This window comes from Heloderma suspectum, chromosome 1 (genome assembly GCF_057233095.1).
Source record: "Heloderma suspectum isolate Gila_16-S chromosome 1, 16-S_ref, whole genome shotgun sequence".
NCBI classification, from domain to species: Eukaryota; Metazoa; Chordata; class Lepidosauria; order Squamata; family Helodermatidae; genus Heloderma; species Heloderma suspectum.
The window spans coordinates 85,901,746-86,362,930 of NC_139458.1; the positions used below are offsets into that span (position 1 = coordinate 85,901,746).

The following is a 461,185-nucleotide window of genomic DNA, read 5'->3' on the forward strand; positions in this document are numbered from 1 at the left end:
CCCCCCCCCCCTTCCCACTACTCTCGCTTCCTCCACTCTCGGAGCTGGAGAGCCGGAGAGCGAGAGGAAAGAGACCCTTTCCCCTCTCGCTAGATCTTTGGGGGGCTTTGGCTGCGCGCGGGCGTGGGGGTGCGGGGAAGAGATCTACTTCGATTTCAAGAACGTCTGAAGCCTCTTAGCGGTCGCCCACCTCTTGGGGTGTGTGTGTGTGTGTGTGTGGGAGGGAGGGAGGGAGGGAGGGGGAAGATCGAGGTGGGGGGGAGAGAGCGAGAGCGAGAGCCAGAGAGAGGTTCCTGGTGCTGCGTGAGGACACCGTCGGGCCCTTTTTAATTTTAGCCATGAATGCCGAGAGTTGCGTTCCCTTTTGCGACCCGGCCGCCGCCGCCGCCGCCATGGATTCCTTCTACAACGCCGCCTCGCAGGGCAGCGCCGACGGCTCGTCGCCTTTTAGGGCATTTCCCGGCGGCGGCGGCGGCGGCGGCGGCGACAAGTTCAGCCCCGCTTTCCTGGCCAGCAAAGGGCAAAGCTTTGGCGGCGGAGACGGCGGCGGCGGCGGCAGCGGCAGCAACAGCCCCAAGTGCCGGAGCCGCTACAGCCAGCCGGAGTGTCAGTCCCTGGACGGCAGCGGCGCGCAGCAGCAGCAGGCGCTCTCGGCCGCCGCCTTTAACAAGTACCACCCGCCGCCGCCGCCGCTCTACGCGCAGAGAGGGTCTTGCAAAAGCCCCCCGGGCGCCGGCCTCAAACTTCCAGACGCCAGCGGCCACAACGGAGCGCTGCAGCTGTCCTGCTACGGTGAGTCCCCCGCATCGGTCAGGGCGGGCCGGGCCGGGCCGGGCCGGGCTGGTGGAGGGAACGGGACCGAATTGACCCCCCCTTCCCCCCCTACCCACCCCGTCCAGAAAGCAGCCAGAGTGGAACTTCTCGAGGTTGGCCTCCATTTCTCTCGGATTTGGGCCGATGCTCACAGATTCAGAGTCACTCTGGTGTCGCGGTTGGCTGTTTACACGCGCCGTTGTCGAGGAGAATTCGGATTTAAGCTTCTCCTCTCCCGCCTCCCTCTCTCTCCCCCCCCCTCTCTTTCCCTGCTTTTTGTAGTGGAGAAGGTCACCGGCTCAGAGGGTCACCGACCAGTGCTTCTTGGTTTCCCAGGGTAGAAGGAGGAAGCCCATAAATACGACTAATGCTCCAGAGATGGGAAACACTGGAGATTCCTTTAGGAAGGATAGCGGCGGATTGATGTTTCAAAAGATACTGCAGCTAGCCCCGCTCCCTTCTATGGGGGCACTTGCAAATATCCCGGTGGACTGGATCCACACGCTAGTTATGCCCACACATTTTAAGCCATTTGACTAATAGAAGCCCTATGGATTTCAATGCAATTTCAAACATATGCATACAAAAAAATCTGAGCAGATTACTTCGAATCTGAATAGGTCGGCTTAACTGACTTGTGGATCGGAAGGAACGTTTCCCACCCAATCAGAAAAGAAGTAATTTCCACTGATTACACCGGAACTTCCTTCAAAGCAACGCGTTCCTGATCGAGGTAATTAGAAAGAGAAAGGCGCGTTTGGGAATCAGAGCCAAAGGGGGGAAAAACATTTTATTTTAGTGGTCCATTGATAATAAGTTTCCAAAACTTTGATCCTAATTTTGTTTAATTTCTTCTTTTCTGGCCAAGTATACCACCTTCTTCTTCTTCACCTCCTCCTCCCGCTGCTGCTGAGGTTGCTGCCGCTGCTAGTACGGACAGTTTCATAATTTCTACAGAGTGTTTCCAAACGAATCCCGATTTCCAAAAGACAAGCCCTCCATTGGGTTATGCCACGCAGTCTTCGGCCGTGCATTTGCGAGTGCTACGTGCAGCGCGTTTCATTAGTGGCAATTAAAGCATTGCCTCCTCTTAATGAATAGCCTTAACCCGGATTCATCCTCGTTAGGAGTTTAACGACGCGGTTAGAACGGCAGGCAAATGTTTGCTTAGAGACGGTTATTCTGGGAGAAGAAATTAGCGATAAAGGAAAGTGAAAATAGGATTATCTGTCTGGGTCTTTTCTCCCCTCGGTCGCTCCTCCCGGCAAAACCGCCCATTAAGGTTCCCTGAGGTCTCTATTCTTCTCAAGTCTTACTAAATACATTCACTTCGAATACAAGCCCAGTCATTTCAGCGGGACAGGTTTCTAAAAAACGGATTCCGGATTGGCGCTGTAGGAGATGCAATCCTAAGTGTAAGTGTCGAACTTACATCCCATTTCCGTGAAAGTATTTAGAACTTGGGTAGATTTCTTGACCAACAGAAGACACGGTTTCTTTCTTTCTTTTTTTCCCCTTCCCCACTATTAAATTCAACCAAACTTGCCCCCAGGAGAGGCCTCAAAGGGTAGAGAGAGATCAGCGATGCCCATCAAAGTTGTGGGAGGCAAGACACGTGAGGGTTAAAGATTATTATTATTAAGTCCCTTTGATTAAAATCTCCCAGTGAACGGGGCTTAAAAGTTGCTCAACTTTGGTTAGATTTTGACTAATAACAGAGGAGGAGAAACTCACCACCTGAGCCTATTTTAGCATCCTCAACGGGGCTGCTTGCTGAGGTCTTTCATAGTTACACTTTCTCCCACCTTTCTTCCACGGGGTTCCCTTTTATCCTAGCCACAGCCCTGTGTGGTCGATATGTGGACTTCATAGAGACTGGCTGGCTCAAGGACACTCTTGAACTCGTGAAAATTCAACTCAGAACTCCCAGTTCAACACTATGTACGTTACATCACGCTGACATCCTGCCTCTTTCGTTCACCTTGCCTTTGCAGCCTGATGCGTCTTTTCCCAGTTGCTTTTCCTCCTCTTGGTTACTTTGGAGGATTTTCACTCACTCTTCTCCCCCACCCCCACCCTTTCACTCACATTCTCATCTCCAGAAGGCACCCTCCTCTTCCTCACCCCATCCCCCAAAGGCTTCGAAAGTCTGGGAGTGTTTTCTGCTTAGAGGGAAAGCGATAGGGCCTGAGGTTACATTAACAAGCTATCCATCACCGGGAACAGCAAAGAGATCCCGATTTCTTCCTGAGCTTTCTGGCTTCACTCCCTTCCTAAGATAATCAGCCGATTTCCAGAGCCTAACAAGGTTCCACCAGGGCTGGATTTCTCCCTTCTTATTCGCCCTCTGCCTGTTTCTTTTCCTCTTCTGCGAATGGGAGTTCAAAACGCGCGGAAAGGCCTGTTGCCCAATTGCGCGTATAACTTAAACTGCGCAACCTAATGCGGGAGGCAGACAGGCGTTTGCAATGCCTAGGGAAACGTTTAAGCACTCTGCAAAGGTAGAAAGCCCGGCGTGAAGGCCCGTGGAATCGTGTGTGTTTGTGTGTGTGTGTGTGTGCCCGCGCGCGCGTGTGTGTCATTGTTTGGTACTACAGGTCTGGGAGCTTCCCAATTAGGACATTTTGGAGAGGGGAGGGACTGGATTTCCTTTTCAGCGCCCTTGTGCTGAAGAAATTAAAGCAAATGAATTTTCTCTCTGCCCATTCCCACCTTGAATAAAATCTTGAGAAGAACCTACTACTCACATGCACACACTCCCTAGACGAGGACTATTGTCTGTTTACATTCCCATCCGCAACCAAGGCAAGCCCTGTTGATTTCCAGGAGAATCGAATTGGAGCGGAATTAAATTATGGATCCGGGCGTTAGAAAGCACAGGACCTAGAGACCACGCCACCACCTGTCCCAGGAAGCCTCGATAAATCATTTTAGAGCAGGATGCTGTCTTCGCTTTATTATGCAGGGCAAATTTAGTGGTAATCGGGTTTCCTCTGCAAGAACGCTTAGATGCCCTACACACAAAAAGGCAACTGTCGAAACATCTTGCGGCAGAAGAGATCGGAAGAAGGAAAGCCCACAGCTTCATAACAAGTCCCTTGTGCCGCTCTGAGGGAGGGTAGAAGTGACAGGCCCCGATTCAGTCCTGGCGCTGTTTTTTACACTGCCCTTCCCCAAATTAGAGTCACTCCAAACTGGGTCCTGAAGAAAAGACGCTCCAGACAAGGCTCGCCAGTCAGAAGAGAGGGCAGATTTACTGTACAAGAAGGGGGGGGGGCATTCGAAGTCTCCTGCGGGCTCCCGCTTCCCCGCCGCAAGACGTTTTCTTCCGAGGCTGGCTCTCATTCCAGGTGCGCAACAGTTCACCGACGTGGAACGTCAGCTAGGCTTCGAATGGAATCTCTGCGGAGGCCGAATCCGCGGCAGGGGCGCGAAGGCAGGCTGAGCGGAACGCTCCCTGATACCCATCAGCCGGCGCCAACAACCGCACGCTCACCTGCGCCATAAGATGTCGTTAGTCTCAACCTTTCTGGGCCTCCTCCTCTTTTCCCAGTCGGCTTCTCTGAGAATTTCAAGATGATAAATCAAGAGGCGAGGGGGGGGGGGGGGAGTGGCCCTCCTAAAAATATTCCCCGACACCTGTGGATCTGTTTTAAATAACCATTTGCGTCCCGTTGGACTCCACTAACAGCTCTGCGACCAGGCGTGTTGAGAGTCATATTCTAGTCTCAACTCCGCCTAGATCCTTAAATCCCCAGGCTGGGATCTGAGCGTAAATCCGCTTCGATTCTCACTATTCCGGCTTAACCATTAACTGCTCGAGACAGAAATCACCAGGCGTGGGGGGAGGGGGGAGGTCTCTGCACAGATGACCTTCCTGACGTGTTGTTGTGATTGTTGTTGACTCATAAATAATATCCTAAATATATTTTCTTGCAAATAATGCTTACTGAAATCAATCGGACTTCCAGACTAATGTGTTCAGGATAGCTTCTGCTGCTGAAAATAATGATAATGATAATGATATAGTAAGGACACAACAATTACAACCTTCCAGAAGAGCTTCGTAATACATCATGGCACCCTTCAAAAACATACCAAAGCAGTGGCATCCATGCTACCTTCCGAGTGACATTTGTCTTTTTCAAATTTATTTATTAATAAAACACCCAGAGACACACAAATACGTACGAAGATTTCCAGCCACCTTTGAATCGAGTCGTCCTTTCAAAGTACAGCTTCCTCGGGGCGTTGTAGCATTTTGTGTGATGTGGCTTGAAGGACAAGGAAATGTAACGAGAGCCACCTGGATTTGTGGGGATAATGAATCACTATAATAAGGAGTATTGGCTATAATAAGGAGTATGGATTGAAGAATAGTTTTTGCTTAGCATGTGGAAGATGCGGGGGAGGTAGGGAGTGACGAATGGCATTCCTGGGCACATGAAAATAGACTTTCTCTCTCCCACCCCCGCTCCCTTTCCCTCTCCCCCATTGCAGGATAGATAGATGTTGGGCACAATGGGAATACGCGTCCTTAACGATTCTTAATGGCTGGACTTTCGCCCTTGATTTCAGCGCGGAGCCAAGCATTGATTTGTGGAGTGCCCCGGGTGGAGCGAGGGCGAAGGAAGAGCCGCATGCGGTTTTTGCACGTACAACAGCTAAATACATCCACACACGGGCCGTTTCATCCCGAGCACGGCCCAAGCCCCTGGCTTGGGTCGGCGAGCTGGAAAGCAAACAGCAGCCCGTTTGAAAGCGACTGGGTCGCGTCAAAGGCCGCTTTCTCCGGAGAGACGCGGCGCTCTTTGCCATCAAGGCTTCTTCTCCCACCGCCGCGCAATTGCAGACACGGCTCCCGGTTAGCCGCGTCTGCAATTGGATCCCTTAACGATTTGTAGGCCTTGGAAATGACCGTAAACTGCAATAAGCACTAATAGCTTTGGAGTGTCGTTTCGGTTAACCAGCGCCGGGCAAGATTTGCCAAACCCCCAGCTCCTGTTTTCTTCGCCCGGCTTCGGGCTTCTTCCGAGGGAGTCCCAGGGGAGCCCGATCGCCTCCTGATTAGAGAGGAGAAGGCGATGCTCAAAGGGGGGGGGGGAGGACCCAGGGCGGAGAAAAATTGCAGCAGCTGAGTGAACCGACCTAGGCGCTGGGAGAGCTTTTCAGCGCGCTTACCCTTATACCCAGGACCTTGGCGGCAGTTCCTGGGAAGAGAGTCAATGGCACTTCCCAGGAAAGAAAAAAAGGGGGGATCTGGATGCTATAAGGGGGGGGGGAGAAAGAAAGAAAGATTGAGAGAGGAAAGGAGGGAGAGAAAGAAAGGGGGGAGAGAAAGAAAAGAAAGAAATTGAGAGAGGGAGACTTTTGGAAGAAAGGATGGCCGTTGAGCAAAAAAAATGGCCTTTTTTTAGCGTTAGGTGCAGTTCCTTCAAACGGCTTTCTGAAACCTTAGCAAAGTCATGCATCTCCATCGAGTTTGCTTTCCCCACAGTGTACAATTACCAGATCTGGGTAGGGGCCTGGGGTCTGCTGTCCTGAACCCGCTTTTACGTTCCCTTTAAACCCAATGGTTTCAATGGAGCTTTCTGCCAAACTCCTGGAGCTGTAAATCACGTCCGTGTCTTTCTTCTTCTCCAAGCCGGCCGGGCCCAGACATGCGACGCGGCTGCTTGTTGGCAATGGGAAATCGAGATCCGCAAGGGAGGAGGGTGTTTGCGTGTGAATGGGAGAGGGCGCGCAAGGCGACAGACATCGTTTAAGGAAAACGGGATGGATTTTCTTCTGGTGCCGGCTGCGCTGGAATCGCTTCCAGAGGGAGCTCCCCAATAACCACCCCAGAGTGGTGGTTCCTGACGACCTTCCTTGCTCTCGTGCTTCGGACCTTTGACCTCAGGCCCCTCGCACAGTGCAGACCGAAGGATGCAAGAAGCACAGCCGTCCTCCAACCTGGCGCCCTCCAGATGGTGTTGGCCTCTGGATGGTGTTGGACTACAACTTCCACCATCCGCACTGGCCAAGCTGGTGGACAATGGGAATTGTAGTCCAACACCATTTGGATGACGCCTGGTTGGGACAGACAGAAGACACGTTTCTGGAGGGCCCTCACCGCCCCCATGATTTTTAAGAGCCGGGCCTTGGCCAGCAGCGTGTCAAGGTGCCCTTTGGGGTCTCTGCCTAACCAACGTGTGGCGTTCGCAGTCCGGGGCTGCGGATCCCTACAAACTAGGCAGGGACAATCCAGTTTAGCACTGTGGTTTGCGGATCCTTCATCTGCCGATGGTTGCAGGGCGCCGTCGTTCTAGCCTTGGGAAAGGAGACGGCCGGATCCCTCAGCAAGACCCTACAGTCCCATCTCAGCCCTCTGTTTTTTGCTGATGAATCCAGCTTCCCCTCTCCAGGCCCTCTGAAGAGGATCGATGTGTTTCTTTCCAAAATGTGAAAATAAGAATCTTCAGAAGATCTTTCCTGTGTGTGTTTTTCACCCAATTATTCTTGTTGCCTTTAAATCCCGCTCTAGTCTAAGCCGACTTACTCCCGCCCTAAATACATTCATTTTGAAATGGACCCCACTCTTTGGGGTGCCGAATGATCCCCCCCCTTCCCAGTCAGGCGGCAACCCGCAGCCATGAGCATCCGTGGGAAATTTGCTAGTGTGGCTTCAATTGCATGTGGTTCGAGGGCTGAATCTCCTGAAGTCTGGGGATCGGGCCTGTTGGCAAAATGAGCCGCACAAGAGCTGAATATCGTCTCGTGTGTGTGTGTGTGTGTGTGTAGTGAGTGATCAGTACAATCATTGTCCATCCATCTCTTCCACGGGCTGGAGAAAATAAGACTTGCCATAAGCATGCAGTCAGAGTAGTTTCTCTGGTTTCAAAGGGGTTTGCTCCCACAAGTAAGTAAGTAGGCGTAGCAACAAAGAAAGCACAGGATGTCCAGGCTTTCATTTATTGGCTTCTTGAATAATTCTTTAAAGTAAAGTTGGGAAGAAGGAAGGAATTATTTGTGTGCATGTGTGTTGTACCAAATGCAAAGCGGAGTGACTTCATGTAGCCAATGGAAACGGTATCCTGGAGTCCATTCGGGTTTTTGATTGCAAGTGAGATACCTACTTCTGAAACCACTCCTCTTTTCTGAATACGACCCTCTTTGCTTTCTTGCTTCCAAACGAATGGCTGCAGATTACTCCTCTGTGAAACATCATTTAAAAGGAAAACATAAAATACAAGAGTGAGCTATATATTTGGGTTAGAGGTGGGGAGAAGGGAGAAAAACCCTCTCCAATGATTTATGGCTAATAGTAATCTGAATTACTATTTCTCTGGCTTAGAGCTGAGATAAATTATATTTCTTTGTAAAGAAATATATTGCCATCTTGAAATATGGTTTGGGGAGGGGACCGGAGGTGGGATGGGATGGGGGAAAGCCATTTTGAGGCGTGCAATGTGCCCTGGGATGTTTGCTCACTGGATTAAGAGAAAGAAAAACTGCTTTTCCTGGCACAGGAAAATCCTGAAGTGCCAGGCCTGGCAACTCATAACGACCTGTTTTATTTTAGAGCAAATCACCAAGGCAGGCTCTAAAGCAGCATTGTGACTTGCGAGGGGGGAGCAAATGCAGCCATCAAAATTGAAGGGGAGCTGCTAAGAAGAGCTCTTCAAAAGGGGGCTTTGGGGCAAGACACCCTAGAACAGGATTCTCCAATTCCATGTCCTCCAAATGTGTTGAACAAACTACAACTCCCAGCATTGGAGTTGGGGATGGTGGAATTGTACTCTGTTCAATACATCTGGAAGGTACCAGGTTGGAGAAGGGGGGAGGGGGGAATGCAGCCCTAGGCAGAAGCCTTGCCGAAGCATCCTCATCAACAGAAGGCCTAATCCTGGAGAAAGCAGGGCCGCTCCTGGCCTCTTTCCATTCCAGTCCTTCCCTGCAGAGTTGACAGTGCAGACAACAGGACAGATTTGAAGGACTTTACTACTGGGGTAAACTACTGCTACTGGGGGGCAAGGGCAACAACACACCTGGACAAGACCTCCTTGGTTTGCTTGTCATCCAAGCCAGGGGTGTATAATTCTGTGCCAACCACACACACGCCTAGATACAAAAACAGGCATAACCCCCCTTTTTTCCTTTTCCTCTTGGGGGGGGGGATGACTTTCCTTCTTGTACTGCTGGTTTGCCCATTGGGCATCCTCTGTCTCTTCTGTCCACAAGCCTGCCTGGCTAAATCCTTGGTCACCTGAGTGTCCAGGAAGCGGATTGCTCTTAAATCCCTGTGACTTGGCCCTGGCTCACCTGACTTTGCCAGCTCTGAGAATCAGAAAGGGTCAGGACCAGAAATCCATCTAATCTGATCTGCTGCCATGGCAGGCCCACCTCAGCCCCCACCGGTCAACTGACACCATTCGGGCTGCTAGCCGGGCTCAGGTGGACTGCTCACAGCCGCTGGCCCCTCTCTCTGCTTCCACGCCCAAGGCATGCTGTCTGGACTGGCCCTTTCACTTCTTGCAGAACAAACTGGCTCCTGTGAATTCCAGCAAGCAAGCGATCCACCCAAGTGGCCCGCCAAGCGGGGCAGCCCCCTCACTCCCCATTCCCCTCGGGACACCCTTCTCAGCCTCCACTTGGCCATCAGTCAGACCCTCAGGCCTCAGCACAAATGGTGCATCTTCCACCCAGAGCTACCATCTCTAGTGGACAGAGCAGAGACATCTCCCGGCCCCTGTTTGCTTTGGCACCTCCTGGTTCCTTGATTTCAGTGTCCAGGCAGTGGCAGTGCAGTGGTCAGCTTTGAAAGGCGGGAGCTCATCATTCATGACCGCCTGCAAGGAGAGCCCACAGACCAGCCTTCCCCCACCTGTTGCTCCCCAGATGTGCTGGACTAGCTCTTTCAGCACCCCCAGCCAATGGCCATGCTGGCTGGGGCTGATGGCCTGTGCTGGACTGTGTAGTCCAGCACAGCTGGAGGACAGCACGTTGGGGAAGGCTGCCACACTCACACCCCTAAGGAGAGTCCAAAAGGTTCACTAGTTGACCTTGGGCCAGTCGCTGTCTGAGCCTACAGAGGAATCATGGTCCACCCTTAAAGGAGGCCTAGAAATAGGTTGAGAGAGAGAAAGAGATCACAGGCCAAGCCAGAGCTCTCCTCTAACCTCCCGAAGAGTCTAGCACTGGCAAATACAGCTCTGGCAGATGATGTCACCGTTCCTGCAGTGACCAGCGCTGCCGCTCCTCCACCTTCCTGGTCCACTGTACCCCTGGAAGGATTCGGACAGCTGCCCATGTCTTTCCCAGCCTACCACGATTTTTGCTGCCACCCACTGGTGGGAATGAAGACAAGGTGGAATGCCAGACTTCTAATGGGCCGCGCTGGCGCAAGGCGTCCAAAGATGAGGTCCAGGTTTGACCTCTTCAGACAGCCTAGTTTTCGACTGGATTTCTCACCATTCCTGGGTAGGAAAAGTAGTCTTCCTTGGGAAAGAGAAACACTGCCTCCAGAAAAGTCCAAGGCTGCAAATGCAATCCTGAACATCATGAAACAGGCAGCAGCCCCCAAACGTGGGCCCGCCAGATGTGTGGGACTTGTCATCCAAGGCTGCTCCATAAACGTGATTGCATTTACTTCTGAGTAGACCCTGGCTTAGCATTGTGCTGTAAGCTGAATGGCAGACCATTCTATCCACACTCTCAAGGATCCCACTTCAGAACCCGCCTGCCCCACTCCACGCCCCCCCGCCCGAAGAACAAACAGGAGAGATCCGTGGCTCTTCTCTTGGGAGCGCGCGGTGTCTGAAGGTCGGACTACAAGTGATTGTGGCGAGGGCTCTTGCGACGTCCGAGTCCAGGGTGACCACCTCTCCGCCCTCTTTCTCCCCGATTCTGAAACACTTTGCGCGTCCAATTTAAAAAAAAAAAAAAATGCCGTAGCGAAGTATAAACAAACAAACAAAATTAATCTCCTCTACACAATACACAAAGCGCCAGGAAGTTTTCCTGGGCAAGTTAACAGGCCCTTGCGCCCTTGGCATTCCTTTGATCGGGCTTGCGCAGGATTGTGTTTCCCAGGGGTTTGGGCCCAGAGTTTTACGGCGAACGCCGAGTCTTGGAGAGATTCCAATTCAAGGCGGATTCCAAGGGAGAGGGAGACTACAACGCTGGAGGTGTCGACTGAGTTTCCTCCAAGAAACGAACTCCTTAACCATCCTCTGTCCTTCTCCATGGAGAGCGGATTCTAACCCCTTATCCCGCCTTGTTGTTGCGAGCACAGCGCGTGGTAATCCTGATTCTGCGTTAATGAATCCGAAATAAAGTCGGTGGGGGACTGGAGTGCCGTATGCATCCTCTGGATTTCTTTCCTTATTCTCCCCTGGCAATCTCGTCAGAGAACAGAATGGCGTGCAACTAACTAGCAAACGGTGTCACTGACAATAGCCTGTAATAGGCGATATAACTGGATGGGCATACGTCCCTAGGACGGCTACCTGCCACCTATCTGTCCTTCCCTTAGCCGCCTTTCTCCATGCTTTCCATTACTAATCGGTTCTTTTCTTGGCTTAAGTACCTGTGAAAATCCGCCTGGGTTAGATCTTGTTCTCAGAATCCAAGGAGGGGATTAAGAATCCTAGCAAATGCTGCCCATTTAGAGCTTTCCTTTAGAGTCAATGCGTCCTTAGGGTCGCCACCTTTTAAAAAAAAAAATCATAGCAGGACTGAGTGTGCGGCAGGCCGAAATTCAACGGGAGATGCAGCGATGGAACTCCTGCTACTACTGTCACTATTACTGCTATAGCATGCTAGGAGGTTATTAGAGATTTAAAATGATATAAATTTGCTCCATCATCATTGTTTGAGGTAAATATTGCATAGTCATTCAAACCCGTACAACTCCGAAGATGGGGGAGGCAGTTACAATGCGCACCTCTATGAAATGACTGGCCACAGAATGGTTCCCTCTTGATTTGAGGTGGGACAAATGCAAAGTTCACCCAGACCGGTCTAAACAATTTTATGTATATATATATGTATACATATTATTATGTATATGTATTATATGTTTATGTATGTGTATACATATGCATATTATGTGTATGTGTATGAAGCTGGATACCTAGAGATCTAATCTGCATGTGCTTGATTTGAGTGTGTTGCTAGTGGGTGCTGTCTGATCTTTTAAAATGTGGTCCTGAAGGAGAAGCCTACATTTCTAATATATCCACTTCTAATATGCCGGATTTATATGCCTGGGAAGGCGAAGCATATACATTTAAGGGTGCAAACCTATGCATGTTTAGACAGAAAAGAAGTCATACAACTCCTAGCATGCCCCAGCCAGCTATGTTAGGGAGGGGCATTTTTTTCTGTCTAAACATGTATAGGATTACACCCTAAGGCTGCAATCCTATGCACACTTAGTTGGGAGTAAGTCCCATTGAACTCAGTAGGACTTACTTCTGAGTAAACATGCATAGGATTGCACTGTCAGCCTATTTACACCATGATCCTTAAAGTATTTTCTTGGACATATACCCCATTGATTTCAGTGCGATGGTGAAGATCACTATGGATCTAAACACACATTACTGGGTGTTCACTGGCTTACCAATGCCAGGATGTTTGTGTTATCATCAACACTGCTTTGTGAGTAGCCACTTTGTGAGTAGCCACTTTTACATACAGCACAATCCTGGGCTTGTCTACTCAGAAGTAAGTCCCACTGAGTTCAGTGCAGTTTACTCCCAAGTAAGTTTGTGTATATTAAACCTTAAACTTTAATATAAGTATCACCATCTGTATTTTCTGCAGTTCATTTCCCTCTGACCTCACTAGTTTCATGTTTCCCCCTCTTTATACCCATGTCAATTTAAGATAACACACTTCACACATCTGATGAAGCGGACTGTAATCCATGAAAGCTTATTCCATAATAAACATGTCAGTTTTTAAGGTAAAAAGTGGGAGGATGCTATTGCACTGGTGTCCTACTTGTGGACTTCCCACATGCAGGTGGTTGGTTGGCATTTGGTCTGATTCAGCAAGGCTCATCTTATGTAAGGTACTACAAGACTCTTCCTTGTTTTTTTGGAGTAAAGGACTAAGGCTGCAAACCTACGCACATTGATTTTGGAGTAAACCCAGCTGAACTCAACTGAGATTATTTCCAAGTATATAAGCATAGCATTGCATTGTAACGTGGCTAGCTCCCCCACTGGAAACGATACAGGGCCTAAATGTTGTTGATACATTGGAGTTAACTTCTACCTCATGGTCACAATTTGTGACCATGAGATAGAAGTAAATTCCAGTAATTCAATCCAAGATAGAATTAAGCATTGATTCAATTGATTTAAGGATGTCAAATTAATCCAGACACTATTTTTGAAGTGTTATAGTGCAATCCAGAGAACACTGGTTATTGGGCAGATTAAAAATATAATAATGTAAAAATAATAATTGTATACATGTTTACTCAGAAGTAAGCCCCACTGAGTGCAATGGGACTTACTCCAAGGTGTGTGTAGGATTGCAGACTTTATCTCTGTTGGATTGAGGCTATTATTGTGTGCTTACTTAGGCATAGCGTGTGAGTCCCATTTATTGGACTGGCACTACATAGGAAAGAAATGCACAGAGAGAGGGAGCGAGAGAATGAACCCACTAGGTGCAGTACTTTGCTTTAGTAATTGACCCGGAATAGCTACCACAGTGGGTGATAGCTACTAAGAGCTTGGGAGTAAGTCTCTTTCCTGATCATGATGATTTGTGATTATAAACTGGTTCACACATGTGAATGCACATCACTTGATTACTATACAATTGATGAGGTGCCACTGAAATGGGGTATACATACACAGTAGGATGAAATGGTGCAATCAAGAAGGGGAGGGGTGCTTGGCTATTAAACAATTACATTTTAATATTCCTCCATGGTTTTGGTTTTATAAAGCTTCTTGAAAGTAGGCTCTACTTGTAGAAATTTAGCACAGGAAAAGAGCATGATGTGTTGAGGGGGGTGTTAATTTTTACTTGCTTGCAGTTTGCTTGCTTTTGTCATTTCTAAGTGGGTGAGGATTCAAAAATAGTATCACTCACCTGTAGTCTGAAGTGGCATAATCTATTCTACCACTAAAGGAGCAGATCTGCTTGGACAGACACATTGTTGGATGTAGCCTTGGGGCAAAAGTCCAGGAACCCCAACAAAGCCCCCCCCCCCATGACCACCCAGAGAGCTTCAGGAGATGAGAGTATCAGGCAGCAGAAGTGAACTCCATTTATTCCTGGATGGTGCTATGGTTTAAGGGTGCGATCCTATGCATGTTTAGACTGAAAAAAGTCCTATAACTCCCAGCTGGGGGATGCTGGGAGTTGTAGGACTTTTTTCTGTTTAAACATGCAAAGGATTGTGCCTGATTCACCACTGAAATAATGCACGTGGCCATCTAAAGTGTGGGCCCACAAGACCATTAAGTCCAGGGACTTCACCTACCTAGCTGCACTACTGCTTGGTTGTGAATGTAGTTATTGAGCAGGTACTGGTGGAGTGATCCCATTGAAACGCATTGTGCTTGAATTCCCGAGCCGTGGAACTTCTGTCTCTGCTGTTAAGATCTGTGAGGGCTCATTCACTGGTGCAGCCAGCAAATGGTGTGTGTGTGTGTGTGTGTGTCAGATTAGCATGTCATGTGATGCGATCCCGAAGGTGCACTTTTGTTGGAGACAGAATGATGGGGGACTTAAGGCGCAATCCTATGCATGTCAAGACAGATAAAGGTCCTACAACTCCCAGCATCTTTCTGTGCAATATTGGGCAGGGAGAAAGCAAAAGGTACGCATGGTGCTGCTAGGGCCATGGTCTCCTGCTGTCCAGAGTCCCACTTAAGCTTTGACTTGGGTTGGCCAAACTCTCTGCATTTTTCACTATTTTAACACTTTTCCACTATAAACCAAGGGTGTTGAACCTCTTTCAGCTCGAGGGCTGAACTCCATTTCAGAGAAGTTCTCGGGCCCGCATTTCAGTGGTGGGCGGAGCTGAAAACAAAGTGGGTGGGACTTTTGTAGGACTTTCTTCTGTCTAAACATGTATAGGATCGCGCCCTTAGACACCAGCTGATACTGGAGAGTTGAGGAACGAGTCGTTGTCCGCCCCCCCCCACAGCCCCCCTGCAAGGAAAGCAGGCAAAGTTTCAATTGATTTCAAAGTTTAATGTTTTCCCTGGGGGATGTTTTCGGAGAGACTTCCCCCGAAGTCAGCTAGGAAAGTGGAAGGAAGATGTGATGCGTTTCCCTCTCTACGTTCTTGGGCCCTGAAGCCCCGGAAGAAGAGAGCCCTAAATGAAAGAAGAGGCTTGTGCCAACTGGCCGGCACCTGAAGATTCAAGAAACACTCCACATGTCCCTACAGATGGAGTCGCTCCTCCCGAACCGGCGACGGTACAGCGGTCCCAGAGGTGATTGCAAGGGAGGCGGAACCCCAGGCTGAGGCTCCAGGCGGGGAAGGGGTGACAGCCCTTGCTGGACCATGAAGGGGCTGAAATGGAGAGCTGCTTACGGTGTTGCCTCGGGGTGGGGGTGAGAGAGAAATCAAAGTTTTATCCAGTGGGTTGGATCCAGACTTATTGCTTGGAGTAAACCCATTGAAATCAGTGGGACAAGTTAGTCACTGTCCCATTGATTTTCATCGGTCTACTCTAAGGTCTGACAAAGTCTGGATCCAGCACAATGTCTGGTTCTCCTCTGGGGATTCAAAGATAAAACAAAAAAGATACAGAGAAGATGGGAGAAGAAAGAGGGCACGGTGAAGGCTATTCTTTATTCTATTTGTATCTCGCCTATCTACCAAGAAATGGGCACTCAAGGGCACTCAGATGGGCAAATGGGCACTCAAGGCGGCTAAAGAAAAGCATGTGTAAAATCCCGTTGATTTTTTAATTATTATTATCATTATTATTACTATTATTTTAGGAGAGTTAAAGTATACCTTCCACTCTCCCTCACTGAACTGTATTTAATTTTGGCTGTATCCTGCTCAGAACGGTCAAGAGAAAAGGGCAGGAGAGAAGATCAGCATCAGAAGAAAAAGGAAAGAAAAGATTTTCATGCCGCAGAATGAGGTGGTAGAATTATGGATCCTACCACTGCAAACAGTCCGTTGAGGGGTACTGTTTTTGACAGCTCCCCGGTGTAACAAACTCCCTGAAATGAAACAAAGGAGCACATGGCCCTCTCCTTTCTCTCCTAGCTTTCTACTTATATGGAGGTTTTTAAATGGGAGTTTTTTTAAAAGGTGATTCCTCCACCTTTTCAGTGTGCTGCATGCGTGGATCAAGCTTGGCTTAGGTGAAAAGGAGGGCAAAGAACGTGAGACGACCCGCTTCAGGATTCGAACTCGCTCCCGCCTGTGGCGCTGCGCCGCTCGCTTTCATCTTGACGCGCTCTTCCTGGAACCGCTCCCTTTAGCCACTGCTATGCCGCTCGCCGGAATTAAGGCTCCCTGACGCGGCTTTCGCCTTCCCTCTTGCACAACAGGGGTCGCCAGATCAGTCCTTCAAACGGCTCCAGCGCCCTCCCAGAGAGAGAGAGAGAGAGAGAGGAAGCAAACGAGCGGGCTTTAGAAGTTGGTGAGAGGCGCTTGGAGAGTAAGTCCTTCCTCGCCTGGAGGCAGCATCGGAGCCTTCTCCGTCTGCACAGGCGGCGAGCCTGTGAGATTCTTGCGCCAGCAAATAGAAAGGCCTGAAAGGTAGGACTTTCCCAGACCAGAGGTATTTGTGTCTGTTTCATTTAGAGACGGGGTGTGCGTGTGCGTGTGGGAAGCTTTGTTGCTCTGAATTTTGCCACCTTCAAAGTTTTAGAGGGATCTTGTTTGAAGCAGTGATGTGTCCAAAGATCCAAACTTTCAGACGTCCCCCTTTCTTCTTCGCATTCTTTCTTTTTCTAGACAAGGAAGAGAAGAAGGAGGGAGAGGGAGAAGACGAAGAAGAAAGTTTTCCTTTCCCACTTGGCCTGTTTATTTTCCAGTTGTCTTGCTGTGGAATTAACTCTGCTTTCTCTGAGGCTTACACTGGAGCCCTGTAAAAGCCTTGTTGCCAAGACCAAAACAACAAGCAAGGGAGAAGAAGCAGCCGAATAGTTTCTCTCTCTCTCTCTCTCTCTCTCTCTCTTTCTGGTTTTGATAGCAAGCCACCCACTGCAAAGCAGATGGAGCAAAGGAGGAACTGCCTGGTTGAAAAGTTTGGGAATGCTTCCCAAATGTGTCTAGTTGGATGTGACGCCCTGTCCTCAGCAAGATGTATGGGGGCCAGACAGCACATCTGAAGTGTGTGTGTGTGTGTGTGTTATCTGGGCCCACAGGCTGTTTATTTTGTGCTCCCTTGGAGTGTGTGTCCAATGTGGTTGCATGACTAAACCGGCTGGAGTGATTCACCGGCTGCCTTTCTGGGTGACTACACAAAACAAGTTGTGAATCAATAGAGATGTTTTGGCTCCGCTTCCCAACCTCCCAAGTTAATGCAGTCAGGGCTTAAAGAGAGTTAATTTACAGACTTCAGCCTCTCGGAGCCGGCAGATTTATTCCTTTTTCCACACAGAGCCGTGATGATGCATTTCCCCTTGCAAGGACGGAGGCTCTGTCTGCCAACATCTGACGTGAAGAGGCCTTGCCAGTCCACATCCCCTTCTCCCCCAAGGTATTTTGCTACCTGAAGTTGAGCCCAAGTGAAGCCATTAACAACAACACCTCCCCACCCAGCCCCAGCTAGGCCCTACACTTGGAAAGGTCTGCTAGACCATTTGGACACCAGTTCCAGCTTCCATCCATCTTTCCACATGGTGCAGGTAGGGATGTTGGAGAAATCTGCAACAGAATCAAATGAGTTTAGATTTCTTACGATTCTGACCGCAGATTCCACAGCAGGCTGGCTTTTCCTGGGTGCCCAGCTTCCATAGACTTACAGACCATTTAAAAAAAAAAAAAACTTTCCAGAATTGTACACAAGTTTAGCCATTAAAAAATTATGTAAAATAAAAATCCACTGGCAAAAGATGCGCATTTCCCGTATAGGCTAAAGCATGAAAATGTGCATAGGGGTGGGATTTGCGCATTTGGGGGAGGGATGTGTGCGTTTTTGCAAGTGCGAATTTGCACAAATTCAGAAAATTGGAAAACATCCAATTCCGTCAGTGAGCAGATGATGGAACGAAAGACACCTGACACTTCATGAAATGCAGACGGAAAGGAATTTATGAAATCCTTACATCCCTAGGTGTGGGTCACTTCACCCTGCTACATGGCCAGCCCTGCTCTCTCTTTGGTTTCCCTAAATTTCCAATTTCAATGGCTAGCCACATCTGTTAACTTTCATGGGCCTACAACTAAATCATGAGAATGTTGACATTAGTCAGTTTTCCACATAGGGGAGCCCATGAGCCCATCTACACACCGAACGCATAATGCAGCCTTCCCCAACATGGTGCCCTCCAGATGAATTGGATTACAACTCCCATAATCTCCAGCCTGGGAGATGTAATCTAGCACATCAGGAGGGCACTAGGTTGGGGAAGGCTGGTATAATGGTTGAACTGTCATGGATTCTCTCAAGGATCCTTGGAATTGTAGTTTAGTGAGAGAGTTCCGCATTATTGAATCTAAACTCTTGCACAAAACAACAGCTTCCTGGGCTTCCCTGGAAACAGGAATTATTTCTCATGTAGGTATCTCCTGGGGCCGCGGTGGCTTAGACGCTGTCCTGCAGACCGGAAGGTCGGCAGGACAGCAGTTCGAGACCCGAGTGCTGCGTGACGGAGTGAGCTCCCATTTTCAGTCCCAGCTCCTGCCAACCTAGCAGTTCAAAAGCAAGAAATTGCAAGTAGATAAACAGGTACCGCTTCAGCGGGAAAGGTAACAGCACTCCGTGCACCTCGGTGTTCAGTCATGCCGGCCACATGACCACGGAAGCATCTTCGGACAGCGCTGGCTCTTCGGCTTAGAAATGGAGATGAGCACCACCCCCTAGAGTCAGACACGACTGGCTGGGGCCACCTTTACCTTTACCTTTTAGGTATCTCCTATGGCAGGGGTGGGCAGGCCTCAGGCTCGTGGGGGCTGCTTCACTTTTTAGTAGAACCCAGAGATCCACCGAACTGAATTTTGGTACAGAACACGTACACTTGGAATTAAATCATTCTGAGCCCAGGAATTTGTTGTTGTATATTAGAAATGAATGGAGCTCATAGTCCTTCCCAAGTTCCCTTCATTTCATATAGGGAGATCATGTTGTTGCTGCTATTGTGAAACAACTGAGAGTCAAGTCCTGGCTGATCTACTGCAAATCATCCAGAGATCTACCAGTAGATCCAGATCTACCTTCTGCTCACCCCTGCCTTGTAGCACAGGGGAGGGGAAAGTGAAGGACCTGGTGAGTTGGAGGCAGAATAAAGTGTTATCTTTCAGGGCACTACTGTGTGCTTTTGTTGAGTGTAGATCATTTAGAGGTGAGGTGGCCATATGCACAAACTTCAGGGTAAACATGGACAAAATAGCTATTTGGATGCCCAACTGGAGATACCTGAAACATTAAGCCGCTAAACACATGTCATTTTTTTAAAAGTCTACCTGGGCATCCTTAAAATAATGACAGTTCAGCTTAGTTCAATAGCCAGTCACTTAACAACCATGAATATTAAATATGACATGTTGATGCAAAATACAGTCTAAAACAGCAATGGAACCTAGTATTGCTTGACAATGAACACTTGTACCAATGAAATCCTTCATAAATTTCTGTGCCTGGAAAGCAAATTAGACAATCAGGAAGCTAACACATGAATCTTGGTGTTATCAGCTTCCCTGATCTGAGTTAGCAACTCTTCCTGAAGGTTTTTTTTTTAACCTTGGCAAACTCTAAATGGGACAACAGAGTAGATAGGTACAATTATCTTCAGTTGCAGATTTATCATAAATACAACGGCATTGCTATAGTGGTATCTATTTTCTTCTGTTCTATCTAGGGGTGTTGAACCCTCAAATAACCCTCAAATAAGCCATGGGTTACTTAAGGTTTGTCTAACCCTCAGACAACCTCTGTCACCTGCATTAGTATGACACAGCAAGCTACGGCAAGCTGGGTGCCTGTGAGTGCCATGCAAAAATGACACCCATGGGTGCCCAGCATGACACAACAGGCCCTGCAGGTAAATTAAGTCATGGTGGGCTATCGTGTTGTGTGAACCAGGTCATTATGACATCTGGAGAGAGCTTCTAGCTTCCCAGATAAATGAGAAATGTAATAAATGAAATGGTTTTTAGATATATGTTGTCTGTGTGTGGGTTATCTATTTATATGTTTTTATGTAAATGTTTTTGTACTTTGTATAATGTATGTTTAATGGTTTTTAATATTTGTGAACTGCCCAGAGAGCTTTGGCTATGGGGCAGTATAGAAATATAATGAAAATGAATGAAATGATCAGAAAGAAATAGACCTTTAAATTAGGGATCTTCAAACATTTATTTAAGTAAGGGTATTCCCCAATTTAATTTTGTCTTTATTCATTTACAAGAGAGGGATACAGAAAGTAGTTTCCAGATACAGGCGACTAAAGACCCCCACCACCATCACACACACACACACACTCATCTTAAGGCAGGGGTGGGGAACATGTGGCCTTCCAGATGTTGTTGGACTGCAACTCCCATCAGCCCTAGTCAGCATAGCTAACGCTGAGGGATGATAGAAGTGGCAGTCCCAGTTTGGAAAACACAATGTGGGTCTTCTCAGAAACAATCCAACCAAAACACAGAACCAATATACATACACATTTACTTTCTTCACTGAATGTATATGTCAACACAAAAGTGAAATTACACATGCAAATACTATATCTTAATGCAGCAGTACATCGGTGAAAATACACAATAGAAGTTCATGTCTCAGGACCAGTTTGCATGACACAACAGCCCATTGTTGTGTCATGCAAACAACAACGATGGCCTTGTAGGCCCCTTCCAACCCCACTATTCTATGATTCTATGATTGTGGATTAATTTACCCTGGAGGAGCTGTGGTGCATGCCGGCTGCCATTATGAATATGCCACCCCTGACTGCAGGTTGTCAGGGGTCGCTCTGTTATGCAAACCTGGCCTGATGGGGTTATTTGAGGGTTAAACAACCGTTATGTAACCCAGAGCTGTTGTGTCATGCGAACCAGGTCACTGACTCCATTAACTATGGAATAGTAATAATATTCCATTTTGACTACATCCCCCATAACTCCTGACCAGTGACCATGCTGGCTGATGGGAGTTACAGTCCAACAACATCTGGAGGACCACATGTTCCTCATCTCTGTCTTAAGAAATGTGATGTTGTTCAGAAGTCCCACTGTTTTCAATGGGACTTCTTATTCCCCAGAAAGCTTACACAGAATTTCAGCTTAGTTGTTCTTGCTGGGACAGACTACCGTGGCTACCCTGGAAATCCCATACTTGAATACAGAATGACACAAATCAATCGTATTTTGCATACTTCCCTGTTTCCATAATATAGTTAGGTGATGATCTCAGAATTAGAGTATTAGTGCAGCCTGTTGATAGTCATACAATGCAGACTGATGAAATTTGGTAGAAAACAGAAGTTCATGACAACAGGTGAATTATAGTGGCTTCTTGCACTCTGTTTTGTGACCATACCATATTCTACTTTCTTCATGAATCTTGTCAATCAGTAGTAATGCCTTTTAATAATAATAAAAAAATTATGCAAAATTGAGACAATCCACTCTCTCCTGTGTATCGTATTGGTTATGACAACTCTCAAAAAAGGGTGTATAGGTCTAGCCCACTTCACTATTAAGATCCAAATTACAAAGCAGCTACATCAAAGTCCTTGGTTTTAAGATGACTTAAAGTCCCGTGGAATTTAGAGGCTTAAATACAAGTACTCCAGCTTAACTGCTTGGTGGATCACGATGATCATTTAATAAAATACAATATACGTTGCACTGTGAAATATTCCAAAGCAAATCCTAGATTTGTAATCTGATAACAGAACCTTAATTTTGGCCTTCTGTCTTAGAACTGAGGGAAGCAGAGGGAAATAAGGACAAAAGCCCTAATTTAAACCATAATTTTGGACCTTGTGTTGGAAAGCTTCTATATTTCCCTGCAACTGTGGATACATGTGTTGGGCTCCAGCGTGATACTATATTTATTTATTTATTAAATTTATTAATCGCCCATCTGACTGGTCACCCAGCCACTCTGGGCGATGTACAACCCCCATAAAACAATTTAAAACAATAAAATTTTACCATAAATTTTTTTTTTTAAAATACCGTAACCCACCCCAAATGCCTGCCTGAACAACCACGTTTTTAATGCACGACGGAAGCTCATTAAAGAGGGGGCATGACGGAGTTCCCTAGGGAGGGAGTTCCACAGAGTGGGGGCCACCACAGAGAAGGCCCTCTCCCTCGTCCCCACCAGTCTAGCTGTCCTGGCTGATGGGACAGAGAGAAGACCATCTGAGGCTGATCTTGTTAAGCGGCCTGTCTGGTGTTGCTGGAGGCGCTCCTTAAGATAGGCTGGGCCGGAACCATATAGGGTTTTAAAGGTCAAAACCAACACCTTGAATTTGGCCTGGAAAACAACTGGTAACCAGTGCAACTCCTTCAGCACTGGAGTGATGTGATCTCGCCGGCGGCTGCCTTTAATCAGGCGAGCCGCCGTGTTCTGTACCAGCTGCAGCTTCCTATAGGTAGGATGCTGAGCTGGGCTCTAAAGGCAGTTATTGCATGGCCTTGAGCAAGCTATTTCTCTTTCAGCCTCTTCCAGATCTGTAAAAAAAACCTTTAAAAAATGATGTACATCACATCATTGTTGTGAAGGCAAACTTATAAGTGATTATAAGCACTTTGCAAAAGTAAACCATCAGTATATAGTTTTTATATATAGTGCTTTGCAGTGTTCAAGCACTTCACAACACATGATCTCAATAATCCCTACAACAACCCTGCAAGGTAGATTGGTAATATTATCCCCATATTACAGATGGGGGGGGTTAAGAGAAAGGGGCTTGCTTTACAGCCACTTAGTGAGCCTTTAGATGAGCTGAGCTTTGAACTGGATGAAGAACTAGGGGGGAAATAAGGGAGCCAAACAACATACTTCTAACTTTTTGATATGCTGCCAAATTGAAGATTTTAACTGAAGTCCTGGCCATTTCCTTCACTTTCTGTACATCTGCCTTCAGTCATGCAGTTATATGGTTGCAAGTTTGATGTGGTCTACATGCACTGGATTAATTCAACACAGGTACCCATTGATCTACTATGATTTTGAACAGGAGCAACCCCAAGTTTCAGGATTGTGAGACAGTTACATTGCTTACTTATCTTTCATAAAAGCTCTTGGAAGCTTGCTTGATTTTCTTTCCTCTGGAGTATCCAGCATGGACACAATACGAGATGGGATGCAATGGCTGGATGGATTTCTGGTGAAGTCTTCTAGAACAGAGATCGCAATAGAGGAGTTTTGGAGCAACAGCTGACCATATATAGATGGGAAGGGAGCATCCTTCCTGCAAGATCAGATTGATTGTCCAGACTGGACGTGTGTGTAGTTTTTTTAAACCTTGCACATTATCCGTGACATGTCGAAATGGTGTGGTATCTTCCTGCTTTCTGCGTGTGTCTCGAGTACTATCTGAATCTAGTAGGATTAGAATATGCGGGATTCTTGCTCATTTCTGGAGTATGGGCTAAATAACCTTCCAGTCGTCTCTACCTCTACTTAATTTCTATGTTCCTAGGAAGGAATTGACTGATGCAGCTCCACTTACTAGCAACACCAGTGGCAGTGCTCCAGTTTTTCCCTTCAAGACCACTAGACCAGGGATGGGGAACATGTGGCCCTCCAGAAGTTTTTGGAATGCAGCTCCCATAATCTCTCACCCTTGGCTGTGCTGACCAGGGCTAATGGGCATTGCAGTCCAACAACATCTGGAAGGCCACATGTTCCCCACCCCTGCACCAGACAATCCTTCTCAAATACCAATACCTGTAGTATCCAGAGTTCTTTTTCTTTAGCTCATGGGTGGTCTACCTTTGGCATGGGTGCCTGGCACAGGCAGCAGGAGTTGGTGGAACTCTTGAACAGGAGCAGGACAGACTATGGGTCTGGCTTTGGTAAGTTCTTGCCAGACTTTCCCATAGTGCACTGCTGCCCATCCCTAATAGAGGCCATGCTACTCCAAGGCACAGGGGGCGCAAAAGGGACTGTAGTGTGCACTACAGAAATGCTTTCTTCTACTTTGGCAAAAAGTGTACCATGAATGAATTCCAACGAGGTGAACCACAACTACTTTGTCAGCATTTCATATTTGTGTCCAAATATGTGTGCTCATAACCATGCTTTGTGCTCACAAAACAACCATCTAGCTGTTTGATCTTTCTAAGAACTGTACATCTAGGATTGCCACTAGGCCAACTTTAAACCATCACAGCTTTGCCCATCAGGGTTTATGTAAACATTATGTGGATGTATGCTGTGGAGGAGAAGCAAGCCCCCCTCCCCCCGTGCATTTCGACCCCCGTGCTGTAATGCAAGCATAGGAAACCCAGTGCCCTCCAGATGCTTTAGACTGCAACTCCCATAACTCCTGACCATTGGCCGTACTGGCTGGGGCTGTTGGGAGTTGTAATCCAAATCGTCAGGAGGAAGGCACCAGGTTGCCTATCCCTGATGTAATGGTTAGATGCAACAAACATGCTGATATCCTTTAAAATTCTCCCTAGGTCAGGATATAGCACCTCTCTCTTCTGGCTGCCTGAGGAAGTGGTGGCCCTGGTTCTGTTGTAGAGGTACCTGGATGGCTTTAAAAGATCAGACAAACTGATAGAGGATAAGGCTGTCAATGACTACTAACCATGGTGGCTATATATTACCTCCAGTATCCGAGGCAGTCTGAATACAAATTACAAGGGAACGCAAGTGGGCGGGTGCTACTGTGCTCATGTCCTGCCCATGGACTTCTCATTGGGGTATTTGATTGGCCACTGTGGAACGGAATGTTGGTCTAAATAGGCCTTTGGTCTGATCCAGCATAGCTCTTCTTATGTTCTCTCTCTGCCAACTGAAGATGGCACTTAAAGCATCTGACAAAGTGGGCTGTAATCTATGAAAGCATGTGCCATGATAACATTCTTGGGGGCAATCTACATTACAACTTTAAACTGGTTTCAAACCTGTTTTTAGCGATTACGGCTACCAAATACAGGAATTCTGGGAATTGTAGCTCTAGGAAGAGGGGCTGCTTGGGCAGGGGACAGGGGTCTCTAGCAAAGAATTCTCAGTACCCTCGCGAAACTGCAGGATCCTTTTAGATAAACCGGTTTGAAACCAGTTTAAAGTTGTAATGTAGATTGCCCCAGTCTTTAAGCTGCTCGAGGCCTCTTTGTAGTTTTTGCTACATAGAAGTGATATCAGTGTCAGACATTCATCATCATTGGGTGAAGCAGCCCTGAGGGTGATGAGTTTCATTACAGGGTGGGGTGTGGGATAGTTTTCAGCTTGAGGGTAATGGTCCTGCAAGACAGGCAGGTAACATTATTCGTCACACTGGAAATGGAGAAAATCAGCTATGCCAGTCATGAAACCACTACAAAGACAATACCCATGTACCAAACAGGGTTTAGTAGATGTGTGTGTCAGCTGCCTGAACATGATTCAGCATAGGGCCTCATGGATTTTGAGCAGTGCTGGGCTATGTTTTAAAAATACATTAACCAAGTTGCATTATTAGGCTTTCATCATCACCATCATTAATTTAGGGCACAATCCAGCCAAAGAGGAAAGTGCTGGTGATAAAGGACTAAAGATAGCTATAATTTTCATGTTCTGCTTATGAGCATTCAGAGGTTTCTGGCAGGCCATTGCTAGATATAGAATGCTGGACTAGATAGATCTTAATCTAGGCAATTAACTGAGTCCAAGCAGCTTAACTGAATACATTAAATTTATTTTAATTTTCACTAGTGGAAATCAGTGGAACTTAAAAGTGATGAATTGTATTTTGTAATATTGCTCTTTGAAGAAAGTATGCTACAATTAATGACCTAATTTTTTAATTTGCTGCAGTGCTTTTTGTTGTCTCTGTGCTGCCATCAACTAAGGCTGTAATCCTATGCACATTTATTTTGGAATAAGTAAGTCCTATGGAAATTAGTAGGACATATTTCCGAGTAAACATGCATAGGATTGGACTGTAAGGGTGCAATCCTATGCACACTTACCTGGGACTAAAATCTTTTGTATTCAGTGGGACTTACTTCCAGGTAAAGATGCCTAGGGTCGCACTGCATCTTGGCCACTTCGGTGGAATTTTCATTCTGTTTATTAACACAAAAACGTATTGAGGTAGGCACAAAGAAATCTTTACAGTTGCATATAATTAATGGACAAATAAATGGATGCTTTGTGGAGGTTGTTCTTCCAGGAGAGAGGACAGCTAACCCATTAACATTGGCAGAGGCTTTATTCCTCATGCCTAATAATGTCTTTCCAAATATCTCACAGTATGGAATGGCATGGTTTGGATCTGATGTGAAAGATTCTTGTGAGAAAATAAGAACAAAAAGTGAACCTGCACCCCCAAATCTTCACAAAGAAAACCTTGCAGATTTTGCTCTTCTAAAGATCTTGCATGGATTTGACCTAATTGCAAGCAAAGCTGAGAAGCAAGCAGGCAAGCAAGAGATAATTTTTGTTGGTTTAGCAAATGAGGAGAGCAACAAAACGGAGAACTTCCTCTTTCAAACATTCCTCCAGCTTTGGATTCTGGGGATGGCGGCTTGAGAATCAGCCTCTGCCAATGCTGGCAAGCTCCCCCTCCTCTGATTTCCTGCTGTGAATTCCAGTATCTTTCATCTATTGGAATCTAAAATGTTTATCCCTTCTCCTTCTTCCTTAATTTCATTCTTTCCAGACCCCTGGAGATAGGCATATCTCAAAACAGTTGGGAAAACGGAAATGGGCAGGGATGGGGCTTGACATGTGCCTTTAAAAACTTCAAAGCAACTCCATCTATTTCCATGCTTCCCAAATCCTCCACTTGCCTGTGCACATGTTTATTATTTCTTGGCACCCTGGTCCTCAACACATTCCCTTGGAAATAAGGGATGTTTCACACAATACATTTTTTGTGTGTGTACACAAGCAACCTCAATGGTCCCTCTGTACTCATCTTGTAAAACAAAATGTGCAAACCAGGATTAAGTGCATATAGCTGCACACTGGAATGTGGCCACTTTGGCTTAACAGAGGTTAACGCAACAGGTGGTATAATGCTAGTGATACTGGGCTTCATAGATGCTGCTTTTTCCTTTTCATTGATGTTATAACATCTGTACTTGCACAATAGCAGGTATAACTATGGTAGTCCTTGCGCATAATCTCTTGGGAGGAGTTAATACTTAAATGTAGAATATTATCATTCCTTTTACTTCCAGTGTTCAGAGGTGAGTGTTGTTGTGTATGTAGTCAAAATAGAACTGCCCCTGCACAAAAGAAAGGTATCAGCAGGCTTGGGGAGCCCCACGGTTTGTAGAAGCACAGAAAAATATTTAGGAAAAAAAAAACCCTAAAGGAGGAAGCTAAAAAAAAAAAAATCTAATGAGGACTGAGCATACTCAATGGCCACAGAGTGTTGGAGGAAAAAAATAGGAAACCAGGTGGGAGGGGGAATCAAATAGAATGGAGTATCCTGGAAGAGAATGACCGAATGGAACAGTGAACAGGAACACTCAACACTGCAACATTTTGTTGCAGATTCCATGTATTACTGTTGTAATTGCTGTGAACAGCACTCCTCCACTGGCTCTGATACATTCTCAGACTGCCACAATGGCCTATGTCTTTTCTCTTCCATCCACATGGACTCTTTCTGCCACATATGTTCAGTTAAATTATTCTGGTGCTTTTATTTTTTTCACTGAACTGTGCCTAAAGGAGGCATCATAAGCACTTGTCCCCCAGCCCCGTAATGGATTTCACGTATGTGGATCATTTACTATGAGATTTAGGGCGTATTTGGGTTACCTTGTTTAACTATAAGCATTGGGTCATGCTTATACTGCAAATGTTTCACCCTTTGCTTCCCAGTTTCCTTTGCTTCCCAAGAAACCCTGAAGATGGCATTTGGCACCTAGAACTGTTTTCATGAACCAACTGTGAGATGACCCCTCCCTTCTCTCCCCACCCCCTTGCATCCTGGGTGAATGAGTGGAGAACAGCTTTGCGTGTGGCAGTTGGGCTGACAATGGAAGAGGTTGTGGATTTGCCCATGTTGCCAGCCTCGTGGAAGCTAGCCAGTGGGAAGTGGATATTGTGTCTAGCAGCTATTTAAGATTGTAAGACAGGGGTGGGCAACTTGTGGTCCTCCAGATGTTTTGGCCTACAACTCCCGTCAGCCCTAGGCAGCATAGAAAGTGGTGAGAGCTCATGGGAGTTGTAGGCACACTTCTTCTTCTTCTTCTTCTTCTTCTTCTTCTTCTTCTTCTTCATCATCAGCAGGGATAAACAGTGAACATTCCCTGTTCGCTCTAAGCTTAGCTCCAATCATCACAGTAGTTGTGGCTGAGGAAAATGAATTTTCCCAGCAACAATATATTGTTCCCTTTTGTAATGCACAGTATTTTGTAGTGGCTTGGTCCTGAATGGGCAATTACAACCCATTAGCTTTGCAAAAGACCTGCTGCTGGTGGGTTGAAAACTCCTAGGACTGGCTTGTTGGTATGGCTCAGTCCAGCTGCCAGCAATTTAGGACTCTCCTTGGGGGCTCTCATGATGAGTACCAGAACTTCAAAATTTGCCAGTACACCACCAGCCACAAGTTGCCCACCCCTGCTGTAGGCCCTGCCTCCCTGGGCAGCTTTGCATCCCCTTTCCTTCCCAGATATTGTAGTATGGGATTATTTGGCTGCCTTCTAGGGCCGAGTAAGATTTCCCCCCTCTTGGACCCATATTGGCCATAGGTACAGTTTCCCCACCACCACCTATGTGAGGTTGGAGGGGGCCCTTTGTGCCTTGGGCTTGGTTGCATTTTAATCAAATGTCCTTGAAATAGTCAGTCCCTTTATTTGTGTACCCCTTTTCCGTATACACCATAGTGAAAGTGATTCATCACAAGGCATGAAAACAGCAAGCAAAATTATAAATACATCATCAACAATACAGTATTATTAATAGCATCTCCCTATACAAGACAATTCAAGCCAGCTTCATAATAAATGCCTTTAAAAAGCCCTCTGTATCAGAATAAACCATTCATAATTTGTTGCTAACAGGAAGAAAGTGAGATGCCTTTGGACCAAGGAGGTGAAAGCAGCAGAATGAGCCTTTTTAAAAAAAACCAGCTGCAATGGGAAGCAGGGCCAGTCCTCCTCCCCAGGTGTTGCAGGAACAGGTTAAAGCACCATCTAACTAAGTTAGATAGCAAATGGGAAAATCTCTCTCTGGCATGGTGGTCACAGCTTGCAGGGTCAGTTTTTGGTATGATGGTACCAAATGATGATTTGGTACCATCATATAAAAAACTGGCATGTTTTTAAAACATGCCAGTTTTAAAAACAAAAACATACCATTTGATGGTATGTTTTAAACCAAAAACATACCATTTGATGGTACCAAATGATGATGGTATGATGATCAGCATCCTAAGGTAGCACTGTGAGGGCGAAGGGCTTTCCCTTATAGCTGCCTCTCAGCTGCTAGTTGGTTCAGGGCATCAAGGGCTGGGAGTCCCTTGGGTCTGGGGCCTGCCTGTCTCACTTACTCAAGGCTAATAGACTTGGGCCAGGGAAGGACAATTTGGCCAGGCCTTCTTTAGCACATCTTGGTGAGGAGCAAGGAATGGAACTGGGCCTCCAGGGGCTCTGAGCCAGGATAGGGTTGCCTGGATATGGGAATGAGGTTGGTGGAAACAGCTTCTCCCCTATCTCATCCCATGAGACTTTGATACCTCCATTAGAGAGCCAGTGTGGTGAGGCAGACAGTGTGGTGTAATGGTTAGTGTGTTGGATTAAGACTAGGGAGATCCAAGTTCTAGTCCCCATTCAGCCATGAAGCTCACTGGGTGACTTTGGGCCAGTTTCTCATCCTATCGTACCTCACAGGGTTGTTGTTGTGAGGATAAAATGGGAGTGGAGGATGTAAGCCACCTTAGGTTCCTTACAGGAGGAAAAAAGGTGGGATATAAATGTATAAATAAATAAGGGCTGGGAGTGAAATCTTTCAACTCCTTGCAGATCCTTTAATATTGGAAAAGTTGTGGGCCTTGTATAACCATAGAACTTGTTTCTCATCTCTTCACTCCTGTGAAAACTTTTCACTCCTGTGAAAACACTCCTGTTTGAAACCAAGCACACAATGCTTAGATTCAAATGCCCAGAGGAAGTGAACCTCCATTTATCTTTGGCAAATAAATGCTGCTCCTCTTGCTTATCAGAGGAAAAACTGTGATGAACTCTCTGTGAGTTACTTGGGAGTGCCAAAATGAAAAATTCCACACAGTCAAAATTTGATCTATGTGCCTAATTTGAAAATGTTGAATGGCTATGGATAATACAAAGCTCACTCTCTTTCTTTGTGTGTTTCTGTGAAACCTAAATTATTTTTTAAGGGAAAACAAAACAAAACTGGCAGAGCTCCCCCCCGCCCCCAGCCTCAACACATCTTTTCCCCCCTCAAACTTTCCCAGAGCAGCATTAAAATTGGCAATTCTGAATTCAATTTCCTTTTCTCAAATTAATTTCATCCTGGGATATTGCTAGGAGGTATTGTTAGGAAGTTGTGTCTTGAAAGTTTTCCCCCAAACCTTCAAAACAATTATCATGAGAATATTGAAGGCTTACGCTCCTTTTGTAATACACTGTTTACTTGCAATTGTACAGATTAAGCAGAGAGAGAAAGCAGCCATGTACACAGACGCTGCTAACATAATTAAGGGATACAGTAAAGAAAATAACAGCATTAAGGCACAATCCTATGCAGGTTTAGACAGAAAGGGGCCTGCAACTCCCAGCATGCCTTCATAGACCTTATTGAGGGTCTGAACATGCATAGGATTGCACTCTTTTTTACTTTAAAAATGTACTGCTTTTTAAAAATTCAGAGTGCAATGCTATACATGTTTAGACAGAAAAACATCCTACAGCTCCCAGAATTCCCCAGGCAGGCATGGTTGGTTGGGGAATGCTGAGAATTGTAATACCTCCACTCCTAGTTGGTCTTGATTTCCTATCAGTTAGCATCTGTTGTTAGTGACCAAGTCATCATTCATGGTCAAGCCTCATGACACTATTGAGGTAGCTAAGACAATGTCATTAGTTAAGAGCTACCACCCTCTGGAATGGTTTACCAGCTGTCATTAGGCCCTCACAGTTTTGACATTTAAACATCTTCTCAAGATCCATCTCTTTACACAGGCATTCCCTGAAGCGTGATCTAGGCATCTATGATACGTAGCACGCAGCAGAATGTGTGGTTTTACTGGTGATTAATATTTTTATTGTGTTTTAATTTTATATTTTGTTGTTGTTTTGATGGTATTACATTTTATGTTTGCTGCATTAATACCTCTGTGGAAAGCAGTATATAAATTTGGATGGATGGATGGATGGATAGATAGATAGATAGATAGATAGATAGATAGATAGATAGATAGGGTATCCAACCAAGATTGCAGGTGGGAACTCAGAAGAAGTGAACCAGTCAAGAAACACAAGAGAATGTAATAGTGAACCTTCTTCCAGAATCTCTGTATGGGTTTAAATGAGGCCTGCTTTGTGTTAATGTTCCTATAGGAGGATTTGTGTTACGAAAGGCCTGTGCCTTATAATGTGTACAAACAGTGGCATGTAGTTGGTTGTTTTTTTGTATGTTTTCTGGCCCATGTAGATTTATCTGGAAGCTGACACAATGAATTTTCCTGTAGTGTTTATTTCAGGAAGGGAGGTGCTGGGGCCCATGTCTTCTTCGAAGCTATACCTCGTTATGAAAACAACATCAACATCCCTGGTCCCTAATTCCAGAAGCTATACCTCTGGTCTGAAAATACTCTAATTGCAAATGTATGAGCTTGGGGTACACTGCCCCATTGGCAACACAAATGGCCCTCACTGCACATTCTCAGAATCATTCCCTATCATTTTATTCCCACACATCTTCCAAAGTGTAGAACTGGCACTGAAAACAGGCTCTGGAACTCAGCACTCATAAAATGTGGCTCAAATTTAGCTCCAAGGGTCTCATTCTCAGAAATGTATTTGCTCCACCACTCCCACAGTAACCAGTTCCCCAGCAGAAGTATTACCTGAATGCAGAAAAGTAACATCTGAATCAACCTCTTGAGTGCTCAAAAGGCTCGTGACTGGGGATGGGACCAGCTGTCAAGGGAGAGCTGGGTTGACTGGCCATGGATTCACAGAACCACCAAGTTAAAATGGACTCAAAGGCCAGGTTCACATGTAACGAGAAGCCACCATGGGTGAATTTTCCTGTGGGGCTTCTCGTTATGGAAGCTGTGGCCATTTCGAACATTTGAGTCACGTCAGGGGCACACTGTAGCTTGTCGTTGCACGCAAACCCAGCAAGGGTGGGTTGTTGGGGTGGTTAACAAGCCACCTACAAACCTAAAGCAGCTCAAGCAGCTAGGTGGCTTGTCAATCATCCCAATAACCCACCCTCACCAGGTTGGCATGTAACAACAAACTACAGCACATGCACGCCATTGTTCAAATATTCAAAATGATGGCGGCTGTGACAACAAGCCTCCTGGGGAAATTCACCCATGGTGGCTTCTTGTTACATGCAAACCAGGTCAGTGGCTTTGGCTATTAGAATGTGAATAAGCCAAGCTACATTCTGCAAGGGAAGACAAAGATCTCCCTGCTGCCACCACCATCAGTACAGACTAGGGGAAAACGTCTTCCCTATGCAAGTATAGCAAACCAACATTCCATGTGAACAAAACCTATCCACCAATTTATACCAAGATAAATGTGAATTATGTACATTGGCATGTCAACAGACAGATTATCCCTAGTTATGGCAGTCCTGGGCACTCTATGATCTGGTAAGGATCTGTGTGTTGAAGAAAGCAAGGGATATCAAATAGAAAAGGGGAGTGGGCCAAGAAGAGTAAAGTTATCAATGGAACTGAAATGCTAAATACTCTCTTAGCTCCAAACATAACAGAAATCCAGGCATACTGGGTTTTGCTGCAATCCAGTACCAGATGCCAGCCTATCTTTCCTTGTCTTGTGCGTGTTGGGCTCAGTGCCAATTACTGTTAATTAAGAAGCATTTGATCATTTTCCATCCCTAGTAATTCTAGATACTTCCAGGATATCTACTCTTACAATTGAATCAGAAGTCTTGGGACTGTGTAGTAGTCACGTGAGTCACAATAAATTCTGAAACTGTGAGCTTTACGTTGAGTTTTACATCTTCTAATCCGTGTGGAAATGTTTCCCCTATTATTGATGGTGAATTGGGATGGAGCAAGGGCATCACCATGACTTTGCAGAGGATTCTGGGACATAGTGGGTTGATATAGTGGGCTAGATACAGTGAGGGTGGTGGCACCAATGTCAGTGGAATGGTAAATCTGCTCCATGTTTCAGTCAGGAGCAGGATAGTTCCTTTAGAGTTCTGACTGGTTCTGATACCCGGAGCAGATTCACAGGCCCACCGACATCAGAGCCACCAGCCTCCACTGGCTAGATATTTGGAACACTCAACTGGCTAGAAATTTGGAACACTCAACAGTGGCCACAAGACTGGAAAAGGTCAGTTTACATTCCAGTTCCAAAGAAGGGCAGTGCCAAAGAGTGTTCAAAATACCGTACAACTGCGCTCATTTCACATGCCAGCAAGGTTTTGCTCAAAATCCTACAAGCTAGGCTTCAGCAGTATGTGAACCAAGAACTACTGGAAGTACAAGCAGGGTTTCGAAGAGGCAGAGGAACTAGAGATCAAATCGCCAACGTTCGCTGGATCATGGACAAAGCAAGAGAATTCCAGAAAAATGTCTATTTCTACTTCATTGACTATGCTAAAGCCTTTGAATGTGTGGATCACAACAAACTGTGGCAAATTCTTAAAGAGATGGGAGTACCAGATCACCTTACCTGTCTCCTGAGAAACCTGTACGAGGGTCAAGAAGCAACAGTAAGAACCAGACATGGAACAACCGATTGGTTCAAAATTGGGAAAGGTGTATGACAAGGCTGCATATTGTCGCCCTGCTTATTTAACTTATATGCAGAGTACATAATGACAAACGCCGGGTTGGATGAATCACAGGTTGGAATTAAGATTGCCAGGAGAATTATCAACAACCTCAGATACGCAGACAATACCACCCTAATGGCAGAAAGCGAAGAGGATCTAAAGAGCCTCTTGTTGAGGGTGAAAGTGGAGAGTGCAAAAGCTGGTTTGAAACTCAACATTAAAAAAACGAAGATCATGGCATCTGGCCCCATCACTTCCTGACATATAGAAGGGGAAGAAATGTAAGCACTGACAGATTTTATTTTCTTGGGCTCCAAGATCACCGCAGACGATGACTGTAGCCATGAAATTAAAAGACGCTTGCTCCTTGGGAGGAAAGCTATGGCAAACCTAGACAGCATAGTAAGAAGCAGAGACATCACCTTGCCGACAAAGGTCCGTCTAATCAAAGCTATGGTTTTCCTAGTAGTAATGTATGGCTGTGAGAGCTGGACTATAAGGAAGGCTGAGCGCTGAAGAACTGATGCTTTCGAAATGTGGTGCTGGAGAAGACTCTTACGAGTCCCCTGGACTGCAAGGAGGTCAAATCAGTCAATCCTAAAGGAAATAAACCCTGGCTGCTCATTGGAAGGACAGATACTGAAGCTGAAGCTCAAATATTTTGGCCACCTAATGCGAAGAGAAAACTCCCTGGAAAAGAGCCTGATGCTGGGAAAGATTGAAGGCAAAAGGAGAAGGGGACGGCAGAGGATGAGATGGCTAGATAGCATCACCGATGCAATGAATATGAACCTGAGCACACTCCGGGAGAGAGCGGAGGACAAGAAGGCCTGGTGTGGTATGGTCCATGGGGTCACAAAGAGTCGGACATAACAACTGAACAACAACAACAATCCCTGCTTAACTGAGCAGTGTGCTGCTTCCAGTACCTAACTGACTCACTTGTGGCAGCTTTCTTTCAATTCTAAGAATACATTCCATTACTCATAGTTATCTCATAATAAACACACATGCAAAATACAGTACATTCTTATCAATTCCATGCATCACAGCACATATTCCGCCAGATGTTCTTATGTCCAGTCATGTTGGATGTAGTGTGAGAGTCTGGACTTGTGTGTGGCTTCCAGCATGGAGGCTGCCACTTAAGACTGTTTGGCCCCAAGTGGCTGCTTGGTCTTCCTGCATGGTGGATCCAGCGCTGATAGAGACAACTGAATGGATTGGTTCTATAATCTCACTGTATTGTCTTTATTGTGCCTGAAGTGCCATTTTGAAATGTTGGGGAACCCTTGTTTCTTACACCTGGTCCCCTGAACATTTGGAAAGCTGCTTCTGGTTTCAGCTCCATTCATTGCGTCCAAACCTCCAAGTCTACATTTTAGGTTGGAGGGAAATAACGGCAGGGAAATGCGAGAGCTCTTCAAAGGGAGAGCTCCTCTCTCCAATAGAAGAAATAAGAGGCATGACGTTGTAGTAGCCATTTAGTGTTGTGATTGATGGAACACTTTCAGGTGCTTTACCATTCAGATCAGAAGCCAGAGCAACGCTAATGAGTCCCCCATATTGGCAGCTGCTGTTCAGACAGAATGCCAATGCAGTAAGTCATGCTGGAAAGACAGAAGGAGGCGGGGCAGGGAAGGGCAAGGCGCAGGGGAGGAAGGAGGAGGGAGATGACAGAGGCCGAGAGTTTATTAAACTCCAATTTAACTGCTGTTGAAATATGCTCCTCTAACTCAAAGCAGCAAAGGTTAATGGAATCCTGTTTGTAGATGTTTTATGGCGGTCTTCTGGGATACATAGAAAGGACTGGGGCATTTTGAGTAATTTAAATAAATATTTGTTTAGACTGTGTATAAGGGGCACTGGGAGTCATCAAGCATTCCCCCCCCCATCTCTCTCTCTCTCTCTCTCTCTCTGTGACATATTTACAGTTATAATGATGAATCTAATTATGCTATTAAGTAGGGGGGTTTTAAGTGAAAGGAATCCTGATCATAGATCTCTCACAACACATTTCATTGTGACCTTGTTGATTTCTGCTTAACAAAACAATGGGCATGATCCAACCCAGAGTTTGGCATACTCAAGTCTACTGAAGTAGTGGATTCTTGAGAACTTAGGGCTGCTTCCAGATGAGCATGGAATGGCTGTAGCTCATTTACTCAGATTTCGTTATTTATTTGTAATCATCCTGTGTTTTCCCAGTGTTGTTTCCCTTTTTTTTTTCTTGCTGGAGAAAGTCCGTCTTTTTTGTGAAGGACAGAAGAGTAATACAATCTCCACAAATGTTGATGCCTAATGTAGTGCTAAAGCACTTTTCTTTCTATGTAGGTTTTTTTTTTTTAAATATACCAAAATACAATTAAAGTATATTAAAATACAGTGAAATGAAATACAATTTAAAGAAAAGAATGATAAAGCTCTATATATAATGCAATATATAATTTCTAAAAAATAAAAAACTTTTCAAGTCACCACCATTTTAGCAAGGTGATTAGTGGTGGTGATAGGAAAGTTCTTTTTTAATTAGAATTATAGGACTAAACTCTTATAAAAGTACTATAGCATGATAGATATATTACTATACCTGTATAATACTAATTTAAAAATAATTTTTAAAAACTTCTCCAGTCACCTCTTCTGCTAACCACCTTGCTAAAATGGTGGTGCCTGAAAAGAGTCTTTTTTGTCATTGTCAAGGTTTCACTTATGATCTGAACCCCCTGAGCAACCCCTTAAGGATCTCTTGCCTCCTTAAGAGTTCCACCTTCCTTCTTTTAAACTTCCCCTTCCCAGTAACAGGGTTTAGGCTGTAGATATGGGGTGATTGACCCTCTAGACACAGGGTTTAACCACAACAGCTTACTAGTAGATTTAAAGCAAACAGATTGCAACTAAAGGTATTTACATAATAGAGCTGAGTGGTACAAAAGGCATTAAAAGAAAATAAAAGTTGCAAAACACACGTTCCTTTACCCTAACTGTCCTTAGACTTTTCTAGGCCGCTTCTTCCTGCTCGCTCTTCAGACTCTGCTCTCACTTCAGGCTCTGCTTGTCTCTCTGCTCTCACTCTTGCTGTAGCCCGGTCTTTCTGACTCTTACTGGCTCTCTCCCTTTCTTTATATACCCTCCTCCCTCAAAACCAAAAGTACTGCCTCAACCTGAAGAAATGAAACTTAAGTGGAGAAATGAAACTGATACCCAACCGGAGAAGTGAAACTATTCCACTCAGGGTTACCCCCTCCCAACAGAAAACTCAAGGCCTCTGTGCCTGATCTTTTTTCCCTTTGTCTGTGAAGGTTTGATCTCATTGTAGGACTATAGCACTATAATATTATTTCAGTTAAGTGGTATTTTGCTATTTTAATGAGCAGGCTGCAGTCTCCCTGGTTGGCAACCGCTTCTGTAAATAAGAAGGTTTCTTCAGTAAATAAGATATCATGCAGAAAATAGAATATGACATTTTATAACAGTAACAGCCCAGAACACCACAATATCTCCACATTGTGGGAAGCAAGATGACATGGATCAGCACAACCAATACGATGCCATGTAGCACTCAGAATGATACTGAGTTTTTCTACAGGAGGCTGTTAATTAGCTGTTAATCCACTGTATCTGCTTTTGGTTTTGTTGCAAAATTGAGATCCAAGCTCTACAGGAGGAGCCTTTCCTGCTTTTCTGCTACAGAACCTCTAGGTGGCACTGTGGTATAGCAGAATACCACAAATACACAAGAGGAAATTGTACGTTCTTTTGCTTTTGCAATCAAATGCCTCATTTTTCCTGCTCTAAAAAAACTTGCTGAAAGCACTTGTTAGACCCAGAAGCCAAACTGGAGGGTCATGACATCATCTAAAGAACCCATAATCAACCATGAGTATGGAATGGTGAGTACATGATAAATGCCTCATGTAGAAAAGCCCACTGTTTGTTTATTTATATCCCACCTTGCTTTCAAGTAGGTAAAGACAGAGCATATGTTTGCCCCCCTTGTATCCTCACAACAGCCCTGTAAGGTAGATTAGACTAAGAGAGAATGACTGCCCAAAGTCACCCAGTGAGCTTCATAGCCAAGTATGGATTTGAACCCAGGTGTTTCTGATTCTAGTCCAACACTCTCACCACTATACTACATGGCTTGGTGCATGATGCATGGCTTCACCCAAGGGCGATGTAATGTATGCAAGTGCTGAAAATAAATGTTTTGACAGGGCTACTAAACATAAGGCAAGAAAGGAGGTGGGTTTTTTTTTAAAGGGGGAGAAGCAAAAACGATATTGAAAATGCAAGTCAGCTCCGTAGTAATGCAGAGCATGGACTAAATGGAAGCATGACATTTCCTACGAATTTAGGCACCAGATCACTTTGAACTTTTGGAGATGATATTGGTGATAGAAACACCATTCCCCCACCCCCATCCTCTGAAGTTTTGCAAGGGGGAGTTGTATTGCTTAAAAAAAAAATTCAAAACCTATTTGGTCAGAAGCAGCCATGAGACAAAAGAAATGTGAATATATACCATGTGAAACCATGCCAGTATCCTCTAGGAATATATGGATTTCGTTAAATCCATTCCGTCTGTGTTTCACAGATTGTTGTCTTTCATTCCGTCGTCTGCTCATGGACGGAACTGGATTTTTTTAAAGGAATGTATGAGAATTTCATTCCTATTTGCAAATGTGCTCTTGTGCAAATATGCATTTGTGAGAATCCTTCCCCCACAAAACTTCAGAATGGTTTGCAAATCGGCAGAATCTCAGAAAAAATTGGTCAGAACTCAGAAAAAGCTGGTCCGCTGAGAAATCTGTAGGTTGGATTCACAGAACTCCAAACTCAGTTGAATCTGTTGCAAATTTCTCCAACATCCCTAGTGTCCTGCCACTTTCAGTTCTCCTAAAAGGGTGTATCCAATGGTAGCTTTGCGCTAGTGGAAAGCGCTCCTGCTTGTGCAATGCAGGGCACCCAATTTTTACCGATCGCCACCACAGCCCTCTGTCCATTTTCTCATATTGTTCCAGAGAGGCCCCCAACCCAAAAGAACAGTTTTTGGGGGACCTGGGGGCTGAATACTCTAGGGGAGACTGGTGAAAATCAGGTACCTGTCTTGCACACGTGGAAGTGCTCTCTGCTAGTGCAAAACCATCACTGGATACAACCCATTGTTTGTCTCCAGTTGAAGATTTAAGATTGGGCATAATTATTCCTTTTCATGTGCAGTCTGGGCAAAGAAAATGTGGAAATTAGAATGGTGCTGATGTAGCTCTAAATTAGGAATAACAATCACAGTCTACAATAAATTTGGTCATATTTTTATGATTTTAAATTAGATTCTGCAGGTAGTACGTAGGACTTTTTTCTATCTAAACATGCATAGGATTGCACCCTAACTTATATAGCTCCAAAGCAATAACTTTTGCAAAGGGATTTTCAGCATATAGCATGTATATTTTGATATCCTGTTTATTTGATTAAAAACCTATCTGCATGGAAACTTTCTGTGTTTCTGGGTTGACACTTTGGTGTCAAAGCAGAAATGTGGGAAGCAGGGAAGGCAAATACCGAGAAGAGCAGGTCTTTGTCCACATCATGTAACCCAGAGACATTCATGGGAAATGATGATGGCAGCAGCTAGAGGACCTCACATTACTTTGAAGCAATCTCAGCTGCTGTTAAAAAAAATGAAATTAACATTTTCTTAAGTGGGAAGGGTAAAGCACCTTGGCAGGTGCCAAAAAAGGTGACTGTCAGGGTGGACACTGAGCCCATAGAACCTCAGAGCAGTTCTGATTCTGAGGAGGAACAGCCGTCCGTGGGAGAGGAACATGCTCATCCCTCCCAGGCCCTGCAGCTGGCAGAGATTCCTCCTGCCGGCATTCCAGACATAGATAGCGGTCCTGGGAGTGAAAGAGTGCAGGAGGAGGGCTGGCTGGATGCTTGACATAGACACAAAGAGTGACGAGCTACGGAGGGCGCGGAAAGGAGGCGTAGCGCCTGTTTGGCACGCAAGCAACGGTCGCATCCAGAGAACCCAAGGGAAAAGGGGAGGGACTCTCCCTAGCGCATAAGTTCAGGGTCTGCAAGTGATTCTCGTTCAAACAGGGACCAGCTGTTTCCAACCCAGGGCATAGGTTACTCTGCTGTTCATAGCTTAGTCACTGGTGAGAGAGTTATTAAGTTATAAAAGGAATAAAGCCTTGAAAGGAATCCTTTGTCTGTGTCTGGAGTTGGCTACTGGAGTAGACTGAAAGAGGCCGGCTAGGGCCCCCTGACAGTGTCTTTGGGCACAGTGGTGACCCACCTTGTCTACCCCTATCTTAGAAGATCCCCTTCCTCCTATATGAATCTGCCCATCTATTAGGGTGGCCAGGTATCCTACTTTATAGAGAATAATCCTCTATTTGAAGGTGTCCTGTATTGATGGACTGCCCAGTCAAAGTTTGGTTTAAAGATAACAAACCCTAAGAAAGGAAAACAGGGGCCTTGAAGTTGCCCATCAGCAGATGGAGCAACAGGCACATGGGTCACTAGGTTGCAGTCTTGCCCCACTATGCTGAAATGTACTGTATTTCTATTTAAATTATACTGATTTCTAAATTTGCATTTATACTTATAAAGTAGCATATGTAAATGTTGTGCAAATTGCTGTCCTCTTTTGTCCTCTTCTCTGGTGATGTATACATTGCCACCCTAACTAAATTTGGTGGGAGAGCTCCTTTTTTATGTCCTACCACATGAGAAGGTATGGTTAGTTGAACAAAAGCAATGGTCATTTCTGTTGTGGTAACCAGAATGTGGAATTCCCTGCCCAGGTGATCTGACTCACTGCCTCGTTGCTTCCTTTGCTCCACGTTTTGAACACTTCTTTTGTTCTGGCAGATCTTCGATGATGATGATGATGATTTTTTCTCTCTCGTGCAGGAATTGTTTTGTACTGCTAATAGCAGTAATTTATACTGCTATTTCTCATCTGTATTTTAACTTGTGGTTTTTGATTTTTTTTTTAACGTGTTAGTGTTTCATTTTGAAATGAAAAGGGTGAGATAAACTTCTTATTTTAAGTGTAGCCCTGTGCAGTGTAATCACTAGCGGGATGTCTGGAGCACAACCCCTCTTTGTTCCTTAGTTGCTGCTGGAGGGGATTGAAATGTTCTCTCTGAGGCAATTGGGGAGAGTTCTGAAGAGACTCTGACGAGAGTCATTTGAAGAGCTTGAGAGAGGAAAGAGAGACTGGGCCTCTATTCAGACATTATGGCTCATGTGTCAGAGCAACGTGGGAGGAGGGCTGCACTGATCTGGCACCTTTTCAGAGTGCCTCATTAAAAATGTGTTGCTAGAGCGGTTATTCAGTAGGGCTCAGTTCTGTCCACAGGCTCTTCTAGAAACTTCAGCCGGCCCAATGCTGTGGTTAGACTGTTGACCAGGGCCAGATACAGGGAGCATGTGACCCCCTTCTTACAACAGTTTCACTGGCTACTGGTCTGTTTCTAGGCGCAATTGAAAGTGCTAGTTATGAGCTACAAAGCCCTATACTGCTTGGGACCAGGCTACCTGACAGGCTGCCTTTTCCCTTACAAGCCTGCCTGAGTTTTAAGATCTTTGAGGGAGGGCCTTCTCTCCCTGCCGCCGCTGTCAGACATGCTTTTGGTGGGGACATAAGAGAGGGCCTTCTTGGTGGCCACTCTCAGGCTCTGAGAGAGAGGCTAGGTTGGCTCTCCCTCTGGTGTCTTTCTGCTAGCAGGCAAAGATGTTTTTATTCAAGCAGCCTCTTGGCATGTAAGCTGGTCTGTTGGGTTGGGTGCTGTTTTTATTCTTTTATTGTTGTGGTTTTTATTGTGTTTTAATGCATTTGTTTTATGATTGTTTCAATTAAGTTTTTATGTTAAATTTTGGTTCTTATTGTTAGCTGCCTTGAGTGTAATTTCCTCGGTCGAAAGTCAGGGTACAAATCAAACAAACAAACTGGGGTGCACAACCCATGTATTTAAAGCTGCCTTGATTAGAGCCATCAGCAATGTGTGCAGCCCCCGCTGCCCCTGCCACCACATGGCAGCAGCAAAAATATGGTGGTTTGTTGCCAAAATTCAGTGGCAAACTGCTAGGGAGACTCCAACGTGCCAAATGTGGCTATTTTCAAGCAACATTTGGCCTTTCTAAGTCTCTGTAGCAGTTTGCTGCTGACTTTCAGTGGCAAATCACCATTATTATTTTTTGCCATTGCAGCATTTGGCAGCATGGTAACAGCAGGACTGTGGCCTCTAGGGAGTCCAGGGGCTGGAAATTGGTCCCCAGACCACCCAAAGTTGGCCACCTCCCAGGTACAGGAGGAGACTCAGACACAGATATTTGGCATGAGAATAAACATGCTACAAGTACGTCCCTATTTCCATGTGTGAAATATTGCAGGCTATGTCTAAGTATAGTTACTCAGAAGTAAGTCCTACTGAGTTCAGTGGGGTGTACTTTTAAGTAAGTGTGGGTAAGATTGCTGCCATAGTTTGTTTTCAAAATAATAATAATAATAATAATAATAATAATAATAATAATAGCATTTTCATGGTAAATGCCACCTGGTGGCTGTACTTGGTAATAGCCACTTTCTAAATCACACTCACTATTATTTTTGGTTACTAATTTGGTTACTAATTTCACACTTATCATAGGCACAGCCTCTGTGAAGGCAATCTGTGAAGCCAAGCAGGAGTAGAACAACCATTATAAAACAAACAGAAAGCCTTAAGGCACAGCCTTAAGGTGGGAGGGAGCTGTTGCGCTCATGCCCTGCTTGTGGATACCCTGTCGATAGCTGGTTGGCCACTGTGTGAACGGAATGCTGGATTAGATGGACCCTTGGTCTGATCCAGCATGGCTCATGTTATGTTCTTATGTTCTTATGTAACCTAAATGTGTAGCGGTATATAAATATTGTCAATAAAATACATACATACATACATAAATGCTTCCCAGTTCACTGGGAGTATAATGTTTTTGACTAATTGACAAGCACTTTTCCTTGTAAAAAAAAAACCCACTCCCTTTCTGCTCACCCTGTCCTCATCTCAAAACAAAAATAGATGCAACACTTTCAAAAATGTGCCTGCATTTAAAGTTCATCATCTTTCTGAAAGTAGTAGATCATTCAAATTATGATGAAAGATTCTGAAATCATCTTGGCCACTTCTGACATCCCACTTCAGAATACTAAATGCAAATATCACCAGTGGCCTTGTCTGGCAAATAGCCCACTGTCTGCATTGCAAAATGTTTTCCTGTTGCTACCACTCCATTCTACCTAATGAAGAGTTCAGGCAGAATTTAGGCATTCAGAAAGCTTGCATATTCCAAGATGAATCCAGTAAGGAAACTCATTCTGCCTACTTTTATCTCCTAGAATCAACACTGCAGCTTCCATCTGTAGACATCTAGGCACTCTGATACAGAACTGGACAGTTTTCACCATAGTCTGGCTGATGGAGGTGACTGCACAGAGGTGGGACATGTATACATACATGCATCAGTTCAGCTCAGTTCTTTGCTTTCCATTCACTAGGAAACATGGCTGTATGTTAAAAGAGCAGTAAAAGCGTAGTCCCTTCTGTCCGCCATCCCCTCTCTGTCTTCTTTTACAATCTGTGCCACTCCATTTTAAATGGAAAACTTCATTTTATTTATTTATTTATTATTAAATTTATTAAATTTGAAAGACACGGACCAACTCCCTCCATTACCTATCTCTTTTTGGAGCCATTTGCTTTAAAAGAGAGGGCTTAATTAATACCTTTCTAGTAACACCACTTGCACTTAAACCTAGAACATCAGACTAGCCACGGATACCTTGAGCCAGAAAGTTCATCATGCCCAAGTTGCATTGAAATCCATGGAAGAAGTTAGTTGTGACTCATAAAGCCTTACTGATTTCAGCAGAACTTCATCATGGCTGTCTTTCGCTAGATTAAGACCAGAATGTGTTAATCTGACACATCATCAGAAATCGAAGCCTCATGCAGCCTTTCAAGCAGGTGCCTTAGGTGAGATTGGTATGATGCAACAAATGACTATCAAAGGAAAAACACTCCTACACAGCGAGAGCTGCCTTACAGTCATGGTGCACCAATGAACTACTAGCATCAGTGGTAACCTAGCACATATGATGAAAGTTTTATTAGCCTGCTGAAGAAATCTAGTAGCTCACACTTTCCAGATGCTCACTCATGCTATGAAATATCCTCATAAAGTCCTGCTCCTGGCGATGTCTTCTATCCCAGAAGAACGTATACTGTTGCTCTTCCTTTGAACTCTGTAAAGTATTCTTTAGTCTTTCTGTCTCTCCCTCCTGTACTCACACAGAACCAGATTTTCAGAATAACTTTGTTTCCTTTCAATCATCAAAATAAGGCTCATCCACCCATCTCCTACAACAAACAAACAAACCCAAAGAGGGCCCAACAACCTCAAATGGCTTCTTTATAGCTAGATTTTTCAAAAGCGTTTATTAGGAGCTGAGAGTTGTATTGGCCCATTTGTTTTCAGTTCAGAAATGGTTTGGAAACTGCACTTGATCCAAAATAGGGTTACGGGATTACTAACTGAGACTGGGTGGTTTGACCATATTACATCTGTGCTTTGTCAGCTGCACTGGCTCCCAGTCCATTTCCGTCCCTAATTTAAAGTGCTGGTTTTAACCTCTGAAGACTTGAACTGGACCAGGATATTTGAAAGGTCACCTTGTCCCATACGTACCTAACCCAAACATTAATATCTTTTTCAGAGGCCCAATATCCCTGCTGAAGGAAGTGAGGCAGGTAACCACCAAGGAGAGGGGCTTTTCAGTAGCGGCACCCCAGTTATGAAACAGCCTTCCCAGAGAGTTTCGCCTTGTGTCATCCTTGTGATCTTTTAGAATAACTAATGTAAGCTGGGTTTGTCAGTTTTAAAATTGTGTTTTCATTCTGGGCTTACTGTGAGGTTTGTTCTTTGCTGCATTTATGCGTTTCATGATTTTATATTTATTTTGTATTTCAGTTGTTTTTATGCTTGCTTATGTGGTGGCATGCAAATATCGTAAATAAATAAATACATCTTATGCATAGACTCTCAAATGGACTCAAGTGTCCAAAACTGAGGCAAAATTGTCAGAAGGTCTCATAAACTAAGGGTCAAATGATATGTTACCATTCACATATAGCATGCAGCAATGCCAGTTCTTTTTTTCGTACTCAAAAGTAAGCATATGGACCTCTATCTAGATTGGGATCCAGTGTGGGGATGGGGGAGGGGGCTTTAAGTCTTTGCCTTCCCCCATCAGCGATTTGGATAGGAAAATTGCCCTTGGGGGAAGGCAAATGCTTAAAGCCTTTGCCTTCAATTACATTTAACTTAATTTTCCCTATGCAAATTACAGGTGCAGGGCACGGATCCAGACTGGGACCACAGTGGGGAAAGGGGTGGAATGGTTAAAGCCCCCCATCTCCATGCTGGCATCCTGATCCAGATCGGGTCCCCCACACTTACCTTTCAGTAGGAAAAAAAGAACCAACGCAGCTGCATGCTATGTGTTAAAGGCAGCCTGTAGCTGGACCCTCACATAAGGGATTCAGTGTGGAATGAGGTGTCTGCAAGAGCCCTTTCACTGTCCCCTCAATTTCACAGAGCTGATTTCATTTTTATCCTACCTTTCCACCAAGGAACTCTCCAGGGCAGCATGCGTTGCCCCTTTTTATCTTCACAAGAGCCCTATGAGGTAAATTAGGCTGAGAGAGAGAAAGACTGGCCCAAAGTCACCCAGCGTGCTTCACGTCTTGAGGTGACATTTGAACCCAAGCCTCCTGGTTCTAGTTTGATGCTCTAACCCAGTTTTCCCTCCAGTTGTATTAGACTACAACTTCCAGCATCCCCAACCATGCTGTCTGGGGATGATAGGACTTGTAGCCCAACAGATCTGGAGGGTGCCAAGTTGGGGAAGGCTTCTCTAACCAATAAGCATACAGAAGCAAAGCATATACATTCTCACACTAGTGCCTTTTCAGGATCCATTACAAGTCCTGTTTAATGGCTCACAGCTGCTTTCAGAGGTAAGTTTCACTACCCCATGTTCTAAAAATTTCATGCAGGAGAGTCATGTAGATGCACATTTTTGTAATATATGCCTGCCTGGAAAAGTTTCCAGGGCCTTGTCTTGGCTTCTGACTAGAAGGCTGCGTGCTGGGTTTACATATGTGAAACCCTGATTAAAATCCCAGCTGAGTTATCTAGTCCACTAGGTGGCCTTAGCCCTCAAAAGCCCGTGGGGTTGCTAACTTGCTATAGATCCCAACAGCTGCTTAAAATATTTGTAAAACTTTTGCTGTTGTTGTTAGCAGAACTTAACCGCTTCACACTCCCTCAACAATTATGGGGTCAGTTGCCCAGTGGTGTTTCATCTGCCCCTCCCCTTTCAATTACATTTAACTTACTAAGCTATCAGAGGTCCAATTTACCCCCTATTGAATTGAATGGGAAAAGTGAAACTACCCAGCATCATAGCTTATTGGGGTCCATTCTATCCCCAGCAACTTCCAAAACCCAGGGCAGGGAAAAATAACTCAGCATTTTGCCTGTATCATAAATTCCATTAATTTCTTTTTTTTAAAACATCGCCATTCTACCACTTGGGCAGATTTTTTCTGCCTTTGTAATCCCGCCCCCCCCCGGTACATTCTTGTGTGTATCCAACAAACAAGCAAGCAAAATAAAAAGAGAGAAAATATTACAAAGCACTGCATTGGACCTCAAGAGTACATTTTACTCTAGGGGTTTATTCTGCTCCAAGTTGGCTTTGACTCAGAAGTTAACAGTCTCATGCAGAAAGCTTGCAACAGTGATGTCTTATTTGTAATGTTCTAAAAAACAAAACAAAAACCAAACTCCAAACCCTGTTAGGCTATTGGGGTACATTGGGTGCTTTTCATTATTTACCATGAGTCTGGTGTTTCACCTAGGCATTTTTTGGTTTCTCTTCTGTTATTTCCTCCAGGACTTCCTGATAGGACTTTAAATTAACAGTGTGGGGTCCAGTGTAGCCCAGTAGCTTTTGGGTTGTGTTTTTGGAATATACTACCAAATATATACTTGAGTCATTCTGAAATCAGTAATTAACTTTTTCCCCATCTGGGGCTTTAAAGGGGTCCATTGGACCCCAATAACAGATTGATACTATTTTTTAAAAAAATAAGGAATGCCAGATTTAGTGCCTATGGACCCCATTGTCACCTCTCCTTCCTTCTCTCCCCCTCTTCCATTGCAGCTCCCTTACACAGTTCTCTCCCTCCTCACCAGAGCTCTCCTCTTTTATCATCTCTCCCTCTTCCTGCCCCCCCCCCGCCTGCCACATCACAACTCTCTTCCTGTCTTTCCCCCAGGCCTGACCCTACCACATTAGGCAGAGTATGGCAGTTGCCTCAGGCACATGATTTGGGGTGTCATGAAAAGGCATTTAATTGCTATTAACAATAACAATAATAATACCCATGGTTGTAGCATTTTCTGCCTTAGGTGCTAAAAGCTATGGGTACTATGCTGCATGACTTGGGATAAGGTGCATGACTCCCTTACACTCTCTTCTTCCCCATCACATTGGCCTCTCATTTATATGCACGTGCACACACACTCCCACCCTCCACATTAGGGCTTGTTTGAATCCACTTACACTCTCTTCCTGCCTACCCACACAACTCCAAATCAGAGGTCTAATGGAGGAAGTGGCTCATGAAGGAATTGCTGCTCAGTTCCTGTCAAGCGTCGGCCTCCAAGTGTAATCGCTGAGTATAATGGCTCTAAGCCATTACCCACGTTGGGAGGAATGCCTGGAGTTAGAGGAGGTCAGAGCAGTGACTTTGTCATGCTCCTTTTAGCCCTGTTGGGGCCAACCGGAGGCTGAAAAGCCCATGAAAGAGTTGCTACTCTGCTTTTCCCAGGCGTCCCACTCAGCGGGAAATGTGAGCTTGCTGTGTTGCAGAGTTCTCTGAGGCAATCTGCCATTTCCCCTTGGCAAGGACAGTTGGAGGCCACGGAGAAAAGAGTCTCTTGGGCCTCTTAAGAGTAGGAGGGAAGCACTGCTGCATCTCTCAAGCTAGGAAATATATGATCAGTTCAGAGCAGCCCCATAGCCAGCATTCCTTATTAAGTGGGGCAGCTGCATTTCTAGGTGGGGCATTTGGTGTGTGGGGGGGGTGTTCATAGCCCAGCCAATCCCCCCCCCCCCCACTGGTCGAGATTGTGCTTTGGGTATAAATGAAGTTTAATCTGTTGAATAGTCTCAACTTTTTTGAGAGATCCCCAGGAACACTAGACTCAAAAGCTTGACCTTGCCTATAGCTACCATCCTCTTTCACTTGTGGTCTGCCTCTGATTCTTCATGACCTGAACTACTTTGGTAATGGCAGTGAGCTCCTGAGCTTGGCTTTGATGCTGGATTAGGTATCTCAGGTTTAGATTCCACCCAAAAAACAAACTTGTCCATACTACAAGCTTAGGGAAAGGCAGAGAGGAAATGAATACTTTAAGGGCGCAATTCTATGCATGTTTAGACAGAGAAAAGGCCTACAACAAGGCCGGCTGGGGAATGCTAGGAGTTGTATGACTTTTTTCTGTCTAAACATGAGTAGGATTGTGCCCTTAGGGTGTGTTTTACTCCTCCCCGAGGGTCCCTCCTTCTAGTCTTGTTCCTGACCTTTGGATTTTCCGTCCTACTGGACAGTCAAGGGAAAACTCTTTAAAGGATTGCTATATAAAGGACTGACTAAAGGAATTGGGGTTTGTTTTTTTACTTGTTGTCAAGTTGATTTTTCTGCCCAGAAACCCCGAAAAGGCCTCATGCTGAGCTGCACACGCTGGGAAAATCAGAAATTAGGCCTGAGTTATAGCCTAGGTGGCCAGCCAGTCAGCTAACTGGAGTGTGCACAGCAGTGTTTCTGTTCTTCTTGGGCTGTTTTCATCCTTTGCCATCAAGTACTCAAGAAAAAGAAGAAGAAATAACCACTATGATTGCGAGTATAGTGAATGCTTTAAAAGAGTAAAGGGTAACTTAGTGTCAATATTTTTTTCAGATCACTAAGTCATCTCTTTATTTCACCCTTTAGCAATAAGCATCCGATCCTGCTCTACTCATCATAACTACTCCAGAATAAACAAAAAACCTCTTATGTGTTACTGCAGGCAAAAAAAAACCATGCCCTTTTTATCCCTGGCTGGGTAGAGAACACAACTGAAACTCAAAAGAAGAGCAAGGGAAGTCCAAGGAGTGGAGTCTAACTCTAGCCCATACTATGAAGTTCTAATATTTAACTCTTCAAGTGTCTCATGTTACTATACAGGGTGTTCTTTTTCAGGATCACTTGAGTAATTATAGGATGACTGTGATCATGAAAAATCCACCCTCAGTTGGGGAAAGTCTTGAGTGGGCAGACTTTGGGGGCTCTTCCAGATGAGGCATTTGTTGTGCACTCACCCTGCCTTATTCACTGAATTTTTCAGAGGGTCCTATACTTAAATTGCTTCTGTTCTTAAAAGAACTTGTCATTCTTTAAATGGAGGCTGTCATTGTCACAGGGCTGTCACATTAAAAGGACAATTTCCCCCCCAAAATCCTGGGGTGTGGGGGCGAAGCACAGCTCTAGGGGAGGGCACTGCACCCATTTGCCCCATCCTGGCTATAGGGCTGTTCCAGAGGCTCCAGTGATATGTGGCAATTGCCTAGAGTTTAAGAGATGTCAAGAAGGAGCTGAACAAGGATTCCCTGGTATTCCAGGAAGCCCTCAGGGCTAAAAGGAGGGCTTTACTCTGCTCCATCCAACACTCTCCTCAACAGGAAATAAACCTTCACTCCAGAGGCCTTTGTGATTGTTGCAGGAGCTTCTGGTCCAGTATCTCTTTTCCGAATAGGGTAGCCATGAGTGTTGCTTTACAGAGGAGAGTCCTCTACTTGAATTGCTGACAAGCCCAAGGTTAGTTTAAAGATAAAGAACCATAAGAAAGCCGAGCAGGGGCCTTGAAGTTGCCCATCAATACTTAGCAACTGGACAAGCACACAGAGCAGGCACACTCTGGCTGAACATCAGGAAAAGCATCCTGACTGTTAGAACAACACGACAAGGGAACCAATTCCCTAGGGAGGTGGTCGGCTCTCCCACACTGGAGGCATTCAAGATCAGGCTGGACAGCCATCTGTCGGGGATGCTCTGACTTGGTTTCCTGCACTGAGCAGGGGGTTGGACTTGATGGTCTTGTAGGCCCCTTCCAACCCTACTGTTCTATGATTCTACAGGTCACCTGGTCACAGTCTTCCCCCACTATGGTGAGATGTATTGTATTTCTATTTAAATTATTGTAATTATTTCTAAATCTGCATCTACAAATATGGCAGCAGCACTCCAAGCAACGCCAGGTGGCTGGGGGCCACCATTTTAATTTCCTATAATGCCTTAGAGTGATGTTACTTTGGGAGCAATTGGGAGATGAAAGCTGCATGGAACAAACATTTAAAGGGAGGCCTAGGGCAGGTGTCCTTGAATGAAAGGCAGGATACAAATGTGATAAGTACCCCCCCAACACACTGCAATGATGGACATGACACCAATGTTTCTTAAAGCAACCATGTAAAGTGTGCACAACGTATGCATGTGTATATATATATCTTTAAACACCTTTGGTCACCCCTCTGGGGAATCTGGCCCTATTGGCATTTCTGTAAGTGTGTTGGAATACATGCATATACACACATGTACATCATCTATGCTGTATGTGTTTGCTACAGGAAATGCTTGGGTACATGCCTCAACATGTTTGCTACATAAAGTGCTTAAAAGGTAAAGATGCCCTAAGTTCTATCAGTTTTAGTGTAGGGAATTTAAGCAAATGCTTCTCTTTCCAGTTAAAATCCATGAGATTTAACTTCATGCCCTATGTAAAGAGAAAGCATTGCTTTTCTACTGTTAGCTATTTTGCCATTCTCATTCATCTCTCTTGTCAGGCTTATGGGGAATGGAAGACAATGGAGGTTGTGCAGAATTTGCACAGCAGGAGGGCTACATTCCTATGAGTGGTTCTTCAAAACTCCAGTCTGAGTGGCTTTGGGCTAGTCCCTAAGTCTTGGCTAACCTACCTCACAAGGCTGTTGTGAAAATAAAATGGAATAATCCCTCTGTACCTCATCCTGAGCTTCTAGAAGGAGAGCAGAATACAAGTGATTATGATAGTGGCCTGCAGAAGGCAAGTCAGCTGTATACAGAGCAGAGCTAGCCTTGTTCTTATGCCAGCAAAAACTGACGCACACGTCAGAAAACAGCCTTTTATGAATAATTTAATTAATACCTGATTATGAGCAAATGTGAGTTTGGAGGGCTGAGTGTACTGCATTAATCACAATCACTTTATTTACTTAGCACCCCACCAATCCCAGTTTGCCTTCATGGTGTTTTATAAATCATCAACATGCTACTAGTCCTCAAGCACTTTACATCCTGTAATAAAATCACAGAGCAAAGGGGATGACTCAGCTGACACCAGCCTCCATACTGCTGTCATGGGGTGGGGTGGGGCTGCAAAAGTGTGAGTCTATTATCTGGGGCTGTTTGCTGGCAGGCAATGGAGAAATATATATTTGCTGAAAGGGCTTGGCTCATTTTCTCTCTCTGGTTTGTTCTGCAGCCAATAAAGTTAGATTAGTCCAAGAATTTTGTTTTTTTCTCCCCTTGTGTTGTGCACACATGTATTTTCTTCCCCCCTCTGTAATAATTCTTTCATACCAATCCATGCAGAGCTCCCTCCTCTACTGGCAACAACTAGTGAGCATAGAAAAAAAGTAACGTGGAACAAAAGTTGGCAGATGGCAACTAACCCCCCTCTCCAGCCATTGTTCTTTTTGCTGTCTGCTGCCAGCACTGAGGAGAGAATACATGTGGCTTCAAGTTCAGATGGAGTCTTCCTGTAAATGCTGTTGTACAATTAATGGCTTAGTAGGCATGACAAATTAAGAAGGGCCATAAACAGGGATATGAATTTGGAAAATGTCGATGTAATGGTTGCCAGATTGGGGACTTTACGGAGTCAATGGGAGATAAATCTCTCCCTTCCCTCCTCCCTTGCCCAGCTCAAGATTTTCAGAAGTATGCTTTATAGCAAGAATGGGCAGAAGATCGATCAGGGTCAACTGGTAGATCGCTGGGTGACTTGCAGCCAATCTGTAAGAGTTTCTGACTCCCACTATCTAACAATAGCAACAGCTAAAAAGGTCCTCCCCCGCCCGCCCGCTCAAAAAACAAAAAACCAACAAGACCACAGCTCACTGAAAAAGAACACTTTGGGGAAACCAGGAATGGATTTTTGTGTGAAAGGAAATGTGAGCTTGGTTCTGGTACCAGTCACACAAATTCCTTTGAGCTGAGTATGTGCTCAGAGGCACCTCTTCCTTAATTCTTAGCTTATATCTGCCTGCCTGCTCCACAATTTGGGGACAGGGGGAGGGTCCTCAGGATTCTAATAAAAAAAACACAGCAGTTCCCACAAGCCTAAAGTCTACCTACCCCTGCTGGATAGTTAATGTAACATGACCACATAATATGTTCACAGAATGTGGTACATGAGTTACATACATCAGTGGCCACCATTTTCACTTATGGTTCTTTAAGGGGGGAAGGGGAAGAGCGAAAACGCTTCAGCCCTTTTCGCACAATCTTTGCATTTGTACACAGCAGCAAACCCCACCCTGGCCTATGGGTTCCTGGATAAACGTTTCTATAAATGGCCATGAAGAGCACCAGCTTGGGGAAGGCTGCTGGACATTTTTACTTGGAAGTAAGTCCCATTGTTTAGCAGAACTTACGTTTGTTTCTCCAAAAATCCAGAATTAAATGCTTTTGCTGCATTTTTCAATGCAATGCTGACTGAATTGACATATCATATAGAGGTAATATGGGACCATGGTGGCTTAGTGGTTAAGACAGTGACGGAGTGAGCTCCTGTCTTCAGTCCCAGCTCCTGCCAACCTAGCAGTTCAAAAACAAGAAATTGCAAGTAGATAAATAGGTACCGCTTCGGTGGGAAAGGTAACAGCGTTTGGTGTTCAGTCATGCCGGCCACATGACCACAGAAAAGTCTTCGGACAGCGCTGGCTCTTTGGCTTAGAAATGGAGATGAGCACCACCCCCTAGAGTCAGACACGACTGGCTGGGGACACCTTTACCTTTACCTTTTTATGGAGGTAATATCACATATTACCTCCATAAATCTAGCTACTTCCGCAGATAATCAGTTTCAGGAAATTTAGAAGTATGCTCTGGATCCAGGAGCTTTGGAGCAGGAATGTAATTAATTTGGGGCAGTTGCATTTCCATCTCCACTATTAGTTCATTATATGTCTTGGAGCAAATTGGCCTCAGGTCTCCATCTGAAAAATGGGAATAATAGTGGACTACCTTACTAAATTGGTGCAAAGAATGAATGCAGTGAAGACAGCAAAGTGTTTGGTAATTTTAGCATGATATATGATGCATTAGAATTTCCAAAGGGTTAGTGGCGTTGCACCAAAAACAACAAAGAGTCTTGTTGCACCTTAAAGACTAACACATTTATTTTTTCTGGCATAAGCTTTCGTGAACACTGTCCATTTTATCAGATACATGAAGTGTGAATCTCAAGTTGGCTGTTCTATATACACATGTGGGCTGGGGGGATGTAAACAGTGATGTTAAAGGGGATTGAAATGCAAAAAGGTACAGACAGCAATAATTAGCTTAACAGTTGTCATTTATAAAACACTGTTGGGCAGTAACCAGACCTCATTGCAATGGTGTGCTGATTAACATATGTAGTATGATGTGAAAAACAACAACAACCTTTGCCCTAATTCAAATCACAGGAAATAGACTTGAAAGTCTTTGGTATCTGCCTCTGACATTTCTTTGTTCAAGGTTGGCCACTTTAAGATCACTCACAGGGTGTCTTTGGAGGTTCAAATGTTCCCTAGCTGGTTTCTGCACTTTGCCATTTGTTATGTCAGATTTGTGTCCATTTATTCTTTTCCATAGAGACTGGTCTGTTTGTCCAATGTAGAATGCAGTGTATATGCCAGGTATTGCTGGCATATATCACATTGGAGGATGAGCAGGTGTGTGAACCCCTGATATTGTGGATGGCTTTATTAAGTCCTGTAATATGGGTTAATGGGGACAAAGTTGGCATCTGGGTCTGGCACAGGCTCTGGTTCCTGTATCTCCATTGCAAGGTCTGTTGTTGATGAGAATCCTTTGTAGGTTGTCTAGCCGTCTATAATTTTTGTGAACTGCCCAGAGAGCTTCGGCTATGGTGCAGTATAGAAATATAATGAATGAATGAATGAATGAATGAATGTAAGCAAGTAAAGGCCTACCACCCAAGGCCTGTGAGAGGAAAGTGTCATTGTCCCTGATGGGTTATAGATCACTGATGATATGTTTGAGTGGACTTAGCTGGGAACTACAGGTGACAACAAATGGTGTTCTGTTTTCTCATCTGGGTCTGTCATGTAGTAGATTATTCCTGGGTATTAGCCTGGCCCTGTTGATCTGTTTATTCACTTCACTGAATGGGTATTCTAGTCTAAGTAATGCCTGATTTAGATCCTTAAGCTGTGAGTCTCTGTCCAATGGGTCAGAACAGATGCGATTGTATCTTAGGGCTTGGCTGTAAACAATGTGGTGTGTTCTGGGTGCAAGTTGGAAGCATTTAGGTACATGTAACAGCCTGTAGGTTTCTGATATAGGGTGGTGTTTAAATGACCATTATGTAGTCATACTGTTGTATCCAGAAAATGTACCTGTTGCATGGACTGTTCTAGGCTGAGGTTGATGGTGAAATGAAAATTATTGAAGTCCTGGTGGAATTTTGTCAAGATCTCTTGTCCATGAGTCCAGATAATAAAGATGTCATCAATGAATCTCAGGTAGAGAAGAGGCTTTTGGGGACAGGAGCTGAGAAAGTGTTCTTTCAAGTCAGCCATGAAGATGTCGGCATACTGTGGGGCCATGTGAGCACCCATGGCAGTGCCATTGATCTGAAGGTATATGTTCTCTTCAAAGTTGAAGTAATTGTGGGTGAGTACATAGTGGCAGACTTTGGTGGCTAGATGTGCTGTAGCCCTATCTGAAATGATATTCTGAATGGCTTCTAGCCCATCCTTGTCGGGGATGTTGGTGTAAAGGGCTTTACCATCCATGGCAGCTAAGATGATGTTTTCTGGGAGATTGTCAATGGATTGTAGTTCCCTTAGGAAGTCAGTGATGTCCGTTATGTAGCTTGGGGTATTGGTGGCATACGGTCTGAGAATGGAGTCCATAGAGCCACACATCCCAGCTGTGATGGCACCAATGCCAAAGACAATGGGAGGTCCAGGGTTGTGATTTGGGGGAGTAGCTAGAAAATGCCTGGTCAAAGCTCCTGAGGTATGCTCATGTAGTTTTGGTCCTGTAGGTAATTCTTTTAACAGGTGGTGCAGTTCCTTCTGGCATTCCTCAGTGGGATCTGAAGACAGGGTCTTATAGAACGTGGTTTTGGAGAATTGCCTCTCAGCCTCCTGTATATAGTCCAGCTTGTTCATTAGAAGTAGCAGTATTGCATGCCTACACCAAGATCCAAAGAGCTGCTGAGGCTCATACAAGAGGTTTGTGCTAGCACAGAAGATTTTGGGGACATTTTTCTTTCCTTAGGACAGCTGACCCACATGCCATATTGCAGGGGTCCCCAATCTTTTTGGGTTGGTGGGCACATTTGGAATTTTGAGAGTGTCATGGGTGTTCTCACAGAATGGCTGCCATTGGGGAGGGGGGCTTGCCCATTGATAAAATGGCTGCCCTGGTGGGCATGGCCAGTTACAAAACACTCATTTCCCAAAAGGCAAACTGTTGAGAATAAAATAAAGTATCTAAGAACCAAGAACCTAAGTACAAGGCAGAGGCAGAGGTAGGGTCTAACTGAGCTCTAAACACAAAGCCACTCTTTTGAAACCAAAGTAGGGCAGCATCCCAGCTATTTATGCATAAATAAAGATCAGGAGGGACCGGGAATTTGGCGGGTGACACATTGCTGCCCATAGGCACCCAGCCATATTGCTACACATTTTTTAAAAATAACTTTCAGTTTCCAAAATAGTTTGCCATACAGCAAAACAAAGCCAACAGTATGGTGCTATGCATGCTGTCTTACTGCCTCAAGCTGCAGTCCTGTGCACACTTACCTGGGATTAAGCCCTATGGAGCACCGTGGGACTTACTTTTCAGTAAGCATGCATAGGATTGCATTGTCAGGCTCCTGTGGGAACTAACTGCATGATTCATTGGACCTTGGCCATAGATGGCTTACTGGGTTCCTTTAAAATTGTGATTAGTGAAGTTGCCATCTTTCCCATGGGTTTGTTACATCTTTCCATTTAAGGCTCTTCTACTTAAGGCTCTTCATTATTTTCCCTTTCCTAACACTGTGATTCCTGTCTTCTGGACAGACAGACTGCAAACTTTACCAAAACATCCAGTATCCACTACCTGCTCAAGAAATGTGAGATATCCCACCATTGCACACAGTTTATGAAGTTGAAGTGCACAAAGTCCAGGTTTTTTGCATGTTAAACTTCATATGTTCTGGAATTTGGTAACAAAAGCAAAAATTCAGTGAAAAATTACTCATGGTTGACTATGGATGGCATATCTGAGGATCGGTTCCAAAACATGACTCAATTTCAAGCTTGTGGTTCTAGGGGAAAATCTGATGAAAGCACAGGATTCGGGGCTGGGTAATCATCAGAATTACACAAGGTTCAATGCTTATTCACACAGTTATTAGTATGTTGTGAAGGCAACACGAGTTTACTTTCTATGACTGGATCTTGTAAGTACTGTAACGTAATTGCAAATTATGAGCTCTTCATAGTAGAGCTCAGCTACACAAGCTGTTCATCTCTTGTAGTTTTTCCCTAATGTGCTCTTTCTTTCTGTGGGTGCTTCTAGATGAGGCTTTTTATAGTGTAATCACCCTGCCTCATTCACAGAATTTTACCAGGACGTCACTGTCTTCTACTCATAAACCTGCCATGTTTTCTTACTTCTTCTTCTGGCTTTTTTGTCACTGCAGAAAATCCATTAAGGAAAAAAAGATGGAATTTCTGCACAATGCCTTCTGATTGGTAGTGCTAGTAGTCCTCTTTCTTTCTTTCTTTCTTTCTTTCTTTTTTTCTTTCTGCTGGGAGTGGTGGGAAAGCATTTGGAGGTGGAAAAGTGGCAGAGATGAAAAAGTTAAGATCCCCCCATCTCCCATTAGAAGTTGCAGCCTGAGTAGCTGATTAGACAGTGTGTGTGTGTGTGTGCGTGTTGCATGTGAACATCATAGGCACCTTTATTTCATTTATTTATGTATTTATTTATTTAGAAATGTCAGACCCCTCCATTTTTGTCGAAACAGCCCACAGCAGCTAACAATCAGAACAATGAAAAACAGCATGATGAACAAACGACCATAAAACACAGCAATCATAAAAACAGCATGAATTAGGCACTAAAAAATCCAGATAGCCAGCAGAATAAAAACAAGCAGCACTAAGCAGTAATCCACAGCATCAGGTATCGATGCATCTCAAGTATCAAATGCCATATGAAGAATCCAGGTTTTAGCTATACAATATATGGGCCTGGCACACCTCCCTATAGGGGGCATTCCACGATGCTGTCACCACACTTGAAATGACCCTGCTCCTATTTAATGTCTACTGTTTTAGCCTGGGTTAAGTCAAATTTATTAGGAAATAGGCCAATGAATCCACAAGATCAATTGAATACAAAAATCCACCACCCTGAAATTAAACACTCTGTATTTCAGCACATAAAAAAGCAAGTGTGCAAATTCACCCTCATCCCAGCTATTTATTTCTGAAAGGAATCACAGGGCCAGTTCGCACGTCACGGTAAACCACACTGAAAATAAGCCACGGTGGGTTGGTTGTTTGCTCGCTAACCCACGTTACTCCTCACAGACGATCAGGCAGTCTCCAGCTTGCCCCTTTTAGAGCAATTACTTCATTTGCAAGCTTTTTCTTTTTTCTTTTCGATGCTTCTCCATGTGCAAATGTGTTTGTAATTATTGTATTATTATTTTTTACCCGTCTTTCACAGCTCTGAAAGCTGTCAAAGGAAGCACTGAAGTGGAGTAGGTAATTTACAAGGAAACTCATAACATGAATCTACTACTGCAGACTGTACATAGCGGACTTGCAAAGGACCGGGAATGATGATGATGATGATGAACGCATTTGTTTGTTTGTTTATTTATTTATTTGTTGCATTTATATCCTGCCTTTTTTCCCTCTTGCAAGGAACCCAAGACAGCTTACATTATCCTCTTCCGTTTGTGTATTTCTGAAGGACCAGAGAGAAAAAAAGTGGCAAACTCATTCAGGACATTCCCAAGTGCTATTTTGGTATTGGTGGAGGGGTGGACATCACTGATGAGGGAGGAGAGAGACTGGAGGCAGCACTAGTGAGATTGTGAGGAGTGGCTGGGCTTCTCACCGCTCTTGCCAGGCAGCACTGTAGCCCACATGGAGAAGCTGCTGACAAGCCACGTCACAACAAGCCACTCTGAGAACAAGCCACCATTAACAAACCAACAACAAGCCATGGGTCCTCCGGGTGGCTTGTGCGTGGTTAATGAACCATGCTGAATTATTCACACCAGGTTCAGACATCACAATAAGCTACGCTGATACAAAGAAGGATCACAACCCACTGTGACTTATTGTGTCATGCAAGCCCAGTCAGAGGCCTGGTTTTCATTTAACAAGAAGCCACCATGGGTGAATTTCTCCACAGGGCTTCTTGTTGCAGCAGCGGCTGCCATTCTGAGTATTAAGCATGCAGTGGGGGTGCACCGTAGTTTCTTGTTACGTGTGAACCCGGCAAGGATGGGCTGTTGGAGTGGTCATATGCCTGTATAGACAGAAAAAAGACCTACATGCTGGCTGGGGAATGCTGGGAGTTATAGGACTTTTTCTGTAGAAACATGCATAGAACTGCAACCTTAAAGAATAAAACTATTTTTTCAGCATCTCAAGACTTAACTCTCTTTTTGGATCTATTTGAGATACTTTCCAGTTGTCAAATAGTTTCTGCTTTAGGGCATAACCCATGATAATGGACATAAACTGATTTAACACAGATTCCTTGTCCCCAGGGAATTCTAGGAACTATTGCTTGGGCAGGATTGTGGGATGGCGACAGAGATCTCTCAGCACCTCATCAAACTCCAGTTTTCACAACTTCTTTGACAGCAAGTTTGGCATTAAGTTATAATATAGATAGGGTCAATATTCAGTGTTTGGTGGCATTGGCCACTACATTTTAGGGTCTGTCCAGCTTTCTACACAGCTACATAAGTGTAGCTTATGATATTCTCAATGCAGTCTTATGCATGTCTACTCAGAAGTAAGTCCCATTAAACTGAATAGGACTGATTCCCAGATAAGTGTTTATAGGATTTCATCCTCAGAAATATTTCTTCCTGATGATATTATTAGTTGCTTTTGCAAATTCTAATGGGGGATGGGAGATCATACAAAAATATTTATGGGATTCCGGCTGAACAAATATGTTGCTACAAATATTTTGTGCACAATAATATGTAAAGAATACATAGAAAAACATAAATGATCATATGTTTTTTCTGGTATTCAACTTTGATTATGTGCTGTAGACTCAGGATGGGAAAATATAATGATGTTATTGGTATATGGACCCTTGTGGAGGGGAAAGGACTGTGTTCTGGTTGTACAGACCACCAGCATAGAAGGTGGGGGCAGTGTATAACTAATTAAATTATACCAGGGCTCAGGCTTGTATAACATACCAGTTTCTGCTCTGCAAAAGAAGTCTGCTTCTTAATTCTAAAGGCAGAGGGCTGCAGTTGCTGAGTGATGGTGTAAAGATGTCTGCACATGCTTAGAGGCACTTTTATTACATTGTGTCTTCCAGGAGATCAGGCTGGTTATTAAATGTAGATCCCAGCACAATTTAAGCCCTGTGTAGGGCACCATTTTCTCTGTGGTTTGGAAGGGAAAGCATATATATGTATGATGTCACCATTATTCCTTCTAATAGCAAACTCAGCTGGTGAGTGGCAAACGGACAGTAACCAAAACAGGGGCCACTGAGAAACAAGAGGGTAGTATAAACATGCTTGGGGTAATCCCAAGGTTTGCAGAAGTACAACAAATATTTAGGGGGGAAAACCTAAGTGGGCAACCCCTCCCTCCAACAGCCCAATGAGTACTGAATATGCTCAATGGCACAGAATGCTAAGTGCCTGTGGAGGAGAAAAATGGAAAACTGAAGAGGGGAATGGAATGGAATATCCTGGAAAAGGGCGTGGCTCACTAGCTGGAACCCCGAACAGGACCACTCCACTCTACAGCATTTGTTACAGGTCCCACTTGTTCCCTCTGTTAGTGAACTTGAATGATCAGGTGCTTATTAGTCTGGAAGTGAAATGGGACAGCCCCCAAAAGATTGTGGTTTCTGTATACTTGGAGGAACTCCCCAGTTGTGCAGAGGTTTACAGTGTTAATTTCTTAAGTTATTAGTTTGTCATATTAGTTTGTAAATTAAAAGCACCCCGCAGAAGTTAACGTATGTTTAAGATAACAGCATCAATATGAAACATGCCATTATTTCTCTTTTAGAAATCTAGCATGTGGGACAAAGCTTCCCTGTCCCCAAAATGCACTTTGCCGCTTCTGTGCACCCCTCTCCATGCTTTTTTCTGCTGCCACCACTATGCTATTCCAGAGCCCTGAAGAGGAGTGTTCATATTATGGGCTGGGGGATTGTTGTTGTTCAGTCATTCAGTCGTGTCCGACTCTTCGTGATCCCATGGACCATAGCACGCCAGGCCTTCCTGTCCTCCGCTCTCTCCCGGAGCGTGCTCAAGTTCATATTCATTGCATCAGTGATGCTATCTAGCCATCTCATCCTCTGCCATCCCCTTCTCCTTTTGCCTTCAGTCTTTCCCAGCATCAGGGTCTTTTCCAGGGAGTTTTCTCTTCGCATTAGGTGGCCAAAATATTTGAGCTTCAGCTTCAGTATCTGTCCTTCCAATGAGCACTCAGGGTTGATTTCCTTTAGGATTGACTGATTTGACCTCCTTGCAGTCCAGGGGACTTGTAAGAGTCTTCTCCTGCACCACAGTTCGAAAGCATCAATTCTTCGGCGCTCAGCCTTCCTTATAGTCCAGCTCTCACAGCCATACATTACTACTGGGAAAACCATAGCTTTGATTAGACGGACCTTTGTTGGCAAGGTGATGTCTCTGCTTCTTACTATGCTGTCTAGGTTTGCCATAGCTTTCCTCCCAAGGAGCAAGCGTCTTTGAATTTCATGGCTACAGTCACCGTCTGCGGTGATCTTGGAGCCCAAGAAAGTAAAATCTGTCACTGCTTCCATTTCTTCCCCTTTTATATGCCAGGAAGTGGTAGGGCCAGATGCCATCAATTTTTTAATGTTGAGTTTCAAACCAGCTTTTGCACTCTCCTCTTTCACCCTCAACAAGAGGCTCTTTACATCCTCTTCGCTTTCTGCCATTAGGGTGGTATCGTCTGCATATCGGAGGTTGTTGATAATTCTCCCAGCAATCTTAATTCCGACCTGTGATTCATCCAACCCGGCATTTCTCATGATGTACTCTGCATATAAGTTAAATAAGCAGGGTGACAATATGCAGCCTTGTCGTACTCCTTTCCCAAATTTGAACCACTTGGTTGTTCCATGTCTGGTTCTTACTGTTGCTTCTTGACCCTCGTACAGGTTTCTCAGGAGACAGGTAAGGTGGTCTGGTACTCCCATCTCTTTATGAATTTGCCACAGTTTGTTGTGATCCACACAATCAAAGGCTTTAGCGTAGTCAATGAAGCAGAAATAGACGTTTTTCTGGAATTCTCTTGCTTTCTCCATGATGTAGCGAATGTTGGCGATTTGATCTCTAGTTCCTCTGCCTCTTCGAAACCCAGCTTGTACTTCTGGTAGTTCTCGGTTCGCATACTGCTGAAGCCTAGCTTGTACGATTTTGAGCATCACCTTGCTGGCATGTGAAATGAGCGCAATTGTGCGGTAGTTTGAACACTCTTTGGCGTTGCCCTTCTTTGGAATTGGAATGTAAACTGACCTTTTCCAGGCTTGCGGCCATTGTTGAGTGTTCCAAATTTGTTGGCATATTGAATGCAGCACTTTAACAGCATCATCTTTTAGGATTTTAAATAGCGCAGCTGGAATACTGTCATCTCCGCTAGCTTTGTTGTTAGTAATGCTTCCTAAGGCCCACTTAACTTCACTCTCGAGGATGTCCAGCTCAAGTTCAGTGAGCGCACTATCATGGCTATCAGAGACATTCAGATCTTTCCTGTATAGTTCTTCTTTGTATTCTTGCCACCTCTTCTTAATCTCATCTGCTTCTGTTAGGTCCCTGCCTTCTTTGTCCTTTATCATGCCCGTCTTGGCACAAAATGTTCCCTTGAGATCTCCGATTTTCTTGAAGAGATCTCTAGTCTTTCCCATTCTGTTGTTTTCCTCGATTGCTTTGCATTGTTCATTTAAGAAGGCCTTCTTGTCTCTCCTTGCTATTCTCTGGAACTCTGCATTCTGTTGGATATATCTTCCCCTTTCTCCCTTGCTTTTTGTTTCCCTTCTTTCCTCAGCTACTTGTAAAGCCTCATCAGACAGCCACTTGGCTTTCTTGCATTTCTTTTTCTTTGGGATGGATTTCGTTGCTGCCTCCTGAACAATGTTACGGACCTCTGTCCATAGTTCCTCAGGCACTCTGTCTATCAGGTCTAATCCCTGAAATCTATTCCTCACCTCCACTGTATATTCATAAGGGATATGATTTAGGTCATACCTGAATGGTTTAGTGGTTTTCCCTACGTTCTTCAATTTAAGCTGAAATTTTGCAACAAGAAGCTCATGATCTGAGCCACAGTCAGCTCCAGGTCTTGTTTTTACTGACTGTATGGAGCTTCTCCATCTTTGGCTGCAAAGGACATAATCAATCTGATTTTGATATTGACCATCTGGTGATGTCCATGTGTAGAGTCATCTCTTGTGCTGTTGGAAAAGAGTGTTTGCTATGATCAGTGTGTTCTCTTGGCAAAACTCTATTAGCCTTTGTCCTGCTTCATTTTGTACACCAAGGCCATGCCTGCCTGTTATCCCAGTGATTTCTTGACTTCCTACTTTAGCATTCCAATCCCCTATGATGAAGAGGACATCTTTTTTTGGTGTTAGTTCTAGAAGGTGTTGTAGGTCTTCATAGAACCGATCAACCTCAGCTTCTTCGGCCTCAGTGGTTGGGGCATAGACTTGAATTACTGTGATGTTGAATGGTTTGCCTTGGATTCGTACTGAGATCATTCTATCATTTTTAAGATTGTACCCCAGTACTGCTTTTCCCACCCTTTTGTTGACTATGAGTGCTACTCCATTTCTTCTAAGGAATTCTTGCCCACAATAGTAGATATGATGGTCACCTGAATTAAATTCGCCCATGCCTGTCCATTTTAGTTCACTGATTCCCAAGATGTCGATGTTCAATCTTGCCATCTCATGTTTGACCACCTCCAGCTTACCTTGATTCATTGATCTGACATTCCAGGTTCCTAAACAATATTGTTCTTTACAGCATCGGATTTTCTTTTCACCACCAGACACATCCACAGCTGAGTGTCCTTTCAGCTTTGGCCCAGCCGCTTCACTCTTTCTGGCGCTACTTGGAAATACCCTCTGCTCTTCCCCAGTAGTATACTGGACACCTTCCGACGTGAGGGTCTCATCTTCCAGCGTCATATCTTTTAGCCTTGTGATACGTTCCATGGGGTTTTCTTGGCAAGAATACTGGAGTGGGTTGCCATTTCCTTCTCCAGTGGACCACATTTTGTCAGAACTCTCTGCCATGACCTGTCCGTCTTGGGTGGCCCTGCACGGCATAGCTTATGGCTTCACTGAGTTACGCAAGCCCCTTCGCCACAACAAAGCAGTGATCCATGAAGGGGGGCTGGGGGATACACTGCAACTTTTTGTTATGGGTCCCCACATACAGGATATGTACTGTTAAATTGTCTGTTCCTTTAAAGAAAGAGCAAGACCAAATAGGGGCAGACACAGTGCCAGAGCAGTTAAAAGAGAAAAGATGGGGCTATGACTTGTAAGGTTGCAATGTGGTACTCACTTATCTGGGGGTAAACCCCATTGAACTCAGTGGGATTTACTTCTGAGCAGATGTGTATAGGATTGCACTATAGGATATTATTATTATTTTACACCACTGCTTTCATGTCAGGCTGATGAGTAGGTTAATTTGACAAGCACTGCAGTGTGTGTGTGTTTGTGTGTGTGTGTGTGTGTGTGTGTGTGAGAGAGAGAGAGAGAGAGAGAGAGATTTCCTTTATATATTAAGTGTTTTGGATGTCCTCCTGCTTTCCCAACCCTTAGGCCATGTGAATAAGTAAGATAGCACTGTGTAATGTGATTGCGTTTACAAAATCAAATGTTAGAATTCTGTAATCAATGGAGCGCTCTATGGAAGGCTACAAGATATATATGATATCCCCCTTATCGTCTGTTATGCACCCTGAAGTAATCTGCCTCAGTACAGGAAACCACAGCAGAACTAGCAAGACCAATTCAAATCCCTGCCAGCATGGAGTCTTAAAGCTAATCTCCCTTAAGTCATTAAAACGGAATCCTTTTATTTATTTTATAGGTCTCCAGCTGCTTCCTTCACCTTTCATATACATCCTAAGCCAAATGGCCCTGTCTTTCTTATTTCTTAAAGCTCCATCCTCCTCCCCTTCTTCCTTCTGACTCACAGACTTCTCCTTAAATCCTTATCTGCCCATCTCCTCCTTCCCTTCCCTGGGTGTCTTTTTTCCTTTTCACAGTGGTATAAATCCAGCTCAAAACTAATTTATCCATGACTTTATGTTTTCTTTCTCTCCTTCCTTGCTCCCGTTTTCCCACCACCACCACCACCACTACCCCCACAGCTAAAGAGAGTTCCCTGGGAGAGGCCGAGCTACAGCCAGGCTCAGATCCTGCTGGAATGGATGGCAGTTACCTCAGCGTGAAAGAGACAGGAGTGAAGGTATCCCAAGAGAGGGCAGGCAACGACCTACCCAGCCCAATGGATAAGACTGACTCGGAGAGCAACAAGGGCAAGAAGAGGCGGAACCGCACAACCTTCACCAGCTATCAGCTGGAAGAGCTGGAAAAGGTCTTTCAGAAGACCCATTACCCAGATGTCTACGCCAGAGAGCAGTTAGCCATGAGGACAGATCTCACTGAGGCTCGGGTACAGGTAAGAACAGAAGCTTTGGGAGAAGGGTTTCTTTCTACATTTATTGCTGTTTGTAATGTCCCAGATGTGTCCCTCAATGACAATATAACATCTGCCTTCACATGGCTGCTGAACCATACAGCGACATCCAGCTCTCTTATCTTGGTTTAGTATTACTGGGCATTTCTACATGAGGCTTTTATTGTGCTCTCATGATTGCTCACTTATAGTAGTTTGTGGATCCTTTAGATGACATCACCATCCTCCAGGGCATCTCCTGCTCTTTGTAACCAGTATCTCTGGAATTTTCATAATGAGGAAAGTTTGGTATTTTCTCCGAATCCTGCCATAGAAGCCTTGTGAAAATGCACAGTTCTGCTATACTGCAGTACCATGTAGTGGCTGTATAATGAAACATATAGAAAGGCAGAGAAAAAAAATCCTGGAAAAAGGCACATGTAAAGGAGCCAATCTTAATCACGCAAAGAATCCAGGAGAAGCAGAAGCCCTGGTATTATTTATTTATTTATTTATTGCATTTACATCCTGCCTTTTTTCCTCTTGCAAGGAACCCAAGGTGGCTTACATTATCCTCCTCCTCTCCATTTTATCCTCACAACAACAACCCTGTGAGGTGGGTTGGGCTGGGAGTCTGTGACTCGCCCAAAGTCACCCAGTGAGCTTCCATGGCTGAGTGAGGACTAGAACTTGGATCTCCCAGCTCCTAGCCCAACACTCTAGCCACTAAACCACACTGGTAAAGGTGCAGGATAAAAGCCTCATGAAGAAATGCTCACTCTCCTTAACACTATTCACTCAGCCAGTTCTCAGGCAGATTGCTGCTCCTCTGTTGGTGTGAAAAGAGAAGGAAAAATGATGTCCTGGGTCTACTGATTATACCAAACCTCTGGATGATGTCTCCCAGCAGTTTCATATAGACTAGGGGTGCACAACATTTTCAGTCCTGAGGGCTGCATTAGATGTCTGCTGGGGTGATGGGGGTCGCATATGTTCATGTGTACACATAAACATGCACACGCACGCACATTCACATACAACACACATCATTATATCTCTCTCACAGACCTACCACTCACATACATAGGTGTTTACGCCCCCAAATAGACATTCATCACTGATAAATTACCACAGCAATTAATTATAGATACCACATCACAGTTTCTGTTGGAAGAGATCCAAGCTAACATCCATTAGCATTAGTTACACAGGGTATTGCTACCTCTTTTGCAGGTGTCCCTGTAATACGTCTGAGAACAGGTCGAATAAAAATCAGATCTGAGGCTGAAGCCTCCTTCCAGTCCCAGCCACCCCACCCCAAATGCCAAAAGAAGAGAGGAAAAATGCTCTAGGAATGAGCTCTGTGATTACTGCGATAGAAGCTTCATTCCTAGAGCATTCCTAGAGCATCCCCAGAGCATTGTAGGAAGCAGGCATGAAACTTTGAGCATGGCTTCCTAGGACACTCTAGGAATGAGGCTTCTATGGCAGGAACCAAAGAGCCCATTCCTCGGGTGTTTTTTTCCCCTTCCCCCCCTTTTTTCAGTGGTGGCAGACATTGGAGGTCTGGAGGGGCCACCAGACAGGGCTTGGAGGACCACCTGTGGCTGTTGCACTCATGATGTAGACCATTAAGCAAAAGCAGTAAACAGGACAGAAGGCAACTTGGAAGTGAATCACAGATTAGATTCTGTGCACTGCAACAATACTTTCTGTCATTTGTTAATTAAGAAATTACCCAATTGACTTCACAACCCACCACCAAGCAGTCCGATAAAGTTAGATGGTCCACATTTTCGAAAGCTGCTGTGAGGTCTAACAAGATCAACAGGGTAATATTCAACAGGGCCATAGCCTAGGCCCATCCAGTCACTGGCTTTTATATATATGATTTAAAAATTCCTATTAGTCTAGGTCCTTCATATAAACAAAAACCAAGAATCCTTGTTTCTCTAAATCTTATATTACAAGACTTTGTCACCATACGGAAAAATTCGGAATTACAAATGAAAGAGCAGAGACAGAAAAGAGGAGTAACTGAGTGGCTTGGCAAAAGCGCAGCGGGAATCATTATTCTTTCATACTCGTATACACAGGGACATACTATAAAAACCATATCAAGTGGCCATTGGAATGTGTTACTGTTTTTTGAATGGCCTACTCTCCTGAGGAAAATCGCCCTCCAAGGTGACAAAAGCAACTGCTGTCCCAAATCCAGGCCCACAGCCAGTCCGATAGGGGTTGAGAAAAGACATGACACCATCTGAGTATGCCTGGTTTTCTACTTATTTCTAAATCTCTCCGAGTTCACACTTGAATAGTAAGATCCCTGAGTGGAAGCCAGGCACCTGGAGAAGAGCTTCCTCAGAGAGCAATTGTAATTTTTGTGGGTCTGCAGAAAACTCTGTCGAGCTTTTGGTTGTGAGGAATTTTTTCTTCTAGCTTGGCTTCTTTCCAGTTGCTGAAGAAGCCACTTTTCTGGCCGCTTTGGATTTTAATCTCCGCAGTTGAGGTCTAAAGGCAATAAAGAAGAGTTTGCTGTAGGCTAGTGTGCATTTATTCTATCCCCTTCCCTGTACATGTAGAAGCGTTCAACAAAATAGGCTCCTGAGAACGCAGTATGGATCCTTACTATTAGAGAGAAGGAAACCTCAGTCCTAATGTACCTTAGTATTGCTTCCACAATTGAATTCCCATTATAAATTACAAAACTGAATACCAGCGTTACAGTTATGGAGGGGCAAGTGTGGAAGGAAGGAAGCAGGGTTCCCCCACCCCTGTTTACAGTGATAGTAGCATAGCAGTCAGTAAACTTGCAAGAGGCAATACTCCCTGGGGTCTGTAGCTCCTTATCTCCACTTCCTGCTATTCAGGTAGCTGTTGGTGCCCAGCATATAAAGGATGAGCCTAGAGCAGGGGTGCAGAACCTCAGGCCTGGAGACCATATCTGGCACTCCAGTAAGGGCTCCCAATCCAGTCCTCTGGGGATCCCCAGAAGGTCACACCATCTTCCCCGGCCCTGGCCCTTTTCCACCAGCCCCTGATGTTTTCCCAGCTTTGGTGCAGTTTTCCTCCCATTCTAAATGGTTGAAATGCCTCTCTGAAGGCTTACTTATTGACCGTAAGAGCTAAAATATGCTGGGGTGTGTGTGGTTCTTTGGCTCTGCTCCTTTTGCCTTCAGCCTTCCCCCCCCCCCCGAATGTGGGCCCCACAGCTTCTTCTAGAAATGGAATTCAGCCCTTGGGTTGAAAAGGTTCATCACCCCTGGCCCGCCTTCATCTTCTGCATAGCCTAGGCTCATCCAGTCACTGGCTTTTATATATACGATTTTAAAAGTCCTATTAGTCTAGGTCCTACATATAAACAAAACCAAGAATCCTTGCTTCTCTAAATCCTATATTACAAGCCTTTGTCACCATACTGAAAAATTTGGAATTACAAATGAAAGAGCAAGAGATAGAACAGAGGAGTAACTGAGTGGCTTGGCAAAAGCTCAGCAGGAATCATTATTCTTTCATACGCACATACAGAGGGACATAATATAAAAAACCATATCAAGTGGCCATTGGAATGCGTTACTGTTTTTTAATGGCCGGAGAATGTACTGCATTTTTTTAAATAAATGTTTTATTGTACAACTTTGGAGGAGGAGGATAATAATAATAAAAATAATGGTGGTAGTAGTAATAATAGCCAAGCAGATGTCAAAGCATACAAATGCACTGTTATTTGTTTGTATACTGATGTCTTAATGAAACATCAGGTTCTCCCCACCCTCCCCAAAGGGTCATTGGGATTTGGAACAAACCTGCTTATTCTGTCATGAGGAAGTCTGTGGCCATAAAAACCCATGGACAGAAGCTTGAAAGCACTCTAGCTTGTCCCTCTTCATTCTTACCATAAAGCAAATGAATAATGTTCAAGCAAGTAATACTCAAGAAAAAAAGAAAAGAAAATAATAGATGCTAAAATATACTTGGGGGCTTAATGAATGAAAGCTGTTATTTTGGCATACTGCCGATACATCCTCCAAGTGTACTTCTTCCTCACACTCACAAATAGCCAGCCAGTCAACCAAGCAACCCTTTTTAAAGAGCCACATAATGCCATGCATCTATAGGTGAAAGAAATGCAGCATATAATAGGGTGGACAACACACCAACATTTCTAGCAAAGGGTCCAGATGTCATAATCTCCCACTATCCTATTTCACCACTGCTTCTTCCATCATTTTTCGTTCCACAAAAATATCCCTAAAGGAGGAAAAGACAGAACAGCTGCACAGTGTCTTCCAACTGGTAGTGCTAGGAGCTGTCCATCTGGAAACACCCTAAGGACAAAAGTGAAATGAAACAAAACGTAACAAGAGTACTGGTGTGGACACACCCTTATTTTGGTAAACTCACACTACCACTCATTGCATATTGTCCCCGTATCACTGTCAGCTGATGCCCAAAGCAGGTTGGTTGTATGAAGCTCAATACATATATCTGCTTATTTATTTATTTTACTAAATTTCTTAATTGCCCATCTGGCCGGTCACCCGGCCACTCTGGGCGATGTGCAATAATACAAACAGTTTAAAAACAATAAAATTACACATTAAAACATCATTTTCTAACATTTCCCTAGCCCACCCAAAATGCCTGCCTGAACAACCAAGTTTTCAACGTGTGGTGGAAGCTCATGAAAGAGGGGGCATGGCGGAGTTCCCTAGGGAGGGAGTTCCACAGAGTGGGGGCCACCACAGAGAAGGCCCTCTCCCTCGTCCTCACCAGCCTAGCTGTCCTGGCTGATGGGACAGAGAGAAGGCCATCCAAGACTGATCTTGTTGAGTATTGAGTGCCTGTCTGGTGTTGCTGGAGGCGCTCCTTAAGATAGGCTGGGCCGGAACCATATAGGGTTTTAAAGGTCAAAACCAACACCTTGAATTTGGCCCGGAAAACAACTGGTATCCTTCAGCACTGGAGTGATGTGATCACACGGGCGGCTGCCTTTAATCAGGCAAGCCACTGTGTTCTGTACTAGCTGCAGCTTCCAAACCGTCTTCAAGGGTAACCCCACGTAGAGCGCATTACAGTAGCCTAGATGAGAGGAGACCAGGGCATGTACTACCGATGGGAGCAGATGGTCGGGAAGGTAGGGGCACAGCCGCCATATCAGATGGAGTTGGTACAGCGCTGTCTGGCTCACAGCTGATACCAGAGCCTCCATGGACAGCTGGGAGTCTAAAATGACCCCCAGGCTGCGGACCTGATCTTTCAAGGGTAGCCATACCCCATTCAACACCAGGTCAACATCCCCCAACCTCCTCTTGTCTCCCACCAAAAGTACCTCGGTCTTGTCAGGGTTCAGTTTCAGGGTTCAGCTAATTGCAGCATATGATATGGTACGTCTGTATGGTTTTTCATATCCCACCAAAGCATAGCTTGAGAGGTGGCTTAGGGTGTCTTGGGTTTTGGTACACAGTCACAACTTCAGATTCTTGGATGGAGGAGAGGTCTGATGGAGTGTTCAACCCTGACCGGTGCTGATTTCAGCATGTGGCCTTGGGCGTTACATGACCTTCTCATTAAAGGTCAGTGCTAGCACAGTTTGCGAATGAGTGAATGAGACAAACGCATGTATCATCTGGGTACACTCATCAGCAAGCAAGGATCGACTCTAGCTCCCTGTCAAGGGTACAACCAGTGGCAAGCCCACGCAAGCTGCTTGAGTGCCATTTTTTGGTAGAAAGATGGGGTACAAATCAAATAAATATATAAACCCAGGTTTGCTGCCACATGTTATGGAGAATGATCTGCTTACATCCTAAATGCTTAACTGAAGATGGCACATTTCTTCTCTGCTTCTGTCTCAGGAGTGCCTGTCAAAAATGGCAACCACATTGCTACAAGTCCTCAGTGGAACAGCTGCAATTGGATCTTGGGGCTAAAGTGCAGGGCACCATGGGCCAAGGGCCCCCGAAATGACCACCCAGCGAATGGCAGGTGATGAGGGCATCAGGAGAGCAGAAGAAAACTTCATTTTATTCCTGTAGTCATGATGGTGCTATAGAATCATAGAATAGTAGGGTTGGAAGGGGCCTATAAGACCATTGAGTCCAACCCCCTGCTCAATGCTTGCTATGATTTAAGTGACTTTAAAATGCAAAGCTGCACATGTTCAGAGTATTACGATTTTTCAAAATCAGGGTCGGCAGATATTTTTGTTGTCCTAACATCAGGAAAGTTGAAGCAGCTTTAAAGCATGGAATGGCGGTTGGAGCGGGGAAGAGAAATGTTGCTCATGTCTTTCCTTCCCAGATGAAGCAATGCACATGGCCATCTAAAGAGGGCCCCCATAAATCCAAGGTCTAAAATTATCAGCTGCATCACTGCAAGTCCCTTAAGGGCAGGGCAAAGATTTGTGGTAGAGCACATGCTGTGCATGCAGAAGCTCCAAATTGCAATTTCCAGCATCTCTAGTTAAACTGGAAAGCTGCTGCCAGTCAGTGTAAATAATACTGGACTAGATGGGCCAATGCTTTGACTCTGTATAAGGCAACTTCCTGTGTCCAGATCGCCAGGATTTGTTTGGAGAAGTACACCTGCAGATATACAGAGAAGGGTTTCGGCACCCCTCCTGTCCATGTGATGCAAGCACACTCACACAGCATTGCTCACACTTGCATTTCTCCAATTAGCTTTTTCTCTTTGGCAGCCCTTTGCTTAGCTTGCGAACATGCCTCCTTCCACTGTGTTGAGTGCCAAGAAATCTTGGCTCATCCCCAGAGTCCTCTCTTGTTAATGAAAATATTTCCAGTGGTGACCCTGTGATGTGGCAGGGTCTGGAAAGCAAGGTGGAAATGTCAAACTTTTGCTTTAGCAAAATCACCGCCTGGGTGAGGAAGAAGAAGACAGAGAGAGAGAGAGAGAGAGAGAGAGAGAGAAAGCAAAGTAAAGCAAGAAGTAATATATCTTGATCCCTTTTCTCCCATAAAACCCTGGGAGGTTGGTGGAAGAAGTGGAAAGGTTGAGCTAAGCCTGCAGGAAATTAAACATGAAATGAAAACAAGCTCAAGTTATTCAGCTCTCTCATCCCAGGCTCCAATTTCCCATTCCAGGCCACTGATAAAATGGTGTCCAGTTTCAGTGCTTAAAGATGAATTCTGGCTCTGTTCCTACATTCAAGCAAGCATTCAGGAGAAGAACTCGTGTCCCTCTGCAAGAAATATGGGAGAAGGCGGCATGTTGTGGGGAGGACAGACAAGGAAGACAGGGGTGTGGAGGCTGTGAATGAGAAAGGCTGTTGAGAGGATGAGCCAGAGACAGGGAACTTGAGCAAGAGACAGACAAGTGAGGCAAGGGTGGATGAAAACTAACTTGGTGCATATTCGGGATGAACAATGAATGATAGTCTGAAAGGGGCTCAGACGCACAACTGTACAGAGGCACAGAGCCCAAAGCAAGACTTAGATTCAACCCCTCTTAAAATCAATCTCTTGGGAGTATCCTGTTTATAATGATAAGAGAGAATTGGTATCTGTCTATCCATCCATTTGTCAGTGCCATAGCACCAAGCTTATGAAACTGAGAAACCTGAAACTTGGCATGCATACTAAGGGGACCCTAGGGGTGTGCACCTGAGGGACATTTTGTTTTTAAAGCACTTTGGTACGTTTTAATTAATTTAAATGTGTCTATGTGGTTGAAGCCTGCAGTAGCATCTTCAGGCACCAGGGATAGACATTCTTAGCCAGCACATAGCTTTGAAGTCCATCCAGTTTGAAGCCAGGGGAGATTAGTAGGTTGAGGGACAGAGTTATACACCTGCCCTCTCCCCCTGACATGGGGCAGCCCCCTCTCAGGGAATTGGATTGAACAGACCCATCCTTGGAGGGCAGGTGCCGTGCCTAGGGGTGCTGGCAGTCTTGGCCTCACTCAGATGGGGGGCACAACCTGTCCAGTTGTGACAGCTCTGTAAATTTGCTTGAAGGTTTTGTGTTATCTCACCCGTGTGAAGCTGGGTCCATTTGCTAGTATATGAATAGTGCACTCATTCAGCAAGTGTGGATCCTTATGTAGCCAAAACGGTGCTACCCACACACAAGAGGGAGGTATCTGCAGGCATAGGCAAACCTCATGTTTTTAGAACTAGAGAAATATTTTAGAAACTTTGGAAAACCCTAATGTGGGGAAACCCGCCAAAACAGCCCAAAGAGCTGACTGACTGTTGGGAGGAAGAAACAAAAAACTGGAGGAGGAATGGAATGGAGTACCCTGGCAAAGGTCATGTCTGCTGGGCACACCGAACAGGAGCACTCCACACTGCAACTTTTTACTGCAGGGTACTTCCAGACCAGTCAGAAGGCATTGTGAGCTATTCTGTCTCCCCCCCCCCCCCGCCCCCATAATGGATCTTCTGCAATCAGGGAAAAGATGGAAGAAGAAGTGGGAATAAACATCAATACTTTTGTTCTATACTTAGCCACTTTCAACCACAAACACATAATAGGTTAAAGGAAAATTATGTATATCCAAAAATATAACAACATTTTAATATAAATGCTAGTATCTCACTCCAATTGATTAGCAGTCAAAATGCCCATCAATCCATCACATACATAGGCCATACATAGGCTGTGTTTCCATGACAACAGAAGAAGCTAATGGAGGAGTACCGGATTTTTAAAAAGGAATCCGCTTTGCTGTGAGCAGAGTTCCATGAGCAGATTCTCCGCAGCAGTAAAAATTGCTTCATAGAACATACTTCCTGGTGGGGTTGGAGTGAACGTCATCTGACTGGCAGGGGCTGCTCAACCAATAAGAAAGACTTCCCCCTCTCCCCCCACTTTCTCCTTTCCCCTCAAAGCCCAGCTGCACATGCATTTCAGGAGCAAGCCTCATTGGGCACAATGGGAGTGACTTCCAAGTAGACACACATATGCTTGTGCTGGGAAAGGGGAGGGGGACACAAAGATGGAATCCAGCCCCAATTTTAACCTGCAGGACCTCATTGACCACAATGGGATTTACTTCTGAGGAGACAGTAATGGGTTTGTTGTAGGAAAGAGAGCAGTAAACAGGAAGACAGAAACCAGCTCCCACTGTACCCCGCAGGATATCTATAACGAAGCTCTGAAATACTTACTTCCTAAGGCAATGAATTGGAGCCTCAAGATTGCGCTTAATCACACTTAAGGAATTGGGCTTTAAAGTGTGCCATTTCAATTGAGGGGCTTCTCTGTAATTTCTGTGGTCAAGAGGGCAATTGAGAGGGCAAGCCTCATTCAGCACAATGGGAGGAAACACCCCTTGACTAGGGTCATGGTGAAAGGCACACCCCTGGGCAGGGCTAGCATACCCAAGCTAAACGGGGGGGGAGGGACAGCAACTATACCGGGGATAACCCGATTTAAGGAAAAGAATCGGACTTTAAACAGTCTTAGGAAATCCGGTTTTTCCATGATAAGCCCCGGGATGGCTGCTGGATGGCCACGACATCATGTATCCCTAACAACCTCCAAATGCAGCCAGCTCGGAGTAAATCGCTGGTGGAAACACCCCCATAGCCACAATATTAATCCAAGGCTCTACAAATACACAATGCCATTATCCCAAACATGTTGGTTGAAATTTTGAGTGAGATATTAGCATTTATATTACAATTTTGTTATATTTTTGGATATATGTAATTTTGCTTTAACTTATTCTGTTTTGTGGTTGAAAGAAACAGTGGGAAACCACAGGAGGGTTGTGAGCAGAAGATGCTGCAGTCTGGACCACCCTGTAAAATTCTGTGAATGAGACACAGCAATGCCTCATCTGGAAGCATTGCAGGTCCTTCTTGTGGAGTTCTGTAATCTAATCTGGGACTGCATTCACACAGGACCAGTTCTAGCATTAGGCAGAGAGATGGAAGCCCACCACATAAGGCAGGTTTTGTTGTACCATTAGAAGACATCAAAATGCCAGTTATTTTGTTAACTGTAGTTTTGCCATTTGTATTTTCTGCCTTGGGCCCCCAAATGTTTTTGTCCACCTGTGCTTTCACATGAGTTTCAACAAAAGCCAAAGTTAAGGAAAATATATACGGCCAAATAGTAGTCTTTAGTACAATTGAATGCAAATGTAATAGCAATATAGCAGTGACAAATATACAAGTATAACAAGATAAAACCTGAATGTATTAAACCTAAAAATGCTAACATAATAGAGTAAATGTGTTTCGACAGTAGTCTTCATCAGTGGTCTAAACCTTGTCCTTAACTCTTGCAAATAAATCTTTGATTAGATGGCTGAATAAATCCATCCATGCAGTTTAAAAGTGTGATCATCCTAAGTAAGCAGTTTGTTAATAATATGATCATCAAAAAAGGTTAGCAACAGCTAATAATATAGATGAAAAATGCATAAAATACCTTTCTCCTCCACTTTCCTGGAACCATTTCAAAGTCACGTGTGAGTAATCGGTTGGCCTTGACTGATGAAGACTGCTGTCGAAATGCATTTGGCAGGTTAGGTTATCGTTTTTAGGTTTTATACATTCAGCTTTTAATTATTTATATTTACATATTTGTCATTGCTATATTGGTATTACATTTGCATTCATTTGTATTATAGAATACTGTTTGGAGATATGCATTTTCCTTAACTTTGGCTTTTGTTGATTGTAGTATTTGTTAAAGGCTATTTTTGCTCTGTTGTTCATTGCAGCTTCACACAACGTTCTCATACTGTGGCAGCCATGTTTTACAGTCAGCTGTGCTACAACCTGATCTGAGCAGAGTTTAAATGGGACGTCTGGCAGTCACATGACTAACCTGACCCATGGCCAAAAGTCAGCAATCCAACTAAAAAACATGGTTGCCACAGGATGATGTAGCCAGGTGAATGAGTTCCAAGTATGATGATTTCCCTAACCGGTACAGCTGTGCATGGGAGATAGAATTTGGGACCTAGGGAAGCAGGGAGTTGCAGTTTGGGGGTTGCTTAGCTATGGGTGAACCACAAATAGTAATCTATGGCCATTGTAAATTCAAAACCAGATAAGTGGTAGTTATTTTGGATTATTTATTTATTTACTGCATTTTTACTCTGCTCTTCAGCTGAAAAGGCTCCCAGAGCAGCTTACAAAATGAGTAAGAAAACAGTCCCTGTCATTGAGCTTACAATCTAAAAGTCATGACACAAAAGGAAAGGGGGTGGGGAAGGAGGAGGAAAAAGGCAAACACAGGCAGTTCTTGAAGTTACCCAGTCTTTGTAATGGAACTGCAGAATATTCAAGGAGAGGGGAGTCGTAATCTGTCAACCAAGCTGATGGAGTGGCCCTGCTTCCCATATCTCCCTCCGCTGCAGCCTAAACGAATGGCTGTTGCAGCACAATTGAGGGAGAGGAAACACCTGATGGAGCTGGCTTCTCAGGGCCAAAACACACACTACTATAAATATTTTTATTTTTACTCTAGAGTAGACCCTGCTCCAGATTGTTACTTGGGGTGGGGGCTTTTAAGATCTGGATCAGGGACCCTGCACCTACTCTAGAGCAAAAATTAAAAGTCATAGTTGGTAGACACAAATTTAAATTAATGTCAGTTTTGGCCCTCAGCAGAGCTGATGGAGCTCACATCCTTTTCCTTAAACTCCTTTTCACTAAGCTAAAATGCCCAGTTCCTTTAACTAGGAGCTTCAAAATATGATTTTTTGAAAGTGGTGATGGAAACAGCATATCCTCTTATCACAATTTTTTCCTGACTAGTTAAAGCGTAAAGTGTGTGTATCTCGTATTTTATATACACTTTTTGGAACTCCGTAGCAGTTTAATTTAGTTGTGCTTCCTTCCACCCACTAGAGCATTGTCAATGTAGTCTTGCATAAATAGCTCTCCCATTTATCTAAACCTATAAGGGTGAATACATGTGCTATATGTGACACATGCAAGTTTTCCTAACAGGACTTTTTTTTCCCCTTAAAAGTTTTGGCAGGAAGGACAGTTTTCTTCAGGAAAATGGTTAAATCCTCCATAGTACGATGGTCCCAGTCTAAACCAGTTCCTCCCTGCCTCCCAAACCCCAAAGCAGAATTTGAATGAGCTTATGTCTGTGTACAGTATGAATATGAATAGATAGTCTTCCTGTTCAGGTGTTTTAAGGGAATGCATGAGGATGTAAAGTGTATACTGGGACAGGGTCGTGCACACCGCCCCCGCCCCCTAGGTCTCCAGGCGCGCAGGCCTCACCTCCAGTGTTGAACTGGCAAGATCTGAACAGGAGTTCTTCTTGCATTCACTTGAATGCAAGTAGAACTCTCTGTATGATTGCAGACCCTGCTTTCTCATTTCTCCGAATGCACGGAGAGTTCTATTATTTATTTAGAGAGCTTTGGCTATTGGGCGGTATAGAAATAAATAAATAAATAAATAAATAAATAAATAAATATTCATTCATTCATTCCATTTCTATACCGCCCAATAGCTGAAGCTCCCTGGGCGGTTCACAAAAATTAAAACCAACAAGCACACAGTGTATTCCATTCAAGCAGTTCAAACTGTCAAGGTCTGAACTGAGGCCGCAGGGCCGGTGTGTCCAGAGATGTTGGGAGCCAGGTCAATGTCTACATCTCTGTTGCAGTACATACCTTAAGCCTGCATGTAATTTCTTGAATGCCTGATCAGGGCTAGTATAAAGGAAGGAAAGCACTTAGTTATATCTAAACTGGTTAGAGATTTTATTCTATTAAGTGGTATACAAATATTATGAATACATTAATAAACAATAGTATAAGAGCCTATCCAAATAACCATCAGGGTGTGGGGGAGCCAAGGAAAAAGTCTGCGCATGTCGACTGCCTGCAGCAAGCCGGTCGTGTGTCTGCTGCCATGCACAAGATTTGGCTTTTGTCATGCTACCAAATCACCATTTTTCAAGGATTCACAAACACTAAAGCTTGCAGGAAATAAACTTGCCAGCAACACAGGGTTTTCCCATTTGTTTCCTGTGAATTCCACATAGCTCCTAGTCATCTGAAGAAATGCTAATGCCATTGCATAAACATAGAGGTTTAAACTGGAAGGGCAAATTAACCTTCTGCCTTTGGCTTTTGTTGTTGTTGTTCAGTCGTTCAGTCGTGTCCGACTCTTCGTGACCCCATGGACCATAGCACGCCAGGCCTTCCTGTCCTGCGCACTCTCCCGGAGTGTGCTCAGGTTCATATTCATTGCATCGGTGATGCTATCTAGCCATCTCATCCTCTGCCGTCCCCTTCTCCTTTTGCCTTCAGTCTGCCCTTGGCTACCTATGTCATAATTAATATAGAAGCAAGGCCTACTGACGTTGCATATTCCAGTATGCATTGCTTCTGAGGGAACTGAATGGGCTTTCAAAATGGCACAGAGAAAAGACAGCTTTGGGTCTTCCTTTTGCCATTAGAATCCTTCAGGGCTCTTTTTTCACTCCGTCTCATAAATACATTGTAGTCTACCCTCATTTTTCTGGAAAATCTTGTAAAGAAATGAAGAGTATGTTTGTTTAAAAGGGGTTGTATTCAATGTTAGTCCTACTTAGAGTAGACCCATTAAAATGAATGGGACATAAGTTACACTAACAGTGGATGCAACCCAAAGAATGTAGTAATAGAACAGAGGAATAGCATAATGTTGTCCAAAAACATTATCCTAGAAATAGTAGCGATTAAGATATTTCTCTGTGCAATGCATGTTGAAATCTTTTAATCTGAGCATTTGTACATAATTTGTGAGCATTTGCATTTCATTATATCACATTTTGAAGGAGCCAAGAGGTAGTAGGATTGCTACCATGCTGGACTCAAATGGTTTCAGTTAGTTTTTTCATCCACCCAGATGTTATGGGTGTTTTTAGCTCAATCTCAGTGCTCAGCAATAGGCAATTTTAATAGGTTCATATCTGCATATGAGCTATGGTTTGGTTTCTGAAACCTTCAGGGGCCTTTCTTATATTTTATTGTTAGTTTAAACTCTTAAGTTGTTATCCCCGAGACTTTCAAACCAACTAAAACCATTTGTCACACGACAAAACGTCATGAGCTGGTGATGTAGGATGAAGCCTGATGAAGCAAGAAGGGAAATGATTATGGTGGAGGCTTTGGGGATCTAGCATTCCGTTGTTGGAGCACCTGGGAAAGGATGTAAGAGTCCAAGCACAGGGACACCAGTGTTGCCATTGTGTTGCTCCTGGAATTCACCTTAGGTGGCAAAACAGCAGCCATTGGCAAAAGGCATGGGTAGACAGTCCCCAGTCTGATCTGGTAAACTAGTTCAAAGATAGATTAGGCCTCTAGCTTGAAGGGCAAGGCTTAGAGCAGAAGTATTCACTGCAGCACCCACAAGTGCTATGGCACCTGTAGACACCTCTAATGGCACCAGCAAAGTTCTTCATTCCCTGCCCCCTTAAAAAAAAAAAAATTAATGAAAAATTTAAAGATGTTAGGGCACCAGGTTCTGCTTCCTGTTCCTGAACCTTCCGCTGATCAGCTGTTCAGTGGGCAGAAAAGAGAAAGCAAGGCAAGAGTATAGGGAAGAGAAAGAGCGAGACTAGAGGCTAGGAATGGGGAGAAAGAGCAAGGTAAAGATGTGTCTGGGAGAGAAATAGTGAGGCTGGAGGCTGGGAGTGGAGAGAAACAGCAAGATAAAGGGGTGAGTGGGAGAGAAAGAGCAAGGCCAGGGGCTAGGAAGGGAGAGAAAGAAGAAAACTAGGGACAAGGAAGGGAGAGAATTAGCAAGGAAAGGGGTCGGGTGGAGAGGAATAGCAAGGCTATAGGCTGGGAATGGAGAGAGCGAGAGCAAAGGAGAAAGGTCTGTGTGGACGGAAGAAGATTATGTGGGCCAGGAAACAACTCTTTCTATTTCCCCCTCTCTCCCAGCCTATAGCCTTGCTATTTTTCTCCCCACACCACCTCTTGACTAGCCGGGCCCCCACGGCAGCCATTATGTGACTCGCCACATCCTCCATGGGAGCTATTTTGTGGTGGTGCCCACAGCAGTTTCTCAAATTTCCAGATGTGCCCACAGCTCCAAAAGGGTTGAGGCCTAGAGTCCTCTGAGCATTGCAGATCACGGCCAAGCTGCTTCTGCTCTCAGATAACATGTGAAATGTGGGGATGGCATCGGCTTAGTCCATGCAGCAGGCAATTAGCAGCCACTGGGAATACCTGGCTCCTTTTGGACCTTTCTGAGATTGGTGTAAAACCAAAGCTTTCCTGTCTGTGGAATGCCCTTTCCAGGGAGATCTACCTGGTGTCTGCGCTGTATACCTGGAGGTGTCAGGCTGAGACCTACCTCTTCCAGCAGGCATTTAATCTTTAATCCCTTGCTCTGATTACTGATTTTGCTGTTGGCTCTTCAATGTTTTACTTAACATTTTAAATGTTTTAACGTTTAATATTGTATTATTTTAATAGTGTTATAGTTGTATTTTTTCTCAGTGGCAAAGCATTTGCTTTACAGGCAGAAGGTCTCAGGTTTAATCCCTGGCTTCTCTAGGCAGGGCTAGGAAAGAATCCTACCTGAAACCTTGGTGAGTGGCTGCCAGTCAGTGACGTGTTTCGCACGATCATTGCAGCCCGCTGTGGCTTATTAGCCATGGTGCGGTGCCCACAGGTGTCAAGTTGGCGATCCAAGCCCCCACTGCCATGGCTTCTCGTTACATGTGAATCCAGTGAGGGTGGGTTGTCGGGGTGGTTGATGAGCCACCCAGAACCCATGGGGTGTTTTAGGGTTGCAGGTGGCTTCTCAACCACCCCAACAACCCATCTTGCCATGTTCACGTGTACTGAGGAGCTATGGGGCGCCCACCATGTCCCGAATATTCGAAATAGGAGCGATTGCCACAGTGAGAAGCCCCACAGGGGAATTCACCCACGGTGGCTTCTTGTCACATGTGAACCGGGCCAGTGTCGACAACACTGCAGGCGCAATAGACCAAGAGTCTGGCTCAGGGTAAGGCAGCTTCCAATTTTACTGCTGCCTTTGTCTTGTTTCTAGTGATTGTCAAACGCCCCACGAGCATTTGCCACTTGAGCAGTATATAAGTTTAACAAATCAATCAATCAATACAGCACAAATGAAATAGAAATACAACTTGGATTCTACTGCAGTTCACAAACAACTCTAACTCGCACTGAAATGCTGACCGTTTCCCCTGCCTTCTGCTTAGTGCGGCCATTCCACGTTTAGGTACATGTTCAGCCAAGTTCAGTGCGTGAGCTTTCAAGTCCTTGAAGAGCAGCTGGTTCTAATTGTAAGCAATGGACTGGAGGGATGACCTGCCTAGCAGAGAGGCAGAACTGAATGACTCTCCTACCCCGTTGGTACAGTTAGGTAATTTTAAACTCTGAACTTCATGATCTTGCCAGGAGAGTGGGGGCTCTTTAGGTCATATGTATTACTTCACTTACTTCAAAATGTTGTGAGCTAGCCCTGCTGCATTTGAGGCCCCCCCTACCCATTTTTCTGAGTGAGGCCCTGGACTTTTGCCCTGAAGTCCTACCCGAGTGGCACTACTGTTCTATCTTTTCAGGTAGAGGATTCTGTCCATCAAAACGATGGCTCGTGACATGCCTGCTCCTTCAAAAATGTAAAACCAGCTCTTGATCCCCCTCTCAAATCAGCTTACTTAAAGGCCCAGGGTCAGCTTTATTCCTCTGAAGGTTTTAACCTGTGAATATGAAAGCTGCTTTGATATTTGGGCTCTTGCACACGTTGCCAGCACTGTCCTCCCCTCGGAAGTTGTCTGTCAGGGTTTCTGCTTGCCTAAGGGCACTCCTGGATGCTCTAGAACGCTTACACAGCACACTTCATGCATATTCAAGAGCCCCTGAGCGAGTGGCTAACACTGACAGAAAGAAATGTGTTTGCCATGTACGGAGACATGTGCACAGCATATGTTCTGCTTGCAACACACGGCACCCTCTTCTACCTGCTCCCCACTCCTCTATGCACAGCAGGGTCACCGTCCTGGGCTCTGCATCTGCAGATCAAAGATGTATGGGGCTGGCCACATCTACGACTGGCTGCCAGCTGGGCTGCTTATGGGAGGGGGCAACATCAACATGGGGGGAAGGCAAAGCAGACTGATGAGAGGGTGATAGATCCAGCCAGTCACATTGCAAGTTTGCTTCTCTCCCTCTTTCTCCCCCCCCACCCCCCATAAATGCATGTTTCTGTGTCAACACTGATGGAGCCCAGGCTCTCTCTCTTGTCTCCCCCACAACACGCACTCTGTTTGATCCCTCAGCCACCCTGGAGTTCCCCTTCAACTGGTAGGGAACATCATCTCTTGCGCAGAGTGTAGACCGGGCCAGAATCTCTCTCCTGACTCAAAAAGCTGCAGCTGGCAGGCACCCATACAGACAGATGCCCTTCCAGTCATTTCACAGAAATGAGTGATCGTTTTGCTTTTGCTGCTGCTGCTGCTTGGATGAGAGACAAACCATCCCAGGTCCACATGGGGAGGAAATCTCCAGGTTGCCGAGATGCTCGTTTCCAGCCGTAAGCAGAGAGAGAGAAACCTCCTCTCTGAGATCAAAGTGAGATGCTGGCAAGACTGACTCCGGAGGTTTACAAGGGAAGACAGGCTCCAAAGAGAGGGGGTGAGGGTGGGAGATCAGAAGAGAAGTAGACAGACTGGGGGGGAGATTTGCTGCCTGTTCTCGCTATCCTATTTATTTTATTTTATTTATTTCATTTCTATACCGCCCAATAGCCGAAGCTCTCTGGCTCTCCTAGTTCTCAAAAGGCATGAAGCACATATGAAATTAAAATTGGACTAAAATACAGAATAACCTATTAAACGTGTGGCAAATGTGAAAACATTAATGTGAATTGCTAGGCATCCTAGCAAAACGCTGTAGGTAAAGTCAGTTTAGCTGTGAGTCTATCTGAAACAATTGTACCTCTATTAACTATGATATTTAAGTGCCTCTGCAGTTTTAATGCAAGGATTCAATAGATGATGCATACAGGTTGTGACCCAAACATAGAATGGTTAGTGCCCCACTTTTGTCAAACCCCTTGAATTACAGCTGGAAGTCCTGACTTCGCTCCCATCTGGGTGTGTTTCCTTTCAACTTCAATGCGGTGGTGTACAGAGGCCAACTGCCAAAACAGTTATCCTTGTTCCAATATTTCTGGCCCTGACTGTAGTTAAGGTAAACCAGATTGTAATGTTTACCTGTAGAATCAGAAGCATAGAATAGTAGGGTTGGAAGGGGCCTATAAGACCATTGAGTCCAACCCCCTGCTCATTGCAGGAATGCAGAAATGTTTGTTTGGAATGCCCACTGTTCTAGCTCTTGAGCTTTTATTTTAAATTCAAGATGTATTTAAAAATTGCATCAGCCAAAGGCCATAGCAAAAACACAGAAGTACAAAATACAGAGAAGCAGTGATGTGGATTTTCTGGAAATTTTTGAATTGGATGGTTTGTCTCTCATCCAAGCAGCAGCAGCAGCAAAAGCAAGATTATCAGTCATGTATGTGAAACGGCTGGAACTCATCTGCAGGAGTGCCTGCCAGCTTCAGCTCTCCCAGTTAGGAGAGTTATTTTGGCCTGGCCTGCATTCTATGCAAATTAAGCTATTTGCATATGGTCATTTGGATCAGAAAATTTTCATTTTCCACTAGAAAAATTTCATATGCCCTATAGAGTGATTGAATTTAGCATGTTTATTTTACCTGTGTTTAGTAAACAACAAAGTACCCCATGTTAACGTTTGGTCTCGGTACATCCCAAGTAATATTTGGTAACCTGAAATATTTGAGGGAAAACATTAAAGCACACAGTGTGATTTAAATGTTATATTATGTAGAATTTTATATTAGAATTCTTGTAAAGATTTAAAGACAATAGCATACACTTTCTTTACATTGTTTTCATTTAAGAAAAGAACAATGGTACTGAAAACAGTTGACATGCTAATTTTAGCAGCTCAAATATGCTGACAACCACTCATTTCTTTTAACAGAGTTCAGCTCTCTTCCACTAATGTTGTTGGTGGAAATATGTCATATATGTCATTGAAATATGTATTTCAATGACATATATGTATTCTCTCACATACTTGCTACTAGGGGTAATCACCTGAAAAACATTAACTACAACTTTGAAACTGCCAAGCTTGTCTAATAGTATATTTGCAATTATTAAATTTGCAATTATATTTGCATCCATTTATTGTTATTAATGAAGTTATGAAATGGAAAAATTTCCATGGAAAAATAAAGCTCCAAAAAAATTTCCGTTTTGGAAAATTTTCCACCCCACATCACTGTATAGAAGACACATTAACCATATACCTCAGCATGGGGACATAAGTGTTTTGGGACAGAATCTTGAACTTCACAATTCCCCAAGCAAAATATACTTGAGGAGTGGATAGAGAGTGAGGATGCTGAACTGGTGTTCATTTACAGATTTTACAGTTTTTAATCAAGCTTAGTTTGTTGTCTCACAACAAACAGTTATCTTGCATGTGGTATCACGCAAACTAAGCCCTGGCCTGCAGCAATAGGTTTCTCTGGGCTCATAGTTTGACTCCTTGTGATTGAATCCAGTTTACGTCTTGACTCAGACATGGCATTTCTACTTCCAGTATGTCTTAATTTTTTAAAAAAATCTCCTTGTTAAAATAGCTTGCATCTTCCCTGCCCTAAGTCATTGGGCTATCTGTATAAATATCTTCATTATCAACCTCACGCAACCTCAAGTAGGCTCTTGCCCTCGATGCATATGCAAGGATACATGTCAGTCTTCTCAGTGGCACACAAGATGGGAACTCTGTATCTTTTTCCCACAGGGAGAAAAGCAACTTGAGAGGTTGGGGGGGCGGGGGCAATTCTTAGCAGACAAATTGTGGAAGGGAAAGGATTAAGCAGCTTCTCCTCCCTTCCATTCCCCGCTCATCCACTTCTGATTTGTAGTTTCCTAGGGCTACTTTTCATTTTAAAACCCTGTAGTTTTTCTCTTTGTTGTTCTCACTAGATCAGAGGAGGAGTAATATTTTGATAATATTAGATAACCAACGGCTTTGTTTAGGACACTTAAGGGCAACTGCAGCTTGTTGTGCATGCCGTGTTTTTTGTCTTTTAAATTTAAGCTGGACAATTGGCAGGTGTCTTGTAAAAGCTGAAATCTCCTTAAGAGAAGAATTTAGAGGAACAGTTTCATCTTTCACTTGAACTTTACCAGCCTGGCTAATAGTCTAGCAGTTAGTAACGCTTTGGATGTTGCTGGTTAAAACAGGCTCTTGCAGCTGTTTGGAGGATTCCCTGCTATTTGTTCAGTGGCTGCCAAACTAGGTGTTCTTTAAAACCAAACTTTATTCACTATCTATGGTGAATCGTAATGACTCAGCTGCAATCAAAGCTTGCTTGGCCTTGGGCTGTCTCTCATCTTGAACTATGACCTTCTTCACATTATCAAATTCCAGTTTCCTACACAGAAAGCATTTCCATGTGTGTGTGCGTGCGTGTATACATATATATTCAAGTTATGTGGATTGTACTACATGACAAGCTATCTGTGGAGTTTTCACAGCATATGCACATGCCAGAAAGCTGTAATTGTCTGGATGAACAGTGGGAAATCTGCATATAAGGTATCCTCATGCCGTTGTTCGCATGTATGTATATTTTCTTCCCCCTATCCCCATCACACTCTCTTCATTCTTCTGTTACGTGCACTTATCCTCCAGAAACCAGAATTACATCCTGCAATACTCAACTGGGCTCTTTCTCGCTTGCTATTCTCTCCCACAGGAACTCTTAGGGTGCAATCCTATGCATGTTTAGACAGAGAAAAGGCCTACAACGCCCAGCATGCCCCAGCTGGCATGCTGGGAGTTGTAGGCCTTTTCTCTGTCTAAAATTGCATAGAATTGCACCCTTAGCATCCATCGGGCTCCTTCCACTTGTGTGTTTAAATGCCTGTTTAAAAGCTCACCTCTTCACCCCAATTCATGTGTTATTTAACCATGGCAGGGATGAATGGGAGCAAGTGAGCATGCTGCCTCCGGTGCGCTCTTCACAGCCCACAATTGCCCTGTTTGTAGCTTGTCAGTGTGACGTCTGGAGAAGACAGTCCCTGCCCACAGGCTGACAACCTAAAAAGACACAACACACAAGGGAAAAGGGGATGGGTAGGGAAGAGGAAAAAAAGAAGTGGTCTTTCAGCAGGGCTGGTAGAATGGCCCTGCTTCTCCTTTCATCTCTCTCCATACAGCCTGCTGGAATTGCTGTCGGTGGTGACATTTGAAGGAGGAGGAGCCTTCATTTAAGTGGACTTTCAGCAAGGCTGATAGCATGGCCCCGCTTCATTTCCCCCATGCCAAGATTTTGATCCTCATGCAGGTTTCTTCAGTATTACTGCTTCAGAGTATTTTCTCATGTAGGGATTTGGCGATGTGGGAAGTAACTTTTTCACAGGATTGTTGTAAGGCTACATTTCCACCTCTCTATAAAGAAATATCACCAGTATCTACCAGAACTCAACAGAGCTCTTGAATTTCTTGAGTTGGCACCTCATGCCACAAGAAAAGGTTTAGGGTGAAATCCTATGCATGTTTAGACAGAAAAAGTCCTTCAATTCCCAGCATTCCCTTGCTATTTTTTTTGTCTAAACATGCATAGGATTGAACCCTTGGTCTTTAAGCTGCCAAAATAGTCTTATATTAATATTTACTTCAACAGACTACCGTGGCTACTATTCTAGTCCTGCTGCCCTCCCCCGCAACACACACACATTTTTTTTTCTTCTATACATTTTGGTTGCATATGTTGCAAAAAGCTTCTGTGTGGTGCCAAGGGGTGTTGTATTATGAGATTTTGGTTTAATTCTGTTTGATTTTGTTTGACCTTCAAGCATTTCACAAATAGCAAAGAGTGAAACTTCATAACTCCTTTCAGAGATCTGGAACCAAGAAAGAGAAGATACCAAAGTAATGTACCCACAGTGAATCTGCCTGATCTTGGCTACATTGTTGTTGTTGTTGTTGTTGTTCACTCGTTAAGTCGTGTCCGACTCTTCGTGACCCCATGGACCACAGCACGCCAGGCCCTCCTGTCCTCCACTCTCTCCCGGAGTGTGCTCAAGTTCATATTCATTGCATCGGTGATGCTATCTAGCCATCTCATCCTCTGCCGTCCCCTTCTCCTTTTGCGTTCAGTCTTTCCTAGCATCAGGGTCTTTTCCAGTTAATTTTCTCTTCGCATTAGGTGGCCAAAATATTTGAGCTTCAGCTTCAGTATCTGTCCTTCCAATGAGCAGCCAGGGTTGATTTCCTTTAGGATTGACTGATTTGACCTCCTTGCAATCCAGGGGACTCGTAAGCGTCTTCTCCAGCACCACAGTTCGAAAGCATCGATTCTTCGGTGCTCAGCCTTCCTTATAGTCCAGCTCTCACAGCCATACGTTGCTACTGGGAAAACCATAGCTTTGATTATATGGACCTTTGTTGGCAAGGTGATGTCTCTGCTTCTTACTATGCTGTCTAGGTGTGCCATAGCTTTCCTCCCAAGGAGCAAGCGTCTTTTAATTTCATGGCTACAGTCACCGTCTGCGGTGATCTTGGAGCTCAAGAAAATAAAATCTGTCACCGCTTCCATTTCTTCCCCTTCTATATGCCAGGAAGTGATGGGACCAGATGGTTGGCTACATATCTCGCTGTAATTGTAAAATACAGTGATTTAAAATGAATCAGCATTCTTTGAAATGTCCAGAAACAGGCAAAGTGTTAACAGTAAGCCTTTTCTAGTCTGGATCAACACTCATTTACAGCGAAATATTTTAAGTGAGTACATTTATCTGTACAATACTAGAATAAAGAGCTTATTTCATTTAGGCATTCTTTAAATAGAATAGCATGCACATCTAGTGGCGGACAGTCAATTTTAAAGAAAATATCTTGATGGGTTGTATATATACAATGGCTATTTTTGTAGGTCTACTCACACAGACAAACTGGAGAGGGTTCAGAGGAGGGCAACAAAGATGATCAGGGGACTGGAAACAAAGCCCTATGAGGAGAGACTGAAAGAACTGGGCATGTTTAGCCTTGAGAAGAGAAGACTGAGGGGCGATATGATAGCGCTCTTCAAGTACTTGAAAGGATGTCACAGAGAGGAAGGCCAGGATCTCTTCTTGATCATCCCAGAATGCAGGACACGGACTAATGGGCTCAAGTTACAGGAAGCCAGATTCCGGCTGAACGTCAGGCTGAACTTCCTGAATGTTAGAGCAATACGACAATGAAACTAATTACCTGGGGGGGGGGGTGGACTCTCCCACACTGGAGGCATTCAAGATGAGGCTGGACAGCCATCTGTCAGGGATGCCTTGACTTGGATTCCTGCACTGTGCAGGGGGTTGGACTCGATGGCCTTGTAGGCCCCTTCCAACCCTACTATTCTGTGATTCAATGATTCTATGTGTACTAATGTTGAAAATCGTAATCAGAGCACAAACTTAGGGGTATGGGAAGCAGAAGGAGAAGGGGAGGTGAGATTTAAAGTAAAGACAGGGGAAGTGAGAAAACTGGTGTTTCTTGCTCAACTGGTAGAACCAGCTGGTGTGCTGACACTACTCTGCTATAGGTTATTAGATAATTGCTGGCCACCCTATGATCTAACCCAGGGGTGGGTTAGATCATATTTGAAGGATATAACTTGTTCAAAAAGAACAGGAGGAACAGAAAGGGAGGTGGGGTTGCACTGTATGTGAAAAATACATATCTCTGCACAGAAATACAGGAGGATGAGCTTGGTAGCCCCATCGAGAGCATCTGGATCAAAATAAACGGAGTAAAGAATAAAAGGAACCTGGTGGTCGGAGTCTACTACCGGCCACCCAATCAAGGAGAAGACGAGGATGAAATTTTTGAAAAGCAAATACCCAACGTTTCAAGGAAGCATGATGTAGTAGTAATGGGGGACTTCAATTTCCCTGATATTTGTTGGGAGACAAATTCTGCAAAACATGGCCCCTCCAGGAAATTCCTGACTTGTGTGGCGGATAACTTCCTCCTACAGAAAGTAGAGGAAGGAACTAGAGGATCGGCTATCCTTGACTTGATCCTAACCAACAGGGATGACTTAGTGGATAAAGTAGCAGTTACAGGAACTCTGGGGGAAAGCGACCATGTTGTACTTGAGTTCTTGGTTCTAAGGGAAGCCGTACCCTGGATTTTAGGAAAGCTGATTTTAATAAACTCAGAACAATGATCAGTAAGGTCCCATGGCAAGCGACGCTAACAAGAAAAGGAGTCCAAGATGGGTGGGAGCTTTTAAAAAAGGAAATTCTCAAGGCACAATTACAAACCATTCCAACAAGAAGAAAAGGTGGAAGACAACAGAAGAAGCCAATGTGGCTTCACAAAAAGCTTAGGGATGACCTGAAAACAAAAAAGGACACATATAGGAAGTGGAAAGAAGGCCAAGTAACAAAGGAAGAGTACAGGCAGGGAGCACAGAATTGCAGGGATGGTGTCAGGAAGGCTAAAGCTGAGAACGAGCTGAGGTTAGCAAGGGATGCTAAAAACAACAAAAAGGCTTTCTTCAGCTATGTGCATAGTAAAAGGCAGAGGAAAGAAATGGTTGTTCAGCTATTAAATAAGGATGGCAAAACGATAACAGATGACAAAGAAAAGGCAGAGGTGCTCAATTCCTACTTTGGCTCAGTCTTCTCCCAAAAGAGGGTCTATGACCCCCCTGGCAAAGGCAAAGTACAGGCTGCAGGGGCAGGATTGCAGCTTGAGATCAATAGGCATATGGTCAAGGAACACCGAATTACTTTGAATGAGTTCAAATCTCCAGGGCCAGATGAACTGCATCCTAGAGTCATAAAGGAACTGGCAGAAGAACTCTCAGAACCACTGTTTATTCTCTTTGAGAAATCATGGAGGATGGGGGAAGTGCCAGATGACTGGAGGAGGGCTAATGTTGTCCCTATCTTCAAAAAGGGTAAAAAGGAGGAACCTGGGAACTACAGAGCAGTCAGTCTGACATCAATCCCTGGGAAAATTCTGGAGCAGATGATAAAGCAATCCATCTGGAAGCACCTTGAAAACAATCCAGTGATTACTCGAAGCCAACATAGATTTGTCAAAAACAAGTCCTGCCAGATGAATCTGATCTCATTTTTGGATCAAGTAACCTCCCTTGTGGACCGTGGGAATGCTGTAGACATCATATACCTCGATTTCAGCAAAGCTTTCAACAAAGTGTCCCATGATATCCTGATAAGCAAACTAGCTCAAAGTGGGCTAGATGAAACAACGATCTGGTGGATCCACAGTTGGCTACAGAATCGGACTCAAAGAGTGCTTATCAATGGGACCTTCTCAAACTGGGGAGAGGTAATGAGTGGGGTACCGCAGGGCTCAGTCCTGGGCCCAGTGCTCTTCAACATTTGTATTAATGACTTGGAGGAGGAGGTGCAGGGAATGCTGATCAAAGTTGGAGATGACACAACATTGGGTGGGATAGCTAATACTTTGGAAGACAGAAACAAAATTCAAAGTGATCTGGATAGACTGGAGCGCTGGGCAGAAAACAACAGAATGACATTTAATAGGCATAAATGCCAAGTTCTGCACCTAGGAAAAAGAAACCAAAGGCACAGTTACAAGATGGGGGATACGTGGCTCAACAACACTACAAGCGAGAAGGATCTTGGAATTGTTGTCGATCACAAGCTGAATATGAGCCAACAATGTGATGTGGCTGCAAAAAAGGCAAATGCTCTTTTGGGCTGCATTCATAGAAGCATAGCTTCCAAATCCCGGGAAGTACTAGTTTCCCTCTACTCAGCACTGGTTAGGCCTCATCTGGAGTACTGTATCCAGTTCTGGGCACCACACTTTAAGAAGGATGCAGACAAACTGGAAGGGGTTCAGAGGAGGGCAACAAAGATGATCAGGGGACTGGAAACAAAGCCCTATGAAGAGAGATTGAAAGAACTGGGCATGTTTAGCCTTGAGAAGAGAAGACTGAGGGGAGATATGATAGCACTCTTGAGGTACTTGAAAGGTTCTTACAGAGAGGAAGGCCGGGATCTCTTCTTGATCATCCCAGAGTGCAGGACATGGAATAATGGGCTCAAGTTACAGGAAGCCAGATTCCGGCTGAACATCAGGAAAAACTTCCTGACTGTTAGCGCAATAGGACAATGGAACGAATTACCTAGGGAGGTGGTGGGCTCTCCCACACTGGAGGCATTCAAGACGAGGCTGGACAGCCATCTGTCAGGGGTGCTCTGACTTGGATTCCTGCATTGAGCAGGGGGTTGGACTCGATGGCTTTGTAGGCCCCTTCCAACCCTACTATTCTATGATTCTATGGTATTGAACCTCAGGCTTATGCCAGCCCATCTGGGTCCCAATTCAGCTTTCCAGGTTTCTCGAGATGGCCACGCCCCCTTCTCCTCATCACCAGGTGTTTCCCACTCTCCCCCGACTGCCAAAAGTTTGGTGGTTTTCTGGCTGTTGCACATTCCCCCCACATTCTAAAAGTTGAAATGCCTGTTGAAAACTGACTGCCCCCCCTTGTCCGCGCTGCCTTGGAGGCAGCGTGGAGAAGCCCCATCCTCTGCGCTCGTAAGAGGAGCACGGAGCAACTGAAAAGGGGCAGGGCTGGGGGCATTCTGGGGCAGGGAGAGCGGAGCTGCGCGTACGACACATCCTATGTGTCGTATGGCCGCTTCCTCTCCCGGTCGCCCCCCCAACTAGACTGCTGAAAACGGCTGTCTAGCAAAAAAGAGCAAGGCGGGAGAGGTGCAGAGGGAACAATCCCCTTGCCCCGTGCCTCTCCTGCCTTGCTTTGGATAGGTGGTTGCCTCTGATTTCGGAGGCTGCTGCCTATCTAGTTAGGATTGTACCCTGAGGCTATTAATTTCACATCTCCTAGTAAAAGTACACATATTTAGTAAAACATTTAAAGCCGCGGTCCCCCCTATGCACCCTTACTTGGGAGCAAGGCTGTTGAACTCAGTGTGACTAACCTGCATAGGATTGCTTTGCACACCTACAAAAGACCTCTGAGGTGGATCAGTGTTTATCACTGCTCTTTAATGGAAGGGTATAGCAAAAGTGGAAGAGTTGGGTGTCTTAAACCCATGCTTTCCCAACATTTATCTTCGGGGAACAACTTTCCAGATCAACTTCTTTGCTGCAAATCCCTGTGCATTTTCCACAGAATTCTGGTACGTTGCCGAGGCCGAGACATGTGTAAGGGCACACGGTTCATTCAAAGTGGCGTTGGGCAGAGCTGTTGGTCCTCACGTGGTCAAAGCCAACAGAGGGATCAAACTTCACCATCAGTCCTTGTGAATTTATTTATTTAACTGATTTTGAAGAGTGAACATCAACACTAAAATGACACAATAAAAAACCACTATAAAATAATCACTGATCAGGAATAAAACTATACCTGGCTAGGTGATGCCTTAGAGAAAGCCTGTGTAAAGAGATGGATGTTAAGGAGACATCTGAAAGTTAAAACCATAGATGTCTAAACGTCAAAACTGTAGACATCTCTAATGTCAGTGGTGGGTGCCTTCCAGAGGGCAGGTGCTGCAACACTAAACACTCTTATTAGTAGTGCTCCTAAGGTGAACCTCAGGACCATGCAGCAGCAGCACCATCAAAGGTATTCCTTCTGAGGACTGCAAAAGTTCAGCAGGGACATAAGGGATGAGGCAACCCCTAAGGTAACTAGGTCCTAAGTTGTTATAGGGCTTTATATGTGAACAATACAACCTTAAACGTGGTCTGGTAGCTTATTGGCAGCCAGTGCAATTCTTTTAGCAAAGGTGTTACATGCTGTCAAGAGGAATCCCCTGTTAGCAGCCTTGCTGCTGCATTCTACACCAGCTGCAGATTCCGGACAAAGCACAAGGGTAGCCCCCAGAGAGCGTATTATTACAATCTAGTCTTGAGGTTACCAATGCCTAAACCACCACGACCGAGCGATCAGTAATGATGGATGCGCTATCTTCCAGGATCGAAGGCCAGGATCTCTTCTTGATCATCCCAGAATGCAGGACACGGACTAATGGGCTCAAGTTACAGGAAGCCAGATTCCGACTGCACATCAGGAAAAACTTCCTGAGTGTCAGAGCAATACGGCAATGGAACCAATGACCTAGGGAGGTAGTGGGCTCTCCCACTCTGGAGGCATTCAAGATGAGGCTGGACAGCCATCTGTCAGGGATGCTCTGACTGGGATTCCTGCATTGAGCAGGGGGGTTGGACTCAATGGCCTTGTAGGCCCCTTCCAACTCTACTATTCTATGTTTCTATGATTCCATAGATATTTGCTACCACCATGAATGGTTTTCTCACTGATAAGCTTCCAAGGATCCCCAGGGTTCCCAAGAACAGTTTGAAATCCACTACTGTGGAACATACCAACATTTTTAAATGTATATATAATATTTAATTATTTATAAGATTTATATCTCACCTTTAGATCAAATTATCATCGATGCATCTTACAAACAGATTGTTAAAGTACACACACATATACACACAAACCTCACACCCATGTAATAACATCATCATTTCTCGTCATTCCTATCAAAGAATGGAGACAGACAGTTTTTAAGAGCGTTTAAAATGGTATGAGTGGTTACTCTTTCTCTTTCAAGAGGTGTACACATACATTTCTTTTTGGCCCATGATTGCCTCTACTCAAACAGGTTTTGCAAGTTTTTTGGGCCGATCTACATTGCGCCCGCCATCACAATGAATTCGGTGTCCCGTCGGGTTAAACGCTCTTGCATTAAAACGTGATTATTCACACTCACCCATTTTCCCCATTGCAGTGCTTCATCGAATGCGCAAGCTAGGTTCACACTTGAGTGCTGTGCTGTTTTCCTGCGCGCGCTTGTCTGATCTCGGATGCTAAGCGGGGTCAGTAGTTGGATGGGCAACCGCCTGGGAATCAGGCTTCCTGCACTGAACAGGGGGTTGTTCTATCCCTTCAAATGAGACTAAGTTTTACCCCCTCCTATCCCCCGCTCTGTATGTTTTTTTTTTAAATTAAGGCGTTATCCTCGCAGAATCGGGGCTTCTCCGAGATGTTTTTTTTTTTTTTTCTAATTCAGGCATGATCTTCGAAGATCATGCCTGAATTAGGGAAAAAAACATTGCGGAGAAGCCCTGATTCTACGATGATAATGCCTTAATTTAAAAAAAAAATCCGGAGCGGGGGATAGGAGGGGGTAAAACTTAATCTCATTTGAAGGGATACAACAAGCCCCTGCTCAGTGCAGGAAGCCTGATTCCCAGGCAGGCGCCCATCCAACTACTGACTGGGGCCAACCCCGCTTAGCTTCCGAGATCAGACAAGCATGCACACATCCAGCCCTTTGCTTGTTGCTGAGGAAATGGGGGCTGCTGAGGAAGCTATGCGATCAGTAGCCGGAAGAAGACATGAGGCCGTCGAGAGCTGTGATTGGACAGGAGGGAAATACAAACACCGCCGTATATGGATAGGCAGGGGAGATGACTACGACCAGATACGGTAGTGAAGGCGGAAAATCAGAGCACATTAAGGGGAAATACCGGGACATTAGGGTATTGAAAGCCGGAGCACGGAAGTGGGAAATTCCAGTTCCAATTCAAGGCGGGTACTGCGTAGTGTGAAAGGCAAGTGGTAAAACCCCATTGGAAGCGAAAAAAGTTGGTAAGTGTAGATCCAACCTTTGAAACAATGCAAAACCTTGTAAAATCTGTTTCCCAGATGCTAACATGGGATCAGTGTGCGGTGACATCACAAGCAGCAGTCCTTTCATACTACTTACATCTCTCTGAAGGAACAATTGCCTGTCTTCAGTTATAGAAGCAGTGAGTTATTTTTTCCCTCCTACCTTCTCTGATGTAAATCTTCTTGTGCTTATCTTCTTAGGTTTGGTTTCAGAACAGACGGGCAAAATGGAGGAAACGAGAGCGGTTTGGTCAAATGCAACAGGTTCGCACTCACTTCTCTACAGCCTATGAGCTGCCCTTGCTAACTCGAGCAGAGAACTACGCCCAGGTGAGTGTGTGTCATCAGCATACCTGTCTCTTCAACTTCTGATAGTGGCTGTATCATAAACCAATTGGGATATAGTTGGAGGAGACAAGTAGTTCAAGATTCAGTGAACAGATGATTGTTTTTTTAAAAATTAGTAGTTGTGATCCTTGAATGTCATCCTTGAATGTCAAAAACAGGAGGAAGTAAATGTACAATGTGTACCTTGCTTACTGTATTACAAACCTTGGAGAAGTCTGGGAGTTAAAGTGGTTCAGGGAATCTGCTGCCCATCGGCAATCCGATGCACATTACTTGGCAGTAAGCACATTGAACTCGGTGCAAGTTACTTCAGAGTAACCATGCATACGATTAGACTGCATGATTCACCTGGCCTCTTTTCCACCACTACCAAACTTCCACTGCAGTGTGCAGCCACAAGAAAGTGTCAGATGTGTTCTAGGGTGCACCCTCAGTTTGCATGAGGCAACAGTTAGCCCCAAAGGACTAGCCAGTATCCTGTGTGAGCTAAGCATGCATCCTAGAACAGTCCCTGGAATCTTCAGCAATGCACAGGAGTTCCTGGGCAAAGTGATGTAAGTGCCTCCTGAATTCGAAATTTTAAAAACCACTGCTCTAAGGTAGGGACGTTTGAGAATTTCATTTTTGCTTGCAAAGCATGCAAGCATGCCCCTTTTGAAGCCCCGAGAGAAAGAGCATGTGTCCACCAAAAATGTCCACAAATCATCAAACATGTTCTTGTGTTTGTCTCATTCCTGATTCCAAGTTCGATTTGTGCAAATTTCCTAATTAATGCAGATTTCCCCAGTAGGCTAAATCTGCCCTATGAAGGAAAGCTTCCATTGCTGGCAGTGGAGTAAAGGATTAAACTTCTCCTCTGGTGCTGCCGTCTCAGTGAAAATTCCCCCCACCCCTGCTATTTTTTTTAAAGCCATAGACATGGTTTCTAATAACCCTCAGTCATCTTTTCCTAAACTAAAGGTCGCCTAGCTCTTTAGCCTTTCCCCCCATAAGGAAGATGATCCAATCCCTTGATCACTTCATTGCCCTTTTCTGGACTTTCTCCAGCCCCCATGATACTCATTTTTGAGATGTGGGCAACCAGAGCTGTAGACAATATTCTAAATGTGGCAGAACCATCAATGCACATAATGGTATAATGATTCTTGCCATCCTACAGCCAATACTTTCATCACCTCTTGAGTGTAGCCGAATTGCTTCCCCCCCACCTGACATGAATCTGTAGCCCGCCAGAGGAAAAAGGTCAGAAGTGGAGTCAGAGCAAACGGTGCTGGCAGGCTGTGGAATGCAGGCCTTTCAGAGACATGCATTTTCCTACTCTCCATCTGGATCCTCTCCTGTTGCATTCTTTCATCTTGCACTCCCCCCCATCACACCTCCCCTTCACCCCCAAAGGACCTCCTGCTGCTGCTGCTGCTGCTGGTAAAGGCCATTCTTCACTCCTCTTTGGTAGGATCATTTTGGCTTTAGCATCCTCGATTATGTGCTTGTTGAGCGGGACTAGCAAAACCCTTTGTTATTGCCAGAGCTTTGCCTTTCTCTTTCTTATGCTAAACGAAAAGGGAAGAGCAGGCAGAGGAACTTCAGAGCTGGAGTGTGTATGTAATTACAGAATGCCCCAGACACAGCCCCTGCCACCTCCAGTTAAAAGGATCCTGAATAGAAGAACTGGGGAACACCTCTGTTTAAGAATCAGGCCAATTTGTCTAGCCTACAATTATTTCCTACAACGGGCAGACAGTGGAGGCTGGTGCCTCTGATGTCAGTGGGGTTGTGAATCCACTCCGGGTTTCAGTCAGAACTCTAAAGGTGTTATCCAAGGTGTGAAGAGTTCTGCCTGAAACCCAGAGCAAATTCACTACCCCACTGATACTAGAGGCATCAGCCTCCACTGCAGGGCAGAGTTGCTGTCAGTCAGGACAGTCAGTCCTGGGCTAGACAGGCAATTGGCTTGATTCATGAGAAGACAGACGTTCCTTAGGATTCCCACCTTTTCTTTCCTGTCAAAGGCTCTGTGCCTTTGATGGCTGAATAATAGGCATTCAGCAGGTTCAGTTTCTGGCATTGTTGTAATCTCTATGGTAGAAGGAGCAGCATCAGTTGAATTGTTGCCTGCCATGCTTGTGTTTGAGGCACTGGACCTCCGTCAGGGAGGAAATGGTGGCAGACCTATTCCTTGTAATGTCAACATAAGCTCCTGCCAGTCAACCTGAACAAGTTCAGTGATCCAAACACAGGTTTGTCCATTCTTTTGCTTTCTGTTAAGAGAACTGGTCCAGTGGATGAAGCACAAGAAATGTGATGTTTGGCATGAGGCAGCCAGTTTCTGATCCAAATGGAGCTTCTCACTCATGCATTTCTCCATCTTTGGAAATCTTTGTACAGAAATCTTTGTTTCTGGAGCCGGCATCTCTGTAGTGGCAAGGTCATATTATTATTGCACACCTCAATTATTTAGTGGCACTGAATGTACTAATTAAGCTGACATTGATGGGCTGTTGTTGAAACAGGCTGAACTCATTGTTTATTAGTATTATAATACCAGGGCCATCCCATGAAGTTGATTGGTGGGAGCTTCAGGACAGATAACAGGAAGTACTTCTTCACACAGCACACAGTTAAACTATGGAATTCACTACCACAAGACGTTGTGATGGCCACCAATTTGGATGGCTTTAAAAGGGGACTGGACAGATTCCTGGAGGAGAAGGCTATCAATGGCTACTAGTCCTGATTGCTATGTGCTACCTCCAGTATCAGAGGCAGTATGCCTCTGTACACCAGCTACTGGGGAACATGGGTGGGAAGGTGCTGTTGCGCTCACGTCCTGCTTGTGGGTTTCCTGTGGGCAGCTGATTGGCCACTGTGTGAACACAACGCTGGACTAGATGGACCTTAGTCTGATCCAGCACAACTCTTCTTCTGTTCTTATGTTTTTAAAGCATTTTTACTCCACTCCTCAGCTGAAATGTCTTCAAGAGCAGCTTACAGAGGAATAAAAAACAAGTCAGTCCCTGCCCCTACGCTTGCAAGCTAAAAGACATGACACAAAAGGAAAAAGCGATGGGGAGAGAGGAGAAAAAGGGCAAACACAGGCATCAGTTATTAAAGTTACAGTTCTTATAATGACCTGCTGGAACGGAAACAATTCAGATAGCCTGGTTATTGCCAAGTGACGGTTGAGGGAGAGTGAAAGGCAGCTGGTCTCTCAGAGTTGATTGCTGTTAAATGTTAGCCAGCTTTGGCATTAGCCTATACCTAATTGCTCTTATTCTAAAATACCGCAGCCCCAGTGGACACATGAATGGATGTCCATTGGTTGAAATAATGTCCATTGGTTGAAATGCAGCTCCAGCATATCCCTTCTGTCTGAGACTTTGATTTGGTATGCCCTTGATTTCTGTGCTCCCATAAGCACACAGTATGAGCATCTTGGAGCATTTTCACACAGAACACTGATAGTGCTGATGAGCCTCTCATGCACTCTAATCCTATCTAGTACATCTAATTTTAAATCAAATGGGCATTCTAGTCACTGAAGGTTATGCCTTCACATTATGGATGCAAGAAATGCAAAACAGCCACCACCAAATCTCATAGCCAGAACACCTCAAGTCATAGTAAATATCATTGTGTCTGATGCTGATCTCAGAAGTTGGTTTAGATCACAAGGAATGAGAAGGACTGGGCCATGGGGCATGTTTTAAGATCACCATAGAAGTGATTGCAAGGAGGCAAAAAGCTAGAGAGAGAGAAAATAAGAACACCATCAACACAGTCAGTCAACAGAATGGGGGAGACACCTACCCTTCAGAGATGCCCACATTACACCAAGAAGGGCTTGGCTTGAGAACACTTGACACTTGAGAACACAAGTTCATCCGCTCTGCACCGCTCTCATGAGGCCCCGCTGCTTATACTTTGAGAACCATGGGATAAGCCAATGTGAGCTAACTGGTATCTTTCCCTTCCTCCAACCCCCTACCCCAATCTCAGATCCAGAATCCATCTTGGATTGGCAACAATGGTGCTGCCTCCCCTGTGCCTGCCTGTGTAGTGCCCTGTGACTCCGTGCCTTCCTGTATGTCTCCCCACACTCATCCCCACACAACTGGAGGAGTCTCTGAATTCCTGAGCGTCTCAGGGCCCGGCAGCCACGTGGGGCAGACTCACATGGGCAGCCTCTTTGGCGGTGCTGGCATCAGCCCCGGCATCAATGGATACGAGCTGAATGGGGAGCCCGACCGCAAGTCCTCCAGCATTGCAGCCCTGCGGATGAAAGCCAAGGAGCACAGCGCTGCTATTTCGTGGGCAACATGACAGGGCTGCAGCCCTTGCCCTCCAGACACTGACTGAGCAAATGGGGACAATCAAACCAATCCATCCACTCTTGGCCTTGAGGCAGCCAGGGCCTTCCTCAGAGATTGGAATGCAGCACTTTTTGCTACCCTAGGTATAATAGCCTTGCTTATATTATCCTACTTGGATTGTTTTAAGCCTGTTGGGCTTTTTTGTCCCCAAAAACAGGCATGGGGAAGGAAAGAGTGGCTGTTTCTACTGCACCAGATAAATCTAAGTTTTCTGTTCACATGGCATGTTTCCCCTTATCTCTCATTCTCCTGATTGCCAGTGAACAAGGACACTCATCTCCCCTGCTTTTCTGACACCAGAGGTGCTTCCAGATGAGGCTTTTATCCTGCAATCACCCTGCATCAAACGCAAAATTTTAAGCAGGGTTTGGACGGCGGCATCTTCCATTTGCAACCCTTCTATGTTTTCCCACACTTCTTCTGTATTTTTTCCTTCCCACAGAACATCCATTAAGGAGGGCAGGACAGAATGGTTGCACAATATCTTGGTTGGCTGCGCTAGGAGCCGACCATCTGGAAGCACCCCCAATTGGTCCCACTCTTTAAGAAATAAAACAAAACACCTCAAACCCCAATTCCTAGTTGATTGTTCCTTCATGAGCCATCTCTAGTCCCATGTATCCTAATGTTATGGACAGGTTTATGATAACTAGCACCAGAAGAATGTGGTTGCTATCACTGTAGTTGGCTAGTGCCAGAGTGGGGTGAGAGAGAGAGAGAGAGAGAGAGAGTTGAGTGTAGGGCATGCTGATTCAGCACACAGGATACCTGCAAACCACATAGTGTAGTTAGTAATGTTGCCAGGCTGAAACCTGGAGACTGAATTGGGTGAAAGACACAGCAGCTGCTTTGTCTTTCATTTTCCTCCTCACCTGTCGTCAGCCCCCATCTCATGTAGTAAACGGAGGTGCCGCACAGGAGGGAGGGTTTAACCACAAAGTAAAAGAAGCAGGAAAAGTCAAGGCTGTGACAATGTTTATTCAGCAAAGGCTATAAAGGAACAGGAGGCATTTCTGTGTCACAGCTTGGCAACTGTCCCGTATAGGGATCCTGTGCTGATCCAAGCAGCATGCCAGGGACTAGCCAGATGGCAACAATCCAAAGCAGCCATTTGGATTGCTAGTGCTAGTTGGTACTGCTTCCTTGCATTACCCTCCAGTCCCCGGAACACCAACACACAGGTTTAGTACTACATCACTCAATCACCTATGGAATGCAGTCTACCAAACTATTGGCTTAAACGAAAAACAAAATGGGGAGAAAACTGTGGGCCAGCTTTCCCCAGCCTGGTGACCTACAGATCCCAGATGCTGGGAATTGTAGTTAAACACATCTGGAGGGCAACAAAAGAAGAGGACATGCTTGTCTTCCTGCCCTTGGTCTGCACTTGTGTTCTAAAGCAGGGGCAGGGAGCCTCAGGCCTGTGGGCCAAATTCAGGCCCTTCTGGGGTCCCAGTTGGTTCTCTGGCATCCCCACCTCTTGTGATTTCCCCAAAAGGCCACATCCCTTTCTCCTGACCACCAATTGTTTTGTAATTTCCTGGCTTTTGCCATTTTTTCTCATCCTGAAAGGTTGAGATGCCTCTCCTAAGGCTTAGTTATTACTGGCAGTGAGAGCTTTAAACCAAAATATGCTGCTATTTTTGCCCCCACCCCCTTTTGCCATCAGTCCTGCCCACAAATGGGATGTTGCCCCTGAAAGCTTCCCTGAAACTGAATTTGGCCCTCTGGCTGGAAGAGGTTCCCCACCCCTGCTCTAAAGAAAGCCCAGGGATGTGATTTCATGCACAGGCTTCTCCACAGTTCCCAGAAGAAAGGCCTTTAATTAAGGGACTATAACACACACTGCCACTACCAGCAAAACACCATCTTCTTGATGTCCCTTTCAGAATATTCCTTCCTGAAACACCATTTCCTCCCAAGTACATGGAGCCTGCCAGAGTTCTATCTTGTAGAACTAAAGTGTGAGAAGTTATTTCCTTAGTTGGCCATTCTTTTGCTTTCCGCCCAAAGCTTTTAGCAGACACAGACTGAACTCTCGTCACTCCCATTAATGAGGAGGATGGCAACATCCCAATTTGCCTGTATCTTGCTTCCCTTATAGATGGATCAAAGGGGATTTGGGTCAAGTCAGCTAAGATTCTGGCCAACTATTGATAGTTTTTGGGTTTCCGTGGTTTCTTAAACACAGATCCACATCCACCGGAGGAGAGACAGAAAGTGCTTTAAACTGCCTGTCTCGTTTTAAAGAGGTGCTTACTGGGTTGGTAGCTGCTGGCCTCCCTTCATCCGGTGAGCAGCTGCTATGTAGGTTTTGTAATTCACACAGATTTTATTTGGGCTTCAGAGCAAAAACCAGACCGCCCTCAGCCGTGCCTGGGGCACAAGAAAGCACACACCTGCCTTCCAGCTTGCATGTGGCTGCGGAATCATGGACATTTATGCACACACTCCAGCTTGGACCAGGAAGGATGCAGCTGGGAATTCCTACGAAGGACCGAGCTCACAAAGGCTTTCTGGCCTTTACTGAGCAGAAGGAAAGCTCAATGGAGAATCTTAATGGGAAGCATCCTATTTCTGAAGCAGAGGTAGAACAAGCAGGGATACCATTTTGGGAAAGGGAAGATATACCTCTCCCACCCCCATTTTTCATACCACATGTGATTATTCCTCAGGAACACCTGTATTTCTGACCATAAGTTCTACACACTTAACTGTTGTGATAATAAGTGTGTCTGTGGCATAAAGAGTAAAAAGGCCCAAATCCCTTTATGGGGGAAAATATGAATTCTCTCTTAAGTGGTGATGCCACCTGCACTATCTAATACATGCCCGTGACAATTGCACAACCCCATTCTACATCACTCCTTACCACAACTGACATGCAAGCTGCAGAGAAAATGGCCTTTTCCTAATGACAAAAGTTAAGCTCCTTTAAGCCCCATGGATTCCAGTGAGAGTGCTGAGGCCATCACTGTGACTTGGGAGTAATTCATCTTCATTTGGATCGTACCCCATGAGTGGAGGGCTGGGAAAACACACCACCTCACCAATAAAAGTGCTACCTTCAGAAAAGACACCTGAGTTTCCACACAACAAATATGTAACAACTTTGCTTTTGTTGGGCTATATACACAACTTGTTGGGGGAAAGTGCTATTGCTTAATCTCCCTCCCTCTTTTAAACTATGAAATCAAGGTCTAGCAATCGCTTCTCAGGCTAACTCCACTAAATGGAGATAGCTGAACCGTAAAGTCAAAATGAAAGGGTCTCCTTGAGAGCTATAGCTAGAACTCTCGCGCAAGAAATAAGGTGTGTGTTGTGTGAGTGCATAAGCAATATTATCCATGCCTAACCATGTTTTGTGTTCCTAAGTGTGCCTACCTAGGAGAATACATTTTGTGTGTGCCAACTGTGCAAGTGTGTTTATCGTATAAACAGCTAAATTTGCCATCTCTTGGGTGGTGGAGGGGATCGCTCATATCAGTCAGATATTGGCATTGTCCATACATTCTGTCCAATGAATTTTCAGTTTTCACTTGGTGGGAGGAGAGGGAGTCTAATTAGGAGTTTTTCATGCTGCTTCCTTAGCTCTCAATGCTAAGTCAGTTGCCTCTAAAACCGCCATCGGGTTGCACCCTGGCTTTTAACAAGTACATTACTGTATGACTAAAACAGATGAAACTCCTTTGCTGTTTTAGAATGGCTAATGGCCAACCCCAGCTGTGTGTAATGGCTACACAGCAGACACATGTGCATGCAGTAGTGTACAAGGGGTATTGTATGTGAGGTACGTTTGCACAAGAAATGTGTAGCAATGTATCTGAGCAGTGTACTTTGGAAAAGACTAGGTTTCCTTGATGTCTGTCTGTCTGTCACATGTTGAAGTCAACTCAAAAGCGGCTGTGCATGTGAATGGTTCAATGTATAACCATACCGTGACCTGGTTCGCACAACACGACAGCCCCCCGTGGTTAATTTATCTATGGGGGCTGTTGCGTTCTGCCGGTTGCCCGTGGGTGCCATTTTTGCATGGCACCTATGTGTGCCCAGCTTGCCATGTCATGTGAACCCAGGTGGCAGGGATTGTTTGAGGGTTAGACAATGCTCAAATAACTCTTAAAACAAGCCATCGGTTATTTGAGGGTTGTCTAACCCTCAAACAACTGCTGCAGCCTGGGTTCGCACAACACAACAGCCCCCGTGGGTAAATTGAGCCATTGTGGGCTGTTGTGTTGTGTGAACCAGGTATGTATGTCAACAACATACTTCAGATGATGTCCCACAGTGTTCTGAACCATGTGTTGAATCATTAATAGGATCAATGGAACAAGGCTAAATCACTTGAAAAAGTAAACTCATCCCAAGGGTGGAACAGGACATTATGCTCCAAAACTGAGCTGCTGTCAAAACCACCAGCCCTCTGTTGAGTCTCCCTTCCTTCTCTCACTAATAATCAGATTTACTTGTGAATATCCCTGTCCCCTCACTCCACCTCTTTGGCTGACACTGTGGGGTGGGCAAGGAAATGATATAGTTCAGCGTGTTTATCACAGGGAGAGGGTGGAAGATTTAACACAGGGCTGCTTTTTTAGCACCAGCCCCATATTGAACATACTCTCTGGTTCTATCCTAATTGCAAATGCAAAGATTTTGTTGGGCAAAGAGCAAGAGAATTCCATTTATGGCAGCTCAGCACAAGAGTTGACACAGTACTGAATACAGTATGTGAACTCCAGAGGCTTCTGGGATCGAGAGCTAGACTCTGAATACTAGACGTTCTAAGGACAAATCCAGTCTCCAGTCAGTCTCTAATTGCCAATCCATAGGGCTGTGTAGAGGGAACAGTGACTAAGGGCACAATCCTATGCAGGTTCAGACAGAAAAATGTCCTACAACTCCCAGCATTCCCCAGCCAGCATGGCTGGCTGGGGAATGCTGGGAGTTGTAGGCCATTTTTCTGTCTAAACATGCATAGGATTGCGCCCTAAGAAATGTACTTGGGGCAGAGGGGGACTGCCTATAGCTTCCACTCCCTCCTTAGGTAACATTAGTTGCTGGCCCAAGCAATGTGGGCTGTATGCACTCCTCCTCCTCCTCTTCCTCTTTTTTGCAGGGTATTTCTTTTTCTTTCTTTTAAAATGGCTGTTCCTTGTCTCAGAGTACACCAAGACTTCACAGTATGTTGTAAAACACTCTGAAAACAAACAATGGCGAAAAAAGGTAGTTTCCTGGAAATGGTTTGAAAAAATAATCAGGCAGACAAGCCACTGAGAACTCTGTTTATTTTGCTGCTTTGACTGACACAGCAAAAAAGCAAACACTCAGAAATTTAAAAAAAAATTGAGCCCAAATGGAAACTTGGGCAGAATTAGGCTGAATAGATGAAAGCTTTTCGACTGCTTTCAGCTACATGGATGATATTGCAGAGAAGACAAAGTGTGACCCTTTCCCCCTGCCCTGACCCTTAACAGCAAATTGTGGGTAATGTATTACCCAGCCCTCCTTCCACGTACATAGATAGTGCTAGGACTTTTATACTACTGATGTTGAAGGACAGTTTTCAATGTATGATAATATATCCGTTTTTGGGTGTGCAGTGTTTGAAAGCGAGAATGGGAGAAAGATCGCAAGAAAACAAACCTCAGTCAATATTATGGTTGTAAAATATTGTAACCTTGTATAAATGCAACTTTTTTTCCTTTAGCTTTATGGCCTGGGGCAGAATATATTAAAATATATATTCAAAAATGTTCAAGAATAAAACAATGGAATGGCGGGGGGACAACCCACAAAAATTGCGGTGGGAGGTTGTGCCATACAATTTTACTGCCTATACAGATATGTATTGCAAATTCATTACATTGTAATATTAAAAAAAAGAACAAACAACTTTGCATCTTGTTTTTAATTTTTCCAAGTGTGTATATGTGTGTATTTCTTGGAAGTAAGTTATTACACTTACCATCTTTCCCTCCCTAGAGCTGAGGGTAGCTGCGAGGTGAGATTTCTTAGTGCTACAAACAAAAAGGGAAAGATGCGGGGGGGGGGGGAATGGATAAATACCCAGAGCAAAGGCAGAGGAGATCCAAATAAATATTATTGTGTTGTTGTTCTTAGTTGCAATAAACTGTCTCTTCTCTACTCCCAACTGAAATCTGTCTGTTTTGTGCCTGACTCATGACAGATGAAATGCGATCGGAGGGGGGCCTCCAAAATCTCACGTTAATTGAAGTTGGCAAAAAATACTAACAGTGCCCTTTTGAACTGCTGACACAGAGCAGAATGGATTAAACAAGGCTAGATTAACAACAGGTGGCAGCTCACAGGCCCGCTGCCTCTGGAGATTCTTAGCAACCAGTCCAGGAACCAGTGCTGGGAACATCCCAGAGGCAACATGTGAGCCAGTCAGCCGGTTGTCGAAAATTAGGCTGGTGGGAGACAAAGTGAAGACCTGATCACAGAAGAAGAAAAGTAGAGGAGGATTTTGATGTGGTCTCCCCCGTGCTCACAGGCTGACATTTAGAAGTACATGTACATATTGAGATACATTTGTCGGGATCGGTTTCCTGTGTAACCAATCTGTGGGCAAGTCTGTGATAACAGCCCCCAAATAATCTAGTGTTTGTCTCTTTAAAAAGTACAAAAATCCAATTCTGACATTTGTTTTCCATCAGGTTTCCTTCAGGGAGTTAACCGAGGCCCAAACCAACTCTAGCTGTGGGCAAAGACCTGTGCCTAATAATGACTGGTCCTGGGTAGGGAGGAATGTTAACGGATGCATCTGGCCAGCTCAGTGGGGCCCCTATCAATGTGGGCAGACATTCAAATGTGTATCTGCACTGCCCACACAGGTGGAAGGCTGCTCTCATATGCAGATTTCCCTTGCTTGGATCGGGGTTCGTACACGTATCTATTGTTACATCAGAATAAGCCCTAGGCGAATTATTTCATCTACATCAGGAATCATTTGCGAACAGCTGAGGCTAAGTTGTAATATCTAAGAATATAGGAGCTCTAAGCTGGTGGATATCTGCTACCAACGGAAGGAGGTGACCAGCTCAATCTCATCATTAATTGAGCCCTGTCTCTCAGTGATGACCACCAATGATCTAGAACTGACATCTGCTTCTCTTCTCCAGAGTCCCTTGCACTTCATTAATCTCAACCACCATTTGTGGGAACCTGGGAACTTATCCACATGACTTAAGCTCGGTGGTGATTTGAGTATCATCATCATAAATACTGTCTGGCTATCACTGAAGCTTACGCATTTAGAATCAAGCAGGAAACACAGATAACACTGGGACAGCTAAATTAAACAATTATTTCAAAGCCATAATACAGGAAGTGTTTGCCAAGCCAGTACAGAAAATCCAGCATACTCAATCCCACAGTTTTAACAACTATATTGTCCAGAGGGTGGGGAGAGGACTAAAATAATTTCATTTGAGATAATACATTTAGGGTGCAATCCTATGCATGTTTAGACAGAAAAAGCCCCACAATTCCCAGCATTCCCCAGCTGGGGATTGTGGGGCTTTTTTTCTATCTAAACATGCGTAAGATTGCGCCCTTAAGAATTTTAACTTAGAAGCTGTCTCATCCTGATTGCCAGGATCGGGATGGGGAGAAAGACGTAGAAAGCAACCCATTAAGAACCAATAGCTAAAATAAATAGCTAAAAACTGGAGTAGCCCCCCCCCCCCGTTCAAATGACTTAAACCAGTGGTGCAAAAGGTGTGGCTCGTGGACTTCATGCAGCCCACCAAGCCATTTCTAGCACTCCACCAGACCCCGCTGCATCTTCCACTGCTGCTAAAAAATTTCCAGGGAAACCTCAGGGATTCCTTTGCTAGCACAAGCAAGGGAATCCCTTCACCTGTCTCCGATCTCTCAAGTTTTATAGCAAGCCCCACTCCCAATCCAGGCCAGTCGGACGACTTTTGCAGTGCTTCTGGTTAGCACTAAGGCTGCAACACTGGCAGGCCTCCAACAGAGGAACTTACAAGCCCCCATGCTAGGTCAGACAACACTTGGCCCTTCTAGGCCGGTGGTGTCTGCAGTGGTGGGCAGTGGATTTCTGGGGTCTTGGGCAGGTGCCTTTCCCAGACCTGCCATCTCCCTGAACTGGGGATACAGGGGATAGAACCTGGGGCCTTCTGCATACAGGACATGTGGTCTACCACTGAACTAGCACTCCTCCCCCTGCAAAGTGACAGAAGTCTATAGTTATGGGGCAGCCATCTGGAATGCTCCTCTAAATGCTTCTTGCTACAGCAGGAACATGGCTCTCATGGATGGTGGTATTAATGCAGTGTTCATGGTTCATCCTGGCGATCGCACTCAAACACCAGGGAGAAGGTGTCTCCAAGGTATTTTGGGCCCAGGCTGTTTGAGGCTTTTATAGTTCAAGTTCAGCTTCAAAGGAAGCAAACATCTGGTACTGGGTGCGGGTAGCCCCTGAATGTACTCAGGAATGATCATGTAACAGGTTTTCAAACACACACTTTCATCATCCTCTGCCCCCACATGTTAGCTGGCTGAGATTTCATTAAAACTTTCTGAGTTTTATCAGTGGTATCAGAGGTCACTGCCACTGCTGGGGAAGCTACCTTGACAGGTATCAGGTCCACACTGCACTTAAGGTCTAGCTGCTGAATACACTGGTGCCCTCCCATTCCAGTAAAAGTAGGAACTTGGGTTCTTTTTACATAATATAAATTTTCATAGCCCTTGAACAGTTATACTGCTGGGTGAGTGTGGTGAACATGGGACAAATGAATCCCACTCTCTAATCAACATACATGTGACATTAGAGGTATTCATGCACATACCCCTCACATGTTGATGGGGAAAGCAAGGTCATACCTGGTGACCATGTTTCTCCCCCCCCCCAATCCTATGTGCATGCTGGCCATGTGTCCACTAGCTATGCATTGAACCTGCATATGAAGAGGCTCTATGCCGTATCCTCCATGTGAGGGGACATCCTGCCCCAACCAGGGTCCCATCATGCATAGTGGAACACATAAATCCCCTCCTCAAGCATGCTGGATGCATTGACACTGGGTGGTGGGACTAGCCTGCATGGCTCCGCAGCCCCCATCATGCATTCAAGAAACTTGGGGGCCACCTGTAATTGCAGAGGAAGTCAGGGAGTTATAGTCAGCAAGGGCAAATAGAATAAGAGGAAACCCCAGAGGCATCTGGGTTGTTCTCTCACTTCTTGCAGGGATGGGGGTGGCCAGGTTAGGCAGAGGAGTCGAAGCTCAATGACAGAGCACCTGCTTTGCATGTAGAAGGCCCTATGTTTGATCCCTGGCATGATCTCCAGGTAGGGCTGGAAAAACTCCTGCTTGAAACCCTGGAGAACTGCTGCTGCCAGTCAGTGTCGACAGTAGATGGACTCATGGTCTGACTCAGTATAAGGCAGCTTCCTATGTTCCTAGGACTCTTGACTGCAGCATGCAAGCAGTCCACAGATGTTGAATTCTTCTGCATAGAAGATTGAGAGTTATTTAATGGCCTGAACCCATTTAGGTGTGAAAGTTCATCATGGAAGAGTAATGTTTAATATGCTACTAGCTCAGCTTTTCCTTTCTTTTCCTTACATTTTCCTTTTCAAAGATGAGTGGGCTAATCTTTTAATAATACAGACCAATCATAGCTGTTACACATATGAGAAAGTGGCAAAGGCATCACCTTATGGCCATGTGGAGACCATGTGTCAAGGTGTTGCATTTAATCCAAGACAAATAAGAGTTTGTTAGTTGTATCCTCCACTTTCCACTTATAACTGCGCATATATCTTTAGATTGAAAGTTACTGATGAGACAGACAGATGCATGTCAGTGACCTTTTTGTGCCCTTCTAGGCTTTACATTTCTAAGGATTTTATTTAGCTGCAGCACATATGTATTCTGAAAGGAAAGGTTTCAATTCCTACACACCTGCACCCTTCACAACAGACACACAACATCAAAGTACAAGATGCAGTGAAAAAGTCATCCTCAGCACAGATTATAAAAGGAGGGCTCTATATATACTTACCTCTTTCATTTATATATCCATACAAATACACACAGAGACAGACAGTATAATAGCTATACAGTGTGTTATTCTAGTTATTTCCTGTATAGTAATTAAAATAGAAATTCAGAATTCTGTATAAATGACAGGAAACATATTTGATGTATTTGTGGCCCAAACTCCTGTTTTCTACATAAAAGCTATCATTCTCTCCTCTTCCACATTGCGCACTGGAAGATCCAGCTTCAGATGGAGTTCTAAATAAGGGACCCTTCTTTTCTGAGGCCTTGATGATGTTGCACTGAGCTGTATTGGGAAGGTACAGATATTAATCTTTGGGGCTCTGGAAGTACCACATCCACTGTGCTGTATTGTAGAGACACCACGCTCCCAACATGTGATTCAGGATGCCATGTTTCATCCCTGCAAACGGTGACCAGAAACTGATGATGTGCATTTTAAGACAGCACTGTTTGCAGAAACAGAAAAGCTTGCCCGATCATTCAAATTAAATACCCGTATTTCAGGGTCTATCACTCAAACAGAACTAACCATATGCATTAACTGGTGCATTAACCATATTCACACATTTTGAAGGCCCCCCCCCCCCGAATTCTAAGGTATTTTATTCTTACAAGTGATGTTAAGATGCTGCATTCAAGGTCAAGTAACAGCAACAGCCTATAGCTGTCTGTACTGTATACACTACCATATATATCTCTGTCTACCAAAAATTATAGAAGCTTCTCACAGAAGTTAGGTGAAGAAAGAGTTAAGCATTTCCTTCTTTCTTCAAGTAAACTGACAATCAAGGCAAATGAGGATAAAGTCAAGGACATTCAGAAGGGAATTATTGGAACCAACTCCGGAAAATGAAGCTGGCAAACAGGGGGCCTCTCTCCATTCAGCATCCCTTCTCAGAAATCCTGCTGGAATTTCTGCTGGGAATACCTATCAGGGCTGTGCTGCGTTTCCTCCAGTGGATTACGCCTCAGCCCCACCATCACTGCTCCATTTCAACTAATTGTCTCAGATGTTGCCATTCATTATCCCCTTAATGAGAAACACAACTTTCCTTCACAGCCACCGCCACAAGAACCTGGCAGGCAGTGGAATCCTGAAAATCAGCAGATGCAGGACTGTAAAACAGCGGTTTGTTCTGAACTGAAATTACACAGAAAGGGCAAGTGATTCCAAACAGCTTCAAACCTGAGGTAGGCTGAGAGCAAGCAACTCGCACCAGTCATAAATGCTGTCAGGCGGATGGCTTGGCAATGGGTTACCAAGTGTTTCAGGCAAATGTTGCTTGCCATGGAGGACTGCCATTTTGTTTCCTGTGGTGTTGGGCAGGACTTGGCCTTTCACGGCTTCAGTTGCACCCGCAGGAAGAACACTAGCTTCCATGCCCCCTCCCGCCTGAATGATTGCAATGCGTTATATGTGGGGCTACCTCTGAAGATGGCCCGGAAACTTCAGTTAGTGCAGAATAGAACAGCGAGGCTGCTTACTGGGACTGGCCATTTTGAACCTATTATTCCAGTGCTGTGTCAACTGCACTGGTTGCCAGTTAGTTTTCAGGCTCAATTCAAAGCAGTGGTGCTGATTTTTAGAGCCCTAAACTGCTTAGGCTTCTCCTGTTTCTGCCTGATACTTAAGACTATTTTTGGAGGCTCTTCTGTGGGTGCCGCCACCCCACCCACCCACTATAGAGAAGGCCACACCCACTGCAGGCTTTCTCTGTAGTGGCCTCCCATCCCTGGAATGCCCTTTCTAGGGAGATCCACCTGGAATCTTCATTGTATACATATAGATGCCAGACTCCAACCTTCCTCTTCAGGCAAGCAAATAATCTTTAATTTGCTATCTTCATTACTTCTGGCTCTTTAATGTTCTAAATGTTTTAAATATCTTACTTTTCCAGTATTTTCATCAGCTGTATTACAGTGTTGCTTGTTATTTTACTGTTGTTTGGGTTTTGATTGATAACTGCTCTGGAGCACTTGTTAGTTGGGCAATATATCAATCAATCAATCAATCAAATATTACTGGCCTACCTCCTGTTTCAAGTGTGATTCAGAACTACAGTGAAGAATACCCAAAATGTGTGCATAAAGCCATAAAACACAGCTTGTGGGGAAAATTCCCCACATGAAACCCACAAATGTATTGGTGCCAATGGAAACTTTTTCCCCTAAAGCACCATGCTGTGTACAGGGAGCCAGTACATTTCTGGGAGTCATGTGGGAGATTCAGTTTTCCTGCAAGCTATGATTTATGGCATTTTGGGTGTTCACTGCTGTAGCTTAACACTGTATGATTTTTGGGCAGAATGCAGCTAGGGAGTGAAGAGATAAGCCTCCACTTACCACATGCGGTGTTCAAAATAAGAATCCCTCCCCCCTCCCATGCCTCTAATTAATGTATCAAAAAACCAAGACATAGCTATACAGTATGAAATAAACTTAATGTGTAATTTGGTTCTCAGCATAACATTCTGTGGTGAGAAAAGTCATAATATTGCCAAAAGGTACTACTACAACCGAGTGAACGTCACCACTGTAATTTGTTTTCCTACGCAACATTTTTCTTGAGACTCCAGTCTCTTTCCTACCTCCTTCGTGTTTGGGCGCGGTCTAGCTGTTATGTTATTGTTTTACTTTTGTCAGGATCTTAGAAAACCAGTGACTAATGTATTTAACTAGTCCCAACCTAAATCCTCACATCTATTTTCATGGAACTACGTTACCTTTTATTTTAATAAAAAGGAGGGAAAAGACACATGGGAGCTATTGTCTGAAAAAGGGTGAACTCTATCTACAAGTGTGAATGTGTTTTTTTTTTTTAATAGTTAGCTCATATGTATAATTATACTGCCCATTTCCTTAGTCAACTGGCCCTTTTTCTTCATCCTCTGACAAACTTGGATCTTTGAGCCAAGTTCAGGTAAGCGAATGCATTTGGATTTAAACTGCTTATGTTCCACTAACTTTGATACCTTCTAAATATTGTCAACTTCAAAAGAAACTAAATAGGCTTCAATTCAAGTACTTTGTTTTGAGGTTCATAGCCTTCTAATATTCTCAAGTGTTGAGAGTTGCTTGCAGGGCCGGGGAGTGAGGGTAACACAGCCTTCTCCAAGCTGATGTCCTCCAGATGTGTTGGATTACAACTCCCAGCATCCTCCAGTCAGGGGAGTTGCAGTCCAACACATCTGGAGGACACCAGCTTGGGGATGGCGGCTTTAATACTACAGTCTATATTTCTGTGTTTGGAAGTGCCAAGTTTGTTTATTTATTGCACTTTTAAATCTCCTCTATTTGAAGAGCTATTTAGTCCAAGTCTGGCTTAAAGATAAAAACCCTAAGAAGGTAGAGCAGGAGGGGCCTTGAAGTTGCCCATCAACTTATTCTTGTTATTTAATACTTAAAAAGTGAATAAAATTTTCTAAGTGTTTTGCATATACAATCACTGCCTATAGGCATGATACAAATGGAAAAAGGGAGAGGGAAGAAGAAAGCAAATACAGGAGGAGCAGCTCCTTCTCCAGCTGATGGATGGGTCCAGCTGGTCTTCCCCTCACCACGATGTTCTTCCTGGGAGGCAAGGGGTGCAGCCTCCCAGTGTACCTGGGTCTTCTGGCCGATGGATGAGGTCAGAGTGCTGTCCATCAGCTTTCCGTCCAGTCCTCAAGGCAGCTGTCAGATGCAGGCAGCTGAGTGTTATGTCTTGCAGGGAGGGGCAAAGCAAGTTCCCTGTGGCTGCTCTTCCTCAGGCCGATGGATAAAGCCATACTGGTTTCCGCAATGCAATGGTATTCTTCCTGGGAGGCAGGAGATTCAGCCTCCCAGTGGCCCTTGGCCTCCTCGCCAATGGATGAGGAGTTCGTACTTAGTCAGCTGGTTGGGTAGGTCATGTTTCCTCTTTATCAGGATCTAGCCAGTTAGAAATATAAAATCTATTGCTAATGCTGGAGCTCCACATGTTCAAAGAAACATATGTATCAACCGACACCCAACATTTAGGCAATTGGAGGAGGGGGGCTTTTGCCTACTGACCTGAGAGCTTTAAGGGCATACCCGACAAGCATAAGCACCCTACAATCACAATGTTGAATATGTGGAGACTTCCAGTTGCAGTACCTTTTGTGTCACAGTTTATACTACAAACACCATAGCCAAGGTCAATGGAACCCTTAGCAAATGATTTAGCAAATGAGAGCATTATTACAATTAGAAAGTAACAGTGCAATGTAATTATAGTGATACATAAAAAGCATAAAAATACACATGCTGTGGCCAAAAATCACTTACATAAACTGTACAACTAGAAGACAGCTCCCTTCCATGAGAAAATTTCCTTAGGTGGTTCTGATGAAGAAATGAAATACAATCCGGAGATCTTCTCTTCTCAGACCCAGACCACAATTGGGTATATGTACAATTTATAGAAGTGATTTTTAGCTGTAGCATGCGTATTTTTATGTATCATTGTAATACATTGTACTGTTATTTTCTAATAATAATAATACTTCTCTCATTTGTTATGGGTTCCAATGACTTCTATGGTTTTGCTATTTTGGGGATCCTTTTCGTGGTATTTGTCACACTTTATTCCATCTGAGCCATCTTGGGCTTTTCCTGGTAAAAGGGTCTGAGAAGCCACAATTCAGGTCTCATTTAGTCTCAGAGAGTTTTGATGCACACCAGTGTAATGAATTTATACATCAACAGCAAGCATGATTGTACAACCAGGATTTGGAAGCAAGTGCTGAAAGCCTCTGTATTAACCCTGGTATGTTCCAGCAATCACACTAACACATAGTTAACAAACAACAGGTTATTTAATGGTGTTGGTAAACAGGGAAGGTTGCAGCCACTGGGGCGGGCTGGGCTAGTGGGCACAAAAGAACTGGATTCAAAATGTAACTGTTCAGGCTTCCACATTTGCCAGTTCAGTTGTAGGCTTGCACAGCTTCAGCAGTATGCTAGGCTAGCCTTCTCCTCACCAACCTGCCACTCTCCAAATATGTTGGACTACAAATCCCATCACCCTCAGCCAGCAGTCTAACAAATCTGAAGGGCACCAACTTGGGGAAGACTGTGCTAGGCCTTCCTTTTCCAGGGCTTTCCACACAGAGTCAATTTGTACAGCAACAATCCCCAAGGTACCTTTGTTTCCAAACTGATAACAAAGACCTACTCCACCTCTGAGTCCACAGTGGTGCATCACCAGCCCTCAGAGCTCTGCTCCAGTCTGTACTCCTTTCTCTCTGTGTGTATGTGTCTCCTACTTCACATGAATCCTTCTCCCCAGGTCAGAGACACTGGTTACAGCAGGAGCTGTTGGGAAATGTAGGCCCAAGAATCCACAGACCCATTATGAGAGAGTACGAATGCCTCAGCCTCCCTCTGCCATCCATCCTTCCCATCACTGGGTAAGGCCTGTAGCAGAATGAAGTGGAAATGAGGTGGAAGTCCTGAGATGGTAGAATGGATGGTGCCACCTATGACTGCAGGTGGGGAACCACATTTATGCGAGGTCCCCTACATAAAAACGTCTTGCAAGATGAAAACTAGCACAATCAGGAGGGAGCTTGACTTGGCTTGCATCTTTGGCCCTGGTGTTTGTTTATATATTTTACTTAAAGGGAGGTTTTAACACAAGGGAGCATTCAAAACTGGTTACCCCCACCAGCAGTCCGAAGTGGTATAATACAATCTATCACCTTGGATTTTGACCTCCTCAGTCTACTGCATGTAGAACAAGAACAAGTACTGAGAAATCCCCATTCTTCCGGGCTGCAGTCAGACAGGCAGGCAGGCAGGCAGGCAGGCAGGCAGGCAGACCCCCCCCCCCCCCGCCTTTCCTTCTTAGTCCATGAGAGAACATCTAGAGGGAGAATATACCCAAACTTGACAGTTTCCCATCTGGATAGGAACTCAAGTTGTCCTCCTCCACTTCTCTTCACCAGTAAAAAGGCAGCTAAATGAAAAGTATGGTTGCTGATTTTTGTATATTTATATGCCCAAACAGGATGGACATCTTTTTAAAGTGGGAGTCATGATAGATCTCCCTCACACACACACACACACACACACACCCTACCACCACCACCTTTATATATTTTAAACATGTATTTAACATTAATCACAGAGGCTCCATGCTGAGCGTGTGAAATATAGACCAACTGTGGCTGTGTTAAACCAAGCTCTTTCGACTAGTGGGGAGCCTGCTACATTTGCTGTAGAAGAGTTTCCTCAAACTTTCTGAAATTGGGCACCCCTTAACTTATTCCTACTTACGCAATTCATAAACTCAGAATCATCCCTGTGAGAAGATCCTCTTGCAGGCGAACAGGCAGTTTACTGCTGCATGCAAGGATCCACGGACCAGGATATTGGGGTACAACTTCAGAGGAACAGCATAGGACCTCTTTGGTTCTCCCCTAAAACAACAGTCAGTGGGACTCACTAGAACAAAATAACACTTCTTCCTGAAAGGAGCTCTAACTTCATTGGTTCCCACCATGGGTGTGGCATATCAGGGTTACTTTGCTTTATCCTTGGATTTCAGCAATGTCTGCCATAAAAAACTGGAGCAGCAAGGAAATCTCTACCTACTTCATAATCTCCCACCCTGAGACACAATGCCAAGTGTCCTATGTCCTCTCTTCCATACCTTACATAGAATACCATAATTGAGAGCACCACTTGTTCATTCAGAAGAAAAACATCTGCTTCTTTTAAAAAAAAAAAGGCATCTATAGATAATAAAATGACAGCATTTGCTGAAACATACAAACGTATTTATAATTAGGGGCATAAAACAGTTGATGAAGAGGTCTTTTTTTTTTTTTTAGAAGATTCCATGGAGAAAGAGAGTATGTATGTGTGCTTAACATCAGAATGGATCAGTTACAGGCTCCGCAAATAGTTTATCTACACCTGAAATAGAATAAGCTTACTTTGGCACCTATTTCTCTTTTAAAGTAGTTCCCCTATTACAAATATTATTTCATACACTGAATGAACTGGTAAGATAGTAATGCTAACAATCACGAGAGTATATTGTCTCAGGAACATTGTTTTTACAAATGTTACATTTATTTTTAAAAAGAAAATGAATTTACATACACACATTGGGAAATGTGGTCCCTGGACAACCTTTACATTACAGAATGGTAACAGGTAATTAAAAACAAATGTTTACTGTAGAAAAACTGCTGTGAAATGTTTTAGGACAATTCATGTGACACATTTTACTGCTTGAAGACTTTCATTTTAAAATGGGACATTCATTGAGGCTTCATCGTATTAGCAAAGACTACAAATGCTTCTGGAATCTAGGTGGGTACAGGTGGCTATTTCAGACTTCTTCTCATTGTTTTCACATTACACAGTGGCAAGAAAAATACTTTCTGCATCCAATCACAGCTCCCTGGCAAGAGTGAAAGCATGTTTACTGCATTCACATTTTACACTTTTTAAATGTACTCTTAAAATATCATAGATGTACACCTTTAAAACTGTCATGTGCAAAATGGTGCTGTCGCAGGATTCTATTTGCCAGTTAGAATTCTACTTAATTCTGCAAATCTAGTAGTTCATTCTCAAGTTCAGAAACTAGCAGCTGCTCATACAACTACACATCCAGTTATGCATATAGGAAAGTATACACCGATGTGGCAAAGTCCAGATGAAGGGCAAATTTTGTGTAATACTATACTGGCATAATCGCCCTTCTAGAAACAAAGTCCAGCTCACACAGAAGAATTCTTCAGTTCAAGGCACACTGATTCTGCATACTGGCCACCTCCAAACCCTATGGGTTTGCTCCAATGACTATGCTGCTAGTCCCTGCTAGTCCAAATGGCAGATGGAACATTGGTGGGGTAAGCATAGTGGCACATTCCAAAGCAATGGATTATGAGGAACCGGTACAAAATCTGATACAACATTGTACCACTTGCTGTGGTACTGCTTTTTGTACTACCAGCTTAGCGCTAAATTGCACAACCAACAGTGGGGAGGAAGTAGTTGTTTCAGCTGACAGTGGAAAGCACACATCCCCACACACACAAGACCAAAGAAGACAAAAGAACTTTGAAGAGGAACAGGTAAAACAATCAGCTGAGCAGTGTTGAGCACAGAGAAACATGGGATGAGGATGAGATAACTCATCAAGATAACTAACTGCAATCTAATGCTTAGCAGGGATGCAAACACCAGAGGCAGCTGATAGAATGTAAAGGTTTATAAAACTGTAGGATTAGTGTTGATCCTCTATTGTGTAACTTACTTTAAATAAGTGGTTAGATTGTTGAGCTCAAATTTTCATTGACAGAAAAGTAACATTTCATACTGGGATGATGGCGAACTCCCTCCGACAACTTGTCATTCATAGAATCATAGAATAGTAGGGTTGGAAGGGGCCTACAAGGCCATCGAGTCCAACCCCCTGCTCAATGCAGGAATCCAAGTCAGACCATCCCTGACAGATGGCTGTCCAGCCTTGTCTTGAATGCCTCCAGTGTGGGAGAGCCCACCACCTCCCTAGGTAATTGGTTCCATTCAATCCACTGGCAAGAATGGGACCCAGAGAAGCAGCTCACCCTTTCCGGTGGCACCCTTAGTTAGGGTGATATGTCTTATTCAAACCAGTTTCCGGTGAAGAGTTCTGTGTAACTCAGAACAAAGCCCCTGATGTTATGTAATGAGTGAGCCTTCTATACCACCCAATACCATTTTCCAGTCAAGAATTCAGCAGAGGATGTAATCTGAAGTTTAGAAAAGAATGTAATTTAAAAAATCTTTCCTAATCAATGTGACAGTCTACTTTATAAACAATTCCCTGAGAGTTATAATTTGGAATGTTCCCTTGCAGTTATGTTCAGCATCACTATGATAGGTGGCAATAAGATTTGTACTAGGATGCTCCGGATGGAGTTTGGATATTTCCTTCTCGGGCCTGAAGTACATGTGATTTTAGCAATTTCTCTTATCTTTTATCAATTCAGCCTCAGATGAGAAAGATGAAGAAGATTCCTAGCATATGTCATGCAGTTTGAAGCTGGGAAATCGTATGAGTAGACATTGCAGACTCAATAACCTTTGAGCAGAAGCTAAGACGGCCTCAGAGAGAGATGCTGATCTCCCACAATTCATCTAACTGAAATATTACAATGCTGGTGCAAAGAGGAAAATTCTTTCTTCTTCTAGATGTGCATTAGCCTATTTAGCAAGATAATATTTTTATTCAGATCAACCTAAACTATGGAGAAATAACTCTCTATAACAAATGTAAATTATTTCTAGTTTTGGTATTAGACAGCTGCTGTTGTGCTGGTTCAAGAGAAAGAAAAGCAAAATAAATATGTCCAAACGTTGTATTCCAATTAACTTCTAGTGAAGGCTTTTGTACAACTCAAAAGCTTGCATGTTCACACCTCAGATCATCTCATATCGGTGCATCACATTAACTATTTTACATGTGCTGTTCTCAGTTCATCACAAACTATTTTCTACAGTGTGACATGGGACAGTGAATTTTGAAATCCAAGGGCACTATCCCCTCATATTTTCCTGGGACATGTTCTTCAACCCTTCATACTTACCTTAGCATAAATTGATTACTTAGTGGGTTTTAATTATCTTGGGGCAGAAAGTTGTACACACTAACTTTTGGTAGCTCTCAGAAGATAACCAGATAGAAATCAATGACTTCTATCTGGTTATCAATGTATTGCACACATATACAATCCAGCTGTGAAGTGCAACTCCCTCTGGAAACGTATCTCAGAATCTGAACACAATAGCTCCAAGGTACAAACTGTAGTTTTTAAGATGCTGTGCTAGTTTATGACCATGTGTATCTGAAGTGCAAAATGTTCCAGCATGGTAAAGGGAGTATCAAAACATCCCAAGATTGAAATATTTATTGCACATACTTAAAATGTGTGTTGGCCTGAAGGTGATCAAACCATACAATCTTCTCTTCTATGAATATGATGGAAACATGAAATGTGTACATCCATGAACAGGTATATCTATGTGAAAGAAAGAACAGCTGCCACTTTATTCTATTCCAACTGATATATTTTTCTTGTAATACAGATGAACCCAATGTCATGGCAATTTTCTTTTCTAATCTCACCAAGCAAAAACGCCGGCGTATCTCTGGTAGACTTAATACTAATCATGAATCTCAGTGGATACCAGTAAGCCAGCCTTGCACATAGCTGGGATTTGTGCAGTAAACACAGAAAGCGGCTTGCAAAGGGGCCAAGATTGTGTTCCACAAGAGATTTAAGTGACAACCAGCAGCCCTAAGGGCGGGGGGGGGGGGGGAATCCTGTTTTGTGTGAGGCAAAGATTCTGTATTGTTTGTTTCTCTTTGTATGTAATCTCTATGGAACAAATAAATATCTGGCATTTCAGTAAGACTGCAGCGCTGCTTTGCCCTGTGTCAAGAGTCTTGTGCTCTGTCTCTGCCCCCTCTCGCTGTAATACCCCCTGGTACATTTCTCCAAGGTCTGCTGCTTTTCTTAGCACCAATAGCTGTTTCCGTATTGGCTTCCAATATCCAATTTGCACTGTTGTTATTCTTTACAAGCTTCCAATGTTAGGAAAGCTCTTCAGTTTTTCAGGGAAGTCATCTTTGTACAAGACTGGATCTGCCCGGTGTTCTACCACTTTCAGAGGCATAGTCCCAAAGACGGAGGCAAACTTATTAATGCATTCAGATCTAGGAAAGAAACAATTGCATTGCTTAGTAACAGAACTGCCCCACTGTATCTTTTGCAACATACTACCCACTATCCAGCTCACAATAACGTGGCTTTCTCTCAAAGTATCCACATGAGCTACCAGCAAATTGGAGATAAATTCCAGAAAAGACACCATGTTAGTAAGTTGTAGAAAACGCAATAAAGAGTCCAGTGGGACCTTAAAGTGTAGCACATTTATTATGGCATCCGTTTTCATAAGCTAGAGTCCACTGTGTCAGATCTAGGAAACAGGAGGCGGAGCCTCAACACCATACAGGGTTTGGCAAGGACATGAAGCTCCTTGATTGACACATTTCATTACAGCAACAGAGAAAGGAGATGCTGTCAGCTGCACATGGGCACAGAGAGGTCAGAGTCCCACCCTGCCAGAATTCCAGGCACTCTTAGAGCAATGCACATGCTGTAAACTAGGGTGGATCAGCTGCCAACATATCTCTTAAAGAGCCACTGTCAAGTCAAATCTGGCTCAGTACAGGGCTTGCAAAAATAAGCATGTAGGAAACCAAAGGCATACAGAAATATTCCTTGGGGTTTTTTTATTTTAAGAAATTCACTGGAGAAGTTCACTCCCTCCCCCACTCCATAAAATATATAAGGTTTCCTTTATGGTGTCTACAGGACTGATTGTACTTGAAAGCTTAAAATACAACATTTCTCAAAAACCAAAACCTGAAATTGACTGGTTTATTTTCATTGTCCAAGCTAAGTGAAATACAGTATTCACTTTTCCGAAAAGGATATTGGATTCTTACTCTGCCGTATCCCCCTCCATGTGACACAATGGTGTTAGAAATAAAACAGAAACAATACTTTAAAGAATGCAATTGTTAGAACTCTGATGTCTAGAAGGTATCTAGGTAAATCTAGCTGGATGCTGAGCACAATCAATTGCAATGAGCGTGTAACATGGATCCAAAAACCACAAGTAACATACTAAACAGAGGCTACATGGTCCTTCCCTTTTTAAATTGGCCACAAAAGTAGCACACTTATTAAAAATTAACAAATATTTGTTGCACAAGAATGTTGACTGAGGCTTTAGACTGGTGTGTGTGTGTGTGTGTGTGTGTGTGTGTCTGACTTGTGACTTTCCAGATGTTTTGGCTTACAACTTCAATCCTCCCTCACTATTGGCCAGACTGGTTAGGCCTGATGGGAGTTGCAGGCCAAAACACATGGAGAGTCATAAGTTGCCTGTCCCTGTTTTAGACGGGCTCAATATACATCTTTTACCTTATGCTCCACGCACTCCTGACTTCCTATATATGGGTGAAGGAGTCCCGCTCTTCCCCAGCACACTTGAGAAATCAATGTCAAATAGTTGAGATGGTTTCATGATGGAAGACAAACAAGGAATAGGGGGATGAAAGATGGCAATTACAATCATGTGGCCAATAGGATGAAGGAGCAAGGAACAGTTGCCATGGAGGTAATCTAGATAGTTATGCAGGAAACAAGTGTCCCATTCTCTAGGACAGCCTTCCCTGACCTGGCACATGTTTTAGACTACAACTCCCATCAACTCCAGCCGGCATAGCCAATGGTCAGGGGTGATGAGAGTTGTAGTCCAAAACATCTCTAGGGCACCATGTTGGGGAAGATTGCTCTAGCACTACAGGAACCCTTTTCAACTCTCCTCTATGTTAGAAGTCATCAGTGCCTATACGTTTGCAAGATTTTCTCAGCAAGCACTAGGATGAGAAATTTTGTTTTGGAAACAAGCAAACCTTCAATTCCACATGCGCAAAATGAACACATAAATATACAGTATGGTAACTACAGTAGCTTTTTAATATCCTGTGTGAAATGAACTTCAACTTGATCTCCTCCTTGGGGAGGGCAGGTGTTTGCATGATAAAAGCTACTGATATAAATGATAATTAAATGGCATCCTGTAAACCAAATGGACATTAAAGCCAAATGTTCTCTCTGCCCTTAAGGCATGGCGCATCTGGATCAAAGATGAGGCATCAGCACAAACTGATGGGGGAAACATTACGAGTAGTACCAAAGGTGCATTCACACATACTTTCCCCCACCCCCACTGGATGATTCTCAACACTGTACTCATGCATATGCGCTGTGGAAGTGATGCTGGAAAGGAATTTGAAGGACAAGGTCTGCAGTCCGGGGGTCATTTTAGACTCCCAGCTGTCCACAGAGGCTCAGGTATCAGCCTTGAGCCAGGCGGTTCTGTACCAACTCCACCTGATATGGTGGCTGTGCCCGACCTCCCTAACCATCTGCTCCCATCAGTAATTCATGCCCTGGTCTCCTCTCGCCTAGACTACTTTAATGTGCTCTATGTGGGGTTACCCTTGGAGACGGTTCGCAAGTTGCAGCTGGTGCAGAATGTGGTGGCCCGCCTGATTAAAGGCAGCCGTCAGTGAGACCACATCGCTCCAGTGCTGAAAGAGTTGCACTGGTTACCAGTTGTTTTCCACGCCCAATTCAAGGTGTTGGCATTGACCTATATGGTTCTGGCCCAGTCTATCTGAAGGAGCACCTCCAACAACAGCAAGGATGCCGCTCAATGAGATCAGCCTCGGAAAGCCTTCTGTCTGTCCCATCGGCCAGGACAGCTAGGCTGGTGAGGACTAGGGAGAGGGCCTTTTATGTGGTGGCCCTCACTGTGTGGAATTTCCTCCCTAGTGACCTCTGCCATGCCCTCTCTTTGATGAGCTTCTGCCAGGCTTTGAAAACCTGGCTGTTCCAGCGGGCATTTCAGGTGGGTTAGGGTTTTTTAGAGCAATGTTGTTTTGTTCAGTTGGTTATGTAATTTGTTGAATTTTGTTTTATTTGTATTGTACACTGCCTATAGTAGCCGGCCAGATGGGTGGCAAATAAATAAACAAACAAACAAATAAAATTTCATACTACAGTACTAGAGAATTTGAGTCCAGGAATTTGAAAAGCCAGACACAAGATCTAAAAGATGGATAATTAAGAGGATTCAACACTAGGTGCTGCCTGGTGATGCTTTGAACACTAGGCGATGTTATTAAATTGAGAGCCAGTGTAGTGTATTGGTTAGAATGTTGGACTGGGTCTTGGAGATTCTAGACCCAGGTTCTAGTACCCACTTGTTGATGAAGCTCACTGGGTGACTTTGGGCCAGTCTCAGCCTCTCAGCCTAACCTACCTCACAGGGTTGTTGTGAGGATTAAAAGGGAGAGGAGGAGGATCTTGTACATTGCCTTGGGCTCCTTAGAGGAAAGGCAGGATAGAAATGTATAATAATTAATAATAATAATAATATATTTGAAAATGAAGAATATTCAGCAATTAGTTCTCACCTTCAAATCCCCCAAACTCAAGGTTGTCTCATCTATGACTGCCAGGCTGAAGACGTTTCTGCTATGTTCTATCTCTCAAAATGTGGAAGAGCCTAGTTAGAATGCGAAAGATGCTGCTACGTTTGGAGAGGGCTCAGGTTTTTCTCTTATAGGATCACAAGGAAAGAGTCTGAGAGCCCTTGTAGAAACAGGATATGGTTCATTTCACTTTTAAAGTCCACAAGGAATCCACCACCTCTGTTTGGAAACCATTCCATAGCATAAGATGACATGACTGAGCAGTACTTCCTGATGGCTTTTCCTGAACTTAATCCCCTGATTTCACATTATATATACCACCCTCATGCCACCCGAAATAACATAGCACCATGCTTGGTGTTTACACTCTTCAATACCCCAAAACATATACTTACGTGGTAATTTCTTATCCAGGCTATATATACTTTTCTTAATCTCATGTCATAAATCAGTCATTCCTACAGCCTACGATAGAATCCATTTCACAAGTGATCTCTGACTTCTCAGTAAAACTTGGAGATGGAAAGTGCACGAAGTGAAAACAATATTCCCACTGTGATATTGCAAGCAAGGCAGGAGGAGATGTACTATAATGATAGGTATTTTGCAAATAGTTGTAACAGAACTTCCCTTTTGACCTGATGCCCCCTTTCTCCCAAAATTTCGGAGCTCTGAAATATGATAACATTTCCACATCGCATGTAATTTGTTTGTAATCACCTATAATCCTACCTTTCTGCATCATGACACTCCCACTTTCTCTTGCCTACAAGCATGCATTCCTGATTACTCTTCATACTTTTCTTCTTTCATGATTATATGGACTTGACAGGTAAAGTGTGCAGAAACCGCTTCAATAGCATGGTCTACTCACCACTAAACTCTGTTTTGGAAAGTAGTAAAATATGCTTTTAATGGAGACATTTTAATGAAGCATGTACAGGAGATACCCAGAGGGGCGTGTGTGCTATTGGCAATATTTCGCTTCTGGACAGCATTTCCGTACTATTAACATATTTTAATATTAATAAATAATAATAATAATAATAACAATAATCCAAACTGCTGTTTCAATCATCTGGGCTCCAATAATTCTCCTCCATATATACATTTAGTCTCTGCTTCTCTCTCTATCCAAATAAGGTCATCACCTTAATTTATCTGAAAACAATGATTATATGCATTATTGGGAGAACATGCCTTCCCATTAGAGATAAGGGATGCCCCAATTAATTTTTTAATTAATCTAGAATGGGAGTGCGTGTATGCATACAAATGTACATGTGTGTGTTTAAAACCACTGACCTGTTGAACTCCTGCTTTGCCAGATTAGATTTGCGCAAAAATATTTTGTAAATACAAGCAGTGAGTAACTTGTTTCTAATTTCAAAGAAACTAAAGGTTTAAGCATGGGAAGGGGGCAGGTATGAGACACTCACCTTTCCACCATGTGTGTCTGGTCTAGCGATAACCCATCAATGGCTGTGCATTCTGGACACTTGAATTTCTTTCTGGGGGTCACCTGTATGAAGCCAGCATGATAACAACGTTGTCAATAGTACAGACATTAATCCCCTTACTTAGAAACCCAGCAGAGTGCCCTTGCACATATCTGCAGTGTAAGTCAAACCCTTGAAGGAGGGGGATGGGGGGGAGGGAGTCTATGCCATTTAGTTCCATCTGGCCTAGCTGACTGCAAAGCTCACAGTGGCCCAATAAAAAAAGGCTTGGAGGGGTTTTGCCTTCTGTAAGTGGAAAGTAGTGGTGATGACAAGCTCCTTAATTCCTGTTTAATGACTGTTTTCTCACTGCCAAGGTCCCTGTATAAACACCATTTGTTCTTGCAGCCATAAGAGCGATGAAATATAGCTTCCCATACTTCACTGTAACCTTAATCCAACAGACACACGTTGCTCACTTAATAGCTGACTGGCAAACTCTGCGAGGCTCTCCCAACTGCATTGAGGTGCCAAATTACTCTGCAGTGTCCTTGTACAGTTCAGAAACTCTCACAGCAAACACACATGCTGTATCTTCTAAGGCTTTTCTAGGAAACACAACCACCGGTCTGAGTAAATGATGATGGACAGGCAGGAAAGCAGACCTTGCTAATTGAAGTAACGCCTGGAGGCCTCCCAATCTCATTCCGAGCCGGCACACTTTGAAATGAGCAAACAAAGTGAACATCCAGGCCAGAAAAACGTGTTGAAACATGTCAGGAAATTAATTCAGGGATAAAAATTCATTTAAAAACTGATCTTACAATTAACATTCTTGCAATTAACATTCTTATAAATCAGCTGTTGCAGCTGAGATAGACAGGGATGGCCTCGGATTTTTCCCCCTTTTAATTTTATTCAGTAATAAAATGGTTTCCCTTACTGACTTCCTCTCTCCCACATCTGTCTGGTCAGAATGATCACAACCATTAGAACAGACACCCTACACTACCAAAATGGCATATCAATGTCAGGTGTTTAGGCCCTTTACAAATAGGTGAGATCATCCCAGAAGTAAATGAGAAATGAGAGACAGAAATTTACTTATCAAAGTTCCGTATGCAGCTAAGTATTTATCGCACTGCAACATTATCGTGTGTGTGTGTGTGTGTGTGTGTGTGTGAGGGAGGGGGGGAGGAAAAACAGCTGAAAAAATCTTACCTTAATTACTGCTTTCCCAGTAACATTGGCCACTAGAAAATTCATGGCAATGTCTTCACAATTCATATGAGCATCCACCCAGTTCTTGATGTCCCCGGGCATTTTGTATGTGTACAAGTAGTTAAAATACTGCAGAATGTAAACATAGTGTAGAAAAGGTTAATGTGATTTTATGCACGCTTGCAAAAATGGCGGATTTTCTAAACCAAGACCACCACCACCACCCACCGCCCCCCAGCAAATTAAAACTGGAATGGGAGTAAGTGATAGGTTCCACTGGGAAGTTCTTCACTACAAGCTCCACTGAATTTTAAAAAAATGTATACTATGTCCTATCAGTAATTGCTTTCTGGGTAGCCTTCAACAATTTACAGTGCAATCCTATGTCTACTCAGAAGTAAATCCAACTAATTTTAATTACTCCCATGTAAGTGGTTATGTGACTGCAGCCTAAAACAATAAAAGAGCAGCATAACTGTCATTTTAGATCTTGCTGCTTCCTGATTTTACTGCAATTCTTACTGACCTGGTTTGCATGATCAAAACAGCCCACCTTGGTTGTTTAAACCACGGTGGGCTGTGGTGCGTGCTGGGCATGATTTGCATATTCAAATCCCTGGCTGCTGCTTGTTGTGTCTTGCAAACCAAAAGATTGTGGGTTATACGAGGGTTAAACAACCCTCGCATAACCCAGCAACAGCCACAGTGGGCTGTTCAATCATGCAAACCAACCCACTGTGTTAATGTAGCATTTTACAGACTTGTTTTTAGTTGATTATTTGTATTGTATATTACTACTGTTTATACCTATGCTGAATTAGCTGAGTCTACTGAGTCATCACCAGAAGAATGGGAAATGACAACAACAGCAGCAGGAACAGCTTGGAAAGATGTAAAAGTAGCAGACACTTAAAACCAAAAAATAAAAGCAAATGCAGCTCACATATAAAAAGGCCTTTTATTAAATGAATGAATGAATGAATGTGCCTGGCATTGAAAAGACAGAGTGGGAACCAGGCAAACTTTCTTGGGGAAAACATTCCGAAGACATTGTGCCACTACTGAAAAGGCCCTCCTGGTTGCCACCCACCTAACTTCAGAGGATTAGGGACTGTGAAGATTAATGCGGTCCACAGGCAGGTAGGTATATGAAAGCAGATGGTCCTTTAGCACCACAGAGCTTTGAATCTAAGGACCTTATGTCACCCTCATTCTTTTTGGAATGATTTGCACTTGGGATGAATCCAGTGTAACAGGTCCAGCATTTACTCCCGCTCCACTGCTATACTGTCTGCTGTCTTCAGCATTATCAGAAATATCATCTTAAAGTGAGATAAATAATTCTGCCCCCCAGAAGTCACAATCAGAGATTACTGAACCAACTACACAAATAAACACACCATCATCACACATTCCACTGCACATATTTCTGGAAAACTCTTTCTGAGAATTGTAACTGTGCCAGTGGCCTGGATCCAAGAACCAAGCAACTAGCTCCACATGCTCGTGGAAGGCCTGGATTTGAGATACTGAGAAAACAGCTGCCCACATGCCATGTAACAAACTTGTTTTGAAATGGAGATTTTCAAAAGCATTTAAGAGGAACATGGAAGGCAAGGGTATGTCTGTCATTCAAAGGCAAAAAAATGCCACCAGACCTATCAGCCCTTTCCTTTACTACAACACCTATAACATCATACCTCTTGAAATTAATCTTGTGCTACATCGCATTGGCTTTAAATGCTGAGCATTATAGTTATCAGGTCAGAGGATAGCCTCTACATCCACATATTCCTAACAGATCAGTCTATGGTGATCAGGAGTGCAATGTGAAAAGTGGAAAAGGTGCACCATGCCTGAGATACTGTAGAGATGTTATTCTCAGGCATTTACCAAAAGAGACAAACCAACAGAATGCAGTCTCTTCCTGGCTCATCTGTCTTTCCCAGCACATATGAGAATGATCACTGCCACCTGTATTGTGTTATAAAGGCTTTACCATCCACAACTGATCCCTCCCCTAGCCACTTGCAAATGCAAAACCACCATTTCAGATTTATGTCACATGCTCGTGGTTTGCTTTTGGTATCATATCTTACCTTGTGGTAAAATGCTGCCCCTGTGAGCACCATTGAAACTTCATTGGTCCACTCTGACTCATACTTCCATTTATTTGTTTCATGGTCCCACAGATGCAGGCGACCTGGATATCCAACCAGTCTGTCAGGGAACTCTCTCCATACCTGCAGAGTACAATTGAGGTGTTATGCTAGTGGTCTTTACTAGAATTCTGAACAATTTGGTTTAATAGGATTGTAAAGGTTTTTTAAAAATCCAGTTAAGATAAAAATACATTATAAGAGGGTGTAGATGGGGTAGGATAGGGGACATAAATTCAGCCTGATTTCTCTCTCACCCCCAGGTTTGTGCTGGTTGCTTGGGAGAGTGGTAGTGTTTCAGGCACAGCTGGTCTTGGATGACAGTGATTGCCTCAGCCCATTCCAGTCCAGGTTCAGATCTGGTTTTGGGACAGAATTGATCTTACTTGCCATGGTGGATGACTTTCTTTGGGAGACAGACAGTCGGAGTACAACACTGTTACTTCCTCTCAACCTCTCAGCAGCTTTTGATAACATTGACCATGGTATCCTCCTGGACTGCCCCATGAGTTGAGGGCACTGTTTGACAGTGGTTCAGCTCTTACTTACAGGATCAGTTCCAGAGCATAACATTGGGCAACTGCCTCGGCCCCCTGGCAATTGAACTATGAGGTCCCACAAGGCACTATTTTGTCCCCAATGTTATTTAACATCTATATGAAGGCATTGGGATGAGTCATTAGGAGATTTGGGGCAAGGTGTCATCAGCATACACACCCAGCCCCATTTCTCTGTAACATCTGAATCAGGAGAAGCGTGTGTGTTCTGAACTGGTGCCTGGATGCCGTTATGGGCTGGATGAGAGTTAATAAATAGACTGAATCCAGGGCAGAGACTCTATGAGTGTGTGGTTCCCAGGTCTAGGAATTGGTTTGTTTGCTTGTTCTGGATGGGGTTGGACCCCCTCTGAAGGAACAGATATGTAGTTTTGGGGTGCTCCTGGATCCATCATTATCACTGGAGGCCCAGGTTATTTCAGTGGTCTGGAACATCCATAACCAACTTCAGCGTGCCAACTGTGCCTGTTCCTGGATAGGGATAGCCAAGCCACTGTGGTTCATGCACTGGTAATCTCATTAGACTACTGTAATCTGCTCTGTATGGGGCTGCCCTTGTGCCTGGTCTGGGAGCTGCAGCTAGTGCAGAATGCAGCAGCTAGGATACCTAGCAGACCACCTTCTCCTCCTATATAAACTCAGTCAACCCTTAAGATCCTCAGAGGCGGCCTTATTGGTCATTCTGTGACCAACAGAATGTCTCTGGAAAGTGGTCCTTCCCAGTAGCAGCACCCATCCTCTGAAATTTTCTCCCATGTACAGTTGAAGAGGCAGAAATGGTGGCAAGTATCAAATGCCTTTTGAAATTGTATTTGTTTACACAGGCTTTCCCTGGCCTGTAATGGACTCTGATACTGCTATACTGTTTGTTTATGCTGTAATGCTAACATAATTAAGGATTAATTAATTAATTAATGCTTTTAATTATTACTTTATATTGTTTTGTATTGTGTTGCGTATGTATTTTAGTGTAAACTGCTTAGAGATTTTATTTCATTAAGCAGTATGTAAGTATTATAAATAAATAAGTCATCTCAGTAGCTGTTTTCTCCCTCTATAAAGTAGATCTGCAAGTTGTGCAGGCTCCCTGGCTGTTTTGAACTCCCATAGGATCTCCTGCTCTTGTGGGAACGGGAAGTGTGTCCCCTCCCTGATGTGGCAATGGGGCTGTTGCTCTGGGCCCACTCTGCTCTTGGAGCTGCCCCTCTGTCAACTTGGCAGTAGGGCTGGCCTTGAGTGCTAGACAGCACTCTGCTGTACTCCAAAGGGGCTTTCTTCCCCCAGTTGCAGTGCTTGACTCCCTCACCCCAACACTGTGAGGACGTCTCCTGCACAAACAGTCAAACTACAGCGATTTAGATGCTAGCTTGTTGTCAGAGAGCAAACACATATGGAGGACTTTAACTCCCTGTGGCACTTCTGCTGCTGAATCCAAGCATGGGTAGAGGGTGTTAGTAGGGTTAAGATGTCAGAAGGTTTCCAAGAAGATACCGTGTTATGCATTTGAATACTTCTGTATTACACTAATCATGGCATTGATGTCCATCTAATTAAACAAAAAAGGGAACTTTGAACTCTCTCTTACGGGTTGGACCCCTAAATCTCAGGAGTGGTTCACATCGGACTCTAAGCATGGGAGGCAGGGAGAAAAGGATTGTGTCCACCTCAGTCACCTGCCACTTGAGGCAATATTAGAATAGGACATAGATGCACAAAGTCAAAGGAATGGAGGTATTTTCTGTGGGGTTGTTAACCCTAAAAAGCAGGTGTTAACAAAATGCAGAGCAAGCACTAAAAATGCAGAGCAATAATATTACCCTATTGCATGATTAACATATGGGCCTCAGGCAGGCCTGGAAGCAGGATGCACACACCTTATGGAAAGGGTGGCTGGTGGGATCCATCATGGGTGAACTGCCCCTTAAATACAACATTTCTGAGGAAGGACTGAGATGACATATTTTTCACTCCGTGGTGAGTTCATCACTACTATATGGTGTGTGGCCATGAGCAAGAGCATCATGCATTTTGCTGGTAAAATGTTTGAAGGCTGATGAAAGCACAAGGATTCAAAGCCTTCAGACGTATCTAGTTCCCTGTGGATCCTGTCACATGGCATTTCTAAAGCATGGTTGCTGAACCTCTTTCAAAATTGGATTCAATTTTGGAGAAGCTCTTGGGGTCCACATTCCAGTGGTGGGTGCGGCAAAAGGACGTATTTTAACAATACCAGCATATCTTAGCGTCATAGAATCATAGAATAGTAGGGTTGGAAGGGGCCTATAACCACCGTTAAGCCCTTACTGCCAGTAACAAAGCCAATGTCAATGAGAGTCATTCAACCTTTTAGAATGGAGGAAAAAAGCTGCACACGAGCTGGGAAACCACCAAAAGATCAGTGCTTGGGGGGTGGCCATGCAGGGAACCCCACAGGGCTGGCTTGGAACCCCAGATGGATTTGGCCACCAGCCCTGAGGTTCTACACCCCTGTTCTAAATAATTTTTAAAAATGCACTGTGAAAAAACTGGGTTTCTTAATCCAGCCTGAGTTCACACAGTTTTGAGGAAGTATGTAATTCATAAGGTTGATGCACAGTTTTTCCTGTAGGGAGCTGGGGGGATAAATCAGCAGAACATTGTCATGTGTACATTGTTCATACATACACTGCCATATGTACAGCAGGCTGGCAGCAGGTTGTCAATTTACATGTGGTAGAACAGACATGTGTTATATCTTCATACGCGGTGAAAACTAGTGATCATATTGTTTTCCTATACCTGCACAGGAACTCAATGCTATGGAGAGCAGCTCATCACACATTCATTTTTTGTTAAGTGCACACCTAAAACTAATGCAACACGCAAGTGTTCGAAAAAGCATGTAGCATACAGGTAGATTCAGAGCTAGGATTGGCTGCAGCTCCCTGTTGAGTGTGGCTTGATGGCAAACCCATGTTTGTTGCTGTATAATGCGTGGAACAGTTCTTAGTGTGCAATACGATTGTGCGCCCACATCAACGCAGCACAGCAATCAATAGCCTTCAGGCAAACTGTCATCTTTATGGGACCTCTAAACAACTGTCTTCTAAACATTCCACTTGTTTTCTAGAATCACATTATACAGCCAACGAAACTGCTCTCATTTCCCTTGAAAAATGATAATTCAAGATAAAGCGATCTCTTCATAAAACAGCCTTTCCTAACAGCCTATTTTGCTTTCTCCATTTCCTTTCAGCTACCATATCCTCCTCTGCACAGCTTCAGGTTTAAAATAACTGCACTTCATTTCATTCTGTAACCATTTGTAATATTGCATCTACAGTGAGTGAAAAATATTCCAGTGATACAGCTATTTGAAACAATAAGCTTCATGAAGGATGCGCAGACTTTTTACAATGTTCACTTTCAACAATGAAAATCCTTTTGTGTAGACATGGCTGTCTAATACAAAAATAGATTGCAAGTAATGCTGACTTTAATGTTTAGACTTTGCAGAGCAAGACAAATATTCTGAACATAAAGTTAACAGTTTTTACATGGAGAAGCATAATAAAATACAGGAATGTTTATATAAAACATGTTGTCAGGAGACGTGGTCTACACTAATTTGGGGCATAAATGAGAGTCTATATAGATTCTCCCTCCCTGCCACCATGCAGGGACATACTTAGAAACCAGTGCTTTATGTTTCAAATTTTTCATTGTTCTTTACTGGGTACTTTGTTCTTGGCACCTGGATACAATCAGGATGCTATTCCTATCACTTCATTCCTCTGCCAGTGACTGCCAGATCAAAACATAAGCTGACAGGAACAGGGACAAGACATTATTAATATACTCCCTAGGTTCTATACTGACACATGGGACAATCTTTTGCTGAAAAAATTCTGCAGACTTTCTCTAGCCCCTGAAGAAGGCCTAAAAATAAGAGGCCGAAACACACTGGGCTTCCTACAATAAATTTATTTTTGCATCCTGAGAACCAGTATCTCTTCTCTGTGATCTACTTTGGATGCTCACCTCCTTCTGTTTTCATAATTTATATATACACACAGCAAGATTTTTAAAGCATCAAACGACACTTCAGACAAGTTTGCTCTGGATCCTAGAAAGATGCAGTTAATCACTAATAATATTTAATGCAGTGACTAACATAACAGAATTATTGAAGTCATAAAGCAATGTGGCCACCTTGGCTATATTACCCTTTGATTCATATCAGAGCAGCTAAAGAAGGTGGAAGCCAAAACATTTGGTTAGTCACTGTATATAAATACACACTCTCTTGTGTTATATATAGCTCTTATACTTTGAGAAAATGAACTTAAGCAGTAATAAAACACACACACATTGCATTTACTTTCAAAATAGCATGGGACTGTGTGTGCGTCCATGCCCCTTGTCACAAGTGATGCAATTGGCACTAGTCAACACATGTGATACTTTGGAGATGATGTGACCGTTATGTCTGCTATGTGTGTACTACTGTTTATTACACTGAATGCTGTAAAGCGTGAAGAGAATGTGTGTGTCTATAAGCACACAGTGGACAGCAGTACACCAGTTGCTGGGAAAGGACCACAGCTGAGAGTCAGAGCACATCCTTCGCATGCATTAGGTCTCATGATTAATCCCTGGCATCTCCAGTTAAAAGATCAGGTAGCAGGGGATGACAAAGACCTCTGCTGGAGACCTTAGAGGGCCACTGCCAGTCAGAATAGATGATACAGAGTAGATAGACAAATAGACCATGGGTTGTTGGTGCTGCACATGACCGGACAGCCTCCTACTTGCTTGCTGCTTCCGCTTTGCATTGGCTTTGTAAACAACCCAAGAACACCCTGTGACATCCAAACCTGGTGCTCTGGTTTGGTGAGGGAGACACAAAACAGAGTTTTAACCAAAGAACAAACCATGGGTTCAAACTCTAGGTTGTTTTTTCCTCAACATCCAAATTGCCAGGTTTGGATGTCACAGCAAACAAATCTGTACCTGGGTTGTTTGTTAAATGGGATTCAAAGCAGAAGTGGTGCATGGCCCTGACAACCCATGGGTTGTTGTTACATGTGAACGGAATCATAATCTGACCTAATATAAGGCAGCTTCTTAACAGCAGGAGAGGGCTGCTTGAGGGCTTCCCAGAGGCATCTGGTTAGCCACTGTGGGAAACAGAATGCTGGACTAGATGGCCCTTTGTCTAGCAGCTCTGTTCTTACGTCCTGATATGCACTAATGGCAGTTCATATCCGCCACTTACTCCCAAGTCTCTGGAGATGTCCATCTCCCCTTCACACTTAGGAACACAGGAACTGCCTTAGACTGAGTCAGACCCCTAGTTCGTCTACCTGCAGGGCTGATTCCAGAGAGTGGTACTGGGGTATGGCTATTAAGCCGTGGGGTGCCACAGGGTTCTATTCTATCCCCTGTGCTGTTCAACATCTATATGAAGCCATCAGGTGAGGTCATTAGGAGTTTTGGGGTGGGGTGTCACCAGTACGCTGATGATGCTCAGCTCTATTTCTCCTTGTTGTTGGAGTCAGGTAGGGCAGTGAAGGTGTTGGACCAGTGCCTGGAGGCTAACGGGCTGGATGAAGGCCAATGAACTGAAGCTAAATCCTGGCAAAATCGGAGCTCTGTGGATTGGTGGTTCCCGAGTGGTGCTGCCCTTGAAGAAAACTCGAAAGTTGCAGCTAGTGCAAAATGCGGCAGCTAGACTGCTGACTGGAACATCATGGATAGATCATATAACACCTGTTTTAAAGGAATTGCACTGGCTGCCAATACGTTTCTGGTCAGAATTCAAGGTGCTGGTGATGACATTTAAAGCCCTAAGTGGCTTGGGACCTCGATATTTGAGGGAGTACCTCTCCCTATATATGCTTGCCAACGTATCTGTTGATATGTTGATATTGATATCTGTTGGAGAGGCCGTCCTCTGCGTCCCAGCACTGCGAGACGTACACTATGGTAGGACGTAGGAGAGGGCCTTCTCTGCTGTGGCATCCCAGTTGTGGAATGGTTTTGGAGGCCTGATTGGTGCAGATGATGGTTTTGTTTTGGTGCCAAGTTAAAACATGGCTTTTCACCAAAGCCTTTCAGAGCTAACTGAATTCCTTAAAGTTGCACACTGTTTTAATGGTTTTAGATTTTCTAACTGGTATTAGCTTGTTTAATAGTTTAATATGCTTTTAGGTGTTTAAGTTATTTATTGTTTTATACTGTTTAAATTGATGTTATCTGCACACCACCCTGCAATCTTAATGATATAGGGTGGGATACAAATGTTTTAAATAAAATAAAATAGTAAAATCTGGCCTAGTATTGTCAACACTGATTGGCAGCAGCTGTCCATCGTTTCAGGCAAGCTTGTTTTCTAGCCCTTTTTGGACGTGCCAAGGGTTGAACCTGGGACCTTCTGCATGCAAATCATGTGACAAACTACTGAGGTAACAGCCCCTCTCCTCGAAAACTTGTTTGTCCACCACAGTAAACATGGTGAACACCAAAGTATCTACATCAAACATGACTGCCATATAACATGTGGATTGGTTCTGACAAATCACAGTCAAAACTATCAGAAAGAGCAGCAATGGAAGCACTAGTTATCTAGCTTATGTGTACTCAGTGTTTCCATTTTCTCTGTGATAATACTTGTTGACTTATTTCAATCTGGTTTACATCCTGATAATTCAGCCAAGACTGTTCTAACAAAAATACCTAATAATCTTCCTTGTCAAATCCCAAAGCTGTCTTTCTGCTCCTCAATATCCCGCCTGCTTTCAACACTGTCAATCAGTGCATTTGTTCCTCACAATCTGGATTTTCATGGCTCAAATCTTGCCTGGTTTCATTCTTATTTTTCAATTAGTTTTTAAGGATTTCTTTTAGTGGCTTTACACCTCTCCACGACTCTTCTTTGCTGGCATACTCCAAAAAACTAGCAATGCCCCCCCCCCCCCCAGACTTCATTGTGAGGCAGAAGCATACAGCAAAATGGGGAGCTGCTATAATCACAAATCTCTATGATGCCCTATCTTATTTCTTTGCATTGGTTGCACTGCATGTTCAATTGGGAACCAGAAGTGTTGCTATAGTTTCACTGCGAGTCCTTCCACCTACCAATGAGAGGGTAGAAGCATAATGCCATAAAGACAGACCTTCGGCCCAACCAATGGGCGGTCACAGTTTGGAAAAAGAGGGAAAACACCAGGGGATTTAAGAACAAAAAGGACAGTTGTAGGAAAGGAGAAGAGACAATGGAGAGCTGAGGGAACTAGCATCATGCAAAGGAGTGAATTATAGTGAAAGGGGGGGGGGAACCTTTCCACACTAAATTATTAGAGGCTAGGGGTGTGCTTTGGATTTGGCCAAATCTCTAACTGAATTGGGCTCAAATTCATCCAATTCTGCCAAGAAATAAAACAAGTTATTGGCAGCTCTCTCTCTCTCTCTCTCTCTCTCTCTCTCTCTCACACACACACACACACAAATAATTTAAAGGCACATAGCACAAACCCCCTGAACCTATTTGGCTGAGACTTGGCAGGTATAATCCCCTCATAACAAACTTCTATGATTGCAAATTTCATCCAATTCTAACAAAAAGAAAAAAGTTATAGACACTTGCTGATTTCCAATAATAGACAATATGAGACATGAAGTCAAAGTGGGCACACTCTAAATCAGGCTGTTGTCCAAATCAGAGTCCAAGCTGAATTTTGTGGTCAGTGCACACCTGTATTAGAGATCCACTAAGAACATCACATCACCCTGGTTTGAAAACAGAAGCATGTCTAGAAAATGCAAGCACAGAAATAAACTAGGTCGACATTCATAGAATCATAGAACAGTAGGGTTGGAAGGGGCCTACAAGGCCATCGAGTCCAACCCCCTGCTCAATGCAGGAATCCAAGTCAGAGCATCCCTGACAGATGGCTGTCCAGCCTCGTCTTGAACGTCTCCAGTGTGGGAGAGCCCACTACCTCCCTAGGGAATTGGTTCCATTGTTGTATTGCTCTAACAGTCAGGAGGTTTTTCCTGATGTTCAGCCGGAATCTTGCTTCCTGGAACTTGAGCCCATTATTCCGTGTCCTGCACTCTGGGATGATCGAGAAGAGATCCCGGCCTTCCTCTCTGTGACAACCTTTCAAGTACTTGAAGAGTGCTATCATCTCTCCCCTCAGTCTTCTCTTCTCAAGGCTAAACATGTCCAGTTCCTTCAGTCTCTCTTCACAGGCCTTTGTTTCCAGTCCCCTGATCATCTTTGTTGCCTCCTCTGAACCCTCTCCAGTTTGTCTGCATCCTTCTTCAAGTGTGGTGCCCAGAACTGGACACAGTACTCCAGATGAGGCCTAACCAGTACTGAGTAGAGGGGAGCTAGTACTTCCCGGGATTTGGAAGCTATGCTTCTATGAATGCAGCCCAAAGTAGCATTTGCCTTTTTTTGCAGCCACATGATATTGTTGGCTCATATTCAGCTTGTGATCAACAACAATTCCAAGATCTTTCTCGCTTGTAGTGTTGTTGAGCCATGTATCCCCCATCTTGTAACTGTGCATTTGGTTTCTTTTTCCTAGGTGCAGAACTTGGCATTTATGCCTATTAAATGTCATTCTGTTGTTTTCTGCCCAGCGCTCCAGTCTATCCAGATCACTTTGAAATTTGTTTCTGTCTTCCAAAGTATTAGCTATCCCGCCCAATGTTGTGTCATCTGTAAATTTGATCAGCATTCCCTGCACCTCCTCCTCCAAGTCATTAATACAAATGTTGAAGAGCACTGGGCCCAGGACTGAGCCCTGCAGCACCCCACTCTTTACTTCTCCCCAGTTTGAGAAGAACCCACTGATAAGCACTCTTTGAGTCCGATTCTGTAGCCAACTGTGGATCCACCAGATCGTTGTTTCATCTAGCCCACTTTGAGCTAGTTTGCTCATCAGGATAACATGGGACACTTTGTCAAAAGCTCTGCTGAAGTCGAGGTATATTATGTCCACAGCATTCCCACAGTCCACAAGGGAGGTTACTTGATCCAAAAATGAGATCAGATTCATCTGGCAGGATTTGTTCTTGACAAATCTATGTTGGCTTCGAGTAATCACTGCATTGTTTTCAAGGTGCTTCCAGATAGATTACTTTATCATCTGCTCCAGAATTTTCCCAGGGATTGATGTCAGACGGACTGTTCTGTAGTTCCCAGGTTCCTCCTTTTTACCCTTTTTGAAGATAGGGACAACATTAGCCCTCCTCCAGTCATCTGGCACTTCCCCCGTCCTCCATGATTTCTCAAAGAGAATAGACAGCGGTTCTGAGAGTTCTTCTGCCAGTTCCTTTATGACTCTAGGATGCAGTTCATCTGGCCCTGGAGATTTGAACTCATTCAAGGTAATTCGGTATTCCTTGACCATATGCCTATCAATCTCAAGCTGCAATCCTGCCCCTTCAAGCCTGTAGTTTGCCTTTGCCAGGGGGGTCACTGACCTTCTTTTGGGAGAAGACGGAGCCAAAGTAGGAATTGAGCACTTCTGCCTTTTCTTTGTCATCTCTTATCGTTTTGCCATCCTTATTTAATAGCTGAACAACCATTTCTTTCCTCTGCCTTTTACTATGCATGTAGCTGAAGAAAGCCTTTTTGTTGTTTTTAGCATCCCTCGCTAACCTCAGCTCGTTCTCAGCTTTAGCCTTCCTGACGCCATCCCTGCAATTCTGTGCTACCTGCCTGTACTCTTCCGTTGTTGCTTGGCCTTCCTTCCACTTCCTATATGTGTCCTTTTTTGTTTTCAGGTCTTCTCTAAGCTTTTTGTGGAGCCACATTGGCTCCATCTCTTGTCTTCCACCTTTTCTTCTTGTTGGAATGGTTTGTAATTGTGCCTTGAGAATTTCCTTTTTTAAAAGCTCCCACCCATCTTGGACTCCTTTTCTTGTTAGCGTCGCTTGCCATGCGACCTTACTGATCTTTGTTCTGAGTTTATTAAAATCAGCTTTCCTAAAATCCAGGGTATGCGTTTGACTGCATTCGGCTTTTGATTCCCTTAGAACCAAGAACTCAAGTATAACATGGTCGCTTTCCCCCAGAGTTCCTGTAACTGCTACTTTATCCACTAAGTCATCTCCGTTGACTTCTAACAAAAACATTCCAAGGTTTTGCACAGCAAGTTTGATTCTTTTAGAAAATTATATTGGCTGCTTGTAATCATTTGGTTAAGTTAGTTAGATTAATTTAGTATAAGTAGATCTGTAGTACTGTTAATTGGTTGATGTATTTATAATTTTAAATTATCCTAAGATGTTGGAGCTGTTCACTTCCACCTTTCTTGGTCTCTTGAAGCTACCTAAAACATAGTTGCTTCCATTATATAATGATGGAGAAGGAATGAGATGATCCTGACGGAAGTGATAGGTAACCCATCTTTTCTAAGGCAGACTGGCAATGAAGTGCATCTGTCTGTCTATGGATCTTCCTATGGAAACGGAAGGCTTACTTGTTTCTGTCTTGAAGAGAAAAAGACAGAGATTCAACTCAAACATCATATTCCTGGACTTCCAGCTATGGTTTCAAGATCAGGAAACATGGCACCAAGACTGAGTCTTGATGGGTATGCCGGTAGTCTTAGTCTTTGCAATTTATCACTAACTAGCGGCCACATATATAGATAAGTATATAATATATGTTAAGCAACGCGTATCTTCTATAACCGTTAAGAAAACCTGTTCAATGGAAAGACTGGAGTAATATGGAAAACAGCTGTGGCTCATACATGACATGGTGCTTACTTAATTACTGTGGCAGAAGAATGGCAAGCTTTAAAGCCAGTGACTGAATGTCAAAGAGCATTAGATCTAGGTAAAGATGACAACAGCAGCAGCCAAGTGTTTTCCATACCTAACTGATATACTTTTGGCTTTGTACCATGCCAAACTTATTTTTCTATGGATGTATAGAAAGTGTGCCAAGTTAAACCTTATGGATAAAGCAAGAAGAGAAATCTTTCCATTCAGCCTCAACTGGCACTTAGCATTTATTGTCACTGTACAGTTGAAGAATAAAGAACCTCTGCACAAGAAATCTGCCCTTACAAGACGGGTGGAGCAATCCTAACTAGGGAGAGTGTATGCAAAGTGGCAGATCATCTGTCGCTTCCAAAACCTGCCAGGTTGCACCAACCAGGGCAGGAAGTGTATGGGGGGGACTTCCTCTTCATTCTGGGGTTTTTGTTTTTTTATGATTTTAAGTCCCCCCTGTCCACCCCACATTGATTTCAATGGTTTTGGGGGAGGGAATTAACTACATCAGCTCCAGGCTGGGACAGTTGAAGGGCCCAATCCTGGGATCATTCAAGGGAATGAAGGGGCTGTGGATCCAGTGGAGCATTAAGTACTAAAACAGGGGTGCTGAACCTCTTTCAGGCCAAATTCCATTTTAGAGAAGGTCCTGTGGGCTGCATTTCAGTAGTGGGTGGGGCCAAAGGTAAAGGGGGAAGAACCAATGGTAAAAGGGGTGGGGCAAAATAACAGCATATTGTAGCTTCAAACTCTTACTGTCAGTAACTAAGCCATAGGAGAGGCATTTCAACCATTTTGAATGGGAAAAAACATGGGAAACCACCAAACGATCAATGGTTAGGGGAAAGGGGGTGGGACCGGGGAAGGGAAAATCTGAGAAACCCTGAAGGGACCCCAGGCAGGCCAGATGTGGGCCTCAAACCTGAGGTTCTGCACCCCTGTACTGAACTATTATCAACATTTTATTTGGGGACACAAAAGAACAGAATAAAATGCTATGCAACTTTCAGACATGTTTTCAAGCTCAGATTTTAAATAAAATCCTTGTCAAGGCTAAAGAAAGGTACCTTCCACCCTCTTGAAGGCTCAAACCTTAAAGCCTGGTTAAGAGCAAAACTAATGTTCTCTGGCTTGCCTTCATTTTTTAAAATTATGATCAGCTGAATACATGTTACATTTCTTTGCTCTTTTTCTTTTATCTTTCTTGTAAGGGGAACAGAAACAGCTGATGAATAGGTAGAACTATTATAGTCCTGACTGTTTAAGAGCACAGTACAGTATCTGTCAGTACTTCTGTCAACACAATGCCAAAAAGCTGTCCTCTTACTTCTCACAAAGCTTCCACTTCAAGTCATGCAGAGCTGTAGATATGCCTATTCCCCCTTAAATTAAGCAGCACATAGGGGCTATATTGCTCCTGCTTCAACAGCTTTGCACAATGCAGTAAATCATTAGAGACCCTAATAGTTCACTTTTAACAAGTAAAAAATGTCTGACACTTTGAGTGTTACTTTAATTTTTATGGCTGAAAGTATACAGAGATCAAAGTAAGCCCCTTCTTTTCTTCTTCTTCTTCTTATTATAAAAGAGCCTAATCGATGTGGCCAGACAAGCCTGTGCTACTACAGAGTTCAGCCATATGTTTAAAAACAAGGTCTGGAGAATAAGGAGAGGAAGAACATTACCAACATCACGTTTCCAAATGTTTCTCCTGACTGAAGCAAGACGCTTTAAAAAAATCCCTCTTGTAACATTATACGCTGCTACTGTTCCCTCAGAATTCCCTTGCAAACCACTCAGAAACCCAATAGATACTTTCCTGGTGAAATATATAAACAGATAAATAAATTACCACAGGCTGAGGACAAGTCAAACATCTGGTAGCCAGCTCAAGGCTGTCAAGCAAGTCAAAGACACTCTGGCCCAGAGAAGATTGATCTGCAGCCACTGATTTGTGGGTTGAAGGTAGGAATTGCATTTATACACATTTCCCTTTATGCTCTCTTACAGAGGAAAGTCTACAAAAAAGAGTGGCCACACTGGTGTTTGATTAAACTTTCTTTAAACACACACAAGATTTTTTTTTATCAGTCTACAACTGTTTTATAAGGCTCTTTAAAATCCCCAACTGTATGTACGGTACTGCCTTAAACTGCAGAATTATAAGTTGGGAATTATTATTTTCAAAAACAGCTTTTGCAAGGCTCAGATGTGTCTGCCAAAACAGAAGAAGCTCCATCCAAGTGGCACCAAGTTACACAAAAACTATCCAGGCTGTTGTTCAGGCAGTTTCAGAATCCAAGCATCTGGGCAATACAAGTCAGACAAAATAGGTAAAATGGACCAAGAAGTTCAAGTGTGGGACTAGGAGTTGCAGATACCCTATTCAGTTGCTGAATCACTGGGTTACCCTGAGGAAGTCCCTCATCTTCTCTAACATTAGCTATTTCAATTATTTTGAAATTTTGTACTTTCAACAATTTTAGACTATGTTTTATTATAATATTGTAATTTGTATGTTTTAATGTTGTCTGTATTTTTTTTCTATGCATGAATTGTTGTGAATCGCCCAGAGAGCTTCAGCTATTGGGTGGTACAGAAATGAAATGAAATGAAATGAAAAAATAAATAAATAAATTTTTAAAATGAGCCATATTGGAGTATTAACATCTATGAAGTGCCCTATTCTATACAGAAACAGCTATGCATATCTGATAGTACCCATGCATATCTGATAGTACTCATCCCATCTGGGACACTCCTTTTTCTTTAAAGTGAAATATCAGATGCAGCTTACTATCATAGTCTACAACGGCAAGAACAAAGGCAGATTTCTCTACATTTCATATAATTTTGCTTCTTTCAGTTTAAGCCTAGGCATGCCAGCTTTCCCTCAAATCTGGGCATCCATGCCACAGTAGACATTGCACTGGTTTGAAACAGGCTATGGATGGCAGAGGGATCCAGACAAGTCCTATGTTACTCACTGCCACATAAACAATTGCTTCAGTCACACCTTTACTAATGCTTCAGTCACACCTTTACTAATGTGTTAATCCTTGTACTGCTCTTGCTGAGATGAAAAGGGACATCACACCTGTATGATTCCTCCTATGCGCTGAGCTCAAGCAGTGACGCTGTGCTCCAAGTTCCACCTATCCATGAAATTAAAATCAATGATGGTACAAAGCCGGGCATTTTTCAAAAAGTGGCAACATCATTACAAAATTCCTTCCCAAATGATGTCCACCAGAGTCATCTCTCCTTATTTTTAAAATGGGTGTGAAAACAAGATTATTTAGGGGGGCTTTTCTACATTGTTTGGAATTTTATTTTTCTTAAAATAAACATTTAAAGTTGTCATTATTACTGTTTTGTTTTCTTGCACTTTTTTTTTTAAAAAAGTGTAATCTGCTTTACAATTCCTTCCTGGGAGAAGGAATTGAGAAAATAGATATGATTGCTAAAAACAAACAGCCTGCTGCTTTAGAGTTAGTCTTAGCGAATGTTACAAGAGCAGGGCCCAGTTCACTCTTTCCCAGGCTTCTCCAGTCCACCACAAGGAAGGAGAGAGGAGAATTCTGAGATAGTCTCACATGATCCTTCTTGTGGAGAATGCACATGTGTGTACAAAGAAGCAGTACAAAGAAAAAGCACACCTTATATCTCCTTTGTGTGTACAAAGGAGCAATACAAAGAAAAAGCACACCTTACTGAATATCTGCTGTACAGGAACATTAATTAATCACATGAGAGCTGACGGAAAACAGAAGCAAAGCTCTTAACAAAGAAGTTAGAAAGAAGTCAGAAGTTAGTTCATGTGTCACCCCAAGGATCATTCTGTCAATGAAAATAGTCACATTGGTCCCAAAGAACAAGATGGATAAGCCAGTCAAGACAGAGGTGCTCCTGGACAGCAGAACTCCTGATCTGGGAGTGATAATTCAACCTGTGCTGGATGGGATAGCAAGTCGCCTTGAAGTTTTATATTTGCAGTTTGGGAGTACTGCCCATGTGGCAGCTGTACCCAGGAATATATGTGCCCAGCTTAGGCTGGTATGCCAACTGCATCCTAGAGAAAGCGGATCTGGCCATGGGGCCACATGTTACATCAAGACTGCACTAGTGCCATGTGCTCCACATTAAGCTCCACCCCCTGCCTCCCAGAATGAACATCACAGAAAGGGGAAGAATAGCCAGAGAAGCAACAGCTTCAAGGAGCTTGTTTTGCCCTTCCCTGCCAGAAAGAACATTTAGAAGAACTAGTGCCTGAGTTTTACTTTTTTCATCCTCTCTCCCACCCCTTTTCCTTTTGTGTCATATCTTTTAGATGGTAAGCCTTAAGGCAGGGACTGTCTCATTATTAATCTTTGTATACCACTCTGGAAGCCTTTCTGGCTGAAGAGTGTGATAAAAAGACTGTAAATACATATATAATAAAATGCCTTTGAAAAATGTTCAGAATTTATTTATTACATTTCTATACTGCCCAATAGCCAAAGCTCTTCAGCTGGTCCAGAATGCGGCAGCTAAAATATTTACTAGGGTTAGTTATCAGATGCAGGGAACATCCCTGGTGCAACAGCTTTGCTGGCTTCCAATTAGTTTCTGATCCCAATTCACTTAGACCCCATTATCCATATATGGCTTAGGACCAGGTTATCTAAAAGACTTCTCTGCCCAAATGAACCTGCCTAGGCATAATATCTGTTGGAGGAACTCTCCTCTGGGCCCCAACATCAGAGATATGGTTACCTGGGGAACAGGAGAGAGCCTCTTCAGTGGCCACACTTAAGTTGTGGAAGTCCCAACCCAGGTAGGCCCATTTTGTCTCCTCTTTGAGCCACCTCACAAAGACTCCTTAAAAATTTCAACAGGTATTTGGCCTATCAAGTTGTTGGTGTTTTATTCTCCCTGAGTTTTCTACGAAATTCTAGCTTTATCCCCCCCCCTCCTCCTTTAAGTGGTCTACAGTACCATTTTGTTTATTGAATTTTACATTGTGAGCTGCCTTGAACGTTTCTTTGGAAACAGAAAGACAGAATGTAGACAAAAAGACAAAAAAAACAAAGCATAGCCAACCCACCAAATTACAACTGTTTCAGCTCATCTTATGTCAGCAGTCCAGATACACAGGAATCTATAGCCTATTCAGATATTCAGGCAAGGAACATGGAACAGTCAACGTGGAGACTTGCCCAAGGGGACTGCTAATTTTAAAGCACTCCTATGTCAAGTTGTCTCTGCTCACTGAAACCTTATATGTCAAAGGAATGCTTATAGCAGCCTTCCCCGACCTCGTGCCCTCCAGATGTTTTGAACATCAACTACCATTGGCCCCAGCCAGCATGGCCAATGGTCAGGGAGAATAGGAACTGTAGTTCAAAACACTTCCTCCGAGTTGGGGAGGGCTGGCTTATAGCCTATTCTTTTTCCTGGTATGTTTGATTCTAAACAACCAATTTGTCACATGCATTGTGGGGTGATACAACTCTCTCATAGGCATATACTTATCAGGATGAGCACATATGAATCAGTTCTGACTGGCTCGTTCAGAACTGGGTCAGGTTACATGTTCCCTTTTCTAGTTCTTCACTGCAAATACAAAGGTGTCTGGTACCTGTCCACACTCCTGTTTGAGTGCTACAATTCTTGACTTGCAGCACTTTAACCTTCCATCTATATGTTCCATCAGAACAAGAAAATGTAAGCTTGACTGCCCATAACTACTAATCCCCATGGGAGAATTTTCCCATCTGGAGAAACATATGGTGTTTTTAATCCCTTTTCTCCATGTACGTTTTATTATTGCTTAAGTCAGTATGTCAACTGTAAAAGCTATCCCATATAACTTCAACTGTCTCAAATGAACTTCTTGATGATTATGGAGAAAAATCTGAAGACAAGAGCATTTTTCTACTAAGCCACTGTTTCTACCAGGCCTCCTGCTTTTCCTTTTCTTCCTAATTATTCATTAATTCCTTGGTTCAGAACCCAGGCCATTTTTAACTTTTCCAGCCCATTCCCCAAAATTGTGCAAACTTCAAGGAAAAACAAGACCTGGTAGATGATCATTTCCACTGGACCCCATCTCTATGTTCTCCTTTTCCCTGTCACTGCTTTCTTCATCTAGCCATCTCTCATCCTCAGCTCCAAGCCAAGCCCAATGACTTTTTGTGAGTTCTTAACTTTTCTGTTACTTTCAACAGTGTTAATGTCATATCCTTCTTGACTCTGATGGCTTTCACAATACTTCCATCTCCTAGTTCAGTGCTTATTTTAAGTCTGTGTTGTTGTATTCTCCATTTTTGTTTTTTTATTGCACTTTTAGGCTGTATCATGCTTTATGGTTTTATTTGTATTGTCGTCACTGAATTTTATTTTTTATATTTTATGTTAAGCCACTCAGGCAATATTTTGTTATAGGGTGGCCTATAAATGCCATAAATTATAAATATTCTGAAGGCTGAACTTTTACTTAACTGTGGAAGACGTAATGGACAACACATAGAAGATGGACTTCGAAACACCACAAAAAAGGCCAAAAAAGAAATACAAATATAGTTCCTCCTCTTTCCCAGGATTCTTCTGCCCAACAGTTCCACATTCCCAGCACTCTGGGCATACATCTTCATGTGCTAACCTTGCATATGAAATGGGGAGGGACTACGCTAAATCTTTATCCATGGGTGAGCGGGATGACAAAAGGAAAAGATAATATTTTTTATAAATTCACAGCAATGCTAGGCTAGCTGCTAGCATTTTTTTCCTGATTGTATATCATGGCACTGCTCAAGGGAAGAACTGAGGATATATCCCCAGAAGCATTTAGCTCCATCAACTTATATCATGTAAGAAGCAGTAGTTGCCTTACCTCGTATCCAAACTGCAGCTCATCTGATGTCAGCATGATTATATCATCATCAATGGCCAGTACTGCTTCTGTTTCAATCTCATCATAAGGGAAGAAGCGGTTACTCAGTTTGTTTTCTGTGGTCCGTACAACCTTTAATGGAACTCGAACTTTGGGCCACACAGTTTCTGAGAAGAAACAAAAGATAAGAAATACTTGGTTTGCATTCTTGCTTCTATGTCCTACTTGCAGTTTTTTTCCCTCCCTTCCCCTCAAGTTCTTGTGTTCTATGCTTGTACTAGGCAGAGGCTGAAGAGGGACAATTAAACAATGTATTTTGAAAGGAAATTTAGGATGCAATATTTAAACAAAAAAGTTTAAGTTTCATACCTCCTAAGACTGGAGAATGGTGGGAGTTGTAGACTTTTTTCTTCTGAACATGAGTTGGATTGTGCCCTTACTCAATTAAAAAAGGAAGTTAAAATATAATTAGGGTGCAATCCTATGCATGTTTATACAGAGAAAAGGCCTACAACTCTCAGCATGCCCCAGCCAGCAATGCTGGGAGTTGTAGGCCTTTTCTCTGTCTAAACATGCATTGGATTGCGCCCTTAATCTAATTATGCTGGAGGACGATCTAGAAAAGCTAGAAGTCACTGGAGAGAAAGTATGCAATATCTTTCATCCAACAATTTTCACTGTCAAAGTCTCTGGCCCCAGTGAATTGTCTGGAAGTACCTGAGGCTACAGCAGAGCTGAACATAAGTGGGTGTGGAACTGATCAGACCCCCTGAATAAGAGATCATTCGGAGCCCTGTGTAAGAATAAATATAACAAACCAACCCCCCCTCCACTTTTTTTTTCTAGAACTGAGAGTTAGATGCAGTAGAAGTTAACTGAAGTAGATTCCATGTGTGCTTGCATATGGCAGACAGAATTTAATAATTATAGACAGGTCATGGTACTACCCCCTTCATGGATCACTGCCTTGTTGTGGCAAAGGGGCTTGCGTAACTCAGTGAAGCCATAAGCTATGCCGTGCAGGGCCACCCAAGACGGACAGGTCATGGCAGAGAGTTCTGACAAAATGTGGTCCACTGGAGAAGGAAATGGCAACCCACTCCAGTATTCTTGCCAAGAAAACCCCATGGAACGTATCACAAGGCTAAAAGAGATGACGCCGGAAGATGAGACCCTCACGTCGGAAGGTGTCCAATATACTACTGGGGAAGAGCAGAGGGTATTTCCAAGTAGCGCCAGAAAGAGTGAAGCGGCTGGGCCAAAGCCGAAAGGACACTCAGCTGTGGATGTGTCTGGTGGTGAAAAGAAAATCCGATGCTGTAAAGAACAATATTGTTTAGGAACCTGGAATGTCAGATCAATGAATCAAGGTAAGCTGGAGGTGGTCAAACATGAGATGGCAAGATTGAACATCGACATCTTGGGAATCAGTGAACTAAATGGACAAGCATGGGCGAATTTAATTCAGGTGACCATCATATCTACTATTGTGGGCAAGAATCCCTTAGAAGAAATGGAGTAGCACTCATAGTCAACACAAGGGTGGGAAAAGCAGTACTGGGGTACAATCTTAAAAATGATAGAATGATCTTAGTACGAATCCAAGGCAAACCATTCAACATCACAGTAATTCAAGTCTATGCCCCAACCACTGAGGCCGAAGAAGCTAAGGTTGATCGGTTCTATGAAGACCTACAACACCTTCTAGAACTAACACCAAACAAAGATGTCCTCTTCATCATAGGGGACTGGAATGCTAAAGTAGGAAGTTAAGAAATCACTGGGATAACAGGCAGGCATGGCCTTGGAGTACAAAATGAAGCAGGACAAAAGCTAATAGAGTTTTGCCAAGAGAACACGCTGATCATAGCAAACACTCTTTTCCAACAGCACAAGAGGCGACTCTACACATGGACATCACCAGATGGTCAATATCGAAATCAGATTGATTATGTCCTTTGCAGCCAAAGATGGAGAAGCTCCATACAGTCAGTCAAAACAAGACCTGGAGCTGACTGTGGCTCAGATCATGAGCTGCTTCTTGCAAAATTTCGGCTTAAATTGAAGAATGTAGGGAAAACCACTAAACCATTCAGGTATGACCTAAATCATATCCCTTACGAATATACAGTGGAGGTGAGGAATAGATTTCAGGGATTAGACCTGATAGACAGAGTGCCTGAGGAACTCTGGACGGAGGTCCGTAACATTGTTCAGGAGGCAGCAACTCAATCCATCCCAAAGAAAAAGAAATGCAAGAAAGCCAAGTGGCTGTCTGATGAGGCTTTACAAGTAGCTGAGGAAAGAAGGGAAGCAAAAAGCAAGGGAGAAAGGGGAAGATATATCCAACTGAATGCAGAGTTCCAGAGAATAGCAAGGAGAGACAAGAAGGCCTTCTTAAATGAACAATGCAAGGAAATCGAGGAAAACAACAGAATGGGAAAGACTAGAGATCTCTTCAAGAAAATTGGAGATCTCAAGGGAATGTTTTGTGCAAAGACGGGCATGATAAAGGACAAAGAAGGCAGGGACCTCACAGAAGCAGATGAGATTAAGAAGAGGTGGAAAGAATACACAGAAGAACTATACAGGAAAGATCTTAATGTCCTTGATAGCCATGATAGTAATGTCCTTGATAGCCATGATAGTGCGGTCACTGAACTTGAGCCGGATATCCTCGAGAGTGAAGTCAAGTGGGCCTTAGGAAGCATTAGTAACAACAAAGCTAGCGGAGATGACAGTATTCCAGCTGAGCTACTTAAAATCCTAAAAGATGATGCTGTTACAGTGCTGCATTCAATATGCCAACAAATTTGGAACACTCAGCAATGGCCGCAAGACTGGAAAAGGTCAGTTTACATTCCAATTCCAAAGAAGGGCAACGCCAAAGAGTGTTCGAACTACCGCACAATTGCGCTCATTTCACATGCCAACAAGGTGATGCTCAAAATCCTACAAGCTAGGCTTCAGCAGTATGCGAACCGAGAACTACCGGAGGTACAAGCTGGGTTTCGAAGAGGCAGAGGAACTAGAGATCAAATCGCCAACATTCGCTGGATCATGGAGAAAGCAAGAGAATTCCAGAAAAACGTCTATTTCTGCTTTGTTGACTACGCTAAAGCCTTTGATTGTGCGGATCACAACAAACTGTGGCAAAGTCTTAAAGTGATGGGAGTACCAGACCACCTTACCTGTCTCCTGAGAAACCTGTACGAGGGTCAAGAAGCAACAGTAAGAACCAGACATGGAACAACTGAGTGGTTCAAAATTGGGAAAGGAGTACGACAAGGCTGCATATTGTCACCCTGCTTATTTAACTTATATGCAAAGTACATCATGAGAAATGCCGGGTTGGATGAATCAGAGATCGGAATTAAGATTGCTGGGAGAATTATCAACAACCTCCGATATGCAGACGATACCACCCTAATGGCAGAAAGCGAAGAGGATCTCAAGAGCCTCTTGTTGAGGGTGAAAGAGGAGAGTGCAAAAGCTGGTTTGAAACTCAACATTAAAAAAACTAAGATCATGGCATCTGGCCCTATCACTTCCTGGCATATAGAAGGGGAAGAAATGGAAGCAGGGACAGATTTTACTTTCTTGGGCTCCAAGATCACCGCAGACGGTGACTGTAGCCATGAAATTAAAAGACGCTTGCTCCTTGGGAGGAAAGCTATGGCAAACCTAAACAGCATAGTAAGAAGCAGAGACATCACCTTGCCAACAAAGGTCCGTCTAATCAAAGCTATGGTTTTCCCAGTAGTAATGTATGGCTGTGAGAGCTGGACTATAAGGAAGGCTGAGCGCCGAAGAATTGATGCTTTTGAACTGTGGTGCTGGAGAAGACTCTTACGAGTCCCCTGGACTGCAAGGAGGTCCAGTCAGTCAATCCTAAAGGAAATCAACCCTGAGTGCTCATTGGAAGGACAGATACTGAAGCTGAAGCTCAAATATTTTGGCCACCTAATGCGAAGAGAAAACTCTCTGGAAAAGACCCTGATGCTGGGAAAGACTGAAGGCAAAAGAAGAAGGGGACGGCAGAGGATGAGATGGCTAGATAGCATCACCGATGCAATGAATATGAACTTGAGCACGCTCCGGGAGAGTGCACAGGACAGGAAGGCCTGGCGTGCTATGGTCCATGGGGTCACGAAGAGTCGGACATGACTGAACGACTGAACAACATGGTACTACATGTTACTAAAGTTACACCTAACAGTTTAACTTGTTTAACTATTTAGAAAATTATGCACATGCAATGGATGGATATCTGTTCTACCAAGACAGCCCTAAAGTTTCACAGAATGGTTTTCTTCATTTCTGTATATATTTAGGTATTTACATACAACTTTAAAAATACTTTACGAAGCATTTATCATGGTTTGGATGCAGAAATGTCTTGTGCAAGCAGAAAGGCAAGGGAGCTCTGCTGAATTCTCCTGACTTCTCCATCCCCCCCACAGCCCCCCTTGTTCCATCATACATGGTTTCAGTGGGGTCTCAACCCTCAGGAGCTGCTTGGTGGGTGAAGGGGACTATAGCAGGTGGGAGCAGGTAGGAAACCTGTAGTGCATGAGTGAAGTTCTGTTCATCTATCTCTGGATCCAACTCAACAAAAACTAATACAACAGCTAAAATCAATAAAAACCAGCAAGATTAAAATTTAGATTTCAGCAAAATTAGTTGGCAGCAGATTATCAAACAGGCTTACAGGCAAAACGAATCAAGTAAATATTTGCAAGCTTGGGGAAAGCAGCCAGTCCTAGGACTGAGGTCACCTCCCATAAGAAGGTATTACAAATTACTGGGGGCAACTACCAAGGTGGCCCTGCTTCAAGTGGAAGCAAATCAGGAATAACTGAACATTGGACCTGGCCAGGGCCGCTCAACAGATCTCAAAGCACACATGTACCCGTGTGCATATGGAAGAAGGTATTCCTTGAGATACTGCATACCCAGAGGAATTTATGTCAAAACCATCACCCTGAGTTGGGCCCAGAAACATACTGGAAGCCAGTTGTACAGTTAGATGGCAGATGTAATTTGTTTGTGCTGGCTTGCCCCAGGCAAAAGGTGATAGCAATATTCTGAACTAATTGAAGTTTCCAGACAGTCTTAAAGGCCAGCCCCACGCAGAGCACATTACAATAGTCTAGTCTGGAAGTCACCAAGGCACGAATGAGAGTGGATAACAGCTCAAGCTTATTCATGAGAGGGTTTTACCCTTAAAATAATTTTGAATGAATAAATGAATGAATGAATACATAAATAAACGTTTGCTCAGAAATAAGTTCCATTGATTTCAGTAGGACTTACTCATTAGTTAGTGCACACAGGAATGCACTTTAAAGTCTTTCTAGTTCAGGGGTGCAAAACCTCTCTTAGCCTGAGAGCCAAATTTCATTTTGGAGAAGTTCTCGGGGGCCACATTCCAGTGGTGGGTGGGGCCAAAGGCAACAGGGACAGGGTCAGAAGCCCAAAATCCCAGCGTATTTTAGCTTAAAGCTCTTATTGCTAGTAACTAAGCCTTAGGAGATGCATTTCGACATTTTTGAATGGGGAAAAAACATGGGGGGTTTTGACACCCCTGCTACACTGTCTGAAACAAGTGGTTCAAGAGCCTACTTCTAGTAACATACTTACAATGAATACTTCACTAACATTCAGTCTTTTATTCTAGCAGTCAGAGATTTCAGGGTTTCTCATAGAAATATGAGAATCCTGATCTCATATCCTGATCTATTCCAAATGTTCAGGTGACTCAAAACCATTTAAAACTAAGCTTAAATTTATTTTGCATATTTATGAACCAGATTGTGTGTGTGCCTTGTGCATGCATGTATGCTTGGAACATGATGTTGTAAATACAGAGGATGTGAAGGATCAGGGTAATAACATTCCTATGTGCAAAAAAAATACTAACAAAAGGAAGATTTTTAATTCAATACCAGCAGCTACAGAATTTACACGTATCCTTAAAAGTACAGAGGAACAAGACAGCAACATGAGTCAAAGTAACTTGTATCCTAAACTGAATAGGAACTCTTAAGAATAGTCTCTCAGAGTGTGGAACCCAGTTAATAAATCTCATTCTACCTACACCAGTGTACATGAGTGTACTGATGAGAATGTGAGCACCTTCATATATGAAGACTACACACCTCTAAGTGTGAATTGGTCACCACTGACAATGGAAGTATGCATAAGTGTACATGGGTTTGTCCTGAAAGAAGAATTGACAGAGACAGCATGATTGGATGACCATGTTCAGACAGTCCAAAATCAGACTAGGGAGAGTCTGATTTTATAGCTGCCAGAGAGTACTCCTAAAGAGCATATGAAGTTCTGCACACTTCAGATGCTGGCATCCAAACATAATACCTGAGACAGCTTCCTTAGGAAAACTGTACCCTTTTCCAAGCCACACTAAACAACTATGAAAAGAACGTTTACCTTGGAGGGATTTTAAGAAAGGCGGAATTGGCCAGGCTGACCAAAAGAAATAAGAAATATAGAGTGAGAGGTTTTTGAAATAATTTCAGTTTCCTACTCCAAGGTGGCCCCTGCAAGACTTACAAAAATGCTTTATAAATTAATTCTTACTAGTGCTGCTAGTGAGGTCTTAGTTCAGTGGTAGGGCACATGTTTTGCATATATAACATCATACATACATCTGGATGGCACTGCACTATCCCTGAAAAACCAGGTGTCTGGGGTTCTCCTGGACCTGCTGCTATCTATTCAGGTACAGGTAGTATTGGTGGTCAGGAGTGCCTTTTATCAGCTTTGGACCTATCTGGAGATGGCAGACCAGGCCACAGTCATTCATGTACTAGTTATTTCCAGATTAGGCTACTGTAATGCACTCTATGTGGGTCTGCCTTTGAAGATGGTTCAGAAGCTTCATCTGGTACAGAATGCAGCTGTCTGGTTGCTTGTGGTGGCTAAGTGATCAGAACATACAACACCTATTTTGTACTGGCGACACTGGTTGACAGTGTTCTTCTGGGGTCTATTCAAAGTACTGGTAGTTATCTTTACAGTTCTAAATGATTTGGGCCCAAGTTATTTGAAGGACCACCTACACATCTATGCTTGCTGGCAGGTACAAGAGGCAAGCCCTTTTCAGTGGTGGCGCCATCCCTATGGAATTCCCTCCTCTAAGATGTGCAGTTAGCTCCCTCACTGGTTAGCTTTAAATGGGACTTGATGAAATGGTGGTACATTGGATAGCTTCATTCAATTTTCATTTTTACGTCGATTTTTTTTAAAAATTGTGACTGTGAGTCTGAGAAGGAAATACTGGTCTTCTGATTCATGCAACACTGTGATGATCTAAACAAATTTTCATTGCATAAATAAAAAATTCTAGTCACTCACAACAGTAGGCAACTTAATTTCCATATGCCTGTTTTTGCATAGTCCCTTAACACCAAACAATTGCAAGAAATGACAACACAGAGATCCTAATAACCGAATAAAGGTGATTAGGCAAGGCACTATCTCTTAGTTTAGCTTATCTCACAGGGCTGATGTGAGGACAAAAGGGCCTAAGCCCACATATGCCACCCAGAGCTCCCTGAGGGAATGTTGGGATAAAAAATAATAATATCCACCTTCCGCATGTTGTCCATTTTTTAAAATTTGTTTGAAATAGGATAAGTTTTTATATTTTATGCACTGATCAAAAGGAACAACTAAAACCAGCATTGCAGAGCTACCCAGGAGCAGGAATAAATTGTTTTAGATGCTCATGGCATTATCTATATTTTACTGAGGTATCATTATCATTATCATTTTAAAAAATGAAATTCTCAAGGCACAATCACAAACAATTCCAACAAGAAGAAAAGGTGGAAGACAACAGAAGAAGCCAATGTGGCTTCACAAAAAGCTTAGGGATGACCTGAAAACAAAAAAGGACACATATAGGAAGTGGGAAGAAGGCCAAGTAACAAAGGAAGAGTACAGGCAGGTAGCACAGAATTGCAGGGATGGCGTCAGGAAGGCTAAAGCTGAGAACAAGCTGAGGTTAGCAAGGGATGCGAAAAACAACAAAAAGGCTTTCTTCAGCTACGTGCATAGTAAAAGGCAGAGGAAAGAAATGGTGGTTCAGCTATTAAATAAGGATGGAAAACGATAACAGATGACAAAGAAAAGGCAGAGGTGCTCAATTCCTACTTTGGCTCACTCTTCTCCCAAAAGAGGGTCTATGACCCCCCTGGCAAAGGCGAAGTACAGGCTGAAGGGGCAGGATTGCAGCTTGAGATCGATAGGCAGATGGTCAAGGAACACCGAATTACTTTGAATGAGTTCAAATCTCCAGGGCCAGATGAACTGCATCCTAGAGTCATAAAGGAACTGGCAGAAGAACTCTCAGAACCGCTGTCTATTCTCTTTGAGAAATCATGGAGGACGGGGGAAGTGCCAGATGACTGGAGGAGGGCTAATGTTGTCCCTATCTTCAAAAAGGGTAAAAAGGAGGAACCTGGGAACTACAGAACAGTCAGTCTGACATCAATCCCTGGGAAAATTCTGGAGCAGATGATAAAGCAATCCATCTGGAAGCACCTTGAAAACAATGCAGTGATTACTCGAAGCCAACATGGATTTGTCAAAAACAAGTCCTGCCAGATGAATCTGATCTCATTTTTGGATCAAGTAACCTCCCTTGTAGACCGTGGGAATGCTGTAGACATCATATACCTCGACTTCAGCAAAGCTTTCGACAAAGTGCCCCATGATATCCTGATGAGCAAACTAGCTTAAAGTGGGCTAGAAGAAACAACAATCCGGTGGATCCACAGTTGGCTACAGAATTGGACTCAAAGTATCAATGGGACCTTCTCAAACTGGAGAGAGGTAACAAGTGGGGTACCGCAGGGCTCAGTCCTGGGCCCAGTGCTCTTCAACATTTGTATTAATGACTTGGAGGAGGAGGTGCAGGGAATGCTGATCAAATTTGCAGATGACACAACATTGGGCGGGATAGCTAATACTTTGGAAGACAGAAACAAAATTCAAAGTGATCTGGATAGACTGGAGCGCTGGGCAGAAAACAACAGAATGACATTTAATAGGCATAAATGCCAAGTTCTGCACCTAGGAAAAAGAAACCAAATGCACAGTTACAAGATGGGGGTACGTGGCTCAACAACACTACAAGCGAGAAAGATCTTGGAATTGTTGTTGATCACAAGCTGAATATGAACCAACAATGCGATGTGGCTGCAAAAAAGGCGAATGCTATTTTGGGCTGCATTCATAGAAGCATAGCTTCCAAATCCTGGGAAGTACTAGTTCCCCTCTACTCAGCACTGGTTAGGCCTCATCTGGAGTACTGTGTCCAGTTCTGGGCACCACACTTGAAGAAGGATGCAGACAAACTGGAGAGGTTTCAGAGGAGGGCAACAAAGATGATCAGAGGACTGGAAACAAAGCCCTATGAAGAGAGACTGAAAGAACTGGGCATGTTTAGCCTTGAGAAGAGAAGACTGAGGGGAGATATGATAGCACTCTTCAAGTACTTGAAAGGTTGTCACAGAGAAGAAGGCCAGGATCTCTTCTTGATCATCCCAGAGTGCAGGACACGGAATAATGGGCTCAAGTTCCAGGAAGCCAGATTCCAGATGAACATCAGGAAAAACGTCCTGACTGTTAGAGCCAGTCAATGACTGTTAGAGCCAGGACAATGGAACAAATTACCTAGGGAGGTCGTGGGCTCTCCCACACTGGAGGCATTCAAGACGAGGCTGGACAGCCATCTGTCAGGGATGCTCTGACTTGGATTCCTGCACTGAGCAGGGGGTTAGACTCGATGGCCTTGTAGGCCCCTTCCAACCCTACTATTCTATGATTCTATCCCTAGTGAAGTGAGGCCTGAGATAGTTCCTAGTTGCAGAAGGCGACTACACTTAGCAGTGGTAAAATAGCAGAGAAGATCAACTCTTACATAATGAAAACTTCCATCCACTCTGCATAATTTTCTTGAACTTTAAATGTTAATGGAGTAAGATGGGTGAATTATAATAACATTTCTGCCTACACAAATATTTCCAACAGCAGACTTTTAGACCGCAATATTTATTTTCATAAATGCAGACTAAGTGAAAACCATCAGTTTCTCCTATAACATTTCAAAGCTTCCAACCAGACTATTAAAAAAAAAAAAATCATATCCTACATGTAAAGTCATATTCATTTGTTGGTGCTGCAGCTGAGTTGACAAATCCCCTCTCACACTGCACAAATGGCTAATGATTGCAAACTACCCATGTATATGCATGCAGCCAACAATACCCAAAGGTTCCTGAAGATTTTATAAAATGTTTAAAATGGCAAATTTATCAAATGGTTTGAAATGTCTATGAATTTATAAATCAAGGATGAAAGAGGTAATGAGCTTAATTTGTTCAGCACTGAGCATCATATGGCCCATGCAGATGTAACACTGGGTTCCTGTAAACCAGGGCTGTTGAACCTCTTTCAACCTGAGGGCCAAATTCAATTTCAGAGAAGCTCTTGGGGGCCGGATTCCAGTGGTGGGTGGGGCCAAAAAATACCAGCATATTTTAGCTTAAAGCTTTTACTGCCAGTAACTAAGCCTTTGGTGAGGCACTTCAACCTTTTAGAATGGGGGAAAACATGCAAAACTGGGAAACCACCAAACAGTTGACAGTTTGAAGTAAGGGGGTGGGGCCAGGGGAAGGGGACGTGGCTGCCTAGGGAACCCCAGAGGGCCATATTGGGAGTCCAGGTGGGCTAAATTTGCCTCCTGGTCCTGACGGTCTGCACCCCTGTTGTAAACTATGGTTTGCTAAACTGAGAACAAGCATGTACTCTCTTCCTCTCACGTTACATGTAGGGATGTCTTTCTAGCATTTGAATTGAACTCCCACAAATGCAAGTGCCCTTGAATGCCTGAGAGCAGAAGTGGGATGAACACAGCTCTGTGTGCAGCCTGCTGTGAGCAGGGCTGGGTTAGCCCCATCTTGTAAACACCCTAGGCTCTCCATTAATTTATGTTTAGACAGGGGAAGGCAAAGGAAATGGTGGCTTTGAGAGCCATTCCCTGGTGCAGCATCTTTTATGTCCCTGCATCCCTGATGGGAAAATGACCCTATGTGCATAGTTCCCCCTAATTAAAATGGCTCCCAGGGGCTGTCTCCTCCTCTGCTTTTCTGATGCCCAAAAGTAACTTAACGGGGAGTTCTGAGCAGGGGAAGTAGGCGGCAGAGCAGGTGCTTTACATGCATTCCTTCTGAACGTGCATAAATCCTTGACTGCTTTGAGGTGGGCTTAGGGATGCTCATGCATTCCCAGTTACACATGTGCTAATGCAAATGATGACTAACACAAATGCCTCATAAGCCTGGCTGATAAACCTTCTTCAAAACAATCTGGTTTACAGGGGAATCATGACTCATGAGTGGTGACCACGCAATGCAAAAGAATGGTTAATATTGGGAAAGGGAGAGGGGAAAATAACTCTAGAAAGGGATGGGGGAAGGGATGCGTGTTCACATCTGTTTGTTGTATTTAATTATTTGTAGTTTTAGCGTGAGCCACCTTGAGTACTCTTTGCTGCAGAAAGGTAGGATAAAAACCATTCAAATGAATTAATTAAAAGGCTGACTCCCAGTTTGCAAACCATGGTTCATCAGCAGCCGATATGGCATATGCACTAGGCCTATCTCACAAGGTAGTACAGCAGCAATTTATATTTGCATATTGTTTCATACTCCCCTTCTTCTCCAAGAAGTTCTAGGGAGAGGGTCAGTTTTCTTAGAAGGAGAGTATACTGGAAACTTATGGCGTGTTTGACATCCCCACTTACATACAAATATGCAAGCAGGCAAGCAAGCAAGTGGTAGCCTTTAAGGAGCACCAAAACAAACAGCACATCACTGTAGTCCCTCCTAACTCCCCTTTACCACCTGCAAAACAAATTATGCAAAACAATTTTTCTCAATTTGCCTTATAAAGGAGGGCACATAATTCCATTTTTCTTGTTGCACAAGCTGTTTGCATGGGTGTAACATTTTTAATATTTTAGCACTAAGTACATAAAGACTTCGGGATATCCCTGGTTTTCTTATTCTGTAGCACTGTATACTGTGACCTTAAAGCTGCAGCAACACACAATGCAACATAGCTCAACAGTCCCTTATTTTTGATATTTTTATACAGAAACCCATTAGATTTATAAAATGGAGGTGACACTACTGACTTCCTTGATCGGAAGGACCTGTATTTGTGAAATTTTGGAACACATTACAAAATATTTATTTTGTTCCTTGGGCTTTAATTGATTAACATGACAGAGCAAGAATTCTATACTTCTTGCACTGAATGGTTTTAACCTTTCTCAGTTAAGATTTTGTATGACTTTGTTTTACATGATTTACTATCCTGTAACTTGTTTGATAGTATTAATTGGTTATAAAGTAAAACAAAAGAGATATACCTCAGAAATTGTCAAGAGGCCATTAAGATACCGAGGGAGCTTTAAAATTACCTTTAATTTTACTTCTTCCAGTGAACGCCAGCATGAGTTCATTTAGTTTTCCTTTAATTTTTTTTAAGACTGCCGCAAACAGCCACATTTTTAATTACACAACTGAGTTACAAATTGAGTAGTAATCATACATAAAGAGGGGACTGCATTGGACCAGTAATGGGGAAGTGGGTGGTAGTGATGGTATGTGAAGAAGCTAAGTGCCTTTATATCCACCACTGCAAGAGCCAAATATCAAGAGTCAAGTTCAAATCTGAATTTACTGTAGGCCATCATGAGCAAAAATTACCTTTGATGTTCTTCTCCCAGTTCCCATCCATGCCTAACAAAAATACAACTGGTTCAAATAACAGAATCCGTACCTGACTTTGCTCAAAGCCAGAAATGTGTTCCTTATACAGCAATGATGAGGATATCCTGCATTTGATACTCAACCAGGTTAACGGTCCCAGCTTTACTATAACCAATTAAATGAGAATAGCCATAAAAGTGCAGATACTACCATAGGGTAATAAACTAGACCTTATCGTTGACAGCGGTGTGCATTACTAACTTCAAACTCATTCCTTGTCCTAATCCATCAGAAACTTCCTGGCTTTAATAGGCTATAAATGGCAGAAGCTTTGAAGTCCAAGGATTAGGAGCCGTAATAGACAGACTGAATGAAAGACTTAGTGAAGCCAAGTTCTGCTGTCCTACCAAAGAACTGGGTGGAACAAACTGTATGCATTTGAATTAAAACAAATTAAACTAAACCCCCCTACAACAGACCAGGAGATTCCAGAAGCTATCCAAGTGTTAAAAATACATAGATGAAGGGGGTAGCTGGCGGTCACATAAGAAAGTTATTAAAATACATACCTATTAGAAAGCAATGCTAGATAACTCTCAGTAAGGAAACAAACCTATGACCTTCAGGGCCAATTATTTTTCACATCAATGATTTAAAGATGTTTTCAATACTATATAAACCAAGAAAGGGTTTTACGATAAACTACTGTAATGAACAGAGTTTTAAGCTTTAAAATGGTTAAATATTACTTGACAATATCTGTTTTGCTATCAATTAGTTTGGCTTCATACAAACCTCAGGATTAAATAAATGAACATATAGTGGTAGGGGAGAGACAGTAAGAAGCTGCCTGAGCTAAAGTAGCCAAGTGATTGTTCTGTACAGTTCTCAAGTTATGGGCCATTTACACATTTTGTAACAATGCTTCAGTTATATAATTTATTTTGAAAAATGCTATATCCACCCTCTTCACTCCAAAAGTGGGGTCCAGAGCAGTGCAGAAAGCTAACATAATATATCAACAATTAAAAAAACAGTAAAACATCAATCCAAAAATGTGAGGGGATGAAAAACAGTTCATCAACCAGCTAAAAATCTTACCACTATGTTAAAAACCAATTAAAATACCTAGGGAGATAAAAACCTTTTAACCTGGTGCCTAGAAGAATACAACATTGGCACCAGGCGAATACCCTGGAAGGACAACCCAGAGTAAAAAATGACAAAACAGTAGCATAAAATTACAGATAAAATGACCAATCACGGGTTAATTAATTAACCCATGGTTGATCAGGGCTGTGAACAACTGAGTGTGCTGCCTCCGCCCATTCGTCGCTTCTGCTTTGCATCTGGTTTAGCATCAGGAATGCACCGTGTGGCATTACTGTCATCCCACTGGTTGTCATTACGTGCAAACCGGGTCAAAAATAACCTAACAGATTTTTTCTCCCTAGTAGCTTAAATGGTTTAAAAAATTCTGGGAGAATACATAGATCTTTGTTGTTGTTCAGTTGTTAAGTCACATCCGACCCTTTGTGACCCCATGGACCATAGCACGCCAGGCCTTCCACTCTCTCCCAGAGTGTGCTCAAATTCATATTCATTGCATCGGTGATGCTATCTAGCCATCTCATCCTCTGCCATCCCCTTCTCCTTTTGCCTTCAATCTTTCCCAGCATCAGGATCTGTTCCAGGGAGTTTTCTCTTCACATTAGGTGGCCAAAATATTTGAGCTTCAGCATCTGGCCTTCCAATGAGCACTCAGGGTTGATTTCCTTTAGGATTGACTGATTTGACCTCCTTGCAGTCCAAGGGACTCGTAAGAGTCTTCTCCAGCACCACAGTTCGAAAGCATCAATTCTTCGGCGCTCAGCCTTCCTTATAGTCCAGCTCTCACAGCCATACATTACTACTGGGAAAACCATAGCTTTGATTAGACGAATCTTTGTCAGCAAGGTGATGTCTCTGCTTCTTACTATGCTGTCTAGGTTTGCCATAGCTTTCCTCCCAAGGAGCAAGCATCTTTTAATTTCATGGCTACAGTCACCGTCTGCGGTGATCTTGGAGCCCAAGAAAATAAAATCTGTCACTGCTTCCATTTCTTCCCCTCCTATATGTCAGGAAGTGATGGGGCCAGATGCCATGATCTTCGTTTTTTTAATGTTGAGTTTCAGACCAGCTTTTGCACTCTCCACTTTCATCCTCAACAAGAGGCTCTTTAGATCCTCTTCGCTTTCTGCCATTAGGGTGGTATCGTCTGAGTATCTGAGGTTGTTGATAATTCTCCCGGCAATCTTAATTCTGACCTGTGATTCATCCAACCCGGCGTTTCTCATGATGTACTCTGCATATAAATTAAATAAGCAGGGTGACAATATACAGCTTGTCGTACACCTTTCCCAATTTTGAACCACTTGGTTGTTCCATGTCCGGTTCTTACTGTTGCTTCTTGTCCCTCGTACAGGTTTCTCAGGAGACAGGTAAGGTGGTCTGGTACTCCATCTCTTTAAGAATTTGCCTTTAAGAACAGGGTGGACTAGGACAGAGAAAGTTGGCCCAACAAGTAATTGAGCCCTAAGGGCTTTGAAGGTAAGTCATTTTGAACTGAGCTCAGAAATGGACCAGGAGTCAGTGGAGCATTTCAAACATTTCTTAAATTTAAAGAATTTAAATCATTTCTTTTTAATGAAATGTTTAAAAACATTTAAAACATTTCTTAAATTTAAAGAGGAAAAAAGGTAAACCCACCCTTGCCACATTGTCTACAAGTACTCCCACCCAGAAGTAATGTGATTTTTGCCTTCCTCTGTATGTCCCCGATATTCTCTCCTCAAGCAAAGGGCTGGATGTGCCTGATCTCATCTGATCTCAGAAGCTAAGCAGGGTCAGCCCTGGTTAGTACTTGGATGAGAGACTGCCTGGGAATCAGGCTTCCTGAACTGAGCATGGTTTGGACTCGATGGTCGTTTAGGCCCATTCCAATCCTATGATTCTATGAACTTTCATGAAGAAAGGGGCAAGGGGAGAATCACACCCAGCCTTAGTTACACTACCTCTTTCACACAGGTTATCTGGGCGACCATGACAATTTGTGCCAAAATCCAGCCCAAGACCAGCTTGAAATGGATTCAGATCATCAATCTCATCCAAGAGTGTCTGAAGTTGCCCAGAAACTATCCACTGAAGCTCCTTGACCAAGAAGGCTGAGGGGAGATATGACAATGCTCTTCAAGTACTTGAAAGGTTGTCACAGAGAGGAAGGCCAGGATCTCTTCTTGATCATCCCAGAATGCAGGACATGGAATAATGGGCTCAAATTACAGGAAGCCAGATTCTGGCTGAACATCAGGAAAAACTTCTTTCAATACGACAATGGAACCAATGACCTAGGGAGGTGGTGGGCTCTCCCACACTGGAGGCATTCAAGATGAGGCTGGAGAGCCATCTGTTAGAGATGCTCTGACTTGGATTCCTGCACTGAGAAGGGGGTTGGACTCGATGGTCTTATAGGCCCCTTCCAACCCTACTATTTTATGATTCTATGAAGGGGATTTTCACAACCAGCCAGTAAATGTTACAATACTTGGTGTTCAGAAGGCTTATCTCTAGGAGTGACCTCATAGTTAACTCTTTTAACGTGACTGGGACCACTCCAGGGGTGAAATCCAATGTCGTATGACAGGATTTTCTCTTCCTCTCCTCCCCACTGCAGTCCATGAACATCCCAATCTGTTCCAGAGGACCTCCCAAATCTGCTCTGGAGCAGATTTTGAGGGTGTGCAGGGGACTGCAGGTGGGAGGGGGAAGCCGTTCCACCAGTGGGAACACTTAATTGGATACCACTCCAGGCATTTGTTACCTCCTGGACCCAGCCAGTCAGTCCTCTTCTACTAGATATAATAAGCCAAGAGGGGCAATGGGCAAGTAAAGAAATGGTAAGCTGGACCCTTCCAAGTACCTTGTCTACATCCTCATGCTGCAACTCATCTCACAAAACAGGACTAGAGACAGCGCTCTAGATACCTCCATAGACTGTGCTGCACAGTTTGTAGCAGCAAGGTTGAAGGGACTGTGAGTAACTTTATCCTTAAAGGGCTTAGGAAACATGTCAAGGCATACCTCCTTTACATCACTCTACAGGTCAAGGTTTGGAGGATTTCTGAGGGGGTAGCTTGGTTTAATACCCCGCTTCCCCCTTTAGCGGTATAGCCCATCAGCAGAGATTAATTTCTGCCAGTCCTGGCCCTTGGCAATTTGCCTCCTTATTTTAATTCACACAGACAAAAGCAAGGTTGAAAATGGCTATTATAACAAGGAAGAGATATATGTAAGAAGTGCGGTTACTTTCCAAAACACCATCATACATTTAAAATCAAGCAAATCAAATGTATACAACACATCATGTTACACATTTATATTACAGACATATATAGAAATATAAGTAGACTTGTAAATTCAATCTGTTCATAGCAAGAACACTCCCTTTGTTCAGCACTGGCAGATAAATCTTTGAAAAGATTTAATACAACATATGGGTTTAAGCAATAATTGCATGAGACATCTAAAATGTATTGTTATTTAAATTTCATTAAAAGGGGAGTTTCTTTAACTTACTCATTCTTTAACTTATTTTAGGTAGAATTTGCTCTATTCATAATAAAAATAGTACAATGAAACATTTAAAGGTAATGGATAGTGCTTGGAAAAGCAACGCACTCTGACACATCAGAGTTGCTCCTGAAAGGAAACCTAACTGTTAAAGAATTGCTAAATTTTTCATGACTGGTTTGGCAGAGAAGAAAAACTTCCACTGGAAAATATATCTGTGGTTGCTTTTGAGTTTATGGCTGAAAAGAGCAGCACCCATTATTTTATTTTAAGTGCATATTTTCCTTTTATAGTAATATTTCACAACTTGCCAACTGAGTGATCCAGTTCGTGATTTTGAAAATCTGATCATGGAATTGTTTAAGTTGTTTAAGGAGGTTAGGAAAGAGAAATAGTTGTAAGAATTATAGAAACAGTGCTTTGAACCACTCCATCATGTATTTGGATTTCTATTTTGCTTTTTCCCTGGGGTGGTTATATATAAATTAATACATTTCAAAATAAATATTTGCCATAACCAACTTAAACCCTGGGCACTAAAAACAAAACATGGGCTTCAACTCCCATCTCCCCTAGCCAGCATGGCCCAGGTTGGGCACCAGGTTTGGGAAGCCTGGCTTAAAGCTTTAGACTTGGGGAGAATTCTTAAAGAAATTGAGTTTCACAACTGATGGGCAATCACAAAGAATATCTCTCCCAGTGTCCTTCCCATTCAAAAACAGGTGCACTAATAGTACATTCAGTAGTGGTCTCCAAAGTGTATTGGACCCTAAGCTGTTAAGGGCTTCATACAACTTACCTTCTGGTGGAATTTTATTCTGGTTGTTCCAAACTACTAACAACTTGGAAAGGCTTGGCACCTTTGAGACTTCAGTGATGACTCTAAAGAGACTCTCAACACGATCGTAGGTCAGGACAATAGCGGTGAAACCTTGTGACTGAGGTGGGATCAATGGAAGGAAGAGTGGATTGCTCACGCTGCTCCATTTCTGTAAAAGGAAAGATGGAAGATCAAACGAAGGTCTCTTTAAGCTATAACAGGGAAGTACATACATCAAATGCAATTTCCATAGTTAAGGCCGATCAGATCGCTTTAATAAACACCTTAACTGCTTTTGGAGTTGGGTGGGGACTAGCCTTCTAAAAGCTTTCTTTTGTGAAAGGATAGTGTTGTCTGCTAAACTTAAGTATATTCTATGTATTTTCAGGTCATGACCAAACCACCAAGTACATTCAGGTATGTTGGAAAAAAAGCAGAGGGAAAGGTTAGAGGAAGGCACACTTGAGGGTTTTAAAACTCAGCTAACCTGGCTTGCTTCTTCCCTACATCTCTTTCCAAAAGGCAGCTTAACCTTTATATTAATTCAGACTAGGCCAACAAACAGAAAACCATCCTAGTGCCACAATTTCTGGGGGGAAATTAAGTAAAAGAGAGGCAAATTCATAAACTTGACACAAAATGGGCACAAATAGAAAGGAAATTACACTCCTGGTTCAATGCAGAAGGATAAAATGTGAACTTTGACAAAAACAGGTTTGTTCTATGGTTTTAGACAGTCTACCATTGAAGCATTTGGAAAAAAAAATGCAAGAAGAGAGGCAAAGATCAACTTCAATGTTATTTACTTTTTATATTAATGAGAATATCCCCTAAATAGTTTTTGAGGACTTATTTTTGACTACTGCCAACATAAGGAAGTGAATTATGCTGGTATAGCTGCAGACTACAGGAGCAACAGGGACCATGAGATGGAATCACTCCAGAAGGCATTTCCCTTTACCACTTCCAGTGACTGTCTAGTGACAATTAGAATAACAGAATATACTTAGTGAAAGGGCAGATAAATTAATGAAGTTCTTAGGAAACATTTAAAATCTGCCCCTATAAAAAACACTAGGGATAGTTGTAGCTGGCCAGTGCGCTTTTCATTCACTTCAGGCTTGCACAGGCCCTGTTCCTGTTTATTGTTATGTATTTTATCAGTCCCCTTCATGGATCACTGCCTTGTTGTGGCGAAGGGGCTTGCGTAACTCAGTGAAGCCATAAGCTATGCCGTGCAAGGCCACCCAAGACGGACAGGTCATGGCAGAGGGTTCTGACAAAATGTGGTCCACTGGAGAAGGAAATGGCAACCCACTCCAGTATTCTTGCCAAGAAAACCCCATGGAATGTATCACAAGGCTAAAAGATATGACGCCGGAAGATGAGCCCCTCAGGTCGGAAGGTGTCCAATATGCTACTGGGGAAGAGCAGAGGGTATTTCCAAGTAGCGCCAGAAAGAGTGAAGCGGCTGGGCCAAACCCGAAAGGACACTCAGCTGTGGATGTGTCTGGTGGTGAAAAGAAAATCCGATGCTGTAAAGAACAATATTGTTCAGGAACCTGGAATGTCAGATCAATGAATCAAGGTAAGCTGGAGGTGGTCAAACATGAGATGGCAAGATTGAACATCGACATCTTGGGAATCAGCGAACTAAAATGGACAGGCATGGGCGAATTTAATTCAGGTGACCATCATATCTACTATTGTGGGCAAGAATCCCTTAGAAGAAATGGAGTAGCACTCATAGTCAACAAAAGGGTGGGAAAAGCAGTACTGGGGTACAATCTTAAAAATGATAGAATGATCTCAGTACGAATCCAAGGCAAACCATTCAACATCACAGTAATTCAAGTCTATGCCCCAACCACTGAGGCCGAAGAAGCTGAGGTTGATCGGTTCTATGAAGACCTACAACACCTTCTAGAACTAACACCAAAAAAAGACGTCCTCTTCATCATAGGGGATTGGAATGCTAAAGTAGGAAGTCAAGAAATCACTGGGATAACAGGCAGTCATGGCCTTGGTGTACAAAATGAAGCAGGACAAAAGCTAATAGAGTTTTGCCAAGAGAACATGCTGATCACAGCAAACACTCTTTTCCAACAGCACAAGAGGCGACTCTACACATGGACATCACCAGATGGTCAATATCGAAACCAGATTGATTATGTCCTTTGCAGCCAAAGATGGAGAAGCTCCATACAGTCAGTCAAAACAAGACCTGGAGCTGACTGTGGCTCAGATCATGAGCTGCTTCTTGCAAAATTTCGGCTTAAATTGAAGAACGTCGGGAAAACCACTAAACCGTTCAGGTATGACCTAAATCATATCCCTGATGAATATACAGTGGAGGTGAGGAATAGATTTCAGGGATTAGACCTGATAGACAGAGTGCCTGAGGAACTCTGGACGGAGGTCCGTAACATTGTTCAGGAGGCAGCAACGAAATCCATCCCAAAGAAAAAGAAATGCAAGAAAGCAAAGTGGCTGTCTGATGAGGCTTTACAAGTAGCTCACGACAGAAGGGAAGCGAAAAGCAAGGGAGAAAGGGGAAGATATACCCAACTGAATGCAGAGTTCCAGAGAATAGCAAGGAGAGACAAGAAGGCCTTCTTAAGTGAACAATGCAAAGAAATCGAGGAAAACAACAGAATGGGAAAGACTAGAGATCTCTTCAAGAAAATCGGAGATCTCAAGGGAACATTTTGTGCAAAGATGGGCATGATAAAGGACAAAGAAGGCAGGGACCTAACAGAAGCAGATGAGATTAAGAAGAGGTGGCAAGAATACACAGAAGAACTATACAGGAAAGATATGAATGTCCCTGATAGCCATGATAGTGCGGTCATTGAACTTGAGCCAGACATCCTAGAGAGTGAAGTCAAGTGGGCCTTAGGAAGCATTAGTAACAATAAAGCTAGCGGAGATGACAGTATTCCAGCCGAGCTATTTAAAATCCTAAAAGATGATGCTGTTAAAGTGCTGCATTCAATATGCCAACAAATCTGGAACACTCAACAGTGGCCACAAGACTGGAAAAGGTCAGTTTACATTCCAATTCCAAAGAAGGGCAACGCCAAAGAGTGTTCAAACTACCGCACCATTGCGCAGAGTGCAAAAGCTGGTTTGAAACTCAACATTAAAAAAACTAAGATCATGGCATCTGGCCCCATCACTTCCTGGCATATAGAAGGGGAAGAAATGGAAGCAGTGACAGATTTTACTTTCTTGGGCTCCAAGATCACCGCAGACGGTGACTGTAGCCATGAAATTAAAAGATGCTTGCTCCTTGGGAGGAAAGCTATGGCCAACCTAGACAGCATAGTAAGAAGCAGAGACATCACCTTGCCGACAAAGGTCCGTCTAATCAAAGCTATGGTTTTCCCAGTAGTAATGTATGGATGTGAGAGCTGGACTATAAGGAAGGCTGAGCGCCGAAGAATTGATGCTTTCGAACTGTGGTGCTGGAGAAGACTCCTACGAGTCCCCTGGACTGCAAGGAGGTCAAATCAGTCCATCCTAAAGGAAATCAACCCTGAGTGCTCATTGGAAGGACAGATAATGAAGGTGAAGCTCCAATATTTTGGCCACCTAATGCGAAGAGAAAACTCCCTGGAAAAGACCCTGATGCTGGGAAAGACTGAAGGCAAAAGGAGAAGGGGACGGCAGAGGATGAGATGGCTAGATAGCATCACCGATGCAATGAATATGAACTTGAGCACGCTCCGGGAGAGAGCGCAGGACAGGAAGGCCTGGCGTGCTATGGTCCATGGGGTCACGAAGAGTCGGACACGACTGAACGACTGAACAACAACAACAATTTTATCAGTGTTGTTTCAGTTTTGTTGGATTTGTTGTATTTTTTATGTTTATGGGGTTTTTTTGGTGATTCATAAGTGGCCACTCTAGTGGGGGTGGGGTGGGCAGTAAGGGGTCATCTGTGTATGCAGGACCTTTGAATATCATCCACTCTAGAGAACAGGGTGGGTGACTGCGGGATGTCTGGAGGCCATTTTAGGCCTCCTGGACTCACCCCCAGGCTGCACCCCCTGTGGGCACCCAATTTGTTCTTTAAAAAATGGTGTATGTAGCAGCTATGGAGTGTTAAAGCTTGCGTACAACCAAATTTTGACCCTTCGGGGGTTCTGTAGCTGCTATGGATGCCATTTTCTTAAAAACACCCCCTCTCGATAGTGAGGGCAGCGGGATGGCAGGGACCACAATAGGGAGTTTGTGTTTCCCACCCCTACTGTAGAATTTTGCAATAATTTGAATAGTACTGGAAAGGGAAACAATACTTATTGGTGTACAGTTATCTACTATGGTTCAAGGTAGGTGGTATAATAATGTAAGAATCTTTGAATTTCTTCTTTCGCAGACTTCTTCTAGTTCCTCTAATATGCCAGTTTTCCCTGGGCAGCAAGTTTTTTGCATTGCTGTTATTTTTTTTTAAATGTGGAAGAGCAATCATGCAATGCTCCACCTAGACTCTAAAGAAGTACAGTCCCAAGAGGGTTTTACCATGTACTCTTGCTGAATGTGCCTATTGGCCATTAAAATGACTTTGAGTGCAGAAAAATAACTTGTCTTGAAAGAAACAAACACATATAGCAAGACCCACACATACACAAGGGTATGAGTATAATCTTCTCTAAAGTAGAAAGAAAGCGCTGACATCAACTAAGTCAGGTTTCACAGTGATTTAGGTTAATGAAACACCAATCAGACTTTCAGTGCCCAATACTGCAGAAATAATTTAATACTGAGATGAATTACTAATAGCATTGTGCACAAACCCCTGGGTTTCCTGGGATATGTCAAAGGCGTAGGAACATCTATCTTAAGGAGCACCTCCAACAACACCAGGGACGCCACTCAATGAGATTGGCCTCGGTAGGCCTTCTGTCTGTCCCATCAGCCAGGACAGTTAGGCTGGGGAGGACTAGGGAGAGGGCCTTTTCTATGGTGGCCCCCAGTCTGTGGAATTCCCTCCCTAGTGACCTCCACCATGCCCCTCTTTGATGAGCTTTCACCAGGCTTTAAAAACCTGGCTGTTCAGGCAGGCATTTGGGGTAGGTTAGGGTTTTTTTTAGAGCAGTGTTGTTTTGTTATGTTGTTTGGTTCAGTTGATTACGTAAATTTGTTGTATTTCGTGTTGTTATTAGTACTGTGTGCCGCCTAGAGTGGCTTGGGTAGCTGGCCAGATGGGTGGCTAAATAAATCTAATAAACAAACAAACAAACATGGGCACATAGGAAGCTGCCTTATACTGAGTCAGAAGCAGTGTCCATCGAGCACAGTATTGTCAACACCAACTGGCAGCGGATCTCCAGGGTTTTTTCCAGCTCGACCTGGAGACACCAGGGATTGTACCTGGGACCTTCTGCATGCAAAGCATGTGCTCTACCACTAAGCTATGGCCCCTCTCCTCAATTGTATTTCAATTGCTGGTATGGCATTAACATGATTATAGCTGCATTTGAGGATGTTTATTTGAAACATTTATATCCTGCTGAATTAACAGTGTGATGCGGCAGCTAAAAGGCTTACTGCAATTCTAGGGTGCACAAGTATTGTGCCAGGTAACGGTCCCACTCTATTCTGCCTTAGTCAGAGCTCACTTGGAGTATTGTGTCCAGTTCTTGGTAAGGATATTGACAAACTGGAACATGTCCAGAGATGAGTGACAAAGATCGTGAGGGACTAGAGATCAAGTCAAATGGGGAAAGGCTGAAGGAGATAGGTATGTTTAGCTGGAGAAGAGATGATATGATAGCTATCTTCAAATATCTGAAGGGCTGCCACATATATGATAGCGCAAATTTGTTCTCTGTTGCTGCAGGGGGTAGCACTTGAACCACAGGTTCAAATTTTAAGAAAAAGGATTTAGATTAACTATTAGGAAGAGCTTCCTGAAAGTATTAAGTTGTTCGACAGTGGAACAGATTGCGATGGAAAGTGGTGGATCCTCCTTCATTAGAGGTTTTAAAGCAGAGGTTGGATGGCAACCTGCAGTGGTGGATTTCCTGCATCAGCAGGGGTGAGACTAGATGACCTTGAGGTCCCGTCCAACTCAGTGATCCAGTTTGCATGATCAAAAAAGGTCATGGTGGCTTGTTTAAATCGGTGGTGTCTGCCAGCGCATGCCGGGCATCATTAACCGGATTACCTGCCTGGGCATGGTTGGCTTGTTTTAGGGGGAGACAACCCTGAAATAATCCATGGGCTGTTGTTGGAATGTTTAAGGGTTGTTTCCCCCTTAAGCAAGCCGGGTTCGGACAACAAAATAAACCACGCTCAGATGAGTAATTAGGCTAATGGTGCATGGATTGCACCGCCAATTTAAACAAGCTACCATGACTTATTTAAGTCAAGGTGGCTTGTCTGCTTGTGTGAACCAGCCCTATGATTCTATACTTTTCTTCTGCAAAATTAAAAGCATCAAAGACTCAAATATTAATAAAAAATGAGAGTATCAATAAAATTTGAGAAAATGACAGCAAACCTAAGCTGATGCATGCAGCAAAAACAAGCAAGCAAACAGCACAGCAGAATCTGATCATGAAGCTCAACAGCAATAAGAAACAAGAGAACCACAGTCTTCTCAAAAGCTTCTCCAGAAAAGGGTGCAACTGGCATACTATCAAGCTAGTAAAAAAGCTGGTATGTTGTTTTAGGAAAATTAGTATCTTTCTTTAGAAAGATGTGAAGTTTTCCAAAACATTCCTTGAGGCATCTGAAAAAACATTACAAGCAACACTGTCTCTTTCAAGCTTGCCACTAGCAATGGCAAGCTGGAGTGCCTACTGGCTGGTAAATTTGCTACTAAAATTGATGAAAAGGGGGTCCTATTCAGAAATAAACGGCTTTGATTTGGTTCTCGTTCTTCAGCTGGTCAATGAATGTATGTTCCATGAACACAGCACAAACGATGGACAGGACAGACAAATGACAAATGGAAATGAAGCAACAGAAGGTTCCTGTAGCTCATTACAGATTGTGCTTCCATAATTCCAGCAGCAAAGCTTTGCAGCTACTGAAAATGTAGCAAATGTCCCAGCCTCATTACTACTGATCCCAATAAATTTGTTTCTGAAGTGAACAATATTGTAAAGACAGCATTTCACCTTGATATTACAACTGTGACAGAAATTCGGATAGTATATTTAACACGTTTTCCTTACATTTCTAACACCTTTCTGAATAATGTCTGGTCCGGATAATGAGATTTAAGGTCTAGACAGCTGTGCCATTTCATTGAACGTACACTACTCTATGATTGAGATGTGCTCAAAAAGAGGAGGGGGGGAGAATAGAAGAAGCCTCTTTTATATTAAGTAGGTATGTTATTTTTTATGGTACTGGCAAAGAATGACTGAACTAGGTGAATGAATATGTTCTGCTGCCCTGCCATCCAACAGCAAACCCAAAACAATTGAGTCCCCTCCATTTGAGAGTAACATTTCAAAAGGGCATTTAGGCATTGCTGAAGCACCATTAAGAGCCAGCCCCCTGCTGCCTGCCTGAACAGTGTGTCTACAGTCTGGGACCTCTTGACCTCACTTTCGGCAGGAAATTGGGCAAATTCAAACCTCCATGATTTACTTGTGTCTTTCAGACTTCTGTTAGAGAAAGGCAAACAATGTAGGTAATTAACTCAACAGAAGCCTAATTAAATCCCTGTTATGGAAGCAGGGCATGAAATTGATGGTGACATAAGGAAGGTTCTTCCTAACAACGGAGAATGCAACAGCAAGTATTCGTTTCAGGCACATCCAGTCCTTCACCTATCCGAGACCCAAATGAATGCTCATTTGCGCCTCCCCACCAAAGCAACTGGTATTGATGATGTAATCATCCATCACTTTCTTTGACAAAGTGCTGACGTTCAGCTATGGCTAAGACAATCATACCCTACACCCCCTTTCTGCACCCTCAACCAGCTAATATTCATTACAGGAGCCATAGTAATTAACCCAAGACTGATAGGCTATTTATTGTGAATCAGTTTTATGCACAAGCCATATCAAGTTGCAAGCATCAACTTGGCAACAATGATCTCACATTGCTTCGTCTGGCATTCCTGGCTCTTTGACAGCGGTCTCCTTTCCGCAGACAGCAACAGAAGCCAAAGCACTAGAATCCAGAACCCAAGTGGGAGGCTGGGAAATTGGCCTAACTTTGGTGATTTTTTTTTTTAAGACCATCTCCACAAGAAGCAACTCATTTGTGTCACATTGCCATTAGCAAACGACTTTTTTTAAAAGTTTCCATTTGCTAGTGGAGAATTTATTTCCTTTGCTTCAGACTAATTTTTTTTCTGCTTTAACTGCCTGCAGCCTTCTATTTTAAGAGTCAATCAAGGAATGAGAAAGGTACCAAAGGAACTTGTGGAATTCCCTTCCCCAGAGATACTTAGGAACAGACATAACCTAAGAGGGAAAGAGAAAAACCTATCAGAGAAAAACTAATCTTGTAAGAACTGAGTAAGAATATAATGTGGCAAATTTCCCAATAATTACTTTATAAATAAGCTCATTTTTTGTAATTATCTCCAAAACAAATAGCTCAGCACCAACAGTTGAAGCAACTAAAAATACAAATAGTAACAACCCAAAATTAAAATAATTAATTGTAATAACAATAACACGCTAACAGCATGACACCCAAAATTAAGAACACCACCGAGATCTCAAGTGGAATAAACTTGCAGACAGCAAGCAAGAGTACAAAAAAGAGAAGGTGGCCGTATTTTAAGATAATCCATTTATCAAAGCATTTCATGTATCTCTGTAACCATGGCACATGTCTGCCTGCCTTCTGCTCCACTAAACCATAATATGTGTTTGTTGATTCTGGGTTGTTGTGATGTGTGACCATGGATGTGCTAACAAACCACGGGTTGTTAACAACAAACAACCTAGAAAGAGAACCCATGGTTTGTTGTTGGGCTGTGAACTCTGGGTTGTTTAAACTCTGGGTTGTCATTACATGAAAACACAGAACCGTGGGTTGTTCATGGGTTGTTTCACCAGGCTACAAAGGCAGCAGACAAGACCAGTAAAAAAACCCATTCTCTCTACATGCCAGTACTACAGCACTGCAAAGGTATTTGGGATACAAGGAAGTAGCAGTCGAAAGAGGAGTGAAGCAAACAACACTGGGATTGAGAAAATAAACCACTGTTTGTTCAATTGTCTGCCAGACAAACCCTGGGTAGGGAAACAAACCATGTGTTAAATAACTGTTGGGTTAGTGTTATGTGCAAAGCAGGACTGTGAAAAAGCTCAGAGAACTTGTATTTGAAGAAACTGCAACTTTCATGTCTGGAAGAACCCAGTACCATCACTACTCCTTCCTCCCGGGAATACAATGAAGAAACAGACAGAAAGACTGTCAAGTAGGCAGGCTAGAGTGCTATATGTGACAGCAGCTGTCGGCAGGCCAATCTTTCCTTTATCACACATTAGCAAATCGTAACCTTATGTGACTAGAAATAAAGTGGGGAAGAACACAGGGACCTGTGATAAGGGGCATTCGGAGGCAGTGGAGCTATAAGAAGTATGAAAGAAGCAGCGAGGGAAGGGATGGAAAGCTTGGAAGGCATCAGCAAGGACTGAGGAAGAAGAGTCAGAGAGACTAGGAAAGAAGGTCCAAGCTTTAGACTCCAAAGGAAAAGGGGTTAAAAATGGGGAAGGTGGGGCAAAAAGCCAGCTAGAAATATAGAGGGAGGATTTGGACTTGCACTTTATGGCTCACTCAGTTATAGCCAGTGTTTATGGCCAAGTTTCCATACAGATCCCCACCACTGGTAGTCTGTGAATTTTGAAGGCTTCATTTGGTAAGCACTCTCTAAGGAGAAGGACAAAAAAATAAATAAAATAGCATTTCTATCTGGGGAGTGGAATATTTAAAAGGAAAACAAAAGGAAGTAGGGCATCAAAAAGAGAGCTACATGAAAAAGAAATCCACACTGTAACAAACTTATTACTTACAATAGAAAGTTGGCTAACAACAACAACAACAACAACAACAACACTGGGTGTCCAGGAAAGAAGTGACACAGTTCTCATGCTTGCATTTGACGACATGCTGTTATGCATCAGGAGTAGCCTACTCTCTGGTCTATAACCTGGTTTGCAAATTGTGAGCTTGAAAATTACTCTCTCATTGCTGGATTATGAAATGGTAACCATAAAAATAGGCCTGCTATTCTCATGAACAAGAACAGTACTCTCCTTCCCCCCTGACCCATTCTTTTTCAGCGAACATCGTATTTTATTGCTTAGTAAAACCATATTCAATTTGAACCAGAACGGTCTACTGTCATTAAAAAAAGCCAAGAATGGAACGCTGAGGAATAGGAAGCATTGAAAAATGTACTGATTAAAATGTTCTTTCCAGTAGCCTTTGCTATTGAAATTATACTTACTCCTGGTTTCTAAAGAAAGGGATTTTTTTGTGGAGTTGTTTAAATATCAGTTGTAACCTCAATGTGGTTTCTATTACGTATTACCTGACGAGATGTTCTTTGATTTAGTCTGTTTTGCTCTATTATGCATGATGCATTTCCACTGAATGCTTTGAGAAAACATTTCATCATGCTTCCCATCCACAACTGGTCAAAGGGCAAAAGCTGAAGGGTTTTAACTCACTCAGTTTCTTCAGCATCAGCCTTACTCACTAATATGCATATCTACAATTCACCACTTGATCCCCCACCTCACCCCAAATCCTACAGATGGCTGGTTCACCACATGCTATTTATCCATAATTCTAAAATTATTGAGATACAACTTCAATCTATGCACTGATATGTAAACTTTTTAAAAGATCAATTGACAGCACAACCTTATACATGTCTACTTAGAAGTCCCATTGAGTTCTATTGGCTTATTTCCAGGTAAGTACGTATAAGATCGCAGTTTAAAATGGTTAAACATAGATTCATGCATACATCTTTTACAACTTTGGTTACAATCAGAATTACTGGAGAATAGAAGCAGTGTTCTCCAGTCATTCTGTATGTAATCAAAGCAATAAATGGTGTTTGAATTAATCTAATCTATGTATTATGCTTGCTACAAACTTAACGCTTTTGGGGGGGCTAGTTTTAATTTTTTAACTGATACGCTGAAGTGCCAAGTGATCTGGAACCCAATTATTGTTCATTACGATTTTCTTTAGATGCAAAATTCTATGCCACATCCATGCCAAAAATCTTTTCTTCTATCAAGGCTATACAGTGTGTGGCCTTAAGACACCATTGCCGTGACCTTGTCATACTTCTTGCATAATGTATGTCATAACATTTTACCTGGAAACATCTTGGAAAAGCTAACATTGATGCTTGCAAAATCTTTCCCAAACAATATGTTTGTAGGTTAAGGATGTCATACCACCAATTAAGTTCCTTTAGTTTTTATGTCATATGCTTTTCTCAGTCACAACAGGCTGATCTAATAATACTGTATGGATATCCATCACCATGGTATCCAAACTCACTGAACACTAATAAAACTCATGGCTTTAAAGCAAAAAAACCTTCTCAAGCTCAGTCCTGCGAGACAAACAGCAGCATTTACAAAAACAACTACTAAAATAAACTTTATAAGACTAAGACAAACTCTGCAGTCTTGGAGACACAGCATATTAGGGACAGTGTATTTGATATGAGGTAGAAGAATACAAGCCACAGAAGGGTATAGCAGCCAGGTGGAACGAGTGATGCTAGAAGACGGCTAAGGGAGAGATGGGAAGCAAGGCCCAATCAAAAACCAGCTCCTTTTTATTATTTATTCATGAATTAACTAACAACCTGCTCTCCTCGTGAGGGAATCACAGCAATTTACATATGGGGTTTAGTGTATTATCAAGGTGGCTGACAGAAGCAGACCTTCTTAGCTCCAGTAGTAGGTATTGTATTACTCATGAACCATTCTTTGAACTATTAATCTGTTATTTCATTTAGTAGGGGTTCCTTTTCCTGTCTCACAGCAAGGTTGCTCTCTGGCAATCATTCACAGAGAAAATGGAGGCCTACTGAGAAAGTACATTTATTGCTCTCCATATAGTGATTCTCCCAGTGATTATTAAAATTGTAGTGGTAAACTACAATTTATGATATTCATACTCCAAACTCCAAAACAGCCATGACAAAACAGAGCCAGGCATTTTGTAGACCAGTGTTTAACAGCAGACTTAGGAAAACTCCCTAAGCTTGAAATAAACGGACAAAAAATGAGTACTCCCTTGACTCTGCATGTGTTGTGGAAATAAACTAATACATTGTTAAAACAATCCTTCATTTACAAGAGAGCAGTAACAACGTATTGTTTCATTACCCACTATATCATATTTAACCTGAAACAAAATGTAGGGGTGTTAACTTTCTTGTTATCCGGGGTATTTATATATTATTCTCAATGCAATTGAATTAAAATTTCTCTTTGTCTTTAGAACTTCTCTGCCAGTGTGGAACAGAAACACTACTTAGTAGTATCATATGTTTGAGTCAAACACACAAATGAGGGTTTGTGCTTCAGATGGCATTGCAGTCTTTCCCAGAAGCAGAGATCATCTGAGGCACTCTGACTGCTAGGCAGGGCATCTTTTTAAAAAGTCTTGATTTACTAACCTGTGATAATACTCATCCCATGGTGTGCCCAAATCCTGAAAGATTCAAGATCCTCTACCAAACCATAATAATAAGCTAATTCAAAACAAGGAGATTCCAAGGCAAATCTTTTAAAAGATAAACAATAATTATGGACAGCTTTGCAGCAATGGTTTTAAAGATCTACTATCAGAATTCAAATGTAACTAGGAGAAGGTGCTATTATGTTGAGAACACCTTATAGTTTGGGATTTCTCAGTTTCTCGGGACTGCCATACCTAGTGGAGAACCTCCCCCAGCATGAACATAGCTGTTGACTACCCTAATCAACTAAGACCTTCCTCTGGGTGCTTCCTCCAAGGGAGGCTTGGAAGGTGGAAAAAAGGGAAAGGGCCTGCTCCATGGTGGCCCCCCAATTATGAAATTATTTCAGCAAGGCCCACCTGGAGCCAACATTGCTATCTTTTCAGCATCAGGTTAAGACCTTCCTCCACTCTCAGGCATTTGGCAGCACATGATAAGGTTTTAATCGGGTCTTTGATTTTTCTTACTGCTGATTGTTTAAAATTGTTTAGAGATAAATAGATCGACAGACAGATGTGTGTGTTTGTGTATGTATGGGTGTTTGTGTGGTCTGTTTATATGTTTGTATGTAAACAGTTTTTATACTATGTATAATGTATTTTTAAGGCTTTGAATCTTTGTAAACCGCCCAGAGAGCTTTGGCTATTGGGCAGTATAGAAATTAAGAAATGAAATTAAAAAAACGTTAATACCATAGATGAAGCAGGATAGAGCCATTTTCAATCAAATTCCCAACATTTTCAATCAAATTCCCAACATTGTTCTTGTGTTCAATTAATAGATGCAAGAAATATGGGTACAAATTTTAGAGTCACTTAAAATGTTCTGAGTTTTTAACCAACTAGACAAATGACTGACCCAATTATATTTTATCACTTCATTTGGAGAATGTAGAGACACCTGCCAAAACCACTAACTACAGTTGCCCTAAAATGCATTGAACAATACAGGAATGGTTGAAGGAAATTCGTAGCAGGAAGTGAGGAGTTGGGAGATCAGTGCTTCTGCCTCGCACTATTACAATCATTCTGATATCAGCCACAAATGGATGACTATCTACCACGGGCCCATTTAATTCAGTATTGCTGGATCATTCTGAAATAGCCTAGACAGTAAGTATTATGTCTTTGATCTCTTCTGCGAGCAAGAAGTAGATTCATATTCATATTTCAAAAACTTAGACATACATTTTTAGTTGTTTCATTGGTTATTAGGCAAAGGGAAATGAGAATATGGGATATTATTTCCATTGCTTTAGAACAGGGGTGGGCAACTTGTGGCCCTCCAAAAGTCTGGGCCTACAACTCCCCTCACCCCTCGCTATTGGCAATTCTGGCTAGGACTGATGGGATTGTAAACCCAAAATGTCTGGAGGGCACAAGTTGGCCACCCCTGCTTTAGACAAATTCTAGGTTGGACAATTACCATTGGCTACTTTATGTTTCTTTGCAATGTCAAATGCCTACATCATCCACTTTGATTTCAGGAACTATGCTATTTAGAAATTCATCACCTTCAGCATCAGTCCTACCAATTTGCTTCCAAACACAAACCTAGCAATCTCCTACAAAAGAATTCTGTAGGATGAAAGGTGTTTATATTTCATCGTTTAATGATCTGCTTGCAAGAGATAGGAAATCAGTTCCAACCAAGTGCAGACTATCCAAAGCAAGATCCAAAAACAAATAGCTACAGAAGGGGTTTCAGGTGGAGAGTTGGGAAGACCCACTTTGGTGAAAAGAAAAAGAAAAGGCCTTGAAATGCTGGCTCAGAGTCTAAATACCAGTTCACAAAGAGACAGGCTAATCAAGCTTTTTACAAGTTCTAACCTCTTAACTGAAGATGTATGACCATTCATATTTACTTAATCACTCATGTGTCATTCTAAGCCCAACATTTACTGATCTAGGATGTTTAAAGTCAAAAACCTTTCCTGACCTCTACTCTTGGAAGTCCTACTGCTAAAAAGTGGCTCAGTTTTCTCAGAGAAGTACAGTGCACTTATCTTAACACCTGTATGGACAAAATGGATTTCCCACACATGGTAATAACTTGTGGTACATTTGCATTGTTAGACAAATTGAGTTTGCCCCAAAGTGTCCAATCTTTTATTCATCCTGTGTACAATAACACCCCTCCTCAATTTTAAGAGAAAAACATAGATGCCTAAATAGTGTAACAATAATAATACACTAATATTTCCTCTCAGGGAAGCAGGCTATATTTTGTATCAAGCTAAGTAAAATCAGTTGTTCATGTTAAACAATAAAATATAAAACAGCAGGTAATGTTAGGAGACTTTGTTTTTAAAGAGCCCAGCATATTAAGAGTGCAATCCTAAGGGAGAGCGGGCTCCAATCTCTAACCAAAGCCCTGCTTGCAAGAGCCAGCCAGGGTGGTAGAAGGACAGAAGTTTTTATGCCCTTTCTGCTCTGTTTTAATGATTTTCAGCCTCTCAGCCTGTCTAGCTGACTTACCTTCCAGTGGGTAGGGATAGCGGAGACTCTTGGATAGAGTGGATCCAGGCCTCTCCTCCCTCCCTACCCACGTTCCACCCCATTTTCTCCCTCTCTGATTACTTCCAAGGACACTATTGCATCCTCAGAAGAGAAGCCACTGTGGTGCTTTTTATGAGGGCTGGCTGCAGAAGAATCTGCACTATCCTTCCCACTCCTGAGGTCATAGCTATATTTAAGGCCTTGAGGGTGGGAATCTGCACCAACCTATGGATCCTCAGATACTGTCTGAGAAGTGATAGGATTACTCTGCCCACTTAATAGAAATATAACTCCACTTACAATTGCTGGAGGATCATTCCATTCTTCATATGATGTGGCAGCATATGGGTAGATCCTGTCATTGATAATCTTGAGAGTTGCCAAAGCAATAGCCTTCATTGATTGAAAATAAGCCTCCCAGAACCACCTTGCCTGTAAAGAACAATGAAAAGTGTTTTCACACCATATTTATGCCAGACAGCAAATATCAAACATCTGTATATGGTTGTCATATATATAATCTAACTACATTTCCAAGGTTCAACCACATGCCACTGTCATTAAGAAACCAAAGCCAGAGTGGGGTTTTAAGCAAGCTACAATCTGGAAAACAGTTCAGAAGGGCACTAAATCTAATGTTTGTCCTACAGTGGCTAGAAAAAGTTTGTGAACCCTAATGATAGTTACAGAAATTCCAAAGTTTTACCAGAATGGCCTTCGTGAATCAAAACCAGTCCTTTTCTAAATATCCAATAGGGTTTATATTAACCAATGCTGTGTCTTGTGAAATAAAATGATGTATAAATTAGGCAAACAATGAGCACTTAAGAATCAGGGTATGTGCAAAAGTAAGTGAACCCCTGGTTGCGTCAGCTCAATTAAAGGGAATAATTAGAATCAGGTGTTTAAGTAATTTCGTAGATCTTCAGGGGTGAGTTTGGGAGACCCCACAATATGAAAGGATCAGAAACTTTGTGAGTTTGGTCTTCACCATACAGTTGTGTGGAAACATGTCACGCACGATCAAAAGACATCACTGAGGACCTCAGAAAAGCAGTTATTGCTGCTCACCGGTCTAGAACGGGTTACAAAATCATGACTAAGGATTTGGGGCTCCATCAATCCACTGTCAGACAGGTAGTCTACAAATGGAGAGTCACTCTACCCAGGAGCAGTTGTCCTACCAAAATCAATCCAAGAACAAACCAGCACTTCATCCAGGAACTCAAAAAGAACCCCAGAGTAACATCCAAGGATCTGCAGGCCGCTCTTGCCGTGGCTAATGAGTGTTCATGACTGAACAATCAGAAAAAGACAGAACAAGAATGGCATTCATGAGCGGATAGCCAGGAGAAAGCCACTGCTCTCTAAAAAGAACATTGCTGCCTGTCTGAAATTCACTAAAGAGCATGTAGATGGTCCCCAAGGCTTCTGGAACAATGTTCTCTGGACAGACAAGTCAAAGGTAGATGTTTTGAGCCTCAATAAGAAACATTATGTTTGGCGAAAAACAAACACTGGGTTCGAACAGAAGAACCTCATCCCAACTGTCAAGCATGGTGGTGGGAATATGATGGTTTGGGCCTGCTTTGCTGCCTCAGGACCTGGGTGGCTTGCCGGCATGGACACAACCATGAATTCTGCAGTGTATCAGAAGATTCTAGAGAAGAATGTCAGGCAATTTGTCCGTGAGCTGAAGCTGAACTGAAAGTGGGTCATACAACAAGACAATGATCCTAAACATACAAGCAGATCAAAAGAATGGCTGCGAAAGAAGAAATTCCGTGTTTTAGAATGGCCAAGCCAAAGCCCAAACCTAAACCCCATCGAAATGTTGTGGCAGAACGTGAAGCAAGCTGTTCATGCAAGGAAGCCCTCAAATGGCACTGAGCTGAAGCAGTTCTGTAAGGAGGAATGGGCCAAAATTCCTCAAACCCAATGTGAGAGACTGAACAACAGTTACAGGAAATGCTTACTTGAAGTCATTGCTGCTCAAGGGGGTGCCACCAGGTACTGAATCTAAAGGTTCACATACTTTTTCACACATGGATATTGAATGCTGAATCAGTTGTGGATAAATAAATGTTGAAAAAGCATCACGTTGGTGTGTCATTTGTTTAATCAGGCTATCTATTGTTCTTTTTTTGGATTATGGGGTTAGATTAAGATCTAATAACATTTTAGATTGGAAATATGTGACAAACCTAAGAGGTTCACAAACTTTTTCTTGCCACTGTAGAAATTTGCTGGGGTGGCAAATTTTCTGTCAAGGGCCACAAACCCCCAGGGACATAAGCCAATGTTGTGGGCCACAAACCAATGGTGGGTGGGGTCAAAACCACAGGAGGGCAGAACAACCCCCTTTTCTCTCTTTCTGTCACTTCTTTTTCTCTGTCTCTAACACCCTCTTCTCTCTCCTCCTCCTCCATGCCCAGCAGGCTGCAGAGGAACAGACAGATTACTCACGCCAGGAGTCTGAACTTATTATTTGGAGAGGGCTTTTGAAATTAGACAAAGGACTGTAACCAGATTCTAGAGCTGCAGGTTACCTACTCCTGTCCTAGATACTGGACTTAAAGGCACAGAAGCAGACGATGCTCCCCAACCAGTGTCCCTGACCACAGCCCTTTACTTTTCCCTCTATAAGTGGATGGTTGCCATTTACTCCTATGGCAGAAGTAAAATGATGCCACCGGGGACACTGTTGTAGTGAAAGCAAAAAATGTCTCTCTGCTCCTGACACTTAGGTGGCTTAGCCTTCACTGATCCAACAGAATGACTGTCAGGATTGGGTGCAGCAACTCAGCTGAACCAGCGGGAACAGATTCAGAGTCAGATGAGGAACAGTGTGAAGTTCCTCATCTGGGGGAGGGACCTGAGCTTCAAGGAGATGGAGACAGGGAAGAGTCTGTCCAGGTGCAGGCTAATCAGCTGGATCAAAGCCTGACCATAGCCTCTCTCTGAGAACACAGCAGCTCATGGGGGTGGTGGGGGGTGGGCATGACAGATGCAAGGATCAGACGTTGGGTCAAGAGGGAGGCACAGCTTCAGGAAGTAAGGCATTCTACCAGGCTGGCCCATCACAAGAGGTGTCTAGGGGAAGATCCTCCCTGAGGGAAGGACTGGGAAAGGCTTTCAGGTTCTGTACTGCAGGCTGATGCCAGATTTGCAGCAACTGCTACCCTAACCATAGCACATCCCTCAAAGGGATCTTTAGGTAGTCTATGTATATTGTGCCAGCTTAAGCAGGGTTATTTATTTACTTACTTACTTACTTATTAAATTTCTTAATCACCCATCTGGCCGGTCACCTGGCCACTCTGGACGATGTACATCAATACAAACAATTTTAAAACAATAAAATTTACATTAAAACATCATATTTCTAAAAATACCCTAACCCACCCCAAAAGAACTGCCTGAACAACCATGTTTTTAATGCATGGTGGAAGCTCATTAAAGAGTGCTAAGTTGCCATAGGATGACAAGGTCTGTAACCTGAACTGCTATGGGACTGATTGATTCGCATAATAAGGCCTATCTACCTAGAGAGCGTCTTCTTTGTTTGATTACCAACATGCTGGGACAACTCAGCACTTGACAGTGATGTTCTATGCACACAGAATCGTTAAATCCTCATGGGTACTCTCAGCAGACATTCCCTCCACATACAACCTACCGAACTATAGGAATTTTGCTGTAAGCTAGGTTTGGACTTCTATTATTTATTTTTTGTTTATTTAAAATATGTATATGTTAGTTGTTCATTTAAAGTACTTATATATCATTATTTAAAATATGTATATAATGCCCTTCACAGGAATTTGTTCCAAGGCAGTTTATACAACTAAAACAACAATAAAACTATATGATAAAACAAGCCAGCAGAAATAAAAACAGACAATCAAGAAGATTTTAAAAATTTAAAATTTAAAAGCCTGGGAGAATAAAAAGAGTTTTGCCTGGTGCGTAGAAGACAGCAATGTTGGTATCAGACAAGCCTCCTTGAGGAGGGTATCTGGTAGATGGTGCACCATGACTGAAAAGGCCCTCTCTCTCTGGTTATCCTCCTTGCCTCCTGGTCATGTGACTTCCTGTCCTTTAGAGGGTGCACACCATGGAGCCAAGTGCACTAAATTGAATTCTGTGGGGTTTACTTCTGATAGACATGTACAGGATTGCACTGTAAAGGTCAGGAGAGGCAATAAGCCTGTGCACGATAGCAGGATAGCTTGCTGTTTCCCAATAGGAAGAAGGCTGTAGAACAAGTAATTCCTATTCTAGCCCTCAAGAAACAATACAAAATTGTAAGTGTGCTGTACATGTTGAATGAAGTTCCTAAACTAATTTGTAACTTGGCAACAGGTGCAATAAAATGTGGGCACCCCAATTCTACTACAGAATCCAAAGCATGAACATGTTAAGTTGATGACACATTCCTTTGTTATCATTACATTTTCATCCACTGCCTCTTGTCATTCAGGATAAACATTGGAGGGTTTTTTAAAGAAATAGTAATGTGTTGCCTGCTTCTAATACAGAACTGCAATGAACAGAATTTGTAAGGACTTGGAACCAAATCAAGTCTGAAAGCTCTACAACCCCAAAGGAAACATGCTTGCCAATAATCATACCTCAAGTGATCTGCCCTTACAGAAGTTATTTTTAAGCTTAATTGTTTCTGCAGAGATCTCCAACACATTTAAGTGTCCAGAAGGCCTTAAAATGTAAAGACCTCCCTAAGGCCCAGTATCAGCCAAGAGGAGTATGTCTGTAGGGCAGTTCGCAAGCAAAGCTTATTTTTTTTTCCTAGTGCATTGGCTGGGCATAATACTTGCAGAGCCAGTATTACAAAAAGGCAATAACATAACATACACAGCTGGCCATGCTTATCAGGTTGACTTTCTGACTGTGAAGAAAGACTAGAACTACAAATATAATCATGCTGAAACAATCACTCAAATAATTGAGTGAAACACAACTGGAGAATGCTATGCCCTTGGAGTTAGACATTTCTGGATGACATAAAATTAAGCAGTTGCCCTCTGCTGTTGGATACTGTTTTACTGTTTAGTACAATTCAAACTGTCCTTCAACAGAGGAAGTTATACCTGTATTATGAAAAGCTGTAATGCCACAGAGAGCCAAAAGCAAGGAACTGGACCTTTGAAAAGGACAGAGATTCACCCACGTCTGTTAAGCATATAGTGGCCTTCTATGCTTGCAAAAGTGGGACGAGTCCATCCTCCTTTGAAATTTGTCGGTTGCAATCTCCAGTAGATGAAGAAAATTCTGAAGAAGTGGTTTGAGAACCAGACGTAATTCCCATGGACAGGTTTATAGTAAGTTAATTTCATCAGAAGCTCAAACTCAGTTAATATGTACATCTCAGTAAACATCATCCCCAGCTTAGCTTGTGTAGGACATTAATGGGAAAACTGTTAATACATTAGCAACACCTGCATGTCAAGGACAGTTAAATAAACTAGATCATGTACAACTATAAAAATGAACTATCAAGGGCTGAACCAGAAATAGGTGAACAGGTGCCCTGCCTAGTCCCAGTAAACAATGTAAACAAGTTTGGGAACACAGAGATAAGACTTAATTCATTCTGTACATTTCTACAGTTAGTAAATATTCCTTCATATACAGAAGAATCAGTCATCTTTCTGTATGACTTCAAACGAGGGAGTTAGCTAGCACTTTAGGAACAGAACCTGAAGACATGCCACTGATCCCCACTTCCACTGCCGAACAGCAGATTGGCAACCTCTGCCTTGCACAGTTTCATCTTCCTCTTGTGCATATGTGATCTCTGGGGACTGCTTACTGCTGAACAGAGAGAAAGAGAGTGATGGGTCGGGATCTAGCAGCAATCCCATAGAACATTTATGCACTCCATTTCCTTTCCAATCAGAAGTATCTCAAGAAGCTTTTGATGTCTGTCATTGGAGTGCTCCAAGCTCCACCTATATCTACAAGGAGCTTGGAGAGCTTCAATAACAGATGGAAAACTGTCACACCTTTATGAGGGTGCTGATGTCCAATTATGAAGGATTGAGGCCTACAGAGGGAAAGCAGAGGGTCAGGCCTAGAGGCCTGGAGTTTTTGTTGGGAGGGGGCATCCCTGAGAGGAGTAGTTTCATTTCCCTGGTTAAGTTTCATTTCTTCAGGTTTGAAACAGTACTTTCTGTTTTGAGGGAAGAGGGTATAAAAAGAGAGAGTCAGAAAGACCAGAGCAGTGTGAGCAGAGTTGGGGAGACCTGAGCCTGAAGAGGGAGCAGGACAAAGCAGCCTGGAGAAGACCAAATACAGCTAGGGTAAAAGGACTGGCATTTTGTAACTTTGATTTTCTTTTAAGGCCATTTGTATTACTCAGCTCTATTGTGCAAATACCTTTACTTGTGATTTGCTTGCTTTAATTTACCAGTAAACTGTTGTGGTGAAACCCTGTGTCTAGAGTGTCATCACCCCACGTTACTGGAAAGGGGAAGGTAAAAGAAGGAAGGTGGAACTCTTAAGGAGGAAAGAGATTCTTAAGAAGTTGCTCAGGTGGTCCAGGTCATAAGGGGAACCCTGACAATAACATGCCATAACTTCCACTTGCTTCCATATATTACATATATGTGCAGCTAATATCTAGCTCTGCAGTAGCTGAAAGGGCTTTGGTTAAATCATCACACACAGTCTGACCCCTTCACATGCCCTCTAATTTTGTACTGTGCAAACAGGTTTCTGTTATACTAGACATGACCTAATAGCGGTATATATAAAAATTTTCTCTTAGGTCCTATAGCAGGGATTTATCTCTTACAGTTTCCTTTTGCATTCATCTTTTCAACTTCTAAGAGCAGCTTCAGAAAGAATTGTATTTTCACACCATGAATGATGGGGAAGTGGGAAGCAAGGAATGGAGCTATCTTTTATAGCTTAAATGTTTGTGTAATTATTAATCTAAGAAAAGAACTACAGAAGGCTTTTATATACTGGCAATCATTTTTTCTGAGTTGTGTCTCTTTAAAGGCTGAATCCAAAACCTTCCAAGGGTATTGCAAATCTCCAAACAGATGTTTTCAGGGCTCAATGCTTCCTTCCCACCTTGTTTGCTTTTCCAGAAAATAAACTGATTACCGTGACTAGTCAAGTCATCCAGTACCATCCAACACAGAACATTACTGAGCACAGCTGGAAATTCTTCCACTTAAGAAGAGATGCGCCTTCCCTATTTTATCAAAGGAAGCTTTGATTTTTCTTTTCTGCAGTGCATGTAATTAAAAAACCCTAGACTAAAAGAAAATACAGGTTATGAACATAATTTTATCTAGCTCATGTGATGAGAAAGAGAAAGCTCGTTAGTGATGCAGAAGAATGCAATGCCCAGAGTACATTGTATATATAAGTGTGAATGACCAGAATTTGTTAATTGTTGACCTTCACATTTGATTGCTGACAATTGCAGATTATTTTTGTAAATCTGTCTAAAAATACTTTTTGGACATACACCAATAAATGACAACAATCAAATTCAGGAAATTCTCAACATTCACCAGTCTCTCTTGCTGAGTTTTTGGATATTCACTAAATTTGTAAATGCTGACACTTGCCAGATTTGGGCACTGACTGATACATTTCACAGCAGTTGCCTCTGGGCAGCAGAAATCTAGCTTCTTAAAGTTATAATCATTCAAAAGTACCCGCAGAAATTGGGTGGTTGCTGAAAGCAGCCATAGTATGAGGTAGTGTATAAGAAGGACCAAATGCCTTTCCTTGCTGACACAGATTTCTCTCATAACTTGGCCCCCAAAATCTGTTCTTACAGGTAGGGGGACTCAAGAGCATATTTGGGGCACATGCAGGGGGCTGCAGGGAGAGGATGGAAAGGGAAACTCCTGTTGCATGAGTAGAAGACAGCTCATGTAAAATTGGGTTCAGATTCCATTTCCAAAACATTTCCTTTCCTCTAAGGAGCCTATATGAGGCAACCATATAATCTTCAGAATAGGCAGGAAGTGAAGAGCTATGTGTGAGGCTGCTCTTTAGCAATATTCAGAAACTTCAGCTGTTGCAAAATGCAGCAAACTGTTTTGATTGAGACAGAGTGAGAGGAACAATATATACGCTGCAGTCCGACACAACTGCACTACCTATTAGGTTCTAGGCCCATTTCAGTGCTGAATTTCAGTCACCTAGAAAACTCTTAATTGCCTTGGTGTAGCATAATGCATGGAGAGAAATGCTCTCTCACCACCCAACTTGCTCCTTTAGATATGTGGGAGTGGCTTTTTGCTCACAGTCCCCTCCATCAGAGAGATGACACTGACTGGAATGTGGCATGGAGTCATTCAGGTGTAGTTCCTTTCCTACTGAATCAGGTGTCAGGTACTGAAGCCCTGGGCTGGGCTTCTCTGCACCTGTTTGTTATAACACCTTAGCCCCACTTATTACTTGTCAACCAGCCACAGTCAACCCCATTAATTAAGGGGCTATTTAGCAACCCTCCTGGGAAATCCATGCAGGCTTTGCATGAGGAATCCAAGATGTGTCTGCAGGGAGGCAGTTTATAACTCCAGATTGGACTCTGTCTTATTTCCCACCCCTGCCTCCTCACTGAAATCCCTTCTCATCTGTTTCAGGCCTTCAAGAGGTAGAACTGTATCCACCAGAAAGCCTGGAATTCTAGACCTTACTTGCTTTTCTTAGAGGAGGGAACCTGTGACCCTCCAGAAGTTAGTGGACTACAACTCTTAGAAGCCCTGGGCCTTGCTCCTTGGACTTAATGCCACCCATCAAGTACCTTCTGAGCCCTGTCATAGCTCAACCTCTCTGATATTTTATAGACTAGGCAAAAATCTCTTTATTTCAATATATTTTTAGACTGCAATCCTATACACATGTACCTGGGAGTTAGCTACCATTGAACTTAATGGAGCTTACGTCTGAGTAGGTGACCAGGCATTTTAATTTTAATGCTTTAAAATTTTAACTGTAAATTATTTTTAAACTGAATTGACAGTTGTGTTTTTTGTTTGGTTTTCTGGTTGAAGAACTGTTATTGTTGTTTAATTTGCTTTTTAATGTGAAACTGTATGGATTTGTTAGTTTTAATAACAAATTTGTTAATTTGTCTATATTGGATTTGTTAGTTTTAATGCTGTGTACACCAGCCTAGGATCCTGTGGATGAAGGGCAGTTTATATATTTAATAAGAAATTAAATAAAATAACAGATATGCACAGGATTGCACTGCTGGTCTGTTAAAACAACTGCTAATGTTGTAGTGTTGCACTGCATTTGGAGTGAATATGTTGATTATTTTATTATCATTTTTTTTAATGGTTGGGAATTATTATAAAAGATAAGGGTGGGACAAAAAGGTTAAATAAGTAAACACGATCAAGACTGAAGGCCATAATAGAGACATGGAATATGTAGGAGGGGCAACGTTAATTTGCCTAATAATATAGTCTGTATTCCTTACGTCAATGAATGATGCATTTTACAGTAGTTTTCTGTTTAAAACTTATGTTCAGCCCTCTCAAACTGTATATCTAGTTAATTGCATCTTATTTGAAACAGTTAATTTCACCTTCTTTGCCATCTGCCATCTTCTTTGTCATCTGCCATTGTTTTTGATGTTTTAAAATGCATTCTTCATTGGTTGAATCCACAGACATGCAAGCATGATTTTGCTCATACAATGGGGCCTTCCTGACTTCTCCTCCCTACTACAGCCCCCTGTGTCCCCATAAAGCCACTTCGGAGGGTCCTGGGACCCTATGGAATGCCATGGAATAGGACATGGGGGGCTACAGATGTGAGATCTTCAGAATTTAGGGACGAGCAGAAGTGCGTTTCCACTGTCACAGGACTGCATCCAAGTCAATATATTTAAATGCATTTGTGCCTCTATAAGGCCTAGAAAAGCTTTTAATTTCATTTGAATGAGGTTCATATGATCGGATTTGCAATTTGTAGACCACCCCACCCCCAATTACCGCCTCCTTCTTACTTCAAGTTTACACAAAAAGCTGTTGTTAACATTCACTTCTTACAATCTTAGCTGTACTAACATTCCCTTATTTAGAAGAGCAGGTTCAAATTATTCCACATGCATGCACTTCGTCAGTTTGGAAAAGGGAATGTCTGTTCCACATGTCGCTCATAAATGCTGGTAATGTTGGAATTCTCACACTCCCTAAAACAAAGTAGCAACACACAACTCACACCAGACAATATGCTTTGCTTTAGCACTACAATATTCTCACATGAGAAGCTGACATGTATGATAACAGTGGGGCTTGGTAAGCTATTCTAGTTGGTTAGAAACATCTATTGCCACCAGAGAGGGAAATCTGCTCACTGAAAATAACATTTGCAGAAACCGACATAATGAAAGTAACATTTATTTAGGCAAAAATGTATTTTCTTTAGAACTACACATTTGACTACCCAGCATTTCTTCACAAGCCTGGACAGCATCAGGTTACACCACAGTCTATTCCTATGGTATGTGTAAGACTTGGTGTTAATGTCACTAGAGATGCTCCATTATGCTATGCCAATGGCAAATGTACAATCTAGTATGAAGACATCAATACCAGGAAAGAAACACAAAAAGGATTGCTTAATGAAACACTAATGGAATCACCTTTGGCTTTCATCAATCACCTAGGCCAAAGTTCTAATTGGAAAAGAGAAAAGCCTGCCAAGAGAAAGGTAGAAGGACTTGGAAGAAAGCCATAAAAATTAATTGCCTAACCTAACAGTCAGGCGCCGTGGTGTTGAAGATTTTGCCTCACTGCAAGAGTCAAGTGTTCCCAGAGTGCCACACTTCACACAGTTTATGAGGTCTTGAAGAGCTACCATTTTCATGGTGGCAGAAGTTACTTTAATGGCTTTCCTTTTGGAAAAGGTTTATAGAAAACCCATACATCTTTTACTACCATCAGGTCAGTTAGACTGAGGTGCTTGATTGAACGCTACTGCAATTCTTCCAAATATTATATTGGTCTTTGTCCTTCATTCAAGTCTTAGTCCTTGCAAACCAACTCCCTATTTCAACTTTTGGGCATGACTTTTCATGGGTTTTCACTTATTATCAACATATCCTCTGCCCAGTGTTAAAAACAATTTAAGTCTAAGGCTGATAACCTATAAATGCTAAGTGCAAACTTGCACCAGGGCAGCTGCTGGTGCTGCAGACGCCCCAAACCCTGCAGGGGCCTTTGGAGGGTTTGGAATGACAACCACCACAGGCGGATCTACGTTTAGCTTCTCAGCTCCTACCAACACAGGTACCACTGGGCTACTTGGTACCCAGAACAAAGTTTCGGATTTGGTACTGGCTTCGGGACAGGTTTGGGAACTGGTTTGGGATTTGGTGGCTTCAGCACCCAGCAGCAGCAACCACCACTAGGAAGCCTCTTCAGTCAGCCTGCTCAGGTCCCCACCCAATCCAATCAGCTGATAAACACAGCAGGTGCCCTTTCTGCACCCACACTTTTGGGAGATGAATGAAATGCTATTTTGGCAAAGTGGAATCAGCTGCAGGCATTTTGGGGCATGGGCAAAGGTGCTACTGATTTCAGATGGCTTTGTGTGTGTTTAAGTAGGATGTAGGAAATAATCCACTTCAACAGGACTTAAATTTACTACAACACTCAATTTCAGTTAATATATCAGATGTGTAATTAAAGATAGGCATCTATATAACTTTCTACAAAGCTCACTACGAGCAGGAGCCTCATTTTTGGAATGTGTAATCCTAGAAATACTAAGAAGTTCCAGGTTTTTTGAGAGTAAAGGATCCTCAGGTTAGTTTGGCAGCCATATTGTTTATTTCAAATTGCTCAATGTGCCAACGTGGCTTCAAATTATTGTTTCACATTATATTATCCAAAAAACACTGGTTTAATCATATGTCACAATTAAATAAATATTCAAAGTCTTGCAACCCAACTATTTTTTTTACAATTTGGAGAAGATTCTGCATTTTAATAAGCATTGCTTAATTAGTTTTGGAACATTAACCCTTTCACCTCAGCTATGTCGATACAGACTTTGCGAAGACATGTACCAGGTCACTTGACACCAAGCTGAATTCCAAAAAAGTTAAATAACTTTTTGTCAAGTTTCTGAAATCTGAAGCTTCGCACTAATTTTGCACTAGGGCATATCAAAGATAGGTGCCCCCACTATTCATGAAAGAGTTCTCAAATACAACAAAAACTGGGCCCATCTTTTAAGAGGGAGGCACGTGACAGGGAGGAAATGTCTGCAAATGTCACTTTAAAACTAAGCCAAACACACAGCATAATCCCTCTCCCTCTCTTTGCATGTGATTTGTCTAAGGAGTGGGACAGATCCATGTGGCAGCAAAAGGTCATTTTTTTTTTTATAAGGGAACATGGTTGTTTCAAAGAAAGTGTCAGCTGTCATTGCAAGAAGTTAAACCCATGAAAATTCAATGCTGCCTGAGAAATTCATCTTTCACTTTATCCTTATAGAAGAAAATATGAACTCTCCGTTGAAGAAAAGTTCTCAGAAAATACATGGGCAAAGCCTGCTATAGACTGAAGTTCTCTCTTTTGAATTAGGTGGGTTCCCGAAGAGTTACAGACTTAGTGCCCTGTACAACTTCCTGTTTCTCTTAAAAGACTACTAAAAAAATGAGTTCATGTGAAGAATGTGCCTACAAGGCTCTTTGGGCCCCAGTCAGCTTATAAACAGCCCTGCTTTGCTAAACTTCACTATCTGCACTACTGTCTGTGGCAGCCTCCCCAAACCGGGTGCCCTCCAAATGTGTTGGATTACGATTCCCCTCCTCCCAGCCAGCATGGACAATGGCCACACTGGATGGAGATGATGGAATTTGTAGCCCAACACATCTGGAGGGCACCAGGTTGGGTAGCAAGACAGCTGAGAAGCACAACACACATTTGAGGGAAATTTGTGAACACATAGAACAGCGGTAGGCAACCTGATGCCCTCTAGATGTTTTGGATTACATATCCCATAAACCACAGCCAGCATGGTTATAGATTATGGGACCTCTATTGAAAAACCTCTGGAGGGTACCAAGTTGTCAACCCTTACTATAGGATCCTAAGTGCAAAGAGAAAGCAAATATAATTTTTTATTCTCTTGCGAAACAAACACACATAGCTACTTCATAGGGTATTTTCTGCCCATGGGAAGGAACTGGGCAAAGCCTGCTATAGACTGAAGTTCTCTCTTTTGAATTAGGTGGGTTCCCAACGAGTTGTGGCAAACACATAAAGTGTCAGTTAACAAGGAGACCCATTTTTTTTTCCTAAGTATGTGTAGGCAGCATCTATGAAAGGATCAGACCCCCAACTCATATATTTTGAATTGAAATTCACAACTTATACACATGGGCATGCTTAATAACCAAATCTAGCTGCATGTATTCTGTACTGAACAATAGCTCCTTAAGTATAAAACATATTGTTTTATACTTAAGACAGCCAGTGTGGTGTAGTGGCTAGAGTGTTGGTCTGGGAGTTGGAAGATCCGGGTTCTAGTCCCCGCTTGGCCATGGAAGCTCACTGGGTGACTTTGGGCCAGTCACAGACTCTCAGCCCAACCTATCTCACAGGGCTGTTGTTGGGAGGATAAAATGGAGAGGAGGATTATGTATGCCACCTTGGGTTCCTTTAAGAGGAAAAAAGGCGGGATATAAATGTAATAAATAAACAAACAAACAAACAAACAAACTGTATGCGGTGTTCCACAGTCAAGCTGAGGGAAGACATTTCTCATACAAGGAAAAGATAACTTAGAAAATATATTTGGCCACTGTTTGTTACTTTCCAAAGAAAATCTCTAACCCTGGGAGCACACACCCTTTCTCTCATCTCTAGGAAGGAGCAACAAGAGAACTGGAATACACTGTGTTTATCTGGACACAGTATCTCCCTGGCCATCTAAATAAAAATTCCAGTGTTTGCAGCGACAGATTGGGTGGTCAGGGGATACCATGTTCAAAATAAACACAGTACAACTCAATTAACTTGTTACTTTCTCTGAATGCCAAGCGGAAGGGGGACATGAGAACCCAAGACTCCTATCGAGTGGAGATTTACTTTTATATTTAGATTTTAAAAGTAATGAGTGAATAGGCCTTCTGGTTATAGGATGATGTGGTGGCTTGCTGCATAAATTGCTTTTTAAGAAGCATTTAATACAGGGAACAGAGAAAAGAAGACTGTTATCACCACTCTGCCCTGCTTGTGAACTCCCCCTTGATATCTTAGCTTGCCCCTGTCGGGGAATGTTGAGATCAATGGACCATCAAGTTTAAGCCCACATGGCAGTTTTTATGGTCTTATACCTCCAAGTCTAGTTAAAACTACTGTTCCCAGCATTTGGCAAGTTTAGATACTCCAGATTTTATAAGCATACACATTAGAAATGTTACAGGCTTTTACTGAGTTTTGCATTGATCTGATCTGAAAATTAAATTGGATGTAGGAAAGCTATTACCACATTTGTTTTGTAGTTTCAAATTCACAAGGAGCACCAAGGTCACAGTTCAAAATCCTTGGTTGACCCTCCAGATATTGGTCACCTGGGAGCTGCCTTCTATAGGTTTTCCATTTTATTGCTGTAAACTACTGACTTCATAGATATGACTCCCAGTAGTGAGGTTAAAAAGGGAAAATACGTTGTGTTATTATCTCCACCTCAGTAAGATTTCTGACCTATTAAACTTCTTGATCTTTATTCTGCATCTAAGTTTTAGTAGTTTTCAAAGGTAGCCCATTTATTCAGATGCGTAACAACAATCAGGAATGGGATAAATGCTTACTAGTTCCAGACTTTTGCACATTTGCAAGCGCTCGTGTTCTTGCTCAATTCTAAGGCTGGTAAAGGTGTGTGCAAGGACAATACAGGCATCTGCATGTTTAAGAAATAAAATGGGAAGCAAACATTTCACTTGCAAAACAAAGGCATCTCCCCCACCACTCCCAAATATGTTCACCTTTCTTTCAGGTGAGACTTTGATATAAGTTTTTTCTGTCATTGTGCTTATATCCAGACAGCGCCTGCATGCTGGGAGGGTTAGCCTTCCTGAAAAATATTCATTGGGGGTGGGAGGAGAGACTAACCTCACGATTCCTCCATGCACACTTGTCCCAAGCAGCCAGGATTGTCCCAGCAGCCAAAGCTGGCATGCCTGAAAAGTTCAGGAACAGTGGAGGAGCAAGAAGTGTGGTGTAGTGGTTAGAGTGTTGGACTGGAAATTGGGAAATCAAGATTCTAGGCCCCACTCAGCCATGAATGTCACTGGGTAGTTTTGGGCCAATCAATGACTCTCAGCCTAACCTACCACACAGGGCTGTTGTGAGGATAAAATGGAGAGGAGGAGGCCCATGTAAGCCACCTTAGGTTACTTGCAAGAGGAAAAAAGGCAAAATAGAAAGGCAATAATAAATATATAAATAAATGTGTGTGTGTATGTATGTTAGAAGGTGAAATAGTGGCTGACATGTCCACCTCCCCTGTACCAACCAAAGCCACTAAACACATCTACAACATTCAGCAAGCATTTACGTCATTCTGGGAGGGAGCCGCCAGGTGATTGGACCTTGAAACACTGAGCGTTTGCTTGATCTACGGACACCACTGAAGCAAACCAACCATACCCAGGGAGCTTTCTGCCAATTGGAATAGACAAGAGCAACTGCTGGCTCCTTATGATTGTCATCTCTATAGAGGCAGCTTTCAGACGAGCCTGGAAGAGGCACCCAAAGAGAAAGAAAAGGAAAGAGTATCCCTTGTCCTTTGCCTCATCCCTCCTGTTCACTGCAATTGCTCACAAGCCCCCATTTGAATACATATGATTATGTCCTTTTTCTTAACATCTGCAGTGCTTCTTTGAGTTACCTTCCAGATTAGAGCTATACATATCCACACATGTTATTAGTATTTAAAACTTATTTACTAGCTTACTGGACACTGGTAGATGAGCTCCATCCCTCCTGAGGTAGCCTATTATATTTCTGTGCTGGGTGCACAGGAGGGATGGAGCACTCTGTCCTCCCCTGCAGCACATTCACTCACCTGCTTAGAATTCTATGCACTCATCTGCATTCAATTTCTTCTTGCCTAGAGCTATCCGGCTAGTGCTTAAATACATGGTTGGGTTATAGATAGCGACATTACTTTGAAGAAAGAAAAAAGAAGAGAAAGACCATCAAGCTTCTCAGGTAAAAATCATACTTAATACCATTGAAAGCAATGGCGTTCCGAGCAACAAAACACAGACAGACAGAGCAAAGTTGGCAATACTGATCTTTCAGAGCAGGAGATCAATAAACAAGGATAACCACAGGTGTGCTACAGGGGAATATTTACAATCCTTTTGACTAAACATTCTACCAATCCAAAATTCTGCTTGTCATCTTGCAAACCCAAATCCACAGAGATATTCACATTTGCTACAGTTACTGCAAGCACAAGAGAAGTTTGCTAAGAACAGGGAGAACAAAAATTGTGTTACACATAGCTGTATGGTATATCCTAACACAATATGATTGCCCACTGAAAAAAGGGGGGAAAGGTTCAGCTTCATTTTCTGACAAGTGACAGACAGTTTCTGAAACAGAAAGCAATAGGTTTCAAGTCTCGAGGGTATTGCTTTCAAATATGTCAACGTTCTAAGGGTGGATCAGTTTTCCTTACTGTAGGCATCCCACTGAGAGGTGAAGTCCCAAGAAAAACATAAGAATCTGACGGCAAGCCTTTGAGGTGGCAGGAACCGAGAGAGGTTCAAAGACAAGGCTGGTCAGTGGGTAGCACCTCCAAGCACCACGGAGGTTAGAGGTTAGTAAAGCAGGAGCCACTGTCCAATAAAACCATGTTTAGAGAACCCACTCGGCAGATAAATTGAGGATCTGTTTACATCTTTCCCAGCTTTTGGAGCTACGCACTGATGCTTCCCACTGTGATTTGGTACAATGTCCCTAGCATCTCCCCTGGTTGTCAGCTGCCCCGGCTGCCTCTAGACTTGGCTGGCTTAAGACATGGCTAGAAACTTTTAATCAGTATCCAGCATTGTAAATAAATAAATAAATAATGCCCACTGCAACAACATCAAACTTGCTTGAGATTTCTCATTACTGCTGTACTAATACCAAGCGAATGGAAGATTTTGTTCCCTTGAGTATGGATGCTAAACACAAACCAAACCCAATACCAATCATAAAGGTTCCCAGATTTCTCTTGCTTCAAATAAGTATCCCTTATAGTAAAGGGTTGTCCTTTATTCTAAACCGGCAATTCATGCCTCATATTTCATAAGGTCCTCAGCTTCAGAGCATTCCATAAAGTAGATCCAAGAACACTCATGACAGTTTCTCTCTGGCAACCTATGCTTAATTTATAAAAAACCAAAGTCGGAGGGATCCAGCCTGCCTAGAAATCACATCCTTTGTTCTGGAAGCCCTACCTTGCATTTTGAGTGCTGGCTGTGGTGGCACATACACTTTTTGCTGGTCGGAGACACTGTTTCACATCTTCCAGGGCACATGCCTAGCACTGAAATAGAACTAGATCTGAGCCCTAGTAAGCCTAGGCTTCAAGTCAGAAGGACTTCAATAAACTCTCAAAGGGGAACCACGTTAGTCTGTTGCAGCAAAAACAAGAGTCTTGTAACACTTTAAAGAGTAACAGTTTCACTGCATATGCTTTCCTGGGCTAGACTCACGGAGTCCCTTTGGGGGACAGAGCCTCTTCTTACACAACCAAGACCGAATACATCCCTCTCTCTCAAAGCTTGCACGATCATGGGTGTTTCTAAACCCTTGAACACAAAACCAATTTCAGTTAGTTATGATAGTACCTAACGGATTATTTTTTATTCATAAAAACAGACAGACTGGGATTTAAACCCAAACAACATAGTCATAATACTGAATTCCTTATAACAACTCAGTGTTTAAATTGCCCAAAGAGTAAAAAAGCTTAGGATACATCCTTAACTAAAGGGAAGTGTTGTTGTTCAGTCTTTAAGTCGTGTCCGACTCTTCGTGACCCCATGGACCATAGCACACCAGGCCTTCCTGTCCTCCACTCTCTCCCGGAGTGTGCGCAAGTTCATATTCATTGCATCGGTGATGCTATCTAGCCATCTCATCCTCTGCCGTCCCCTTCTCCTTTTGCCTTCAATCTTTCCCAGCATCAGGGTCTTTTCCAGGGAGTTTTCTCTTCGCATTAGGTGGCCAAAATATTTGAGCTTCAGCTTCAGTATCTGTCCTTCCAATGAGCACTCAGGGTTGATTTCCTTTAGGACTGACTGATTTGACCAGGGGACTCGTGTCTTCTCCAGCACCACAGTTCGAAAGCATCAATTCTTCGGCGCTCAGCCTTCCTTATAACAAATCAAACTCAATGGTCACCCACTTCTTTCTCTCCCTCCCTCCCTCCCTCCCTCTCTGCCATCCTCTTTTTTCTCCCCTTTTTTCCACCCCCCTCTTTCTTCCCATCCAGCAAACTGCTGGGGAAGGGCCAAATCACTCTTGCCAGAGGTATGAACTAACTGTTTGCAGAGGGTTTTTTAAATTAGGGTGAGAGTCACATGAAATTCTGAGCAACGGTACCATCAAAAAAAGAATAGGACTCTAGGGATACCATCGCACACTAGGCAGGGAGTTAAGGTTGAAATTCCTGGTGACAGAAATCCTCTTGTGGATTTCTTCATTTCATAGCTTTTAAAACAGGGGTATTGAACTTCTTTCAGTCCAAGGGCCAAATTCCATTTTGAAGAAGCTCTCAGAAGCTGAATTCCAGTAATGGGTGTGGCTGAAGGCAAAAAGTACAAGAATACCAGCATATTTTACTTTAAAGCTGATACTGCCAGTAATTAAGCCTTAGGAGAGGCATTTCAACCTGGAGCCTGCTTTTGACGGCATTGACTTGGTTTGTACAACATGATAAGCCATGGTGGGTTGTTGAACGATTTTTGTTCAGAGTGACTTGTGTTGTGCAAACCAGGTATCGTGGTGTCAGCGTGGTTTGCTAACCACCAACAAGCCATGCTGAGAACCCATGGTTTGTTGTTGGGTTGTTCACTCTCAGCATGGCTGGTCATGTCATCCGAACCTGGCAGAATGGCTTGTGAGTGGCTTGTCTGAGAGAGCTACAAAGACACCTAGCAAGAGCAGCAAAAAACCTGACCACTCCTTGCAATCTCACTAGCGCTGTGCCTTGCAATCTCACTAGCTTTTCCCTTGTCAGGGCCTTCTACCCTCTCGCTTTCCTACATCTTGAAATGACACTGGAAAATTACCTCCAAAATTACTTTGGCGCTTCCCCTGACAGGCATGGGGTGGGGAGCCAAAAGTAGTGGCTGAAAGAGCTTTTGGGGCGGGTATAATAACTGCAGGAGTCTGTGAAAACCATTTCTGCAGGGGCAATTTATAAAACAACTGTTCTAAGAAAGCACATAATTTTTTTTTAAAAAAAGAATATGCACTGAAGTGATCATACAAACCTGTGGACGAGCGCAAGTACAGCAGGAGAAAATAATAATTTTTAAAGGTCAGTCGAGGAAGCACTGAAGCGGAGGAATAATTCTCAAGTGTCATTTCAAGACGTAGGAAAGGGAGAGGGTGATATCGGACAGGGCAGGGAAAAGTTTCCCTTGAGAGGTAGCAACTGCAAAATGAGGAGCTGTACCGCAAAGGCCACTGGGATATGCACTGGGAGTGGGTGGAGGACTGAAGGGAAACCATGGCTAGCTGCAGAGCACATGATCATCTGTTGGGAGTAACGTGGGTTAGCGAGTGAGCAACCAAGCCACGGTGGCTTATTCTCAGCATAGCTTATCATGACATGCAAGCTTGCACATTATATTTACCTTTAATGCAGGATGGGGAACTTTTTTCTGTTCAGGGCTGCATAAGAGGTTGCAGGGGAAAGGGGAATCAATGAAAATCCCCTTCCCCCGCTTCCTCAAGTGGGGAGTCTCTGCTGGATTGGAGTCCCTTTCACAAACGGAAGGAGCTCTTCTGTTCATGGAAGAACCTGTCTGGATCCAACCCACAGAGACTGTATTGGATGTAACACTAAACCATGGCTTAGTATTATGAAAACTAGCTTAGCCTCTCCCCAAACTTGCATGCCCGCTCCCCTTCTACGAGAAGGAGCGAAGCTCCTGCTTCCATTTTAGATTAAATGCATTTTACCATGTCATCTACCCTAAATCTTAACAATATTATACTATGCCTACTCAAAAAACAATAAAAATTGTTTAAAATAAAAATTAAAGTACTTAAGAATATACAGTTTTAAAAATGATAACATTTTAAGGTAGCACCAGGTCCTTCATATTACACAGCAATGAACTGGTTTCAAATATCTCAACAACAGTCAGTCTTACCTGACCTCCATGTGCCTCTTGGCTTACACTTAAGACAGGGATGGGGAATGTGTAGCCCTCTAGATGTTGGCGGACTGCAATTCTCCTCAGCCCCACCCAGCACAGCCAATGGTGAGAGATGATGGGAGTATAGTCTGACAACATATGATGAGCCACAGGTTCCCCAGCTCTGACTTAAGGAGGTTAAAGTTGTAATCCTATTGTCCAATTATGTTTGGACAGAAAAAAGTCTACAATTCCCAGCATGTCCCAGCCAGCATGGCTTGCTAGAGGAATGCTGGGAATAGGAGGACTTTTTTCTGTCTAAGCATAGAATCATAGAATAGTAGGGTTGGAAGGGGCCTACAAGGCCATCGAGACCAACCCCCTGCTCAATGCAGGAATCCAAGTCAAAGCATCCCTGACAGATGGCTGTCCAGCCTCGTCTTGAATGCCTCCAATGTGGGAGAGCCCACTACCTCCCTAGGTCATTGGTTCCATTGTTGTATTGCTCAAACAGGCAGGAAGTTTTTCCTGATGTTCAGCCGGAATCTGGATTCCTGTCACTTGAGCCCATTATTCCGTGTCCTGCACTCTGGGATGATCGAGAAGAGATCCTGGCCTTCCTCTCTGTGACAACCTTTCAAGTACTTGAAGAGCGCTATCATCTCTCCCCTCAGTCTTCTCTTCTCAAGGCTAAACACGCCCAGTTCTTTCAGTCTCTTTTCACAGGGCTTTGTTTCCAGTTCCCTGTTCATCTTTGTTGCCCTCCTCTGAACCCTCTTCAGTTTGTCTGCATCCTTCTTCAAGTGTGGTGCCCAGAACTGCACACAGTACTCCAGATGAGGCCTAACCAGTGCTGAGTAGAGGGGAACTAGTACTTCCCGGGATTTGGAAGCTATGCTTCTATGAATGCAGCCCAAAAGAGCATTTGCCTTTTTTGCAGCCACATCGCATTGTTGGCTCATATTCAGCTTGTGATCGACAACAATTCCAAGATCCTTCTCGCCTGTAGTGTTGTTGAGCCACGTATCCCCCATCTTGTAACTGTGCATTTGGTTTCTTTTTCCTAGGTGCAGAACTTGGCATTTATGCCTATTAAATGTCATTCTGTTGTTTTCTGCCCAGCGCTCCAGTCTATCCAGATCACTTTGAAATTTGTTTCTGTCTTCCAAAGTATTAGCTATCCCGCCCAATTTTGTGTCATCTGCAAATTTTATCAATTGCATGCATAGGAATGCATTGTAAAGCTCATATAACTCTGGTTATATAGTACCAATACTTTGGTACTATATATCATTTGGATATATAGTACCAAAGTATTCCCAATTTAAAAAAAATCCTAGTCCACTGACAGGTACTCATATGGCAAGTCATGCCCCAAAGGATTAAAGCTTCCTGTGGATCAGCGCTATATTGAGAAAAAGACCTTCTATTTAAATGCCAAAGTCAGAAGTGGATACAGGTGTGCTTTCAGGCCAAGTGTAATTTTCTGGCGTCTTTAAAGAAATATCACTGTTATTATGTAACATATGGAATACTACTTGCAAGGGACATATATAAAAACTACACTACTAATACAATACAAGAAAACACTATTAACAAATAATAAACATTTAAAACAATAATACAAACTTAAAATGGCAAGAGCAAAACAGATCTAAAAAATATGCCATACTGAATATCAAGAACATAAAAAGTTTACAGAGCTCTGTTGTACCCAGTTACATTCATCGTTCAGGCCATTAGGGGACAATGCCTTCAGAGTGGAGATCCAAAAAGCTTCTCTCCCCTTTAATTAGTGGTGTAATGTTGCCCTATGTCCTTTGATCTTCTCTATTATCCAGAACTTTAAATCATTTTCATTATGTCTAAAGTCACTGAAATGCTTTGCCATGGGAACCTGAATCTTTGTGGATCAAATACAACTCTTGCATTCTAATATTTGCTGCTTTGATGGTCCTGCCGACATAGATCATACTTGCACAGAATAAACAACACCTTTGGTGTTACAGTTAACAAATTCCTTAATATGGTAACAACGATGGTCAACTGGTTTCACAATTTGCTTAAGTGTAACACTGTTCACACAGACACTGCAGTGGCCACAAGGACAGTTGCCAACTAACTGTTCATCATTCATTATAGAAACTACCAGAGGAGGAGAGACCTTGAGTGGCTTGTTTCAACTAATCATAGTTAAGACTAATCACGGTTTGTCCAGGTATGGTCAACACAACAAGCTGCAGTTAATCAGAAACACAAATGGAAGCTTCCTAACTCCTCCATGAAACCATGGTAGAGAGGGGAAGGGGGAGTATGCAGTTATGACAAAGTGAAGTTAGGGTCGTTCTCGCAACGCTATTAAACTAGAGCTTAGTGTTAGATCTGAACCAGACCAAACTGGGCCTCTTTTCTCCTTTCCAGGCAACTTATGGATAAGAGGATTATTGCTATATTTTATAGCTGCTGAAAAGATTTAGAGTGGAACATCAGCCTAGAGGAAAAGAACGCAGGGAATTACTGCAGCAGTGCTACCGTCATTCCTTGAGACATAGGAAGTTTGTTCAGCCATCCGGTGCCTCATGACACCAATTCACTGAGAGGGGGTGGAGGTAGGGGGTGTTAGGTTTACTAGCTCAGGTTTACTACCTCAGGTGCAACACTCACACTAGTGGAGAATCAAACACTGGAAATTCTTTGAAAAAAATGTGGTCCCAAAGTTCTAACACAACATTGCTTTACTACATAACAGCCAAGGTCTGATTCCTTCTCAAAGAAAAAGTGTTTTAGAAATAAGGTAGCTAGGGAAAATTCTGGTAAGGAATAGAATTATAGAGTAGGAAGGGACCTGAAAGGTCACCTAAACAAACCCTTGCTCAATGCAGGACCTGCAATGCAAGATTCAATTACAGCATCCCTGATATATAGCCACCCAGCCTCTCCTTAATTATCTCCAGTGAAGGAATCAACCACCCCTCAATGCAGTCTGCTCCACTATTGAACAACTTGTACCTAGAGATGTAAAGGCCTGGAAAAAAGCCAGAAAAATTCAGGGAAAAAAATAGTTTTTTCTTTCCCCCCCCAAGAATGGGGTTTTTTTCTGAAAAAAAAAGAACAACTGAACAACTTTTGATTATGAAATGTTTTCTTTCAGAATTTAAGACAAGGTGTTTATAAACTGTTACCATGCCTTTACTCCTCCCCCCCAAATGATTTCTAAAAACTATGTAATAAAAAGGCTTTTATAAAACGACTAGAGATGTAAAATGTCCAGAAATAATGAAGCTGTGGGGAAAATGTTTTTAATCCTCTCTGTAAGATTCTCAGCATAGTTATTTCTGCAATTTCTTATTAAAATGATGGATCCAATATATCTTTTACTGACAGACATTTTGGGATGGTCCAAGTCATGCTCGGTTTCCCAACATATGAATAGAGTCACCATATCATAATATGGAAGAAAATGTACATTCTTGACTGGGTTTTGTTCTACAGGGTCCTGTGTTTCTGGACTTGTCTTCCTCCAGTTCTTCCTGCTTCTTCTGGCTTCTAGGATGATTCAGATGTTTCAGGGACTACTTTGTGAAGTTCCCTCTGGTCAGACATAAACTAGTAATCTAAAATATGTTATGTATAACTTGATTTGCTCAAAAAATTAATCACGTATGGTATATTAAATTTTAAAAGTACAGTTTATTCAGACAATAATTTGCTGAGTTCACTTTTTAAACTTTTCAAATATAATGATAATTTTATGAGCAAACCATGTTATACATAATATATCTTACATTCCTAAAGCAGTCTTCCTCAATCTGGTGCCCTACAGATGTTTTGGACTACAATGGCCAGCATTCCTAACCACTGTCCATCCTGCCTGAGGCTGATAGGAGCTGAAGTCCAAAATATCGGAGAGGACCAGGTTGGGGAATGCTGTCATAAAGCAACAAAGTGACTTTACATCTGTAAGAGTGCTTAAAAAATAAGTACCACTTATTTTGCAATTTTCCCCAAAATTTTTGATCCCCCCCCCCCCCAATAGGAGACCCCCAGTTTTTTTCCATGGCTTCAGAATTTCCAGAAATGTTACATCTCAACTTGTACCATTAGAAAGTTTCTCCTGATATTTAGCTGAAATCTGCTTTCTTTTGATTTTTATCATTGGTTCTAACATAGGACATGTCTGCTCCATTTTCTGCATGAGAGCTCTTCAGCTATGATTTCTCCCCTTAATCTTCTCTTCTGCAGCCTAAAACGTATCTGGTTTGTTCAACTGGTCCTATAGGATTTGTTCTGAAAATGCTTCAGTCTGTCAATGTACTCCTTAAAATGTGACATCCAAAATTCTATACAAAACTCCAGATGCAGCCTGGTCAGTACAGAATAGAACAATTTGTTGAGATTTCCTCTTTGCAGCAGAAATGGCTTTGCAATAAAAAATTAAAAATGTACTAAATACCAAAGATTCTACAAGTCCTCTTACTAGTCCTGGCAAGTAGCCAGGTAATGGAGCCCCCACCCCCATTTCCTTGCTGTCTGATTCAAAGATCTTTCTCAATGGCAAAGGGAGAGCTTCTGCTTCATACATCTGATAAGATGGAAAAGTGTCCAGGCTTGACATTTATGAAGGAAGAATTCTAGAGAGGCATTCTAGGAGGATTAAAGTGGGGTTAGCCTCTCAAATCACACAATCTAAAATACTACAAATGGCAGATGGATAAAAGTACTTTTCAATGTGATAATGATTCTAAAAAGCTCCAAAACAGAAGCTGTTTTCCCTCAGGGGGAAGATGGATGGTTGAAAGTCAAATATACTAATTAAAGCCCTTTTAAATACCTAGCATTTGCTTGTAAGTACTCATTTAATAATCTTTTAGAATCATGAACATTCCCATTTTATTCCAAGCATTCAAATACAGTCTTTAGCTTAACTGGAGGAAAATATTGTTGCATGCACACACTAAATGAGGAGCCTAGTACACAGCTTTCCTAGATATATTTCCTTCCAGCCCTCCATTTCCATATTCCTCACAATCCATTTGGTGCAGAACTGCCCCCACCCCAAAGTAAAATCGAGAGATTTCACATGCCTGCACACATTGCCTGGAGCCAGTAATAGCTTATATAGCTGTCAGCAAACTGATAAGAGCCAAAATTACTCCACAGAGTCTTCTTTAAAGAAGAGCCAAAAGCAGCACATTAAATTAAAAGGGGGAAGGGTCACAAAAACCAGTCACTCATGCTGTTTTAATGTGGCATTAAGAACAATAATTTATTTACTACTGCAATCGTCTGATTTGACCTGGAGACTAAAGCCCACTTGAAGGTCAGAGTTAAAACACTTGGAACAAAAGGAAGAACTCTGCCACTGCAGCGCCAGTGATGTGACTCTTCTAAATGAATAGGTCAAACAGCACCAATACCACTTTTTTGGACATGCAAGGGAGACTGACATAATAGAAAACTTTGGGCTTTCTTTGGCTTCTTTGCTTGTTTTATAATAAATCTCTTAAGGAGATTACAGAAGAAAAATAAGGTTCAATCAGCATTGGGCGAAATCCACCAGGAATATCTCTTGCACAAGCTCCATTAGAATTAAAGAAGTTGTGCAAAGGCTCTTATGCAATTCAAATTATTTTCAACAGCGCTTGGACACTACCTCCTAGAGGACAGCAGATCCAGTATCACATTGCTTCCTATCACTGAACATATTAAAATTGATTTTCTGAATTAAAAGAATCCTGATTGCTGATGTCATAAAAAAGAATGAACATTAACTCCTTTCTTCCACCCTTAAAGGTGCCCTAGAAATACTTTCAGATAGATTCTTTAAAGATAAATATTTTTTCACAAGCCCTGATTTCTTCTCCTATTTTGGATGTTTAAAAAGCAATACTGTTTTTCTCTACCTGGCTTCAAGCTATTTTCAGAATAAGTTTGCATCTAAGAATCTAGAACTAGCTCTGTCAACAACAGCACAGGAACTACTCCTTATCCCACCCATTCCAACACAACCTTCTTGAACATGGCCATCTAATAGATTAATCCACAAAAACAGAACTAAACAAGGTTAAAAGGAAACAATAAGCCCACCTACTCAGTTCTCATTCTCGGTGACCTTTCTGCTGCCTTTGATACAGTTCATTACTCACTCCTGCTTGACTCCCTTTGTGCCCTTGATCAGCCTTCTCCAACTTGGTGCCCTTCAAAAGCATTGGACTATAACTCCCACTATCCCCAGCCAGCATTTGCCACTGGCTGTTTTGGCTGGGGACAGTAGGAATTGTAGTCCAACACATCTGGAGGGCACCATGTTAGGAAAGGCTGCCCTAGGTTTCCATGATTCTGTCCTCAGCTGCTTCTTTTTCTACCTCATTGTTCATTCAGTGTTTCCAAAGGTGGAAGCTCTTCCTCCGTTTTCCCTCTCTCTGCTGTGTCCCCTCCAGTCCTGAGTACAACTTGTACACAGATGACATCCAGCTTTAGTTCCATACCACTGAAGTCCAATCCCATATCTCTAGCTGCCTTCCTGATATTTATGCCTGGATGCTTAGCTGTCATCATCTCAAAACGCAATATGCCCAAGAGTGAGTTTCTCATCTTTCCCCCAAAGCCCTCCTCTCCTCATACACTTAGCTTAAAAACTGGTAATAAGAACGTAAGAAGAGCCATGCTAAATTAGACCAAAGGCATTCTGTTCACACAGTGGCCAACCAGCTGCCTGTGGGAAACCCACAAGTAAGACATGAGTGCAATAGAACCCTCCTGCTCATGTTCCCCAGCAACTGGTATTGAGAAGCATACTATCTTTGATACTGGAGGAAATATATAGCCATCATGACTAGTTGCCATTGATAGCCTTATAGTCCATTAACTCCATGTTATCAGCCATGCTGATGAACAGGCCTTGGCTTTATCTTCAATATCTTTCTCTTTTGATCCCCATATTCAGGCTGTATACAACCTTCTCCCTTTACAACACTATAAAAACATGCCCCTTCCTCTCTCTGTCTTCCAGAGTCTGCTCCCAGATCCACCACAAGCTCCTTGGCCTTACCTTCAAAGCCTTCAACGACCTTGTCCCTCCTTACCTCTCCATTCTTACATCCCAATACATCCCTCCCCGTGAACTTCTTTCCTCCTGCTCCACCACCTTCAGCTGTCCAAAGGTCTCCTGTTTCCTGAAGAGCCTCCACCCTTTCTCCCTTGCTGTCCTGGATGGAACAACCTTTCAGAATACATACATGATGCCACCAATCCTAGCTACTTTAAATGTCTCCTCAAAATCTTAGCCTAGGCACATGTAACTGAAACAATCACAATCGCAGTCTCCCTGTTTGCCCCTACCTTCACTTCCCTCACCTTCCTCTGTTATTTCTCCCATGTTGAAGTTCAGACTGTAAACACAATGCACACTATTCAACAAACAGTTATAGATCACATGAAAACACGCAACCAAAATCCAAAACCCTTTTTATCCAAGAATTGCTACTTTTTGAGGGAGAATTTTGGAGTAGGGAAATATTCCTTGCATAGGCTTTATTGTGTATCCCTTGGGCACTTGCAGTTTTTGTCCTCCATTCCCTATGAAGTTCACAGGGTAACCTTCAGCTTGCCACCATGTCTCAACCTAACCTACATCTCAGGGTTGTTGTGAGGAGAAAGGGGGGACACACACATGTACACAGCCTTTAACTCCTTGGACGAAGAACAGGATAAAAATGAAGTAATGGTTGCTGCTACTTATACATATATTCACAGTCTTTCACAACCAACTTCAATACCTCACTCTCTTGCGACTCAGACTTACAAGCAGATCAAGGATAGAGACATACTGTAAGTACAGGAGTATACTACATACATGGGCAGAACTATCTGTGGACATCCCACTCATAGTAGTGTCTAGCTTCCAGGCTCCATGTGGATCTAATGTGAGGGAGGGCGGGTTTAAAGAGAATGCTTACTAGGTGGCTTTTTTTAGAAATCAGGCTGGCAAGAGAGCTGCTTAGAAGACATGGGGTGGTCTCGGAAATCCATGTGTTCAGCCAGCTTGCTATCACTTTCATAAGTTCAATTGGCTTGCATCTCTTCCAAGTGGCAAGTCTGCTGGGGTTAGATAAAGCCAGAAGAAACCTCTGGTTTCTGTAAAACGAAAAGGAGGGGCTTTGGGGGGGGGGAATAGGAACATACATGCACACATGGCCACCATATTTTTATTTTTTTATGACTTAACTGCATGGGATTAAGCACGAACACAAATCAGCTTGCAGGATTAGTAGTCAGAGATGTGTCGCAACTTCAGGTGGGTTTTGGGCCTTGTGAAGCAAAATGTTTAGCCTACTTGATTATGAGAAGTCTAGATTGCTGGACTTGCCCAAGGTCTCACTGCAAGTCAGAGACAGCAAAGGAAAAAAGGAAGAAGAAAACTCAAGCCTCCCAAACCCTAGATTTTGATTAAACCACAAAATAACCCAATTCCTCATCTCTGGTTTATATATCTCATGTTTTCCTGGCAGCTGTGCAAAGCAAGGTCATATTGAATAAAGTTTGCCTCCATAATATCCAAGTACTTTTCCTGGGGGCTAAAGTAACACATGAACATATATTGCATACCCATTTTAACAGAGATGATTTAATTCCAATATAGTATGGAATGTATTTTCCCCTCAGCAACAGAAACTCACAAAAATTTCCAGGTTTCAAATATATGCTATTTTTTTAAAGGATTTATCTTAAGAGACCAAGATATTGAAGTACCAGAACAACTTCAATCACAACAATCTAAAATGCTGAAAATAAAATGGTTTCAGCCAAAAATGTAGATGTCCAGGAATCGGAAAACTATTTGAATTTTACGGGCAAATGATGTACTTCAGTATGCAAGCAGCAGAAATCTGAATAAAGCTGGTCATTGAACGGCCAAGAAAACATTCAAACTGTGACAGTTGAAAGTGTGAGGCAGTAATTCTTACTTGAATTCAGAGCTTTATCATTCAATGCAAAATACTGACATACGACTAAGCAAACATTTTACAACAACCAGTAAAAAGCTGTTTTAACACTTTGTACATTACTGTGTATGACTACGTGTGCAGCACAAATATTATAAAGGTGCATACACAAATATGTTTCCATAATATCTAATACACTGTGACATAGATTATCAAAGGACACCTACTCATCAAATAGCAGCTTACTCTTAGAACACCGATGACATTTTTCAACACAAAAGAATGAGCCATGATATATTAAGCTTCAATTTTCTCAAACACAAGTATGTATTTAAAACATAATAATATTTATTTCCCCTATTTTCTTCAAAATTGTCTCTCATCTAAATTAACCATAAGTCTACAAAACATCATTAAGGGTGCAATCATATCGAGATAGGCGGCCGCCTCCAAACTCGGAAGCGGCTGCCTATCCAAAGCAGGGCAGGCGAAGCACGGAGGGGATCGTTCCCTCTGTGCTGTTCCTGCCCTGCTTTTTCAGCTAGACAGCTGATTGAGGCTGTCTAGCCATGGGACCACGGAGCGGGGAAGGAGGCTGCTGTATGATACATTGGATGTGTCGTACAGGCATCTACGCTCTCCTCTCCCCGCCCCAGAACACCCCCAGCTACACCCCATTCCAGCCGTTCCGCGCTCCTCTTGCGAACGTGGAGGATGGGGCTGTTCTGCGCTGCCTCCGAGGCAGTGCGGAAGTGGGGGGGGGGGTCAGTTCTCCAGAAACTGACCTTGGAGTGTGGGCTCCGAGGTCGGTTCCCAGAAAACACCATATCCTATGGCTGTCTAGCGGCCATAGGATTGCTCCCTAAATGTACTACCTTCCTTATACTTATGAAGAATTATGAAGTGGGAAATCACTGCAGTGCCTCCCCTGAAGCTTACCTAGGTTTCACATTTGTAACCTTGTTGATCCAAGTATTTTACTAGGAAATTAAACTCGTACAGGCAATCTTTTACAGATCCAGGGCTAAATTCATACAAATCTTTGATTGTAGAAATATAAAGTGCAGAAAAATAATTGATCATGAAAGGCAGAGAAAAAAGTTAAAATTATAAATATGTATGTATGCATGAGCATACAGAGACAGACAGACACTATTTGACAGAGATTAGAAATTTAGAGAGTAATCCTATGTCCCCTAGACAGCGTCTGGGGGAGATAGGATTTTTTGGTTTCCCAGCTCCGAGTTCGTAGACAGTGCTATATACTCATAGCTAGGAAACCATGCTCCCCGCCCCTCCCCCTTATTGCTGGGGCAGAGAGAACCACGGTGGCTGTCCATGCTTGTAACATGGAGCATGGACAGGCCAAAAAGGGGGCGTTCCTGGGGAAGAGGAGAAGAGGAGACCGTGGAAGCTGTTTTAGACGGCTTCCTATGTGGTCTCCAGCACCGTTCCCGCCCCCGCCCCGAAGCTGTGCAGGGCAGCCAGAGCACAGAAGGAATCCTCTCTTCCATGCTTCAGCCACCCTGCATTGGATAGGCTTCAGAGGAAGTTAGAGGCAACTGTCTATCTCAATAGGATTGCGCCCTTAGAATCTTAGGATCAGGAGGGAAGACAGAGACCACAGATGGGCATCATAACTGAAAGTCCACCAATTAGCTCAATATTACATCCTAAATAAGATTTACTCATACTAGGAGTTGAGAGGAGACAGTGGTATATACATGACCCCGATACACTCTACCCTACCCTGCATCCCATATTTGCCACACAATGCAACACTGAGAGTCAGCAGCTAATCACTGTCTCATAACTCTGCATTAGCATTTCGCCTCCAGCTTCCCCCTTTGGAATATTTGATATAAAACTGAAGATTTAGTTCTTCAGCAGCGCCAGACAGGCCGCTTAACAAGATCAGCCTCGGATGGCCTTCTCTCTGTCTCATCAGCCAGGACAGCTAGACTGGTGGGGACGAGGGAGAGGGCCTTTTCTGTGGTGGCCCCCACTCTGTGGAACTCCCTCCCTAGGGAACTCTGCCATGCCCCCTCTTTAATGAGCTTCCGTCATGCATTAAAAACGTGGTTGTTCAGGCGGGCATTTGGGGTGGGTTAGGGTATTTTAGAAAATGTTTTTATTGTAGAATATTGTTTTATTGTTTTAAACTGTTTTATTGTACGTTGTACATCGCCCAGAGTGGCTGGGTGACCAGCCAGATGGGTGATTAATAAATTTAATAATAAAAATAAAATAAAGATAAATGAAGTCAGTGAAGAAAGTGAAGTAAGAATCACAATGAATTCTGACCCCATTCTGGCAACACCAGGCCCATGATTAAGTTTAGCAGAGACACAGAAGCCAGAGTCTGTCAATGAAAAGCCTCCCATGCATTGCATTGATTATTTTTCTAGATACAAGACAACATCAGGGAAGCAGGCCCACAATGTATGGGGCAGTGTGAACCAAAAGTGAGTAGGAATAATCACACAAAGTTGCTATGGAAACACAGAAAGACAATATACTCCTTCAAATCCACAGAAGAGGTAGCAAGCAGGTAAGAGCTAGAAACATTTTCTAACTGAAGAACAAGATCTCCAGAGTCTTAATGAGGGGTCTTGTCCTAGCTGAGCCATCACTAGGGTTCAGTAATTCTTCAGTAACTCTGTGTACAGTATGCAATAAAGAGATTCTCTTATAGCTTTGGCGGAAGGGTTGTAAGCCACACAGCTGAGGTTTGCTCTGCTGTGGTTGTAGTTCTCAGAGCAAGCATGATAAGAGAGCAGAAGACTCATGGTCCCAAACAGCATTCAGGTGGAGCGAGAACTGGGGAAACAGACTCAGCCTAGGTTTGCTCTTTCCTCAACAGCAGATTTGTACTGCAAAGGGCTTCATTCACCGACCACCTCAATTGCCAGTTAGGCAAGGAAAGGACAGATCTATGTGCACTCTTCTCCCATGCCATGTAACAGCTGATCTGTATGGTGAAGGACTATACCTAGAAGCCTCTCCCACAGAGCCCATTTGCTACTGGGGTAGAAGCTCTGACACGCACCCCCCCCCCCCAAAGGTGTGCCAGGTGGACACATAGTTTACCATATGCAGGTGTCCCCTCTCTGCCCATTCCTGCACAGCAGGCCAGCTATGTCCCTGCTACTGTAGAAGCAAGTGCAGAATCACTGTCACTGGCTTTATAGCGGCTCGGTTTGAATGATCAAAACCTGATTTAATAAGTCATAATATTTAATAAGTCAAGATATTCCAAACAAGCCAGAATTCAGAAGCCAACTTTATTCCTGACTTGTCTTGAAGCCATTAACCATAGTTCCCAGTATGGATGTAACAGGAAGCTATGGTTAAGCTATAGAGAGCGTGCGTGGTGTAGTGGTTAGAGTGTTGGCCTGAGACTCCGGAGATCCAAGTTCTAGTCTCCACTTGGCTATGAAGAATACTGGGTGACTATGTGCCAGTCACTGACTCTAAGCCTAAATTAACTCACAAGCTGTTTTGAGGACAAAATGGAGGAGCAAGACCATGGGTTCCTTGCACCTTGGGTTCCTTGCAAGAGGTAAAAAGGTGGGATACAAAATAGAATTAATAAATGGTTAACTGTGGCTTCCTGATTTGTTTCATTGCTCGTGCAGAGGGAAGAGGAAAGTAATAGCAAAGGAGATGTGTGTGGTTGCGCAAAGCTCATGCATACCCTGGCTTATTAAGCCACAATTTGATCATCCAAACACAGCCAACAACAAACACCCATGAAAGTAAAAACAGTGTATAGACAACTAAATATTAAGCAACTGCAATGTGTAAGCAAAATAAAAAGGGAAGAAATAATTATGAAGAAAGCAAGCTATGGCTACGCAATGACAGATGATATTTCTCTGAAAGCTTCATCTGGACTTAAAAATACAGTACATAATAATCTTAAATGCAGGGGGGGATACACGTAAGTATTGCAGAAGATCAAATCGCAAAGTGAACAAATGATGGTGAGGGAAAGACCCGCAGACTGTAGGAAAGGAATAATATGTTTCTCCATCCCAAAAGAGGCACCTACGCTTGTGTTACCTTAGCTCCTACCAGTTATGTTAGAACAGCCTCAAACTTCGGATTTTCTTAGTAGTTTTTACCCAGCCAGCACCTGAAGGTTTAGATCAAGATTCTTTCATTTAATCATGAGTGCTTGCACAGTACCACAGAAGTGCATCTCTTTAAGCAAGCAAAAATGAAAAGGAAGCACAGAAAATGAAAATCTGCAGAATCCATGTGCTGGCAAATCCCAGCACTCTCTTCTCACCCTCACCCCAGCCCCTTCATATTAGAGAGAAAACAAGTATGTTTTTAACCTTTGTGTCAAGGGCCATCTTTAACCCATCACTTCATTGTGAAATAGCTCCATGGCAAAAAAAGAAAAAGAAAATGTGAACAGCTGCTAAGCAGGTGGTGAGCTTCTTCACATAAACTAAGAATGTGCATCCATGGACTACTTTGCTGTTCAGAATCTATGCTGGAGACCGTTTCTGAATATATATATATTTTCAGAACATATATATTCATATTCATTCTTACAAATAGCACATAACCATGTGTTGCAGGAGAGATTCCACAGATGCTTCAGCATAAAAATCTGCTAATAAATAAGGCTGACAACAAATGAAATGTATGTATTCTGTTCATAGTATGCAGAAGTAACAGCAGAGTTTAGGAAAACCACTGGCAAGACGGCTATATTATGGTGTTCGTTTGTTTTTACATACAAGAACGTTAATACCAGGGCTTTAAAAAAAACCCACCCACCCTGTTCAACAGGCACCTAAAAATCTGATATTGGTTCCATCAAATCTGATTTTGCCAACTAAAAATTTGAAATATATTTCCATTCAAAGGGGTATAAAAATATAAAACATTTCCTCTTAACCTGGACTACTTCATATGCTATAGATTCTCCTAAAATAAAGGAGTCAGCTGTTCCATGATGTTTCAAATCCTCCCCACTTGTGCTTTTAAAAAAAAAAATTGAAGTTTTCACTAAATTACACCCCAATTAAAGTGAAAGGGATGGGCGAGGAAGCTATATATTCAAGTTATTGGGAGCCTAAATGACAATATGATGAAAACTCTAATTTAAAACCACAATAGCAATTGCATGTTAAGATATGGAGATATTAATTGTTCGGTATTTTTTTTTTCATTCATACCTCCAAAAGGTTTTTGAACTTGAAGGCAAAAGAACAGTATCAGCGGCCCGTAGAACTTAACACTGGGAGTTATTACAAACCTAGGTAGCTTCTCTGAACAGCTGATTCCCTGTAAATGAAATATTTTGGCCAATTTTACATATTTTTTCATATTACATTGTCGTCAGTCACATTTATAGATTTTTTTTAAAATAATGTATCCATCAGGGGCAACTACACGCATTCCACATGGTGTCAGAAGGTCCCCTGACCCATTTTAGCAGCTTTTCAGAAGAAGCATATCAGCAGCACATACCACGAACAAGCAGAAGTAGTTCCACTCACAAGATCCCAGTCAAAGAATGTAAAATAAGGCTCCCAACTGACTGAGCAATGAAGGGTGCAATCCTATGCATGTTTAGACAGAAAAAAAAGTCCTACAACTCCCAGTGTTCCCCAGCCAGCATGTAGGAGTTTTTTTTCTGTCTAAACATGCGTAGGATTGCACCCTAAGGGAGCAATCCTATGGCCCCCAGATATAATCTGGGAGGGCATAGGATAATTCAGATTCCTGGATCTGAGGTCAGAGACACCACTCCAACTGCAGATCCAGGAATCTGCACTTCCTGCCACTTCCACATCCCCCTCACAGCCAGAATGGAGAGAACTGTGCCAGTGACCTCAGAGAGGGGGCAAAGGGAGCCTGCTGGTGGATGGGGTGGGGGGTGGAAACTGGGGAAGCTGGGATACGATGTATCCTGAGGCCTCCCCATCCTCCTTCCCTCCTCCTCTGACATGCTCAAGGCAGACAGATGAAAAAGCCCATCTAGCCAAAATGCAAAAAAGATCGCTTCCGCTGCTCCTCCTACTCTGAATAGGATGCCCATAACCTTCCGAGTTCAGTGGCTTACTGGCATCGCCATAGGATTGTGCCCTAAGTTGATTAATCATCTGACTTTTAATGAATTAATGAAATAAATCAGATTTTAATTTTTATTATATCAAAGTGTCATTAACGGTGCGTCTTTTGGAGATAATGAAGAAAATGTAAAATAACTGACACTTTAATTAAAGCCACCATTCATTTTTGGAAAAGGCCATATTTAATATTTCATTTTCATTCCCTTATACGGAAACAAAACCAAAATAATCTTAAACAAAAGGTAGTCTTACTTGCAGCTCTACCTATTAAATATGTCTTCACCAATAAGATGTATCCTATTAATCAACTAAAGATTCAACTGAGCAGTCTATGAATACTTGCATCCCTAAACATGATGCAATAAAAGCTGTATCAACTAAGGTTGGTGTAGAAGCATGCAAGTTGAAAGTTTTCAGTTTTCTCCCTCCCTCTCTATCTCACTCTCAGAAGACAGAGCATGGAGTCATTCATCTTATCCCTGGGGGATATAGGAGAAGAAACAATTATTTTAAATCAAAGTAGATTTGGGCAAAACTTCCTGATTAAAAGAGCAGTTCAGCAACAGAATAAATGATGTATGGAAGGTGTGGAATCTCATTGCTTCGAAGTTACACAAAAAAAGCCAGATACACATTTGTTAATTATACTATAGGCCTGGGATAGCCTAAGTTGCAGTGGGGATGGGGAGGAGGGTTGATTAGATGAACCATTGGAGCACTTCCAACTCTACAATTCTGTGATTCCAGAACACTGACAGATGTGGCTCTAATTTCATCCCTACATCTTTGCCAGATGTTGCATCCTCTATAGACTAAAAGGAAGAAGGGGGGGGAGGTACCCATAAACACAATTACAAATCTACAGATATGTATTTGCAGTTGTGTGTATTACTGTAGCAGGTTTTAGATTATAATTCAGACCATGGTGACATCTACTGCAAACACAGGACTTAAGTTACTAGGTCTGCTGAAACAGGCTCTCTTGCATTTGCAAGCACAGTCAAGAATGCTAGTCTGAATAGTTAGCATGGATATCAAGTCACACATCTATAGACTTTCTTACAGCAGTCATGCTGTCTTTGCTGCCCTCCGTGGTTAATCAAAAGGTAATAGTTTCTGTCCTAACCATATTGGTTAATTGACCCATTTTGTCCGCAAGCAGAATGGCTAGCAAAAAAGGCTAAGAAAAGCAGAATGAATTAAGGGAGCAGAGACCTCTTCTGGCTGTTTATGATATTGGCAAAGTCTCTCAGCACAAGAAAAATGTCAGTAGAATCACATGCATTAACTTAAGTAATCTAATTACCTCACATGTGATCCAAGTGCACATTAGTTTCCAGGGCTTGTACAGGAAAACTCCTACTATCTCACAAATCTGGAGTTCATATTAGTTATGAACGTCCCAGATACTTATGCTTAATTTCACACACTTCACTCTGATCCCTGTACTCCTTATTACAGTCCCCAGGAATGCTATTTACCAGAAGTAATAGTGGGCTCAAGTGACTGCTTCCTCATTAAAAAAATAAAGTGCTTTAAAATCATTTCTAGCTTTTATGATTGTAAATAAGTTCTGAAAGTGAATGACTATGCACAGAAAACATACAGGTTTTCAAACTAGTACTGGGTTGTCTCTTTTAAAAGAAACATGTTTGAAAGTCCTGACACACTTTGTCATTTAACTATCAATCTTCCTCAGTCTTAATGTATATCTATTACTCATTTATCCCACATATCCCTTTATTCATATATCTAGATAACTGTGCTCCTAGAGCAGGTTCTCTCTTCTGTCAAAAGTTTGGTAAACCAGGGTGGCCCGCCTACAGTTCCCTTCAGTCCTAGACACCATAGCTAATGGTGAGGGATGATATAAGCCAAAGCATCTGGAAGGCCACTTGTGGTGTAGGAAATCCAACTGGAACGCAATTAAGGTAAGGTTATATGAGCATTCACATACATACAAGATACACTGACAGAAGTATGCCTCGCTGCTTCAGGATTCTGAAGCCAGCTTATCGTGGGTTATTTAACCCATGATGAGCTGCAGCACATGCCGGGTGCATGTGGCTGCCATTTTGAATATGCAACCCCCTGAGCCGGGCGATTGGGGGTTACAGTGTATCATGTGAACCCTACTACTAATCGAGGGTTATGCAAGGGTTGTTTAACCCTTGAATAACCCACACTGGTCGGGTTCACATGATACACCACAACTCCTGATCACCTCGATTGGAGGTTGAGTATTTATGATGGTTGCCCACACACACTGCAGCTCATTATGGATTATTTAACCCACCATGTCGTGCAAACCAAGTCCACAGAATTTGAAAACCGCTACTGCAATCACTGCTGGTTCCATTTTAGAATGTACACAATTGATCAAGGTCTACTATCTTCTTAAATGCATCTATGCAATATATTACACCGGGCATATCATGGACCTATTGAAGTCTTTATTCACTCAGTCATCATTAAACGGACAAACCATCAAACCACAGGCTTATTTACACTATCTGTGAGTGGGGCTGTGCATATTATATACTATAGCAAAATTAAAATTCTGTGTGAAGAAAAGCAATATTCTGTTACCTATATGCATTGTGCAACTTCGCTGTCTTACAAAAATTAAGCACATTTGCACGTATTTGCTTGTTTGGCATACATTCTTCTGCTGCTGCTAGTCATGGGTTAGGACAATAATCTATAAAAGGCACTGAATCCTCACGCCTTGGAAATTTCCTCACTGTATGCATTCAAAGATGTCACCAGGTATTGTGCCCAGACTACTTCGAGATTTTCATGGCTTTAAGGTCAATTTTTCGCAAAACAAAACCTCAAGGCTAGGATTCTCAGAATGCTAAAATGTGAAACTATATAGAATCACAATATGCATAGTCCTGTAGAAAACTGCAAAACTTTGCCAGATTATACAAATCCACATCCACAATCTCCATCCTGTTTTCCTTTTGTGTCCTGTCTTTTAGATTATATGCCTGAGGGCAGATAATAATTTTTTAAAATTGATCTGTAAACCTCTCAGGGAGTCTTTTTAGATGTAGAACGGGGCAAAAATACTGTGAAGGAAGGAAGGAAGGAAGGAAGGAAGGAAGGAAGGAAGGAAGGCAGGCAGGCAGGCAGGCAGGCAGGCAGGCATGCCTGCCCACACGAAGTTCTTCATATTACTAGTTAGCAAGAGTACAGAAAGCATTAGTCACAAGAGGTATTGTGCACAGATTGCCATTTTTGTCCTTTCTGTGTATATTCTGCATCACACTAGCCCCTAATGAGTCCAAGTGATCATTTGGAACTCCATTTACAAATAAGATAAAATGACCAAAACTCCAAATCCTATCCAGTCCTTCAAAGAACCTTCAAAACTACTTCTCTGAAATCCATGTTGTAGTGATTCTGTTTATCGCTTCAAGGAACTAAAGATCAAACACATCTTGAACCTAATGTTACTTGGAAGCAAGTCCTATTTACTTCAGTGGGACATAACTGCCATCTAAGAGACTTAAGAGGTGGATGGACTTTCATTTGACAAGATAAGTCATGTTGATTGAGAGCAAAACAGAAAATTAATTTTGAGTAACTTCAGTGTACCTACTCAGCACAATTCAGCAAAATGCAATATTCAGCACATCCTCTGAACAAATTAAACATTAAAATACAGGAACATGCAGACCATTATGACATTTGCCCAACATGTCAATTCACCAAGACATGTAAACTTGGGCTTTGACTCCCAGGACAGTATTCATGGCTTATATTCAATCTATTCTACCTGTCTCTGCATCTCCTCAATCTGCCGCTGGGGTATGCTTTGCAGAATGTTGTACATTTCAGACATCTTTTCTTCAGGTATCACCACAGAAGCCCTAAAGTGTAAAAAGGAAAACAGGGAAAATTTTAGAAAATGCCACAGAAGCACATATGATTCATCTACCTTACTGGCAACATCCCCCCACTTTGACAAAAACAAATTTCAGAGAAAGGCAAGAGTGCTTGCATCCAGACTTAGCCCAAGAACAGAAGGGCTCTCTTCCATCTGCAGAAGGCGTTTGATCCAGCAGAGGCTTTCCACTGATCCACTGAGGAGAGGAGGAGATTTTTTGCAGCTTTCTCACTCCCCCATGATCTGCTCTGGAGGGTGGGGACACAGAAAGCTGCCTTATATGGAGTCAGAACATTGGTCCATCTAGCCCAGCACTGTCGACACTGACTGGCAGCTGCTCTCCAAAGTTTCAGCCAGGATTTTTTCCAGCCCTACTTGGAGATGCTGGGGATTGAACCTGGAACTTTCTGAACGCAACGCAGGTGCTCTACCACTGAGCCACAACTCCTCCAGGTGGTGCTGTGGGCTGCAGGGGGTCATGGCAATTGGTGAAAATCGCTTCCCTCCCCTTCCCACTGGCCAGAACATCCCGAATGCCATTCCACTTAAGGAGCGCTCCCACTGACAGGAGCAAACTCTCTGGATTCAATACAGTGTCTTATTGGTTCATTATTTAGTTAATTGAAACTGGAAAACTTTTTTGTGTGTGGAGCCAAGTTGATAAGCCCAAGGAGAAAAGGGAATATATGAAAATTAATCTGAAGGGAATGGCTGGTCACGAAAAATACAATACCCCTCCCTCCTACATACTGTATAGAAATATGACACTCTGTTTATACATTGCATGAACACCAACAAAGTTCAGTCTACATATGTATCTTAACTTCATCTTTTTTCCTCAGCGTCAACCCCTGCATACCCATGCAGTTGGCAAATAAGTTGCAACAATTAAACACACAACAAGACTATAGATAACGTAAGTTCAGAATCTGTTGGCTTAAAATGTGTTGTTTTATTCTTTTATCTTGGGTTTTATTCTTTTATCTTGTTCACTGCTCCGAAATCTTTGATGTGGAGCGGTATATAAATATTGCAAGTTAAATTAACAAATAACATACCTCTTCCAGTCCAGAACTTCAGAGAAAGGCAGAATATAAGAATCAGCTATGACAACAGGGATGCAACCAGCTTGAAGTACATCACTCAGTACAGCTTGTCCCAAGCGGGCTCCTCGCAGAACCACACAGAATGTAGCTTCCTGTTGGCAAATGGCACATGAAATGGACATGGTAAGACACAACTCCTTTCCTTACTATGGCAGCATGGGAAAGAGTAGCTGCATCATTCTGAATCTTGCTATCTCACCTGTTAACTTATTTGCCATATGAATACCTATCATCATCATCAAAACCAGAAAGCCAGTGTGGTATAGTGGTTCGAGTGTTGGATTGGGAGCCAGAGATCTGGGTTCGAGTCCCCACTAGGCCATGGAAGCTGACTGGGTGGCTTTGGGCCAGTCACAAACTTTCAGCCCAACCTACTTCACAGGGTTGTTGTGAAAATAAAATGGAGAAGAGGAGAATTATGTATGCTGCTTTGGGTTACTTGGAGGAAAAAAGGCAGGAAATAAATGCAGTAAATAAATAAAGTGGATACACAGAGCATTCTCTGCCTTGTAGAATGTTGTGCTTTGTAGCTGGGCTCGACGGTTGCCAATCATGACAAATGCAAACCAGGCTTTTTCATAAGTCTTTTTTCTTTTAGATCAGAAGTTCTAAAACAACATCCTAGGAAGCCTTCCCAAATAATTATTGAGCTTCCTCAAGGGATGTTATTTTGCTTGCAGAGATCCTCTCATCTATTGGTGAAGTAGACAGCAGAAGGTTCACATTTAAATCCATGAAGGTCTCCATTCCTGTCCCTGCCCACCGAGAGATGGATAACAAAATCAAATGAATGGAAAGCTGGAAAAGCCTCCATCCTCCTCCTGCCCTGCCTGGCTCTTGCCAACAGGGCGTTATCTAGACAGAGCATTCAGATGTCATGTCGTGTCAATTAAAACTCACGTGATTAACTGATTAAGATTTATTTAAAGCAGCAGACTACCCTAGTCTAGCGACCTGACCAGGTTTTCCAAACATGCATATACAGGTGTTTAAATTTACATGAACAACATCCACACTTTACATATTAACTGCAAGAAATACTAGTTACACAGCAAACACATTTACCAGTTAACTGATGAGCTACTCTAAATAGGAAAGTAAACAAGGTCTTTTTATTACAGCACCCACCAGTTCTGTTAATGCCAAACATAGGTACTGTAAGAGGTGCAAGGGGTAGGCTCAGCACCAGGTGAATGCCATAAGCCAGCAAGAATTCTTCCACACAGCACAACTGCTCATATCTGCTCTTAAGTGGGTGAAAAATCACAGATCTCTAGGTCATCAAAAGAGGCCCTTCTCACCTGCTAAGGGTAGTTAGGGTGGTGAGTACAAGGGAGAGGGTCTTCTCAGTTGTGGCCCTGCATTTCTGGAAACTGCTTCTATTGGGGGTTTATCAGGCTTCTTCCTTGTAGGTCTTCAGGAAGGCTCTGAAGACCCACTTGTTTTCACTGGCTTTTCCATACCCTGTGGTCTGCAGGTTTTACTGGCATTTATAGTATTTTTACTGAACATTTATTGCTTCTCCATAGTATTTTGCATAGTTTTGTATTTTTTTTCCTTGTACACTGCCTTAAAAGGGTTCCATATAATTCTTAATTAATTAATTAAATAAAGTTCTAGGCCATCACTTCAAAGTTTGTCATGGATTTCAATAGCTGATTAGATGTGAAAAACATTTTCCAGTTTTGGAAGAATTCTTAGAAAACATGTAGCTATACCACAAGATACTGCACTCCCATTAGAAAACCAATTTTTTAAAAGTGAAGCATCTGCATATATTTGCAATGAGCCTTTCTTGGTGGGTGTGAAATTATGCATATATATTCTAAATAAAACTGCTAAATAACAATTCCTGTCTCGTGCCTCTGACAGGGACTGCACTTTTGCTTAGGAAGTTGATGATGTGGTTTGTGAAGTATGTGTTTGCACAGTCGCTGGTCTTAACATGGCAAACTTGGGGAACGTCTGAGAGGACAGAGTGAGCAGAAGTCAGCAGCATCTGGTTGTGAGTTGACTGATTGGACTACTAATAGAATTCATTAAGAGCAAAGAGAAACTAGAACGTAATAGGCTGGTCCCACAGATTAGGGAAGAGTAGCAGAGTTTAAGTGCACTGAAAGAACTGCAAGATACCTCTTGTGATAGCAGCAGGAGAACAGAGAGCCCAAAAGCACTTTGCTGCTAATGGTCTGAGAGAGCCTATCCCCTTGGGAAATTGGGTGTTCTCTTTTATAGAAAATACAGGAGTTCTTGTATGGAATAAACTCCCATTTTCAGCTTTCAATTTGGCTTAAGCACTTTGTTTGTTTAAAGGGTCAAAGCGTGAAGAAAGTACAAGAGCATCCTGCGCTGACAATGCCAAAGCAAATCTAATTCTGACATGTGGAACAAATTACACAATGAAATGCATTTGCCTTAACTGACAGGCTTCTGCGGGTTGATCGCAACTGGCTTTCAGTGTGGTGCACCCTATACTGTGCTTTTCTCCTGCAGAAGTGAATGGAAGCCAGCCGCTCTGGTGAGAGACTGGAAGGGATTGCAGAGAGAAAATGAGGCAGGAGAAAAATGCCTTCTCTCTGACATGTTTGGGTCCAGTTATCAAAGCAGGGGAGAAAGGTTTTGCTCCAACATATTATTTTTTAAAATTCTATACCATCCTTCAGCCACAAAAATGGGTTCAAGGGTAGTGTACAAAGATAGTACATAGAAAATGAATTACAATAAAACATCAATCCAAAAATGAGAGGAATGGTGTTCCCCCATGCTGCAGTTACTTTTTTCCACAGGAGTGAATGGGCTGCACCTGGGCTGTGTCCCAAAATTTGATTCTTCCACAAGACTGACTAGCTAGTGTTCTGCTATATGGAGAAGGTAATGGGGGGTACTCATGGCAAAGACCCTACAAGGCTCGATGATTACTGCACCTTTCCCCAAAGCAACCGCTTCTGTCAAGGAGCTGTAGCTCAGTGGTTGAGCACCTGCTTTGCATGCAGACGGTCTTAGGTTCAATCCCCGGCATCTTTAGGGAGGGTTAGAAAAACTCCTGCCTGAAACCCTTGAGAGCCACTGCCAATCAGTCTAAACAATACTGGGCTAGATGGACCGAAGGTTTGACTCTATATAAGGCACTCTGTTCCACTGTAAATCTTCCTCTTTTCCTTTGTAAATCTACCATGACTGCCACCCCCAGGAATTATGCCAGATTAGCATACATTAATACGTTAGTACATCTGAGGAACAAAAAAGCCAGAAATGTCACTTGATAAGATTATGGAGCACCAGGTGGAAAATCCTAGTCATTCCGCTAGGGGGCAGGGAAGAAAATGAGATTTAAGAGGAAAAAAATACCCATATGAAGATGCTCATCTACCCAACTAAACATTTTTCTTGTCTAGACCAAATTTACTATAAATACATCTCATATCATCACCGTTATCAGCCAGACATTCCAAAGGGAGATGTTGCGTTCTGTGAGGGAAACTATTTTAACTATCACTGCGTGACAGATATAAGGTTTTTCTTTCCTCACAATAACTCTCTTTGACTGCTATTCTAGAATAATTCAGTCTGCCTTTAAAGAATCAAAAAGGAAACAGAAATCAGATGCCCTAACTTGGATTTAGGGGACCCCTTCATTCCACTTCTCATCACAGGATTTTAAACATTTTTGGCATATAAACAAGACATTTCCATAACAGTGCATTTTTCTTCAGAATGCTGCTGTTTTCATCCTCCTTTATAGAAGTTCTATAAGGGACTGATCATTTGCTATAGTTAGAGATGGAGAGCAGCAGTTATAAGCAGTATTTTCTTCTCCATATTTCTACACCAAAGTACCTTTATGCCCTGTGTTCATTAGAGCACACCAGGAGATACACAGATCAGGTTTTATCTTCCTTGCCTCAAGAAAAATGCCTTCAAAGCTGTAGATTTAACAGTATTGCTGCTTCCTAAATTATAGAAGTACAAGTATGAGATCTAATTTAAGAAGTTCATTTGTCAGGGAAGGAAAGTTATTCACATTTGTACAACTGGATATGCAACACATCCATTTACAGAAATCTTCTCCCATTAGTAAGTGTGTCCCTGGATTTCGGTGTCTTCTGTTCACAAAAAGAAAGAGCAACTTTCATTCATGGAAGAGCAACTCTGTATCCAAGCCAGTGTGTATAATCAGTGAGCAGTTGTATGATACATCTAATCCTTCAACTATAATGGCACCTTAGACCACTTTGAAAAAATTCATACTCTCCTGTAACCAAACGAAAAATGGTAGGATACACTTCACAGGCATCATTACCTGAAGCACCTGAGGATAATCAAAGATCTGATTCTTGTGGCAACGTTTACGAATAAAAGGGATTCCCTCCGAGAGGTTGGTACACTTGTCCAGGATCAGCACAGATTCTGCATTTTCAGCTTGAAGAGCTTCCAATTCAGAATGGTATTCAGGATGAAGAGCCATTTGCAATGATAGGAGAAAGTACCTGCGGGGACTGAAGAGCACAACAATGGGAACCTGACAAATACAGCAGTGTTCTTTCTAGATAATCTAGGACGTGCATCCCTTTATGTTGCTCTTAGCTTATTAGCGTTACAGACATGCCCCTAACCATTTCCCCTTTCGTGTTTCGGACAGTCAACAAGATGAGCATTGAAAACTCTCACATATTGCTACAGTAAAGCTGAATTCTGGAGGGACTCATAAATCCATTGTATGAGGAACAAGCAGTAGATACATACATGAGGTACACAGTTGTGAATTATAAAGTACAGTATATATAAGGAGTCCCACCTAGTTCCATGTCCTGGAATCCTGAATAAGTATAGCGGGATTGCAGGCTAAGAACCTGATCCTTCGTATGCTTACTCATGTCAGTCTCACTGAATTTGAATGTGTGCACTGAATTGCAATCTGAGGTTGAAATATTAAGCATCCTTATCTGGAAGCAAGTTCTACTGAAACAAATGGGACTTCATTCCCAATAAAATACTGTTAAGATACTTCAAAAGCAGATTGGAAAGCACCAAATTATGCACATTTTACAAGCAGTCTTGGCTTCATATTGAAAAGGATTTCCTCTTAAACTAAACCTCTGCTTTATTCCTTCTTTGGCTAGATGCCAGCTTGCCCTAAGTGCTGCTTGTAAAAATTTCTGTGGCAATATGTATAACAGAAGTTTTTTTCCTCCTGACAACTGCTGCTGAACTATCCAATTTTTGTTAGCAATACAGCAGATACACAGCAAGTCCTCCCTAACTTAGGGCCTTGTCTCAACATAATGCAGGCATCCCTTCTGTTTCAAAGAAGGACCTAACTTTTAATCAAACTGATATCTTTTGGTAACCATCAGTTAACTTTAGATGATACAAGTGATGAGCATGGCCTATAATGCATATGAGTAGCATTTAATAAGAAACTTATGTTGTTGTTGTTGTTGTTGTTGTTCAGTCGTGTCCGACTCTTCGTGACCCCATGGACCATAGCACGCCAGGCCTTCCTGTCCTGCGCTCTCTCCCGGAGTGTGCTCAGGTTCATATTCATTGCATGAAGAAACTTATAGACATGACTAAAAAACCCCTCAGGAATACATACTGATTCATACATGCACTCAGCAACCAATCCACAACTGGTACTGGTAACAGAACACTACCAGTGCTGCTGAGAATCAACCCCAGGTTTCAGTTAGGTATTCATAGCTTTAGAAGTAATGCAAGCAGTATTCTGTAGATTAGGTTACACTAGAGTGTTATCAGGAGTCAAACGTACGTTACAATCAGGGGTCAGGAGGAGAGGTCACCTTCTCCTATACTATAGGGCCAGTACTATACTGTAGGGCCTATAGTATGTATCTTGCTTTACTTGAGTCATCTGGAGCTATTTGCTCAACAGATACTCTGTCTGTTGAGCATCTGCTTTACAACTCTCAAAAACTGGCAGCTTAATCTGGGACAGGCAGCTACTGGGTAGATAATCCTGCCTTTGAACATATGAAGCTGACATACTGAGCCAGACCATCAGTCCATCCAGCATCGTATTGTCTATGCTGACTGGGTAAGATCTCAAGTATTTCCCATACCTCTATCGTCGCTTAATGGCCGTCTGTTGATAAAATTTACAACTTTGTAACACATGTGAAGACAAACATTCCTTACAGTTCTACTTAACAACATTGCCTTGATGCTCTGACTAAGATGCAAGATATAGCAGCAACAGCAGCAGCCACTCCAGTAGCAAGAGGGGAAGAGGGAAGACCAGCTGCCCCGGCAATGATAGTAAGTGAGCTTTTACCATCTTGCTTGCTTTGGGAACCTTCCTCTCAAGTAGACCTGCTGCAGATTTGGCTCAGAGAGTTCCTGCTTCCTAGAGAGGATGTCCAGTGATGCAGCATTTTCCAGCACACCCAACCTCACTGGACCACCACTGGGACCAAGGGGGCCATAAGAGAGATGCTGGCCTTGGATGGTAGGGTCATGTGCAATTCCAAAAGGGGTCACCCCTTTAGGATCCCTGGAAACTAAGGGCACCTCACTTCGTGTTGGTGGAGGTGTCTGTGTATGTGTTTTCTGCGGGGACCTGCTATGACTGCTCTGACCTCTCAGAACTCGTATTTTTAGTATTTTTAGAACTCGTATCAATTATTAAAGTGATAACTGGCAGGAGGGGATACGGTGGGAGATTTCAGTCTAATTGTTTCAGGGGAAGGAGGGTAGGCAGTTGCTGGCCTTGTTATCTACCGAAAGAAGCCATAGTGACAGTGAAGGTAGTCCTCCCAGTCAAAAGATCCTATTTTTTAATATCACTGGGGAAACACCACTTATCCAGGATTTCATTCTGGATGATGATGTGAACCTTGGGACCTCCCTGTATCAGGGAGACCTGACTGAGGGAAGAGAGGGGAGTGTATCTCACCCTGCTCTGCCTGCCATTTTATTCCATGGTACAACAGGCTAGGCCCAGGCAGGGTGTGTGTGTGTGTGTGTGTGTGTGTGTGTGTGTGTTTGTGTGAGCAGTCTATATAAATTCTGTCTCCATAGGAGGGGCTGTGACTCAGTGGTAGAGCACATGCTCTGCATGCAGAAGGTCTCTAGTTCAACCCCTGGCATCTTTAGGTAAGTCTGGAAAAAGTCCTGCCTGAAACATTGGAGAGCTGCTGTCACTCAGTGTCAACAATACTAGGCTACATGGACCCACAGTCTGATTCTGCATAAGGTAGCTTCCTATGTTCTCTCACTAACCATCCAACAGTTTGCTAACTTTGAATGCATGTTGCTGTGGTTGGGTGGCCGAGACAGCACAGAGATTCTGTTGATGTACCATCTACCCCACTGCTTAAGAGTCTCCCTTCCTGAAGTAGCCAGGGTGATCTCAGGGTTGGCACTGGATCACTCCAGGCTTCTTGTTCTGGGGGATTTCAACATTCACACTGAGGTTGCTCAATCAGGAGCGGCTCGGGATTTCATGTCCGCCATGGCAACTGTGCACCTGTACCAACTACTATCTGCAAAGGTGGAGGCCCAGTTAAAATGGTCTGCCCCAGGAGACTGATGTATCCAAATGCTTTCCTGAACATGCATTAGGAATTTCCTGTCTTGCTGTTGGAGGTACTGTTGAAGCCATGGCTGATCTGTGGAAAATGGAGATGGCTAGGACTGTTGAGACTCTCATTCCTAAGCACTCTCTTCCTCTTAGTAGAGCCAGATCAGCTTTCTGGTTTAACAGGGAGTTGAGGGCAACGAAACAGGACGGATGTCAGTTAGAGTGCCACTGGAGTAAAACTCAGGATGAAACTGACCAAACACAGGTGAAAGACCATTTAAAGACTTTTGCTGTGGTGGTGAGAGCAGAGAAGAAAACCTACTTCTCTGCCACCTTCATATTGGCACAGAATAGACTGGCAATTCTTTTCTGTACTGTGTGAGGCCTCTTCAAGGTGCTGGAGAGGGGGAACCAGAGCGGTTAGTGGCTCACTGTGAACAATTTGATTTATTCTTTGCAGATAATTGCTCAGATTTGCCTTGACTTGGACACCTGTATTAGGGAAGGGCAGATTGATGGAACCTCGGAAACTGCTTGTCTAGTTGTGTTAGTTTCTTTTCAACTTGTAGGTCTTGAGAATGTGGACAGGGTATTGGGAATGGTGAGGGCCACGACCCATGTAGTTGACCCTTGCCCTTCTTGGCTGATGTGGTACTAATGCTGTGGCTAAGAAAAGTGATTAATGCCTCTTTGTGGGAGGGGGTTGTTCCCTCTTGCTTAAAAGAGGCAGTAATAAGACCTTAACTAAATAGCCTTTCCTTGATCCAGGAGACATGTCTAACTATAAGTCTGTCTCAAATGTGCCATTCTTGGCTAAGATGATCGAGAAGGTGGTGACGTTGCAATTCCAGTTATATCCAGATGATACCGATTATCTGGATCCATTTCAGTTGGGTTTTCAGCCAGGATGTGGCACTGAGATTGCTTTGGTCACCCTGGTGGATGATCTACAGTGGGAACTGGATAGGGAGTACAGAACCCTATTCATTCTCCTGGACCTCTCAGCAGCTTTCAGTATCATCAACCATGATATCCTTCTGGACCATCTGATGGCTGGGCCTTGGGGATGCTGTTTTGCAGTGGTTTTGGTCCTTGGGTGCAGAGACACATCTTTTTAATCTAGCCTTTTAAATTATGTAGTTGTTTTAACATTTTAATGTTTTACCATTTTTAAATGGTCTTATTTTTATTGTTTACAGGTTTATTATTTTAAATTCCCATGCACTGCCTTGATGCCTTTTTAGCAAAAAAAAGGTGATATTTACGTACATGTTAATAGTAAATAAATAATAAATAAAGTATACAGGGAGTTTTGTGTTTTAAAGTTCTATTATCAGATGCTCATAAGGCACTCCTAGTTTTATAATTGCAAAGCCATGGGTTCATAATAAAAATGAAACTGAACTCATTGTAGATTCCCAAAATGTATAGCACTTAAAACATGCATCAGCACAGCTGTAGGTATGTGCTAGAAATACCAAAGGCCTAAGCTAAGCAGCATATGATTGAAGTCATTCTTTAAGGGGAGATGGGGGGAATCTGTCAAGCCTGCCTACGTATTAAACAAGAGAGAGAGCAATTCCCAGTACAAAGCCAAACACCTCACATACAACTGCAATCAGAATAGAATTTTAAATGTTCTCTCTCTCATCTGTAACAAAGCTTTCAGGAAAAAAGGTCCAACTAAAGAATACCGTAGCCTGTGCTGGTGCATACAATGGAGTAATGTTAAACAAACAAAAGCATAGTTTTATGTTGAGTTTCTTAAAGTAATCACTGACCAGCAGATGGCACTCTGCACCTATGGCATCTCATCCACTGCTTGTTGTTTATTAAGTCTGTGAGTTCTGGAAGTCACTGAGCATGGTCAGTGTTTGTCAGGTTATTACAAGGGGGGTTGGTTGGTGGGGGGAGAGGTGGAGAGTACATCTCTTTTAATTTACCATTTTCTCTCTCTCTGCATATGTCCTGTACAGTAATTTTTAGTTTCTATCTGCGCTAGTTCCTGACCAAGAAAGTGTGCTTTTCTGTTTCAAGAGTTTTATGCAATTTTTACTGCAGTTCTACTCCAGAGGGTCTAGAATTCAGCAAGTAAAGTACACTGTGATAGTTAGGCACCCTTATTCTGTCAGAGAAATATGGAAGTTTGGAACTGCCAGACACTAGGGTGATATAGGCAGTGGAATCCAGGAACATGAGAAAATGAGGGACAACACCACTCCAGAAACAGATCATCCAGGAGTTAGGCAGCATATGAGTTCTTTAATGGTGGGATTAACTTTATGGAGCAGAAAACCCTTTCACAAGCTCTTTTCTATAGCTCCATATGAGGCACCCAGGGAAAGCATCCTTTATTGCTCAGGAATTGTAAGAGATAGAAACTAAAAATTACTTCATAAATTTAAGTAGAACATGGGTTTTCTATAGTACTTATTGGACAATTTCTTAACAGATAATGTGCAGCCATATTTCAGCTTCACGGTTCTCAAAAATTAAAAGAGCACCGATACTATAAGAATGGCACCTCATATTGCACATGTCTGGTCTTTCGGATGGAATTTCTTAGGAGCTCTGGCATTCTATGATACTGAGAGCAAAAGCACAGCTATGCTGCACTATTCCACTGATCCTCAGCTCACCCCAGTCCTTGACTTGGCAGCTGCACCTCTACAGACAGCGGACTGTAAACAGGAATACTGACATCATATCCTTGCCGGTAGGTCCACGTAGAAAAGCCTCCTCCTGCCAACAGAGCTCTGAAGATAGAGAGAAAAGATCAGCTATAACCACATTTTCCAAACCACCCTCACCCAATTCAAAACATTTATATAATTGGGGGCGGGGGGAGATTGGGAAGCTTTCTCTGTAGAATTAGGAACAGATTGATTCAAAGACAATACATGTAATGAATTTAGATCTCTGAAACTCCTAGCTAGACGTTCCAGATATCTGTTCATATAAACATTTTCCTACCCACCTTTTGAGCTATGAGTGTTTTTTCCAATGGAAAGACAGATATAAATATTTTAATAAATAAATACGTACTATGAGAACGAGTCCTCTGTTTACATGATTCCTACCCCACCTTTCCCAGATAGAAAAGAACAGATGACCTGATGTGACACTGAGTTCATCTTTAACTGGGAACACCCTAAATCCAGTACATACACACAGACTGAAAGAGGGGTATGGATAACATGTTCAGAGAGATCTTGGGTAGAGCAAACTGGTATTACTCTAGGTCATGCATTAATTTCCAGCAAGGCTGAAACCCTTTTTGTAACAGATGGAATTATACTTGTATGAACAGGGCTAAAAATCAGATTGTAGGAGGGAGGCTTCACTTTTTTATGGTTACAATGCAGATAATACATCAAAAACAATACGTTAAATTATCTTCCCTGTATTTTGGCTTTTGCCTTTATATCCCAGCTTTAAAAAAAAGATGATTGAGAATATTTCTTTATATTTATTCATAGAGCTTCTATGCACTTGGCAGTATTCATTTGCACTTGGCAGTATGACTAGTGTTGAGACTGAAGAATATTTTGGCAAAGTCCAGTGCCCTAGCAACATTTCAACTTGATTATTAAAACATCCTGATTATTAACACAGCCTCTTAGCAAAACATTCCACTATATAGCTCTAGAAAATTTCAAATATTGGTCTTTATAAGCACAAAACCCATGTGAGACTGCACCAGGACCACAAAGAATATGATTCTTCCTTCTCCACCTTCTACCAGTTTAGCCAGGATTGTTAAAATGCATGCAGTATCATTTCATCAATACATTTTGTTCTCATAGATTAACTACCTTTGAGATGAAAGTAACTACATAAACATGCTCATTTGATTATACAGAAAATAACATGCTATCAACAGCAAATGGCAAAAGATAAGCATCCACACTGAAAATAGGATGCTGTCTAATGGGAAAAAGATATTGGTCCCATGGAAATGCCCCAGTTGGCATGTTGATAGCCTACCAATGGGATTTCCAGAATGGGACAGGCATATCAAGCTTTCAGAACAAAGGAGCAAGTTGCAAGTCAAAAGAATTTTAAAAAACCCACAGGTATAACAAACCTGTTTGCACTATTTCATGGCTATGATTAAATTGGCTTGCTGTTTAAATATTCAAGAGACAGTGTTCCTGTTGCTACATCTTCCGCAGTGACAAAGTGGCACAATAAATGCTTCATACCACATTCACACAGGATTCAGTCAAATTCTTGTGAGGTTGACTATGGCCCTCCAGCTTTCAGTGCAACACAGTGGTATGTGCTTTGCTCTGAAATTATTATATTATAGTCTTCAAGGAGACTATAATATAGTCTTTCGTGTTCCAGAAAATGAATGTACTTTTAAAAAAAATCACTAACAGTCATACTACTTCCAGCTACCATTCTCTTCGATCAGGGATGGGCAGAAGATAGAACTTGAGATGTTCTCGAGATGTTTTGGACTTGAACTAGCAGCATTCCTGCCCACTGGCCATGCTGGCAGGTACTTTTGGAAGCTGAAGTCCAAACCATCTGGAGATCCCACACTTGTCTTAGATTACACTTGGCACTAAACACTAAACCCCTTCATTATAGGAACTGTGCAAGGCCAGTCAAGATGTGTGGCTGCTCACTATATTCACTTAGTATTCAGTCAGCAGTAAGCCAACTTGTCAAACTGAAAGTCCAAGGTGCTGCCTTGGATTCCTGTATAGAACCAAGGTTCAAACGGATTCTAAAATATTCAGGGGCTGTAAGAACTACAATGAGAAAGAGTAGATTAACATTTTACTATATAACACCAGCTTAAGTACCTTTAGGCTGCAATCCTGTACACACCTACCTGGGAGTAAGTCCCATTGAATTCAATGGGCTTTACATCTGAGTAGACATCCATAGGATTGCACTGTTACATACTGCCAATACTGCTGCCTAGGAATTTGAAAGATTTTTCCCAGCCCTGGAGCTGTGTATGAGCAGAATCTTAACATTGAATGTTGCACAAAATCTGATACCAAGGCACTAAAAATACAGCATTAAAAAAATAGTCGTGGCCATGGCCAAGAAGTTATAATTGAAAAAAAAAGGTTCCAGTGCTCATGCAGTTAGAGATTCAGTGACCCACTCAGGCACCTTTGCCTTTCTCCTGGCCACCAGTCATGTATTGATTCTCTCATCCATACACCTTCTCTTCTGCCAATAAAATCATGCTCTGAAAAAGCCAATGTTTTATTTGTACCAGAATAGCCAAGTTTACAGACACATTAACTTAATTTATATTGAGCACACAAATCTAGGAACAGCTGGTAAACTCTGGAATGGAGAAAAATTAATACTAGACGAAGCGCAAAGTGCTTTAAGAATTACAGATGAAAGGTCCTGCAGCAGTTTAACATTTGAAATGTCACATTTTCAAAAAGGAGAGGCAAACTGAAATATAACATGCCAAGCTAGATGCTCTTTTGCAGTAAGGTAAGTTGCTCGGATACTGAAAGTGCTGAATGCGTCTGAAGTCCTAAAACCAAAAGTAATAATTCTACATTATTTTCCATTTATTTTCAGTGACGTGCAGTTTAGCACTGTAGAATGCTCCTGTTATCCTTCCAGCCTTACATGAATTCAGAGGTTGGAACAAGCAAGAAAAAACTGAGTTTGGCTCACACGTTACTTCTCCTGCACTCTTACCCCTTATTTCTCCTTTCTAATTAAAAAAAATAGTAACCAGATTGTTTTAATTTGGTAAGCAACGTAACAACACTTCATCAGCCTTGAGAAAACAGGTGTGCATCTACCCCAGTAAAGCCACAGGGAACCAACACGCAGTTAAGTACCTCAGCTTGGATTTTCATACTACAGCAAAAGAACCAAGAAGTTAACTCTTTAATTTCTGAAAGCAAGCAAGTCTTTAAAAGTCACAAAAACAAAAATGACAAACTTAATAACTTAAGAAGAGCCATGCTGCATCAGGCCAAGGGTTCATCTACACCAGCATTCTGTTCACACAGTGGCCAACGAGCTGCCCACGGGAAACCCACAAGCAAGACATGAGTGCAACAGCACCCTCCCATCCATGTTCTGCAGCAACTGGTGTACGTAGGCATACTGCCTCTGACATATAATCCGAAATCTACCCAAGTAAATTTTATAACGTTTTCAAACTTGTGCATTTATGCAGTAACAGCACAACCCTTATTACTTGTTCCTCACAATTTCTTTTTTATGCCAGTCCTGGTGTTTCTCTGTTGATGCTCCCCCTTCATTTTGGAAAGATTGCCAGTCAGTTTTCTTGCTCATCCTACCTTTTTCCTTTAAGACAGCCTTCCCCTACTTGGACATCCAGCCTTCTATAGCCTAGTGCCCAAACTAGATTTGGTTCAAGAAATGGTAGCAGAGAAATAATCTGCTTGGGTGCTTCTTTCTCCAGGGAAGCCAATACGATATACAGCTCAGACAAACCCTACCAGGGCAGCTCAGAGCTAGTCAGCAACAACTAGGGATGGCGGAGAATTTCTCTCCGAATCTTCGGGGGGCCGAGCACCAACACATTCGGCCCCCCGAAATCAGCGGTGAAATTCCCCCCCCCCCCCCCGGGATGGGACTTACCATAGCCAAATGTCCCTCCCGGCGGCGGGTCCCAGCGGTGGTTCGGCAGGGGCAGCAGCCGGTCTTTCGACCGGCTGCCGCCGCCGCCATTACAGCTGAAGTAAAAAAACAACAACAACCCTGTGATAGGCTACGTAACGATTTACGCAGCCTATCACGGCTAGATCTCCAAAGTCAGCCGTGATAGGCTACGTTAATCATTACGTAGCCTATCACGGGTGACTTTGAAAAGAAAAAAAAAAGCGCGTACGCAAATGGCAGCCCCTATGGGGTGCCGCCATTTGCGTTCCTTATTTGGTCCCTGTAGTCTACGTAAATCTTTACGTAGACTACTGGGACCAAATAAGGAACACAAATGGCGGCGCCCCATGGGGGCCGCCATTTGCGTACGCGCTTTTTTTTTTCCCCCAAAGTCACCCGTGATAGGCTACGTAACGATTAACGTAGCCTATCACGGCTGACTTTGCAAATCTAGCCATGATAGGCTGCGTAAATCGTTACGTAGCCTATCACGGGGTCTTTTTTTTTTTTTAACTTTCGTAGTTCGCAGCCAGGGAGACGGGGTGCTTCTCCCCGGCCTGAATTTCGGCTGGGCGAGGCGGGACGGCTCCCCCCCCCTCACCTGAACTTCGGGGGAAGAAGCGAAGCACCTCCCCCCCACCGCGAAGCAAGCTGCGAGACCAGGTAAGTGACTTTCGTACACCCCTAAGGCAAACACTTTCATTTTTAATATATACTTTGCAATTTTGGTCAAACATAGTCTTCTATCTATACAAAACATTCCTCTTGTTTTGTTAAAGCTGCACTATCATTCTGCTTTGAATGTGCTATCTAGTCACACGAAGTTATTGCTATTCATACACACAAACGGATGGCCACTTACAACTGGGTCTCTATTACTGATCTTTATGACTATACATTGATCTCAATCCAGAGGATTTATGATGAGAAATGCCCACACCAGCAAGAGCACTGCCACAGAGCATTACTAAAGAGCCATCTTTCTCACAATGAAAGACTGAAGAACCAAGGAGAACCAATAGAGGTCAAAGCTATTAGAACTGGCCCATTGCCTAAATGATGCTTGATTTTGCAACTTTAATAACAATATTAAATACTATTGGACTGTTTTTGATTGCTCTTACAGATGTTGCACTTTATTATTACAAATTGTCAATGCTTCTGTCAAATTGTTGCAGCCAAGTGGCTTCATCAAATAAAGTAATTATAGAAATTTACAAAATTATGAAAGATGAGGTGAACAGAGAGAAATTATTATCTCACATAAAAACAGTAGACTTCAAGGTCATCCACTGAAATGGATTGGCAATAGACTCAGGATCAAAAGAGGCAGAACTTCTTCACACAGCACATAATTCATAGAATATATTGCCACAAGATATGATGTCCATGAACTTTAAATAAGGAATAGATAAATTCACAGAGGTCTATCAATGAATATTAAGGTGACAGCTAAAAATGAAATCTCCATGTTACAAGATAGCATGTCTTCATATATTTATTTTATATCCTGCTTCTCAATAATTTTCAAAGCAGTACCTGAACAACAGATGTAGGAGACTAACAACAGAGAATAGGCAACTCCATCACGTCCCAATCATGAACTTCCCAAGAAAATGTATCTAGCATTGTTGAGGACAGAAGGACGGATTAGAAAGACCTTTGGCTTGATCTAATGAGGCAGTTCTTATGTTCTCTCTCTTAATCATTAAGGTTGTATAATAATAATGGTTGACTGCCCTCTACAGGCCAGAAACACAGGATATGAGCCTTTTCATGACAAAAAAGCATTTATGGATTTTACCTTTATAGCCAAGAACTAAAGAGGACATATGTTCTGCTACTTTTAAATGTCTTGTGCAAAAGAAATGAGCTATCTTTCTAGCTTCTACTCAGTTACCTATACTAAAGCATATTCAATCTATTTTTAAGTAGGCAATTCAACAAATAGAGATGAAACATATATACTCCTTGACTGTTCTAACTCGACAGGAGTATAACTTTCTATATGCACACTAGAGTTTGAGTGCAATCTATATTCCATTAAAATCAATGGAAACACTTGCACTGATTTTAACTGAGAAGAACTGCACCCTTCATGCTTCTTCTACATAAAGACATACAGTAGCGAAGGTAAGACACAAACAGAAAAGCTGTTTAAGGGCGCAATCCTATGGCTGCTAGACAGTGGCTAGACAGCCATAGGACTGGTCAGTTTCCGGGAGCCAACTTCGGAGCCTGTGCTCCAAGGCTGGTTCCTGGAGAACTGCCTCTCCGCCGCCTTGTAAGCAGCACGGATCATCCCCACACTCTGCACTCATAAGGGCAGCACAGAGAGGGGGGGAAAGGGGGCATTCCCAGAGATGAGGAGTGCGGAAATGCCGGTACAACACTTCCTATGTGTTGTCTGGCCTCCCCACCCCACGCTCCGATGTCCCACGGCTAGACAGCCAAAATCGGCCATCTAGTCACGATTGCAGGGTGGCTGGTGGACAGAGGAGATGATCCCCTCTGCACTCCTCCCGCCGTGCACTGGATAGGCGGTCGCCTCCAAGTTCAGAGGGAGTCATCTCTCTGCATAGGATTGCTCCCTAAGATGCATTAGATTTAAACATTTGTCTTCATTTTTAGTTTCAACAGGAAGATGCCTTTGTGGCATCTATCCACCTCCCAGCTGAGCAGAGCAGAGCAAGCTGCTCCAGCTGGTCCAGGGACTACAGAAGCAAGCAAGCTCCCAGAGAGCGAGCGATCAGGGAGAGCAAACAGGAGTTGGCCAGGGGAGTTTGGTAGGAGAGGTCAAGGGGGAGACCCCTAACATTTTTTTTATTTTTTTAACTAACTTTTTTCATTTATTTGTCTTGTAACACACACTTCCACACCAGTGGGACTCTGCTTTTAACCTCTACTGAGTAGAGCAGCAGGCACAGGCTAGTCTACAACAATCACAAAGCTAGACACAAAAAGGGAAAAGAGGCAATGGAAGGACAGAATTCTCCAGTGGTGGTGACCTGCAAGGTGTGTGCAACGTTTGTTTTCTTGCCTGAGAACAACATGGCCTACACCTGCAACACGTGCAAGTTGATCACACTGCTGAAGGAAAAGTAAGTGGACTGGAGCGGCAACTGTCGACCCTCCGGGGAATAAGAGAACACGAAGCGTTCTTGGACAGAATGGGGGAACTACAGCAGCAAAGGGAAGACCAGAAGCTTGAAAAGCGACAGCAAGATGAGGCAGAAGTGGAAAATGCTGAGATGAGGAAAAATGCAGTAGAGGATACTCCATGGAAAAGGGTGACAGTTAGGAGAAGAAGAACTAGACGCCACTCTGCACCAGCGGAAGCAGTGGAGCTGTGGAACCGATTCCAGGTACGTGCGGATGAGACGGGAGGACAGCCTGCAGAGGAAGAATCACAGGGGAACCTTCATGAGAGTGAGCAAGAGGCTGAAGGTCAGTCAAACAGAGGCGATCAAACCCAGGCCTACAACAAGAAGTAGTAGTAGTGGAGACTCCTTGCTGCGTGGGATCGAGACCCAAGTATGTCGCGAAGACCCATGCACTCGCCAGGTATGTTGTCTCCCAGGAGGACAGATTAGAGACATGACTGAAAGGTTGCCTGCACTCATAAAGCCCACTGACAGGTATCCCTTTCTTCTCATGCATGTGGGAACAAATGATACCGCCAAGCAGAGCTACGAAGAGATCACGTCAGACTTTGAAGCTTTGGGAAGGAAACGCAAGAACTTTGGGGCCCAGATACTTTTCTCATCCATCCTTCCAGAAGTTAGAAGAGGGATAGAAAGGGAATGAAAAATACTCCGGGTGAATGACTGGCTACGAAGGTGGCACCGACGAGAGAGATTTGGATTCTGGAACCACAGCCTATACTTCCTGGAAGATGGGCTGTTGGCAAGGGACGGGTTGCACCTCACAAAGGATGGGAAGAATATGTTTGGCCACAGCATGAAGAACTTCATCAGGAGGGCTTTAAACTGAATCCTACGGGGAAGGGAGATGTAATGTTGGGGGTAACAATGGACGTAGGCGCATGCACTGCAACGGAGAGAACAGCTCTGATAGCGCCCAATAATACTCTTCAGACACATGTAGGAAGAAAGCCAGACTATGAAGCACATGGTCTTCGATGTCTATAAACTAATGCCCAGAGTATGGGAAACAAACAGAACGAACTTCAACTCTTAATACAGGAGGGAAATTATGACTTGATAGGTATAACTGAGACGTGGTGGGATGACTCTCATGACTGGAATACAGCAATTGAAGGACATAACTTGTTCAAAAAGAACAGGAGGAACAGAAAGGGGGGTGGGGTTGCACTGTATGTGAAAAATACCTATCTCTGCACAGAAATACAGGAGGATGAGCTTGGTAGCCCCATCGAGAGCATCTGGATCAAAATAAATGGAGCAAAGAATAAAAGGAACCTGGTGGTCAGAGTCTACCACCAGCCACCCAATCAAGGAGAAGACGAGGATGAAACTTTTGAAAAACAAATAGCCAATGTTTTAAGGAAGCATGATGTAGTAGTAATGGGGGACTTCAATTTCCCCGATATTTGTTGGGAGACAAATTCTGCAAAACATGGCACCTCCAAGGGATTCCTGACTTGTATGGCGGATAACTTCCTCCTACAGAAAGTAGAGGAAGGAACTAGAGGATCGGCTATCCTTGACTTGATCCTAACCAACAGAGATGACTTCGTGGATAAAGTAGCAGTTACAGGAACTCTGAGGGAAAGCAACCATGTTGTACTTGAGTTCTTGGTTTTAAGGGAAGCAAAAGCCGAGTGTAGTCAAACGCGTACCCTGGATTTTAGGAAAGCTGATTTTAATAAACTCAGAACAATGATCAGTAAGGTCCCATGGCAAGCAACGCTAATGAGAAAAGGAGTCCAAGATGGGTGGGAGCTTTTAAAAAAGGAAATTCTCAAGGCACAATTACAAACAATTCCAACTAGAAGAAAAGGTGGAAGACAAGAGAAGGAGCTAATGTGGCTTCACAAACAGCTTAGAGATGACTTGAAAACAAAAAAGGACACATATAGGAAGTGGAAGGAAGGCCAAGCAACAAAGGAAAAGTGCAGGCAAGTAGCACAGAATTGCAGGGATGGTGTCAGGAAGGCTAAAGCTGAGAACGAGCTGAGGTTAGCGAGGGATGCTAAAACCAAAAAGGCTTTCTTCAGCTACATGCATAGTAAAAGGCAGAGGAAAGAAATGGTGGTTCAGCTATTAAATAAGGATGGCAAAAAGATAACAGATGACAAAGAAAAGGCAGAGGTGCTCAATTCCTACTTTGGCTCAGTCTTCTCCCAAAAGAGGGTCTATGACCCCCCGGCAAAGGCGAAGTACAGGCTGAAGGGGCAGGATTGCAGCTTGATATGGATAGGCATATGGTCAAGGAACACTGAATTACTTTGAATGAGTTCAGATCTCCAGGGCCAGAGGAACTGCATCCTAGAGTAATAAAGGAACTGGCAGAAGAACTCTCAGAACCACTGTCTATTCTCTTTGAGAAATCATGGAGGATGGGGGAAGTGCCAGATGACTGGAGGAGGGCTAATGTTGTCCCTGTCTTCAAAAAGGGTAAAAAGGAGGAACCTGGGAACTACAGACCAGTCAGTCTGACATCAATCCCGGGAAAATTCTGGAGCACATGATATGGAAGCACCTTGAAAACAATGCAGTGATTACTCAAAGCCAATATGGATTTGTCAAAAACAAGTCCTGCCAGATGAATCTGATCTCATTTTTTGATCAAGTAACCTCCCTTGTGGACCGTGGGAATGGTCCACAATGGACTGCTGTAGACATCATATACCTCGACTTCAGCAAAGCTTTTGACAAAGTGTTCCATAATATCCTGATGAGCAAACTAGCTCAAAGTGGGCTAGATGAAACAACGATCTGGTGGATCCACAGTTGGCTACAGAATCGGACTCAAAGAGTGCTTATCAATGGGACCTTCTCAAACTGGGGAGAGGTAACGAGTGGGGTACCGCAGGGCTCAGTCCTGGGCCCAGTGCTCTTCAACATTTGTATTAATGACTTGGAGGAGGAGGTGCAGGGAATGCTGATCAAATTTGCAGATGACACAACATTGGGTGGGATAGCTAATACTTTGGAAGACAGAAACAAAATTCAATGCCATCTGGATAGACTGGAGCGCTGGGCAGAAAACAACAGAATGACATTTAATAGGGATAAATGCCAAGTTCTGCACCTAGGAAAAAGAAACCAAATGCACAGTTACAAGATGGGGGATACGTGGCTCAACAATACTACCAGCGAGAAGGATCTCGGAATTGTTGTTGATCACAAGCTAAATATGAGCCAACAATGTCATGTGGCTGCAAAAAAGGCCAATGCTAGTTTGGGCTGCATTAATAGAAGCATAGCTTCCAAATCCCGGGAAGTACTAGTTCCCCTCTACTTAGCACTGGTTAGGCCTCATCTGGAGTACTGTGTCCAGTTCTGGGCACCACACTTTCAGAAGGATGCAGACAAACTGAAGAGGGTTCAGAGGAGGGCAACAAAGATTATCAGGGGACTGGAAACAAAGCCCTATGAAGAGAGACTGAAAGAACTGGGCATGTTTAGCCTTGAGAAGACTGAGGGGGGATAGGATAGCGCTCTTCAAGTACTTGAAAGGTTGTCACAGAGAGGAAGGCCAGGATCTCTTCTTGATCATCCCAGACTGCAGGACACGGAATAATGGGCTCAAGTTACAGGAAGCAATACTGGCTGAACATCAGGAAAAACCTAGAGCAATACGACAATGGAACCAATGACTGAGGGAGGTGGTGGGCTCTCCCACACTGGAGGCGTTCAAGACGAGGCTGGACAGCCATCTGTTGGGGATGCTCTGACTTGGATTCCTGCATTGAGCAGGGGGTTGGACTCGATGGCCTTGTAGGCCCCTTCCAACCCTACTATTCTATGATTCTATAAATCAGGGCCAACCAGATAACCTGAGACACTTTCCATCACTGCTTGCAAGGGGAGGAAGCTCTACAGCGTTGCAAGGCAAGTGAGACCCAGCACTTCTGCTGCCTTGCTGGGGTTCAACCTCCACCTGTGGAACTTCTGCTCTGCCTCCTTGCAGACCCAAGTCCAGCCAAGTACCTCCCCACTCCCAGCTGCAACATCTGTGGGAGTTGGGGCATAAAACCCAGGCCCTGGCTGGGGTGGGACCCATCTCTGAAGGAGGCGACACCAAAGGGGGTCACCCCCCTGGGGGGGTCACTTCATAGAATCATAGAATCATAGAATAGTAGGGTTGGAAGGGGCCTACAAGGCCATCGAGTCCAACCCCCTGCTCAATGCAGGAATCCAAGTCAGAGCATCCCTGACAAATGGCTGTCCAGCCTCGTCTTAAAGGCCTCCAGTGTGGGAGAGCCCACCACCTCCCCAGGTAATTGGTTCCATTGCCGTATTGCTCTGACACTCAGGAAGTTTTTCCTGATGTTCAGCCGGAATCTGGCTTCCTGTAACTTGAGCCCATTATTCCGTGTCCTGCACTCTGGGATGATCAAGAAGAGATCCTGGCCTTCTTCTCTGTGACAACCTTTCAAGTACTTGAAGAGTGCTATCATATCTCCCCTCAGTCTTCTCACTCAGTCTTCTCCACTTCGGGGGAACACAAGGGCAAGAACCTGTCCCCCTGCTTGAAAGGAGGGGGGATGCTTGCCTTAAGTGTGGCCTGCAGGATTGCCTGCACTAGAGATGTGTTTTTTAAAGAAGGGGGGAGGTGTTGAGAGCCAGGGAGCAGCTGTTACGGTTCTACAGGGCAGAGGGAGATACGAAGGGGGGAGACAGTCATACTCTAAAGGCAGAGTGTATACCAATAGAGTGCTGACTGTCCCCAAATTGTCCCCCAACTCAAATAACCTGGATGGCCCTGGCAACAGACCCCCTGGGTTGAAACTGCTGCTGCTGAATGCCAGGTCAGTGAATGGTAAAACAACTGCTATCCAGGACTTGATCCTGGATGAACACACCGACCTGGCCTGTATTACAGAGACCTGGTTGGATGAAGTTGTAGGGGTTAATCTCTCTCAGCTCTGCCCTCCAGGATTCTCTGTCCAGCAGCAGGCAAGACCTGGGGGGCAGGGAGGTGGAGTGGCAGCAGTCTATCGGGATTCGATCCCCCTGACCAGGTGCCCTATACCACAGTCTGCCGGGTTTGAGTATGTGTATTTGAAGGTGGATGCCCGGGACAGAATAGGGATTCTGTTGGTGTACCGTCCACCCCGCTGCTCAAGAGTCTCCCTTCCTGAGCTAGCCGGGATAGTCTTGGGGTTGGTGTTGGGGACCCCTCGGCTTGCTGTGCTGGGGGATTTCAACATCTATGCTGAGGCTGCCCGGTAGGGAGCAGCTCAGAACTTCATGTCCCCCTTGACAACCATGGGTTTGTCCCAAAAGTTATCTGGCCCCACCCATGCTGCTGGGCACACTCTGGACCTCATTTTCTGTGCTGAATGGGATGATAGTGATCTGAGACTGGAGGAACTCTCTATAGTTCCGTTGTCATGGACAGATCCCTACCTGGTGGGGTTTAGACGTGCTGGCACTTGGAACCTCTGCAGGGGTGGAGGGCCGATTAAGATGGTCCACCCCGGGAGGCTGATGGATCTGAATGGTTTCCTGACAGTTCTTGGGGATTTTCCTGTTGCCTCGACAGGTGATTCTGTCAAAGCCCTGGCCGATCTCTGGAATGGAGAAACAACCAGGGCCATGGACACAATCGCTCCTGAGCATTCTCTCTCACACAAAGTGGAGCCGCACCGGCACCCTGGTTTTCTAGGGAGCTGGCAGCAATGAAACGAATGAGAAGACAACTAGAGCGATGTTGGCAGTAAATGCGGAGTGAATCCGATGGAACATGGGCTAGAGTCTATTTGAAGGCCTACTCTGTGGCAATATGGGATGTAAAAAAAGATATTTTTTTCTGCCACTATTGCATCTGCAAAGAGTCATCCAGTAGAGCTGTTTTGAGTGGTCAGGGGTCTTTTACACACCAGCCTGCAAGAAGAGAATTTAAACCTCTCAACAGTCCACTGTGAACAATTTGCTGAGCACTTTGCAGACAAAATTGCTCAGATCCGCTGACTTGGATGCTAGAGCTGATACAGACCCAGTGGATGTAACTTTCGCCCATGCTTGTCCAGTGTTGTTCGATGCTTTTCAATTTGTACAGCCTGAGGATGTGGACAGGATCCTGGGATAGGAGAGAGCCACAACGCATGTTCTAGAGCCTTGCCCCTCCTGGCTCATATAAGCAGTCAGAAGTGGACTGGCCGAGTGGGTAAGTGAAGTGGTTAATGCCTCCCTTAGTTCCAGCCTGCCTGAAAGAGGTGGTGGTGAGACCTCTGTTTAAAAAAGCCCTCCCCGAACCCCACCATATTGGATAATTATCAGCCAGTCTCCAATATTCAATTTCTGGGCAAAATATTGGAGCATATAGTGGCCTCCCAACTCCAGGGATTCCTGGATGAGACAGATTATCTAGATCCATTTCAATCTGGCATCAGGCCCGGTTATGGGACAGAAAGAGCTTTGGTCACCTTGGTGGATGATGTACACTGAGAACTAGATGGGGGAGTGTGTCCCTGTTGGTTCTGCTGGACCTCTCTGTGGCTTTCAATACCTCAACCAGGTATCCTTTGGGGCTGCCTTGCTGGGATGGGACTTGGAGGCACTGTTTTACAGTGGCTCCATTCCTTCTTGGAGGGGCGGACCCAGAAGGTGGTGCTGGGAGACTTCTGTTCAACTCCCTGGCCATTGGCCTGTGGAGTTCCTCAGGGTTCTGTTTTGTCCCCCATGCTATTTAAAATACACATGAAACCACTGGAAGAGGTTGTCTGGAGTTTTGAGGTTCGGTGTTGCCAGTATACTGATGACACCCAACTCTACTTTTCCTTTCCATCTAATTCCAAGGAAGCTGTTGGGGTGCTAAACCGGTGTCTGTCGGCAGTAATGGACTGGATGAGGGCAAACAAACTGAAGCTTAATCCAGACAAGACAGAGGTGCTCCTGGTCAGTCAAAAGGTAGATCAGGGAATAGGGATTCAGCTTGTGCTGGATGAGGTTACACTCCCCCTGAAGACACAGGTTCGCAGCTTGGGTGTACTTCTGGATTCAGCCCTAAGCCTGGATGCCCAGGTTTCAGTGGTGGCCAGGAGTGCATTTGCACAGTTAAAGCTAGTGTACCAGCTGTGCCCGTTCCTTGAGATGTCTGACTTGGCCACAGTGACAAACGCCTTAGTTACATCCCGCTTGGATTACTGTAACGCACTCTACGTGGGGCTGCCTCTGAAGAGTGCTTGGAAACCTCAGCTGGTTCGAAGAGCTGCTGCCAGACTCTGTACTGGGACTGCCTACAGGGAGCATTCCCCTGCTAAAACAGCTTCACCAGCTCCCAGTCTGTTTCTGGACACAATTCGAAGTACTCGTCATGACCTATAAAGTCCTATACGGCTCAGATCCAGGTTATCTGAAAGACCATATTCTCCCCTATGAGCTTGCTTGTGCCCTGAAATCTTCAGGAGAGGCCCTTCCCACAGTCCCACCACCATCACAGGCTTGCCTGGTAGGAATGCGAGAGAGGGTTTTCTCAGTGGCTGCCCCAAGGCTCTGGAACTCCCTTCCCAGGGAGGCAAGAGTGGCACCCTCTTTGGTATGTTTTCGCTGGCAGGCAAAAACTTTTTTGTTCCAGCAGGCCTTTGGGGATAGATAGTCTGGACCTGTGAGAATATTATGGATTAATAATATAATATAATTAATAATCGTCTTGCGTTCAAGACGAGGCTGGACAGCCATCTGTCAGGGATGCTCTGACTTGGATTCCTGCATTGAGCAGGGGGTTGGACTCGATTGTCTTGTAGGCCCCTTCCAACCCTACTATTCTATGATTCTAATACTATTGTTTACATTGTTGTTGGCTTTTTTAAATTCTAAAATTTTATACAGTTTTAATCTTATTGATGATTTAATTATATTTTTAACTTTTGTGTATTTCTATTTATATGTTTTAACTGTACAAGTTTTTAATGTTGTAAAGCCGCCTTGAGTCCCAGCATTGGGGAAAAGGTGGGATATAATAATAATAGCTTTGTACAGTAATATCTTTTTAGAAAGTGGTATAAAGAAACTGTTTAATTTCTGAACTGAGTTTAATGCAATCCATAATTGCCTTCTTTATGTTTCAGAAGCACCAATATCCACATACGCACATTCACACTTGTACTCCTAACAGCTCTGAATTAGAGGCTGTTATAAAAAGTCTCGAAGCAGCAGCTGCAAAATCCCTACCTGTCCCTCGGAACATCTAGTGCTGTATTGTAGTCAGGTGGTCCTCCAGGCAACATGTTGAACAAGAGGTGATTTGTCCCTCGATCCCAACTAGAAAAAATAAAAAACGAAGGAAAAATCTGAGTAGCAGACAGACCAAGAATCAGAGCTTCGGGGGTAAGCGCACATCCCAAACCACTTACTTTTAAACACAACAGCTCTAAGAAAAATAAAGTAACCCAACTGGCACAAATGAACTATAATTGTCATCATTTCCATGATTTCTGCACCAGCCTGAAACCGCATTCACTCTCAGATGGCTTGCAGAAGGCCTACTCGACAATTACTCAGCTTAATCACCACCAAGCTGTGGGAGAGCAGAGTGGTCAATAATTAAGACTGAGAACCACTACTCTACGACATCGAAAGCGGCTATCTTCATTCACCCCATGACTAACTGGCTTTTCACTCTTAGTCCCCTGCCCTTGGTTTCTTATTCTAGTTCAAACATTCACACAGTAAGGTTACTGTAGGTACCGGGATAGCTGCGCCAAAGCCTGAGCTGTTTCCTTGATACGGAGCGTGTTCTGGTTCAGCACGTCGATAGATGGCACAAAAAGACAGGCACGGTTGACGTCATCTGTGTAGAAGTCACTGTCAGAGATAGCAGTTAACAGTTCGTTGTATTCCTTGGAAATCGTATGACTGACCGGCATGCCGTACTCATCCACATACTTCTTTAGAGAGTAAATATAGACCTTGATCTTATTTTTGGGGTTGAAGCCACAACGGTAAACATCAAAACATGTGTGCATTCTGCAGCTGAGGTCTCCACGTTCTGGGATGGCACTGTCTGCAGCAATCTTGACTACAGGTACATCGTGAATGCTGCGCTTTTCAACTGTCCATTCATTAGAGGACTCTATAGAGTGCGGCCAGAATTGGAACATGCCTGTGGCAATGAGGCCCAGCAGCACAATGGAAAAGAGAGCAATGTAGTAGATGCGGTGTTTGGTCTTCATTCTTGGGATGAGGGCTGGACCCCGAGTGTTATATTTGGCTGACGCACACATAATGAAACAAGCCACCTTTCCCAGGAGCGTCTGGAGAACAGAATATATGCAAAACAAGATTTAAAAAGAAATAGTGTTTACATCATTGTATGGATTTCTGACCAGGTTGCAATTACTAAAAACATACTTGTGCTTGAAGTTAGAGACGTTAAGGCCTAGAAAAACAATCCAGGGGGCAGGGGGGACCTGGGGTTTCCCCCACACAATGATTATTCTTCAGTTTGTGAGAACACGAAAAGGAACTGCTATGAAATATTTTCTCTCTTCTTTTTGACTGAGTGAAATGCTTTTTATGATCATATTTTACTCATGAAAAAGTGTAGTATGAAGTGTAGTATGCAAGGCAACCTAAAGCATCAGAGACTGATAAGTCCTGCAAGTACTGTCAAAATATACAACACTCAAAGCTAACTTACATTAATATTGTAACTGTATGAGATTGTTTACTACAAAATTTGTCATTTCTATTTTCAGTTATTTTTTCCTGCTTCTCAGTTGGCAAAAGCTAAGACTTATGTACTTAGCATAGAGTGCAGCAGTTTGCAGCTTTCTCTAGTATTGGGCATATTCATAATTTTGCTTTTAGATAACTAAAGCATTTGTAATTTTGAGGCTGAAATCTTATCATGGTTACCCCAGGAGTCAGCTCCAATAAACTTAGAGCGCAATCCTATCTTGATAGTCACCAGCCTCCAAAGTCGGACATTGCTGGGTATCCAATGCAGGGCAGCCAGAGTACAGACATGATCCTTGCCTCCGTGCTCCAGCTGCCCTGCATTTTCCCTAGATGGACAATTTCACCCATCTAGGTGCGGCTTTGGAGAGGGAAGGGGGTCAGGACACACACAGGAAGCTGCATGAAGCAGCTTCCACTGTCTCGTCCCCTCCCCGTCCCTGGGACTGCCCCCTTTTCACCACCTCCATGCTCTGTTTCCAAGAATGCAGGTATAGACGGTCCAGAGAGAACTGTGCCGGTTCTGAGGGGGCAGGGAGCACAGATTCTGGGCTCCAAGGTCAGAGCCCTTGTTCCGACCTCAGATCCAGAAACTGAAATATCCTATGTCCCCCAGAGGCCGTCTAGGAGACACAGGATTGTGCCCTCAGTGTTTCTTGCTTCTGAGGAAGGATACACAGGTTTGCTCTGTAAACTCCACCAATATGTCAAATAGTACAATTTTCTCTGCTAAGTTATAAATGATGCATTTTGTCTTGTTGAAGCAGTAAAATAACTTCAGGTTTGCTAAGAAAGTATTTCAATTCCTGTCCCCCCCAGCTTCAAAATGTGTAGAAATGTTATTTCTAGCTCTAGTAGATTGTACTCCCAACACACCAGAATGTCATGGAAATGCTGATTTTCCAATAAACCAAACAAAGTATATCATTTGCGTGCACTGATGTGGAAGTCTTGTAACAAATCCCCCAGAATAGGAATACATCCTCAAAATTTTGTTGCCGCCGCCTACTACTACTACTAAGTGTCTAGTACCAACACCATGCTGGATGCAGTACAGAATGCAAGTTCCTCCCTGGATTTAGCAATTTGAACCAAAACACACATACTAATTTTGGAGAGGACATTTGTAATTAGTCATTCTCTGTTTAAAGTACACAAGAGCCTGATTATTTCTCATTTGTTTCTCATGCGCATTTTAAAGGGAAAATGAGCTATTTATACATGCACAAATCCTTCACATCTCATATGTACATGAGCACTTTGTACTTGAATACTGGCACCAGACCAGAGTACAAAATGTTACATACAAAGTGGCCCTCAAATGCTGAAACCGCAAAGCAGAAGAACTGAGCAAGCAGACCATATGAGGAAAGGTTTTGCAAAACACAGTAATAAAAGGACGGCTGACACAACAGACATCTTTTGTAAGTGCATGAAAGTACTAGAATTCTAAAGATGACAGCACAGATAACACTGAATTGCCCAGTAGCTTTATTTCTATTTATGTCATAAGCAATTTCAGTCATGGCTTGCAGTGTGTTCAGTTTTATTTACACACTGAACATCTTGCGATATAAAGTTTTAAAATTAGAAAAGAGTTAATGCTTTGAATTTAGATTGACTAGATACTCCCAAGACAACAATAACACCCAGTAAAATACAGTGCTGTAGCCAACACCATTCCTGTACAGTGGGTTTTCACAGAACAGATAGCAAGAAGAGGGCGGAGACTATAGCAGCAAGAATGACAATGGGTATATGTGTGTCCTCAAAGAGTTCGACCAAATTGTCTTAACAACATAGATTTGGCAAAGAGATCTAACAACAGAATATCAGAATCAGACACAGAACAACAGGAGTTGTTGGGACTTTCAATTTCCCATGGAGTTCCTATACTGCATTTATTAATCCTTATTCTGAAATACTGTTATCATGGGCAACAGCAGATACGAGGGCCAAATGCAATTAAATACTCCCTTCTCCCAATGGCTTGCTTGCTGTTTACTGAAAAGCAGCCTCTGACACTCCCATTAAAAAAAGAGCAAGGGCTGCTTAACCCTTTCCCCTGCTGCTGTCCATTCAGTGTCACCCCAGTCAAGCTGCGTTCCCATTCTCGGGGAAAAGCAGCTTGGGAAGGGCAAGAAGGAAAGGGAGTAAGCAACTCTTCGCTTTTCTTCTGCTCCCTGACACACTTTCAGAAGCTGTTTTTTAAGTTTGTTTTTAAAAAAAAGCTATCAAAAAAGCAACATCCACCTATTAATAAGAGGATCAGTGTGCAACTAGCAAATATGTATTACATCTTTCATTACACAAGTATCAACAATTCCATAACATAAATGGCTAGACAAGGCTCCAAATCTGAGGAAGATCTCAAGGCTCAGAATATAGAGGAAGAGGCGCTCCTTCAGATGCTGTGACCACAGGCTTTGTAGGTTAACACCAGCACTTTGAATTGGGCCCAAAAATGAACTGGGAAACAGCAAAGATGATACAGTACTACCACAATACGATCACAATGCCCACTTCCAGTCAGTACCCCAGCCACCATATGTACTAACTGAAGTGAACCGCCCAGAAAGCTTCGGCTATTGGGCAGTATAGAAATGAAATGAATAAATAAATACGTTTCCAGACCATCTTCAAGGTCAGCCTCCACATTGCAGTAATCTAAATAGGATGTTAACACTAAATAGGATGTTAACAAGGCATGGCTCACTGAAGTCAGGCTATTTTTATCATAGCTGGCTTACCAGCCTAAGCTGGTAAAAAGCATTCTGTGCCCGAGAAGATATGTCTGCCTTTAGTGACAAAGATGGATCTATAAGCACCCCCAAGCTACCATCTTGATCCCTTACAGGGAATATAACCCCTTCCAGAATAGGGTGAACACCCCTCATCCTGACAACTGAACCACCATCTTGTCTGAACAGAGCTTCAATCTATTGGCCCTTATCCAGGCCATTACTAGGAACCAGTTTTGTACTTCCAGTGCCTCACCTAGGAATGATGAAAAGAGAGGTAGAACTACATGCCATCAGCATACTGACGGCACTGCAGTACATGCCAAGTCTCCAGATGACCTCACTCAGCAGTTTCACATAGACGTTAAATTGCAAGGGAGATAAGATGGAACTTTAAGGGACCTCAAAGTATAAATGCTGAGCAGAAACCCCCCAGCACCATGTTCTGGAAAATGAACCACCTGCAGCGAATTCAGACAAACTCTCCCGGATGCCATGGTCAATGGTATCAAGAGCTGCTGAAATACCAGCACGGATGCACTCCCCCATCTCTCTCTCAGCAAACATCATCCCCAAAGGGGATCAAGGCAGTTTCAGTGCCAAAATCAGGCCCCAACTGAAAAAGATCTAGAAAATCCATTTCATCCAAAAGTGTCTGGACCTTGCCCAGGAAGATGTTAGGCACCTGCCTATAATTATTCAGATCTCCTAGGTCCAACAATTTTTTGCAATAGTGGTCTCACTATTGCCTCCTTTAAGGAGTTTCGGACGACTCCCTCTCATAAGGAGGAATTTATCATTTCCTGGACCGAGCTGGTTATCCCCTCCCTACTAGATATAAGTCACAAGGGTCTAGCAAACAGATAGCTGGTTGAACTTTACCAAGCACCTTGCCCACATCTTTGAGTACTAAAAACTGAAAGTCATCCAGCAATTTCTGACCAGATGTTGCCTTTGACACCTCCACAGATTGAACTGCCTGAACCATGGAAAATTAAGCCATGACAGATACGAGCAATTTTGTCCTCAAAATATCTTGCAAATATGCCACAGCAAGGGTTCTATCAGATCCCCCACCAGGCCAGAACCCCAAAGGCCTCTCTCTCACACACTCAGTGGAATATCTTAGTGCATCACTGAGACTGGCCATCTATGATAAATGCTTGAGCTGCTGAGGAAAATATTTTCCTCCTCAGACAAGTACACACTTGTCATTCCATGGAACTACTTATTCATCTTTATATGGATCATTATTCACCTGTGAACCCATTGCTACAAAACAAAAAATGTTAAAAACAAAAAAGACTATGAAGCTTTCTACTTTTAAAATAAATTGATTAACTGCATTTGCATCCTAAAACCACTTACTTGAGATTAGACACACAGCCCACTTAGCATGATGGATTTCCCATAAAATCAAAAGAAAATTACTTAGGGAAAAGAATTTGGCAAAATGTAATTCGATGTCCAATTTCAAGCAAATTACAGGGTTCTATATTATTTTTATTATTATTAAATTTATTAATCGCCCATCTGGCTGGTCATCCAGCCACTCTGGGTGGTGTACAGCATATAATAAAACAGTTTAAAACAATAAAATTCTACAATAAAAACGTTTTCTAAAATACCCTAACCCACCCCAAATGCCTGCCTGAACAACCACGTTTTTAATGCACGGCGGAAGCTCATTAAAGAGGGGGCATGGCGGAATTCCCTAGGGAGGGAGTTCCACAGAGTGGGGGCCACCACAGAAAAGGCCCTCTCCCTCGTCCCTACCAATCTAGCTGTCGTGGCTGATGGGACAGAGAGAAGGCCATCTGAGGCTGATCTTGTTAAGCGGCCTGTCTGGTGTTGCTGGAGGCGCTCCTTAAGATAGGCTGGGCCGGAACCATATAGGGTTTTAAAGGTCAAAACCAACACCTTGAATTTGGCCCGGAAAACAACTGGTAACCAGTGCAACTCCTTCAGCACTGGAGTGATGTGATCTCGCCGGCAGCTGCCTTTAATCAGGTGAGCCACCTCGTTCTGTACCAGCTGCAGCTTCCGAACCATCTTCAAGGGTAACCCCACGTAGAGCGCATTACAGTAGTCTAAACGAGAGGAGACCAGGGCATGTACTACCGATGGGAGCAGATGGTCGGGAAGGAAGGGGCGCACCCGCCGTATCAGATGGAGCTGATACAGTGCTGTCCGGCTCACAGCTGACAGCTGAGCCTCCAGGGACAGCTGGGAGTCCAAAATGACCCCCCAGGCTGCGGACCTGGTCTTTCAAGGGTAGCCGTACCCCATTCAACACCAGGTCAACATCCCCCAGCCTCCTCATGTGGGGGGCAATTTGGGGGCATCCATCCCTGTTGTAGTCCAAAATAACTGGAAGGCACCAGGTTGGGGAATATATTCCCCCACCCACCTCCAAAATACTCAGTCATTTCCCCATAGCTCCACAAATGTGATAAAAACTGGACTGATACAAAGCCAAAATACAGAATGAAAACAGTCATGTTTTGCAGCCATGCTGAGCAACAGTAAAAACAGAATATGCAATGTGGAAGATGCTTTGTTCATGGTGAGAGCAACTACTTTATATACATTAAAACCTGCTCATGCTTAAGTAGCAGATGATTAAATATTTCGTACAAATCCAGTAGAGGTGATGCATTTTGAGAAGCTCTCTTCCCTGTATGCATTCACATGTGGATTAGCAACTACATCTGCAATTTCCAGCACTGGACAGCTGCATCCGGGACGTAGAGATGTGCACACTGGTTTCAGTCCTAGATCTGGAAGCACAGCATAGAATTGGTGTCAGCCCTGTCAGCCTGGATCACACCAATGATCTCTGTGCTGCGGTGGGCCATGGGAGTCAAGAATGCAGGTGGAGAAAAAGACTGAATCCCCTGAGAATAAAGGGAGACCCTTGACTCAGAATAAGAGTCAACTGTGTAACTGCCATTGACAACAAAGCTGACAGTGCTGACTACCTGTTGGGACAGTGAAACACTTATTGTATGAACATGCAGCCTCCTACTGTGTACACCAGTGTTCCCCAACCTGGTGCCTTCCAGTTATTTTGGACTACAACAGGGATGGATGTCCCCAAATTGCTCCCCACATAGTGGCTACGGAGCTGCCCAAAGGCTCAAGATTAGCATGCTTGCAACCTAATTTTGATCATTCGGGTGTTCCGTATCTCCCACAACTGACATAATTTCCCCCCCCAGCATCTGTGGGGGGCTTCCAGGGCAAAAATGGCCCCTGGACCTCCTGAAGTTGCCCACCCCTGGCCTACAATTTCCATCAGCCCCAATGAGTGCGGCAATGGCCAGGGCTGATAGGAATTATAGTCCAAAAATGTGGAAACCACCAGGTTGGGGAAGGTAAGTGTACTGGCCTCTACGGATGAAGGCCTCTTCCGCTCCAACACATACAATATTTAGAGTCAATGAATTTCTCTCGGCAACAAAAAAAAGAAGACACACACAAGCTGCCTGGCTCTATCTACTATTCCTGCTCTCTTGCTACGATCTGGTAGAGATGTCCGTCCGAGGTTATCACCTTCGCGGCGCAAGAGGACGCGGTGACCGAGGGGCAAAAGATGCGCTTCCAAGCGGGGTGGAAGCTGTCATCACAAGTGAAGCGGCGAAGGGCCACAAGGCAGCCCCTCGATGAAAGAAGCCCCCCCACCCCACCCCACCCCACCCCCGCTGTGCTTCGCAGGCTCAAGCAGAGAGCAGCGGAGGGCGGGCGCGCACGGCTCCCCGCCCCTCTACCTCGAAGCGACCCTCAGGGGTCACCTCGGCGTGTCCTGCGGGCCCAGCGCATCTCGAGGGAGCCTTCCGCCCTGCCTGATGCCACTCACCCGGTCGCCCGAGAGGGAGGGCCTTGGCGGGAGCCGGCTTGGCAACACTCCCCGCTTCTCGCCGCAGGCCCCACGGCGGCTACGCTCCGGGAAGGCCTCCGCTCTTCATGGGCGCCCTCTCCACTTGCGGGCCTCCCGCCCGACGCTTCGGCGGAGGGGGCCACAAGCGGCGCACGCCTCCCACGCCCCTTCGTTTTCGCCCGCCGCGGCAGGCCCTTCCGGGTTCCGGCTGGCCTCGACGTCATTTCCTGCGCGCCCGAGCAACAGCGACAGGGCGGGTGGTTCGCTGGTCGCGTCTGGAGGGGAGGCGGCGCCTTCTTGTCGCCGGGCGCATGTTCAAGGCAATCCCGGTGGGAGTGGGAGTTCGCCCCCTCTGTATCCGCGGGGCGCTGCGGCGCGTCTATCCGCCATGTACGACCTGATGATCTGGCCGCGTACTGGATGTATGGATGCCTCTGTCAATTCGCAGCATTCCGTCTTTGATCTTTGCGCGGCCCGCGTGCAAGTACGATCAGTGTTCAGTGGTGTTCATGTATAAAGAGCAGCCTCCCTGAACCTGGCGCCATCCAGATGTGTTGGACTACAGTGCACATCATCCCCATGCCAGCAAGCTGGAGGGCGCCAGGCTAGAGAAGGCTGGTATAGAGGCTGAGTCAGAGGTGCTTCTGGTGGGTGGTTCGTCGGTTCAGGGACATCGTGGGTCAACCAGTTATGGCAGGGATTCAGAAGGATCATGTCTGCAGTGGGGGTGCTCGTAGACCCATCATTTTCACTGGAATTGCAAGAGGCCTTAGTATCACAGAGTGCCTTTCTTTTAAACGACTGCTGATGTATGTAGCTGACCGATTTTGTAAATGATTGCTGATGGCCTCTTCTAGACAGAGATAGTCTAGCCTCAGATGTCCATACTTTCAGACTGGATTTTTGCAATGTGTTCTCTGTGTGCCCGTCTTTGAAGACAATCCAGACGCTTCAATTAACTCAGAATGCAAATAAAGGGTGCAATCCTATGCATGTGTAGGTAGAAAAAAGTCCTACAACCAGCTTTTTTCTGTCTAAACATGCATAGGATTGTGCCTTTAATCACCTAATCCTTAGTAAGAAGATGTACACATGGTGTACTAGTGATGATAGATGTGGACATGCCACCTCTTTTAAGGTGTGACTATTAAATTACACTGTACACTGGTCATTGGTATTGTGTATGGTACATCTGGTAATCTGATCCACGTGAATCATGGAAATACTCCTGCAAACCATAGTACATATTACATGGGAGCTGTATAACACCCATGTTATAAATACCATTAAAAAAATGGCTGTGGATATGAAGCTTAAATGGCAGGACAAAACCTCACAGAATCCTAGGTTGTATTTTCCCTTTTCATCATGACAGTAGCAACAGACATATATAGAGGCAGAAGCTTCACCCTTTATGTGATGCACATCAGGTGAAAACATTCTCATGACTGAAATAGTCATACCATCAGTAGGAAGGGAACAGCACCACATAAGGCAACCAGTTTCAGGATTTTAGAATCATAGAATAGTAGGGTTGGAAGAGACCAATAAGACCATCAAGTCCAACCCCCTGCTGAATGCGGGAATCTAAGTCAGAGCATCCCTGACAGATGGCTGTCAAGCTTCATCATGAATGCCTCCAGTGTGGGAGAGCCTACCTTCCTAGGTAATTGGTTCCATTGTCATATTGCTCTTACAGTCGGAAGGTTTTTCCTGATATTCAGCCAGAATCTGTCTTCCTTTAACTTGAGCCCATTATTCCGTGTCCTGCACTCTGGGATGATTGAGAAGAGATCCTGGCCTTCCTGTCTGTGACAACCTTTCAAGTACTTGAAGAGCACTATCATATCTCCCCTTAGTCTTCTCAAGGCTAAACATGCTCAGTTCTTTTTAGGGGTGTACGAAACCCCGCTTACCTGGCTCCACCAGGTTCCGCAGATGGGGGGAGGCGATCCGTTCCTCCCCCTGGAATCCTCGATGGGGGGGGGGGAGGCGATCTGTTGCTCCCCCCCCCCCCCCGGAATCCTTCCCGGCTGGCTCTGCTCCCAAGGCCAACCCGCTGCGGGGCTTCCAGCCGCTGCCGGGCTGGTGTGGACGCAAATGGCGTCCTGAGTAGGGGATGCCATTTGCGTCCCTGCTTTAGCCGTGATAGGCTACGTAAATATTTATGTAGCCTATCACGGGCTACCATAGGGACGCAAATGGTGTCCCCTACTCAGGATGCCATTTGCGTCCGCACCAGCCCGGCATCAGCCAGAGCCTCCGCCAGAGCCGCTGCCAGGTATGCTCCGTTTCGTGGGGCTTTCGCACGGTGGAGGGGCGGGGGGCTCCGTTCCGCCACGGATTCCGGGGGGCCAAATTCACTGGAATTCGGCCCCCTGGGATCTGTGGCGGAATTCTCTAACATCCCTAGCTCTTTTAGTCTCTCCTCAGTGGGCTTTGTCCCCCCATCAGTAGCAATGGAGTGAAGGGTCTGTTCTGTATGTGATTTATTTCTGTAGAAACATAGTCACAGCTAATGAAAAATTCTGTCAACATGTCATACAGCCACAGAACACTGCCTATTGTTACAAGAAATCACCATAACTTGCGTGCGGACAAATGAGGTCCCTTGTGCGCACGTGCTCCTATGTATAAGTGCTCCTACTTTCACCACGGTTTTGATGTTATGGTTGCTATTATAATCTGCTTTGAGCTGTCAGGAAAAGTAGTATAAAAGTCTTATAAGTATAAGTCTTATAAATTGAGATCCTTGTTTGCAATTAATTGCAATCACCATCTTCCTACCCCAAGACGTTATTCACATACAGGTTTCCACCACTTATATGCCTTTCATCCATACATGATTTCCTGGCACGCCAAACTGCTCTCAGCCTCCTAAGGCAGGGGGTGGGCAGAAAGTAGATCTGGGTCTACTGGTACATCTCTGGATGATTCGCTGTAGATCAATTCTGATTCCCAATTGTTTAACTATGGGTGACATCCAAGGACATCCAGTGGGATTTTCCGACTGGATCCCCGTGCTCTCCTCCAAATCTGTTCTTGGTGGTGAAAGTAAATGGATACTGCAAGCCTGAAGTCTGCCCACCCCTTTTCCTAAGGAATGGCTTCATCCTTTGAGATGCCAATGGAACCTCAGAATGGGCCTGTGGTGGCCAGATTCACAAATGGATAAAGTATGAGCTCAAACACCTATGTGGAGTATACATGTGGGCATTGTTCTCACCATTACTGTGCATATGGGCACAGCAAACAAGCAATCAACCAATACCTACATGCAAACCGCACCCCTCTGGTTCTGCTTCTCAGAAGACCTCAATGCAAAGCTTGTGTGGTAATGGGAGGGGGCATACCCATTCGTAATTTATTTTAGAAAATTTGTATGCTGCTGTGATGCATTCCACCTCCCTATGATTTAAGAGGCTCTCCGTTATTAGTAATTAATTAATTATACCTAAAGTCTGCTCAGCTAGCATTGCCGAGACCATTCCATTTGCCATATTCTTCTGGCTGAGCCAGAATCTTGTAACTACCCTTAAGTTCTTTGTTCTTTATAAATCTGAACACAGTAAGGGGAGTCAAGGATAAGGTGTCATATGAGAGGTCTGTGAGGAAAGAATCTCTAAAATCATGTGACAGGATCCACTGAATATTCAAAATGGAGATTATTTATTCATAGGCAAAAAGGACAGAGGTTGCAGATGGAAAACATGGGTCAACATACAGATCATACATGCCTAGGAACAAAGGAAACACACTTGGTCCCTAGCTTTGTTAATTCTAACCCTGGGGTCATTTAGGGCACGATCCTATGCATGTTTAGTCAGAAAGAAGTCCTACAACTCCCAGCATTCCCCATGGCTGGCTGGGGAATGCTGGAAGTTGTAGGTCTTCTCTCTGTCTAAACCTGCATAGGATTGCACCCTTTGATGGTATTACAACTGTGTGTGTATCTGTGTGTGAAGCACAGACAGATTGAATCTACCACCTTCACTCTCAGGTTAATTGCCTAGTCCCCACTGTCAATCCCAACTGCCAGTGAGGCTGTACTCTCTCCCCCTCTGCTCCTTTTTTTCTGTCATGGAGGAGGGACCTCCCTCTTGACCAGCTTTCTCCAACCTGGTACTGTCTAAATGTTTTTGGCTACAACTCGCGGCATAGCTGAACTTGACAGAGAGCTCCTCAGGCCCAGCTACCAAGCCTGCCAGATGACTTTGTTGCAGCTGCTCTTTAGCAATGTTCTCAGAGAGGTTTGCAATATCTGTCATCCCCCCCCCCCACACACACACACAGAGAAAGCCAAACAGAAAAAACAAGAGTACCTGGGGCTGCCTTTGAAGATGGTCCAGAAACTTCAGCTAGTCCAAAATAGGGCAGCAAGATTATTAAAAGGGACTGGCCAATGAGATCACATTACGCCAGTACTTTTCCAGCTGCACTGGCTGCCACTCCATTTCCAGGCCCAATTCAAAGTGCTGGTATTAACATTCAAAGCCCGTAACAGCTTGGGACCAGGTTATCTGAAGGATCGCCTCCTCCCATAAGTGCCTGCCTGGACCTTAAGCTCATCCTCAGCGGTCCTTCTCTGTGAGCCCCTGCCAAAGGAACTGAGGCGGGTGGCTTCCAGGAAAAGGGCCTTTTCTGCTGTGGCACCCCAGCTGTGGAATGAGTTAATATACATAATATATTAACAATATAAAATGACATAATATAAAGTGACATAATATACCTCAACTTCAGCAAAGCTTTCGACAAAGTGCCCCCGATATCCTGATGAGCAAACTAGCTCAAAGTGGGCTAAATGAAACAACGATCCGGTGGATCCACAGTTGGCTACAGAATCGGACTCAAAGAGTGCTTATCAATGGGACCTTCTCAAACTGGGGAGAGGTAACGAGTGGGGTACCGCAGGGCTCAGTCCTGTGCCCAGTGCTCTTCAACATTTGTATTAATGACTTGGAGGAGGAGGTGCAGGGAATGCTGATCAAATTTGGAGATGACACAAAATTGGGCGGGATAGCTAATACTTTGGAAGACAGAAACAAAATTCAAAGTGATCTGGATAGACTGGAGCGCTGGGCACAACAGAATGACATTTAATAGGGATACATGCCACGTTCTTCACCTAGGAAAAAGAAACCAAATGCACAGTTACAAGGTGGGGGATACATGGCTCAACAACACTACAAGCGAGAAGGATCTTGGAATTGTTGTCGATCACAAGCTGAATATGAGCCAACAATGTGATGTGGCTTCAAAAAAGGCAAATGCTCTTTTGGGCTGCATTCATAGAAGCATAGCTTCCAAATCCTGGGAAGTACTAGTTCCCCTCTACTTAGCACTGGTTAGGCCTCATCTGGAGTACTGTGTCCAGTTCTGGGCACCACACTTTCAGAAGGATGCAGACAAACTGGAGAGGGTTCAGAGGAGGGCAACAAAGATGATCAGGGGACTGGAAACAAAGCCCTATGAGGAGAGACTGAAAGAACTGGGCATGTTTAGGCTTGAGAAGAGAAGACTGAGGGGAGATACGGCAGCACTCTTCAAGTACTTGAAAGGTTGTCACAGAGAGGAAGGCCGGGATCTCTTCTCGATCATCCCAGAGTGTAGGACACGGAATAATGGGCTCAAGTTACAGGAAGCCAGATTCCGGCTGAACATCAGGAAAAACTTCCTGTTAGAGCAATGGAACCAATGACCTAGGGAGGTGGTGGGCTCTCCCACACTGGAGGCGTTCAAGACGAGGCTGGACAGCCATCTGTCAGGGATGCTCTGACTTGGATTCCTGCATTGAGCAGGGGGTTGGACTTGATGGTCTTGTAGGCCCCTTCCAACCCTACTATTCTATGATTCTATGAGTTCCCTAAAGAGGTTTTCCTGGCACCTACGTTGTACTCCTGGCTCCAGGTGAAGACCTTTTTATTCTCCCAGTATTTTAGCATTTTAGCTTCCTAATCTTTTAGCTCTAGTGTTGTAAATCTGTATTTTAAATCTCTGCATTGCTGCTAGGTTTTATTCTGGTTGTACTGTTATATTGTGGTTTTAAGTTTTCATATTTTATATTGCTTTATGCTGCACTCCGTGGTTTTCATTTTTGTGAACTGCCCAGAGAGCTTCAGCTATTGGGTGGTATAGAAATGAAATTAAAAAATAAAACAACCTGGCCATTTTTTTAGGGCTGCTTATGTGGGGAGCATTTTGGCTGCTCAGACACAGGCAACTTAAGGGTAGTTATTCTCCTACCATGCAGGAAGCCTGCATTTCTGACTAGGAAGTATGCTATAAGCCCAAGAAAAGTATTGCTATGGCCTTTTGTTTTCCACATGGGAGCAGCCTGAGAGGCAGAAGTAGCAGCTTTCTTTACCGTAACCATTGTCCATGGTTATGCTTTCCTGAGGGGTCAAAGAAACGGGGTGCACAGCCTTGTGCATATATTTCGTGTCTAGGAAGACAGCTCCAGTCTAATATGTCCCTCCCCAATCATATCAATCTGTCTGACAGCTTGGTGCCTGTCCTGGTTAAATCCACACCCAGTAAATCTTACAACTTTTGGCAACTAGGCCACACCTTCACAAGAACGCACAAGCCCGAGAATTGGTGCGCCAGCATTCTCTGTGCTATTGCTAACAGGATATTTGGGGATTGGCATCAGCAGAGCCAGATGCTGCAGGTGTGCAAGCAAGCGCAGAAGTAAAATCTCTCTAGATTGCTTGCTTGTGTGCCTCAGCAAGAGCTGGGTATACTGTCAGCTGTCTGATTTACTGGTCTAGAAAGCTGTTGGTTCTCCTCAGTCTGGCCTACCTTCCCCTAGCATAGCCTCTGTCCCTAGGAGACTGGTTTCTGGTGGCCACCCATGCACCCAACATTCCTAGTTCCATGCCAATTCAGTCTCCAGCGCTTCTCATTGATGTCAATAGTATCGCTCGCCCCGATGCTCCCAGTTCCAAAAAGAGGAAGTGGCCGGTTTCCAGTTTTCTCCTATTTCAACTTTATTTTCTAGGTCTTAATCCATCCCAGCTATACATTCTGCCTACTGCAGGCATAGGGAACAGGTGGCACTCTGTACGTATGATGTTGGCTGGCCATGATGTTGGGTTGCCACTCCCATCTGGCCTAGCCAGCATAACAACTGGGGAGGGGAGTTGCAGTCCAACGACATCTGGAAGGCCATACATTCCCCATCCCTGGCCTAGAGATGGCCCCAGGATGTAGATGTGAGCTCAGGTCTATCAAACCTAAGCTGGCTTGGCAGATGTCAGTCAAAGGGCTGGATGTGCCTGATCTCATCTGATATCAGAAGCTAAGCAGGGTCAACAGATGGGAGACTGCCTGGGAATCAGATTTCTTGCATTGAGCTGGGGGTTGGACTTGATGATCTTGTAGGCCCCTTCCAACCCTATGTTTCTATGACACACCAAGAACTTTCCCCTACATTTTCCCACAGCATTTTCTAAGGCTATAGCATGGATTTCAACACCAGAGGGCAGCGTTGCTCCATTTAGGACCAGAGATGTATGTGCTGGTTAGAGGAGACCCCTGACAGCTAAGGCAGATAAATATCATATCATACTTCAGCATTGAGTCAATTGTTTCGATTTAACAGTTTACCAAATAAAAACTCTGTAACTAGTTTGAAAAGGTTTCATTGATGAATCAGGCAGGAGATTAAAAAACAAACATTTTTAAAGAAAGGCACGTACAAAAAATACAGGTGATAAGTGCCATCTTAGAAGTGCCATCATTTCCTCCTCACATAGGGCCAAACTTGATGAGACATTAACAGTTTAACCATGTTAAACTATGGAATTCACTTCTTTAAGATGTAATGGCCACCAACTTGGCAGGCTTTAAAATGGGATTAGACAAATTCTTGGAGAATAAGGTTATTAATGGCTGCTACTAGTCATGTTGGCTATATATTAGCTCCAGTATGAGAGGCAGTATTCTGAATACCAGTTGCTGAGGAACACAAGCAGAAGGGTGCTATTGCACTCAAGTTCTGTTGTGGGCTCACCATAGGGGCATCTGGTTGGCCACTGTGGGAATGGGGGGGACTGGCCGAGCGGGTAAGGGTGCTGATGAATGCCTCTATGGCAAGGTGTGATTCCATCTTGCCTAAAGGAGTCAGTCATTTGTTTTTAAAAACCCTCCCTGTATTGAATAATTTCCAGCCAGTTGCCAATATTCCATCCTTGGGCAAAGTACTGGAGTGTGGGTGGCTTCTCAGCTCCAGGGATTTCTGGTTAAGACAGATTATATAGCTCTATTTCAATCTGGCTTCAGGCCTGGTTATGGAACCAAGACATTTTGGTTACCTTGGTGGACAATCTACACTGGGAAGTGAATAGAGGGCATGTGTCCCTATTAATTCTGTTGGACCTTTTTTGATACCATTGACTGTGGTATCCTTCTGAGGTGTCTGTCTGAGGTGGGACTGGGAGGTGCTGTTATATGGTGGCTCCAGTCCTTCTTGGAGAAGCAGCCTCAGTAGTTGGCACTGGGGAATTCCTGTTGACGCCATGGCTGTTGGCCTGTGGTGTCCTTCAAAGTTCCATGCTATTGCCATGCTATTTAACATATACATGAAACCGCTGGGAGAGATGGTCTGGAATTCTGGGGTTCAGTGCCACCAATATGCTGAGGACACTCAATTCTAGCTCTCTTGTCCATCTAAATCCAAGGAAACTCTTCTGGTTATAAATCAGTGCCTGATGTCGATAATGGACTGGATGAGGGCAAACAAACCGAAGCTTAATCCAAACAAGACAGAGGTGCTTTTGGTCAGTCAAAAGGCAGATCAGGGAATAGGGATTCAACTTGTGCTGGATGGGGTTACACTCAACCTGTAGACTCAAGATTGTAGTTCAGGTGTACTCTTGGGCTTGGCCCTGAATCTGGATGCCCAAGTTTCAGCGGTGGCCAGGAGTGAGTTTGCAAAGCTGAGGCTAGTGCGCCAACTGTCCCCAATCCTAGAGATGTCTGTTATGCCTTAGTTACATCCCGTTCGGACTATTGTAAGGCACTCTATGTAGGGCTGCCTTTGAAAACTTTTCAGAAACTTCAGCTGGTTCAGAAATTGTGGCCAGACTGTTGACTGGGGCTGGTCGCAGGGATCATGTGACTGCCTCATTACAGCAGCTTCACTGGCTACCAGTTTGTTTCCGGGCGGAATTCAAAGTGCTGGTTATGACATATAAAGCCCTATATGGCTTGGGTCCAGGCTACCTGAAAGACCTCCTCCTCCCATATGAGCCTTTCACATTCTTAAGTTCTTCTGGAGAGGTCCTCCTTTCGAGATCACTGCCTTCAGAGACGCATTTTGGTGGTGACTCGAGAGAGGGCCTTTTCAGTGGCTGCTTCCAGACTGTGGAACTCCCTCCCAAGGGAGGCCAGATTTGCTCCCTGCTAAGACTGCTTTATTCAAGAAGGCCTTTGTCCTGTAAGTGGGTCCCTTGGGTGGGGTGCTTTTAAAATTATTTTTATTTTTAATTATGTTTTTATTGTACTGTAATGCACTGTTTTATTGTTTTTAATCCATTTTAATTGTACCTGTAAGCTGCCTTGAGTGCCATGGGGGGGGGGTAGAAAGGCAGAGTAGAAATCAAATCGATCAGTTGCTAGACTAGAAAGAACTTTGGTCTGATCCAGCAGGGCTCTTCTTATGAGCTTGCTCCCAGGTAAGGGCTTGTAAGGTTACAATGTCAATACATAGCCAAATTTGCATATCTAGGCAGAGCAATGCTACCAGGGGTGGTGGGGGATCCAATGGTGATGGAACTCTCTTATCCAAAGCCTTACTGGTAGGAAGGGAGGAGTGGTGTTTTCCTTCCTTTTTCAGTTTTTCCTCCCCTTGCTTAAACTATTTTCTTCCCATAGATGTGAATGGGAGGGAAATTAACTACACCAGCACCAGGACTTCCAGTGTTAGGGAAGCATCAGCTGCAGATCTTTTTGCAGCCTCAGGGAGGAGGCTTGAGAGGTTAGAACTGGCTCCTCAAAGAGTGGACCTCTCTCTCTGCCCTTGGAGGGGAGTTCCAAAAAATCCTATGGTCCCTGAGATGCCCTACCAGGAACCACAGGATTGCAGCCTTAAATGTCTGTCTGTCTGTGCCATTGGGGTCAGGGTCCAGTTAGGGGCCATGGTGTAGGAATGGGAGTTAACCCTTTCCCCGCACACAATCGTCCCCTCCCCCAAAGCTGTTATTTGCCCCAGGAGGAAAGCTGCTGTGCGTGGATCAGTTCCCCTTACAGCCAGTATTTTTTGTAAGCATCTGTAAATAACTGTTAAGGAATGGGCAATGTACAATAAAAGCTTTGTCTAGAAAAACGCTTAGGGCCTATCTATACCAGCCTAAAATCCTGAATTTAAAATGGGGCTTTCTGCTTCCGTTTTAAATGCAGGATCACCACTGACTCCCTTTACATGCGCTTCCTTCCCCTCGTCCCTTCTCCGTTTCTGAGTCTTCCATTATCTTTCATTGATCTCGCTGCTCTTGCCGGTTTTACTCTTTTCATGGAGGAAACTGAAGCGGAACACAACAGGGTAATTTGATAGCTCATTATCTCTGATCTATTTAAAAACAGAACAAAGGGCATTTAGTGCAGGAGGGTCATGGCAGGGTCAGGTGTCAGGTGAAGAGCCCACAAACTTTTTTGAAGGAGCAGTTGCAATAATGGACATAGTTGGGCCAAGTCCTCCACTTCTCCATGATCACACAGGTGATTCCCTTGCCAAAAGGGCTACTCCTTGCTCGTGCTCATGCACCGACTGTCCATTATTTTAATGACTGTCATCTCATGGAGACTTACCTAAAAGTAAGCCCCATTGAACATAATACAACTTACTTCCAAGCAAGCATATACAGAATTGGGCTGCAGTGCTTGCTTTATTTGGGCAGCTGATCACTCTCTCCTGAGCAGGTTAAACAAAACATGGGTTCTGCCTGATCCTCTTCATGGGAATGCGCACGTTCATGACTGGCAGTACGCATCTTAACCTTATATCCTGCTATTTTAGGAAGCCTGCTCTCACTGAGCGCCTTGCTGTGGATGATGAAATTACTCCTTGCATAGCTAGGGCTGGCTCTGCATTTAGTATGCTGTCGCATCACCTCTGGAATGACATGATTGGGAAGCTAAGGACTAAGCTAAATGTCTATGGGATATAGGTCACGGTAGCAGAACTTGTCCATGGCTGGGAAATGCAGACAAAGTTGTATCTTGCAGCCATATTAGTAAGTCTGTCTATTCCATGTCCTGGGTCCCCCAGCCTATGTGATGAAGTAGCAAAAGACATTCCTAGAGCTCACATCCCCAGTGTCAAGTAACTGGTGCTTAAATTATTCTAATATGAATGTCTATAGCCAAGTGAACAATGTAGGGATGGTGATGAGAAGTGTGTAGAATGGAGACAGCCTCTGGTGCAGAAATAAGGTATGTTAAGATTTTCTCCTTTGATTCTTAATGAGATATCTAATTAAGTAGATATCACTGTTACTGTAGGGCCAAAAGCTATAAACATTCAAACATTTGGTTGTAGCCAAACTTATGCATGTCTACTCAGATGTCAGCTTTACTGAGTTCAGTTGGACTTACTCCCAGGTAAGTGGACATAGGATTGTATCATGCTTACTGTATCAGTAGGTGTAGTCATGCTTAGACTACACCTACTGAAATTAATGTCCAGTGATTTCAACTGATGTATTTTAAGTGTGACTAAGTCTAGATCCAACACACTGATTTTTGCCATATTCAGGACATCATCATTCAGGAAAATAAGGACCAGAAATGCATTATAGCTTGCGGTAATTAGGTCATGCATCCAGGAATGCTATGCATAAACTAAATATAAAATAGATCAGGGGTGAGCAACCTCAGGCCTGGGGGCCATGCCCAGCCCTACTGGGGCCAAGTCCCCAGATAGCAACACCCTTTCCCCTTCCCCATCCCTTTCCCCCAACTGCCAATCATTCAGTTGTTTCCCAATTTTTGTGCAGACCCCTCTTCTAAAAGGTTGAAATGCCGCTCCTAAGGCTGAGTTCCTGACAGCAAGAGCTTTACATTAAAATATGCTGGGGGTTTAAAAAAATTTGGCCCAACCCCTTCTGCCTTTGGCCTCACCCACTACTAGAATGTGGCCCTCAAGCGTATTTCCAAAATTGAATTTGGCCCTCTGGCTGAGTTTCCCACCCCGAAATAAACCTTTTGTTTTGAATGAAGCATATTATGTGCAGGAGTACGTGTGTGTGTGTGTGTGTGTGTGTGTGTATTCCGCCTTGTTTTAACATCTCTTCTCCGATGTTAAAATCAGGTATATGAGGCCATTCTCATCTCCTACGTCAAATCCGAATTTTAAAAGAATAAATAAAAATTAAACAACAGATATTAAATACTAAATTGCTGTCAAAATAGAAACGATAGATATGTATTTTCCTAAAATAATGGAAATGTTATATAGTATTTAAAATGTTCTGAAAGTTTGTATCTGTGTTACATATTTTTATTTAAGAAAAATTTGTACAGAACAGTATGGGATCAAGTAGCTCTCCTTCCATTCTGACTGGCGCCGCAACCGAGCCCAACCAATTCAGGGCCAAGCTGCAGGTTACATCAGCCTTCCCCAACCTGGCTTCTTCCAGATGTGTTGGACTCCCATCATCCCGAGCCAGTATGCTGCCAAATTTGTGGCAGCGGCAACAACAAAACTCACAACAAACTTGCAAGGAAACAAGGCATATGGGAGGCTTCTGGGAGCGTGATACTGCTTGACAACAAAGCACATGCTTCCCATATGCCTTGTCCCCCCTGCAAACCCACTGTAATTCTGGGGTGGGAAATTCAGCAACTGTGGCAGGGGAACATGGGGGAGGGGGGGCCGCATGCAGGCCGCATGTTGCCTATCTCTGTTAAAAGATGCAAGAACAGGCCTGGCCTTTTTTTTTTCCTCAGGTGGCAGCCTTTGGCAGGAAGGGGAAGGGATGTCTGCACTCTGAACATCCCTCAAATGGGGCTGTACAAATTCAGCAGGGCTCGTGCCCAGTGTGGGCTTCCCAGCTGCCACTACACCAGCAGCCGGGGCCGCTGGATGCAAGGTATTACCCTTCCCTTCTCCCCATGGCAGCCTCTCTTGGCTGTGCAAGTGGAGTGGGTTTATGTGCAGAAACCTGCTTCCCTACGCTAAACTGGTTGCTATGGTGCCATTGATAAAACACATAGCTTGATACAATTTTTTTCATCCCAAAGAGCAAGTGGTGCATGGTGAACAGAGTGCCTTCTCTTTATGAATGAAGACGCATCTGTGTAAATGTCATGAAGCCCTCCAAGGGAAGAGCCTTGTCATGTGACATTGGCCAATCCATGCGCTGCTGAGAAAAGGGGATGGGGACTGAGGGCTGGGGATCATGCCATGCTGATGTCTGTTCAGTACCCACAGGCATCTTTCCCTGCAGATTATTTCTTTCCCAGAATTAATACACTGCAACAGATGAATTGCAGAAGCAACATTTGAGGATGTATATTTTCACTTCTATCAAGTCAAATAGGACATTTCCATCAAGGGAAGGGAGTGGGGACCATAACCAAATCAGAGGGGAATATAAATTATGTCTAGATTCCTTCCCATTTTGGTTTGGTTCAGGAACATCTTTCAGAAATGTGTATATATATATATCTTTGAACAGAGATTTCCTCGTCTCTGCAGAAAGAAAAAACACCCAGCAAGGGATGCTGTTTGTATTCCAGTGGTATAGCTAAGGTAGACAGGCCTGCAGCAAACCGGTCTACTTTTAGAACTCTGGGTTGCCATTTATAGCCTGCAAAATTATTTATCAGCTTCAGGGTGACATGCTCTTAATTTGTAGAAATACGTCAGAGCTGGGCTTTTCCTCCACCCCTTTGCCTTCGTGTGCTGCGTGAGGGAGGTGGGCGATCAGTTTCAGATCACAAATAAAGGGTCTGCCGTTCACAGCCAGCTACCCTTCTGTCGTTCATTTATATTCTGCATGCAACAGCTTCGCCACCTCCATTTGTTCCTTATTATTACATAAAGCTGGAACTGCAGAGGAGGGAAAAATTGCAACAGGGCTTAGCTGGGATTCCTTAGCTGGTTATCTTTAGTGATGCTGGATCGGTGATGACAGCATATTGTACAGTAGAGCAGATATTAGGGTTATCATCTCATCGTCTGTGCCATTAAAGCGTTGTGTACTTAGGGAAGGATTACTACATGCTTGGCTAAAAGTACAGTCCCTTATCTCATAATGTACCTGACTTAATGCTGCTCGCAAGAACAAGATAAATGGCCTGGTCACTATCAGGGAAAGGTGTCATGGTCAACTAAGAGCCAATGCAAATGTGTCATTCCTGATGTGGTATACTCCCCTCAAAGGAGAGAACTCCGAAGAAATATTCCTATGAAATTCAGGATCAAGAGTAAGACTACTTATCTCTGACGAGTAAAGCTTTCCAGCTGTAGGGAGATTTTGGCACTGGTGTGCTATGCTTCCAAACATATGTTTTCTAACGCACATTCTAAGGGCTCATTCACACTCAGCTTTTATCCTGTGATTGAGATTGCTCCTTCATGGAAGTTTGCAGGCTCTTTACATGATGCCATGATCATTCAAGGTGTTGCCTGCATGAAATGCCCTTTTTTCAATTTTTAAATAGATTGCAGATAATGAAATACACCGTTGTGTTCCACTTCAGTTTCCTCCGTGAAAAGAGTAAGAGCGGCAAGAAGAGGAGTGAGATCAATGAAAGATAATGGAAGACTCAGATATGGGGAGAAGGAGGGGGAAGGGGGTGTGGGAAAAGGAAGCACATGAAAAAGGGAGTCGTAATCCTGCATTTAAAATGGAAGCAGAAAGCCCTATTTTAAATGCAGGGTTTTAGGCTGGTGTAGAGATGCCCTAAGGCTGTACAATACCATGAGAGACCTGTACTAGGACAGAAATAGCATGTTTGAGTTGACTGTATGACATAAGAAAAATTAAAATATAAGGAAGTGAGCATTGAGGTCACATTACACTCCACTATACCAGGCATGTTGGCAGATGCTCCTTTTACAGGATAACGAGTTGTACAAGCCACTAAGTTACTATCAGTGACAGCAAGGGTCCCCAACCTTTTTGGGTTAGTGGGCACATCTGGGATTTTTACTGTTGTGGGTACTCTCACAAAATGGCTGCCATGGGGCGGCGGCTTATGCATTCATAAAATGGCTGCCATAGTGGGTATGGCCTGTCACAAAGCACCCATTTCCCAGAAGGCAAACTGTTGAGGCTAAATGAAAAGCCCCCAAATAAAGGCGACTCTTTTGAATCCAAATAAAGATGGTGCTGGAGAACAGCCCTTTACTTTGCAGAATGCCATCCTGATAGTAAAAAGAGGGGAAAGAATTAAAAACCCATTATATATATAAAATAAAAAATATGAGAGGTGGGAGCCTGATGGACATCAAGAGAAGTGTCCATGGGCACACTGCTGACCACAGGCACCATGTTGGAGGCCCCCAGTCACAGCATATGGCAGCCTTCCCCAACCTGGTGCCCCCAGATTCATTGTACTCGAATTCCGATCATCTCCAGCAAGCACAACTACTGTACTAACAATCGTCTGGTCCATACCAACCATGAAGAATATAAGTGAAATATGGGGTTTTTTTGTCTCTGTTTAGCCCAAATTACATACCTAGTTTATATCGGGTGAGGTGAACTAGCTGACTTGGGTGTCTAATTGCAAGTACTTCCCTAGACTTCAAAGTGCCAGATTGACTCTGTTCAGCTTTTCCTGTCACTGAGAATGCAAAAACAAAAACACTGATCCATGAGAAGCTGTTGCCATAGTTTGCTACAGTATCGATCTTTAATCCGTTGCACGTTTTCTGCATTCAGGTGTTCGTTCAGAAGGGAAAGGGCCATGCAGAGGACTTGCCTAGAATAGCCAAGTCCTCGTGCATGTATTTGTGCACATTCAGAATCTGGTGGAGAACAGCAGGGAATACATTGAGCAGCTAAAAATAGCACTGGCTTCCAGTGTTTATCCAATATATTTCTGTGATGCTTGGCTTTGCTCGTGTCCTTTACTGTGAATAAATGTTCCTAGCAAGCTGAGGACAGAAAGTAAACTCTTTTGAACAAGATAGTGCTGAAAAAACTAGGCCTTATAAGTCTGTAAAATACCACTCTATGTTGTTGCCCTAATAAATTGTTTTATCTGTAACAACTGTGCACTTATGTCACACTGTATCAGGGGTGGGCAACTTGTGGCTCTCCAGATGTTTTGGCCTACAACTCCCATCAGCCCTAGCTAACATAGCCAATGGTGAGGGATCTTGGGAGTTGTAGGCCTAAACATCTGGAGGGCCAGAAGGGCCTGCTCCTGTGATATAAAATACCTTTTCTTCCTCCAGAGGCATACTTGGCTCAATACAGGGCTCAGACTGGGTATGGTCAGTAACAGAAAGCCAAGCCTCCACTAGGCTGCCCAACCATTTGGTAGAGCACACATAACTTCTCACTCCAGCCATGTTCAGAAGCACTGGGAGACAATGAGAAAATGGCTGTGATGGTGGTACAAGGTAGAGCAGGGGGAAGAAGCTGGAGCAGTGGGTGGGGCTGCACCAAGAAGGAGGGAGTGGGCAAGATTGAGGGGAGTGCCAAAGGCCTTCCCCTTTTCTCTTCCATCCAAAACACCACTATGCCCCACCTAGGACAATTTACAGGTCATTGCCTAGTTTACAATAAAATATAGCATGAAGATCCTTCTACATCAGAGGTGGGCGCAACTTCTAGGCTAAAACAGCTGGAGGGCTACAATGCCCATGATTGGCTATGCTGGCTAGGGCTGATGGGAATTGTAGGCCAAAACACTGAAGGGCCACAAGTTGCCCACTTCTGTCCTATATTGTCAGGGCTGTTTCATGGCCCTTGCCTATTTTACATACCTATGGTTGGATCCAGATTTATACAAACGTAGAGTAGACCCATTGAAATCAATGTGACTTCATTACTTAGTCCCATTGATTTAAATGGGTCTGCTCCGAGCATGACTAAAGCTGGGTTGAACTCAACTGTTATACAAGGATACAGAGTGCTGCACTTAAATCAGTTTGCAGAGCGGATCTCTACTCATTCCCAGAATGCATCATGCAACTTCTCTCCCAGAGCATACTTATGGCACCAGCTGGGGGCATGTTTATTCCTTGTCATCCAGGCATTTCTGAGATCCCGCTGTCCCTCGTGTTTTCTTCCTGTTCTGCACTTCTAATATAGATATCAGCGAATAGGATAGGAGCGTAAAGTATGGGATATCCTACATCAATCCTTATGGTTGGAGTAGATGAGCTTCACATCAACCCTACAGTTCTACAATTGCAACTGCCTTCTGGGAGATGTCATTCTGTACCAGTGCCCAATGCAGCAGCAAAAAGGAGAGCAGTTAACAGCATTTGGAGGGGAAGAGAAGCCAAAACAGATCAAAATAAGGCAAGTTGACCCACAACAGCTGCCAGTTGACACAAAAGGGTTAATTAACACAATTATGTCTGAGAAGTAAATTTACCTTCTTTTAACATGTGTCAAAATCACACATTAAGTATTCCTGAAAAACGATTTCAAGAACAACAAGCAGCAATCATCAGACTTCATTAATTTGCAAATCACCATGTATGAGGTCCATTTCACTGAATATAATTTAAGTGAAAAATCACGTCATGGTCTCTCTTCCACGTCTCTCCAACAGTCATGTGTATCAGGCCTAACTGAGTCCCTTTCCTGATCCATCAATATGGTGTTAGCATCACATATCTTAAAAAAGGTAATCATGCAGCAAGGCTTATTACAACTCAAAGTCTGTGTCTGAACTGGGAATGCTTGCTCTTCAGTTCCACGGCAGATGAGAGACCCAAAACCTTGACGGTAATTCAGAGACAGGGCTCCAAGTGACAGAAGTAAGTTGACTGGCCACTTTTTGTTAACTCCAAGACAGCTGAATTCTTGAGGATACCATTGCAATAATTCAAAATGTGAAAGCGTTAGACTTGGATTACTAAAATTTTAATCATTTTGAGTGTGTAAATTTTTGGTTGCAGACATAACAGTGACAGTCGCTTAAGGGATCTGGAATGGACTGAACGTATGTAATGCTCTCTCTCCTCTGTTATGTGAATTCTCTTGCCTTAACCATGGTTATTTATTATGTTTGCCTGAATATTAACTATGGTTAACCCAAACCAGGGTTTGTTTAAATCAGGGATGTGGGAATGTGTGCCCCTCCAGATGTTACTGGACTGCAACTTCCATCAGCCCTAGCCAGCATAGCCAATGGTGAGGGATGACAGGAGTTTATTATTTTATTTAAAATATTTCTAGGCCACCTTTCAGGGCAGGACCTGAAAGTTGCATTCCAACAACATCTGGAGCGCCAGACATTCCCCATCCTGAACAATAACTACGGTTAACCTGACTCAAGAGTCAGGAGTGAACAGTGGTTAAGGTTAACCATGGCTAATGTCACTGCAGGCATAACAACTAACCATGCTTGAAGCCTGTGGGGAAAATTCAAGTGTGAGAGGGACTTATACTACAGGGAAGTATATGTGAGCTTGTGGTCAGTTCCTAATCCATTAACCACTGTTCATGGATTACATCTGTACTGGTCACTGGAACAATGGAATTTAGTAACAAATACACTGGAATAGATGAGTTATGTACAAATACTTATTATTTACCCGTACTAGAATATCTGAGCTGGTGTACATTTAAACCTGCCTCTAAATTCAGTATTAAAAGTGATTTGTTGACAAAACACTCAACTGAGGTCAAGGTTAGTTGTACTTCCAATTGCATTTTAGGCTGTGGTGGATATATAAAAGGTTCTTCAGCAGTAAAAATCTTTCCCTCAGAAGAAGATGAAACCAGAGCTGGCTCCAATCCAATATAATGAAAAGAGGGAGGCTAAGGAAGGAGCTTCACAAAATGGTTCCCTGCTGTATAGAAAATGTAACAGAACCTCCAGTGCCTGCACAAAAGCCTCTCTACTGTTTCCCTACCAGCTTGCGGAAAACATCATAGATCTCTGGCTTCTCCTGTGCAAACTGCTCCACTGTATTCTTCTGCAGCCAGTCAGAGGAGCGCATTTGCTGCTGCAGGAGACCAATCAGATCGCCGAGGTTGGAGCTCCCGGCTGAGGCTGGCTCCTGGTGGTGCGACACGAAGATCACTTCATCGGTGCTGTCTGCTTTGCCCTCCGAGTCAGACTGGCATGACTGGTCTTTATCTTCGTTCAGGAGTTCATGTTCGTGGACTTCCAGCACCTCACGGATCCTTTGCAGGCCTGGAGGAAATGGGGGGTGGGGGTGGCAGGTGGAAATCCAATGTTGGATTCAGATGAAGAGCTACAGCGCTGAAGCTACCAAGCGTTGACAATTCAGAACCTACTGACATGTCACAGCTGCAGCTCCCCACTTTTCAGCTTGCCCCATGCCCCAGGGCCAAGCAACGTGGTGGTCGGAGCCCTCCTGGGGAAGCATCACATCCTGTATGTTTACTGTAACAAATTGCATGTAAGGGATGTCTTGGGGGTTGGGGGGAGAATGGCTGGAAACTTCAATCAGTGCAGAATGCAGTAGCCAGGCTATTCCCTGGGTCTGAACTGCCATTAACACATTGTTCCCGTGTAAAAGATCTATACTGGTTCCCACTTATGTTTCTGGGCTCAGTTCAAAGTGCTAGTTGAGAGCCAGTGTGGTGTAGTGGCAAGAGTGTTGGACTAGGAGCTGGGAGATCTGGGTTCTAGTCCCCACTCCGCCATGAAAGCTCACTGGGTGACTTTGGGCCAGTCACAGACTCTCAGCCCAACCCACCTCACAGGGCTGTTGTTGTGAGGATAAAATGGAGAGGAGGAGGATAATGTAAGCCGCCTTGGGTTCCTTGCGGGAGGAAGAAAGGCGGGGTATAAATGCAATAAATAAATAAAATAAATAGTTTTGGCCTGAGCCAGATTATCTGAAGGAAGACCTTCTCCCACGTGAACCTGCCTATCAATTAAGATGTTTCTCAGAGACCCTTCTCTGGGTGCCCCCGCCCTCCAAGGCTAAGGCAGGTGGCTCCTGGAGAAAGGGACTTTCCTAAAACACTGCCTCCCAAGATGCATTTATTTTTTCCTGTGAAGTCCATCCTCTTCTTCCATACCTTCAACGGTACCTTTTTATTGCTGTCTTTATTTTGACTTTTAATTGCTGGCTCCCTTGTTTCCCCTGTTGTTCCTATGTGCTGTTTCTTGTTGGAGTTCTTTCTGTATTTTGTTTTATATTGTAAGCAACCTTGAGGCTAACTGGCAGAAAGCAGGTGAGAGACATGCTAAAAAATGAATACAAATTGGATGCCAAAGGAACTCAACGAGTGTGGTCTCAACGCTCGGCAAGAACACAGAGAGGAGACCTCAACATTACTTTGAGATGGTGTGGAAGGTATTCCCTCAACTGCTTTCACCTGTCCTCACAGGATTGTTTTGGGTGCTCTTTTCTGCACCCTTTTGAGAAGAGGGACCAGAACTGCACATTATTGCAAATGCAGCTACACCCTAGATTTTTAGAAAGGGATTATAATACCCTTCAACTCTCTAACATAATAAAGTCCATGGCTTCTCTAGGTAACATGTTTGCGTGATGGCTCTTAGGGTTTTTCTGAAGTGTGACTCTGAAGTGCCAAAGAGTACTGAGGCATCTTCCTGCTCCTCCCTAGGTACAAACACAGGAACATGTATGTGATGGATGGGACTCCTGCACCAGAAGATGGCTGTCCTCACATACAGCCCTGGCCCTGTAGGTTGCTGCAAACAGAGGAGGTCAGAGCAGAAGAGAGATAGCTCCACAAACTGGTCAAGCTCCAGCCCTGACCAAGAGAGAGTGGGACTGATAGGGATCCATCTGTGGATCTTCTCTCCAGTCCACAGGACCCCCTTGAATTAAAGGCAGGAGAAAGACTTACAAGGATGAGGAAACCACACCACCTCTCCAGGAATCTCCCACCATCACCACCACCACCACCATACACATTTACATCAACGATGGGGGGAATCTTGCCCGATAGGTGAGTCAGATCGTGGTGGTCATGAGACAAATTGGAAATGTATCCTCTGAGGTATTAGGAGCCAGGAGTATAACTGGAACAAGGGTGATGCTGGTGGATACCCTCATAGCAATCAAAGTTACTAGTCACAATGGCTATATATGGCTCTTTCAGTATCGGAGGCAGTATGACTCTGTATACCAATTGGTAGGAAACATGAGTGAGGGTGCTGTTGCACTCGTGTCCTATTCATGGGCTTCCCACATGCAGCTGGTTGGCCACTGTGTGAACATTCTTGGGCATGCATGACTACTGATTCAGTGCAGTCCTCCCAACAGTTGTGGTGCCCCAGAATGATAGCCACTTCCCCCTAGCCACTTATGATAATGATATCAATGATATCACTAATGATAGCCACTTCCCCCTAGTTGTGGTGCCCCAGAATGATAGCCACTTCCCCCTAGCTCCCATTTTCCAACATATTCCTTTGGAATGTTTTTGAATATGGTGCAAAGCATAGCCTTTGAGCCAAGTGAGCCTCCCAGAAAAGGAAGCTGTGTTTGTTTAGCATGACAATTTACATTTGCCATCACGTTTTCTATTTAGTTGTTTCAGGGTTTTCCAGTCCCATTCTCTGCTTTACTGAAAAGATAAGATCCCCTGAGTTCAATGGGACTTCCTCCCTCCCAGGTAGGCATGCTCAGGACTACCCTTCATCTAAAAAGGTTTGAGGTCACTGATCTTCTCTATCTTTTATTTTAATTATATAACTTACATTGCCCCTTCCCGTTCTCTCACCTGCTTCATCTAATTACAAGTGTTCTCAAAAATAAAAAAAAAACTAGAAGGCAAGAAAGAGCAAGGATGGTGAAAGTAATGGGGAAAGACCGGCCTGCACAACTTCAGACCTGCCGAGGTAAATGCAGTCCACTAGCCATGTATGAATCCCACCAAAGATTTGATGAACCAGTTGGTGCTACTTGCCTAGGACTGCAAATTAGGGGAGTTGTCAAGGGAAGAACCACCACAAGGTTGCAAAGCACTGCATTTGCATACAGGAGGTCCCAGGTTCAGTTCCTGGCATTTCCAGGGAAGACTGGGAAAGGGCCTTGCCTGAGACCCTGGAGAGCCACTACCAGTCAGGGTAGACCAGGGTGGGGAACCCGTGGCTAGGGATGCTGGAGAAATTCGAGATGGATTAAAATGAGCTTGGATTTCTAAGAATCCAACCTGCGGAATCTGCTGCGGAGCAACCCCCACAGCCATGCAGAGTCTGTGGACTTTCGGATGATTTTTTTACTTTCCCGAAATTTACGCATATAAATCCATAGAAAAATACGCAAGTTTCTGCTGAGGAGTGGGGGGACAATACACTAAATGTTACGTACTGAAGTAAATGATGGAAATAGTTACATAAATATTTACGTAATTATTTCTGTATTTTCCGCAAGATGAAAAAAATATTCGCATACGTCTGTGGGTGGATGACGGAATGAAAGGCGCCTGACAATCCGCAAAACACAGACAGGGCAGATTTTACACAGTCCATACATCCCTACCTGTGGCCCTCCAGATGTTGTGGGACTCCACCTCTTCATCAGGCCCAGCCAGCACGGCCAATGGTCAAGGATGATGGGCATGGTAGTACAACATCTGGCCACAAGCTCCTCACCCCTGGATTAGATGATGTTGAGCTAAAGGGACCAATGGCCTGACCTAGCAGTCTACAATACCTTGCAGATTCTCCAGAAGAACCAGGGAAGGGGCAATGTAAGTCCTATCATTAAAATAACAGATGGAAAAGATGAGTGACCTTGAAGCTTATTAGACCAAGGCTAGTTCTGTGCACACTTAGTTGGAAGGGAGTAAGTTCCATTGAGTATGGGGCTTGTTGGGTCACCAGTTGTGCTGGCCTGGGACAGAAGACAGGATGAGGACACTGACCCAGGTGCAGCCGATGTATCTTGTCAGCAAAGATGATGCGGAACCAGCCAGGCTCGTTGCACTCAAAGTCTTTGCCACAGGAGAGCAGGACCTTGTTGTCCAGGAAGCGCCTCCAAAGCAACATTTCCTCTTCAAATGTCCCTCTTCTCAGGTACTGGAGTCAGTGAACAGGAGAACAAGGAGTCAAGGAACATGTAGGTGCAGACTCGGAGGAAGGCCCTGCAAAGGGGGAGACTTCCACAGACTCAGAGAAAGGTCTCCTTAAGTGCAGGAGGAAGCCGAAGAACTAAGGTCACCTACAGCAGCCTTCCCCAACCTGGAGCCCCTCCAGATGTTTAGGACTTCAACTCCCATCAGCCCCAGCCAGCTATGCAAATTGTTGAGGATGATGGGAGCTGTAGTCCAAAACATCAGGAGGGCGCCAGGCTGGGGAAGGCTTCCCTGCAGAGTAAGTGGAAAGTGAGACCCAATGCCAAAGACCCCACCCAGCAAAATTAAGAATAGATTTAAAGAAAGGGGCATTTTCCTACTTCAGGGAACGGGGTAGCCATGGCCCCAGCACAGCCAAGGGAATTAGAGAGCATGGAATAGTTTGCTTTCTGCTGTTGGAGTAAGAAGGTACATGGTGATTTTGCTAGGATGTTTTTGCTGGCTGTAAAGGGGAAGCACCTGGCAAACTGGAGAACATTTATTTTAGTTTATCTAATTTATACTTGCTACTTGCATTGCCACCTTGTGACCAGGATGTACAAGCAGCTTAGGAACATAGGAAATTGCTTTATACCAGCGTAGACTGCTTGTCCATATGGCTCACCTGTCCTCAACCTGATGCCCCCCAGACGTGTCGGATTACACATTCCATAATACTCCAGCCAGGTTTTGAAAGGCTGATCTAGCCCAGTACTGTCTTATCAGGCTATGGCTCTCCAGGGTCTTGGGCAGACTTTCACATCACCCGCTACTTGATCCTTTTCACTGGTGAAGATGGGGACAGTGGAGGCTGGGGGCTCCAATATCACTGGAGAGGTGAATCTGCTTTGGGTTTCAGTCAGAACTCTAAAGGAGCCATCCAAGGCTGGATAGAGTTCTGACTGAAATCTGGAGCAGATTCACCGCCCCACAAACATTGGAACCACCAGCCTCCACTGGATGGGGATGGAACCTGGGACCCTCTGCATGCAAAGCATGAGCTCTACCCCTGAGCTATGGTCCCTCCCAAAGCTTGCAAGTACAACTTCCAGATCAAATCATCAACAAATGCAACCCAACTAAAAACATCTTATAAACATTAAAATTCAAGTCCCAGATCAACTGAGAATTTATAGTCAAAAAACCGATCTCAGAAAAATAGCATACAAATTCCAATAAAATTACTTAGCTGCTTCATAAAAGATCTCCATAAGCATTTCTGAATAAAAATGTCTATTTGTCATGACAGCTAAATGGAACCTGCATGTTCGGGTGTAGCATACCTCTGAATACCAGATGCTGTGGACAACAACAGGTGAGAGCTGTGTAGCCATCCAGCTTCCCACTGTTGAACAGAATCCTGGACTAGATGGACTCTTAGTTTGGTCCAGTCAGGCTCCTCTAATGACCACTGACCTTTCGGAAGTCAATCCATATAAAGAAGCCTGCATTGCGATTGAGGAAGGGGACCCCAAGGGTCTTGAGCTCATCTGTCACAAAAGTATGGGCAGCTTTCAGCCTGTCGTGGTTGGCCCGTAAGTACACCTGGTCGATCCAGTCTAGCCAAGAGGGAGAAGACATTCAGGCAAGGTTCAAACATATGCACATATAACCGCTTGATTTCTTGAGGACTGGCAACTTGGTGTGTTTACACTGGGTTCTAGTTCACATGGAAGCCACACAGGCATAAGGAGCCCTTTCCCACATTCAATGGAATGCATGGAGATTGGGTGTGTACCCTGGAGCGTAGTCCTGCTTCCCTCTCCATGCATTTCCTATATGTGTGTGTGAGGTGGGCTTGCACTGGAATGCAGGGTGAGACTTGTTTTCTTTTTTAACTGACAGCTCTGCCAAATTGTCAATCTCCAATATATGTCCTGAGATTCTAAATGGGTAAGAGCCCTCACACCCTTTGCCTCACCTCTGTCTCTGAGGAGCTGGGCCATTTTGTATTGGACAGGCCCACAGACCCCATGGAAGTAGCACAAGGAAGCAACAGCATTGGCCACATCTTGGTTCAAGGTGTACAAGGTTCCAAACCGAATCCCAGAGGCAGCGAAATCCTGGAAGGGGGTGGGGGCAAATAATAATCACACCATCATAACATAAACCCATCTTTTGAGGCAATCAACCTTTTGCTATTCTCTCTCATGCATAGCTGTGGAGATCATGTGAACATTAGAAAACAGCACTCACCTTACTAATTCCCCACATGACATGAGTCCTCTGTGGATCAGGTAATCTGCATGTAAGGAGATGGTATACAGGGATGTTAGCCACAAATTGCTGAGGCTTCTGGATCATTGGCCCAGCATTCCAAAACTACACAGTGGACACAGATTGCACTTGCTTTTCTTTTCTCTTCTCATGAAAACTTTGCTCCATGGGGCCAAGCTAGACATGTTGTTAATTGTGCGAATATGGGGAAGCCTAAGCAGGATTGTGGGGGAGTGGAGGGTGGAATCTAACACTTTCTCTCCCTGCCAGAGTCCCGACAAAAATCCTCCACACACACCCCAACCCCCCACCCGGCTTCTGCTTGCATTTCAAGGGAAGCTGCCGCTGGAAACACAAGTAGCTGCTTCCACAGGGGAGGGGGGATTTTTGTCAGGGAAAAGTCCCCTCTTGGCAGGGGAAAAAATAATTAAACACCCCCCTCTTCACTGTCCCATCATCCCATGGCTCCTGTGGCTTCTATTTACATAAACAAAAAGCAAGCGGATGATACCCGATCTTGCTTCCTTTCATTAAACTCTTCCTCTCTCAGAGGCCATTCCACCCAACTACCCTGTGAGTTAAAGAGGAAGAGGAAGTAAACTGCCACCAAAGCCATCTCTTCAAACAGGCTTTTAAAACCATTTCTAATTATATAAAGTCTCCCTCCCTATTTATTCCTTGTGTGTCATATCTTAAATTTAGATTGTAAGCCTGAGAGCAAGGACTGTCATGCTATGTATCTTTGTGAGCTGTTCTGAGAGCCTTTTGGGCTCCAGGGCAGAGTGTAAATAGATTTTTAGATTTTATGTCATGTTTAATTTGGTCCCCAGAGTCTGAAGACCACACCCCAAAGGACCAAGGGCCACTGTTCTGCCCATACATTTCTACACCATGATATAGCAAGGCCTCAAAACAAACATCATATAAATACAGACCAATGTCAAGGCCGATTACAATTATTGTGCCAAAAGGGTCCAGAGAGCCATTTTCTCAGGACAGCTTCTGAAGTGACTAGAAATTTCTGAAAGGTGGCCTAGAAATATTTTATTTCTAAAAAGTGTATATGTATATATATGTACACACACACACACACACACACACACACACACACGAGGCTGGGGGTTCCAATGTCAGTGGGGTGGTGAATCCTTTGCCCCTTGGATGGCTCCTTTAGAGTTCTAACTGAAACCCAGAGCAGATTCACCACCCCGCTGACATCGGAGCTGCCAGTCTTTACTGCGTGTGTGTGTGTGTGTGTGTGTGAGTGTGTGTGTGTGTGTGTGTGTGTGTTTTAGATAGGTGACTGATAAATACACTACAAAGCATGGAAAGCCCTTTATCCAGTCACAAGCTCTCAAAAAAGGAGCGTATCACATTACTTCCAAGAAAAGCTGCCAACTTCTGACCTGGTACAGCCCTTCTACATCTTTAATAGCTGCTTGGGCCAGAAAGGCACTTGCTCAGTGCTGCTTCTCTTTCAGAGCATCGGTGACCCTCGTTCATAGGTGACTGAAGCGCTAAAACTGGCTTTACCTGTCCATTTCCAGCACACTGTGGAACGTGGCAGAATCATCAAAAACTGACAGCATGTAGATCTCATCCACAATCACATGTAACTCATGCCTGGAACAGAAAAGAAAAACAGAGAGGACGTTTTAAGCAATAGGTAGGGAGGCTACTTGCTGCCAGGAAACAGGCAAAATATTCTAACACTTTAACAGGCAGCCACTAGAAAGGAACAGCCAGAGTTTGAGAGGCCAGTGTTGCCAAAACTGGACAGCCAGAATGGGGCTCAAGCATCATACCTGGCAGCTAACAGTCACTCTCTCATTCCTAGAGATTACGGCAAAACTTCCACAGACATCAGGTTTGCCCCATAAACGGCTGTCTTTCTCTGACACACTAGCAGCCCATGGATAAAGACAGAATGGTACACTGGTCTTGTCCTCCCCCTGGAATGCCTAGCTCTTCCCAGAAAGAAAGGAGCATCACCATCTATTGCAGGGGTTTTGAACCTCTTCCAGCCCAAGGGCTAAATTCCACTTTGGAGAAGCTTGCGGGGAGGGGGATGCATTCCGGTGGTGGGTGGGACTGAAGGCAAAGGGGATGGACCCAAAAATACCAGCATATTTTAGTTTAAAGCAGTTTCTGCCAGTAACTAAGCCTTAGGAGAGGCATTTCAACCTTTTAGAATGAAGGCCGGGAGCGGGGGGATGCTCAAAACCCAGGAGACCACCAACAGTATGGGGATGAGGGAAAATAAAGTAGGTCCGATCGTGGTAAGACAGAGATGCTAGTGGTAGGTGGTTCTTCTGAATCGGCAGATGGTGTTTGGCCCATTCTGAATGGGATTGGACTCCCCCTGAAGGATCTGGCTTGCACTCTGAGGATGCTATTAGATCCAGCCCTTTCATTAGAGATCCACATGAACTCAGTGTCAGGAAGCACCTTCCCTTAGCCCATGTGCCAGCTGTAACCCTTCCTGGGCTGAGGTAAGTTATTCAGTGTAGAGAGAGCCAGTGTAGTGTAGTGGTGAGAGTGACGGACTGGGAACGGGGAGATCCAGGTTCTAGTCCCCACTTGGCCATGGAAGCTCACTGGGTGACTTTGGGCCAGTCACAGACTCTCAGCCCAACCTACCTCACAGGGTTGTTGTTGTGAGGATACAACAGGTGAGGAGGAGGATAATGTAAGCCGCCTTGAGTTCCTTGCGAGAGGGAGAAAGGCGGGGTATAAATGCAATAAATAAATAAATAAATAAATAAATTCAAGCTCTGATAACATGCCCATTTGGTTTACTGCAATGTATTGTGTGGAGGGCTTCTCTTAAGCATTGTTTAGAAACTGCAATGAGTACAAAGTGTGGCAGCTAAATTAGTCATTGATATTTTGCCAGGCTTAAAGCAGCACTGACCCTGGTCCATTTCCCAGAACAATTTACAGCGCTGGCTTTAACCTTTAAAGTCCTAAACAGCTTGGGACCTTGCTGCTTTGGGGACCACCTTCTTCTATATGAAGATGCCTGCCTAAATAAACTTTTCCTCCAAGGCCCTTCTTCAGCTCCTCCTGCCTTTAGAAGTGAGGTGGGTGGTGACCTGTAAGATGGCTTTTTCAGCTGTAGCTTTGGAATACCCTCCTCAGGACTTTCCTGTCTGATGTCTTTTTATCTCCTCTATGTTTTTCTGCTGCAGTTTTTTTGGTGCTTCATTTTTGTATTAATATTATTATTATTTTAGCCTTTTTTTAATGTCAGCCCCTACATGAGATGAGATCACGTTACAAATCTTCAAAATAAAGAGTATCTATGCCTAGGGAAAGATGGGACAATCTACATGCTACAAAAGTCTTTTTCATGTTGGAAAAGTGTAATATACGAAGCTAGCGCCACTTGGTGTCTATACTACCATGGAGAACCAGCACAGCTGTGCCTTAGGGTTCTGGCCAGCAAGTAATAGAAAGTTAAGAACATAAGAGCCATGCTGGATCAGACCAAGAGTCCATCTAGTCCAGCGTTGTGTTCACACAGTGGCCAACCAGCTGTAGACCAGGAACCCACAAGTAGGACATGAGTGCAACAGCACTCTCCTGCCCATGTTCCCCAGCAACTGGTGTACGTAAGTTTACTGCCTCTGGTACTGGAGGTCGCACATAGCCATCCGGACTAGTAGCCATTGATAGCCTTTTCCTCCATGTATTTATCTAACCCCCTTTTAAAGCCATACAAATTGGTGGCCATCACTACATCTTGAGGTAGCAAATTCCATAGTTTAACTATGTGCTGTGTGAAGAAGTTCTTCCTTTTATCTGTCCTAACCCTCTCACCAATCAGCTTCATGGGATGATCCTGAGTTCTAGTATTTTGAGAGAGGGAGAAAAATCTCTCCCTGTCCACATTTTCCACACCATGCATAATTTTGTACACCTCTATTATGTCTCCCCTTACTTGATAGAGGTGCAGAAAATATCTAAAATTCTCTAGATATTTTCTCCACTCAGTATATAAAAACTGCATCTTTTCTTCCGATCCCTTTGTTCCATCAATTGGAATAAGTTGTTTACATCACACAAAAAGGTTCAAAGATAATTAGGCAGCCAAAGATATTTGCACTATTGGACTGTCAAGACTCCAAACATCACCTCTTTCAAGCTTCTAAGGCTGTCATACCTTTTTGCAAATTCCAAATACTCATGTAACTCCGAAAGAGAATAGATGTCCCCCAAGGGGTTTTGAGGGTTCAGGAGAATCAAGGCCTTTACCCTGACACCCTATAAAACAAAAACAACAGTGTTGAAACACTCACCCACAAAAGCTTGGATACAGAACACTGCCTGTCAAGAAATCTGCTTATAATGAGGGGTTGCATTGGCAACCCCTCATTAGCAGGTGACTGAAGCACTGAAGCGGGCTTTACCTGTCCATTTGCAACACCCTCTGGAATGTGGTAAACTGAGGGAGTTCGGTCACTTCCTTATGTACAGGGTCTTGCAGGGTTTAATGTGGGGTCAGGAACCTGGCGGACTGCCTTCCTTTATATATACCCAGGCGACCTTTAAGATCATCAGAGGAGGCCTTGCTGGTCATTCCAAAACGAACTGAATGTTGCCATGAAGAACCTTCTCTGTAGCGGCACCTACCCTCTGGAAAACCCTCCCTCATGCAGTTCAGGAGGAAGAAAATGTGACATCTTTTAAACACCTCACCCAGGCTTTCCCTGGGTTGTAAATAAATTAATCTTGCTGCTCCATTTTGCTGCTCCTTGAATTGTTTTTACTGTAGTTGTTTCAATTTTGTGCTTTTAATACTATGTTTTTAATGTTGTGTTTTAAATATTGTATTTAGATGTATTTTAATATTTATTATAAACCGTTGAGGGATTTTATTGTATCCACCGGTATACAAATGTCACAAACAAACAAACAAACGGGCTTATTCTCAGAGATGGGTGAGTGCCAAGACTCCCTTAGGCTACTTCACACCCATCTTGATTCATGTGGGGTTAATTTTGTGGGTGGTACCAATGGTGCTGGCCTGTTGTCCCTCATGCCATTCAAAATATATTCCCTGTTGTTGGTTTGGCCCCGGTAGGCCCAAGGGACCACTGGATTCTGCAAGTTCTAGAGCAGCCATGATACATTAAGGTGGATGTCCACAGTGGAAAAATCCAAGTCCCTTCAGGCTGCTTGGAGTTTGGCTAAATCTTAGTGACTGTAAATGTGAGACCTTGGCATCTTAGTCGATGATAAAAACCTCATTAGGAGGAAGCATCATATCTAATAACATGCTAACAAGACAAGCCACAATAGAAGCTCACAGAGAATGTGGAATCATAACATTAATGGAATGTTTGGAAGAATGCTCTGAAAGTATGTGCTGTTGTGTCATCTGTCAAACTGACCTGTGAAAAATCTGCAGAAAAGAAGGTCCTAGTTATACTTGCCCCCAGATATGCCTTATGTAGGCTTCCACATGTGAGGAAATTGACATAAAAGATGGGGAAAAATCTGCTCCTATCTGTGATCATTATGAAAAGATGTTCTGAGCACATACAATGGCTACTTCTGCTCCTGCTTCTCCCTTCTTCTCTGGGATATTTTTCCATTTCCCCTCCCCCAGGTATGGCTTGGCTGGAGACAACTGGAACCTTAGCCTCACAGCATAGACTGGCTCGGATGGACATGGAAGAATCTGTAGATATAAATTTTGCCTATCATAGTGGAGAAGTCTAATAATATGGGCTGGAGGGAGATGCAGGCCTAGGATTACTATTCAAATTGCTTTGACTGCTTTGTTAATGACAATCCAGTATCATTCTTATGCCATTCTTAAGCCATTCACATTGTTTTGTTGGCTTGTTGATTGCTTGCTTTCTTCTCTGAGCAATATTTTTTAAATACTAATGTTACTCTGTCAGTTTTCAGTTTTCTGTGTGAAGATCATATCATTTTCAGATATTGTGTTTCAATAAACTACTTAATTGGTTTCAATTAGAAGCTTGAATTTGTGGTCTTTTACACCAGTCATGCTTTACTCTCTGACCCACTGGGTTGCGAAGGTGCAAATCAGAACTCAGATTAGACCACTGTATTAACACCTGTAAAAAATGTTTATCTATTTGTCTAAACATAGAATTTCTATCTAAAGCAATAAGACAGCAGCAAAAACGTCACCACACATCAGGTCCACATCACACATAGCTCCCAAAACTTATAGCATTGTTGAGGCTGCCAGACTACCCTTGGCCACTGAAATAGTTCAAAACAGTATCTAAAGCTTTATATTACACTCGGCAACATCCCTTTAATTTGTACTCCTGTCCAGTCCTGTGCCACTAGATCTAGCAACTGTAAGATCAGCCAAGCTCACCTCAGATTGTGCATCCTGCAAGGCATTCTTTAGTTTGTCCACAGTGAGTTGGAATGGACGGGTGGATGTGCCAGTGACCTGAAACATATCGAATGATAGAACAGAACGCGATAGCCTGTCTGAATCAAACAAAAGCTATTTTTGCTGCACACTGCAAGACTGACTCCACCACTTTCCACTGCATATTACAGAGACAAAGAAGACTGATTAAAATGGTTCGAGGTGGTATCATGAACAGAACAGCAAGTGACCAAGGCTGAAATTCATGTTTTATTGAGATCTGGATAGCCACGGACATGTAATGAAAACGCACAAAGGATGCCAGGGTGCTAATCCTGGCAAAAGCAACGGTGCATTTTATTGTAGCCCAAATCATTTAAACCTCAATGTGCCTAAGATAGTTTTTAAATTCTGCAAAATTCTTCTAGGAAAGTGACTCCAACGCCTCTTACCAAAGGGACACACAAAATCACAAATGTAATTTCTGTCCAGGCCTTTGCCTTATCCTCGAACCTGAACATACTTTGTGTGAAACAATGCCTCTAACACTCTCTGCTGGTCAGTTTAGCAACCTATCTGTAAGATGCCTCTCGAGTGGGGCTCCCAATCGACAGTTTAGGAACTACCGTCCATGCAACCTGCTGGAAGATTAAACGATGCGGTGGCTGTCCACTCTCCTTCTTACCTGACTGTCCAAATATGCATAGACCAGCTTGATATTCCCATAGAGAAACACACTTTCTATGATGCCCCCATAGCAAGGGGTAGCAATCAGGAAGGCTTCTGAAAGCAGAGTAAGAAAGCCAGTTAATCCCACTGGCAACCCAAAAATGTCAGTTTCTTCCCTATATTGTACCTCTGATGGATCAAGTATTGCCAAATTTGGTAATAAACTTTAACAATGTAGAATCTGCTAACAAAAAAAAAGAAAAATTGTGTGTTTGTTTATCCTGTTATATAATCCAACAGAGTCATTCCAGCCCACACACGTTTCATGGAGTACCAAACCCTTTTGGCTTGTACAGCTCCCCTTTTTGTGTAATACCCTGACATCTGTGTATTTTATGATATCCTCACATGAAGGTGTCCACAGAGCATGCTGCCATAAGCAGGCGGAGTCAAAGGAAGTACAGCATATATATCCACTGGAGCAAATTACCAGGTGATAGGTCAAAAGGCTTCTCCAGACCTGCTGGAGCTATTTAGTGCAAACATAACGTGCTGCATCAAGCACAGGCCAAACACAGCACATTCCCAGAGTGATGGCAGAAATGCTATCATAAACATAAGCAGCTTTGCTGCTGTTCTCTGCAAAATTCCTACTCTGCCATCATCCAACAAATCTATATATTCAATTGCTCTAGCAATCTCACTTACCCCCTGGATCACAGAGAACTGTAGCCAAAGCAGAAAACAGAGAGCCGCAACCATTCAGTATAATCACCTGCCGAAGAGATTTTGGGACAGAGGTTACTCCTATGCAGGAGAGAATAGTCATCATACAAGATTTTTGGCATGACGGATGAAAATCTGTTCTCATCCATCTCTTCCAACTACATAAATAAAACCACATAACTGTTCCACTTATGAATTGAAGATGCTGCCCTCACAAGGACAGTATTTGCACATGGAGTATAAAACTTGAAAATGACTGTGCAAGTCCTAGAAATCAAGACTATAATCTTCAACCACAGAGAGCCCCAATCTGGAAGAGAAAGCAGTGAAATAGATTGTGGGATACGAGCAAGTTATGCTGGAAAGACAGTATTGTCACTTGGTATTCTCATTTATTAGCATTTAACCATGGCCAAATATCATGAAATGTTCATGTAAAGCCAAGAAAATATTGTATTGGGCCTTTTTTGAACCCCAGTTCCCAGGTGAAGCCCTAAGTGGCATAGAACAGCTTGTATTTAAGCACTAGCCTGGTAGCCTTAGGCGATCAGGAACTGTGTCCAGATGACTGCATGGAATCCATGCAGACAAGGACTGGCCCAGGATAGAAACCAAGAGGGCTGCGAGAGGACAGAAGCAACCTCCTCCATGCCCAGCAGAGAGAGGCAGCAAGCTGGTAAAAAAAATATTGTGGGCTGGTAATTTTGGGGAGCCTATTTACAAGGCTGGCTTAGAGTTAAAATTAAGCAGCCAAACATGTTATCATAAAAGCAATCCATAAAACATTATAATCAAACAACCTAGAATATAGAAACCCATTCTCAAGGCAATCAAATGCAATCCAGTAAGCTTGGTCATCATCTCATCAATCTCATATTTCTCGGGTGTGATCTACTTTTTACCTGGGACCAACATGTAAGCAGCTGTAATAGGAGTAAGTGTGGGTGTACATATAAATGTAAACACAGTACCTTCCTGGAGCTCACATCATTCTACAAGGTAATAGCTGCAATATAGCTTTCTGTGTTTGACGTGACTGGCCACCATCTCTAAATAAAGTTGTTTGGCAGTGAATGCCAACGCATGACTGAACTGTCACCAAACCAGAAAGTACATGACCTACATTTTCTGCTTTGAGAGGTGCCGGTGCCTTGCAGTAATAGGTCAAAAATCGAGCCACTTCCTCTCGCAAGCTGAAGGAGAGACAAAAACAAACATGAAATTAGTTTTTCCAAGGAGAGGCTTGGCTCCCAACCAGGCTGTATTGTGGAAGAACACAAATAAAGGCTTTGTGACCAACAAGTAACACCGTCCTTGAACCAACCCTGTAAAGCAGACCACCTCTGGCTGTTTTCAGCTGCTCTACTAGTCATCCTAAGTCAGGACAAGTGTGCTTTTCCTGATATAAGGCACATTTACTCAGAAGTAAGTGGGACCGCAGGCTAAACTCCCAGTCTTCTACTGGCCAAGTTTCAGCCTCTTTTCGCCTCTTTAGTTCCCCTTAAGCTTAAAGCCTGGAGTGTGACTCAAGCAGTCTAGGGGAGTAAGAGAAGACTCCCTTGAGTTTGTCAGAAATCACTTTAAAACAGGGGTGGGGAACCTCAGGCCTGCAGGGCAAATGCGGCCCTCCAGAGTTTCCCAGATTGCCAAGTCCCCTTTCCTGGCTATACCCCTCTCCCCTCTCCCCTGACCACTGACCATTTGGCGGGTTTCCAGCTTTTGCAGTGGAAATCAAACAGGTACTTTAAAAACAAAGCAGACATTAAGATATGTGCTAGCTTATGCTAAACTCTTGAAGGAAAACACTCACAGCAACACAGGAACCTGAATACATTCAACACACAGCACTCTCGGATAGTCAAAGGAGGTAACAAGGAAGAAAGGGATCTTAGTTCTTATTTATGATGTTTTGCCAGGGGACTAAGCATCCCAGGTGGTCAGGCATTACAATATTAGTATATAGTATTATTAAATGGATGAACTATATTGATGAAACAATCTCAGGCTCACAGATGTCACATGTCACGCAGTTAGCAAACAATCCATTACCTTCTCAGGTGTTATTTGGCCATAATTCAGAGCACCCATGTCCCACACCCCAAGCTTCTCACACTTACACACGCACAGCCATGTTCATGTCATCTTTCTGAGTGCTACTAGTGCTTCCGTTTGATTTCCCCTTTTGCCTCATTCTACATCCCTCTAATAAAAACCTTTCTTTCAATCTGGACTAGAGTTTTAGAGCAGGGGTGGAGAACCTCTTTCAGCTGAACAGCCAAATGCAATTTTGGAGAAACTTTCAGTGCTGCATTCCAGTGGTGGGTGGGCCAAAATACCAAAGGCAAAATGGGTAGGCCAAAATACCAAAAAGACAAGCGTATTTTAGCTTAAAGCTCTTACTGCCAGTAACTCAGCCTTAGGAGAGGCATTTCATGAATTATTTGTTTTTTGTACAGCATCTTGCAATTTTAGGCAAGAACAACATCAATAACAACAACTCCCCATAATTGTTTTTCGTACGTGGAGAAGAGACAGCGAATGTATGGGATCTCTACACCTCAAGCTTACTGCGCATTCATGGTTGCTCACTCGCTGAATCGTGCGGGGCAACGTTGTCATTGTCCAGTCATTATCCCACTATTTCCTCCCACCTATCCCGTGTTTTTCTCAAATGGAAAAAACAGGGTATTTTTCCAGATATGCGCAAATGCAGCACCATGTCCTCCCCATGTATTTCTCCCCTAGCATGAATGAAGCACTGAGTGTGGTTGTTGGGGGCGTGGTCATGATGTCGAAGGTGGTGATGAAGGTCTGATGGGCATTCAGCCTTCCCGCTCCTGTGCCGTTTTGGCTCCTCGCCATTTTCAGCCTGCCTGTTCAAAACCCAGGAGCAAGTATTGCTGAACCTGGAGCGTGTGTAATGCCTCTTCACGGAAACGTAACGCTATGGGAATGGCCATCTATAGAGAAGGAAGCGTGTGTAACATGAATCAGTTATGATCCTGCATTTAAAATGGATGTGGAAAGCCCCATTTTAAATGCAGGATTTTAGGACAGTGTAGAAATCCCCGTACTCACAAAGAGGAAAAGGTTCAGGACAAGTTGTCTACTTACAACATATGGCCCTTCCAGTTGGGATACTGTAGCAACGGGGGCTCAATGACGTTCATGTCACTTTGCATCAGCTATCAACAAGGAAAAGGAAAAGGCATAATCATTAAGAAAGATACCACACATTGGTCTGGAACAGTAAGAATGATCCAGTAGATGCTCCTATGAAAGCTCTGCACTCACCCGCTCCAGCTGAAGAACATTCTTCTTACAAATTACAAACACACTCACAAATCTGTCTCTATCTGCAAGGCTAGTTTATCCCATCTCCTTTCATAGGAATAGGGATGGATGAATGTCAGTTTCAGTTTCTCTCCATTTCTCCAATCTTACCTTTGGTTCATCTGGAACTTTGAGGACTTTTTCTTAAGAAGTCAGCATGAAAATTCATGCACACCTTTGTGACATTTCTCCTTAAACATGCATATCTGTATGCAATTTTGAATAATATACACATTTTTGCAAGCAAGGAGGTAATCCTATGGGAAATTGGAGGCTTATGTGTATCCAATGCAGAGGAGGATGTGCCTTGTGTCTCCCGCACTGCATTTTAGCTAGGCAGGTGATTTTGCCCATCTAGCAGAGGCTTTGGAGAGGGGAAAGGAAGAAGGCTGGGAAAGTGATAGGAAAAGGCATAAGCCAGCTGCCCTAGTCTCCTCCTCTCTCTGCCCCCAGGAATGCCCCATTTCCCTCATATGCGCACTCCGCTGTCTAGGGGACATAGGATTGCTCCCTAATTTTCCTAATATAATGCATTTTATTATTTTCATGCATCTTATTATTATCATGAATATATGCATTTTTCTGTGGACTTTTCCCTAATATACACATTTTTGTACTTATTTTTTGAATGGAGAACTCCATTACAAAATTCAGAAAAGTGGAAATTTCAACAGATAAATGGCTTGCGTATTAATTCAGGTTAAGTTCACATTAAAATGCGAACCGAATGGATTTCTCCCCTGTCTCTAATCAGTGCAGATGAATAACACTACTGCAGCACTATCTCAAATTAGCCACTGGAAGAAGACCCCTGTCTGGAAGCATCCAGAGTTTGAAATTCAAAGAAAAACCCTAAGCTATAAAAAGAAACTACCAGGAGAATGAAAATACCTTGCCTCTTTATGATTCTCTGATTAAGCTCGGAAATCTTAGGTTAGGCTTAAGCTCTATGGTTAAAGGAGTTGGACTAGATGACTTTTGAGGTACCTTCCGACTCTATGATGATATTATTATTTAGTGATCACTGTGCTTGGCAGAAGTGTAAGATGTTTATCTGGAGATCACTACTATCCCTTTAAAAGGATGCAGCTGCTATGCCTCCTGCTTTAATCCTCCACTGGCTCCTATGCCCACATTTTCCCCCACTGGCTCTGGGGAAAACTAAAATCATTGTGCAGAGGAGCTTTTAAAGATAAAGAAGTTGGCTGGTCAGCCATCTCGCACAGGGTTTTTTTTAAAGCCATAACTGCAAATTCATTATAAGCCAGTTTATGACTTCTGCAGACTCACAAATACATTATAAGCCAGTTAATGATTTGTCCATTTTCACAAATTAATTATGAGCCAGTTAATGATTGTCCAGTCTCACAAAAAAGATGCCATGAGCTTGGCGGGGATGTAAGATGTTTATCTGGAGATCACTACCATCCCTTTAAAAGGATGCAGTGGCTGTGTCTCCTGCTTCAATCCTCCACTGGCTGAGTTGTTCACATTTTCCCCCACTGGCTCTGGGGAAAACTAAAATCATATCTACAACAAGGGAGGAAGGAAAAAGTAAGAGACTGGGAGAGGAACAGGGCAGGAAGCTGCCTCAGAGTTTGAAAGGAATAGACAGATCTCTGGGTTGGTAGAAAACAAGCCTAGAGAGGTGCCATTTTGTTCCACCAATATGGAAAGGGCACAAGTTCATAAGTTACTCAAGCAGGAGAGAAAAGAGCCAAAAAGTACCAAGATATGACAGAATGCTAAGCAAAACCTCTGATGGCTGATCTGGGAAGCTGACTGCTGCGTGGGAACATCTAGGAAAGAGCAACACCACCAGCACTGATCATCACTGTTTAAGAAAGAAGGGCATTTACAATACTCTTACCCGCTTGGACATCAGATCAAAGCAGAGTTTGTTCTCACTTGTGCCAAAGTTAATGATACCCTGGGGACAGAGACAGAAGTTGTGTGAAGAAAAACAATCCATCCCTGTAGGTACATGTCCACAATGCCATCTCAAAAATCACATCCCATCAAAAATGGGTTCACTGTGTGAACCAGAAGACTGTTTAAGTACTGGAGCCAATTAACACTCTGACAAAGAGATTTTGAAAGGCCAGGCATATAAGTAGATAGCAAATAATTTCTTCTTCAATTCTCTTGTGGATGAACTGATCTTTTTTAAGAAATAAAAGATTGCATTAATTTCCAAATACAAAACAAACAAACAAACAAAAAGAAAGAAAGAAAAGTACATCACGTTTGAGTCTAATCGTTGACAGAGAATAGTACATTTAACACCCCCCCCCCCTTTTACTTTATAGGCAAAAAATGTGGGTAGAATCCATTGGCAGCTTGGGAGATTTTCTTTGTGGTTCTTCATAATAGCAAATTATGTTTGTTCTCTTTTCCATAATCTGAGGAAACGCTTTGATGGATGTTGCTGCATATGTCCCTGATTTGTATATGAAATAAAATCATGCCCTGTTGTAGAAAAATCAGATATTTTAACTTTGCCTTTAGGTAATTTAAACTGATATGCCATGGCTATATGCCACAGTTCCATGTATGAAAACTTCAGCGTTAAAAGTTCTACAGTTTTCCAACTTTTAGCTATTGCCCTGCAAGCTGTCATCCTCACAAACATGATTATTGCTTTAGATGTCACTTTTGCATTTTGTTCTTTCCATATTATTAATAAAGTCAATGATGGTGTGACATATGTAGTTTGATGTGTAACGTTTGCCATTTTTGAAAATATCATGTGCCAAAACTATAACACAACAAGACACGACGACCACATATCTGACTTTTAATCAGCCTATAGTGAGACTTTTCACGACAGAGCGGGCCATGATTTACCCTGCTACATAATTACATGAGAGACTTCATCTGAAATTTGCATGCATTTACATAGGCCAGGTAGATGCTTCCCAGTCAATGACATTTCATGCCACTGATTTATGCTTATCCACAGAAGCTGCGTTTTTCACACAGTGTAAAAAGAAATGGGAAGTTAGCATCTATGTAGATTTTTTTCTTGGGAGACAGTGGCTTAGCCCAGCCACTGTTTTTAATCAGATTATTTATTGTTTCTAACATTTGCATACTGCCCCTTCTCCAAGGAGTTCAAGGTGGTATACTTGGATTTATCCCATTTTATTCTCAAAACAACCCTATGAGCTAGATTACGCTGACAAATAGTTACTGGTCCAAAGTCGCCCAGTAAATTTCACTGCTGGGTGAGGATTTGAAACCAGGTCTTTCCAGTCCAGTTCAACAGAAGGGAGTATACTACACTGACTGTCATGGCATAACAAATCTCAGAAAACAAATCCATTAGCATAAATTAGCATCCAAGTAGGGGTGTCATTAGTCAAGGAAATATGATACTGGGGAGAAGCATTATGCCAAAAATATTGTTTCTTACAACGTTTAATGTAATCCTGGGTGTTGATCTAAAACTGAGGTATATGAAATTATACATGTATAAATTGCATGACAATTTTGCTGTTTTAAATTTTTGTACTGTTTTTATTTCCTGTAAGACATTCTGGGAGCCCTCTAGAACTGAAGGGTGGGGTAGTAAATGTGTAAAATAAATGCGAAGCCTGAGAAAAGGACAGTAATATTGTAATGTTTCTAGTAAAACATTAATCCTGCAAGCCTCAAGTCTGCTCGTGCCTGTTGCAAAGTGCCATGGACCTTGACATCGCTGTGTAAATAAGTAATTATAATCATTAAAAAAAATGTACGAGAAGGACTGTTACTCACATTAGGGTTTTTGTCTTCATCGTACTTGTCAGCGTGATAGGCCCTGTACCCCTCTTCTGCAGATCCCCTGAAGAATGCAGTACCATTACCTCGTATGGAGAGGTATGGGCTGTTTTGGAAATCACTGTGGTTGCAGAAACTATACATGCTGGCTGTCCTGTCCAAGAGGGGTCGCCCTAATGGTGTGGTCCTTACTTCCTGTTGCACCCCTTCTCCTACTCCAGGAGTATCAGAAAATGCTTGACTAAGGTCCACACCCTGAGGCAGTCCGCTTGTCGAGGAGCTGTTATTGCTCTGTTTTAAGATGCTGAGCATCTGGGCAAAGACACTGAACATGCGGAATTCATGGTCCCGCTCCAGTTCAAAGCGCCGTTGCTCCAGCTGTATCCGCCGCTCTTCCACCTCCAGGTCTCGTTGGAGCCGTCGTTCCTCCATTTGTAGGAAACGCTCCTCCATTTCCCGCTGGACACTCAGGGTCTTCAGCAGAAGAGCATCCAGGGGGTCCTTCAGCCGCTGGGCTTTCCGCTTCTTCCGCAACCGGTGCAAAGTGGAAAAACCAGGTCGCGGGCCAAGACTTTGAATCCGGGATGAAGAAGCCATGTTGGGCTCACTGAAACCTAAGCAGAAACAGATAAAGGGAAAATCATCCATAGCAATTCCTTGAAAGAACCTCACACTTTTTTTTGCAAAGGTCAATGTTGCATGAGTGATCCTTTAATTAGAATAAGGCCTGCCCATAGTAGAATCTCAAAGCAAATCAATTAGACTGCTAGTGAATATTGACTATTCCTTTAACTTTATATGTCAGATACCTGAAGTTGCTCAGGTACCACTTAAAAGATTTTTTTTAAAAAATGGTAAGCGGTATAGAAATCTATTAAATAATAAAATAATGCACTAATGCATCTCATCTAGCATTTTGCCTCAAACAAGTTACCTAGAATGACATGTGCCTCCGACATGGAGTACTTTGATCTGTAGAACAGCAGACCTTCCTGTCTTAATTCTATATTGTGGCTGGCTGTGGTGGCTCAGTGATGAAGGATAAGCCACCACCAAGCACTGAGAGATACTCTGATCCCAGCACATCTTCGGTCAGAATTATAAACCATTCCAAATAGTGGATAACGGGGAGGCTCAGTTCCCAGGGCCAGGTAGCAGATTCTGATGCAAATGAGACCTGACAAAACTTAAGCACTGAAGCCAAGAACAGGGCCAGCCCTAGGATAAACAGTGCCCTGGGTGAGGCATGCCTTTGGTGCCCCGCCCCCGTGGTCAGTTTTTTAGGGCCACCCAGAGTATTTATGGGGCCTGGGCAGGTGTGATGTCCGTCGAGAACGACATTGCTCAAAACCTTGATCTCTCAGCCACTGTGCTACAGTTTGCACAAGCCAAAATTAAACACACACACACACATATTCTGTGCAGTGGCAGTACACTATGCAACACAGCAGAATTATCATAGGTTTTACTTATGTTTTTATTAATAATAAATATTAAATAACTAATAAATATTTAATAATATTTATTATTTATATAGTGCTTATAGTATAGTTCACAATATTTGAAGTGCTAAGTGAGCTTTGGCTATTGGGCAGTACAGAAATGTAATAAATAAATAAATAGTGCTCAGCAATGTTGCCTCAAAGTAAAGCTGTATTCCGCTGATTTTTATCTAGCGCAAATGACATCACAGTGGAAATTGAAAAATTAAAGCTTTAATTAAAATTAAAGGAAGGTCATTTTTGTCGTTAGTACCCAAACAACCTGTAGAACTTCAAAGGTTACAGAAACTTGCTTTTTGCTACCCTAGCTCACTGCAGACAGTACTTTCCCAAAACACAGCCACTGAGCTCAGCTTGGCATCCCCCTGAGCTTGGCAACTGCCCAGCTCACCCACCCCTAAGGCCAGCCCTGGCAAGAGGTAAGGAATCTCTTTCAGCCTGAGGGCCAAATTAAATTTCAGAGAAGCTCTCAGGGGCTGCATTCCAGATTGGGATCCCAGGAGAGCCAGATCTGGGTCCTGGGCTTGAGGTTTCCCACCCGTCATGTAAGTGGATTCATCTGCTCAAGCTAAAGAACTGTTCTCACCATGTAAGCCTACCCAGAGGCTAGGTTATGTTCCATTTGGTGGGAACCAACCTGTAGAGTAGGTTGCCAAATTGCAACCTGGATGTTTCCCCTTCTGGTACCTTTATATCTGTTGCTGAAAGAGAAGGTAAGTGTGGCACAGCCCATTTTTCACATGGTCCTTTTGCCTGTCCCTCTCCCCAAATGCTACAGTGAGCAGCATACCAGGTTTACTGCACAGTAAGAGCGGGGGAGGAACGGAGAAGAGGAGCTGTGGCTGCCTCACCTTCCATGTCAGCAGTGGAGCTGCCAGGTTGCCACCTACCAAACAAGTATACCTGGCTGGTTCTACATTTCCATATAGAGCAGCAGCAGGAAAAACTACCAGAAGAGGCTCAAAGATTTTCCTCCTCTATGCATTCAAATCTCCAGCACTGTAAACTAGAACCAGTACTGAACCCTGGCTCATATTAAGCCTCGGGTATACCCAATTCATTATTCTTGCCATCTCACACATTTAGTAGCACCAAGGCTGCTCCATAAATGTTTCTTCCCTCCACCCTTATGGTATATGTGTCCAAGCACCATCAACAAAAATGCCCTCTCCTTAGATTCTATACAGCCTTGAAATTCCAATGAATTCCCAGACCGTGTAGGTCATGGATACTAAAACTGTTGCACAAGTAAACACTCGCCAAAGAGTCGTCCCCTTTTAAAAATCCTGCAAGTGCTTTGCCCACCACTTTAAAGGTTTCCTGTCACCTAAGCACTTTTGATGTCAGCCAACTGGCTTCCGCTAATGTCCTAAAAGGCATATTAGGAATATTATGAGAGAGAGCCAAAGAGGGAGGTGATCAAGGCATTTTTACTTCTCAGTTTAAAAATAATAAAAGAGCTCCTTCATACCATGCCAAATTATCTTGTTGCACACCTTTTATGCTTTAACAAAGGCCCAAACAGTTCATATCCTCTTGTGGACTTGCAATGAATGAATGAAGAGGACTGTGCAGGAAGGTTACTCTATGCCAGGGGTAGGCAACCTGGCATCTTCCAGATGTTTTGGACTACAAATTCCATAATCCCTGGCCAATGGTTATGCTGGCTGGGGCTGACGGAAATTGTCATTCAAACCATCTGTAGAGCACCAAGTTACTTACTTACTCTACTCAGATGTTGGTTCCAAGTAAATATATTATGCTGAGGTACTTGCTTTGTGGAGTACACAATGATACCTCCAATATACCTTCAGCTTTAATCAAAGTTACTGTCTTTGTGAGAGCCAAAGCAGTCTGCCTCAGTGCCCAGAAATCACACAAAAAGTTTTTTAAAGTCATGGTTTTAATCTACTGTTTGCCTTGTGCCCTATTTCATACATAAAGATCAATTCCAAGAAAGGTCACTTCCTATAAACAAAGCTCTTTCCACCATAGTATCGAAAGTATTTGCAACAACAAGGGGCATTCATTCACCTATAGAACTCACTGCCATAGGATGTTTTGAAGGCTACAAGTATACTACTTATTTAATTGTTTTCCTGTCTGAGACATGCCCAAGGCCATGTTCTGTGGCTTCACATCAGGATAGGATAAAGGGTTGTCAAAGCTGTGCATCTGATCCTCTTGGAGAGGGAGGGGAGAGGGGAAGGACAGAAGAAATACTGCCACATTACATGAACAGAAGACTGAGAAACCCCTGGTTGCTGTGGAGAAAAGGGCTTGGCAAGAAATGACTGGGAATTCTTGGATTAGAAAAAGGTATAGAAGGGTCAGGTGCCTGATTAGTTGCCATACTGCCTTTCAAGGTACGGGGGGAGGGCCCCTGAGGAAACAGAGATGGTTGCCAGTGGGAGAGAGATGAGCTTCTTCCTGATTATCTTATTATAGAGTGTCCACCAGCTGAGCCAATAGATAAAGCCAGCCCACCTCAGTGCCTCCCAATCAAAACTGTAGAGAATTTTGTCCATGAAGGTGGGGTATCAATGGACCAAATGGATTTGGACTTTTCTTTCTTGTGTGGGGGGCAGGGCAGGGGGAGCAATTTATTTATTTCCTTAGATCTTTCACACAGGGACTTTAAAGCATAGAGCTGATATCTGGCCATTTTCATTTGAGCTGCTTGCCCTCAGACTTAGGATGTGAATGAACTGTGAGACATGCCTACATGCCTTTAAAACAACAACAGCACAACTGGAACACGGAACAGCTGCTTTGGCGCAGAAACATTCCACAGCAGGCAGAAGAATTACATGGAGAATTGGGCTACATGTTATGGTGGCTGCAGGGGACAGCAGCAGCAGGCAGACAGTTTTAAGCACCACCGATAGTATAAAAGTAACACACAGGCCATAAGTTAACTTTGGTTCAACAGTTATTTTCTTTCCCTGAAAACACTAATTATTTGGCCCCACATGGGATGGATGCTGAAATCCAGCAATAAACAAGCACATAACTCACTGTGCTGGCCAGGGCCAGGTAATCAGAGATGTAACGCTTGCTCACATATCACTTGGCACGTGAAGCACCAATGAAGTGGCCACTTTGCGGAAGCTAAGCAGGTATGGGTCTGGTCAGTACCTGGATGGGGGACCGCCTGGGAATCCATGTGCGCCACCTTGAGTTCCATGACAGAAAGCGGGATATCAATGTACTAAATAAATACAATAAAACTAATGTATCTTCTGCATACTCTCATGGCTTGGAATTATGAAGAACAAAGCCTACTTCTCACATGACATTTTACCCATGTGGACATATGAGAAAATATATCTATTCTACCATCTGCACATGATAGGAAAACACAGTTGCCACTGGGTTTCCAGTACATGCACATATGGCAAAACAGCCATATCAAGGGGCCATAGCTCAAGGGTAGAGCACCCACTTTGCATACAGAGGGTCCCAGGTTCAATCCGTGGCATCTCCAAGCAGGGCTGGGTCAGAATCCTGCCTGAAATCCTGGAGTGCCGCTGCTGGTCAGTGTCAACTATCCTGGGCTAGATGGACCCAGGGTCTGACTCAGTATAAGGCAGCTTCCCATGTTCTTAGCCACACGTACATGGCGGCGGCCCCTCCAAACACACACAAAGATCTGTAACCAACAGGCTGTGCACAAAAGGGCCTTTAATGAAGAGCACAGAGAACACAAACTGTGCTGTGATGCCTTGAGTAGGCTGCAATCCTATGTACGCTTCCTTGGAGTAAGTCCCATTACATTCAGTGGGGCTGACATCAGAGTAAACAAGCACAGGATAGGGCTATAAGCATTATTTATTTTATTTATTTCATTTTAATACCACCCAATAGCCGAAGCTCTCTAAGCAGTTGACAAAACTGTGTCCTGAAACTAACTGGGGGATGCAAGCGCTCCCTCAGGGCACCATTACAGCAGGCTGCAAGAAGCTGGGAGCCAACAAGGGATGGATCCCTTCATAATCACAGACATCTGGTGGGTATTTGCCACTTCTGGCGCCATGCTACCTACGAGGAAATGGGACCCTTTATTTCCCCCCATTAAGGTAATGGTGATGTGTCAGTATTCACAAAACTAGCACCCGATGTGGAGGTATGCAACCTGGTGCCTGCCAGATATTTTGGACTACAACTCCCATTAGCCCCAGCGAGCATGGCCAACCATCGGGGATTATGGGCACTGCAGGAGAAAACATCCGGAGGGCACTGGGTTGCTGCCCCCTTGGCCTGTGTCTCCGGCACAATTTCTTTCCAGGGTACAAAGAGGCTCCGCTGCTGGAAGGCGCAAGGAGATCGGGCCGTCCTACCTGAAGGCGAGACACTGGTCTCAACGGGGACCTCCACCCTGGAGATGGGAGAGTCATTCTCCAAAAAGGCCCTCTCTATCTCATGCTCGTCAGCCGAGGCCCCCGGCTGGTAAGTGAGGGAAGGCGGGGGCTCGGGCGACAAGCCCTGGTCCTCGGAATCCACCTCCTCGCATTTGATCTCCATCAGCTCCGGGGGCTGAGAGTGCGCAAAGGCCAGAGCCGGAGAGGGGCCCAAGTGGTGATGGTAGCTCTCCACCATGCTCCCCGGCGGCACCGCTTGGGCCATCACGCCGCCGCTGTTGCTGGCGGCGTTGTAGGCGAGCGAAGGGCGGCCGGCCAGGACCCGATCCATCACCTCGTAGAACTTCCAGGTCCTGCCGCCGCGGGGGGCCTTGTTGTTGTCCTTGATGCGGCGGTACTCCAACTTCATCTTCTTGATCTTCTCGCGGCACTGGTCGCCCGTGCGGTGGATGCCCTTCTCGCGCAGCACCTCGGCGATCCGGTTGAAGACGTGCTGGTTGCGCAGGCAGCTCTCCAGCTCCGCCTGCACCGACTCGTCGGCCCACAGGTGCAAGAGCTCCACCACCTCCGGGTCCGACCAGTTACTGCCCCGCTCGTACTTCTTCCCTCGGAAATCCATCCTTTCCTCCCGGTCTCGCAACTCTCCCGCCCCCCACGACCCACCCTCAGCCACCCCAAGTATGGCAAAAATGCAAAAAGGAGGAGAGAGAAAAGGGGGCCAGCATTAGGGAGGAGCGGGCTGCAGCGGACAAGCGAGGCAGGTCGTGCTTACACTCGCGGAGAAAACGGATTTGGAACGGGTTAGACCCGGTTCAGTTTATGGGTGCTACTAAACCCTAGCGCTGTACGCAGTAGGGAGCGTGTCTAGGGCGGGGGCGACCCTCTGTCTAGTTTCTCCTGCTGCAAAGGCCGCCGCGCGGACTGGCCCGGTTTAGCACGGCTCGGCACGGTTGCTACCTTTTCACAAAGCGGGCTCCCGGGCGACGGAGGCGGGGGAGCAAAGGGAACCCGTTCACATCCGGTGTTACAGCACATGCGTGCTCCCGTTATTCCGGGATAACTTTGGTCCGTGTCAATCAGAACGTTCCGCAAGCCCGGCCGGGCTGGGCTGGGCTAAACGAAGTGGAGCTGCGCGAATGCAGCAGCAGGCGGGGCCTGCGGAAGGCTCCACCCCCGCGGGCAGCTCGGGCCTCCCCCTTCGGCCTTCCGATCACTGCCTGGAAGAGGCGAGAGAGCAAAACCCGACGAGTCTCGGCCGAGGAAAAGCTGGGCTGTTCCGGGGAAATCCATGGCATCGGGGGGTGGGGGGAGTTCCACGCAGTGATTAAAGGCCGTCGAATCTGCGCCCCATCAGCGGCCTCTAGAGTCCTGACATGGATCTCGTCTTAAAATGATGTGAAAGCGTGGTTTTGTATGTAGTTGAGTACACAACGCAGTCCTAGCACTTACTCAGAAGTAAGTCCCATTGAGTTCAATGTGACTTTACTCCCAGGTAAGCGAGTATAGGATTACATCCACATACTGTTTTTTTTCTGCATTCTATCCCATATTAGTAACGCTCAGGCGTAGCACAATTCCGTGTTTGGTTCGAAAACGTGGGCACTAACAAACTTAAATGTGCATGGCGATAGATGGCCAATTCTGGCTGGTTAATTTCAAATATTTAATTGAAATATTCTGCTTTTCTTTCAGGGAAATGCTCAAGAAGGTGACAAAAATTTTAGGCTTTTGGTTCTGTGGCTTTAAATCCTTTAATTGTATTTAAAATCTGCTTTGCTACTAGGTTTCATTTTAGTTTTATACTGTAGCTTTAAACTTTTAAATTTTATATTGTATTTTATGGTGTATTTTGTGATTTTAGTTGTTGTGAACGGCCCAAAATGCTTTGGCTAGTGGGAGGTATAGAAATGTAATAAATAAATAAAGGACATACATCCAACCTTCTGCTCCAAAGCACTATAGGGCTGCTAGCTCCAAACCTGAGTGTTTTGCAGCTATATATAGCAGGCACTGAGACCTGGGGCTTCATCACACGGAGCTTTTATCCTGCGATTGAGATTGCCCCTCCACAGAAGTTTGTGGCTCTTTACATGACGCTGTGACCCTCCTGCACTAAATGCCCTTTGTTCCGTTTTTAAATAGATAATGATCTATCAAAGCACACACACCCCCCTTGTGTTCAGCTTCAGTTTCCTCCGTGAAAAGACTTCAAGTGGCAAGAAGAGGAGCAAGATCAATGAAAGATAATGGAAGACTCAGATACAGGGAGAAGAGCCGGGGCAGAGCGCGTGAAAAGGAGTCAGTGGTGATCTTGCATTTAAAACTGAAGCAGAAAATCCCGTTTTAAGTTCAGGATTTTAGGCTGGTGTAGAAATGCCCCTGGATATGCAAAAGGCATACGCAACCCTAATCCTCCTCTCCCTGCCATGGATACTTATTATAAGCTATTAGGAGCTTGAACAGGTTAATTCCTTCTCTTCCTCTGCCCTCCATTATCCTTTTGGTTTGGTTTTCAACTGATGCAGAAACGTTCCATATCTCAAACTGCTCTCAGCCATAGACTTGACTGGTAGAGTCAAGCCCTAGTGATGCATTACTCATAGGGCAATCATGAATTTAAGCAGGAGGGAGGCCACACTTCTGCCCCTAATGTCACTATCAAGGTTCCCCTTATGACCTGGACCCTCTGAGCAACCCCTTAGGGATCTCTTGCATCCTTAAGAGTCCCACCTTCCTTCTTTTAAACTTCCCCTTCCCAGTAACGTGGGCTTTAGGCTGAACGCTTTAGACAGAGTTTAACAATTTACTAGCAGATAAAACAAATTACAACTAACGGTCATTACACACTAGTGTTAAGTGATACAAAAGGCATTAAAAGAAATAAAAGTTGCAAAATGGAAGTTCCTTTACCCTAGCTATCCTTAGACTTTTCTAGGCTGCTTCTTCCTGCTTACTCTTTGGACTCTGCTCTCACTTCATGCTCTGGCTCTCTCTTGTTCTTGCTCTGGCTGCAGCTTGGTCTTTCTGACTCTTACTGGCTCTCTCCCTCTCTTTATATACCCTCCTCCTTCAAAACCAAAAGCACTGCTTCAGACCTGAAGAAATGAAACTTATGGGGGAATTGAAACAGAAACTTAACCGAAGAAATAAAACTATTCCTCTCAGGGTTATCCCCTCCCAACAGAAAACTCCAGGCCTCTAAGCCTGACTTTTTTTCCTTTTTCCTTTGTATGCCTCAAACCTTCACAGTCACATCTCCAAGCTAGAGATGTGACATCCCCACCTGTGATTTTAGCAAGGGTGATTTTAAACCCAGGATTTAAAGGGTTGCCCTGACTTTGAGGTGCCCCCCTCCCAGTCCCCCCCTCCTCAAGTTGGCAGCAACACTTTTTCATGGGAGAAAAGCTGTTCTTGGGAGACAAATTCTGCAAAACATGGCCCCTCCAGGAAATTCCTGACTTGTGTGGTGGATAACTTCCTCCTACAGAAAGTAGAGGAAGGAACTAGAGGATCGGCTATCCTTGACTTGATCCTAACCAACAGAGATGACTTAGTGGATAAAGTAGCAATTACAGGAACTCTGGGGGAAAGCGACCATGTTGAACTTCAGTCCTTGGTTCCAAGGGAAGCAAAAGCCGAGTGTAGTCAAATGCGTACCCTGGATTTTAGGAAAGCTGATTTTAATAAACTCAGAACAATGATCAGTAAGATCCCATGGCAAGCAACTCTAAAGAGAAAAGGAGTCCAAGATGGGTGGGAGCTTTTAAAAAAGGAAATTCTCAAGGCATAATCACAAACAATTCCAACAAGAAGAAAAGGTGGAAGACAACAGAAGAAGCCAATGTGGCTTCATAAACAGCTTAGAGATGACCTGAAAACAAAAAAGGACACATCTGGGAAGTGGAAAGAAGGCCAAGTAACAAAGGAAGAGTACAGTGGCTCAACAACACTACAAGTGAGAAGGATCTTGGAATTATTGTCGATCACAAGCTGAATATGAGCCAACAATGTGATGTGGCTGCAAAAAGGGCAAATGCTCTTTTGTGCTGCATTCATAGAAGCATAGCTTCCAAATCCTGGGAAGTACTAGTTCCCCTCGACTCAGCACTGGTTAGGCCTTATCTGGAGTACTGTGTCCAGTTCTGGGCACCACACTTTAAGAAGGATGCAGACAAACAGGAGAGGGTTCAGAGGGAGGGCAACGAAGATGATCAGGGGACTGGAAACAAAGCCCTATGAGGAGAGACTGAAAGAACTGGGCATGTTTAGCCTGGAGAAGAGAAGACTGAGGGGAGAGATGATAGCACTCTTCAAGTACTCGAAAAGTTGTCACAGAGAGGAAGGCCAGGATCTCTTCTCGATCATCCCAGAGTGCAGGACACGGAATAATGGGCTCAAGTTACAGGAAGCCAGATTCCAGCTGAACATCAGGAAAAACTTCCTGACTGTTAGAGCAATACGACAATGGAACCAATGACCTAGAGAGGTAGTGGGCTCTCCCACACTGGAGGCATTCAAGATGAGGCTGGACAGCCCCCTGTCAGGGATGCTCTGACTTGGATTCCTGCATTGAGCAGGGGGTTGGACTTGATGGCCTTTAGGCCGCTTCCAACCCTACTGTTCTATGATTCTACGGAGAGCTACACACAGCCCTTTATAATCCCGCAAATACAGTAACTGTCTGCTGTCAAACTAGAAGCAGTTACTGCAATTGGGAGATAAAAAGGGGGTGTAGATCGTCCTCAAACACACTTGCTGGGGACTCAGGCAAGTGGGGATTTGAAGCAGGCACCACCAAAGTTCAGAGCAACCCTTTCAACCCTGGGGATAACCTTGCTAAGGGTTATCCCCACACCCTGTTTCCCCACCTGTCAACTCTCAAAGGCTGTCAAACCAGACTATATAGTCAGGGCCAGAAATATTGGAACAAGGATAACTGTTTTGGCAGTTGGCCTCTGTACACCACCACATTGAAGTTGAAAGGAAACACACCCAGATGGGAGCGAAGTCAGGACTTTCAGCTGTAATTCAAGGGGTTTGACAAAAGTGGGGCACTAACCATTCAGGAAGGACAGCCAGTGGCATACCGCACACACACCCATCGTTGGGAGCTCATAAGTAATAGAGCAAACCAACATTTCAAACTTAAGGATCGCCTTTAATACCTGAATGAAAATCCTTTGCAGTCAATGAATGCCTGAAGTCTAGAACCCATGGACATGACCAAATGCTGAGTTTCCTCCCTCAAGATGCTTTGCCAGGCCTTCACTGCAGCTGCCTTCAGCTGCTGCTTGTTTGTGGGTCTTTCTGCCTTCAGTCTTGTCTTCAGTAAGTGAAAAGCATGCTCTGTTGGGTGGAGATCAGGTGACTGACTTGGCCATTGAAGAACATCCCACTTCTTTGCCTTGAGAAACTCTTGGGTAGCTTTTGCTGTATGTTTTGGGTCATTATCCATCTGCAATATGCAGCGGTGTCCTATCTGTTTGGCAGCATTCGGCTGAATCTGAGCAGAAAGTATAGCCCTATACACTTCAGAATTCATCCTGCTGCTTTTATCAGCAGTCAGGTCATCAATAAACACCAGTGACCCGGTTCCATTGGCAGCCATACATGCCCATGCCACAACACTGCCTCCACCATGTTTGACAGATGATGTGGTATGCTTTGGATCATGAGCTCTTCCTTTCCTTCTCCATACTTTTCTCTTCCCATCATTCTAGTACAAGTTAATATTGGTTTCATCAGTCCAAAGAATCTTATTCCAGAACTGGGCAGGCTTTTTTAGGTGCTTGCTGGCAAAGGCTAATCTGGCCTGTCTGTTCTTGAGCGTCACCAGTGGTTTGCACCTTGTTGTGAAGCCTCTGTATTCGCATTCATAAAGCTGTCTCTTGACTGTAGATGTTGACAATGACATGCCTACCTCTGCAAGAGCGTTCTTGGCCTGGCTAGTTGTCAAAGGGTTCCTCTTCACCATGAGCAGAATTCTGCGGTCATCTACTTTAGTTGTCTTCCGTGGTCTGCCAGGCCTTTTGCTGTTGCTGGGCTTGCCAGTTAATTCCTTCTTTTTCAGGATGTTCCAGACTGTTGTATTGGCCACTCCCACTGTTTTTGCTATCTCTCTGATGGGTTTATTTTGTTTCCTCAGCCTCATGATGGCCTCCTTCACTCGCATGGACACCTCTTTGGACCTCATGTTGGGAGTTCCAGTGAACAGCTACCAAATGCAAATGTAATGCTCAGAACCACCTCAAGGCCTTTTATCTGCTTGGTTGGTCATGGGGCACCCAGGAAACAGGCCACACCTGGCCATGCAGCTGCTTGTCAGCCATTCGTTCTATTACTTATGAGCCACCAAGGGTGTGTGTGTGTGTGCGCGCCCCTGGCTGTCCTTCCTGAATGGTTAGTGCCCCACTTTTGTCAAACCTCTTGAATTACAGCTGAAAGTCCTGACTTCGCTCTCATCTGGGTGTGTTTCCTTTCAACTTCAATGTGTTGGTGTACAGAGGCCAACTGCCAAAACAGTTATCCTTGTTCCGATATTTCTGGCCCTGACTGTATAGAGTCTAGTCTTGCCTGTTAGCTTGTATGTTTGACAGCTCAAGCATATAAGGCTCCAGGCAAGGCAAACCTATATATTTCTGACAGTCAGAGTTGCAGAATTGCGCAACTCTGAAAACATTTCTAAAAAAATTAAAAGGGAATTTGCGCACATTCCCTAGGGCCGGGAAAAATATGTAAGGAATTTGGCCCCGTTTTGCACAAATAAAATTAAACTACACAAATAATAAAATAAAATTGAGCAAATTAAAGATAAACAAATTTATTCTGACACTGTCTACTTCATCAGATGCATGATACAGATAGATTTCCACTCCATACGACTACATCTGGTGCCTTCCACTGTAAGAATTTCCAGAAGGATAGTCAGGGGCAGCAACAGCAACAACAGAGGAGTTGCGGCACCTTAAGGGCTAACAAATTTATTCTGGCATAGCCTTTCAGAATAAGTGTGTTAGGGCTCAGTTCTATGGGGATGGCCATAAGCCCCTGAACGCTTACAGCCATACAATCCAGAGCAGGAGGTGCAGCGGAGGCGATCTTTGCCTCCACACTCCCCCCGCTCTGCATTTTAACTAGACAGGCATTTTTGCCCGACAGGCATTTTCATGTGTCTAGCTGAGGCATCGGGGAGGAAAGGAGGCTGGAGAGGCCTCTGGATATGGCGTACACCAGCCTCACCCATCTCCTCCCCTGCCTACCCACAGGAACACCCTCTTTCCCTTTCCTCTGATGTCACTTTTGCAAGAGGCAAAAAAAGAGGCTGGCTGCTGGCAGCCTGGGTGGTTCTTTCCACACTGGCGGTGAGGGGGAAGAGGCTGGGAGCTTGGACTCCTGGGTCCAAGGCCAGCGCACCAACTCCGACCGCAGATCCAGGAATCTGAACTATCCTATGGACCCCCAGACATGGTCTAGAGGCCATAGGATTGCTCTGTTAGGGCACAGTCCTATGGGGATGGCCGCAGTCATCCAAAATCAGAGGCTTACATCCATCCAATGCACAGCGGGAGGAACAGTGGAGGCGATCTTCACCTCCACGTTCCCCCTGCTCTGCATTTTAGCTAGACAGGTTTTTTTGCCCGTCTAGCTGAGGTATCAGGGAGGGAGAGGGAAGGAGGCTGGAGGTAGCTCGTATCCCCACTTCCCCAGTCCCCTTCCCCGCTCACGGGAATGCCCCCATTCTTTCCTCTCTGGGTTCACCTTTGTGACCTCAGAGAAGCAGTCAGCACAGTTCTCTCCATGCCAGCTGCAACAGGGAGAGGCCAGGGAACATGGACTAAAAAATATTACTATCTTTTCAACCCCTCCATGCTGCCCTGACCTAACCTTATGGCCAGCACATTTATAAGTGCTTGGTCAGGAAGCTGCATGATTTCTGATTAGGACAGACATGGTCTGTCTGCAGACGTGCCTGAAATACTGAGTGTATAAACAGATGCCCTCACTTGATGAAGACTTAGTTTTTCCCTTTGGGCTGATGAAATGTTCCATGTCACTTGAAAGGTTGCAAAAGTTAAAGAGTTAGAGAAACTTTCACCTAGTTGTGCGAGCAGGGCCTGTTGTGAAAGGAATTTGCCAACAGATGGCACTAAATCCTCACATTCTGGAAGATGAGCCAAAGGCATATTGAACTTGCAACCTAATTTGGAGCTTCAGTGGGACACTTCACTGGATGGAACGTAGCAGGCTGTTGAGCTGGGAGTGTGAAGGCCATGTTCAAGCCAAAAGATCTTGGCAGGGTAGGGATTTCGGTCAAGAGTTAAGTGTTTGGATGTGAGTGCTGAGTTTCTTGTTGTTGTTGTTCTGTACTCCAAAGTGGATGATTTTCCCCCGTAAGGAACATTTCAATAAAGACAAACTAATTTCACAAGCTCCAAAGAAGAAACAAGGGGGTGGAGGAAATGGATATGTTGAGTTAGTGTGTTTAAATGTTTTCCCAAAATACTATCTGCAGATGTGATATGGGAGATTATTTGTATCCAAACTATGGGAGATTATTTGTATCCAAATCTCTCTCTCTTTCTTTCTCTCTCAACCAGAAAATAAGCAAAGACTCCTTGAAATACATTAGCATATTGACAAAGCTATAGTGTGGGTCAACTTCAATCTTGCACAGTCTGCTTTTTAATTTTTATTCGAATCTCCATGGTCCACTGATGTCTTTTAACTTTTCAAAGGATATCTGTATCTTTTCCCTAGTGGAAGGTGAAAGCTGCTTGAGGGAAATGTTTCAGCAGACAAACTACGTAAAGATAAAGGATTAATATATGCTGCTGTTCTCTCACATTGGATTTCTGCTTTAAATTACTATTTAAAGTAATTTAAACTATTTTTTACTATTTTATTGGCATTGTGATTCTAATTCCATGCAACTAATGCACATTTGTTTTTCCAATTTCCATTATGGCTTTCACCATGTGTTTATAGAATCATAGAATAGTAGGGTTGGAAGGGGCCTACAAGGCCATCGAGTCCAACCCCCTGCTCAATGCAGGAATCCAAGTCAGAGCATCCCTGACAGATGGCTGTCCAGCCTCGTCTTTAATGCCTCCAGTGTGGGAGAGCCCACCACCTCCCTAGGTCATTGGTTCCATTGTCATATTGCTCTAACAGTCAGGAGGTTTTTCCTGATGTTCAGCCAGAATCTGACTTCCTATAACTTGAGCCCATTATTCTGTGTCCTGCACTCTGGGATGATCCTGGCCTTCCTCTCTGGGACAACTTTTCAAGTACTTGAAGAGCACTATCATATCTTTCCTCAGTCTTCTCAAGGCTAAACATGCCCAGTTCTTTCAGTCTCTCCTCATAGGGCTTTGTTTCCAGTCCCCTGATCATCTTTGTTGCCCTCCTCTGGACCCTTTCAGTTTGTCTGTATCCTTCTTAAAGTGTGGTGCCCAGAACTGGACACAGTACTCCAGATGAGGTCTAACCAGTGCTGAGTCGAGGGGAACTAGTACTTCCCAGGATTTGGAAGCTATGCTTCTATGAATGCAGCCCAAAATAGCATTCGCCTTTTTTGCAGCCACATCACATTGTTGGCTCATATTCAGCTTGTAATCGACAACAATTCCAAGATCCTTCTCGCTTGTAGTGTTGTTGAGCCACGTATCCCCCATCTTGTAACTGTGCATTTGGTTTCTTTTTCCTAGGTGCAGAACTTGGCATTTATCCCTATTAAATGTCATTCTGTTGTTTTCTGCCCAGCGCTCCGGTCTATCCAGATCACTTTGAATTTTGTTTCTGTCTTCCAAAATATTAGCTATCCTGCTCAATTTTGTGTCATCTGCAAATTTTATCAGCATTCCCTGCACTCCTCCTCCAAGTCATTAATACAAATGTTGAAGAGCACTGGGCCCAGGACTGAGCCCTGCAGTACCCCACTCGTTACCTCTCCCCAGTTTGAGAAGGTCCCACTGATAAGCACTCTTTGAGTCCGATTCTGTAGCCAACTGTGGATCCACCGGATCGTTGTTTCATCTAGCCCACTTTGAGCTAGTTTGCTCATCAGGATATCATGGGGCACTTTGTCGAAAGCTTTGCTGAAGTCGAGGTATATGATGTCTACAGCATTCCCACAGTCCACAAGGGAGGTTACTTGATCAAAAAGTGAGATCAGAATCGTCTGGCAGGACTTGTTTTTGACAAATCCATGTTGGCTTCGAGTAATCACTGTATTGTTTTCAAGGTGCTTCCAGATGGATTGCTTTATCATCTGCTCCAGAATTTTCCCAGGGATTGATGTCAGACTGACTGTTCTGTAGTTCCCAGGTTCCTCCTTTTTACCCTTTTTGAAGACAGGGACAACATTAGCCCTCCTCCAGTCATCTGGCACTTCACCCGTGTTCCGTGATTTCTCCAAGAGAATAGATAGCGGTTCTGAGAATTCTTCTGCCAGTACCTTTATGACTCTAGGATGCAGTTCATCTGGCCCTGGAGATTTGAACTCATTTAGAGTAATTCAGTGTTCCTTGACCATATGCCTATCGATCTCAAGCTGCAATCCTGCCCCTTCAGCCTGTACTTCGCCTTTGCCAGGGAGGTCATAGACCCTCTTTTGGGAGAAGACTGAGCCAAAGTAGGAATTGAACACCTCTGCCTTTTGTGTGTCATCTGTTATCGTTTTGCCATCCTTTTTTAATAGCTGAACCACAATTTCTTTCCTCTGCCTTTTACTATACACATAGCTGAAGAAAGCCTTTTTGTTGTTTTTAGCATCCCTCGCTAACTTCAGCTCGTTCTCAGCTTTAGCCTTCCTGACACCATCCCTGCAATTCTGTGCTACCTGCCTGTACTCTTCCTTTGTTGCTTGGCCTTCTTTCCACTTCCTATATGTGTCCTTTTTTGTTTTCAGGTCATCTCTAAGCTTTTTGTGAAGCCACATTGGCTCCTTCTCTTGTCTTCCACCTTTTCTTCTTGTTGGAATTGTTTGTAATTGTGCCTTGAGAATTTCTTTTTTTAAAAGCTCCCACCCATCTTGGACTCCTTTTCTTGTTAGCGTTGCTTGCCATGGGACCTTACTGATCATTGTTCTGAGTTTATTAAAATCAGCTTTCCTAAAATCCAGGGTACGTGTTTGGCTACACTCGGTTTTTGCTTCCCTTAGAACCAAGAACTCAAGTACAACATGGTCGCTTTCCCCCAGAGTTCCTGTAACTGCTACTTTATCCACTAAGTCATCTCTGTTGGTTAGGATCAAGTCAAGGATAGCCGATCCTCTAGTTCCTTCCTCTACTTTCTGTAGGAGGAAGTTATCCCCCACACAAGTCAGGAATTTCCTGGAGGGGCCATGTTTCGCAGAATTTGTCTCCCAACAAATATTGGGGAAATTGAAGTCCCCCATTACTACTACATCATGCTTCCTTAAAACATTGGCTATTTGTTTTTCAAACGTTTCATCCTCGTCTTCTCCTTGATTGGGTGGCCGGTAGTAGACTCCGACCACCAGGTTCCTTTTATTCTTTGCTCCATTTATTTTGATCCAGATGCTCTCGATGGGGCTACCAAGCTCATCCTCCTGTATTTCTGTGCAGAGATATATATTTTTCACATACAGTGCAACCCCACCTCCCTTTCTGTTCCTCCTGTTCTTTTTGAACAAGTTATATCCTTCAATTGCTGTATTCCAGTCATGAGAGTTATCTCACCAAGTCTGTTTAGACTTTTCCTTTGCCATATGGCTTCAGAGGATTCTACTTGAGTACCTCTATTTGCCTACAAGAGTTGAACTGGTTTTTGCCCCAGATCAGCTGGTAGGATAAATATAAAATCTCCTATTGACCAGAATAAACATTTGTATTACAACTGTCTCTATCACTATTATTCCATGTTAATAACAAACACAGTTCACAATTGCTTATGGGATTGGAAGATGACTAAATCCTATCAGATCAATCTCATTCTAAGCCTCCTAGTCAGGAAACCATCTTAGAGAACAGTTTTGTTTTTGTTTTTTATGGGTGTTCATTTCTTTGTTTTTTGTACATAAATAACTTTGCTTAAAAAAAAAAAAGCAGATCACTACTTTAAGTCACCTGAAGTGCATACAAATGAGGAACCAACTCATCAAGATATATAAACTGCTGAAAATAAACAAAAAGGCAGAATTATGCATAAAGAACTGTTTAAGTATTTGTAAAAAAGTTTAGTTAGAGAATTTCACATAAAGCAAGGAGTTAAGTCTGGGGAAGAGAAATGGCCCTTTGATATCAGCCATTGAGGGCAGTTAGAACATAAGAAGATCCATGCTGAATTAGACCAAAGGCCTATCTCATCCAGTATTCTGTTCACACAGTGGCCAACCAGCTGCCTGTGGGAAACCTGCAGGTAGGACATGAGTGCAACAGCACACACCCCCTTGTGTTCCTCAAGAACTGGTATACAGAGGCATACTGGTTTACAGAGGCATATAGCTATCATGACAAATACCCATTGATAACCTCCATGAAATTGTTTCATTTCTTTTAAATGAAATGAACCCTTTTAAAGCCAGCCATGTTGGTGGCCATCATTACATGTTGTGGTAGCAAATTCCAGAGTTTAACTGTGTGCTGTATGAAGAAGTACTTCCTTTTATCTGTGCTGAATCTCTCACCAATCAGCTTTATGGGATGACCCTGGGTTCTAATATTATGAGAGGGAGAAAGATGTCTCCCTATCCACTTTCTCCACACTATGCCTAATTTTGTACACCTTTATCATGTCTCATCTTCCTTTCCTTTTCTCTAAGCTAAACAGTTCCAGACCTCGTAACCTTTCCTCATAAGGAAGTAGCTTGAGCCTCGTGATCAGTTTGGTTGCCCTTTTCTGCACCTTTTCCAAGTCTACAATATCTTTTTTTAGGACAGTTTTCCACAAACAGAAGCACGTGACTTCTGTATTCTTTTTTTAAGCTCCCTCCACCCCAGCATGTTTACTAAAGGATTTCAGAGCATACTCTTTTTTTTCTTTGAGATGCAGAACAGCATTGAAGGAATAGCATCACAATGAATATGATCTTGAGCACACTCTGTGAGAGAGCGGAGGACAGGAAGGCCTGGCGTGCTATGGTCCATGGGGTCATGAAGTCAGACACGACTTAACGATTGAACAACAACAACTTCTGGCAAACCCTGCTGAGTTGTTTGAGCAACTCCAGTTCCTTTAGACCACACATCTTACCAGGGAACAATTCTTTAGAACTAATCTGCAAGGCTGTTCTCTATAAATGGAGCAGTTATCAAGCACTCCTAATTATTAAATGCAAGATACTGCGTTTTAAGTAAGTACTTTTGGATAACAAATATTTGCAATCCCATTAAAAAATTTACAGGGAAAGTTACAGTGAAGTTACCGGATTGGCCAAAGCTAAGGTTGTAAGCCTTTTTTTTAAATTGGCCCTGCTTATGTGTCCTTAACAGCAACAATTTATCAGGTGAACCTTGGGCATGGTGGGATGATTTCTTCACCTGCCTGATTTTTACAGTTCATGCTGCTGTAAAAGACACAGAAGCAGGGCCAGTAGAAAGCTGGCAGCCTTAAGGCAGGATCGCCAGCACTAAACACCCTGCACTAGTGCAAGCCCGGAAACTAGCCCAAATGACTACTTCCAGAGTGGGACAACTTAGCAGAGCTCCCTTCTGCAAGCTCCACTGACTAGCAGTAGTTTCAGTTAGTTTCTGGTTGAGCTAGCCAGTGCTAGCTTCCCATTGCACTAGTCCTCATTCCGGTTAGTGCTGTGGCAGCGTTGTGTACTTCCCATAGCAAGAGCAACAGAAAGGTCATTTGGAGAAACAGTGATATGCCCCAGGTTTCGCAGCCACACCAGGCACTACTGAGTCCCCAAAAATACCAAAATGCTTCTCTCATTTTAACTTGATTCAAAATGCTTGGGTATACACATCAGGGAACGTTTGGAATTGCTGCCAAGTCTATAGAGAACTCCTTGTTTGGGCTTCCAGCTCAAAAATCCTAGAGGGCAGCTCTGGCTTCAGTACGTGACTGTATGCCTGTCCACTGGGTGTATTTGCATTAGCATGCTGCTACTAAACTACAGCAGAATTTGCACCTTCGTTGTGGCAATTCAGTTATATATATGATTTACTAACTACTGGGAGATCCAACAGTAGTTCTGAGGGACCTAGGGGGACCAGCATTAAATGGCCACTTTGACAGCTCCAGGAGTATCTTCCCCTGATGAGAACACATTATTTATATATTTTATTTTATGCATTTCTTAGTTGCCTCTCAAGAAGACTGCAGTCTTCCCTTGGCCAACGGTAACACTTGGCCAGTGCACGTGCTGGGGCAAGTTAGTTGTGACTTTCTCTGGATCAGGGCTTGAACTGATTACAGGCAATTGATAATCAACAATTGATTAGGGTGAGAACTGATCCTCTGGATTGGGGCTAGAACTGATTGCACACAGGTCCTCTGAGCTGCCTGGTTAGGACTGCCAACTAGCCAAAATAAATATACAAGCGAACAAGACCTGCTGTTCCCCTTGGCCTCTAACAGAGATTTGACATGCAGAAACCAAGAAGTGAAGTGTTTCATGTTGTTCAGTCGTTCAGTCGTGTCCAACTCTTCGTGACCCCATGGACCATAGCACGCCAGGCCTTCCTGTCCTGCGCTCTCTCCCGGAGTGTGCTCAAGTTCATATTCATTGCATCGGTGATGCTATCTAGCCATCTCATCCTCTGCCGTCCCCTTCTCCTTTTGCCTTCAGTCTTTCCCAGCATCAGGGTCTTTTCCAGGGAGTTTTCTCTTCGCATTAGGTGGCCAAAATATTGGAGCTTCAGCTTCAGGATCTGTCCTTCCAATGAGCACTCAGGGTTGATTTCCTCTAGGATTGACTGATTTGACCTCCTTGCAGTCCAGGGGACTCGTAAGAGTCTTCTCCAGCACCACAGTTCGAAAGCATCAATTCTTCGGCGCTCAGCCTTCCTTATAGTCCAGCTCTCACAGCCATACATTACTACTGGGAAAACCATAGCTTTGATTAGATGGACCTTTGTTGGCAAGGTGATGTCTCTGCTTCTTACTATGCTGTCTAGGTTTGCCATAGCTTTCCTCCCAAGGAGCAAGCGTCTTTCAATTTCATGGCTACAGTCACCGTCTGCGGTGATCTTGGAGCCCAAGAAAGTAAAATCTGTCACTGCTTCCATTTCTTCCCCTTCTATATGCCAGGAAGTGATGGGGCCAGATGCCATGATCTTAGTTTTTTTAATGTTGAGTTTCAAACCAGCTTTTGCACTCTCCTCTTTTACCCTCAACAAGAGGCTCTTTAGATCCTCTTCGCTTTCTGCCATTAGGGTGGTATCGTCTGCATATCGGAGGTTGTTGATCATTCTCCTGGCAATCTTAATTCCGACCTGTGATTCATCCAACCCAGCGTTTCTCATGATGTACTCTGCATATAAGTTAAATAAGCAGGGTGACAATATGCAGCCTTGTCGTACTCCTTTCCCAATTTTGAACCACTCGGTTGTTCCATGTCTGGTTCTTACTGTTGCTTCTTGACCCTCGTACAGGTTTCTCAGGAGACAGGTAAGGTGGTCTGGTACTCCCATCACTTTAAGAATTTGCCACAGTTTGTTGTGATCCACACAATCAAAGGCTTTAGCGTAGTCAATGAAGCAGAAATAGACGTTTTTCTGGAATTCTCTTGCTTTCTCCATGATCCAGCAAACACTGGCGATTTGATCTCTAGTTCCTCTGCCTCTTCGAAACCCAGCTTGTACTTCCGGTAGTTCTCGGTTCGCATACTGCTGAAGCCTAGCTTGTAGGATTTTGAGCATAACCTTGCTGGCATGTGAAATGAGCGCAATAGTGCGGTAGTTTGAACACTCTTTGGCATTGCCCTTCTTTGGAATTGGAATGTCAACTGACCTTTTCCAGTCTTGTGGCCATTGTTGAGTGTTCCAAATTTGTTGGCATATTGAATGCAGCACTTTAACAGCATCATCTTTTAGGATTTTAAATAGCTCAGCTGGAATACTGTCATCTCCGCTAGCTTTGTTGTTACTAATGCTTCCTAAGGCCCACTTGACTTCACTCTCTAGGATGTCCGGCTCAAGTTCAGTGACCGCACTATCATGGCTATCAGGGACATTCAGATCTTTCCTGTATAGTTCTTCTGTGTATTCTTGCCACCTCTTCTTAATCTCATCTGCTTCTGTTAGGTCCCTGCCTTCTTTGTTCTTTATCATGCCCGTCTTGGCACAAAACGTTCCCTTGAGATCTCCAATTTTCTTGAAGAGATCTCTAGTCTTTCCCATTCTGTTGTTTTCCTCGATTTCTTTGCATTGTTCATTTCAGAAGGCCTTCTTGTCTCTCCTTGCTATTCTCTGGAACTCTGCATTCAGTTGGATATATCTTCCCCTTTCTCCCTTGCTTTTCGCTTCCCTTCTTTCCTCAGCTACTTGTAAAGCCTCATCAGACAGCCACTTGGCTTTCTTGCATTTCTTTTTCTTTGGGATGGATTTCATTGCTGCCTCCTGAACAATGTTACGGACCTCCGTCCATAGTTCCTCAGGCACTCTGTCTATCAGGTCTAATCCCTGAAATCTATTCCTCACCTCCACTGTATATTCATAAGGGATATGATTGAGGTCATACCGGAATGGTTTAGTGGTTTTCCCTACGTTCTTCAATTTAAGCTGAAATTTTGCAACAAGAAGCTCATGATCTGAGCCACAGTCAGCTCCAGGTCTTGTTTTGACTGACTGTATAGAGCTTCTCCATCTTTGGCTGCAAAGGACATAATCAATCTGATTTCGATATTGACCATCTGGTGATGTCCATGTGTAGAGTCGCCTCTTGTGCTGTTGGAAAAGAGTGTTTGCTATGATCAGCGTGTTCTCTTGGCAAAACTCTATTAGCTTTTGTCCTGCTTCATTTTGTACACCAAGGCCATGCCTGCCTGTTATCCCGGTGATTTCTTGACTTCCTGCTTTAGCATTCCAATCCCCTATGATGAAGAGGACATCTTTTTTTGGTGTTAGTTCTAGAAGGTGTTGTAGGTCTTCATAGAACCGATCAACCTCAGCTTCTTCAGCATCAGTGGTTGGGGCACAGACTTGAATTACTGTGATGTTGAATGGTTTGCCTTGGATTCGTACTGAGATCATTCTATCGTTTTTAAGATTGTACCCCAGTACTGCTTTTCCCACCCTTTTGTTGACTATGAGTGCTACTCCATTTCTTCTAAGGGATTCTTGCCCACAATAGTAGATATGATGGTCACCTGAATTAAATTCGCCCATGCCTGTCCATTTTAGTTCGCTGATTCCCAAGATGTCAATGTTCAATCTTGCCATCTCATGTTTGGCCACCTCTAGCTTACCTTGATTCATTGATCTGACATTCCAGGTTCCTAAACAATATTGTTCTTTACAGCATCGGATTTTCTTTTCACCACCAGACACATCCACAGCTGAGTGTCCTTTCGGCTTTGGCCCAGCCGCTTCACTCTTTCTGGCGCTACTTGGAAATACCCTCTGCTCTTCCCCAGTAGTATATTGGACACCTTCCGACCTGAGGGGCTCATCTTCCGGCGTCATATCTTTTAGCCTTGTGATACGTTCCATGGGGTTTTCTTGGCAAGAATACTGGAGTGGGTTGCCATTTCCTTCTCCAGTGGACCACATTTTCTCAGAACTCTCCACCATGACCTGTCCGTCTTGGGTGGCCCTGCACGGCATAGCTTATGGCTTCACTGAGTTACGCAAGCCCCTTCGCCACAACAAGGCAGCGATCCATGAAGGGCATGTGTTTCATGGCATGGAGTTAAGCATTATCATCACTTGCTGTAATTGCTGCAGATGGAAGCACTGTTAACAGGGCAGATATAGGGATTGTCTTCAAAAGCCTATGGCTGGTACAAGGATCTCCAGCACCAGCCTTTCACAGGGGTGAACAGAAGAATATGCTTCGCCCATTGTTTTGGCAGCACAAGTAAAATGGAAAGTAGCCCAAAATTGAGGTAAGTCCCTACCAGCTTTCTGCTCCTTGTGCTCGCTTCACTTTTCTGATTGTTAGATGCATTGGGTGCCCACATGCTGTTGAGGATAGTAATTCAGGGGAAGGGGGGAACAGCGCTGAAAAAAGGAAAAGTGGCCTTTTTAGTGCACTTCTGAACTCAATTTCAGTTTCTCCCACTGAGAGGTTCAAAGCAGCCAATAAGGTGTAATACTTAAGAGTGTTGGACTGGGATTTGGGAGATCCAGGTTCTAGTCCCCGCTCAGCCATGAAGCTCATTGGGTGTCTTTGGCCAGTCACTCTCAGCCTAACCTACTTCACAAGATTGTTCTGACCATACTGTGGAGAGGAGGGAGGACCATGTAAGCTGCCTTGGGTTCCTTGCAAGAGGAAAAAAGGCGGGATATAAATGTAACCATAAAGTGACGGATTCATGAAGCAGAGATGCAAATGATTCCATCTGTTAAGACAAATGAATGTTCCCTTCCATCTAAAACTATGTAGCTCCAGCAGTACATGGAAAACAGGCAGTGTACCCGAAATTCCACATTTTCCAGGTATCCCTTTAAAAGGTACCCCATTAAATCCCTTTGGCAGGTACGATGGAATGGTCTGCATAAGTACATGTAAATAAACACCCACTTGCACCTATATATTTGTTTGCCATACAATTTCTTTACCAGACAAGAACGTTGGTAGAATCCATTATGTTCGTAATGTCCATACGTGTGCCAAGCTTGGATGGCTATCAAGCAAACTTTAGTATTTTCATTATTCAAACCAAGATTGATTATGAGCGCCTGCATAACCTGCATTACCAAAGTGCCTAAACTCCACCATTTCTGCATATATCCTGATGTTGTTTGGTTTAACCCTTTACTTTCTGAAGGAAATGTAAACATCCCATTTCTAATGCTCACAGTGGTGGCTGGTGACTACTGGGACTGGGGTGTGGAGCGGGGCCACGGACAGAAGCGGAGCCATGGGGTCACCATTGGAAGAGCCAAGGAGTCCTCATGGGCACAGCCTGGCAAAAAATAAAATATTAATAAAAACGTCATGAGCTGATGGTTCTGTTAGAACTAAAAAAATGAAATCCTATGCCCTGTAATGATGCAGTTCTGCATCAGTCACATGAGTGCAGGACACATTACAGAAAGTGGGGCTTACTTCCACATGAAAGTGCACAGGATTGCAAGAAGTCCTACAAGGGAAACTCTGTAACTGCCTGGCCAATGTTGAGTGAGGATGCCCATTTTGGCCAAGGATATTTCTTTCTTTCTTTCTTTCTTTGTTTATAATACTTATATACTGCTTAATATAATAAAATCTCAAAGCAGTTCTAAGCAGACCGTTACGATAGTGACTGTTGGAGGAGCAATTGATGGGAAAGTGGGGCTAAGGAAGAGGGGATGTGATGTGATCTAGAAAAGAGCATGCTTGGCTGAATACTTAAGTTAAGCACAGCACATTGCTGATTCAAAACGAAGTGGGGGAAGCAGAAACCCATTTCACAGAAAGGCACACTGAGGCCATATGCACATATGCGAGTCAATTTAATCTGAGATAATGACTGAGTCAGACTATCACAGTGTACTAACACAGCGTACTAACACAGTCTCCCACCCAGAAAGCAAGGTGGGTTTTTAAAAAATAGTTTGCCAGAGTAAGGTGGAAGTGCCTGTATGCATTAAAGGGAAGGAATTTAGCAAGAAATGCATGTCCTAGGATAGGAGTGGTCAGAAAGTAGTTCTCCAAATGTTTTGGACTTGAAATGACCCCCACACACACACACACACACATGAGGCACACCACAAATAATTTCAGCCAGGCACAGATCCCAGTTCAGTGGGGGAAATGATTCTAACTTAAGTGGTGAAGGGGAAATCAATGACTTCTTAATAACCCTACCCGAAGGAATTTTTAACATAGCATTAAGGCAGCCAACCTACAAAGTGGGAAATGTCTCCACTCCATAAATGCTTTTCAGAGCAACCCTATGCATGTCTACTCAGAATTACGCACCATTGAGTTCAGTGGGGCTTACTCCCAGCCAGTGGAGTGTGTGGACTGGAGCACAGGTAAGGCAAGCATCAAGCAAGCAACATTCATACCGGTATATCCACACGTGATCAATGTAAGCTGAAGGCTTAATTAGAAGCTGGGATGGGAATGAACGGAAGTGAAAAAAGCCCAGAGCTGCTACTGCTTTCTAACCTTGAAGAGTCACCAGAGGAAGGAAGAATCATCCTGGGAGAGACAGGGTCAAACCGAAGAAGAAGAAGAAGAAGAAGAAGAAGAAGAAGAAGAAGAAGAGAGAAGCTACTTACCTTTTAAAGTCAGGATTCTGTCAATGTGCTGTGGTACCTGGGTGCCTGCCTGCCCGCCTGCCTGCCCCCCCCCCTCTCTCTCTCACACACACACACACACACACACACATGGAAGCAACCACCAGTCTAGCATGCTGCCCTTTGAGACTTGCTCAGGCACAGTAGCAGTCAGCCCGCCCACAAGGTCTACAAACTCCTGCCTCAGCCAGGAGCCAGCAGTACCTAACAGATCTGGGGCTCAGTTCAGTTCCATAGAACAACAACAACAACAAAATCACACAAATTTGCACATGCTAATTTACATATGTAAATATATGTGCATAATTAGAAATAATTACTATAATTTAAATTTTATAGAGTTATTTATTATATAATTAATATAATTATATAATTAACCTATTGCTTGCTTTCAGAACAAAACTGTGCAATGTCTCAAATTCTACTTGCTTAAAACTTGCCCTCCATGCACGTACTCTTTTCCTTGGTCTTTCAGGCCCAAATCCAGATGGGGAGGATGGAGTGCTTGGGACCACCAATGAGCTGTATGACAATTTAAACATTTATCGATTAATTGCAAACCGAGCATGCATGGCACCCTGGCAAGGGAGAGTGTGGGAATGTATTGTAATCTATAATAACCCATGCTCTTAGGCTGCAAACTTACACAATTACTATGGAGTAACCCGCATTGAACATAGTGGGATTTACTTCTGAGTAAATCCTCATTTGTTCTCCCCCCCCCCCCATCACCAACAAGCAAAACAACACTAGACAGAGACCTCAGGACTAGAAGACATTGCTTTGCTACTCCTGGTCCCCTGACCGCCAAAGGTGGCTCCTTATTTTATTTCAAATAATTTATTTTGTTAGTTTCTGGGATTCTAGACCACTTTTTATTGTTCTTGGGTTCTATCTTATTGAAATTCTAAAATCTACATCAAATGTTGCAATATTAAGTTTCCAGCAACCTCATCATCATATAACTCTTAAAGTACCCAAATGCATAGCTGTATACCTTTATTAGGACCAACCAAAATGCCTAATCAAGGTATTGTCGAACTGTGGATTTGGAGTTTTTACTTCTCATAGCACTAGCATGGTTACCTTTGTTTTTAGTTGTCTGTTTTTAAAATTACCAAAGTTATCAATCCACAAGTTTCTCTCTAGATCCAGATATTGGAACTATCTTCAGGGTGGATAAGGCAGGTTGTGTCAGGGTGGACACTGAGCACATAGAATCCCAGAGTAGTTCTGATTCTGAGGAAGAGCAGTCGCTCCTGGGAGAGGAGCGCGCTCCTCTTTCCCAGGACCAACAGCTGACGGAGATTCCTCCCACCAGCATTCCTAGTTTAGTTAGCAGTCCAGGGAGTGACCAAGCACAGATAGCAGACTTGGTGGATGCGCGACGCAGACGCAGAGAGCGGCACCAGATGGAGGGCGCGGAAAGGAGGCGAAGTGCCAGGTTGGCGCGCAAACAACGGCTGCGCCCAGAGGCTCCAAGGGAAAAGGGGAGGGACTCTCCCTAGTCCTTAAGTTCAGGGGTCTGCCAGTAATTCCCTTTCAAACGGGGACCAACTGTTCCAACGTAGGGCACAGGTACTGTGCTGCTCAGATCTAGTTGCAAACGGTATAGTTGTTAAGTTGTAAAAGAAGAATAAAGCTTTGAAAGGAATCCCTTTGTCTGTGTCTGGACTTAGCTACTGGATTAGACTGAGAGAGCCCTCCAAGGAGCCCTTGACAGGTTGCAACTCTGAGTACATTTACTAAAGAGTAAGACTCCAATCCTACATACATTTAATGGGTAGTAAATTCCATTGAACTTCTGAGTAAACACGTTGGACTACATAGTGACCCTGTTCAGACACACATTGGGGCAGGGTGGTTAGGCTAACACGGTGCAGGGTGGTTAGCACTAACCACTGAGAAAGCCACTGCCACATGTGCAGCTAACCATGGCCTGCAGCAGGGTTAGCCTAACTACTCTCTAGTCACCCTCCCTCCTGCAGGCCTCCCACTACTCCCTCATACATCCCAGCAGTTTCTGCAGCTCACATGGCCATTACAGGAGTGGGGCTCCTGATGGCCGTTGGTGGCAATTTTTTCCTTCTTTCTTATTCTGTTACAGAAATAAGCAAAAAAATAAATAAAAATGGCAGAAATTGTGCAACAATCACCATATCGCTAAAATGTGCATTTGTGCACATGAGCATTTTGCAACATTGCTGTATATCACTAAAACGCGCATTATCCCTGTATATCACTAAAAAGCATATTTGCCCCACAGGTTTCTATAGCCATGTCCAGGCTGGCCTCAAGACATTTTGTTGCCTGAAGCGGAGCAGCAAATAGTGCCTCCCCACCCCCAACCCCACATCAAAGTGCGTAGTAGTACTCAAAGCCAGTCAAGTTGTTTTGGCCCCTGAGGCAGAAAATCCTACAAGCTTCTCTCCCCTTGCCTGGCAGTGAAAATACAGTAATAATTAGTAAATTAAATAATGAATAATGAATAATTTGCTGCTTTTTCATGCTGTCCCAAATCAGCTGTCCAAGGCAGCTGCCTCAGGGTGTAAAGTGTGTGTGTGTGTGTGTGTGTGTGTGTGTTTAAAGAACCCTGTCTCCTAAGGACACCCCTATTTGTAAAAATGGAAGTATAGTCCAGGCAAAGGAGGGCATTTGATTTCAGAAAAAAACTTCAAGCAGAATGATTCAGGGGAGGCAGCAGGAGGGGAAATACATGTGAACAAAAAGCCAGGTAGCCCATGGGGATCAGATGCAACAGAGAAAATCAGGGCTCCTGTACCTTTATTTCATCAAGTGCCATTTTTCTCCAGTTACATGAAAAGTAACATCTTTTAAAAATAAATGTCTGTACAGTGGACTCCAGTCCATGAAAGCTTAGTATACCACAGTAAATCTGTGACTCTTTAAGGTGCCACGAGGCATTGTGATATTTGAACACAAAAGAGCAAGATGCCCCTATCCTCCTCCCACATCTATTCACCTTTCTCTAGCCTAATGCAAATGCCTGATGCCAAGGAGAACCACACACCCACCAGAACGTGGCCACATGGACCCTGCAAAAAGCAGGTACACTCCAGAAAGGTGACTGCAGAGCCAAGGAGCTCCAGACACACTCAAGCAAGCCGGCAAGCCATACCCTCATCCATTACTTTGTCCCAAATCTGGACATTGCTGCTCATTCAAACCCTTTTTGCAAGCAAACCCATTTCTGTTTTCTCCCATGGTAAGGGGCCTGGGCCAGCTTGGAGGAAGCAACAGATGAGGAAGGCCTCTAGCACTCTGTGAGCAGCCGATATGCCTGCTCTTCCTTTTGTCTAGGCCTTGCTGCCAATAATTGCACTTGCTGCCAGGGCACAAATGCAATGGCCCAGTAGCAATTGCCTGGGCAGGTTGTTGCAGAGTCAGGCACGCTCCAAGAAAGCTGAGTGACCTGTGCTGTTAGGCAGTTTTGGACTCTGGACTTAATGAAAATAATGAGCAGACTGTGTAAGGAAAGGTGACAGTCTCCCCTCTAGTTAAAAGGCCGGTGCCTTCACTCTACACTCCCTATTAGTTTGCTAAGGCAGTGAGTCCTAAGGTCTCCTAGTAACTGCAAGGCTACTGAGTTCAGAGGAAGAAGCAGTCTTGTATTAAGGCAGATGATAGCAATTGGGACAGCTCTAAAGATGCGGGACACAGCTCAGAATGTCTGGGGTCCATGCCCAAGTGGACACCACTCAAATACTACCCATGCTTATTCCTCTGGGAGGAGCATCCCCCCCTCATGATCGCCTAGCCATGATCCCTGTCCCTTGGAAAGAAGGGGTAATCTCTGACTGGCTGGCTGAAGTTGGGACCTGAGCTGAGGAGTCCGTTTCGAGGGTGTGAATGAAGGTGCTGGCCAGGAGTTCCGCCCTTGTGGTTTGCAGCTACAGTATAGCTGCGGCAGCCAGCACAACCTTGCGAGTAAAGTGATATATTGGGGAGGGATGAGCAGTTCAGAGCCCACCCTGCCCTCTAAATTCCCACTGCCCCTGAATGCTCATGCTCATAGAATGTTTCTTAACCCATTTGTGTTTCCCAAACCAACTGCTGTCTCCTTTGGATTTGAAATACTTCAGCAAAGCAATGACATTCAAAGAAACAGTCCTATGGGTCAGTATCTACCCCTTGCTCAACATTTCTTTTTCACTTGTGGCTTCATTTCCCTTTTGTATCCAGGTGAGGCCATTTCACTCTAGTGTAGGACAGATTCTTTTTCTTGTTTGGTAAGTGACAATTTACTTTAAACCTGGGTGCTGGTGGATAGCGCTATGAGGAGTACTGGAAAGGAAATCGGAGGAGGAGGTCGGGAGGGGAGTGATGCAGCCCAGAGCAGTTGGCAGGCAAGGAGGAGTTCTGGACTTTGGCAGATGGCAGCTCCTACTCCTGCTACTCACACCGTGGCTATTCACACTGCAGCTACTTGCACCACCTCCAGTGGCTCCATACCCACTGTAGGGTAAACATTAAGGCACATGAAAACAGCCATTCAAAGGGGAGAGCACAGTGTTGTATGATGTCATGATGCATAACATGATGCCATACTACAGTTCCCAAGATGGCATGCTGTTGATGCACATGCACAACAATTTGTATATGCACAACAAGATCTTGGGATAATGGAGAACTTTTGTCCAAGATTAGACAGAGGAATTTGTAACATGACAAGCAAATAACAATTTTGTGTTGGGGTGGTTCATCCATCACTAATTACATGTCCCTTTCTTGCACCTAAATAGGGCTCTCATGTCTTTTCTTTTCCCCTTTCTTAATTCTGCTTTTTCTTCATACTGTTTCATGGCGGTCTCCCAAGAAGCCTTGAGGATTGTGAATGGCATGCTGAACCAAAGCTGACAAAATTCCTGCATTTGGCAGTTCCATCACTTCAAGCCTGTAGGAGAGCCCAAGGAAGAGATGGGAGGAAAAGGGCAGGAAAGCTTCCTTCAGCTGACATAACACTTTGCTTCAGCTGCACTGCAGTATTTATGATAGCTGGACTCTGAACTTGCTTCTGTCTGTCTTTCTGTCTGTCTGTCTCTCTCTCTCTCTGCCTTCTTGCAGAAGAGTGCTATTATGTTCTAAAGCGCAAGTAATTCAACCACTACAGCAGGACAGAATAAGGATGCCCTAGCAACATGCTTTTAGAGAAGGATTGTCTTATTTTTAGAAACATACAAACCCTTTGGCCTTGGATTTAGAATTCCAGCAAGAGAGAAATCAGACCTGGAAAAGTCAAAGTAGACATCCATTGAGATCATCATGGTGAGTTTAATGGGACATACTCCCAGGTAACTCTGTATAGGTTTGCAGCCTAAAGCTTGCAGTCAAAACATAGGGCCTAGTCTATAGCTGATTTCAGTCTCCACCTTAAGCTTCTCAAATCTGCCAGTACCTAACATCATGCTGCTCATTTTCAAAAGGTAACCCAAGATTACTCTCATGCCATTTTACACAAAACGTGATGAAGAACATCTGCCTGAGCTTTGAAAAGACCGAAGTCTGATATAGCCAGTGGCGAACTGTTTGGGATGATCCCAAGCCACCTTTAAACTAAATTATCTTCTGACATACGACCTTCATATCTTGGGTTGCTTGGATCCAGAAGCAAAACAGAATAGCTTCATCACTTACTTCACACCTGGATTAGGAAAGCATCAAAATAGCCAGTGCCAGTTGTCCTTTTGTGTCATCCTTTTGCCTTGTTTCACTGTTCATCATCTTGAGAATTCAATTCACTGATAGAACTGAGAGAGAAGACAACTCCAGGGATGTATCTTCCTAAATGCTAGCCAAACTCCAATACTGGAAATATATGAAGAACACAAACAGGTGTGCCCAAGTGCAACCATGGGAAAATGTCAGGTGTTTAGCTGATTAGATTATCAAGGCCAAAAAGTTAGCCTTAAAAATAATAATCAAAAATTATGTAAAGAAAATAATACAGGAGTGTGGCTGTATACAGTCAGTGACCTGCATGTAAGTAAGTATCTGAAAAGCAGCATGCCATCTGTCTATCCATGCAAATGGCTTTTCATTCAAAGCTTGCAGAAACAAGCACCATTTAATGTCCATTCTATGTAGACAATAAGTATATAGCTTAATTTAGCAACAGTTACTCAGGGGAAAGTGATGTGGACATCTGGGTAACCATGGAGGGTGGATTGGGATCCCACGAGGGCCAGAATTGGCCTGCAGGCCTGATGTTCCCCATGCCTGGCCTATGGGGTCTCATATGACTGAAGACCCACCACCACCAGAAAACAAGTTCCTGACACACACAAACCTTGATTTCAGGGAGATGGGTTTCAACCTAACGGTCATCCTGACACAAACTATTAGCCTAGGGGAAGCCAAAGAGGAATTTCCCTCTCCCCTAGCAACTTCCTATATCTCCTTTGGTAGGCTTGCTTCTCAGTTTGAGAGCCTTCGTTATAAGAATGTTATTATCCCAGTCAAGAAGCCAAAAAAAAAATAAAAATACCAAAGGAGACAGTGGAACTGCTTATAATCAGTGGGGAAGAGAAGCAAAGACCCGCCCTGCATGCTTTTGCACAGCTCTGGTGTGTATCTATCTGACAAGAACATCTAATAGATTATAAAATGAACTTACGTCAGGAATGTGATGCTATTGCAGAACAAACAAATACCATCTGAAGCTGTAATTGGAGAAGCTGCAGCAGCATCTCCACAAAGCAAGAAGTGACAGTGCCCTCTTTGCTTTGCACTGTTCAGACCTCAGCAGGAGGACTTTGTCCTTCCATGCTGGGGCCTATGTTTGAGAAAGATATGGACAACTCAAAGGAGATTCAGAGGAAAGCAACAAAAAGGTAAAGAGGATTAAATTGGTAATAAACATTTCAAGGATAGGCCTACGATTGGCCTAGTCTAACAAAGTCAACATAATATACCATAGAAGCATTCTTGTAATACATAGTGGCATCTTTCTCCTATTTGCAGTTAACAACGCTGTTTGGACTATTTGTGGTTGTTATAGATGAATAGGTGTTATCTTTTCTTTCCCAAGGTAAAATACACTTAAACTTAGGCTTTTATCAAGCAATTACCCTACCTAATTCACAGAATTTTCTGGGGCGTTCAGATGTCGTCGTTTTCCATTTGTAACGCTCCCGTGTCTTCTCACTGTCTCCTCCGTCTTTTTTCTTACCACAGAAAATCCATTTAGGAGGAAAGGATAGAATAGCTGCACAGTGTCTTTTGATTGGTTCAGCTAGGAACCATCCATCTAGAATATCAATCAATCAATCCTTAGCAAAGAGCACATGAGAGAAATATATGCTCAGTGTGATGAAAATTTGTGATTTCCTGGATGTTTAAAGTTTGGTCAACTTAACTATCTCTGTGTCTAGCCCTCAATGCCAACTCCGACACTGTAAGCAGTCCATCTACTAATGTGCACAATTTCCTGTATCCTGTCCCACACAAGGAGCCAAGTGTGGGGTTGTCTATCTGTCATACAGTGAAACTTAAGCCACTTCCCCTTCATCAGCATGAAATCTGGAAAACCTATTTGCCTACCCTTCTCCAAATTGGCTAGCTTTCAGTCATCCTCCTCATTGGCTAATTCAACAGTAGACTTGTGGCAGAGTCAAGAGGGTCTTTTTCCTAACACCTAGAGTGCTTCCAGATTGAGGGCTCTTAGCGCAACCAATCAGAAGACATTGTGCAGCTATTCCATCTTCCCTGCCACAATGGATTTTCCATCTACCCCTCCATAATGGATTTTCTGTGGTAAGAAAAAAGACAGCAGCAGCAGTGGGAAATCAGGGGAGGGTTACAAAGGGAAGAATTTGTCATCTGGACTCTCCATAAAATTCAGTGAAGGAGGCAGGTTGATTGCACAAAAAAGCCTCATCTGGAAGTACCCCCAGATACAGCACGTGGTTGCATGGAACTCCTGGAGCCCAGGTAATATGTGGCTTGTTACAGACATCTTGCTGCTTAAGGCTGATGGTGCCCCCTCCCCAATTCCATGTTCAGAAGCTGACTGGACTGCCAGCTGAATCTGACTTCATTACTGGTGATGGTTTTGCATCTTCCAGCACTATGTCTGAGCGCAGCAGGTAGGTTTAAGGGTGCAGGACAGGCTGCGTGGCATACACCGTTCTGTCCTCCAACAGGAGTATATGTGCATGTGTGTAAAACATCATGAATGGTGATCTGTACCATATGAAGCAAGCAAAGAGTCTGTTCTGTGAAAAGGGTGTCCAATGGGAGGAAGTGATGGGAATTATTTGGCATTGATACCTTCTGTTAGAAAGGCAATTAGCAAAGAAAAAACAAAAAAGCAGAACTGAACGAACATTTACAAGACCCACATGCACATGAGGCTAAAAAAGGAGACCATGCCCTTCTTCAATGAAACAAAGAAAACAGTTTTACTCACAATGTTCTTGCATATAAATGCAGGTACAGCGTAGTGTTTCAAAGAATAGTTTGTTCAGTCCATTCTGTGTTCTATAACATTGGTAGGAGAGAGGGAGCAAACAGAACTCCTGCCAGCAGTGGAGAAAGTCAGAGCAACAGTGGGAGGAGAAGGGGAGGAGCAAAATCACAGGAAAACCACATCGTAGGCTATAGAGATCCTAAGGCTAGCTGTAGCCAACATTCCCATGCATTAACTAAATGTAACACTGCCCCCTTCCTGTAACTTGCAGATGAGGTTCAATATTCCTAACAGGAAGCCCCTGTAAAATACCGTCAGTCTTTTTCATATTAGCACACACACGAATTAACATTAATTTCAGGCATGTACCTTATAACATAAATATGTGGGTTTGGGATACTTTGAGGGTGTCTGAGGTCAACCCCACTAAAAGTGTATCATATTTTATTTCAGCCATATGTGCTTTGGTGTAAACCACATATTTTTGATGGAAAAACAGGACGAGGGGAACCTATAGTCTTTATACTCACAAGTTCCTTAATAAAACTCTTATTTCTTAGATACAGATGCAAAAGGCCATTATTTGCAATGGTTGCAAAATATGTAGCTTATGAGGTGGACAAACCTATCACAGCCTATTGCTTTATAAAGCGGGATGTGTTTGCAAACTGTCAGCTAACAGTTTTAATTATTATTTTTAAAAATATTTAATCCTGTAATGACTTGAGTTGTGTTTATTATAGAATAGGTGCAACTCAAAACACATCCCCCAACATTTGCTCTCTTGTAGACCAGTGGTGGGGAACCGGTTTCAGCCCAAATTCCATTTTGGAGAAGCTTTCAGGGGCTGCATTCCAGTGGTGGGCAGGGCAGGGCTAAAGGCAAAAGAAGTTGGCCCAAAATAACAAAAATACTGGCATATTTTAGCTTAAATTTCTTACTGCCAGTAATTAAGAGAGGCATTTCAAAATTTTATGTATGTATGTATTTATTTGATTTGGACCCCACCTTTCTGCCAAAAATGGCTGTCAAGGCAGCTTACAGTAAAACTTGATAAAAGCAATAACAAATACAGTAAAACACAATTAAAACAATTAAAAACACAACAACAGAGTAAAAACGGCATCCAGCTGGGGATGACTGTCACGCAGGAATCTGGCCCTTTTAGGGCCCACTCTGCCCTTGGCTCAGATTGGCCTTGTGAGCCAAGCTGGGAGTTCTGAAATCCGGGAAGTTGGCCGGGGGTATTTTTCCCTCCCAACCCGGAATATGTACAAATTATGGCTGTAATTTGCACACATTCGGGGTTAAGGGGGAAAAGCCCAAGTTCCCACCACCACGGCTGCTGTGCATAATGCTCCCTCTGTCCCTGCCACTGCCCACACCAGCAGGGACAGACGGATCATTGCACAGTGGCAGCAACAGGGTGGGAGCATCATGGCACTCCCCTCCTACCCTTCTGCCACCGCCACCATGGTGCAAAGGCAGGAAATCCGCCAGCTCGCTCAACTTGCTGAGGACAGAGTCAGGCCAGCTGGCAGATGTCAGACCGGAGTCTGGGGGGCCGAGCTGGAGAAAGCTCGCCAAGCTCCACCCCCAAAATGGATTCCTCTGACATCTCTATATCGAGCTCAAGAGACCTTCTTACACACCAAAGGCCCACTTGAATGAAGTGCCAGCAAAAAAACAGCAGAGAGGGAGTAGACCTAGCTTTTCTTGGCAAGGAGTTCCACAGCCAGGAATGGGGGGAAATGGGGAATGGGAAAAAACTGCACAAAAGCCAGGAAAACCACCAGGTTGCTGGGAATGGAGCATGGCCCTCTGGGGAACCCCAGAGGACTGGATTTTGCCCCTGGGCCTGAGGTTTTGCACCTCTATTGTAGACAGTTGTTGGTGGTGGTGATGGAAGGTAAGAAATATACTGGCATGTTGTGTCCATCTCCATGTACAGGAGAGGCAGTTTGGTGTAGTGATTAGAGTGTCTGAGTAGGATGTGGAAGACCCAGGCTGGGAATGGAACTGGAGAAAATCAATATTCTTTATATTCAGTATTCTTTGGAAGTACTGGAATGTCTTTCTTATGGAGGAAGGGACAGACACAAAACCAGGTTCAAATCTTCTCCCTCAGCCAATTTATTGGGTAACTTTGGCCCAATCACATTCTCCTAGCCTAATCTACCTTACAGAGTTCTTGTGAGGATGATATGGAACCATGTACGCCACTCCAGCCTCCTTGAAGGAAGGGCAAGCTAAATATATTTTATTTTATAGTCAACTTTTCAGAGTAATTGTAATAAATAAAGAAATGTGCACATGCTAGAAGCATCTTTCCCCTCCCTCAGAGATGGTGGAGACCTGAGGTAGGAGTCTGAAAACCAAAGAACTTTTGTGCATGTCAGGGTATACACTAACAGCATTTGCAAAAGGAAGCTTCAGTCTGTTTCCCGCCTCCCAGGTGAGCAGAGCAGAGGAAGCTGCTCCAGCTGGTCCAGGGACTACAGAAGCAAGCAAGCTCCCAGAGAGCAAGCGACCAGAGCGGGCAAACAGGGGGAGCAAACAGGAGTTGGCCAGGGGAGTTGCAGTGGTAGAAGAGACAAAGGAGACAGAGGCAAAGAGGTAAGTGGGCTGCAGGAAGCCCAGGGGGTTGTCCTTTTTTCCTTCTGAGTGGCTTTGAGCTCACCAGGTGGTAGAAGAGACAAAGGAGACAAAGGAGACAGAGGCAAAGAGGTAAGTGGGCTGCAGGAAGCCCAGGGGGCTGCCCTTTATACTTCTGAGTGGCTGTGAGCTCACCAGGTGTTCCTGAGAGCTCCAACTGAATTAGGGTTGTGTGGCATGAGTACTCCCAGCAGCTATGGGCAGGAAGCGTCAGTCTGTTTCCTGCTTCCCAGCTCAGCAGAGCAGAGGAAGCTGCTCCAACTGGTCCAGGGACTACAGAAGCAAGCAAACTCCCAGAGAGAGAGCGACCAGAGCGAATGAACAAGGGGAGCAAACAGGAGTTGGCCAGGGGAGTTCGGCAGGGGAGGTCAATGGCCCCTAACATTTTTTTTAAATTATTTTTCTTGTAACGCACACTTCCACACCAGTGGGACTCTGCTTTTAACCTCTAGTGAGTAGGGGAGCAGGCACAGGCTAGTCTAGAACAATCAAAAAGCTAGACACAAAAAGGGAAAAGAGGCTATGGAAGGACAAGACTCTCCAGTGGTGGTGACCTGCAAGGTGTGTGCAATGTTTGTTTTCTTGTCTGAGAACAACATGACCTACACCTGCAACATGTGCAAGTTGATCACGCTGCTGGAAGAAAAAGTAAATGGACTGGAGTGGCGACTGTTGACCCTCTGGGGAATAAGAGAACACGAACAGTTCTTGGACAGAATGGTGGAACTACAGCAGCAAAGTGAAGACCAGAAGCTTGAAGAGCAACAGCAAGCTGAGGCAGAAGTGGGAAATGCTGAGGTTTGGAAAAATGCAGTAGAGGATACACCATGGAAAAGGGTGACAGTTAGGAGAAGAAGAACTAGATGCCACTCTGCACCAGTGGAAGCAGTGGAGCTGTGGAACCGATTCCAGGTACTTGCGGATGAGACTGGAGGACAGCCTGCAGAGGAAGAATCACAGGGGAACCTACATGAGAGTGAGCAAGAGGCTGAAGGTCAGTCAAGCAGAGGTGATGAAACCCAGGCCTACAACAAGAAGAAGAGAAGAGTAGTAGTAGTTGGAGACTCCTTGCTGCGTGGGATTGAGACCCAAGTATGTCGCGAAGACCTGTGGACTCGCCAGGTATGTTGTCTCCCAGGAGGACGGATTAGAGATGTGACTGAAAGGTTGCCTGCACTCATAAAGCGAAAGCCCACTGACAGGTATCCCTTTCTTCTCATCCATGTGGGAACAAATGATACCGCCAAATGGAGCTACAAAGAAATCACGTCAGACTTTGAAACTTTGGGAAGGAAACTCAAGAACTTTGGGGCCCAGATAGTTTTCTCATCCATCCTTCCAGTAGTTAGAAGAGGAATAGAAAGGGAAAGAAAAATACTCTGGGTGAATGACTGGCTACGAAGGTGGTGCCAGAGCAAGAGATTTGGATTCTGGGACCACGGGTTATACTTCCTGGAAGGTGGGCTGTTGGCAAGGGACAGGTTGCACCTCACAAAGGATGGGAAGAATGTGTTTGGCCACAGCATGAAGAACTTCATCAGGAGGGCTTTAAACTGAATCCTATGGGGAAGGGAAATGTAAAGTTGGAGGTAACAATGGACGAAGGCTCATGAACCGCAATGGAGAGAACAGCTCTAATAGTGCCCAATAATAGTCTTCAGACACATGTAGGAAGAAAGCCAGACTATGAAGCACATGGTCTTTAATGTCTATATACAGGAGAACAGGAGGAACAGGAAAGAACAGGAGGAACAGAAAAGGAGGTGGGGTTGCACTGTATATGAAAAATACATATCTCTGCACAGAAATACAGGAGGATGAGCTTGATAGGCCCATCGAGAGCATCTGGATCAAAATAAATGGAGCAAAGAATAAAAGGAACCTGGTGGTCGGAGTCTACTACCAGCCACCCAATCAAGGAGAAGACGAGGATGAAACTTTTGAAAAGCAAATAGCCAATGTTTCAAGGAAGCATGATGTAGTAGTAATGGGGGACTTCAATTTCCCCGATATTTGTTGGGAGACAAATTCTGCAAAACATGGCACCTCCAGGAAATTCCTGACTTGTGTGGCGGATAACTTCCTCCTACAGAAAGTAGACGAAGGAACTAGAGGATCGGCTATCCTTGACTTGATCCTAACCAACAGAGATGACTTAGTAGATAAAGTAGCAGTTACAGGAACTCTGGGGGAAAGCGACCATGTTGTACTTGAGTTCTTGGTTCTAAGGGAAGCAAAAGCCGAGAGTAGTCAAACACGTACCCTGGATTTTAGGAAAGCTGATTTTAATAAACTCAGAACAATGATCAGTAAGGTCCCATGGCAACCTAATGAGAAAAGGAGTCCAAGATGGGTGGAAGCTTTTAAAAAAGGAAATTCTCAAGGCACAATTACAAACAATTCCAACTGGAAGAAAAGGTGGAAGACAAGAGAAGGAGCTAATGTGGCTTCACAAACAGCTTAGAGATGACCTGAAAACAAAAAAGGACACATATAGGAAGTGGAAAGAAGGCCAAACAACAAAGGAAGAGTACAGGCAGGTAGCACAGAATTGCAGGGATGGTGTCAGGAAGGCTAAAGCTGAGAACGAGCTGAGGTTAGCGAGGGATGCTAAAAACAACAAAAAGGCTTTCTTCAGCTACGTGCACAGTAAAAGGCAGAGGAAAGAAATGGTGGTTCAGCTATTAAATAAGGATGGCAAAATGATAACAGATGACAAAGAAAAGGCAGAGGTGCTCAATTCCTACTTTGGCTCAGTCTTCTCCCAAAAGAGGGTCTATGACCTCCCTGGCAAAGGCGAAGTACAGGCTGAAGGGGCAGGATTGCAGCTTGAGATCGATAGGCATATGGTCAAGGAACACCGAATTACTTTGAATGAGTTCAAATCTCCAGGGCCAGATGAACTGCATCCTAGAGTCATAAAGGAACTGGCAGAAGAACTCTCAGAACTGCTGTCTATTCTCTTTGAGAAATCATGGAGCACAGGTGAAGTGCCAGATGACTGGAGGAGGGCTAATGTTGTCCCTATCTTCAAAAAGGGTAAAAAGGAGGAACCTGGGAACTACAGAACAGTCAGTCTGACATCAATCCCTGGGAAAATTCTGGAGCAGATGATAAAGCAATCCATCTGGAAGCACCTTGAAAACAATGCCGTGATTACTCGAAACCAACATGGATTTGTCAAGAACAAATCCCGCCAGACGAATCTGATCTCATTTTTTGATCAAGTACCCTCCCTTGTGGACCGTGGGAATGCTGTAGACATCATATACCTCGACTTCAGCAAAGCTTTCGACAAAGTGCCCCATGATATCCTGATGAGCAAACTAGCTCAAAGTGGGCTAGATGAAACAACGATCCGGTGGATCCACAGTTGGCTACAGAATCGGGCTCAAAGAGTGCTTATCAATGGGACCTTCTCAAGCTGGGGAGAGGTAACGAGTGGGGTACCACAGGGTTCAGTCCTGAGCCCAGTGCTCTTCAACATTTGTATTAATGACTTGGAGGAGAAGGTGCATGGAATGCTGATCAAATTTGCAGATGACACAAAATTGGGTGGGATAGCTAATACCCTGGAAGACAGAAGCAAAATTCAAAGTGATCTGGATAGACTGGAGCGCTGGGCAGAAAACAACAGAATGACATTTAATAGGCATAAATGCCAAGTTCTGCACCTAGGAAAAAGAAACCAAATGCACAGTTACAAGATGGGGGATACGTGGCTCAACAACACTACAAGCGAGAAGGATCCTGGAATTGTAGATCACAAGCTGAATATGAGCCAACAATGTGAACAACAACAAGGTGAATGCTATTTTGGGCTGCATTCATAGAAGCATAGCTTCCAAATCTCAGGAAGTACTAGTTCCCCTCTACTCAGTACTGGTTAGGCCTCATCTGGAGTACTGTGTGCAGTTCTGGGCACCACACTTTAAGAAGGATGCAGACAAACTGGAGAGGGTTCAGAGGAGGGCAACAAAGATGATCAGGGGACTGGAAACAAAGCCCTATGAGGAGAGACTGAAAGAACTGGGCATGTTTAGCCTTGAGAAGAGAAGACTGAAGGGAGATACGATAGCGCTCTTGAAGTACTTGAAAGGTTGTCACAGAGAGGAAGGCCGGGATCTCTTCTCGATCATCCAAGAGTGCAGGACACGGAATAATGGGCTCAAGTTACAGGAAGCCAGATTCCGGCTGAACATCAGGAAAAACTTCCTGACTGTTAGAGCAATACGACAATGGAACCAATTACCTAGGGAGGTGGGGGGCTCTCCCACACTGGAGGTGTTCAAGATGAGGCTGGACAGCCATCTGTCAGGGATGCTCTGACTTGGATTCCTGCATTGAGCAGGGGGTTGGACTCGATGGCCTTGTAGGCCCCTTCCAACCCTACTATTCTATGATTCTATGAATTCCAAAAATAACACTACCACACCTCCCAAGGAACAGGGACAAAATAAGGACAGTGCTTTACCAGGGACAAGGACCAGAAAACTGGGATAGTCCCTGATAACTAGGCACAGTTGGAGCATATGACAAACTGGAATTTGGTAGTGATGAATAAGGTGCCTGTTAGGGGTATAAGCTTCTAAAGAACAGTAGGATTTCCTAGACTGCAGTTTTGGAAACCACTGGCTTGCTACTCCTTAAAATGGAATTAACCTCCCAGTCTCATCCTAGATCCATGCCTCAGAAAGCCATCCATAGTCATATTGCTACCAGTCAGCAAGACTTCTGACAGGCTTTGGGTATGCAGTCACCTGCCAGATGTCATTGATCAGTTCTGAAGTTAACAGAAAAGGCTTCCAGAGAGGAGGCTTTTATCACATCATCACACTGCCTCATTCATGAAATTTTACAAGTATGTGTGTGTCCGGATGACATGTTTACCCACTGCCTCTTCCATCTTTTTTCTTACTGCATTAAGGGAGGAAAAAGACAGAACAGCTTCACAATGCCTCCTCATAGCTAGCGCCAGGAGGACCCTTCCATCTAGAAGACTAGCCCTGTAGTGTTGACGCTGACTGGCAGTGGCTCTCCAGGGTTTTGGGCAGGACTTTTCCTTAGCCCTACCCAGAGATGCAAAGGATCCAGTGGAAGCTGGTGGCTCTGATGTCAGTGGGCGGTGCATCCGCTCTGGGTGTGGAGCACCTTGGATAGCTCCTTTAGAGTTCTGACTGAAACCCAGAGCAGATGCACCACCCCTCTGACATTGGACACACCAGTCTCCACTGCAGGGATCGAACCTGGGACCTTTTGCATGTGCTGTACCACTGAAGCCAGACTACCACAGCCCTCTCTAAGAAAGCATAAGAAAGCATTCTCCAGCCCAGCACATAAAAGAACAGGATTCTCTCTTTCTCACACCTGCAGGTGAGGTGGTGACTCCATTTAATCCAAATCACGTTTTCTATGTCTCAAGTAACGCAACTCCATTGCTTTTTCCTAAATATTTATCTGGGAGAGTTGGTGCTGTCAGACCCAGGAATGTCTTGAGATGGAAGAGGGAAATAAAGCTGTTTGGAAGTGGGCCCAGCATTTTTCTGGTGAATTAGTTCCAAATGAAACATTTTTCTGGTGAATTAGTTCCAAATGAAACATTTACAGACATAGAGAATTGGGGGAGGGAGCAATGTCTGCCACTTCCAGCTTAGTTTAAAACCCAAAAATTAAAGACAGCAGTGAAACCATTCAAGGAGGTTGCAAGCTCCAAGTTGAGTTCAAACCGCTGGAAAGATGGATGTGAACCATTGGGTAGAAACATGCTACCTTTTATGGAAAAAATCTACTTTATTTGGCCTTATTGAAAGGAGTAAAGAAGAACTTTTTAGGCCCTTGCCCACTATTAGCCAACTGATGGAAAGGCCTCTGTTTGCAAATTATCACAGTGCTGTGTTCCCGTCTTTGATGAAAACCACAACAATGTGGGGAGAGGCCTATAACAACAGTGCTAAGATTTGCTTGGGGGTGGGGGGAATAAAACTTGAAGTTTTGCCTCAATAACTTTAAGTACCATTTGAAAGTTCCCTGTCTCACATTCTTGGTGCTCAGTTTGCCGACTGAGACAGTCAACAAAGTGGCAGCGAAATAAATCAGTAAATAAATTTGTAAAAGGCTGAATGCCTCTGATTAACCAATTTAAATACTGGAAATGTACATGCAATCATCATTCAGCCAAACAGCATTCCAGCCAGCGTGGAAACTACATGTCCTTATTTTGTATGTGGTTTTTGCTTCTGATCAGTTTTTGCCTACTGATCAGAAAAGTGTATATTGCCTTCGTACAGTCCTGACCACTCTTCCCCCACCCTTCAGTTTTGCTTATCCCCTACCTGTCATAAGAATGGTGGCATCACCTGACCTGCTTCCCTATATTTTATCTTTTTTAATCTTGCAAAACCTGAACCAGTATTTAATTTTATTTATTTTACATATTTCTTGGCTATGTTCAGGGCAGAAGCCCTCCTAAGGTGGCTTACAGCAATAAATACATATTTTCTTTTATTGACAAAAAGACAGTTCATATGTGCAAAGAAGAGGTGTTAGTGATTCTCATGAGAAAGGCTGTGAGCCCCTCTTTCCATTACAGTGGAAACAAAAAGATGAAACATGAATCACTCATGCTTCTTTTGTTGCAGGAACTCTTTCTCAAGGGATGCTGTCCAAGCCTAAGTTTGCAAATCGCTGGAAAATTATTTATCATAATTTTATTCCCCTTTCTGGGCTTGCTGAAGACTTAGGGAAGTGTTGAATGGGAGGAGGACACCGACAAATGTCAGGTCAACACTTAAAAGTGAGTGGATTACATGCCAAGTGGGAGATATCCCCCCCCCCCAGCGTACTTTGGTACACTTACTGCTCTTGCATCCCCCGCCCGACTTTTCAGTGCTTCTCAACTGTGCAAATGGGTTCCTCTGCTCAGTTAGTATTATCCCACCCCCAAGTCCTTGTCAACTGTGTGCACATTAGCCTATCTGCAGTCTCACCTTATCAATTTCCTTGTATGTTACTTACTCCACTTTCAGCTTCCATTGACAGCTGCAACATACAAGGACATTGACAAGGCAAGATTACACATATTGGTGTGAAAGTGCACTCTTGTACACTTGTGAAAGAAGTGGGGGGGGAATTAAAAATAACAAACATATTTGCATATGCCTGAAGCACCAAAAATGTTTTTAAATGTGGCAGACAAGTGACGGTCCCTCCGAAGTGCTGTTTGGGCATCGGTGGAGGGGCAGTCACGTGTGAGAGAGGCTGGAGGTGGCACTGGTGAGATTGTGAAGAGCAGCATAGGCTTTTTTGCCACTCTTGCCAAGCAGCTCTGTAGGCAATCCTGGCAACCCATGATAAAATTGCTCTCCTGGGTTTGGACGACATGACAACCCACCATGGCTGTGAACAACCCTACAACAAGCTATGGGTTCTCAGGGTAGTTTGTCCAGGAAAATTAAACCATCCTGCAGAAAACACACCTGGTTTGGATGACACAATCCACCATGGCTGGCTGCCCATTGTGGAATGTTGTGTTGTGTGAACACACAGTCTCAGACTTCCTTCATTCCTTTCTGTTGGCATTCATAGGAAAAGGAGTGAAGGAGCAACTCTCTAGTGTGGCTGCAATAAAGATGCAATTGTTTTGCACTAAAGAAAGTCAAATTGCGAAGCTCTTGTTTGGAATTCTAAAGAATAGATCAGTTTGCGGTGGGCCTATATCTCTACCAAGTCCTGTTATTAGTCAGATGAATTGGCCTGGGAGCAAGCTGGAAATTATGCAGTAATGAAAACCATCAGCCTGCATATGCCTCTAGATAACAGATTGAAGAAGGTGTTTTTGACAGAGGGGATGAGCAGTGAGTTATGATGGAGATGGGGAAATCACTGAAAATGTTGGCCCAGCTGCAGTTACAAAAGCATGAGCCAGATGTAAAGTGTGTAAAAGAGGAAGGGAATGTGAACTGAAAGTGATTCTGAATAAGTCATCTGGGAATTGACGTCAATGGAATTATTCCATTGGCTCCTCCACACATATCAGCCAGTTTGCAAAATCCCTCTTCAACTCTAATTTCTGATACTTTGCCAATAACTATCAAACATATCAAGGGGCAAGAGTCTGCTGCTGAAACACTGCACATGAGACATACGAAGATCAACCTCGAATATACACTTTTCAGCTACAATGATTTGTGGGTGAATGTGAGAGGCAGCCACAAACACCCCAGGGATCAACAGATCTGTCAGTTCCAATTTCTCTGTTTCTTAATTTTCCAGTCTTAAATTCATTTTGTCCCATTTCCACATCAGTTTGCAACTGTATTTGTAAAAGTCCACATCAAAATTTGGTTGCATTTTCATGCACATTTCTCCTAATTTATGCATTTTTAGAAAGCAAATTCCCCAGGTATAATGCATTTTAGATGTTATTTCCACTCTTGCATGGACCTTTTCCTAACAGATTTTAAATAAATAAATATATACATTTTTGTATGAAGAACTGCACTGCAAAATTTGGAGAAGTGCGAATACAGCAGGATAACAGCATTTCAGTTTGCATATGGGCTCAGAAAATGCAAATTAGGTAGGTGCACATTAAAATGTGAACCAAACGAATTTATCCCTCATCCCCAGAACACACATCTATAAGTTGCTTGTTTCAGGCAGAAATCAATAATCAATAGTAATCAAAAGAGTAATCAGTAAAGAGGTAATCAATAGTCCAGGTGGCTGTGGCTTAAATCCAGCCAACATAAAATGCTTATGTTGACATATCTTTCCTATTAGAACCAGGATAAATTCTTCTGCCACACTACTATTCTTGTTTGCAGAATGCTGCCTCGTACCAGTCTCCTGCAGGAGTGCAGGTAGGGCTGGACCTAGGGTCCAAAGTCCAGGGGCCCTGCAGCCCAGAAGGGTCCCCCCAAATGACCACCAAGAGAGTAGCAGGTGATGAGGGCATCAGAAGCAAACTCTAATTTATGCCTGTGGTCATGATGGTGCTATGATTTAAGTGAGTTTAAAATGTGCAGAGTATTTTGTTTTTAAGTCAGGGTTAGCAAGCAGTTTTGTTGTTGTTCTACGATATCAGGAACGTAGAAGTCGCTGTGTGGCAGTTGTGAGGGGGGAACAGAAATACTAGTTGTGTGATTCACAACGGACCATCTAAAAGGGACCGCCCATAAGTTAATTAAGTCCAGAGTCTAAAATTTCCAAGCTGCACCACTGGTGTTCTGACAAAAACAATAATGGGAAAAGGTCGGTGGAATAAAGGCTGGGTGGAACAAAGATCTTACCCAGTCTTGAAACAACCAATAGGAACTTTTCACACAGGTAAGTTTCAAAATGTTATATCAACCTTCCCCAGCCTGGTGCCCTCTAGATGGGTTGGACTACAACTCCTGACGTCTCCTACCCCATCATGCATTACATCAATACCAAAACTGCTTGGATATAGTCAAGTACTTTAACTTACACCCTTAGGATTATTCTTAAATATCATGAGCCAGGACATAACTTACAGTTAGGATGAGGGTAAGTTGCCTGATTTACACCACATTGTTGTTGTTGTTGTTGTTCAGTCGTGTCCGACTCTTCGTGACCCCATGGACCATAGCATGCCAGGCCTTCCTGTCCTGCGCTCTCTCCCGGAGCGTGCTCAAGTTCATATTCATTGCATCCGTGATGCTATCTAGCCATCTCATCCTCTGCCGTCCCCTTCTCCTTTTGCCTTCAGTCTTTCCCAGCATCAGGGTCTTTTCCAGGGAGTTTTCTCTTCGCATTAGGTGGCCAAAATATTGGAGCTTCAGCTTCATTATCTGTCCTTCCAATGAGCACTCAGGGTTGATTTCCTTTAGGATGGACTGATTTGACCTCCTTGCAGTCCAGGGGACTCGTAAGAGTCTTCTCCAGCACCACAGTTCGAAAGCATCAATTCTTCGGCGCTCAGCCTTCCTTATAGTCCAGCTCTCACAGCCATACATTACTACTGGGAAAACCATAGCTTTGATTAGACGGACCTTTGTCGGCAAGGTGATGTCTCTGCTTCTTACTATGCTGTCTAGGTTGGCCATAGCTTTCCTCCCAAGGAGCAAGCGTCTTTTAATTTCGTGGCTACAGTCACCGTCTGCGGTGATCTTGGAGCCCAAGAAAGTAAAATCTGTCACTGCTTCCATTTCTTCCCCTTCTATATGCCAGGAAGTGATGGGGCCAGATGCCATGATCTTAGTTTTTTTAAAGTTGAGTTTCAAACCAGCTTTTGCACTCTCCTCTTTCACCCTCAACAAGAGGCTCTTTAGATCCTCTTCGCTTTCTGCCATTAGGGTGGTATCATCTGCATATCGGACATGCTTCCAATTTAATACTTGGAGGGAGCAATCCTATGGGCTGCTAGACAGTGGCTAGATGGCCATAGGATATGGAGTTTTCTGGGAACCGACCTCAGGGCCCGACCTGAGGTTGGTTCCCGGAGAACCGACCTCTCCCCACTTCCACCTCAGAGGCAGCGTGGAACAGCCCCATCCTCTGTACTTGCAAGAGGAATGCGGAGCAGCTGAAAAGGGGAGTGGCTGGGGGCATTCTGGGGCAGGGAGGGCGGAAATGCCTGTACGACACATCCTATGTGTCGTACAGCAGCCTCCTTCCCATGCTCCTGCAGCTAAGATAGCTGCAATCGGCTGCCTAGCTGAAAAAGCAAGGCAGGAGGAGTGTGGAGGGAATGATCCCCTCCATGCTTCTCCTGCCCTGCTTTGGATAGGCGTTCGCCTCCGAGTTCGGAGGCGGCCACCTATCTTGATAGGATTGCTCCCTAAATTTGATTTCTCTGGAATCTAATTGCATTATAGCTAGAGATTTTGACCACACTACCCCTTCAATGGAGTCATCACCATATCTGGGGCCCATCTCTGTAAATGAGCTAATCATCAGAGAAGAGAGCTCTGCTACCTACTATTCGTCATCTAGGCTGGTGGGTGTTTCATCCTGTTTCTACTAACATCTGGGATTTTTTTAAAAATGCAATTATAAGAAAACAAAACAAAAAGGGGTGAATAACAAACACCAACACCAACAAAAAGGTGTTGTTTGTAACAAACACCCCCCGCATTCAAAATAACTATTCGCAACACCATTAAATGTTGTTTACCCTTCCAGGCTTGAAGTATGACTCCCTTTGCAACTTTTAGGGCTCTTAAAGTCCATTTCTGCTGTCCCTCTGCTAATCTCCACATCATAGAAATATTATTTAAAATTGCACGAGCATCTGCAATTATCACAGATTTTTCAAGAACAAAATTTATGCAGACAGTAACTTCCAACCAGAATGAAGCCAAATGAACATCTGGGATGGACAATGGGCCTTTCCTCCCTCTGAAGCTTTTTACATGGCCATACTCTACTGCTAGTGAAACTAGCAAGGATAGAGGGTGTTTCACTTTGTTTTTGTTGATCATGGAATTATTAATTGTTTTGATACTGATGTTTTATTATGTATTTTTAATTAAATTATTCTGACTTTAATGTGTATAGGAATGTATTGTTTTTTCATAATGCTTTGTTGTGAACAGCTTTTAACATACTGTATGGCAAAGCAGTATACAAATAACAAATAAAATAATGGATGAAGTCCAATGTACTGACGTGAAAATGGCAATTTAGGTCCTTCTCTATCTTGTCTGAAGAACTCTTATGTTCTGAAGAACATGAAACTGAAAATCCCCTGTGAATATGTTTGCGCTACAGTCTTTCTTTCTGACACCTCCCCCCGCAAATACCGGTGTCCAATTCACTTTTTGTTCTTAACATGATAATATTGCAAGCCCTAAACCTAGTGCTTATACTATGATCTCATTCCTGTCTCTCCACACAATGGAGGAAAGAGATGGACTGTAGTGAACTAGCTGTTACTTTTTTTTAAAATACTTTTTATTCTATTTTTTATCTTTAAATGAAATAAACAGTACCAACAACCTAGTCATTATCTACAGTTTCCAACAATACAGTATTCTTAGGAGGACACAGCAATAACGAAAAAAAAAAAAACAGAAGAAGGAAAAGGAAGAAGAAAGCAAGAAAGAAAAAGAAAAAATATTAAAAAGTTACTTAAAAGGATTAAATTTAAACTCCATTACACACAAACTTCAAATATTCTACTTAAAAGTTATACCTATAACATTGCCAATATTACAATTCAGTACAGCATAGATAATCAGCCTTACATTTCAATATCGTATCAGTCTTATAGCAAGGAAGCAAGCCTACAATTCATTTCCAATAACCATATATTGCCCTTCAATTAACATATAATAGTAAAGCTTAACAATTTAACCAGCCAAAAATATTACAAATCGAAGTCTCATAATAATGATAGTAATAATAATAAAAAGGAAGGAAATTAAAAAGGATAAGTAATAATAATAATAATAATAATAACAAATCACTAATAAATGTTATGCTATCTATATTTTAGATAGTGTAATTTCTAAATCTTTATATGAATGTATACATATCTATACACACACAAACAGGAACTTTATTATACAGTATATCATGTCTAATGTAAAAAAGGAGGAAGTAAGAAAAAGAGAGAGAGAGAGAAAAGGGGGATATATGTAAACAGTCCTCTGGACTGGCATACTGCCCAGACCTTATAACCCAAACAAATCTGAAAAACAATAATAATTGAAAAGTTCCCAGCTCATGAGGCTGGGGAAGATGTCTCCCATGCCTTACTTTGAATGCCAGCTAGCCAAGCCTCCGCCATTTCATGATTTAAAAACTTTTTCATCTGGCCTTCAAAAAGAATGCAAAATATAGCAGGATATTTGATACTGAACTAGCTGTTACTTTTAAATAATATGGTCCCATTTGGTCTCCAGTGGATACGTACACAGCCCTTGAGGAACAAGGAAAAGGAAAAATTAACAAAATGGTAGGACAGTGGGGTACAGTACTTTCTAACTTTGAAAAAAAAACTGGTCTGGATGAGCACACCAGCCTCAAGGAACTGCCACAACTGACAAGTAGACATTTGCTACACGAGAAAGTGGTTGTGCAGAAAGGCTCTTCTTACTTTAAACTAGCTATGGATAGACATTCTGAAGAAAAACTTCAGGCTATTGCAAAAAGAAAAAAAATTAAGGATAAGCATTAGAGAAAATTTGATCCATTTTCTATTTTGGTTAGAAGCCTTAGCTAAGGCAAACTACCAGGCTGTTCGTTATTCCCAGACAGAGCACCTGTCTCCGTTCAGATAGGGGCAACCCTTCAAATAATGCAAATAAGTATTTTGGATCCACACAAAAATGGCACGCTATACCCACATGGCAATTTACTCCATAATATAAGCTCAGTGGAAGAGCTGCCCTGCTCTGGGTCAGGTGGAGTATCTCACAGCATAATTAGATGGGGTCAAATTGGGACATGAGATTTCTCTAGCTGCATGTCGACAAACAGCCAAAGAGCAAGTCCAAGTCACCAGCTGGTCCCCGAGTGCCTCAACCCTTGGGACTCTGGCCGTTGGGTCAAAAGACTCAAAGAGAAGAGCAGCCATGTCCATCCTGTATGAATCTTTGATGGTTCTCCTTCCCCCACATTTTAGTCAAAACAGAGTTGCAAAAGTCTTTTCCTTGCTAGTCTGTGCGTGCAATATAAGGTCTGTTATTTTTTTTTGGTCCAGATGTTCCTACGGTTTGGAACTTGCCTGTATTTTGCTGTTAGAGAGGATTTAAAACAAAAACAAAAACCAACCAACATGTTTTGTTAGTCTTATCCGATGCATCCTACTTAGGCCAGGCTCCAGAATTTCAACATTATGATGTTAGGGAGAACAAACGCTAGAAAAGCAAAACATTGGAAACGTTGCTTTTTCAGCTAACACAGTGTACACACTCAAGCTCTCACATGAAGGGGGGGGGGGGCTTTGCCCATTGGGGTTGCAAACCAGAACACATGGAATGATTCAGGACTTAAATGCAGGCAGCAGCGTCAGGATGAGAAGAGCAAGATGTCACGTCAGCCAAGCATGCTTCAGGACAGAGGGACTTGTGGTGCCAAGTTTGGCAAATATTGTTGTTATCTGAAGATGAAAAACGACACTGAAGAAGGGTACATTATTATTACGGCTTTGTTTACCCTTCCACAAAAGGGCTCTTTTGCCTTGTTTCAACCCTAGAATAGTTTACACATTCAAAAGGTAAACCAAAGGATGAAGCAAATGAGGAACACATGTTTTTAAAAAAGGCCTTTTGTTGTCTCTGTTGATATAACTGCAAAAAGTAAAACACTGAATAGCCTCTGATGGTCATATCCATTCCCAAAGCTATGTTTTGAGGACTGGAGCTCCATGCACAGAGTCATAGCACCCCAGGCCTCAAGACTGTTCTTTTACTTGTGGTGGCATCCAGAAGTTGTTGTTGTTCAGTCGTTAAGTCGTGTCCGACTCTTCGTGACCCCATGGACCATAGCACGCCAGGCCTTCCTGTCCACCACTGTCTCCCGGAGTGTGCTCAAGTTCATATTCATCACATCAGTAATGCTATCTAGCCATCTCATCCTCTGCCATCCCCTTCTCCTTTTGCCTTCAGTCTTTCCCAGCATCAGGGTCTTTTCCAGTGACTTTTCTCTTTGCATTAGGTGGCCAAAATATTTGAGCTTCAGTTTCAGTATCTGTCCTTCCAATGAGCAGTCAGGGTTGATTTCCTTTAGGATTGACTGATTTGACCTCCTTGCAGTCCAGGGGACTCGTAAGAGTGTTCTCCAGCACCACAGTTTGAAAGCATCAATTCTTCGGTGCTCAGCCTCTCTTATAGTCCAGCTCTCAGAGCCATACGTTGCTACTGGGAAAACCATAGCTTTGATTATACGAACCTTTGTCGGCAAGGTGATGTCTCTGCTTCTTACTATGCTGTCTATAGTAAGAGCATCCTTCGTACAGGTTTCTCGGGACAGGTAAGGTGGTCTGGTACTCCCATTCTTACTGTTGCTTCTTGACCCTCGTACAGGTTTCTCAGGAGACAGGTAAGGTGGTCTGGTACTCCCATCTCTTTAAGAATTTGCCACAGTTTGTTGTGATCCACACAATCAAAGGCTTTAGAGTAGTCAATGAAGCAGAAATAGACATTTTTCTGGAATTCTCTTGCTTTCTCCATGATCCAGTGAATGCTGGCGATTTGATCTCTAGTTCCTCTGCCTCTTTGAAACCCTGCTTGTACTTCCGGTAGTTCTCGGTTCACACGCTGCTGAAGCCTAGGTTGTAGGATTTTGAGCATAACCTTGCTGTGAAAGGAGTGCAAATGTGCGGTAGTTTGAACACTCTTTGGCGTTGCCCTTCTTTCAAATTGGAATGTAAACTGACCTTTTCCAGTCTTGTGGCCACCGTTGAGTGTTCCAAATTTGTTGGCATATTGAGTGCAGCACTTTAACAGCATCATCTTTTAGGATTTTAAATAGCTCAGCTGGAATACTGTCATCTCTGCTAGCTTTGTTGTTAGTAATGCTTCCTAAGGCCCACTTGACTTCACTCTCGAGGATGTCCGGCTCAAGTTCAGTGACCGCACTATCATGGCTATCAGGGACATTCAGATCTTTCCTGTATAGTTCTTCTGTGTATTCTTTCTACCTCTTCTTAATCTCATCTGCTTCTGTTAGGTCCCTGCCTTCATTGTCCTTTATCATGCCCATCTTTGCACAAAATGTTCCCTTGGTATCTCCAATTTTCTTGAAAAGATCTCTAGTCTTTCCCATTCTATTGTTTTCCTCGATTTCTTTGCATTGTTCATTTAAGGAGGTCTTCTTGTCTCTCCTTGCTATTCTCTGGAACTCTGTATTCAGTTGGATATATCTTCCCCTTTCTCCTTTGCTTTTTGCTTCCCTTCTTTCCTCAGCTACTTGTAAAGCCTCATCAGACAGCCACTTGGCTTTCTTGCATTTATTTTTCTTTGGGATGGATTTAGTTGCTGCCTCCTGAACAATTTTACGGACCTCTCTCCATAGTTCCTCAGGCACTCTGTCTATCAGGTCTAATCCCTGAAATCTATTCCTCACCTCCACTGTATATTCATAAGGGATATGATTTAGGTCATACCTGAATGGTTTAGTGGTTTTCCCTACGTTCTTCAATTTAAGCCAAAATTTTGCAATAAGAAGCTTATGATCTGAGCCACAGTCAGCTCCAGGTCTTGTTTTGACTGACTGTATAGGGCTTCTCCATCTTTGGCTGCAAAGGACATAATCAATCTGATTTCGATATTGACCATCTGGTGATGTCCATGTGTAGAGTCGCCTCTTGTGCTGTTGGAAAAGAGTGTTTGCTATGATCAGCGTGTTCTCTTGGCAAAACTCTATTAGCCTTTGTCCTGCTTCATTTTGTACACCAAGGCCATGCTTGCCTGTTATCCAGGTGATTTCTTGACTTCCTACTTTAGCATTCCAATCCCCTATGATGAAGAGGACATCTTTTTTTGGTGTTAGGTCTAGAAGGTGTTGTAGGTCTTCATAGAATTGATCAACCTCAGCTTCTTCGGCCTCAGTGGTTGGGGCATAGACTTGAATTACTGTGATGTTGAATGGTTTGCTGAGATCATTCTATTGTTTTTGAGATTGTACCCCAGTACTGCTTTTCCCACCCTTTTGTTGACTATGAGTGCTACTCCATTTCTTCTAAGGGATTCTTGCCCACAGTAGTAGATATAATGGTCACCTGAATTAAATTCACCCATGCCTGTCCATTTTAGTTTGCTGATTCCCAAGATGTCGATGTTTAATCTTGCCATCTCATGCTTGACCACCTCCAGCTTACCTTGATTCATTGATCTTACATTCCAGGTTCCTAAACAATATTGTTCTTTACAGCATCAGACTTTCTTTTCACCACCAGACACATCCACAGCTGAGTGTCCTTTCGGCTTTGGCCCAGCTGCTTCACTCTTTCTGGTGCTACTTGGAAATTCCCTCTGCTCTTCCCCAGTAGTATATTGGACACCTTCCGACCTGAGGGGCTCATCTTCCGGCGTCATCTCTTTTAGCCTTGTGATACGTTCCATGGGGTTTTCTTGGCAAGAATACTGGAGTGAGTTGCCATTTCCTTCTCCAGTGGACCACATTTGTCAGAACTCTCCACCATGACCTGTCCGTCTTGGGTGGCCCTGCACGGCATAGCTTATGGCTTCACTGAGTTACACAAGCCCCTTCACCACAACAAGGCAGTGATCCATGAAGGGGGGCATCCAGAAGTAGCATCAGCCAAAGGGGTGGTGGGTGGCAACTTCTGCTGCTCTACTAACTGATAGAGCAGGGCTGGGGAACATCTTTCCGTCCAAGGACCAAATTCCATTTTCGGGAAGCTCTTGGGAGCCACAAAAGCAAAGATGGTGGTGCCAAAGGGAAAAGAGGTGGGCCCAACACACACACACATACACACACGGAGAGAGAAATCGAGCTTATTGTAGTTTAAAGCCCTTACTGCCAGTAATTAAGCCTGAAGAGAAACATTTCAAAATTACAGAATGGGGAAGAAATGGCACAAAAGCCTGGAAACAACCAAATGATCAGTGGCTGGGAGAAAGGAGATGAGGCCAGGTGCAGGGAGTGGGCCCAGTGCAAAATCAGGCAGGGAGGGGAAGGTGGAAGGAGATGTCAAGGCATCAGGGTTGCAGGAGGGCCCCCCCCCCAAGAAAATCAGTGCCAGAGAAGGTGAAGCCCAGCTGCAGTCTAATCAGTTGGGTGGCAGCCTGGCCAGGCTCTCCCCTGAACCCATGGAAACAGGAGGAGGAGGATATGGGAATGAGAGACCCCAGAGTCAGATGTCAGATGACAAGGGAGGAGCGTCATGAGGCACTCCAAGGGACTTGCAGCAAAGGAGCTGACCCCATGAAAAGACCCACCTTGAGGGTGGGACTTGGTAGGCCACTCATTCTGAGAAGCAGGGGTCCATAGTAGTCAGCAGCAATTTAGTAGCAACTCTCATTCATGGAGCTTTTAGTTACCTTAAGCCTACTGTGTTCTGCAAAGCTTGTTGTCAATTGCTGCATAAGGATACTGTCTGTTGCCCGAAGCAAGGCCTGTTTGTTTGTAGTTTGTATAATAAAAGCGACTGACTGGAAACACAGCTGGACAGCTTGAGTACAAATGAAGCTAGGGGCCAGGCACCTGACACCAAGGGAAGGGCAAAGGGCAGGGCCATCTGGGGAAATCTGAAGGTCTGGATTGGGACCCAGGAGGTTGGGACTGGTCTGAACCTGTGCCCATCCCACAATGAAATAGTATTCTGCTCATTCCTCATTTCCCCAAGCAGAAGGAAGTTCTAGGGTAGCTTTAAAGCAGACATTTCATTGTGAGGAGAGAATACTCATGACATGTGGCACTTCTGTAATGTCTATTGCTGTATACACTGACAGGTAGAGTAAGTGGGAAGCAAGGAGACACATAGGTAGGCCATGTTAGTCCTACAGCACCAGCCACTACCAGTTCCCAAAAGCTACAACATACTCTTACAACAGCTCCCCCAGACTGCTCCTTGCCAGTTTGCTCCAAAATCTCACACTTTTTCTCCGGCCAACTCCAAACTACCTCTTTTCCCCCTCACATCAAAGTCTGGACTGCACCTGGTTAATTCTGTTGTCGCTGTTCTCAGCTAGGCACCCCTGTGACAGCCCTGACCCAACACCTTTTTAAGAGTCTGAGGCACAAGAGATGAATGTTCATTTGAGTCCATCCCCTTCCTTTTCTCAGTTGGACCACAGTGTTTGTCAACAGTTGATGGGACTGGGTGTGAGGCAATTATCCCCATCACCTTCTCCCTCCCCAAATTCAAAACGGCTTGTGGTGGCCTTTTTATCACAAAGGCAGTGTCATGGCCCATAAGAGACCAGGACACACCAAAGCCTAGAGGAAAAAACAACTTTGGATAATCAAAGAGCATATTTACTACACTAGCAGTAACCTTCAATCATCTGTAATAGTCAGCTAAGAGATGTGATTGAAAACACTGGGATTCCCTGAACATTATTTCAAATAAATCTGAGGTTACAAGTTGTTGATTTAGTAGCTACAGATGAAATGAACTGGATCCAAGAACGATCTCAACCAGTGGCAGCGATGTGGAAAAGCCAGCTCATGCTAATGTGGGTGTGGCAAGGTGGTTGTGAGAATCCATCAGCATGTGCAGGTTTCAGCCCAGATGTGGTTCATGCACAAAACACCCCCCCCAATTGATCTGACTTCTGTACATGCCAGAGGATTCTTATGACATAGCTGCAGCACCTGTAAGCCAGTGCTGAGTGTCTTCTTCTTGTAGCCACCACAGCCTGAGTTGGTCATCAAAGCTCACTCTTGGGTGGTGGCAAAAAAGTAATGTTTTTAATGATATTCTCCTTCCCATATAGCTTCCTCCCCTCCCATATTGCTTCAGCTGGCTATATCTCTGCTTCAAGTGGGGAATAAAAACCACCAAAGTTGCCTTTTCTCTTGAGTGCCAAAGGACATGTCTCCCTGATGTTAGAACTATGTTTGACTTTCGCTGGCTTAGAAAAGCTATAGCAGGAAATGGATCTGCATCATGTAACACAAGGCAGCCGGTCACTCAACCCTTCCGGTACATACAGGGATAAGGAGGAACAAAAGCAAGGAACACAAGAAGAAGAAGAAGAAGAAGAAGAAGAAGAAGAAGAAGAAGAAGAAGACGACGACATGGGGGGAGGGGGAAAGTTGCGTATACAATGCAGAATACATCTGCAAGGAAAGAACAAAATGGACAAATAGTGCTGTAATTGCAGTGCAAAGAGATATAATTTTCTCCACCTACACCCCGTTAGTATATACTGCACAGCACAGATGTCTCCAGATGGGCCACTTGCCAGCACAGTTTGAGGAAACATCCTGGATGAGGGAGACTAACTGGGTAGTTATTGATGTATTTGGTAGTTTAAAAAAAATCATAGCTGCCTTCAGGACTGTGTCCCTTCTAGGCAAGGAAGAGACAACTCATTCTGTCTTTCATTATTATGTTTGGATATGGTGGTGGGGAGAACAAGGATTGAGATTTCTCTCCAGAGAACTAAGACAATAAATGCAGATATCACAGGGAGATAAAGGGAAATGCAGGGAAAAGCAGAGGCTTAATATTCATGTGGTGTTCAGGTAAATAATCTCTGGATCAGACCCTGATGAATGGATGTCTTGGAGACAAAAAGCCAATTCAATGGACACAGAAAGTGGGGGAAAGGACCTGGAAAGAGGTAATTTTTACAATCCAAAATAATTTAAAAATCCATTTATATCTTTATTCGCCCAACTCAGAGGTCATACACACACACACACACACAAAACATGTAAGCTGTCAAGTTCTCCAGATCTCTTCATCCGGCAAGGTAGGAAGACAAAGCACAAAAGAGTGAGAGGGAAGAAAACAGTGGCTGATGTTCAAGCCATGGACCCTGCATTTGGTTACAGTTTTCAGATGGTCAGACATTCCAGTTAGGCTCCACCAGGTATGAGAGGGAAGCAGTGCGTTTGCAGAGGGCTCTGGAACTTAACAGCCTTAAGGGATGGAGGCGAATCTTCCCCTGGAGATCTGATATAGGACAGTGGATATGGCTGTCTGTGTGGCTCCACCCAGGGCCAGCCCAAGATACTTTGCCTGAGGCCAAGGGCAAGATGGTTCCCCCACCCCTTCTTCCACATGTGAGGCTGTCTGGCTGCTGAATCCTGCTTCTTCACTGGTGACAGAACAGCATCCTCCACTGCACCTGAGGGAAGCAGGCTTGCTTTGGGGCCACAGGGCAGGCTGCAGAACACAGACATCTCTGTCCTCCAACATTTTGCCACTGCTCTGTGCCCCCCAGCATCTGCTGCCTGGGGCAGCTGCCTCACTCTGCCTAATGGTAGGGCCAGCCCTATGCCCTGACAATACTCTATATCTTTGTAAGGAAACACAAATATCACAAAATGCCATAAGCCTCCAGTCACCTCCTTCCAAAGGAAACCAAACTCGGGTAAAACACTGCTCCCCTGTAACTTCTCAGAAAAGTGGGGTGCATGTAACAATATGTTCATACCAGACTCCACTAATATTCCTTTCTCTCAAGTTCTGACAAGATACAAATAAAAGAGCAGGAGCAACGTTGTGTTTCTTCCAGTTTCTGAGGCCAGTCCTCTTATGATTGGTGTTCTGCTCTGCTTGTTGATCCGGTACACTTTTCTTTGCCTAGAATCTACTCAAGGGTTACTGGGACAAGCAGCCGATAAGCAAACAAATACACAGAAAAATAATGAGCAAGCTCCCTGGAAACCAGACGGAGACATAGTGACCCAAGTCTCCCTAAAACAAGGCAAAAAGGAGATTATGTATTGGCAGGAGGAACGATTCTATAAATACTATCAGAAAAGGCAAAGGAGAGAACAGAGAAACAGCATCAAAGATCTTTGCATTGGGTTCCAGAACATCTGCAAATTACCCTGTTGCAGGTTTTCCAATGTACTCTCTTAATGTAGGAATCGGCAGCAAAAGCTTCTGCTTGGCTGTCCAGCTGTTTGACGCAAAGGCTTGCAACACAGTGATTGAAACTGTCCTTGCTTCAAGGCCAGTCTGAGCTGGTTTTGTTTGGGTTTAAAAAAAAGAAATTGTTCTCAAGTATGCAGATAGGGTCATGGGATGCCTTGCTCAGTTGGCAGCAAAAGCACACACCAGTATGTCGTCTGCATGCGAAAGGAAGCACAGAGTACTTCTGGAGAGTACTACTAAGAGGGAATCTCTAATTTAGCTATGAAAGGGACTACAGATAAACAGTAGGTTTAGGGCGCAGTCCTATTCAGATAGGCAGCTGCCTCCAAACTCAGAGGCGACCGCTTATCCAAAGCAGGGCAGGAGAAGCACAGAGGGGATTGTTCCCTCCATGCTTCTCCCGCCCTGCATTTTCGGCTAGACAGCCAATTGCGGCTATCTAGCTGCGGGAGGGCTGAGCAGGGGAAGAGGCTGCTGTACATCACATTGGATGTGTCATACAGGCATTTCCGCCCTCCCCGCCCCGGAACGCCCCCAGCCACGCCCCTTTTCAGCTGCTCCGAGCTCCTCTTGCGAGCGCGGAGGACAGGGCTGTTCTGCACTGCCTCTGAGGCAGTGCGGAAGTGCGGGGAGGTCGGTTCCCGGGAAACAAGATATTCTATGGCCACCTAGCACTGTCTAGCAGCCATAGGATTGCTCCCTTGATATTCCTATCTACTGCAATTCATTAACCCATGCCATTCCAGGCTGGTTGAAGCCACTGTTATCACCCCAACATGGTGCCCTCCAATTGTTTTTGGCTACAATTTCCATCATCCCTGACCAGTGGGCATACTGGCTGGGAATGATGGGAGCTGTAGTCCCAAACTTCTGGAGGATGTCTAATGTAGAGGATACTGGGCTGGATGCACAAATAGCATGATCTGGTATAAGACAGTTTCCTTTGTTCCACAAAAGCTTTTATATTTCTGGGGAACTTCATTCACAAGCATTACCCACATAAGTACAAACCGTCCATTATACTGTGAACATTATTTTAACAGAATTTTCCTTCCCTCCCCCGCCCCTTCAACGCTGAACAGAAAAGTACACCCCTGGATCAATATTGGAGGGGGGGGATCAGATTTATTTCATGCTCAGATTCACAGCAGTTAAAGAAACATAGCAAAAATAGTCAAACCAGTGCCTATAGCTGGAACTCAGTCCAAGAAATGTGAACGGAAGACTGATATTTCCTGAGCTTTGAAGGGACCTATCTGCATTTTAAATGTACTTAGTGAAAGGGCAAAAAGGATATTTCATAGGATTCTACAGTTATTTGTATTTTGCTCCCCCTAAAAAGATGATACATACCAATGCCAGTTATTTGTTTTAGTACACAGCAATCATTTAGGAATCTACAATAGATGTCTTTCATCTGAAGACAGGTGCTGGAGCTCATGCCTGATGTAAGGTCATGCCACTGACTCCCAAACCCAGCTTCCTATCCACAGAGGTGTAGGATCTAGCTGGGATAATTCCTAGTAAAGGACAGCATAGATTGCTGGATTGCTGAGAACCTATTTTCCTGGAAACTGCCCAAAACAGAAGATTGCAAAGGCGTCATTAATACCACAAGATTAATGCATAATCTTGTGGGAGGCTCAGATTCTTCCAGAACCCAATACTGGCTGAGTCCTGAAGCACAGTCTCTCTCAAAAGTTGAAACTGGGATTCAGACTTTGGACGTCTTGCTATAGTATATTCTGCTAGATGGGGACCAGCCCATAGGATAAGTCACCCTTCCCCAATATGGTGCCCTCCAGACACTTTAGACGACAACTTCCATCAGCCCCAGCCAGCATGGCCAATGGTCAAGGATGATGCAAGTTGTATTCCAAAACATCTGGAGGGCACCACATTGGGGCAGGCTGGGATAGGTACTAACGAACAAATTAACTACCCCCCCAGTGGCTTACAATGTCAAAGCAATAAAACAAAATCTTAAGAAAAAAATAAAGCAACAGTAAGATAAAACTGCTGGTAAAACAGGAGCATAAACACTCTAATCAAAGTTAAAAGGCTGGGGAAAATAAGCAGGCCTTTGTTCGGCATTGAGATGACATCAGCATAGGCATCAAATGAGCCTTCTTCAGGAGAGCATTCCATAGGCAGAATGCCACAACCAAGAAGGCCCTCACTCCAACCCCCACCTATCTCATCTCAGATGGCAGGTCACCCAGAGGAAGGCCTCCAAAGATGGCTTCAGTATATAGGCAGGTTGAGGTAATACTTTTTCCATCCTTTCAAAATAACAGTAACTTGCTATTTGGAAAAGTTGCTTTCAGGAGATAGAAAGATACTTGAAAAATGCATGACTCTTTCACATATTTGAAGAATAGCTTATACACACTCAGTAACTCCAAGTAATAAACCTTTTGTAGAGTCTACAACTTCAGGCAACAAATTTGTGGGAGGGGCATGTTTGAATGCTCCCCCCCCCAATATTCCCCCTAGCAGCATAGTAGTATAAAATGTTATGAATTATGTTTCAGCCTAGTTTTTATCCTAACATGCAGTTTTTGTGGGGAAGCATTCAAAAGTGCAAATTCTCTCTCACACACAGTCCATCCATTTAGGCCAGGCCAGGCCAGGCCAGGGCTGGCCCATGACATTTTGCTGCCCGAGACAGAGCAGCAAATGTTCCCCCCACCCAAGGTACATAATACCCAAGGCCAGTCAAGTTATTTTGACATGTGAGGCAGAAATCCCCACATGCACCTCACAGTAAAAATACTACAATAATAAATTAAGTAACAAACAATTCGCTACCCTTCCAGGACACCCAAAATCTGCTGCCTGAGGAAGTTGTCTCACTCTGCATAATGGTAGGGCTGGGGTACTTTCTTAGGTCCAGCAACAGGACTGGAGTGGTTGGGCACCTGCTGAAGACCTACATTTATTTATTTACATCCCAGCAGGGGCCCACTGACAAGAGCTCCCTGGACTTGCTCCTCCTCTTCATCATTGCAAACTGCTTGTTCACTTGTCTTTCTCTCTGGCCCAGAAAATGGTTCCTCCTCCAGTGAGGAGGAGGAGGAACAGGAAATACCACTGCCTACTTGCTCACTGGCTCTCTGAATGTCAAGCAAACAAGTGGTAGCAACGATGTGAAAGCAGATGAGGAGCAAGACAGCTGGTGACAATGGTGGTGAGAGGGTAGATTTACTGAGGTGGGGGGCACTGAAGGTGTCTTGCACCAGGGCCCTCAAAAACCTGGACCTGGCACTGTTCAGGTGCTTTGCCACTTGATTCTCCTGACCATACCAGCAGTGGGGATTGAACCTCTGGCCTATAGGCTTCTTCTGAGGCCCTGGGTAAGGCTCCTCCCCCTTCCAAAGACTTCAGGAAAGATGTCTGGGGTGCCTTGAAGCAGTGATGGTCCACGAAAGCTTCGCTCGCCCCACACCTTTTCAAATGGAAAGGTGTTTTTCTTGATTTTTATTGGTAATCTCTGTTTCTATGGATTTGTATTGACTATGTCCTTTCTGGTTTTTTTTTTATTATATCTGCTTTGTGTGGTTTTTATCTTGCACCCTGCCTTGAAAGGTCTCCACCCTTAATGACAGCTTCAAAATCATTTTAAATAAAACCAATACAAAGTCAAGGAGTGAGGGAATTCCACTCCATTGGGAGCTCCATGCCAATGCCCCCTGAGCACCTTGGGGCAGGGGCTTTCAAAGGAGCAACTCCCTCTTTGCTGCTGCTCAGCTGTTTCCTGAGGAGCGGGGAAGAGGAGAAGGTTGCAGGGAGGGGAGCTTTAAACCTCCCCTCCCTGTGACCTGCCTCCCCACTCAGGGAACATTTAAGCAGCAGCGAAGAGCAAGATGCTTCACCAGCCTGGTAGGTGGTATGGAGTTGGCAAAGCAGAGCACTCTGGTCATGCTTTGCCAGGCAGAACAGAAGCTGGATGTCACTACAGAACATGGAGCTGAACTAGGTGTCAAGGCTAAGCCCTCATGATCCTCATCTCAAAGTAAGGCTGCAAAGCTATGCACACGTACTTGGGAGTAATGCCGCTGAACTCAGTGGGGTCTTAACCTTTTAATAAATATTCAAAGGATTGGACACTTGGTCTGTTATCGCTGCAACAAACACAATAAACTTCTCTATTCACTTGAATCCTTTTATTTTTATTTATTTATTACATTTATATCACATCTTTCTTCCATTGTGGAACTCAAGGTGGCTACACGTGGTTCCCAGGTGGTCTCCCCTCCAAGTATTGACCAGACCTGCTTAGCTTCAGCAAGGTGGCTGCCTCATGTGCCTTCAGACCATGTCTTTTAGATTTTAAACCGATCGTGCAAAGAAACAATTCTGCTAATTTCCCTTTCTGTTCTAGAGAGGCAGCGGTACACATGCCGTCCGGTTCATTACTTTTTTATTGTCCCACATGCCTTTTTCTACTGACTGAGTCACACTGGATATTTTAAGCAACACTTGATGTAGGCTGACTTAAAAACTTGATCAGATGTCTGAAAAAAAAGGTACGTAGCAGTCGGGTCACTCCCAAGGCAAGAGATCAGCTGCCCCTTGATGGGATACGCGATGAGAGGTTTGCTGTGTACATCACCTGTACATTCTGTAACGGCACCAAAGTGATAAAGAAAGAACACATTTCAATGAGCCGCTTTCAACACATTTCCAATAACTGCTGCTGTACACACTGTACGGAACACAGCAAGGTCGCTACTGAAACTGAGGCACAAAAGCATTGTAAGTTTGGACAAGAAATTAACACTGTTTTCCACCATGGCCCATTGAATGCCACACAGGGCCCAGCCTCTGTGACCAAGCCAAGTACCTGTTCTACCAGTGGGAGAAAAGGAGTTGATTCTGCTTTCAGCTATGCTGGTATCGATTAGGAGCAGTTGCATTCAGTCTGGTGGAGATTTCACAAATATAACTGGACAGAAGTGTGGCACGATGGAGAACGGTAAGAAAGAATCGCTTCTCTCATTATTTCTAATGACACACACTTTGTTGTTGTTGTTGTTGTTCAGTCGTATCCGACTCTTCGTGACCCCATGGACCATAGCACGCCAGGCCTTCCTGTCCTACGCTCTCTCCCGGAGTGTGCTCAAGTCCATATTCATTGCATCCGTGATGCTATCTAGCCATCTCATCCTCTGCCGTCCCCTTCTCCTTTTGCCTTCAATCTTTCCCAACATCAAGGTCTTTTCCAGTGATTTTTCTCTTCGCATTAGGTGGCCAAAATATTGGAGCTTCAGCTTCAGGATCTGTCCTTCCAATGAGCACTCAGGGTTGATTTCCTTTAGAATGGACTGATTTGACCTCCTTGCAGTCCAGGGGACTCATAAGAGTCTTTTCCAGCACCACAGTTTGAAAGCATCGATTCTTCGGCGCTCAGCCTTCCTTATAGTCCAGCTCTCACAGCCATACGTTGCTACTGGGAAAACCATAGCTTTGATTAGATGGACCTTTGTCGGCAAGGTGATGTCTCTGCTTCTTACTATGCTGTCTAGGTTTGCCATAGCTTTCCTCCCAAGGAGCAAGCGTCTTTTAATTTCGTGGCTACAGTCACCGTCTGCGGTGATCTTGGAGCCCAAGAAAATAAAATCTGTCACTGCTTCCATTTCTTCCCCTTCTATATGCCAGGAAGTGATGGGGCCAGATGCCATGATCTTAGTTTTTTTAATGTTGAGTTTCAAACCAGCTTTTGCACTCTCCACTTTCACCCTCAACAAGAGGCTCTTTAGATCCTCTTCGCTTTCTGCCATTAGGGTGGTATCGTCTGCGTATCTGAGGTTGTTGATCATTCTCCTGGCAATCTTAATTCTGACCTGGGATTCATCCAACCCAGCGTTTCTCATGATGTACTCTGCATATAAGTTAAATAAGCAGGGCGACAATATACAGTCTTGTCGTACTCCTTTCCCAATTTTGAACCAATCGGTTGTTCCATGTCCGGTTCTTACTGTTGCTTCTTGACCATCGTACAAGTTTCTCAGGAGACCGGTAAGGTGATGTCTCTGCTTCTTACTATGCTGTCTATAGTAAGAGCATCCTTCGTACAGGTTTCTCGGGACAGGTAAGGTGGTCTGGTACTCCCATTCTTACTGTTGCTTCTTGACCCTAGTACAGGTTTCTCAGGAGACAGGTAAGGTGGTCTGGTACTCCCATCTCTTTAAGAATTTGCCACAGTTTGCTGTGATCCACACAATCAAAGGCTTTAGCGTAGTCAATGAAGCAGAAATAGACGTTTTTCTGGAATTCTCTTGCTTTCTCCATGATCCAGTGAATGCTGGCGATTTGATCTCTAGTTCCTCTGCCTCTTTGAAACCCTGCTTGTACTTCCTGTAGTTCTCGGTTCACATGCTGCTGAAGCCTAGCTTGTAGGATTTTGAGCATAACCTTGCTGTGAAAGAAGTGCAATTGTGCGGTAGTTTGAACACTCTTTGGCATTGCCCTTCTTTCAAATTGGAATGTAAACTGACCTTTTCCAGTCTTGTGGCCACCGTTGAGTGTTCCAAATTTGTTGGCATATTGAGTGCAGCACTTTAACAGCATCATCTTTTAGGATTTTAAATAGCTCAGCTGGAATACTGTCATCTCCGCTAGCTTTGTTGTTAGTAATGCTTCCTAAGGCCCACTTGACTTCACTCTCGAGGATGTCCGGCTCAAGTTCAGTGACCACACTATCATGGCTATCAGGGACATTCAGATCTTTCCTGTATAGTTCTTCTGTGTATTCTTGCCACCTCTTCTTAATCTCATCTGCTTCTGTTAGGTCCCTGCCTTGTCCTTTATCATGCCTGTCTTTGCACAAAACATTCCCTTGATATCACACTTTACTGCAAGGCAATAATGATAGTGAGGTGCTGGAGGAAATGCATCAGCAAGAAAGAGGAGAAAAGAGGGTGCCAATTTGCAAAACATTTACATATACTAATTTATATGCAAACTTAGAAATAATTACTATAATTTAAATACACCTCACATAGTAGGCAAGACTGTGACCAGGTGATGCATGTGCCTGCTCAGTCTGCTGTCCAGATGTTAACTGTGATGGCAGTGACGGCTGGTGGCTCCAAAGTCAGTGGGCAGTGAATCCTCTCTGGGTTTCAGTCAAAACTCTAAAGGCCAGGATCTCTTCTTGATCATCCCAGAATGCAGGACACGGACTAATGGGCTCAAGTTACAAGAAGCCAGATTCCGGCTGAACATCAGGAAAAACGTCCTGACTGTTAGAGCAAGACTACAACAGAACCAGCCTAGGGAGGTAGAGGGCTCTCCCACACTGGAAGCATTCAAAATGAGGCTGGACAGCTATCTGTCAGGTATGCTTTGACCTGGATTCCTGCATTGAGCAGGGAGTTGGACTCGATGGTCTAGTAGGCCCCTTCCAACCCTACTATTCTATGATTCTAAAGGAGCTATCCAAGGTCAGAAGCATTCCTTTAGAGCTCTGACTGGGTCTGACTGAAACCTGGAGCAGATTCACTGCCCCACTGACACCAGAACCACCAGCCTCCACTGGGTTAGCCTCCATCGGAGCCACCAGCCTCCACATGGGCAACTTCTAGGCCCAGTTCTTCCTTCTTATGGTTCTTCAACTTTAAACCAGACTTTGGGCAGGGCACAACATTAGATAGTGAACTGTCCTCTATAAAGTGGGTCACTTGGCTCCGTGCTGGATTATGTTTAATGAAAGTAATACAGAGTGAGAAGCTTAAAGAAACAGGAAGAGAACACTGGGAATAGACAAAATATATCCAAGGTTCCTTCTCTGGGGAGTGTCAAAAGAAAGGCGTGTACTTGGGCTATCAGAGTCAAACTAGACATGACATTAATTGTGCGAATGCTTAGTTTTTTGTTTTGTGAGTAGCGGCTATGGGGAAGCCTGAGCAGCCTCAGGACCATGGTGGTGGGGAGAGAAAATTATAACTCTCCCTCTCTGCCATGACAAAAATCCCCTTTCTAAAGCTGCTTTTTGCATTTCAGAGGAACCCTGCTTTGGGCACCAATTAATGCCCTCCAGGAATGTAGAAGAATTTTGTCCCCCTTCGCAAATCATGCGAACAGGTCCTGTTTGCAACTGCAAATGTGAGCAGGAGGGCAATTCCAGGGACATCTTTTCAATTTCCCAATTTGCATTCACGTCTGAAAATGCATTGTGCAAGTGCGCACTTCTAAAAAGCACACTTGCACAAGTGCGCACATCCCAAAAATCTGTATTTCCCCTCTAAATCTACATTTTCACACTTTAGCCTGTAAGGGGGGGGGGATGCACATTTCCCCCCAATTGAAAACATTTTTTCCTAATAGAAAAAAAAGATGCTTGCATTTGAAACCATGAACAAAGTGAAATGAACTTTGGGAAGGAATTCAGAGAATGTCAGCGAACTCGAACATTGCATGTTTGCCCATCCTGAATGCTCTGTAGGCTGAATAACATGATGGTGTATGCTCCAATGCGTTTCTTTGCTCCTCTCATGGCCCCATTTTCCAGGTTTCATTTCACACCTTCATTTTCTCCTTCCTTAAATCCCACCCTCTGGCTAAGTGGTAGGCAATGTGGTGTTTCCTGGCACCAATGTGCCTCCAGTCCCCTTCCTTGGTAGCCACCAAGACAGCCTGATCCTCCAAATTTATATTTGAAAAATATTTTTAAATTTTTTTTCCTGGCAGCTGGGATTGCTTCACAGTGAAGTGGGACCCTCTAGCTGCTGACATCTTAATCTCCTATGAATGCCTCTGGGCAGGTTACTTGTCCTTTGTGATTAGCCATGCCCACTCATGGCAGGACAGTTTCTCAAATTTCCGATGTGCCCACAAGCCCACATGTTTGGCTACCCTGCCCTAGATTTCTCTTAACTCTGGTATTCCAGTGCTTTTCTGCCTGTGCCCTTGCCACTCCATTGACTAAAGTGGAATTTCTACAATGGGGATTTCCATCGTGGAAATAGCTCATATTCCTTTGAGAGCCACTCAATGTACCAAGTCATCCAGAGTGAAGCTTGGGAAGCTGCTGACTTCCTATTCGACCGCTGATTTGTTTTTAATATCTGAGTTCCCCCTTCTTGAGAGAGATCGTCCCTTTCCATAAATGGTGCCTGGAAACTCACATCTATGATCACATTGCACATTGTGGAATACTGCAAAAAAATAATAATAATAATCTAGTGTTGCAAAATGTCAGGATTTTCTGCCAAAGAGTTTGAAAAGCAGACGTCTACTGGTGGTTCTGAAATGTATGAGCAGTCATGTAGCACCATGAGAGAATAAATAAATAGTAATGTCATATGCAGTTTCCCGTATTACCATCACATGACGGAGGGGGGTCCCTTCCCACAAGGAGAGGAGACATGGAGCAGAAACATCTGGAGCAAGAGGGCAGAATTGAGTGGCAAGGTGAGGTCAGAATCCAGTCAAGGCAGGCTGGCTAAGTGGGTGTGAAGGGAAACTGAGAGCAGGCCTGGTTAGATTGAACAGCTCAAGGCAGGTTTGCAAGGCCCAGAAGAGGAGCAGGAATAGGCAGGAGCAGGCAAACCAGGCTGGTTCATCTGTAAGCTGCATATACCTTTAGCAGCTGCATATCTGCTTGCTGCATGGACCAGAGGTTTCCACAAGAAGGAAAAGCTGACACAGGGTGCATCAGGACAAGCCTTTCGATGGGGCCATTGTCCTGCCTCATTTATGGCATTTTAGAGGAGGTCTTCTGCAAATGAATGGGTCTTCATTGCCTATTCAGGACCAAGCCATTCCAAAATACTTTACATTACAAGAAGAAGCAATATACTGTTGCTGGGAAAGTTCATTTCCCTGCAGGACTGTGAGGCTTGCAGCTAAGCTCAGAGGGAACAGGGAATTTTGAGGGGGGTGGCAGTGTCCCTGCTAACAAAAAAAGTGCCAGCACTTGAACCCTGTGAGCCCTGGCTCCACTACACCACTGAGTGCAAGAACCAATTGTGACAGGAGAAAGGGAATGGGGAGAAAGCTACGGGGAGATGCACTCAGTCCAGCAGAGGAGCTAGGGCTGCAGGAACCAGGTTCCAGCTTAGCTTCCAGAAGGTTCAGGGTTCAAATATCCCTTCTGCCATTGGTCTTGGTAACTCCCCCAGTATTCCCTGTCTTGTCCCACTGATATTTTCAGCCTTCAACACTGCTCATTCTTTTACCTTCACCTCTCCAATCCCAGAAAAGGAAAAGCCTGTTCTCCCAAATTACCACCAGAAATAAACTACACAGAATATGTGTACTGATGCCAGCAATTCAGTTTTGCATCATAATCTCTGATGGCAGAATTTCAGTGTTGTATTCACATTTTTTTTTTAAATGTAAAACTTTAGACCTCCCACTCTGCTTCTGAGTTTTTCGGAACCTGCTATGACAACAAAAACCTGACCTCAGGTTAAAGCTTTCCGATACTACTATAAATAAGAAAGTGGCTTACAAGATGAAGAAAAGCCAAGTGATAAGGGGATCAAAAGAACAAGTATTAGATAGCTTTGTGTTCATGCAAATAGATACAGTCATGACATGCTAGGGTAGCCACTTGTGTATCACCCCCAAAGAGGAAAAGCTTCACCAAAAGAGAGGACACACAAGTCACAGATTTGCGTGCACGCATGTGTGATTGCAAATTACTATAATGTAAACAGAAATACAATATATCTTACCATACTAGTAGGGAAGACTGTGATCAGGTGACTTGTGTGACTGCTCATTCTGCTGTTCAAGGGCTAACTGCTGGCAGGCAACTTGGAGGCCCCTGCTGTTCTCCTTTCATATGGTTCTTTATCTTTAAACCGTCTTGGACTGGGCAGCCCTTCAGCCAAACACAAAGATGCCTTTGGTAGCTCCTCCAGCGCTACCAGCCTTGCCCCGCTGACATGTGCAGCCTTCAGCACTCCGTATTCCTTTCCTCCACCTCTCCAATCCTAGAAAAGAAAATGACTGGCCTTCAGCTCCTGTTTTTCCTAAAGTGTCCAGTAGACGGAGACACAGTGGGACATGAGGCAGCAAGGAAAATATCTCACAGCCACCATGACTGTTAGTAGCCATTCCCTGAGAGTTGTTCATCACAGGGTTTTGTGGCTTCCTAGACTAGATGCCATCCATGGATCCCTCTCCTCTTCCCAGGATCCTGCATGAAGTATTCTCAGTACAAGTAGGCTGCCAGCAGGGTCTCAGGGAATGTTTTTAGGGTGAAGGAGCTCAAGACTGTCCACTATAAAATTAAAAATTAACTTCAAAAGGGATCCCAACTGCACCAAAAAGACACGGTTCATGAAAACTATAGAACAGTAGAAGAACTAGGACAGGAGTAGGCAACCTGTTGCCTTCCAAATGTTTTGGATTCCCATTAGCACCAGTCTGCATGGCCCATGGTCAGGGACTGTGGGAGTTGTAGTCTAAAACATTTGAAAGCCACCAGCTTGCCTACTCTTGAACTAGAAGCTCAGTGTTCAGGGCTCGCCCTCTTCACTCTCAATCTCAGCTCAGTCTTCCTCTCTCTCTCTATACACACATTAGTGCTCAGTTCATCCTGGCTCTTCCCTCCACAGCTAAGCTTTACTCCCAAGACATATCAAGCTAGTAAGTTGCTAGGTCCTGGAGCTATACTCTCCCACTCTTTTATCAATTAACTTTGACTATGGGCTTTTCTACACAAGGCATTTATTGTGCGCTCGTCATTCCCTACTCACAGTTGTTTGCAGGATTTTTAGATGATGTCCTGACCCTCCAGTTTTGCTTTTGTGTCTAAAGAGCACTTTCAGCGAGTTTTTTTAGAGCAAGGAAAATGTGGTATTTAATTGTAAAAGTGAAAGAATTTTTTTTTTCACTTGTGTATTTGTGCAATTCCACTGTACCATCGTGCCACCTAGAGATTCTGTAGCAGAAAAGCTGGAAAGGAAATGCTTTTCATTTAGTGCTTGGATCTCAATTCTGTGATGAAGCTGAACATAGATACAGTGGATTAACAGCTGATTAACAGCCTCATGTAAAAAGCTCTACAACAGCTGATTGACTGATTGATCATCCCTGTGCTTAAGCAACCTGCGGCAAGCTTCAAATGCCTCCTGAAAATGCATTTGTTTACTCAAGCTTTCCCTGACTTGATCATGACACTGCTCTGTTTTACTGCTTTGTTGTAAGGTTCTAAAGGTATTTATTGTTTTACACTGTTTTTATATTGTATGTTTTTATGTAAACAGCTTGGAAATCCCGGCATGTCAAGCGGTATAGAAGCAGCTGTCACCATCAACTTCATCATCTCTGGGCAGTACAGCCCTTCCCTAGCCAATCTGCATGGATGGAGAGGCTCTAGTCCCCTCTGACCGCTGCTCTAGAATTCATGGCCGCCGACCAGGTCAAAGCAGTGTGTGCTGCCTCAACTCTGGTTACGCTCCACCTGAACTGAAAACATGCCCCAGAGGTAAGGATGGCTCAGGGGGCTCTTAAACACATCTGGATCTCAACAGGTGCCCCCTTTATTATTTATTAACAATGTTTATATACTGCTTCTCATTTGAAACAGTATATATTGATTTTTACCAACGTTACTCGCTAGAGCAAGCTATGCCTATGGACAGAGTCAGTCCTCCTGGTCCAAAAACACTGTCTTGATTTATTTGATGAATTCAGCCTGTCCGTGATTCACTACTGTGCTTACTGCAAAGTATGTTTGTACACTATTGGGGAACAAAAGGTGGGCTCAGTTTGTTCTTATCCAGCGAGGCTGGCAAGTTCTGAATGAGGTGGCTTTCTCTCTCTCACGGCGTTTTTGTACCTGCTAGATTTTCTCAAATCATTTGTGAAAAGGTTATATAGCCCTCTGGCCTTGCTAACAGGAGGAGCAGGGCTGGCCTGACTGTACATGTCCTATCTGCCTTTCCCTGCACTGACATCTTGGCCTTTTGCATTACCCTGGGGCTGGTTTTCAATGGTTATGACGGAAAGCATGATTCAGATGCAGGTAGCATAACATCTAATGCTCTTGTGTTATGAAAGAACACATTGTCTGCTGCTATTTCCCTTCATTTCACTCCCACTTTCAATTTCCTTGTCCTCCCAGCCTCTTTGCTTCTGTCAGTGGCAGAGATGCTGAGTCATTTCCCAGCTGAGTCTGTGATCACTAATGTGCCTTCTATGACACAAGGCTTTGGATGATCGAAGTTTGAAGGGAAAATATCCAGAGTCTTCCCTCGTTGTCATGTTTCCCATCACCACTGAAATAGGGCAATTATATACTTGACTCTTGTTTTTTTGTTTTTACACAGAAAGAAAAAAAAGCCCTCCAATATCACAGCTTCCATCTGCAAATGAAGTGGGTGTTAAGAGGGAACGAGCAAACAAATTCACATGTTGTAGGCTGTGTTATTAGCAACAGCATCTTTATGCAAGCAAAACATTTCAATGGAATAGGGATTCTTAACTCTTGTGTATCGGTTCTTATTCAAACACCTTCTTAGTAGGCATGCAGAAGAAGTAAAGGGAATGGACATATTATTATACATATTTATATGCCTCTCTGCAGTTCTGTCTTAGCCCAAGAGGCATCTGCCTGTTCTGGACGGTGTTATACTCCTCCTGGAAGAACAGGTGTATAGTTTGGGGGATTCTTCTTCGTCACTTGAGGCTCAGGTGGCTTCACTGGCTAGGAGTGCCTTTTACCAGCTTTGGCTGGTTCTCCAGCTACAGCTGTTCCAGGGCCATGATAGCTTAGCCACAGTGGTACAGACACTGGTAACCTCAAGATGGGATTATTCTAATGCACTCCATGTGGGGCTGCCCTTGGGCTTGGTCTGGAAGCTGCAGCTGGTGCAGAATGGACCAGTGAGGCTGCTAACTGGGGTCTCTTTCCAGCAGCAAGCACACCTTTTCTAAAAGAACCGCAGCAGCTGCCAATAAGCTACTGGGCCGTTTAGGGAGTTGTTGTTAACTTATAAAGCCCTAAACAACTGGTTTACCTTAGGGACCGCCTCACCCCTTATGTCCACGCCTGATCTCTGCGATCATCAGAGAGAGCACCTCTAAGGGTGTCACATGCTCCTGAGGTTCGCCTTGGGAGCGCTTGCAGTAGAGCATTTAGCGTTACAGCACCCACCCTCTGGAACACTGTAGCAATTGACATTAGCGACGCCCCCACAGTTCTGACATCTTCTTAAAATCCATCTCTTTACACAGGCTTTCCCTGAAGTTGGACCCAGCCAGCTATGGTTTGTAGCACACAGTAGAGTGTGCAGTTTTACTGCTGATTAATTTGTATTGTGTTGTTTTTATTGTTATATTTATTGTTGTTTTGATGGCATTGAATTTTAACATCACCGCCTTGATACCTCTGTGGAAAGCAGTGTATACATTTGAATAATAGTAAATACATTTAAAAGTGTTTACCCCAGAGACGTTGATCATGATCAGAAGTGACTTTAATGAACCAGTTATTCATAGCTGACAAAGGGTCCATCCACTTTGGGGTTGGACTCAATGGTCTTATAGGCCCCTTCCAACCCTACTATTCTGTGATTCTATGTTCCACCAGGAATCATTTGTATTAAACTCTAGTTGCCCCCTCAGTAATGAAGTCAGGAGTTGAAACTGGCTGGGACGTAAGCTTGCTAAGGGCCAAATGAAACATTACGTGGGAAGTTTGTGATTTGATCTCTTGATGTCATTTTCTTTTAAAAGCAGTCACAGGGGAGGGTGTTGGGAATATTGCAACCTCATCTGCAAGTTGCTGGAAGGGGGCAGTGCTGCAGTTCATGGGAATTTAGACTTCAGCTTTCCTTAGGATCTCCTTAGGATAGCCTGCAAGGTGGTTTCCTGTGATTTCTTCCTTTGCTCTTCCCCTTCCTCTCTCTCTCTCTCTGACCTCCTCCATTGCTGAGAGCACGTGCATTTGGACTGAGTGAATTCATTTTGAAACTCTACACTGTACCTGCATTTTATATGCAAGATTATTTGTGAATAAAACCATTTTGTCTTTTCTTCGCCAAAGAAGGGTGTGATCTCCTTTTATTGTTAAAAGATAGCTTGTGTGCATGTGGGACTGGTAAATGCTCATTCTGTTTTGCCTTTTTTGTTTTTCTCTGCTAATTGCCTCTCTAACAGGAGACATCATTACTAAATAATACCATCAGAGGGTAAGCCACCCATCCACCCACAGCACAGCTCCAACCCAATTCCCCCGTGCCACGATGCTGTCAGCCAGGGAGGTGAAAACATCCATTCCCCGCTATGGAATCACACTAATTTATCAATGGGAGATGAATGCTAAGTGCTTAAGCCAAAGAGCTGACAAAAAAGGTGAACTTTGCAGAGGCACTGAAGGAAGACAAAGAGGTGGCACAACAATGGTTTTCTGGGAGGAAATCCCAATAAAGGCGCAATCCTATGCACGTTTAGACAGAAAAAAGTCCTATAACTCCCAGCATTCCCATGGCTGGCTGGGGAATGCTGGGAATTATAGGACTGTTTCTGTCTAAACATACATAGGATTGCGCCCTCAGAGTGTAAACATTTTTAGCAGCCCCTCTCCTTCAACAACTGCTTCATCGCTGCAGACAGGAGCAGACGATAGTGTTTATCTCCACACTGTGATCTGCTGGTTTCTGAGGATCTAGCTGCTATTTAGGACACATTTAGGTCTGGCTGGTGGGGTGTGTGTGTGGGGGTGTTTCCTGGTCATTTGGCAACCTGAAGCACAAGATGTTTAATAACCTTGTAAAAACTTAGAATAAAGGGTTTGTGTCATAAAGCCCTACAGTACCTTTCTATCCAAAACATGAGCACTGGTCAAACATTATCTTCCCACTTTTTCCTGAGAACTAAACCAAATATTTAGAGTGATGATGCGATAGAAGAAGAAGAAAACATTTACTATTAAACACAACCGACAGTTAAAAGCATACGGCACAGACTAAGCTAAACTTGCTGAAGGAACAGGGTGTACTGGGATTCAGACGCCTTTCACTCTCCCTTTCCAGTTCAAACAAACGTGGCTGTTGTAAAGACAAGAGGCTGAGAGTCACACAGCTTTATAAACAGCGTTGTTTATAAAAGTCAGGAGGAGTCTACTGAAGTTCTAATACTGCATAAATGTGATTCAGGTTTCATTATCTATTGCTTATATGGCACTTTTAATGCACAAAGCACTTCACAAACTTTTGCTCATCTTTCTATGTGTTGGTGGTTTCATTATATTTTATTATATACTTGTGATCTTAGAGTCATGATCTTAATGTCGTTTGTATGGTGTACTGTGTTTATACGGGTTGCTAGCTCTTTCTGAGGAAGGAAGGGCCATAAATCGAATAACTAACTAAATACTGGTAAAATTAGGAGATCCGGCTCCAAGGTTTATATTGCACTTCTCTGATACCAGATGCAACAATTTTTCCCAGAATTTCATTATATGAATATAAAGCTGAATTTGCTCAAGGTTATGCAAGTCTATAGTTGAGATGTGTTTTGAATTCAGATCCTCTAGGTTCTGTTCCTTTGAATCAGATCTACAGAATGGGAAGTTTCCCCCATAAATCACACAGTCCTGCAGAGCATACCCGAGCTGCACTTTTATCTTTGCACAGTGCGACCCATAAGACCTCGCTTAGCGTTCTGTCTACTTGCCATGGGACAGAATCTAGTTTTGGATGCCTTGCTGCAGTTACTGTGTCAGTTTCACTTTGACATTGATGACAATGTTCATTTATGCACAGGTGAGACGTGCATGCTGTGTGTGGGACAAGTGGAGTGCACAATCTTCCGAAGATTACTTTTTTTAATAAAAGAAAAAAGATCTGCGAGATGGCAAGGACGTAGTTTCAGGTGTAGCTTTGCTATCATTCACTACTATTTTTGTCTAATAAAACTAGCGAAGCATTCCTGCACTTGAGGGTATTAGGGGAAGCTGAGCCTCCGAGGCTGCAATCTGATACACACCTACCTGGGAGTAAGTTCCATTGGATTCAGTGGGGCTCATGCCTGCCTGGACGTGCACACGATTGCACTGGAAAGCAGTGGGGGCTGGTGGCTCTCATTTCAGTGGGGCTGTGAATCCATTCTGGATTTTAGTCAGAACCAGCCAGACCTCTAAAGAAGCAATCCAAGGTGCTGAACCCATTTTGGCATTAGGGTTCAGCACCTTCCATAGCCCCTTTAGAGTTCTGGCTGGTTCTGAATAAAACACAGAATGGATTCACAGCCCCACTGAAATCAGAGCCGCCAGCCTCCACTGCTGGAAAGGTTTCTCATTACATTTAGGGGTCAATCCAGGCCAGATGAAGAACTTTTAAATCCCACTGATTTCAAGGGAAGTGATGTGCAGCGCACAATTGCTTCTACTTTATTCAGAAATATGTCCCACTAATTTCAGTAGAACCTAGGCTGTAACCCTATGCCCACTTACCTGGGAGTAAGGAAGAACTGCTGCCAGAAGGAATAGGGAAGGGAGAGAGAGACTCTGTGTTCACCATGACTGCTTGGCTGTTTCCACCTGCTTTGCCACTCCCCCAGTGCTAGAAGCCTTCATAAGGGAGCTGCTTCTGCTTTCGGTGTGTGCGAAGGTGCGTGTGCTGACTTTGAAGATAGCTGGAAGGTATCTGCCCAGGGAAAGGCTTTTTCCATCTTGCCTCTGGTGATGTTCTGCTGCCCCGAGAGACAGCCAGAAGGGGATTTGCCGGGGGGGGGGCTTTTGGGGCCCAGGATGTGGGACCCTGGTGAGAGGAGGGTCTCTTTCTCCTGCTTGAGGGTGGGCTGTTTGAATTGCCGTGTGTGTGTGTGTGTGTGTGTGTGAGAGAGAGAGAGAGAGAGAGAGAGAGAGAGGGTTCTTTCACTTTTTCTGCTGTGAGCTTGATGTGGATGAGTTATCTTAGGTCTCTTAACATGAACTGTTTAGTGAATTTTAAAATGTGGATATAATGTTGATATTCTTTATATTATGGGTACTGGATATTGTTAACTGACCTATTGGTATGTCTTGTACATATTTAAATTTTGATATTTTTAAATGAATTGCAATTGAGCTACATTCTATTGTAATGTATTATAGTTAGGGCTATTGTACTTGTTTTGTGAACCACTTGGAGCTTATTGTGGGATAAGCAGTATACAAATAAATTGTCTACGATGACTGAGGGGGATTTACCAGACTTTCCCCATGTTTTATTATACACATGTCTCCATTCATATGAATCTCCTTGTTGGGAAAAAGTAACCTGAGAATTAGCTTTCATTACAAAGAGGGATGGAATTATAAAATCTCCCTCATCCATGATTTGATTGTGGACAAGGGGGCTGACCTGGTATTTATTACTGAGACCTGGGTGGGGGAACTGGGAGGGGTCACTGTCTCCCAGCTGTGCCCTCCTGGGTACTCAGTGCAGCACCAACACTGACTGGAAGGTCGGGGGGGGGGGTTGCCATGGTCTATAAGAATTCAATCTCCCTCTCTAGGCTTCGTGCTCATTTGAGTGCAGATCTTGAGTGCTTGTACCTTGTGTTGGTTACCCAGCACAGTTTAGGGATTCTGTTGGTGTACTGCCCACCCCGCTGCCCATCAGACTCCCTGCCTGAGCTGACAGAAGTGGTCTCAGACTTGGTGTTGAGGACCCCTAGGATGATGGTCCTGGGGGATCTCAACTTGGTTCAGGACTTCATGGCCGCCATGACAACCATGGGGCTGTCCCAACATGTCATCGGCCCAACACATATAAAAGGACACACCCTTGATCTGGTTTTCTTGACTGGGCAGGAGGATGGTGATCTGAAAGTGGAGGAATTAACATCTGTCCCTTTGTCATGGTCAGATCACTTCCTGTTGAGGTTTAGACTCTTGGCAGTCTTCCCCCTCTGCAAGGGTGGAGGACCTATTAAAATGGTCCACCCCCAGAGGCGAATGGATTCCGATGGATTCCAGAGGGCTCTGGGGGATTTTCCTGCTGGTATGGCTGGTGCTCCTGTAGAAGCCCAGGTCACTCTGTGGAATGCAGAGATGACTTGGGCGGTTGGCACGATCATGCTCAAGTGCCCTCTCCCTCTGAGCAGAGCCTGGCCAGCTCCTTGGTGTACACCTGAGCTGAGGGCAATGAAGCAAGAGGGGAGATGGCTAGAACGCAGGTGGAGGAAAACTCGTGCTGAGTCTGACTGCACCGAACACAGGTAAGAGCTCACTATCGAGCCTACTCTGTGGCGGTGAGGGTGGCAAAAAGACAGTTCTTTTTCACCGGTATTGCATCTTCTCAGTGTCATCCAGCGGAACTTTTCCGAGTAGTTCGCGGCCTATTACATTCTGGGCTGTGATGAGTTTGTACGGCACTTTGAAGATAAAGTTGCTCAGATTTGTCATGACTTGGACACCACGGTTAATGCAGTTCCATTGGTACAGAGCACTGTCTGGTCCAGTTTTATTGGATGAGTTTCAGTTATTGAGGCCTGGGGATGTGGGCAAGGTGCGTGGCCAAGTCCGATCAACCACTTGTGTTCTTGACCCTTGCCCTTCATGGCTTATTAAATCAAACAAGGAGGGAATGTCTGGCTGGGTCCAGGAGGTTGTAAAGTCCTCCTTGAGTGGTGCCAGCTGCTTTAAAAGAGGTGGTAATCAGACCACTCCTGAAAAAGCCTAACCTGGACCCAGAGGATGTTAACAATTATAGGCCAGTGGCCAACATCCCCTTCCTGGGCAAGGTGCTTGAGCGGGTGGTTGCAGGACAGCTCCAGGCACCCTTGAATGAAATTGGATTCATTCTAGAAATTATCTAGATCCTTTTCAATTGGTCTTCAAGCCTGGTTTTGGAATGGAAACTGCTTTGGTCGCCCTGTGGGATGACCTCTGCTGGAAAAGGGACAGGGGGAATGTGACCCTGTTGATTCTCCTGGACCTCTCAGCGGCTTTCGATACCATCGACCATGGTATCCTTCTGGATAGCCTGTCTGGGTTGGGAGCTGGAGGGAGTGCACTGCAGTGGTTCCGCTCCTACTTGGATGGCCGATTCCAGAAGGTGGTGCTGGGGGATTATTGCTCTGTGCCATGGCAATTGTGCCATGGGGTTCCACAGGGCTCTGTTTTGTCCCCCTGCTGTTTAACATCTACATGAAACCGCTGGGGGGAGGTTATCCGGAGGTGTGGGCTGAGGTGTCATCAATATGCAGATGACACCCAGCTCTACCTCTCTTTCTCATCAAACCCAGGTGAGGCAGTGGCTGTTCTGAATCAGTGGCTGGGCACGGTAATGGACTGGATGAGGGCCAATAAACAAACTCAATCCAGACAAGACGGAGGAACTGTTAGTGGGTGGTTCGTCTGCCTGGCTAGGTGATATTCAACCTGTTCTGGAGGGGGTTGCACTCCCCCTAAAGGATCACGTTTGTAGTTTGGGGGTGCTCTTGGATCCAGAACTGTCACTTGAGGCACAGGTGAACTCAGTGGCATGGAGCACTTTTTATCAGCTTAGGCTGGTATACCAACTACGCCCTTATCTGGACAGAGATAGCCATGGATAAGCTACAGTTATCCATGCTCTGATAACCTCTCGTCTAGATTACTGCAGTGCGTTATACGTGGGGCTGACTTTGAAAACGGTCCAGAAACTTCAGCTAGTCCAAAATAGGGCAGCAAGATTGTTAACAGGGACTGTCTAGCAAGCTCATATTACGCCAGTACTTTTTCAGCTGCACTGGCTGCCACTCCATTTCCAGGCTCGATTTCAAAGTGCTGTTATTAACATTCAAAACCCTTAAGAGCTTGGGGCCAGGTTATCTGAAGGATCACCTCTTCCCATATGTGCCTGCCTGGACCTTAAGATCATCTTCAGTGCCCCTTCTCCATGAGCCCCTGCCAAAGGAAGTGAGGCGGGTGGCTACTGGAAGGAGGGCTTTTTCTGCTGTGGCACTCTGGCTCTGGAATGAGCTCCCTAGTGAGGTTCGCCTGGCACCTACACTGTATTCTTTCTGGAGCCAGGTGAAGACCTTTTTATTTTCCCAGGCATTTTAGCATTCTAGACTTTTAGCTTTGCTGTTTTAAATCTGTATTTTAAATCCCTGCACTGCTGCTAGGTTTTATTCTGGTTGTATTGTTATACTGTGGCTTTAATGTTCTATATGTTCTATATTGTTTTATTGTGTGCTGTTTGGTTTTAATTTTTGTGAACCGCCCAGAGAGCTTTGGCTATTGGGTGGTATAGAAATAAATAAATAAATAAGCAAACAAACAAACAATCCCAGCATGAATATAGGAAAGAGGAAAGTAAAAGGGAAGTAATTACATCAGGAAAAATTATGGGACATTCTATGCTGTTGAATGGGAAGGACCATAGCTCATTGGTGGAGCACATGCTTTGTGTGCAAATGGTGCCAGGTTAGGCTTCAAATGATATCTGTCTGAGATCCTGGAAAGCCGCTTCCAGTCAGTGTAGACAATACTAAGCTAGATGGACCAATGGTCTGTCTTGGTATAAGGCGGCTTCTTATGTTGTGCCAAGCAAAGAAGTTGGGAAGGATCCATGAGTGTCTGACCACTAGTGATATTTACTTATGTTGCACTACCAGAAACCCATGCTTGCGGAACATCAATAGCGCTTACTAGCACAATGGATTTCCATTTTTAGATTCAAGTGTGGCCTGCTAACTGATGGTGAACAGTATTTATTTGCTTAATTACCACTAAGTGCAGGTTTGCAATTTATGGTGCAATCCTATTGATCGCATACTCGATGCAAGTGAGCCTCTGAACTTGGAGGCTTACAAGGATCCAATGCAGAGCAGGAGGCACAGTGCCTCTGACACGCCTCTCGTTCTGCACTTCAGCTAGACGGGCTTTTTCATCCATCTGCTGGGGTGCTGCAATTTATATATTTTAAATTGTTTTATTGTGTGTTGTTTGGTTTTAATTTTTGTGAACCGCCCAGACAGCTTCGGCTATTGGGCGGAATAGAAATAAATAAATAAATAAATAAATAAGGGAAGGAGGCTGGGGAGGCCTCAACATAACCTGGCCCGTCCCCTCCCAGCTCACAGGAACTTCCCCTTTACCCCCTCTCTGAGGTGGCTTTTGTGAGGGGGAGGAGATGGAGACCGTGAATGTCTGGACCTGAGGTCGGAGCGCTGTCTCCTACCTTGGATCTAGGAATCTGAAACATTCTATGGCCACCCAGATGCTGTCTAGGAAGACATAGGATTGCTCCCCCACCAGGCAAGCAGGTTGCATTTTTGGATCTCGTCATCCAAAGTTAACCTTAGGGAAACAGTTGCTTTTATTTTGGGTGATTGATGCTATTTTAGGACTAACACTGCCTGCTTGCATGCCCATGTGCTTCCCACCTGTTCTACTTGTAATTTTGTAAATAGACAGATATTACAAAAAAGGACTCCATTCTTACAAAGAAACTAACCCTATAGACTTTTTGCTATATGGGGCACCTGGTAGCATGAATCAATACTTAAAACAGAATACAGAAAAACAGAAGCAAAGTGTAACTATTTTGGAAGGACAAGTAGAGGAGAACACATAGAGAGGTGAGCCAATGTGGCATAGTTGTTAGAGTGTTGGACTGGGGAGACATAGGCTCTAGCCCCATTTGGCCATGAAACTCACGGGGTGACTTTGGGTCAGGCACTGCCTCTCAGCTTAACCTACCTCCCAGGGTTATTATGAGGATCAAATGGAGAGGAGGAAGATCATATACACCGCCTTGGGCTCCTTGGAGGAAAAAGTGGGATATAAATGTAAGAAATAAATAAAATATCCACTCAATGGGGAGAAGAAAGGAGTGTTAATGTGGAAATGCATTTAAACACATTTATAAGCAACATTTAAAGGCACACCTATCCCCCCCCCAGCTTTAGGATTAGTTAATTCTCCTCCATTCCTTTCCTACTGTATTCCCTTTCTCCTTCTCTATCAAATCAATATTTGTCTTATAGACTGTAAATCTGAGGCCATGGCCACTCTTACATTTATTTTACAACACCTTGTTTTCAAAATGCTTTAGAAACTACTTATTTTTATGATGATGATTTAAAATGTCCTATTGTTAATTTTGAGATGGCTAGATAGCATCACCGATGCAATGAATATGAACTTGAGCACGCTCCGGGAGAGAGCGCAGGACAGGAAGGCCTGGCGTGCTATGGTCCATGGGGTCACGAAGAGTCGGACACGACTGAACGACTGAACAACAACAACAACAACAAATTGTTAATTTTCTCTGTATCCCAGAGCACTGTAGGTATTGTAGATACAAGAAGGTTTCTGGGGGGAAAGAAAGGAATTCCACTTTCTCCTTCCATAGTGCCTGACTGCCAAGGCATCTGTGTGGCATAAAAATGCATCCACACCTGACATGCCAGGTGAGCTCTAACGGTGACATTAACAGCAGGAAGTATTAATACAAAATGGATTAAGTTCTAAGAACAAATAATACCATACTGCACACCGAACAACCTCCTGCTGCCCGAAAAGAGGGTATTTTTTGAAGTGGAGGAGCTGCTTTTGTTCCTTTCACCTAGTCAGCGAAGGCCCCCTGTGCACCAAGCAGTTACAAACCAATTCAAGAGGCCAATTTATTTCCTCTGGAACTCTGTGGTTTTCTTTTGCTATTAAAGAAAAAATGATGAAGGGGGGTGGGGGAGAGAGAAGCACATGGGGCTGGACGTATGTGCGTACAGGTTTCTATATTTTTCACTATCTGCCCCAGAACTTCATGGAGGTGTTAGCTGGACAGGTATAAATGCAAAGGCTTCCTTGCAAGAATGTAGTTTGCACTGAAGAATAGGCAACATCTTGCAAACATCTTACAGAAAGGGGGCTCCTGTGCTTGCAATAGATGTGTGGCAGAAATAATTGGTCAGCAGGAGAAAAAAAAAAGGTGAGTGGTGAGATCAGAACGGAATGAAATGCAAGAAATACAGACAGTGATAATGATTACATGGCTAATCTCTGGAAATAAACATTCAAATGTTAGGTGTACTAATGTATGTAGGTAAAGGTGTCCCCAACCAGTCGTGTCTGACTCTAGGGTGTGGTGCTCATCTCCATTTCTAAGCCGAAGAGCCAGCGCTGTCCAAAGACACTTCTGTGGTCATGTGGCCGGCATGACCGAACACCAAGGTGCACGGAACGCTGTTACCTTTCCCGCTGAAGCGGCACCTATCTATCTACTTGCAATTTCTTGCTTTCGAACTGCTAGGTTGGCAGAAGCTGGGACTGAAGATGGGAGCTCACTCCGTCATGCAGCACTCGGGTCTCGAACTGCTGTCCTGCCGACCTTCCGTTCTGCAGTTCAGCGTCTTAACCACTAAGCCACCGCGGCCCCTAATGTATGTAGACCTCACTCCACTAAAACAGTGAATGAAGTCAATGCATTTCCCTAGATATGTATCAACTTCTGATTTTCTGATTGTCCCTGACAACACTTCTGAAGCTATGAAAATTGCCCAGTAATGAGTGTAAGTGAGGTAGACCAACTTTTCTGGGCACAGTAGTGCTGTGCCGAAAGTTTCTTCCAAAAATTGTCCAATTCCCATTCAATTTGATAGAAAATTTGCTTTCAAAAAAAAGTTCAAATGAGAAGAAAATGTCAGAGAAATTCTCGTGGTTTGGGTTTGGGGTTCTTGTGCTTACCTTACTTATGAGGTGGCCAAGGAGGGAGTGTAAGTGTTCTGTCTTTCATTAGGCCCTCAGCTCTCCAGCAGCCTGCAGCCACCCTGGCTTCCCCTCAATTAAAGCCCAGGGGAAAACATCATGAGGTAACTCCTCCCCCATAGGGCATTTTCAGAACAGGAAGTGTAGGCAACCAGGAAATCTGCAGATTGATGGAGAGATGTATAGTAGAAAGAAAAACAACAAAACACCACCCTTGACCATTTGAGGTAAGCTCAAATACACCACCAAAAGAATTTCCAAAGAAATTCTAAAGCACTCTGATAATGAGGCAGAAAATGGAAGCTCTTTCATGAGGAAAGAAAGCTTTTGGGAAATTGAAGGGCAGATTTTGCCATAGCACTAGTTTGGAGGCCTTTATCCTGAGCTACACATGGGGGTCCCATGTTTCTTCCCCCCTCCTTTTCTGTTCCTTTTGCTTTGCCCTGTTGTCTTTAACTGCAGCCTGGGACACAGAGGTTAAGCAAATGAATTTTAACATTTCTCATCACTGATCACTGTGCAGGGCAGGATCAAGCTACATTGCGGCTATGAGCAAACATTAACTTTTGTGACAGTTATGTCATTGTCTTAGGATTTTATGATATGGGATTTCTGTATTTAGCTAGATCATGGATCAGCAGGCAGTGGCCCTGTTCAGACATCACACTAAGCCATGATGGTTAGTGTTTTTGAGGTAACTATGATGGTTTAGCGTGATGTCTGAATGGCATTTTTCCCAACCATGGTGGTTTATTAACCATGGCCTAACCACGCTCACTAACCACTTGCTGCAACATGGTTAGTGGCCCTAACCACACCCTAGCGTGATGTCCGAACAGGCCCCCATGGTTAACTGCATGCTACCATAGAGCTCCATGGCAAGAGTGGCCCAGCCACTCCTGCCAGCACTCCCGAGCTCCATGGTCAAAATCTGCCTAGCAACACATGACATGGCAGCCAAGAGCCAGCCTCCTCGCTCTCTGTCCCTGCGCACAGTACAAAAATTGGAGAAATGCATGGAGAGAAAAGATGCTTTCAATATCACACCATTATTGGTACAGTGTTATTGGTACAGTGACCTTGAGCACTTAGCACTCCCAGGCACAAGCAACTGTGTCTGCCGCGATAAAAGAAAACATCCGTGCCCAGCTGGAAGCTGGCTAAGCAGTGTCATCCCTGCCTCAAATGGTGCCCCTCCCCTCAAACCTGCATCCCTTGTTGTTTATTCGCTCAGTTGCTTCCAACTCTTCGTGACTTCATGGACCAGCCCACGCCAGAGCTTCCTGTCGGCCGTCACCCCCAGCTCCCCCAAGGTCAAGTCCGCCACCTCCAGAATATCATCCATCCATCTTGCCCTTGGTTGGCCCCTCTTCCTTTTGCCTTCCACTTTCCCTAGCATCAGCATCTTCTCCAGGGTGTCCTGTCTTCTCATTATGTGGCCAAAGTACTTCAGTTTTGCCTTTAATATTATTCCCTCAAGTGAGCAGCCTGGCTTTGTTTCCTGGAGTATGGACTGGTTTGATCTTCTTGCAGTCCAAGGCACTCTCAGAATTTTCCTCCAGCACCACAGTTCAAAAGCATCTATCTTCCTTCGCTCAGACTTCCTTATGGTCCAGCTCTCACAGCCATAGGTTATTATGGGGAATACCATTGTTTTAACGATGAGGACCTTTGTTGTCAGTGTGATGTCTCTGCTCTTAACTATTTTATCAAGATTTGTCATTGCTGTCCTCCCAAGAAGTAAACGTCTTCTGATTGGCTGGCTGCAGTCAGCGTCTGCAGTAATCTTTGCACCTAGAAAGACAAAGTCTGTCACTGCCTCCACGTTTTCTCCCTCTATTTGCCAGTGATTAATCAAACTGGTTGCCATAATCTTGGTTTTTTTGAGGTTTCACTGCAACCCAGCTTTTGCACTTTCTTCTTTCACCTTCGTCATGAGGTTCCTCAGCTCCTCTTCGCTTTCAGCCATCAAAGTGGTATCATCTGCATATCTGAGATTGTTAATGTTTCTTCCAGCGATTTTAACTCCAGCCTTGGATTTATCAAGCCCAGCACGTCGCATGATGTGTTCTGCATACAGGTTGAATAGGTAGAGTGAGAGTATACAACCCTGCCATACTCCTTTCCCAATCTTAAACCAGTCAGTTGTTCCATGGTCTGTTCTTACCGTTGCTCCTTGGTCATTATACAGATTCCTCAGGAAGCAGACAAGATGACTTGGTATCCCCATACCACCAAGAACTTGCCACAATTTGTGATGATCCACACAGTCAAAGGCTTTAGAATAGTCAATAAAACAGATATAGATGTTTTTCTGAAACTCCCTGGCTTTCTCCATTATCCAGCAGATACTGGCAATTTGGTCTCTAGTTCCTCTGCCTTTTCGAAACCCAGCTTGTACATCTGGCAATTCTCGTTCCATGAATTGCTGGAGTCTACCTTGCAAGATCTTGAGCATTACCTTACCGGCATGTGAAATAAGTGCCACTGTTCGATAGTTTGAACATTCTTTAGTGTTTCCCTTTTTTGGTATGGGGATATAAGTTGATTTTTTCCAATCTGTTGGCCATTCTTGTGTTTTCCAAATTTGCTGGCATATGGCATGCATCACCTTGACAGCGTCATCTTGCAAGATTTTAAACAGTTCAGCTGGGATACTGTCATCTCCTGCTGCCTTGTTATTAGCAATGCTTCTTAAGGCCTGTTCAACCTCACTCTTCAGGATGTCTGGCTCTAACTCACTGACAGCACTGTCAAATCTATACCCGATACCATTATCCTTCCTATACAGATCTTCCGTATATTCTTGCCACCTTTTCTTGATCAATTCTGCTTCTGTTAGGTCCTTGCCATCTTTGTTTTTGATCATACCCATTTTTGCCTGGAATTTACCTCTGATGTTTCTGATTTTCTGGAAGAGGTCTCTTGTCCTTCCTATTCTATTATCTTCTTCCACTTCTATGCATTGCTTGTTTAAAAATAATTCCTTATCTCTTCTGGCTAACCTCTGGAATTTTGCATTTAATTGGGCATTTCTCCCCCTATCACTGTTGCCTTTTGCTTTCCTTCTTTCTTGGGCTACTTCCAGTGTCTCAGCAGACAGCCATCTTGCCTTCTTGGTTTTCTTCTTCTTTGGGACGTTTTTTGTTGCCACTTCCTGAACAATGTTGCAAACTTCTGTCCATAGTTCTTCCGGGACCCTATCAACTAAATCTAGTCCCTTAAATCTATTCTTCACCTCCACTGCATATTCATGAGGAATATTAGTGAGCTCATATCTAACTGCTCTGTGGGTCTTCCCTATTCGCTTTAGTCTGATTCTAAATTGTGCAATAAGAAGTCTGTGATCTGAACTACAGTCAGCTCCGGTCTTGTTTTTACTGACTGTATAGATGTCCGCCACCTTTGGCTACAAAGGATGTAGTCAATCTGATTGCAGTGTCGACCGTCTGGTGAAGTCCATGTATAAAGACGTCATTTAGGTTGTTGGAAGAGAGTGTTTGTTACGCATAGTGAGTTGTCTTGGCAAAATTCTATCAGCCTATGTCCCACTTCATTTTGTTCTCCCAGACCATGTTTGCCTGTAATTCCAAGTGTCGTTTGACGGTACCTTAGCATTCCAGTCTCCTGTAATGAAAATAACATCTCTTTTTGGCATATTATCCAGTAGGTGCTGCAGATCATCATAGAACTGATCTACTTCTGCTTCTTCAGCATCTGTGGTTGGGGCGTATATTTGGATCACTGTGATGTTAAATGGCTTACCCTGAATTCGAATTGAGATCATTCTATCATTTTTTGGATTGTATCCAAGCACTGCTTTAGCCACTTTATTATTAATTATGAAGGCTATTCCATTTCTTCTGTGGTCCTCTTGTCCACAGTAGTAGATCTGGTGGTCATTTGATGTGAAGTGGCCCATTCCAGTCCATTTCAGTTCACTGACACCCAAAATGTCTATATTTAATCTTGACATCTCCCCAATAACCACATCCAATTTGCCCTGACTCATAGATCTTACATTCCAGGTTCCTATGGTATGTTGATCTTTAGAACATCGGATTCGTCGTTCACCACCAGCACCGTCAGCCGCTAGCCGTCCTTTCAGCTTTGAGCTAGCTGCGTCATCACAGCCCCCATGAAATGGCCACCTTGAACAGCTTCCTCCACTGAGGCTCCAAAATGGTTGCTTGTGGCAGCTTCCTCTGCTGAGACTGCTGGGATGCATGGTGGCCTGCAGAGGACTGCAGAGTTTAGCAATAACTATAGTGGTTAGTGAGTGGTTAGGCTAAGCCTGCTGCGAGCCTTGGTTACCTGCACATGTGGTGCAGGCTCTCGCAGTGGTTAGCGCTAACCGCCCAACACCATGGTTAGCCTAACCACCCTTCCCCACTGTGCATCTGAACAAGGCTAGTGCATCCTATGCCATATCCCAAGAACAAAGTGTCGCCAAAGGAACTGAGTTTACAAAATTCCTGGTATTAACACACAGTTTTTAGATAAAGGACTCTGAAATCAAGCGTTTCTTTTCATCTTTTCCTTTAAAATGTTAAGCAATTCCTACATTTTTTAAAAACATATTGTTAAGAGCATTAAACATACAAAAATATGTAGTAGTTACAAGCAAAACACATTTCAAAATGTTTTTGAAGAATTGTTTCAGGAGCATCTTTTCCAAATAACATTTCTGAGCTGAGGCAAAAAGGAGTGCAGAGAAGTCAATGAGAATCGATGTTCTGTCCTGCTGAGAACTGACGTTTGGTTATGGAGTTTTGTATTTTGTCTCTTATATTTAAATGATTTCTGATGAACTGCTTACATGATATGGAACTTAGCTCACCATTTTGACAATGAATTCCCCCCCCCCCAAAAAAAATTCCCAGCTATGATTTGGAGTGATATATTTACTTCAAAACAGAATGCCGCCTGGTTCACTTTCTTAGGTCCTGTTCTTACTATATGTCATGTCATTTTCACTTCTTTGCATTGTACACAAACAAAACATATTAACAATAGTTCAGTAAGTAGTTTTTCTTCCTTCCAACTTCCTTATCTAATGCACATTTTGCTTTTTCTTGAGTTTAGAAAGGAAACTGCATTTCTCAGATTCCTTTCACAACAGCAGGCTCCTAGGTCGGTGAGAAGTTCAGTGAAAAGTCACAGCATGTCAGCAGAAATGCTTCCTTTAGAATGTTTCTGTTAGAATCAAACTGATTCAAACTTAATACAGGAATGTATCTTAATATTTTATTTGCTTCTCTTTGAATATTGTAGCTTAGGAGAGAAGCAATTTATGGAAGAGCTAGAAGACCAATAACGCTTTACTTTGGGTAAATATTTGCAAGGTAGCCTATTATGCAGTGCAGGAGTCTTGCAAGATGCAAAGGCTTCTGGGGCAAATATTTGTCATGCTTTGCTGCCTTGACCCACATCTGGAGGGTGGTGGCTCCAATTTCGGTGGGGCTGTAAATCCATTTAATATTAGGGCTTTAGTCAGAACCAGCCAGACCTCTAAAGCTATCCAAGGCACTAAACCTATTTTGGAGATAGGGTCCAGCACCTTGGATAGTTCCTTTGGCATTCTAGCTGTTTCTGACTAAAACCCAGAATGGATGCACAGCCTACTGAAATTGGAGCCACCAGCCTCCACTGGATTGTTCCCTCTTGAAGGGAAACCTGTTTCCTTTCCCATTTTAGTTGAATAGACCATGGGTGCTTCTGGATGAGGATTTTTATAATGCCATCATCCTGCCTCACCCATGGAATTTTATGTTGGGTCCAGACGACAATGTCTTCCTCATGTAATCTTCCAGTGTTTTCTGATGGCATCTTCTATTTTTTACCACAAAAAATTCTGTTGGGAAAGAACAGACAGAAGAGCTGCACAATGCCTTCTCATTGTTAGCACTAGGACCCCTCAGTCTGGAACCACTCTGTTAGTCTTGGGTCACATCAAGCATCACCACCATTTTCTCTTTTTGTTGTTGTGAAGGAGGAGGAGAGAGAAGTGAGGTGGAGAGAATGAGGAAAAGAGGGAGGGTATAAAAGGAGAAAGAAAGAGACAAGAGAGAGAAAGAGAAAAAAGAATTGACATTGTAAAACTAAAAGTGTGTTGCGTCACATTGCAGGTGGAAGGAGTGTGGAGGGATAGCCCAGTATCGTTTCTTCTGGGTAGTATCCAATGTCAGTCCTGCTTAGGGATTCTCTACACCAGGCTTTTTATCCTGCAACTTTACTGTGGCTTCTGCTTCTGGATTCTTTGAGGAATTAAGATAGGCCCTTTACATGCACTTCCCCCCTTTTTCCAGAGATTTCCTTTATCTGGAAGTTCTATATGTTTCATTATATAGCCACTAGATGGCGCTGTGGTATAGCAGCTGTTATAGCACAACTCTGTAAGTAAGGATGTCATGAGGGTCCGCGGTGGGGGGGTTGGGGTGGAGTCCGATGGACTCCCCTTCGCCCAGCCTCCTAGACCCTGCTTGCTGAACCGCAGGGCGCTCGTGGACCCGCTCAGCAATCACCTCACGGCTTGGTAAGAGCCTGGCAGCTGCCTGTCCTCCCTACCGAGCCACCATTGCACGCAACAATAGTGGCTCGGGTGCTTTCAGGTAGGTATGTTGTGTACTTGGTGGGGTTTATATATATATATATATATATATATATAATTTTTATTTAAAAAAAGAAAAACAAAACACAACACAACAACAACATAAACACACAATACACATACACTAAAATATCTCTTAAAATTGTAAGATACCTACCTTTGGCTCCCCTTAATGCAACAAATGCTTATTATTATTCTCTAGTTCTTAACTAGAGAATAATAGTTGTATATCATACATCGAGTTCACAGACATTATCTCATTTCTCTCCTAATTTTAACAACAACAACAACAAAAAAGAGAACCATCTCAAAGTTCAAAATCCACATACATGTACTTGGTGGGTGTTAAGGGCCCATTTCCACAACATTACATGTGTGAATGGAGCATTCACTCCTATAATGTTGCATGAAAGGGGCCTTTACAGCCGCCAAGTACGCAACATTACTTACTCTTGCATATAGTGGCAGCTCACTGGGGAGGACAGGCAGCCCCCGTGGCTTCGTTGGGCATTCACTGGGCTATGGCGAAGGTCATGTGGTGCTGTGATTGGGGTGGGTGGCGGCAGCGGCTCAGCGAGTGCCCGACAAAGCCAGGTATGGGCGAGTCCATCCATCCCTATCCATAAGCATGGGGTGAGATTCAAATCACTATTTTAAAATAGTAATTATCCCTGTTACAAATAAAGCCACGGAAAGTATCACAAAGCATGGGAGAGGCCCTGGAGGTTGATGCAAACTTCTCTGAGTAACCAATCTCAATCACAGAGTAAGGGCCTCGTTAGAGAAGCCCTTAGAGTAGACCCATTGAAATTAGTCATGACTAACTTCAGTTCCATTCATTGCAATGGATCTACTCTAAGTATTACTAATGTTGGATACCACCCACTGACTGGCAGCCACTCTTTTGGGTTTCAGGTTGGATCCTTTCCTAGCCCCTACCTGGAGAAGCAGGGACCGAGCCTAGGACCTTCTGCGTGTGAACATGTGCTCTACCATGTAGAGGGGAGAGGCCATGGCTATCCTTCCGCAGGAGGCTGGCTTTCTTAGGGATAGAAGCACTTGTTCCAAGCCTCCTAGGATTCAAGCTTCATGAAGATAGAAGTCCTCTTTAGACATTCAGGCTGTTCCTCCTGACATGCATACAGCAGAGGGGAGAAGCCAGCAGGCGCTGCCCCCTGCCAAAGGCACAGGTGTTGCCATGTCTACAGTGAGCCTAAGTGCACATGCATAGCCACCTCTCCATGTGATCAGGAACCCTGCCTTTGCAAGTATACATGCATAGGCACGTTGCAGATCTGTCAACAGACATATGTACAGGAGGAAGGGGAGGGGTTAAGCATGCCCCCTCGATGCTACTACCACCCACCCTATGCACTTTCAGTGAACATATAGAAAAGAGCCCAATGGGATGAAAAGGGATAGACATATAAAGACAAAGACATAGAGTCGGCAAGCTTAGGTGCATGGTGCATAAGGACCAGAGCATTTACTATAGGGTTTTAGGGTACTTCAGATGGAGGGCTCCTAGCGCTATCAATTAGAAGGTATTGCATAGCAATTCTACCTTTTCTTTCATTAACTTCTTTTCTGCAGTAAGAAAAAGGACTGGCAAAGGCATGGGAAAACAAGAGGTCTGTAAGTGGAAGATGTCATCATCTGAACCCCCGGTAAAAGTCCATGAATGAGGCAGAGGTATAGTGCCATAAAATTCTCATCTGAAAGCACCCTGTTACTGTAAGAAAGAGGAAATGAAGGATGCAAATTGAGAGCTGTAAAGATACAGTTCTAAAATATTCACATTCATTTCCTTGCTCTTCATAAAATGAGTCAAAGTGCATCTCTTGGTGTCTTTATCTAACCATGTCTCCTCCTAGGAGGGGAATGTGTTTTACAGTGAAACCGCCCTTCCAAGAGGCCCATGTTATATAGAATTGTGTGTGCAAATCATGATGAACTGAAGCACTTTCCTGCCCAGTGTTAACAAAGCCTTAACTGAAAGTTTCATCTCTGAAAACAAACAGAATGTATGTTTTTCCAGCAGGAGCTTTTGCTAAATCATTCACTGGATCCCAGTTTACTGGCCTTCAGCTTTCAGTATGGCCAACCTTAGTATTATCCAATGATATTAAGACTAGGCCATATACTACCATACTGTACAGGTCTCATGTTGCGACATAGTTAGGGTTAAAGGTTAGTCCCGAGTCTGAAAATGTTTAGGACTACTGAATTAGACCCCTTTGCTTTTTTTCAGGCGTTTCCTCAAGGATGTTCATTTTCATACATATGGCTTCAGTGGAGCCTAAAATAGCATCTGTACTAAATACAAAAATAGGAAAAAAGCCCAGTGGTCATGGATGGGTCAGAGAAAATCACTGAATGCGTAAAACAACCAAGAACGATGACCACTGCTGTTGAGACTCCCTTAGAGCTTCCAGCTGGGCCCAGAACAAGAGCTATGGCAGAGTATTCGGGAAAATGTTTTCGGAATTTCCCATATCTGACCACAACACAGAAGGAGGCAGGATGAACTTATAAGAAGCCTGGATTTTTCCATGACAGAACAGAACAGCCAAACAACTGGCAACGGAGGTGGAAGAAGGGGACAGAGAATCCAAAACAGTTCAAAAACATCCCCAAATTCCATAATCTTCAAAGCATTACTTTAACAAAACAAAGAAAACATTAATGGTTGTGATCCAATCGTTCTTCTAGGCAGATACTCCATCTCTTACAGTGAATGCTTATATTTCAGGATATGTTAACAGCACAGAGAACTGGGTATGCTGTTCCCTGCTATTTGCTTCCAGTCTTTAGTTGTTTATAGCAATACGCACCCTTAGTAGCTATTGATGTCCCTATCTTCCATAAACTAACTATTATTATTGACCATTATTAAGCATGCTGATAAAGGCCAATTATGCATTGTGTGAAATGACATTTTTATCTTTTGGGAGCTTGTTGCAGTCTTGGTAAAGAACCAGCTTCCAGTTAATTAGCATGAATGAAAGCACTAGTACATTATTTGGAAGTGGTATAATAAATTATAGTTCATGAGTTCCTAACCACAGGGTACTGTAAATAAGCCATCCAAAGTTTTCCCCTTGCACTCACTTGATAGCTTGAGTTAAGGGCACACTGAAATAAAGGGAGTAAGCTAATATATTTCTGCCACTCTGCTTCAAATAGATATCAATTAAAAAACAATAACAATCCCCCTTAACTTTCAATTAACAATCCCCCCTTAACTTTAACGCTCCCCCCTTAACTTTCAATCCCCCCTTAATTTAGATATCAATTAAAAAACAATAACAATTCCCCCTTAACTTTCAACCCCTCCTTAACTTTAACAATCTCAATTTAACAATCCCTAGGAACCAATTACCTAGGGAGGTGGGGGGCTCTCCCACACTGGAGGCGTTCAAGATTAGGCTGGATAGCCATCTCTCAGGGATGCTCTGACTTGGATTCCTGCATTGAGCAGGGGGTTGGACTTGATGGCCTTGTAGGCCCCTTCCAACCCTACTATTCTATGATTCTATCCCCCCTTAACTTTCTTCACTTTTTTCCATCTTGGTGCCTATGGCAAATTTCAAAACAATCCTAAGTGGGACGGGATGGAGTGAAGTGACAGCTCCTTTGCACTTCCAAAGCCCAATAAGCTCACGATATTCTGGATGGATGAGTGAGGGGACTTAATTCTTTTATTGGCTCAAGCAGTTGGATGTTTGGTTTTCCCCTACCACTGAAAGCAACAGGGGAGGAAATGCAAGGGGCCTCCCAGGAGAATGGAGGGCTCTTGGATCCAGCAGATCCAAGACTGCCTCTCCTCATCCCCAGAATGGCTTGTGTCAGGGTCTATCACTAGCTGGATTACCACTGGGGATAGATGTACATTTGCAGATCTTTCCACAGGTGTACTTGGAGTTTCTGGGGTGGACATGTGTCCACTCCACCCCCACTGGCAGAGGTCCTCTCCATACCATTCTAGTCCCACAAACCAGAAGATCTGGGGGCTAGGATTCCTCTCTGCCCAACATTAAATAAAGAAAAAAATGCAGTTGTCTCATTACCTTATTCCACTCAATGTTATATCTTCTCTTCATCTTCTATTTTGTTTAAAATTCTAGGGTTTTGTTAACCATCTCAAACTTGTGGAGCAGTGGAATACAAGTATTTTAAATTAAATAAGTAGGGCTTGTACTTGTGTGATGACTGAAATGGTTTCCCCCCGACCTCCCCCTACCCCTCGTCTTATGGTAGAAACGAAGGAGCTAATATCAGGACATGCCATGACGGCAAGCAAGTTTGCGAAGAGCGGCTGCTGGAGAGAGCAGTGTGAATACAATGAAATTAGGGTTACCAACTGGACAGGAAAAAGGTGGCTGGCCTGCTCACCTTTTACAGAATGGAGAGAAGCATTAGTATCTGCTAATGTCAGCAGATGAAGCTGCTACTAATGGCACAGTTATGGGGACAGATTGAAAAGTTGGCAACCTCTACATCAAATACGGGAAATCCGCAATAGTCCCAGGTAATTTCTTTCAAGTAAATGCTATGAATAAGGTGTTTAGAAAATGCTGAACACCATGTCTAGCAGCTCTGGGTGCAAGCCAAAATCTTCATAGCTTATATCAAATCTTAATCAAAGTAAGACTGCAATCCTATACCTACTTACATGGAACTTATGTTGAACTCAATGAGACTTCCTCCTAAGTAGATATGTTTTGCTCTGTAAGTCTGCAATCTTCTTCTGCACCTAGGGTGGCCATGTGCCATACTTTATAGAGGACAGTTCTCTATTTGAAGGCATCCTCTATTTGAAGAGCTGTCAAGTCCAATTTAAATATAAAGACACATAAGAAGAGAGAGAGCAGGCAGGGCCCTTGAAGTTGCCCATCAACAGCACCTGAACAGCAGTCTGAGCAGGCACACAGGCCACTTGGTCACAGTTGTTGTTGTTGTTGTTGTTACATTTATATCCCACCTTTTTTCATCTCGCAAGGAATCCAAGGTGGCTTACATAGTCCTTCTCCTCTCCGTTTTATCCTCACAACAACCCTGTGAGGTAGGTTAGGCTGAGAGTCAGTGACTGGCCCAAAGTCACCCAGAGAGCTTCATGGCCAAGTGGAGACTAGAACCCAGATCTCCTGAGCCCCAGTCCAACACTGTAATGACTACACCACACTGGCTTACTATGGTGAGATCTATAGTGTTTCTATTTTAAATTATATCATTTCTAAATTTGCATCTGTACACACAAATTAGCATAAGCAAATTTTATGCAACTCTGTGTTATCTTCTGTCCTTGGGGGTGAGGGGTGATGTGTAAGCAGACACCCTAATTCTGATTGAATGCAGACATTCTGGCTTCAACATCACTTTTTCAACATCACCGCTTTTTCTCTCCACTCCCTCCCTCATTCTTTTTACCATCCAGTCCCATAAACTTGCAAATTTGCTCACTATTTTGTGACACTTTGGTTAGTTCAAATAAAGGTACTGGTCAACTTCTGAAATTATTTCACATTCCATTCTGGAGTGTCCTCTCTAAATCCCATTGTTAAGCAAGAAAAGCTGATCATGCCATTACGCTTTCCCCACTATTCCTAGCAGCGAGAAGATCCTGGGGAGGAGAACTTACCCAGGTTTCGGTTTCCTTTGGAGGGAGGCCAGCTGGAGGCTTATGGCATTTTGTAATCATTTATTTACAAACATACAGGTTGAGCATCGTTGGGGTGTACAACTTAAAAACACTCCAACAGATGGATAGATCCACTGCCTTACATCAGACATCCGGAGAGAGGTGCCCATCTGTCCTCTGATACTGTTAGCTTATAAAAGCTTGGGTCTCTCTCCAGAATTGCAGTCTGCCCCTTGGTTTTCTTGTACTTATACACATACACCCCCCTAGATTATCACATCTTTTAGCTGGGGTGGGGATGGGGGAGGTAGGCCTCCTATCCCCTTCCTTGATTGGTTTTTCCTATCCAGAACATCCTAGAGTGGTCATGTATCAAGGAAAATTTTTTTTAACAGTTAGCTCCCATGGAGACACATCACCTGAATATCCTGGATTATTAGCCTGGTCCCTGACTTACTGGAGTCCCAGTTTGCACTCCAGCATAAGTGCTGCACCAGGAGGAAAACGCTCTGGTGCATCTTGGAGGCCACATGTCAGCTGCTCTGGGGCGGGGCCCAGGTTGTGGCTATGTTGCTCTGGCCACGCACGTGTTGCCTAAGCAGCAGCGCGGGATGAGTTTGCAGGGGTGGGACCCACAGAGGCAGGCTGGAGGGGGGATGTGAATTGGTCAGCAGGTGGGCTGGCCGATGAGCGGATCCAGACCTATACCCTGTCAAAATCTGTGCTGTAACCAATAAAGTTGTGGCCAATTTATAACCAAATACTATGCTATTGGTTCTCCTTCTCGGGGCGGCCACCCAATAGGCACTCCAGATGCAAACACTCCTTTGTCAAGTCCAAAACTCTGGCCTGGTATTACCTTAAGGCAAGCCACAGGCCTGGCATGCTATGGTCCATGGGGTCACGAAGAGTCGGACACGACTTAAGGACTGAACAATAACAAAGTGGCCTTTAAAGAAATCATTAAGACCGATGACAGGAATAACTGCTCTAGTGACTGGAAACTGACAAGACAGGAAAACTTGGCTCTGAGCAAACATTAGTTCCTGGATTCTCATCCTTGGGCTCATTGTTTCCCACTATTAAATCCCATTTGTCTCCTTCCGGTGCCCCTAGGGAAACATGGAGCACAGCTGAAGCCTGGTTGTTTCTGAGAGACTCATGCTCTTTTGACTACCAGTGCAACGAAGAAATGGAAAACAGTTCAGGTTTATTCTGGAAAATGACCCTAGAGACTAAATTGGACTAAAAATAGCTTCTGGAAGCTTGTCAGAAATGAAATAAACAGCCTTATTCAGAAATACTACTAATGGGGGTTTGAGTGGGCAAAGAAAAGTATGGGGGGAGTTTAAAAAGATTAGGGCTTTGGAGATAATAGAATAGCAATATGTATTGTTTTGTTTAGCTGCAGCAGCTGAATAATGAAGGCCAAAGTGTTTTTGTTCAATGGCAAGGCAAATAAAGTAGGAAGTCAAGAAATCACCGGGATAACAGGCAGGCATGGCCTTGGAGTACAAAATGAAGCAGGACAAAAGCTAATAGAGTTTTGCCAAGAGAACACGTTGATCATAGCAAACACTCTTTTCCAACAGCACAAGAGGCGACTCTACACATGGACATCACCAGATGGTCAATATCGAAATCAGATTGATTATGTCCTTTGCAGCCAAAGATGGAGAAGCTCTATACAGTCAGTCAAAACAAGACCTGGAGCTGACTGTGGCTCAGATCATGAGCTTCTTGTTGCAAAATTTTGGCTTAAATTGAAGAATGTAGGGAAAACCACTAAACTATTCAGGTATGACCTCAATCATATCCCTTATGAATATACAGTGGAGGTGAGGAATAGATTTAAGGGATTAGACCTGTTAGACAGAGTACCTGAGGAACTATGGCCGGAGGTCCGTAACATTGTTCAGGAGGCAGCAACTCAATCCATCCCAAAGAAAAAGAAGTGCAAGAAATCCAAGTGGCTGTCTGATGAGGCTTTACAAGTAGCTGAGGAAAGAAGGGAAGCGAAAAGCAAGGGAGAAAGGGGAAGATATATCCAACAGAATGCAGAGTTTCAGAGAATAGCAAGGAGAGACAAGAAGGCCTTCTTAAATGAACAATGCAAAGAAATCGAGGAAAACAACAGAATGGGAAAGACTAGAGATCTCTTCAAGAAAATTGGAGATCTCAAGGGAAAGTTTTGTGCAAAGACGGGCATGATAAAGGACAATGAAGGCAGAGACCTAACAGATGCAGATGAGATTAAGAAGAGGTGGAAAGAATTCACAGAAGAACTATACAGGAAAGATCTTAATGTCCCTGATAGCCATGATAGTGCGGTCACTGAACTTGAGCCGGATCCTCGAGAGTGAAGTCAAGTGGGCCTTAGGAAGCATTAGTAACAACAAAGCTAGCGGAGATGACAGTATTCCAGCCGAGCTATTTAAAATGCTAAAAGATGATGCTGTTAAAGTGCTGCATTCAATATGCCAACAAATTTGGAACACTCAACAATGACCGCAAGACTGGAAAAGGTCAGTTTACATTTCAATTCCAAAGAAGGGCAACGCCAAAGAGTGTTCAAACTACCGCACAATTGCGCTCATTTCACATGCCAGCAAGGTGATGCTCAAAATCCTACAAGCTAGGCTTCAGCAGTATGCGAACCGAGAACTACCGGAAGTACAAGCGGGGTTTCGAAGAGGCAGAGGAACTAGAGATCAAATTGCCAACATTCGCTGGATCATGGAGAAAGCAAGAGAATTCCAGAAAAACATCTATTTCTGCTTCATTGACTACGCTAAAGCCTTTGATTGTGTGGATCACAAGAAACTGTGGCAAATTCTGAAAGAGATGGGAGTACCAGACCACCTTACCTGTCTCCTGAGAAACTTGTACGAGGGTCAAGAAGCAACAGTAAGAACCAGACATGGAACAACCGAGTAGTTCAAAATTGGGAAAGGAGTACGACAAGGCTGCATATTGTCACCCTGCTTATTTAACTTATATGCAGAGTACATCATGAGAAACGCCGGGTTGGATGAATCGCAGGTTGGAATTAAGATTGCCGGGAGAATGATCAACAACCTCTGATATGCAGACGATACCACCCTAATGGCAGAAAGTGAAGAGGATCTCAAGAGCCTCTTGTTGAGGGTGAAAGAGGAGAGTGCAAAAGCTGGTTTGAAACTCAACATTAAAAAAATGAAGATCATGGCATCTGTCCCCATCACTTCCTGGCATATAGAAGGGGAAGAAATGGAAGCAGTGATAGATTTTACTTTCTTGGGCTCCAAGGTCACCGCAGACGGTGACCGTAGCCATGAAAATAAAAGACGCTTGCTCCTTGGGAGGAAAGCTATGGCAAACCTAGACAGCATAGTAAGAAGCAGAGACATCACCTTGCCGACAAAGGTCCATCTAATCAAAGCTATGGTTTTCCCAGTAGTAATGTATGGCTGCGGGAGCTGGACTATAAGGAAGGCTGAGCGCCGAAGAATCGATGCTTTCGAACTGTGGTGCTGGAGAAGACTCTTACGAGTCCCCTGGAAAGCAAGGAGGTCAAATCAGTCAATCCTAAAGGAAATCAACCCTGAGTGCTCATTGGAAGGACAGATCCTGAAGCTGAAGCTCAAATATTTTGGCCACCTAATGCGAAGAGAAAAGTCACTGGAAAAGACCTTGATGCTGGGAAAGACTGAAGGCAAAAGGAGAAGGGGACGGCAGAGGATGAGATGGCTAGATAGTATCACCGATGCAATGAATATGAACTTGAGCACACTCCGGGAGAGAGCGCAGGACAGGAAGGCCTGGCGTGCTATGGTCCATGGGGTCACGAAGAGTCGGACACGACTGAACGACTGAACAACAACAAAGGCAAATATGTAATGATTTTTAGATCTGCCGCGGTTCATGGCTGTGGCAAGATTTGAGTTGGGAACCACCCACTCTTAGCTTCTATACTTTGCCAGCTTTTAAGGTAAGATGAAATAATTGGCTGTAGCGTGCACCTGACATAAGCTGCATCCAACATTAAAATAAAAGATGAGAAAAACAAACAAAAGTGCAGAATTCAAAGCATACAGTTAGGATAACTGAAAACATTAATTCAATGAATGAGGATGAGCAAATTCTTTCAGATATCCTGCACTTTCATCCAACTGAAGACATTAAGGGCGCAATCGATAGGATTGTACCCTCACCACTTGAAAGTCTCCAAACTCAGAGGCTTCCGAGTTTCCTTTGCCCTGCCAAGCTGAAGCTGGCAGGGCAGGAAGAACAATAGAGGCAATCTTCGCCTCCCTGTCCTCTGATCTCCTGTACTTTCGCTAAATGGGCTTTTCGTTTTCAGCCTGTCTAACGGGGGCACTTTAGAGGGGGAGGAAAGGAAGCTGGAGGAGGCTCAGGATAACTCATATCCTGGCCTCTCTGGTCCCCTCCCCATCCACCTGAATGCCTCCTTTCCCCCTTTTTTAAAATTGCTTTAATGACCTCGGAGAGGCAGCCAGCATGGTTCTCTTCATGCAGGCTGTGAGGGGGAGAGGTCTGGTGTCAGATCTCTGACTCCCTTCCAAGGTAACTGGGCTTAGATTCCAGTATTACTGCAGGAGAATCTGGTGAGGTATCCAGAGCAGTCTTGTCCAGTTTTCTTGGAGGCGTTTCAATTGGTGCAGCTCGAGGACATGGATAAGGTGCTTGGACAGGTTTGGGCACCCACTTCCATATTGGATCCTTGCCCCTCTTGGTGAATAAAAGCCAGCAGGGAGGGAACAGCCGGTTGGGCTAGGGAGGTGATTAATGACTCCTTGCAAGAGGGAGTGTTCCTGGGCTGCCTGAAAAAAGGTGGTGATGAGACCACTCCTGAAGAAATCCTCCCTAGACCTGGAAAACCTTAATAATTACAGGCAAGTTGCAAATGTTCCATTCCTGGGCAAGATCCTTGAGTGGTTGCAAGCCAGCTCCAGACACTCTTGGATCAGACCAATTATCTGGATCCATTTCAGTCAGGGTTCACACCAGGTTTTGGCACAGAAACAGCCTTGGTCACCCTGTATGATGACCTATATCAAGAGAAAGACAGGGGGACTGTGACCCTGTTCATTCTCCTTGATCTCTCGGGGCTTTGATACCATCGACCAAGGTATCCTTCTGGGATGGCTCTCTGAGCTGAGAGTGGGAGGCACTGCATTGCAGTGGTTTCGCTCCTACTTGGGAGGGTCAGCTCCAGAAGGTGGTGCTTGGGGAACAAGGCCCTGTGATTTTTCCAATATGAGGTTCCACAAGGGTCAGTTTTGTCCCCCATGATGTTCAACATCTACATGAAACCGTTGAGTGTGGTCATCCAGAGTTTTGGAGTGCATTGTCATCAGTATGCTGATGACACCCAGCTCTATTTCTCCTTTTCATCTTCTTCACATGAGGCTGTGGATGTGCTGAATCAGTGCCTGGCTGCAACAATGGACTGGATGAGGGCTAATAAACTGAAACTGAATCCAGACAAGACTGAGATGCTGTTGGTGGGTGGTTCTGCTGATCAGATGGAGGGTGTTCAATCTGTTTTGGATGGGGTTGCACTCCCCCTGAAGGAGCAGGTCCATGGCTTGGGGGTCCTCCTGGAACCATCCTTGTCACTTGAGGCTCAGGTGGCCTCAGTGGCATGGAGTGCTTTCTATCAACTTCAGTTTGTGGCCCAGTACGCCCCTATCTGGACAGGGATAACCTGGCTTCAGTCGTCTGTGCTCTGGTAACCTCCAAGTTAGATTACTGTAATGTGCTCTACGTGGGGCTGCCTCTGAAGACAGTTTGGAAGCAGCAGCTCATGCAAAATGTAGTGGCCAGATTGATAACTGGGACTAGAAGGTCTGCACATATATCACCGATTCTGGCCTGTTTGCACTGGCTGCCTATATGCTTCCGAGCTCATTTCAAGGTGCTGGTTTTAACCTATAAAGCCCTACAAGGCTTGGGACCACAATACCAGATGGCACGCCTCTCCTGCCTACCTGTACTCTAAGTTCAACATCTAAGGTCCTCCTCCGAATGCCTTCACCAAGAGAAGCTCAGAAGGAAGCAACAAGGGAGAGGGCATTCTCAGTGGTGGCCCCCCATCTGTGGAACATGCTCCCTGATGAGGTCCACCTGGCACCAACAGTGTTATCTTTTCGGCACCAGGTTAAAACCTATGCTTTTTCCCAGGCATTTGGCAGCACATTATGAGTTTTAATTGGTCCTGGATAGTTATGACTGACTGTTCAAAGTTGTTTTTAGTTATATGCTGTTCGTGTATATTGTCTGTTTGCTTTCATGTAAATGGATTTTAAACTTTTTATATTGTATTTAACATTTTAACGTCTGTAAACTGCCCAGAGAGCTTCGGATATGGGGCAGTATAGAAATGTAATAAACAAACAAACAAGGTCAGAGCGCTGTCTCCGACCTCAGAGTGGTTTTACAAGCCATCCTATAGTCCCTGGGACACTCTCCCAGGGAGCATAGGTCTGCTTTCTAAAGTACCCATCTTTGGTGTTATTTCATTATCTAGCAGTGAACCAAGATTATTTTTCCTGTCATATATCCATATTATGTAAGCACTAACTATATTCCCTCCCCCAGAATCCTTACTACCTGTGATGAAGGAAAAATACATATACTGAAGTCTGAAAGTAAGCCAAGGTAAATGGTATTTTGCCATTATCCTACCCTATTCGGTATTAAAATATAATCAGAATGTTCCAGCCTGGCAGGAGAAAGTTGGTTGAAGCTGAACCACAACAGAAAAGGATAGGGCCCTGCCCTGAGGAATTTACAGTCTAACATTCAGCACAGCAGAAACAGAGGGAGGAAAGGGATGGGAGGCAGAGGTGGAGGTAGGGGTAAATAGGGAAACAAGATGTGGTTAGGCTTAGGTACAGGCTAAGGGCCAAACTATACATTATGTTAATCATGTGATTTGTCCTCAAGTGCAAGATTATTCTTTCACAAATAGCAAGTGTAGGGATCAGTACCCTGATATGAGTGGGAGAGAGGCTTTAACTCTTTGCCCCCTGCTATGGTAGCGATTCGGATTGGAAGCAAGGATGTGCCTGCTACTTCTGTGCACAAAAATTCCTAACCGATTAAAGCTCTCCCATCCCCCATGCCAGGGTCCCAAGCCAGGTTTTGTTTTTGTTTTTTGTGGTGGGCGGGTGCTAGCTATTTGTGAAATAAAAAATCTTGCACTCAAGGGCATAGCATGTGATTAACGTAGTGTTGTTTGGCCCTACGTTACAGTAGAAGGCATGGGGAGTAGGAGGCTGAGCCAAAGGCGTCATAGAAAGGTGGGTTTTGTGGAGTTTTTGAAGGCAGTAAGAGAGGTGGCATCACGCAAGCACTCTGGGAAGCATCTCCAAGCATATGGAACAGCAAGGCAGAAAGGGCCGAGTCTTTTGACAGAGCAGGAGACCTTCAGATGATGAAAGGTAGTGTGGCAAAAGAATTAAATAATATCTCTGGTTAAAAAACAATCTGGTAGCACGGGGGTGGGGAACATGTGGTCCTTCAGGTGTCGTTGGACTACAGATCCCATCAGCCCTAGCCAGAATTGCCAATGGTGAGGGTTTATGGAACTTGCAGGCTGGCAACATCTAGAGGGTATTCTGCATCCGTGGACTAGCAGGTGAGGGGAATGGCTTTTGCTGGAGAGCTGTTGCCCATCAGAGCAGACAACACTGGGATGGCTTGACAAATAGACTGAGCTGGCGTGAAGCAGCTTCTGAGCCTGGTCTGCTGTACAAAAGAGAGTTATGGTACTATGCAGCAACAGAAGAGCATATGATAAGAGAGAGCCAGATTAGACCAAAGGCCTATCTAGTCCAGCATCTACAGCATAGTCCATTATCTAGTCCAGCATTCGTACAGTGGCAACCAGAATTCCCAATGGGAAGCCTACAAGCAGGGCAGGAGTGCAGTAGCAGCATCCCCCAAGGAGAACCATCCTGTAGCACCAACAGCAAAGTACTGGGGAGAAGGCATCCTTCCCTTTCAGCATGTCTAGCTGGGAGCTTTTTCTCTTCTTCATACAAAAGTTCTGATCAAGACCCAAGAAACTTGGGGGGCCTTGTACAAGGCTTCCAAACTGATGATCAGGCAACCGTGAAATGGTAGGGGCTGAACCTGGGTCCTTCCGCATACAAGGGACCATTGAGCTAATGGTCCCTTAACCCTAGCTGGAACAACAGAACCAAGAAAGCTCACCCCCTGTTCAGACATCCAGCACACTCTCCCACATGCGCTATTGCTTGAGTCTTTTATTTTTATTTTATTTATTAAATGTATACACCGCCCAACTGGCAGATAACTTCAGAGTAGTTTACAATCATAAATCTGCTCTCCCCAAAATATCTGGCAAAACCCCCTTAATGCTGGACCTAATAAATATAACTTGTATAGAGGCTGTAGGGTTCTGTACCCCAAACCAGGCCTGCATGCCTGTTAAACATTACTCTGTCTGCATGTACCATTGCCATGAATAAGGCAATGGTACTGTGGTTTTGCTTGGGATGACTAAACCAGTTCCTCATGTCTTTTTATCAAGACACATGCAGTGAAATCTCACGTTTACTCAGACGTGATTCCTCCTGTTGAGTTCAGTGGAACAACTCTCTGATAAGGGTGCTGACAAGAGCATTAAAAATGAATTGTTCTCTGTGGGAGAAAGTATTTTATTCAGTGGCAAGGTCAGAGAAAATACTGTACCCTACAGCTGTTGGAAGGATAGCTGTGATGAGCATCATGACCTAAACCAGCCTTCCACTTCCTGGTGCCCTCCAGCATTCTTGACCATTGGCCATACTAGCTGGGCTGGTGGGAGCTGAACCTTAACACTCCCAGCTCCTGTATGGGCCCCCTGTGTAGGTTCATTCAGATATCGCGGCCCTGGAATTGGAACAGCATACATTTCTGTCTAGAGCCCTGGGTGTTCCTAGATCCACCTCCAAGGCAGTTGTCCAAAGGAAGACAGCCTGTTGTTGAGTGGTAACTTTAGCTCAGAAGGCGGCTATTTATTTTTGGCTTAAGATAATTTTTCAGCAGGCCTCTTCTGTCATTCTACTGGCATTTGAAAACATGGGGGCAGAATCATGGGTCACCAAAATGCATGAAATCATTTCTAAACTGGATTTTCCAGTGGGCTATTGTGATTGCAAAGGTCTATAATGCTGCCCATCTTGAAGTCTGAAGATGTTTGATCAATACTGACCCCAAGACTCCTACTGTACCAGTGACCACGTGTTGTTTCAACATGCTGTATAAAGCTTTTACAGCTCTTCCAGGGAAATTGCCCCCATATTTGTCTTTTATCTGCCCATATGGTTTTAAACTAAATGCATATTAAACACCCTGCAGTTAATGGAGGTTAAGGGACGACATTGATTACCGGTATGGCGTGTTTGCACCTTGTGTTGGGCCAGTGGGACAGATTGGGGGTTCTGTTGGTGTACCACTCACCCCGCTGCTCAACAGACTCCTTAGCTGAGCTGACAGAGGTGGTCTCGGGTGCACTGTTGAGATCCCCCAGACAGTTGGGATCTCAACATTCACGCTGAGGGCACCTGGTCAGGGGTGGCTCAGGATTTTATGGTCTTCGTGACAACCATGGGACTGTCCCAACATGTCATCGGCCCAACACATGTAGCAGGGCATACTCTAGACTTGGTTTTCTCAACTGGACAGGGAGATAGCGATGTCTCTCTCTCATGCGCACGCGCATGCACACACACACACACACACATACACATAGACTATTGAAAACTGAAACAAAGAAATCATTTTATTTACTGAACGTTTATGTCTTCCCTTCAACCTCAGTGTGTTGGATCGAGTCTTCTCCCAAAAGAGGGTCTATGATCCCCCCTGGCAAAGGTGAAGTACAGGCTGAAGGGGCAGGTTGAGATGGATAGACATATGGTCAAGGAACACCTAGTTACTTTGAATGAGTTCAAATCCCCAGGGCCAGATGAATTACATCCTAGAGCAATAAAGGAACTGGCAGAAGAACTCTCAGAACCACTGTCTATTATCTTTGAGAAATCATGGAGGACGGGGGAAGTGCCAGATGACTGGAGGAGGGCTAATGTTGTCCCTATCTTCAAAAAGGGCAAACAGGAAGAACCTGGGAACTACAGAACAGTCAGTCTGACATCAATCCCTGGGAAAATTCTGGAGCAGATGATAAAGCAATCCATCTGGAAGCACCTTGAAAACAATGCAGTGATTACTCAAAGCCAACATGGATTTGTCAAGAACAAATCCCGCTAGATGAATCTAATCTCATTGTTTGATCAGGTCACCTCCCTTGTGGACTGTGGGAATGCTGTGGACATCATATATCTCGAGTTCAGCAGAGCTTTCGACAAAGTGCCCCATGATACCCTGATTAGCAAACCAGCTAAAAGTGGGCATGGTGAAACAACGATCAGGTGGATCCACAGTTGGCTACAGAATCGGGCTCAAAGAGTGCTTATCAGTGGGATCTTCTCAAACTAGGGAGAGGTAACGAGCGGGTTCAGTCCTGGGCCCAGTGCTCTTCAACATTTGTATTAATGACTTGGAGGAGGAGGTGCAGGGAATGCTGATCAAATCTGCAGATGACACAAAATTGGGCGGTATAGCTAATACCCTGGAAGACAGAAACAAAATTCAAAGTGATCTCGATAGGCTGGAGTGCCTATCAAGATTTCAACGGAATGAAATTTAACAGGGATAAATGCCAAGTTCTGCACCTAGGAAAAAGAAACCAAATACACAGTTACAAGATGGAGGATACTTGCCTCAACAATACACAAGCGAGAAGGATCTTGGAATTGTTGTAGATCACAGGCTGAATATGAGCCAACAATGTGATATGGCTGCAAAAAAGGCCAGTGCTATTTTGGGCTGCATTAAAAGAAATATAGCTTCCAAATCCCATGAAGTACTAGTTCCCTTCTACTCAGCACTGGTATGTATGTATGTATGTATGTATTGCATTTATATCCCACCTTTTTTCCTCTTGCAAGGAACCCAAGGCAGCTTACATTAGCCTCCTCCTCCTCTCCATTTTATCCTCACAACAACACCCCTGTGAGATAGGTTGGGCTAAGAGTCTGTGACTGGCCCAAAGTCACCCAATGAGCTTCCATGGCCGAGTGGGGACTAGAACCCGGATCTCCCAGCTCCCAGTCCAACACTCTAGCCACTACACCATGCTGGTTCTCCATGTTAGGCCTCATCTTCAGTACTGTGTCCAGTTCTGGGCACCACACTTTAAGAAGGATGCAGACAAACTGGAGAGGGGAGGGCAAAGAGGATGATCAGGGGATGGGAAACAAAGCCCTGTGAGGAGAGACTGAAAGAACTGGGCATGTTAGCCTTGAGAAGAGAGGACTGAGGGGAGATATGATAGTGCTCTTCAAGTACTTGAAAGGTTGTCACAGAGAGGAAGGCCAGGATCTCTTCTCGATCATCCCAGACTGCAGGAGACAGAACAATGGGCTCAAGTTACAGGAAGCCAGATTCCGGCTGAACATCAGGAAAAACTTCCTGACTGTTAGAGCAATATGACAATGGAACCAATGACCTAGGGAGGTGGTGGGCTCTCCCACGCTGGAGGCATTCAAGATGAGGCTGGACAGCCCCCTGTCAGGGATGCTTTGACTTAGATTCCTGCACTGAGCAGGGGGTTGGTCTTACAGGCCCCTTGCAACCCTACTATTCTATGATTCTATGAGATTTGAATTGGATCAACTGTGCTGGTGGAAGTGGACTTTGCTGCCCCCTCCTTCCCATGGCAGCTCTTCCAGTCCTCTGAAAATGCTACACAAAGAATCAAGAGACCCTCCTAAATAGGGTGAGCAGTGGGGGGGGGGTGGAGGTCCCTTCCACAAGAACTCTTCCTCTCAAGGAAGACAGATCTTGGATCCAACCTGATTCATTTTGCTTCTTTTTCAGCTTTCCTCTTTCCAGTCTCTCCTCTCTCACTTATCTACCTTTCTTCAGGGAAGCCCCCTGCCTGTCCCCTTTATTATGGGCCTTGAAGTAAATAAGGGCTGGTGACACACAGGCTCAGTTGTCAAATGGTTCAACCATGCCTTAGTTTTCCGAATATGCAAAGTAAACAGTGAAATCAACCTCCTCCTGATGTGCTGGTGTTCCTGCCTTGGCCAGAACTAGCACAGAGCCTTTATTACAGTCGTGACTGAGAAGCAAATTGCTTGAGGCATAGCCGGAAAAACTGATTATTCATCCAGCGAGTAACACCCTGGCACAGGAGACTAGCTGCTGTTTCATTCAGCTCTAGCAGCCCTTGTTATCTTTAGCATTGGAAAACAAGCAGTAATCAGCAGGCAACAATGATGTTGGATAAAATATGCAGGGAGGCAGGGAGGAGAGAAGTCCTGGGCCACTAAGAGTGCAATCATATGCATGTTTAGACAAAGGAAAAGTCCTATAACTCCCAGCATTCCCCAGCATGGCTGGCTGGGGAATGCTGGGAGCTGTAGGACTTTTTTCTGTCTAAGCATGCATCGGGTTGCACCTTAAAAGAGACAGATTTGGCTAAAAGTTAGTGAGGCAGTGTTATCAAACTAATCTTTATGTGCTTGGGCCTTGGATGTGAAGACTTTAGGATGAATAGATTCCAAAGAGGGTAAGGCTCCTGTTCCTTTCAAAGGAAGAATTTTGGCTGATGCAGTTCTCATCCCTGCACCAACCACTCATTTCTCCTGCATAATTATAAAAAGGTATTATGGTAGAGTCCAGTCCTCATTTGTATCTTGTCAGCCTTGAAGACCCCAGTTCAGTTCTAGAAGTGACAGGAAAGTTCCATCCCATGAACTATTTTGGGCCCACCAAGCCCCCTTCCTAAAGGTAAAATGTGTTGGAAGTGTTTTAAACAAACATTCGCTGCGTTTTAATTTTTCTTCTTAAATTTTTTCAACATCTTGTTAATGTTTGTGCAGAGCCTCGTGTGGCGCAGAGTGGTAGGCGGCAGTATTGCAACTGAAACTCTCCCCACGACCTGAGTTCAATCCCAGCAGAAGCTGGGCCCCAGGTAGCCGGGTCAGGTCGACTCAGCCTTCCATCCTTCCGAGGTCGGTAAAATGAGCACCCTGCTTGCTGGGGGAAAGGTAGTCACGACTGGGGAAGGCAATGGCAAACCACCCCGCTACAGTCTGTCATGAAACCGCCAGCGAAGAGTCAGCAATGACTCGGTGCTTGCACAGGAGGAACCTTTCCTTTCCTTATGTTTGTGCACCCCACTTCCAAGAGGTGAGAAGTTTTAAGAGTTCCAGCACTTCTCCGGGGTTCAGTTGCCTTAGAAGGAGGTCACTGGAGACTCATGGCATTTCTATGATATAAGAGTTATTTACACACATACTGTATACAGGCTGAGTGTAAGACGAGGGTTCACAGAATTAGCACTCCAATGGGCTCCATCAGATTTCTACAGGAATCCATTGTGCCGTAGGACCTACTGCAGAGAGCAAAGCCAGCTATGCACCTCCCCTTCAGACCCAGTTCCAGCATCGGCTAACTTCATGTTACACACACAGACTTCATTCGCCCCCTCCCCATACCTAATGCAGGGAAGAAAGATGAGACATCTCTCCCCCATGCCTTCTTGTGCCATCCTACCTTCCACTGAAACATGCCACCCAATTTTTATCGGCTATCGAGTCTCTTTTGCCTGGTCTTAAGAAGTATTGCCTTGTGTAAGCTCTACTTACACATGTCTTAAGAATCAAGAATGACAAAGCTGGAAGGGAACCCAAATCTCTGTAAAGTAAGGCGCTGGGCTGCAAAAGACCTCTGAAAGGTCATTCAGACCAATCCCAAACCCATAGCAATATATTCTCCAATAAACAATGTCCCATCAGATTACAATGGGACAATGACCAAAAACAATGAAAGAAATGAACAAACACATTCTAAAATGTTGGAAACCGGAGAAAATCAGGTACATAATCCATCATGTAGTTTGCAGCCAGCTATTCCTATCAGCATTATCAAAAATTAGGACTGGAAGTAAGTGGAACATATTGCATTAACATCCTGAGCCCTTTCCAGATGTGAAAACGGGGTTAAAAAAACACATACAGGGGAGGGAAACAGCAGCAGGGCAGCAGGTTCACTATACAGCTGACAGCTGTTCACTATATTGCGCATAACACTTCTTCTAAGTGCAGATGGCTTTCTCCATGCAAAGGCATAATTTCTGATGATGTGGAAAGAGCTCTCTGCATGTGCTATTATATGTGCAGGGACTCCCAAGTCCCAACACACACAGGAAGAAGGAGCCCACCACTGCAATTCCCCCACACACTTCCTGGCAGTCCTCTATTTGAATGGTGGCCAGCGTACTGTCTTCTGTTCTGAAGGTGTCCTCTAGTCAAAGGGCTGTCAAGTCCATGTCTGGTAAAGAACCAGCAGGAGGAAGAGCTGGGCCTTGAAGTTGTCCATGAATAGCACCTCGACAGCAGACTGAGCAAAGCATACAGGTCTTCTGGTCACAATCTTCCACACTAGGCTGAGATGTACTGTATTTCTATTTAAATAATAATAATGATAATTTCTAAATTTGCATCTATACATATAAATTAGAAAATGCAGATTTTATACAAATTGGTGTCCCCTTTTGACCTCTTGTTTGGTGTTGCATTTCCTCTCTTTTGGCAGTCCACTTGTGGCCACCCTAACACACACACACACACACACACCGTATCAAAGTGAATGAGGTAACCTAAGCCCACAAGCTCCAAGCCCTTTGCATTGACTTCATCCCACAAAAGACGACTATGTGAAGCAGGCCTCAGCCACAACATGGTGGCTTGTTATAAATAAATGGCTTATCACCCCAAATACCCCAGTGGTGAGTTCACACACATGCTTACTGCTAGCATCAGTCACCGCATGCTGAGTCACCAACACCGGCATATTAGTTCTGTCCTGCTAGTGCTACTTTGGCTCCTACTTTGGGATATTTGCCTTAGATAGTCATTGGTGACTCAGCACATCATGATTGATGCTAGTAATTTGAATGTGGCTGACTTAGTCCAATCAATCTTACAGGGAAACCTCACCATGAGATTATCCATGAGTTCAGGGGTGGGAAAGCTGTGGTCCTTCAGTTGTTGTTGGACTACAACTTGCATCGTTCCTGACCATCAGCCATGCCGGCTGGGGCAGATAGGAGTTGAGTCCAACAGCTGGATGGCCACAAGTTCCCCACACCTCAGGCCCACTATTTCCCAGGTAGGACATGGTAGCTGTCTCATTCAAAGCTCTCCAGCTGGTGCAGCTCCTGATTCACTAATGCACATATCTCCTTGCCCACCCTCATCTCTGTCTTCTCTCTTGGAGCTGTGAAGCGTTTAAAAAGACAGGCACTATCACTGGTTGAAGGCTGGCAAATGTGTTCCCCCAACATGTTCTTTAACTGAATTGTACAACATGCTGTTCTAGATAGGAGCCCCTGGCTTCTGCATGCAGACGTAGTACCAGGAGGAAGAGCAGCACTTGGTAGACCTCTCAATACATCTTACTGAAATGCTGCCATGACTTATATACATAACCTATTGCCCTGGATCAAGCTACTGAGCCATTGCTGATGGCAATACCAGTTGATCAGACAAAGCGGTTGAATCTGGTGGTTCCACATGGACCTATGGCTCAACTGGAGTCCACCGGGAGAAGAGCCTTCAGCGTGGTGGCCCCCTTTCTTTGGAACTCCCTGTCCCTGGAGGTCAGACAGGCACCAGCATTGTGTTACTTCTGGTGCCTCCTGAAAACAGTTCTTTTCCAGGAAGCATTCCTTAACTGACCAGTTTTAATTGGCATCATATTTTTAAAAGAATAATTTTAATATGGTGTTTTGATCTTTATAATATTTGTATTGTTTTATGTTCACAGCTCTGGAATCTGATTTAGATATGGAGCGGTATACAAATGTTGTAAATAAAATAAAATAAACAAACAAATAAATCTGGCTAAGGGGGAAATGATTGTCAGGAAAATCTAAGGTCATCTTGGGAAGCACGCATACATCATACATACATACCATAGGAAATCTGACGACAGAGGGAGAGGTTACATTTAGATCTTGCAAGTATTTTGTTACTAGTAGAAATAGTAACTCATCATTGTAGAAGCAATGCCATATAACTGATGTGGACTTCCTGAATCCTAGAGTCTGTTTTAACCCACACAGTCAGTATTATGTGTATTATGTATTATGCTTTAGCCAGTATTATGCTTTAGCCAGTGGTGGCGCTCTGCAGCCTTTCTTACTCCCTGGAAACCTCCCTTTTAGCCCAGAACTGAACCTAGGTCTTTTTCTGCATGCAGCATATGCATTCTACCACTGAGCCAAGGGACCTTCTCTCTACATAACACGACTATGCTAGATCAGAGGTTCTCTGCATGAATACTATTTCTCCTTTTGTTTTCCACCCAATTTATAGCCATACAGCAGAAATCTCATGTCTATTATCCTTTTTTGGTTGTCCTTTAGTGGTAACTTGATGGTTTATAAGCTTGTCTCTAGGAGACACTGTGCAGACGGAGAGCTGTCAGCTCTTAAATAAAGACACAGACGTAAAGCTCTTGTTCCAGGACAGAAAGAGCTGGCTCACTGTCACGCCACTTGCTGTTTGAATTTTATTCCCTGTTCCACCACCACGCAACTAGTAACTGCATGCACACACATACACACAGCCCACCACCAGGTTTAGATCCTACGCTGGATCCATTGGAGAGAGCTGAAGAAGTGGAGGGGGCAGGCACAATGAGTCAGGATTTATTATCTGAAATGTTAGATGGCCCTTTTCACTATCTTTAGGACAGGGATGCGGAACCGCAGACCGACGAGCCAAATCTGGCCTTCCTGGGGTCCCCATCCGGCCTGTTGAGGTTCCCCAGATGGCCTCACCCCCTTCCCCTGCCCCACCCATTTTCTCCGACCACCAATCATTGGGTGGTTCCCAGCTCTTGCACCATTTCCCCCCATTCTAAGGGCATCTCTACACGAGCCCAAAATCCTGCATTTAAAATGGAGCTTTCTGCTTCTGTTTTAAATGCAGAATCACAACGACTCCCTTTTTCACCTGCTTCCTTTCCCCCTCCCCTTTCCCCCTGCTTCTTTCCATATCTGAGTCTTCTATTATCTTTCATTGATTTCGCTCCTCTTCTTGCCGCTTTTCCTCTTTTCACGGAAGGAACTCAAGCAGAACACAATGGGGTAATTTGATAACTCATTATCTGTGATCTATTTAAAAATGGAATAAAAGGTGTTTAGTGCAGGAGATGCCCTGGAGGGTCACGGCATCATGTAAAGAGCCTGCAAACTTCCGTGAAGGCAGGAGCAATCTCAATTGCAGGATAAAAGCTCCTAGTGAAGAAAACCTAAAAGACTTAAATGCCTCTCCTAACACTTAGTTACTGGCAGTAAGGACTTTAAGCCACAATATGCTGGTATTGGGAGCATCTTGGGCCCACTCGTTTTGCCTTCGGTCCCATCGACCACTGGATTGCGGCCCCTGAGAGCTTCTCTGACATGGAATTCAGCCCTTGGGCTGAAAGAGGTTTGACACCCCTGCTTTAGAAGGTGCTTTCCCAGCCACATGGCAGTTTTCATCTCCATGAGCAGGTTTTATATAGCCCGAGAGTGCTCACATAACCCAACCCTGTGGCTAGGTCTAGGACAGCCAGATGCAAGAGGACAGGTCTCCTGCACCTTTAGGAGTTGCATAAAGGAGGGAATTTCAGCAGGTGTAGCTTGTCATGCAAGCTGCTCCTGCTGAAATCTCCTCCCCTACACAGCTATTAAAGGTGCAGGTGCCCTCCCTTCTTCATCTGGTCATCCTAGCAGGGCTGATCAAAGGGGTCTTTCCCATAGAGCTGGTGCACATGCCATCAGTTCCCTCCCATGTGGTTGGCTCCTTTAAATGTTCTCCCAGCTTTGTGAGGCAACTGCTTTGGGCCAGTGGAGGCTGGTGGCTCCGATGTCAGTGCGGCGGTGAATCCACTCCAGGATTCAGTCAGACTTGCCTGACCTCTGAATCTGGATGCCCTCTGGATGTTTTGGACTACAATTCCCAGAATTTCTGACCATTGGCCATGCTGGCTGGTGCTGATGGGAGTTAAAGTCTGAAACATCTGGAGGGCACCAGCTTATGGAAGGCTGATCTAAAGGGCCCCTTCATCTAAGAGCAGGGCTGGCCCAAGACGTGCCTGAGGCAAAAGAGAAGATGACCCTCCTGCATTTCATGAACAGAAGCCAACAAGCCTGGCAGTTGAATCATACTTTAAGGTTTATTTACACATAGATACAGGCTGAGCATAAGATGAAGGTCCACAGCGTTAACAGTCCAGCAGATTCCTGCTCCCCATCAGAGAGAGAAAGAGAAAGGCATTTCATATTTCATATTGTTTTATGCTGCACTTTGTGGTTTTAATTTTTGTGAACTACCCAGACAGCTTCGGTTATTGGGCAGTATAGAAACAAACAAACAAACAACAAACAAACAAACAAACAAACAAAGGCATCAACATCTCCTGGCTCTTAAACAGGGCTGGCCCTACCATTAGGCAGACTGAGGTAGCTGCCTCAGGCAGCAGATCCTCTGGGATGGAGAGTGGCAGCAAATGGCTGGAAGACAGAGATATACATGTATCACACAGCCTGCCCTGGACCCCCTAACCTACCCTGCTGCCTTCAGGTGGGGTAAAGGCATATAAGGTTTATCTATGGGTAAATAAACCTTATATGACAGAAATGCCAGAAGTCTCCAGGGACCTCCTTCTAAGGAAACTGAACCCTGAGTAAGAACTAGAGCCCCTGAAACCCCTCACTCCCTGAATGCGGGCTGAACACACATAACAGTATCTACAGTGTAAGATTATATGTTGTATACAAAAGTGGGTGTGTGGAATTGTGTAAAAACAGAAGTGTTTACAAGCTGGGATGTGTGGTGAGGAAAGCCATGTGTGGTTTTGGTGAATATTCCCTGAAGTAATTGTGTCCATAGATCAGTCCAGACATACAAGTTACAGACTAAAAAGCACCTTTGTGTTTATCTGGCAGTTCTCTTGGAGGCTTTAGATTAGAAGGAGTAGCAAAGGCACCATCAGAAAAGGCATCCACAGCTAATTTCCCCCCTGATGAAACTAGTTCTCTCTCTCTCTCTTCCATGATAGTTGTTTTTATGGCTTAGAGTCATCACTTCTTCTCTGCTGATCAATGAACCTAAAATGAAACTGAAGGCTGCTCTGTGCTTTAGGGAGAAGAGGGCTGTGTTTGTGTGGCTTTATCAAATTACTATATGAAAAGGGATACATGTTCTGTGGCTGCCTCTATATACTTGCTGCCTTTGCAGAATTATATATTATCTGCTGCTGTTATGATGTTTTCCAAATGTGGGTGATCCCTAAATCGCTAAACAAAGTAAGGATAATCATAGTTCATACTAGAAAATGGTTGAATTTCCACAAAGTTCTCCATTCAGATTCTGCACATCTGATCCCCCCTCCCCCCCAAACTCTTTCTATTGACTCACCGGTGTGCTACGTTTGAAGTGGCAAGCTGTGGGTGCTTGTGTTCTACTATATGTTGAATTTTGGAACATGTACCACACCTATGCAAAGAAATCCACAATGTGGTATACATCATGTATTCTGAGATGTGCTATGTCAGATTGAGTCATTTTCACACAAGAAGGGGGCTGTGCCAACCTGCAGAATATATGGGGACTTGCAGATGGATTATTTTGTGTGTTGACCTGATAGCCAGAAACCACACACAAACTGTACCTGGGTACCTAGGTCAACCCATAGTTATTGCTTCTTCCTTGGAGGGGCCCCTTTGTCCGACATCTGGTTTAGTGCTACCAGCCCTGGGAGAAGCTGCCACCTGGACCAATCTTAAAATAGCGGATGCCCATTCCAACACTCTTAACAAGGCATTTCTTGAATCCTGGCTAGGCACATTCAGGATGATGAGAAAACAGTCTCATTGAGGTAGATACTCAGCTATACTCAGGTTTCCAGACCATGCTCTCTGCATATTTGGATGAGAGTTACACAACATTTGTATATGCGGAGGTCCACAAATAGAGGATATTATTCATTCTATTTTTTCCTCCTGTAAACTGTATGCCAGTCCCAGGAAAAAAATTCTTCCACCTTTGTTGGGAGGAATTTCTAATAGAACTTTGGCTGAGAAGACGTGTAAACTACTTGTAGATACAGATCCTTAGGTAACTAATCAAGTAGCTTTACTCACAGTGGCTGCTGAAAAGGTTAGGTCCTAAAAACTGGTACTGTAGCTTGTGCTCATGACAAATTGATTTGAGTGGCTTGTTCAACTTTTTTCTTTTTGTGACTGTGCCTCTTGCGGGGGGGGGGGGGCAAATTAAAAGAATCTATGGTTATAGGCAATGAAATTGACTGAACGACTGACAAAATATAACCAATCTCTCTTCATTCTTTTCTGCTCCCTGTTGTCATATTTCTCCCTTGTCAAACTTTGCATTATCTCAAACAGGGACCTATCACTTTGCTTTACCCATTAGGACCCCAGTCAAACATTTAGCAATGGCAATATATAAATAAGTAATGATAAGAATTATCTGCCACTTTATGGTAGGGGCCAATATTGCATTTTGATGCGATCTGACCTAAATTTCTTAGCATTGTCATTAAGTACGGATCACTACTTATAAAATGTTTATTATATAGTACTTTAAAACATTTAAAAACCATTAAAAATCTTTATCATATTTATCCTCATAACAATCCTGCAAGATATGTAACTATTCTTCCTTTTTTACATACGGGAAACTGAGGCTGAGATATAGTGACTTGCAAAGAGTCTATGGCAATGGTGAGACCTCAACCACACTCTGGGCAGTCCTTTATATTCATACTGGCTGACATACAACAAATCACAACTGTGCCTATACTAGTACATGAATTGTTGGAAACGGGAAGTCCCTATTCCCCCCAACCCTTGATAACATGGGGGGCATGTTTTAGATTAGGAGTTGAGAGTATTCACTATAGATATGCAGTCCATAAGAAAGGGAAATTTATTATTTCCCCATATGCTATGTTCATGTTTTCCCCATTAGTTATTTCCCCACATGATATGTCCCCACAAGCCATGCTCCACTCAGTTCAGTGCTCTTAATTTGCGGGCTTCACCAGGTGAAAAGTGCAGAACGACCTATGCGCTAAGGCAGGAGTGACGAATCTCTTTCAACTGGAGGGCCAAATTCAATTTTGGAGAAGCTCTTGGACTGCATTCCAGTGGTAAGCAGGGCCAAAGACAAAAGGGGTGGGGCAAAAAATACAAAAACGTGCCAGCATATATTGTATCTTAAAGCTCTTACTGACAGTAACAAGCCTTACGAGATGCATTCGAACCTTTTAGAATGGGGAAAAACTTCACAAAAGCTGGGAAACCACCAAACTTTCGATGGTTAAGGGCAAGGGCAAGGGTGCGTGGCCTTCTGGGAAATCCCAGAGGGCCAGATTGGGACTGCAAAGGGCTGGATTTGGCTCCCAGGCCCAAAGTTCCCCACCCCTGCTCTAATGGAGCATAGTCAAAATTAGGCACCAAGGAATACTGACAGTGAGTAGAAAATGTGTTTCCCAGTTGTTGTTGCCCAGAGTATCTTGGATTTAGGCAGCCAAGTATTTGTTAATATTAAATACAACCACCTGCTGAATACAGCTATTGTGCACAGGATCTCCACTGCCCACCTAAGAGAGCTGTTTCAAATCTGCTTCACCTGGGGAAGGGCACAATGGCAACCTCTGCTTTCACATGTGAAATACATATGAAGCCATGGCCTGGGAGTTGGAGCTCAGCCAACCCTCCATCCCCACTACTGAATGCGTCAGGCAAAAAGAGCAACAGCCAAATGGAAAAAGTGAGTCTGCTGGGATTATGAAAGCAAGGATTATTTTGTTTCTAAACTATAAATCAGGCAATGTGCAGAACCGCAGGGGGAAACAGGCTGTTGGCACAATCATTAGCCAGAGTTATGGCCTTCGGTGGTTGTTCCCTTCACTTGAAAGCTCACTGCTGGGTTATGGCAGGAGAATGCTCAGTGATAGACACAAAGGTTTGGAACAGGAAGAAAACTGCCTGCTTCATGTGGGATTTAGTTTTCCGCTCTTCAGACAATTCCCCCTCCCCCCAACTAAGTTAACTGCTCAAATACAAGCCTGAAGAAAAATAAGATGCACTTTTCTAAATAAACCATGGTTTATTGCCCTACCCAGGGTTATCTGTCTGGCAGATGATCGATGAAACCACAGTTTGTTCTCTTGATCCCTGAGTCGTTTTCCCTTTGCCATCCTTCATCTGCTCCTTCGCAGTATCCTGAATGCCTTTGTGTTACCGTAGTATTGGCAGGACTTCACCACATCAGCTGCCTGCTTACGGCTGGTCTGTTCTACGTATGGGGCATGGAAGATTCATCTGCTCTTCCTGGCACCACTCACGACTTGCTGATGAAAAGCTCCCTTCCCCTATCCCCAGCCAAAGCACTGGAAACCATCCTTTCAGAGAACATAAACCCTTTGGGAGTTGGACTCGATGGTCTTATAGGCCCCTTCCAACCCTACTATTCTATTATTCTTTCTCATTGCAGCAGAGTTCTTGACCTCCAGAGATTGGGTCATTGGTGTGAGCACTTTGCAGAAGGGAGAAATGTGTCTTTGGGGTAACTTCTGGAGGTCTAAAGCTCTTGGTTGGGTGGAGATAGCTTGGTAGATGCAGTTTGGCAATGAGGTGCCCCACTCAGTAACTAGTCCTCAAAACCTCCCCCAGCACTGTCATGAGCAGTGCTTAGCTTCCAGTGAGGGAGGGAAGCATATCTGCCTGGCTGGCATTGCCAGGAAGACTTCACCATTACGGCTAGTTTGGGCAGATAGCAAGCAAGAGCGCAACTGCCTGTGGACTGTGGAGTGGCTGGTTGTTGTTTTTACTGCTTTGGACCACTACTTCCTTAGCTTGGCTAAACAACCCATGAACAACCCACAGTTGCAAGTACACATGTAACAACGACCCATGGTTTAAAACCCAAGACTTTACAGCCCAAAAACAAACCATGGGTTCTCTTTCTGGGTTGTTCATGATTAACAAACCATGGTTCACAAACTATGGCTAGTGTGGCTGCATTTGCACATCATGACAACCTGGAATTCAACAACCCATACCATGGGTTATCATTACGTGCAAACCAGGTCTGAATTATTACATCTGAGTACAAAAAACATTAAAATCCTGTTCTGAATGGAGACTTCTGAAATCTGACCTCCCCCACCCCCTGCCACCTTCATGTTCAGCTATCCAAATGTCCTGTAAGAACTGAAATATTGGTGCCATATTTTAGGTATGTCACTGGAATTTGTACTTTGCCATGTACATCCCTCCACTGATTCTTCTGGTTTATATTAGAGAGTCTGACATTTTTTCTTATTATTTGGAGTTCAGGCCTAGAAATTCAAAATTGGGATATTCAGAAATCTGCAAATTCAAATGCATATTTTGTAACTGAAATTTTACAATTTCAGCTGGGGATACAGCTCAGATCAGCAGCACTCAAATTACAGAGGGCTGTGACACAGCTTCTAAAAAAAAGAAGAAGCAACCTTCGGCTGCATTAACAAAAGTGTAGCGTCTACATCATGACAAGTAATAGTTCCATTCTATTCTGTGCTGGTCAGGCTGCATCTGGAGTACTGTGTTCAGTTCTGAGTGCCACATTTTAAGCAAGGCAAACTGGAGCATGTGCAGAGGATGGAAACTATGATGGTGAAGGGTCTAGAAACCAAGACATGTGAGAAAGTGTTGAATAAGCTAGGTTTGTTTAGCCTGGGAAGTGAGGATTACGGGCAGAAGATGGAGCAGACTACAACCACTGGGTGGAAATTGCAAGGAAGCAGATTTCAGCTAAACGTTAGGAGAAACTTCCTAAAGGCAAGCACCATTTTGACAGGGGAACAGACTGCCTTGGGAGGTGGTGGGCTCTCCTTCTCTGGGGGCTGAATGGCCATCCATCAGGGATGCTGTAGTTGCATCCTGCATTGCCAATTTTGCACTGAGCAGGGAATCAGACTAGATGATTTATAAGCCCCCTTCCAACTCTATGATTCTATGAATTCACAAATGTGTGAGTACAGTTATCGAGTGTTTAGGAAAGTAGCTCCAGATACAATGGTTATGGCTCTATCGATATGTAACTCCCATACAGAAGAATATCATTTGTGGCCCTTAACTATGCCTCATCCTTGAAGATCTACATCAGTTCTGAAGTGGAGGCTTCCTTCCTACTGATGCTGCCTCCCACTTGTGCCATCCATATCTGGTAATGACTAAACTGAGACCAACTTAGCAGTTGTAACCAGAGGCAAGATTTAAAGCTGTTGCTGCTGCATTTTTTGAACTGGATTGCTAAGAGCTCAAGCCTGAGTAGATCAGTAGTTCTGTTTTCACTTTCCAAGGGTGTATTATCCATCTCCCCTTCATGGATCACTGCCTTGTTGTGGCGAAGGGGCTTGCGTAACTCAGTGAAGCCATAAGCTATGCCGTGCAGGGCCACCCAAGACGGACAGGTCATGGCAGAGGGTTCTGACAAAATGTGGTCCACTGGAGAAGGAAATGGCAACCCACTCCAGTATTCTTGCCAAGAAAACCCCATGGAACGTATCACAAGGCTAAAAGATATGACGCCGGAAGATGAGCCCCTCAGGTCGGAAGGTGTCCAATATGCTACTGGGGAAGAGCAGAGGGTATTTTCAAGTAGCGCCAGAAAGAGTGAAGCGGCTGGGCCAAACCCGAAAGGACACTCAGCTGTGGATGTGTCTGGCGGTGAAAAGAAAATCCGATGCTGTAAAGAACAATATTGTTTAGGAACCTGGAATGTCAGATCAATGAATCAAGGTAAGCTGGAGGTGGTCAAGCATGAGATGGCAAGATTGAACATCGACATCTTGGGAATCAGCGAACTAAAATGGACAGGCATGGGCGAATTTAATTCAGGTGACCATCATATCTACTATTGTGGGCAAGAATCCCTTAGAAGAAATGGAGTAGCACTCATAGTCAACAAAAGGGTGGGAAAAGCAGTACTGGGGTACAATCTTAAAAATGATAGAATGATCTCAGTACGAATCCAAGGCAAACCATTCAACATCACAGTAATTCAAGTCTATGCCCCAACCACTGAGGCTGAAGAAGCTGAGGTTGATCGGTTCTATGAAGACCTACAACACCTTCTAGAACTAACACCAAAAAAAGATGTCCTCTTCATCATAGGGGATTGGAATGCTAAAGTAGGAAGTCAAGAAATCACCGGGATAACAGGCAGGCATGGCCTTGGTGTACAAAATGAAGCAAGACAAAAGCTAATAGAGTTTTGCCAAGAGAACATGCTGATCATAGCAAACACTCTTTTCCAACAGCACAAGAGGCGACTCTACACATGGACGTCACCATATGGTCAATATCGAAATCAGATTGATTATGTCCTTTGCAGCCAAAGATGGAGAAGCTCCATACAGTCAGTCAAAACAAGACCTGGAGCTGACTGTGGCTCAGATCATGAGCTGCTTCTTGCAAAATTTTGGCTTAAATTGAAGAACGTCGGGAAAACCACTAAACCGTTCAGGTATGACATAAATCATATCCCTTCTGAATATACAGTGGAGGTGAGGAATAGATTTCAGGGATTAGACCTGATAGACAGAGTGCCTGAGGAACTATGGACGGAGGTCCGTAACATTGTTCAGGAGGCAGCAACTCAATCCATCCCAAAGAAAAAGAAATGCAAGAAAACCAAGTGGCTGTCTGATGAGGCTTTACAAGTAGCTGAGGAAAGAAGGGAAGCGAAAAGCAAGGGAGAAAGGGGAAGATATACCCAACTGAATGCAGAGTTCCAGAGAATAGCAAGGAGAGACAAGAAGGCCTTCTTAAATGAACAATGCAAAGAAATCGAGGAAAACAACAGAATGGGAAAGACTAGAGATCTCTTCAAGAAAATTGGAGATCTCACGGGAACGTTTTGTGCCAAGACGGGCATGATAAAGGACAAAGAAGGCAGGGACCTAACAGAAGCAGATGAGATTAAGAAGAGGTGGCAAGAATACACAGAAGAACTATACAGGAAAGATCTGAATGTCCCTGATAGCCATGATAGTGCGGTCACTGAACTTGAGCCGGACATCCTCGAGAGTGAAGTCAAGTGGGCCTTAGGAAGCATTAGTAACAACAAAGCTAGCGGAGATGACAGTATTCCAGCCGAGCTATTTAAAATCCTAAAAGATGATGCTGTTAAAGTGCTGCATTCAATATGCCAACAAATCTGGAACACTCAACAGTGGCCACAAGACTGGAAAAGGTCAGTTTACATTCCAATTCCAAAGAAGGGCAACGCCAAAGAGTGTTCAAACTACCGTACAGTTGCGCTCATTTCACATGCCAGCAAGGTGATGCTCAAAATCCTACAAGCTAGGCTTCAGCAGTATGCGAACCGAGAACTACCGGACGTACAAGCTGGGTTTCGAAGAGGCAGAGGAACTAGAGATCAAATCGCCAACATTCGCTGGATCATGGAGAAAGCAAGAGAATTCCAGAAAAACATCTATTTCTGCTTCATTGACTACGCTAAAGCCTTTGATTGTGTGGATCACAACAAACTGTGGCAAATTCTTAAAGTGATGGGAGTACCAGACCACCTTACCTGTCTCCTGAGAAACCTGTACGAGGGTCAAGAAGCAACAGTAAGAACCACAGATGGAACAACCGATTGGTTCAAAATTGGGAAAGGAGTACGACAAGGCTGCATATTGTCACCCTGCTTATTTAACTTATATGCAGAGTACATCATGAGAAATGCCAGGTTGGATGAATCACAGGTCGGAATTAAGATTGCCGGGAGAATTATCAACAACCTCAGATATGCAGACGATACCACCCTAATGGCAGAAAGCGAAGAGGATCTCAAGAGCCTCTTGTTGAGGGTGAAAGAGGAGAGTGCAAAAGCTGGTTTGAAACTCAACATTAAAAAAACTAAGATCATGTCATCTGGCCCTATCACTTCCTGGCATATAGAAGGGGAAGAAATGGAAGCAGTGACAGATTTTACTTTCTTGGGCTCCAAGATCACCGCAGACGGTGACTGTAGCCATGAAATTCAAAGACGCTTGCTCCTTGGGAGGAAAGCTATGGCAAACCTAGACAGCATAGTAAGAAGCAGAGACATCACCTTGCCGACAAAGGTCCGTCTAATCAAAGCTATGGTTTTCCCAGTAGTAATGTATGGCTGTGAGGGCTGGACTATAAGGAAGGCTGAGCGCCGAAGAATTGATGCTTTCGAACTGTGGTGCTGGAGAAGACTCTTACGAGTCCCCTGGACTGCAAGGAAGTCAAATCAGTCCATCCTAAAGGAAATCAACCCTGACTGCTCATTGGAAGGACAGATACTGAAGCTGAAGCTCCAATATTTTGGCCACCTAATGCGAAGAGAAAACTCCCTGGAAAAAACCCTGATGCTGGGAAAGACTGAAGGCAAAAGGAGAAGGGGACGGCAGAGGATGAGATGGCTAGATAGCATCACGGATGCAATGAATATGAACTTGAGCACGCTCCGGGAGAGAGCGCAGGACAGGAAGGCCTGGCGTGCTATGGTCCATGGGGTCACGAAGAGTCGGACACGACTGAACGACTGAACAACAACAACAACAATTATCCATCTGCATCAACAGTGGCTCACCCCTTCAGGATTCAATATAGATTGACTACTCCAAAGTTGTATGGGTTACTCTAAAACACAGATAATAACTTTTCTCAGGCAATTGAGGGCAACCTGTTCCTAACATACAGTGAGAAACTCACAATAACATTAACACTTGGTACTTAGTGCTTTGGAATGCTCAAAATGTTTCACATACATCACTCCATTAGTGATAACCCTGCTAGGTAGGTCAGTATTAATATGCCCATAACTCAAATGGCAGGCTGAGAGATAGCAGCTTGCCTAGTGGGCTCATGGCTGAGGCAAGATTTGAAGCACAGGCATTTTGGCTCACAGCTCATTCTTTTAGCCACTACATTGCACCAGCTCTAATAGGTTAGGAACAGCATCCACATCTGGCATACTGGGGCATTTGGTGGGGCCATCACACCCCAGCAAGGCCCACCTGGGCTGATGCTTTGCCTGCTCCCTCCACTGCCCACCAGGAAACCCCTCCCCCTGGCCACATGTCAGTGCTGATACAGCAACTAGTGCAACTCTCCAGATATGTCAGACTACAAGTCCCAGCTTGTCTGAGGGATGCTAGGAGTTGTAGTCTGACATATTTGGAGGGCACCAGGTTGGGAAAGGTTGCATTACCCTCTTGCTCAGGCGCAGGTTACCCAGTGGCTACCCCCAGGTAAGCCCACTTGTTCACTCACCGAAGCAGGAACCTGGAGGCTGCAGCAGCACTACCTCAAGGGAGCCCAAGTGGCGGCAGACCCTGGCATAATTGGCACTGGAGGGGACCAGTCAGGGCAGCCTGCCCAAGCGCCCCTCCAAAACCTGCAGCTGGGCCTGGTTCTCAATCTTTTTTCATAACAGTTTGTATTGTTTTGATATTTGCTTAATGGATACTGATAGACATTCCCAGAGCCAAGAATGTAGGTCACACCTACCTGTAGCATGGGATTGCTGAAATCTGTGTTCTGTCCAGGTGGGTGGAGGGGAGGTGGGACAGAAGAGAAAAGTTTAAACCATTTTGAATGTGGTAGGTAATGAGGAAGAAATTCGTCCAGTTCTCATTTGAATGTGAACTCAGCTAATTTTGCACTTTTGAACCACCATACAAACCAAAACTAAGTTATCTTTCAAAATTCACACTTCTCCGAATTTTGCAGTGGAGTTCTGCAACTACAACTGCATACAAAACTGCATATATCAGGGGAAATAATATTCGAAACTGCACTATATTAGGAAAACGGCTTGCAAAAAATGTGTCTATTTGGCAAAAATGTATATAAAAATGCATGTATTCACAGAAACGTACACAAAATGCTCATTAATTTTCATGCAAACTTTAAAAAAACAACAATAACCTGAATTTCAGATTGGAAAAATGAGAAACTGAGAGAAACCGGAATTAACAGATCCATCTATCCCTAGTGTAGCCAACAAAGCAGTCAGAAGTCTCCAGTTTCGGAGTCAGCTGGCAAGGTGTTGCCTCGGTGGTGCCAAGGTTATGCTGTTGCTTTGGAGAAAAGGATGGTGTTTTAAAGGATAGCGGCATCCATCATGGTGCCTGGCTAATCCCCTCTCCTCAATTTATGTACTTGGAAATAAACAGATGTTACAAAAACACCATAAGACTCCAGCACTGTCTCCTTACAAGGGAACAACTCCTGTGGAAGGCAGCCCATGCAACATCCAACCACTCAGAGAGATGGGGGGAGTGCAAAACAAGGCAACACAAAATAAACGAATTCCAATTCTTAGGCAGTATTTAAAGTATAGCACAGCTCGCTATACAATAAACACTTGAGTAAAACTAAATTTTTTCATGTTCAGTAACTGAAGACTGCCTTGTCCAACCTGGCACCCTCCAGATGTGTTGGACTACAACCTCCATTGCTCCCAGCCAGCAAAGCATTGGCTGGGGATGACGGATATGTAGTCCAGCACATCTGGAGGATGCCAGACTGGGAAGGCTGAAATAGTGGCCTTTAAAATAATTTCTCTCCTGCTGTGGAATGTTCTTTACATTCCTATTCTCATTCATCTGAACAACAATTATATTAATTGCAGGGTTCTCCCCAAAGGAGCTCAGTAATAGCAACCCTGTCAGGTAGCTATCAGTGTTGTTATGCCCATAAGGCAGATAGATCCTTATGCTTGATGCATTCCAAGCTATATGAGTCAACAACTCATGCCTTAATCAATCCAAGCTCCAAACACAGATTTTCACATCCTACCAGTTAATCTGGAATGCCGTTCACATTGTAGAATAGCTTCTTTGTGCAAAGCAAAAAGCACTTTTGCTAGGGAATAGTAACATGTAGCTGAGCTCAGACAACAAATACTGTGTACTGTGGTGTCCAGATACACGCCAGTGGTTTATGAAAGGATGTTGTGACTCTGCTCAAATTATCTTGTGGTTAGGCTTAAAATCAGGGCCAAAGAATAGCAGCTGGTTAAGACATGAGGCCAGTTTATGCTGTCTCTGAAATCTCAACTTAAATTCGCATCAAGCAGTGCAGTGCCTGTTTCACAAATTTGATTTCAAAATAGAGTTCCTTTCTCTAAACTGACAGCACTTCTGATTATATTTTATATATTTTATAAGCTTTTTTTTCATCTTCGTCTCCTTCTGAGAAATAGGTAGGCAGCTCTGATTAATACTTCTAGCAAGTTAGAAAGAGGCGCAAAGGGTCTGTGGATGAATCATCTGTGCTGAGAAGAGCATATTAGGCATTCCCTGGGGATCCCACAACCATCAATATTGGTTGTTCTATAGCAATGTTCTATAGCAATCAGCATTGATAGGCCCCCTCACAATCAATGAAAAAACTTCCCTTATGGCCACTAGTCTTTTGCTGCCTTCCCACTATGAAGATTCTCTGAAGATTCTCTGCTGTGCATTAGAAAGTAGATAAGTGGAACTCACAATAAAATGTTGCCCTGTGGAGTGCTCTTGTTCAGGATGCCAGCCATGCCCTTTTCCAGGACACTCCATTCCATATGCAACCAGTCTTCCATTGCACGCCTCCCACCCCAGTCAGTCGGATTTCTGCAACCATTGGGGTTCTCTCTCTAGCCTGCTGATATATTTCTCTTTTATGCATAGATGGTGCTGTTTTGGCTACATAAGGATCCATACTCAGATGAGTTCATTATTAGTATATAGCAGGGGTAAGGAAATTATTTTGAGAGGGTGGTGGACGACCCTCCCTACACACAAACACTGATCGGTGAGGTCAGGGAGGGGCATGCCCTTCACACAGGGGTGCCTGCTGGTGCCCAGCTTCACTATGTACAAGGTTTCCCTGGCCCGGGAAAGCCCCTTGCAGTGAAGCCACCCCTGACTGAGGAGTAGGGTAGCAAAGCTGGCTGGGGGATGCTGGGAGTTGTAGTCCAGAGGGCACCAGGTTGGGGGAGGCTGTTCTGCTCTGTTTGGTAGTGGATCTCTCAAGGTCTTACACAGAGGTCTTCCCTCACTCTTATATCTTTTAATCTGAGAGCTTTTAACTGATCAATGAACCTGAAGCCTTATGCATACAAGACATGTGCTATACACCCCTGAACTGTGTCCCACTGAGTTCAATGACACTTACAAGTTAGTGAGCACAGGATCACAGCCTCTGAGGCCTTCTTCTGTAGAGTAGATAAGACACAGACAGTGGAGGCTGGTAGCTCCAATTTTGGTGGGGCTCTGAATCCATTCTGGGTTTCAGTCAGAACCAGCCAGAACTCTAAGGAGCTATCCAGGGTGCAGAACCCTATCCTCAAAATAGGTTCAGCACCTTGAATAGCTTCATTAGAGTTCTGGCTGGTTCTGACTGAAACCCAGACTAGAACAGCCCCACCGAAATCAGAGCCACCAGCCTCCGCTAGATACAGCCAAACATTTAATGAGTTCTCCCAATGGTTGCCCTCACAGCACAGACTCTGCTCATGGCATTCTTCCCTTCTCCCATGGACAGGATACTCCCACATCTGCTATTGAAATACTTTCTTTCCTAAAGTAGACAGTACCACTTGATCCCTCGCAAAGTGAGAGGGAGAGCAAGGCGAGAGCTCCATGTTAAAGGCTTTAACGAAAGCCAAGCAGAGTGTGAATCTTGTTTGGCTCTTTCCCCAGATTAGAAGCCGATGTCAAAAACAAGGTCCGGGGCCTGCCTCCCCTTAAAGCCTGGATGCTATTACTAAGCAAGTCCAACTGATTTCAGTGGAACTTATTTCCATCCAAGTGTCTGTTGCTAAGACTGCAAGCGTCATGTCCCAATTATCCAGTACAACTGATTCTATGCTACAGATGCCACTGTTAGTGATAGGAGATGTGTCTTCCTCCTTTCATGCTGAAGTAGCAACCCAGCATCACCCTAAGCCAGGGGTGGGCAACTGGTGGCTCTCCAAGTGTTTTCACCCACAATCTCATGATTGCTCTTCATTGGCTATGCTGGCTAGGGCTGATGAGAGTTGTAGGCCAAATGTATGCCATTCACAATCAGCAGCATCACTTGTGAATATGCTTTCAGCCTCATAACAGGTTTTATATCAGGCATGTTGAACTTCAGACCCCTGGGCCAAATCCAGCCTGCATGGAGACCCAATCTGGCCCTCCAAGGTTCCCTAGATGGCCCCACCCACTTTCCCCCAGCCCCACCCACTTAACAATTGGTGCTTTACTATCTTCTGCACAGTTTTTTGCATTCTAAAAAGCTGAACTGACCCTCCCAGGCTGAATTAATTTTAGCTTAGAAGGTTTAAGCTAAAATATGCTGGTGTTTTGGTCCCACCCCTTTTGCCTTCAGTTCCGCCTACCACTAGAATGCAGTCAAAAGAGCTTGTTTGAAATTGAATTAGGCTCTTGGGCTGAAAGAGGTTCACTATCCCTGATTTACATTAGCAGCTGGGCTGATAAAGAGATATGACTGAAATCCCATACATCCCAAATCTGAATGCATGCACACTTTGATGCCACATGAATAATCTGCCTGCTTAACGAAAGGTGTGTGGAAGGAGCTGAGTATCATTTGGTAGGATGCATATGGCAACTGTGCATCATACACTGGTCACAGGCAGTCTAGACAGCCTAGAGGTGGCTTGATATCTTGCCTTCAACACAAGCAGGCCAGCTGAAGGAAAGGTGCAGGATCCCAGATTTCATAAGAGTTTCTGGACAATTTCGGGCACAGGAAGAGAGAGTAGCCCCTTCACAAAGAAAGCTCACTCTGGACAGTCACTTTCCCCTTAAACTTTTTTTTGCAATTAGGCATTCAGCCTGAAGTAATTGCATCTAAGAAATCATTAGCAGGAATTTCATTTCTGAGGAAAGAATAGGCACATGGAAAAAGCAGCACAGCGAGGTTGTTGCCTGCCTCCCGCCCCCCCCCCCCCCCGCCAGGGCTCATGTGCCTTTCATAGTTGCTAGGCAGGCAGCAGGGGAAGCTTTCTTCTATCACCAAACTTCCCGTTATTGGTTGAATTTGTGCTCATCACATGGTTATCTAGGGTCAGACATGGCCTGCCAATAGAAAAGGTGGCAACCTTAGAGCACAAATGGGGAAGACTAAATGAACAACGCACATCCCTTTTTTTATACCATTTGAGAGGTAACTCTCTTAGGCCTCATTGTGACAAAGAGCAGAGGAGGGAGCAAATCTGTGTTGGACTCTACCGCTTCAGACTGCAGGTGGGGGCTCACAGCAATGAATACTCCTTCAGACATAAAACTAGCATATCAGGGAGAAAGCCAGGCAAGGACCTTTTCACCTGATACCTACTTTTCTATATACTAGGATTTATTTTTTGTATGGATAACCATTCCATCACTATTCTGGTTTACTATTTCACAAAATGGGATAGGTTGGCCATGTGACCTACTTCACAGGGTACAGTCCTCTGTCTGAAAGGCTATCAGAGGACAGTCCTCTATTTGAAGGTGTCCTCTCTTGGAAAGGCTGTCCAGTCCAAGTCTGGTTTAAAGATAAAGAACCCTAAGAAAGGACAGCAGAGGCCTTGATGTTTCCCATCAATATTAGCACCTGGACAGCAGGCAGATCAAGCACACAGGTTACCAGATCACAGTTTTCACCATCTGCCAATTTAAATTATAGTAATTAGTTCTATATTTGCAACTAGATGTATAAGTTAGCATATGCAAATTTTATGCTAATCTGAACCTTCTTGCTTGGTGATGCATTTCCTCTTTTTTGCAATGGGTTAGCTGCTATCCTAGAATGGGCCCTTAATTCATTGATAAGGGGATGATGCCCTCTCCATACATGGTGGATTGACTTTAGGTGGTGGTTAGATCAGTGGTTCTTTCCCACTTGTAGGATGTGATGTGAGGAGGATGCATTGGCTCTTCATGGTCAGTTGGTTAATTTCCAAAGAGACAGCTGCCGGGGCTCAAGCCCCACCCCCCGAACATACAGCCTGTGACTTGGACACCCCGTCTCTAATGACAGATACGTGGTAGTGGACTATGGTTGCTCTAAGAAGATGTAAATATACTCTGCACATGCTCACAGGCACTGCCTTCTATATTATTACTTAACATGTGCCAAGACTGAACCTGAATATTAGCCCTGGTAAACCTTGGTTCAAATTAACTCTGTGGAGAGGGGTTTGCTATATTTATTATTTCCTTATTTATAAGGAGATTCCAGTTTCCTGGTCCTCCTGTGGCACTGAAAAATATATAGAAGGGGGCAGACTGTGGCAGCACAGAAGACAGAGAACATAAGTAGATGCTGGCTGAGCCCAGTGCTGTGGAGAGAGAGATGACAGAATTCAGTTCCCCAAAGGGAAGCGGGCAATCTGTTGAAGCAAGATTTGGTGAAAGATATTCCAGAATGGGACCTTTTTTCTAATTTATTTTTTATTGTGAAATTTCAACAAAACAAATAAATAAATGAAAAGCAAGAAGACGGGGGAAAATTGGACCTTTGTATTTTCACCAGGATCATCCCCACAAGCCCAAAACAGAGAAACACCCATTTCCTAACTAAAGTGACAAGAGGGTATGGAGAGTCAACTTTCTTGTTCATTTCTGTAAGCCAGGGGTACAGAACCTCTTCTAGCCAGAGGGCTGTATTCAGTTTCAGAGAATCTCTCGGGAGCCGCATTGCAGTGGTGGGCATGGCTGAAGGCAAAAGGGGTGAGCCCAAAAATACCACACCAAAACTCCCACAACCCGGCATGTTTTATCTTAAAGCTCTTACTGCCTGTAACTAAGCCTCAGGAGAGGCATTCCAACCCTTTAGAAAACTGCACAAAAGCCGGGAAATCACCAGACTATTGGGGTCAAGGGAAGGGGGAATGGCTGTTTGTGGAACCCCAGAGGGCCAGATTGGGACCCCAGGAGGGCTGGGTTTGGCCTCCAGGCCTGAGGTTCCCCACCCCTGTTGTAAGCCTTTTATGGGGACAACAGGCAAAGTTTCCCATTTACTGCACGCTCAGGAATATTTGTCAATGCTACCTGTATTGCAGAGAACTCCCCTGAGTATTTGGTCTTAGGCGAGCTGAACATAAGCACTGGTTTACAAAGCAAGACCCTTCAACCTGATTATTGACTGGGATGGGTGATGAGGAAATGTATCAGCTTCGTACTTTCAGCAGCAATGAAAGCAACTTAAATGCTTTCCTGGAACTGTTGGCAAAAAATCCACAAAGTCAACTGTTTCCTCCATAGTTGAATACTAGTTAAATGCCCGTAATGGAGGTTAATTGGGTACATGAATCATCTTTGTTTTTTAGCAGGACGGAATAGGCACGTGTGCACACACACACACCCATAAGATAATTTTCTATCTTTTTAGAGGGATCACATACTTTTCAGTTGCAACTGTCATTGCAGTGTCTGAAGAACATAACAGGAGTATTTTCTATTACTTTTCAAAATAAAAAGGCACTTTATTTAAATTTTTAAAACTTGGCAGAAAAAGGCTCAAATCCAGAAAGATTCCTGTGCCATAAATTCCTGCACTTACGTAGAGATGATATAGTCATTTACATCTGAGTGTGGAAGCAAATGTTCATACGCTGGTAAACTAAGAGGCAGAGAGCCCACCTGAGTTGCACTTACTTCTACAGTCACTCAGTCTTCCACATTTGGAGGTAGAACAAAGTATATGCTCTCCCTACCCATGTTAAATGCTCTGATTTCTTGTGCATGGTCTGAAGGGACATGATGCAGCAACCCTGCTGAAGCTATACAAGTCTTGGTCTGGTCAGTGCTTGGATGGGAGACCACCTGAGAACCCTATGTGCACCTCCTTGAATTCTGTTGAAGAAATGTATATAAATAAAATGAATAATAGCTGGAACTCCCTATCAGGTTGCAAACATGCAAGGCAGATAAAAGATCTGAACTTTTGGTCATTGAACATTAGATTCCAATTGCTTACATGATAAGGGCTGCCAACTTTTCAGGTAGACAGCTGTAGCTATGCCATAAACAGCAGGATGACATGGACATTAGCAGGTCATAATCTTTATCCCTGTTCTGTGAAAAACTTCACCTGCCAACTTTATTTATTTTAAAAAGACTTATGTACCACTATTCATAAGAGATCACAGAGATCTAAAAATGTAAAATACAACAATAAAAACAATAAAACAACACTTTATTAAAATGAGACACCTCTTGCCCCCAAAGAAACAAGACAGCAAAATAGTCATAAAATATGGGATATAGCAGCCAACTTCCATTTTCAAAGGCCAACTGAAAAAAAATAGATATTTACCTATTTGCAGGAAGCTAGTACAAATTAGGACACAGTACAAACCTCCCTTGGAAGGGACTTCCAAAGCACTGGTGCTGCAACTGAGAAGGCCCTGCTCCTTGTGGCGGCCAATCTAACTTCCCCTTAAGATGGAATCCAAAGCAGGGTCCATCCAAAGATCTTAAGTGCTAGGGAGGCTCGGGGGGGGGGGGGGCTTCTCCAAGATACAGAATCCAAGCTATTTAGGGTTCTAAAAGGAAAGAAACCAGCCTTTGAACCAGGCCTGGAAATGAACTAAACTGGTAACCAATGCAGATACTTCAAAACAGGTGGTATATTGCAGTAACAGCTACATTTCTACACATCAAGACACTAATAAAAGCACAAAGAACAAGCTATGTCTTTTTTCTGCTCAGCTGGCGATCCTACATGCATAGGATAGTTGTTCCAGATGAACAGTAGTGACCCCAATAAGCATAGTAGAAGATTGCTGAATGGGTGCAGCAAGACAGCATGAAAGCAGCATTGATAATGCCTAGTAAAATGCTACGTGGCTATTGAATGATTGGCTTGTGAGGCTGAGAAATGAGAAAGGGCTGCTCCTCAGTTATAGATATTTTACCAGTACTCTGTTCCTAATCATATGCTCTTACATTTGCCTGCGTTGTAGAAAACAGATCACTACTTAGAGTTTGTTAGTTCTCTGGAAGGTAAGGTGCATTATTGTAGGGCACATTTTTTAAAAAGACACGATTCACTATATGGCAATAGCTATGTAATACCCAGTGTTATTCAGATGCTGAAATTTTTTTAAAGCCACTAGTTTTCTTCTTGCCTTTCCTTTTAATTCTGATCCAGCTATACCATTCCCAGAGAACATTGAGTCCCAGCAGCTTCAGCAAACACGGGCCAATTTATAGCATTGCTTCCTTGGATTTCTGCGGTTTTAAAATGCCATTATCTGGCCTAGCCTGTGCTGATTTATGTGTGTGTTTATTTCCTGAAAAATACAAAGCCTCTTGATTTTCTGTTAACCATAATGATCAGATGCCAGCGCAATTGGTCCCAAATATTATAGACTAGGTTTGCCAGCATTTCAGCTGGTCTCTATAGTTCTCTTTACCCTCTACCCCTCTAGTCAGCTAGCAACCCTGTTATGACCATTGTTAGAAGAAGACTATGTTCCCGTAGAGAAAGTATTTTGATAGGCAGTATGATTGTATGCATGCTTAATTGAACTCAGTGGGACTTAATTAACATTTATTTATTTATTTATTTATTACATTTATATCCCGCCTTTTTTCCTCCAAGAAACTCAAGGTGGTGTACATAATCCTCCTCCTCCTCCATTTTATCCTCACAACAACAACCCTGTGAGGTAGGTTGGGCTGAGAGTCTGTGACTGGCCCAAAGTCACCCAGTGAGCTTCCATGGCCGAGTGGGGACTAGAACCCGGATCTCCCGACTCCCAGTCCAGCACTCTAGCCACTACACCACGCTTACTCCCATGCAAGTGTTTGCAGGATTACTTCCTAAACAATCTGGACTCACGCATCTGCTCAGCCAAGAACTGACTGACTAAACAAGACACGATCTCTGGCCTCAGCTCTCCATGTGTATAATTAAAATTAATAATGATAATGGTGGTGGTGATGATGATGCCATCTTGCACAGGAACTGTTATAACAACTGAACAGGGTAAAGGCTGCCAATGACTTGGCATACTACAGTTGCTATACAGCAGAAACCTGCGCCCTCCAGACGTTCTTGGACCACAACTCCCATCATTTCCATCCTGCATAGTCATGGCTGCCTGGGGTTGATGGGATTTGTAGTTCAACACATCTGGAGGACGTAGATTGGGCAGGCCGTGCTAATCAAATGCAGCCACCTCTGATAGGAGTGAACCAGCTGCTTAAAGTGAAGCAGCAAAAGCACCCAGCAGTTGTTTATGAGGTTTTTTTTTAAAGTATTAACGAATGGTGCGTTCTTATCACCGAATGTCTCAAGAGTTGTGCTGAAAAACATAGAATCATGAATTGCAGTTCCTGTGCAGTGGTCTTGGATGATTATTAGTGGTTAGTTTAGGACCTCTTAAAGTTTTCAGAGCCTCAATTGCCAGGACCCAAGATCAACAATAATAAGCAAATAAATAATATGCTTGGAGTTGTTTTCAATAACCCAAGAGTCATTTTGCAAACATGCTGTTCTTTCCTCTCCACCCCCTCCATTCCCTTTCTCACTTCTCTCCCAAGAAAGGTAGTTTTCTTCACAGGGATTAAATATGAATGGGGTTTTTAATCAGAGAGAGAGAAAGTACCCCCTTCAGTCAAATCCCAATAAATAACAGCCTCCTTCATGCAAATATTTGGGGAAAGAAACAGTCACCAGTCAGGAGAGAATAATAAATGATCAAGGAAGATCTTATTTTCTTTGAATTCAGCATCAAGCTCAATCTGTTTGGGCTTGAAAAAAAGGAAATGCAGAAGTACGCACTGTTTTCAAATGAATACAAAATATGCATACAAGTACCAGAAAAATATTAACCCCATCTTTGTAAACTGGTTTAATTCTACCATGCTCCTACAAAGGATCATCCAGATTATCAGTATGTGTAACTCCTGCCTTTGAAAGGTAGTCCTATAAGTCCTAATTCAAAAGCCATAGCACAATATCCCATCTATATGTTGATAGGGTGGGGAGCTTTGCTTCATGGGGGAGATACCTGGGCTGCTGCCCTTCCCCTTTAAAAATAGCTATATAGTGTACACAGCTGCTCAAAAGAGGGCAAGTTAATAAAGAAGAGACTCACATGGGAGAGAGATGACCTGTTGTATCAAACTCTGGAGTCCATGAGCTCCTTATCAGTTATATCTCAACAATAAATCTTTACTGGCCAAGGGGAAGAATGGAGTTGAATCAGTGATGTCACAGGCACTAGCCAATAGGTGCCTAGAATATTCATACAGCCACTATTTACTCCAAATCCCAAATATCAGAAACACGAATAGCCTTGAAAAAGAAGATATTCCTTGAGAAATAATATCTGGGTCCCCCACAACACGTGAGTAACAATTATGCATTTGTTGAACAATAAATTGACTAGAAGGGTTATTTCAGGATCAGGCTAATACTTTAAAGCTTTCAAACTTCTTCAGTAACACATATCCATTTATTTCAATTGAGTTTTGCCATCTGCACTACACAAGAGTATCTAATCTATTGCTTTCTGTTTATTGATCTCTCTAATGCCTCAAAATTGTGAAGGGAAAACAACTTACAGCGATAGGCTAGATCCAAGCTGTATGAATAAACCAAAGTGAAGCCAAAAAGTGCTGGATTACTCCTGGAACTATATATTACTTAATAAAGCATTATTAGCATACACTGTATCTGAAAAGATTAAATAAAGGACAGGTCTACTAAAGGTTTTCAGCTGAACTCTTGCTTGGAAGGTTAATAAGGAGGAATGGAGAGTTTAACTGTTTAACTTGAAGTTTAACTGTTCATCCATTTAGCATTTAAGAACAAATAACAACGTGTAGCAATGTTGTGAAATGGAGCATGTTGGCGCTGGCATCTTCTGATTATGGATTCAATGTCCCTTGACCTTTGAGATTAGGAATGAATTGTAAGTAAAAATCCTGTGTGCTGCTGATGTCACACACAGTAAAATTATAGGCAGAGAGATGCTTTGCACATTGCTGGAACTTGACTGACAGTGTTGCAGTAAATCAGCTTAGACATCCAAAACCTGCCTGAATAAAAATGCTTTTGCCTTCCAGTAGAAGGACAACAGAGCCAGAGCCAGCCTGGCCTTTCCTTGGCAAGAAGTTCCAGAGCCAGAGAGCAGCCAGTGAGAAGGATCTCTCTTGTGTTCCTACCAACTGTGTCTTCGATAGAAGTAGGACAAAGAGAAGTGTCTCCCCCGGGCATCTTAAAACCCAGGCAGGATCATATGGGAGAACATGGTCTTTCAAATAGCTTTGATCCCAACTTGTGTAGGGCTTTATAAGTCATAACCAGCACTTTGAATTGTGCCTGGAAGTGGACTAGTAGCCAGGTAAGCTGTTGTAACAAGGGAGTCACACACTGTCTGCAACCAGCCCCAGTCAATCTGGCCACAGCATCCTGGACAGGTTTCCGAACACTTTCAAAGGCAGCCCTACACGCAGCATGTAATGGTACTCCAAACAGGATGTAACTAAGATAAGTGTCACTGTGGTCAGAGCTGACATCTCCAGAAAGGGGCACAACTGGTACACTAGCCTTACTTGTGCAAACACACTCCAAGCCACCACCAACACCTGGGCATCCAGGTTCTGGGCTGAACCCAAGCGATGAACCTGACTCTTCAAGAGGAGTGTAAACCCATCCAAGACAGGTGAAACCCCTATTTCCTTATTTGCCTTTTGATTGACCAAAAGCACCTCTGTCTTGTCTGAAAGCTTCAGTTCGTTTCCTGTCATCCAGCCCATTACTGTCATTGGATGCTGATTTAGAACTAGAACAGATTCTTTGGATTTAGATGGAGAGATAGAATTGGGTGACATCAGCACACTGGTGGCATAGAACCCCAATAGTCTGCATGACCTCTCCCACCTGTTTCATGTATATTTTAAATAGCAAGAGCCCTGAGGGATATCATCATAGGCCATGGCATTGAACAGAAGTCCCGCTTCTGAACTCCCCCCTCCAAGAAGGACCACAGCCACTGTAAAACAGTCCCTCCAAGTCCCATCTCATCCAGATGGATACCATAGTTGAAGGCACTGAAAGCAGCTGAGAAGTCCAGCAGAACCAACAGGGACACACTCCCTCTGTCCAGTTCCTAGTGTAGATTGTCCACCAAGGAGACCAAAGTGGTCTGTCCTATAGCCTGGCCTGAAGCCAGATTGGATCTCGATCATCTACCTCATCCAGAAACTCCTGGAGCTGGGTTGCCCAAGAATGGAGTATTTTTTAACTTAATACTGGTAAAATGTAATTCCTACGAGAAAGACCATTGTAATTTGAGTGCTGTAGTGGTTAATTGTTATGACATCACTGATGAACAGCTTCAACCTCCCTGCCCTCTCCCCCCACCCCCTGTGCCCTGAATGCTCACACACAATAACTGTTTTAAAGGCACTACAAAAAAAAAAATCTGCTTCATTAAAAGTTGCTCAATTTTTCCAATTAGGTGCAAGAGTTTTCAATGCAGCCCAGAAAAATGGGCAAACAGAAGCAAGGCTATCTCATTATTCAAGGTACTGCATTTTGCAATCCTTTTCTTTGTAAATTTATATATATATGTATGTACAGTCATGTGAAAAAGAACGTACACCCTCTTTGAGTTCTATGATTTTACGTATCAGGACATAATAAAAATTATCTGGTCCTTAGCAGGTCTTAAAATTAGATAAATACAACCTCAGATGAACAACAACACATGACATATTACACCGTGTCATTATTTATTTTACAGAAAGAAAGCCAAAATGGAGAAGCCATATGTGAAAAACTAAGTCCACCCTTACTGCTTCCATAGGTATGAAGAGGCTAAGTAGCAGCCAGATGCTGCTAATCAAATGCCCTTGATTAATTGATCATCAGCAAGTGTGACCACCTCTATAAAAGCCGAAGTCTCAGGAGTTTGTTGGTCTTGAGCATTCAGGGGTGTGTTAACACAATGCCAAAGAGTAAAGACATCAGCAATGATCTTAGAGAAGCAATTGTTGCTATCCATCAATCTGGGAAAGGTTATAAGGTCATTTCCAAACATTTTAAAGTCCATCATTCTACAGTGAGGAAGATTATTCACAAATGGAAAACATTCAAGACAGTTGCCAATCTTCCCAGGAGTGGACGTCCCAGCAAATTCACCCCAAGGGCAGACTGTGCAATGGTCAGAGAAATTGCAAAACATCCAAGAGTTACATCTCAGACTCTACAGGCCTCAGTTAGCATGTTAAATGTTAAAGTTCATGACAGTACAATTAGAAAAAGACTAAACAAGTATGGCTTGTTTGGAAGGGTTGCCAGGAGAAAGCCTCTTCTCTCTAAAAAGAACATGGCAGCATGGCTTAGGTTTGCAAAAGTTGCATCTGAACAAATCACAAGACTTCTGGAACAATGTCCTTTGGACAGACGAGACCAAAGTGGAGATGTTTGGCCATAATGTGCAACACTATGTTTGGCGAAAACCAAACACAGCGTATCAGCACAAACATCTCATACCAACTGTCAAGCACGGTGGTGGAAGGGTGATGATTTGAGCTTGTTTTGCAGCCACAGGACCTGGGCACCTTGCAGTCATTGAGTCAACCATGACCTCTGTATACCAAAGTATTCTAGAGTCAAATGTGAGGCCATCTGTCCGACAGCTAAAGCTTGGCCAAAATTGGGTCATGCAACAGGACAATGATCCCAAGCACACCAGCAAATCTACAACAGAATGGCTGAAAAAGAAAAGAATCAAGGTGTTGCAATGGCCCAGTCAAAGTCCAGACCTCAACCCGATTGAAATGCTGTGGTGAGACCTTATGAGTGCTGTGCATAAACAAATGCCTGCAAACCTCAATGAACTGAAGCAATTTTGTAAAGAACAGTGGGCCAAGATTCCTCCACAACGATGTGAGAGACTGATAAAGTCATACAGAAAATGATTACTTCAAGTTATTGCTGCTAAAGGTGGTTCTACAAACTATTGAATCATAAGGTGTACTTAGTTTTTCACACATGGCTTCTCCATTTTGGCTTTATTTCTGTAAAACAAATAATGACACGGTATATGTCATGTGTTGTTCATCTGAGGTTGTATTTACCTAATTTTAAGACCTGCTAAGGACCAGATGATTTTTATTATGTCCTGATATGTAAAACCATAGAACTCAGAGGGTATACTTTCTTTTTCACATGACTGTATGTATTTCCCATTCCCCAGCACTGGAATACACATCTCATGCTGTAGTTTGGCTTTTGCAGTTTTAAAAAGCAGTGAACAGGGTGTCCCTCTGTGCTCCATCCATTATCTATGGACAGGTTAGTGTACTATATCCTGTATTGTACAGGAGTTAGCATGAATATAAGGCTAAGGGGAAGTTTGGGAGGTTATTGGGAAAACTTTGATTGGTAAGCTTTCATCTGGCCATACAGCTGGAGTGCCAAATACAACCAGTACAATCTCTCAGTTTAGAGGCCGAGAACAAGGGTTCACTTGACCAAAAAAAAAGTACTCTTAAGATGGCGCCTTTCCCATATATTTGGCACAGCTTTTTCATTCAGGAGCAGCATATATGGGATGCTGTGCAACCCTTCTGGATGGGTAATGTTCTGTATTCTGTTGCTACCTAGAAGATCAGTATTTGTCATTCTGATAACTTTGGCCATAGGATCATGAACTTCTTACCCTATTAGACTCCTTGTAACTGTAATGAATTAATGCTAGGGGAAAGTTAAGCAGTTGAGGCATCTTTCATCACAATGGTGCAGTAATGGGAGAAGTTTACCTACCAAACTCCCCCCCCACACACACACACACACACTATGTAGATGTTTAAATGCATAGGGACATCCTTCAGGAGGAGACATTGACAAACTTATTAGACTATTTTGGGAAATATGGAGGATTGCTCCCTACCAATTTTAAACCAGCCTACCTGTTGTGTTTTTAATACCAGGCCAATGTAATCCATTCTTTAAAAAACATGTAAAAATATTTGTTTCATGCATTTAAATAAACATATACCACTGAACGATCATCTTATTTTTATTCCAAAAGAGGTACTATCAGGAAATAATAGTATCAGAGAATTTCTAATATTCTGTGTGTATGTGATCACTTGCTGCCAGATTTCCAAACTAAATTCTTGGAAGTATAAAGCAAATGCAAATTTTCTTCCTGCAGAAGATGTCAGTGCCTACTGCTATGTTCCTGTCTGCAACAGTGCAGCCTCCTGCCCAGTCTGATGGCATCTTAGGCCAAATATATACAAACACAACAGTGAACACATACAGGTAAACAGCCTCCTTTGAATGCTAACTTGCACAACAGAATGGAGAGCAAAGGAGAGGAAGTGGGGGGGGCGGTTTGGTCATGCAAGCAGAAAGGTGTTCTGACTGCTAGATATTTGTTGAGAAAAATCACCTCAACTGGTAAATTTTAAAAGACTATTTCCATTTGGGTTTGGTAACTTGCTTCCAGGTTACTATTTATTTTCTAGGTGTATGTCCATACACACAGAAAGATCACAGTTTATTGCTATGATGAGGGAAAAGGTCTGACTCCCTCGAATTGCCTATTCTGGATCTTGAGAGGAATTTTAATACATTACTATCAGGAAACAAAGTGCTTCTCTGAGTCTCATTCCCTTACATGTCAGAACTTTTCTGCATAGTAAACCCTCAAGAGTTTCTTGCATTTTGATTTTTTGTAATTAAAAAAATACAGTTGGGACAGCTGTAGTCTAAATACTGCTCTGCTAATGCTCTCCAATCCTGACTAGCAGCATTTTGCCCCACTATGCAGACCCTGGGCTTCTTGTACCATGTTCCTCTCCCAATCCGCTGCATTTGGTGCTATGCCAGTCTTAGTGCATCCTATTCTGCAGCATCACCTCTTCACTGGCTCTATGGCACATCACTATTCCAATGCTTTAAAAAAAAACCGAGTAAACTTTCTGCACTGTTATACTGCTCTGCACAAATACAGTTCAACATGGAAGATAGAAGAAGTGCATATGCATGAATAAAGGGGAATTGGGTGGGAACAGATAAATATAACTATCTTCTTAGTTTTCAGTGAAATGGGAAAGAAATGCTTCCTCCTATAGAACATGTGCTGGCTTCCCTCCCAAAGCCTCCTGTGTCTTGCATAAGAAACAGCATCACTATATGCAGTCTCAAAACTTGACAAATAATTTGACATGCTGGAAGATAGCAAAAAGCTTTATCAGACTTTGGTCAATAATCAGAACATTAAGCCCTCCGTACATCAAAGATAAAGTGTTATTCCAGAGTTCCTAAATTCTATTATTCTAGACTTAGAATAGACCTTGGGAGACTTAGTCCAAATGTTTTTTAATTATGTATTTAAGAGCATTCATTTTTTAAAGAAAAGACACATTCCAACTCTCACATGGGGTTTTGATGTATACTGCAATGACTTCCTTTAATTCAAAACACGTAAGTACTCCCACCAATTCCTCTCCTCTCCCCCTTTTCCAAGGTCACTGTTTTTGTGCAGTACCTCCCCAGTTTAAAAAAAAAACCCAAAAAACAAAACCAAGAGAACATCAGTTGCAATATCAACATTGTGCAAATATATCATTTTTATTTCTCTTGTGGAAATAATTACAGACATTCAGATAGAAACATATTAAATTAACACAGTCAAGAGTTTAAATGCAAAAATAAATATAAAGTCCAGCAGCTGATTGCATCCATAAAACATCTCAATTTGTTTTCTTAACAATTAGAAAAAGATGTGCAATTTAATTCCACCCCCTTCATTTTTTAAAAAGGAAAAAAAAACCAGCCAAGGTAGAAACATACATACAAGCACTTTCTTAAAAAAGGTCTTGACTTCACTTGCAAACTGCTCTCATAATCTAGCGCATTCACACTGGATCTTTTATCAGTTAAAAATAAAGAAATTAAGAAAGGAAAGGGGGAAAGGAAACTCCGTCCTTCCAAGGCTCTGGTAGGGTTTGGATATATCATACAAATAAAGAGGGGGCGTCCAATGGCCGTTTACTGGAAAGGGAAAAGCCAAACATTGTCTGCAGCCCAGTCTCTTCAGAAACCGTCCCTCTCCGTTTTAAAGGAAAGACAGCCCACGAGGTTCCTCTCGGTTTATTCTCTGCCAACTTCATTATGAAGCACAGCGCCGGGTTCGGGACGGGGGTGGGCGGCGGGGAGGAGGTCAGAGTCCGTCGCGCCTGGGTCAAGCCGAGGCGCGGTCCCCTCAGAGGGCCGAGTCGGAGTCGCTGGAGTCCAGGCTGTTCCTCAGCCGGCTGCAACTGCTCAGCTTCTTCTCTTTCTGCAGACTGAGGTTCTGGGTGCTGCGGCGGAGGCACTCGAGGGACTGCAGGAAGGACTTCTTGGCTTTCTCCTCCTCCATCGGGGAGACCCCTTCTTCCTCCACCTCTTGGATCTCGTCGAAGGTCACCGGCTGCGTCTTGAAGCGGGACTGGCGGGGTCTGCGCAGCTTGCCCTTGGGCGGTTTAGCGGGCCGGATGGGCTGAGGGAACTCCTCGGCGATGCACACGAAGTGCGGCATGACCGCCTGGTAGCTCGAGCAGATGCCCATCAGCTCAGCGGGCTTGGCGGCGGCGGCTGCCATCATGCTCGCCGGGGGCAAAACCAGACAACAAAAGCGCCCTGGAGCCGAGAGAGGCGCGCGGCGCTGGGTTGGCAGCACCTGCTGCTGGCGGTTCCCGCTTTGCCCGCGCTGCTTTGAGTCGCCCCCCTCAGGGAAGCGGCGACGAGGGGCTGAAAAGCGCGGGAAAGCCGCCGCCTCCTCCTCCGCCGCGGTCGCGTCCTTCGCGTCCCGCGCAGAGGAATAATCCCGCGTCTGCCCCGCGACTCCCCCAGCGGCGCGCGCCGAATGCCTCTCCCTTCTCCCGTCCGGCGGCTCCGGGGTTGTTCGCTTGCTGAGCTCTCTGCGCCGCGTCCCAGCCATTATATACTGCTCGCCTGCCCACACAGGAGCATGCTCAGATGACAAGCAATACCATTTAAAGGCGATGAGGCCGCTTCCCTTCCGCCTGACGACTAGAGCTCTCGGTTAAAAAAATAATTAAAGAAATAAAGTAACGACAGCCCCCGCGATCATCAGCCGCAGAGTCGAAGGGAGCGAGAGAGAATCCGAATGGCGAGGAGGAGAGACGCGCTAATCCACCCCCACCACCTCGCGGGGGTTTTCCTAACGAATAAATCAGAAAAGGAACCGAGCGACTCCTTCCTTGCAGGGGGAGCTGCAGACGCCAAGCGATATCAACAGGCCAGCCAGGCACTCTCCATAGCCACAGGCGCACATTCAGAGGCACTCGCGTATAAATACGGGGGGGGGGGGGGCGCCGCGCGCGCCGCAAAACAGACGTGATGCGGGAGATGCATGAAGGGACATCCCGAGTTGTTGTTTTTTAAAAGTTTTTAAGCAACCCATTTTTGACCCTGGTTGCTGCGCTGAGGAAAGGATTTTAGCTCTAGGAGGGCGGGCAGAGGGGTGTGTGTGTGTGTGTGAGAGAGAGAGCCCGCCCTTTGCTCCCACGCGACCTGTTTACCCTGATCTTATCGCCTCCAACTGCTATTAGCCCTGCTGTGTGGTGGGTGGGATGCAGACGCAGAAGATCCAGCAGAAACAGGCACCCGACAGTTAGACGCCGACAGAAAGAGTAACACGAATATGCAGCCCTGAGCCACAAGTCCCCTGGAAAGGAAGGAGTAAACAGTGTTGCTCAACATGATCATATTCAATCGAGAGGGGAGGACGACGACGAACAGTGGGATGTTTCATTTGGGCTCAGTCGCCTCATCCCACTCACCTGACTTATTATCCAGGAACTATAGGGATCCCCAAATGGTGGGTCATCCTCGCATCGACTAATAGCCCCTATGGGGCCCAGTGCGGTAGAATGAGCTAAGACGGTCCTCCCAAATAAGGGGCTTGGACCAGGAAGTAAAAGCCACATAAAGACACCTTTCCGTCGTGAGAAAATGGGAGTTTACGCAGCCCGTCTTTCTCTCAATAGTCCAAAGGAGGATAGAATCTGGGAATAAGTTGTGCTTCTATTTTATTTGCAGTGGAGTCCCGCTTGCCAGTAATGGTGCAGGGGGAATTTCTGGGGACACTTCACATGAAGCCAGATACGTTGATTCATCCGTTAAATTGATTAAAACCTTTTCAGGTGGCTAACAAGTTTAATTATGCAGCCAGATTAATCAGGCAAGATGCGTAAAACAAACCCCCCAAATAAAATAAAAGTGTATATAAAACCTGCAAGCACAAGTGCCATCTTAGAGGAGACATTCCCCCTTCACTCTCACACAAGAGGGAATGCCTCTTCTAAAAGGATGGCTCCTGTGCCATATATTGTTAAGTCATTAAGGTGTGTCCGACTCTTCGTGACCCCATGGACGATAGCACGCCAGGCCTTCCTGTCCTCCGCTCTCTCCCAGAGCGTGCTCAAGTTCATATTCATAACATCGGTGATGCTATCTAGCCATCTCATCCTCTGCCATCCCTTTATCCTTTTGCCTTCAATCTTTCCCAACAGCAGGGTCTTTTCCAGTGACTTTTCTCTTCGCATTAGGTGGCCAAAATATTTGAGCTTCAATGGCAAACCACCCCGCTATAGTCTGCTATGAAAACGCCAGCGCAAGCGGCGTCCCTCTAGGGGTCAGCAATGACTCGGTGCTTGCACAGGAGGAACCTTTCCTTTAGTATCTGTCCTTCCAATTGGTAGGGTTGATTTCCTTTAGGATTGACTGATTTGACCTCCTTCCAGTCCAGGGGACTCGTAAGAGTCTTCTCCAGCACCACAGTTCGAAGGCATCGATTCTTCAGCGCTCAGCCTTCCTTATAGTCCAGCTCTCACAGCCATACCTTACTAGTGCTATATAGAAGTCATCTAAAACAGAGAATGCTTCTTTTCTTCAAAACTCTTGTTTTAGCCATGTGCAAATATTTACAGATTCAGAACACAGTCTTATGCATGTTCCTCAGAAGTTCCACTGAATTTAATAAGACTTACTTCTGGGTAAGTGTTTATAGGATTGCAGCTTTAATTGATTAATTCATTAAAACTAATTAAGCAACTAAGATTTATTTAATTTGGTGTCAGCTCTCATTCTTGCATTTTGGATAACGTTTTGGATTCTACTAGAAGGCAGGCAGGCCTGTCCTATAGTTTTGGAGTTCATTTTAACTAACACTTGATTTAAATTGGTTAATTAGTGGATTAGGTGAACCTGAGATCTGCCTACTAGTGACTGTTTCAACAACCTCCTTAACATATTGGTATTGCAGCCAGATTTTTCCATTAAAGAACATATAATTGTGCCAACTATATGTTCTGGTAAGTTTTAGTATCACATGGAGTAACTCTTCCCCATCTGGATGCTCAGGAGCCTTTTGGTGAGGCTCTATCCATGCATCATCATCCAGTGTGAGTGGGGATAATGGAACTCAATTTTAGGCCTATTGTCTAGCACGTTGGGGTAGCAGTCACTCCTGCCACTTAAATGCATTTTTAATCTCCCGCCAGCCCAACGTCTTTCATTATTCTATTCATTTGTTTCTTACATTTATATCCTGCCTTTCCCTCAAGGAGTCCAAGGCAGCATACATGATCCTCCTCCTCTCCATTTTATCCTTATAAGAGTCCTTGAGATAGGTTAGGCTGAGACTAGAGCCAGTACCTGGCCAAAAGTCAACCAGTGAGCTTTATGGCAGAGTGGGGACTAGCAGCTGGAACACCGGAGTCCTAGTCCAACACTCTAACCACTATACCTCCCTGGCTCTCAAATATCAATTCAGATATCAGACCAATATTGATTAGAATGTGGATATGGGTGACAGCTCTGTGATAAAAGCACACATGTACACTTTGCGTACATAATCCCTGGTATCTCCAGTTAAAAGAATATTAAATAGGAAGGTTGGGAAAGACTTCTGCCTGCCACTCAGGTGGACTGTACTGAGCTAGTGGTGGTCTGTGGTCTGTGTCAGTGTAAGGCAACGTTATATGTTCATATAACATTCATCCATTTAAAAGGTGACTTGCTTCTACCCCACATTCACAAATAGTGTTTATTTTATTATTAAATTTATTAATCGCCCATCTGGCTGGTCACCCAGCCACTCTGGGTGATGTACAACATACCATAAAACAATTTAAAACAATAAAATTCTACCATAATTTTTTTTTTTAAATACCCTAACCCACCCCAAATGCCTGCCTGAACAACCACGTTTTTAATGCACGACGGAAACTCATTAAAGAGGGGGCATGATGGAGTTCCCTAGGGAGGGAGTTCCACAGAGTGGGGGCCACCACAGAAAAGGCCCTCTCCCTCGTCCCCACCAGTCTAGCTGTCCTGGCTGATGGGACAGAGAGAAGGCCATCCGAGGCTGATCTTGTTAAGCGGCCTGTCTGGTGTTGCTGGAGGTGCTCCTTAAGATACGCTGGGCCGGAACCATATAGGGTTTTAAAGGTCAAAACCAACACCTTGAATTTGGCCTGGAAAACAACTGGTAACCAGTGCAACTCCTTCAGCACTGGAGTGATATGATCTCACCGGCGGCTGCCTTTAATCAGGCGAGCCGCCGCGTTCTGTACCAGCTGCAGTTTCCGAACCGTCTTCAAGGGTAACCCCACGTAGAGCGCATTACAGTAGTCTAAACGAGAGGAGACCAGGGCATGTACTACCGATGGGAGCAAATGGTCGGGAAGGAAGGGGCGCAGCCGCCGTATCAGATGGAGTTGATACAGCGCTGTCCGGCTCACAGCTGACACCTGAGCCTCCATGGACAGCTGGGAGTCCAAAATGACCCCCAGGCTGCGGACCTGGTCTTTCAAGGGTAGCCATACCCCATTCAACACCAGGTCAACATCCCCCAGCCTCCTCTTGTCTCCCACCAAAAGTACCTCGGTCTTGTCAGGGTTCAGCTTCAGCTTATTCCTCCCCATCCAGCCACTCACCGTCTCCAGACATTTGGACAGGGATTCTACGGCCAACCTTGGTGAAGATTTGAATGAGAGGTAGAGCTGCGTGTCATCCGCATATTGATGACACTGCACCCCAAACCTCCTGATGATAGCCCCCAGCGGCTTCACATAGATGTTAAATAGCATCGGGGAGAGGATGGAACCCTATGGCACCCCACAAGTAAGTGGCCATGGGTCCGAAACCTCCTCTCCCAGTGCTACCCTCTGATACCTGCTGGAGAGGAAGGACCGGAACCACCGCAATACAGCGACTCCAATGCCCAACCCCTCCAGGCGGTCCAGGAGGATACCGTGGTCAACGGTATCAAAAGCCGCTGAGAGGTCGAGGAGAACAAGGAAGGAGCATTCACCCCTATCCAGAGCCCTCCTCATATCATCCACCAAGGCGACCAAGGCCGTTTCTGTCCCATGCCCAGGCATGAAGCCCGATTGAAATGGGTCTAGATAATCAGTTTCTTCCAAGTGTGCCTTCAACTGCACCGCCACCACCCGCTCAATCACCTTGCCCAAAAATGGCAGATTTGAGACTGGGCGAAATCTGCCATTTTGGGGTGACAGAAGCTCAAAGGCATTTCAAGTGTCATGTGGAAAAAATGCTTTCAAACCTACAGTGAGTTTGCCTCACAGGATCACTCTCTGGCACCGCATCTCACTGCTATGTATTCCTTTGCTAAATGGGGAAGAGGAGCGTCTGTGGCAAAGCATGAGTGAATGAAGTGGAAAAAGCCAAATATTTGGCTAAAAATCATTTTAATGATAAAATATCGTATAATACCATAATACAATATACATAAATTGTAGGTAGCCATGGGGATCCATTAAATTCTAAAAGCCACAGTAGGGTCAGACCTTTATTAGAACCATCCAAATGTTACAAAGTTCTGAGTAGAATGCATTTCAGATTTCTAGAACTCTTCGTATAACACCAAATATGTTCAAAAATTAAGTGTTCCTGTTGCTAGTTGCTCACATTCTTTGATGGGTGGAATGGGAAAGGCCAGACAGGGATATGGGAGGCATGCACAGGCCATGTGAGTGGCCATATATGTGCACCATGGGGAGAGACGGGGAGGTGAAAAGCACTGTGCTTATCATGAAATGGCTCATCCATTATGTACAAGAAACTCAGTGTTCTAGTTACTTGCACCTTATTATTGTAAAGAAAAAATATAATTAGAATAGTACATGATTTATGGCATTCCTGTAAGTGAAAATGAATAGTTACTTGAAAACAACAGTATTTCAAGAAAGAACTTCTGGTTAGGTAAGGAACATACATTTTTTAAAAAAATTGTCTTAACGAGTCGTTATATATATATATATATATATATATATATATATATATAAAGGGATATAAAAGTCCAGCATATTTTGCATTTATTTGTTTTTTTGTTACATTTATATCCTGCCTTTTCCTCCAGTGAGCCCAAGGTGATATACATGATCTTCCTCCTCTCCATTTTGTCCTCACAACAGCCCTGTGAGGTAGCTTAGGCTGAGAGTCAGTGACTGGCCCAAAGTCACCCAGCGAGTTTCATGGCAGATCTCCCCAGTCCTAGTCCAACACTAACCATTATGCCAGCTTCTCTAAAATGTAAAGTGTTTGTTGTTTAATGAGCTCCAAAGAAACAGAGGAAGGGGCAATTTGGTGTCTTGTTCAAACCTTTCAGAAACTTTGCATTGGACATCATTTCTCTGTAACTTTCTCACAACTCAAAGACTCTGCATTAAGCTTTGACTGAGGCTAATGCAGCATTTGCCTTACTTCCTGCTCCTTTGTGAAATCATGTTTTAGTGTGCGGAATCATACTGAAAAAGAAAGGATGTTAATTTAGCAGTTGTGGCCTCTCTGTGGATGTCTATGTTATTCCCAGTGAAATGCCAGCTAAGTGAAACTTGTCTGGTATGTAAAGAGTGAGGCTGCTATACAGATAGGGAGGGTGATGAATGTCTTTACTGTTAGAAGAGAGTGCTAGAACAGCATCCATACATTTTATTTTTCTAGTCCTTATTTTATACAAATTTTACACAGATGTTTATGTAGTTGAAAATATATTGAAATTAGCAGCTAGACTATTGCATCCATGTTTCATCTTTGTAATGTTTCATCTCCACTCATCCATATGTGCCTGCCTAGAGGTTGCTAATGGAAATTGGGGGCAGATCCCCCCAAAAATATGACATACAAAACAGTGCTAAATTATACAATTATAAGTTGTGGGAACTCAGGCTTTTCTTGGAAGCTCTAGCCCATCACCCTGGAAATACGAGGGAATGTTCAACACATGGTTGAACTGAATCATCAATATGCTGCACATGCTCAGTTGCACTCCTTCAGTCATCCTGCAGGTGCAGAACAGAATATTCCCAACAAATGCATAAAATAGAAGACTCAAGTGAATGCTGCTGGCATCAGTAATCAGTTGCTCAGATTAAGCATTGAACTAATTACCACCTCTGTTTTGAGTCCAAAGTCAATTACAAGAATTCCCATGATTTAGCAAACTACGACGGAAAACCACAATTTCCATCCTTAATCAAGGGTATCAGATGTTTCTGCCTATATTGTGACTATAAAAGCACACATAATTTTTGAAGGCTAAGTGGAGGTTTGCTTAGATGGCTGGACTGGGAGTAAACAACAAATGAGCAGGGTAAGGAAAGACTTTCAGAATCAAGAAGGGGTGATATCCAGTGGCCTCAGTGAAACTGAAATCCTCATGTCCTTGTGAATATAGAGTAAGGCACGGTTTCAGCGTCCTGACAAGCTGCCATCAGTGGCATCAGCAAAAAAGTAAGAGAGGGTGCTACTTGAAAGCTCTTGGAGGAACCAGGGGGCTCTTTTGCAGTGTTTTTACAGATGCAGTTGTGTTTCACAGATGCGTATGCTTTGTTGGCCAAGCTGCTGTAATGGGAGGATTATTGAAGCAATAATGCATATACTTTATTTATTGATTTATTTATTTAAAACATCTTTGCTTTAGCTTTTGATCCTAAGACACACACACACACACACACCCCAGCAGTAGTTTACAAGCAAGTATAAAAACAGTAGTTGAAATAACGATATAAGAATCACAAATTAATACAATACTAGCTTGGGCAGAGACAAATATCTGCTGAAACACACATATTTTTTCTGCTTGCTGAAAAGCAAGAAGTGAAGAAGACAAATAGGTGTTTCTTGAGAGGGTGTTCCACAGTTTAGGTGTCACAACTGAAAATACATCGATCTGAGTGACTTCATTATGCCACTCCTTTTCTTATGGGTTGCTCTTACAGCACAGTCCTATGTATGTCTACTCAGAGAAGTAGGTTCGTCTCCCCGACACTATGTTCAATGGGGCATATTGCCAGGTAAGTGTGCATAGGATTGCAGTCTTAATTAAAGTGTGTTTTACACAACCCACTAAGATTAAGAAAACAAAGCTTTTGATGGGAGAGTGACAGCAATCATCTTCTTACCAGTATGTTTCGTGAAGTTTAATTGTAACATTAGTTGCCTATATCAAAATAAACGATTAAGGTGCTTTGCTGCAGCCTCTCAGTTCCTTGGCTTTGAAAAGCGTCTCCAAGGCCAGGATTTTGTTGGACAATACAGTTAAATTAATGAGGGAATGATTCTATATTATTTCCAAAATGAAGTAAATCTATTTGCCATAAAGGCATTTTCCCATGAGTAAGTTCTACTAATTCTCATAGGATTTAGAATGGGATTTTGAAGTATAGCCTTTGAGTTGCCTAATTTAGGGAACTCAGGGTCATGGGCATGTGCAATGGGATTTTTGACCTTTTCATTTTGAACTGTAGACGCCACATACCATACCACAAGCTACTTTTGAAAATCCTTTCCGTTTCTACAGGTATTTCCTATGCAACAAAGATAACTGCTATTTAAGAGAAACATATCCAAAACCAGTTTTGGTGTGTGGAACCAGCCACAACACTGAACTCTGTTTCCCAAGTGAGTTCATGAGCAGAAAATACTCTTGAACAATATCCATTCTCTAGGGGCCAGTTTCCACCAGCAATTCAGTCCGAGCCGGCTGTGCGTTGAGGTCATTAGGGATAGATGACGTCATGGCCATCCAGCAGCCACCCCGGAGCTTATTGCGGAAAAACTGGATTTCCTGAGACTGCTTAAAGTCTGATTCTTAAATTGGATTCTCCCTGGTATAGTTGCTGTGTGCCCCAACCCCCGCATTTAGCTCTACTATGTTAGCCCTGCCCAGGGGGTGTGCCTTTCACTCTGACCCCAGTTAAGGGGTGTTTCCTGTGTGTTTTCCATCCCCGCACAGACCAATTAGCATCTCCTCAGAAGTAACTGCCATTGTGCTCAATGAGGCTTGCCCTCTGAATGCCCACAGAACTTACAGAGACCCCCCTGAATTGACATGGCACAGTTTAAAGCCCAATTCCCTAATTGTGGTAAAGCCCGATCTCGAGGCTCTGATTCTCCTTTGTTTGGTTTATTGCCTTAGGGAGAAACTACTTTGACCCTTCCTTTTAGAGATCCTGCGGGTTAAAATGGGGGCTGGTTTCCACCTTTGTGTTTACTGGTCTCTTTCCCAAAACAAACCCATTAGCGTCTACTCAGAAGTAACTCTCATTGTGTTTAATGAGGCGTGCTCCTGATATGCAGGTGCATCTGGACTTTCAGGGGAAAGGGGGAAATCTCTCTTATTGATTGAAGCAGCCCCTGCCAGTCAGATGACATTCACTCCAATCCCCACCAGGAAGTATGTTCTGTAAAGCGATTTTTACTGATACGGAGCACTCCGTCATGGAGCCCTGCATGGACCAAAGTGCAGCAAAGCTGATTCCTTTAAAAAAAAATCCAGTACTCCTCCATTAGCTTCTCCTTCGGTTGTTGTGGAAACATAGCCTAGTTTTTGCTCCTAGCATTGGGCAGTATGATGCATTCCTGAACAGAGAGTTTATGTTTTTTCTTTGTTATCAAGGTTAGTAGCCAACACAATAGTAGCTTTCAAATTATTAGACTAAAGCAGAGGAATCTGCTCTACAGCACCCTTAGTTCTGTCAGCATTAATGGGCAAATCATAGCAGCTCACAGAAGTTGCTTCCTGTTCTTGAAGACAAGAATACAACATTGCTTAGCAAATGCACGGGTTTCCCAGCGTAGGCTTTCAAAGAGCAAAGCCTATTATTTAATGTTACTAAGCACTTCTACCGTATTGTAAATGGGCTACTCACAGAGACAGAAAGAGCCTGACAGAAGCCGTTTTCCTCTTACATAAACTGATGTTTGATCGGCCTTGGCAACAATCTTATCAAGAAAGAATTGAAGGATCAGTACAACGCATATTTGATTGCTAACATATAATTATTTAAATATTAATCACGTCCATTCTCTCCCCCGCCCCCCATTTTATGAGCAGAGGTTTGCATGCACCAGAACAACTGCTTTTACTCCGTCTGGCAGGAGAACTCATGCCTCACCATTGTGATCACAAATGGCTTTAGAACATTTTCTGCTGAGTCAATGTATCATCATCCATGATGATAAGGGATGCCATCCACCAAGCAATGGTGTTGCATAACCTCTGCTTCTGTCAATATATGTCCCATACAGGGATTCCGTCTAATCCCCACTGAAATGGAACAGAAGATGCACAGCAGCTGGGGCCAGTAGTTTTTGCCCAAGGAAGCTTAAAGATTTAATGAGACAATTTAGTGAAAATATGCAATGATGTAATCTTCCAACTTTGGCTTGCCAAGTGCACTAATGTCTATATTTGTTCCAGTGGCTTAAGTCATTGCTTTAATCTAGATCCCTCCTGGTATCTGAAATGTGACACCTGACATATAGATGACTGATATTGCATGCCATGTGGCTGCTCTAAGCAAGTATATTCCGTGCATAGAGCAAATTCGATATAGCATATACATACAGGCAGTGGCCAGGATTGGAAGAAACAAGCATTCACCTCTTGTCTATATGCGGTAACATTTGAAGTGCTGCTTGTTATTTAAACCAACAGTAAGGAAAGGAAAGGAAAGGAAAGGAAAGGAAAGGAAAGGAAAGGAAAGGAAAGGAAAGGAAAGGAAAGGAAAGGCAGGTGCAACAGCCAATATAACTTGTGTGACCCTCCTTCTGAATTATGCATACTGCTGAGATTTTGGTTGGAGAACTAAAAACTCAATATTAAGTTTAAGCCATGTTGCCTTGTATATTTATAAATCTTAATGATCAAACTTCATAATTTTGTAAGTGGAACAATTGTCAATGTTTCAATGAAATGGCACTACAGCACATACCAGTAAAACTAACTTTTTCAGGAAGAGAACTTTATTTGAGGCTATCAAAAAGCAGATTTGCTTTTTAGATTAAGAACAATGCTGGGGGGGTAATTTAAGTATTTTCCCAATAAACCCTAAAATTGTGCAAATAGTCACTTTTTCCAATCCTGTTCACTGCCATTGTTTCTCCCAATCTGCTGCATCTTTAGCACCATTTTTTCCTTACAATTACTAGTTTCTTCTTCTCTGGAATAGTCACATGTGTAATCCCAGCCAGTACGAGTTCACAGTAAATAGGACAATATAATGCTATATAGTCAATCAGATTTGGCTATATGATGATGTTACTGAGGGCAAATGAAGCCAGTACAAAGGAAGGGCAATGCTTCTTGAAATGGTGAACAATTCTAACGCCCTTTGCAGCAAACATTCTGCCCTCACACACAAATGGACATACATGTACTCTTTGATGCTGCCTCAAATGTGTACATAAATGCACACCCCCCCCTTTGGTACAGGCCTAGGTGACCAAGAGAGAAAGCAGGATGAGACTATGTGGTCGTAGGGAGTCACAATCCAATACAGAACTAGGCATACTTAAAACCACTGGTTTCATAAGAACATAGTAAGAGCCATGCTGGATCAGACCAAGGGTCCATTTAGTTCAGCATTCTGCTGACACTTTGGCCAACTGGCTGTCGACCAGGAAACTACATGCAGGACACGAGTGCAACAGCACCTCCCGCCCATGTCCTCCCAGCAACTGATACTGGAGGTAGCATATAACCATCAGGACTAGTAGCCATTGATAGCCTCTCTTCCAGGAATGTATCTAACTCCCTTTTAAAGCCATCCAAATTCGTGGCCATCGCTACATGTTGTAGTGAACTCCATAGTTTAAGTATGCACTGTGTGAAGAAGTACTGCTTTTTATCTGTCCTGAATCTCCCACCAATCAGCTTCAGGGTGGCAATACTGTACCCTCTTACTGGAAAGTAAATACCATTGCACTCAGGGGGACTTACTTCTAAATAAGCATGCATCAGGCTAGATGCAGGCCTAACTGGACTGTGGCTGGGGTATTATTTTTCTTTGTTAGAATTTTGTTTCCTGTGCATATAGGAGAGTATCACAGGAAGCAATAGGTTTAATCAGAGGAAGGAAGATTTGGTTTAAACATTAGGAAACACCCTGTAATTACAAGGACAGATGTAGAATGGCACAAACAGCCATTGGAGGATGCATGGAACCACCTTTCTCAGAGCTGTTCAGGAAAAAGCTATAGAGGTGCTTATTACAGATGTTTAACTTGGATAGGACAACTTGACCTAGGGCATAGGGTTGAACTAGATTATTTATTTGGAGGGAAACTTCCCATATTTTAAATGGTAGCTTATGGTTGTAGGACTGGTCAGAAATAAAACCCAGACACATTCTGTGAACATGTGAAGGGGGTGCAAGACTGGTGGCTAGCCCCCCTCCCAGTGGCTGCAGATGCAGTATTAGTCTAGAAGGGACCTATGTGCATACAGGTATATGTGCATAGGTCTGTTCCATAGGATTGGGAACTGTGGGCCAATCAGGATTACCGGTTGTGCAGAAGAGCTGTACTCCGGTAGGCCCTTTCACTGAAAGCACAGCTGCTGGAGGGCCATAGCTCTGGGGCGTATCAGCCTTGGGGCAGGCTTAGTAGGTGTGGCCCCACTGCCTTCACACATTCATTGGACATGTAGGAATAGCCCTTATGTCACCCTGCATTATATTTGGTATTACGTGAGTTTCGTAGAATAATTGTTTTGAATTAAGGTTTCTTTTTTGTAACTCTCAAACACTTGGAGTTAATTACATCTATGAATCTCAATGGTTAATTAAAATATTTGCAAGAATCCAGATAACACTAGAGGCCTGTTAGCCACAAGATTTTGCTGGTTGTTTGAAATCAATATGTTAACTCAAGCTCTCTTTACCTCTGCAGTTCCTGATACCACTCTTTTCTGCTCATTCTTTCCTTCCCCTTGCACGCTTCTCCCTCCAGCTTTCCCCCATTCCTCTGCACCACTTTTGTCCAACTCTCTTTCCTTTTCTAGGCCCTACTGGCTTCCCTTAGCCACCCTACTGCTTTCTTAAATCTCTTGACTTTTTCTTTCCTAGGGGTGTTATAGAATCTCAGCTGCTTAGCTGGAGACATTCATGCCTTTTGTAGCATAAGCACAACTAAACCCAATCCCCACCAGAGGCTTCACTCCCCCCCGCTTCCATTATGTTATAATATAGATTTTATGAGTAAATGAATTTCAATGCAGACTATTGCTGGAGTGGGTGAATGAAGCAGTTGTTGTTAACTTGGTTGCCAACAGCTCACATAGCCTCCTTTAGATATTTACATTTTTCAGATGCAAATATATATTTTTTCTCAAATGTAGCATAATTATCAGTGACCTACTTTTAAAAACTCAGCATGCCAATTCAGTCCTTTTGTATAATTTAGCTCAAATAAGTGGATTTGAGCCCAGTGGAGAATGCGTCCTGTTTACATTGCTTGCAACAGAGTATTTTAAAGTTTAATGTGCCCCAAAGGTAATAGGGGTTTGTACACTCTCTCTTGTCTTTTTATTGTTTTTATTATTCCTTCAGTGCACTTTCATTTTTTCTAAGTAATCAGTGCTGAGAACCCAACTTTGACAGACAGGCTGACATTAAAGTATCCCCAGCTCGGAAGCTTTCCATACAATTAGTTGCTGTTAACAATGCATTAAGAGTCATTCAAAAATGTTTCATCAGATAGAAATAATGTTGTATTCCTAGGCTATAAGAGGTTTGGCTCTAGTAAAATGTTTCCCTCAAAAAATGCAGTCAGTCCTCCAGATCTATCATGTTTTGGTAACAAACAGGCTCACCTTCATGGAAGAAATCCTTCATGGCAATTAGTGGTGATAGTAGACCCTCATACGGTCCCTTGTGGGTTGTATCCAACCATTACCATCCACCGACGGAATGGAAACCACTGACGGAATGGTTTTCCCTTACCTGCTGCAGCCCCCCAAATCTGCTTTAGAGCAAATTTGGAAGATGGGTTGAGGTGGTGGTGTGGAGCAAGGGGAAGTCTGCTTGCACGACATTGCATTTAAACCTGTATCTTCTTTACCAGTCTTCACTAGGGAACATTAATCTAACCTGTTTGTGGTAAAGTGAAAAGCTCAATATTATGGAATGGGCTCCCTCTTTGGGTGCTTCCTGACAAGGCCTTTGGTGTGCAGTTACTCAGCCCCATTCACAGAATGCTGTCCAGACTACATCATCTTCCATTTGTAACTCTTCCATGTTTTCCCACTGTGTTTTCTGTCTTTTTTCTTTCCACAGAAAATCCATTGAGGAGGGAAAGGTGGAATAGCTGCACAACATCTTTTGACTGAGTGCGCTAGGAGCCATCTGTCTGGAAGTGCCCTTTACTCCTCATGATGACCTCATTTCTGAGGGTCAGTATAGAAGTAGTTTTGCTTTGAGGCTAGCTTTCCCACCAAATGTGAGGAACAGCAGTAGTTCAGTGGTACAGCATATGCTTTGCATGCAAAAGATCCCAGGTACAATCCCTGGCATTCTCCAGGTAGGATGGGGAAAGGCTGCTCTCTGAAATGCTGGGACAGCTGTTGCCAGTAGGTACAGACAATAATGATCTAGATGGACCAATTATGTGACTTGGTATAAGGCAGCTCTGTATGTTCCTCTGCCATATCACTCTTCCCCAGTAGGACTGAGAGTATCTTCTGGGAATTTCATCACAGCCAAATTTTCAAACAAACAACCCCATAACCTACACATGCAAGCAGTCTGCTCATGTGAGCACTGTAATAGCTGAACAAAGTCCTGCAAAGTCATGGCTCTTCTTCTATGAACTGGAGAGACACAGATGGTGATATTCCAGTTTATGGAAGGGAGATTTTGAAGAGTGGTATACGCTCTGCCCATATATTGCACACACAGGTAGACTTGCTGCTTGTGTGACGTGATGAGTCCTGTCAGTACTGACTCTGAAACTATTCATGAGGCAATGACTGAATAGAATATGTCCCTACTCTTATTTGGGATCAGGTACATTCCACCACATTAGATCATCTACCAAATCTGGGGTTCTGTTTTGACTCTCCCTGTAGTTCTTAGCTTGGATCACTTGCTTGAGCTATCTAGGTGGTTAATTTAGGGACTTGAGAGCTAGTGTGATGGCATGTTGGATTTTGGTCTGGGGAGACCTAGGTTCAGAAAATTGACTGGGTGACACACCAGTCATTCTCTCTTTTTCCCAACCTACTTCACAGAGGCAGAATTGTTGTTAGGGAGGCTGAAAGCTCAGTGGTGAAGAATATATGTTTTTCATGCATGAAGTCCCAGGTTGAGCTTCTGTTATCTCGCCAAAGTATATCTTGTAGAAGAGTGGCAAAAGACTGTGTCCCTGGACAGCCATACCCAGACAAAGTAGGTGTGATGGACCAATTGCCTAACTCAGTGTAAGACAGCTTCATATGTTAACTTATGAAGACATGGGAAAATCCTGTGTATGTCCAAGTTGTTGTTGTTTTAGAGAAATGGTGAAATATAAATGCAGTAAATGATAATAAACTATTACTTGCTTGCTGCCACTTCTGGGGTGCTGATCCTTGTTCATGCCTCTCTAACGCTTGTGTAATTTATATTTTGGTAGAATTTAGGAAGCAGCTAGAATAATCCATACAGGGATTAATGTGAGGGGTGGTTGTGACCTATGGCAGGAGTGGACAGAAAGTAGATCTGGACCTACTGGTAGATCTCTTAAGTGATTTGCAGTAGATTAGCAAGAATTCCTGACTCCAAGTTATTTAAGAATAGCAACAACAAAATGACTTCCCCCCCACCCTAAATTGTACTACAGAAATGAAGGAAGCTTCGGTAACCAGAAACAGAGTTTAATGCTGAAGGACTGTGATCTCCATTTAGTTCTGCTACTAAAAACATTTATTTATTGATTTGTTTACTTACTTACTTACATTTCCATGCCATCCAGTAGCCGAAACGAATTCCTGGCACAGAAATCTTTAATTCTAAGTGTATGTCTATTGTACCAGGCCCCAGTTGGTTGGTCTTGGGTTTCTAGTAAAAAACAAAATAGATATTGCCTGAAGCCTGCCCACCCCTGAGCAATGGTACATTAAAGAGTCCTTTAGGTCAGGGCATTAGCTTCCTTTCAGCCTTACAATTCCATAATTAACAAAATAATTCCACCAGAAAAGAAAAAGCAGTAGCTAGATACCAAATGCTATTTGTGTGGTTAATAATGGAGGATATATTCTTCTGTAGAAGCACATTTTAACAAACAGTAAAGGATGTATATAGGTATGTAAGTGGCGTGTGTCAGTTTAGTACAGATAAATGCAGAGACAAAGCGGATAAGTTTATTCCTGAACCATGAAAATAAGATGTGTCAGTATAAACCCTGCCACAGCAAGGCTTTCTTAAAACAGAGCTTTTATCCTGCAATTGAGATTGCTCCCTCATGGAAGTTTGCGGGCTGTTTACAAGACGCCATTAACCTCCAGGGCATCTCCTTCACTAAGGGCATCTCTTTGTTGTTGTTGTTGTTGTTGTTCAGTCGTTCAGTCATGTCTGACTCTTCGTGACCCCATGGACCACAGCACGCCAGGCCTTCCTGTCCTGCGCTCTCTCCCGGAGCATGCTCAAGTCCATATTCATTGCATCGGTGATGCTATCTAGCCATCTCATCCTCTGCCGTCCCCTTCTCCTTTTGAAGGGCATCTCTACACCAGCCTAAAATCCTGCATTTAAAATGGGACTCTCTGCTTCCATTTTAAATGCAGGATCACGACTCCCTTTCCCCCCCCCCCGCTTCCTTTCCCCCCTCCTGAGTTTTCCATTATCTTTCATTGATCTCGCTCCTCTTCTTGCCGCTATTCCTCTTTTCAAGGAGGAAACTCAAGCTGAACACAATGGGGTAATTTGATAGCTCATTATCTGTGATTTATTTAAAAACGGAACAAAGGGCATTTAGTGCAGGAGACGCCCTGGAGAGTCACGGCGTCATGTAAAGAGCCCGCAAACTTCCATGCGTGAGAAACCCCAATAGCAGGATAAAAGCTCTTTGTGAGGGAGCCCTAAATGCCCTTTTTAAATAGATTGTAGATAATGAGCTATCAAATTACCCCGTTGTGTCCCCTCCGTGAAAAGAGAAAAAGCGGCAAGAAGAGGAGCAAGATCAATGAAAGATAATGGAAGACTCAGATATGGGGAGGGGGGGGAAGGAAGTGAGTGAAAAAGGGAGTTGTAGTGATCCTGCATTTAAAAGATCCTGCATTTAAAATGGAAGCAGAAAGCCCTGCTTTAAATCAGGATTTTAGGCTGGTGTAGAAATGCCCCAAGAGACTGTTGGATGTTAGTTCATTTTGCTGACAAATGTCAGAGTGAATAGCAGCTTTTCTACTGAACCATCAATGGCATGCTGCATTCTCATTAATTCAGGGAACATAGTACAAGTGTTTCTCCACCAAATGGAAGCAATTGGAATGTTTGTCTTTTTAAAGAACCATCACACTGTATTTGCATTAGCATATTTTAAAACAAAAACTAAAATGTAACAGCTACACAAAATCGCTCTTTACAAATCTGGATTCATTTGCTTGCCTCATCTATGTCAGCATGGACAAAACAGCAATTCTGAATTTTTGTTAGCATCATTAATGTATTTATTACACTTAGGGCGTCCCTGGTTCTCCCTGTGAAGAGTGCAGAGAAGCTTACTTATGGTTTCCAGGTGGTCTCCCACCTAGGCAACTTCCAGAGCTAAACCTGTTTGACTTCAACAGCAGAACTGTGTCATGTGTCATCAAACCACGTTTGTCCACATAGCACAGCCACACATTTCGCCTCTTGGATATGTGGGAAGTATAAATGGTGAAAAGGCACTCCGATAGCAATGAGAAATAGAAATCTTATTGCACAAAATTCTGGCCCTGACTTTAGTCAGCAGGATCTCCCAGTCACTGTCAGACTCCCAGTTCCCCTCAGCTCCATCCAACATGGTGATTGGTCAGGGATGATGAAAGTTGTAGTCCAACATCTGTAGGGCCACTGGTACCCCTGCTAAGCCCATTGAAGCACCTGCATAGGACTGAGCAAAGGGTTGGATGCACGCAATCTCATAAGCTAAGCAGGGTCAGCCCTGGTTAGTACTTGGATAGGAGACTGCCTGGGAATCAGGCTTCCTGCATTGAGCAGGGGGTTGGACTCAATGGTCTTGTAGGCCCCTTCCAACCCGATGATTCTATGATTGGCCCCAGCATTAGCACAAGCACCAATTCAGAAGTGGGCCTTTGATAACTTTCCAGGCAATTATACTGCTTTGAGATGGACAGCTATAGTTTTTGCCTTTGCAAGGTTCTTCCCTTAGCAGAAGTGTATAAAAATGAATCTTGTGGAAGTTGCGGTTGATGAAAAATATCCCTAGCCTACTTGTGTGTGCCTCTTCAGTAGAAGTGTGTCTGGATGGATTATTTTTCAAGGGCTTTATGTGCCTTTGGGGCAAATCAGGCTTTGGTCCATGCTGCACTTGCTCTCAGCCCACACTGGCCTCGTGCTTATCTGGGCAGGAATGGGGAAAACCAATCATTGGTGCATCTTTCATGCAGGAGTGGTGGTACTGCCCTATGCTACATTGTCTCTGCTCTCCAAGAAAACTTGTGCTTTTGCTTATGGCACTAAAAGCTGAAGCTGAAAAAAGTTCCTGCGCAGGTGCAAACTAATAGCCCCAAACATAGGTATCTATTTCAGATCCTAAGCTTTTTAGGGTCATATTTCACAAGAAACCTTATATTCCCTTACCTGGAGAGAAAAGAGCAACTGTTCCTTGTGACCAAAATTGAGTTGTACAGACTGCATGTGTAATGGTATAGGTATGGTGATGTGGGGACAGACAGAACCCTTCCTGGCTAATGACCTCTTCAGATGTTAGTGCTTTAGGTATACACACATTACATTTCGTAGAACATACATCTTATGTTCTATTGCCTTGTAGTTGTAGTTAAGGGTGGAGGGTTAGAAGAATAAACTGGGTGTGATATTTGGCCCAGAGCCACCAGTTGATAACAGTCTGAAGAAGGGCATAGAGGAGTTGTACAGTAATTTGACTAGCCTCACTTGGTACAAAACAGATTTCATGATGCACTAAGGCCTACCAGGACAAAAAAGTGATAAATGGCTGCTCCCTTATTTTTATTTTTTAAAAGCTAGTAGTCAAATGAAGGCCTTTTCAGTTGTGGAAGCGAACCTATGGAATAGCCTCCCAGGAAGGGAGGTCCATAGGTTTACCACGTCCCCCAAATCCTCTTTGCCTGCTTTTAAATAAATTCTTGAGGAATTTATTTATTTATTTATTTATTTATTTCATTTCTATACCGCCCAATAGCCGAAGCTCTCTGGGCGGTTCACAAAAATTAAATCCAAGCAACACACAATAAAACAATTTAAAATATACAGAACATTAAAACCACAATATAACAATTGTTGTTGTTCAGTCGTTCAGTCGTGTCCGACTCTTCGTGACCCCATGGACCATAGCACGCCAGGCCTTCCTGTCCTGCGCTCTCTCCCGGAGCGTGCTCAAGTCCATATTCATTGCATCGGTGATGCTATCTAGCCATCTCATCCTCTGTCGTCCCCTTCTCCTTTTGCCTTCAGTCTTTCCCAGCATCAGGGTCTTTTCCAGAGAGTTTTCTCTTCGCATTAGGTGGCCAAAATATTTGAGCTTCAGCTTCAGGATCTGTCCTTCCAATGAGCACTCAGGGTTGATTTCCTTTAGGATGGACTGATTTGACCTCCTTGCAGTCCAGGGGACTCGTAAGAGTCTTCTCCAGCACCACAGTTCGAAAGCATCAATTCTTCGGCACTCAGCCTTCCTTATAGTCTAGCTCTCACAGCCATACATTGTTGTTGTTCAGTCGTTCAGTCGTGTCCAACTCTTCGTGACCCCATGGACCATAGCATGCCAGGCCTTCCTGTCCTGCGCTCTCTCCCGGAGTGTGCTCAAGTTCATATTCATTGCATCGGTGATGCTATCTAGCCATCTCATCCTCTGTTGTCCCCTTCTCCTTTTGCCTTCAGTCTTTCCCAGCATCAGGGTCTTTTCCAGAGAGTTTTCTCTTCGCATTAGGTGGCCAAAATATTTGAGCTTCAGCTTCAGGATCTGTCCTTCCAATGAGCACTCAGGGTTAATTTCCTCTAGGATTGACTGATTTGACCTCCTTGCAGTCCAGGGGACTCGTAAGAGTCTTCTCCAGCACCACAGTTCGAAAGCATCAATTCTTCGGCGCTCAGCCTTCCTTATAGTCCAGCTCCCGCAGCTATACATTACTACTGGGAAAACCATAGCTTTGATTAGATGGACCTTTGTCGGCAAGGTGATGTCTCTGCTTCTTACTATGCTGTCTAGGTTTGCCATAGCTTTCCTCCCAAGGAGCAAGCGTCTTTTAATTTCAGGGCTACAGTCACCGTCTGCCGTGATCTTGGAGCCCAAGAAAGTAAAATCTGTCACTGCTTCCATTTCTTCCCCTTCTATATGCCAGAAAGTGATAGGGCCAGATGCCATGATCTTAGTTTTTTTAATGTTGAGTTTCAAACCAGCTTTTGCACTCTCCTCTTTCACCCTCAACAAGAGGCTCTTGAGATCCTCTTCGCTTTCTGCCATTAGGGTGGTATCGTCTGTGTACCTGAGGTTGTTGATAATTCTCCCGGCAATCTTAATTCTGACCTGGGATTCATCCAACCAGTGTTTCTCATGATGTACTCTGCATATAAGTTAAATAAGCAGGGCGACAATATGCAGCCTTGTCGTACTCCTTTCCCAATTTTGAACCACTCGGTTGTTCCATGTCTGGTTCTTACTGTTGCTTCTTGACCCTCGTACAGGTTTCTCAGGAGACAGGTAAGATGGTCTGGTACTCCCATCTCTTTAAGAATTTGCCACAGTTTGTTGTGATCCACACAATCAAAGGCTTTAGCATAGTCAATGAAGTAGAAATAGACATTTTTCTGGAATTCTCTTGCTTTCTCCATGATGCAGCGAATGTTGGCGATTTGATCTCTAGTTCCTCTGCCTCTTCGAAACCCAGCTTGTACTTCCGGTAGTTCTCAGTTCGCATACTGCTGAAGCCTAGCTTGTAGGATTTTGAGGATCACCTTGCTGGCATGCGAAATGAGCGCAATTGTGCGGTAGTTTGAACACTCTTTGGCATTGCCCTTCTTTGGAATTGGAATGTAAACTGACCTTTTCCAGTCTTGTGGCCATTGTTGAGTGTTCCAAATTTGTTGGCATATTGAATGCAGCACTTTAACAGCATCATCTTTTAGGATTTTAAATAGCTCAGCTGGAATACTGTCATCTCCACTAGCTTTGTTGTTAGTAATGCTTCCTAAGGCCCACTTGACTTCACTCTCGAGGATGTCCGGCTCAAGTTCAGTGACCGCACTCTCATGGCTATCAGGGACATTCAGATCTTTCCTGTATAGTTCTTCTGTGTATTCTTTCCACCTCTTCTTAATCTCATCTGCATCTGTTAGGTCTCTGCCTTCATTGTCCTTTATCATGCCCGTCTTTGCACAAAACGTTCCCTTGAGATCTCCAATTTTCTTGAAAAGATCTCTAGTCTTTCCCATTCTGTTGTTTGCCTCGATTTCTTTGCACTGTTCATTTAAGAAGGCCTTCTTGTCTCTCCTTGCTATTCTCTGGAACTCTGCATTCAGTTGGATATATCTTCCCCTTTCTCCCTTGCTTTTCGCTTCCCTTCTTTCCTCAGCCACTTGTAAAGCCTCATCAGACAGCCACTTTGCTTTCTTGCATTTCTTTTTCTTTGGGATGGATTGAGTTGCTGCCTCCTGAACAATGTTACGGACCTCCGTCCATAGTTCCTCAGGCACTCTGTCTATCAGGTCTAATCCCTGAAATCTATTCCTCACCTCCACTGTATATTCATAAGGAATATGATTTAGGTCATACCGGAATGGTTTAGTGGTTTTCCCTACGTTCTTCAATTTAAGCCGAAATTTTGCAACAAGAAGCTCATGATCTGAGCCGCAGTCAGCTCCAGGTCTTGTTTTGACTGACTGTATAGAGCTTCTCCATCTTTGGCTGCAAAGGACATAATCAATCTGATTTCGATACTGACCATCTGGTGATGTCCATGTGTAGAGTCGTCTCTTGTGCTGTTGGAAAAGAGTGTTTGCTATGATCAGCATGTTCTCTTGGCAAAACTCTTATTAGCTTTTGTCCTGCTTCATTTTGTACACCAAGGCCATGCCTGCCTGTTATCCCAGTGATTTCGTGACTTCCTACTTTAGCATTCCAATCCTCTATGATGAAGAGGACATCTTTTTTTGGTGTTAGTTCCAGAAGGTGTTGTAGGTCTTCATAGAACCGATCAACCTCAGCTTCTTCGGCATCAGTGGTTGGGGCATAGACTTGAATTACTGTGATGTTGAATGGTTTGCCTTGGATTCGTACTGAGATCATTCTATCATTTTTAAGATTGTACCCCAGTACTGCTTTTCCCACCCTTTTGTTGACTATGAGTAATATAACAATACAACCACAATAAAACCTAGCAGCAGTGCAGGAGTTTAAAATACAGATTTAAAACAGCAAAGATAAAACTTTAGAAAGCTAAAATGCCTGGGAAAATAAAAAGGTCTTCACCTGGCGTCGAAAGGAATACAATGTAGGCGCCAGGCGAACTTCACTAGGGAGCTCATTCCAGAGTCGGGGTGCCACAGCAGAAAAAGCCCTCCTCCTAGTAGCCACCCGCCTCACTTCCTTTGGCAGGGGCTCACGGAGAAGGGCCGCTGATGATGATCTTAAGGTCCGGGCAGGCACATATGGGAAGAGGCGATCCTTCAGGTAACCTGGCCCCAAGCCGTTAAGGGCTTTGAATGTTAACACCAGCACTTTGAATCGGGCCCGGAAATGGACTGGCAGCCAGTGCAGCTGGAAAAGTACTGGCGTAATATGAGCTCGCCGGCCAGTCCCTGTTAACAATCTTGCTGCCCTATTTTGGACCAGCTGAAGTTTCCGGACCATTTTCAAAGGCAGCCCCACGTATAACGCATTGCAGTAATCCAGACGAGAAGTTAGCAGAGCATGGATAACTGTAGCAAGGCTATCTCTGTCCAGATAAGGGCGTAGTTGGTATACCAGCCTAAGCTGATAAAAAGTGCTCCGTGCCACTGAGTTCACCTGTGCCTCAAGTGACAGTTCTGGATCCAAGAGCACCCCCAAACTACGAACCTGATCCTTTAGGGGGAGTGCAACCCCCTCCAGAACAGGTTGAATATCACCTAGCCGGGCAGACGAACCACCCACTAACAGTACCTCCGTCTTGTCTGGATTGAGTTTCAGTTTATTGGCCCTCATCCAGTCCATTACCGTGCCCAGGCACTGATTCAGAACAGTCACTGCCTCACCTGGTTTTGATGTAAAAGAGAGGTAGAGCTGGGTGTCATCTGCATATTGATGGCACCTCAGCCCACACCTCCGGATAACCTCCCCCAGCGGTTTCATGTAGATGTTAAACAGCATGGGGGATAAAATAGAGCCCTGTGGAACCCCATGGCACAATTGCCATGGCACAGAGCAATAATCCCCCAGCACCACCTTCTGGAATCGGCCATCCAAGTAGGAGCGGAACCACTGTAGTGCAGTGCCTCCTACTCCCAACCCAGACAACCTATCCAGAAGGATACCATGGTCGATGGTATCGAAAGCCGCTGAGAGGTCCAGGAGAATCAACAGGGTCGCACTCCCCCTGTCCCTCTCCCGGCAGAGGTCATCCCAGAGGGCGACCAAGGCAGTTTCCATTCCAAAACCAGGCCTGAAGCCCGATTGAAATGGATCTAGATAATCCGTTTCATTCAACAGTGCCTGGAGCTGTCCTACAACCACCTGCTCAAGCACCTTGCCCAGGAAGGGGATGTTGGCCACTGGCCTATAATTGTTAACATCCTCTGGGTCCAGGTTAAGCTTTTTCAGGAGTGGTCTAATTACTGCCTCTTTTAAAGCGGCAGGCACCACTCCCTCTCTCAAGGAGGAATTTACAACCTCCTGGACCCAGCCGGACAACCCCTCGTTTGATTTAATAAGCCATGAAGGGCAAGGGTCAA

General features: G+C 43.9%; 4 protein-coding genes and 1 pseudogene across 5 annotated transcripts; 2 read left to right on the top strand and 3 right to left on the bottom strand.

Annotated features, from left to right (window-relative positions):
- Nucleotides 1-257: 257 nt before the first annotated feature.
- Nucleotides 258-100,496, top strand: ALX4 (ALX homeobox 4). The gene is made up of 4 exons (XM_084850899.1): nucleotides 258-792; nucleotides 65,182-65,492; nucleotides 95,407-95,535; nucleotides 99,550-100,496. The coding sequence occupies exons 1-4, from the start codon at nucleotides 339-341 to the stop codon at nucleotides 99,871-99,873; spliced, it is 1,218 nt and encodes a 405-aa protein (XP_084707025.1). The 5' UTR covers nucleotides 258-338; the 3' UTR covers nucleotides 99,874-100,496.
- A 16,290-nt stretch (nucleotides 100,497-116,786) lies between these two features.
- EXT2 (exostosin glycosyltransferase 2) lies at nucleotides 116,787-254,765 on the bottom strand. Of its 2 annotated transcripts, XM_084850915.1 has the most exons (15): nucleotides 254,556-254,765; nucleotides 246,966-247,531; nucleotides 246,450-246,539; nucleotides 231,135-231,251; nucleotides 225,256-225,451; nucleotides 220,908-221,047; nucleotides 219,739-219,832; nucleotides 180,823-180,954; nucleotides 165,301-165,490; nucleotides 147,085-147,251; nucleotides 128,815-128,958; nucleotides 126,716-126,844; nucleotides 125,495-125,577; nucleotides 121,975-122,039; nucleotides 117,045-120,698 (listed from the first exon to the last, which is right to left on the bottom strand). In XM_084850915.1, exons 2-14 carry the CDS (start codon nucleotides 247,499-247,501, stop codon nucleotides 121,976-121,978), a joined length of 2,082 nt encoding a protein of 693 aa, XP_084707041.1. In that variant the 5' UTR covers nucleotides 247,502-247,531; nucleotides 254,556-254,765; the 3' UTR covers nucleotides 117,045-120,698; nucleotide 121,975. The 2 variants fall into 2 exon arrangements, with proteins under 2 accessions (XP_084707035.1, XP_084707041.1); XM_084850909.1 differs by lacking the exon at nucleotides 121,975-122,039 and having other exon boundaries at nucleotides 116,787-120,698.
- LOC146357553 (uncharacterized) lies at nucleotides 242,862-243,997 on the top strand (annotated as a pseudogene).
- A 17,319-nt stretch (nucleotides 254,766-272,084) lies between the features above and the next one.
- On the bottom strand, nucleotides 272,085-301,737 carry LOC146357554 (1-aminocyclopropane-1-carboxylate synthase-like protein 1). The gene is made up of 15 exons (XM_084850929.1): nucleotides 300,694-301,737; nucleotides 294,849-295,465; nucleotides 292,960-293,019; nucleotides 290,871-290,941; nucleotides 288,880-288,949; nucleotides 287,739-287,805; nucleotides 287,047-287,144; nucleotides 286,362-286,439; nucleotides 284,163-284,263; nucleotides 281,531-281,620; nucleotides 279,977-280,022; nucleotides 279,702-279,843; nucleotides 279,197-279,339; nucleotides 277,592-277,745; nucleotides 272,085-273,911 (listed from the first exon to the last, which is right to left on the bottom strand). Exons 1-15 carry the CDS (start codon nucleotides 301,331-301,333, stop codon nucleotides 273,613-273,615), a joined length of 2,676 nt encoding a protein of 891 aa, XP_084707055.1. The 5' UTR covers nucleotides 301,334-301,737; the 3' UTR covers nucleotides 272,085-273,612.
- A 134,567-nt stretch (nucleotides 301,738-436,304) lies between these two features.
- Nucleotides 436,305-438,307, bottom strand: C1H11orf96 (chromosome 1 C11orf96 homolog). The gene has a single exon (XM_084850937.1). It carries the CDS (start codon nucleotides 437,683-437,685, stop codon nucleotides 436,969-436,971), a length of 717 nt encoding a protein of 238 aa, XP_084707063.1. The 5' UTR covers nucleotides 437,686-438,307; the 3' UTR covers nucleotides 436,305-436,968.
- Between the last annotated feature and the right edge of the window lie 22,878 nt (nucleotides 438,308-461,185).

Excerpts from the sequence above, each read along its gene's own strand:
- ALX4 (XM_084850899.1), top strand. The coding sequence starts at position 339 with ATGAATGCCGAGAGTTGCGTTCCCTTTTGCGACCCGGCCGCCGCCGCC. Across the intron at positions 793-65,181 it reads GCTGCAGCTGTCCTGCTACG|CTAAAGAGAGTTCCCTGGGA; the intron begins GTGAGTCCCCCG and ends CTACCCCCACAG. Across the intron at positions 95,536-99,549 it reads GAGCAGAGAACTACGCCCAG|ATCCAGAATCCATCTTGGAT; the intron begins GTGAGTGTGTGT and ends CCCCAATCTCAG.
- EXT2 (XM_084850909.1), bottom strand. The coding sequence starts at position 247,501 with ATGTGTGCGTCAGCCAAATATAACACTCGGGGTCCAGCCCTCATCCCA. Across the intron at positions 225,452-231,134 it reads CTGCCAAGTCAAGGACTGGG|TCCCCGCAGGTACTTTCTCC; the intron begins GTGAGCTGAGGA and ends TGTGCTCTTCAG. Across the intron at positions 120,699-125,494 it reads CAGACACACATGGTGGAAAG|ATCTGAATGCATTAATAAGT; the intron begins GTGAGTGTCTCA and ends TTTCTTTCCTAG.
- LOC146357554 (XM_084850929.1), bottom strand. The coding sequence starts at position 301,333 with ATGGATTTCCGAGGGAAGAAGTACGAGCGGGGCAGTAACTGGTCGGAC. Across the intron at positions 281,621-284,162 it reads TATTTGGAATTTGCAAAAAG|GCATGAGTTACATGTGATTG; the intron begins GTATGACAGCCT and ends TTTCTGTTCCAG. Across the intron at positions 277,746-279,196 it reads TATGGATTGACTTCCGAAAG|TACCTGAGAAGAGGGACATT; the intron begins GTCAGTGGTCAT and ends CACTGACTCCAG.
- C1H11orf96 (XM_084850937.1), bottom strand. The coding sequence starts at position 437,685 with ATGGCTGGGACGCGGCGCAGAGAGCTCAGCAAGCGAACAACCCCGGAG.